Source organism: Sphaeramia orbicularis, chromosome 4 (assembly GCF_902148855.1).
Source record: "Sphaeramia orbicularis chromosome 4, fSphaOr1.1, whole genome shotgun sequence".
Classification (NCBI taxonomy): Eukaryota; Metazoa; Chordata; class Actinopteri; order Kurtiformes; family Apogonidae; genus Sphaeramia; species Sphaeramia orbicularis.
This window is the reverse complement of record NC_043960.1, coordinates 38,958,333-39,506,083: the sequence shown is the minus strand read 5'-3', so window position 1 is coordinate 39,506,083 and position 547,751 is coordinate 38,958,333. Positions and strand designations below refer to the sequence as shown.

Genomic DNA, 547,751 nt, shown 5'->3' with positions numbered 1-547,751 from the left:
TACAGGTCCTGAGACTAATTGTGGCTGTTGTGTGTCTCTCGGTGGCCTAGGGGGCTCTGGAGTGGCCCTGTATGCTCTTACTCAGTGGGGTTTTCAAACCGAGTGGCCCTGAAAGAGAACAGGACCACCGTAGATCAATGGCAAACCTTTCACTCTTTCACAGGCCCTCGCTAATCCTTCTCATTTGTCTGCCATTTGTTGAGGCACATTCACAGCTCCCTGAATTTAGGATTAGGTCTTGTTTTGTTACAAAAACAGCCCAAGTTATAATGCTGAATAGGTGGACTAAAGAGTGGACCGAGGATGAGTGTGTATGTGGGTTTGGTAGCATGTGAGCATGGGTGTGTGCTTATTAGGTATATATCGTGTTTATTATGAAATTCACAAGTTGTCTCGTCCTAATTCTAATTTCAGTTATAAGTGGTCAAAAGATGTTAAGTGTTTCCTCTGATGCGTTCTCGTCACAACACTTCACATCCAGAAGCATCTCTTTGGACAGCTGACACAACGATATGAGTCAGACAGGCCCATCTAAACTGAACACCCTGGTGCTAAAAGTACTGAAGTCACAAAAAAAAGCTGTTAAAAATCTTCAGAAGGTGGACATAGCTAAACAAATACAACATGTTTATATGCTCAACTTAAACTGTCCAAAAATGTGACTTCACTACTTTTAGCACCAGGGTCTTCAATTTCTACCAAGGTCATAATCTGTATGCCCAAAATTTAAAAGGGCACACTTCCAGAGCATTCATAGTATACACTAAACAGTGAATGTGTAATATTTAAGGGGATTTAATTCCAGAAATGGAATATAACATTCATAATTCTGTTTTTATTTGTATATAATTACCTAAAAATAAGAATCATTGTTCATTACCTTAGAACAACTTATTTGTTTCTACTCCTCTTTCATGTTGCACTGTTTGTTTCTACTGTAGTTCAAGATCACGGGTGAATTAACAGAAGTGTATAAGGTGCTTCTGCTCAGTGTTGTCACCAATTCTCACAGTGGTCAATTTCTGTACTGCAGCAGCAAAATCCAGAAAGTACAATTTCTAAAGACCACAATGGTTGAAAAAAATAAGAGATATTACTCTATTTATCACTCATTTTTATAATATGGAAGTTTTATATGTGTTTAACCCTCTGACTACAATAAGCAACTTTCCCTTTGGACTTCATTTTGTCCACTCTTAACTCATTAAGATCCAAACAGCCACTGGCAACTAAAACCATCTACTGATATAAAATGTTTAATATCTGTTGAGCCACTAATCCTATCAATACATGTAAATAATTGGCGTAAAATACAGTTTGTCATCTTTACATGGTCATCAGATATGACCCATTTGGACGTTCAGAGGCTCTGTAGTTACCATGGAAACACCATCATCTTCTACAACATTGACTCACCAGTAAAACCCATAGAGTTGGATCAATGACAGTGGATGGAGACACTTGGTTTATGTTCAGTTAATGATATATTTCATTGAAAAAGTCACTTTTTCTTCAGTTTTCTCTGTTTCTGATATAACCCTCAGCTTTAATCTGAGCGTTTATGAACATCTACATGATCGATGAATTAAATATGGGAAAATACCTGATTTACATTGAAAAAACACAAAATACAGAGGACAATATTGTAATAAATGGTGATAAATCACTTAAGGAAGGTTAAATAGAGGCAAATTCTCTTGGGAATAATCACTGGGTCTTTATGGGTTAATGATATATCTCAGAGTAGATGAACAGGTATCTACTTCTTTTTTAATTTTATAGCACATAGTTTTATAGCAGTGTTAAGGTGCATTACAGTCACCTACTACGACTGAATGTGAATCAGTGCTACTATCCCCTTACCTTGGACAGGGACTCTTTGTGTTTCTGCTGTTTTTGTCAGCTGCTGTTGGGGACAAAGTGTTGAGGGTGAGGAGTTTAATTTGGATGCAACCTGCATCACTATCATTTGGTACCACTGTATTTTACACACTGGAACACTGTCATGAAATGCTAACAGATCTATTGTTTGGTTGGTGAACAGAGAATATTTTATATCTTTGGATATACCTGCTAAAAAAATCACCTTCATTTTGATGATTGTGAAAGGGAAATGTTTTGATTGGGTTAATCAGAAGCAACTAGCAGGGGAGTTTTCCTGTCAAAAATAAACAATGATAATTCAAATACAGGTTTTCCAGAAATTGAAAAACTACATATTTGCATACTATACTACAGATATTCTTTATCTTCAAAGTCAAAGTCAGCTTTATTGTCAGTTTTGCCATATGTATATTGCATATAGAAAACTGAAATTACAGAACACTAAGGCCCCATGGTGCAAGATAAACATAGAAAAAAATATTTAACTAGAAAAGCACTCGGAGAGCGCAGACCACCGCCAAGGCAGATCAGTGCCTCCCTCCCCCCGATCACCACCAAAATTTAATCATTTGTTCCTTGTGCCAGTATCAACATTTCCTGAAATTTTCATCCAAATCCATCCATAGCTTTTTGAGTTATCTTGCACATGGACAGACAAACAGACAGACAAACCAACGCTGGCAAAAACATAACCTCCTTGACGGAGGTAAAAATAGAATAGAATAGAATAGAATAGAATAGAATAGAATAGAATAGAATAGAATAGAATAGAATAGAATAGAATAGAATAATTAACTAGGGGCCACTCAATGGAGTGGATAGCAGTCATGCCTCACAGCAAGAAGGTCCTGGGTTTGATTCCAACAGGGGTGGGACCTGTCTGTGTGGAACATGCATGTTCTCCCCGTGTTTGCGTGGGTTCTCTCTGGGTACTCCAGCTTCCTCCCACCATCCAAAGACATGCACTGATAGGTGAATTGGGTAATCTGATTTACCCATAGGTGTGAATGTGAGAGTGATTGTTGGTTCATGTCTATATGTCAGCCCTGAGGTGGCATGTCCAGGGTGAACCCCGCCTTCACCCATAGGTAGCTGGGATAGACTCCAACACCCTCTCGAGGACAAAGTGGTTCAGAGGATGGATAAATGAATATAATTATAAACAGACTATAACTATAAATCACAGAGGATTGAACAGACAATAAATAGACAATAAATGTGCAACAGTGAAGTTAAACAGATGAATTATTGATTATAGATAACTTATTGGGTTAGTGGCTGGAGCAGTCAGTGTGTGTGTGTGTGTGTGTGTGTGTGTGTGTGTGTGTGTGTGTGTGTGTGTGTGGTATTTTATATCTTTTATCTGAATTTTATATGTGTATGGAAGCAAAACACACACACACACACACAACAGAAAGAGGAGACTCCTGTGTCTCCCTCCCTTTGAACATATTTCATCAAAAAGAGGAAAAACATGAACAAATTGATTTGTCACAGTCAAATACTTGTAAAGAAAATACAATTTCATTAAAGTTACCTTGAGGAAGAGAGCTGGTCCCCTTTGTGCTCTGTTTGAACCAGTGTGTCTCCATGGACAGTCTTGGCAGCCCGCTGCAGAGCCATCAAACTGAGGCCTTCTCATCACTGAGTGGATTAGTGTTCATGTCTAAAGCCACTTACTGGACATTAGACAGAGCTGCTGAGTGGCACATGGGCCACATTTCCCCCTAAAGTCTTTCCGTGCCACGCCGCAGGTATGTGGTGCTGACCGGCCAAACCCCATGTCGGGCATTCTCTGAATGCCTGCAGTAGTGCCAGGCACCAGGGGACAAGGTGAAGAGACAGACGGAAAGATGATTGTGGGAATCAGAATGGATGAGAGGGGAGACTAAATTTGGTAATCTAATATGGATGATCTGAGAGTTACAGGACATGCTTGCACATTTCCTGTACAAGCACTTTGTCCAGAGTTAAGTGGCTCTGGAAGGTTTCTACTCACACTGTCAATAGATCACAACATAATTAAAAATTTACAAGATAGGCCATAAAAAGGGAGAATTCAACAAATTCTAATTATTTAAGGGGTAGATCAATGAGAAGGTTATGGCAGCCTAAAGGTGCACAGACCAGGTCCTACTATATAATTTGTCCGGTTAACGCAGACTAGCCACATGTTGGCCAACATCCCAGACAACATCATGAGGTTGTCTTTGGCTGTTAGTGACTGGAAAAGACCAAAGTCAGAGCGGCTTCGTGCAAAGTTTGAGCTGTGCCAAATCCTATCCACCCTGCCCCTCAAGCCCTGCTGTGTGTGAAGTAATTCTTCATGCCAGTGAAACCAGACAGACTCTGTGTTTTGTCACTGCATGCATGGCGATATTTCTTCAACACAGCAGTTTTTTTTTTCCTCACTTTAAAGATTAACAGGTGAATGTTCTTCCTAAAGAGAACATTGCTTTCCTGTGAGGAAGTTTGAAATAAAGCAGAGGAAAAGGTTTTTACTGGATTAAAATCTGTGGCCTGTATCGTACAATAAGCAATGATGAAAGAATGTTAGTTGAACTACAGCCATGAACCGGTACCCACACTCCTGGAAAGAGCAACAACTTTACACACTCTGGAAATGTCACTGATGTTATATTTATAGCAACTGAATCTGAGGTAGAACAAAAAAAACAATCGCATTTGGGTTTTAATATCAGTAAATAAATGGACAGTATATGACAGTAGACAATATTATGAAGACTGTGTGTCAGACAGTGACATAAACTCCAAAAACAACACAAATAATTCCAGATGAGTGTTACTAAAAGAGCTATTTGGGTCTTTGGTAATACTCTCATATTTTATGTAACACTGCAAACTTTTGTCTCATTTTCTCATGTTTCCTGTTGGAGAATGAAGTGCAAATTGTCTGATCATTATGGAGTTTAATTTACCTCAGGTTGCTTTAGTGAACATTAATTAGACAGCTCTATTTGTGACTTGGATTGCATTTTCACTGATAGTGAAGTGGCACACTCTGGTGGTCAAAAGAGAGAGTAACTTTGAACAGCTAGTGTTAAACTGTAGCTCCCTCTGCTGTGTAAAGTCAGTACTCACCAAACAAGCCACAGTATATTTGTGAGTTTTTGGGGAAGGGAGATATTTTATTCCTCACTTCAGCTGAGGGTCTAAGGACAGAAGATGAAAACTGTACAGCCCTTTGAGGCAAATCTCAAAAAAAAAAAAAAGGTAGGGGGGTTCAGGGTCAGAGCCTCGGTGGGGTTCAAGGGGGCAAAGCAAAGCAAAATTAACATTATAAAATTAACATTATAAATACTTCATTCATTCATTCATTTATTCATTCATTCATTCATTCATTTTCTGAACCTGCTTTATCCTCACTAGGGTCATGGGGGTTGCTTGGAGCCTATCCCAGCTACATAGGGGCGAAGGCGGGGTACACCCTGGACAAGTCGTCAGTTCATCGCAGGGCTGATATATAATAAATAAATACTTCAAATTACGTAAAACTGTTTTTTTTTTTTTTAATTATCATACGCTAATAAAATGAATACAACTGAACCTCACTAATGTGACCACATTCGGAACCAAAGGAAAGAGTTCACTTTAATCCTTGAATATTCCAGGTAAACATACTACTGACGTTGTTGTCTGTTTCAGTGTCATAAAAGCTGCTGTGAGTATGTGCTTGTGTTCCTTTTCATCAGTCGTTTTCTTTTACTGTGTATTTTAGTGTCTAAACAGGGTGGAATAACAGAAAAACACAAAGACAGGAATTGGAGTTTTACAGGTTTTTACTATATAATGCACTTAGAATGTAGATCAGTAAGAGATTTGAGATGTTGGACATGAACTGTGAACTGGAACACACTGAACAACATTATAGTTGAATTTTGGCTCAGTAGTTTTTGTTTTGGGGCTGTTTTTTTTAACCCTGTCATGCACGAATTATGAGAACCTTAGTCAAGATTTTTTTCTTCAGTGTTTAGCCATGAAAAAAGCAATGCGATCGAGTTTTTTTTTTTTCTATGGAGTTACAAAAATATCCATGCATTTAATTTTTGAAGTAAAGAAACGTGTTTAAAACCCAATATCAGAAAGTGATATGAAAACAATGAAATAAAAACATTTTAATGCTGCTAATCTGATGTCTTCTCACATTTTAACATATTCTAATGCTAGTAATTACTCACTTCATGGAGATAATATGCAAAAAAAAAAAAAAAACCTTCTTGTCTAACAAATAACAACTGATTTACACTCAAACATGTTACTGCAGATCAGGTTTATCAAGAACAGTAAAGTTACAGTAATGATCTGAATTACAATGTATGAGATGGTGCATAAGCGTCCACTGTGTTGGCTGATATGGAACTAAAACAGCAAAACCCATTAATATACAAGAGAACAGCTGGAGAAGAATTGTCCACTGGAGTGGACAGTGCATGAAAGGGTTAAAATCAGTACAGCTGCTTTTTGGCACCTGGTTGAACTCCAAAAAGCAGTCACTTTGTCAAAACTCAGTAAAAACACTGTTAAAAAAAAAAAAAGTAATGATAATAATAATAATAATAATAATAATAATAATAATAATAATAATAATAATAATAAAGGAAAATCACTACAACACTGCAAACAACAGTGAAAAAAAAACACACAAGGAAAATGGTGTAAAAAAAAAAAAAAAAAAAAAACATCTATTTTTATGTCGAGTCACTCACTCACTCACTGCTTTGTGTTTTACCCCTATTACACAGTCAGCTGGGGGTGCACTGAGCATGCTCAGATGTCTATGGAAAGAACAAGGTCTATTCTATCAGCATGTTTTAAAATGTTTCCTATTGAGCAAATGGTAGAATTTTTATGAATATTTAAAATAAGTCAATAAGTCATACGTACAGAATGCTCACCACAGACATGTCAGGGGTTAAAGGGTTGGACTCAGTTATGGTATTGAATTCCATTGCGTTCCAAATAATTTAAAATTAGAAATAACAGGATACACTAGAGGTATAGACCCATGTTTGACAATTTTGTGTGATTCACTCAGTCACTGGTTGTGTTTAAATATATTTAATGTTCAGTCCATGCAGTTCTATAGTCCCCACCATATAATTATACACAACCAGAGGTGGGTAATCCCAGCTCCATAGAGTAAAAGTCCTGCCATGTATTTGTTCCAACCACTCACTGACCCAGCCCAGTTTGATGAGCACAACTCCTCATCCAAGTAGATGGATAATTAGTGGAATCACCTGTGTAAAGTGAACAGGTAGAACCAATTGATGGCAGGACTTTTACTCTATGGAGCTGGGATTACCCACCTCTATACACTACATACCTTCTGTGGCGGCCTGTTTGTTTGTCATGCAGACCCAGATGCTGCTTAGGTGCCAGTAGGTAAATCCACTTTTGTAAATAAAAATGAAAGTGACTGAACTGATTAAAGTTATTTAGTGCCACAGTCACTGGTGTGGCTTGAAACACTTGTACTTGCACAGATTCAACAGACACTCAATTTGAATGAATTTGAATTGAAACCATCACTAGATGAACACGCAGAAACACACCACACACTGCAGATTTGGAGCGATAAGCGGCCATGTCGTGTGTGTGTGTGTGTGTGTGTGTGTGTGTGTGTGTGTGTGTGTGGGGGGGGGGTCGCTTTGCTCACAGGCACATCAGTAACCCTTCAGTTACCAGTTTGGTTTCACAGGTGCTTGTGAAAATCCTCTTATGAAGCCAGAACAAAGCTTGAAATTCACAAAAGCAAACATCCACACTTCATAAAATGTACAGAAAATGTTATCATGTACTTTGTGGCCTTTTGTATAAGGTACAGCTGCAAGTGCATTCACACACATCTTTTGTCTAGAATCAAAGAAATGTAAGCTGAACATTAACCCATAAAGACTCAAACATCCACTGGCGACCAAAAGCATCTACTGATCTAAAATGTTTAATACCTGTTGATCCACTAATCCTATCAATACATGTAAAAAAAAAAAATCCTGCTATATAATGCACGTTCTGTGTCCGACTGGTCAATGTTGCAGCACAGGAGGGCGTTTGTACGGATTTTCCTCAGCCTTCACAGGCCCGACCGCCGCCAAACTCACCAAATGAATAGAAACATTACCTGACTATCTACTAGGCACAATTTTATATCCGTATTCAAATGTTGTGAGGTATGCTGGGCAATTTTAGCCTCTCATGCTATTGTACAATGGCACCATGGGTACAATGCCACTAGTGTATGTAAAATACAGTTTATCTTTTCATGGTCGTCAGATATGACCCCTTTGGACGTTCAGAGGCTCCGTAGTGAACATGAAAACATCGTCATCTTCTACAACATTGATTCACCAGTAAAAAATATCAAGTTTAATAAATGACAGTGGATGAACACACTTGGTTTATGTTTAGTTATTGATATATTTGCTGAAAAAGTCACTTTTTCTTCAGTTTTCTCTGTTTTGACATACTAACCTTTAAATTTACTTTGAGTTTTCATGAGTATTTAAATTAAATATAGGAAATTATATAAAAGAAAATATTTAATTTACAATGAAAAAATGAGAAATGTAGGGGATAATATTATAACAAATGGTGATAAATTGATTAAAAAAAAGGTTAAATAGAGATAAAAATTCATTTGGGAAATGACATAAAAGTTCCTCTGGGTCTTTATAGGTTAAGTTGCATAACTTCAAGATTGAGCTCAAGCTGATGGTTTCTGTGGTTCATCTACCATGTCACACCATGTAAACGATTGTGGTTGAGAGAAATGTGTTTTGTTGATCCACACCAAAGACAGTCAGGTGGCAGTGCATCTGTGCATTTCCATGTGTTGAGTGTATCCACATGTGTTTGATGTGGCTGTGAAGTATCCACAGTGAGTGTGAAATAAAAACCCAAACTGCATCATAAAGAAAAAAATTATAACAACGTATCACTAAAAAATAAAAGGAAAAAGAAAGTGTTCCTGTTATTTCTACCCTGGACCAGCATTACCGGTAAAATGTGCTTAAAAATAAGCACAGTCTGACGTGTGTTTGAAGAGTAGATACGAGCAGTGTGTAAAATTCTAACTACTGATTCGTTGTAAATTATGTGAGAGATCAACTGTCATTTCAGCAGATTTTGTGGTGGCAGATGTCCTCTGGCACAGTAAGGGACGCTTTATGTCTAATCTTTATACCAAATGAACATGTATGTATTTTTGCCATTTCTACCACCTATTCAACTTGAAAATGACCCAAAGGGATAGAATAAGAGAGCTGGTTTTTGTTTTTTGTTTTTTTAGCAAATGTCTGCATAAAACTACACTTAAAAATGTTCCACTGAACACTGACAGGCTGAGTCATGATGTTGACTTAAACTTGTGTCTTACGAGTGTGAGAACAAGTCCCTCAAACCTGAGGCTTTCATCTGTGGTTTCTGTCGTTGCTTTCTTGTTTAGTTTGCAAAGGTCTGGTGTTTGAGCATCTCAGTGAAATGTTTTACAGAAACATTGCACATTTTAGATCCTTAAAGAGTCTTAGTTCTGTATGTGTATTATTATAGGTCAGAAAAGTGAAAGGATGAACCCATAAAGACCCAAACAGCATCTACTAATATAAAATATTTAAAACATGTTGGTCCATTAATCCTATAAATACATGTAAATAAACGGTGTCAAATGCAGATTGTCATCTTTTCATGGTCATCAGATATGACCCACTTGGACGTGAACGTGGAAACATCGTCATCTTCTACAACACTGATTCACCAGTAAAAAATATCAAGTTTAATAAATGACAGTGGATGGACACACTTGGTTTATGTTCAGTTATTGATATATTTGCTGAAAAAGTCACTTTTTCTTCAGTTTTCTCTGTTCTGATATAATAACCTTTAAATTTACTTTGAGTTTTCATGAGTATTTCAATTAAATATAGGAAATTATATAAAAGAAAATATATAATTTACAGTGAAAAAATGAGAAATGTAGAGGATAATATTATAACAAATGGTGATAAATTGATTAAAAAAAAGGTTAAATAGAGATAAAAATTCATTTGGGAAATGACATAAAAGTTCCTCTGGGTCTTTATAGGTTAAGTTGCATAACTTCAAGATTGAGCTCAAGCTAATGGTTTCTGTGGTTCATCTACCATGTCACACCATGAAAACGATTGTGGTTGAGAGAAATGTGTTTTGTCGATCCACACCAAAGACAGTCAGGTGGCAGTGCATCTGTGCATTTCCATGTGTTGAGTGTATCCATGTGTGTTTGATGTGGCTGTGAAGTATCCACAGTGAGTGTGAAATAAAAACCCAAACTACATCATAAAGAATAAAAATTATAACAACGTATCACCAAAAAATAAAAGGAAAAAGAAAGTGTTCCTGTTATTTCTACCTTGGACCAGCATTACCGGTAAAATGTGCTTAAAAATAAGCACAGTCTGACGTGTGTTTGAAGAGTAGATACGAGCAGTGTGTAAAATTCTAACTACTGATTCGTTGGAAATTATGTGAGAGATCAACTGTCATTTCAGCAGATTTTGTGGTGGCAGATGTCCTCTGGCACAGTAAGGGACGCTTTATGTCTAACCTGTATACCAAACGAACATGTATGTATTTTTGTCATTTCTACCACCTATTTAACTTGAAAATGACCCAAAGGGATAGAATAAGAGAGCTGTTTTTTTTTGGTTTTTTTTTTTTATCAAATGTTTGCATAACTTGTTCAAATGTTTGCACACTTAAAAATGTTCCACTGAACACTGACAGGCTGAGTCATGATGTTGACTTAAACTTGTGTCTTACGAGTGTGAGAACAAGTCCCTCAAACCTGAGGCTTTCATCTGTGGTTTCTGTCGTTGCTTTCTTGTTTAGTTTGCAAAGGTCTGGTGTTTGAGCATCTCAGTGAAAGGTTTTACAGAAACATTGCACATTTTAGATCCTTATAGAGTCTTAGTTCTGTATGTGTATTATTATAGGTCAGAAAAGTGAAAGGATGAACCCATAAAGACCCAAACAGCATCTACTAATATAAAATATTTAAAACATGTTGGTCCATTAATCCTATAAGTACATGTAAATAAACGGTGTCAAATGCAGATTTTCATCTTTTCATGATCATCAGATACAACCCACTTGGACATGTGGAAACACAGTCATCTTCTACAACACTGATTCACCAGTAAAACCCATGGAGTTTAATAAATGACAGTGGATGGACACACTTGTTTTATTGTCAGTTAATGATAGATTTGCTGAAAAAAAAATTCTTCAGATTTCTGTTTTGATATAATGACCTTTGAATTTAGTTTGAGTTTTCATGAACATCTAAATGGGAAGTTAAATAAAGGAAAATACATGTTTTACCGTGAAAAATGCAAAATATAGAAGATAATATTATAATTAATGGTGACAAATTGCTTAAGAAAGGTTAAATAGAGAGAAAAATTCATCTGGGAACTGCTGCAAAAGTAGCACTGGGTCTTTATGGGTTGAAGAAAGAAGAGTGAGACTAGTTAAAGTCAAAAAAATACAAGAAGAATAAAGATGGTATGTGGATTCATGAGACTGTAGGAAACTCTTCACATACTAGTGTTGTGGTGTATATGTGTCAACCTGCTGAGGCAGTAGAACCACAGCTCTATTTACTGAAACAAGTGCATCATACCACATACTGACCTCCTGCACACTTCAGGTGGTCTAGCAAACAGGATGAGTCAAAAAGTCAACGTTAAGCTGTTAAAACCACACGGTAGAACATGCTGATGCATAAAAGGTCCTACGTGACAAAACCATTACATGAAACATTGGGATTCCTCTTGGCATCATGCACGGTCTACACAAACTCCTGTTTTTCTGTGTTCTGATATGTGTGGAAGAAAATGGTAAGACTGCAAATTAATATTAAATCTCCAACCTATAACTGGACATTCAATCATCCTGGTTTTGCATTTATTTTTTTCAGCACTTGGAAGTGAAATAATACACGGTCAAACTGTACCGGACGACTTAATGCTGTACATGGCCTCAGTACAGAATGACAAGGGTATCCACCTATGTGGAGGTTTTCTCATCAGTGAAGACTTTGTAGTTACCGCTGCACACTGTGATCCTAAAGGGTGAGTCATGTCTGTCTAGTTATTTATCATGTACATTATCAAAATATATTACTATTAACATATATTTAACCCATAAAGACTCAGTGCTGCTTTTGTGGCAATTCAAAATTAGTTTTTTCTCTAAATGTAATTTTTTTTAGTGATTTATCACTTTTTTACTCAAATATTATGCTTTGTGTTTTGCATTTTTAAGTCAAAATCTAGTATTTTCCTGTATTTAATTTACTGATCATGTAGATGTTCATTGAAGCTCAAATTAAAGTTGAGGGTTACTAAATCAAAAACACAGAAAACTGAAGATAATGTGACTTTTGCAGTAAAATATATCATTAACTGAACATAAACCAAGTGTATCCATCCACTGTCATTTATCAAACTCCATGGGTTTTACTGGTGAATCAGTGATGTAGAGCAGTGGTTCTCAAACTTTTAAGCCAACTCCCTCTAACTCTCGCTTCAGCATTTTTGATTGAAAAAAAGAGGCAAAATTTGTTCCTGTGCCAAAGGTGTCTGTTTATATTTTTAAAACAACATATATTTAACTGTAATACACACACACACACATATATACAGGGTGGGGAAGCAAAATTTACAATGAACATTTAGTTGTTTTTTCTCAGCAGGCACTACGTCAATTGTTTTGAAACCAAACATATATTGATGTCATAATCATACCTAACACTATTATCCATACCTTTTCACAAACTTTTGCCCATATGAGTAATCAGGAAAGCAAACGTCAAAGAGTGTGTGATTTGCTGAATGCACTCGTCACACCAAAGGAGATTTCAAAAATAGTTGGAGTGTCCATAAAGACTGTTTATAATGTAAAGAAGAGAATGACTATGAGCAAAACTATTACGAGAAAGTCTGGAAGATACTATTAAAGAAGAATGGGAGAAGTTGTCACCCGAATATTTGAGGAACACTTGCGCAAGTTTCAGGAAGCGTGTGAAGGCAGTTATTGAGAAAGAAGGAGGACACATAGAATAAAAACATTTTCTATTATGTCAATTTTCTTGTGGCAAATAGATTCTCATGACTTTCAATAAACTAATTGGTCATACACTGTCTTTCAATCCCTGCCTCAAAATATTGTAAATATATATATATATATATATATATATATATATATATATATATAGAGAGAGAGAGAGAGAGAGAGAGAGAGAGAGAGAGAGAGAGAGAGAGAGAGAGAGAGATAGATAGGTGTGTGTGTGTGTGTGTGTGTGTGTGTGTGTGTGTATGTATGTATGTATATATATATATATATATATATATATATATATATATATATATATATATATATATATATATATATACAAACACACATACATAACACATTATTTTTAAGTAAATAGCAGCAAAACTTTTGGTTGAATTCATACCAAATTTGGTTTATAAAAGATCGTTTGTAAACGTAACCAATTTTATAATTTAATTTTACTGTTTTGCACTAAATTCAAAGAGAAATTATTTATTATGACCCAGAATAGATGTCATTACATTTTGGGAAAAGTAGGTCAAAAATAACATTTTTAATGAATTTTTAAAATCTTTTTGCCCCATTTACTTATAATGGGCAAAATTTAAAATGTCTGTAGCAGCAAAACTATTGGTTGAATTCATACCATATTTGGTACTAATTTGGTAAGAAAGAATTTAGTAAGTACCAAATTTGATACTACCAAATTTGGTACTTACCAAATTCTGGGAACCTACTGGGTTCAAGTTCAAATTTTTATCAATTTTTAAAATCTTAATATTTACTTAAAATGACCAAAATATGTGCGAGAAGCGGGGTTTGTGGTGCCTGGCACCACTTATTTATTTTATATTAGGTACATGATGACTCAATGTATTTTTCCCAAAAAATTTCAAATTCCCCCTGGGCTTCTTCCTAGTACCCCTGGGGGTACACGTACCCCACTTTGGTAACCCCTGGTGTAGAAGATGACGGTGTCTCCATGTTCACTAGAGCCTCTGAACATTCAAATGGGTCATAGCTGATGACCATTAAAAGACCACAAACTACATTTTATTCCAATTATTTACATGTATTGATAGAACTAGTGGATTAACAGGCATTAAATAGTTTACATAACTAGATGATTTTGGTAGACAGTGGACGTTTGCGTCTTTATGGGTTAATGACAGTCTCTTTATGAGGAGCGTCAAACTCATTTTAGTTAAGAGGCCACGTACAGGCCAGCAACAGTAAAATAGCATCACAACAACCTATAAATAATGACAACTCTTAATTTTTCCTCTTTGAATGTAGTGCAAAACAGTAAAATTAAATTATGAAATTGTTTACGTTTACAAACTATCTTTTCACAAAAAATGTGAATAACCTGAAAAGCCTGGAATTTCTTATGAAGAATAAGTGCAATTTTAATAATATAATTCCTCATCTTATTACTTTTACATGTGCATTACAATTTACAGATTACAGTGGATCTACAAAGACACAAAACATTCAGTAAATAAATATTGTTAAAATTTTTGAGTTTGGAATTAAAATGAGTTTGACACCCTTGACTGTTAATATCTTCTGTGTAATTTTTGCATTTGGTAAATTCATCCTGCGGGCTGGACTGGAACCTTTGGTTTTGGTTCAGCGGGCCTTATGTTTGACACCCCTGTTCTATGTTCTCTCATTTAGGAAGCCCATAAGTGTTGTTCTCGGCACCCACGATCTCAACAAGGTTAATGAGACAATGAGATACCAAGTAGAGAAATGCAAACACCCATCGTACAAGGATGTTGGAAGTGGCAACGATATAATGCTCCTCAAAGTAAGTAGATATTAAATGAACAGGTATCTGTCAAACCAGAAACTATATAATGTTTCAGTAAAATTATTTAGATTATTTTCAAATTACCTCCTGCAAAAATGACAAAAACAACACATTCTGTTGGGCAACTATATTTTCTACCAGTGTATTTAACCCACAAAGACCCAGTGGTACTTTTGTAGCAGTTCCCAAAGGAATTTTTCTCTTTATTTAACTTTTTTAAAATGATTTAATCACCATTCATTATAATATTGTCCTCTGTATTTTGTGTTTTTCAGTGAAAATCAGGTATATTTCTAGATTTAATTTGCTGATCATGTAGATGGTCATAAAAGCTCAGATTAAAGTTGAGGATTATTGTATGAAAAACTGAGAAAACTAAAGAAAAAGTGACTTTTTTATCAAAATATATCATTAACTGAACATAAACCAAGTGTGTCCATCCACTGTCATTTATCAAACTCCATGGGTTTTACTGGTGAATCAATGTTGTAGAACATCCATCCATCCATCCATTTTCTACCGCTTATCTGGGGCTGGGTCGCGGAGGCAACAGTTAAAGCAGGGATGCCCAGACCTCCCTCTCCCCAGACACCTCCTCTAGCTCTTCCGGGGGGACCCTGAGGCGTTCCCAGGCCAGCCAAGAGACATAGTCTCACCAGCGTGTCCCAGGTCTTCCCCAAGGTCTCCTCCCTTCGGGACATGCCTGGAACACCTCCCCAGGGAGGCATCCAGGGGGCATCCAAAAACAGATGCCCAAGCCACCTCAGCTGGCCCCTCTTGATGTGGAGGAGCAGCGGCTCTACTCCGAGCTCCTCCCTGGTGACTGAGCTCCTCACCCTATCCCTAAGGGTGCGCCCAGCCACCCTACGGAGGAAACTCATTTTGACCGCTTGTATCCGGGATCTTGTCCTTTCGGTCATGACCCAAGGCTCATGACCATAGGTGAGAGTAGAAATGTAGACTGACCGTAGATTGTTGTAGAACAGTGATTCTCAAACTTTTTACTGTGGAGTACCCCCTGAAATATACGTTTTTTAGCCAAGTACCCCCAACTCTCACTTCAGCATTTTTGATTGAAAAAAATTTGGCAAGTTTGTTCCTGTGCCAAAGGTGTTTGTTTACATTTTCAAAACTTTGTAAACAAACAACATATATTCAACTGTAATATATAAAAAAACCCACAATTTTTAAAGTAAATTTTACGTGCCAAGCATAAACTGAAAAGCGCCCTCTTTCATTGGTAAGAAAAAATAAATAAATAAAAAATGACTTAATTACTCAAATAACCTCATTTTGAAAAAATATATATTAGAAATGTTCTTAAAATGTTAGCAAAGCTTAAACAAGACGATTGATGATAAAACTATTATATGAATGCGTTTATTGTGTTTTATGTTTCAGCATTAATTCTCATTATTTATTTTGTATTCAGTACATGATGACTTATTTAATGTATTTTTTCCCCAAAAAAATTTCAAGTACCTCCTGGGCTTCTTCCAAGTACTCCTAGGGGTACACGTACCCCACTTTGGGAACCCCTGTTGTAGAAGATGTCTGTGTTTCCATGTTCACCACGGAGCCTCTGAATGGGTCAAATGGGTCATATCTGATAACTATGAAAAGATGACAAAGTGCATTTTACACTAATTATTGTCATGTATTGATAGGATTAGTAGATCAACAGGTATTAAACATTGTAGAACACAACATGAGTTTGGCCACTGGTGGCTGTTTGGGTCTTTATGGGTTAAGGTAGATGGAGGATAAAAGTAGACTAAAAGTCATCTCTAACATTTTCCTGTTTGTCTTTTCTGTGTTACCAGCTGTCTACAAAAGCAAAACTAGGCCACAGAGTACAACCTGTTCAGCTTCCGAAGACAGAGATGAAAGTGAAAGACAAAGCAAAGTGCCGTGTAGCTGGATGGGGTCGTACATCAACAAATAGTAAAACTTCTCCTGTTCTGCGAGTAGCAGGGGTGTCCATTATCAACCATAAGACATGTCAGAAGGAATGGGCTACAGTTAGACGTCCACCTCTTCCCAAAAACATCATCTGTGCAGGTGGATATGGCACTGATAAAGGATTCTGTAGGGTATGTTTCAAGTTGAATTACAGAAACTGTGGGCTGATTTCATGATCATAAATGTAATAAACAGAAAAACATACAGTCTGTGTGTTCTCTCCTCACAGGGTGATTCTGGTGGTCCTCTGGTGCACGGGGGTGTGGCGGTTGGTGTTGTGTCATTCAATATGGGGTATAACTGTGATTACCCAAATGTACCCAACGTTTATACTGACGTGTCCAAATTCCTTCCCTGGATCAAAAAGAGCCTTAAGAAAAGAAGCTGTTAAATATAAAGTTGTATTCAGCATACATGTATGTGATTGTCGCTGTTTGCCCTTTGCTCTGTATTAATGTATAATGCATAACAATTACAGTTAACCCATAAAGACCCAAACATCCACCAGCAACCAAAAGCATCTACTGGTTAATCCCTGTTGATCCATTAATTCCAGCAATACATGTAAATAATTGGTGTAAAATACAGTTTATCATATTTTCATGGTCATCAGATATGACCCATTTGGACGTTCAGAGGCTCTGTAGTTACCGTGGAAACACCGTCATCTTCTACAACATTGATTCACCAGTAAAGCCCATGGAGTTGGATCAATGACAGTGAATGGACACAATGAGTTTATGTTCAGTTATTGATAGATTTGCTGAAAAAGTCACATTTTCTTCAGTTTTCTGTTTTGATATAATAACCTTTGAATTAACTCTGAGTTTTCATGAAGATCTAAATTAAATAAAGGAAAATACATGATTTACGAAAAAAAAAAAAAAAAAAAAAGGATAATATAATAATAAATCACTTAAGGAAGGTGAAACAGAGAGACAAATTAATTTGGGAACTGACACAAAACTAGCACTGGGTCTTTATGGGTTAAAATTCCTTAGAGATAAAAATGCACCTTTATTCTGTGCTTTCTTCCATCTGTTCTATGAATGTAGTGGCCATTTTGTTAATTTTTTGCTCTGTGTGCAGTATAACTATGAAATAAATCATTTTTCTCAATAAACATCAAACTTTCTGAACAATGATTTAACCCTCAAAGACCTAAACAGCCACCAGAAGCATCTACTGGTCTAAAATGTTAATAATTAACATTGTTTACATCAATATAATTCTGGTACAGTTCCTAAGCTTTTCACTGGTATAATCCTATGACCCCTTTAACCCATCAGAGGCTGAATGTGAATGTAGAACAGTCATCTCCTGCAACAACAGTAATGTCTATGTAGTTTGATTAATGATAGCAGTTGTTGATGTTTGTTTTTACGTTCAGTAGATGTTATTGTGGCATGTTTGCCACATTGCATTGTGGGTATTGGACATTTTTGCTCCATTGTGTTCTGTTTTGTGTGGGGGGGGGTTCAGCAGGGTTCTTGTGTTTGGGTTAATTTGGGTTAACATGTGTATATGGGAATATTTATTGGTCTTTTTATGTTTGTTTTTATTTTTGTTGAGGCACACCAAAGCTGTAGGCCAGGGGTGTCAAACTCATTTTAGTTCAGGGGCCACATACAGCCTAATAAGATATAAAGTGGGCCAGACCAGTAAAATAATGTAAATAATAGGATAAGAACTGATAAATAATGTCAACTCCAATGTTTTCTATATGTTTTTGAGTGAAAAAAAAAAAAAAAATTCCGTAATGAAAATGTTTACATCTACGAACTGCACTTGAACATAACATGAACAAATATAAACCTGGAAATTCTTAAGAAAAATAAGTGCAATTTTAACAATATTATGCCTTAGTTTCACATTTATACATATGCATTACAACTTACAGATCACAGTGGATCTACAAATACACAAAACATTTAGTAACAGGCAGAATATTGATACAATTCCACAGACTTCTCTTAGGACATTTGAGGTTATTCATATTTGTTCAGGTTATTCATATTTTGCTTGTAAAAGTCTAGTCTGTAGATGTAAACATTTTCGTGTAATTTTCCTTTTTTTTTTGCAGTTTTCATTATTTATAGGTTATTATGGTAGTAGTTTACTGGTCAGACCCACTTTAAGTTGAATTGACCTAAAATTATTTTAACATCCTTGATTGTTAATATCTTCAGTGTAATTTCTGTACTTCACGAATTCATCCCAGGGGCCAGATTGGACCCTTTGGCGGGCCAGTTTTGGTCCCTGGGCCGCATGTTTGACACCTGTGCTGTAGGCCAAACAATCTCTTACCTGTTCATCTAGGATTTTTATGACAGTGTATTAGGGCCACATAAGAAAATAAAAATGCTTGTCACTACGCGAATAAAGTCGTAATTTAACGAGAATAAAGTCATAATTTTAAACAACTCATTATTTAATGAGAATAAAGTAATGTTTTGAGAATAAAGTCATAATATAATGAGAATAAAGCCTTACCCACTCATCGAATAATGGAGAACTTGGAGCATTTTGTGAACTTATACTTTCATTTGGGGTTTACGCACAAAGGCCATATACTGAGTCTATCCTCCCATCAACACATTATCATTAGTCTAAGGACTTTGAAGAGAGATTGCACATGTTTGGGTTTGTAATAAGAACCGATCTAATTCGTTGCAAATTGGCTCTTTTGTGGAGGAGAAACTGATGAAGTGTTTCGGCTGCAGTTCCACCAGAACTATAGGGTTTGTTGTTTCTGAAGAAACTGTGTGGATTCTTCTGTGAGTTTTGGAGTCCAACAGAAGTGAAAGTTGCTGCTTCGCTTGTTGTGTTCGCTGTAAAGCCGGAAACTCTGTTGAATTTTCAAAATATTACGACTTTAATCTCATAAAAGCACGAATTAATTATTGGTAAATAATGAGTTTTTTAAAACTATGACTTTATTCTCATAATACAGGGTGGGGAAGCAAAATTTACAATGAACATTTAGTTGTTTTTTCTCAGCAGGCACTACGTCAATTGTTTTGAAACCAAACATATATTGATGTCATAATCATACCTAACACTATTATCCATACCTTTTCACAAACTTTTGCCCATATGAGTAATCAGGAAAGCAAACGTCAAAGAGTGTGTGATTTGCTGAATGCACTCGTCACACCAAAGGAGATTTCAAAAATAGTTGGAGTGTCCATAAAGACTGTTTATAATGGAAAGAAGAGAATGACTATGAGCAAAACTATTACGAGAAAGTCTGGAAGATACTATTAAAGAAGAACGGGAGAAGTTGTCACCCAAATATTTGAGGAACACTTGCGCAAGTTTCAGGAAGCGTGTGAAGGCAGTTATTGAGAAAGAAGGAGGACACATAGAATAAAAACATTTTCAATTATGTAAATTTTCTTGTGGCAAATAAGTTCTCATGACTTTCAATAAACTAATTGGTCATACACTGTCTTTCAATCCTGCCTCAAAATTTTGTAAATTTTGCTTCCCCACCCTGTATTATGACTTTATTCTTGAACTATAACGATTTTATTCTCATTAAATAATGAGGGTTTTTTTTTAACTATGACTTTCTTTATTCTCATTATATAATGACTTTATTCTCAAAATATAATGACTTTATTCTCGTGGTGACAAGCGTTTTTAATTTCTTATGTGGCCCTAATATACCATCGTAGATTTTACATGTTCTGATACATTAATATTCTAAGCCCTCCACCTGTAATAAGAAAAACACTGCCTGTGTTCTTTAATTCTCACTAATCAAACTTCCCGCCAATTTTCAACCACGCTACATTATAAAAAATAACAGTCGTAATAATAGTTCTCTGTAAGCTTTTATAAACATCTACATGATCAGTGAATAAAATATTGGAAAACACTTGCTACTCAATGAAAAATACAGAGAATAAAATACAAAATGCCAATAAAATAGTCAGAAACTAGAAGGAAATTAGTCTGACACAAACTAATCTATCATAGACGAGCAGAGTGTTAGTATCATGACTGTGACTGTGAGAAGACTGTTACCTAAACTAAAGATGGAAACTGTGGCTTCTGTGGTGTATCTTGTTTGTTACTAGATGAGTATTTGACTGTGGAAACCAGACTCTATAGCTGATGTTGCATCTGTGTTTTCTGCTTATTTAACCTGCTAAGATAAGTTTCACATTGTTAATATAATCTGAAACCTGCATGAATTTTACTTTATCCAATGCGCTCATGTACCTGTATTGTATAATATAAAGATAACTCAACTATTATATTCAAAAACAGGAGCAGGAATGGATTACAAGTTGTAAAGCCTTTTAGAAAACCCTATTATGTGATATTATCTATCAATCCAAGATAAATGTAAACAAGATGGTGCAAGACAGAGCATTATCAAGCTGCAAACGTGTACTGTTGCACTGCAGAAAGGATGCGGCTAATTGCAAGATAAAGGTGGAAGTCGATCATGCAGAGTGTATAAAAAGGCCATCTTCACAGCCCACCAGCAACAGGTTGAGTTGTCTCTGACCATCATGCATCGTCTTCACAATTTTCTGCTTCTGCTAGTTCTGGCAAATCTGGGACGGAATGGTAAAGGCAACCAGATATGGTAATTATTCAGAAGTACTGGCTCATTTTCTTCATCATCATCATCATCTTCCACTTCTTCTTCTTCAGCTCTTGGGAGTAAAATCATAAATGGGAAAAAGGTGGATGAAAACTCAATGCTGTACATGGCCTCAGTACAGAATAACAGAGTTCACGATTGCGGCGGATTCCTCATCAGTGAAGACTTTGTACTCACTGCTGCACACTGTGACAAGTGAGTGATCTTTTCCTCTTTTAACTATATTTGCCTTCTATAATTATACATAACGGCAATCTGAGACATAAAGCCACGATGTAAAAACAGTTATCTTGCACTTTAATGTTTTTATTCTTGGCATGACTTGAGAATAATCTAACCACCTGTCATTTGTCACTCATTCAGGAGCTCTCTAAGTGTCGTTCTCGGTACACACGATCTGAGGAATGTTGATGATTCAATGAGATACAGCGTGAAGAAATGCAAACACCCATCTTATGAGAGCATTGACAAAGGGAATGACATCATGCTCCTGAAAGTATGTATATTTTGACTGAATCATCATTTCTAAGAAGGATAAATATTAACCCACAAAGAACCAAACAGTGACCAAAATCATCTACTGATCTAAAATATTTAATACCTATTGGTCCACTAATCCTATCAACACATGTAAATAATTGGTGTAAAATGCAGTTTGTCATCTTTTCATGGTCATCAGATATGACCCATTTGGACGTGAACATGGAAACACTGTCATCTTCTACAACATTGATTCACCAGTATAACCCATGGAGTTTGATCAATGATAGTGGATGGAGACACTTGTCTTATGTTCATTTATTGATATATTTGCTGAAAAAGTCACTTTTTCTTGAGTTTTCTTTGTTTTGATATAATAACATTTAAATTCACTTTGAGTTTCATGAGCATCTAAATTAAGTATAGGTAACTGAATATAGGGAATTATATAAAAGAAAATATATAATTTACAGTGAATAATGCAAAATACAGAGAATAATATTGTAATAAATGGTGATAAATTACTTGAGAAGAGTTAAGTAGAGAGAAAAAAAATCATTTGGGAACTGCCACAAAACTAGTACAGTCTTTATGGGTTAATATTCTCCATGCAATCTCATCCATAAAAATAAATTCAACAAAACTGGAGGATAAAACCAGTTTTGAGGTACATATTTTCTTTAACTCTGTAATTTCATGACTACAGTTGTCTCATAAGGCTCAGCTGGGTGACAAAGTGCAAACAGTTCCACTTCCAAGCCAAGACATGGACCTGAAGGAAAATGAACAGTGCCTTGTAGCAGGATGGGGTAGCACAACAAGTCATGGTGCATCCGTCAAAGAGCTCCTACAGGCGGATGTGTCGATCATCCAAACGGATCTCTGTAAGGAGAAATGGAATGACATCATCCCTGATAGTGTTATCTGTGCAGGTGGATACGGCACAGACAAAGGATTCTGTCAGGTATGTCTTCTGTCCTTTACTAAAAAAGGCCATGTGACTGAAATGACAAATCTAACAAACTGACATGCCTCCTTTTCACAGGGTGATTCTGGCGGACCTCTGGTGTGCAACGGGATTGCAGTCGGTGTTGTGTCTTTCAACAAGAACTTAAACTGTAGATACCCAGATGTTCCCAACGTCTACACTGACATATCAAAATTTCTCCCTTGGATCAAAATGACCCTTGAGTTAAACGATTGTTAGGTGTAATGATCACCTGATCAGCTTGGCCTCTGCACATATTAGAGCAGACATTTATAACCCATGCCAGCCCTGGAGCTAAAATGCTAAATAAAAATAAAACATTGTTGTAAATGTTGTGTTTGCCTTTATTACCATTCACCTTCACACAAGTCTATGCCATAACATGTTGCTATAAGAAATGCATAGTTTTGTTTTTTTTGTCTTTTTTACAACTTTATGTATCGTTTTTCCATATCAATGTCGCAACCTAGAAATATTTCTAATAATTTCAATTCATTAATTTGTGTTAAGATAGACTTTTAGTAAGCAGTATATTCTTATTTCATTGTATATTTATTTTGGGGACATTTTCTGTGAATTTTTCTTGTTCTTGGTATTGTTAAAAGGTTAAAGTTCACAGGAGATTGTGATGTCATAAGTGAGCATGAGAGAAAGAAGAGAGTGCTGTATAGATTAAAAAAAAAAAAAAAACATGTGTGTTAGCAGTTGAAATGACATGTATAATGTAAACTCCAACACTGAAGTGAGGGCAATAAAGTTGCCACAGGGAGGACGGAGTTGTTTCTCTTTGAGGGTGCAACATCAACAACATTGACATCATTAAAGCATTTCTTACAAAAGTTGTGCACTTGCCCCCCACCCCATCCAGGTGGCATCCCCACAAACACATCCACATAAACACTCACATATCAAACGGGCAAACGGAACACCAAGAGATGGAAAAAAAAATATACACACAAAAAACAGACAGAAAAAAAAAGACTCAAACCCATCTGTGTTGATCATTATGGTCATAACACCAACATTCTGGACCTCTGGCATAAGAAAAAAAATAAAAGACTAGGATTGGCAGATGAAGAGAGAATAAGACAGAAAGAAAGAAAGAAAGAAAGAAAGAAAGAAAGAAAGAAAGAAAGAAAGAAAGAAAGAAAGAAAGAAAGAAAGAAAGAAAGAAAGAAAGATAAATAGTTTCTTTTAAACTCAACACCTTACACAGGTAATAGAAACTGAGCCAGTCCACTAAAGTAAAACAGAATGAGCTCTGATCTGCAACAGGAGTTGAGGTAGTAGTGCTTTCTTTTGTTCAAAAAGTAGACGAACATCACAGCGTCTTCACATTCTTGACGATAAACTGAATTTGACTCAGAGGAAGGTCCTGTCACCAACAGTTTACATCTACTTCTGCAGTTTTTAGTATTTTCTTATATTATAGATTTGTATGTTCTGAAACACTGAATGATCAAGTCATATTTTTCTACTGGCAGTGTATAGATGTGAAAGCATTTCATTTTAACAGAAGAAACTTGGTAAGCAGGAGATTTTTTTTTTTTTAATCAACTATATATATATTGTAAAGTGATAATATTCTGTTATTGTGTGTAGAAGATGGTATTTATTTCCCTGACTTCATTAATACAGTATATGTTTCTCTTACTAACAGAAATGGTACATTCAAGTGAGATATTAGGTGTGTTTAATTTATTTGTAAGAAAGAAAGAAAGAAAGAAAGAAAGAAAGAAAGAAAGAATGAAAGAAAGAAAGAAAGAAAGAAAGAAAGAAAGAAAGAAAGAAAGAAAGAAAGAAAGAAAGAAAGAAAGAAAGAAAGAAAGAAAGAAAGAAAGAAAGAAAGAAAAATATCTAACTTAATTGATTAATTTGAATTTATAAATTATTTTAACAACACATGTAATTAATGGAGCACAGCAGGATAATGTTACACAATATATATAAAGTGTCTTAAATAGTTTAGCTCATCAAATGAGGTTAAATTTACTCAATTACAGTTTTTAGAAATGAGGTTTGTGTAGCAGGATGATATAATGACCTTGTTCCATAAGTTTTGTCATCTATTTAATAAATGGGTGTATTTCAACACCTTTTTGACTTTGAGAACAGGCTAATGCTCAAGTTTGTGGAACTGTGGTCTGTGTGGTTTGTAACACAGTTCAGAGACATGCATCAGTGGGCTGGAGCAAGTTGATTTGCATGTAAATAATCTGTGTCTGTCATCTGTGGTCATTACTCATTACACAAGTAGAGCTAAATCTTGTGTGAATCAAAAAGTTTTGCTCGTAAGTTCAAGTGGGACTCACTTCTGGGTGAAACTCTACGGTTTCCCAGAAATGTCACAGCAATACAAAAGCCCAGTGCACAGGAGGACCAGGCCCCAGCCACACTGTCAATCTGAAGCAAGCTACCAATAGAAATGCACCCCTTCTGCTCATGTAGGTCCCGCCCATGGGAGTTTTTAGCCCATTTTGGGGGGTGCTGAAGCACCCCTAAATTGATTCCCAGCACCCCTAAAACATTTTAAGGTTGCTAAAATTTTTCTTTTTTCTCATTTACTTTATGTCCATTCTTATATGGAGACAAATTAATTTCTTTATTCATCAATCAAAAAGAATGGATTTGCAAATAAAAAGAACAGATTTGCAACAAAAAAAGAGATTTGAGAGCAAAAAACAGTGTCAATCAAAGAAAAAGATAATTTTACTTATAAATCAGTCCTCTTTGCTTGTGACATCAAAAGTTTTGCTTGCGAATCAAAATGTACTTAATGGGCGGGGCCTACGCTGATGGACGAGAGAAGAGTTTCTATTGGTGGGTTTGACCTGGCTCCAGTGCTCCAGCTTCTGTGTTAAACCAACTTCTCTTTTGTGTCATGTTTCTGGGAGGTACAGTGATAGTCTATCGCTCTTTTAAACTGAAATGTATCTCAGAAGTATATGAATTACACTAAATATCATCGGCTACAGCCTGTACATTCACAGCCTGAGCAGAGTACGGAATGAGTGAGTGAGTTAAAGATAGGAGTTTACAACATAGAGCTGGGATTTAAACATTAGTGATCCACGGTACCAAAACGTCACAGTTCTTATTATACCAAAAAACACACCTGGAGCAACTGAATGGTGCTTTTTTTTTTTCTTGGTGATGTTTTAAAACACACACACACACACTGCTACAGCTGTGCAGTGACACCTGTCAGCCTGTATCTGTCCCACTGTTAGGTTTAGGGCTCTGTTTAAAGCTCTGTCCATTAGAACGATGACGATATTGTATCGAAAGAGTTGGATACTGAAGATATGAGCACTGATCAGCTGAGCAAGATCGCTGAACTGTTTTATTTATTGCTGCTGCCTCCTGAGCTAACTGCATCGAAAATTCATATTTGATGTAAATAAAGTCTGTCTTTGAGGTAATTTTTTGAAAAGATGGACACCATTTGGTCCAGATCAAAGACCAGACTTCAGACTGTTAGTCTTAAAGTCCTGAAGTCCTGGAGTCTTGTCACAGTCTACTATTGTGGCAAAAGGTCATTGAAACGTCCATACTCAGGGCTCTAGATTGCGACCGAAATGGGCACATATGGGCCAATAATTTCGAACGTGCGACTTAATATGAAATCACGGTCACACTGGTGCGACTAGGGATGTAATGATAACCGGTATAATGATAAACCGTGGTAAAATTTCCGACGGTTAGTATTACCGTTTAAATTCTAATTATTATGATAACCGTGTTGGATTACCGCACCCAGAAAACTCACGGTATGGTTCATTTCCTGAAGAAGCAGCAGCACTCCAGGCGTGTGTGTGCAGTTTGTAATGTTTGGCCTCTGAAAACATGGCGGAAGGCACCTGCACGGACACAGCTCCAGAGATTCGGGGATAGGGGCTCCCACACGGACCCAGTCTGTCCCACTGCGGGTCGGTCCAAACAAGCACGCGCATGGACTCAGTCCGTCCTAGCAAGTGAGCGCACAGACCCAGTCCGCTCTAGTGTTAACCCCTCCCCGGCTCCCACTTATTGAGATCCTCACCCAACACTGAAACCGTCTGAATACAGATACTCAGGACAAACTCATGTCAGTTCACATGGGCCCAAATGAGTGAACTTCAACTGTGCACAGACACATGATGTGTGTAAGAACCAAAGGAGAGGAGGCTTTATGAACTGAAGGACATTCAACAGGAAATCCACTTACTGACCTCCAGAGGAACTGGACCATATGACACTGTTGTGACTGGTCTGTCACTGACCAGGACTGAACCACTGACCAGTCTGGATCAGATCAGCCTAACATGTTTTAAAATCCTCATTCTTTCACAATATTTACATTTGTTCATTAAATAGTTCAGGAAAATAGGACTGTTTCACTTTCTGTTTGTGTGTGTACAATAGTGTATATGTGTGACACTGTGAATGATTTGATCTGGAAAATGTTCAAACAAACTGTCCAACTACTTTTTTTTCCCACATTCAAAAACACCTCAGGAATCAATAGGAGAATTGATAAGGAATTGGAATGATAAGCTGAACTGACAATGGCATTCACATTGATCAAATCCTATCAGTTCCCACCCCTGGTGCAGGTATCTCTTGTGTCCATAAGGTGCCATCTTTAATGCACATTTGTATGTTTGTTGTTTACATGTTATTACTTGAATGTTTCTGCAACAGAAAGTACATTGTGCATGTTACTTTATTAGTTTTTTTCTAAATACAACTTGGTTATATTATTTCAGTGTGTGTATAAGTACTTTTTATAACATTTTGAACACATTTCAACAATACCGCGATAATAATGATAACCGTGATAATTTTGGTCACAATAACCGTGATATGAAATTTTCATATCATTACGTCCCTACTACCAATCAATATAGGACTTTAATGCAGCAGAATTCTGTTTTTTGCTTTTGTAATCTATTTAAACACCTTATTCCAGGTTGTTAACATTGATTAGTAAGGGTATTACTTGATATATCCACAAGAGTTTTGCTTTGGCCCCACCTTTATAGTAGTGCTCCTAGATTTTTGCTGGTGCGCCAAACATTTTGGAGTTGGGAGCACCAGTGCTCCTAAGTCAAAAAGTTAGTCTAGAGCCCTGATACTGCGTCATTAGTGTTTTCAGTCCATGTCTGTTTGAAGTGTTATGAAAAAACTGCCAACACTGTGTAAATGTTTTAATATTTGTTCTTTGGGTGTTGCAAGAGTCACAACTGGAAAACTGTAGCTATATCAAATAAGATTTTTAGAAATTCCCCTGAAAAAGTACCAGTTTGTGTTTCTACAAAACATAAACATATAAGAGAAGGCTTAAATGGCATGAAGGAGGTGCAGTATAGTATACATTTACTTCTATTTTTCTGTTTGTACATATGCAAATCTTATATTTTTTCTGCTTTATTAGTGTATTCTATTTATAACATTTATTGCTTTTATCTCTTCACACATGCTTTCCTTTTTTCCTTTTTTGCTAGTGTTTTTACAAGAGTGTTTTAGTATGTAACTGAGCTATTGTGACCGAGTAATATCCCCTGTGGATGAATAAAGTTTGTCTAAGTCTAAGTAGATCATTGTGAAACTCATCTATCAGATAATGTGTATTTGTCGGGCTCCTGAGGCAAAACCACAAGCAAATTTACCCATCGACTTATTTCCTCTGACACAAGATAAGATTAAACACTGTTGAAAGAAAGGGTCTACCGCACAAACAAAAACGGACAAAGCAGTTAACAAATTACAACCTCATGATCTGGTATATATACAGCTCTGGAAAAAAATCAAATTTTTACAATTTCCTCTGAAATCAGCATGTCTGCATGTATGACAGCCATTCTACTTTTTTGTATCTTATTCCTTATTCCATTTAATAAACACCTGATCCATGTCTTATAAAGAAGGAGAAGTTTAAAAACCACAACTGTGGCTGTCACTATCTTCTTACAATAGGCAAAAATTGAAAACTACTGGACTTCTGCTCTGACAATGTTCCCAAACTCTGAGGACTGTTTTTTCTATTGGGACAATGCCTCCTGGCCTCAGCTAGGTCAATAAAGGTGTGGATGACGGACCACCAGATGAAGACCCTGTCATGGTCGGCCCAATCTCCAGACCTGAGCCCACTTTGAAAACTTCTGGAATATAATTAAGAGGAAGATGGATGGTCACAACACATCAAACATTGCTGAGCTTCTTGAATTTCTGTGCCAGGAGCTGCATAAAGTCAACCAACAGCAACACATAAGTACTGTGTTGTTTAGAAATGAAAATGTACTTGTTTTCTTTGCATTATCTGAGCTCTGAAAACACCTGCATATTTTGACCATGTGTCGTGTTCTGCAAATACATGCTCTAAATAACGTTTTTGGGGGGGATTTTGGGAGGAATGTTGTCGGTAGTTTAGAGAATAAAACAAAAATGTTCATTTCACTCAAACACATACCTATAAATGGTAAAATCAGAGAAAATGATAATTTTCCAGTGGTCTTTTATTTTTCTCCAAAGCTGTAGGTAGCATTAATAGACTGACAATCTCTTAAAAAAGAGTTAGTGCAAGTTTAGAAAATGGGTGGCATAAGGATGTTGCAATAGCCGTCAAGTTTAACGAGATAGCAATCACATTTGCTGATAAAGAAAATAGCCGTATAAAAAGGCCTTCACCACGCAGATAGACTGGCATCTGTCTCGTTAGCATGATGCAGGGTCTACAAAGATTTCTGCTCTTTCATGTTTTGACATATTTGGGAAGAAATGGTAAGTTTAAGAAATCATACTTGTGAATTTTGTAATAACTGGTTCAGCCTGATTTTATTTTGTTCTTTACAGTACATGGAAGTGTAATCATACATGGTGAAAAGGCCCCAGAAGGCTCCATGCCGTACATGGCCTCGGTGCAGAACATCCACAGTCATGTTTGTGGAGGATTCCTCATCAGTGAAGACTTTGTTCTCACTGCTGCACACTGCAAGGACGGGTAAGTAACCATGTTCTTTTAAAACCATTTTTATTTCATTTGAAATCAATTTTAACCTTCCTCTTGTGTTAGCTTTCTGTTACCATCTCTTATGTTAACCGGTCGGTTTTGACCCATGTCTTAAATCAGCTGTAAAATACACTAAAAACAATTATCTATCATCTAAGTTGTTTCTCATCTCTTGGTTACCTTGTTAGACTTCCTTATCCATAAAAATATTAGTTTTAGTATTTTTGGTGTGAGCCTCTGGGCCTTTTTTTTTTGTCACTATACCCCTCGATGTGCACTCTGCAAGTCACCAACTCTAAACTGAACTGACCTCACATGTGGACATGCCCGTCTTTGCTTGTTTTGTTTTTGTGCAGGTGTACTGGATAACAGGGTAAAATGAGAATCCCCAGAAGCTCACATGATTGGCAGAGGGGCTGACTGTCAGTGTGTTGGCTGACAGTGCACTTAGGATTTCAGTTTTGACTCTAATTATTGCTTCATAATCTTATTTTTATAACTGGGTTGAAAACAACCCTAACAACACAAAGATCATAATTTCAACCAGAGCCTTTAATAATTTAGTGAAAAAAAATTTTTTTGGGATTATTTTGTTCAAATAGAGATCCCTGACAAAGTCAAAAAGCCTTGATGCAATGAACAAATTTTATAAGGTTAATTTATACATTTAAAACCTGAAATGGGTTGGTGCCAACCCTAACACAAGAGAAAGGTTAAATGACTTCCACATAAAGCACCATTTATTAAAAGAAATACTGTTACAACTGTTTTAATATTGCAAAGTATTAAATGTAATAGTTCATCAATATTTATATAATTATAATATTAACGTGACTTTTTTTTCTTAATGTTTGTTCAGTTCACCTAGAAGTGTTGTTATTGGTACCAATAATCTCAGAAATAATGGACAAAGAATTCTGATTGAGAAACAATGCAAACACCCTCAATATGATGGCGCTGCCAGTGGTAATGACCTCATGCTCCTGAAAGTAAGTATTCAGTTATATGTGTTTTATTTTATAGTCATATTAAAGTAATGTTGATGTTTAAGGCTCAACATATGAAATAATTGTTTGAGTCATAAAATGTAGGTTTGGTGAAATGCTGTAATGATATAATTCATGCCGCAGTTGAGACAAACTGAAAAAACACAGGACGTCATATCCTCATATTCACAACTATAAACTCTGCTGTTAACTGCTCTGAACATTTATAGTATTTGAATCACATTAAACTAAAATGATCTCTGTTTCCAGCTGTCTAACAAAGCTCGGCTGAGCAATGGAGTGGACATTATCAAAATTCCACAACATGACATGAATTCAAATGTGCGTCAAACGTGCCAAGTGGCTGGATGGGGTTATACACGTAGTGGTGCTGATCCCAGCCCTGACCTGATGGTAGCGGACGTATCTATCATTGACCCACAAGTCTGTGCTCAAATATGGGGTCGCTGGATTACACTTCCTGCAAATACTATCTGTGCAGGTGGATATGGCACGAACAAAGGGTTCTGTCAGGTATGGTTTCAGTCCTCTTACAGGAGATGTTGCACAGTTATAGGTTAAAATTAAATATTGAATAAACAAACTAAGATGCTTCCTTCTTGCAGGGGGATTCTGGTGGTCCTCTGGTGTGCAACGGGATTGCAGTCGGCATCGTGTCTTTCAACAAGAGGAGTAACTGTCAATACCCAGATGTACCCAATGTCTACACAGACATATCAAAATTCCGTGACTGGATCCAGAACGCGATCAAGACAAAGGATTGTCAAGAGTAACAGTCATGCACAAAGTTTGGCTTCTGCACTGCCTGTACTAGAGAGAGTAGTCAAGTCTTAACCTTTCTATCTATGCTTGCTCTGCAGCTGAAATGCAAAATAAAATATCATTCCAAATATTGTGTTTGGTTACATCCTCATTATTATTCATCACCTTCAGTCTAATACAGTGTATAAATATAATATGCACTATATATGTTATGTGTACCGTATTCTCACATTTTAACAACACTTCTTAAAAGAAAGAAGATACAGGTCTACTACAGACAGGTTTATGAAACAAAAGCAGCAAATAAATACATGGCATGATTTTTCTGAGGATGCTTGGATATATTAGCCATTCATTTTCTTTGACAGCAATGCAAAACTCACTTTACACTCAATTGACAAACTCTGATAAAGGATCAAATCAATAATAAAACAGTGTCTTCATGTGATATTGCTCACTGTGTGAAACAGAAGATGTGCCAGGACAAGAATGATATAAATGAGCACATGGTAGCATTAATAGACTGGCAATCTCTTAAAAAAAGGTGATGCAAGTTTAGAAAAGGGGTGGCATAAGGATGTTGCAACGGCAGTCAAGTTTAATGAGATAACAATCACGTTTGCGGATGAAAAAAAAAAAAAAAAAAAAAAAAAAAACAGCTGCATAAAAAGGTCTGCACCACACAGATAGATTGTCATCTGTCTAGTTAGCATGATGCAGGGTCTGCAAAGATTTCTGCTCTTTCATGTTTTGACATATTTGGGAAGAAATGGTAAGTTTAAGAAATCATACTTATGAATTTTGTAATAACTAGTTCAGCCTGATTTTATTTTGTTCTTTACAGTACATGGAAGTGTAATCATACACGGTGAAAAGGCCCCAGAAGGCTCCATGCTGTACATGGCCTCAGTGCAGAACATCAACAGTCATGTTTGTGGAGGATTCCTCATCAGTGAAGACTTTGTTCTCACTGCTGCACACTGCAAGGACCAGTAAGTAACCATATTCTTTTAAAACCATTTTTATTTCATTTGAAATCAATTTTAAATGACTTTCACGTAAAGCACCATTTATTAAAAGAAATACTGTTACAACTGTTTTAATATCGCAAAGTATTAAATGTAATAGTTCATCAATATTTGTATAATTATAATATTAACGTGACTTTTTTTCTTAATGTTTGTTCAGTTCACCTAAAAGTGTTGTTATTGGCACCCATGATCTCAGAAATAATGGACAAACAATTCTGATTGAGAAACAATGCAAACACCCACAGTATGACAACATTGTCAATGGTAATGACCTCATGCTCCTGAAAGTAAGTATTCAGTTATATGTGTTTTATTTTATAGTCATATTAAAATAATGTTGATGTTTAAGGCTCAACATATGAAATAATTGTTTGAGTCATAAAATGTAGGTTTGGTGAAATGCTGTAATGATATAATTCATGCCGCAGTTGAGACAAACTGAAAAACACAGGACGTCATATCCTCGTATTCACAACTTTAAACTCTGCTGTTAACTGCTCTGAACATTTATAGTATTTGAATCACATTAAACTAAAATGATCTGTGTTTCCAGCTGTCTAACAAAGCTCGGCTGAGCAATGGAGTGGACATTATCCAAATTCCACAACATGACATGAATTTAAATGTGCGTCAAACGTGCCAAGTGGCTGGATGGGGTTATAAACGTACCGGTGCTGATCCCAGTCATGACCTGATGGTAGCGGACGTATCTATCATTGACCCACAAGTCTGTGCTCAAATATGGAGCCGCTGGATTACACTTCCTGCAAATATTATCTGTGCAGGTGGATATGGCACGAACAAAGGGTTCTGTCAGGTATGGTTTCAGTCCTCTTACAGGAGATGTTGCACAGTTATAGGTTAAAATTAAATATTGAATAAACAAACTAAGATGCTTCCTTCTTGCAGGGGGATTCTGGTGGTCCTCTGGTGTGCAACGGGATTGCAGTCGGCATCGTGTCTTTCAACAAGCAGGGTAACTGTCAATACCCAGATGTACCCAATGTCTACACAGACATATCAAAATTCCGTGACTGGATCCAGAAAGCGATCAAGACAAAGGATTGTCAAGAGTAACAGTCATGCACAAAGTTTGGCTTCTGCACTGCCTGTACTAGAGAGAGTAGTCAAGTCTTAACCTTTCTATCTATGCTTGCTCTGCAGCTGAAATGCAAAATAAAATATCATTCCAAATATTGTTTTTGGTTACATTCTCATTATTATTCATCACCTTCAGTCTAATACAGTGTATAAATATAATATGCACTATATATGTTATGTGTACCGTATTCTCACATTTTAACAACACTTCTTAAAAGAAAGAAGATGTAGGTCTACTACAGACAGGTTTATGAAACAAAAACAGCCAATAAATGCATGACAGATGATTTTTCTGAGGATGCTTGGATATATTATTATTTATATTAATATAAATGAGCACATGATATATATGGATATTAGGGGCTGCGTCATTGTCAGCTTGGAGAAAGGTGCCAACATTATGCTATGACTGGTGCTGAATATACAGACTTTACTGAGCATTAAATGTGCATTAAATGTGCTTAATGAATCACTTTCTACAGCTAATATGTGTCCTTTGTATATCTAGTCAAAATATGTATAAAAATGTATAAATTTGTTACCTGTCTTTTCTTTCCCTACATAACCATTCCATTCTTTAAAACTCTTGCCAAAAGTCATAGTTATATTTAAAAAATAAAAAATGCATCCATAGTTTATCAAAATAAACACCTTAAAGAACATCTAAGCAAATTTTCATAGTTAGGAGACACTTGCAACTGCACTTTTAAAACGTTGAGAAAAAAAAAGGAAAATATAGATGTTAATTTTTGTTCCCTACATAACCATGCAGCTTTTCAAATTTTTATGGCAAAAGATGGCACTATAGCTTTTGTTTCTTTTTATGAGCTTCAAGTACTAGTTAATACCTTTAAAATGATGTATTATTCATGTCTCTAGCTTGAATACCTTTTGAATTAGAGTATAAAATGTAGTCGGGCACTCCTTACATAACCACGTGACTTGACCCAACTGCTGCTGTAGTGGTTAAAACTAGATAAACCTTATCACTTTATCTGACAGACCTATTTTACCCAGTAAGGGGAAGTATTTTCAGCAAGTTTGTATCTGCTGCATTGTCTCTGGTTGTATTTTATTATATGTGTTACACTACATTATGTATGTGAGAGGGATGTTAATGGTTTTCATACTAGATTTATTTATGTTTATATGTAAGACATTACTTCATACTGTATGTGTGCAAATAGGCCACATAAGAAAAATACCCTCTAAAATGAAAGGTTAAAAAAACACAAAACCAGAGGTGTAAAAAGTACTTTATGCAGTTCCACTTGTCATATAAAGCTCTAAGTTCAATTTAACCCTTTCATGCACGGATTACGAGAACCTTAATCAAATTTTTTTCCTGAGTGTTTTTATTCCTCTTTAGGCATGAAAAAAACAATGTGATTGAAAATTTTCTTCTGAAAAATGAATAAATAAAAAAATAAAATAAAATAAAAATAATTTTAAAAATAAATAAATAATAAGAATAAGAATAATAAAACTAAATATAATAATTATGAAAAAAAATTCTTATGAGTGTATTTTTCATGAAGTTACAAAAATGTCCACCCAGCTGGACACCACATGTTTAATTTTTGACGCACAGAAACATGTATTTACTGATAAATTGTGTGAAAACTATGGGGACGGCTTGTGATTCTGGGGGTTTATGCTCAGGAGAGATCTACATAATGTTACCAGTTCATGCCAGAAAAGATATGTAGTGTCTTAAAACTTTAATAAAGATATGTGTAAAAAAAAAAAAAAAAGAAAAAGAACAACAAAATCCATGAATATATAAGAGAACAGCTGTAGAATAACTGTCCGCTGGAGTGACCAGTATGCATGAAAGGGTTAAGCTCTGTGGGAGAGGAGGCATACATGCGCTACGATAATGCCACTCATGTATTTTTGTCTGTATATTATTGGCTGTATATTAACATGCTTATAAATGTCAGAACAGTATTACTTCAGTCTGGTGGAAAGTGGTGTCTGTAATTTTTCTTGGTTTTTAAAACAATTTCAAAGCCCATGATAATAATAATAATGTCATCTGTGGTCTTTAGTCATCACATAAACACAGGTGATGATCATTCCATCATGATAATTAAAAATATATGTCATAAATAAGAAAAAACATGAACTCAGTGTAATATCTGTCATATACTAAATGCTTCATATATCAGGTTTACAGTGAAGAATGTGTGGGAGTACCCAGAAAAGGTTGCGGGGAAGGACATGGGAAATGTTAAAAAGTGGAAAATAGGCCACCTCTACATTTAACTTTGTTTATTTCGTTATTTGTTATTTCATTTTATGTTATTTCATATTTTATTGTTTAGATATTATTTTGCTCCTGAATTTTGTGAGCTAGACACAGATTTGCAGTGTTGGTGTAGTTCCTGGTTTTGGTCACATGGGGGAGATACCCAGATGTGAGTAGAGCTGCAAGGTGTTTCTTGAGAGAGAGGAAGAGAGCGATGCAGACAATAATGGTTAACGCATAATGACCCACTGCATTTATGTGTACGGTGCAGAAAATAAATGCAACCAGCCACACGTGAAGTCTGGTCATTATTAAGTGTGCAGCAAATGGACAATGGTTACAAGAAAACTGTAGCTTCTCCACTCTTCTGGGTTTGAAACACTGTCCTTCAGGTCATTACTCAACACATCTTTTGCAAATTTCTGTCCCCATAATGGATGTCAACATAATACATTCTGCAATAAGGCATGTCTGACACATTGCAAAGTCATGCTGCACATTTCTTTTGCATGTCCTTGTACTTAAATTAGCAAATTACCTTGGAGGGTCAAACGCACAAAACACCATCATTTGGATTCTGTGGATCAAAGTTCATCTGATGTGGTGTGCTGTAATTGTAAAGTGAAGACAACAGTTAAAAGAAGATTGAAAATAAAAAGTCACGATTTGTGTTTATATAAAATATGAAAAGAAAAGAGAAAATGACACGGAGGAGAAAAAATAGATCAAAGAGTCTCACTCATCACTCATTGCTTATCTGTTTGACCACAGGTGTCAAACTCCGGTCCTCGAGGGCCGGTATCCTGCATGTTTTAGATGTTTCCCTCTTCCAGCACACCTGACGGTCATTATCAGGCTTCTGCAGAGTTGGATGATAGGCTCATCATTTGAATCAGGTGTGTTGTGTAAAGGCACGACACTTTGTGTGGACCCAAAATGCAACGAGACACTATGATCAGTGGTCAAAAAAGGATTTATTTAACAAAAATTCAATGTGCAAAAATGGATTAACAAAAGGAGAAGCACAACATGCTCTAAAAACCTAAGAACTAAAAGAGAAGCACAACGTACTCGATACTAACTAAAAAGCCTGAGGTAGATAACATGAGATTCGAGATAGAAGATTCAAGATACTTAACATATAGTTGGTCTTCTCAAGATCACAGAAATGACGCACTGACAAGAGACAAAGGGAGCAGGGATCGAAAACAGGTGTGAACAATAACGAGGGGGACACCAGGTGCAGACAATGAAGGGAAAGTGAAGACAGAGACAAGACTGACAGAGGGCAGACTAAACAGGAAGGAGACTACTATCACCAAAATAAAACAGGAAGAGACAAAAACCCAAAACTAAATCAACATAAATGACACATGACATGTTGGAAGAGGGAAAAATCTAAAACATGCAGGATACCGGCCCTTGAGGATCTGAGTTTACAATCTTAGAGCTGCTGAGGCCAAAAAAAAACAAAAAAAAAAAAAGAAAATTTATACTCGACATGTGTTCTTTATTTATTTGTTTGTTTTTGTTTGTTTAGCAGGGACAGTGCATTAATGAACATTTCTGTACATGTGCCAGTATTAGCAAAAACGCTACTTTTCAACTGTTGCCCTTGGGTAATATGTAAAGTACCAGCATTTATAAAATTAGAAACATTTTAAAAATTTGAGATGGTATGACTAAAAACATCAAGATACAATACAACTACTGAAACAGAGCCCTGTGGCAATTGATAAGTCTATCATCAAACTTTACATAAATGCAAATGAGATACAATTTGTCTATAAAACATATCTTTTCATAACTTTTTATGTCCACATTTAAAAATTTCAACACTTCCAGCTGTTCTCAGTTTTTCGTTCCCATTCTGAACTGTTCCAGCTGTTCAAACTATAAAAGCTAAAAGCTGCCATACCAGTGATTTCACTCCTGCACTTTGGAACAGCTGACAGACTTGTGCCAGAAAACCTTGCGTGCTGTGTACACGATCAGCATGTGAGAACAGTATTCTATCAAGTGTGCTAAAAAGATAAAATGTTTTAATAATAATATAGAAGCTGAAAGCCAGGGAGCTACGGTGAATATAAGGTTATAAGCATAATATATTCACCTCCAAAGCCATAGAATGTAATGGTGTGGATGCTAAGATCGCTTGAGGAGCCTTAGGCCTTCTATATCACAAAGATTATTAACCTTTGAAACTCACTGGGGATGTTCCCAGTTATGTGGAAACCTGCTGTTGTATGACCCAGTTTTATGAATGGTGCCTCCCAGCAGATAAACAACTACAGACCTATTAGCACATCTGTAAATATTATGTCATTGTCAAAACAGAGGAAAAGTGTGCACTAGAAAAGAACAGTTTTCTATTCAAATAATAGTTTGTTTTTTTTGCTTCTTCATCCTCTGCAGTTTGGATTTTGATCACATCTTTCTTCTACCTTCATCTTTATCAAAAATATTATAGTAAAACAGGATGGTATCAATGCTACAGCAAAATTAACCCATAAAGACCCAAACATTTACCATTGAACAAAATCGACTGTTGTAAAATGTGTAATACCTGTTGATCCACTAATCCCATCAATCCATGGAAATAACTGGTGTAAAATACAGTTTGTCATCTTTTCACGGTCATCAGATATGACCCATTTGGACATTCAGAGGCTCTGTAGTTACCGTGGAAACACTGTCATCTTATACAACATTGATTCACCAGTAAAATCCATGGAGTTGGATCAATGACAGTGAAGGGAGATGCTTGTTTTATGTTCAGTTAATGATATATTTAGATGAAAAAGTCACTTTTTCTTCAGTTTTCTTTGTTTTTGATATAATAACCCTCAACTTTACCCTGAGATTTAATGAACATTACATGATCAGTGAATTAAATATGGTAAAATACATGATTTACACTGAAAAAATGCAAAATACAGAGGATAATGTTAGAATAAATGGTGCTAAATCACTTAAGAAAGATTAAAAAATTCATTTGGGAACTGCCATTAAAGTATTGCTGGGTCTTTATGGGATAATTTTCTGTAATTTTCCTGTAATTTAATTGGATGGAGTTGTACAGAACAGATAAAATAAAATAAAACAATATTGTGGCATGTTTGCTGCAGTGCATTATGGGTAGTGGGTATTTTGTTGTAAATGTGTTGTTTTTATGTGCAGGAATTCAGCAGGGTTGTTCTGTTAGTACTAGTTTTGATTTAGTATGTGTATGACAATGTTTATTAGCCTTTTTGTGTATTTTTATTTTTTTATTTTTGTAATTTGTAAAGTTGCACCCTGAGTGAGAGTCATAGGCAGAGCAATTGTTATCCTGTTGTGATAATTATGGTATTGTATTTCCTGCTAATCATATTCATAGCACAACTTGCACTCATATCTGACACAAATCTAATTTCCTGCCAAACTTCCACCTACACTACAACATATTTTGCCTCATAGAATCTTTTTTTTTCAGGTTGTAGTCAAGGGTGAAAAAGGAATCAGCAGTATTCAGAGAGTAAAATTACACAGATACCACAATTTGGCTAAAAGTATGAAAATATGACATACTTATGCCATGACGCTAATGATATGTATGTTAACTATTTCTAAGGCATTTCTATACCTGTAAGTAACAAGATAGTTTTCCATACCTGAAAGTTTTTTCAGTGTAAGTGTAGACGGTATGTCAGCACTTGTAGTTATAATGAGCTTTATTGTGGGTAGTAACTGCACATGATAAAACTGAATTCAAAATAACCAAAACAAAAACCTTAGATTGTCAAGCATCTGAGGGCAGTCAGTTGGTGAAAAACTTTCAAGTCGAATTATTATGACTGAACAAACAGGGTATTATCATTTTTTTCCCCTAATAATGACATAATAATAAGTAAAATGCTCATTACACTTCTAAATCTACTGTTACTAATTGAGTATACATCTGTTTATTCATGACCAACTGAAAATTAAAATGCTGTAGTACTTTAATGACACCACTCGTGCTGAATTGGACTAAAATACCAGCTTCTTTGGTTCATCATTTGTCACAGAATTCAAAGAAATGTTTACAAATGCTGTTTCACCAAACACCCACATGCTAAAATCATTGCCAAGTCGAAATCTGCGGCTGTCTGAGTACCATGCAGATGCAGATATCAGAACAAACAGGATGATGCAAAGATAAAACAAGTTTCGAAAAAATACATCACAAAGGATGTGGCTGGAGCTGTCATGATAATAATTACTGATAATAATCAGTTGTTGACTCAGAAACAACTATAAAAAGGTCTTCTCTACACAGTTAAAACCACACCTGTCCTGTTGTCATAATGCACAATCTGCAAAGAGTTCTGCATTTTTATGTTCTGACTTGTTTAGGAAGTCATGGTAAGTTTAACAAATCTACAATTAGTCTCCTGCCTTTTCACTTTGTAATAACATCAGTTTATTTCTTGTTTTCTTCTCTGCAGTGCTTGGAAGTGTAATCATACATGGAGAAAAGGCCCCAGTGGGATCAATGCTGTACATGGTCTCTGTGCAGAACCACAACAGTCCTATATGTGGAGGATTCCTCATCAGTGAAGACTATGTGCTCACTGCCGCACACTGTTACAGGTGAGTAAACACACCTGGATTTAATTTGAACCCATAAAGACTCAAACAGACACTTGCAACTCAAATCATCTACTGGTGTAAATGTTTAATACCTGTTGATCCACTAATCCTATCAATACATGTAAATAATTGGTGTAAAATACAGTTATTCATCTTTTCATGGTCATCAGGTATGACCCATTTGGACATTCAGAGGCTCTGTAGTTACCATGGAAACACTGTCATCTTCTACAACATTGATTCAAAAGTAAAACTCATGTACTTCGATAAATGACAGTTGTTGGAGACTCTTATTTTTACATTGAGTTAAAGATATATTTTATTGGAAAAGTCATTTTTTCTTTGGTTCTCTCTGTTTTTGATAAAATAACCCTCAAATGTAATATCAGTATGGTGAATAAAGTACATGATCAGTAATTTAAAATAGGAAAATACCTGATTCTCACTGAAAAAGTGCAAAATACAGAGGATATAATTATAATAAATGGTGATAAATCACTTAAGAAAGGTTAAATAGAAAGAAAAATTAATTTGGGAACTGCCACAAAAGTAGCACTGAGTCTTTATGGGTTAATACTAAGTTGGCCTTTAGATAAAGCCCTGTTAAACACATATTACTTAAAAATCTAAATATGTATGTTATTTAAGGTTTGTGATGACTTTTATGGTTCCAAAATTAAAATATTAAACGTTCATTTTAATGTATATTCTGCATTCTTGTTCTGACATTTTCCTAATTTTACTCACTCAGGGGAACACATGTTGTTCTTGGTACCCACAATCTGTATGGAAATGGACAAAGAATAAAGATTGCATCCAAATGTCAGCACCCAGATTTTACTGATATTCCCTTTGGGAATGACCTCATGCTTCTGAAAGTAAGTATACATTTAATTGGCAAATTTATCAATTAGAAATATACATACATACATACATACGTGTGTGTGTGTGTGTGTGTGTGTGTGTGTGTGTGTGTGTGTGTGTGTGTGTGTGTGTGTGTGTGTGTGTGTGTGCGTGTGTGTGTGTGTGTGTATATAAAGTTGCGGAAAAATTATTAGACCATCAAAACTCATCAAAAACAATGCTTATGCAATCAAATACTAACTCCTGTGTGTATCATGTGACTAAAACAGACAGAAAAGAAAACCTGGAATGCCTAAAAGCACTGTTTTTGGCAGTAAAATGCCATAGCTATTGATGTAAGAACTTAAATGGTTTTGGTTATTATCAAGAAAACCATGGAAAGTGGATAGATATCAGCTCTGAAAGTAAACTCTTATGAGCTATTTTTGTTGTTATCATTATATTTGTCCAGACAAATGTACCTTTAGTTGTACCAGGCATTAAAATGAACAAGAAATTAAAGAAAACAAGGGGTGGTCTAATAATTTATATATATATATATATATATATATATATATATGTGTGTGTGTGTGTGTGTGTGTGTGTGTGTGTGTGTGTGTGTGTGTGTGTATATATATATATATATATATATATATAAATATAAATATAAATATAAATGTTGTGAATTTCTGTTTCCAGCTGTCTAGTAAAGCTCGGCTGGGCAATGGAGTGGACGTTATCCAAATTCCACAACATGACATGAATTTGAATGTGAATCAAATGTGCCAAGTGGCTGGATGGGGTTATACACGTACTGGTCCCAGTCATGACCTGATGGTAGTGGACGTATCTATCATTGACCCACAAGTCTGTGCTCAAGAATGGAGGAGTTCGATTAATCTTCCTGCAAATATTATCTGTGCAGGTGGATATAGAACGAACAAAGGGTTCTGTCAGGTATGGTTTCAGTCCTCTTACAGGAGATGTTGCACAGTTATAGGTTAAAATTAAATATTGAATAAACAAACTAAGATGCTTCCTTCTTGCAGGGGGATTCTGGTGGTCCTCTGGTGTGCAACGGGATTGCAGTCGGCATCGTGTCTTTCAACAAGAGGAGTAACTGTCAATACCCAGATGTACCCAATGTCTACATAGACATATCAAAATACCGTACCTGGATCAATGAGATGATTGGAGATACAGAACAAAGCACTTAATGGTAAAAGTGTTTTGTTTTAGTGTGCATGGTCAGTGTATGCTCTGGACCTAATATTCAAAATAAATTGTGATTTTTCAAACAGCAAGTTTTATTGAATTTATTTATTTATTTATTTATTTATTTATTTATTTATTAGCTTTTTTAATTCTGTTCTTACAACAATAATAGATGAGGAACATATTCAAGTGCTTTGAGATGCTTTAAAGGAACATTGTTTTGCACTTTTAGTGCCTTTTGAATCATTGATGGTGTTTTATATATATGTTCTTCTAGTTTAGTGATTTATGTATGATTTTTGAAATGACTTTTATTGTGTGTTATGTATATTTTTAGTGTGGATGTATGGCTGTGGTCTCTAATAATAATAATAATAATTATAATAATAAATTGCATTTATAAAGCACTTTTCATTCAAAATCTTAAAGTGCTACATAGAGATGACAGTCCAGTAAAAAATAAAATACTGTATCTATTTTGTATAACTTTTGCTGCTGCTATCTTGGCCAGGACACGCTTGAAAAAGATATTTTTATCTCATTGAACTTTTTTTTTTTTTACTTGTTATTAAAGGTTATATATATATATTAAAGGATAAATAAAATTAAAAAAAATAAAAAAGTCAACAGCTCCATAACTATTACTACTATATAACCAATTACAATAATTTTACCTATAATATTCATGACTTTGCAAAAAAAAAAAAAGCTTTAAACTTGTCTTGTGTTTTACTCCTATTAAAATTCCCTCATGAGGAGAACCATTGAACAAAAAAGCATGTATTTGGTGCATACAAGAGGAGTTTTCTTTATTTTAAGTTAAGATTAAAGCAATTACTGAACATGGGTTTAGCTCACTATAAAAACGGAGAATGTGTAGGAAGGTTTAGCTTATTCTGGTCGATGCAGTCATGTCATTCCAACACCACTGTCTATTCATCATAAGTTTTTGTAAAGCACGTTACATTGAGACATTCATTGTCACCGCAACTTCACTGTGAACAGGTTGCATTTTTTTTTCGTTGTATGTCCTAAGTCTAAGAAATCAGTTGTGTCTTATCTTAATTCTCCTTTATAAGAGGTTTCTGTAATTGGAAATTGAGTAATGGACTAATGGACCAAGCACAAATTTCAAAGACATTTGCTTCATATAGTGAAAGATATGTTGAACTTTTCACTGCATAGTGAAAGTAAAGTTCTCAAATCTTACATGTGAATATGTAACACAAACTGATTATGAGTTCAATTTAAAAGAAGCAAGTCAACTTTTTAAAGATTTCATATCTTGGGAAATGTCCCTTAATAATTATCTGTATAGACCATGTTAAGAATATTATAATAACATTTCTTTTATATGAAAAAAGTATATTGTTTAATACACATATAAATAGATGCACTTATTTTAATACTGTGACAAGTATCTTTCAGTGTATTTTTGACACTAATTTTTGAGTGAACCTGAATCTGAGCAGTTGTTTGTCATTTTCTTCACTGGCATCAGTTGTGACACCTAGTTATGCAAATCTAAAACCATACCTTTTGTAATCCTAAAGAACTTCACAAAAACTTTGCTGCAAGTTGACAAATACACTGAAGCAACAAAGACCACAAAGTAAGCTGTTTTCTTCTATAAAAGTTAGAAGAGCAAGAGGGGAAGGTAGTCATTTGACCAAAGACCATGGCAGTAAGCTTTGCAATACTGCTGTTCTTTGTCCTGTACGGTAAGACACACCATGTCCATTCTGAACACAACCAAAAATATATGCTGTTGAAGCATCCTATTATTGTTGTTAATATATTGTAAGAACCTGACGTAACATATCATGTGGACTATAAACATCTATGTGCATAATAAATGCATTTTGTGTTTTAGGAGCTGATGGCTCTCTTATTGTTGGAGGGAGAGACGCTGCCCCTCACTCAAGACCCTACATGGCCTCACTGCAAGTCCGAGGTCGTCACGTATGTGGAGGTCTGCTGGTGAAGGAGGACTTTGTGCTCACAGCAGCACATTGTGAGCTACCGGTGTAAGAACCACAGTATTCTTTAGTCATTACACCATAAACCATAAAGACAATTTTGAGAAATAAATATGCTGATCATTTCTAAGTGTAAATAAAGGGTAATTAAATACCTTACCCTACTTAGATATTCTGCATATTAATATTGCTCTGCAGCTTCCTTTGAGGCCTACGGGCAGTTCATTTCCAGTCAATGTGGAGTGCAGTCTGGGAAAATGACCAAAATAGTCCATAGTCATAAAGAATGAAAATAGTTTATTTTTGATAAGTATATAGTTTATTTTTGATAAGTATATTACTGCTAAGAAATGACAGTTTATTTTTGTTCATTATTGTTATGAAACGGATAGTGTACTTTTGTTTCTGATATGTGTATTATTGTCATGAAAAGGACAGAGTTTATTTTTGTTATTTAATATGTGTATTGTTGTTATGAAAAGGACAGAGATTATTTTTGTTTTTTTAATATGTGTATTATTGTTATGGAAAGGACAGAGTTTATTTTAATGAGTAATGCTACTGCAAAATGGACAGTCAATCCTTGATATGTACAGCAATTTTGTGTTTTATGCATGGTCAGAATTTAGTCTGATGTGAGGATTTTTGAGTTACTTAGGGAATCTGACTTAAGAATTTAGGGTAGGTGAAGGATGGGGTAAGGGGGCGGGAGATTATAAGTTAAACTTCATCCCGCTCCTTTTCGAATGGTTTACTTTCTTTTTATATATTTCTTTTGTCATTTGATTTTATTGCAGTATTTGAAATAACAAAATGAAAAGGTTGATGCTCAAATACTGATTCTCAAGAGAGTGCTTTAGCAAGTAAATAGCAAAAGCTTAAAAAAAACAAAACAGAGCAAAGAGAAGAAATTTTCCTCTGACAAATTTAACAGTAAAGTCTGTAAAATGATTCTCAGTCTGAACTCACATGATCTAAAACTACTATGACAATGTTCACAACATTTCTCAGTATCTCAAACCTGTTTAGAAGCAGAGATGTATATGGGAAACTCTTCCCGTTATGGCAAACATTATCATCCATAACATATTCAGTCCAGTCTTGTTTGGATTTTCTTTGCCAGACCATTCACAGTAGTGCTCGGAGCTGATTCTCTGACAGCCAATGAAACCGCGAAGCAGACGTTGAATAGTGTGAGATTCATTCCTCATCCTGACTATGATGGGCATCAAAATGATATCATGCTACTAAAGGTGAGGACATGTTTAATTATTAGTAATGTTTTATAAAAAATACATTCCACATGAACCAACTGTACTGAACTGTAATGGACTCTAAATGAAACCTCCATTTATCCTTGTTTCTAATTTGCACTAAATTCAATTTGGCAAATTGCACAAAAAAATGTTAAGACCTATTAATTTTTTTCTGTGTTTTTCTGTGTCTCAGCTCAACCGCCAAGCACAACTCACCGAAGAGGTGCAGTTGATCTCCCTCCAAAGGAACCGGCTGACGTCAGCTAGCCAGTGCATCACTGCTGGCTGGGGCGATATAGGGGATAATAACACCATAGCAAACAGGCTTCAGGAAGTCAACGTGACCATCCTCCAACAGCGAACATGTCGCAGAAGATGGAGAGGGGTTCCCATCACCAGGACGATGGTCTGCGGCACTGGGGCTCGTGCCTTTCAGGGCTTCTGCTCAGTAAGTGAATACAGTGGCTAAACACTGACTTTAATATGATCATTTATAAATTATAGGTTTTTTTTTTTTTATTGTTTAATATGAACATGGTATTTTTCCTGATGTGGAATGTCACTTCACAGTTATGACATAGACAAAAAATGACCCATATTATCAAAGTACACCTACATTTATGTGTCCTCTGTCTGTGTGGTCCAGGGTGATTCCGGGGGTCCCTTGGTGTGTAATGGAGCTGCAGCAGGTGTTGTCTCCTTCTCTGGCCGCCGATGTGGGGACCCCGTGACACCTGATGTGTACACACGCATATCATCCTTCAGGGAATGGATAACAAACATATTAAACAACAATTAGAGAGAGTTCACTGTTAAATGTTGGGAAGATTTTGTATTGAAATAAAGCTGTTCAGAGTGGTAGACTCCTTTATGGTTTAAAATGTAAGCATAATGTGTTGGTGTTTTTATTAAGCTGGGGTAATCTGTTGAGTTTTTTTGTAACTGTATCTCATTTTTTTTTTTTTTTTTTTAAACTGTTGAATTCTCATGAAGTCATTTCAGTTTTATGGTGAAAATGTACTACTACAATAAACTGAATAAAACCACAAAAGTACGTGTCACACCTTTGGAACCATGGTTGAAAAATGGCTCTGTACACTAGACTCATGTATGCAGATATAAGATTCAAAGATTTTTTTTTTCTTTCTTTTTTTTTTTTTTTTTTGAGAGAATTGAGATACTGTTTGTCTCTCACCTTGTTAAATGCTAAACTTTTTTTTTAAGGAAAATAAAATAAATAACAATAAATAAGTGGTATAAAGAATAAACCATAATAGAAAATAAAGTGCACAAACATATGATTCAATGCAGAAACCACTTTAATTTTTATAAAAGTCTTTGTTCCTATACATAAACTGCACGATCACAAAATCTGAATATTGTAAATTGATGCTATGGATCAAAAATAGATTTCAATGACAAAATTTATTTTAGCAAAAATCTAATGTAATCTTTTTCAGCACTGAATAATTTCCATGATTTTTTTTTAGTTTTTTTATTTATTTATTTTTTTTTTCTTTAACACCCAATTTGTTACTTTCTGTTAGCAGAATATCCTACCTTTACATAATTTCTTGTAGGTATGTCATGTAGTCTTGTCTCATTTTTATTATTAATTATCTCCGAGGAAACTTGCTTGTGAGGTTGCAGCACTGCACCAACTTCGGTCGTTAAAAAAGTCCGTGACGTTAAAACATCAATTCCCATTATTCATTGTGCGAGCATGCATATCTCCTCGGTTATCGTCGTACGCAAAGCTCGCTGGGAAACGTAGTCTTTTCTCCTCAACTCCCATTTCCCACAGGTTTCGCGAGATTTTACACAGGCGGGTTTTGTGTGGTAACAATTCTCTGCCAGACGACCTGACAATACTGATATGAAATCTGCGTAAAGGTAATGGGAATGTTTTCAAAAAGGGAGTTTAAGAACGCTAGCATGGAAGCTGTTGCCGGTGGTTGTTAGCTGCTAACGGGGACACGGAGGAGCGGGTGTAGCTTAGCCGCCTGTACTTCATCTGCATTGAGGCAGAGCTAGGACAAACGAGTGTTTATGGTAACCTACAGTAGTGTGAGAGGTGTAGCTGCTGGCTGTAGTCCAGGACAGGTGGGCTTTGGCATGAATTGTCGCATAGTCTGAGCTGGTCATATTGTTTTATCATCATATTTTGCTAATATAAGTTATCTGAAGCACCATACAGGCAGCTAACGTTAGTGAGATGGCTGACGTTTTCTAGTGAAGTTGTACCAGCCACATTTTCCTATAACCGCTGTATTTTCAGTTCACAGTCTGCTAACTTATATACCCTCATATATACCTGACCCAAACACACTACACATTCTGGCCTGACAGGAGTGCTCATTACAGACAGTGACCTCTGTGTAAATACCTAGGAAGTCAGTCCATCCTGTTCACCTTTTGGCTGCTGAAGTTGTCATTCCAGTAGGTCATAGCCTGGTCCACTTCAGTTTACACCAGGGGTCTCAAACTTATGTTCTGTCGGGGGCCACATTCAGCCCAATTTGATCTCAAGTGGGCCGGACCACTAAAATAAGTAAGTAAGTAAAGCTTTATTTATATAGCACTTTTTAAAACAACATGTTACAAAGTGCTTCACATAAAGGAGAGAAAGATCAAAGCAAATTTTAAGCCAATTTACAGAAACCCGACAGAATCCTCCAGGAGCAAACACTTACGACTGGTGACAGTGGTGAGGAAAAACTTCCCTCGAGCAGACCCAGACTCCTGAAGGATGGCCGTCTGCCTTGACCAGTTGGGGTTAAAGCGAGAAAGTAAAGGAGGAGAAAAGAGAGAGCGGTACAGACAGAGAGAGACTGGTAGAGAGGGGGGAGGTAGGGGGAGACGCATGCACAGATAACTGAACTAGAACATCTATAGAACAGTATAATAAACACCATCGTAACTATATGGATAAGTGAGTGATGACGATGAAGGTGGAGAGAGGCAGGACCACAGCAGCAGGTCCAGAGATGATCTTATGCCGCGTTTCCACTACGTGGAATCGGCTCGGCTCGGCTCGACTCGGTATTCCTGGAGACCGTTTCCATTACAAGATACTACCGACTTTAGAGTACCTGGTCGTCATAGCGATACTTCCGTGTCGTCTGTTCAGAAAGTTGCTGATAAACTCGCTCATTGCGTGTTGTTTCGTCGGAATTTTTACGTCGGCCACCAAAGACTGAATCTCCTCGACCGACCATGGTGTAGTTTTGGGCTGTTGTCGTGTGAATTAATGTACCGCTATATTTACTGTCCACTTCCATATCTGTTTTTTGTAAAACAGCGGGTCACAGAGAATACTCTCTGACCAATCAATGGACTGCAGTGCTTACACGTCACGGTTTAGTATCTGATCCCCGGTCCTGGAACCTCAGCGGAGGTGATACCAAAAAAGTAGTACCGGGTACCAGATTTCAGGTCCTTTTTCGTAATGGAGATGCAAAAAGGCCGAGCCGAGTCGAGTCGAGCCAATACCACATAGTGGAAATGGGGCATTAGGAAAACCTGTGATGATCCTGGGAAAACCTGTGATGATCCTGGGAAAACCTGTGATGATCCTGGGAAAACCTGAAATACTAGCAACATAACCTATAAATCAGGGGTGTCAAACTCATTTTAGTTCAGGGGCCACATACAGTCTAATACAGTGTTTTTCAACCTTGGGGTCGGGACCCCACGTGGGGTCGCCTGGAATTCAAATGGGGTCGCCTGAAATTTCTAGTAATTGATAAAAATAAAATCAAAACTTACTAATAAAAAATATGCAGTGAGTTGAGAGAGACAATCATAATACATAAAAGACATGACAAACTCTGAAGCTGAACCTGAAACACTGTGGTACTGTTTCTTTCAAATGTTAATTGTGGCTGGTTTAAGATGCGGCAGCTCTTTCATAATTCATAGTTTGAGTTATTGTTTTTTCAGTATTAATTTGCAGCCTTTGGACTGACTGTACAAAATTCTCCCTTTGTGCAGTAATCTACACCTGGCTTTTCTGCCTCCGTCCACAATAATATGCATTATATAGTCTTAATGTCATGTAAAATTAACGTTTATTTGCAACATAGTATAACAAACTGTTACACTATACTATACTCTCTGTTTTGAATGTCTGGGTTCACCAGAAATTTGTGATGTTGAAATGGGGTCGCGAGCCAAAAAAGGTTGGGAACCACTGGCCCAATATGATCTGAAGTGGGCCAGACCAGTAAAATAATATAAGTAATAGGATAAAAACTTATAAATAATGTAAACTCCAAAGTATTCTCTGTTTTTGAGTTAAAAAAAAAAAAGTCAAATTCCTTAATGAAAATGTTTACATCTACGAACTGAAAATTCTAAAGAAAAATAAGTGCAATTTTAACAATATTCTGCCTCAGTTTATCATTTACACATGTACATTATAACTTACAGATGACTGTGGATCTACAAATGCACAAAACATTTAATAATAAGTAGAATATTATTAAAATTCCACATACTTCTCTTAAGACATTTCTGGTTGTTCACATTTTTTGTAAAAGGGTTGTCTAAATGTAAATATTTTTGTGCATTTGACTTTTTTTTTTTTTTTACACTAAAAAAAAGAGGAAGATTTGTGTTTTTCATTATTTATAGGTTATTTTGATAGTATTTTACTGGTCTGACCCACTTTGGGTTGAATTGACCTGAAATGATTTTTACATCCTTGATTGTTAATATATTCAGTATAATTTTTGCATTTCACACATTCATCCCAGGGGCCAGATTGGACCCTCTGGTGGGCTGAATTTGGCCCCTGGGCTGCATGTTTGACACCTGTGCTATAAATAATGACAACTCCAAATTTTTGTCTTTGTTTTAGAGAAAAAAAAAAAAAACATAAAATTATGAAAATACTTACTTTTATTAACTATCCAAACAAAAAGATGTGAATAACCTGAAAAAACTGAAATTTCTCAAGAAAAATAAGTGCAATTTTAACAATATTATGCCTCAACTTTTCATTTCTAAATGTGCATTATGGATCGGACCTACAAAGACACTATAGACTTAGTAACAGACAGAAAGTTGTTAAAATTGTGCTTAATTTTCTTTAGACATTTCAGGTTGTTCATATTTGTTCAGTTTATTACCTCCGCCAAGGAGGTTATGTTTTTGCCAGGGTTTGTTTGTTTGTCTGTCTGTCTGTTTGTTTGTTTGTCTGTCCGTTAGTGTGCAACATAACTCAAAAAGTTATGGACAGATTTGGATGAAATTTTCAGGGTTTGTTGGAAATGGGATGAGGAAGAAATTATAAAATTTTGGTGGTGATCGGGGATGGGGGGGCCCATGAGGGGGGGCCACTGATCGTTAGTGTGCAACATAACTCAAAAAGTTTTGGACAGATTTGGATGAAATTTTCAGGGTTTGTTGGAAATGGGATGAGGAAGAAATGATAAAATTTTGGTGGTGATCGGGGGTGGGGGGGGCCCACGAGGGGGGGCCACTGATCGTTAGTGTGCAACATAACTCAAAAAGTTATGGACAGATTTGGATGAAATTTTCAGGGTTTGTTGGAAATGGGATGAGGAAGAAATGATTAAATTTTGGTGGTGATCGGGGGTGGGGGGGCCCACGGGGGGGGGGCACTGATCGTTAGTGTGCAACATAACTCAAAAAGTTATGGACAGATTTGGATGAAATTTTCAGGATTTGTTGGAAATGGGATAAGGAAGAAATGATTACATTTTGGTGGTGATCGGGGGTGGGGGGGGCCCACGGGGGGGGCCACTGATCAGCCTTGGCGGAGGTCTGCGCTCTCCGAGTGCTTCTAGTTTACATTTTATTGTTACAGCATAGCTTGTAAATGTAAATATTTTCATAATTTAATGTTATTTTTTTGTACTAAAACAAAGACAAAATTTTGGAGTTGTCATTTTTTATAGACAGAATGTAATATTTTCTTCACATCAAACTGAGAAGAAAATATGGAGTCTTTATTTTTATGTAGAATATTTTACTTCAGATCATATTGGTCTGTATGTGGAACCTGAGCGAAAATGAATCTGTGGAATTTTTGCTCTTTGCAAATTCATCCCACGGGCTGGATTGGAACCTTTGGCGGGCTGCATTTGGCCCCCAGGCCGCATGTTTGAGACCCCTGGTTTACACACACAAACACAAACCTCACATCTGAATAAATAAGTCTTCCTCATGCTGTAGGTAACTGTCATCTGTCATACTCATGTACATGATAACTGAATATTGCAATGTCTGTTCTTTGTCCTCATCTGTAGCCGTTGAATTCCTGGAGGCATGTCCAAGAAAAGGGGCAGGTATGGGAAAATAAAACTCCAGTTTGTGCCATCACACTGCATGATCCCAGTATTGGTAAAGTCATGATGTTACAAACAGCTGTATAAGAAGCCATATACCCAGGTGTATGCTACTGCATGTATCTCATCACTACAGTGGTGGAAAAAAGTGTTTGGACTAGGGGTGTGTATTGGCAAGAATCTGCCAATATGATACAAATCACAATACTAGGATCACAATACGATATATCGTGATATATCACAATACTGTTAACAACGTGATATTTTTGGTTTTGTTTCTTTTTAAAAAATATTATTTCCTGGAAAAACTTAAAGTGCAGCATTTGGATAAATAAAGTTTTAACATGCAGCTTTACCAGTACAAAAATCACACAAATCACACAGTGTTTTACAGACATTACAGTTTAAGATCCTGCTTAAATGTTGGTATTCTATTGTGAAAAGAATGCATAGTGTTCAGTCCCTAAATCATCCAACATCAGAACATTATTTTTGTGCATTCTCAATTAGAAGAACTAACATTCCCCTCTTTCAGACAGTAAAAAGTGCTTTTAGGATGCTTGAAATAACCATAATCAGTTTTAAAAAAAAAACCTACATGTATGACCTGTAGTATCACAATACTGCTTTTGCAGTATACAAACAACAGAGCAAAATACCCATGTGAATATATAAATAAAAGAGCATGATAAACATAAAAGAGAAACAAAACTGAATCTCCGCCATGTCTGCATTTGGATAAATACTTTTTAATATCCATACAGTATCATGAAGTGAAATATCGCAATATATAGTGGAACCAATATTTTCTTACTCCCCTGGTTTGGACATTTGTGATTTTACTGCATTAACACTTTCAGTGCCATGGGCCGATTAAATCGACTTTACGAAAACAACCTGTAAAGTGCCACGGGCCGATCAGATCGGCTTTGGAGAACACGCTACATTTGTGTACAAACAAACCATCCACCCCCATTTCTTTCTCACATTTCGATGACGTTCTTTCTATGTCCCCCTTTTGAGACCAAGCAGACGGGAATTTGAGGTCACGCGACCGAATAATATTTTTATATCTTTTTAATGTTTCTTATTCTCCGGTGTTTCATCAGAGGGAGCCCTCCATGCCGGGGGGCGGCTGTGGACTCCGGGGGCTGTGACGCCTTCTCTCACTGGGGTCCGCTCCTTTCTGGTGGGTGGGGGTCCCAGTTGGCCCTCTCCCACTAGTTAGGATGCGGGGCTGTGTTGCTGGTGCCTGGTCGCTGAGGTCGGCGGCTGCATCCTGGTGCGGATGGCTCCCTGAGACAGCGCCTCCTAAATTGATGTTTTACTTTTACTTGTACATTTTTGTTCTGGTCTACCCGAGCTCAGTCAGTCTTCTTAAGTATGTGTGAGCTTGTGGGTTTGCATGTATATGTGTGTGTGTGTGTGTGTGTGTGTGCGCGGGTGAGTGGGTGGGTGGGGGGCGGTACTGATTTTTAAACTGATATGTAAAGCACTTTGTGCTACAGTTTTTAATGTATGAAAAGTGCTATATAAATAAAGATTATTATTATTATTATTATTATTATTATTATAAATTATGCAAATGACGATCAATAATGAATCGGCTGCGTCCGGTGCGTTTTGGATCTAATCAGCTATCGGTCGGATGTTACCGAGCGGTTTCCTGCAGGATTCTTCAAATATTATAAAAACGACGCGAAATACTGAAAAAATTCTGTGGCACTTGTAAGGCTTATTAGCCCCTTAACTGTCTGGCACTTAAAGAGTTAAGAATCACTCTTAAGTCATTGAACTCTGTCAAGTATCATTCCATTCTCCAAACCCATATGCTCCATGTGACAGTTCCGTCGATGTCAAAAGTGGATGTTTCAGCAAGATAATGCCCTTTGAAAGATATTCAGGGCATGACATGTTGAAACTGTCAAAAATGTAGTTTTGTCATTCTATCTTGTTAACAATAAACAAAAAAAACACTTTTGTTTGTGTCTGTCTGAGCCACACCTTTTGAAACACAAAAAATATTTGAACAAATAATATACAATACAAATAATATTTGATTGCCTACATGTGGAAACTTGCGTATCCATCCTCTTTTTACCAGAAAGCGGAGTAGCGGGGAGCTGAGTGACACAGTGACCCCTGAACCTAACAGCATTCTGGGAGTCCGCATACAGCATAACTGGCGTGAGAAAGGGAACCAGAGCAAATGGAAAGGAACGGTACTCGACAGGCTAAGCGTCAATCCATCTCTCTTCATGGTGAAGTATGACGGCTTCGACTGCGTCTATGGAATCGAGCTGTTCAAGGATGAAAGAGTGTCCAACCTCCAAGTCTTGTCCGAAAAAGTTGGTGAGTTTATTTTTGTCCCGTGCATTTGCAATTCATGTTTTGAATTCAAGTGTTGAGGCCGTTTATTGCTACCTTTCTCATTTTATATATTACTATGTTTCTTCACAGTTAATAATAAAATCAAGATACCTCCAGGGGCAGAGGAGCTGGTGGGAAAAGCTGTGGAGCATCTGTTTGAAAAAGAAGATGGAGAGAAGAATGAATGGAGAGGCATGGTCCTCTCCAGAGCTCCAATTATGACCAACTGGTATTACATTACTTATGAAAAGGACCCCGTTCTTTATATGTACCAGCTGTGGGATGACTACGCTGATGGAGATCTCAGGATTTTGCCTGAAGCAGGTACTGGTAATTTGTCAGTAACAAAGACATAGTGATCCTCCACAAAGTATCATTAAGTCTTGTGGAATCATATCTGAAGGCTTTTTTGTAGATGTGCTCAAGCGTAACCACTTAGACATAAACCACTGTTTCCACTTTGGAATATCCATTTAATGTTCCGTGCATACCATGTGAGTTTACCACACTGTTTTCCACGTCTTCATGAGGAAGTTTGATTATCTCATTCACTAACTTAACCTTACTAGAACCTCATTGTCTAGAACAGGGGTGTCAAACATATGGCCAGTGGGCCAAAAGTGGCCCACCAAAGGCTCCCATCCAGCCCATGGAATGAATGTGCAAAGTCTAAAAATTACACTGATGATATTAACGATCAAGAGTATCGAAATTATTTGAGTTCAGGGGCCACATCTCACGTGGGTCAGGCTAGTAAAATACTATCATTAATAACCTATAAATAATGACAGTTCCAAATTTTTCCTTTTGTTTTATTGTAAAAAATAATTACATGAAAATCTTTACATTTACAAACTATTTTTTCACAAGTGTCAATAACCTGAACAAATATGAACAACCTGAACAAATACAAACAACCTGAAATGTCTTGGAATGCACATGTGCAGATAATAAGCTGAGACATAATATTGTTAAAATTGCACTTTTTTTAAGATCAGGTTGTTCATGTTATTCCCTTGTTTTTAAAGGTTAGCATGTAGGTTTAAACATTTATATTATGTAATTTTAATTTTCTAACTCTAAATCATAGAGAAAATTTCAGAGTTGATATTATTTCTAGGATATTAGGTTTAAGGTTTCAGTTTATCCAGTCATCTTCCATAATACAGAACATACAGTCAATGAGGTTGATTTTAAGTCAACCGACTGTCAATTCTGTTGAGACTGAAAAGGCTTAGGCAGAAGATAAATGCTTATATCCGCCTCGCCTACATTTAAATCAAAATCAGTTTTAGGATACCAATCAATATGTAAGCAGTCACTACATCAGAAATCATTCTTGCTTATATCCCTCGAAAATATATTTACAAACCAATGTTTTGAAAACCATTATTGAATTACACATCTTTAATGTGTTTTTATGTCATTCCATAATTTAACTCCAATAACAGAAATACATCTTTTTATACATTTAACGGCTTTTTGTACTGTAAACATATGAACACCTCTGAAATCATACCTGCTTTCCCATATCAAAATTAACTTTTGAACAGAATCTGGGAGGGACCTTTGTTTGGCTCTGAACATTATTTGCACAGTTTTGTAATAAAGCAAGTAATTGAATTTCATAACATGGGAATATTACATTATTATTTTACTGGTCCAGCCCATTTGAGATTGAACTGGGCTACATATGGCCCCTGAACTAAAATGAGTTTGACACCCCGGGTCTAGAATCTTCTTCCAGCCAGAACACGTGGATTCCTGCCCTTAGCTGTAGGTTTTATCACACACTTGTATTCTCTGATGATAAAGAATTGTTTGGGGGTTTTTTTGCATGGAAATTGGATATTTATTATTAAAAAGTGTTTCTGCAGTGAGTTAAGTATTGTTAACCACGATTCTAACAAGTCAAACAACAACTTCAGAGACTGTTTCAATTTAGACGGATATGTTTAAACATGTACAAATAGTTGGTGGTAATCCAAGAATATTTGAAAGATATTACACTCATAAATATCCACAGAAATCACTGATCAAGTCTCATCTTGATATTGGGAAATGTTGACACATATTGCAATACTTTGTCTTGCATCCAGATCAGTTTGAGTGTACAGGACAAGACGAGCAAGATCGTATTGACAAAGACTTTCCACACTTGTTTGAAAAATCTGTAAAAAGTTTGGGTGTTTATTTCCAAATTTGATTGAAAAACAGGAAAACCCCCAAAATCATATAAGTGTATTTTTTGAACACTTTTGTAAAGAAGACACAGTCCACTTCTGCAGTTTTGTGATGAAGACAAAATGGTCAGTAATAAATGTATTAGAGGTTTTGTCTGAATGATTAGATTAGATTAGATTAGATTAGATTAGATTAGATTAGATTAGATAGAACTTTATTGATCCTTTGTGCAGATCCCTCAGTAGCTTGAGAATGTTTTGTTCTTAGAAATTTATGACAATAGAAGCTTGTTTTATCCTCACGTCCACATTACTGGAGTTGGTATTTGGTGAGTTACAAACTTTGAAGTAAACGTGCATGTTTTCTAATATATGTTTTTCAAAATCATATAAGATAAACAGGTGTTACATTAATTATATGTATAAGATTAAAACTGAAATGTGATTCTCTAAATATCCCTCTGAGTCCCAGGAGATTAAAAGTTTTGGCTTTTTTTACATTAAATAAATGTCTTGATTGGAAACAGTAATGCAACAGTTATTTCAGATATATATTTTTTACTTTTGTTTTTTTGTGGGATGTCTTTTGTAGTGGACAGTGTTTTTTTTTTTTTTAAAGTAAAGCTGTGAAGCTCTTATCCGCTACAGAGGACAAAGATGCTTTGCTGGGTCTGAAAAGGATATAGAGATGTCTAATTTACAAGGGTAAAAGTAAAAAAAAAACTGAATTTTTTTCCCCCTCCATTGTTCAATCATTTCCCATAGAAAACAAGCACCTGTTGCCTGCAGACAGGAAGCCAGGAGAAGAGACGGAAAGCCTGGTGGGAAAACAAGTGGAGTACGTTACTGACAAGGGTGTGAAGAGAACCGGTCTGGTGATCTACCAGGTCCCAGCCAAGCCCTCTGTCTACTATATCAAATATGACGATGACTTTCATATCCATGTCTATGACTTGGTCAAAACCACTTAGACATAGTGGACACTTTATCTCCAGCCTCCCTCCATCTGCTTATATTTCACTCATTGTTCTAACCTGTTAATCAAAGCCATTACAGGGTTAAAAGGTTAATATGCTTTGTTCAGAAGAAAGTGCAATATGTTTTCCATATGCACAGCAGTACTGTAGCACTGCTACGCTAGGCTGTTGCTAAGAGGAGGAGTCACCTTGTTTTATTGTTGCTGCTGTTCTTTTTATTTTAAGTTTGGACGGTTCACGATCCCCAACAGCTGCAAAATGCAGTGCGTTGTTGTCCGGGCATACTCACAGACGTGACTTTAGAAATACAAATGTATCAGACAAGCTGCTCAAAAGCACTTAAAGCCACTTTGTCAAATTGGAACTGAAACAGTATTGTAAATTCACCTGAATGTGGGCCTTTTATTTTCAGAAGTTGCATCCATTCAACTGAACTCTACTTTTTTGCACCATAATAAGCACTCTAACATTTAAACTGTAGTACCAATTGGTTGCATAATTAAAGTATTTTCATTAAACCTTGAACTCTAATTCCTAGTTTTAACAGTACAAGGCCTATTGTGTCCAATGTACAGGAGAAGATAGTATGCTAAATTGTCATGTAAACCTGATTCCACCAAAATCATCAAGTGCCTTCTGGCTTGTCGTTTTGCAATAGTGTATAGATTCTGACTGTGCTTTTAGTCTTGTCATAGCATATGAAGGCTGTTATTTGGTATTCATGTAGAAGTTCAATGCTCTTCACAGAATGGTGACACTGACAGCTTGAGGAAAGTTTTGCAACCATTACTTATATATGTGCTGTATTTTGCTGTTAATGCAGTATAAAACTATACCTAAATATAACATGCATTATCAATGGTTGTATAATCTCACTGCTGATAATGTGGGGAGCACTTTAATGTATAAAGTTTACATGTTTAGGTTATGGTTTGCTTTATAATTGGCCAAAATTGATTTTTTTCCTCATGAGAAAATGCGACAGTATATGCTTTACATCACATGCATGAAGAAAAAAAAAGTAGCAATATTAAGCTATACAATTTGTGTATAATGCCATGTGTTACCTGTTGTGATTACGCTCATTTACACAACCATCCCATCAAAACACTACCAGCTTTGATTATAAGTGTACATAAAGTAAATGGAAGATTCGCAGATATCCTCAACTACAAGACCAGTTTGCTGACTGTATGTAACTCAGTCTACACTTAACAATTTTGTCTTAGTTTTGCCAACATGATGGCTAAGCTTCAGTATGCTTTTCATCCAGGCTTTTTCACTGTCCTAGTTGCAGAGTTACTTCTCCTTTGCCTTCTTTAAGTCTTTCAGTGTATCCCTCAGTGGACTAGTTAACTGATAAGTATACTGTTAATGTTACTCTTGGCTTTCAATAGCCTGCATGCATCATCACTGGAACGGAGTGCCTCAAGACTCTGAAAACTCCTTTTTCTGGACAGTGGATGTAACTGTTGAAGATTCAGTACAGTTTGTAAAACCCACATTAAAACACTAAACAATCCAGATGAGTTAATGTTCTACATCACCAATACTGGTGCTGTGCTGTGAAGTGTTTTTTTGTTGTGCAGAGTGGAACTACAAATGTGCGTTCTTAATACTTTCAGCCTCCTCCTCCCGCTCTGAAGTTGTAGCAGCATCAACAGGCAGTTGTGTTATTATTCAGTCATGGTTAATAAAGATTTTTGCACATTTGGTTGGCGTCATTCTTTGAATACACTGCAGTCGAGGTCTTTGATTCAATAAAACAGACAAAAGTAATGCAAGATTTATGTATTTAGTCATACTTGGTGTATTGCATATATATATACACACACACACACAACAAACATTCAAAACATACGGGTGGTTAAAGAACAAAAGGCAAAAAAATTGGACCGAATTTAATAATCTAAACAATGCCCTTTTTAAAATACCTTTCGCTTTCTGTTCAAGTACAACTGAACATCAAACCAAAACCACTTTTATTTGGAGCACAAAAGTACTCATGCACAGGGACAACACTCTGAAAAGCTGCATTTCACAAGTTCGTTTTAGCAGTTTTCTTTCCAAGTTGGACATCTGTTCTTGTGAGGGATACAACTCTATAAGAGGTAAATTCTTGAGTGCAAAAGTCAAAAAGATAAATACAAGCTGAGTTTCCCACAGAGTTTATGTTTACTTGGTGAGGTCTTTCAGGTACTGCAAACCCTGATTTGTGTAGTCACTTGCTTTTGTTGGGGCTTCTGAAAGTGTTGAAATTGTCCACCTCACTCCTGCAATAATATAAAAGAGAAATTGGTGAGTTTAATCAATCAAAATGACACAGAAGATACTTTTAAAAAATATTTTGGATTATTAACTGAAACACTGGAACCAGTACACACACAGTACTAAACACATGAACTACAAGTAAAATACCACAATGTTACCAACTTTGTAGCCTCTCATTCACTATGTAAAACTTACCAGAGTTCCATGACTTAACGGGGGAGAATTCGATCTTGGGCATGGTCGGAAGCTGAGCCTGGGGACGTGTAAGATCCATTAATTAGAGGCACATTCGATACACTACACTGCATTCACACACTTCTAACCACAAGATCATGTGGGAATCATTATGGCTGATCACTTGAAATGCATTTTTTGCTTTCAGCTGATATTAGGCTATGCAAATTGGAACCACTGACTTTAAAAGAAAATAATGTATAGTTCAAAAGATAAAAACTATTCAACTACATTTTTTACAGTTAGTTTACAGTTTTACAACATGCAATGGCAGGACTAATCAGCTCAACATCTCACCAAAATATCACTATAATTCTCTTTATGGTAACAGCCTTTTACAAGCCCCACTTATTTCCAAGTACCACTGACAATGGTGTCATGTGCTCGGTTTCTTTGTGAGACAAAAATCTCTATTAAGTTTTATCCATTTTACTACACTCATACTGGCATAATGTCTCTTGCTGTTTTAAATTATGGTGGACAAACCGTTGATCTTTAACACAAATTATTATTAGTAATCAAGGTTTAAAATATTATTACAGTAATGGGTGAACAGTGCAACCGACTAATACATTTCTGATAGACTGAACGAATCATCAAAAGAATTCTTAAGGATGTACAGAATAGGACAGATACTGAGTTACACCATTCTAAATGCTTTTTGTGAGACTTCTCTACGTTAAAGACTGAATCAAGTATTTTAATACGTGTCTTGCAGTGTGATACGCATGTGTGTGTATGGAGCACATCTGAGTGTACCTCTAAGCCGAAGTACTTCAGCCATTCTTCTATGGCAGGTGGTATTGCAGCCTTGGCTTTCCTCAGGGCCTCGGAGCCCTGGTCACTGCTTCCCAGCAGACCAGAGTCATAGGCGACGTACAGAGCTCCTCCTGCAATTGTCACCTTGGTGGCAAGTCTGTTAATGACAGAGCAGACGCACCCATAGTTAAACCCACAACAGTTAGGGTCCAGAGGACAAAATACTGTCTAGAAATATGGTTACACACACTATACATCTGGAGGTTTCTTGTCAAGAACTTGCGAGTAAGTTATCTGGGTTAACTAAAAATCCAAACTAGCATTTAGCTAAGTGGCTAATGGACAAGCTAGTTTAGCATCTACAATAGCTATAGGTTATTAATTAAGGAGTTACAAGAAAAGCAAACAAAAAATACTAACTTTACTACGGGCAAAACCTTTGCCGCCATAGCCCACAGCGATGTGGCCCCTTTTAATGGTAAAATTGTTTTCCAAATACGTAAAGAACAAGGTGGCTAAAGACGATGTGGTTAGCTCCGATGAAGGACGACCCAGCCTTGTACAGTCAGTGGTTGTCAATAAAGTTGCACTTTCAACAGCCTGCGCAGACTGTTATTTCACAGCCGCAGATTCGTCTTTGCTGTTATTTCTTTTCCAGAAAATTAAACAATAATTTTTATACCCTTTTCTATTATTATCATCGTTTAAATTTGTTTTAATAGCAATGCTATTATAGGATTATCTCATAATTATTTTTAATAGCTGAGCAAAAGGCTTTAAGTGTCGGATACAGTAAACCTCTTATCTGAACACTCCCCCTTTATGTACGTCAAGAAAAAAGAGAACATAGGGAGTATAAAAGATATCTCCTCCTCCTAAACTGAAACCTACAAGTCTGGGCTTAGTTGGAAAACTACGTTGACTTAACTTGAAAAAGTTTAGTAAAATGAAAACTTTAACAAAAATCTTTTTGGCTAGTATAGGTGTTGTTTTCCTTGCTGTCAAATGGAGTGAGCCAACTTTTAATGCTGGTAAGAGACGTGATTACTGCAAACTCAAAGTAAAATCCGATTCCGTGCATTTTAGCATTTATTTATCTAGTTGTTAATATTGTATTTTTTTTATATTTACCACTGTAATTGTAACATACATGCATGCATAGATTGGTTAGGGAGGAGGTGACAGGTGTTACATTGTCAGACAGGTGTCATGTGCCATAGTCTGAACAGGTTATATGACATAAAATATCTACATCCAACAAGGACAGTGTTAGTCTGATGTTCCCTTGGCCTGGAGGTATTTAGGAAAGAGGCACAAACAAGTAATTGGAGGTAATTGGACATGCTCTGCGCTTGTGACTGCGGACTTAACCAAAGAAAAGGCATTGGGGCATGTTGTGAGCAGTGGTGGAGAATCCCAGATCCATAAAGTAAAAGTCCTGCCTTGTATTTGTTCCAACCATTCACTGAACCAGCCCATTTTAATGAGCACAACTCCTCATCCAGGTAGGTGGGATAATCAGTGGAATCACCTGTGTTAAGTGAACAGGTAGAACTAATACATGGCAGGACTTTTACTTTATGGGGCTGGGATTCTCCACCACTGGTTGTGAGGAGACAGTGTGCACTTAAGTTTCCATAATTGAAATTATTTGGTGTGAATCATTCGGGTATCAGTGGTATTTAGAACATTTGTTTAAATAAAACTAGCCTAGGGAATACCACACTGTGAAATTATTCCATTACTGTAATGTTTTCTATTTAAATCTTTACATAAGAAGGTGTATTATTATCAAAACACATGCTGTATGAAAGGCAAAATCATGCATTTTACAGTAACATGGATCCTGACAGTGTTGTACCTGTTGATTTTGAAGTAGTACTAGCCTACTGCTTGCATGGATGTGTATGCTGTATTGTATGGCTGTAGATGTATAAGGCTGACTTGACTCGACTGCATCATATTCTGTATCATGCAACAACTGTCTGTGATCAGTCACCGTTTCATGAACTCATAAAAACAGCTCTGTTTTCAGCTTTGTAGCAGTGCAATTTCTCCTTAATCCAAGAGGTTTCACAGAGTTCATTTAGATTAAGATGGAGAATTTATTAAGCCATAAAGGAACCCCATAACACACCAGTTTTTCACAAACAAAATAAACACATTTGGAGATAGTTTTTTTTCCACTGAACAGAAAAGGGATGAAAGCATGAACTCCTACAAAAGTCATTACAGTTTACTACTATCAATGAGGCCGCCTTGAACACCTCTATATGATATTACCTCATGCAAATGTACTACCATACTAGGTGAGGACAGAGGGGTGTGGGTGTTTATGTCATCTCTTTCTACAGACAGATGCACTTTAACCACAATCACCCCCTTGAGGACTTTGCTTTTTAGAATTTTATGTTTACAGGTACTCTTGGAGGTATAAAAAAAAATGTAGCAGTCTGTGTCATTTATCTGACATTTAGATGCTTATCTGTGGTTTCAGTACAAAATGAAGACTTATTTTTTGTATGTTTTGTGTATTGATTTTGATTAATTTAATCTACTAATATAAGTATATGAATTTGTCTCAGAATCTCTTCGAGGTGCCAGGGTATTGGTGACTGGGGCCAGTACAGGTATTGGTGAACAAGTGGCATATCATTATGCCCGCTTCGGAGCTCAGATTGTGATTACAGCAAGAAGGGAGAAGGTGTTATCACAGGTCAGTAGATATACATGAAGTTGCATCGTGATGTGTAAGTTTTTCAAAGGTCAAATCTGCAAACACAGCATTTAATTTTTTTACCGTCAAATCACTAGATTTTACAAATTACAAAATATATATAAATACAACTTGCTGGCTATAGATTAGTTAATATGCATATCTGTTTGATTAAGACTCAGGTGTTTTCATAACCTTTTCTGTAGCTATATTGCACAGCTGACAAGTTATCTGCGATCTTGGCCTCTAGGTCACAGAAAAGTGCCTCAGCTTAGGAGCCCAGAAGGCCCTCTACATTGCAGCAGACATGGCCAGTGAGTCAGACCCTGACAAAGTGGTAGATTTTGCTCTGGAAAAGCTCGGAGGCTTGGATTATGTAGTTCTCAACCACATTGGCCCGAGCCCCTTCCAGATGTGGGAGGGAGACGTGGAGCACACCAGGTGGCTGATGCAGGTAATGCAGCTCTCTGATAGTCTGTCAGCAGATAAAAAGAGGGGAATGCACTGACCCGTTTGTGTGTGGTGGGTGTGTGTGGGTATGTACTTTCCAAAGGTCAATTTCTTCAGCTATATTCAGATGGCCTGGCGAGCTCTGCCCTCCCTGGAGCAAAATAAAGGATCGCTTGTGATTGTCTCATCACTCTTAGGTAAATAACATATAAATCACTTTAAACATTAACATCCATTCAATGTAGCATAATGACTATAACTGTGAACACACTGCATTTCATTTGTTATGGACTGTTGATGCATATTGCTGCACTATATATATATATATATATATATATATATATATATATATATATATATATATATATATATATATATATATATATATATATATATGTGTGTCTGTGTGTGTGTGTGTGTGCGCATGCACGTGCGCGTGTGTATATGTGTACTCTTGCATTATTTAACCCATCAATCACAAATAATGATACTACTTTACAATAAGGATTTATAAATAGTTTATATTAAGGTTATTAATTACATTCTGAATACTTTATAGTAATAAACACTTCAAACAATTTTCATGAACCTTAATACAGACTCAAGGCATAAGGCTGAAGCAGTTACATCTCAGATCTTACTAGTTGCTTAACCTACTTTATCTTGTTTCTTTATCAGCATGTCATGGTGTTCGACCATTTACTAATGAGTTACTAACATTTATAACCTGCTAAAGTTATTATAAAATGTAGAATACAACGGGTGTTAATGAGTTGAAGTGATTTAAAACACTAGTAAAGCTCAAGTAAAGAAGAACATACATGAAACAAACATACTTATGCCCATTTTCTTGATTATTCCACTGTGTACGTAAAAAATAACTGTCTTCACAGTCATTTCTATTACTACACAAGAGTGGAGCCCTGTGGTGAGCATGGAGTTATAAAGCACAATATAGTAGCCTAGTATTAGCTCAGATTACACCCATATTATAATATATTCAGTTTTAACTCTGAATATAAGGTTAATTCATTGTCATTACAGTAGCAGCTTAACTGTTATCATGGACAGAAAAGGCAATGAGCTAACTGCACAGTGTGCTAACTGCTAACAGTTCATTAATTTATCAAAAACATAAACAGTCAAGTATTTCTAATCTCTTATCAATGATCAGTTATTGTCCAGCCCATAAAATAAATCACTGAGGTTTCAGACAGGAAACCCTAACCACTACTTGTTAAATGAACGCATGTGGCTGCTCTTTGATGCAGCAAGCTGTCACATGACTGAGTGCCTTTTGTACACATGGCATATGAAATGTTTAATGCTCACACGATATGCAGACGCTGGTTAAATAGTTGTAAGTTATTAATAAATATAAGTTATAACTGGTAGGACAGTAGAATGTAAAAGCAGCTGTTGGAGATGAAGGATGAACACTATTTAGCAAACATTAAGTCACTATTGTGTTTGATTTCTAAGTTTATTAAATATATCAGTTTGTTAATAGCTGATAAATATAATAAATATGAAGTTTTTATAACCTAATATGGAACCTCAATAACGGTCATTTATAAATCCTTCATAAATTTATACTTTTATAGTGATACCAAAGTAATATATGGCACATTCTATACAGTATATATCAGTGTTTTTCAACCTTGGGGTCGGGACCCCACATGGGGTTGTCTGGAATTCAAATGGGGTCACCTGAAATTTCTAGTAATTGATTTAAAAAAAAAAAAACATGTACTAATAAAAAATTGAGTTGAGAGAGACAATCACAGTCTATAAAAGACATGACAAACTCTGAAGCTGAAACTGAAGCACTGTGGCACTGTTTATCTGTCAAATGTTCATTGTGGTCGGTTTCAGATGCTGCAGCTTTTTCATAATTCATAGTTTGAGTTATTGTTTTTTCAGTATTAATTGTCAGCCTTGTAAAAACAAGCTGGACTGACTGTACATATCCTGACCAAGGAAAATCAAATTCTCACTTTGTACAGAAATCTACACCTGGCTTTTCTGCCTCCGTCCATAATATACATTATATAGACTAAATGTTGTCTAAAATTAATGTTTATTTGCAACATAGTATAGCAAAATATTACATCATCAAAAACAAATTAATTTTAGCAAAAAAAATTTGTGATGTTAAAATGGGGTCACGAGCCAAAAAAAGGTTGGGAACCACTGGTATATATGTTATATATTGTCAGTGATTTATTAACAAAAATTACACTAACAATACTGTCGCTATTAATAATATCTGATTATCTTCACTTGAAACATGTACATCTGTCATAAACTTGTTTGAGAGTTGTTGATGCTCTGCAGGTAAAATGGCCAGTCCCTTTGTTGCACCGTATACCTCAACGAAATCGGCCTTGAATGGTTTCTTTGGAGCACTGGGACACGAATTAGCATTAAAGAAAAGCAATGTGTCCATCTCTATTTGCACGTTGGGTCTCATTGATACCGATTCAGCTATGGAAAAAGTCAGGTGAGTCAGATGTACAGACACACACACCTACAGCAACCTGAGGAATGTCATGTTGATCAATGCACAGTGATTTTGAGTTTATTTCTTGTATTGGTGTAGGTTTTCAGTACATGTCATGCACAGTTGCTAAATACATTATTGTTCTACATCCTAGGGCAATCACTGATGTTCCAGCCTATCCTGCCACAGATGCAGCCTTGAACATCATCATTACAGGAGCAACAAGACAACCAGAGCTTTACTACCCTTGGATGACCTACATTGCCACTATTACCAAAGACTGGTTACCTTCAGCTACAAACTACATCATGCGTAACACCTACAAGTACAACCCATAACTTGAATACCTGTGATATTATTGGCCTGTGTTTGGTTTCAAGCTGTGGCATCTTTATGTGTAATATTATATTAACATGCTAGATGTGATGATACTGTGAACAGTCCTGTATCTAATTTTGTATTAATTTAATGTCTAAAATCGTCTTTTAATATCTGGTTCATCACCTCAAAATTTGCATCCTTATGGTCAAGTGGATAAGGTTACCATGTACTGTGTCTTCCAGGTCCTCTCTTCTACATATAGATGTTATTTTTTAACACTTTCATTCAAGTCTGACAATATTTCATGACAGAAGTTATTTATAGTCTTTCAGTACTTACTAACTCAAGCCTTACCAATGCAAATTTTGACATTATAATACCGTGTTTTTAATAAACTCTCAAAGTTGAATTGGTTTTTGTTTCATTTTTTTTTTCTGCATTTATATTTTAACTGACATATTACACTAATAGATCATCCAAGAGCATACTGAATATAAAATGTCCTGATTTGAATACTACCTGATAGTTCCACACGGGGGCAGTAGTGCCAAAGAAGTGAAGTAATATTTCCCTAGTCCTGACACCTCCACAGCATTTAAAAAAAATACTAATGGTGTTCCACATTACAAAATATGGCAGAATATATTTAATTTTTGGCATAAATTTTTGACATGTATGTAGATTTTAATGACTGAGGTCTAGTTGAAAAGGTATGGTCTATGATTTTTAATTTATTTTTAAAAGAACTGAAATACTAACCAACAATTATTACCATATTCATCCTCATGCTCCCGTTCACCCCTGAATTCCTCTCTATCTCTATTCTTTCTCTGCTTCATTTAGTTTGTCATTTCCAAATTTGGCCACAGTGGGCGTTGCAGACTTCCCACAGAGCAGGACTTTCTCAGTGGGTTCCTTTGTCTCTTTGTTCATCATCCTCGAAGGCTCTGCTTGCTTCCTGTGAAGTTGTTGGCTCAATCCATCGTGGTGGTCTTTCTTTATTATAATACACCCTAGAGGTTGGACCCTGCTGATAAAGACATGTTACTGTATATTCATTGTAAAAAAAAAAAAAAAAAAAAAAGGAAAAAATTACACTCCCTCATGGTGTGATTTGAAAAGCTGAGAATAAGGAGCTTCATAATCCTCTTGGACTCGACTGTTTTACTGCTGTTTCCTATTGGTAAGAAGTGACTCAAATGCATGTTCTCTTCATCCTTATCTTGGTACTTTTGATTTTTGAGAGAACTGTACGGATAGTATGACACATGCTGTGGAAAAATCTCCTTCATTCTCTTCTGTTTCTTTCTATGTCAAACACACACAAATATGGAGGGGCCTCCTGGGGAGGAGAGCAGCCATGGCCTGGGAGAACAGCCAGAAACACCTGCAACAGATTAGTGCTCCTAATGCTAGGTAATAAATCCTCTCACCCTTCTCTAGTATCTCCATCTCCACCAAGCATGGATCTCATAGGCGGAGGAACGTACACCCACTTTGAGAAGACTCGAAAACAAACAGACGCATAAACACTGCATCATACATTATAATTGCTATCCTCTGTGTGCTATCAATGAGGTTTTGCTTAAGGATTTAGTGCAGGATCTATATCAAGATAAAACATTTTCATTACAGCTGCCAAGAGTCAAGGCTAAGACAGACAGCTGAGGATGACTGCTCACTGACTCAGCATAAAACTTTAAAGGTGGTAGAATATTGTCCTATATGAGAGATTTGTGATAGAGTTTGAATTTTGTTTAAATATCTGTAATGTGTAGGCTTATTAGTTAACTCCTAAGTCAACTGATGAAATAAGATAATCTGAACTACAGTAGTAAAATCAAATGACATGTAAAATAAGACTATAACCTTTTTCAACGTAGCATATGTCCTCGGTTTTACATCTGCCCACAAAGATTGCTGATACAGCAGAAATGTCATGTTTCAGATCATAAAAAGTCACCTATCCATGGAAATAGTACGGTGCACCTCAACCATCATGCACCAAGTCTCAATTTATGATTCTTTCTTGTCCTGGTTGTTTGAGCACAAAGGACACCGCTCCACAAATCTCTATCCAGCTTCTTTCATCAGATACTCTAAGCACTAAAGCCAAAGAATGACATTGGTGCACATACACACATATATATTGGGTCACACATGTTCACTGCTTAGTATGTGTGTGTGTGTGTGTGTGTGTGTGTGTGTGTGTGTGTGTGTGTGTGTGTGTGTGTGTGTGTGTGTGTGTGTGTGTGTGTGTGTGTGCGTGCGTGCGTGCGTGCGTGCGTGCGTGTGTGTGTCTGTGTGACATTTATCACCCTTCAGCTGGAGAATGGGTGGACGACTGGTGGGAAGGGGTCTCCAGTGTGAAGGTCTAAAGGGGGACAGTGAAGACTTTTTATCTGTGGACTGAGTATAAGACGCATTTCAGGAAAACAAAAGAATAACAATTACTGCACTTTCTTAAATATTCTTTCATCATTTGTTATCTCAGTTGCACAATGAAATACTTTTATTTTACATAAGGAAATAAAGTAAATATTGCTGAATATTTATTGTAAAATCTAAGTAAATTTTCTCAAGTATTGCTTTTTACTTGCATATTTCCATTTAACCCATAAAGACCCAAATATCCACTGTCGACCAAATTCATCTACTAATGTGAACTGTTGATCCACTAATCCTATCAATTCATGTAAATAATTGGTGTAAATGCAGTTTGTTGTCTTGTCATGGTCATCAGATATGACCCATTTGGATGTTCAAAGGTTCCGTAGTTACCGTGGAAACACTGTCATCTTCTGCAACATTGATTCACCTGTAAAACCCATGGAGTTGGATCAATGACAGTGGATGGAAATGCTTGGTTTATGTTCAGTTAATGATAAATTTTACTGAAAAACTCACTTTTTCAGCAGTTTTCTCTTTTTTTTGATATAATGATCATCAACTTTAATCTGACCTTTTATGAATATCTACATGATCAGTAAATTAAAGTCAGGAAAATATATGATTTTCATTGAAAAAAACACAAAACACAGAGGGTAATATTATAAATAAATGGTGATAAATCACTGAAGAAAAATTAAATATAAAGAAAAAAGTGCTTTCATTCCACTATATCCAGATGGGAAATGGTACAGTTACTGGCTACTTGTTACATATTAATATGATTATATAAAAGGATTTAATTCTATTCTATCTAAAACAGCCTCCACATTGACAAACCACATATAACATTTAAACACTTTAACATGTATTTGCAAATGAAAAAACAGGATAATACAATATTCTGAAACTAAAACAGCTGAATGACTAGTAGCAGGTAATAATGTCTAAAATAGCAGTCAAAAAATAAATAAATAAATAAATAAATCTGAGGCACCCTGATTATATTACTATAGATATATTATTACTTTATGAATGTGCCAATGCATTTTACCTGTTAAGAATCTGTATCAGACTATGAAACTATCCTCTTCACTAATTTGGACAGTCATTCAGCTTTTTTGTTTTCATCTGATGCAGACCTATCATTGATTTCATTTTCAATACATTCATGCTGTTACTTTGTGCTCCTTTTACACTCTTGAACCTCACTATAAAGATCTTTTTTAAGTAATATTCTTCTAATATTCCTCTAATATTCCATTCTGCCCAAGGAGTTGTTTTACTTATGAACATTTTGATTTCAGACGTTTTGTCTGTAATTGTGTATTTTCAGTCTGAGGAAAGTGTCTCAGTACATATTCTGGTAATAAATTAATGTAGTTAAACACTGTTGACTATTTACTTTTTTTTTTTCATGTTAATATTGCTTTAAAATCACATTTGCTTTTTCTCTTCTTAACACCAGCTATTGATTTAATTGTGTGAGCTGATTAATTTTCAAAGAATGTTAATCTTCCTGAATACTGAGTTTGTGCATGACCTCTGGAAAGTTTCACAAAACATTGAGCTATGATAACAAAAGGAGAGAGTGAGCGAGAGAGAAAGAGCGGGGACAAGATGGGAACCTTTGAAAGGGAGCGTCAGTGTGAATAAAAACTGTGGGTGTGAGAGGTGGCTGAGGTGGCCCTGTGACCCCTGACCTGCTTCCCCCAGGTCCATTCAGAGCCGCACAATGGTCGACACCTGTGTCCTTTCAGCACTGGCACTATTATTATTTACATCAGTCAGTGGGAGAGAGAGGGAAAGACAGAAAGGGGCCAGAGGTGCTGTGAAGCAGAGTCCACCAGCCTCATGCCAACAACAGCCCACCCCTTACTCTTTCAAAGCCAGGTGCCTTCCTATCTGTTCCCCTCTCCCTCTCCCCCTGTCTGCCAATCTCATCCTCTCTAATTATTTCAGATAACTCCAAACACATCAGCGGAAGAAGAGGATCCACCAAGAGGACAGACAGGGTGTTTTTACATCCTGTACCTAATGGTCCGACGTTTGTCTATTCCTTGTCTTCTGTATTTACATTAACACAGAGGCCATCACATTGAGTTAGGGGGGAAAAAGTTGAAAATGTTCATGCACACATCTGTTGATGGAATTAAACTTAATTACTCCTCGAAAAGGCTTCTGTGGATATTTTTTCCACCTGCAGAAACAAGGAAGATGACAGCCAAGATAATACCAAAACAAAACAAAACAAAAAGTCCTTTACACTGTTTTTACCTCAATGTTTGTTTGTAGCTCTCTATAGTATAGTGTAGTATAGTATAGTATAGTATAGTACAGTACAGTACAGTATAGTATAGTGTAATGTAGTATAGTATCGTGCAGTGCTGTGCAGCATAGTATAGTATTGTATTAGTATAGTATAGCATAGTATGGTATAGTAAAATGTAGAGTAGTATAGTAATGTATAATATAGTGTAATATAATATAGTATAGTATAGTACAGTAAAATGTAGTGTAATGTAATATAGTATTGTAATGTTATAATAGTAAAACGTAGTGTAGTATAGTATAGTACAGTACAGTATAGTATAGTACAGTATAATGTAGTGTAGTATAATATAGTATAGTATTGTAATGTTACAATAGTAAAACATAGTATAGTATAGTATAGTATAGTATAGTGTAATGTAGTGTAGTATCGTGCAGTGCTGTGCAGCATAGTATATTATTGTATTAGTATAATATAGTGTAATATAATATAGTATAGTACAGTACAGGATAGTACAGTATAATGTAGTGTAATGTAATATAGTATAGTATTGTAATGTTATAATAGTAAAACGTAGTATAGTATAGTACAGTACAGTATAGTATAGTACAGTATAATGTAGTGTAGTATAATATAGTATAGTATTGTAATGTTATAATAGTAAAACATTAGTATAGTATAGTATAGTATATTATAGTACAGTATAATGTAGTGTAATGTAATATAGTATAGTATTGTAATGTTATAATAGTAAAACATAGTATAGTAAAGTACAGTATAGTATAATACAGTATAATGTAGTGTAATATAATATAGTATAGTATTGTAATGTTACAATAGTAAAACATAGTATAGTATACTATAGCATAGTACAGTACAGCATAGTATAGTACAGTATAATGTAGTGTAATGTAATATAGTATAGTATTGTAATGTTGTAATAGTAAAATGTAGTATAGTATAGTACAGTACAGTACAGTACAGTATAGGCTACATTAAAATCCACGTAGGCCTTTAATAGCCTACAATACATTTTACAGAGTTGCTATTTCTAACATTTCAACAGCTTCATGTCGTTTAAAACTTAATTTTCTATTTAAAGCGTTAAAGGCTCAAATGTGTCTGTGTTAATGTTGTCTTGGAGTCTGTTTGGTGCCGATCGTTTGTGTCCTTGGGATCCAAATATGTGTCATGAATAGCAATAATGTCTATATTTTTACGGACTCCTCCACCATCAAAACAATGTTAAATTAATAATAAATAATAATGGATTACATTTTTACAGCGGTTTTTAAAGCACCCAAAGCACTTTACATTATTGTTCCATTGTTCATTCACGCTCACATTCACACTCACAAAATTTAGCAAGACAGATAAAGTAAGTAAGTAAGTAGCTGGAAAGGAACATCACTTACAGACAGAGGATAATGACAGCGGTTGTCATCTTTTACATGGTTTTCATCCTGTTCTGTCATTTAGATCATTTTTGTCTTATTACATTGGATTTGAATTTTCTTTTATGTAATTTTTGGCTCGTAGCTTTTTTGTAGTTTTTCGTATGTTCATATGTTTTTGTCTAACTACGTCATTTTCATCTTATGTTTCATAACTAGATCCCTCTTCTACATTTCCCATGATTTTTCTAAGCTGTAATCTATAATGAATTCACATATTGGATTACTGTTATGTATTTTACTCTGAGTACAAACAGCTCTACCATCCATTTTGGGTCCCGAGCCCAAAATAACTGTAGAGGGCCAGACTAGGTACTGGAGGACTCAGTAGTTAATGTTCACTAAAAAAAAAAAAAAAAAAAAACATCCCAAGAGCTCTACAAATCACTGCACTTGTTTGTTTATTATAATGGTTGTAGGCAAATGAGCGTGAGCGGTTACCTTAGAAATAAAATTCCCTAAGGTTAAAAAATGACCTCACCCTAATATAAAAGACAACTTTACATACAAACATACTGAAAGAAAGGATAATTAAAATGATCATTTACATTAGAATTTATATGTGAAAAGGGAACAAGTTGGAAATGTTCATGCACACATCTATAAGCAGTTACACACAGCACCGACAGGTCACTTTGACAATCTGTGGTCATCATAACGTATATTTTTCTGACAGACATCTCCTTTGTAATCGTAGTTCACAGGTTACACTGACAAGACTGTAAAATCACTTTTTTAGCCAATGCTTAATGAAATTTACAGTTTTCCAGGTCAGTCAGCTAGCGTTTAGCATTAGCTGACCTCTGACCCCTGACCTCTGACTTCACCCTCCTGCAGCTGCGCCACTTTTGTCCAAATACAGTCACTTCCAGCTCCAAAAATCCAACACGGTGATGGCCAGATCACAAACTGGCACTTCACAAACCAATGGGTGATGTCACAGTTCATCCATCCAATAGTTATATACCATCTAGAGCAGGGGTGTCAAACTCAGTTTAGTTCAGGGGTCACATTCAGCCTAATGTGATAGAAAGTGGGCCGGACCAGTAAAATAATATAAATAATAGGATAAAAACTTAGAAATAATGTCAACTCCAAAGTTTTTTTCTCGGTTTTTGAGTGAAAAAAGTCAAATTCCGCAATAAAAATGTTACATCTACGAACCGTACTTGAACATAACATGAACAAATATGAACCTGAAAATTCTTAAGAAAAATCAGTGCAATTTTAACAATGTTGCGCCTTAGTTTATCATTTATACATATGCATCACAACTAACAGATCACAGTGGATCTACAAATACACAAAACATTTAGTAAGAGGCAGAATATTGGTACAATTCCGCATACTTCTCATAAGAAATTTCAAGTTATTCACATTTATTGCAAAAGGCTAGCCTGTAAATGTAAACATTTTTGGTTATTTTACTTTTTTTTTTTTTTTTTTTTTTTACACTACAACAAAGAGAAAAATTTGTAGTTTTCATTATTTATAGGATATTATGATAGTATTTTACTGCTCTGACCCACTTGAGATTGAATTGACCTAAAATGATTGTAACATGCTTGATTGTTAACCCTTTCATGCACGAATTATGAGAACCTTAATCAAAATTTTTTCCTGAGTGTTTTTATTCCTCTTTAGGCATGAAAAAAACAATGCGATTGAAAATTTTCTTCTGAAAAATAAATAAATAAATAAAAAGTATTTAAAAAATTTAAAACATACATACTTACAAACTTACATACAAAAAATAATAATGAAAAAAAAAATTCTTATGAACCCATTTTTCATGAAGTTGCAAAAACGTCCACTCAGCTGGACACCACACGTTTAATTTTTGACACACAGAAACATGTATTTACTGATAAATTGTGTGAAAACTATGGAGAGGGCTTGTAATTCTGGGGGTTTATGCTCAGGAGAGATCTACATAATGTTACCAATTTATGTCAGGAAAGATATGTAGTGTCTTAAAACTTTAATAAAGATATGTTTAAAAAAAAAAACAACGAAAAGAACAACAAAATCCATGAATATACAAGAGAACAGCTGTAGAAGAGCTGTCCACTGGAGTCACCGCTGTGCACGAAAGGGTTAATATCGTCAGTGTAATTTCTGCATTTCACAAATTCATCCCAGGGGCCAAATTGGACCCTTTGGCAGGCCAGTTTTGGCCCTCGGGCCGCATGTTTGACACCTGTGATCTGGAGTGTTAGCTGAAAAACCAACCCAAGGTCACTGTAAAAATCTGTGGAAATACTGTTGTCATAGAAGTGTGCAACTGAGATGGTAGTTAGCCCTGAAATGGAGTTAGCTGATGTCAGCAAATGAGCAGTCTATATGACAAATTTCTAATGAACACAAAGTAATGTGTTCAAACCACATGAACAACTGTCTTCTAAAACCTCAATTTCTCTTAGTAAATAGATTACACTGGTCAACAACAAATTTATTGTTTAAGTTTTTTGAGCTGATTTAGGATAATTTTGGTGTGCTGAATCCAAAAATCACATTAATTTTGCTCAATCAGGTCAACTTTCTGAACTATGCTACATATTGGCTTTTTAACATTTTTGCTTACATTTATGGGCATTTTCACATCATATGATACAAAATTCTTTCAAATTTCTTGCAATAAACAAGCTCTGAAGATTTTACTTTTGCCAATTTATAATTAATGTTTTTTTTAATATTACAGGTGAATGAAATGGCTTCGACTAGAAGATCTTGCAAAAATAAGCCTGACGTATTCTGCTACATCTGCGGTGAATACACCATTGTACCTAACAGGAATCCTGTTAGAAAAGGATTTTTTTCTCTTAAAACCTATTTTGGGTGAGAACTACAGGGTGGGGAAGCAAAATTTACAATATTTTGAGGCAGGGATTGAAAGACAGTGTATGACCAATTAGTTTATTGAAAGTCATGAGAATTTATTTGCCACAAGAAAATTGACATAATAGAAAATGTTTTTATTCGATGTGTCCTCCTTCTTTCTCAATAACTGCCTTCACACGCTTCCTGAAACTTGCGCAAGTGTTCCTCAAATATTCGGGTGACAACTTCTCCCATTCTTCTTTAATAGTATCTTCCAGACTTTCTCGTAATAGTTTTGCTCATAGTCATTCTCTTCTTTCCATTATAAACAGTCTTTATGGACACTCCAACTATTTTTGAAATCTCCTTTGGTGTGACGAGTGCATTCAGCAAATCACACACTCTTTGACGTTTGCTTTCCTGATTACTCATATGGGCAAAAGTTTCTGAAAAGGTATGGATAATAGTGTTAGGTATGATTATGACATCAATATATGTTTGGTTTCAAAACAATTGACGTAGTGCCTGCTGAGAAAAAACAACTAAAAATTCATTGTAAATTTTGCTTCCCCACCCTGTATATAAAAAATCAACTGATAAAGTCACAAAAATGTAATCAATTTTGTGAGAAGATCAAATTTTTCAAAATCAAATTAGCAAAAAAACCTGACCTGATTGAGAAAAACAGATATCATTTTTGGATTTAGCGGTGCAAAATGGTCCTAATTCAGTTGAAAAAACCTAGACAACTTGCAAAAAACATTTTTTTTTGTAACCCAGTGTTATCTACAGAGTGATAAGTAATGAACTGTCTGCATCTACAAACGAAGCATGAGTTGAATCGTTGAAACTCAACTAATAAGCCGATGAAATGTCACAGATACTCAGAAGACAGTGCGTAGGTGGACAGTCCAAATAAACCATTACCAAAGCTTTAATCGAATCTGAAACCGAGCGCCATTTTTAGAGATTTGAAAGCACGTAGGAGTTTATTGACGCTTCATGGACAATCCTTTCGTTATGTTCTTGTCATTTATCCCTCTCTTGCTGATCAGGCTGGCGAGCAGAGTCACAGGGAGCATGGGTGGTAGGCTTGGGGTAACATGAATTCTTCTTTTTTTTTTTTTTTTTTCATTGGGGGAGAGAAAGCCCAATTAACAAAGGATAAGAAGTGAACCGTAAACACCCTCAACAAGGCCCAACAAACCTACAAGAACAAGAGCTGTCTCTCTCTCCCTCTCTTTCTGTCTCTCTGTCTCCCTCACCCCCCTCTGCTGACCACTCCCCCCCTCCCCTTTTTGCTCACTCTCTCTCTCTCCCACTTCCCTCACAAAAGGAAGGCTCAGAGCTTACAAAGTGCCAATTAACACTGAATGTTTGCCCCTCGCACCTCCCTCTCTGAACTGCTGACAGCTCTGGTGTTTGGGTTAATACCAAAGGCCTGCAAAGAATTATAATTCTCCTCCTTGCCCCATCCCCCCTTCTCTCCCTCTCCTATCCTTTTATTTTGTTTCCAATGGGGTGGTTTTACAGTTCAATGCACAGTCAAAGGGTGATATAAAATGACTTTCCAAAGAATTTCATTTAGGGAGAAGAGAGGCTGTGTTGCATTGGGGCAGCCAGGGGCAGGACCAGGCATAAGGGGAGGGGGGGGGGGGGGTCTGGTGAGACAGAGCAAAAGATAATGAGAGATAGCCACAAATTAGCAGTGAAAGATAGTTAAAGATACATATCAATATTTGTGTGTCATATTTTAAACTTATAGCTTTGCTCCAGCTTTAACAATAGCTGATCGTTATCTCTCTTTCGGCCCTGTTTGCCGTTTCTCTTTCATTGTATGCAAAATTATAACGTAAAGTTGACCCTGCTTTACACACAGTGATAAAGTAAACACTACATACATGCACAGTCACACATGTTCACTCTTTTTCACCCACTGGAACTGTAGGTCCCACTTGAGATGAAGATAGCAGCCCGGGTCATTTATCACAGGCATGGCTGATGGCTGCGCTATGCTTGTTTTTCTCCCTTGTGAACTCCAATAAATCAACCTACTGAATAAAAGTGCAGCCAATGAGAAGAGGTGAGAGGGTTAAACTCTGAGAGAAACAGAGACCACTAGACTCTTTAAGGGAGCTTCTGCCGGCACTAAATTCCCTGCCCAAACTGGGTCTGCCTCAACAATTTATGACCTCTTGGGACCAAGTCTATACTCTCCTCTTTCTTTACTTTGTGAAGAAGTAGCCTCTTAAAACGGGTTATTCAGCAATGCTTAAATCAGATTTTACTTATGTTAAGAAACGGCCCAGTTGACACAGCCAAAACAACATGAAATCTCCTTATCGCATACCACTTGTCATTATATTTTACCTGTTTATTACTTCCAAGAAGATAAATTAGAGTTTTAAATCAAAGGCCTTGCTGGAGGATGGCATCCCTTGGCCCTGACAAAAGAGGGTCAGTAGTGCTGGTGGTGTGGAACCAAGCCAGACTGTCTTTATTTACATTCAAGTAAGGGGAGCTGAGCAGAGAGCTGACATGACTTGACACGGTTCATGGTTCCACCAGTGAAGGCTGGCTGGGCCTCAGCCTCAACCTTGGGACCCCAGGGTCAAAATACTCTGCAGCCTCTGTGAGATGAAGGTGGCTGGAGAGGCATGTGACTCCAGCCCATGCTTTAAATCCTGAATTCTAGGATTTAACTTGAGATAAGGGTGGCAAAAAAGTGAGAACTTACAAGCTTGGGTTGAAGAATTCATGTGGGAGTAAAACAAAATGTACAGTACGCTCACGGAATCAGATTTCCACATTTGCAGACATACGATCGAGCTACAGTATATCATTTTATCTGAAGATTTATTTGGAAACAGGTGCTTCTCCTCCAGCCTCAGCTGCCAGCCAGTGAAGGAGCGCTCAGTCCCTCTCTAACATCTGATTCACATGAACTATAATTTCTGCTCACAAAACGACAGATCTAAAGGTCAGTGATGTGGCTGTGTCAAATGAGGGTCGTGAGAAAAGTAGAAAGGAGCATGTGCCTAGAATTAGATGAAAATCAAGATTCAGTTGGGACACATACACGATGAGAGGAGTCCCTCTTCTGCAGAAATTTCCTCCTGACTTCATCTCCACATTCCTCCTGTTTTCTCATTTTTCTTTTATCCCTCTAGAATTCTGAGGAATTTCCCTTGATAGGACTGTCGATTTGTGCATGTCTGAAATCTGAGTGACCCCTTCAGCGCCGAGTAGAACGTCACAATCTGGCCACAGGGACCAAAATCCCCGTGGACTCCAACTCTGGCCTGAGATCCAGAATCATTTCGTACCACAACAGATCTTAGGCTGTAGCTCACCCTCTGTCTGTCTGATGCAGAGGTAGGGGTGAACTGCAGGTCAGCCATGGAATACTTACACAGAAACTGAAGGAGAGACAGAGTGATGGGGGAGAAAGAGAGAGAGAGAGGATGGGTGAGAGGAGAAGAAAGGGGAGGAAAAGGAAATGATGACAGAAGTGATGTTGACATCTATCTATCTATCTATCTAGCTAGCTAGCTAGCTATTTATCTATCTAGCTATCTAGCTATCTAGCTATCGATCCATCTACACTGTAAAAAAAACCATAAAAAAACAGTAATATTCCAGCAGCAGGGGTGCTGAAAAAATATTGCAAAATAACGGAAAATAACCATCTCATAAAAATACGGTAATTTTCCATAATTAAAATACAGTTTTTTGCCCTAACTTTACATGAGATTTTCCATATTTTTTTGACTTTTTAATTTTTAATAAAGAATATTTTCATGTATTAAAACAATCAAATTACCTATTAATATATATATAAATAACTTTTAATGTGACTAAGTTGTACAATCCACTGATAAAAACTGTATTTGGACAGTTTATTAGTGCTTATACATGTTATATATTCACAAAAATACATTTATTCAACATTTTTGTTGTGAAACCTCCCGTAATTACACAAGATATTTGTCAATTAACAAACAAGTCTTGTTGAACTTACAGAACAAATACTTCTTTTACGGTTAATTGTCAGTAATTTTATCTCGTTTTATTTATTTATTTTTTTTTTTACAGTATTAAATTTTAAATTAACAGTTTAATCTAATAAATAGAAAAGAAATATTTGTGAAATTATGATACATTTGTAAATATATTTTAACTGTATTTTTCTGCGAAAAAAAATTCTTTTAAAAAAATTGAAATTTTATGGCTATTCAGTTACAGTTTTTTCATGTTATTTTAGATTTGATGTCTATTTTTGTCATTTCATCTATCTATCTATCTATCTATCTATCTATCTATCTATCTATCTATCTATCTATCTATCTATCTATCTATCTATCTATCTATCTATCTATCTATCTATCTATCTATCTATCTATCTATCTATCTGTGTTAGTTGCCATGTGATTTTTCAGCTTTTCCAGCTCAAAGACACTTGAGCTCCTTAAAGCTTAGCCAATACCGTTTGTGCAGCATTTGTATCAAAGTGCAGATCAAAGTAACTCTTGAAGAATGTACTTCCTCTGCACCCAACATATACGTGCAGGAATAATGACTGTTATATTGACTAGAAATGCTGCACAGAATAACATGACTAGAGCCACTTACACATGTACATATGCACGGTATGGAGAATAAAGTCCACCTATCATACACACGAACGGATCATGAGCAGTAGAGTTCTCCAGGTTATCAAATGAGCTGATTTCTGCCAGATTTGAGGTGTCAGGGTTCTTTGCTGAAGGTGATTGATGAGTGCTCTGTAATTGTCCATTGTGAGGGGATGTCAGAGGGAGACAGCATGTCACCTCGCAGTGAGAGTAAAAGAGCCAGCAAATGGAAGTGATTACATCTAATATTCTACATCTGGGAGTGATTGTCTCAGAAGACGAGTTTCAAAGAGAACCATGGCGGGTAGAAAAGAAATGGGCAACAGTAATTTGCACAGGATTTACAAATCTCCTGAATCGAATTTGGGAATCTTTGTGCACATCTTGTTCTATTCCCTCAAGACAGTCACTCATGAAATGCATGCATAAACAACTCTACACAAATAACTCACACTATTTTATTGCACAGACACATTGTTTCTCAACTATCCCCGAGAATCAAGATGTAATATTCGCCGCAGCATGCTGGATTTACTTGGATTTTGCGACTCACATACCAATACTCAATATATCTTGCCGTCTGTCTGTGAGCAATCACAAACCACCCAAGAAATGGTTGCCAGTGTGTCAGAGTTGAGCTGGAGCCAGATCAGAAGTGATCAAAGACTGCTGAGGAAAGGGAGAGAGGGGGTTATCTGGTCCCAATTACATTCAATCATGGGAAATTGGCAAAGTGCAAAGCGAGAGAGATCTTCATGATGAGAGCAGGAGGCCAGATGAGCTAAGGTGGTCTGCAGACGTTTCTGACTTCACAGAGACGACGAGAAAATGAAGATTGCAATGCTAGTCAGGGATTTCTCTGTTCAGCGGCGGTAACTCTCTACCTGCCTGTTTGTGGGTCACAGTGACATTGACTCAAAAACTATTTTATTTTCTACATGGAGTGAAATTTTTCAGGATTGACATGACTATATCAAACAATGTAGTGGAGAAATAAGACCAAAAAAAAGAGATAAGAGATCAGATTGGAGTATGAATATTTAGGGGATGTGGAATCAGGAGAGGTTTGACACAAATATGAAAAATATTTGGTTTTCCATCACTTTCTACATAATGCATACTACATACAGGGTGGGGAAGCAAAATTTACAATGAACATTTAGTTGTTTTTTCTCAGCAGGCACTACGTCAGTTGTTTTGAAACCAAACATATATTGATGTCATAATCATACCTAACGCTATTATCCATACCTTTTCAGAAACTTTTGCCCATATGAGTAATCAGGAAAGCAAACGTCAAAGAGTGTGTGATTTGCTGAATGCACTCGTCACACCAAAGGAGATTTCAAAAATAGTTGGAGTGTCCATAAAGACTGTTTATAATGTAAAGAAGAGAATGACGATGAGCAAAACTATTACGAGAAAGTCTGGAAGTGGAGGAAGCAACAAAAAACGTACCAAAGCTTTTATTAAAGCTCTCAAATCCAACATCCTAAAGGATCCAACCAAATCCATGAGAAAAATGGCAATTGAACTTGAGGTAGACAACAAGACCGTTAGAAATGCAGTAAAATATGATTTGAAGATTTAAATTCTCATGACTTTCAATAAACTAATTGGTCATACACTGTCTTTCAATCCCTGCCTCAAAATATTGTAAATTTTGCTTCCCCACCCTGTATTAAATTGTAGGTTAGAAATTCAGCTAAACTGAATTGGGGCAGAGGTGAAGGGAGAAAAAATGTGAAATACTAAAGCACAAAAACTACCATCTCGTTCTAAATCAGTACGCTTTTAGTACATCACTTCATTTGTGACAGTCTCTGAAATTCTCATACAACATCTGATTTTTTCACCTAAATTTGAGAAAACCCCCAGTTCCTAGATAATATTTTTCACCTATATTGATCCAAACATATGCTATCATATAAATGGGGAGCTTTGTTATTCTTATTCTGCATTCCCTGCACACCATTATAATGGTAATATCCTCTTAATAATCTTTAACCTGTGATCCCTTGTTGGATGGAGCAAAAAAAAAAAAAAGGTGAGATCAGGACTTACTACTGAGAACTGAGGATTTAAGTAATGAATTGTGGATTATGTGTGACAATGTAATGCTAAGTTAGGGAAACTTTAAGAGATGATCAAGCTCAAACAAAAGCCTCCTTTTGTATACAATAGAACTGAGCAGACTTCATTTCCCACCTAATGAATGCTGATAAAGTGAGAAGAGATAACCAAACAGGCATAACAAAAGCCATGTCTCTCACTGAGGCTTTCACCCTGATTTGTCAAGTGGCTCCTTCTCCTTTCTGATTGGTCGGGAGTGCTCACCAAAGAATGCCAACAAAGTGACACTCCAGCAAGCACCTCCCTCCCTTATATCCCTCCATCCCCCACCTCACCCCCCTGCTATGTGTACCTCCCCCATCCCCCCTTTCTCCACCCCCCACCCCTCCACCCTCTCCCCTCTCTCTCTCTCGTTCTCTCTCAGTTGCCTCACGGCTCGCTGTGACCCATCTTGCACCTCCCGAAGCCCACAACAGACGCTTGGTGTGTGAAGAAGGTCAGGAGTTCAGGCTTGGCTGAGGCTCCATCCCTCCCTCTGCACAGAAGAGGCCTGCCCTGCGGGTTTATAATTATCTGCCGTTGGCATTCAGCACAGGTTCAAGCACAGTGCAAGCGCTGGCACCAGTGTGGGGGGATGCGCTTGGCTACACACTTGGTGATTAGTTGTCCCTAATTGTCAGTTCCTTGTTCCTTTTTACCTTTCACTCCCTCTCCCTGTCTCTCTACCCCCCACTAGTCAGAACATCTTTACATAAAACTGTGCTTAGTTTATTGTCCCCACAATGCACCGGGCTGTGTTTCTGCTCTATTATTCCATGGGCTAGTCTCAGAAAATTTCATATCATTTATTCTCACTGCGAGCTCCTTCTCCCAGATTTATACTTCAAATAACTCTGATGTCAGTGTAGTGAGATCAAGTGATGAGAACATGCAGTACCTGTGCCTGTCTATCAGCGCAACGCCAAATTTTTCAGCTCACTGACAGACTCAGAGTAAATTCACAGAGTTGAATAGTAAATTCAAAGAGTCAAATAGTCTTTTTTTCTCGACTCAGTCTGGATGGATAAGAGATGCTGTTTTACGTCCCATTGCCTTTTATGATAAATTTAAAAGTGCAAGTGACGTATTCAAGGTTATCCTCATAGTTGAATAGCCGTAGTACTGAGATGACACACTGGATAAGGCTTTCGAAACCTCTCTCATGGCTAATGCAAGATGCATGCCATAAAATCTGTCTGAGAGAAAAGATGAGGGGAGCTGAACTTCCACAGCTCCCACAGATGGTCTGAATGGGCCACAGTTACTGACATGGGAAAACCAAGGGGCCTTGAAGTTGTCTAAAAGCCTTTGTCCAAGTAGAGTACTCCACATACTCCCCTTGCTGTTGTTTTTTTCCCCTTAACATTTGTAGTGAAGCCTAGAACACATGCTTTCCATTTTTTAATTAATTCCTGCCGTCTGAATTAGATTTCAATATTAAAATATCTTTAAAAAAACAGTCAAAAATTTTGTAAATCTACTTTATCTTGTGATTCACTGCAAATTTTCCATGGTTTTGTGCAGCAACTGAGTCAGTTCCACTCAAAGGTGAACGTGTGCTTTCCATCAGGCATTTATATTGGCACTGACAGGCAGTGTGATAAATGACATTGGATAAATCCATTCCTCAATGCCTTCAGAGATGTCTCCGCACCATTAGTCACTCACACTAGAGATCTCTGCAAGAGTCCATCATTGCTGCTCTGAGAAACACATCTGCAGACCTTGAGACAGACCCTGAAATGGGCTGACAACTGAACCAATACTGTTGGGGGCTGTTGGGGGAAAAGAAAGAGAGGAACAGCAGTCAGGCAGATGTGGAGCCTGGATAGCTGCCAAACAGAGCCCCGTCATCCTACAGCAGACCCTTCATCTCAATGAGTGAGGGAGAGAAAAGGAAAGAAAGGAGATGTGGAAAACAGCAGGGAGTAGGAGGAGGAAAAGGGGGACATGGGTAGATTTTGTACAAAGGCTCCATGACTATTTCTTCATCTGGGAACATCTTCCAAAGCTCTTGGCATCATTACACCATGACTGCACACCCACAGTTCAGTCAGCATTGCCAGCTGATGTTAAGAAGGAAAGCAAAAATTGAATTTGAAATAATTTATTGTGCAAACACCTTACTGAATGCAGCACCTTGAATGGCCTATTATTCTTTGACATTTTAGTGGAAAGTAGAACTAGTCCTCTGAGCCTTCCATAAAAATCTATATTTAACACATGCACAGATGGTTGGAATAAAAACCCACATTTGCCCCTCTTCCCCTCTGTTTTTGGTGTGAGCAAGAAGTTGAAATTTTTGCCAATTTCCAAGAGCTATGCGAGATGAGACATGGACTTTTGACAGGTGTTTGTTTGAATATCAAACAGAGCCATGGAGGCCTGCAGATGGCAGGCAGATTGCATTCCAGGCAGGGACTTCAGTCTGGGGCCCGACCAGCAGGGAAGAGCCCATCTCTGCCCTTCAATGGTTCTCCAGGGGGATGGATGTACAAACCTTCCGCCTGCATGACGATCATCATCATGGCCTTCACCACTGGAACAAACCTCTGTGGACACTCTGTTCAGTCTGGAACAGCACCACACTTTGTTTTTCCATGAACTGTGTGTATAGATGGGCTAAATGTTTGACCGTGAATAGAGACGACAGTTAATGCTTGATGTTTTGTTGTGTATTTATTACTGAATCTATGAGACTAAACTTATATAACTGAATGTGAATAGATGTGAATAGAAATGCCTACTGAGTAAAAGGACAATCTGTAAGTTAAAGATTTTAACATTAAATAATGAATTAACCCATAAAGACCCAGTGCTACTTTTGTGGCAGTTCCCAAATGACTCTTTCTCTCTATTTAACCTTTCTTAAGTGATCTATTGCTATTTATCATAATATTACAGTCTCTATTTTGCTTTTTTTTTTTTTTAGTGAAAATCAGATATTTTCCTGTATTTAATTTACAGATCATGTACTTTAATCATCATGTCAAAACTACATTTGAGGATTATTACACCAAAAACAGAAAAAAACTTATTTGTGACTTTTTCAGTCAAATCTGTCATTAACTGAACATAAACTAAGTATCTCCATCCACTGTCATTGATCAAAGTCCATATGTTTTACTGGTGAATCAGTGTTGTAGAAGATGATGGTGTTTCCACGGTAACTACGGAGCCTCTAAACATCCAAATGGGTCATATCTGACCATGAAAAGATGACAAACTGCACTTTACACCGATTATTTACATGGCTTGATAGGATTAATGAGTCAACAGTTTAGATTAGTAGATGGTTTTGGTCGACAGTAAATGTTTGAGTTTTTATGGGTTAAATGGAAATATGCAAGTAAAATGCAATACTTGAGAAAACGTACTTAGATTTCACAATAAATATTCAGCAATATTTACTTTATTTCTATATCTAGAATAAAAGTATTTCATTGTGCAACTGAGGTAATAAATAATTAAAGAATATTTAAGAAAGTGCAGTAATTGTTATTCTTTTGTTTTCCTGAAATGCTTCTTATACTCAGTCCACAGATAAAACATCTTCACTGTCCCCCTTTAGACCTTCACACTGGAGACCCCTTCCCACCAGTCGTCCACCCATTCTCTAGCTGAAGGGTGATACATGTCACACAGACACACACACATACTAAGCAGTGAACATTAGTGGATCAACAGGTATTAAACATTTTACATCAGTAGATAGTTTTGGTCAGTGATGGATGTTTGGGTCTTTATGGGCTAACTTTATTTTTCGGGAAAATAGTGGTGCTGGTGTTTCCTGTCAGAATTCTGAGTCATAGTCAATATAACACTGGAATTTTAGCATTTTCATGTCTGACATCAGCTAAGAGTTCACACTATAGCATGCTCTTTTTACCAACACTAAAGTCAGAAGACAACAGCCACAGCAGAACCATATATAGCACCACTGGGAATGTTTTTGGTACAGTTTGTGTTGTCATTAACTGCACTAAAAGATCCAGTTTGTTCCAACAAGGTGAGTTTACCTGGGCTGTTTGCTGTATCAAACCATTACTTTTTGACAGATACGCCAACAACCATTTAAACAAGTGTGTTAGTCAATAATATTACAGTTAACTAATTATTAGCATCACATCAATATACAGGGTGTCCCATAAGTCTCCATACATAGGAAAGATAAACGTTTCTTGACATAAACCATTTTTATTTATATAATATGCTCTATATGACTGCCATTTTGTTGGGAACACATTTCAATGCGTGTCCTCCACTGCTGAAGAACTATAAAGAAGAAATATAAAGAAATACATGTTAGAACCATATGTATTATGTCTCCTATGTATGGAGACTTATGGGACACCCTGTAGATGATAAGCAAGTTCAGCATCACACTTCAAGTGCTGTCTCCAATAGAGGAATGTAATATTAACCCACAAAGACCCAAAGAGCTACTGGCGACCAATACCATCTCCTGATCTAAACTGTTTAATACAGTGTTTTTCAACCCTGGGGTCGGGACTCAACGTGGGGTCGCCTGGAATTTATAGTAATTAATAAAAAAATAAATAAAAACTTACTAATAAAGAATATATGGTGAGTTGACAGAGACAATCCTAATACATAAAGGACAAACTATGAAGCCTAAACTGAAGCACTGTGATTCTATTTATCTGTCAAATGTTCATTGTGGTCAGTTTCAGATGCTGCAGCTCTTTCATAATTCATAGTTTGAGTTCTTGTTTGTTCAATATTAACTGTCAGCCTTGTAAATCCAAGCTGGACTGAAAATCTAATTCTCCCTTTGTGCAGTAATCTACACTTGGCTTTTCTGCCTCCGTCCATAATAATATACATTATATAGACTAAATGTTTTCTAAAATTAATGTTTATTTGCAACATTGTATAGGAAACTATTACATGATCAAAAATAAATTAATTTTAGCAAAAAAAAAAAAAAAAAGTCACCATTTTGAATGTCTGGGGTCACCTGAAATGTGTGATGTTAAAATGGGGTCATGAGCCAAAAAAGGTTGGGAACCACTGGTTTGATACCTGTTGATCCACTAATTCTATCAATGCATGTAAATAATTGGTGTAAAATGCAGTTTGTCATCTTTTCATGGTCATCAGATATGACCTGTTTGGACGTTCAGAGGCTCCGTAGTGAACATGGAAACACTGTCATCTTCTAAAACATTGATTCACCAGTAAAACCCATGGAGTTGGATCAATGACAGTGGATTGAGACACTTAGTTTATGCTCAGTTAATGATATATTTTGCTAAGAAATTCACATTTTCTTAATTTTTCTCTGCTTTTGATATAGCAATCATCTGAGCTTTTATGGACATCTTCATGATCAGTGTATTAAATATAAGAAAATACTAGTTTCATTGAAAAAATGCAAAATACAGAGGATAATATTACAATAAATGGTGATAAATAGCTTAAGAAAGGTTAAATAGAGAGGAAAAATTCATTTAGGAACTGCCACAAATGTAGCGCTAGGTCTTTATGGGTTAATGATAATTCTCATTTGGCTTCTATCTTTTCTATTCATCTCTCTGTATCCTTCTTTTTATGGTCACTTCACAGAATTTACTGTTCCTCTCAGAGAAAAGAGGTTAGGAGTGCTACTGCCTGTGTTGTTAGACTGAGGGCACACTGGATGCTACATTTACTCACTCCATCTTTCGACGTACAAAGTGGTGTTATAAGATAGGACATGTCCAAGGCTCGCTGGGCAGTATACTACCTTATATCTCTACAGCACAATTCAGTAAATCTAAATTATGCCTTTAAAACAGAGTATTATACGGATTTTAATGATTCAATCTGAACGAATTTGTTTGGATAGTAAAAGAGGTTGAATAGTAGACCTGTTCATACTGTTTCCATTACTATCATATGAACCTCCATGTTTGCCAGTGGACTCTAAAGTCAGTGGTTTGGATTATCCAGCCTCTTTTATAGTTATTACCATGGATGCCTGCATGCTTGGTAGTTGTTTTGTTGGAAACTGTACTTCTTGCCATTATATTGCAAACAAAATGAAAAGACAACAGAACAGCAAAGAGCCGATTCACACGATAGGGTGAAAATGCAGTATGAATATATATAACATACTGTTTATAATTTTTGAATAGGTGATTCTCACCAGTGGGAGTCAGTAGGATGCCATTTAAAGGTTTTGTTTTAGTCTTGAATGCTCCATCTGGGTTACTGGCTGGCTGGCTGATGGCCTGGTTAGCTGGCTAAATGACCGATTTGCAGGGGAAACAAAATGAGAGTTGGAGGAAGGTATGAATAGCTGGCAAGGTGCACCTCAGTGAGTCAACAGACACTGGGCACTGCCAGAAAAGGTCCATGTGATGTGGCCTAATGCATGTGAGAAGGAAGACCACAACATGGAGCTCAACATGGAGTCGCTTCAACTTACGTAAAGTCAGTTTGAAAAACTGAAGAAAAGGTGTGAGGCCTGAACGCAAATCTGTTCCTGGAAAAATGCCCTAAAAAACAGGGCCAATGTCAGCAGGAGCTAGGCCACAGCTCCAGGCCCCTGCCCATGTATGCATCACCTGTTCAGGAATTATTGCATAACCTCCTGAGAGAGCAAACTAGACAAGTTGAATGCTGCTTTGTTAATTGTACAGATTTATATTCTACAAACTATGGGTAAAGCTCAGCAGCTGTATCTGTTTTCATTTCAAGGCAGGATGTCTATGTCCAGGAACATCTTAGAAACTGAGCTAGCAACAATAAAGTCCCATAAGGGAAAGTCAGAATTCCCCCGTGTTCTATTTTTTATTATTTTTTTTTAGAATGAGAGAATTTTTAAAGCAATTCAAGACCATCTGCACTTTTTAAGGAAAAAAAGTAAAAGTCCACACAACGTGTACCAGATGTGCTTTTAGACTCAGCAGCCAAGTCTCCATCAGCAGCCTGCACTCTCCTTCCCCTGAGGGTGCCAAGCCGGCAGCATGCATAATGCCTGAGCTGTTTCATGCAACAGGTAGCCTCAATTTCCACATTCTCCCCCACAGCTTTATAGAAAAAAAGACATTCTTTAGATCTCACAATGTGAACAAACTCACAGAGGAGAAGAGAGTCTGTTAACCCTACAGTTCTATTGTGACTGTCCCCATGCTGCTTTCTACTGTAACAATGACCTGTGGATGAATGCATGGCCTCTCGTCCCAGCCCCCACCCTTCCCTGACCCCGACCCACGCTGAGGTAAAGACATGAGGTTATTTTCTTAACCCTGGTACAAGACAAATAGAACTCCCAGGGAAAGGATCCGGGGCCAAATTTGTCTTTTAATTCTAAAAAGATTGCCAAGGAGGGGGATATGCTGGCTGGAATGTTTGACTCCCATCTTTCCGAGAGTTAGGGGGGTCAGACGCTAGTCAAGCAGAACTGAGGACTTAGTGGCTTTTTACAAGGAGGCTTCTCTCTTTAAGTCAGACAACTTCAATCAAGTTCCCTGAGAGCTGTTCCTCCTATAAACACAGAAAGTTTTCATTGTTCTTTCACTCTGACAGAAACCACATGACATGGCCAATTGTGAAAAGCCAATAAAATACCCCACATGCTAATACTGCCCTGACCCTATGACAACACAATGTGACCGCATACCATAATCAAATTGAAACAAGTGACTTCTGCCGCTCAGCTGTATTCAGTAACACTGCCATTCTCTTTGATAATACAAATCGAATCCCAAGTGTTTCTTTCTGTGCCAGAGAGGCCGATGGGCTGGCAATTACCGAGCCTCACCCTGTCTGTGGTTGGTTAAGTCAACTTATCTAGAAAGAAAAAAAAGAGTTGAAGGTGAGGAAAGCCCCTCAAACAAACACAAACTTTGAACAAAGGAGGGATGGAGGAATCTTTGCTGAAAGAATGTGGCTCCTCTTTCAACTGTTGGTATGCTTGCGGCACCTCCTGTCAAGAGAAGAAAAATCCCAGGAAGAAACAAACTGAAGAAATGCAAAACAATGCCAACCTCCTGTTGCCTGTCGATTGATTGATTAGGACTTGTCACATTTCGCCTCTTTTAAAAAAAACAAGTGGACCACTGGTTGAATTCACATAAAAACAACAGTTCACCCATTTTACTTGATACATATGTTGCAGCAACAGAGAACTACTTCATTAAACAGTTACAGACATTTTATGTATTACATCTAAATAAGTTAAATCAATACTCTCTGTAATGTTTATGCATGAGAAAATCAGGATTTATTGGGCAAATGTCTTGCAAATGTCCGACTTAATTCCACTAAAGCGTCACGCACATAGTGGCGTGTTGGGTTGTTTGTTCTTTACCTCTTGTTTTGCTTTCCTCTCCTCAAGCTGCAAGTCTTTAGTCTGAGCTTTGCTTTGACAGGTGAAGATCAACTGGAGTCATCGCTATTGGCAACCATGTGGGATTGGAACGGAGAGGTGGCCGCAGGGTCAGCGGCAGCAGAGTTATTCTATACCTATGCAATAACACACACCCGGCTGGGGCAGAGTTCACAACATGCCTTTATCCTTTTCCCCACAAACGCTGCAGCCACTATTTCACATAGAACTCCGAACCTGACTACAAAAAAAAAAAAAAAAACATAAATTAATTATGTTTATTCTTGTCTGGCGTCAACAAGAAATGATGGATGGTATCAATACTAGTACCTGTGTTAGTTTTACTTTCAACTGTGCCATTACAAGAAGACAACTATCCTGTATCCTGCATCCTGTTTTCTGATAAATGGTCAGAGAGGAGCGGTTAAGCATTATTGACTTCCTCTGCAGACACACAAAATGGTAAAATAGCAGTTGGAACGATTAAGCAGCAATCACATTTGTAATTATGATAATGTCAATTGAGCTTGTCAAGGATGAATAATTTCAGTGGAGACAGTAAAATATACCTAACAAGGCTTTTCTCAGCGGTAAACACGGGGCTTTTAAAACTGTAATTAGCCCTTTAATGTCTAACACATGGCTTACAAGCCATCCATGGTCCCAACTTCCCCTCTCTCAACCACTTTCCCCTTCTCTCTCTGTAGGACGCACTTTTCACATAGCTGGAAATCTAACCACACAAATAGGAAGCACTCTCAGTGGGGTGGGGGTAAGTCACAGGCCGGCGTAATTCAGCAATTGTGGGACAAATTGTTATTTTCCTGTGCTGAAAATAGACAAACAGGAGATGGAAATAACACTCAAAAGGTCTTAATAAGAATGCTAGCCCTAACCTGAGGGCTAAATATTTTATTATGTGCTTTTTCCGGTAGCAATGTACAGCGCAGAAGTTACATTTCACTGCAATTTCTTTAAAAAGTCCTGAAAAATGGTTTACTTCTCAACCATCCACAACCCTAGCTCTTTCTCCCACAACTGCCCTAAATGCATCGTCTCTATACACCCACCCAAAGTGTTCAAGAATTCCCCATTGAGAGACAGACACAGATAATTGGTCACAGATTTTTGTTGGCAGGACACAAAGGGACCTCCTATTCACCCCTGTGCAGCTGTCTACTTCCCATTCTCCCATCTCTGCTCTCCACTAGTTGCGTCCCCTCTAACAGTTACCCCGCCACCACCAACACACCAACACCACCACCACCACCACCACCACCACCTCCGCTACATCCGACCAGAGCTGAGCCACTCCTCATCCCCAAAACACAGCCCCTTTCAGTGTCACAATAAAGCAATCGGGACACATGCCTCTCATGACCCTGACCCAAAGCCCCCTTCTCTCGCCTCCTGATGCCCCGAGGCCTCGGTGACATCTATGAGACCTTTAAATCTGTTACTAGGCTTCTTTGATATAAGCTGTCCATGCTAATCAGGGATCCACTGATGCTGATAAATGCACCTGTGGTGTCATGCTGTGGGATCCTGTTAATGATTACGCAATGGAATATCTCTGTATCTAACACTTTTTATGCGTTTACATTTCTCGACTGTTCAATATAAGTCCGACTAATTATTGTTTTCAGTTCAGATCAGTGTTTCTGTGAGACTGCACCGTGGGATCAGAAGATACTAAATATGAAATATATCTTCCAAGTTAAAGAAAAAGAACATATTTGTCTGACTTCCAGTTAAAGGTTCAGTGTGTAATATTTACCTCAGCCCACCCTCCTCTATGGTCAGAGGTGGGTAGTAACGCATTGCATTTACTCCGTTACATTTACTTAAGTAACTTATTACATAAATTGTACTTTTAAGAGTACTTTTAACACAACATACTTTTTACTTTTACTTGAGTATATTTATGAAGAAGAAATGCTACTTCTACTCCATTACAATGGTGCACATTCTACTTGTTATGTTTATTTTTGGTCATTTGTTAATGCACAAACCATTTGCTTTGTTTTGTTAGAAAGATTTCCACCAAAAACTCACAAGACTCACATGAGTTAAAGAAATTTGACAGAAGGGGAAGATATGTTTAAAGATATCTAGGCTAACTCGTAAAAATAAATAGAAAACCATGCACAGTATCTGCCTCCATAAGAACAGACTAGAAATATTAAAGTGATGGAACCAACAATGATTATTGTGAGGTATTTGTAACTAGCTGTAATGTTCCCATATATATTTTCTATATTTTATTTTAACATTTCATTCATTAATTGTTGAATTTAAAAGAACAATAAATATGATGTTACTCAGGAAGTACTCAGTACTTGAGTAAATTTTTCATTAAGTACTTTTTTACTTTTACTTGAGTAATTATTTGGAGGACTACTTTTTACTTGTACTTGAGTGATATGTTTCTAAAGTAACAGTACTTTTACTTGAGTCTAATTTTTGGCTACTCTACCCACTTCTGTCTATGGTGAACAGACAAAAAAAGTGAAATGCCTTCATGATTTGTTCATTCTAGGCTTCTAACTCTTAAAACTCAAGAACTTATTAGTGACTTCCAAGTAAAATTTTCTAAATCAAACTATTACTCATTACTTATTTAATATTTAGCATTTTTCAGTAAAAATCAGGTAATTCTGTCACCGACCTAAACCAACTACTGATCTAAACTGTTTAATACCTGTTGATCCATTAATCCTATCAAAACATGTAAATAATTAGTGTAAAATGCAGGACAAATATAATAATAACAACAAAAATAGCTCATAAGAGTTTAATTTAAGAGCTGATATCTAACCATTTTCCATGTTTTCTTGATAATAACCAAAATCACTTCAGTTCTTACATCAATATCTATGGCATTGTACTGACAAAAACAGTGCATTAAGGCATTCCATGTTTTCTTTTCTGTCTGTTTTAGTCACATGATACACACAGGAGTTAGTACTTGTTGCATAACCATTGTATCTGATGACTTCTGATGGTCTAATAATTTTTTCCGCGACTGTAAATGATACGTTGAGTCATAATATGGTTAAAATTGCACTTACTTTTCTGAGGAAATTTCAGGTTGTTTTGTGGGAAAGGACAGTTTTTAAATGTAAATATTTACATAATTTGATTTTACTTTCTGCAGTTAAACAAAGAGAAAAGTTAAGAGTTATTACGCAATTATTTTAATGGTCTGACCCTCTTGAAATAATATTGGGCTGAATGGTTTCCCAGAATTAAAAAGAGTCTGACACCCCTGATTTAGACCCTTGATGTACAGATGAAGACTAACTCCACTTTAAGGATTGTCAGCTGATTCTTGTGGCAAACTTTAAATTTTTACTTCTTGTGAAAAGAGGTTTACACAATTAAAATCGTGAAAATGTGAATGCAAAGTCAGTGTTTTGTGAAAAATAAAGACCTTAACCCATAAAGACCCAAACCTCCACTGATGACCGATTTGATATATTATATTTAATACCTGTTGATCCGCTAATCCTATCGATACATGTAAATAATTAGTGTAAAATGCAGTTTGTCATCTTTTCATGGTCATCAGATATGACCCATTTGGACGTTCAGAGGCTCCGTAGTTATTGTGGAAACACCGTCATCTTCTACAACATTGATTCATCAGTAAAATCCATGGAGTTGGATCAATGACAGTGCATGGAGACACATGGTTTATGTTCAGTTACTGATAGATTTGGCTGAAAAAGTCACTTTATCTGCAGTTTTCTCTGTTTCTCATATAATAACCCTCAACTTTAATCTGAGTTTTAATGAACATCTGCATGATCAGTTAATTAAATACAAGAAAAGACCTGGTTTATACTGATACAATACAAAATACAGAGGATACTATTATAAATAAATGGTGAAAAATCACTCAAGAAAGGTTAGATATAGAGAAAATTTCATTTGGGAAGTTACATAAAAGTAGTGCTGGGTCTTTACAGGTGAATGATCATGTAGATGTTGATAAAATCTCAGAGTAAATTCAAAGGTTATCATATCAAAACAGCATCTAGAACCACTGTCATTTGTCAAATAACATGGGTTATAATGGGGAACCAATGTTGCAAGAAATGACAGTGTTACCACATTCACTGCAGAGCCTCTGAACAGCCATATGGGTCATACACTATATGGACAAAAGTATTGGGACATGTTAAATTCAAGTGTATCTTTTCTAACAGGGGTCTGAGATACAAAACAATAATGATAATTGTCATAATATAGTTTTATATTGTGATAAATGTCATTGCATTACATTGGTTGGATTTTTTTTTTTTTTTTTTTTTTTTATCTTTGCCTCCAAAATGCCTCAGAGATGGTTTTTACTTAATTCCTCTTAACATTGTTTTAGTTGTTTTTTTTTATCCATGTCTATGAATTGCTCTAAATTTCTAAAATATTTTTCATGCTCTGAATGTAAATAATAATTTTCTACCTCAACTAACCATCTACTTTGGAAGAGAAATCTCTCATTAACCCTTTCGTGCATGAATTATGACAACCTTCGTCAAGATTTTTTTCTTGAGTGTTTTTATTCCTCCTTAGGCGTGAAAAAAACAATGTGATTGAGTTTTTTTTTCTTTTCATGGAGTTACATAATGCCCATGCATTTAATTTTTGAAGTAAAGAAACGTGTTTAAAACCCAATATCAGAAAGTGAGATGAAAACAATGAAATAAAAACATTTTAATGCTGCTAATCTGATGTTTTCTCACATTTTAACATATTCTAATGCTAGTAATTACTCACTTCATGGAGATAATATGCAAAAAAAACCTTTTTGTCTAACAAATAACAGTTGATTTACACTCAAATATGTTTCTGCAGATCAGGTTTATCAAGAACAGCAAAGTTACAGTAATGGTATGAATTGCAGTGTATGGAATGATGTATAAGTGTCCACTGTGTCGGCTGATAAGGAACTAAAACAACAAATCCCATGAATACACAAGAAAACAGCTGTAGAATAACTGTCCACTGTAGTGACCAGTATGCATGAAAGGGTTAAACTTGGAAATATTAAGAAAAACAAAGGAAATATTGATGTTTATATCTCAAATCACCATGAAAAGTGTTTGTGTGAAGAAAGTAGATGGTTAGTTGTGGTAGAAAATTATTATTTACAGTCAGAACATGAAAATAATGGAGTAATTTAGAGGTAGAACATTCATAATCATGGATTTAAAAAAAATAGAAAACCTCAATTTTGAGAGAAATTAAGTAAAAACCATATCTGAGGCATTTTGGAAGCAAAAATAACAATTTAAGCAAAATTAAACAATGCAATACAATGATATTTATCACAATATAAAACTGTATTATGACATTTATCATAATTGCTTCGTAACCAAGGCCAAAATTTAGCCCAAAACTTGTTAAACATCTTAGATCAGTAGATGTTTTTTCGTTGCCAGCACCTCTTGAGGATTTTGAGGGTTAAGGAAAAAGAACATGAATTCTAATCCACATTTAAACACAGCAGGTGATGCACGTTATCAGTGGATGCCATTCATTATAAAACAGAAAATAGGAGAAGAAGTCTGTTCTGAGAAACTTCAGGAACATGAGAGACAGGATTATTTTTTGCATCCCCCTAAATATTAAAAATTGTACCTTTAACTAAAGCAATTAATTCATGAAGACACATCAGTTATCGACTACATAGTTCAGGCCTTTATTATACAAAGATTCAACTATCAAATGATAAGAAGAATCACAAGAGCAGACCATATCATTCCAAGAAGAAGAATGTCAGCATTTTCAATAACAGCATCCATAGAATGGAATTTATCAGTAATCCACATTAGACAAAGAAACACCTACTGTTGTTTCACTCGTCTGCTGAAGCAACATGAACACTGAACATAGCAGCTGTTTTCTCACTACTGTAGTGTATTTTTATTTATATACTCATGAAGTATTTGAATTACATATAGTATGCAGTGGTGCCTATTACACCGCACTGTGTCTCTCTTTTCTATTCTTTTATGAATGTTTTGCATCACATTTGATCTTTTTTTTTTTTTCTTTCTAGATTGTCTCTATTTTAGGCTGCGTTTAAGAAAATCCCAGGAACAGCAGATGAAAATTAGCCCAGCTGGATATCACTGGCTCATTTATGTCTCCTGAATGTGAATGTGATGAAAAGACTTAACAGGTTTTGACTAAATCCCTGAAATAATTACATTTAATGGTATTATTTTATATTAAATTAACCATTTATAAATTAATCCATAAAGACTCAGCCTCTGCTACTTTTATGGCAGTTCCAAAATTAATATTTCTCTACATTTAACATTTCTTCAGTGATTTATCTTCATTTATCATAATATTATCCTGAGTATTTTGTGTTTTTTCAGTGTAAATCAAGTATTTTTCTATATTTAATTACTGATCATGTAGGTGTTCATAAAAGCTCAGATTAAAGTTGAGGGTTATTATATCAGAAACAGAGAAAAATGAAGAAAAAAGTGACTTTTTCAGCTAAGATATCAATAACTAAATGTGTAAACAAGTGTCTCCATCCAGTGTCATCGATCCAACTTCATGGGTTTTACTGGTGAATGAATGTTGTAGAAGATAACGGTGTTTCCACGGTAACTATGGAGCCTCTGAACGTCCAAATGGGTCATATCTGATGACCATGAAAAGACGACAAACTGTATTTTATAGGGATGTCCAATATTGGCTTTTTTGCCAAAAACCGACATGCCGATATTGTCCAACGCTTAATTTCCGATTCCAATATCTACAGATACTGCTGCCGATATATATGTGGGATGTTAAACTAATTTTAGGTAACATCACATATCTCCTGTCATGAAATTAACACATCATGCCTAATTTTATTGTGATGCCCCATTGGATGCATTCTCAAATGCAACAAGGCTTTCAAAATGTAAACACTGTCTGTGCAAAGAATACATACTTCAACTTAAGTTGTGGAAAAAATGCCATATTTATTTATTTTCTCTCCCTCCCTCCATGAGTCTATTACAGTTTGGCAACTCTACTGTACAATTTTGAAAACTGCACAATTCTTTCAGCTACAAACAATGTTTCATTTATGCGTCGGTAAATGCCAGCGAAATCAAGGCATTATTTTATCAGTTTTAATGACAGGCAAAAAAAACGATAACGATATTCACCGATATTCCATTTTTATGCCGATATCGGGCCGATAATATCGGTGGGCCAATATTATCAGACATCCCTAGTATTTTACATTAATTATTTACATGTATTGATAGGATTAATGGATCAACAGGTATTAAACAGTTTAGGTCAATAGATTGTTTAGGTCAGTGATGGAAATACCTGATTTTTACTGAAAAATGCCAAATATTAAATAAGTAATGAGTAAAAATCACTTAGGAATGGTTTGATTTAGAGAATATTTCACATATTGATAGAATTAGTGGATCAACACATAGTAAACATTTTAGATCAGAAGATGATTTTGGTCACCAGCGGCTCTTTGGGTCTTTATAGGTTAAAATGTTGTTATATAAATCAATAAAGAGTTCTGAATGTGTGGACAAATATTAGATACTGAGATGGAAATTCCGTTTCTAAACACCATTAAAAATTATATTATTCAATCGCAAAAGGCAATGTTATTTCACGAGCAACATGTTTCACCTTCAGCTTCCTGTACTTTCTCCCTCTTCTACCAAACATAATGGATTACATGTGCAGAGCTGCTGTTGTGCTGAAGACTAAGAATCTCAAAGCAGACACATGACAGGAAAAAAGGAGAGCAAATAAGGAACTGAAAAAAAAAAGAGAGAGAGAGAGAGAGAGAGAGAGAGAGAGAGAAGAGGGGAAAAAGAGAAAAATAAGGAGGAACGGTGAGAGTTCAGTTTGCAGGGGGAACGGAGAATAAGGTGATTACAATTCCAGTCACAACTAGACCAGCAGTTTGTGCAGCGATCCTCGATTTCTTGAGCAACAGAGCAAAGCTGTTCCCAAGGGGCTCATGGGAAGGCAGAGGTCAACCACCCCTTTCCTGACTCACCACATGTTAAAGGAATTCAGCATTGCATTGTGGGATATGACACTGGTAACCCCCCCCCCCCCCCCCCCCAGAACTAAGTTTCCAAATTACTAACACATACATTCTCAAACTTGTCTGCCTTAGCGTTGGAAAAATGACTAATGCTGATGTGAAACGGGAATGTGTAATGTCATGATAGGAGCGAGAAAGACACGTGTACATTAAACAACTGAGCAGCGGAGACGGTTAGAGCATGTTTTATTTTCATTCATGTCCAAACCAGTGTCAAGAAGTGATATCTTCCTTTTTATCACTCTTATTGTTTGGGTTCGGAAAGGGAAGAATTACCGTAGTTTAGGTGTTTAAAATGATCTATTTACTGAATGGCAGCAGTAGTGGTGTGTTCACTACCCCCCTCTTCTTTCTTGTTTTCTTCTCTTCATCTTCCTCTTCTCCTCAATATGAAACTAATTACAGGTTGTTGGTAATCACCTAATACTTATGGACTGTAACTATCTGTTGCTCGGCCGGAAATTAATTAAAGTAGATAAATAATGAAAATGAAAACTTATTGTAATAATCTATTTCAAACAATGTCCAAAATGATCAAAAAACAGCTTAAACCAGATCTAATCATTACTATATTAGGAGGGAAGCCAGTGACATGCATTTTAATAAGATACGTTTAATAATGCCAGACTAATTCTGCTAAAATGGACCCCCCCCCCCCCCTCCCCCCACCACCTCCATTTACAGCTAGAGCAAATAAAATTGGAAATCTTTGATCAAACATGGCATCCACTCATGGACTTCTTTGATGTTACAGATGTATATCTACTGAGCTTGATCTGATTTTGATAGTGACGAGATGTCCTCTTGCTGATGTCTGTTATGTAATTGATTTGTGATATAAGCTATGTGTCTTGAAAAAGAAAAAGTTTAATAAAGAGATTTATTTAAAAAAAAAAAAAAAGAATGAAAATGAGCTTTTCACGATTACTGACAGAACACTGCTGTGTGTCACTATTACACATGTTCTCCACAAAATGTACGTCAGACATTCATTCATTCATCATCTGAACCTGCTTCATGCTCACAACGGTCGCTGGAGCCAATCCCAGCAATTTATGGGCGAAGGTGGGGTACACCCTGGACGAGTCACCAGTTCATCGCAGAGCTGATACAGAGACAAACAACCAATCATTCTCTCATTCACACCTATGGGCAATTTAGATTAACCAGTTAACCCAGTGGTTCCCAACCTTTTTTGGCTTGTGACCCCATTTTAACATCACAAATTTCTGGTGACCCCAGACATTCAAAACTGAGACTTTTTTTTTTTTTTTTTGCTAAAATTAATTTGTTTTTGACCATGTAATAGTTTGCTATACTATGTTGCAAATAAACGTTAATTTTAGACGACTTTTAGGCTATATAATGTAAATTATAATGGACAGAGGCAGAAAAGCCAGGTGTAGATTACTGCACAAAGTGAGAATTTGATTTTCCTTGGTCAGGATATGTACAGTCAGTCCAGCTTGGATTTACAAGGCTGACAATTAATACTGAACAAACAAGAACTCAAACTATGAATTATGAAAGAGCTGCAGCATCTGAAACCGACCACAATGAACATTTGACAGATAAACAGTACCACAGTGCTTCAGCTTCAGCTTCAAAGTTTGTCATGTCTGTTATGGATTGGGATTGTCTCTCTACTCATCATATATTTTTTATTAGTAAGTTTGTTTGTTTTTTATCAATTACTAGAAATTTCAGGCAACCCCATTTGAATTCCAGGTGACCCCATGTGGGGTCCCGACCCCAAGGCTGAAAATCACCAAATTAACCTATCAGTGCATGTGTTTGGATGGTGGGAGGAAGTCAAGTTTAGAAATTATCAGAGATAAATATGATATGATTAGGAGACAAGATGGAGCTTTCTCCCTGAAGGATTACAATTCAATGTTCATTCAGATCACAACTACTGTACATTATCATGAAAAGTGTTTTTAATAAACAGACAGCAGGCCAACTGTTGTCCGTTTATGGTCGTGCCGTGTGTCATAGATCAGTTATTGCCAGGTTTTCTTGTTGTGCACTGGCGCCTGGATTTGTGCCGCGGTGGGGGTGAACGACAGAGCTGATGGACATCTGTCAACCAGCCAGAGCAAAATGATCCTCAGAAGAAACAAATCTGCTCTGCTGGCAAAGAGAAAGAGAGAGGAAAGGACAGCGAGAGAAATAGAATAAACAGTCCCACTTCTGTGGAGAATTTCATTTGCATTACAGCACAATAAAGCAATAGTTTATAAGTAGGTAGACATAACAGAGGGATCAATGCAGCCTGGGGGGGCTCTGGCCAATGCTGACACCCACAGCTCCAGTCCCTCTGAGTCCAAAGAAACTATTTGGTGTCACAACAGGCCTGAGGGAGGGTTTGGCCACAGGTGGTGTCCAGCAGCTGCTACGAGTCTATATATACAAACACACAAAGCCTGCACAAATGGACATTCTCTGAGCATACTTTGTCACACACCTACAAACTCTATGTGTATAATTGCATATAGTGCATGCCAGCGTAACTGCGATAAAAACTCACGGATAGAACCACAGGTATGCAAATGTATGGCATCAAAAGCCTTCATGTACATATATAGATAATTACTAAGATGTATAAATAAAATATGTGGAAAAAATGCAATAAAGACATAAATACACTACATTTGGACAGAAACATACACATATTAAACAGATTCCCTCCAACCATGATCCACTGCTGAGCCAAATGATGCATACTGTATACAGCAGGCTATTATTTTAGATATTCTAGCCACATCTGGTCTGCACACATGCCAGCACAAAGTCTGCCTGTCGCTCAAAACCAAAGAGGGGGGAAAAAAAAAGACTCCTTCATGACACAATGGTATAAACACGCAAACATATGCAAACACCACACATAAGCTGGATCAACCACAAGTGTTGAACACACACACACACGCACACTCAAACATGAAAAAGAGAAAGAAAAAAGCAGCTCTTCCAAAATTAAAATAAAAAATGTATGCTCATGTACAACCATTCTCACACCCACACAGATTCCTGTAAGGAAACTCCAATTCAGTCGTCCATCTTTCAGCTGTAATGCTAGACACACACCCTGAGGAGGGAAAACCCACAACTTTACAGTTTTACTGGATGGAATCCACTCAATTTCTTGGTTATAACCGTCTGTACAGTAACAGCTGACATGTCTTTCACTCTGGCAATTTCAGTTTTGATTGAAAGTCACGGCAGCTTATTCTGATTTTTACTCACTTTCATTTATCGGTGAAATATCAAAATAATAAAATCCTACTGCAGTTTAATCAAATGGATTTCTATTGTCATACTGTAACACAAATGGGAAATACAGTTTGGTTTAGTACTCAATATGATTTTTTTTTTTTTTCCATAAGTGAAGGCCAGATTCCGTCTCTTACATAAGCCTAAACAACAAATGTGGTAAACACTCTAAACTATCATTCCAAGAAAGACAACCCATTTTGGAAGCAAGATGAACAACGGCAGCAATTTATCCTGGATTCCAGAGCAATGAGGCAACAAATTAAAACAGGCATTAGTGGTGAATTTGAGCTCCCTTACAGAGTAACAAGACACATGACTGACAGAAACGTTACGCAAACCCTCCCACAATTGTCCCTTTCATTGGTCCCGCTGGTATTCAGACTTTTTGCCGACCAAAAAGTGTGACTCAAACATAGAACCTCCTTTGGCTTTTTGAGGAGACAGAGAACTGGGACGAGGTGGGTGGGATTGAAAAAAAAATAATCTTGGCAACCAGAATACTTAATAAGATGTCCTATATGACTAGAGTGAAGATGCTGTATAGGAGCTTCCAATCACCTCCACGTGTTTTCGCTTATTAGCATCCGAGCGCGTCACGTGTCCTCTCAGTGCACTAAACAGATTCAGTGATTGCCTGATGTTTCTGGTTTGCTTTGAGTGTTTGCAACCAGGCTTTTGTGACTGCCATCCTGAGCCAAAATGTAGTCGTGATTCCCATCAGATTGAAGAACAGCCTTGCTATACACCTTTAACTCTGTTACGCTGTCTACTTATGTGCAATAGCATGGCAGTGAATGCAGCACAGAGGGGGCACAACAGACTGTTCTCTGAGTCGTTTAACAAGGACATTACACACAGCAGTAGGTGGGTTCCCATGGGTCATCTGAGCAGACTATGCGTGTATGTAAAGAGGTGCATCTTCTATCTAGTCAGTCACTAACACCCACTGAACCATCCATTCCACCTTTCTATAAATTCACACTCTGCATGGCTGCTATTAAAATACACCTTTAATTAAGAGGCCATTCTGGGAAAAGACATAGAGAACAGTTTCCTGTAGGATTTAAATTAATTTGAACTTTATTATCACTTTATAAGAACATTTGTGTAATAATGTCTTTATACTTCTGCACAAATATTAAACTAAATTATTTTGTACCCAGAACAAACAGACTCGAGCGCAGTTTTTACCCCCCGTATACATCCTTGTTTGTTGTACATATTTCTCATCTGTAGTATAGTTAGCTTGTGTATATTTCAGTAGTTCTAGTAGTACTTTAGTACCATATGTGTATTTAATATTTTATTCTAGAGCCTTTGCACATGCCTACATTTTCTTTGCATTTTATGTGGTATTTTTTATTCAGTCCTTTTTGCACAAAGTGTTTTTGCTGCTAAATAAAACTGAGCGGCTAAACAGATTTTCATTGTTCCGGTGACAGTGACTATAAAGATCTATTCTATTCTATTCTAGTCTAGTCTAGTCTGGTCTGGTCTGGTCTGGTCTGGTCTGTTCTGTTCTGTTCTGTTCTGTTCTGTTCTAGTCTAGTCTAGTCTAGTCTAGTCTAGTCTAGTCTAGTCTGTTCTGTTCTGTTCTATTCTATTCTATTCTATTCTATTCTAGTCTAGTCTAGTCTATTCTAGTCCAGTCTAGTGTAGTCTAGTATGTTCTGTTCTGTTCTATTCTTTTCTTTACTGTTCTGTTCTATTCTATTCTATTCTATTCTATTCTATTCTATTCTATTCTATTCTAGTCTAGTCTAGTCTATTCTGTTCTGTTCTGTTTTAATTCTATTCTAGTCTAGTCTACTCTAGTCTAGTCTGTTCTGTTCTAGTCCAGTCTAGTCTATTCTGTTCTGTTCTGTTCTGTTCCGTTCCGTTCCATTCTTTTCTGTTCTATTCTATTCTATTCTATTCTTTTCTGTTCTATTGTATTCTATTCTATTCTATTCTATTCTATTCTATTCTGTTCTGTTCTGTTCTATTCGGTTCTATTCTGTTCTGTTCTATTCTATTCTATTCTATTCTATTCTATTCTATTCTATTCTAGTCTAGTCTAGTCTAGTCTAGTCTATTCTGTTCTGTTCTGTTCTGTTCTATTCTATTCTAGTCTAGTCTACTCTAGTCTAGTCTGTTCTGTTCTAGTCCAGTCTAGTGTAGTCTAGTATGTTCTGTTCTGTTCTATTCTTTTCTTTACTGTTCTGTTCTATTCTATTCTATTCTATTCTATTCTATTCTATTCTATTCTAGTCTAGTCTAGTCTAGTCTAGTCTAGTCTAGTCTAGTCTAGTCTAGTCTATTCTGTTCTGTTCTGTTCTGTTCTGTTCTGTTCTGTTCTGTTCTGTTCTATTCTATTCTAGTCTAGTCTACTCTAGTCTAGTCTGTTCTGTTCTAGTCCAGTCTAGTCTATTCTGTTCTGTTCTGTTCTGTTCCGTTCCATTCTTTTCTGTTCTATTCTATTCTATTCTATTCTTTTCTGTTCTATTGTATTCTATTCTATTCTATTCTGTTCTGTTCTGTTCTATTCGGTTCTATTCTGTTCTGTTCTATTCTATTCTATTCTATTCTATTCTATTCTATTCTAAATATTGGGGCAAGAAGTGAGAAGACAGAACTGGTTGCATAAAAATGTATGTGATGTCAAAAAAAGGTGTATTTAAACATTTTTATTACTAAAAAAATAAATAAAAATCCTCCCCTGCTTTATTTTGCTAAGAATGTGTTCAGATTGTTGGCTTTGTCCAAATGCTGTCAGGAATTTTGACTCTCCAAGCAGAGATGTAGTGTAAATAAATACACCAGTCTTTTGGATCAGTGGATTCAGCAATGCTGATGCATGAAAGTTAGGTGGGTGGTTATTTGTCAATACTACAGGCCTTGTCTTGCCCCTCTGTGTTCAGATGTTATACTGTATATCTCTCAGCACATAACTGCGCTGGAGGCAAAGTAGAGCAAGCATTCACGGGCGCCTGTTGGAAATGATTGTTGTGCTCCTCTAACGTTTGTATTTGTCTTTCAGGAGGCAAAGGCTAGAGGGAGGGGTGCAACTCTAAAATCTGACAAATTGCTGAAAATTGCCTTCACACAGTCATTCCTGTTTGGACACACTTGGCACATCTGGTTGTGATCTGGCAACAAAAGCGCCGTGGCGGAGGGCTCAGCTGTCAGAGTGGTGCCACATATTATCCCTCCTCCTCCTCCTCCTCCTCTCTTTCCAGGTTTGGTCTGCAAACATACAGACTCTCATCTCCCTGTATTTGTGGGCCTTTGCTCGGCGGGGCACTGGGAGCTGACGGTGTTTTTGCAGTGATGCTTGGCAGTTGCCCCACCAGAGCATTCCTGAACTCCTCTCTGACTTTAAGGCTATCGGTGGGTTCTAATTGAGGCGTCTGCAGAGATGACTGCAGCACAGTGACACTGCAAGCAGCACAGATTTTCAAAGGGAAAGCTGTGAACAATCTGGGAACTTTAAACACAGCCAATAAAAAAAGGTCTCAGAGATAAATTGTCTGTGTTTGGCACAGAGCACACACGCCTGTACGCACATGAGATTAGCAGTTCAAAAGAGAAGCATCACAATCTGCCAAGACCTTTGTTGTTGGTATGTGACTCTGATCACAGTGTGTGGTGCAGCAGCATCATCCAACAGCGTCTTATAAATCCTCACCTCATTGTCTTGCAGTATTCGTAGCTAATCTGTGTGTTCTGGACAACACTTTTTGCCTCAGAAAAACACATGACATGAATAATAAATCTGCCTTGCTGACTCAACTGCACTGGGAAAAAGATGACAAACACAGCCTTCAATAAGCATTTAGACAATATCAGATACATTTCCATTTCTGTTTAAATTCCTGTGCACCAGTCTGTGCAGAGAACTCAACATTTACATTAATAGTTCCTTTATTCTCCTTACAAATGTGTCCTTTTTCAAAATCATTTATGATTTTTAGTAATAATCATAATTCTTCAACTTAAAGGTTCAATATGGAAGATTAGCATGTGACCATGTGCTAAAATGAAGTGTATGTCTGAGTCCATGTCTGGGTTTTTTAACGTCATGCTCACACTAATATGGAGATCCTTGTAGATGGCTTTTACTACATTTTTCGCTAAAAATCTGCCCACACGATTATTATGTTGCAAAATATCTCTGTACACACTATAACACAGAAATGGTAAAAATGCTATGACAAACAACTGTATGATGGAGACATTTAAACTGTGGATACTGCAGACTGATTATTATTGTTGTCATTATTATTATTATTATTATTATTATTATTATTATTATTATTATTATTATTATTATTATTAGATGCAGAGGCTTTAGTCGGGTATGAAGCTGAACATATGGAAGTGTTTGTTCAATATTTGAACCACTTTTCACCATAAAACCATTAGGGTCATTCCATGGCAATTCAACCAATGGTCCCCACATGACCCCCTCAGAAAATTCTGAAAAATTTCACACTTGTTCACCTATCAGATAAATGAACACATCCAAAATTTTTAATGTCATATCTGTAATAGTTTAGGAGATACAGCCCTTTGAAAATTAATGTTGTTTTTTTTTCAATTTTGCAAATTTGCTTTTCGGCCAACTTTGAGGAGTTATATCTCCTTAGGTATTCAAGCCACACTGCTGAAACTTACTGTCTGAGGTGAAATCCCCCTGAAAAGAAAAGACCATATTTTGCATCAAAATCATTGTAGGTGCCTTCATATTTGGTCCATGAGGCCTTGAAATCAGGTGAAAAGGCTAATTCTTCAAAATGTCCTCTCTCTTCAGGCTTGCACTGTGCCATAATGGATGAATGTAGAGACCTCATTTTTTTTGCATGGATTCTTATGGTCAAGATGCAACAATATACTGCAAAAAGATTACATTTTAAAGAAAAGTGTTGCTGTGAGGCAATGAATAAAATGGGTCGATTTCAATTTTTAACAAAAATACTCTTTATTTGAGCACCCAAATTACCATGTGGTCAGTTAATGAAAATTTTTGAAATTTTTACCATGTCTTCATATATGTTTCAAGATGTTGTGGACAAAATTTTAGCCTTGGGATAGAACTGGTTCTATTTTTAATATGTTTTTTTAACTGCATGACTATATTTTCTTCAAACTGTATACAAACGTAGGTGTAAATGGCATTTTTAACAGTATAATGGCATTGATTATTGCACAAGTTATGATAATACTTGAGATATTTGAACTAGGGTGTGGAACTGCATGATGGTTCAGATAGAATAATTCTAGATTTCCCAGAACTGGCTCAGGTTAATGCCTGTAGTAGAGACTTCTGGGAAATTGGATGGAGCTGGTCAGTTGACCCAATTTCACCATGGTCAATGACATAAATGGAGCTAAGATTTCCCAGACTTTTTATGATGCTGGCCAGCCTAATTTTGGGAATTCTATTCATAATCCTGAATGAACTTATTCATCATGGAGGAAAAATGTGTTGTTGGATTGATCTTAAAGGATAAACGTTTTCTGTCCGGGGATGCGTGTATGTTCACGGTGCATCAAAAACCACGGACTGAGGGTTAGGGTTATGTGAACCACAGATCTTGGCCTAAATTGACACGCCATCAAATTGCATTGAATAACACCCGAAAGGACAAAAACGCATATGTATAGCACACTGAATGTCATAAGAAGTGGCGTGACATACAACACGATTTCATGAGATCAGTGTCTGCATTTGTTGCCCTGTGGCCAAGCAGCGAATGTATTCACACTGAAATAAAAAACAACTTGAATATATGTTGGCATGAAGAACAAGGCAGATATAGTGTTATCATAACTTAAAAAATAGTTTTATTTCTAAACTTTTATATGTTTACATCACTTTTAAATAGCCCCTCTTCTTCAAATAGTAAAAATGGTGAACCAGCCACCACTTTCTGCATAACACACTTAACCTCTAATGTTTGCCCAACAAAAGGGTACAACAACATTGACAGGTGACCAACATACACTACAAACAAAAAGTTAAGGATATTTCACTTTTTTTTGGTCATTTTTACCTCTGCCAAGGAGGTTTTGTTTTTGTCGGTGTTGGTTTGTCTGTTTGTCTGTGTGCAAGATAACTCAAAAAGTTAAGGACAGATTTGGATGAAAATTTCAGGAAATGTTGATACTGGCACAAGGAACAAATGATTAAGTTTTGGTGGTGATCAGGGGTGGGGGGGCCACGGGGGCCTGCTGATCTGCCTTGGCGGAGGTCTGTGCTCTCCAAGTGCTCTTCTAGTTTTGCTCATTTTTTCCATTTGTAAATAAAACTATGTCTGGTCATTAAAAAATGTGTTTCAATTCAATTCACACACAAAAAGTAAAAAGCACTATGCAAGAATCGCAAGTGAAAAAAAACAGCCCAAAAAGTAAAAATATCCTTAACTTTTTATTCGTAGTGTATCTATAATTCTAAATATTGTCAATTTTTGATATAATCGAAGTCCACAAATACACAAGTCAAGACAATAGAGACTGCAGCGTAGGCCCAGCCCTGTTCTAATCCAGAAGTACAACTATACTGTCTATTTATCCATCACTACTTGTACTGAAAAGACATTACATCTGCATCTCAAATGTGTCTATGGAAACATTGATGGGATTAGTTCTTATACATATTCCTTAGTCACATATGTGTCAAATAAACACACAATGGAATCCAAATTAGAGGAGAGGTCATGGGTAAATACTTGCAGTATTGTCAATCCTGCAGCTGTGTAGCTGAGAGAGAAAAACTGAGTGCACAGCTGCACACTGAGGCCTCAGCTTCTCAAATTGCTTCTGCCTCAGTTTCCTGCCCTCTTTACGGACCAGGCCAAACCAGACCCTTATTAGACCCACCCCCACCTTAATAATCCATGATGTCACTTCAACATCACTTTTTTTTTGTTTTTCTAATTTTTTTTCCCCTCCCTACTGCTGGTGCCACCCCCATTGTTTGTTAAACATTAACAGGTGTCGGGAGTGGAGGAGGAGAAGTGAATCCAGGTTCTTCTGTTCCTGTCCGTCCGTCTATCTGTCCATCTCCAGCTATCACCACATCTGCTTCAGTTTTGACTTCCCCTGGTTTGTTTGTCCATCTGTATTTGTGTTTCTTCCCCCACCTTTTCCTCTGTCCCCCTTCGGTGGAGGGAGGCTGAGGAATGATCAGTCAGGCTTTGATGCCGCTGGCCTCTGCCCTGGCTTTCCATAGCACATGAGCCCAGGCAATTACAAAAGCACTCCTAGCCGACTGCTATTACTCTGTAATGCTCCTGTCTGAAACGGGAGGAAGAGGAGGAGGAGGAAAAAAGGTACAAAGATAAGGAGAAAGAGAGGGAAAGGGGGTTTGAAAAGGATGTGATATAGCAACACGAGTGATATATTTTAAAATGAAATAAGTGTTCCTCTTAGCCTGTAACTACTCCGACTCAGCTCTTTCACTCAACGCTTCTGCCGAGACTGGAGAAAAAAGAATGAAGTGTACGCTCGTCTGGATGCTGTAGCACACATATGGCAGACAGGAAGAACTTGCTTATGGGTAGAGAGGGGGAGCAGGAAAGATGACGGCCCCTTTATCCCCGGCAATCATTAGACAAGACCCCAGAGGAAGTCAGAAATCACCATCCTATATGATCCATACTTCCCGTCTTCCCAGAAAATAGGACAGTGCTTTTTAAAGATATCCAGCATGTGTGGAAACAGTGAACGCACAGCTGGTTAAAGCTTGCCATTCAGCTCACATAATGGTCTGTCTGTGCACCATCCATTACAAATAAATCATGCGGACTATCTCTTTGGTCGGGGATAATTATGCTCTGCACTGACAAAGTGATGGCATCTGCCAAGAATAACGCACAGTGAGACGGCAAAGAACAGTGTAGAAACAAACAGACCAGCAAACATTATACAGAAATACCTTTTTGTGGGAGCTAAAGGAAAACAAGGTGGGTGAGGTAGTCAGAGATAGTCAAACTGCTTTTACTTCAATAGGAAATTTAACCATGAGTGATGTGACCATCATCAGTTTGTGCTGAAGTTAAAAAATGAGAACAGATGACGCTGTATTGTCACTATAAAAATCGCAAAACAGCACCAAGACGTATCAAAAGACTGAAAAGCGAATGTCATTTCCACAGCTAACACACTGCACTAATACTAACAAGATCCGAAAAACGTTCATATTTCTATTTATTGACTTAAATGTGATGTTCTTTCATCTTTTACCAAATAACCTGTTCTATTATTTTGCATGAAGTTTTAATTCTAGCATTCTAAATATGACAACACTTGCATAACTCCACATGTTTTCTGCAGGAATGTTCACTTGATTTGCAGTTTTCTATAACACTACCAAACTACTCGACCCCTGCAGGTTTATTTCTGATTCTAAAACAGCAGGAGACGATCCTCCGTCTACTGTACAACCGGGTATTTCACTTGTCGAATCTCCAACTTAAAGACACTGAGGTCAAGAGTCTGACTGCGGCTGATGAATATCTTTGATGCTCGAGTCAGTTTGGCACCATGTAGGGTGACTAGTACGGCAAGTTTTTAGAAGAAGAATTACTCTGTTTACTAATGTCAAACAATGCCCCGGAAAGTTAGTAGTAAAAACCACATCCCTCAGAATATGAAACTTTCACATATGGCAAATCCAATTAAGTCATTTTTCAATAATGACTATGTGCTTGTGCTGTGTTAGAAGCCAAAGTGCATGGCCAATAGTTTAATCCCATTAAATTTTCCAAATCAATTCCAAAAGAGCACACATATTTGAAACAATAGAAAAGCTGTTCTTAAGACTACAGATCACCCAGACGCCCCCACACACGGTCCTGCTCTATCACAGACCGCCTCACACCTGCTGTGTGCCATGAGAGGACGGAACAACTGGAGGCATGGACAGTGTGTGTCTGTGTGTGCGTCTGTGTATGTGTGTGTGTGTGTGTTTGGACCAGAGCACAACTGGGCATGCAACCTCTTGTATGAATGCGTATGTTTATGCGTGCACGGATTTATAAGAATGCGTCAGCGCTAGTGGCACAAGGCATGGCCTCAGCTCGATTTAACCCTCCTCTGAATGCCACTGTGACGCCAGAGAGACTTTGTGTGGCCACATGCCTCCACTGAAGAAGATATGGAAAAAATCTGTGGACCAGTAAGTCTTGGGAGATTATATGGCTCCTCTCAGCTCTGGCCCCAATAATGCCCAAAATCCAACGGTGCCATGTCGCTGCAATTTAGGGCTTTTGTCTGTAGAAAAAAGTGAATCTTCATACCAATTGGCCATTAGCGGTGTCTGACACTCTGCTCTTGATGGGGCTGTTTACTGTATGTCATATGTGTGTGTGTGTGTGTGTGTGTGTGAGAGAGAGGGCTGTGTGCGTGCATGGACGTTAAAGAGAGTGGAGGCATGAGAGAGGGGATTACGTGTAGAAATAGCAATGGATCAACTGAAACACAACATTGGCTTGATTTTTTAATTGCCTCCCGGCTGAAATGAATGGCCCATGCAGCTGTCTGAGTGAACAGCTGCTTGCCTAAAAAGATTGGACTGAACAGACTCTGGGAGGTAGAAGAGAACAATGCGAATGAATCATATGCAGCCTATGAGGTATTTTGTAATTTCACAACTTTGAAAAATGCATGCAGGATTAAGAATCACTTTTATTGGAAATCCACATCTGTTCCGAGGCGCGTTTCCCAGGGAGCTCTCGAAGATGCATTTTCTATGCTGTCTGGGCAGAGCAGAAACAGTATGGTGTATTATTGAATAAAGTCAACTGAAGAAGACAATGTTTCTTTTTCTTTTAGCTTCGTTAATGTGGACTCTGTAAGTTTACAAGATGCAATTTACGAACGTGGAAGAACCAGGGGGTCTGAAGAATTTGATGGCGCAGTCTGTGTGGATTTCCTGCACAATATTTGTCAGACTTGAATTAAGTACTGTTGTTTTGCTCTCTCCCTTTCTTTCTCCCCCTCAGCCTGAGGCCTTGTGGCTGACTGCTCCACACCTATAAATCACCAGGAACGCATGCTTATATCCCGGAGCGAGCACACTGAGTCAGTCTGGCAAGGTTAATCACATTCACATCTCCTCGGCCCGTTTGCAGCAGCCAAATGATAACCAAACACACATTACGGGGCATGATCCCTCTTGTTTTGTGAATTCTGCTCATATCACGCTTAAACAATGACGCCACATGAAAGAGTTGGATGTAGGTATAAAGCTGCGTGTCGGCGTAAGAAAGAGGGTCTCGGGTGTTTAAACAATACAAATAAAATGAAAACGCACACAAAGGATTGCTGGAAAAGGAAGATAGACAGGGGTGGAGCTGGGGCTGTGGCGGATGATCCACAGTAACGGGCAGGAGTGGCGTTCGCTTAGCACACAGCTCACACCAAGGCCAACGGTCGGCTGCACTCATATCCTTTCTGCTTGTGTGTTTGATAGAGAAAATGGGAAGCCCTCCAAGTGTGACACATGGTTTCAAGCCTATGAATATCTATGAATATAAGTGGTATAAATGTAATATCAGTGGGTGTGTTTGCAACTGTGCATGTTTCTGAATATGCACGCATGTGTACTTTTTTCCATTCTGTTCTTTCACTTGTTTTTTTTTTTTTCCTCCTCTTCTCCGAAGTGCCCTACCCAGATATGTAGGAATTAGGCCACATCGCTCACTACCATCCTGCTCTAATCAAAGTGCCGATTCTTGAAACAGACAGCTGTTGTCATGTGCCTTGATTCCAATGGCTATCTGTCCCTGTAGCTGCCCAAGTTCTTATTTGGCCAGCTGAAGTTGCAAGGGAGTGAGGTTTAACAGCGCCTGCCAATTTAAACTGTGATCCAGTTCACAAAGCAGCATAAACCACAAACACAATACCTAAGGTAAGTTTCTTTTTTTTTCTCATCTCTGGCATGGCTCATAACATCCTCAAACTGATGGTGTTCCTAATCAAGATTTTTTTTTTTTTAATATATACTGTGCTGTCCTTCCATGTTTTATTTTATCACTAATATAATTTTCTTGGGGTTAAATACATAATACATTTACTCACATACTTACAAGTGCTTGATCAACGACAGCTTGAATACTACTCTAGCAGCTCATTTTTCTTTCTCTGATTGTTTTGTTCTGCAGAGAGTGTCACATACAATCACATTTAACCATATAAGGACTTTCTTTTTTCTTAATGTTAACATGACTGTGAGAAACATCTGCTGAAAAGCAACAGGGGAAAGCAGTCATATCCATTTCGCTGCACTTCATGTGGACTGCTTCACACCTAACAGATCTCTGTGTACAGTCAGACTTCATTAGTAGATGTGTACACCCTTACCATGCTGCTCCATGTTTGACTGCCTTAAACCAATCCAGACAGAAAGAAACATTCTCCAAATGCCTCCCTGGCTTAAATTTGGTGCATCAGAATGTCCAAATGTAAACTCTCGTGAGTTATTGTCTGTGCATCTATTCCTGGTTCAGGTTGTCAGGGTGGGCCAGGGACGAAACAATCCCATCTGTTGTGGACTAACTGAAGGACATGCTTTATCACAAATCCATCTGCAGTTTAAGCCTCAAGCCATCAGGCAAAAAGAGGAGGAAGGGATTTTATAACCCAATGAAACAATTGCTATGACTTTGTCTTTACTGTATGTTGTATAAAAACAGTTGATTTTCCATCAGATATTATCCATGTGATCTGAGATGTAGCCATGAAAGTATCAGTAAAACATGAAAGAAAAAAAACAACAACATACAAGTGAATACCTGAGAATTCCTTTGGGCGTCTTTATAGCTTATGTTGAGTATAAGAAGGTCTTTCTGTAGCTGACAGCAAATGAAGAGCACTAACAATCACAATAAAGCAGCCCATTTAGACTCCTCCACTGTCTATTTTCGTTACAGGAGCTTTAACTAGGTTTAGATTCAAAAGCCAATGTTTATTTTCTTTGTTTCATAAACATATTTTGACCCCTATACAAAGACTGAAAGAAGAAAATAAAGAACATTCCACAGTATTGAATATTAACTGTGAGCGCTGGGCTACATTATTAACACTTCAATTCTAAGAGCACAAAGAGGAGTCATAGGTCACTGCAAAGCAATTTGTTGCTTGTTTCTGTACAATACAGGGCAGTTCAGGCAACTAGAAGTTGAAGAGTGTCGTCTTGAAAAGAGAAAGACAAGGCATGTTCAAACAAAGCTGCGCAAAGGGATATGCCTGTCAGGTTGCTGATTGAAGCTTTATATGGTGCAGTTTTTGATCTACTGTGCAGAAAAACATTAGAGAATACAAGATCAGGGAGAGCTTTAACTCTTAAAACACTCCCTTAAACACATTGGCAGGGCCAGGGTCAGAGGTCACACAGCTCTGAACTCTCTCCCTTAAGGCTAAGGACATCAGAGGTCCCTCTGTGGTGCTGCTCTCCCTTTATTTTACCCATCATCCCTCATCAGGCTGGGATGACCCTATGACCTCAGAGCTAGGGTTACCTGTACATTGACTGTCTATTCATGAGCACGGGGCTTGACGCTGTGTCAATATTTGCTCTGTGAGAAAGGAGGGAGTTGTGTGATGATGACCAAGGAAACAAAAAGAAAAAGTCCAGATAAAATCTGAAGGATAGTGTTTGTCTTACATGTAAAGCCGTCAGTTAAATGGTAAATGTTGTGGTTTCATCTGTAATTTCTTCACGCTTTGTATGGTGCAGAGGTCTAACTCACACGCTGACTACAAAGATCATATGCATGTGTGATAATTCTTGTTTACTCAGCGACAAAGATCCAAAGGAGCCTGGTAAACAGATGCCTGCTCGGCTACCTACTGAGGGGTCCCTACAAAAACACTCCAAAAGCCCCCCTGTGTATGCTGTCAGCTATCAATCAGAGCGCCGTAAGTGGGATCCTTGAGCAGAGATGCTATCAGCGCTGCCCCGTATACACTCACACCACAGTTTCCCTTATCTCTGCTGAGATAACAGATCCCCTCTAACAGCGAGAGGCCTGAACCAGACACGTTCGCTTTCTTCATGTCTCTTTCTGTATCTTACTCCCTGTCTCAGCTGTGCTATATACCACTTAATTTCAGATGGGGGCCCTCAGAAAAAAAAAAACAGCCAATTTGCTCTGGTTCCTGTTTAAAATTCAATAAGTGAGTGGCTTCTATTGCAACCGTGTGGTGCTAGCGGAGGCTACAGAGGGCTCGTGCTACTTCTGATTCCAATCTCTGATGTTATCAGCCTCTAGAAGAAACATGATACATGTCTCAGTTGACAAATCTAGATAGGCATGAAATTAAACATAAATCAGAAGCATGAAACATTACCAATTTCCTGCATCTATACTTTTTTTTTTTAATTTTGTAAACATTACATATACAGGAAAAAACTTTCCAACTACATTTTCAGGACTGTGTTTAGGATTGTGCAATAGAGTGGCTTTTGTCCACAGTGTAAACATATGCCTTCAATAAATAGTTGTGCAACTTAGGAATATAAGGTTAGGTTTGCAATAATAAAATAAAGTAATAAAATAAGTTAGTCAGCATGGCAATAGTGTAAGGAATCTAAATCTGAACTTTTCATGTTAAAAAATGCTGTGCCCGTGCAGGTTTGTCAGGTAATATTTGTGGTGTCAGAGCTGTTTGTCTTTCACTGGCTTGAGGACAGCGTGCAGAGGAGATGGTCCTGAACCAGTCCTGTTTTGGGGCTTCCACCAGACCACAGCACGTTGGGCCTAATAACAAAAACAAGCATCCCGGTGTGGAGCTGGTCCCACAGTGTGAGGACTTTAATGAGGAACATGTGGAGCTGCCCAGACACACAGTCAGAGGAAACCCAATCCCTCACTCCCTCTTATTCTCCCCCTTCCTCCTCCCTTCCCCCTTTCTTTTTTCTTTCTCTCGCTCTTTCACGTTACTCTCTACATATCTGTTGCTATAAGCTAATGTTTTTATGTCCTTGTTGCTTTTATTTGCTTCTATTCTCTCTGACATTCTCAGTTTGTCCAAACCTTCCCTATCTTTCATCTACTTTCTGTCTCTCCTCATGCTCACTGCAGTTATTTTTTTTTTCTATTGTACCAGAACAAGTGGCCCACTGTCAGCAGGAGAAATGTACTGGCCTTGTTTTTTACTTGATCAACACCCTTATAGTTCTCCCACCCACCCACCCACTCACTCACTCACTCACTCCAAGCTGTTTCAGAGTCGGTGTATACATATTTGCTGGGTCATGCAATGCAATACGTGCATAAGGAAACATGGGAAGAAAGAGGTCTTTCTCCACCCATCAGCCCTGACAGGCCGTCCAGGAGTTGCTTTCATGTGCTGAATTCATCCTTACCGTCCACCTGGATCAATTAACTGTTTGGTTCACTGGTCATCAGTCTCGTGGTGTGGAACGTCCGTTCATCTCAAAGAAAACAGCTCATTGAGAGAAACTATGATCTGCACCATAACTTTGATTTACTTATCTCCTACTTCTGTGAAACACACATGCATGGGTTGTGTTATTATTACTAAAACTAAACATTATCTTTGTTACAAGAAAATGTGCTTTCTTTCTCAGGAAATGTCATCAGCTGCCTGTGAAGACAAATACTGTCAACGGTGAGATACACATGGGATTTATTCACTTTAATTTGTGCATCCACATCATCAGCATGTCTCTCAAACACTGACTGTGTCACTGCACTCAGTCTAAGCTGTCTTGGGGAATACGGCATGTAACCTGTTCAAGGGGATTTATAATGTGACTATAAAGCCCAGCCATAAAGCAGATCAACCAACCAACCAACCTACCAAACCTCCAAAATTAGCTGAACAAACAGAGTAAGGTAGAGCCCTCTGGGGGGATAAACTTGGCACACTGGATCCAGTGTGACAGAGGCCCTTCTGGCAGCTCAGAACAATCCAAACGTTCCACTTGGGTTGAGCTGTCTTCGTTTCCCCCTCCACTATATATATCAGCCCCACATCAACATGGGCCTGTGAAGACCTTTCACAAGACTGACAGGCCACCTGAATCACACAATTGTGTGGCCGGAGGAGCCAGCATGTGTATAGAAAAACCAGTGATCCAATAACTGTCTAGGTTCACTTCTCTCTCATAAAGTCAGGAGGGAGGCGCAGAAGGAGACCCACAGCTACAACCCAAATGTTCCAGCTGCACCAAAACAACACTATCACTTCTAATCTAATTCCACAAAATATGCACACTTCGACTGTTGATTTTCTTAATACCAATATTTCATTTACTAACCGGTTAGTGCATTAAAATTCTTTATTTGCATGGCACAAAAACCACAGAATGTATCCCGAGTCTGAGAGCTGTGTGAGTCTATGCGCCTTATGCATGGTCTGGCCTCACAGCAGCTGTGCAAATGAAAGACGGAGTGTCGTTGGAGGAGTGAGAGAGATGGAAAGTTTGCCACAAAAGGAAAAGAGTAACATACAAGTTGCTGTAAAATGTAATGGAAAAAATAATAGCACACAGAGATTTTGCTGGTTAGAAAATACGAGTAATTTCTATGAAAAATTTCAAGAGAAAAAAACAGATAGTCACGTTTTAGTGGCTTTTAAAACGCCAGAAAAATGACTCCACAGTGTGTAAAAGCCACCCTACTTTTCAGTCATTAATGCAAGCGGATAAACATCTCAGCACAATACCCACAGCTTCTTCTCACTGAGGAGCATTATTTACTTGTACTGAACTTCAGAATACTCAGCTAGATGTGATCACTTAGTTTGCACATGAGTGTCACTCACATCCCATTATCTGAGCAGTAAAGCCGGAGTTAGAAAACAACAGGTGAGAGATTCCTGCTTTGAGCTGAAAACACACAAACATTTGTCTTTGGGATGGGGGTGGGGGACAAACACAACAGTTGACCTGGGAGCTTTGTAGTGCAAAGTTCTATGTCAGCTCTGTTTGATAAATAACCTGAGAATACACTGAAAACAGACCAAATATCAACTCTCAGCTTAGATGCATTGGTATGTAGTGGTAGTAGAGGCATATCAGTGTAATAAGACCATCTCCCTATGTGTGTGTGTGTGTGTGTGTGTGTGTGTGTGTGTGTGTGTGTGTGTGTGTCCACTTCTTACTGTTATTAGAGCTTCTTTTCCACTGTCCTCATCCCAGTAATTGCCACTACATGTAAATATCAAGTGGTTAGTGAATAATTAGTCTTTCATTGGCCAGTAATCACCTCTGGGCCCCGTCTACACTTTAGACCCCTCCCTCGTAGAGCCGCCCTGAAGACAGGGGCCCCTTTTGAATGACAGCGCTTTGGGAAGGAAGACGAATTTTTGTCTGATTTCCCGCAGCCACAGCGTCGATGAGAAGCAGTCGAGGAACTCCATTCTAACTGAATGGATTGGTATGGGGAGAAGCGGACCTCAAATCACGGCTAAGCGGCAGCTTTGGGACTGTGTAACGTTGACGATGGTTTTCCTTTGGCTGTTGTTTCGACCAGGTAAGGGCTTTTCAATCTGTGCCCTCCACTCCTGCATGTTCAGCCGCTGCTCCCACTCCATGAAACCAAGTTGGACCTGGAAAAAGTTAACTTTTCCCCGGCGTCGTGTGGCTTAACTAACCTTACTTATCGACTGTGAGGGTTTCTTACACGTAGTTGCTGGAGTTTGGGGGTGTTTAGTGGCTCCGGGGGTCACATAAGTCGCCTTTGTTGGAGCCTGTCCGGTCCTCTGCGGACAAAGTAAAAGCCTGCGGAGGATGAGCCTCCAGCCGCAGCACTCCGACCGCTAGCTTAACACGAGTTCACGTACGGCCGTGTTTTTTCACCAAACAGACTCCTCTCTCAAACAAAACAACGACCCAAACTATCTGAAAACAACTCCTTTACAGTTCCCACTTTGTATAAAGCCCACAAACCGCTGCTGTTGACTTTTATCCGTAGTTTGTGGAGTTACGGTTAGCTCCGCGTTAGCATAGCACAGTAGCAACTGGACGGAGAAAACGGCTTGTTTTTTATCCGACAAATGACGCTAATAGGGCACCAAACGGACCCTTTTAGCGTCAGGTTTGCGCTTTAAAGTTCACAACCAGCCTCGGTTTATGTTATTTATACTAAATGTTATTCATGGACGGCTTATTTCTGACTGTTCATGCTTCATTTAGTGACTTTGCCAGCTACCATGCACAGGGGTCCAACTTTTTGGCCTCTGAACGCGTCGTCGCTCCAGAAGAAACAATCGGGTTTTTAGATCCTGTGTTTATGTGACAAATCTCCAAAGAACAAAACACTTAAAACATACTCTTAACTTGTTTTCTTGGCTGCTTAAATAAAGGAAGGCTCCTACAATATCACTCAAAGTTTATGTTTGTATAAAATCACTCACCTGGCCCCAGTTGTTTGTAGGCATCATGAACATTTAACACACTGATGTTATTTGATTATTACCTGGATATGGATTTGTAATAAAGGACATGTTAAGCAAATTTAAGAATTACATGAAATAAAGATCAAGTTTATTCAGATAGGAAAACTATAAACTATCATATTTAACCTTAAAGGGTTTATTCCAGCCTGATTCAGTTTACTTTTAATGCTTTGTTGAATTCCTTTGGTTCTGTCATTGCTATAAACAGAAGTTCCTCCTCTCTGCTTTTATGTGTTTTCACACTTGTTGATATTCTACTAAGTTCCAGAGAACAGAGATGCACGGATGTTGATGTCAGTCCATGCTTTGATTGTCATAAACCATCAATCACTATAGATTGTGTGAGAATTCAGCCAAAGGATGTAGAATGCCTCTAACTTGACCTCTCACACCCTGGTTCAGTTTTATCAGGGCTGGTGTTAAAGTGCAGTCACTGTGAGATGTGTTAATAATCTGTCATGCCTCCTCAGTGCATCTGACTTCTGTGAAAGCAAAGAAAATGGTGCAGAAATATTTGCACGCGCTGGTTTGGAATCGCCGTGCTTATCTTGTTGTCTTTGCCCAAGCTGTTGGGAGATTAGATGAAGCAAACACAAGATTATTCTGTTGCAGTAGAGGAGCCCTGTGTTGCAACTGAATCCCAGTCCTTGCTGTAAAAGTGATGTATGTGTTGTGGATGCTGGCTGATGTCGATGTCCTGTCTGTTGGATATGGAAAATTGAATCTGCCATGCAGCTGAAGTTAATATTCCAGTCAGAGTATGTGACATCCCACCCAGAAGTAACACAAAACTGAAATCAAAATGATAAATCTCCACCATTTTCTCTATGACTGAGGTAGTCAACGTTCTTTTAGTCATTAATATATTTATCACTTGGGTATGTAGCCTTTACCACCCAGATATCACATGCTTTGCTCAGCCCCCCCACCTCCCACCCCAGCCTCCAGTATGGACCCTTAGTTTTTTGTGATCCTCTCAACATTAGCTGTCCTATATGCTACCAGGGCCTGCCGTGCCATGTACTGTAACTTAATGGACTGGAGTTACCTCAGCAACAGCCAAACCACATTCAACACCCTGCGGCAAACTACACAGGTCGGTTTCCTCCTACAGTGAGTTTGCCCTAGTTGGGGGAAATAAGTTTTGACTGACTCTGTAGCACAGTGTGGGATCATGGCCTCGTGAGCTCACCCATTTGGGTTTTAATGGCTCTACTGATTGAACTAAACTTGATAGTGGAAAAGTTTTGACTCCTTGTGTACTGAGCTGAGGTGGTGCATGTCAGCTGGAGTTTAAGCTTCTTATTAACAGTGTGTCAGTTTATTTGTAATAAAGAGGCAGTTTGTGGAGTGAAGGAGGATCTGTCTATTACAGCAGTGTCAAACAAATGAGAGTGGATGTAGTGATAAGGTCAGAAACGTCTTAATACTTTAATACTTATGTCTGTTGTCGTTGTGTTGCAGCTCATTGCCAGCAGTGTCGAATCCAGCGCTGCAACACGGAGTATGTGGCTTCTACCTCAACCTCTGGTGGTCTACAGGAGGATGTGGCTCTGGATGTGGACTACTGCATCGCCCTGCGAGCCTATGCTCTGTGCACCCGCCGGCAGGCACGCAGCTGCAGGGGCGACCTGGTCTACCACTCCGCTGTCTTCCGCATTAAGGAGCTATTCTCTCAGTATAACTGCTCCAGCGATGGCCCCACGTCCTCGGCCAAGGTCCCCAGCACTTCTCGGCCAGCTGTGTCGGAGCTGTGCAACTACGAGAACCGCGTCCTTGTGTCAGGTTCAGCGGGGCAGCAGAAGAAATACGCCCACTGTGGATTATTCGGAGACCCACACCTACGGACTTTCCGAGATGAGTTTCAGACCTGCAAGGTGGAAGGGGCGTGGCCTCTGATTGATAACCGCTACCTGTCAGTGCAGGTGACCAATGTGCCTGTTGTGCTGGGCTCCAGTGCCACGGCAACCAGCAAGGTGAGGATGGGTTAGAGTAGACCTGCAATGATTAAGTGACCTAATAGTTTGACTAGTCCACTCTGATCCCAGCTTTGTTTCCATCTGCTTTTACTTTAGTTCTCTAAGACTGTAAACTAAATGTCTTTGGGTTGTGGTCAAAAGAAGACTTTTGAGGATGTCATCTGGGCCTTAAGGGAACACTGATCTTTATTTTTCACCATTTTCTGACAATTTACTGGAAAACTCATTGATTAATGTGGAAATAATTGACAGCGCAAATAATCGTTAGTTTAGATGTTGTGGTGGATCATGTATCTGTTTAGAGAGAACCAGAAGAAGCCCTGACCAGAAGTGAAGCTGCGTTTTTAAAAATATTTGTCATATTTAAACAAAACTTAGGGATTTTGTCTCCAATTTAATGCCCAATGTTCTAGATTTTTCATGCTGAAATTAGGTAATTTGCCTAATTTTTAGCTCTTTTTTTTTTTTTGTCTTAAACCAGCCTCATCCCATTTACCATTGTTGGTTGGTGAAAAAACACTGACTGTATCACACAGATTAAGCAATTAATTGATACATTAAGAAAAAACTGGCAAATTGATTGATAAATAAGCAGCCACCCTTAACAAACCATTACCAGACGTTGGAAACTAGTGGCCTCTATGGGTTCCCTGTTCCTGAGTGCGCTCTCACCAGTTCAGGTATTGCCATAAACTATCAAACATGTGAAGTTAATCGTCATTCCACGGTGCCTCTCCAGCCTCCAGCATTCCTCTTGTCTTGCAGCTCCTTCAGATCTATGAGGGAAAGAGAGGAGGGAGTCCTTCAGTGGTGTTGAATCACAGACATGCTTGAGCGCTCTACCTTTAACACATGGGTGGTCATATGGTAGTGATTAACGCTCACTCAAACATTTTCCTCCACCACCACGATCTGGAATGTTTTTTCACCCCTCTGGTCAAATAATTAACTGGCCGCTTTTTGTGTAAATATGGAATAATGTGGAAAAATAAAGTAATAATTGGACAGCAGCAAGGGATTTTAATTCCATTAATTGAATTGACTGGTATTTAATGCAGCTTCACGGATGAAATCTGAGATGCATCTACTCTTTATCTATACTCTTCATATATTTATAAAAACCACTACGTACAGATACTATCCATGGAAAGATACCAGGCGTCTTTTACTATTTTCATAATAATTGTCACTTTTTAACCTTTCATGGATGATCTGTATGAAAACAAACCAAACCTGTAAAATCATATTAACCTGAATGAAATGTAACACAGATAGATGGCAGGGATGAAGCTTTTGAAAAACAGTTCCAGTTTACTCTGGGTTAGCAGCTTTAATGTAAACCTGTAGCATGTGGACGTCTGTGCCAGCACCCGCATGCCCACATCATGCTTTCAGAGTTGTTTTCAACTGCCAGACTTAAGACAGGAAATCATCCATCAAATACAGTATCCCCGTAAGTGTAAACTTAACCACAGCCACGGCTTTGTCAGGATTCTTTGAAGAAACAGGGGTTGGACTCCAGCTTTTTAAAGTTCAGCTGGAATACAAATCACAGACACTGAGTGAGTCTGAGCAGCAGCGTTGTAGTCGGGGCAGTGACGCTTCCTACAGGTTTTGAGGCTGTAGTGAATCCACGTACCTGATCAAACAGACAGCATTACATGTGTGAGGCCAGAAAGAATCTGACAGTTCTGTAGTATGAGGTTTATTTTGGATTTCTTATCTTCATGTGTTTGGTTGAAAGAAGTTCAGCTAACTCTTGACTTTAATTTTTTGATTGTTATCAGTTAACTGGGATAAGATTACATCAGATGAGAAATCCCTGTCACCACAGGAACAAAGCCAGAGTGGACCATCCACAGCTCCCACAGCTCTTTAAACTTTTGATTTCTGCTGCCACCTTGTGGCATCTTTGGGTACTGCTTGCAAATGCTTTAACTGGGTTTTCTCCCTTTGTGTTTTTTATCACAACAAAGATGGGACCTAGAAGGTCATTTACCAGTTGCATGATGTAAGACTAGTGTAACTCCAGCGTAAATCCATTAATTTTAATGCCTTGTCCTCTTCACTGCAGATCACAGTGATCTTCAAGTCGTACCACGGCTGCACAGATCAGAAGGTGTACCAGGCCACCACTGAAGACCTGCCGTTGGCCTTCCAGGACGGAACCCGCAGCGGCGGCGAGAGTGGCAGCCTCACAATCGTAGAGCGCGGTGGCTCTGGCGTGGGCCGTCAGGTGAAGATACAGGCCAGATACATCGGCACCTCAATCATCGTCCGGCGTGTGGGCAGCTACCTGACCTTTGCCATCCGCATGCCCGAGGACACACTGGACTTCTCAGAGGACAATGGCGGTCTGCAGCTGTGTCTGCACGGTTGCCCTCGCAACGAGCTCATCAAAGAGCACATGCTGGGCCGCCAGCAGCCCCGCCTACCAGGCAACGGGCAGGGCACCAACGCAGAGCTGGGTCCACTACGGCCGCCTCACCAGGTCTACACTGTGGAACGGGCCACGGCCAAGTGTAGAGAGACTCTGCAGGTGGAGGACGTGTACTTTCAGTCCTGTGTGTTTGACTTGCTCACTACAGGAGATCCAGAGTTCTCTATGGCCGCCTATGGCGCTCTGGAGGATTTAAAGGCGCTGCCGCCCAGTAAACTGAAGCAGAACTCCCCGAGGACTCCTCGCCTTTACAACAAAGGGCTGTCACACACACACAACAGCCACTGTCTGCTCTCCCTCCTCCTCCTCATTCTGCTGCTTTTGTAAAAAATGTATAAATATAAATGATTTAAACAAAGAGAAACATGGAGACAAACAGAACGTGGAAGCATCTCCAGCTTGAGGAAAGAGTGACTCGAGCACAGACATATAGATGTGCATTTTTTGGAATCTGTGAATGTTGTGATCGATTCCTTTTTTACTCATTTGAAGGATTTCCCACTGATGAAAGACGGCCTTTTTTTCCACCTTTGCATTTTTTTGTGGATTGATACCAGTGTCTACAGCTGAACAGAATCACCGTGTTGGTTTCATATTGTCTTGGTTCACTATTAATTTGTTTACAGCAGTGTTGAAAAGATGAAACTCGTCTGTGTGTGTGTGTGTGTGTGTGTGTGTGTGTGTGTGTGTGTGTGTGTGTGTGTGTGCGCGCGTGCGCTGACCTGAAGGCAGCCAATCACGGTGAGCTTGTTGTAAATATTTCCTGTTTCAGAAAGTCCTGATTATGCACGAATCTCTAAACACTCCACCACATGTAAAGCTGCATTAAATGAACTCCGTCTCAGCTGTTTATACAGAGCAGCGTGGCGTCTAGGTCCTGTATACTCCACTAATGTCAACAGCACTTAACAGTCAGTTTTGTGTATTTAAATATTACTTCCTTTTCTGTTTCAAATGTGTTGTTTTTCTCCAGAAATTGGCCCGTTATATAACACAGGATCCAACAACTGTATGTAAAAACTACCTATCCATAGTCTGTCATGTGTCAGTGTGATATTCAGCAGTTCCCCACCTCCTCTGTGAACACTCCCTCTTCAAGCTGTTTGGCTTCCAGTTTTAAAAGTAAAAAAAAAAAACACAAATCTTTATATAATAATATATTAAAAGAGTGTATATATGTGTTTTATATTGTGTACATTTGCCTGTGTATAGATGTTTTAACTGTAATATGTTTTACATTTGTTGTGATTAGTAGGTCGTTTTTGAGTCATCATAAGAAAAGTAAACTAATGTGTTGTGGTGTATCTGTAATTTTCTGTATTAAAGTGTTGGACACTCTGTATGAAGGCTTGTTTTTCTTTTCTGTTGTCAGTCTTTAAGGCCAGACTATGATAGTATTTTGTTATAAATCATAGTAAAGGGCTGCATGGAACTAAAACATGTTCAGGTTTTTGTGACATTAAAACAGTTACAGTTCTGTGCAGAAGTACAAAAAGGTTAGGTTTAGGTTTCTAATGACCACATATGCATTTGTCCGCCTCTGTATTAAGATCCAGTCTGGATATATGAGAAGTATGTGCCCCAGGGAAAATGAAAGTTTCAGGAAAAAAACATCCCTTAACAGTCTTTTGTTCATATAATATGAGATTTACTGCATTCATGTTCTGAGGTTTTATTCCAGGTTTCATTCAGCATGTGTCAGATGTTTATAACTGTTTGTGCTGCTTCTTGTCATGGGGTCAGAGGTCACAATAAATACTCACTTTAACCTTTAGAACCCATTTAGCTCCGTCTTATATGTGTTTTTCATGGTTGTGCAAGCATTTCCTGTATTTTCTCATATTGGAAGAAAAGTGAATGAGAAATATGTAAACCCTGCAAAAACAACAAACATAAAGGTGGTCTAAGACTTTTCCACAGTACTGTAGTTCAGTGTATAATTACTATCACCATTTTAGCTTTGTTGTTTTTGCATGTTTACATATTTCTCACTGTTTATAAGATGCAACAAGAAAAAAAAGTATGTACATAGTTGTAAAAACACAAAAAAACAGAATGAAATAGCTTGTGAAGGTCAGTATTTAGTATGAGTCTTACTGTTTCCTTGTGAAAAAGTAGCTCAGCAACAAATAGTTGATATGTCTTGAATGAAACCTGGTGGCACTGTAGGAAAAAATCCTGTTATTTTTACAGAAAAAAAAACTGGCAGCTGTGATTACCAGAACAATACTGTAAAAAACATCAAACCTTTAACATATTTACAGAGTAACATGTAGATTTAATATTGTGAACATATGAAGTCAACATTGGATTTTGGTGATATTTACATGTTTAAAATATTCAATTTGATTTTTTTATTACTTTTTTTTTTGTTGTGTTTTTTTAAGTACGAGAATAGGCCGTTATTTCAACATTATGGTCTTGCAATTTAAACGGCACTGCATTGTTTTTCAACTTAGTTTTATTTTCTCAAAATAATTTCTACATCAAATCAGGTTTTGTTAACATACTCTTGTAAAAACTACAGCTATATTTGATTTAATGGTTAACACAAAAATCTTTTCAAATAAACAACTTTGCATTGTATTGTCACTTATTTTGCAATTTTATAACTTTTTGGTGTTCATTCTATGGTCATTTTTTTACAGTGCAGACTCTAATTTTCTGTTTTTAACACCACATGTAGGCTCATTATAACTTCAGACTTTATTTTTTTTTTCTTTTGCAAAGTACTGTATATATTATTCATTGGTGTGCAGAAATCAGATGGTAGGAGTGCCTTAAAATGACAAGCAGACCTGTTCGGAGGCAGCTTTTCCTGTCTTCCTGTAGTTCCGGCGGCGTCCTGGTGGGGTCCTCAGCCCATAAGGTGTGACAGCTCAGGAGCAGAATAGACAGTTATGACAGGCTGGCTGTGTAGCTGTAGGGATCCACAGTATGTTCTCAGTCCCCTGTGTAAATGTTACCTCTGAGTGCTGAGCTGGCTGCTGGCTTTGCTTTTGTCTGCCAGAACACTGCACGGCTCCAAAAGGGATTTAGTCTGTGGTTAACACCAGGTTAGAGTCAACAACAACAGCACAGGGCGCACATATTTGCACTATATGAACAACAACTGCAGTGATTAGACAGAGGGATGGATCAGGTTTTAATGCCAGGCTTTGGGTTTTTTTTTTTTTTTTTTGCAACTATAGAAGCTTCTGCTCAGATGTTTGGAAGACTTTAAGATGGAACGCTCTATAATTAGACCCTGTGTATTTATCTTGAATTAAGATATTTGATCCTCTTGTGTCTCCGAGTGACAGAATGTGTCGTCACATGTAATCATACTTAATCTCCCCATGTCCCATTTCTTCACATTAAGACAATATCAGAGCGAGACGAGTGATTTTAGACATGGCCAATGAGGGGGAGGCGGGAAAAAAAGAAAAAAAAGAAAAAAAAAAAAAAAAGAGGAGATGCAACCTAACATGGGTGATGAGTCTCCATGATGCTGCTGAGATCAGGTGATGGAGCTCAGACCACCTCTGTCCAAGCCCTTTCTTTAAATACATGACTCATCAGCTCGGTTGCAGACGGCGAGGTGAAAGCCGTGTTTGTTTGTCTGCTTGTCCTCTCACTTCTCCATTTTAAACAAACAAACAAAAAAAAAAAAAGCTCCGGGCCTCATCTTGTCATCCTCTGAGATACAGCCATCTCATCTGACAGCACTGTCAGGCAGCACCAGCCTTATATAATAACCCCCATGTGAGAGCGCACTCTCATTCTGCTGAAACGGGGATGAGATTCCTGACAACTTGACATTTAAAATTTGGATAAAAATCAAACTCAACAAAAGTAGGAGATTAACCCTTTATTGAGTAAGTGTCTACAGTGCCACCCGGTTTCATTCAAGACATATTTTGGTTATTTATGCATACGTTACAAGACAGTGACAGCAACAGTTCAAATGAGGACAGGGAATCAACAGTCTCAGGTCCAATGTGGTCTCCAGGGTCTGTAAGGTCCACCTCTGCATGAACAGTGAGTGGACCTGCTTTGTTAGGTACCATGAAGTAATGGTACTAATGTAAGGAATGATGTTCAAAGGGATCATGTGGATGTGGGCAGGGGTCTGGAGCAGCACTTATGGTGGTCTAATGTTCAAAAATACATGTGCCTTTCACATGTATGTGTGTTTTTCTTGTATTCTTATTTTAATTCATACCAAATTGGGTTTATAGATTGCCACTGACCCAAAATAGATCTGATTACATTTTGGGAAAAGTAGGTCAAAGTTTATGTTTATGCATTTGGCAGACGCTTTTTTTCCAAAGCGACTTACAGGGGAAAACCAATCAAATCACTCAATCGATCAAATTTTATTTATATAGCACCAGATCACAACAAAAGTTATCTCATGACACTTTAAATATAGAGTTGGTCAAAACCAGGCTCTAAGCCAATTTACAGAAACCAACAGAGAAAGTTACATGTTTTTTATGAATTTAAAAAAAATTCTCCATTTACTTATAATGGGCAAAATGTCACATGTCTGTAGCAGCAAAACTATTGGTTGAATTCATACCAAATTGGGTTTATAGATTGCCAGTGACCCGGAATAGATGTGGTTACATTTTGGGAAAAGTAGGTCAAAGTTCAAATTTTTGATGAATTTTTAAAATCTTTTTCTTCTCCCATTTACTTATAATGGGCGCAACTACAAATGTCTCTAAAAACATCAATTTTGTTTCAGTTTACTTCAAACTTGCCACATACATAGAGGCAATTAATATGCTGACATCAGCACATGCATTGACATGATGACATCAGCTGGATCCATGCCAAAATAAGATACAATATGTGTGAGGGGCGGGGTTTGTTGTGCCTGGAACCACCTGTTGTTTTTGGTTTGTTTGTTTGTTTGTTTGTTCACACTCCAGCAGCAAAACTATTGGTTGAATTCATACCAGATTGGGTTTATAGATTGCCAGTGACCCAGAATAGATGTGATTACATTTTGGGAAAGGTAGGTGTCACACTTCGACCTGAAGTGAGGGTAGGTTGCCAAAAGGCTATCTAGAAAACAGTCTAATTTGGTCTGAAACTAAATCAAAAACAACAAGAGAAAGTCCATTTGATTTGAAAAAAAAAAGGTGAAGAGCTTTATTGCCCTTAAATGTATCACAAGAATTAAGCACAAAATGATAATAACAACAAAAAATAACACAGATCTGCACAGCACCACAGCCCTTCTCTAACTGCCCAAGCAATGTCAGACCCCCTCCATTTAAAGGCTAGGCCCCTCCCACTGGACCATACCATTTGTAATTGGTACCAATTTAAACATTTCATCAAACTACATACGTTATTTCCCATAGTTAAATCACAGAACAGTTTATGTCTTTTAAACTCACATCAAAAGAGTCATCTTATAAGTTTAGCATTTACATACTCTCTTTAACACTCAGAAAACCTGGTATGGTGCAGTGTGACAAGCTGAGCCTAGTTTCCTCATTAAACTCAGGCATTATAAAAGGCAGCCTGATGCTCCCCTCGGGTCCTTTTCCACTGCCCAGAACCAGGAAGCACTATGTAAGTAAAGAAGAACATATAATTATGAACAAAATTTCACAATCTAGAACATAACATAATTAAAGACCTAATTCAAAACTTATTTGTGTTTGTGTGTGTTTTTGGATGATTTCATGGAAAAACCAGCACAGGAGACTAACTTAGGTGTTTAAATGTAACCCAGTGTGTGCACCCACCAAGCTATCAGTAATAATGCTACCTGGCTATTGTTTGCCATGTGGACATAGTGAGTGTGTGGTGTATGGTGTATAATTAGTGGCAGGGGTGACTGCCACAGTAGGTCAAAGTTCAAATTTTTTATGAATTTTATTTTTTGCCCCATTTACTTATAATAGCTGAAATTTGTCTATGATGTCTATGTCTGTACTGTCATCAGCACATGCACAGACATGATGACATCAGCTGGATTGATGTCAAAATAAACTACAATATGTGCGAGGGGTGGGGTTTGTTGTGCCTGGAACCACTTCTTTATGTTTACTTCTTGGATTTTTTCCCCCTTTTTTTTCCACTTACGAGTAAGGAACCAAATATGGCTACTTCAGTGACCTTGATTTTTTTTACATAACAATAAAATTGTGAAAAAATTCATAAAAGTACTAAAGTCTTGTTAGATTTTCCAATAATGCACTAAAGTAGACATTTTGTATTTCAGAGTATTTCTCTGAGTGTCCTATAAAGGGTTAAATGTAAAACCCCTTCCTGTGTGTGTACAGTGGTAACAGGGTTTGTGCGTAGATTGTTGGTCCAGCCTTTTTTGAGCCATCCTGTCTTGACTTTCTCCAGTAAACAAGGACAATTACCAGGCTAATGAGTTGAGAAAAACTGCTTGAGTGATTGATACTCTCAATGGGGAAATTAATTTGGTATTAATAGAGCACTTGGCAAGATAAATAGATAGTGGTGTGTGAGTCCTCACCTTGATTGATAATGGATAGATTGATGGCTGTCTTAATCTAAGATGTTCCTTAGACTTAAATGAGGAGACACAAAGTGCTGCAGCGTTCACAACATTATGAGGCTTAAAATGACTTTGGTATTGTTATTAAATGTGTTTTACCCAGGGGTCCTACCAGGGATTTGGGACCCTGTGGAAAAAATATCACTTTGGACCCCACCAGTTCAATGCTGTAAACCAGTGGTTGTCAAACTGTTTACAGTGGAGTACCCCCTGAAACATGCTTTTTTAGCCGAGTACCCCCAACTCTAATTTCAGCATTTTTGATTGAAAAAAAATTAGGCAGCATTTGCTCCTGTGCCAAAGGTGTCTGTTTATATTTTTAAAACTCTGTAAACAAACAACTGTAATATATATATATATATATATATATATATGTACACACATACATACATATATATACATACATATATATATATATACATACATATATATATATGTATATACATATATATGTATATATATATGTACACACATACATACATATACATACATATATATACATACATACATACATATATATGTGTATATATATATATATATATATATATATATATATATATATATATAAACTTTTTTAAAGTACATTTTGTGTGCAAAATATAACCTGTTTCATTGATAAGAAAGATAAATAAATTGGTCAATAATTGATAAATAAACCTTTCCTCAACAAAAAATAATTACTTAGGTAGTCAAATAAACTCCTTTTGAAAAATATAAAATATAAGTGTTCTTAAAATGTTTCCAAAGCTTAAATAAGATAATTGACAATAAAACTATTATATGAATGTATTATGTTTTATATTTCAGCATTAATTCTCATTATTTATTTTGTATTCAGTACACAATGACTTATTTAATGTATTTTTCCAAAGAAAAATTCAAGTACCCCCAGGCTTCGTCCCAGTACCCCTGGGGGTACACATACCCTACTTTGGGAACCCCTGCTGTAAACCATGCAACACTGCGCAGGCATTGGTCAATATTCTGCTTACAATATATTTTATGATTTCATGCAAGACTGAGAAAGGTACAAGCCATCTTTTGCGTTTTTTTAACCCTATATCGGACAAGTGACTATTTTTGGTAATTTCTGCATACATTACAAGACAGTGACAGTGTCCTCACTGTAACTGTTGCTGCCACTGTCTTGTCAACAGTGAAGGAGCTGCTTTGTTAGGTACCATGAAGTAATGGTACTAATGTAAGGAATGATGTTCAAAGGGATCATGTGGATGTGGGCAGGGGTCTGGATCAGCACTTATGTTGGTCTAATGTTCTAAAAGTGATCTTCTGATGTTCTAAATGTTCTAAGACACATGTTCCTTTCATCTGTCAGGTGTTTGTTGTGTATTTTTTGTATTTACTTTCATGTATTTATTTATTTATTTTTTAAAAATTATTATTTTTTGCCACTTACAGGTAAGGAACCAAATATAGTAACTTCATTGACCTTGATTTTCTGCATAATTAAAAAAAAAAGTAAAAATTTAACAAAAGTAATAAAATCTTGTTAAGTCCTTCAACAAGACACTAATGTTGAAAATTGGAATTTCAGAGTATTTCTATGAGTGACATATAAAGGGTTAATGATAACACTATTATATGTTTTTTACACTGATATATGAAGACAAATAAAAATAAACTTTTTGGATGGAAGTGAATTTCCTAGAATCAGCGAGGAGCTCTGGCACCTCCAACAAACCATGTCACAAAATGAGGAAATAAACAAAACTAATGCAAAGAAAAAAACACATCTGTTAGTTCTCTGTGAAGTGAACTTTGTGTACTGGTGGTAAATAAATAGCTTTCCTGGAACACTGACTGATGTTCTGCTGTGTACTGGGGCCCCTGTCAGTAATGGGCCCCTCATCATTTGCTCTGTCGGTGCTGGTTCAAATGTAAGGAAGCGAGGACACAGAAGTAACACCCGTACTCTGTTCAGAACGGTGTTAGTGGGTGTTGAAAGGCAGGACGGACGCACATGTGAACGTTCAGACTCTTGGTTGGATTTATTGTTGCTAAATGATGCACGCCATGTTGGTCAGCCACAGTTATACACTCACTCTGCTGCTCCCATGAGATTGTGTTTACCTTCAGCTCCCACCGGTGGCTTCTTCTAATGATGCTTTCAAGTGCTATGGGAATTATTGTAAATACTACTTAAGAACTCGAAAATTGCACATGAATGCTCCTCATGTTGTATTTTCCACTGAAGAACTGGAGCTGCTGTTAGCTGATGATTTTCAACATTCATAGCATACACAATTTGAAATAAATAAATAAATAGAAACGTATGGAAGTAAATCTGAGCCATCAGATATTGAATACAGGGTGGGGAAGCAAAATTTACAATATTTTGAGGCAGGGATTGAGAGACAGTGTATGACCAATTAGTTTATTGAAAGTCATGAGAATTTATTTGCCACAAGAAAATTGACATAATAGAAAATGTTTTTATTCTATGTGTCCTCCTTCTTTCTCAATAACTGCCTTCACACGCTTCCTGAAATTTGCGCAAGTGTTCCTCAAATATTCGGGTGACAACTTCTCCCATTCTTCTTTAATAGTATCTTCCAGACTTTCTCGTAATAGTTTTGCTCATAGTCATTCTCTTCTTTCCATTATAAACAGTCTTTATGGACACTCCAACTATTTTTGAAATCTCCTTTGGTGTGACGAGTGCATTCAGCAAATCACACACTCTTTGACGTTTGCTTTCCTGATTACTCATATGGGCAAAAGTTTCTGAAAAGGTATGGATAATAGTGTTAGGTATGATTATGACATCAATATATGTTTGGTTTCAAAACAATTGACGTAGTGCCTGCTGAGAAAAAACAACTACATGTTCATTGTAAATTTTGCTTCCCCACCCTGTAGTTCTATTTTCTAATTTGTATTTTTTATGGTTTAATTTTTTTTTTTTTTAGAAAAGTTGAATTTCACATTTTTTTACACATAGTTTCATAATCTGAATTCAACTATTAAAAAAAAAAAGGTTTTAATTCAATATTCTCAGATACAAGGTGTTTCAAATTCAACACAAAAAAATTCAATACAGCACAGACATCTTGACCAATGGAGTACAGAGCCACTTAATCTAACTTTCACCCAATCATGATCAAAAATCACATGACACTCAGGTAGTGGTGCACATACAGTATGCGACTAGTGTGTGAATCACCACGCTCTGGGGCGCCGTAAAGGGCGGGGGGGGGGGGGGGGGGGGGGGGGGGTAAACATGACAAATTCATGGGGCCCAGCATCTCCAGGGGGCCCAGTGGATATACAGGGTGTCCCATAAGTCTCCATACATAGGAGACAATACATATGGTTCTAACATGTATTTCTTTATATTTCTTCTTTATAGTTCTTCAGCAGTGGAGGACACGCATTGAAATGTGTTCCCGAAAAAATGGCACTCATATAGAGCATATTATATAAATAAAAATGGTTTATGTCAAGAAACGTTTAGTTTTCCTGTATATGGAGACTTATGGGACACCCTGTATATGTTAGAAGTTGGGAAAATTTGGTGTAAGCTCCGCAGTAAAAGAGAAGCACAGAAGCCAGGAGTCGGACGTTCAAAGTTAAGTTTTACTTTCATTTTCACACTTGCTGCAGTTTTTATGGTACTTATGAAACACATGCCTGTAGTTCCAGTTATTACAGTACGTTAATACCCACCACTCCAACAGATTTACAGATACTTTTTTTTCTTAAGGGCCCAAAACATTTACCTTCTATGGGGTCAACTATTGGTAGCGGCGCCCAAGGCTGTGCCTGTGCCGCTACCTGAGCATCATGTGATCTTTGGTGAAAGTTAGATCAAGTGGTTCTGTACTCCATTGGTTTTACTTGGTCAAGATGTCTGTGTTATATTAGATTTTTATATTGAATTTGAAACGCATTGTATTTGAGAATATTGGATTAAAATCTTTTTTAATAACTGAATTCAGATTATGAAAATGTATGTGTATTAAATTCAAATTACAAAATACAACTAATCAAAAAAATGCTTGTGAAATACAACTATTCAATATCTGATGGCACAGATTTACTTCCATAGATGTCGTAGCAAATGAATTAACACAGTGTTTCCCAACCTTTTTTGGCTCATGACCCCATTTTAACATCACAAATTTCTGGCGACCCCAGAACTTTTAAATTTTATCTTTTTTTTTTTTTTTTTTTTTTTACTAAAATGTATTTTTTTTTTGATCATGTAATAGTTTATTATACTATGTTGCAAATAAACGTTAATTTTAGACGACATTTAGGCTATATATACAATTAAATATATTTTTTAGAAGTAATTTTTTTTAACCAATTACTAGAAATTTCAGGCGACCCCATTTGAATTCCAGGTGACCCCATGTGGGGTCCCGACCCCAAGGTTGAAAAACACTGAATTAACACATTCCAAAACTGTTTCACCCAAGTAGCAGGTCACGATAAATTGCGTGTCAGACATTTTTCATTTCACTATGGGGTCAAAACACAGTAATGTCCCGTCAGAGAGCAAACTTTAATTGACTGCCATTCCAACATTTATTTCAATATAAAGTAGCTCCTTGTTTTGGATAATCCCTTAAGGTCCAACTAAAACAAAAATGAATTTAAAAGTGAAAATGTGGGTTATTTAACAACACTAACCTGTCAAATTGTCTCTAAAATTTTCCGTCAGAGAGATTTCAAATAATGTGTTTTGGCCCTATAACACAGATGTCAAACATGCGGCCCGGGGGCCAAATCCAGCCCGCCAAAGGGTCCAATCTGGACCGTGAGATGAATTTACAAAGTGCAAAAATTACCCTGAAGATATTAACAGTCAAGGGCATCAAACTCAAAAATAACAGCATAGCATCCTAGAAATAATGAGTCCAAATTTTCTTCTTGGTTTAATGTGAGAAAAATCATATGATATTTTGCCTCTAAATAATGGCAACGCCAATTTTTTCTCTTTGATTTATTGCAAAGAACATTAAATTCGGATATCCTTTAATAATAAAATGTCAATAACCTGAACAAATATGAACAACCTGAAATGTCTAAAGAAAAATAAGTGTAATTTTAACTGCCTGTTTTGTGTCTTTGTAGATCTGATCCATAATGCACATGTATAAATCATAAGTTGAGGCATAATATTGATCAAATTGTACACATTTTTCTTCAGAAATTTCAGTTTTTCTTCAATTATTCACATTTTTTTTTTTGGATAGAAATAGTTTCATCATTTAATGTTATTTTTTGCACTAACAAATTTGAAGCTGTCATTATTCATAGGCTATTATGTTATTATTTTATTGGTCTGGCCCGCTGGAGATCAAATTTGGCTGAATGTGGCCCCTGACCTAAAATGAGTTTGACACCCCTGCCCTACAACAACAAAAGAACCTCAAACATAATGCACTTGTACATTTCCGAAATCACAATTTGATCATCTTCTCGACAGCACGTGAAGGCAGCACGAGTGTTCGTCGTTTCCTTGATGACTTGTCAGACCCTCTAACCTCGTCGTGTGGAGTGTTTTGCTTAATGATGCACTCTGCTAGAGGACATTCAACATACACACACATTAACTCCCTGTTACATGGGTCAGTGCTGCAGAACAAAGAGCCAGAAGTTGCTCATTTCTCTGTCACTTTGCATATATGTGTGTGTGTGTACAGGTGTGTGTGTACAGGTGTGTGTGTGTGTGTGTGTACAGGGGGGTTTTTAGACAACTCTAGCTGCTGCGATTATACACCTATCTCATACCGCAGGCTCTTTCATACCTGACCAACTCAATCTTTCTGCGTCTCCTCAATAATCAGAGTGACAGCAAGCAACTAGACATATCTCACCCACTGGCTCCTCCAGAATGGGTATTGACCTACATATCAAATCATACGCTCCTGGCTTGTGTGATGGAGATTGCAGAGGGGTGTGTGTGGGGGTGGGGGTAGGTGTGGGTATAACACAGTATGATTGGCAGTCCTACTTTAGCAAACACGTTGCATCCCTGGGGTTTGTGCCTCTTCATATGTTCTAGGAGTAAAACACCATCCATGCACATCCGGACTTCCTGTGCTGTTCTTCGCTCTGCTACTGTAACAGTAGAACAGCTGAGAACACCTGCTTGTCTGCCTGTGTATTTTTATTAACGAGTCTGTGTCACCAAACTTTTAACAAATGGCCCCCGGCACCCTGACGCCCTGAAAAAAACCCAGCTCGGAAATTAAGCATCTGCATCATAAATCTTAGAAAGTTACAATAATTTGCAATTCACTCCCTCATCAGAGGCAATATTACCCTAATTTATTATCTCCCTGCACGAGGGGCGCGCAAAGGCCGTGGAGATAAGAGTTTATCAGGAGGGGGATTGATTTTCATTAACTGATTGTAATAAAGATGAACTGCCTGCCGTGCACGCTGACCAAGAGCCACACTTTATTGTAATTGGGACAATTTATTTCATGAGCCATTGGTTCTACTTTTTTGTCCCTCCCATTCTCTCCCCCCCATCTATTTTTTTTTTTTTTTAATCTGTCCCTGCTTCTCAAAGTGTGGATTTACAGGCTCGATGTTATAGAGCTGCACGTCCACCTCCATCACACATCCTATCCTGCATCACATTTGGGGCTCTGACGTCACAGCCCGTGCCCAAACCCCACTGATCCAACATTACCGTCCTTATTTCACTTTACAGCCAAGTGCTTGTCTAAATGATAATGTTATTTGTTCTCTTGTCTTTTCCTGTGATTCATGACACCTCCCAGCTGAGCATGTGCGATGCCTCTGTGTGTGTGTGTGTGTGTGTTTTGTGCCCGTCATATATGTGCTGACACATATTTCAGAGTGTGTCTCAGTGTGTGTGCAGCATCAGGTGACTTGTAAAGTGCAGGTCTTTGACAGATGATCTAAATCATCCAACCCACTCCACTCCACGCTGCGAGTTTACATATGAGACTGGAGATGGGTTCTGTACTCGGAGCCTTTGGCGTTTTTTATGAGCTGGAGGTGCGTGGGTGTACGGAAATAAATAAATAAAACAAACAAGAGGCTGCAGCTGTGGGTGTGGATGAGTGTAACCTAGTTATCCTTTAAAAGGGCCGTGACACTAATAACAGTTTCATCACTCAACAGGATCGGTGCGTGGCGTGGCCGGTTGGAAGAGGTTGCATCATTTGCATCAGAAACTTTCAAGGTCCTCGAGCTGCTGTGAGGAGGAAACATTTCCACACCTCCCCCTTTCTTTGCAGTGCGGTGAAGCATCCACCCATATAAACCCCACAAACAAAACATCCAGTTTGATTTTTTATTGTAAAATTGGAAAAAAAGGAGAGAAAGAGAGAAAAGCCCCAATAAGCATTTCTTATTGATACATATCTTTATCTTACCATAATCATAAAATTAAAAGGAAAAATAAAAGTGGCTGAATAAATAATAAATAAATAATTTGAAAATAAATAAAATAAATAAACATCAAGTTAAATACTTGACCTGATAAGTAATTATAAAATTATTAAATCATCAATCATTAATATGAAGTTAATCTAAGCAGCAAGTATTAAGACATTTCAACAGGGGAAAAAATGTTTGGTTTCTCAGGCTAATACAGAACACAGAGTTTTGTTTGTTTTTGTTTTTTTTTTTCCAAAGTTTTTTTTTATATAAAAAGATACTGCTTTCCCTGTCAGTTAATCCATGCTGTACTGACACTGCCACAAAATAGGTGGCACTCTCCTTAAAAAAAAGAAAAAAAAAAAAAAGAACCAAAAAAAGTAAGCAAAGATAAACAATACAACCTGTAAACAGCATTTTTCTCCATCAGGTTTTAAAGATAAAATAGTACTGAGATTTCTCTTTTGCGCCCTGTATGTCAGTAAAGTCTCCGGTCGGACCAGACCCCGTACTGACGGTTATATGTTTTTGTTTGCTTTGTGCTGAGAAACCAGAAAGTTAACATCTTTATAAAGCAAAAACCCACCCCCCAGCCCTCCCCGTCCCATGTCAAACACTAACCTATCTGTACCCAAAGAAAGGTCCTGTGCTGATTTTCCATAATATACAGATTTCATATTTATAATAAGCTACTATCCTTAGCATTCAAACCATAGTTAAAGAATCATTGTTAATACAAGGAGTACCATAATCATAATCTTTAACCCTCCCAGCCCCCATTGAGCATGCTCAGAGATTGAAAGGGCACTATGGTAGGATGAGAAATAGTCAAAGAATGGCAAAAATATTGATGCAAGAGTGAAAACGATGCAAAAGATACATTTTAGTTTGAGAACATGCAGCTAAATTAGAACACTATTGGAATTATTATTACTGCCGTTACCACTTCTGTTCTTTCTTGGTCATTTCAACATGTGTTGAAGTTTTTTATTTGATTTCTTGACTTTCTCTTCAGAGTGTTCCAGTGGATATGTACAGGATCTAAAGGCCGGTGGACTGCAGACAGTAAACGTACTCTGGTCTCCATCCACAAACCTTCACTGCTTTTAATTGTGTTCAATCAAACGTTTTTTTTTTCTCCATGGCAGAATAAAATTAGCTCAACATCTTTCAAACTCATTAAATTTCAGCCACAGCTGGCATCTTTAATTTGCATTACCCAAACTGTTGTGAAGGCCACATTTAATTTGATTTTAATAATTTACAAAACTCTCCAGTAGAAATCCCATAAGAAAGGATTTCTGAGTGGGTTTGGAAGGCCCTGTATGGCCTGGGGACAGAACAGCGTTCGTATATCACAGCTTCTTAAAGCTGCTCGGCCCTGACAGTAACTCACCAGAGGCAAAACGCCGTCTTCTGGAAAATATAGAGCTTTCACTGAATAAAAAAGAAAAACCTTTTGTATGTCATGTTGCCTGAATTGACCCGTCTCCTGAAATGTTTCACTGCTTTCAAAAAAAGTCATGTATTTTATCCTATTCCTGAAAATTCATGTAATTTCCTCTTAGAAATGTATGCTATTGGAGGAATCTGGCACACATTTAAAGTCTGACGTGGACATGCTTGCATAATTTGGCAATTCACAATGAGAAAAAGGCATATTTTGTTTTAACAGCATCAAAGTGCTGCTTGCAACAGAACAATATACAGTGAAGGAGGGTAAACATGTGTAAAGTGTCGACTGAAAATTACACACCGCCTTCCTTCCTAATCACACGAATAAAAAAGAATGAGCTGCAGTAAAAGTCAAAGAAGGGATAAAGCGTATTCAGAGAAGTCCTAAAGAAGCCGCTACGACGATAACTTCTGCGGTACAGTAGTGTGCTTTGTGCAGACTGTGGATGAGGCCGCAGAGACGGCATTGTGATGCTGAGAGAAGCACTGATGTGTCGAAAGTTTAGAGAAATGATCAGAGCTCTGAGGTCTCGCTGAGTCCTGAGGGGCACGCTGCTTCAGAGAGCAAACTGAGTTCACCAACAGACGAGTGGGAGAAACATGAATTATAAGACAGAGCGGATGGTAGCTCAACAAATACCAGGCTGAAATGGAGAACTGAAAGGCAAGTCCAAAAGCAAACAAATTAACACAAAACCTGATTTGATCTTGGATGTAGCGTGTGGTACGTCTCCTTCTGTAAACGCATCAGCATGAGGTGATGCCGGTTGAGTTAATGAAGCAGACCTGAGACGGTGTGATGTGTCGTGACCACACTGTATAGGAGCCATGTGTGACCGCCGCTAATGGTAAGCTGTCGTCTTGTTGAAGCAGCAGCAGCTGTAGCAGCTACACTTACAGGCCTGCCGCTGTCTAATTGATGGATCATTTTGCTCTTAATTTGACCTCCTAAGGCTGTTCCTCACCGTGTACAAGCTCTTACTGTGCTATTATACCCTTTGGAAAAAAAATACAGCTGCTCTTCACTGAAGAACTCATACGATCTAGTCTAAACAATATATAAACATCCTGTCACAGCCGCGGAAAAACACCAACCTTTGAGCTTCTATGTAATAATAAAGTACAATGAGGTGTCAAGACTGGATGTGTCAGGTTTGGGGCCCGCTCAGAGGCTCCACATAGCAGCTACAAGGGGTAAGGGGGGATGAAAAAATGACTACTTTTTCACTCATCCAACCACTGAGAGAAAAATGAACTCTGTCAGTCAGTCAATTCATTCAAAATGCCAATGTGGAATTGATTGTGCATCTCTTGCCCCGCAGTGCTGCTCCCCATCGGATCAATATTATCATTATCCTAATTATGCAGTGGGTTAGCGCTCAGTCCCCGTGAACCGATGGTCCCTATTAAGAGAAAGATATGCTGGCACTTGGAGGTGAGGGGAGAGAGGGTGGAAAAGGGGGAGGAAAGAGGAGGAAGAGGAGGAGGGGAGGGGGGGGTGTCCTCCCTCCTGCTGGGAGCAGCTGGAGCAGCTTGGCAGCAAGAGAGGCCGCGACCCGCCACCGACGGACGGTGACACGCCGATGGAAATTTTTACAACTGCTGTCAAGCTCATTTGTATATTTTATTAAGCAGTTACAGATGCTGCTCCGTTTTACTGCTGCGGATCCGGCTCGGCCTGCTTGGCACTTTTACCACAGTGCTTTATGGTCAGATTATCTGTAATATTGAGGCTTTAATGACGACACGGCTCGACCCTTCGCTTCTGTAAGTTTGCAATGACGATCAATTAGAAGGTGGATGTATCTGATGAGAACAGGAGGCGGCGTTACACGGCTAAACACGCTATAGCTGTTTGGTGTTTGCTTTAAGAGGTTTGTTATTGTGTCACATTTGGCACTACGGGACTGTTCTCTCTCCTTCCTCAGACACAATAACACCGACACATCACACCTCCGAGATGAAACACTGAGATGGAGATGGAGTAATGAGTGGCAAAACAACATATCTGAACATGCCCGAAACAATGTCTAACCCACATATTCTACGCCACTAAAATAGTATAGCTTTATTTTTTTTTTTATACATTTTTCTGTATGTTTTAATATTCTCAAACCCAATAGCTATAAATGCAAAAGGAAAAGAAACCAAAACCCCTTTCCTCTTTTTTTTAATCAACCTGAAGCTAGTATTTCTTCTTAAGTTTAACTTGTAATATTATTAGTAGTAGTTTGTAGTATTAGTATCATTAATACTATATATTACTGTTCAGAACAATAAAAATGTTTGGTCCTTTGGTCCCTTAGGGGTGAAAGATTTGCAGTTCTACTGTTGCTAATGGAAACCTCAGTGACCTCCAAGAGTCATAGTTCTGCGCTTGCTGAGAGAGACGGTGAGAGAGTAAGAGAAAGAGGGAAGAGAAAGAAAGTCTGTCAGTGGACTCATAGAATAGCTTCTTTTTTCCACTGTTTTTCTTGATCTTCAAGTTTTAACCCTCATTTGTCCAGTACAGTAAAAGCCACAAGCGCCTCTTTCCTTATATATATGTGTATATAATATGTATATAGAAATCTATTTGTTGTTGCTGCTTTTTTGTTTGTTAGTTTGTTGCTTAATTAACAATTCAAGTCTCAACAAGAAAAAAGTTCTGTTGTTCAGTCTCATCACATCTTTTTTCAATTTTTTTTTCCTCTCGTCTTTCTTGCACTGTGCCATCTGGTACTGTTAAGTCCCCCGGTGAAGCGCCTCCTCTTTCACATCTTCTTTTTTTTCTGCCATAACCTATATCTTCATAATAAGTAAATGCTGATATGTCTTCAAAAATTCCTTATGTGTTGATTTTTTTTAAAACATATTTTGCTTTCAAAGAAAAAAAGTTGAACTCCTCCGAGATATCTTCACGTGTCCTCTAAAACCTGCCAAATAGAAGAAACGGAAAATTAGCCATTTCAGATCTCACTTGCTCATTAAACTGTCATTCAAAAGATCCATTTCTTTAAACTTCATAGTTCAATATGGCTCCATTATATCAGTCTAATGGTCTGGAGAGAGCTAACCCACACAGGCACACCGATCAATCTTTGTCAATCACCATGGTGACAGATTTTGCCATAATTAACACGCCTGCTGTGCCGCATATGAAATCAACCCCTATAGTTTGGACAAATGTGCAGATACCACAGCTCTGCAGAACCTTAACCCATAAAGACCCAGGGCTATGTTTGTGGTAGTTCTCAAATAAATTTCTCTCTAGTTCACTTTTCTAAAGTGGTTTATCACCATTTATGATATTACTTATCTCTATAGTTTGAAACTTTCACTGTAAATCATGTATTTTCCTACATTTTGATTTAGATGTTCATGAAAATTTTGAGTTAATTCCAGGGTTATTATATCAAAACACAGAAAACTGAAGAAAAAGTGAGTTTTTCAGCAAATATATCACTAACTGAACATATAAACAAGTGTCTCCATCCACTGTCATTGATCCAACTCCACGGGTTTTACTGGTGAATCAATGTTGTAGAAGATGACGGTGTTTCCACAGTAACTATGGAGCCTCTGAAGGTCCAAATGGATCATATCTGATGACCATGAAAAGATGACAAACTGCATTTTACACCAATCATTTACATGTATTGATAGGATAGTGGATTAACAGGTATTAAATATAATATATCAAATCAGTAGATGCTTTTGGTTGTCAGTGGAGGTTTGGGTCTTTATTTTTCACAAAACACTGACTTTGCATTCACATCGATTTTAATTGTGTAAACCTCTTTTCACAAGAAGTAAAAATTTAAAGTTTGCCAGAAGAAACAACTGACAATCCTTAAAGTGGAGTTAGTCTTCATCTGTACATCAAGGGTCTAAATCAGGGGTGTCAGACTCTTTTTAATTCAGGGAAACCATTCAGCCCAATATTATTTCAAGAGGGTCAGACCATTAAAATAATTGCATAATAACTCTTAGATTTTCTCATTGTTTAACTGCAGAAAGTAAAATCAAGTTATGTAAATATTTACATTTAAAAACTGTCCTTTCACACAAAACAACCTGAAATTTCCTCAGAAAAGTAAGTGCAATTTTAACCATATTATGACTCAATGTATCATTTACAGTCGCGGAAAAAATTATTAGACCATCAAAAGTCATCAGAAACAATGGTTATGCAATCAAGTACTAACTCCTGTGTGCATCATGTGACTAAAACAGACAGAAAAGAAAACATGGAATGCCTGTTCCATGCCTGCACTGTTTCTGTCAGTACAATACCATAGATATTGATGTAAGAACTGAGGTGATTACCTCCGCCAAGGAGGTTATGTTTTTGCCAGGGTTTGTCTGTCTGTTTGTCTGTCCGTTAGTGTGCAACATAACTCAAAAAGTTATGGACAGATTTGGATGAAATTTTCAGGGTTTGTTGGAAATGGGATAAGGAAGAACTAATTAAATTTTGGTGGTGATAGGGGGTGGGGGGGCCCACGGGGGGGCCACTGATCAGCCTTGGTGGAGGTCTGCGCTCTCCGAGTGCTTCTAGTTTTGGTTATTATCAAGAAAACATGGAAAATGGTTAGATATCAGCTCTTAAATTAAACTCTTATGAGCTATTTTTGTTGTTATTATTATATTTGTCCGAACAAATGTACCTTTAGTTGAACAAGAAATTGAAGAAAACAAGGGTGGTCTAATAATTTTTTCCACGACTGTACATGTGTGCATTACATATTGCAACAGATCTACAAATGCACAAAACATTTAATAGCAACTATAATATCGTTAAAATTTTGGATTTTGGAGTTTTCTTTGTTGATATGTTCTTATGCTACTGGTCGGACCCACCTGAGATCAAATTGAGCTAAAGTGAGTTTGACATCCTTGACTGTTAACATCTTCAGTGTCAGTTATTCACTTTGCGAATTCATCCTGCGGGCCGGATCGGAACCCTTGGCGGGTTGGTTTTGGTCCGTGGGCCTTATGTTTGACACCCCTGATGTAAACCTTGAAGCGTTCTGACACCTCACCTGTGCTGCTGCAGTGAATACTGAAGGTAGGCTGTGTCAGTAAGGGCGGCTGGCATCCTTCGGTCTCTTTAGTTGGACTTTCAACCTCTTCATCCCGATCTGAAAGCCATTCATGGCTTGAATAGCTGCCTGTGCACTAGCAGGGTTGTCGAAGCTCACAAAACCTGGAGAAAAGGACAAGTTCATTAGCGCTAAGAGACCAAGAGTCACGCAGGCTTTAACATGAGGATTTTAGGAGCAGTGTTTAATACAAAGGACTGAAACTACTGGAAAACAGCTGAGAAACGTCCTCATACGTCATCTGGTTCTTCAGAAAACCAGCATCTAGAGTAGTTTGTGATGTAACATAGCTTAGGTGGACATCACATGTTGTCACAGGTTCATGTGGACAGCCTGTGATAACATGTTATTTTCTATATGAACACAACTAGTATAATGATAAATATATTTTCTGTTGCTGTTTGGGTCCATGATGCACCTCCTCGCCCCATAAACATTACTGTATTGGACTACTGCTGCAAACACACTGACATGTACACTTTATATCCTGCTAAAGTTTCTGTTATTATTTTTTTTTAATGCATGGGATTTAACAAAGAGAGAGAAAGAGAGAAACAGTATCTCAGTTCCCTGTCCTGTGTATATAGTGAATTGACAATAAAAACCATGTAGCGTAACATCCATTTTTAGCAAAAATAAAATAAGGAACACTATTATAGGACTTCAATAACAACTGTAGGAGCTTTAATAAAATACAATAGTTATAACTGTTCCAAAATTGTGATTATTTATTATTTTTTATATTTTTTCAGATCATTTTTAATTCAGTTAAGCTTGTTTTAGGAAGTTTTCAAACGCTTTTTAAAAATATAATTCTCATTTACTTTTGGTGTCAGTTTTATTGTTTTTGTGTGTCATGTGTGCATGTATGATATCAGATATGATCTATAAGCCAGTATTTATTAGAAGGCCCCATATTGTGGAAACCTGTTTTATCCTTGAACACCAATCAACGATTAATGTTAATGTTGGCCTCAGAGTTTATTCTAACATGAAAACAACAATGAATTTAACTGCAATTTAGTTTCTATTTAGCTTTCAAGTTTTTGAAAATGATCTTTTTATTTTTTTTTCTATTAATGACATTTCTTTTTTAACTACACAACCCTGATACAGCGTTGCTATTATGATGCTACATGAATTTGAATCCAAAGAACATGGAACACCAAGCTTAAATAGACATACTGCTCAACACAGTTTTGTGGTAACCAGGGTTTAGGAGGGTTTATACTGTGGTAAGCATGAAGACAGTGTGTACATCTTTAATATTTCTAATCATGCAGGATGCTGACATGTCATCTGCTGACTCTCCTGTGCAGGTGAGAACTGGTGATGTGGTTAAGGACCTGTTGATTCCAGAATATTGTTCATTCTAGTAATAAATTAGGTCATCTCTGTCAATATGTGTTATTTTTAGCTACAAAAGCACAAAAAAAATACAAAAATGAATGAGCACAAGTCGCTGTTGGAGAGCAAACACAGTTCACCATGGACAGGCATGTCTGCTGCAGACACAAAACCCCCCTGGAACATTTCCCCCCAGATAAACCCCTCCTCAAACCTATGCTGAACATCCTGTTTCCATCATGTGTAAAAATAAAGCCTTGAAAATTCAGTGACCAGAAACTGCAGTGGAGTGTGTCTCTGCTTGATGCGCTCCCCTGTGTCTGTGGTGTCATTAGGAACAGTCGATGACCCGTGAAAAACAGCAGGAGCCTCTCCACGTCCACAGCCACCTGGGAGACGTGTCTGCCTGGCCTGCTTGGCTCCGGGTCGGCCCGTTAGGGCAAAGACCGGGCAGCGACGAGGCTTTGAGTGGAAGTATGAAGAAAGTATACAAGCAGGGAAAGGAGGTGACCTCCTAACCCACCATCACGTTAACACGTTCGGGTGGTGAGATAAGATGGAGTGGAGATGCAGGCTTAGAGCTCTAAGCCCTCCTCTCAGTCCTGTCACACATTACAAGTGTGCTTTGTCTCTTTCCGGCTGCTTCCCTGTCTTTTGCACGCCATCAATCTAAGTTTATCCCCTCTTTCTCCTCTCTAGATTAATTACACCAGTGTGCTCCCTCCTTCCAGACCTAACATTATGTTGTAAATGCATAGTGTATAAGTCAATACTGCAAATAGGTCTTCTTTCATGAATTTATATGTTATTAAGTCCCCCCGGGGAGACAGCACTGGTGATCAATTTTGCCCAGGGTTCTACGGTTCCCTGAAGTGAAAACAAATGCTGATCCATAATTGTCCTTTGCTCCCCTCTCCTCCTCCCTACTCCCTCCCCCCTTTTTCCCAGCATCTCTTCCTGCCTCCTCAAAGTTTTTATAAGCCCTGGGGCTTGCTAGTGTGCATAGGCTGACAGAGCTAAATGGGACAGGAGGCATGGAGGTGTGTGAATCAGCCTCAGCGGTGAGCCTATTGACAGATATTGGGGTTACAGAACGGTGATGTGGATGCTGATACAGCACCTCAAGGTTTCCAGGTCACACAGCTGCCAAACAGAAACAAGGACATGGACTCTGATCGACTGCATCATGGCTAGTTTGGCTACAATGTATTCATTGCATTTTTTTCCCCTAGCGCGGATGCCAAAACACAGCAGTCATCAAGATGCAAATTCAGGTCAGTCAGTCAGGGTAAGATCATTCAAGCTTCGGTGTCTGCGTGCTGTCAAACGTCATCAGAGTCCACGGCACAAGAGGAAACTTACTTTTCCTCTAACAAGAAAGTCTGTTGTTTTGTGAGCAGCATGAAAATAATAAATAAAAAACTTCCATTATTGTGAAAATGGAGCTTTCACCATGAAGCTTCACGCCTTAGCTGTGAGTTTTTACACAACACCCACAAATGTCTGAATATTTTGAGAAAACTATAGAGATCACATTGCAAATAAACTCGCTTGGTGGATTTGGTGGAAAATAATTCTGTCATGTATTGTAATCCACTGCACATTTCCCTTGCGTGTGCTTTGTGAGTTTATTTTTCCTGTATTTGTCTCTACTTCTTCACATCCTCTTACTGTATGCAGACACATAATTAGAGTAAAGCCTGTGCATCCAGATCTGCCACTGATTTACCTTTATATGAATGGATAAAAACTCTGTATAATCCACTATACTCTGACCACAGACACACATCTTTATGTATGTAGTAGATAGGGGTCCTGTATGGATATGTAAAACTGTACATGGTGTGTTGCGGTGCCTGTGTGAATAACTCACCAAAGCACTTGCTCTGGTTGGTCGCCCGGTCCATGAAGACCTTAGAGGAGATGACGGTGCCGAAGGGCAGAAACATCTGCATGAGTTCATTGTCTCCAAACTCCTGCGGCAGGTGGTAGATGAACAGGTTACAGCCCTCTGGACCTAGACACAGAGAGAAGAAGAAAAAGACATATTTGATATACCTGATATATTTGATCAGTTCAGTCTTTCATGTAGACTTAAGCATGATCAATGGGAATATAGTGTATTTCTGCCAAATTAAGACATGATTGTGAGCCTTTTTAAACACAAACTAAACTGAAGGTTGATATTCTGATTCTGCGTGGATGCCTGTAACACATTTTTAAACATATTTAATTTTAACCAACTTTAATGACGGATGATGTCTTTGAGGGACACAGTCAAAAAGAAGTAAATAATAAATTAATTCATTGGAATTCACTGATAAATGTGCTCTAAAAATACATACCCTCAACTGAGGGCATATGTTGACTTAGAATATACATGAATCTATGGTTCAGTAATAAAACATAAAGTAAATCAAATGTAACAGTGATAAGCACTGGACATTTTTAATAGATACAGATAGATCAAACAGCATACTGAACAGAAGAAATAAATGTACCCATGAAGAACTACATGGGTATATGACATGGATCTATTTAAGATAAGATATACTTTATTGATCCCTCAAGGGGAGAATTCAAATATTATATTTTATATATATATATATATATATATATATATATATATATATATATAACATCATTCAATATTTGTGTCCTCTGAAGGATATTCATTCTCAAAGGCAGGTGAATGTTTGCACTAAGTAAAAAATTATAAAAGTCTAATCTACTCTGAGATGGGTGCTTCTATGAAACTGGTCCCTAAAAACAGGACAGAGGGGCTAAAAATTCAAACCAGATGTAGACTAATGTTATGAAGAAAGTTTGGAAGCACTTTGGGTCTATTTTAAAAATAAATATTTACTGAGATATAAGAGAGACTATTTTTCAGATGAAACATATTTTTATATTGTTTTTATATTATTTTTATACAAGAATCCACATGTAACACGGTAAGAAGGATACTAAAATTATGCGCTACTATTTTTTCAAATATCTTTTTATTCTCTCACAGTTACATTTTGGGAATTGGAGCAGTTATGCAAGGCAGAGTGTTTCACAAAAATGACCGCTGTTGCAAAATCACTCGTGATTTATATGTGTCTAAATGGGCAGGTTCTGCATGTAACAAGAGTGGACACAATGGGACATGAAACCCGGAATGAGACTGAGAGTCATGAAAAACCTGCATGTCTGGATTAAAAAAACCACTAGGATCTTAAATTTAACAGTGTCTTGATTTATAGTGATACATAAGACCATTTCAAGCCATGTTTTCCAGATCAAATGCACTGACACCTAGGTAGCTTTTCCTGTCCCAATTTTGGTCCTATTTTTAGCCACAATATTTTATCAAAAATTCATTAATTTTGGGATGGCTCATAGCAAGAGTATACTTTTTTTTGCATCTATCTGAGATTATCATTCGGTACATTCTGGGAGGAAATATGTCTAAATTTCTCTTTGATTATTGGGTCTAAAAAGCTGGAAAAGTGCCAGATACCAAAATGAACCCAGTTTCATAGAAGCACCCAGAATGTACTGTGATTAGGTTTGATTTACAGATGTTTTGCCTCTGTCCAGCACCTAATACAATACAATACAATTTTCATTGTTTTGAACAATAAAACATGTGTACACTGACAGACAGTTCACCTCTTCAATTGAAGAATCTATACTCAAACAGCAGGAAACCGTTTATTTAAATAGTACATGCATCATTACACTGACAGTACTAAAGTGCATCCCCATGTTTATATTCTAAGGTTTAGCCAATGAACCTCTTTCCTCAGCCTCTCAACCATCATCTTCAAACCAGCACCCTTATCAACTTATACAGTATATCATGATGAATATTGTAATCATATTTTTTCCGTAACGCCTTCTGCTACTTTAAATCCTCCTCCATGCAGTTATTAAACTGGAAATTTAAGACATAACCATCATCCGCAATATATGACTGCTGTTCACTGTTCAGAATAATTCACTGGAAATTACATAACTTGAATGCCACCTGAAGGATTTAGAGGAGCTAAACACTTCATAACATAACACTGAATGTCTTTAAATCTGCAGTAGGTGTCGAGGAGGATTGGATACCATCACAATGCTCTGTGAGTCACTTTGAATATCTTCAAATAAGCTGCCCCAATTTCCCTTCCATGTTTTCATTAATTTTTTTTCCCATCCGGGCTGCACTGCCAGTGTTCTCACAGCAAGGATTTGATTATATAACTGCTAACCTTTACTTATAAAATACCATTGGCCCATGCAGATAATGTAGAACCTGTCTTTTTTTGAGATACAGCCGTATTAACACTGTTCTACACTCCTCATCCTTTATGTATCTTTTACATTAGATGAGATGTGAACTGTATGAACTAATATTGTTCTTTCACCCATTCCACTTAATTGGACTATTATAAAGAATGAAATGTGTGTGCTGAGAAAAATAATATTGTTCTCTCGCCCTCACATTTTTATATATGTATTATACAGAATGAAGTGTGTACAGTGCAAAGGCAATATTGGCCTCTCATGCTCATCTTCTTTATATACCTATTACAAGAGATGACATGTATGAAGTGTAAAAGTAATAATGTTCTCTCACCCTCACCTTCTCTCTGCTGCTGCTGCTGAATGACCTGGGGTGGTTGGGGCAGTGTCTGGCCAATGGGAGTCAGCGTAGTGGCTGGGTAGATCGCTGCAGGACGAAAAAAAGAGAAAGGAAGAAGAGAGAGTGAGTGAGAGGGAGAGAGGGAGGGGAGTGTAAAAATGTGGATCCCACAGAGAATGATGTCAAGGATGCTTAAGGTCGATCACACAAGCATTACATGTGTAATCAAACGCTCTCTGATGTTACGTTCTGATGCTCTGTCCTACACCATATAAATTCACACAGGCTCGTAAAAAGAAGGTTTTTAATGGAAGCTGAACTGCAGTCACGTCCTCCTATTTGGCATATGCTGCATTTCCTCAATAAAAACTACAAAAACTGGTACACTAGGGCTGAGTGATACAGGCAAAAATGTTATCATGTTTAAAACTTTCAGTAAAGTTTAAAGGCTGAATTGGTCTCCTGAGTGAAAGTTATCATCAAACAGCCGAACATTTTACAGATCAGAGGTAGAAGCCGGTCAGACGCGGCGGCTGTAAACCATCCATTCCCAAAGACTGGGTCGGGACCCTCAGGTGGGTGGAAGATTTTATTTGGGTCGCCAAATAAATTTACATCTTAAGCAGTTTGAAAACTTTCAACAGCAAGTTTGTTGTCTGATAGCGGTGTATGTTCATGTTGTTCTAATAACTGCACATAGAGCCTTTAATCTATATATGATCTGTTTGTTGTAGTAGAGAAAATGTTATTAATGAACAATATGTACTTAAATCACAGTACTGATTTGTTGAATCTCTTCTACTCACTCACGATAATACTATTGGATGATGCAGAAATGGCAGTATAAATGAATAACATGTGAATAAAGTTGTTCTTCTAACAATTTGTAGATCTAGTCTGTTGTGAACTGGGTCATGATGGTTTGTCATTCTTAAAAAGTGGGTCCGTGGAAAAAAAAGTTTGGGAAATGCTGCTTTAAACATTACAATATGCTGGCCTTCTTCTTCTTTCTCGGGTTAGTTGAACTAGATGCTAGCATAGTGCTGCCCTCTACTGCCCTATGACATGCACATGTATGTTGCACATCAGACCTCTGGATGTAGTAAAAATTATTATCATTTTATCTTCCACTCTGTTAACAGCCAGGCCTTTGATAAAGGTCAGCAAGAACAAACAAAGACTAGTTCTTCAATGCATTCTGGGAGAAACGTCTGGTGCCTGGCGTCATATAAGCTTTCACATTTAACAACACAAACACACTTTTTTTTTAACACTTTGTGGCTCTCAAGTGTTGTCCAACAAAATTCAGTCTTCAGGTGCTTTATCGAAATCTTGCCAGCCAATGCAAATGTCAAAATGAAGAGTTGAAGAGCTTCTGTCCACATCTGTGGACTTGAAGGCTTTGGATACAAGAACAGTGTAATGCATTAAAATGAGAATTTGTACAAAATCAGTATATGTGTACTTCTATGAAACTGGGTTCATTTTGGTTCCTGGCACTTTTCCAGCTTTTTTAGACCCAATAATAAAAGAGAAATTAAAACATATTCCCCCCCAGGATGTACCTAATGATGACCTCAGATAAACGCAAAAAAATTATACTCTTGCTCTAAGCCATCCCAAAATTAATGAATTTTTAATAAAATATTGGGGGCCAAAAATAGGACCAAAATTGGGACAGGGAAAGGTATCAAGGTGTCAGTGCATTTGATCTGGAAAATATCGCTGAAATGGTCTCATACACCATTATAAATAAAGACACTGTGTTAAATTTGAGGATCCTAGTGATTTTTCTAATCCAGACATGCAAGTTTTTCATGAATCTCAGTCTCATTCCAAGTTTTGCGTGTAACCCATCGTGTCCACAGATGTTATATGCAGAACCTGCCCATTTAAACACATATAATGATGATTTTGCAACAGCAGTCATTTTTGTGAAACCTTCTCCCTTGCAGATTTACTTCAATTCCCAAAATGTACCTGTGAGAGAATAAAAGACATTCAAAAAAATAGTAGCACGGAATTTTCGTGTCCTTTTTACCATGTTACATGTGGATTTTTGTATAAAAATAATATAAAAATGTGTTTTATCTGAAAAATTGTTTCTTTTATCTCAGTAAATATTTATTTTTAAAACAGACCCAAAGTGCTTCCAAACTTGCTTAATAACATTAATCTACAGGGTGGAGAAGCAAAATTTACAATATTTTGAGGCAGGGATTGAAAGACAGTGTATGACCAATTAGTTTATTGAAAGTCATGAGAATTTAAATCTTCAAATCATATTTTACTGCATTTCTAACGGTCTTGTTGTCTGCCTCAAGTTCAATTGCCATTTTTCTCATGGATTTGGTTGGATCCTTTAGGATTTTGGATTTGAGAGCTTTAATAAAAGCTTTGGTACGTTTTTTGTTGCTTCCTCCACTTCCAGACTTTCTCGTAATAGTTTTGCTCATAGTCATTCTCTTCTTTACATTATAAACAGTCTTTATGGACACTCCAACTATTTTTGAAATCTCCTTTAGTGTGATGAGTGCATTCAGCAAATCACACACTCTTTGACGTTTGCTTTCCTGATTACTCATATGGGCAAAAGTTTCTGAAAAGGTATGGATAATAGTGTTAGGTATGATTATGACATCAATATATGTTTGGTTTCAAAACAATTGACGTAGTGCCTGCTGAGAAAAAACAACTAAATGTTCATTGTAAACTTTGCTTCCCCACCCTGTACATCTGGTTTGAATTTTTAGTCCCTCTGTCCAGTTTTTAGGGACCAGTTTCATAGAAGCACCCATATCGAGCAATTAGGAGTCAAATCTGCCTCTATTACAGCCCTGTTAGCCTCTATAGTTGAGGTAAATCTATTTGCAGGTCTCCATTTGAAGACTGTAAAACCTCACAGATACTGTAGAATACAACAACAAACAGAATGCAGCTCTCACCTGTGTATTGCTGTACCCCGGTGAAGGCTTGCTGCAGGGTGTCAGCAGCCGTGGGGCTCTGGGTGGAGTAGGGCGGCAGGCCGTTGGTGTACACAGTCTCCACAGCAGGGTGTCCGTTGGGCTGATGAGGGATGCCGGTGAATCCGTTGACGATGGGCGTTACGATGCTTGGCACGGCAGAAGTGGTGATGTTGGCTGGTGGAGAACTGAGGCCTGCTGGGGAAAAAAAAAAAAAAAAAAGGTTTACTGTTACCGGATGACAAGCGCTGGCTTTATCTACATAGTTTTCTTTACATCCTGCTGATACTACTAAATACTTCTACGGGTCTAGCAATATAAGATGTAAGCAGGTGTATACACAGACATGCTTTCTTATTGTGTATACTGAGTAAACACTTGCACGTCTGCTCGCATAAGCAGAGACACACATACGCACACACCAAAACACACAAAGCTTGTGACCGCGAGCCACACTGCATCTCCTCTCTAATGCAAGGACACGGGTGCGACGTGAGTCTGTCACATATCCGCCGTTTGTCGTGACACATCCTGCAGGATAGCTGGGAAGTCAACCTGTGAAAAATGAGCCTGTCTGTAGTGTTTGTGCGATACCCTGCTGGCTCCTACTGCTCAAGATGATGAAACCACTATGCAACTTCTGAGAGGGGGGGTAAAAAAGGGGGGAAAAAAAGGAAAAAAGATGTGGACTAGATAGAAGGAGATTACAGAGGGAGATCTGCTTGAAGGAGCAGGTGGCAAAAACACAAAGATGCCTCTTAGTTTTATACATCATTTAAAAAGACAAAATAACCGCTGGCAGTTTGACAAATGGGTGGGTCATAACATATATAGAACGTGTTTGAAAGGCAGCTGTGAGGATGGTTCATGAGTAGCATTGAAATTGGATGCTCTCTGTCCTCTCTCATTCAATGCATTTTAAAAAACCCTCCTTTACAAAGTGTTTCCAATTATGCCAGGAACGTCAAAGTGCCCATTTTGAGCAGAATCTCACTGTGTGATGGTCTCTCTAAAAGGGCTGCTCCGTGGCAAAGCATCCAAGCTCAGTGAAGTACAGCTCCCCTGAGGACCACCTCTCAATCTGGAAACCCTCGCCCTGATTGGATGAAAAGCCCAGGTTGTCACGGAAACCCTCCAGCATGCCATATCCCCACAATCTGGTGTCTCAGTAAAGAACCCCCTATGAGAGGTGATCCACATCGGGTAAACAATTGGACCCAGTATACGCATTACATATGCTTCGATTTATGCTAATGCATCTGTAAATATGCTGTACATCACATGCAGAAACCACCCACCGCTGAGTAACAACACCTACACATCCATATGGAATTGCTTTTCTCCTTCTCTGCCGACTATTCTTCCTCTCCTCTTTTCCGCGCCTCCTCCTCTGCCTCAGCATTTAAGTCATGAGGAGCCTGACAGTCAGGCAGGCAACTGTGGTGACCAGGGGAATTGCCCAGGTCCAGTGAGAGCTGTTGTGTCTTTTGCACTGTTTTTTTTTTTTTTTTTGAAGCCTCCCCGCGATTGCTTGTTTCCTGCGGAGCTGTGATGAATTAGACTGCAGCTTCAGCCCATTCTCCTACCAGGACCCAGGAGACTGCCGCTCCTATTCTGAGGGCTAGAGACAGCTAGTCTGCTCGGGCCACACGCACTCCACTGTACCGCCAGATAATGCACCCTCTCCATCATCAGGCAAATTCATTTTCCAAGGCTTAGCAGTGCTTGTGGAAGCGTGCGTCTATGTATGTGCAGCAGTTTGTAGTGATAGTAGGAGTAGTAGTCGCAGTAGAAGGTGGTAAGTGTGCAACTCCTTACATGCAATTACATAAGTTCCAGGGTCAGCACTTGGACGTGACATCTGCGGTAAAGGCTGAAAGTAGGAGACGCGAGCAAAGTATCAGACTGGAGCCAGTGTTGGTGAAGGTTACTTTTGAAATGAAATAGGCTAATATATTACTAAGTGGCTTAAAGTAATGCAACTTATTCAGTTAGATTTGACCAGTTTTCTAACAAATGTTGTAAACTGGACAGTAAAAATGGAAAATCATAAAACAAACACAACACTTAACCGAAAATACAAAACCAGTCCTTTTCTGCTACTGTTAAATTTTGACCAGTGGGGGGTGTTTTTTCCTCCAAATAAAAACCAAGAGTCATAATAGCTAGGGTCAAAAAAGCAAAGGCAAAATGTACCCTTCTACAAGTTCAATTCAAAACACACATTATAATAAGGTAATTTTCAAAACTTATTATTCTAAAGCCCTCATCTGAAGTGTCACTGCTGGATTTCAATCACTGCAGCTGTTTTTTTTTTTTTTTTTTTTTTTTTTTTGCAAAACCATCATTAGTTGAAAATTACAAGAGCAACAGGAAAACAATGTTTAAGCAGTAAATATTCTACTAAGTGAATGGTTTTTATCCACTGAAATGCTACTGGGCTTTTATTTTGTAAAGTTTAAGGAAGTGTTGCATTTGTAGAAAAGTGTAGTGCAACACTTGTAACACTGCACACATGAGCAGATCAAAACCAGTTTTTGTGCTCCATCTCTACTTAGTAAACAGACCTTCCTCTAATACAAGCCTCCTTCAAACAAAGGCCTGGCATCTTCTGCAGCTGAGACAAACAAAGGACAAGGCCACTATGTCAGGAAATGCAGTATTCTACACTTAAACCATAGATTGTATACTAGTCAACATTTGCTAGGGATCAGTTTTATATTTGCACAATAATTGATGTTGTATAATATTTTGGGTGACTTCATATATTATGTGTGTACTTTGGCTAGTCATGTAAAGAAAAATGGTCCAAAAGGTAAAAAAACATAAATTTTTATTGCACTTTCAGGCAAAAGGGTGATACAACCCTAGAAATTAGAGTTCACAACAATTACTCTTCCAATTTTGTTTTCACTGAAACCACTCAGAACGTTCTGAAACACATACGGTGTGATGTCAATAATGTGTGTGGCCACCATCCGCAGGCTGTACTCCACTGCGAAAATAAACTGTCAAGTTTCCAGAATTACACCCCCGAATATAGCAAAGTTATAGTCCTGATCCCTAGCAAATGTTGACTAGTGTATATAAAAAGAAAAGTGAAGCTAAAACAGCTCAATCTCCCCCTGGTGGCTGGCTGTGGTATCACACTTAAATCCCATCCATCTATGTTAATCAAATGGACCAAATACTCATTAAAATCCAGTACATTTTTACCAAAGCTGATTTTTTTTCATGAGACTAACAAATGTCCTAGTGGTCAAGTTTGATGTTTGATGCTTTAACAGGTGACAACTGTAATGACTGTTGTGTCTTTGCCTCTGTGTAAAAGCAACAACATGGCTTCTCCTGTGACTGTGGAATTCTTGCTTCATTTTTATACAATGGGAGGGAAGAAACATTGTCTGGTATTACACATTAAGATACTTCGGCAATGGCTTCACTTTCCAGCCATGGTTGCTGCCCCTTGGGGCCACCAATTCCAGTCAAGTTATCACGATGGAATGGATAAACATTTAATACACAGTAAGTATGGAGCAAACCATCCCGCTGCAATTCCACAACTGATGGGAAAAAGTACAGTAGCTGGGTTCTCTGTGTACTGGTCACAGAATCATATTGTATAAGGAAAAGACAATATCCATGCTCAATAAAGCTGTGATTACATGAGAAGGCCATTTACGTGGCCATCGTCTGTCACAGTGGCATTATGGCATTTTTTTTTTAATCAAACATGAGCAGACCCTGGAAATTGTCTCCTTAGTCGATATGGGGAAGTATTTCCTACTATTCTGAACTAGAAAATAATGGGACGTTTTCATTTTATACCTCAATGGACATGTAGTTCTTCCACAGTGGAAAATTGTATTCATAGCCTGTTTACAATGCACACACACACGAGTGCCAATATACATGTGGCTGTCAGTGTGTGCTCCATGTATTGGCCTGTAATAATGACGTGTTGTCCCTGACTCTGGCTTGGCTGAATACTGAGCTACAGGACAGCATATTACATATCCTACACAGCTAGCTCTTAACCATCACTTCACACTTTTTATTACTACAATAAAGGAGTCAGCATGGCTAAACAGTATGTATATATGTATATATCTATGTATGTCATATATTTTTTATGTTATGGAAGCAAAATTACATTCGTATTCTGGCCGGCTGCTTCTTAAAGAGGAGAACTGTTGATTTGCTCTTTGCGATGATTGCCTCACGAAAGAAGTCTTCACAGGCTACAGAAGTATTTATTATGCTAATTATACATTCAAATCAACGAGGAATGCTATACCCATAGTGGAGAGTGCAGTCATTACCAGCATAAGGACTGTCTTTCACTGGAGCAAGTAATAAGCACTCAAAACAGATGCTTTCATCTAACTGATTTAAAATGTGATACATTTAGACTCAAAGAGAAGATGTCTGTCTGGTCCTTAGAAAGTGAATAATAAATATGAATATGGGAAGGGCAGAATTTTCAAAGGCCAGATGACAGACCCACAAAACCCATGTGCCTTTAAATACAGTTCCTTGCTAATATGCATTTCTAAAGCAAATAAAAAATGACATGAAAGAAATGTAAAATATGATCGAAACAAAAGGATTGTAACCCATTGTGTGCAGTTATATGTGAACATTTGGGCAACCCTTGAAAAATAGCAGAATTTGGAGGTTTTTTTAACAGAACACATGTAATAACAGCCTCAGTAGGGTATGGAAGAAACATATAACCAGCAACATTAATGCATATTTACTTACCCCTAACTCCACAAATAAAGCAAATGTGTTAAAATCATTCATTGTGGGCTAAGGACTCAAATCCTTCCCAAGTCTCAGATTCTGTTTTTTTACAGGGTCAGATCTTACTCAGTTTGTGAGACATGTCAACCATTGTCATGTGGAAATGTCAGCTAGTGCCAGTCTCAAAGCTTTTAAACACTGACTCTTCAAACCTTGTGCAAACACTCAGTGGCCATAGGTTCCTCTAAGCAGCTGTGTGAGACTCTGAAAATGAAAGTTGGCAATGCCTGCAGTGCAGAGGATGGCAACGAGAAGATAGTGAGACGTTTTCAGCTCGCAGTTCCCACAGTGCAAAATATAATTAAAAGATGGCAGTAGAGGGGTCAGAATGGCAAATCAAAACCTCCATTTGGTGGAAAAAAACTGACTGCAAGAAGATTTAGCAAACTCAGGAGTGGTGGTGCAGCAATACCTGCACAAAGAAGACCTTCATGGAAGAGTCTGTACGAGGGAACGTTACTGCATACTCATCATAAAATCCAGCGTTAAATCTATGCCTTGGAAACAATGCTGTGGACAGATGAAGTTAAAATCTTCATCTACCTCTTTGGCCACAATCAACAAAGGTATGTTTTGAGAAAAAAAAACAACAAGTATTTCAGGAAAAGAACACCTTGCCAACTGTTAAGCATGGGAGCAGGCCTTAGAGCTAATGGCAAAGGAAACATTAAAGAGGGAAGGATCGATCCCACTAAACCAGCAAATTCTGAAAATTAACATCCCACCGTCTGTTAAAAAAAGTTGCATCTTAAAAGAGAATAGATTCAATAACAAGATGATCTGTAACATGTACAAGTAGAAATGTTTTGCAATGAAGAATGGGAGGAAATCCCAAATATAAGATCTGACAGATTTTTATATGGCTACAAAAAGTGCTTCTATGGTGTGGTATCTGCCGGGGGGGGGGTCCTACTAGGTACTGAGTGTGTAGGGTACCCACACTTGTGCACATGCCACAATTGTGTACTGTTTTTTTTTGTATCAGTTTATTAAATTGAAAGTAATTATACATCATTGTTTCTGGAAATATTACCCTTTTTTCTATATCCCACCGATGCTGTGTCTACATTTTTCAATTCAAAAAAAGCCCAAATGTTTTACATCCAACTGTATCTACAGCTGCTTGTACTATATCCAATAGAATGTACAGTAGAATGCATATAAACAATTGATTTCTAATAAATATTTTTATAGTCTTAGCGAATCATCCTTAGCTAATGTTAAAGAGGACTATATTAAATCTGAATCATTAACCTTTAGTACTCAGTACAGCTACTTTCCAGTCTACTAAGCCTCTGGTGCTGTCTGCTGCACCCCTGAGGCTCATACATACAATGCACTGACCATGCCAACCAGCCTGGCTTTCAGGTCCCAGAGCAGACCAAGTGGACAGCTTGTAAGGCTTAGTTTTGCTCAAGGAGATCAGGTCTGGCCAAAAGCCTAGATCTAGTCTTAAAAGAGCATATTCAACAAATCTGAACAGTTTGAGAGAAGTATGTACTGAAGGTAAAGGAACGCACTAAACAATTAAGACATACATGTTTTAATTTCCCCAGTTGGTCCATCTGACAGAACCTGGTTGGTGGATCAGAAGCTTCATTCTTTCCAAAGGTAAACCTTCTTAGATATTTTGTTACAGACTTAAGGGTCTGCAGCCTTTGTTTGTTTAGGAACTGGTCATTACATTTAGCACATCTGTATAACATGTGTCACAGCAGACAGGTGCACACATGGAGAAAGATCACCATGTCAAACAGCTCATTAGCTTCACGGTGTTTGTCACCATGGAACTGTTCTGCATCAGTGATGTAACCACACTCGAATCCAGTGGGGATCCAGGCTGTCTGAGTGTCTCTGGCTGTGGAGCATCTGCACTAGACTTTCTGTAACATGTACTTGTGCATGTACGTCCTCAGAGTAGAGCAGCACCATGCAACACAACATTAGAGTGACTGTGATTACACACTTCTCACATCCTAACAAAGGATCCTTGACACTATGTGTTCCTCACCACATACACTCAGCAGGATCTGCATCTCACTCCATGTCCCTCCCATCCCCCACCCACCCCTCACCCTGTTTATCTCGCTGCCTCTCTCTTCCTGTTACACCCAGCTCTCTCTCACTCTCTCCCTTGTTTTGTTTAACTTTTATTTCTTCTGCAGTGCTCAGAGAGCGGCACCTGGTGAACATTATTTTCAAAAAGCATCATCATGCATCATTGTAAGGATACATGCTCTAATCAGCTGAACCATCTGGCAAACGGCTTATGCACCATCAAGCTTAAATGCGTTGCATCTGTTGATCAAATGGATGTCTCATTGTTTTCAGAGTAACACCCTTAACCTCTGAGCCTCTTTGTACTTCAGCTTGCTGTCACAAACAAGAGTTTTTATGCTGCAGAGGTTATACTGATCATTTAAATAAAAGATTAATGTCACTCCTTTACCTCAAGATCAGGCAGGGGTTTTCATCTGTTAAACTACTATTGGAGTTTTATGTTAATGGAGAGTGGCATGTGCAATTCAGAGAGACGACGGCGAAGCTATCAACGGGCTATTGCTCTCACATTGGAAGGAAAGGGGACATTAAACTTTCTACCTTCACAGAGTCGCCAAATGTCAAGATTTACAGATTTATCTTCTGATATTATTTGGCTGATGAGACAACTTAATGCATAAATTAAAGCTCTGTTGAAGCACAGAAGCACTCTGCTGCCAGACCCTAAAACAGATTCTGATATTACAATGAATTATTTCACTGATTCATGGCAAACATCAAACTTAAGTCTCTCAGTAGTGTCGGAGTCTGCTGGCCTACTTATACAGACAGCCTTGCCAGTAATGTTATGCATTCCTTCAATGAACACTAAATAAGTCATAGCCACAAGTGTGAAAAAGGAGAGGGAAAATAGCTGTGTAAACCAGTGAGCTCCTGCAGCTGCTAGCAGCAACGCTGAAATTAATGAATGAAAAAAGGAGGAAATAAAACATTTCATATTTATGGTGGTTCTTGAAAATGTGAGAAAGCACTGCTTTCATTCAAGGATTAATAATATACGAGATTGAGTAATAAAAGGTAATCACATGACAGTGGCGTACACAGTGACATGTCTGTTAATAGATGCTTTCTAAACTTCCTTTGTATCACATGTGCAAACAAACGACTTTCTTTTCTTTAACATTGGTTGTTTGCGCCAAGCATTACCACTGAATAAAATGTAATGTTCCTGTATAGTGGTAGTTTTATTTGTTTTTTACAGAATATATAACAATAAAAGCAGAAGCAACAACAATATTTATTTCAGAATAAAAGCAATGATTTCACTTTTCTGTAGGCTATGGAAAAAAGACATACAAACAGTGCAAACAATAAGAGTCGAGTCCAACCATCCCTTTGCCTTCCAAAACACACATTCATACGAGCGCAACACACACACACACACACACACACACACACACACACACACACACACACACACACACACACACACACACACACACACACACAGCCTCTCGCAATCCAGTTGCACTGTCTTTCATCAGCACTATTGTGTTGCAAAAACAGGTATGCATGCTGAACCCAAAGATGTGAATTGCCATACTGTCAGTGCTTTTACCCATCAAAATAAGATGCTTCTCAGCAAGACTGAGCTCTACTTTTAATCACTGTCTCTGATTGATTATGCCTGCCCAAAAGTGCACACTTTGCACTGAAAACATCACCATGAATATGTGACAAATGGATCTCCTCTCTAGATATATTGCCCGACGTTGAAAGTGATTGCAGATGTACTGTACACTGTCGTCTGGTACTCCATGCTCATTTCACTTTGTGTACATGTGTTCCTTTGGCTTGAGGTGCAGATATGGTATGTTTGATGAAAAGCTTCTATTTCTACAGATGTCCTGCTTCCTGTCCAGTGTGTATAAATTTATGTCTGTTTTGAATTAAGTAAAATAGGCGTATAGAAACATATCCTTTCTTTGTGTCTTTAGATGAAAAGCTGAACACAACTTCAACTTCAGAGCATATTTTTCCTTCTCACACAGAAACCACAGAGCAAAAACAAAAAACCTGATATAGTGCAGTAAGTTTGTAGTTCAAAGCTGATGATGGATATAAAGAAAAAACTGAAATAGGCCTTGTTGCTCTGATGGCAGTTCTCTCTTACACGGATTGGTTTAAAGTTACCAAAGTCATCACCTTAAAAACTCAATACTGCAGTGTTGACAAAGTAGGTGAGCGGAGCACAACAAAGACTTGGATACTGTATTATTTATTTCAGCTCATGCTTTTGTTCAGTGGAGAATCTTGAAGTTTCCTCTGTCTCAAGGAAAATGAAGCACTGCTGAATAAGCAAATGCTATGCAGTGGGTAGGTATTTCAAAGTCCTTCCCTTTCCTCTGTAACGTATCTGCATAGGAGGTGTTTGTTATGGAAAACAAAACCAACTGCATGCAGATCATGCGCAAGTGCTTCAAAGCACAAGGTCAAAATACTACGGGGAAATTAGCGCCTTATCTGTAAACTTACTTATTGATATTCTTTATTCCATTGCTACTATTCTCCAAATTTTCTGAATTCACAAACAACATAAACATGCAAATCCATTGGACGGATTTTTTCATCTTAGTCTTCCCTTTTCTCCAGTGGAATAAATTTGGATTACCACTGTGTGGGCACTGTCTTTTGGCCTTGTTGAAGCTCTCCTTTTTTTCCCTCATGCTGTGCACACATACACGCAAATATTTATACAGACATCATCAAAAACACAAGTTGATCCCCTACAATATCCCCATACAAACACACTACCAAAAATATACACACACGTGCAGTGACACAGTAACACAAGCACCAGTGATCTCCTCTCGCACCATGAATGCACACATGCTCAGAAGAGGAAAGGGAATGAAACTGAGTGCTCACCCAGGGTTTGATGAAACTCACCCGACACCGGGGTCATGGGGGTGGGTGGGAGGCTGTTGATGTTGAGCGCCCCCATCTGGTGGATCTGTGTGGCCGGGAAAGCCACACTAGGCGTGAGGTAACCCCCGTGGCTTGCTGCCATGATGGCTGCCTGCTGCTGCATTAGCTAAAGAAGAGGGACAGGGTGAGATGGGAAGAGGGGAGGAAGGGTTGGAGCAGGAGGGAGACGAGGTGTGAGGTGAGGGGAGGACAGATGGTAATGAAAAGTATAGCAAGTTTGGAAAGAGTCAGACAAAGGCACGAGAGGGAAGCCAGAGAGCAGAGCGAGGTAGAAACATAGCCAGGGTAGAACAGAGGGAGGGATGTATGTTGAGGTTGATGGATGGATAGTGCATGGGAAGTACAGAGAAAGTAGAGCGGAATAAAAGAAAGGGAAGAAAAAAGAAGCCTGTCAACCTATGTTTAGTGAATCTGTCTATCCTCCCAGCAGGAGGCCTGTCACCAGCTGCAGAAACGATTTAATAGCTGTCTGTTGGGCTCATACAAATCAAGGCATTGACATGTGCACATTATCTCTGTGTTCAGGGAACAGCCAAAGTTTGCAGTAGAGTTGCAATTTTTCCTTAGAATTGTCAAACTTCACAAAACCATGCCCAGCTGTATAGAAATGCCAAAGATGACTTGCTTTCTCCTGTTTTCCCCTGGACTCGTCTGTAATTTTTCTGTCGTATTTGTAATTATTGCTGCAGTAGCCTGACATTCACCTGGACTTGAACAATGTCTGTGTTATTTTAGAATTCAGTCGAAAACCACTCGGCCTGTCTCTTTTTTTCAATATAGAAGTTGTGTTTAGGGGCAGAACTTAATTAAGTGACCACAGCCTTTTGCAACCGAAAAGTTTTAAGATATATTTTAGTGAGTAACTGGACTCTGGCTTGTTTGGAGAAGTTACAGAATCCAGGCCGAGTCATTAAAACAATATTTTGAAAGCAGGCGTAGCTAGAAACTCAGATTCCAAGCCATGTTAGTAATGCAGTTATGAGTCATAAAATTGCAATGTCACACAGTTGATATTCACCTTCTGGACAGTCTGACAAGAAAATAAAAACAACAAAACAGTATATTCATATGCATTGGATATGTTCACATGCACCACTGCTCTGCACCGCGCACACACAGATGCATGAAGAGAGATCGAGTCTATTTAAGTTTCCACACTCAGCTTAAATTCTCCCTGTGCAAACCACATGCTGAATGCCTAATTCAAAAGAAAATCCATCATTGTACAATGGCTTTTGCAGCTTGTGAACCAGTGGGTTTATCTAGGCAATCAATAATCTTTTGTAGGCTATGTAGCTGCCCATCAGGCATGCAGACCTGTGTGGTATAGGAATACAAACACAGCTGGACCAACCTCTTGGCCTTGTCTCTGCATCTGTTTAATACTGCATAGCTGCTACTGTATGTGTCAGGGGAGCTGCTGATGGCCGTGGCCTGAGACTCGTATAAGCAGAAATCAAATTCCTCTGCCAGTGGCACTAATGCTAATGACGATATTGTGAGACAGTGGAGGTATAAAATGGCATTCTGCTTGGATTTGCATGGGGACACTGCAACGGAAAAGCCAATTATTTTCCCTCAGTGCCCCTGTCAGGTAACCTGAAAGTGGCTGTCCCGCTGTAGAATGCCCAGCACTGGCATCTCATCCATTAACCACATGCCTTGCCACTGCTATCTATTAACGCCTTTTGTCATTTGCATAATTTTATCAACGTGACAAATGGGGATCATCCATTCCTTTCCAAATAAGATGAATTGAGCCTTTAAGGGGGCATAGCTGCAAAAGACAGCGAGGGAACAAGAAGCTAAACAAAAGCAAGACACAGAAACAAACAAAGAGGTCTAAAGGAGCTGGGGCTCCTGTGCTTTGGCAACGCTGTGACTGCCCCCCTATTAGGATGTGAATAAGGTTGGACTTCAGAATGAAGGGTCTGGCTGAGCTGGTATTACAGAATAAATGCACTGTCACTGGTTTTTGTCTTTCTTCAGGCTTTTCTCAGTGTGGACTACAGACTTAGCGCTGACTCTAATAAGCTTGCAGCCCATTCGTTTGCCTTATACAAGCTGCAGCACTTGATGGAGTAATAATGGAGTACGAGTGAATACTAGCGTCTCCAAAATACGACACTCTATCCAAAAGCATGTCTTAGATAATGCAATGCTTAATGCCATCCGTCAGATTGTCATGGATAACAACTCTGGCATTCATTGATGCTTCGTTCCAAATTAAAATGGAGCAAATTGGAAACTCAAGCATGTAATTATGTCAGAATGCTGTGGTTAATACAAACTGGCGCTGATAAAAAATAAAATAAAGAGCAAAAAGGAGGGTGGTTGTGTTGACAGAGATATTCAAAGTCCTTCTATTTTACTTTTTGCTTTCTTCTTCCTTTTAATAATTTCAAAGGCATTACATTCAAAAGCCATTCCCATTCCTTTATTTATGTGCTACCCAGTGGATGGAAAATGTCTCCTGTAGAGAATGAGCAGAACTGAGTCTTCATCATCACAGACGCAACCTTTTCTGCTTCCTCTTGAATAGAAAGGAAGGGGGGAAGAAAAGGCAGATAGAAACAAGAGGGACAAAAGCGAAGTGTACGAGATGAAAGGGTGCAAAGAAAGTTGCCTGGGCTTCGGCGGCATTCATTTAGTGTCAGACATCTGCTTTTTTATTGCAACCTGATGGCATTACTCTCCCCTGGTGCCAGCAGGCAATCACCTCTTTATCACATGGCAATTATCTCTGTAGCGCTGCTCTGTGACTCGCCGACTCTGAGCACTGCACTGTCACATGTGACCCCTTATAGCACCAACCAGTCAGGGATGGAGAGAGCAAGAGACACAAAGAGAAGAGAGAGGGGGGTGAAAAGAGGTTGAAAAAATAAGAGGGAGAGCGAGACAGTGGGTCAATGAGGTGGATTACAAGACTGAAGACAGAACACTGAAGCTCAAGGGCCTCATTTGTTACCTCCGTGCTAGCAGACTATATTTCCTCAGAAAGATTTTAATAGTTTTTCACATCCCTGATGCACTTCTTTATATGTGTGCATGTGTAGACCCTTGCAGGAGCTATCAAGAGTCGCTTCACACAAACCAGGTCACAGATGCTCTTGTGTGTGTGTGTGTGTGTGTATGTGTCTGAGCAGTTTACAGTGCCGCCAAATGATGCAGTAATCTTTTACCATCATTTCTCATGTGCTGTGTTGCAAACGGCTCTGTTCCAAAGTGAATCCCTCCAACAGGGGGAGATGTTTCCTAATGTGAGTTTACAGTCATCATCCTCCCTCTCATCCACCCACACACTGTCACTATTAGCACCGAGTTAAACCATTTTCTCTCCTCCCATTTATCTACCTCACTCTCAGTCTAATGCATCTTTTAGGGAGGCAAGAGAGGCATGGAGCTAGAGGTGCCTTTAAATCTAAAACTTCTCTCTTGTCCTCTGACACAGCATGTAGTCCTCCACCTAAAAGAGACCAAGAAAATCAACTAAAATGGCTGTCTTCAGAAGGAGGCTTTAGCAGCTAAGGGAAGAAAAGTGACTCAATCAAATCTAATTGTGTACAAATATGCTGTTTGTTTCTTGAAGAGGAAAACAAAAGGTAATAAAAGCAGGTTTTATTACGTGCGTTCGGAGATTCATGGGGAACTATTATCACTCACTAACATTGGAACAAAACATGGAAACTCGGTTTGTCGCTTCCCCTTCTGCTTGTATTTTATGAAATCACCTTTTTGCAAATAGGATGTCTCCTGTCAGAGCACACCAGTGTCTGTGTCTGTCGTGAAAATGGCACATTTCTCATTTTTGGCATATGTTGTCAGTGTTGTACCCCTCCAATTTGTGTTCAGAGCCCCCTCCTTCTCCTGGTTTGACTAAAATCCAATTTACTGGCTGTCAGCTCAACTCTATAATCCTATCCACTGCTGTAGTGGAGAGGTAGCTCTTTGAATTTACCATTTACTGTACTCCCTGGTTATAGCTATATATACCATCTCTCCCCACGTCTGTATTCTATACTGTGCCACCTCCTCTTCTCTTGGCCAGTGTATGTAGAGAGTAGGCGAACATGTAGTGTGTCTTTGGAGATAAAGTCCTTTTTCTGTCACTGCAGGTTTTTCGTCTTGGGGGAATATGTGTAGTTTATCTTGCCGTAAAGAAACATTCATCGTATCACTTCAGCACATTGGTTGGCTACAGGGGAATGGAGGCTGCACACCATGTGCATGCAGCCAGCACCAGTGACTGTAATGTAATCATAAACAGAGCACAAGCTGGACACCCACATTTAAGATAACTAATACTTCCCTTTATTCCACATTATTACGCACCTAGCAGTCCGAAACAGTATTTAGATTCATTAAAAAACTCTTTAGCTTAAGATATGAAAACAAGATCCTCGCTGATAATCCATTAATGCCTCTTGTGCACTCATTACTTTATCCAACTTGGGGTGAGTTTATCTCCAAGGTTGCCTTGCCTCTGAGTTTCTCCACCGACTTGGTTTATGTTGTTGAATTCATTATATGCAGGTACATGGCATCCACAGTGTCTGTGATTCATAATACTAATACAAGGAGAAATTCACCTTCACTAACATCATTCATGCTGCATAATCTTTGTGTCGAGAAACCACATACGTGCAATTTCTCCCTTAGATTTAATGGTAATTGATTCTCTCTAATGCTGAAGTATCCCCCGTGCCCTTGTTACTTTCACTCGGAACTCAATTTCCTAGCATCATCCTGCTCTTTGTCATATTATATGTGTGAATGCAAGAGAGAAGGGAGAAGAGAGAGAGGGGGAGAGAAAGAGAATTTGCTGCACAGAGCGTGAGTGTGTACATTCTTGTGTGCGCCTGTATGAGTCGACACGGGTCTCTGCCACCGTAAATAAGAGTCATGGCCAACCTGAGCAGGGTACAATGGTCTCCCGGCAGACCGCCACTGCCTCCACCACCCCTTAAACATTTGCATTTCTCCACATTTCCTGGGAAAGGGCTGCATTTCATGAATGGTAATGAAGGTGGGAGTTTTACTGGAGAGAGCACAAGAGATGGCCTCGCAATTACTCTGGGATGGTCAATTTGCACATTTCACACTGGGTCCCATGGCTGTGATATGAAAATGAGGGAAATGGATAAGCCCCCAAGACCTGGTTAACGTCAACAATTAATTCTGGCATTTAGAAGGAGCAGAAATGTATAACTTTTACATCCAAATAAGTTGAGAGGAAATGGATTTGTGTACCTCCTTCTCTGTAAATAAATACTGTGCTGATGTTTGTGTGTATTCATGCAGTGTGCGGTGACAGATGCCCAGGTTTTATCTGAGGATTGGATGGAAAGCTTTTCTCAAATTAATTTTGATGCTCTTCAAGCAGGTTTTGCGTATGTATGCGCCCCTGTCTGTGTGTACACGTGTGCTCTGCCTCAGCAGGGAAGAGGAAAGTTTGTGTCAGATAAGTTGGCCGTGGAATATTCTGAATCAACTGTGGACCCTGAAGCATCTTCTGGGCCCAGAGGGAGGGACAGTGGAAGGGGGGGAGGGGGTGGAGGAGCAGCGTAATAGAGGGTAGAGGGGGTGCATGGTGAGACGGGCTGCATAGGCTGTCTGAGCTCATCAAAGAGCCGGGGGTCTGCTGTGTGTACGGTGCCATGGCCTGGGGGTGGGAGGGTGAGGGGCCTGTACGGTGTGTGTGTGTGTGTGTGTGTGTGTGTGTGTGTGTGTGTGTAAGTGCAGGGAAAAGCTGATGAAGGGGTTGAGGGGAACCAGCTAACTCAATGTGTGTGTGTGTCTACGTGCTGAGCGTAGCGAAAGCCTGGATATAACGGCATGGCAGCACTGCTTAAGTAGAAGGGAAGGAAGGAGCGCTGCTGATGACTGTGATCACAGTTCAACAAGCTAATTTTCACCTACAATTATGTCAAAGAAAGATCAAAACGGAGAAGAAAGGGCACACAGTGGTCATACCTTGTCGATACACTGATTAGCTGAGCAGGGATTAAAGTCAAACACAAGTGGCAACTTTGGCATTGCTACAGTCGTACCACAGAAAAACTATTTATCTGATTCTGTGGCTTTTGTTTGTATAAAACTGCTGTTCAGTTTGGATGTTTGCCTTTTGCACATTCATCACACTGTATCAAAGCTGGATCACAAATTTTAAATGAACTGCATCACGACTAACTTCCCAGGACATTTATTTGGATAAAATATATGAGATTCAAACATTGAAGAACTGTATAGAGCAAGTTGAGTTGAAGTATAGGTGACACTTTATTCACTTTTAATTAATATGCTAGTAGTGAATGTTTATCGTCATAAAGTTGGGTTACATGGGTAAAAATTTTATTATGCTATGAATTTTCCAATGAGCCAAACACTGATTCGTGTTCCTACGGAAAACTGATTTTATAGAATGTGTAAAATCAGAATTTGACAGTATTATGACAAAATACTGGAACAATTTGTTTTACTTGATAATGTAACATTTTTTAAAAAAAAATATATGACCACAGTGGTAATTATCACAATTATACTCACATATAAAATTATATTGCAATAATTATAGCTGATGTCTCCCAGGACAAGGATCATAATCTATAATATGAAATGATCACAATAAAGGACATGAACAGTTTTGCAGAGCATAGGCCTGATGAGATGGTCATACTGTATTCTACTTCATGTACCACAACTACCTTATATCCAGAGAGCATAATAAGGCAGAATGAGTTTTTCATAATGACTAATAAGGAGACAACATTCTGCTTACATGTACTGCATGCTAAAAAGCAACTAATTAATGGTGAATATGTGGTCTTTCATATAAAGTCTTGCCCATAACCAAACAGTTCTAGTTTGAGTGAACACAGATACAAAAATCTACCTTGTACATAAATGCTCTAACAACTTAATATGTGACCATTTGACTTCTACTGTGTACAGCATATGTCTTTTCCAACTCACCGCATGTGCGTAAGAGCTGTAGGTGCTGAAGGGAAGGGCGATGGCTGGGTTGAAGATGCCAAACTGCCCAACCATCTGCTGCATACGTCTGATGGTGCGTTCCTTATCTGTGTCGGCAAACTTGACCACCAAGCTGGAGGAAGCACCCTGCGGGGGGAAGTGGGAACAGGAAAAAAAGGAGAAAAATCAGAAGAAGGAAGACACGGACACTTGACCTTGCTTTAATGCAAACACCTTTAATGCAAACAGTCAGACATCACAAGATAGAGAGGCTTAATGCGTATAAACCCTGAGGAAATAATTTGCATGTATGACTGTTCTGATTTGCTTCGTATTAAAACACAGCCGCTACTAAAAGGCTTAAAAAGTCCAATACATGTGCATAAAGAATGTTATTGCTTATTATTTCTGATTTTTTAATATGCTGTGCTCATTAGTAACAACAACCAGAGTTAACATCAGTACACACTGAGCTCCTCTAATTGCATGTCAGAGTTTCTGGCATTCTAGACACAACATTATTCCACATTTGTACCTGAGAATCGTGCCTCTTTACTTTGTGACTGGCATACGGAATCATGAACCTTGCAGAGATATGTAAAGAACAAAAATATTCTACTTTTTTTTGACTGAACAGCTCTGCAGGCAGATGCGCAGGCAGGAACCCTCAGCTCCTTCAATCAGTGTTTAACATATGTACAAAGTCACTCGGGGCAAAGCAGGCTCGCTGTGCATGACATAAATACTTTATATTTTCCCGCAGCCTTTCCCCCATCGGTACATATATGTAACCTTGGTGCTCCCTTATTCCACTGTTAAGGTTAAAAGATTTGTCATGTACACTGCTTTGAAATAAGAGCTACAATTGGCAGTGGAAGTGGCAAGCATCTATTGACCTTGGTGAAGGTGTTCTTAAAAGAAAATGTTGCTTTTTAGGGCAATTTCTGTCATTCTGTCCTCTTTCTGTGTTCATGTCTCTTCCTTTCTGTGGCTCTGGCTATCCATCCCTTTATCAACACTATTATCTCTTTTTGCAGCCCAATAATGAAACCAGCAGGTGTGTCTGCCACACACCCTTCATTAAGAATCTTCAAATGATTTAGCGCTACAGTTGACCTTTTGTGTGCTCCGCCTCTCCTCCCCTTGGTGCCCCCAAACTGGCCAATCGATCCACATAAAAGGCCGAAATATTACTCTGATCTGACAATGTAGAAAGGTTGTGAGTCACTCTTGATAAGAGCCCCCCTGAAATTGATGCAAGATTGTCAATAACACTAGTGCCTGGATTGAAGACTGAGGGCTGGGGGAGGGGGGGTTAAAGGGCTGAAGGGGTATTTGTTGGTTTGGTTGAATGTGGGTATGATCTGGCAGGAGCTCAGCTGCTCTCTTAAGGTGAACAGTTAGAAATAATAACTGTAATGTTAGCTAACGAGAGGTGTTGCAGTTTACAGAACAGCTTTTCCTTTCCATGCATGGTGTTGGGTTCTGCTAATGAACACATCTAGAGATTGCCAGAGATGTTTAGAGACAGCCACTGGACCTTTCAACTGTAACATATGGATTTTATCCTTTCCTATTTTCTTCCCAATATCCCCTACAGCCCTTTCTACCTTGCTTGCTTTGAGGTTGAATCACAGGAGCGATCGTATGAGTGGCCATTTGGTTAGTTACCTGACTAAATGGTGGTTGACTGACTGACTGACTGACTTACTAGTATGCTAGATGGCTAAAAGGTTGTCTAAATGGCTGACAGACTAATTGTCAGACTGTCAAGCTGGCTGACATCTGTAGTCCAGCCAGCTGAGTGACTAATTGTTTGTGCTTCTTACTGTCCGGTGACAGCAGGAACACATTCCTCCTGGTAATTGAGAGCAATGTATGACTATTCAATGAACTGGATGAGCCAAGAGACAAAACACCACCATTTATAAAAGGGGCACACCAAACAGCTCTGAATATGTTGGATTTGAATGTCTCTGATTTCACAGGATGACAAAATTCTCATTATTTTTAAGCAAAATAATCTCTACATCCAATGACAGCCTTAGTCATAAATTTATAATTGAACCCTTCCTGTCCCAAAGAGACAAAACAAAGCATCTTAAAGCTGTCCCAGATTGTTTTATAGCATCACTGATTATCTTACATAATTACCTTTCATGATATCGTAATTTAAGTGGTCTGAGAGGGAACAGGACTTTCGTATCCATGCCTTATCTGTGTTTTTAGGCTGTAAAAAATATACCCCATGACACAGATTTTGGCTATAGTCACCAGTGTTTTAAGCTAGATAGGAGGACTAAATACATGATAACTATAATTATATGACCTTGATGTGATTCTACTCTATAACAGCATGAAACATTAGCCATTTTTACACAGAGATCCCGGAAAAAAGGTGAGATGGTGATCCCACCTTTTTTCCACCATTGACTGATTTCCATAGCCAAGCCAAAGGAGTAACAGAGGTGAGACAGGCTGGACTTTCACACAGCGGACCTGCATTCCGGAATCAAAGGGGCGGCGTAGAGTGTGACGTATCACTTCTGCGTTGGAAATACCCAGAGCATAGCGTTGTTGCTAACCTCTACAGTCAGCCTGTTTTTCACCGTTCCACAAATGTTAGCATGGATAGAGTCTTGCCCGAAATGAGAACTGCTTGCAGATCTCAGCGTCTCCACAGTTTGACATGTTTCCAGTCGCGTTGATGTTTGTTTACTGTACACGGCCTGTGTTCATTTTTAAATCCCCCGGCACAGGGGTCATGCACACAATATGTCATCAAACGGACACTTTGGTTGCCGAATGAGAGGTGTTCCTTTTAAATTGCATTCCAGAATCATGATTCCATCTTTATCACAGCTGTTATTACCTCCAGAGGCATTACAAAGCTGCGATAAAGGTGGGACCAAATTATCCCACCATTTCGTTTACACAGACATCGTTCCGCAATAAAGGCAAATTATTCCTGCAACAGAAGTGCTGTGTAAAAGGGCTACCGTGAGGCCATTTGTCTCTATATTTGGTCTTTTGTTTTGGACTGAGAGGAGAGAGCTGCAGCTTCTCCCTGATGTTGGCTCATGCATCTTTAATTAGATGTGCAACAATTTCAATGTGCTTTTCTGTAAAACAGCTCCTGTTTACTGTATAGTACTATTAAGTTCAGTATCTCCATGGGTTAAAAGTTAAAGCTTTAGAGTCTTTGTCTGCTGTGTCTGTCTAGTATTTTACTATATGCATCATGAACTTTATTATAAGGTTTTACTTGCCTAGTCTAGTCCAGGACAGGGCAGGACCAGAATATAAATGACGGTCCCTATTAGACAGTGAATATTTTACCACCCTAGGATTGTGAAAGTGTTAAGATAAACAAATACAGTCTCTATTTCCACCTGAACTAGGCTGGAGGATAATTTATTGTGAAATAACCTGTCTGGACCTGTAAACAGACTTGGACTAGTCTCTTTTATTGCACGTTTCACTCTGCAAAACTTTTTTCAAGGGTATTATACGTAGAGTTCATCCCCCACTAGTTCTCTGTAGGACACCTGAATCCTATGGCCTGTTGGCTAAGCATTCATTGCCACATTTGTTTATCATCCGGCTTTTTTGCACTAAGGCGTGTCAGGACATCAGCGAGCAGAATCTCCACTGCTGCTAAGAGAGCAGGATGATGTGTGAAGTAAAAGTCTCATTAAATTTTTAAGCTGCCAAGTGTGAGCAGAATCCCCCTGCTGGGCGGCTCCCAGCTGCCTACAGAGCCACTGAAGGAAGGGGAGTTAAACACGGAGGATGAAAAAAAAAAAAAAGGTACTACAGAGATTCAGAACCACAAGGAAAGTCTACCTCTTTGCAGTTTCTTCTCAGTGCAAAGCTTGGTGTCTGTCCAAGCTGCACTTTTTCATGTGGAAAAATAGAAATAAAACTGCGGAACCAGCTACATTATTTCTTTAAGAATCTATCTTCTCGCATTGGTTCAGGAAAAAAAAAAGCTAGAGGGAAGACTGATAATGTGTCGAAAATGAAGAAATACGCGCGCGCCATGAGGGATTTAGATGATCACCATTGATATTCTGTCTTTCTGATGAACGTGATTTTAAACATCCGAACAGCAGGCATTATTTATTCACCACTGCTGGTGTCACTAATGTAATGGCTGTGATGAAGAAGAGAGCAGTGACTGAAAAAAAAAAATCTTCTGTTTGATCTAATGCCACTGAAACTGCCTGTTTTTTAACAACATATCACATCATCAATCAATCCACATCCCTCATAGATTTTAACACGGCTTTATAATCAAGAACTTTTGACTTCAGATTAAAAATGTACTTGACAAGAATAGTTCCATCAGCAGTCGTTGGAGGCTGCACAGAATATCATGTTTTGCATACGCCAAATTTCACTGACATTCACCTTATTGGAATTATGATCGGTTGCAAAGTAACTAAGTACATTTACTTGAGTAGTGCACTTAATTACAAATCTCAGACTTGCCTTATAATCAACGCTATAAATCAATTGCTCTTTACTGTGTCTGTCTGACTGCTTAAGTTACAATTTAATGGTTAAAAATCTCCATACAGTCCCTATCTGGTGAAAACTACCAAAAAAACATCTCTGAATGTGCTGATTTTTTAATGTTTGGTGATGTGTTCTTTTATTTATAATTCTTATATCTCTTAAGCTGAATAAACTCTTTAAAAACCCACTTGGATTCACTGGAAAATGCATCATCTCAAAACTGAAAACAGGCCTGTTTTTCTGAGCTTGTGAAAAGTTGACTTTTTTAAAGACTTGGTTCTCACAGGACAGCAGTGCTACAAACATATGATGGTCTTACAGAGTGTAATGCATTGCTGTAGATTAAACTACCAACAGTATATAAAGTAGTTAAAATGAACTCAACCTTAAACATCTACAGCAGTAAAATGCAACACACACATAAATGCAGCTGTAAAATGGATGTAAAAACATAATAGTAAAACACTGACAGGGACCATTTTACTGCACATTGACTACTTCTACTGCATGTTTTTCTGGTAATGCAGTCATTCTTTAACTCAAGGTTTTGCATGCAGAACTTTTAATTGTAGCAGAGTTTGTTTTTTTTCTACAGTGTGGTAAGTTTACTCAAGTAAAGGATCTAAATACTTCTACCACTGTTCTCATGGCACAGACACTAAGTGCTTTACATGATGAAATTCCATGCTTATTATACTAATAAGTTATTATCACCTTTTGGCGATCACAAATAGCCAACAAAAATTCATAAATAAAGGCTTGATTTAAGCTTGGCTGGAAAAATAATATATGACTGTAATCTACTATAATAATCACAGTGTAAGTAGTTTGCGTAAAATGTACCAGGGCAAAATGTTTAATGAGTAGCAACACAAAATCTTTCATCTTTGTAAAATAGTGACATTAAAATTGCCTCACACTGAATACCCAATCAGATTATTACTGTTGTCTGGCTTAAAGTAATCTTTTACAGAGCCCCCACAGTCCTAAAAGACGACATATTATCTTTGTGTTCAAGATGGATCTAATATCTTGTAGTCATTAGTTAAAATTTTGTTTTTGCACTTCAGGGGCTCAGTAAAGGAGTCCAGGGGCTTTTTTTTTTTCGTTTTTCCCTTTCCTTTCATCATTATTAAAGGTAATGGCATATTGATCTGTGTATTGAAACTTGTGTGTGTTTTGTTTAGTATCAAATTCAGGCACACGCACAATACATAGTGCATGAATGTGCGTGTGTGTCCTCTGTCTGAAGTAACAGAGAGTTTCCTGCAGCCGGGGAATCAATCATCCAGCTCTCTCTTCTATGCAAACTTTACCTCATTTGCTTTCCTTTGTTCTGCTCTTATCCTTCCATCATCCTGCTCCAGTCGTTCTATCTCAGCCCCTGTGTCAGCTGAAACAGCCTCAAACCTGGAATAAGCTGACGTGGATACGGAGTGAGAAAATCAGCGCCACTCTACGGACCTGACCCGCACCCCCACACACACACTCACACACCTCGTCTCGGTGTAATTCTGTTCCGGGACTTACTTCATACACGGCCCCTGCTGGATCCCAGCAATTTGCTTTACAGCTCTATCGTTTAAATGTTTAATTGAGCCACTCGTATCCTGAACTGTGGCAGTGTGTATGTGTGTGTTGGAGGCAGAGGGATGGATGTGGTGTGCATGGGGAGAAGCAGACGAGCTGCAAGCTTGACTTAGGACGATAAGTATATTTCAGAGATCAACCAAAGGTTTTATATATGACTATAAAGACCCAGGTGGCAGAAAACTGTGGCATTGTATATTTCTATAAACACACAAACACTTATGTTGTCAATGTTTGTGAATCTAATATGTATTTCATATTGACATTTAGACGCGAGTAGTTTTTGAACCTGTTACACTATTTTTCTGGTCTTTCGTCAGTAGGCAGGAGGCAGCTGGGGTGGATGATGGAAGAACAAAATCCACAACTTTAGCACCTGAGACTGGAGATTGCATCCACATCCAGTCATTTTCAGAATTTAGTCAATACCAGTATTGTTAGGGCTACAGATGCTGAATTTAAATTCATTGTGACTCACTTTTTAATCTTTTTGTGTAGTTTATCTGTGAACTCTGCTAACTCCAATCAACTGCCATTGCCTAAAGATAACAAAATTAACACTGCACTCATGCACTGCAAATTATTTGGTTCTTACCAAGATTAAAAAAAAAAAAAAGATTTAGAAGTGTTGGATAATTTATCTTGTTTTAAGAGTTAATTTCTTATTTTGAGTGTTCATACATCTGTAGACAAGCTTATTTCTAGATTTAACAATCTTAATTCAAGAAATCTTGTCAAGTGAATGATCTTGCTGTATGGACAGATATTTCACTTGCTTTGAGTACCTTTTTCCTCAGATTTAGTGTTTTTATCTTGTTTTAAGACACCCCTTTTTTTTGCAGTGTGGCATTGAAAAATGCCATGAGTGACATAGAAATACATGTTTCTCACAAAGATAACACAGTTTCAATTTATAACCATTCAACGATTCTATGTAAATGCCCTTGGCAGAAACAGTCATACATTTGTCATCTATTACTGTATATCTAGGCATTACAGGCATTTATATGTGTGAACACCTAACTTAAAGTCCACACAGATGAACACACCTCATGCAGATCTCCTCTCTCCTTCAGAACTCACACCTACGATACATACAAAATGCCCAATGCCGCTTCACATGAATAACACAAATGTATTCAGCTCAAGTCCTCCGAGCTGGAAAATAAGATCAGTCAGGGAGCCTTTGACCCTAGCCTGTGGCTGTACAAGCATGTGACAGTGAAACAGAGAGAGGAGCGTTATAGAACGAGCGTATGTGTGTGTGTGTGTGTGTGTGTGTGTTTGTGTGTGCCCGTGCAATCATTCTATATGCAAAGTGTTTCTGTTTTTAGATGTTTATGTATGCACACACATGTTTTTCATGTGTGCCTGTGTGTGCACAGTCATAAACTCTAAGAAACCTTTTGCTGTTGGGGATTGGCAGTAGATCTATCATTCGGGGTGTGAGAGTATTCGGTGAAGTTGTGTAGCTTTTGAGGGTAATGGAGTTAATTTATAGTCATCCATGTGACCGTGTTCATCAGCTGCAGACAGGTATACGTGCACACAGCTGTATACGTACAATATGCCAGCTTGGTTAGATATATTTTATTGTGATATTTCTTGTAATTTCTAGAGAAGCAGGAGTGAAGCAATTGCTTTTAACAGTTTCCAGCTGGAGGCAATAGATGCCTTTTACAAGTTCAGTATTATTTTCAGTGTTTCTCCTTTTTCTCTTTTATTTCCTCTTTCTTTATTTATGTATTCATTTTGGGAACATTTATTCATTGAATCACATCAATGCATCACTTTTTGTCCCTCTGTATGAGTTTGTGCCGCAGCTGTAGCTCATCTACAATCAACAGGATGTATGGTCCGAGGCTCGCCCCCCCCCCCCCCCCCCCCCCGGATCTTTGCTGCATTGATGGACACGCTCTGAATAGCGCTGTCCTGCTGAGGTGTAATGGTCTACTGGTGGTCCCCTAATCTCAGCGAGGCAGACGCACTGTGCCCTCTCCTCCGCCAGCCACAGGATATGAGATGCTGATCAGATTTCTATAATCAATTTAGCAGAGCAGGAGGTATAAATCCTGTCCATTCACTCATTCTCCCTCTGCCTCTCGCTCTCTCTGTCTCTTCCACTCTTCCTTCCTTCATCCCCCTTGCTCCGGCCCCCTGCTTATAAATAGATGAATAATTCAGGAGCCAATGTGGTGAAAGGTGGAGTAAACAAGTCTATTGCCTAATATCCCGAGAGGCTGCCAAAGAGAGACGAGTGAGGGAAGAGAGCTAGCACAGATAGGGGGATGGAGACGGAGGGTATCTATGGAGAATGGACATCCTCACGACCCGCAGTCATTTGCACTTAGATTGACACAGAGGTTGCACCAAAATGGCACAGCTGGCTTCTAGTGCTTTCCGTCCGCTTTCCTCTCCTGAGCCACACATTGGTAACCATTAATAATGAAATCATACAGTGAAACACAACACCTGTGAGATAGGGTGGCAGAGAGTTCAGGGTCCCTGCTTCTATGAGGCAAGAGTTGCCGAAACAAAAATGAGGATAAAAGCTGAGTGTACTTCAGGCCACTGTATAATATGGAACGTGACTCTTTGTCTGCCTGCCGGATGTCACACAGAATGACTCTATTCAGGTTTGGAGTGCGGAGTAAGTGGGTTTTATTTTGACACCATCAGGTATACAGGGACCATGCCTAAACATGAGACACATACAAATGAGCAGTAAAGCTGGTGTGCTCATAGTAAATCCAATACAGAGAGAATTCAGAGGACACGGTGCGCTTACATAACAAGCAAATGTAATCTCACACAGGAGTTATATTCAGTGATTATGCAAGCAGAACTACTGATTGATGACTCACCCAAAATTCAATTATCATTCTAAACTGTTTTATCTGGAAATCGAATTTGGATTTTTGTTTTTTTTTTTAAACATACTATGTAAATTACAGAGACAAAGGAGTGTTTCTGTTTTGTTTTTTTTCTCTTGTTTTGTTTGTTTTTTAATCTGGGACATTTATGAGGCACTTTTTGAAACTTGATTAAAACCTTGAAGGTGTGTTTAAGTTTCGAACAGAGTTGACAGCTCTTTGTCCAGACAGGTACTGAATCATAATGCATGGACCTGTGTCCATTCCTGCCATGTAGGTGATGGATGGTATATGATACCAAGTGTTAGAAAGATGACTTTTGGAAGGAAATGTAACAAAATGCTAGCTAATGGCAAGTTGTAAAAAAAAAAAGTGATTTGTAATGTAGCTATCTTTTCAAATTACATACAGCTTTAGAAATGTCAGATGTTCTTAATTTGTGTTAATTGGCTTTTTTTGTCATCAATTTACATACACTTTTGCATTAAATTTGTAGACACACATTATGTTGACTTTCTTGTTGTGCATCACTATACATCTCATCAGCACCATCGAGCGAAAGTGGACAGAAAAGATAAAAACTAAATTGTTAAAAAGTGGAAAAAAAAAAATAAAAAAAAAAATCCCAAAGGGGAATACCCTGAACTAAAACCACATAAATGAATATGATTAATACACATCACACTGTCAAGATTACTTTGTCATAGAGGTTAAAAAATTACATCCAAAGCTGTAACTCATTTATCAAACATGTAACTTACTACATGATTGTGGTAAGAGATGATAAAACTGGCAAATCCTAAAACATAAATGCAACCCTACACTGTACAGTAATGTTAAAGTATTTTTCTGATGTCAGAAGGATGAGGAGAAGAGAAGTGAAAGATGCTCTTATGCTGATTTATTGAAAAGAATCCATTCATCTACATTTTTATTAACTGTAATTTAATCAGAAATGTGTTCACAGCAGCTGTAAGAGATTAAGTTTATACTTCTGCCTACTCCTTTATGGCACGAAAAGTAGATGTAAAAGTGCTATGTAAGTGCTGTAAATGTTAAACATGTTTGAAAAAAAAAAATGTGTCTATGTATTATAATGACAAGCATTTTTAAACGTAATTCAATGATGTAATACTCTTCTACTCCACAGTAGTGGTGGGATGTATGCGTATTTATTACTCTGTTGTACAGCACAGTCTTAGGCCACCTTTAACTTTGTTGTTTTTGCAGGATTCAACGGAACATACATATTGTTAGCCTCATAGCATAATTTCCTAACTCATATACAAATGGACAAAAGTCGTGGGACACGTTGAATTCAGGTGTTTGGGCTACAAAACAATAATGACAAAGGTCATCATATAGTTTTATATTGTTATAAATATCATATTGATGATTAATATTGATGTTTATATCTCAAGTCAGCATGAACAAGACAACTTACAGCTGTAGCCATGATGTGTCCCAATATTTTTGTCGATATAGCTTATAAACATCAATATTTCCTCAAAGTTTAATGGGAGATTTTTCATCCTAAGTGAGATGTGAAGAAAGTAGATGGTTAGTTTTGGAAGAAAATTATTATTTACAGTCAGAGCACGAAAAATATTTTAGAAATTTAGAGGCAGAACATTTAAAATTATAGTCATGGATTAAAAAAAAAAATCAAAACAAAACAAAACAAACTAGAAGCACTCGGAGAGCGCAGACCTCCGCCAAGGCTGATCAGTGGGCCCCTCCGTGGGCCCCCCTGCCCCCGAATACCACCAAAATTTAATCATTTCTTCCTTATCCCATTTCCAACAAACCCTGAAAATTTCATCCAAATCTATCCATAACTTTTTGAGTTATGTTGCACACTAACGATCAGTGCCCCCCCCCCCCCCCCCCTTGGGCCCCCCCACCCCCGATCACCACCAAAATTTAATCATTTCTTCCTTATCCCATTTCCAACAAACCCTGAAAATTTCATCCAAATCTGTCCATAACTTTTTGAGTTATGTTGCACACTAACAATCAGTGGCCCCCCCTGTGGGCCCCCCCACCCCCGATCACCACCAAAATTTAATCATTTCTTCCTTATCCCATTTCCAACAAACCCTGAAAATTTCATCCAAATCTGTCCATAACTTTTTGAGTTATGTTGCACACTAACGGACAGACAAACAGACAAACAAACAAACAAACAAACAAACAAACCCTGGCAAAAACATAACCTCCTTGGCGGAGGTAATTAATGTTGAGACAAATTAAGTAAAAAGCATCTCTGAAGCATTTTGGAAGCAAAGATAATAATTTAAACCAAACTAGCCAATGCAATGATATTTATCCCAATATAAAACTATATGACATTTGTCACTGTTAGAAAAGAAACACCTGAATTCAATGTGTCTCAATACTTTTGTCCATTGATGTATGAGTTAGGTAATTATGCTATGAGGCTAACAAATGTATTTCTAAATCTATTTTCTTCTGAAATTACATCACAGTATTAAAAACACACAAAAATTTGAACTAAATGACTTACCATGCCTAAAATCAGTATTTTGTGTGTCCTCTGATCCCATGACAAATAAATTGCCCTTCTGACTTGTATGGAAAGAAACCTGGTGTAAAACCTGATGATTAGTGAAATAAATCTCATATTGTCTGAAGTTACACTAAATATCTAAGCATTATAAACATTTAGCATGTTTTTAAAGCTGCACATATTTCCCATATATCCTGGTTTTATCTAAATACAGCGACTGACAGTTGCATATGGGTGGTTATTATAACTTTGCTAAAACAATAAACATAATGGAGGCATGAGACATTTGCTCAGTGCAGTGTGTATGAGATGTGAGGGAGGAAGGTGTACTCACTGGCATGGTTTGGCTGCCGTGGAGAGCACTGATTGCAGACTGAGCCTCAGTGTGTGTGGAGAACTTGACAAAGGCGCAACCTGGAAAAGGAACACGAGTAAATGAATAATTTAAAAAAAAGCCAAATATACGCACAAATGCAGCATGTGTGTAGTTGACATAATACTAAGTATGAAAACCTACAGACATTAATAAAGGATAAGGAATAATATTTGACATTGACAAAAATCGCTGTGTAGTGAGACACTCCCACTGCTCAGCAGGCTGCCCCGGTCTGGGTATTAGGCAGGCAGACAAGCAGGCAGGAGCTGCAGGCTAAACATTGCACTGATGAAGCAGAAAAGCATGCTATTTAGCACCACATGCCTGTCTGTGCATATTAAATGCTAGCTAAACTGGCTAATCTTATAACATGCTCTGAAGAATTAACACTCCATACTGTTCCTACAGCGCCAAACTCTAATCAATATTTGTGAATATGAAGAACTTTGTACAAAAGCCAGAAACAGCACTGACACTGTTAGCTCAAATGTCTGTGAGGAATATCCTGAAGAGAAACTAAAATCAATTTGGAGACTTTCTGGGTTATAAACAGAGCTGTTAGACATTAATAATTCACTTATTAAAGAATGACCTCTTTTTCAATACTGGAAATTGGGTAGTATTATACTGTAACTTGAAATAAAATATTCCACAAACTGACTCAAAGCTGAATATATTTGGAGTGTACAAAGCTGTAAACTCTTAATACAAACTAATGACTTTTCACTAGCACTGAATCACAGAGCAAAACAAACTCAGATGAGTGTATCAACATTGTGTTGCTTTTGCAAGTGGGCTGAAGATGGTAGAGAAAGAAAGCCCAAATGACTAGAGTGTAGTCCGGTCTGCTGGAAGAACTCTGTTGGGAATAAGGGTGAACATTTCCATAGCACAGTGGAAGAATTGTCATTATTCTTGCTTTCCTCTTGCTATGTGAATGATCAACATCCTCCAACCTGCAACTAAAGCCTGTAAATGTCAATGTGTCTCATTTTATTTAGCAGGGTTTAAACCATTTTAATACTGTAGTGTACTTCCTCATGTGCAAACTCTAATACAAGTTCTTTCTCAACACTGAGAACTGGCCAAACAACCCAAAAAACTTCTACCCCATTCCAGAACGACAGTGGTGGGTGCCAGGTCTATCCACAGCTCTGGCACAGTACTAATGAAGTGTGGAGATTGATCTGGATATGCAAGACCAACCAAAGTGGACACCTGAAAGCATCCACACAGAAAAATGTGGTATAAACCTGGGAAGAGGAGCTGGGTCCTGTTATAATCACCCTCTTTTCCACTTCATTTCATTTTGAGTTTCTTTTAATCCTTAACTAATATTTCCTACTTGATTCCCCTTATTATTTATCCTGCATGACACGGCCTCATTACATTCTTATCCTCTTAGTGTAAATCAAATCACTAACACTTACTGACCTGACCAACACAAGTACTTGATATTAGTTGTTATTATAAATTAGGCTTTTAACTTCTAATACACAGTATAACACAAGTCGAGCATCCCCTGTGCTTGAAATAAACTTAACAAACTGGATATCTGAAATTGAAAACATTGTATTTGCTGTAACATAACTGAATTAAAAAAAATGCTGTCAAACTCAGCTATGTTACTGCAAGCAATTCTGTGTGAATATTTTTGTACAATAGGTACATAGTTATACAAGTACTGTAGTTGTTTTGGAATAATATATTCCGAGCTTACTCAGGAACATAATATGGGACAAATATGAATATGATTTTTGGAATCTGACGCTGTAAACGATTCAACCCCGAGTCTCGAGCACAAATATTTCAGCGCCACGAAGAGGAATGCAACTTCCCCTGGCTGCTCCCATCCTCACAGTGGGGACACTTGAATTGTTTTGACATCCATCTTTCCCTTCTCCTCCTCCAAACCGCTGCCGAGTCAGAACACTCCGGCTTCAAACCCCCTTAGATATAATTCCACAACAATTTCCATAAGCGCTGACCGGGGAATAGGCTTTAGAGACATGAAAAACCACTAGTCCCTTTGCTCTTTGCTGCATGTCATAGGGAATTGATGTCTCAAAAAGTTTTGGCTGTCTTTAAAAAAAAAAAAAAGCCCTGCATGATATCAACGCTACTGTAGCCAACTTACAGTAAGGGCCAGTAGAGCAAACATCTGAAAAAAAAAAAAAATTGTTCCAGATAAACACATTGCAAAAAAAAAAAAAAAAAAAAAAAAAACAAACATGCAAAGTGACAGAAAAGAAGTGTTTTTAAATAAATGCTGAGCAAAATTTTGTGATGTTAAAATCCACATTTTCATATTGCTAGCATTTTCTGAATAATGTATTATACATGTAATGTTGTGTTTTGCTGGTTGCTACGGTATGTACAGTTTCCTTAATGTGTCGTGTCCTGGTTTAGAGTCTGACCTTTGGGTTGTATCACAGATTATATTTTTATCCTTCTATTGAAAACTTCCACTTTGATCCATTTAAACAAAGAAATCAAATCTGTTATTATCCTGTTAAAATATGACGGGATTTTAAAACAATTTGATTTTGAGGCTTTCCACCTAAAGGAAAATATTTTTTTCTCCAAACGATCAGAGGGACAAAGTCAAATCAGAACCACCCACTTCATTTTACTTCTATATATTTTAGATTCTAAATATGAAAATAACTGAAATAATATCTAATCTATTGGCCTAGTATTGGAATCACATGGAGTGTCAAAGAGTGATGCAGAAAAATTTCCTAATTATGTCAGAATGCCCTGTTTGACGCACATCTGATGCATATGTCACATGTATTTTGAAACAGAATAGAAAAGCTGTCAGTTCACTTTTGGTGACCTAAATAATGCTGACAACTGTATGATAGGCCCCTACCTTTGCTGTTTCCGTCGGGACCTCTTAAGACCGTGCACTCCTCGATGACTCCGTAGGGTTCAAAGAGGCGGTAAACATCCTCCTCGGTCTGTTGTTTGTTTAGCATCCCCACAAACAACTTCCTGTCTTCTGAAACAAACAAAGGGACAAAAGGTGAACTTGACCCTGATTCTAAAAGAAATCAATTACAGACGTGGTCATTTTTCACACAAACATAGACATTTATAGAATTTCACTACGGTACAGTGGCTGTCTACATTATTTTTGCCCTGCTGGCTTCAGTCACATTGCATTATTTCTTTTTCCAAGACTGATCACATAATCTCTAATATAACTGAGTTTAGTCCCATATGGGAACGTATCCCATAGCTACTGGGGGGTAAGTGAGTGGTCAGGGGCTGGAAGCGAGGGCAATGGGAGGACTAATAGAGGTTTTACACACACACACACACACACACACACACACACACACACACACACACACACACACACATAGACATAGACACACACTTGCATAGACCCAAGACAATGAGCAAGTCTTTGGTTCTTTAAAAGCACCAGGGGCTCCAGGCTCCAGCCTCCTACACACCACACTGCACTGGCTAAAAACTCACACTCTCCCTCAGTCTCTCTCCCTTTCGCTTCATCTCTCTCTTTTCTGATTTTCTCTTTCTCTTTTTCTTTCTCTTTCTTTGATTCTACATTTTTCACCCTCATTCTTTTTCAACTGCCTCCCTCCCTCCCTTCGTCTCTTTATCTCTCTCTTACTCTACTAATTGCTGCTGATCCAGTGTTTTTTGTGTAGCCAGAGAAATATTTCAGCGTACTCTTCAGTGAACAATAGTGTGTCTCTCCTGCGAGCAACGAAGGCTGGGAGACATGCCATGAATAACGCTGACTTTTCAATAGATAGTCTGTATGCTACTGAGTCCTGTTAAATGCTGTGGGATCTGATCTTTACCTTGACCTGACACACTGTGTTTACTGATGTACTCTGGCCTTGTATGATTAATGCCACAGTTCTGAGCGTCTCTGCTGGCAGTAGAAGCACTAAAAGCTTCCCTTTATACAGATTGTTTCTCAAACTCTGACCTATGAAGTCACAGCAGAGAGCCTGAGTGAGAAGCAGCTATAAGGAGCTTGATCGCAGCATAACTCGCTGCTAGAGGTATTGCACAGTGTCAGGGTGACCTGTGACAACTACTGAGTGTGTCGTGCTGCTGTCGTTCCTTGACCCAGACACAAGCCGATACCCACATTGTTGCAGTGGGCAACACAGTGAATGTGTACGTGGACACAGTGCCCAGCTAGGGTTTCAGCACTCAGCACCACCAATGATGCACCTTTAAAATAATCACCCATGTCAGAGCGTTGTCTAGGGAGGGGCGTCCCTGGTGCTGGCTTCTTATTGCAAGTGGCAGGATCAGAGGCTATGTATCAAAATGGAAGTGATGCAATGTGACATCTGTCAGGGTGGATTGGAGAGCATTTATCTGCAAAAAAGGAAAGCCCTGAACTGGAAAATGAAAGGCCAAGATGGTCCTTCCTTTTGCTGGAGGGAGAATATAAATTCTGAGGTTGGATGGGGCAGATGAGTCGTGGGTGGGTGTGGGGGAGGGGTCAGACTGCAAATTTCCATGAACGCCGCCAGACCACATCTCACATACAGTACTCCTCCTGTATGTAGACATGCAGGATCACATGGGCAGCTGCAGTCGCCCCTTTGTGCTACTGCCAGCCCTACTTTGGCAATAACTCTGCCCCCTTTCTCAAGTAGATGATTGGAGTCTGACAAGTTTTGAATTAATGCATGACCTTTATCAATTTCATATGAGCTTTACGTTGGCGATCATACAGTGAACAGCTCTCATGTGGCATGTCTTAAAATACGACACTGCATCCATCCTGCAGGCGAGTCACTTCCAGCTGAATGGAATAATATTTATAGGACTGCAAGTATAACCTGATCATTGGCCACTATATATCACATTCCTTTGTAATACTGGTTTACGGTGAGTTACACAAACGCCTTACACACTGGATCTGTGTTCAGTCGGCTGGATTTTTTTAAACTTCAAACTTTAAAAAAAAAAAGTACTAATCTGAACACATTGAAAGGTGTTGAGTGTGTTGAAAGAGAGATGTGGCGTTATATAAATGTGAAATTTAGAGTAGTAACATGTAGCAGCAGCTCTTCATCTGAGAATAAGAGAGAGAGAGAAAAAGAGAGAGAGAGATGGAGTACATGTTCTGCAATGTGAGTGTGCTTTGAAAACAAGCTAACAACGCATGAAAACAGATCATCTAGAAGATCTGTTCCACCGTCTAGGATTCTGCTGTGGCTGCTCTGAACTAAAACGCTACCTTGGGAATTCAGGTCTTGTGTTCATCGCCAGTAGAAACATTATCTCATTTATCTACAACACAGCAGCACAGGCAAACACACACACATACACACAGCCCAAAACAGTCATTTACACACATCTGAAGGGGGAGGAACAAAGACGCAAACGAAAGAGCGTGAGAATGAAAATTACGTGAGCAAACTAGGAAACCCTTGCAAACCCTGACACTGAAGGACTATACAACAGATTCCCCGCTATGACCGCATACAGAAAAACAAGGATCAGCACATGTCCGTATTTACTATCCCCTAACTACAGCGTATTGACTGGTTCCTCAGGGCAACTATTATTGTTTAAAAGCCCAGCTTTACACACATGACCACAGCTATATGCTAGTGCTATTTACTGTAAACCACCATGCAGAGTTACACTGCAACCACAGAACGTCACCATTGTGGCCATTACACATTTAATCTCATTAAAATTATTCTGCTAGTAACTGTTACACTGCTCCTCGTTGGTACAAAGTTACTGTTGAGTTGCTAGCACAGTAGCCACTGTAGCATCATAGACTGTAAATAAAAAAGTGGACAAAGCTTTTGTAACGTCAATCATTGGTTTGTTAATTGTCCTTTTGATGCCTCAAGATGGAAACAAGTGCCCAAATTTCAGTAAGAGGGTGGAAAGGTGAGGGGTCAAGTCACCATGCTAAAGCTTATGCTAACTTACTGTAAACACCAACAGTATTAAGACTACCATATATTTAACCCATAAGGACCCAGTATGACTTTTGTGGCAGCTCCCAAATAAATTTTTCTCTCTATTTAACCTTTTCCAAGTGATTTACCACCGTTTATTATAATATTATCCTCTGAATTTTGCATTTTTTCCAGAGAAAATCATCTATTTTCCTATGTTGAATTGACTGATGTAGATGTTCATAAAAGCTCAGAGCAAAGTCAAGGTTTATTGTATCAAAACAGAAAAAAAATCATTAAAAAAAGTGACTTTTTCAGCAAAATATATCATTAACTGAATATTGAAGATAAAAAGAAAGTGTCTCCATCCACTGTCATTGATCCAACTCCATGGGTTTTACTGGAGGATCAATGTTGTATAAGATGATGGTGTTTTCACGTTCACCATCTGAACGTCCAAATGGGTCATATCTGATGACCATGAAAAGATGACAAACTGCATTTTGCACCAATTATTTACATGGATTGTTAGGATTAGTGGATCAACAGTTTAGATCAGAAGATGCTTTTGGTTGATGGTCAATGTTTGGGTCTTTATGGGTTAAATTGTTAACATAGTCATTGTAAAATGTTACAATAGTACTGACATTGTAATATATAAACACACTTGAGAGCACTGTTTTGCCTAATTCTCAAGCTACATAATATCAATGCTAACATTAGCTAATGTAGCCAAGTTACACTAACAGATCAAGTATTGTGTTGCATACTGTATTACAAGGTAAACCATGAACAACAATGCTCTGATAGTTTTATTATTAGTGTAATCTCTTAAACATAACAACAGACAGGATATATATATATATATATATATATATATATATATATATATATTTTTTTTTTTTTTTTTTTTTTTTTTTTTTTTTTTTTTTAAATTATTATTATTATTATTATTAGTATTTTTTTTTATTTTATTTTATTTTTTTTTTGCTTTGTTCAATACACCAAAGCTCCAAATGTCTGAATCAGCAAATTAGCTAGCTGTCTATCAAAGCCCCCACAGCAGATATAGAGACCAAAACTCACTTTTAGAGCCAGCCTCAAATAGGAACTACTTTTTTTTTAAGTCTTTACTTTTCAACCACATATGTTACTGCTTGTACTATGTTACAAACTGTTTCTTATATTTAATGACTACTGCCTTTTCCAAACTTAGGATTCACCATATAATGTACCTGTGACAGTGACAGAGCAAAATGGATAACCCAATGATATATCAATTAAATATTTAGATTAAAATGGAATAATAGAGCTCTTTTTGTGCTACGCCTGTCTGATCACTCTCTGGCTGAGATAATGCTGAGTGTTACTTCTGTAATTCCCTCACTTTTGAGCATAGACACAATGTCAAAGTAAGATACAAGATTTTATAAACACTGGGTTCACCAAAGCCATCTGAAATACAGAGGAGAGGCCTCGGTAACGAAAGCTGAGCACTGAACAAATTGGACAGACATTGTTAAACCATTTTCAATTTCAGATAAAGTTAACAGATTTTTTCCTCCTGCAAAGACAGTTTTGACAGTAGAAAAGTCAGTAGACAATAGTTGCTAGCTAGTGTTAGAAACAATTATATATATTATCATGCTACCTGCAACCAATGTTATGACATTCTGTCCATGGATAATGTGGGCTAACCACTGAAATACATGTCCAACATTGTTTTGACTGGTCCTGGGAAGACACCATATTTATTATGTTTTGTCTTCAGATGAAAAGTATGGGTTCTCCTGGACTACATAATTGTGTGTTCATGGGACCAGATGCTCTTTAGCAGTGCTCCCCCATGTTTTTGAGAGCCCACATTATCAAAAATTAGTATTGGAAAGAATAAGCCTGTGTGAATCAGCCCAAAGTGTCGTGGTTGTTAGTGAAGAAATAGACTGCAGATGAATCATCACTGAAGCCGTCAGAAATACTCTAGGACAGATGATGAGATTACAAAGACTAATTGCTGCCGGCCTGAGAAAATGCAGTTGACAACAACTATAACAGGAGTTTGTGACAGATAGAAAAGTCATAGAGGATGGTATAAAGGTATGTTATTCATCCAAAATGTGTAGAGCAATCCCAAAACAATATGCAGTATATGATAAATGCATGACCTTTGTTACTCCCAATGATTTTTATGACCTTTCTTTGTTGGATATTTGGACTTTTCGCTCCAATGACAGAAACCAAAGAGCTTCTACACACTCAGATATAGATGGAACATCCTTGATCTGAATTTTGATCTGCCATCTGTGTCTTACTAAGTATTTACCTGTAGTTTTAGCTCAGTAAATTGAAATGTTAGTCACACACAAGCCTGAAATATTGTGTAACACTGAGAGGTTAAAACATGATTAGCAGAAAATGTTGTTATGGAAGGCTTTTTTTTCTCTCCTGCAGCCCCAGAAAAGAGCTGAATCACTTTCTTGTTACATCTACTCACCTGTGGTAAATGGTTTCTTCTGTGTAAAGAGATACAAAATGAGACAAGAAATTACTGGCTGTTTTTGTATGTGCTTACATCACAACACAGCTTAGTCAACACATCATTATAAATTAGAGCTATTCTCAACTCTGTCGTGTTTACAGTGAAATGCTATCACCTAAACAATTCAGGGGACTAATAACCACAAGCAAGTTAACTGTGATAACTGTGTGGCACGCTGGCATTAAGATGTGTTTACTGCTCACTGTGGTGGAGTACTGTATGTAACTGCATTGTGACACACAACTGCTGTCCTGAAATTCACCCCCCATCATGTTTAATTTACTTGAAGTTACTAAACAGATGCTTGTTTGGAATAAATGCATTGGAAATTAAACTCTGGAATAATGAAATGGCAATGTGCTGCCTGCTTATACACGCTGAATATTACTGGGTCCATTTGAACCCTTTCTAATCAATATGAGCTTTTACTGTATGAGCATATTGGCCTTGCATGTAGTCACTGAGTCACTGCATGAAAGTGAATTAAATGAGTAATATTTTATATCTCTGCCGTTCATGGTGAACAATGCAACTATAATTCCTTCCCCGTGCGTGTGCTCCAAATCTCAACACAATAAACCTCTTTTGTTACGTAATGTTTATTTGCATTGTAGGTTTGAAGGATCTCCTGTCCATACAGCTTACATAAACTATGCGCAACTCAGTCCAACGTGCTGAGAGAGACTTATTGCTGTATGCTACATGATTACACCGCAGACTGCTGAGGATTTCGACAGTGAAATGAGACTTATTGAATAGCTATAGGGCAGAGTAGAACTTTAGGAGCAACAAGAGAAAGTAGAAGAAGGAGCGAGCCAGGGGAAGCAGAAGAATAACAGAGAGAAAGAAGGAAAGAGGGATGGAGTGAGAATGATGTCCCCATACTGTAAGCTGCTGTGCATACAGTCCTGCAGCCCCTGATAAGCCAAGATGGATGAAAGAGGTACGACATAGGAGTTGGTAAATCATTGTCAAAATAGGGAGAAATGGGAGAGGAAAGAGTAGGTGGAGACAGTCAAGGGGAGGAGTGGGAATAGTGTGATTGGAGGGGAGGGGGGTGAAGCGGGGTTGGGGAGGGCATACGCAATGCCTTAGGTCCTCTCTGGTTTTCAAATTCCCTGTCTCTGTCTCGTTCTTTCTCAACAGTTGCAACACCAACAGTGAGCGGAGGGAGGGGGGGGATATTATGACAGAGGGAGAGTGTGCTATAGAGAAAAAGCACTTGTCAGAAGGATGGGAAGGTTGCTATGACAACTACTTATACAGCGGGCTGTCAGTCATGTTTCAGTGGAGTTGGGAGAAGAGGAGAGGAATGAAGGGAGTGAGGGGAGGTAGGGAAGGAGGGGTTTGAAAAGGGTCATTTCTCCATCTGTCTGCTATGCTGCAGTGTAAATTTGACTGTCAGGCTTAGAGATAAGGACAAATTATGAACAATATTAGCTGGCCGATAAAAGGGAACAATTATGAATGGATAAATATATTAAAACCAAATGAGATAGCATCCAGGCAGAAACAGGGGCCCTGAGAAGCCATCCAGGTTTTCTCATTTGGAGGGGAAGATAAGAGCTGGAGAGAGGCTGTGAGGAGGGGGTTTAGGGAAGGATCCAGCATATTAGAGCTAACTGCTGTAGCATACTTCCTTGTCCAAAGGAAGAAAGAAAGAAAAAAATCAAAATCACTTTGTAGCCAGAATACCAAACATTGTGGCTTCCTCTCCCTCCTTCACCAGCCTATTATAGTTCTCCAATGAGCAGGATGCCACACAATAACAGTGTCAGCATGTGTTCAAGCATAAAAAACACAGACAGAATGGAATGAAATTAATTAACCCTAAGAGATCACAGTGCTTAGCCAGTGGAATTTAATCCAATTTATTACATATAGGGATCTAACTAGGGTTGTGTTTGCATTAATGAGATGGTGTGAATGGATGTGTGTATGTGTGTTCATGTACAGTACTTGTACATAGCCACGTGTGTGCCCTGTTGTGTGGACTGTAGGATTTCTCACCATCCTGTGCACATTTAAGGGATCAGTGGCGGGAGTGGTGGAGTCCAACGTGGGAGGGAGTCTGAGTTTTGGCACACCCATAGGTTGAGAAAACTGCCAAATTAACTCGTGAATAATGAGCCTTTTATGTGTTGCGTTATCACCATGGAATAGAAGACCACATATGCTGGAGTCACATCAGACATGATCCTGTTAGTAGGTTCACGGGCACAAATTCAGCTGAGAAAGAAGTATGAGCTGATCGAATACATTGTTTATCAATTTCCAAGGTAAATTAGCACTCCTGTGTGTATGTGGTGTATCTGCAGCTGTCTTTTGAAGTTTGCATGCTAACCCACAGTTGACAGCACAAACTGTAAGGCCTACCATGCACTGGCCCTAATGAGGTAGCTTATTAGTGCTGTTTCCCTCCCAACATCGGGGATGTTGCTTGGAAACAGTACTGCAAAGAAAACAATACTGTAGTTCTCACCAAAAAATGTCATCTAGTGCTCCCTGTTGTGCAATTTCAGCACCAAAGTAAAGCAATATGGACTTCTTTTGAAACATATTAACATGTTTTATTTTATTGAAAATAGCAGAATACATAAATTATATATTAAACATACAAAACGTTATTAAACATACCATATTGGTTTGCATAATATAATCCTCAATGACCTTTAGGGTTGTGAAAAAATACCAACAGGTATGGGAATATATCAGATCGTAATCCTCTTGTGATACATAATCCATACACAGCTGCCAAATATTGACAATTTTATTAAATGATGCAGCTGCTGTAAATACACTCCCCTGCCAATTTGACTCACAGCACCAGAGTCACTACTTCTTGGAAATGATGGCAGACGTGGACATGTTGCAGTAAATGGTAAATGGACTGCATTTATATGGTGTTTTTCTACCGTAATGGCACCCACAGCACTTTACAATGTGTCACATTCACCCATTCGTGAACATAATCATACACACACTCATACACCAGTGGAATATCCACTGGGAGCAACTTGGAGTTCACTATGACATGGGGACAGGAGGTGGGGATAAAAACACCAGCTTTACAGATTGTGGACGACCCGCTCTACGGTACAGCCACAATCAGTGTGTGTTTTCAAAAGACAATAAACTGAGACTATGCACTTTTGTACATAATTTCATCTCAGTTGTCAAATTCTGAAAAATACATATTTCCACTGGAGTAATTTTGTTCTTCTTGAAGTGCTAAGAACATATGTATTATAAAGAATCGTATCATGATTTACTCAGTGATTCCCATTTGAATTATGCATATAACTCAGCTTTAGACAGGTTCACTTTAACAGGACCATCTTGCACAGTGACACAGACTCGATTTCATGTTCCATCATTTTAGTGTTGTCTGCTCAGTGGGAGTTTGTCTGCACCCTATAAAAGCCATCAGTAAAAGTGCCATTGAGCAATTCATACAGAGCCTTGCTAGTAATGCTGCAGAAACAGTGCATCCCTCACTAAGCACTCCTCTGGGATGGATTAGGTCTTACTGCTTTCACATACAGTACACGTAATGTAAGCACACCGACACATGGTTACTCATATGTGCACACAGAGCTGTAAACACGCAGGCGGCCACACACAAAGAAGCTGTAAAAAATGATACGCACGCTAACCTACATTCATGTTTAAGCCTTCTTAAAGAAAATACAGCTTGCTAAATCAACAGAAACATGCATGCTGTCCTGTATAGAAACAAATACCAGGAGGCATCGAAGACATTGCTGCAGTGAGTGGGAGGCCGACTGGTAACTGTTGCATCACTATCCCTATAGCTAGTTAGTCAGGCCAAGGAGGTAAAGATCAAACTATAATGTGCAGATAAAAGATAATGTCTGTGTTACAACCCTTCACATTTCCTCTACTCTCGCTTCTGTCTTGCTCTCTTTGTGTGCCACTGGCGGAGGGGATGATGGATATTATATATGACACCTAAAGGACTCCCCCTCACATCTGTACGTGGGCACACATGCTCATATGTACATATAAACACATGGAAAATGCACATACAGCACACAGAGGACCTCCTGCATGTCACTCAAAGAGCTCCACTGGAGGAAGATCTAATGGCTGCCCTGTTCTGTGCTGCTGGCTCGGGGATTTAAGTTGCATCTTGGCCCTGTTGGAAGCCTTGAACATACAATTACAGGCTTCTGACTTGGTTTCTCCCATCCCTAAATGCTTCATGTAAAACCTCTGAGGTGTGTAACTGCTGGTGTGCATGTGTGTGCGTTTCATGCGCTTCCTCCTCTCTCTGTTGTTCATAGTCGAAGCAGCCCCACCTTCGAACAGAACAGCTGAAAGGAATAGAATAGAAGGAGAAATTGCTTAAAATATTTTATCTCCACATATACGTCTCAGCAAATTTACACTCAATATGATAACAAATGTGAAATATTACTCACAGCCTTGTGTTGACTTCAGTGTATTACGGCTCTGGCCATAAATCCTGAAACTGCTGTGCAACGTGTATAGGTAGCTACTGTATATAAACATTTACAATATGGCAGTGCTATTTATATTGTCTCCCTTCATAATGCCATCTGAAGGGCACTTTGGCATCCGTTATGATATGGATTTTCTCTCCCCCATTTTCCTCTGTGCCATTTATTGCCATTCTTCTTTTCCATCCAGATTGTGTTTCTATACAGTAGAATGGGCCTTTTACCTTTGGCAGTATTTAACACAGCGCTAGCCTGTTTCTTAATTATTTTCTCATCGCTCCACTGACACTGATTCATGAGGGTAATGTTGGACACACCCCCTCAGCCAGCCCCCTCAACCAACCCCCCACCTCCCCTTCTCCTACATGCACAGTTTCTCTCTCCGTACAGTAGAGTTGCCCTAAGCTCTTTCCGTGTGATTCTCTTGTCCCATGTCCCTGACATTTTTTCTCTCTTTGTCTGTTCCACAGTTTTTGGCTCTGTATCTCCATCCTTCTCCTTTCTTTCATATTACCTTGTGATTATCTTGGATGGCTAATGAGTTACCTTCATGGTAACTCATTAGCCTTCATGGATGCTCTCAAGTAATTACCTTTTTTCTTCAGATGGAAGGACAAAATTGACTACAGCAAGAGACAACAAACTTCATTATACACGCAGCTAAATTGAGGCCTGTGCGATAACCAGCCTCCAACAACCCCATTTTACTCTTGCAGAATACAGAGTACAAGACCAATATCCCTTTACATTCTCACCTCTGCACACTTGTAATATTATAAAACATGAAGCAGAGCTGGAACAAAAGTGTCTGTCTGAGGAAAGACAAAACCTTGACAGTCAGACAAAGCACAAACAGAAGAAAAGAGTAAGATAATATCTAAAGGTACTGCTATTACCACCCGATTACCACAGACAGCAAAACAGAAAAATACTGGTGTTGATGTAGCAAAAAAGTGCAGAGAGGAAATGATGAAAGAGATGATGAGAAAATGTGAAAAGGGGGCATGAGCATGAGAGAAAGAGAGAGAGAAATGAAAGAGCAAAGGCTTAGGAGATAGAAAGCGAGGGGCCATGCCCAACTCCAGCTCAAGAGAGAGCGAGGATGTACCAGAATACGGGCTATCGCGCCGAAGCTTTGTCTGTTAGAGCAACTGAGCTGGCAGATGACTTTGCTGCACATGGACAAAAGAGGCTTATAGGCCGGCCTGCGTGTCAGCTCTCTCCCCTGACCCGAAGTGAGACAGCTGTAGAAGCATATAGGGTACACTTCCAACACTCGCCTGCTGAGACCTTCAGAGACCTTAGAGGAAGCAGATTCAGATTTGCTCTGAACGTACAACATCAGCTAGCAGCTTCATTTTGCATATACTCCTGTTCACTGCAGAGCATCCATTTACTCCGGAAAAAAAAAAAAAATGCAGTGTTAACAGTTATGCGATGGGGAAATGCTGTATGAGGTGAAGTTGCAAATACATAAATAAATACATAAGCCCTAAAGCATGTCACTGGTGTACTTTTATAGTTTACCATTTCCATATTATTAGTATGAGCTGGTTTTTGATAGAGGCAAGATACTAAAGTTAGAGCTGTTTCCACTCTGTGCTGTCGTGTGCTTTTTGTATGCATGGCCTCTGTAGTGCTGATGTGACTGCAGGGGGAGAGCCTAACCCTGTCAGTCACAGTGACAGCCAAGCTGTCTTATCTGCTCTCTATTGGCGATGGTGCACTTTAATTAGGCTAGAAGGTCAATCAGTACTTTTTTTTTTCTTAAGACGATGTAATTCTACTAGAAGCATTTCATAATCTGAGGTGGCCATAGTGTTTTGATGGCTTGAGGCAAAAATGCATATGCGGCCCCTTTACCCATCTATTTTATCCTTACTTGTCTGAAAAATCACACCCTTCACTGCTGAATGATGAGCTGCTACAAAGGTCTCCACAACATATCTCATATTTTATCTGTGGGAAAATGTGCAGAAAATACTGAATGTATTTTGACTTCAGCGAAGACTATTGATGCAGTCGTTTGCTTTATATCGTCATGCTATATCAAAAACCTGACTTGACCTGTTAGATGTCAAAAATAGTGACATTTCTTTGGAAGATGTATAGCATTTTCATCATTAATGACATTAACATTGCTGAACTAAGCAAAATCACATCACAGTACATGCAGCCCTTCAACAAGAAACATATGAACGAATTTCTGATCTACTGCTCTTTCAGATAAATATGTTTTAATTTTGATATGCTAGCTAACAAACTACTATGAACTGTCCCTCACAAATCCATAGTGAACTACTCTTGTGGACTGCTCCGTTGTAAAACACATGGCTGATGTGTGGCGGTAGATGAGCAGTAAAGGGCATCGACCATGAACCACAAAGTCTGCCTTTCAACTGTCACTGTCTCTGTGCCCTTCTCCACTTTACTGTCAGCTATCAAATAAATATCCAAAAGCACACTGCTGCCTAATATAATTACGTACAAAGAGGAAAGAGTTGAAAATAATAATAATAACAATATGGGTACACTCAGAAGTGATGTCGTACTCTGTCTTTGTTTATCTCTATCCTTCGACCGAATCTTCTTGACAGTATATTTGTTTTCATTTCCACGCAAATTTGGCTTGGAATTCATTGAAATAAATATCTATACATTCTACCAATCATTGGGTGAAGAGGCTGAAATTATTCTTCAAACATCAGTTTCATTTTGGCATCGTTGTATAGTGGATTTGTTTTTTGTCATAGCAAATAATCAGAGTCCTGGCATGCATACAGAAGTATCTACAGTCTGTTGATGAAACCACTGAACCATAAGACTTACTTCTCGCATTTGCATTCAGGATGTATAAATGTAATCTGAGCCTTGAAATATGATAGATATGAAAAATTTTTGGAGCTGTCAAGCTAATACCTAACAGCACTGGACCACCAAAAGACCGAGTTATATCTCTCACAAATGTAGACTAAACTATCAGGCAGATGGCCTTTTCCTCTGGCCCTCTATCTCTTCCTAGTTCTCTCTCTCTCTCTCTCTCTCTCACTGACAAACCTTACAGTAAGCATTTTAATTCCCCCTGACCTTTACTGATCTCATCCTGGCAGTTTTTCCCGTTGCTTAGGGCCAAAACAAAATGAAATTTGAATTTTAGCTCAGAATAATTTAAGATGATCCATTCTATGCAGGGAGTCTCAACTATTTTGGAGTTCAGCTGCTGCCAACAGACTAAATGGACTTTCCATGACAGCGCTCTCTCTCTCTCTCTCTCTCTGTATCTTCCTATTTCTCTCCCGCCTATGGGTCTACGGGATCACGTACGCCGTGATGCGAGTTGGAGAACGAACCAGAATAACATTCCCGGTTCACACGTATGTGAGCATGAGCACATTCACGCACACAAAACCAAAAAACACACACGCAGGCATACAAACACGGGTAGGCTCCAGCTCGAGTACACTGAGCACCAGAGGGCTTTGTGTGCCAGCCCAAGAAATGCCGTGTCAGCACGCACCACATGGAAGTTTAGAGGGAAGGAAAGAGCTAAATAGTATGAATAAGGGAGCGTGTGATGAAAAATGCATGGAGGGGAGAAGGGGACAGTGGGTCTCTGCACACATCTGATCCACGTCTTCTCTTCATACAGTTGCCACTATGGTCCCTGTTTTTTTTTGGTTTTTTTTTCTGACTGAACAAATGATGTTAAAAAAAAAAAAAAAAGTGACATTGACATACAGAGCTGTAGCCACAGTAAAATTTTAACACAGGTCGAGAAACATGAGTAGATGGGTTTCATATTAAAGCGGTCTCTGTACTTTTTGAAACTTTTGAGTTACAAACATTTGATAACCTGTATTCTATGTGAATCGTAATGTAATCAACAAATGGGGGAAAAAGTTTCTAAAACAGAAAATAGAGTATACGCATATGCACACAAAAATATTTTTGCACACTCATTTTATATATATACATATATCATACTGATAATATATTGTCCAGTACATATTGTACAAATTGCCATTCTAATTTTGTGTCTTGTGAGTGTTTTAATGTGCATTTGGTGTATATATCTATGTATATTTAGAGCTTTACATATTTATATATTTTCTTTACTGTTGTATGGATAATTTCTTTCCTGCTACTTTCTATTATACTTGAACGGAGCAACTGTAACACCCAATAATTTCCCCCTCCGATTAATTAATAAAGTACTCTGATTCTGATAATAATGTCACAATTATACAGCATTTCCCACAGAATTAGGTTTCATGTGTAGCAGAGTGCTGTACAGTGTTGCCTCATGGGTCGATACTATTTCTATTGCTAGTTTTGAGTCAGTACAGTGATTCTACATAGTCTGTCAGCACTAAAAGTGTTCAGTTATTGTATTTCCCAAACATAAAAACAGACCCAATTACAAGCTGGGTGTCTAATAATAGCAGCGGGTGAGGATGACACAAACAAATAAAAACTGGTCCTCAAATTAAGGCCAGACAAAACACATATATATATTTGGATAAACGTCTGGTGTCTGTGACATAATGCGGTCCCATTAAGCACAATGTACACCACTACAAGTTAATGTCATACATCCAGTTACGTGGGGCTGCACGGTGGTATAGTGGATAGCACTGTCACCTCACTGCAAGAAGGTCCTGGGTTCTGACGAGGAGTTGCATTTGCAGAAAAACACACTGCAGAGACTTTAAAACTGCACATGTGAGTGAATCAAAAAAAGGAGCATTTTTACTTATTAAACAGAGAAAAGTATAAATAAAAATAAAGGTCTGGTGCCGTTCACAGCTGAAGGTAAATAAATGTTTCAGGGAAATATTGTTTCAGTTTGTGGACGGGGTTCTGGTGTCACAGTAAAGTCATGATGTTGGACTTTGACTGAGTTCAAATCACGTTCAGCTGTAGATATCAGAGAATTTAGTATCCTTTAATGTATCCACAAGTAATAGACATGATTGAAAACACTGCACATATTGTCATGTAAAGTTCTTTATCAGTCAGTTCTGTTTTTTTTATCATTATAATTGATTTAGTGAAGCTACAACACCGTATGGGTATGTATCAAAGACAGGGTGTGCATGGTGCAATAAAGTGATGCTCTACTCATACATTTAAAGCTGTTTGGACAGAGATGCAAGCTGTTTCACTAGTCGCTTTTCCATGGACCCTCAAAATGCGTGATTATAACTTGCGCATAAAAGTTTACGTAATGGAAAAACGACAATTTCGCGAAAACTTTCATTTTTTGATTAAACATTTTTGCACTGGCAAGAGGTGGTTTTTTGGGCGTAGCACAATTGGTATATCACACAAAACTGCATTGGAAAGACCTTTCTCCTCAACTAGAGTCATGTGAATTAAAAAAAAACAAAACAAAACAGGTGTTAATGGACGTTACAACAAGCAAAGAAGAAGAGTTGTCAAAGAAACATGCTGCAGTATGTGTGGACACACGAGTAAACTGAAGATAGAGGGGTAATATATAATAATAATGAATATATCTGTAAATTAACACAATATTTATGTTTGTTGCCATGTTTATGGAATGACTTCTCGTGTCATCTTGCGATAATAAATAAACAAATCATTGCATTTGTGATTTAATGGAAAAACCGACATCATGCACTTCTGTTTTTTCGACAATTAGTAAATATTGGTAAAGTTTTGCGCAGATGTCCAATGGAAAAGTGACTAATGTTTCTGTTCAGGGTAAGACATGCTTGGTTGAATTAGACTATAGCAGGCTGCTATGCACAATCTCCTTAGCAGCGGTAAAAGTGTTGAAATTACTCACTGAATATAGTACACTGATGTTTCTTAATCTACAGGGTGTCCCATAAGTCTCCATACATAGGAGACATAATACATATGGTCCTAACATGTATTTCTTTATATTTCTTCTTTATAGTTCTTCAGCAGTGGAGGACACGCATTGAAATGTGTTCCTGACAAAATGGCAGTCATATAGAGCATATTATATAAATAAAAATGGTTTATGTCAAGAAACGTTTCTTTTTCCTATGTATGGAGACTTATGGGACACCCTGTATATGGGTGATATTGGCAGATATTGACAATGTGCAGGAAACACTATTATATCTTTAACACACTGGATTATGTGACAGATTCTGGTTCTAATAATGCACAAGTACATTCTTGCTGGGAGCATCTGTTCATGTATGGTTTCTAAAGCAGCATAAGGTCTAGTTCACCCTGCCTCTGACATTCAGTCACGGTATTTTACAGGCTGAAATGAGTGTTATTTGGTGGAAGTGGGTGGATTCTTCACCACATCTCCACCTAACCTTCCACCATGCCAGACTACTTACTGTCAACTAGACAGCCTTCAGACTCAGCAGATGCAGGAAAAATATCCCTAAACACTACTGTAAATATTATGCTAGAGAGAAACACTGTCTTGACTTGACTTGACAATGGCAAAAAAACAGGAGTGTGTTGTGTTCTTGTTATACAGTGTAATGCTGACAGAGGAGAGAGAGTATTCTAGCTGCTACATTTGTGGGGGGAAAAAAATGGCTTTGCTAATTTGTTTCTTCACATCCAAATAATGTAACCTACAATGCTTCAAAAGCGAAACAAATATAGGATGAGCTTTTACACACGTGCTACAACATGTTTGAGATACAAAACTGATCAATAATTATCAATAAATTATTTAGAATCAGATGCCTTTCTCCACAGCACACAGTATACTCTACACCCGCAAGTACGCACAGTGCAAAGATTTTTTTTTTCAAAGCAATGCAACTTGTAAATGTTAAAAAAGCTGCTGCAATATAATATCAGTTAAATTGATTGAAAGATCTGTAGACTGTCAATCTCTAGGCTGGTGCTCGCTGTTATCAAAGACCTGGTATTCTGCTCCACTCTTCACACCAACCTTTATAAGACTCCTTAATCACACAGTGGAGGTGATGTAATGATAGGGAAACACTAGCAATTAGACACCTGCTGAACAAATACAATTATTTTATGAGCCAAAGTCCACTGTATCAGTAACATAACAAACCATTTACATATCTCCTACACATATGTATATAAACTAGGGCTGTGACTTTAACATGTTAATTTCAATTAATTAATTACAGGAAAAATAATGGTGTTTAAAAAAAAAAAAATAACACATGTAACCCATAAAGACCCAGTGCTCCTTTGGTGTCAGTTCCCAAATACATTTTTCTCTCTCGGCTAAAATTTACTTAGGGGAGTCAAATGAGTGGCCATTTTTGTCAAAAAAACAAAAAACAAAAAAAAAAAGTTGTAAGAAATGCATCGAACTGTGTTGAAATAATGCTAATACATTATTTATTTATTTATTAATTTATTAATTCATTATCTGAACCTGCTTTATCCTCACTAGGGTCACAGGGGTCGCTTGTAGCCTATCCCAGCTACTTACGGGCGAAGGCGGGGTACACCCTAGACATTTTGCCAGTTCATCACAGGGCTGACATATAGAGACAAACAATCACTCTCACATTCACACCTATGGGCAATTTAGATTGACCAATTAACCTATCAGTGCATGTCTTTGGATGGTGGGAGGAAGCTGGAGTACCCGGAGAGAACCCACGCAGACACGGAGGGAAACATGCAAACTCCACACAGAAAGGTCCCACCCCCCGTCGATCGGTGTTGGAATCGAACCCAGGGCCTTCTTGCTGTGAGGCACGAGTGCTAGCCACTGCACCACCGTGTCGCCTTTATTTATTTATTTGTTTGTTTGTTTGTTTGTTTGTTTGTTTGTTTGTTTGACAGTGGAAGCTATATTTTCAGAAATATTGGATTTTGAATATGGTATAATAGGGTTAGGGTTAATATAATATAATAACCCTAACACCTGGCCGGGGGGCGGGGGCATTGAAATTAATAAATTCAGTATAGAACAGAATATAGCAAAGAATATAAAATAATAACACAGAATAGAAGAAAATAAATTAGAATAGAATTCTTAAAATAGCATTAGAAAGAGCATAAATAACTGGTGGACGGACGTGACAGTGGACGGACGTGACATTACCCATAATAATCTGGTCAGTGCCAGTACTTTATTAGTAATAAACTTATATACTTACTATTGCTAATTATCCTCTTATTCATAAATGTTGGTATTGTGGATCTAAAACAATAACAGCTTAACAAAACACAAAATGTGGCAGTGGATAGATGTGACATGGTTGTTACGGATCCCATCATACTGATGCTCGGCAGCCATGTCACCGTTTCCTCAAAGGATCCCTGTGCAAAAACTAGTATCATAATTATTTATTGTATAGTTTATCATCATACTAAAGAGTAAATAACCTGTAAAAATAAAACATGTGATATGTAGTGTATAATCTTGTAAGAAAAATTGGGGAATCTAAAAGAATAGAATATTTGTTTTTCAGATAAATTCAGTTAAAATATAACTTGGCCATTTGTGACATGAAAATATAGCATTAATTGTGATGAAATTGGACATTTTTGACCTGAAAACATAGTTCATATGACCATCAACATGTTGCAACAGAACTGAAATCCTGTAAATTTGCATAACTTGCATTTACCAAGACAAAGTTCCTTTGGGGATTCACTTATATTGATTTCTTATGCACAAAGACATAAATAAGACCTCTAAGCAAATTTTAGCTGCTCTATTTAACCTTTCTTAAGTGATTTATCATGATTTATTATGATATTATCCTCTGTATTTAGCGTTTTTCAGTGTAAAGGAGATATTTTCCTATATTTAATCCTTTGATCATGTAAATGTTCATTAAAGCTCAGAGTAAAGTCAATGGTTATTATTTCAAAAACAGAAAAAAAACTGAAGAAAAAGTGAGTTTTAAGTAAAATATATCATTAAGTGAACATAAAACCAAGTGTCTCCATCTACTGTCATTTATCCAACTCCATGGGTTTTACTGGCAAATCAATGTAGTAGAAGATTACGGTGTTTCCACGTTCACTATGAAGCCTCTGAACATCCAAATGGGTCATATCTGCTGACCATGAAAAGATGACAAATTGCATTTTCCATCAGTTATTTACATGTATTGATAGGATTACTGGATCAACAGGTATTTAACGTTTTAGATCAGTAGATGGTTTTGGTCACCAGTGGCTGTTTGGGTCTTTAAGGGTTAATAACATTTTATTTTTACACTACAGACAACACAGAATGTTTCTCAGAGCACAGGTTTCTATCATACTGATCATACCGATGCACTGAAGAAGCAGAAGCAGAAATGTTAGGCCAATAAATAACAGATGAAGAATGGATGGATGACAAGGATGAGACCGTGTTGCTTGGAACATTTTGCATTTAAAAAACGGTTGGGTGGAAGCCTAGATAAGAGCACTGTTGTGTTCAAACTATGCCACAAAGAGTTTGGATACCACTGCAGTTATTCAAGCCTCCGGTACTACCTAAATGACAAACATATGGCAGCTAGTACGAACACCAGAGCTAACGATAACGCTAGTGCTCCTATTACCACCAAGCAGAGTCACCAAACGACACTCCACCAGATACTGGGTTTAGAGCTAAGATGAGTGAGTCCACATCTGATAAATGAACAAAGTCACTGTTCACATGGATTACAGTGGACTGAAGACCACTGGAGAAGATCAGGGGTTAGAAAAGGTGCTACAGATAGCGTCATCTGACCCCACACATGAACAGCACTAAGACAAATTAACACAAAATCCAGCAGCTTTATGACACTGAGGTCAGTTAAGGGACCCTTTTTGTTTGTCTTTTTTTCTTTTCTTTTTCATTTCAGATGGTATGGCACTTAATGTTTTATGGCACTTTAACTATTGATCTGTTTAGTTTTGGCCAAGGATATTTATTTATCACTTTACCTCTCTTCTGGGATGTACTTGAAAGTGCTGTTTATTAACAAAACAACCACGTTTAGCAGTGTATATAAAGTAATAAACACAGTCTGGTTGTTTAAACTTATATATGTGTCTCTTTATTAATTTAGTCATCTACCCAAATCTGTTAAAATTGGAAAATGTTGCTTCTGGTGTCAAATATTGATATGCGATTAAAATACGATTAACTACAGTTAATTAATTACATGGTCACTAATTAATTAGATTGATTTTTTAAATCTAGTTCCGCCACTAATATAAACATTACATCATGTCCATTGTGTTAGAGCGGGTCGTCCAGTAATTGAAGGGTTGGCGGTTCGAATCCCACTCTGTCCTGGTCAGTCCACTGTGTCCTTGGGCAAGACACTTCACCCTCCTTGCCTCCAGCGCTGCTGTATGAATGTGTATGGTGGTCGGAGGAGCGGTAAGTGCAAATTGGCAGCCACGCTTCCGTCAGTCTACCTGTGGCTACAAATGTGATTTACCATCACCAGAGTGTGAGTGAATGAATAAGTATGCGTTCACATTATTATGTGAAGGGGAAGTTCAACAGTATTTGATTGGTCTTATTTTGGGGTCATAATGTTAAACAGGAGACTATGAGGGGCCACATGGGACATTATTCAGAACTACCATTCACATACAATTATGAAATGCATTCACACAACACATACAAATACTTTTTCAAACATAAATGTTTCACTTCAAGTGGAAGTGTCCTGAACAGCCTATAACAACAAAGACTGTGTCGAAGTAGTCAGTTGCTGGCCGTCAGTAGACAGGTTGTCAGTGTCTGTGCAGAAGGGAACAAACTACGAAGCAATGTTGCTGCTTCAGATAAATCATTCGCTGATGCCAGTATGAGATGGGCAGCACCTGCCACAGTTTAAGCTTCTGCTTCCTGCTTCTCCACCTTCCAGTTAAAGTAAAATACCTTCCGGTTGAAGAAAAAAAATTGTGTTTAAGAAAGTATTTCACATGTGTTGTGCGAATGCATTTCACATGAATGTGTGTGTTTTCATTTGTGTGTACGTGCGTTTTCACACGTGTGAGTGCATTTCATATGCATGTGTGTGCTTTTTCATTTGTGTGTGTGAGTTTTCACATGTGTGTGAGTGCATTTCATATGCTTGTGTGTGTGTTTTCACATGTGTGTGTTTTCACGTGTGTGAGTGCCTTTCATATGCTTGTGTGTGCGTTTTCACGAGTGTGAATGCATTTCACGTGTGTATGAATGGTAATTCTGAATAATGCCTCATACGGCCCCTCATAAGAGACAATCATTCATTTGTACATTCATGTGAACAGTCTACTACCTCTAATTTTTCTAGAAAAAACACTGCCTTCACAAACATGATGATTCCCGCAATTTATTTATTTTTTTTTAAACTTCGATGAGAGTCAGTGAAACATCTTTGGTTTTAGACAGTTGAGTGGTGAAGTAAAATCCCTCTGAGGACATTACTTTAAGCTATAGAAGATTACTAGGGTGTCCCCCCCCCGCTATATTTATAATTAATCGAGAAAATCACCTGCAGATTAATTGTCAGTTGCAGCCCAAGTCGGCTGATCTGTCAACAGTTTGGTTTATTGCCATGAAAACTCTCACTACTACTGTCCAACAGAATTAATCTCCAGGAGAAGACCGTGTTGACAGAACACATTAGGAGGCTTTAGGGGGAAAAGGTTAGGCATCTACACAGAAATACACTTTAAAATGGTAACCCTCTTATAAAGCACAGACTTCAATGGGCTAATGCCTCCTAGACTTAAACCTACGCTTCCAAATTAATTCATTACAACTTGTGCATGTGTACATGTGATTAAGCACAGACTGCGCTTAAGGTAATGTCATGTCAAGTGTATATATGTGTGTGTGTGCGTGTGTGTGTGTGTGTGTGTGTTATAGTACTATGCGGGTATGGCTTCTTGAATATGTATACCTTACGCGCCCATTTTGTGGCAGCATGCTGTATATATTTGTGTCACATTACATACAGCTCGGCGATCTGAAAAGTTGCTGTAATCGTCTGTGAGCAGTTTTATTAACCGGGCCACCTTTTCCTGGCAGGTTCAGGTTTGCAGTGAAATGACTGGCATAAACGAGGGGTGTCTTCATTTCAAATATCAATTGATGCTGTCAGCATGGCCCGGCGTGGTGAAGAATTATCTGAAATTAGTTTAGTTAATTCATCATTTTAAAGGGCAGTTGCTTTGCCGCTGATTAGTTTTTGCACATACTTGTCAATTAAAGGTCCCTGGAGAGTTTGTCCCACGAGGACGAAAGCTGATATGAAATGCACACACGGTAGAAAAGAAAGGAAAACGGGAGGTAAAAAGAGAAGGTGTCCATGGGAATAAAAAGAGAGATGGAATGAAATGCAGGACCCAACCAAGTTCTAACCTGTTTTATTTGTTAAAAATCAACCATCATCTCCAACAAAAATGGTTTTCGTCGGAGTAAATGAACAACACAAGTCTTTTTTCTGTTTTCCTTGTGGAGGTGGATGTTGTGTGGTGGAGGTGGTTATAGAGATGTAGTGAATTAGAAAAATCAATGTGTAAGCCTTTGTAAAGAGGCCAAGTGGAGGCCATCACATTGACCTCTCCACAGGTTTCTATTCCCATAGTTACTGTTGCTACGATACAGGGTTCAGCTCACCATGCTATAAATGGCCAAACAGAGAAACCTCGGTCAAAAACCTTGTCAAAGGAAACTGTAGATAGACATGTACAATATAGAACATAATGACAAGTGGTGTTGACAGCAGTATCCATAGCTGTGTGTATGTGTGTGTTTTCTTAGATTTGCAGTTGTTTCTCTGTTGTTCAAATAAAATATGTAACTTGACTTTGATTTATCTATTGTGTTTCTAATATCCACAAGGGAATAATACTACTTTTTCTCTATAGCTGCTGCTTTTTAACTTTACACAGCTTAGGCACATACCTCAACCAAAAAAAGAACTAGTTTATTCAGCACTGAACAAGCATTTCTGTGTTCTCCATAATTAATTCATAAAGTGCTTTTCTGGTTAATCTAGCAACCCATGGGGAAGAGGGTGAGACAATGTGCCAATTTTATTCAAGGGTAAACTGTAAACATACTGTTATTAGACAAAAAATAGGCCTTTCAAACCTGCATGTTCCACACAAACACAATTTTGGAAACTGAAATTCACCTGGGATTATAAACAATATAATATGAAGAAAATGTTTAGGAGAATGGAGGGAAGTTTAAGTATGAAATATGAACAGAAAATGAAATAAAATGTAACATTTAACATCTGGACTAGCCCTTCTATGATCTACTGTAGACCTTTAACAACAAAAGAGATAAGGGCTGATAAGTGAAGTCGAAGTGCTAAAACATGCAGTTCCTGGATCAGCCACTTAAAGCTGGGTTCATCAGTGAACAAGTGGTGCCAGGCACAACAAACCCCATCTCTAGCATGCATTGTAGCTTATTTTGGCATCGATCCAGCTGATGTCATCATGTATGTGCTTGTGCTGATGTCAGCATATCAACTGCCTCTGTATATGTGCCAAGTTTGAAGTAAACTGAAACAAAATTGATATTTTTATAGATGTGAAATTTTGCCCATTATAAGAAAATGGGAAAATAATTTTTTTTAATTCATAAAAAATGTGAACTTTGACCTACTTTCCCCACAATGTAATCAGATCTATTCTGGGTCACTGACAAACTATAAACCCAATTTGGTATAAATTCAACCAATAGTTTTGCTGCTAGAGTGTTAACAAACAAACAAACAAATCCAACCAAGAACAATACCCCTTGCCTCCCCTTTGGGGGGCGGGGTAAAAAACATGCAAAATGGAACAAAAAACTATTCTGAGTAGCTTGCTCATGGCATCATAACTTTTAAGGCGGATGCCATCTGTGTCTGCCATGTGGGCTTTGATTGACGGATCACTGTCCTGCTGAGCCAGACTTTAGGACTGTTTATTTAATAAAATGCGCATTATTTTCCAGACACTCTACTTAAGTTGTGATTAAGAAGTTATATTAAGAACACTCACAAAGAACTCTTGATACTTTCTAAAAAAAAAAAAGTCAATTAGGGTAACTTAGCTACATGGGTAATGTTAGCATTAAAGTGATAGTGGATTGCATGATCTGTCAGACAAATGAATAGAGCTGATGACATGCACATCCAGTTGCTAAAAGGTGTGCAGGATCCCAGAGAACAGTGAATAAAAAATTAGATAAGATCCGAACAACCTGTGAGCTCTCAAGAAGATGTTTATTCACCACAGAGACGTTTTGGGCATCGGCCCTTCATCAGATATGAGACAGGTCATGACACAGTTGCTTATATGGAACATTAATTGCAGTATCACGTGACAGGCAATGCATATTTACAGATGTTTACAGTAACTTTTAAATACATGTGAATGATCAAGTTTTCTTTAAGTTCAAACAAATTATTACAAAATGAAAATTAAAAAATAAAATGTGTATTATTTTCCTGACACTCTGCTTAAGTTGTGATTAAGAAATTACATTAGGAACACTCTCAAAGAACTCTTGAACTCTTAGCTACATGGCTAATGTTTGCATTAATGTGATAGTGGATTGCATGATCTGTCAGATAGCCTACCAACTACACCAGCTAGTACTAAATAATGCATTGGTACATAAGGGAGAGTTGATAATACTGTTATAAACTCTAAGTATATGACCAACATTTATTAAGGAGGTGAAATTACGTGTTGGTTTTTAACAAGACAGTCTTTGGTCAATGATTTTCCAAGTTAACGGTTGCATTGCCATGGCAAGTTTCACTCCTCTCTGTTTCTTAGCTGACCCTCATGTTCTCCATATATGATCACTTCCCCTTATTTATTTATTTATTTATTTATTTTTTTGGGGGGGGGGGGCATTAGGTGATGAAATGATTGGTAGACACACAAATCCTCATATCTTCTCATAAGTACATACAGTTTTTGACTGAACTAAAGTCTTGGTATGATATTTTTATTTTCACTGTATTAATTTCTGCTGTAGAGCTGCAAAAATTAATCAAATAACCAAAACACTTATTATTTTGATAAGTGTGTGTAATTATTCCAGGGATTTTTAAAGAAAAAAGGACAAACATTTCCTTGTAAAATCAGATTTTTAAATGTTTTGTTTTAGATAAATATGAATGAATAGATGAATAGATCAATGAATTATCTTAAGGTTTTGTGTTTTTGGATGGTGAAGGGGGAAAAAAAATCAAAGCATCACTTTGGGCAATAGAAGATTACCAGTGTTTTTTTTTTTTAATTTTCAACTTTGTTACATCTCTTTTAATTAATGGAGAAAATAATCTGCGGATTAATTAACAATTATATTTTTACACAATCTGAGGTCATGGCACTGCTTAATTCTCTTGTCTACTGCAGTAGTAGTAGGAGTGAATAGTAATGGGATTGCTTTACTTTACTGAGACCAAAAAATAGACTAAAATCTGACAGTTCAGATGTGACCATCTACTTGATGAATCAATATTTACACGCAGTCTATCAGAGGGTTAAAATAGACTGCACATGGCAAAAAATTACATCCTCCTCTGAGATCTTTTTTGTAAGATGTGTACATGTGTTGCTCTATTCTTGCCAAACAAAAGTGCCTTAAGGATTCAGTTGCTGGTGCCCTGTAATAGTGGCAGCCCACACAAGCTTGCACATTTTCCATGTACACACAAACAAATTTGAAGTTAGGAGTCAAAGCTTGTGTAAAACAGGAACATCAGAAACAGAAGATTAAATATGAATAATTCCCCTACCTCCCCACCCTCCCTAACCCCATCAGTACATCCATACCTCACCCCTTCCCCAAAGGCAAAATATCCCACACAGCAATCCAACCAAATTTGACCCAATGCTCTTCATGTAAAAGCAAAACTAACCCCAAAGGCAGGCCAGGCAGGAAAGAGAAGGAGACAGGGCGGCCGTAAATGCAAAGCAATATGGTCTCAATCCACAGGGGTGACCATAACCTTTTGCATTGGAGGACAGTGATATTAGAGAAGCCAAAGTCAGAGCAGTCACTTAACGGCCCTGACAGTAATGCTCTCTCTCTTCTGTTTCTGCTCCGACTTCAGAAAGCACAGAGGGTGGTGTGAGAAAAAATACAAATGCCAAAACATGAAATAACAGTGTTTCTACAATTTCCAATTCAATTTCCTCTCACTGACCTGCAGTAACAAGAGAAATCAATGCAGCCGCCAGTAAAACATTCTGAATTGAAAGATGCAGTAGCCATTTTTTTTTTTTTTTTGAGTAAAACCAAAGACCATCTTTGTTTTGGAAGATTGCTCAGTGAAAAATAAAACACTCAGTGGTAAAATACTAACTTAGACATACTGTACAATCCCCCTGTAAAACACTGAACATCATTTGAACTGCACTGTCTTGACAATTACAAAAACCTGAAATAATTGACTTTTTAAAAAAAACAGCCTTTACAAATTTACAAAGACACAAATAAACACAAATATCAATAAAATTCCCTCTTGTTCCAAGTTTGCACCCACAAAAAGAAGCAAAGTGGGAGATGTCTGCCTAAGGCGAAACCCATCCATCACTGGTGTTGTCAACACAATGATCTGGCCTGTAGAACTGTACTGTGTACAGCTTTTCCAATTCTAAATTAAATCCTTGATCAGAGGTGTTACGTGGGATTAATGCAGGTGCCTTCATTGAACACAGGAGGCTTAGACAAGAAATCCTGCCTAGAATTATTGCCACAACTTCCCTCTACAGACATCAAAGACGTTTGGATAATAGGGGAATGAGACGGAGAGAATAAATACCGTCTCCATGGCAGCCAGTGATGGAGGCCCTGCCCTCGGAGACCACTACAACAGCACATCTAGACTCTAGCACCAACACAACTTCTTTCTGATGAACTGATTTATACTTTTTACAGTGTAAATAGAAGAACCATAAAGAAAGCAAATAATCATCAAAATATCTCTGCCCTCTAAATGACATGAATCACGTGACTGATCATGTTGAGTAGATTTAGTTGTGGAAAAACTGACCAGATCTAATGTGTTCGCAGTGTCAGGAATTTTCCTGCAAAGCATATTTCCAAGTGTTCACCTCCAACAAATTCTGTGGCGCCTCCAGCTCGAAACAAAACTCAGAGTTTTCATGTAAAACACTGTTTTATAACAAACTTTGCAATCATGTTTTTTCTGTTACTGGTAAGTGCAACTGCAGTATTATGCTGATGCAATGGCAGAGTAGCATTGCAGCTTATGGCTCCAGCAGACTGTGAGATTTTTAGCAGACTCACAAGTTTAGCAGCAGCACTGACATGGATCTAATAAACATGGGTATGACATGTATGCAGACTGTGCAGTGATAACATTTAGAACAAGATGTCACCAGTGCACATCACCAACTAGTGCTGCTATAGTTGTAAGCAGTGAAGCTAAGCTAATGATCATGCTGTTACATAAGTGGTATTTATGCATCATTTCATGCCAAGTTAAATAAAAATAGGTAATAGCAGTCGCGCTATAGTCACACTGTAGAGTATTCAGTGGGTCGGACTTCTGTCCCCGACTGTCTTTGGCCAACACAAGGTCAACGACTGTCTGTGAACCTCTCTCACTACAACGTAGGACCATCGTTTCTTATCCATGACAAAAGACATCATAACATTTTGTCACCTGCACGGCCAGTGCTAAATTTGTAAAGTGGGAGGTGCTGGAACGTAGACGGGGGGTGGATCTGGCAACTTAAAACAGGGGTGGAGGTAACGGGGACAATCTAAAACCTTTAATGTAAAAAAGCTTAATGCAGCTTAATGTCCAAAAACTGCAATCAACCATCACCAAATTTATTTAATAAATTGTCTGTCTGACTCTCTCTATCTCTCTTGAAAACAAATTGTCAAGACAGAGTGAATGACTGGACTCAAACACGCGGTGCTGAAGGGAAAGTGTTTTATCAACAGAAAAAGGCTTAACGTGGACAGCATCCATAATATTGGGGTTTTCGTTTTGATTTTGCAGAGGTGAAAGTGGACATGATTAGAGATGTCCATACATAATTTGGTGAGGACTGATCACTGTTTTCGGACATTAAAATACGTTAGCTTTATTTCTTATAATGTGCGCTTATGGAGAGGAAAACTTTTAATGCATATAGTATCCATAAAAGTAGGGTTTTCGTTTTGATTTTTGGAGAGGTGAAAGTGAGCATGACTACAGATGTGAAATTTGGTAATAAGTGATTGCAGTTTTTGGATATTAAGCTACACTAAGCTTTTTTAAGCATTTTAGACTGTCCCCCGTTACATCCGTGTTTTAATAAGAGATTGTAATTTGTAGTTTATAACAGCAGGTTTTTCATACTGAATTGATGTTTCTTGCAGTTTCTTCTTTAAGTTTGAGGATAGCATGAGGTTCAGGATATGGGTAGGAGGACAGAAAATAAGTTCAAATGATGTAGGTTTCATGTTAAGTTCAAAATGTCCATAAATAAAATAATAAGGAAGTGTGAGATGACGCTGAAACAGTGTTTAAAAAAAGCAGGACAGCAACACAAACCTGCGCTTTATGAAAACTCATTTGATGTGAAATATTAGGTGAAGAAGTGACGGTTTTTGTTGAGTATGTTGAACCTGGTGAAAATTTAGGTTGGTCACAACATGAATAAAGGCCACTGCCCACTCTGAATAATGATTAGTGTGGAATGCCCAAAATCCTGAGGCAACAAAGAAAAAATACAGCTGCACTTTCAGCTGCAGAATCCCATTTTGAGATTAGAGAAAACATCGCCAGTGCCATTATGTTTGAACCCTGACCCGACTGTGTAAATCTATCAAGAACAAGACTGCTGTTTTGCCAGAAGGGTCTTATATTTTGTCAAACTATAGAATATTGTTCTTCTACAGTTATCCTCAAGCAAACCTTCTCACCCTTGTCTTCACAACAGAGACCTTTGCTTCCAAAATGTGTCTGAGGGAAAAATGGAGGAAGGTGACTCACTGGCCGCAGAATAGAAAAAAAAGAGCCCAAATAACTGTTGAAGCGTGAAAGTCTGAAAATTTTCTTTTCCTTTTTCCACTTGGAGCAAAAGAAAGCTTTCAAGGTCCAAAGATTGTGAAATGTTATTTTTCATCTTCTTTTTTTGAAGCACAAGGAAACTTGAAAAGCCGTGGTTACAGCAGTTTAGTAACCATCCTATTTCAAAATTGAGGTCTTTTCAGATGTTGTGTGCCATTCAGACCACCTGGGATTCTCTGCAGTGTGCTGTCTGAGTCTTACCATGTCTATGGGCTGGATGAAATTGTGGAAAGCTTTTTGTACAGTACGCCATCACGTTTTCCCTTCTTTACCAGCCATAGCTTACCCTGGAACCATGCAGAGTAGCTATCTAGCGCCGCTTGACGTCTTATCTGTTCTCATGTGAATAAGTCCTCCATCTCCTCTTACTCTCTTTCTCCTTTCATCATATTTTTAGATACATAACTTTATCTGTGCATTGATATTCAAGATGTTATTCCTCCATGTATGACAATTTTATCTTTTTCATATGTCTTTCCTCAACTCAGCAGTTGAGTATGTTGCCCTGTTCTGTAATTTCCAAGCGGGGAGACATGCAATCAGTGTTTTAGCTGCTCGATGCCTTATCTCCTGTGACAAATAACTGTTGAACAGCAACAACAACAGCAGCAGCAGATTGCCATGCAGAACAGAGCCTTTAATGCAGCAGCCACACTAGCGACAGAATGAAATAGCTGTGAAGAGGCAGATGTTATAAACCACTCACTTAATTTGCTCCAGAACAGTTTTCCTCCATCATATTAGAGCTGTTAAACAGGACCGAGTGTTATGTCTCCCCTATATAAAAACTCATCTTCTCATCAGAAGAGTCTCCCAAGACCATTGTCTTCACTCATCAGTGAATGAACAATAAACCTGTGGTGCTCCAGATATCCTTGATAGCCATCTTAAAAAACACCACTGGGATTACTCCTGTCAGCAGGCGTGTGAAGTGCACATTATGGTAATGCAACTATCAGAAAAAAAAATTACATTTCTTGATTTTTACTTAACCCTCTCCCCCACCTCACCCATCTTCAGCTCCAAGAGACAATTTAGACTTGTCCTTGGCTCAAAGGCAGCACTACTTGAAATGCCTTTAGATTTGGTGCACACACACATCAAAGAGACCAGGAGCTTATTTTCAAGTATTTTGCACCCTGAGGCTAGGAGCTACTTCTGAGGCTGCTGTATTCCCTGTAAATAGCTTGGTTTTCTGTTTCACAGATCCCAGCAAAGCACCATCTACCAGAGAGCTGTGGGCATGGGCCTCCGTGCTCTCCCATCACCAGAGGTAGCAGAGAAAAATCACTGTGCATAATAGTTCTGCCGATTGCTTTCCTAAGGTGTTGATCAGTAATGCTCACAACAACTAAACTCAGTCCACTTCTGAGAGGGCAAAGCTATCCAGAGTATGCTCAGCTGCTTGCCTTTGAAAGATCAAACCTCTCTTTGCGTTTGAAGGTGTTACCCTATGATGTACCAGAGGTTTCCAAACATGCTCATCTTAAGAGGACATAAATTGAAAAATACTATATGCCCTAATAAACTAGATGAACATAAAAACAAAGGAATTTGCTAAAAACTGCACTCAGCATGTTTGGTTAAATAAAGAAGAGACTATTGGTCAGACTGTGGAGGGGGGGCAGCCGTGGCCTAGATGGCTGGAGAGTCGGCTCGAGAGTCGGCTCGTGAATGAAGGGTTGACGGTTCGATTCAGAGAGTTGTTGGCTGATGAGCCCTTGAGCAAGGCACTTAACCTCCCCATTTGCTCCCTGGGCGCCTGACATGGCATGATGGGTTAAAGGTAGAAGACAAATTTTGGTGTGTGGTGCATGTTTACGTATGTGACAAACTAGTACTGACAAAAATAAAGATTCTTCTTGACATTAAAAGTGCATTCACTGGAAAGCAACACCACTTCCACTATGTTTACTCTGTTGTCCCATGATATGGAGAGGATGGCATGGTTCTTGCTCCCATCTGGAACCTTAAAACTTACATTTTGAAAGATGTGCAGTATGGTTATTTTAATATATTACAAGTACATTGCATCTGAACACTCAAGTTTTTGCTTCCTGACAATTACCTAAAGTACCTAAATCACCATATTGATGAAACAATTCTGGAACAGGTTCAATCTGAACTCATCAGACCACATGACCGTTTTCCACTGAAACACAGTTCAATCTTTATGCTCAGTTAGGGTTTTTTGTAAATGAAGAACACTACTTTTGAATCATGGGTTTTTGTTTTTTTTTTTTTTCAGTTCAAACCCATGGAGATAAAAAACTAGTGATTACAATCATGAATCATCCTTAACACCGAATGCGTTTTTTGGCCCTAAACTTGATATAAAATTATATGTACCATGATAGAAGACTTTGGCAATATTGTCCACTGCTATCAGTACATATAATCACTGAAAAAAAGAAATCACAGAAAAATAGTCAGAATATCTCCTTTTCCTTTCAAATAGCCATCAGTCTGCATTTAAGATAATAGTGGCATCACTTGATAGTAGAAATGGGCCTTTAAAGGGAGGTGTTTGAGTATGCGGTGTTTCTCGCTTTATCTACAATCATCCCTTCTACGTTGATGTCCTCCTTCTGTGTAATGACTGCTGCCAACCGGCCACGCTGATGCCTCCAAGTGCACAGCATCATTCATTCAAGACTGCTTGCTGTGATTAGCCCCATGCCTTAAACCATATATAAAAATTCATTTTAAATGTCCTTTAAAAACCCATAAAACATCCATATTGACTCGGGGCTGACAGGCAGTAGGGTATCACTAATCAGTTCCCTCTATGGTCCATTTAGCCTCTGTGTCATTAAAGATAATACAAATAAAATAAGTGTTAACGCGAAGGCACTTTGAATTCTTCCCTTAGAAAAAAAATCTGCCTCCTTTCACCAACTGTCAATAATTCAAGCTAGAAGATTTTTTTTTTTAAGTTTCCCACGCTTGCAGTGCATTTGTGCTGAACAAATTCCAGTTAATTACAAGGCAAATGGTACAAAATGTGCTCTGTGACCATTATAATCCTGTTTGCTATGCTCAGCAAGGATGCATCACTCATCACACCCACACAAACACTTGCACACACAGACAAATGAAAACACAGATACAAAGAGTCCACTTAATGCATACTGTACATTTCACTTCCACACAAATGGACACACAAACACGGTTTCCTAATTACACACATGTATTGTATAATTTCTCTGCTTTACACAGATGTAAAATTTCAACACTTTGCTCTACCCTCCTTTGACTTTGACCAATATTGTGAGATAGTAGTATTCCAGCAATGGAACTTTAATGAAAGGTTTTGCAACGAGGCATAGCCGCTTGGTTGATCTAATGAGATCCCTAACTGTTCCTGCCATCTGCCAGACCCAAGTCATGACATTAACTATGCAGCCATGCTAGGCTTCAAACCTATTTCAGATGAAGAAACCATCATCCACCCAGCATCAAGTGCTGATGCACAAACAAACAAATGCATACATCACCAAAAGCCATAACATTACTCAAGCACTGAATACTCCAATAACTTCATAAGTATGCAGTGGCTATGCATCATGCACAGAACGAGGTTTAAACTTCATTGTTACATATAGCAGAAATGGTCCCTCTAGCCTCTGTTTGATGCAGTGTTTTTCTTTGATTTCCCGTAGCTTTTAAGCAGTATTGATGTGTCCTGTATGAGGCCATGCTTTGAGTCAAACTCATCTGCAGTTTTCGAGGGTGCTATTGTTCGCCTGGCCAGGGAGAGGTCACTGTGAGAGAGGAGAATAAATGTGGAGTGATTGACTAGTCTCTGTTGGAGAAATGAGTTCTCCATTCATTCCCGGGCTTCCAGAGGTGAAACGTCCTTCAGGAAAGTAAACACAATCTGACAGGGCCCTACAACAGACGCAAAGGCACAGCATGGAACAGGCAGTGAGGACAGAACTTTGCTCCACACTCGTCCACCCCTCGTCTGCATGTCTCCTTTCCTCTCTGCTTCCTGTCCAGTGACCTACACCATGCCCGTCCTCATTGATGGAACCGGGCACTTAAATTGGATTATTTGGAGAGTTTCTTCACATCTTTGTACTAAGGATCGGAATGTCAGGGTAACCAATGGACCGAATGGTACAATCACAACATGTTGCCCACGGTATCAATGGCTAATTAGTAGTTGTTTAATATCTGATCTATTTGTGTTTGTGGTAGATAATTACAATCACAACAGTAAAGTCATTACAGTTAAAGATGAACAACACCAACAATTAAGTAACATTTCAAGTGCACAAATACAAGTGCATTGAGAGGTATATATAAAGTACCTATACAATACCTTATATCTCCATCCTGATGGTAACATTTCTTATTCACCACAGAGTGGGTGTGACTGAAGTGTCCATAAATACAGTGTTCAAACTAAAGCTCAAATTGAAGTGAGTTTCATGAATCCAGAGGGATAAGGTTTTCATTCTTAGATGGATATTTAGTACAGTTCTCTCGGTAGGATACTGTCCCAGGTCCTGCCAGATCACAGGTCCCACCTGGAAAGCAAATTGAAAACTGAAGCAGCCATCAGAGACCAGATTAGACTGTTTCCCCGACATGCTTAAATTGCAGTAATCTCAAATACAGATCACATCTGCAGCTAATTGATGGATTTGCCAGAGGATCTGAGAGTGGTTGGGCTCCACTGTGAGCTGTTTATTTTCAGAAGGCAGATGCTTTAACCCTTCCCTTCCTACTGCCTGAAAAGACTTGACACCAGTGAGTCCTGGAGCTATCAGCACATTGTCATCAACTGTGACACAGTAACTGTCCAAAGGCTTTGCTCTAACATGCAGCCGCAAACTCTGCCTAATTAGAGAGAAGGATGTGGCTGGGATTCTGTTATACATTAGTTTTGCATGAATAATTCAAAGCACATAAGGCTTGAACTGGTGTTCTTCAGGCACCCTCTTGCCATTCATGGTAAAGGCTTCAGTGAATTTAAGGATGCCACCCACTCATGCAAATATGCTTACAGAGAAAAGTGTGGATTGCAGCTCATCACAGCATTGTCACACAGAGTTCTGTTAGCTACAACCATGAAGGTTTACCTCATCAGCAGTCAACTTCTTCTGAAGACAGCTGCATTTAATTGCAAATAGTATCACTGTAGAACACAGAAAGACTTTTAGGGAACAAACCCAGTGCCGCAAGTCTAATATGTGAGAGTGCATGATGAAACAAATGAACATATGACTTACTGTAAACATGTTTGCACATGTGCAGGTATTTTTTCATAAGATTAGAAATAAATGCATCAGCACTGCATGTGTTTGGGATATGCGGTGTGTTGTGGTTGTGGCAAGCAATGATCTATTTTTTCCCATTACCCTACTGCATACGTGTGGTTCATTTACATTCATGGTTATCCAGATAATGAAGCTTTCAATCCGGGGGATCCTGTGGTGAGAACAATGAACCCAATTACCTCCTGCCGCCTGTGAGATGGGATGGCAGACTCCGAGACAGATGGGAGAGGCTGCACTCGGCCGGCAATCCAATCACATTCATCTCGCTTGCTTCCCGTTTCCCCTGTTCATGTGTTCTGCAGCAACTTATCAACAGGCAGAGGCCAAAGAACCTGGGATCATTACATCACACACCTACAATTCTTGCAAACACACACAGTCCCAGTGGTCCACTCGACCCCCACAATCTAAACCCATCATTTCCCATGGCTTACACACTCCTCAGGTTTGTTCTTTACTCAACACCAATGCCTCATGTTGATCATCAGAACTCACATGCCTCATCTGCTAAAAGAGAGGGATGTGGTAGGAAAGTGCTGCTTTGTGGGTGAAGTACAGTGTACCTCAATCTTGATCTCCTTATCAGGGGCGAATATCTGACTGGGAACATTTCTAATGAATAAAGATACTCGGTTTTTCATTTTTCTAACTTAATATTACAATTATGTCTTCTTCATGAAATCATATAAAGATGGACTAACCAAAAATTTGAAAGGCATTATCAGTTTAATAATACCAGGATAAGACGAATGCTTCTTATCGGGTCCCTGATGCACAACTACAAAATAAAATGAGTACAAACAGCTGTTTTATGCATCCTAACCTTTGAAAAGACAGAAATAACTGTGTTATAATGACCCATAATAGAGTTACGAGAAGACGTGTCTATTATTGACATTTAAAACTAAAAATGTCATAAGTAAAACACATGACAACAAATCACATAACTTCTTCATAGATGTAAGCTGTGCAGCATACATCAGTAAGACTGCCTGTACAACTCTGGGAAGTTTTATAGGTAAGAAAAAGTAAACCATGATTTCTTTAAGAGAAAACTTGACATTCAGCACTAACCAATGATACAGAGTGTGCCTGGACCTAGACAGTGCTTGAGGGAATGTATTCCACTATGAGATAATTAGCCAGTGATTGCATGAGAGCTGATACCAGTCCTGCATAATACTCCAATATTTTCTGCATGTTTCATGCAAAATATACCCTTATCTCATATTCTCCCCCCTTATGGCCCCTAATTTTTACACTGTGATCAATAGTAATTGACTTAGTGGTCAATGTGCCTCTTGAAGTTTTTCCTCAGTCTATACTGTCATCAGTCACACTATTGTGGGGTAGAGATGATTTGTGAGTGGGAATCTGCATGCTAATGCTTATAGCAGCTCCCCTGAGTGACATATAGGTGTTTTATGTTAATGAATGTCAGGAGAAGAGGCTCTCGGTGGACATCGCTGAGTACACATGGGTGTGTGGGTACATACACACTCACTTACTCACACCTGTCCACTCACACATGTACACACACACTGAACCCTTGGATGCATTATTGATAAGCTACTAATTACGCTTGTTGCAATTTCAGCTGACCTTTCCTGGGAACATCCCGTATCATTACAAGCTGCATTCTCTCTGGAAATTGCGAAGGTAATCTACACACAACCATTCTGATTTCACCTTATACCTCCATCGCCGCCACTATGACATTTACTTCCTTGAATTTACTGCTTGATGAAGATATGATCTTCCATTTAAATTCTCTAATTTTTAATTGTTTGTGAGAGTAGTAATTGTTTACAAAAAACATACTGAAAGAGAGGGAAACAGCAAATCTAAGGGAAAAGAACAAGAACAGCACAAGTCCACTGCACACACACACTTAGGTTTACACTAGACCATAACCTTTGTATGAGTAGATATCATGTGACTCTGTGTACATTATGTGTCTTTCTGAGCTAATGGTAACATCTTGATGCTGAGCCTCACAGTATGATCTCATTCTGTTAAAGGTTAAAACCTGCGCCGGCTTGGGTTATTATACTTGTTTGCATACTATTATGACTCCGTAGTCTGAAACATCCACATCATAGCACACCATTACAGCAAATACTTTACAGTAATGACTCTGTGAAATGCAGTTCCCTCTGTCAAGTATTATTGTTGTGAACAGGCCAACACCTACAATGTAGACCATTGTACAGTAGGTACTCAGGAAGATTAACTGATAATCAGCTGATCTGGGTGATGAAAATGGCCAAAGGTTTCAGCCTGAACAAAACACAGGTGTTAAAAAAACCTAATCATTATCTTCTTCATCATTATCATATCATTTTCAGAGAAGCCCCAAACCAGTGGTTCTTAACCTTGTTGGAGGTACTGAACCCCACCAGTTTCATATGCGCATTCACCGAACCCTTCTTTATTAAAAAATAAAATATGATTTTTTTCCAAATTCAAGACAGGTGTATGTTTTACTGGTGCACAAAATGAACCGTGCATTAAAATCACTGTGTTCAAAGAACAAAACCAATACAGTGCATGAACTCACAACAAATTACATACCTTTTCACAAAGACATGACCTTTTTTAATACTACCACACTGAAATGGTTTTAATTTTTGTATTCCAAAAATGAACTTATTGTATTTATGCTATTTACCATTTTTAACATTTTAACACACACCCATCACCTAATTTCCATCAGGCTACAATAATAATGAACATTTACTGCAAATCAGTGTGACTTCTGCTGTTGCCTTTGACAGACCAGTTCAGAAATGCGTGGCTTCACCTTGGCAAATGCCACTCTCTTGTCATTTTCACAGCAAAGTCTGTTCCTTTTCTTCGTTTTTATGTCCAGCCTCCTTATTACGGCACTAGCTCGGCTTTAGTGTAATACGATTTCTCAATCCGCGACAGTGCGTCGGTCGTCACGTGATTGTAACTGACCAGTGCAGTGACCGAAAATGTAAACAAACGCTACACATGGCTGCCTCCGTGGTTAACAGGAAGTAGCAAAAGTCATAACAACGATGTGGAAAATACTCAAATAATTCATCGTCAGACGAGTGGAAGAGATTATAAACACTTCCGGATTGTGTTGTAGTGCTATAAGCAACAATAATACACCACGTATATTGGATGTCAATCAGAGAAAAAGTCTCCGAAGCCGTTTGTTTACATACACGGACCTAGCCCAACACACACCCGACTAATGAGTCGAGTGTGTGTCTTGACCTCCGCCGAACCCCTGAGACTGACTCACCGAACCCCTAGGGTTCAATCGAACCCAGGTTAAGAACCACTGCCCCAAATGCTATGATCAAGCTTAAACAAAACAGGAGAAAGATTTTGTTTTTTTACTCACTAGCTAAGAAAGGCTCATCTCATTATTTTTATGAAGTTATTGAAATTGAATGGACCTGATAACACAAACAAAATATTCCTTCAACTGGCTTTAGAAATTGAGCTATTCATTCAGGACGCTGGTGTTTTTTGTTTTTTTTTTTTGTTTTTTTTAAGTTACACTTAATCTTTGAGAAAAAAAAATCCAAACAATGTGTGAGAATGAACCAGTGGTTCTGTACCAAGTTTATGGTTTGGGTGTCATTCAAAATAAAACTGATACTTTTACTACATGTAGCTCACCAACTTATATTCTTCCACCTCTATAACTTTCTCTTTCTCTTCTATTTCAACACACACATACACACATACATTCCACAACAAAACTTTCCACAGATTCTGCAATTCTCACACTACGAATGGAGTCTATATGCCTAAAGAGTTATTCAGCTCTTCCATTGCAATCAGATTTTGTTGGTGATGGGAGCTGACTCGGAACCAAAATAAATAGACAGAGTGGGGAAAAAGGCTGGGAACAGCAGTTTGCTGGCAGCCTGTGAACCAGGTGAGCCAGTGCAGGCAGGGACGACACCAGCCAAAGGATTAATGGTCTCAGGGGAAGCCAAGGTAAGCCTGCTGCTCCTGCTTGACATCTTTGTACTTGTAAGAGCACAGAAATTAGCCAGGCAATGCAGTGAGTAATGGCCAGGGTGCTTCCATCAGTCCCATTTAACAATGCATGCAAAGCCAACAGAGGAAAATGCAGAGAGAGAATAAAGTAAATGTTGTCTCCTGGGCATGTGCGCAGAGTTGCATGGAACAGTTTATCACATAAGGCCTAGTGCTGCACATACAGCAGAAACATTACACTTATGCCCTGTCTATTTAATTACATACATTAAACATTTCTCTTTACAGTATCAACCCTCAATTCTCAAGGTATCTGTACCTAATAATAGAAACTTTACTGCACATGGTTTCAGCCCACAGAATAGTTTCAGCTCTCAGTGGAAGGACATCATCCTGAATTATGCAGAATGAGATGTTGGACAATCCATCAAAAAAAAAAAAAAAAGAGACTTCACGTTCACTTGTTTACTAATTAGGCTATGGTAAAGCACTGATACCTTTATGAGTCTGTTTAATAGCGTGCATATAGATAGAAAAAAAAAAAAAAAACTCTCAACTGAGATGTTTTTAAGAGCTACTGCACATCAAGTTATACGGTAACACTTGTCTTGAGAAACTTCTAAAGTAGCAAACATTTCATTTAACTTATCCCTGCTATTGTCATACATTCCAGAACATGTGTAGCTGGTAGTAAAACGGTAGCGGGGATTGATGAGAAATCTAAATAATAAGTAGATTTCATCCAAAAACCATCACAACCACTTTAGGAAACAGCAAAGGAACATTCTTCTTCTTCTTCTGTAATCTAGCTCATACATTGTTGTCGAAGCCTACTTTATTTGCTCCAAATCAGTTTATGGAAATGCACATAACTTTCATTTTCTCCAGTTTTGCCATTTTTTTCCCAAATGTTCACTTCATACCACATTTTACATGATACGCTATTTGAACTAGTACTGAGCCTGTACAATGGCTGATGTACAAGAATAATCCCAAATACTTTCCAGATATAAAATTACCCAAATCTCAAAACACAGTTGCACAATACACTCTGCCGCTATACATGCATTTGATAGCTGTAGCTCAAAGAGGAACCAAAATCCATGACATACAAAAAAGACCAATATGTATTATGCCTTTTGTCACCCCTCACAGCAAATCCTTCATGCATTTCGAACTCTTCCATTTATGACTATATGTCAATATCAGAGGCCATTTATGGGAGCAATGTACATAGCACCCAGACAGACATAGAACTAGAATAACATGCAAGGACAACATATCATGATAAATGTAGACAGCACTGTACAATACAGACATGGACTCACTTTCTGCGCTTAAAAAAATCAGTAAAATAAAGCTCTGACTTATGTCTCAGCACTGCAAATGTCAGTGACTCATAAGTCAGACGCTATCACAACATGTTCAAAATTGTGCACACACCGTCAGACACAGAGGCGAACAAACAAACAAGATCACCAGAGTAAGAATAGTAAGGATAAAGAAATGTTCGCATATGCATAATATTCATTTAGAATAAGATAACACTTATTTCTTATAAATAGCACCTCTGTTCATGTCTTTGTGGTGCATTTAGATGCTGTTCTCAGCTTGTCTTTTCTTATTTTCCCCTTGTTTTGCTGCATTGGGTTTATTTTGGGTGTGGACCTTTGGACAGTGAACATGCACCCTCTGTTTGCTCTGATGTTGGTCTGTGCACTTCAGCTACATTTAGTGAGAATATTCACACAAATTTAGGAAACAAATTAGTTATTATGTACAGCAAGTTAACCATTATTGTGAAATAAACCCCTTCAGACTGATCAAGACCCCATGCCTCTCATCATGCATCAGTCTGTTGCAGTATATTTAGCATTAATGAGGGGCTTGACGTACATTATCCTGCTTATTATATGGCTATTTACTGAAAAAAATAAATAATGTGACGAATTCCAAATTCTGTAATTCATTTAAAAATGATTTTAAATAGAATTATTATAGAACAATAGATTGGATGCTTTGAAATTGATCTGATATATAGTAATACATATATATAATCTACGTAATTTAGGATGTGCAATAATCTGAAAACTACATGTTATTTCTTTGTTTCCTGGCTTTGTCCTTGTTTACATGGCTCCCTCACTTCATTCACCGTCTATCTTGCTCAACCACTGCTTGTCCTTGTTTGTACAAGAGTCAGTGTAATATATTAAGTGAAATCAAGAGGTAAAGTTGCAGACTACAACTAACTGATTAATGCCCCACCATCTCCTATGTCCGTTGTTAGAACCAGTGTTTGTTTTATCTGTTCTGGGCTTTTTAGTTAAGGGAATATTAAAAGCGTCATATTCTGCTAAATCCACTTCTTTGGTACATTTATTTGTGTATTTGGGAACCTTAATAGTTCAAAAAGTTTGAATTTGAACCCTCCAGGCGCTGCAAAGCTATCTTTATATTCATTTTGGCAAAAATCAAATTGATTTCCACAACCCGTTTTAATTTCTGCTTTATTTGTTACATCTATAACTAGTTATGTCACAACATTTTCACATATAAAGTCAAGACTTCCTGTTCAGTTGTTGGTCGAATGGGACAGAGCAGCACAGCCAACAAGCTGGAGGGGGTGGGGCATGAAGTGGCTAATGTGCATTTAAAGGGCCAGCGCTCAAAACGACCTTTCTGGTGTCATTAGTTGTAAATAGGGTTGAAGATGGACCTGTGGAGTTTAATTAATGACGAATTCAAACCCAAGCATAGCATTTACAGTTTATGTAGACCACAGGGGAATGTTTTAAAAATGCATAATTCCATTTACAAAAACAAAAAAAAAGCTAAATATCACTCCTTTAACTCAATGCTGGACGTCACTCCCTTTGTAGATAAAAACATTCTAAAGTAACAAAGACAAGGCAATTTGTTGCGTCAATGGCAATAATACCCTTCACTAAAAAGCTCAAACTCTCTTTCCAGAGTTACCACATGGGGCTGATCCTTTGTCAGCCTTGGTGATGGGCAAGGTGGTTAAGAAAACCAAATTCATGTTGGCAAGCATGGAGGAATGGATGGACGGAGAAATGAAGGGATAAGGGGTGATACAGGTCTCCCAGCTGTCTAAGACCCAGGCTCATCCCAGCACTGTGGTTTCCACTAATGACCAGAGGCCTTGAATTCCTCCGGCTCCCTTGGGACAACAGCTGCTGCCATCCCGAGCTTCTCCGTAGGCTTTGAAGGGGACATGGCAGCAGTTGAGCTGGCGACGCTCCTGCCTAGCAGAGCAGCAACTCAGGGATGGGGACAGACAGGCTTGTTGTGCCAGCAGGGTGGCTAAGCCTGCTGAAACCCCATCCAGCCAATTACTCCCTCCGAATGCCAAGCTGGCTGTCTAATGGAGAAACTGGGGACCACACACTGTTAGGTCCTCTCTCAGGTTTACAGGTTTTACAGGTAAGCGGTAACACTCCCAGTCCAGGTCAGGCTTTTTTTTTTTCTGTCCGTTCTGACAGTTAGAACTAAACGGAGAGAAAATCTCACTTCGATTCTCTTCAACCCAATTTGTTTAAAATGACAAATTCCTTTTAGAGCTCTTGTTTCTTGCTGTCTTCCATCCACTCACACACAGCCCCTGGTTAGGCTTACCCTTTAGACTATTTGCAGAGAGAGAGAGAGAAACTGTGATATATATATATATATATATATATATATATATATATATATATATATATATATATATATATATATATTTATAAATTAAAAAAAAAAAAAAAAAAAAAAAAACAAGAAGAAAATGGCCAGGCTAGAGGGGGTGGACGCCTATGGTTCGTCTTCCTAATCATTCTGTCCACGTTCCTACTGTTCAGATAAGCAGCACAGTGCCTCCAGTGAGCCTTTCCTCCATCTACAGCATACATATACTTTAACACAGCTAATTTGTGCAAGTCTTGCAGCACTTGCACACCATTTAGAGATACACTTCAGATTTCACTAGAGAACCAGCGGACCGTATGGTGGGATGGAGGTCAGAATAAATAGAGCTGCTACAACCCAGGAGAAATAAATTTTAAATATCTTTTGTTTCAGCGTCCATTGTTCTCTGTCAAACTGTTGAAGTAGCAATCAACATAACAGCGATAGCAAATATAGTATTGAAGCAGCTTGTGGTTAATACCATTAAATGGGAATAATTTGCTGTGCCACGAAATCAACAACAACAAAAAAATCTAATTAAGTCCTTTTCCTTTAATGTTACAGAAATGCCTGTGCTTTTCTATGGCATTTTAAAACAACAGGATCCCTATGAATTGATTCAGACAATAAATGACATTACAAGCTGAGAAAACTCTGTTACACGAGAAAATTTAGTTTCATGTGACAGCTTCTGGACTGTTCTTTTTCCTCTGTGTTTACAAAACAATTTGTGAGAGTCCGCTGAACCAACTTTCCTCTAACAATGTGTTATCAGACAGAGAAAAACAAGAGAGAATCAATAGGACCTGTGGTCATGTATAATTTGCAGGGCCAGCACCTGGCTGCCAACAAATAAAGATTTTTTTTTTTCTTCCTGCACGTTGCATTCAAGGATATTGGACAATTTTGTTGGAGGTAGGCGGTTATTTTCACCAAATCCTGGCTGCAGGTCAACTGAAATGATTGAATCTCTGTAAGCTCTGTGGGTGCACACAGCACTGTCCCCATGTTAACAGGAGGCCTGGATGTGTTCTTCACACTTCTTTGCATGTCATGTTTATATCCATGCACATGACAAACTGCACCTTGCACATGTCAAATGCAAAACTACATTAATGGAAATATAAATCTTTGTAACTGCATTGGGGGGTGGTGAGCAATTCTCTGGAAAAAGGCAAAATCTTCCTCTAAACACGCGATGTGTGGTTTCATTTGTGTGTCAGGTTGGTTGGCAGGCTGTGAGGCTGCCTTGGCTAGTCAAAGAGCTCTTCTCCCTGAACCAGCTGGGACCCTCCTGCCTTCCTCCAAAGCAGTCCGCGCAGACCACATGGTCTCACCCCCACACTGAAAGGTGCCATTCAGCCTCAAACAGCTAGATACATGGGCAAACATACAGGCAGATACACATGCACACGTAGACATAGACTATACAAAAGTATGCATATAGAGAAAACCACAGTTGAAATATTCAAAGGAACACCTGCTGCCCACACTCAGCAGCTAACCTGTTCATCTTTTGACTGATCTTTTGTCCAGATAAACACACTTTTTTATTCATCATTTACATGATTTCTATCAGGAGCTAGACTACAGAGGTATTTTCTTTATTTACACAATGACCTTTGTGAACATGTCATTACTTATCTTCATATATGCATTTGCTCATCTAGGCAGTGACTAACATTTATGATTCTAATCATTTATCTCTCATATTGATCTGTTGATTATTTTCAGATCTAAAGATTGACCCTCTGTTTAACACTATATATAATCAAATATGGGATCAGGCCTATTACTTTGGATGAAAATTACAAAATGTCAAACTTCTGGGTTCATTCCACTTCTGTGTTTTTTTGTTCAATGCAAAATCATGTTTAGCATCTGACCCAAAATTTCCGCCTCTGAACTGACAATCCTGTCCTCGAGTAGCATCTGAGCCCTTTGATTAAAAGATCACAGAATATCCACATCACTCTCAGTAATGATGCAAGCAGAGAAGAACACGACCACCGACCATCTTCAATCTGGTCAGAGCTGGATCCAGAAGGCTTGACATCAGTACCTTCACTAATTCAATATCTGACAAAATCTGAGAAAATGCAAACTTAACACTTATTAATGTATTATGTGATTAATGGAATGAAATATGTTGAGGCATCTGTTTCTGACACTGTACTCATAACTATAGCACTAACACAAGGCATACTTCATACGACAATATGAAACAGTTACATGACACAGGCTTTAATTCCATTAATATGATAACATACCTTCTACCACTAAGAAGCTGAACCATTTGAGACTGAGACTAAGAATACTTATTTTATAAATAAACATTTCACAACACAAAAAGAAAGTGTCAAACATCTATTAGTATATCATTGTACATATATTGTATTCATTAACCCATAAAGACCCAAACATCCACTGCCGACCAAAACAATCTACCAATCATAAATGTCTAATTACTTCTGATCCACTAATCCTATTAATACATGTAAATGATTGGTGTAAAATGCAGTTTGTCATCTTTTCATGGTGATCAGATATGCCCCATTTGGACGTTCAGAGGCTCCACACTTACCGTGGAAACACCATCATCTTCTACAACACTGATTCACCAGTAAAACCCATGGAGTTTGATCAGTGACAGTGGGTGGAGACACTTGGTTTATGGTCAGTTAATGATAGATTTGGTTGGAAAAAGTAACTTTTTCTTTAGTTGTCTCTGTTTCTGATATAATAACAATGAACTTTAATCTGAGCTTTTATGAACATCTATATGGTCAGTAAATGAAATATAGGAAAATACTTGATTTTCACTGGAAAAAAATGTAAAATACAGAGGATGTTATAATGAATGATGATAAATCACTTAAGAAAGGTTAAAAAGAGAGAAAAAATTATTTGGGAACTGCCACAAAAGTAGCACTGGGTCTTTCTGGGTTAAGGATGTTCAAATTTATAATGTGGACCGTATTAGGAATAGGGCTGTTTACTATTTTGTGCTCTTATATATTGTAACATTGGTTATGATTTACTACTAAAGCTAGTGCCAAACATGCTCAGAAATCCACTTTTATCTATCTGTAAAAGGCTGCTTACAGCAAATTACAGAGTAATGTCAATAGAAATCTGAATCATTTAGCTTTAAACAAATTACTCAAAACTCACTAATGCATAGGCATGTGGTGTTGCCATGCTTAATAGTTATTTTCACCATGGGTAATTTGAGTGATATTCTACAAATGCAACTTTTGATTCTCTGATTTCATCAATCTAAGACCCAAGCATTTATGCGACTATCATGTTAAACAATTACAGGAGAAAATCTTTACTTCTGAGAAGATGGAACCAGTAAATGTTAGTTAAATATTTGCTTACAATGATTTTCATCGAATGTTTATTCTGCTTGCATGCCCTGCATAACTCTTAAAGCCATGAGGTGAAGAAACTGAAGGCCATATTGGTACTTTGCATTCTCGATACGGGTGAACTTTTGAACTGTTCTGTGTTTGGCACAGAAGCATTCACTCTCAAAGGTTTGGTCTATCAGCCTCTGTAGATGAGGTCACTGGGGTGGATTGAGATGAAAAGATGTGGTGTGGAGGAAAAAAAGCAAAGATGAAGAAGAGTAGTGCCAGAGCAAGATGTTGAGAGGTGCGGGTCATATGGTGGGCCTGAGGACCTTGTGGTGGAGGTAGTGCACTTCCCCTGAGCTACATTTACCCTTTAGCTGCAGTCAGGCAAGAAGGCTGAGTGGACAGAGGTAGATGGGGGAGTGCAGGGCATCAAGGGAATGAGAGAGAAAGCGAGACGAGTGAGCAGGAGAGGGAAATGTAGCATTGAATCCTAATGTCAGATCAGAGCTGAGCTGAGCAGCAAGGAGATCTCTCCTGCCAGCAGCGTACGAACATGCATCTGTATCAAGGGTAAAATATTGTGATCTTTGATTATTCCCTCTTTCACCTTTCATTAATGTCATCCAGATAGAAGGCAAAAGCAGCTTGACATGCTCACACGAGAGAAGAAAGGATTTCACAGACACACTGGTGAGATAGCGCAGGATTTTGACAGTACCCTTTGTTTCCTCTGTGCTGTTGCTGTATATTACTTCTCTGCAGTTGTAGGTCACATTCATTTCATACTGAGATGGAGCTTTCTGTAGCTTGGCTCAGCTTTTTATGTTCTGTTTGTGGGCCCGTGTGATAACAACGGAAATTGGTAATTTGCCCTCATCATGTGCAGTAAAAACAGAGAGGACATTAATAAGGAGGTTACTAACAGAATCACACAGAAGTACAATCAATCTCTCACATGCACAGACACGCACATACACACACTGGAATTGCGATGTGGTGTGACTACATCAAGGGTAGATACTGCAGGAAAATCAAAAAGTACAGGGAGATAAAGATAGAGCACAGTAAAATGTTGAAATCAGTATAACTACATTAATAAGGTCAAACTCATACAGAGCAGCAGCAAACTGTGTCCCACTGCTATTCATTACATACAAACCCACATATGTGCAAAGCCAAAGTAAGGACTAATTTTGTTAGTTTCTTCCTACAACTAGTTCTGATTAATTATTTTAACACTGACACATCATCATGAGGATATAATCATATCCTCATTTTATTCACTATGTAAATGCTTGCACTGAGATAATGCCAAAGTACAATGTAAAGTAGGGCTGCTCGATTATAGAAAAAAAAATAATCACGATTATTTTAGCAATAATTGAAATCACGATTATTAAAAACGATTATTTGTTAACCTTAAAGGTGTTTATTTATTTCTTGCAAAGCAATGTAAAATATACTCTTTAAACATAAATAAAGCTTTTAACCACTAAAACAAAGTATGTTCACTTTTGTATGAAACAAAAAAATCTTTGAATGCAAATAAGTGTACTGTAAATTCAAGTATGTTTCCTTTTGTAAAGAAATAGTGCACTGTAATTAAACTGCTATAGACTTGCCATAGAACTGTAGCAATAAAAAAAAAACCTCACGTAAAGTGCAAATTATAAATTCAAGTATGTTCAATGTAGTATGAAACAGTAAATTCAGTGGCGTGCCGTGAGGTTTCAGTTCAGGCCCTCTGTTTACATCAGCTATCTAGAATACGCACGTTAGGGTTATACAGGTTAGGGTTAGGTTAATACGGGAGTTACAGCATAAAGAGATTCGGAGACTGAAGATTGCATTGCGGACGAAGTTGTTTTTATGCGTTTCAGTTTTTCATAAGATTACGATAAAGGTGGCGGTGGTTCAACTTCAGATGGTTAAAAAGGTTTGTTGTGTTACCGGTCGGTGCGGACACAACTACGAAACACTTTTTGCACGTGATGTGTTTTTGCTCTTCGTCTTCTTCATCAAACCCAAAGTGATTCCATACAATTGAATTTGATTTGCCTTTTTTGTTTACCAAGCACTTCTGCTGTGATTCTCCTGCCGTTTTTCCAGACCGCTAGGTACAACTTTCCTCTTGGGGTGGACCTGCCGGCTAGCAGGCAGCTGTAGCTTAGAGGGGGGCGGGGCAGAGCAGCTCATGGTAGCTTGCGTGCGCGTGAATTAAAACTCAAAATTAATAATCGTTTTTTCTCGATTACATATTTTTTGTAATCGTTGTGTGTAATAATCGAAATCGTAATTGAATTTCGATTAATTGCACAGCCCTAATGTAAAGTCTTACTTCTATGCAGATGATACAGAATTAACAATGTAAGATACCACACAAGTGTATGTGAAGTGTATCTATTAACACTGTAAAGCCTGAACCATTAAATTATTGACAGGAAAACTCCAGCTCTTTATAACTGGAGCCCTTATTGGTCTTTCTGAACAACCCCAATTTTTTTTTTTTTCAAATATCAATTTCCATCAATTGTATGAGTTTTAATTTTGTATCATATTTGATACATCGGGTCTCAATGCTCAGATATTATTATTTTTGAACAAACAAAAACATAATATAACACAAACATGTCTAACAAATTGGTTATTCCTTTTCAAAAGTGGCAAAGTTCTGCCTCCTTCCTCATTAATGACAGTCTTGTAGTGTCACTGGAAAGGCCTCTGGTGGACAAATTCCTCCCCCCTGGTGGATTAAGATAAGATAAGATAAGATATACCTTTATTAGTCCCACAAGGGGAAATTCCAGGTTTACAACAGCAAAGTACAAAAGCACACAAGAGCAAAAGAACAAGAGCACACAAGAGCAAAGGAAGTGCAAAAACAAGATATACACAATCAAGAAAGCCATGTACCTTATTTACAGCTGTGCACATGCTGATCATACCACAGGTTTATCGCACGGTTTACTGTATTATTTATTGTATGGTTATTGCACACAATTTTTGGATTTTACATGAATTATCTGTGTATTGCATGTATCTAATTGTATACATCAGGTTTTTCAAGAAAAAATATCACACTGATCATGTAGAGGGCTTCAAAACTCATGTATCAAATATGAGACACTTGGCGTTACAGGGTTAATTTGTAACATTTTTATTTGCAAATTCAAGAAAGCAAGGTTTAAGCCTAATGTTTCCTGACTTAAATAATAATTCCAGTCTCTTCAACACAGCGAGGCATACAACACATTAATCAAACACGGGTATTGGATCAATACCCCGTATCGGCTGATACTCAAAGCCCAGGTATTTGTATCAATATCAGCACTGAAACAGATGGTTTGGTGCATCCCTAATACTGCTTTGCTCAGACTAGATAAATAATAATAGAGTATTAATGCCAAGTTCTTGCTTGAAGTGTGTGTGTGTGTGTGTGCGGGGGGGGGGGGGGGGGGGGGATTATCATAGCAGGGACAATGCTTTGTTTGTTTTAACAGAATGAAATGAACAAAAAAATAAAACATGTTTCACTGTCATGCAGGGATCCCATTTCTCCAGACAAATAACTTGATTGTACTACATACTTGGGGGTTGGAATTATAAAATAACAGGATGATGGAGAGATAAAGGAAAGACTGGGGGAGGGATACTAGGACACAGGATGACGACGATCCAAGGTGGGCTGACAGCCAATGAGTTGGTGACTTTGGCACTGGCATAGCATTTCAACCTCCATGCCTTCCTTGACCTAGGAAACTACTACTCTTGATATCACCGCTATATTACTCCACCCATGGTACACAGTACTGTAACCAAAAGACGCTGTCCTCCTGTCTCAAACCTGATAGGCCCAGATTTAACATGTTCCCCCTGTCATTGGCGGCTGCCCCTGCTGTCAGACTGGTCTTGTTAAACTGAGCTGTCATAGATTAAGAGACCCGATCAGATTATGATGCCAAATCTCCCTGCAAAAGCAGGCTCCCACAGTCAGTGCAGGATGGTCGCAGCAGTGCTTTAAGGTTTCACTTTAACATTCAGGAACCAGTCCCTGTTTCCAATCCAGCGTATTAGGTTGATGTGTGCCAGCAGTCCAGGCAGGCAGCTGTCGAGGGCTGTACCTTTCCCTAAAGCATGTTGTGCTTGCACTGCTCCCTGATTCCCTGATAACATTAATGCCAGGCAGATGTCCCCGAACAAGTCAAGAGATTTTCTTAATATTAAAGTTGTAGAGTGGCCTTTTTTACTTTGTCCCCTACTGAAATTCTTAAGACTCTCCTGTGGCTTTTAAGAACAACACAATATTGACCAACAATATCTTCTATATCAACAACAACCAAGACATTTGCTTCCCTAATGGTAGGAAAATCAATAGGTAACGAATGGGCTTATTTATATTTCAGGTGATGATGTGTTATGTTTTGGGTTTTGTGACAAGTTTATTGCTGTAGGGAAATGCTTGGAGTGTGAGGATGAAGATGTGCAATATAACAATGAAAAAAAAAAATGTCTGCGGATGGTGCTTCTGCTTCTTCAGCTGTTATCGTTTCCCACCAAATAACATCTGTTCCAGATGGGGACCTCTTCTGTATCAAGACGCTGCTGCACCTCTGTCATTAGTCGCAGTAGCTAATCAGTCAATGAAAAGACAGATCCGCCTCTCAGGTCTCCCTCAATAACTCCCTCCGCTGTCAAATTGCTCTTTGAAGTAAAAATTGGTTCAAGTGTCAGGTCAGAGTTCCTACAGCCAAAGGTAAGGCAGTCATTTGAAGACTCATTCTCCTTTCTGCTTATTCCCAGTGAGGCCTTAGCTGCCTTTGTATTCTCTAGCTGGGCCTCCTCTTCATGTTTATTGCAAAAAGGCAGTGAGTCTATTCTGTGTTTGGACCTGGCCACAAGCCCCTATGAACTCGGCTGTCTAGGGATACGCTTATTAACTTCTTTGCACAGAGAACTATTCGCCAATCATCCTTGACAATGCCAGTTTGCCTGATAGACTCATCAATGAGACTGGGCCAGGGGAAAAGTCAACAGAGCAGCAAGGAAGGATAGAAGGCAAACAAAACAGACATTAGGGGATACAATAAACCTAGAGCAAATATCAGCATGAGATCTAAGAACTCAAAAAAAAAAGGCACCATGAACCATGGCAAGGCCGGGGAAGTCAAAGCATGACCACATCAATGCTAATATTTCAAGTAAACCTGCAGTAATAATAGGGCTCCTTCAAAAACACACACACACACAAATACTTATGAATAATGTTAAAACGCTGGATCTTCCTTCATGCACCAAAGCAAAGGTTACCCCAATCATCTTCTGCTGCTGCCATTTTACAGCCCCAGAATGACTGCTTCTCTCTCCATTACCTCTGTACTCGTTTGACTGGCAGATAGGTGGAAAGAAGCTGGATGGAGAGTGGGCGGGTGGGTAATCATGGGACTGTGTGTCACAGTGCGTGCATGCTTGCAGCACTATTTGTCGTCTCAGCATGTGACACGGCGAAGGCAGGTGAGACGTGGCTGAGCCTAATTTAAAAGCCTCTTTACGGTGCCCACTGAACCAACGTTGGCATTCCCTAATGGTGCATCACAGGTGCGTCATCCAGCGCTATTCCTCGCCGTACTGATGTGTCCTGTGTCCTTGTCTGCTGCCACTCCTTTAATAGCTTAAGTCTTCGATAATATATGATTTTACAGATAGAATAAACTACTAGGTGGAGTATTTGCGTGTCCTTTTAGAGTACTTATCTCCATCTAATCCACTGCCTCCATATCTATCTTGAATCATTTAGCTGGGGCTGGTGTCCTTTCCAGTGAAATGGTAGCATGATGCAGCGATTTGAGTGAATGGCAATGACTGACAGTGAGAAAGACAGAGGGTGATATAAGAGGCTAATGGAGTTAATATGCTGAGATGGAGAGATGGAGGAAAGGAGATGTTAGATTGGACACTGAAAGCAGGTACAGAATGTGAATATACTGTAGCTGTAACTTCGCCGCTGTTCTGCCCATAACTTTCGTTCCTTCAAATATCTGCTGCTGGTCCTGCACAATAAAATATACTACTGTCATCACGCATGCAACTAACGTGTAAAATCTAGCTTTTATATAAAAACTCTTCAAATTTATGAGCTGGCATTTTCATTCATCTAGAGATGGCTTTCAGAGTGAAACTGCAAAGTGTTGTATTGTGTGGACGAAAATAAAAAGCTACTGCATATATTTTGAGGTGTCTTTCATACTGATGGGAAAGCATTTTGTGTCTGCCCATATCCTGAGGTGGTAAAAGCTCTTGTTTCCTTTTTTTCCCTGTCCCACTCTTTGTCATCACTTATTGCCCTGTCATTCCATCTCTTGGGTTTGCTCTTTTCTCTTGTCTTCTATTATTCACGTCCCCAGTTATGAACAATGATGAAAAGTCATTTTCAGCAGAAAAAAAAAAATGACAGCAATTATACAACAAATTTAAAACTGCAGTATTCACATTAAACACACTGAAAGAGAACATGGACATGAAAACACACACACATGAAGTTATTATTTTGACTCACAATCAACCATTTGCTTGCAGTAACAACTAGAAACCCCAGCATGACTTTTAAGAGTCACATATACATCTCAGTGTGCACCTTAATGGATGTTCAAAGTACAAAAAGAAGGAATTGTGCTTTTTTGTGGCTCTTTTTTCCTGGCAGTTTTTATATTACTGAAGCTCTGAAATATTTTTTGCCTTTCTTAGTGAAGCAAAACAAGGCATTTTCTTTTTTAAAGTGTGTAAGGAAGGAACAAAGGCCACAGAAAAGTGGAGCAGAAAACACACATCACAAAAAAAGAGACAGAAGAAAATTACCCAAGCAAAAACGTTACATTCTACTGTCGGTATTAATAATTAGCCCATTGTTATAAATCTGTTTGCTCTAAACACAGACTTTACAAATTCAATACTGCACATTGTGACACTTGTCTAACTGAGTTTACTCAACCCAAAGTGGGAAGTGAGCCTGTATCTTTGATGTATGAGTGTTATAGTGGTGTGTGTGCATGCATCCTCAGTCTGCTTTAATCTCCTCCCATCTGCTGGTGGACCTCCTCTCCCTGTTCGGAGGCCTGCTGCGCCCCGCCCGATCTGCCGAGCCTGACCCCACAGAGTGTATGTGTGCGGGTATGTGTGTGTGTTTGTGTGTGCGTGTGTGTGTGTGTGTGTGTGTGTGTGTGTGGTGGAACTGCTTGATGAGCCTGGTTCCTTATGAAGTGGTGTCATTAAGTAGGGAGAAGGAGCAAACGGGTGATTGCAGTGATTTGGCAGAGGTTGCACAGACCCTGTCCTCCAATCAGAGTCCTTGCCTGGCCTCCTCCAGCTCCACTGCAATCACAGAGCACCGAGTCCACAGAGATGCACACACACATTTACACGCCCACGCACAAATCCACACGCCAGGATGGGTTGGTCAATGACATTATCTGCTTTTACCGTTGTACCACAATATTTGCAGCAGCGATCAATTTTCTAATCAATCATTTCATTCATTTTCACTTGTTAAGAATTCCAAAACAGGTAACAGAAATCCTTTTTTTATGAATACAATTTACATTAGTACAAAGGATTCAGATTGGTGTGATGCGAAATTCATTTTACTGTCAAATATTTATTCATTTACATAACATACTACCCACCTCATTTATAGCATCACAGTCCACTCCAGTCTATTATATGACTTACAAATCAAAGCAGTATATTCATGCAGTACAGAAGCCAGGATCCACTGAACTACTATGTATTATCTGCATGTTTTGATATTTTCAAAGGCTTAAGAGAAAGAAAGAAAAAAAAGGCAAGAAGAAAAACGACAGAAAGCCACAGAGAGAGGGAGAGAAAGAGAGGGAGAGGATGAATTATAAAGTGTAGAGAATTGAGCACTAAATTGATCTGCAGTCTGTCTGTCCCCAAAGAGGTTGAGGAGCTGTAATGAGAATGGCAGACCAGATGCATACAGGGGCCGTCTCTTTCCCATCTCCATCCCTCTCTGAAAGAAGACAAGTTTGTTTCTCAAGGTGATTGTTGCGGTGATAAGGGAGAGGGTGTTATTAAGGGTGACAGCGGAGGGGCTGAGAGGCAGTGGCTGACTGGATAACCTTGTCCCCATCCCCGCCTCGCTTCCTTCTGCATGAGCATCTCCACCACTGGCCTGCCCTGCCTGCTTGCTCGTCTGAACACAATCTGCTGGCTGGAATTACCTCCCGGCCCCAGGAAAACTAAACATGATTTCTGACCTTTCCTTTCTGTGTTCAACAGTAACCTTTGCTGATCCGCCTACGCTACGAGACCCTCACAATGAACAAGGGATGGAGTAGAAAGGATGTGTGCATGTTTTTTTAAAGGAATTGTATTTAGCCTTATTTATGCCTGTTTGCGTATTTGCAGGCAAGTGCAGAGGTTAAAAGCATAATAATATGCACTATTTCCACATTAAAGGTTCACTGTGTATCATATATGATGTGTATATGTGTTAACTGTGTTGTTTTAAGTTCAAATGGGTTAAAACATTTGTAGCATACCTGTAAAATTACCACCTTCACTGACTATCTTGTTTACCTACATCCATGAGAACAGCCTTTCCATTAATTCCTATGTACGAGACCTGATTCAACAAAAAAACAAAGGCTGATGTTTAAGCTCACTCTCGAGTGCCTCAATTCATCTCTCTAGGTCCACAACAGCAGCAAAACTGCGCGACCCGAGCTACTGATTGCTTAAGAATGGAAGTATGGTAAGGTCAACAACAACTGCCACCCAGCATAACACAGACTCCAACACATGTTACAAAAGTGATGAAGCATACACCAGATTGTACCTTTAAAATATTTAAAACCAGCAAGGCCTATGCAACATTTTTGTCATTCTTTTTATGACTCGTATACATATCAGTGTTCCAGTAAAACCCTGTTTCAGTTGAAGACCCAAATGCTAAAAGTGCTGAAATCACATTTTGGACAATTCAAGTTGAGCTTATAAATATGTAGTATTTGTTTAGCTAAGTCCACCCTATAAATATATTTAACAGACTTTTTTTTGTGACTTCAGTACTTTTAGCACCAGGGTCTTGGTTTCCTGAGTCACAGTGAAAACACATCGCTACAAGTCACATTAGATATTCATCAGCAGCGGGAGTGGAAACACCTCCCATGATTCTACGTCAGTTCACACTGTCATGCAACTATTTCTTTGGTTACTGTCTTGATCAAGAAATTATACATAAAGTCTGTTTAAATGCACCAAAAGTAACACAGTGAAATTAAACACAAATAGCCCTGCAGCAAACACTATCAGGGCGAAGGTTTGAATGTCTTGGTACTGAAGCAAACTTCTGTCATTCTGGAGTTTGTGACGTGTAACATTGTAGGTGCTCCTGTGAGTTTTTCTCTACACAGTAAAATGTTGCTCCTTCCATCTGTGTATGTGCTGACTGAGAGTACCAAAGAAGTTGCAGTAATAATGTATTTGCTTGGAAAAAGACACTGTGTTTGCAGAAATACTGCATCTTTCAACTAGCTAAATTCATTACATCATCACTCTGCTCTCTCTTGTTGTTCATTGCTATGTCAGCAACTTTTGCATTGGTATTATCATTAGTAGTTTGTTAGATAAGGCTAATTGATCTCCACCTACCCAGTGTATTAGCGAATTGTTGTGATCTACTTCTTCCACTGACTCTGCATAACTCCTACAGCCTCAGCACAATCTGACCCTCAGGAGCAAAGCACATCCCTATAGAAATGATTTCATCATCTCTTTCTCTCTCTGTTTGTCTGTTGCTCTCCGGCTTTCTCTCCTCCTGTCTGTCTCTCACAAACCTAATTCACCCTCCTTCAAAATAAACTAGTTTGTGCTGATGTGAGGGTAAATTTAAGAGCTTACAGGCAGAGTGACCTGAGCATCCCGGGCCAGCTCAGTGGAGTTAGCTGACTGAACTCTGAGCTAGCAAAGGCCTGTGTATCAGTTTTGTTTGTGTAAGAGCACTAGAGGGGATTTGGACAAGGAGTGTGAGCTCTGAATGTATGACCCAGAGCAGGCCTTACCGTTGGATTAGCTCACCCTGATCCCCACAACCTGAGAACATGCTCCCTACTATTTCAAGATCTCTCCATTTGTGCCCAGCCAAGCACATTGTGACCAGTAATCTATAGTTTTCTTCTCTCTAAAGAGAAGATACATTGTTCAGCTTTTTTCTTTGCCCCTGCTGCCCCTCCCTCTTGGCATTTCATCCTTGTTTTCCCTGTTTATTTTGCACTTGCTCAATCTCACCCTCTCTCTCCCATTTTCAGTGTCAGAACAAATTCTCTTCTTTCACCTCTCTAGTCTCACCATCCGTCTTTTCTCCCCCTCATTCCTCTCCCCCTAACTACCCCTCTCTCCTTCATTCCTCCTCTCTTTTCTAAAGGGGATCAGTGGAGCTTAGAGGCCTTCCTGCTTGGTTCATTACTGCGCTGCTCTGACATCGGCAGCTTGTCTCTCTAGCAAGGAAAGGAGAACACCACTGATGTTTAATACATGGACCACTCTGTTGTCTTTTACGCCAGATAAATTCATCATCAAAAACTGTGCGTAGAACAGCAACAGAGCATGTAGCCCTGCTCTCTCAATCTAGATTCCCAATCTTTCTTTTTTTTGTCCTCGCTCTCCATTTAACTTATTGCCTCTCTCTCTCTGGTTCTCTCTCTCTCTCTCTCTCTCTTTGTTCCGTCACATCTCAGTGAACTGGAGCAAACCTTTTCATTGTCCTTCAGTTGAAGTAAACACACAAACACAATGCAACACTGCTGCCTGGCTCACAATGTGAAGCACAACTCATGAAAAGAAAACTGACCTATTCTATTCAGTGTGTGAGTGTATCGTGTGTGCATAAATATCCAGCCTATATGAACATGTTCCTGTGTGTGCACACATGTTCCTATTATCACGTACATCCAACTTCCCCATGTGTGCTTGCATGTTTCCATGAGAGAGAGAGGGAGAGAGAGCATGTGAGAGTATCAGAGCCGTAAGGGTATGTGTGTGTTTGCCTGTTTGTCCTCTCTGTGTGGGTGTATGCGTGGGCGGCAGGCCTGCCTCGATAATGCCAGAGCCTGTTTCTAATCCAGGCCTCCTCAGTGGGCTGTAGCTCTAGCTGTGCCAGGCAGGCCTGCTGCATCACCAACAGAGCCCAGCTGACAGCTAGCCTGCTCCTCTCTCTCTGTTCGCTCTGAGCTCAAAACTCTGACAATGGGTTAAGCCAGGAAATGAGAAGGGACAAATGGACAAAGAAGGAACAAAATGTGCTAGCTTTATACAGAAACGCGCCTGTGACATTGGTTTTACTGGGACAAAATATTGTTACAGAAAAATATCAGGTTGTTTCTTCTTGCATGTGCAGATGGATGCAAGGCCTGTTGCATTTATTACATAATTACCCTTTTCCTGGTTATTAGAGCTAACCACATATAGTTTGCATAATCGTGATAATCATCTCCAGTTACAGAAAAGGCATATTTTTATCACTGTATCCACATTCATTCAAAATTTGTAGCATAAAATGAACAGAAAAAGGTTGATTATTATTGCATTATTTGACTGATAATTTACTGTCAACTAAAATTTCAGTATCACAATACCTCTAATATACTGTATATTGCTAATGTATATGCAGGCACTGTGTGTGAGTTAAAGTGTGTGAGTTAAAGAGGCACTATTTCACTAAGTCACTCTGCACTTTTAGTCCATTGTTTAAATCAGCTGTCATACATTGTCACACTGTCACAATGATGTGTAAAACTACACAATTCTTTCTTTTCGCTTTTAATAGTATTTTTTACTCTTAACTCACACAGATATGGTGTACTATAGAAGAGTGACTTCCAAGTTAGGAAGATTTGCAGAATTTATTGTAGGCAACATATTGTGATTCCCATCCATAGTGTTTGAAAGCGATATAAGAAGAAATACTCTAATGAAATGGCCTGAAAAAATGAAGCAAGAAAGAGCAGGTAGTAATGTCTGAATGCTAAAGGGGATACTGCTGATAAAGGGTTTCAGAGGAAATCAAAGTGGTTAAAGCTGATTTATCCTGTGTAAGGACATCGAGCCCTCTAAGGAGGCACCGTACAGTCCCTCAAAAATGAAATATCAGCAGCAGTCAGTGCCAGTCATCAGTGTCATGCGTGATGGAAAATCAATCTATTTCACATCAGAGATGTGTGAGGAGAAAACGAGAGAGACAGGTCCCTGCTGCCTCCTCGCTGCACCTTTTTAAGCGTCTGCCCAACAGGATCATCTCAGAAAGGTCTACGTCATCAGTGACGGAGACATTCATGGTGCCGGTGGCTCAATGTGTAACGGCTGCTGTTCTGCTAGATTAGGTAGGTGATTGGCCATTAATATTCATTTCACAGTGTGTCTTTGTTAGGCGGCAGCAGGGGCTGACGGAGTGTTTGGATGGATTTACTCTACCGAATATTTCGCTTTCATTTCTCCAACAGAGGTGGTGTATGCATGTTGTGAAGCTACTTAGTAGTTTGGTGTATGGAAACTTTGACTCCTGTGTAAAATATCCACTTGTAATCAAATATTTAGAGAGAGCAGTACGCGTATATAATCTGCCTCAACAAGCATGGTTGATCATGTTTGATAACTGTCGGCAGGCAGATTCACTGCTACAGTAACAAGGGAGAACACAGTACGCTGGTCTGGGCCTTTCTGGTCTTAATAACTGCAAAGAGTGTCTCTTAGAGGAGCGAAGGTCCAGCAGGCATAAAACCACAGTAACAGGTCTGTCCCTAATGGACGGCAACCCGGCACAGGTGATCTGAACTGTCCTCCCCATAATGAGATTAAGGGACTAATTAGTATAACTGTGTGTTGTAGTGTGATTGTGTGTATGTGGTGTGTTCACTGAGGAATGTATGCCCCCCGTTGGTCTGGCCCCTGAGAGAGCAGGCCAGTCCAGGTCTGTCCCTGGTGTGCCTCCCTCTTAGCACTGAGACGCTAATTAATATATTTTTGCATCTAGTCTCTCAGCTCCTGAGCACCATGCAGAGACATACTGACAAGGTTATTGATATGCATTCTGGCAAATGCAAGCAAATAGGGATCAAAATAACAAAAATTTAATCTTGGCAGTTTTGACAGGGGGAAGTAATCAGAGCAATAATTATAGAAAATTCAGAGAGCATGATAAAATCCTCTATTTTTTTAGACTAAAGAGAAGGCGAGGAAGTAGAAGTAGGGCATGGAGGAGAAGAAAACAGTAGCAGGGCCAAGTAAAAACAGAATAAGAATTTGAGGAAATTAAATCAGTGATGGTCTCTCCATCAGTGATTATCACATCCCCTCTCTCCCTTGTTCCCTTCTGCCTCCTAACCCGTAAAAGTCATGCTAGTGTTTGAGGGCCCCAGCGGCGCCACTCTGACCTGTTCATTTAAGATGATGTGCAGCTCTCAGGTCTGTTCTATCAGTCATTTGTTCCTCAGTAGGGTCCCCACAGCTGGTCAATAAGGGGACCCCATACTGACCAAAGTGCCCTGGGAGCTCTAAAACTGGCCACTCACCTCCAAGTAAAGAGACAGCTGAGTGTCATTGTTAATGTGGACACACAGCACCACAATGGCAAAATCAATGGAGCTATGGGGGACATCAATCTTGACAGCACAAGACCCCTTTGCTTGTCTCACCACTTCTCTCCTCTAATGCTCTGAATGAATGGTTGGAGCAGGGAGGAGAATACGAACGAGAAAGAAAGAAATGGAAGGAAGGAAGAGAGAAAGAAAGAAAGAAAGAAAGAAAGAAAGAAAGAAAGAAAGAAAGAAAGAAAGAAAGAAAGAAAGAAAATGGAGGCCTGACAGTGATCTTTATTGGCCTTTCCTCCATCTTTCTCGGGGGGTTATTCTGTCCTTTGAAGACTGTGTGCATTTGACAGGCAGCCAAGTGGCCAGCCATCCTAATTCACCCAAAACAGGCAGAGGTTTTAGGTAAAGCCTCAGAAGTGCAGCACGGCAGCTGTATGTGGTTGGCATCATTCTTGCATTTTCTCCCCCCTGCCTGTTTTTCTCTTCCAAATCTCTCACTCTCTCTCCGTCAGCATGAAGAAAGGTTGAAAACAGCGTTCCCTCTTTAAATAACAAGACGGCACTTGCTTTGTTACGGGGTGACACATGAGATGCACACCAAAAAATAACACGGAGGGTTCATTGTTTCTGCCTCTGACTTGGAGGAAGCCTCCTCATCCCATTAACATATATGCAGATAGGCAGCGAGTAAATGAAAGCCTCCAAAAACAGGAGAGATCAAAGACGACAGAATTAAGGCCAAGTAATGAGGATCTTGGCAAGAACCCTGCAAATTTATTGATTGTTTGGCAAGCTGTACGAGCTCCTGCTCCATTTTTTTCCCTCCCTCTATACCATTTACTCTCATGTTTCAATGCACACAAACCAAGCCGTGTGGGCTGTAACAGGGCCGCTGCGTTGCTACAGCTCTGGTATCGAGCCTAATCACTATCTCGTTTACAGTGCAACGATAATGTACTTGGCATAGGGAACAAAAAAAGAGAAATGGGCAGCGGCACAGCCCATCACAGACCCACATCCTTTCAATAACACAGACTCTTGTTCAGACTCTAATCAATTACAGCCAGTACAAGGGCACAAGCAGGATGAGACTGTGCTAAAGAAAGAGTGAGATTAATCCACAAACACAGTGCATTTGAAACAGTAACACATACAAAAACTACAACACGGTATGGAGAAAGTGAGATTTAAGATAGTTATACAACAAATTATGTATGCTCAAGGCAAACCAAGGAGACATCATATATATTTGTGTTTGATGAAGATATATACATACATAAATGTAGTTGCATCGCTGTTGAAACTTATTGAGAACTTTGTAAAAAATAACGATAAACATGTTGCCATAATGTATGCAGGTGCAGTAACAGAATAAAAAGGACCTGGGATGAGATAAAAACAAAGAATGTTGGCTACAGAAACATTGTACTTTGAGAGATGAACAGATGAGATCAGAGGGAATGAAAGAAAAGAATTAGCCTAGATGGGGCAGATGAAAAAGAGACATGAATAAATGATGAAGAAAAGGAGACAACTACCTCCGCGGCTCTCACTGTCAGCTGGTTTCACCTGGATGGGGCGAGTCATCTGGAGGAGGGGAGAGAAGAAGAAGAAAAAGAGCAACAGAGGAGGGGGTTAGTGCTGGTGAGCTGTGTTGTTATGCCACAACAAGAGGCCAAAAACCAAGGATGTCAACAGCCTTTCTCCCATACTAATAGCTGTTCTACGATACTGATCAAAGTGCCGTGGCTGGAAGGCACACTCAAACACTGTCCTGCAGCTAAGTTGACTTGACACCATGGTGTTTCTATTGTTCATTATTCAGTGGAAACAAAACAACATCACATACCCACATAAAAGAGCGTGTGTTTATGTGTATATATCTCGATATCCATTGGTTTGTCAAAGGCAGGTGCATGGAGAGGTGGCAAGGCCGCATGTGTGTGTGTCTAAGTGAGAGAGGCCTAGGCACTCCTAATAAAAGTGAATCCAGCCACAGGAGGAGAGAGATCAATGCAGGCCTATTGATCCAGGCCCTTGGGCTGTGGAGAGTGTCTGGCTAGGAAGGATTCTCTGGTTAGGAGGCTCACTCTAATCCACTGGACCCTGATAAGAATGGCATTGCCTGGATTAGATGCCTCTGTCATCACAGTCTTTGTGTCACGCTCGCCTCCTTCCCCCAATTTTACTTCCTGCTTTTTTCATTATTGTTGTTCAAGCTGAGCAATTTTACTAGACTTGGGTCAGATTTGTTTGGAGGAAAAGTTTGAAGATGTAGTTTAGATGTAGAATATGTTTGTTAAAGCGGCAGCAATTATTGGACATATCCCTCCAACTGTCAGTAAATACACACACCCCTCCTTTTTGATTCAAAACAAAGAGATTTAACACAAAAAAAAAAAAAATGCACGTTTTAATAACACTGGGGCCAAAAGTGGCACAAATTTATAACAAGATTACTGGAACATAAAACCACCCTCTTACCACTCCCGGCCATTTACAGTAAACCATTTGTTGCTGCCATTAAAGTATCTTTTTATTGCTTGAAACTATAGGCCATTCCAAAGCATCTCACTGAAATCACTAAAAACTGCGCAGTGGTGATATTTTTAATCTGACATATGTATATTTTGTTCCGTCACTCTATCGTGTATCTTTTGTCAGTTCAGTTCCAGGGCAGGGCTGAAAAGGTCAGATTTAAAGACAGGGCAGTCCAATAAAAGCATGACATGTTCAAGGAGAAACACCGTAATGGGATTTTAAAATGTCTTAATAACATGCTGATATATGGGGGAGAGGCCCAGGCCCGATTCATTAAGTGCTAAACGTATCCATTTTCACCTTGAGGAACTGAGTAACCTTCCCACACTGAAATTATTCCATAAATTTAACCATCGTAAATAATAACTAGCACCACCTAAGACTTTGGAGGAAAACAGGGAGGATGTTATGCTTGTGAAGGTTGAGGTTTTGTTTCTTGGCTCCTATCCTTCTCCCTCACCATCTACAAGTGACTTCACTTCCTTGTACAACAAGAGTAAAGTAACCCTACAGTATGCTAATGCCAAGCCACAGGGCGCAGTGCTCCACAGCGTGTACAGATAGATTACAGAATCAACCGCGACAGTATCGCGCGTGTGTTCAAAGCAACCTCTGAGACAGAAACACCTCCGAAAGAGGAAAAAAACATCCGCAAGACAAATTCACATATAACTTTACAACCGTCTGCAGCTTGAAAAGGAAAACGGAAGCTTTGAATTTGCCTTTGACGAGTCAAACGGACAAAAGATGCCGCCATCCCGCCAGTTGATTTTTGTTCAAATGCATGACTGCGGAGGCCAAATCCACGGCTGGAGCTCGTCTTCCATGCTATGATCTCAGCCGTCACTGCAGGGAGCCTGTGTGTGTGGGAGGCAACTCTCTCTAAAGCTAGTTACTGTTCAGCCTCCAACATGCCAGCTTAATGGTCTATTTATTTGCCCGAGAGCAATGCATTATGGTCCTGAACAGTCACCGCTGATGGCTCTCAGTTTGTACCATTTTCGTTGAACATGTATTAAGAAATAGTGTCATTCCAGCAGGAACTGAGTACACGTACGGCACGGCTGTTCCTTATGCCTGCTCACAAACACATTACAGAGATTGTAACTTTAACTAAAATTTATGTGTGCTGCCGTTGCCAAGGAGACCATTCATTAACTCACTCGGCGCTTTGTGGGTTGGAGCTTCTCAACACACCCACTATGAATTGACTGAAACAGTCGTTGCCGCTTTTCTCTACAAGTCGAACATGTTTAATTGTGATGTTTTCCTCCATCCTTTCACTGTATCCATTCAGTTAAAAGAACGCTTTAGGTAATTGGGGTGGGCTAAAAGTTAAACTGGACAAAGACAACAACAGACGGGGAGAAGTGTAAGACAGAGGTACAGTACATACACAGAGAGGGAGAAAGATAAGAAAAGCTGCCTGCGACTCCTAGATAAGATTGCTTTCCTGTTGAGTGGCATTTCTACTCAACTCACTCCATCCTCCTACCTTTCACATACTGAAAAAGAGAGTTGCATTACAGCACTAAATAAACACTATATATTTACTGTGCCAGTCAACCACCTGCCTGCTAATGGGATCATAAAAAAAAAGGTGCTGTTTTTTTGAGACATCAATTATAAATGGACCACATAGCCAAATAATGACAACGTGCTTTAAACATTAAACTAACAAGTGGTGCCAGGCACAACAAACCCCACCCCTCGCATGTATTGTATCTTATTTTGGAATCAATCCAGTTGATATCATCATGTCTATGTGTTTGGTGATGTCAGCATATCAACTGCCGCTGTATATGTGCCAAGTTTGAAGTAAATTGAAACAAAAATGGATGTTTTTACAGGCATTTGAAATTTCACCCATTATAAGTAAATGGGACAAAAAAAAAAGATTAAAAAAATGAATACAAAATTTGAACTTTGACCTACTTTTCCCAAAATGTTACCACATCTATTCTGGGTCACTAGAAATCTATAAACCCAATTTGGTATGAATTCAACCAATAATTTTGCTGCTACAGACATGTGAAATTTCACCCATTATAAGTAAATGGGGAAAAAAAAAAAAAAAAAATTAAAAATTCATTAAAAATGTGAACTTTGACCTACATTTTCCAAAATCTAATGACATCTAACATGTGTCACTGGTAATCTATAAGCCCAACTTGGTATGAATTCAACCAATAGTTTTGCTCCTACAAATATTTCAAATTTCACCTATTATAAGTAAATGGGGAAAAAAAAGATTTTAAAAATTTATAAGAAATTTGAACTTTGACCTACTTTTCCCAAAATGTAATCAGATCTATTCTGGGTCACTGGCAATCTATAAACCCAATTTGGTATGAATTCAATATAACAATACATGTAACACTTTGCTTTTTTGTACAGTTATATCATCACCATTTTCTAATAAGCTGATGATTCACAACAAACCAGTGGCGGTAAAAGCTTCAAATTATTGACCGTTTTTCATCTTCTTGCAGAAAATACTGTTTTTGTTTTCTTTCCCCAACTCGGGTTGTCTTTCTCTCCTTTTCTTGCTCAACAATCTGTGCTGCTCTGAGGCTTTTGACAAATCTATACTTCCATATGCTTTTATTGAGCCGCCTCATTTGCCCAATTAAGCCTCCAGTCAGTTGAAGTGAAGCTCTTAGCAGTAGTATGCCACTGTAGAATATGAGGAGTGACAGAGACAACCACAGGCTTAGGGTATGTAATGCAGTGTGCAACAGGCCTAAAATACACACAGTATATACATACGGGATGTTGGGTGGCAACTCTCATTTTCTTTTACTACATGGCTGCAGTGTTATGGTTAACATGTGTAAATGCAACTATTCTTAAGCTGAACATTTGAAGACACTGCAGTTTTCTGTATCTCTATCACATCCTGAGAAAGAGTCTTTTTTCATTTTCCTGAAACTAATATTACTCTAACTACAAAAAGCACCACAGTCCCTTGGCTCCTTCTACAAAAGACAATCCACTGTCTGATTTCAAATTACACAGAGCAAGTCAAGGAACGGTAGTCAGGACTTGGCCTGTTAGTAGTGTGGAGGACTTGGAGTCTGCTGTTGGCACTATCTACAACAGTAATGAGTTCATGACTAGTAGGGTTTAGTGGAACTGAGCAGTGCAGTCCCAGATTCCACACTGATGAAACTCCTCAGAGGACTACCAGCAAGACAATAAGACAGCTTTGAAAACTGCTTCAAAAACTGTGAAATGGCACGGACCCTACTTCATCATGAGAGATGGTAATTGGTAGGATGATATTCTTAACAAGACTATTATTGATACTAATAAATCCCTGAACCAGTTTCTTTGTGGAAAAACACACAAGGTAAAAATAAGACCAATGGCCCTAAAAACTTGAATTTGCGAGTTTTGTCAGGTTCTGCCACTATGTTAGAGTCCTCTGGTCTTGATGCTGGAGATCAATAGCTGTTTCTCAATACGTGTTCTTGTCTGTTCTTCTGTTCTCGTGAAATGTCGTCAGTCGCGGCACAAGTACTGTTCCATTTGAAAGTTCGCATAAACCAAGAACACATGGAATACCCGGATGTTGTTCTTGTCTGCTAGCTTAAACCAAGGATGTGCTGATTGGTGACTTGTGTAGACTTGGCTGGGAAATATCCCTAGAAGAACTTCGTGTTACTCTCAAATGCTACAGTGGCTTCTGTGAAAACTTAATTCAGAAATGACTAGATGACCGAAACAAGATGATGTGATATAATGTTAGAACACGAGCGAGAGGCAGAATAGTGAGAAATACTTCTTTATTTTCACGATATGGGATTCAACAAAATGTATTGCAGTTTTGGAAAATATACAAAATGTATAAATGACATGTAAATACTAGTACAAATGTATTGAAATCAAATCAAGTGACATTGTAGTGATTTGAGGAAAATACTTTAGGGAGCCAATGGCAGAAATACAGCAGAGACAGGGAGGAAAGTTCACAAGTATCAGCCGTTCAATTACAGAGAGACTTGTGTTCTAAGGAAGTCTGTTCTCTGGGGCTGTTCTTACCAAGACCGTACTCACCGACACCGAGTTTGCAAGACCATACTCTGTGTTCTTGGTAGTGAGAAAGGGCCAATCTCCCAATAGAAGTGGGTGATACTTTAACTGGAGGATAACTCAACTAATTAAATGAAAGTCCATAAATGACATCCTATCAGTGATCAATGGTAACAACACTAAAATCTGTAACCATTTCCATGTTGTAAGCCTTCAAAATATGGCCCATTATAAGTAAAGGCAAATTTTTAATATTTCAAAAATTCATCAAAAATTTAAACTTCTCAAAACTGTGAACCAACTTTGTAGACATCCCAAGGAAGCTACATATAAAATTTGAAATGAATCCGACCAGTAGTTTTGTCAGAGAAGATGTTTGAAGAAATTGTTAATGAAGACAAAGATGACGAAGACGGTGACTACAATGACGAAGATGATGACGAAGACAAGGCCGTACACATCAGCCAGTGAGCTAAAAATGTGTCTCAGATATTCCATCATATCATTGATGTTTTAACCCTTATGAACAGCCATTTATTGTCATCTTTGTGAAATTAAGCAATCCGCTATGACTCCTTTCAGATTCAAACTTTCAGAACCATAGACACGGGTTTGATGTCGTTGCCAGAGGAAGATGAAAGCAGGACTTTATGAGCTAAGATTCATGTGATTCTGACGGATTGGACAAGTTGGAAGCAGCTCTTAACTTTCTAATTCCCATCTGTACTTGGTGTTAACATTTATATGAACCGAAAAAAAAAAAAAAAGGAAGAAGAACCTCGAATGCATTGTTTAGAGTAAACAGAAATTAAACTGCTGCACTGTGAATCCTGTCTTGGTTTCGCTGGAGCTCATCTCTCAGCAGTAAAAGTCTTTACAACAGTTATGCAATAGCACTTACTTACAGTACTCGCAATAAAATACCTCTAATAGCCATACAATATGTGCAATGTCTTCTGGCTTTCACTCAGGTTTAATATAGAGTAATGTTTGTCCTGGGATCATTAATACGTATTAGTGGGCCATCAAAGCTCATGTTGCTGCACTGCTCAGTAACAGGAGTATAAACAGCCTCTTTCTGACTGGGCCGTCTCTGCTGATATAATTAATATTTCCAATTATTGATCTGAGGGAGTGCTGAGTGGTGACTGTCCGGGGGCCCCAGCTTCAGCTAATAAATCTGTACTGTATGCAGTAGGAAGCAGAAAGAGAGAGAGAGAGACAGTGAGCGCGAGAGAGCTATGGTGTAATGATTTACAGTTATGAAGTGCTTCATTGCAATCACGATAATAGTCCATTAACAATAAAAAATTTCATAATATTACAAATGAAGATTAGATTTAAAAGGCTTACCAGGGCTCGCTAATGAACTCTTTCTTAATATTGTAAATGAACTGAATATGACAAACAAATCACACCACTTTTACATGAAAATGTGATGGCAACATGGTGTGGTTTTGCAGAGAATTACATCATTATGAGACAATCTTTTCACAAAGAGGAAAAAAGGAGAAGTGGGCATTTTTTCTGCTTATAAAAGACTGACAATGTGAGAGTAAATTGGCCACATCATCATGCTGTGACCTATACTCTTCAATATATGAATGTACTCAACACAGTTTATTTCTTTTGGCTGATTACTCTGGCCGCCAGACTAGAGGATAATCTGTCCATCCTGATTCAAAGCTGTTTAGTCCCGATATTTGGTGGAGATCATGTGGGAATACCATGTGGTTTACAAATCTTTCCTTTCACAAACTCACTGACTTTATTGGACGATTAAATCAGTGCTTTTTGAAGAGGCCTAATAAGCTAATAATTATAGCTTACAAGCATTTTAGCCCTTGAGGCTAAGATTAGTCTATATACTACTTTTGACTGATAATAAAATGGACATTAAAATACTGATAACCTCCATTTCTTGTGCATTGATAGCCTTATACTTTTGTTTTTTTTTTCCAATAGTAAACTATTGCTACATCTGTGTCCCTCTGAGATCATGTGAAGGCGCATGCTGCTCCGTCAGTCCTGTGAATCCTGTGGTGTGATGCGCCGTAATTTTCAGACCTTATAGTCTGTGCACGTTTGCAATTAGAGAAAAGATTATCTATGAAGATTCTCTTCATGTATGTGATGGAAGCTGATTTCAAAATCAATCAGGATTTTAAAACTCCTGTGGTGTGAGACAGGCTTTAGGCTGTAATCAACAGACCACTGCAAAAAATTCACAATGTACTGCACCAAGGCCTAAATTAGCTTCTTAAACAGGAAAAATGTATCATTTTTTATTTTTTTATTTTGTTTTTTTTCCTCATGGCTATTGTCCTTTTTTGTTGTTGTTTGTTTTGGTTTTTGCTTATTGCTTTTTTATTTCTGATGACTCGTAGATTCTTGTCGTGATTTTGTAAGAGAAAATAAAAATGATTAATAAAAAAAAAAAAAAGAAATATATATCATTTTTGCAAATAAAAATGAGAAGCAAATCCTGTGAAGATGAAGGCGTTGTTGAACTGGTGTCCCAACAACACATTGTATTGTTTAAGTCACACTTTTGTTGTTTCATCACATCAGAAAATGTACAATCTTTGACATCATCCCAACATAAATCTAAAAGAAATAGCCTATATTGAGACTACAGTAAAACCTATCTGTTGTATGAATGGAAGGAGAGATTAGGATCTACCCTGCACCTCCAGTGAAGCTGCTTATTGGCAACATAACGTTTTTTGTAAGCCAGAGTTTGGTTAAATACATGCAGTCGTATACAGTCCACATGATAAAGTATGGCCAACGATGCTTGGCTCAGCTGTGAGTGAATATGCTAGATGTCTGGGAGCATGTTCATATGTGCGCTCAAATACATGTGGGAGAATGTTTCTGTGAGTGATTTAAAATTTACCCATATGTGGAAATGTGCTGGCGGCAGCAGTGTGGTGGACCTGATAAGAAGCATCAGTCAGTGCAGAGGAGATGGAAGTCACTATAAGCTTTGGGATTCCTATCAGAACCAACAGGATTTACAGCTTGAGGCGCTGACATGGACTGACAGACACCTGCAGACCTCAGCTAGTCCCTATCGCATTTGTTAATATAATACTGTGTCCATTTGGAATTTAAACAAACTGCATCATTATGTCTTCATTGCATTCTGTAACCTTCAGGGCCGTGTGCTGTGATGACGCACACACACTTAGGTAAATAGAAACATGCTTATCGTTTTATAATATTCTTCATTTTTGATTTTGTTGTGTGATTTCCACATTCATTACAGGAACATTTTTCACGATCTGGAAGACGCTATGTGTTGTTTCACATGGCGTGGATGCAAAATGGAAAGTTGAATGACAGTAAAACAAACAAACACGGAGGAGAGAGAACATGGTGCAGAACAGGATGATTCTGGACAGAAGAACCACTCCAACCTGCTGAGACAAAACAAACGGCTTGTAAAAAAAAAAAAAAATGGGTAGATAGATAGATAGATAGATAGATAGATAGATAGATAGATAGATAGATAGATAGATAGATAGATAGATAGATAGATAGATAGATAGATAGATAGATAGATAGATAGATAGATAGATAGATAGATAGATAGATTTTTTAAATTTAGTTTCTAATAGCAATGCAAAATGTTTTTTTGGAATATTTTATACTTTAATACTGACCTCCATCAAGGATGTTACGAGGGCTGTTCAATAAGTTCATGGCCTCACCCAGATATACTGGTTGTTATAATACAGGATGTTACATTCTTTCGTGATGGGATAGTGATGCTTGAACATCGATGGACTAAATGCATTGCTGTAAATGGAGATTATGTTGAAAAATAAAATATAAATTATCAGTCTGTGTTCTGTTCTGGGTGAGGCCATGAACTTACTGAACGGCCCTCGTATGTTGTGTTATCTTATCTTATCAGTCCAGTTTTTTGTATGTAATGTGTTGCAATAAGAATGTACTGCTATAGATTGAGTATCTATTTTGTCACATTTTCAGCGAATAAATTTGCACGTAGTTTCTAAATAAATTGCATACCTTCTATTTTAAATGTATACAGTACTTGAAAAAGTAATAAAAGTAGGTATGTCTCTTTCTTCTTCCTTTGTATAGAGTATTTGTTCTTGAAAATACTACATACTGTCAAATCCATTATCATTTGGTGTTCTGATATGAAACTTTGGTTACCTCATACAGCCTACCTATAAAGACAACTTTTGTTGCACAAAGACAAAAATGAACACCTTTGTTTAGAAACTGATGTTTGGTTTTACTTTATGGTAATTTTGTGGAAGTAAATGTTGACTTTAAAAAAAAAAAAAAAAAGCTAAATTGCTATTTCCAAATAAAACCGTTGATATCCATCTGTTACACTAAATGCTTCTTGTAAAACAATTAGCAATCAGGGCCACAGCTAACTCGCAAACATGTGCAATCTGTAGTACCATTACTACTAGCGCCACTACAACATCTCTGATTAAGACCATTAGACCTTCTGTTGCCTGATGCCATCCAAGTTCCTGTTTATCTCTTCCCCCAAAACACTAACTGCCTCCCAGGAACAGCCTGAAGTCCATCTACAGAATGCCTTCCAAAAGCCTATCCAACCCTCTCTATTATCATAGCTTTACTAGCTGGAGTGGTTGGCCAGCTGTCTGACTGCTCCAGCCCTCATTATACAGACAGCAGACCTCAGCTCTCATCAAGATTTCATGAAGGTGAATGTCACACATCAAAACCACCTCATTTGTGGCACCCTATGACTCAGCAGACAGGGCTGCCTGGCATGAGCCGATGTTGGTTCTCATCTAACTCTTTGTCACTACTGTACAAAGTCTGATTAAGTCAAAGTTGCATATAAGAATCTCACCCTCCACCTCGGCTTATCACAGGCCTGGGCCTTTCTCACAGACGCTGTCACTCGCTCTCTCACGCCACACTTGTCTGTCTAGTTGATTTCGTCTTCCTGTCTTGCGGAATATAAGTTCTCCTCCAGTATTTGTATGAGACTCTGAGTCCTACAAGACTTGTGCAGTGGACTAGGGTATGTGGGTGACAGAAACAGTGTGCAATCATGAAGGGGAGTAGATAGGGGGATTGTGCTAATGCTTAAATCCTGTCCTACTGAGCCTGTAGCGGGGCGTCCAAGAGATAAAGAGAAACAGAGGGAGAGAGGGGCGAGAGACTGGGAGAGATGGAGAGGAAGGGGGAGGAAAAGGATGTTAGAGAAGAGACGGAAAAGGGTAAAACTAATGAAAATGTGCAAAGGAAGATGCTGAGATTGTGAGAGCAGAGTGGGTGGGGATTTATTAATAAAAGAAAAGAAAAACAAAAGGCCAAAAAAGATATCCCTTTTCTTCCCCCTCCTCCGCTTCCTCCACTTCCTGACTTATGAGCCACACTTTGCTTATCAGAGGAAGGGCATCACTCCCAGACATCTTTGGCACGGCTGCTTTTCAAGCCCAGAGAGCTATTGACATGGCATGTTACTGTAATGCGTGAAGCAGTGGGAGACTCATTGTAAATATGTGTCAACAAATGCTGGAGCAGCAGCGAGCTCAATCTCTCTCCCTCTCGCTCCCTCTTACTCGCCCCTCTGTGTGTGCCTCTCTCTTGCATTTACCGACCTATCTAATGAATCTTATCTGTGCGGCACACTGGAGGCTTAAGCTTTTGGTGGGCTCACATCTCTCCCACACACACAGACACTCTTTCTCTCTTTCTTATTCCGCACGCTGTTTGATGTGGTTTACGCTCTTCAGTTCATTTTGAGGAACTGTCCTTAGAAAGATAACATCATGATGACAGACCCAACCTAGTGGCTTCAGAAGGGCACCATCATGCCAATCCCAGCAGGCAACACAGTGAGTGTCCGGTGTGAGCGGAGAAAAAGGAAATGGCAGTGGATATGTTCCATGACAGAATTACAGATCTGGAGTTGTGTGAGACTTTAATGCTTAAAGGTGCCCTTCTGCACTGAGGCATGTTTCCTATCTGGCCGGGTGCTGCCTTGATATTTGCTTTGAAGATTACGTGCCGCCTGACCGTCACTGAGTTACAGCTATGGTAATGATGTACAACATCACGTACAGTATGTGCAGGCCTGGCTGATATAATCTCCAATCCATACATCATCTTTTTAGTCCGTGTAATCATCATATTGTACGACACGGTTGTTTTTCAGCTGAAGAAACAAGTTCAATCAGGCTTCTTATGGGAGCACCTTGCTTCCTTTGGGTCCTTCTGTGCCTTATTTGAATGCACAGATTTTGATTAATAAAATCCTTTTTTTTTTTTTTTTAAATATGACTAACTGTGGAGGAGTAAAGCTTGACCATTGACCCTGTTAGTTGCCTCTGCACCAAACAACACAGTTATTGACATTTGTGGATCATGTTTAGGGATGGGAATCGTTAAGAATTTAACGATTTCGATTTCATTATTGATATTGCTTATCGATCCTATTCCTTATCGATTCTTTTATCGATTCTCATTGGGTGAGGGAATAAAAGAGTACAAACAGGTGTGTTTGCATTAACTGTCTTTTATATGTCCATCTCTGCACAGAAAATATAACATACACAGTATGTACAAATGATAATAACAGATGATGCTGGGCTTTGTTCGAGGGGGGGGGGGGGTCCAGTGAAAGTGAAACTAAAGACGCTTTACTAATTCCTTTATTGCCGCATTTGTACTACGTGGAACCGGTTGGACTCAGCTCGGCTTGTCTCCTGTTGTTGTGCACCTCATTTCCTTTCCCTTCTTACCTTCGGAAACTTGTATTTGAGGAGTTACGACGTTTGTTGCCCACACCAGAACCGCCCCAGAGTATCAAATACGTGATATTCCTGTAAATGAATCACATGCTGTGGACAAATGTTTGAGGATATTGGAGGGATTCCACCCTTTAGAAGACATGGAAGCTTTCCAAGTGTTCCAAGTAAGTGGACCTGGTGTCGTCTTTTTAGACAGTTTCTGCCTCAACGCCATGCTGGCTTCGTTCTGACCAAAACAATGCAGTGTTCGTGTGACGTCATCGCGCATGCACAACAAAGGCAGAATCGATAAGCAGAATCGTTAAGTAGGCAGGCAAACAATTCCAAGGAATCGAGCTATTGGGAATTGGTTCTCAAAAAGAACCGGTGCTCGATTCCCATCCCTGGTCCTGTTAAATATAAAGTACACTAATATGACTGCTTTGGGGTCAGTTCTTATTGTTACAATAATATATTGGAATGTAATGTGGAAGGTTCTGTTGTACAGTTTATAGCATTATTTATCTGAGAATCTCATATCCAAACAAAACTAGCACTGACTGAAATATTTCGTACTGGATCAATATCAACTTAAATCAAATAAAATCGGATATCATATCAAATTTGGTCTAGTGAATTAGTAATGAATGTAAAGTGCTGACACTTAGCCCTAATGCTTACAGAAGCTAAACTATAAAATAACCCATGACTCGCTGTTACCTTGAGTGAAACTAAATGTTCTGTTCTAATTTACATGTTATTATTTCACAATGTCAATAATGATTATTTTATAACTTTACATCATTTTTAAGTTTACTCACACACTCACAGAAGTTTACACACACACCTTTTGCTATGTTTCCTTTACCCTCTGTGTTGAGCCCAGAATGCTCCCACTGCTGTCACAGCAACTCCAGGATTGTGACAGATTACGGCCTGCTGCCCTGACCAATAGGAGCCAAGAAGAGTTGTCTGCCCACTGACTCATAATTCTTGGCATACCTATGCCGAGTTGACGTTTCTTTAATGGTCCCTAGACCTCCAGTAGGCATCCTCATCCTGACCACTATGATTGCCTATTAGCAATTCACCAGCACTTGCACTTTTCTACCGTCCCAACTCCCTATGCCAGCACTCCTAGAAAGGAAGAGGACCAGGACAGAAAGAAGACAAAGCCAGAGGAGGATAGAGATACTATCCTTAGGGACGCAGCCAAGCATGTTGGATTCGGACTGTAGACAGGCCTGGAGGGTGCCAGAAACAGAGGGACAGACAAAGATGGAGACAAAGGAAGAGAAATACACAATGACAGAGACAGATAGTAAAATAAAGACCTCAGACAACACAATACTATGTTATAACTGCATTATAATAAAATTGGGTGTGTGTTGCCTCCTTTGGCTCCTTTTCTGACTGTACTTATCTTACCCGTCTACATACTGCCTTTCCTAAATCCTGCTGTGTCCAATATGCCACTGGAGGACTTCTCCATTCGGTCTCATTAACCAGCCACATCTGCCATAGTTACTGATGAGTATGAGATGCTGGATATTAATGATAGGATGATCGACCATTTGTTATCCTATAGGACCATCATCAAGTTGGTCAAATCTGGACTCGGCACAGTTTCCTGGTACATGTGTATGTTTGTGTGTCCATCAAAGGGGGGATTGTGAGAAGGAGCCAGAGCTCACAGGATCGACACAGGGCCAGCCTGCTCTGTCCATCTGCTCCGAGCCTCATTCCCAGCATATCAATACCCCATGCCTCATACACACTTACACACACATACACCGCATTCTGTCACCTGCGACTTCTGCTGGTTCCATCACTCTCCCACCACTCCAGCCCTTGGCTGTAAAGCCTGCTTATGTTTCATCCTGACACTTAGAGAAAATCCCTGCTTGTCTATAAGCGCATTCAGCACCAAACAAAAGGGACAGGCCTGTCTTCCAGCATTGTATCTCGTCTCCTCCCACTCCAGAGTCTGACACTGCAACACAGTGAAATTTTTCTGCTAAATAAACTCAAAAACCCCCTCTCACTGTGTCTGCTTCAACCTTGAACTGCATGGAACCTGAGGGCCAGACAAGCAGCACATTGGCCTGACCTCTCGCCATTTTTCCCAATCTGCAACAAACACACTCTGACGAAGTGAGAACAAGAAGTACTGGAGCGGAAAACACATTGGATGTGTCTCTGCCAACTCCTACCCCTCAATTCCTCCCAGGGCCTTGGGTGGCTTATTTCATTGGTAGGGTTTGGAGTGGTTGAGGGAAAGTGGTTTTGGGCAGCACTTACTATTTGTGTTGTGGCTAGATTTGGTGAAAACTTAAGTGCTGTGGAGAGAACGTAAGTTCTATTGTGCTGGAAATGGTCTTCAAAATGAAGCAGATGTTTGGAAGAGCTGACAAAATAGAACTCAATCTGCTGTAGATGGCATTTACACTACACTGTGATATAGGCAATGCTGTATAATACAAGAGTAAACACAGCATTTGACTGACAATTTAAGGATTAATCATCCTACCAGGGTCTACATGGTACACATGTTGCACCATGTCTCATCATATTCCATCTAACCTGGTCTATGCAAGGTTACATTCTATTGCTGCAGATCTCAAGTCTGTGCATCATTATGTCTAATACTGAAGCATGTCTAAGGGACTACACCATCCATCAGCTCAGATCATATTACATGGAGAATGTAAACTTATGAAGTGGATTACTTTGACTCTTGGCACATGTAATCTTTTCCTTTTGATCTCCTTTGCTCATTAAATGGTTGCACATCAGGCTGCTGTCAATGACTACATTTACATGCACAAAATATTCAGCACTTGCCCTTATTTTGGAAAAAAAGACACTATTCCCTAAAACCTGCTTACATGATTAATGAAAACAAATGTTCCGCTAATACTCCTGTTTAAATGCAGCCGTGCATATCCAGTTAATGTAACGTAGCAGCCAGGGTTGCCATTTTGCTTCTTCACATTAAAAGATCTTTTTTTCATCAGTGGCAGACCTCAACTTCTTAAAAAGACCGGGCTGCGGTATATCCAAAAATCTGTTGAGGTCCTGTTATGAAGTCTTTTATAATGTTTAAAAGCAAGTGGGATTCTTCTTCTGACCAGAAATGTGAGCTCTTCTTTTAGGCATGCATTTTTACTCAGGCCTTGCAAACTATCAGCTTTATGGTATGTGCACAATGCAGAAACCTCACCACTAACATGTAAAAGGTTGTGTGTCATAAACTGTAGCAAACACCTCAAGAGACACAAGGGGTGTCATGATATTGACATTTGAGTCTAACAACGGCCCTATTATGCACATGAACTTTATGAAAAATAAAATATTTTATTTGCATGAAATTTTGGCACATATAAAATAGGGCTGGTCAATTATTCAAATCAAAATTGCAATATCAGCCTGAACAATCAAATAACTGGAAAATGCTCAAATTTAAAGGTCCATGTTTAGGAAGATGTCAGGCAATTGAAGAGATGTGGGGGAAAAAATAAAATACAAAATCTCTGTTGTATGGTTTTAGTGCCACTGAGCAGAGAGAGGTACTGGGTAAAAGATGCAAAATGTACTGTACTTTTATGGTTCTTGTACATATGCGTTGAAAAAAATGCCCTTTTCAAAATTAATAATCTGTGTATTCCCTAGATAACTAAGCCAAAAGACTCAGGATTGGAGGCGGAAAACACAATATTGCTCACATTAATCACAATTTGTTTTTTCATATATATATATATATATATATATATACACACACACACACACACACACACACACACACATATATATATATATATATATATATATATATATATATATATATAATTATGTGAGCTCTAATGTAAGATGAATTACATTTCTGTATGGCTTTTGAACATGGCAGATATGACTAAAATATACTAAGCCTAATGTTGAAATATTCAACCAAGGTACAAAATCAAAACAAACCATGTACCAAGGTCAAAACAGGTCATAATTTAAAAAAAAAAAAAAAGAAAATGGGTCAGAATATGATTTATCTTTAATTTTGGACTAAGATATACTTTCAAAATATGTACTGAATTCAGAATGAGGCACAACAAGATGAGTAAACCAGCCAAAGGGTGGTAACCAATGTGATGATAAAATGTTCCTGTTCAACTGTTTATATACTTATAGGTCTATACAAAATCATGTATTAGCCTAAGAATTGTGAACATGAAAGGCCTGAATGAGACACAAACATGTGCTATATACAACAAAGAATTCTCTGTAAAATTAAAATATTTATTCAAAGGAAGGCCATGTTCACAGCATCCAACAGAATATGCTGTATAAATGACCCATATCAAACTTCACAGAATAGTGTGCCATGTATGGAATCCCCTGCTTGGTTCATATTGGAGTCAGCTGCATTTTTGATTGAGTCCTGTGGGTCTATTTAACTGTGTCTGTCCTTGGGTTACCTTCAGATGTCCCCACAGGTCCAAAATGGAACCACACTCAAGCCAATAGGCTAGATCACATTAAGCTGTGATGCCCACTTTAAGAGGTAAAAAAACAAAATGGAATACACCTCTACACCACCACCACCATCAGTGCCCATGTATCATAACCTGCTCCCTATCACACCACCTGTGATAGGCCATGACCTCACCTGCCCCAGCACCACCCACCATCCAGGGACATTTCTATGCATGCAAGTATTCATGAGAGGGTATTAAATTTAAATACGTTTTTACAGTCAACAGTCACTGATATACAGCTAATCCAAGCCAAGCAGAGAGACACAGAGACAGGGCAGACAGAGAGGCTGAGAGAATCTCACTGCACTCCACATGAACTTGAGCTGCCTACACTTCTGCCTGCTTTTTGTCTTAGCTTTTATTATTTATTAATTTATTCATTTTGGCAATGTTCATCTGAACACATTCTTTTCAAAATTAAAAGGTTTAACATAGTGCAATATAGGACCTCAAATCTGGCTGAAATCACATTAGGGATTTAAGATGTATTCTCTCTTTCTTTTCCCTCCTCCTCCCCCATGCAGTCGTGATACAGATGTTGTAGCTGTCTTTTCATGAGGTCAGGATTGTTTTCGTCAATTCTTTGGCTCTGAGGGCAGTCCTGGGAGCTCTAATGGCTTGTTCACACTCTCTGTTTTGCATTATTTCCTCACTGCAAATACCAAGGGGCCATGTCACAGAGAAAGCCATCCTAAAGCACTTAACAATGTAGCCTACATACACTAAAGTGTAGACAGAATCGTGCATACACAAACATTAAGGACGAACATCAAATATACACACACCACTTCACAGAAAAGACATGGGGGGCTCTTAACTCAAGGGGGGGTCACGCAGGGGACGCTTTATTTTGCTCTCAGACTACACCACCCACAGAGCTCAGCCAATAAGGTATATAGTGCGTATTCCAACATAAGGAGGACTGAGAAAAAGAGAGAAATAAAAGTGAAGAGCAGAGAAAATGGAAAGTGCCAAAGGAACCGATTTTGCCTCATAGTTCATCTTCATCTGGGTGCCCTGTCCCAAACCCCAGTTCATGAAATAAGTCCTGCTGAAAATCAATGGCAGTCCGAGCCGTGTAAAGGTCAGCCATTCAGCAGCGCTGGCCTTGGTGGACCAGTCAAGCTCAGGCTTGTACTGTGAAACTCGGCTAAGTAGAATTAATGGGGGGATCGATTATTCTGCACACAACTTAAATTGAACTAAGCAGAGAATCATTTTAAGGCAGCAACTGTACCAAGATGTAGAATGAGATGCATTTGCCACATAGCCAACCTCAGAACTCATTTAACAAGCACAAAGTAAAGGGTGGGAATAAAAAAGAGATTTTTAAATAAAGGGCCTCACATTTTCCCTCCATTTCTGCACCATCGTTCTTCCTCTGCCCATTTTCTTTTTGAGTTCACCCTCTGTAAAGTAACCTCCTGATAATACTCTGAACTCTCTAACTCATAGATTTGATGCATAGAAGCACTTTTCTTCTTTTCTCTTTCCTTCTTTTCACTCCCTTTCCCCCTTACTTCTTTTTTTTATTTCATGTCACCTCCAGCACCTCATTCTTCTTGTATTTTTCCCTTGTTTAAAACAAAATCAATATGGAGCCGGAGGAGACAAATCAACGTATGGTGGCACTGCGGGGGAAGGCCCAGCAGGCTCCCACCTCTCTGGTCACATGTTCCTTCCCTGCTTCATGTTATGGGGGTGGGGCGAAATAAGTGAAGGAAGGATGGACTGATGGGTGGAAGTAAAGATGTAAGGTTTGACTTATGGAAGGATGAAATGATAAGAGACCAAAGGGCTGGAGAGGGATGAAAGGGAACTGGGGACGGATGAAACGGCACTCCAATGGGAGGGCATATGGAAGGAGAAATGAATGGAGAGAGGGATGAGAGAAAGGCAGGAGAGAAGAGGAGAGGGCGGCACTGGGGGGAGGAGGTGGTGCTGGTGGTGGGTGTGCGTATCATGGAAAATTCTGCTCCAGTGACTGGAGCGCAGAACGGGAGCCCTCATCTATAATGTATATCATGGATCCATGAGAGATTTTCATACATATAAAATGGAGCAGCACCAGGAAGTGTCTCGCTGCCACAGCACAGCCGAGAATCGCCCGTGGGGGCAATTTCAATATTCTGTTCTGTTTGTACTTTCATACTGTTAATTCACATACACCCCTGTGTTTCTCCTCGTTGATTCATACTGTGTGAGTCAAAAAGGATTAAAAGACTCCATGACTATATGTAAACACATTTTATTAAAAATTATTCAAATATCTCCAGAACGAGGGAAGGCTGATTTTGAGTGTTTAACCTCTCTCTGCACTTAAATGGAATGTGCTCAAGTCTCATAACTAAAAATATCAGCCATCTCAAAGCAAAAAGTCCGAGTTGCTAGTTTATGAAAGACAGCAAATAATATGTAGCACTCATATGTGCATTATTGGCCTTTGTCTCTTCCTCTGGTCATATATTTCTTTCTAAACAGCTCAGACAGTAAACACAGACATCATGTGGGAATCAGGAAAAAAATGAAATAAATAAACATGACAAGTGGCCACTTAGCCACAGCCTCCCTCATTGAAACCTGATGAGGGCCCTGTCTCCGCTAACTTCAACAAACGCTAAGTGACATGCTTAAGTGGGTTCAGGTTGCGCATCCGGGGTAATTCAGTAAAAATACAAATGAGGCTGGCTGGGAAAACAGATCACTATGCACCCATTCAAAACAGGAGAAGAGAGAGAGATTCTGAGATAGAGAGAGAGTTTCATTTCTTTCCTCTGTCCTTCAGAGGCTACTCTGTGAGGCACACACATTCAACCCCTTCGCAGCCATAAACAGCACTATATAGACCTGGTGATTTCGCTCATTGGGAATCAATAACAAATAACCTCACTTTTCACTGGCCATTATGGCCGGTGTCAACTACACCCAGTCGTCTTTATCTGCACACTGGTGTCACGTCTGACCTTGAGCTCTCTGCTCTCCACTCTCTGCTCCCCAGGTAGATTTTCAAGCCGAGGTTTCGGGCCTGGTTTTTGGAAAGGTTCAAATTGAGCCCTATGGGACAGAGGAGCAGGGAGCAGCCATCTCCCATGACAGATCAATGGTAGGTCTCACCACAGGGCAGGGGGCCAGCGCCTCGCACAACCTGCTAATAGAATCCCAATGTCATTGCTGACACTACATCGCCGGGGCTGCTGGAGGTTAGCCTGAGGTAGGACAGTAGGACAGCCGCGGTTTAAAATGCCTTCAAGGTCTCCATGTTTCACATTCCTCGGCCATGTCCATCTGTGTCGCTGTCTCCAGGTACATGCAAAAGAAAACTATAGGAAAAGCAGCAAGAAACTTCAGCTGTGTAAAAGTAGGAAATTAGCCAAGTTTTGATTCCCAAGTATAGATTTGTTGTGTAATGGAAAGCACCATAGTCTACTGCCCCTTTCACACTGGACAAACACACAACTAATGTCTTAGTCTTGTCTTCAGCAGCGATCAGCCTTCGTTCTTGGGTAAAATGACCTTGCAGAAGTCACAGGTATTTATCGTCTCTAGCTGTGATTGGCAGTGACAAAAAAAACAAACACTACTGTTAACTTCATGTCATAAAATATTGAGTGGTGTGCACACACAGAAAGGCAGGAAAAGTACCTATTACCTTCACCAGGAGGTATTATGATCACTTTGCTTGTGTCCGTGCGTGCGTGCTGGTTTGCTTGTTTGTTTGTTTGTTGTTAGCAAGATAACTCCAAAAGTTATGGATGGATTTTCATGAAATTTTCAGGAAATGTTGATACTGGCACAAGGATGGTGATCGGGGGGGTGGCAGATCTGTCTTGGCGGAGGTCTGCGCTTTCCGAGTGCTTTTCTTGTTGTATTTAAAATCAAAGTGCAACAAACATTTTGTCCTTCGTATCGGGCCATATACATCACTGACAGTGAAGTGGAACAGCTTCTTCTGATTCCTGTTCCCTTGTCCAGCAGATTCACTCCAAAAAACAACAGAAATTGAACTGTCTATTTTCAGTGGGTTTACTGTTACTGTTGTGACTTGTGTGGTAGTTACCAAATGAATTTTTCTGTGTATTTAACCTTTCCTAAGTGATTTATCACCATTTATTATATTATCCTCTGAATTTAGCATTTTTTCCAGTTAAATTGATCTATTTTTCTTATGTTTAATTCACTGATCATGTGGATGTTCATAAATGCTCAGCGTAAAGTCAAAGGATATTGTATCAAAACAGAAAAAAAAAAAGACTTTTTCAGTAAAAAGTATGTCATTAACTGAACATAAACCAAGTGTGTCCACCCACTGTCATTGATCCAACTCCATGGGTTTTACTGGTGAATCAATGTTGTAGAAGATGACAGTGTTTTCACGTTTATTACAGAGCCTCTGAACGTCCAAATGACTCAAATCTGATGATCATGAAAAGACGACAGTGCATTTTACACCAATTATTTACATGCATTGATAGGATTAGTGAATCAGCAGTTTAGATCAGTAGATGCTTTTGGTCAACGGTGGATGTTTGGGTCTTTATGGATTAAAAGCCTGGATATACAAGCTACTTTTTTGGTGTAAAAATAGTATATCCCTACCTTACTTTTTGAGCTATTTGCTCCTTTGCAGTCTCTCCCTCTCTCTTAAACTTAACTCAGGATCTTGCCCACTCTCCTTTTGCATTTTTAAAGTCTCCTCTTCTCAGGGAAATAGTACAGAGGTAATTTTTGGCCTTCATTAACATCTCAGACAAACCAACACAGTGTGAACTAGTGAAACACATGATTCATAGCTCTAATCATTCTATATGTTTCATTTACAAGCAGGCTGCAGTAGCTCTGATAGTAGAAAAATTTGGTCACCAGAGAAAACGTGTCTCGGAGAGTCTTAAGAGCTCCTGATGAAGATGAAGAGAGGATTTAGACCTTTGCATATTTTACTCCCACTTCTTCATCCAAGATGTACTACTGTGCATGTCACACAAACTCAGCATACAGTATATAGTGTAGGACTTAAGAGCATTTTCTGCAGATCTTATTTTACAGGCTTTTCTTTTCAGCGCCGAATCTAAAACGTTTCCTAAACATTCAGCTTAAGACACAAGTTCCATAAAGTTTGTGCTTTGACTTAAAATCAATAACAAATCACAGAAATCTATTGTAACCCACAGTTTACCAGGTATGTCTGGCGTAAAAGCAGCCAACTCCATACTCACTGTATCAATAGTTAACATTTAAGTCTATTTTCTCAGCTATAATTACTCATTGACCCATCTCTGTCTTCCTTCTGTCAGTGGGAGTCATGACATTTGCCAGTTACATAGCATGTCATCCCCTCGGGGCAGCTTGGAGATCCGCAGCAAACTGCTACTGTACAGTACATTAATTAATTAACATGAAATTAGAGAACCATCTTTTCGAGTGGCTGCCTCCCTTACACTTTGCCCTCCATTTTTCCATGACTTTGCCCGTTTCCGTGTGCATGCTGTCGGTTTAACTCAAGACAAACACATGATACTGGCTTGTACAGGTCTTTAAAAACCATTAAATATATAAACAGTATCTTCCTTGAAATCTACATTATCTGTTCAACTAACATTAACATATTACATAAACAAACTGACTATAGAAACATGCATTAACACAGACAATGCAATAACAGTCTAGAATAACCTGCAGGCATGACCGCGTTCAGTTATCTGTAACAGAGAATAATTTTGCTCCATTAACAGTATAAAACTAGATAAGAAGCCTTTAGTATTATCTCTTTATTACACTTCACTCTAGCATTGTTGGCATAACTCACTGTGTCCAGTCTAGTGTGGACATGCAGAGAAATATCTGTCTCTTTAAGTGAATCTGTCTGTGTGAATGGTTGGTTAATCTGTCTTCAGTGATGTAAACAAATTCCAATGTAAACCAACATGCGCATACACAAAGCCATATGCATTCACAAAGCAACACTCTGACACTCGCTTCCAGACCAAACAAGCGGAGAGGAGATGCCTGTGCTTCTGCCTGCATTAATTCTGTTAATGATCACAGAGGGTCAGCCTGCCTGTGATCCCTGTCCTACCATTAAACAAATAAAAACAACACTGATTACCAGGATGTTCACTGGATGCATCAATCTTCAGTAATTAGAGAGTGGTGTTTTGAATCTCTCCCTTTTTCTTTCCTGCCTTTCTTTGCCTTGCTTATACACAAGTCAGGCAGTAGCGGCAGACTGCTTTTAATGAACTAATAAGGGTGTGTGCTTGGCTAACCAAGAATGGGACAGGAAAGAGACAAATACATACTGAGAGATGGTGCTTTACCTGATAAATTAAGCTGCTACAAGCACTAGCTCTACTGCCTTTCTGTACGTCACTTACCTGTCTTCATTTTTAGAGTAGGTGATACCCGTGTGTGTGGGTGTGTGTGTGTGTGTGTGTGTGTGTGTGTGTGTGTGTGGTATGATGTGCAATATATTGGATTCACTGGTATACTGATCTTAATTTCCTACATCACAGGTGTCAAACATATGGCCCGCGGACCCAAACCGGCCTGCCAAAGGACCCAATCCCACGGATGAATTTGTGAAATGCAAAAATTGAAGTAACTGAAGATATGAACAATCAAAGATGTTAAAATAATTTTAGCTCAGGCTCCACATACAGACCAGTGTGATCTCAAGTGACCAGTCAGACCAGTAAAATACCATCATTATAACCTATAAATCGTGTCAACTCAAAAAATCTTTTCTTTCTTATAATGTTAAAAAAAAAAAAAAAACTAAAATTACATGAAAATGTTTACATTTACAAACTATCCTTTCACAAAAAATAGGACCAATGGCCCTGTAGCTTATGCCGCGTTCCCACTACATGGAACCAGCTCAACTCAGCTTGGCTCAGCTCGACTCGGTATTCCTGGAGATCGTTTCCATTACAAGATACTACCAACTTTATAGTACCCGGATGTCAAAGCGATGCGGCGCGTTATTTCCGTGTCGTCTGTTCAGAGAGTTGCTGAAAACTCACTCGTTGCATGTTGTCTTGTTTGAATTTTTACATCAGCCACCAAAGACTGAACCTCCTTGACCGACCATGGTGTAGTTTTGGGCTGTTATCATATGGGTTAATGTACCGCTATATTTACTGTCCACTTCCGCATCTGTTTTTTGTAAAACGGCGGGTCACAGAGAAAACTGCCTGACCAATCAGTGGTCTGCAGTGTTTACACGTCACAATTTAGTATCTGGTCCCCTGTCCTGGAACCTCGGTGGAGATGATACCAAAAAAGTAGTACCGGGTACCAGATTCCAGGTCCTTTTTCGTAATGGAAACGCAAAAAGGCCGAGCAGAGTTGAATCGAGTCGAGCCGATACCACGCAGTGGAAATGGGGTATTACCAGCCAAATTAAAAGCTTTGGGAAATGTATCCAGATGCCATTTATTATCACCCAGTTCTGTGTATTTATTATATTACAGAAACAGCCCATGTTTTGGTCATATTCCAATCAGATATCTGTAAAAAATTCAAATTTCAACTTGATATCATTGATTTACTGACTTATTGTATCAATCCACCTCCTATCTGTTATAATGGGAAAATTTGTCAAAGTGGCACCAAATCCAGAATCAGATCCAGATTGAAATAATTTCAATACCTTGTGTTGACATCATCATAAAGAAGCTGTATACCAAGTTTGAAGTCAATCAGAACTGTAGTTTGGGAGAAAAAGACGATTGAAATTTTTTCCCCATAAGAGCCCATGTTAAATTTTCCGTAAGTTCCCAGATCCAGAAGAAGATCCTGATCAGCATGTGGCCATTATGTTTTGGTCATCTCGCCATCAGGGCTGGACAGTAGAAATTTACACTTAAAATCATTTATATTTACTGAGTTATTGCATCGATCCACTTCCTATCTCTTATAATGGGGAAATTTTTCAAAGTCACTCCAAATCCAGAATCAGACCCGGATCCAAATAATTTCACTAAGTTTTGTTGACATCATTATAAAGAAGCTGTATACCAAGTTTGAAGTCAATCAGAATAGTAGTTTCAGAGAAGAAGACGATTGAAAGCTTTGTAACGGACGACAGACAACGACGACGCCAGACACCGCATGACGACAATAGCTTACAGCCTGTCGGCCAGTAAGCTAAAAATGGGAATAATTTGAACAAATATGAACAACCTGATATGTCTTAAGAGAAGTTGTGCAATTTTAACAATATTTTGCCTGTTACTTAATGTTTTGTGTATTTGGAGTTCCACTGTGATCTGTACGTTGTAATACCTATGTGTAAATGATAAGCTAAGGCATAATACTGTTAAAATTGCAATTATTTTTCTTAAGACCTATCAGGTTGTTCATGTTATTCACATTTTTAAGGAAACTTTGTAGATGTAAACATTTTCATATGTATTTTTTCACTGTTTTACTGGTTCGGTCCATCTCAGATCATATTGGGCTGATTGAGACCCCTGAACTAAAATTAATTTGACACCCCTGTCCTACATGATCTATTTTTTTTTTTCCTATACTACTGTACCATATTGCAGCTATTATTAATTTCAGTGCTACAGAGTGCTGAGAAGAGTCTATAGAGAGAGGACTCCTGTTGAGTATCCTTTTTATTAACAGTTAAATTTATAACACAATTAATTACCACAAACTTACTTTGCTACATTACAAATGCAGTAACAATCTGCCTATGCAAGGACATGATCGCTGTGTAACAGAAGGGAATGGAGCTGCCATAATAAGATCTGTTGGTTTTAGGAAAGTGTACTTGATGGCAGGAGTTCGTCTTGTGTTATGCTGGCACTTTGGGGCCAGAGCTGGGAAAGCTCCAAGAGTGATGATTGTTAATGCTAAAAGCTAGCTAGTTAATATAATTAAAAAAACATCAATGTTGTATATTAAACTTTAAGAGTTAGTAGTTACTTTAGTGACTAATTATAGTTACTTTAGAACAGTTTAACAACCTTCAAAATTGGTTTTAAACAGCAAGTGATAAACCTGTAGGAGATCTATTTTAAAAGTTTGGTTTTAGTACTTGTAGTATGTTTTTCATTTCATTTCACTTTCATACGTACTGTGTGCATCATATACTGTATCATTTGATGAGGCAAAGTAAACAAATCTGACAGTATTCAGGGTATTCACTATGTGCATGAGGAAATTAGTGTTCCCAAACAAATGAAATATTCTCCAAAAAAAAAAAAAAAAAAAAAGGGGGGGGGGGGGGGGGTGTAAATGTGGAACACGACACAACTGCATCATTAAGATTATATCATGTGGGCCTGTAGCGTGTAAAAAATACAAATAGTACTGATGTTCTCAAGTGTGTGTGTGTGTGTGTCATGTGGTCACATGTGTATGGAAGTAGTGAAATGAAGATACTACCAAAGCATATGGCTCAGGATTCAGATCCAGATGCTCATTCAAACCAGTGCTGTGAGAATGTCATACGGGAGATGAAAATGACAGAGGAAAGATTAGAAACCAAGGTTTAAACAAGTCAAAGTAAACAAAAAGAAAAGGGGAAGCACAGAAAAGTCTCACAAAAGAATAAAAACCAGGCAGAGGAAATCTGAGAGAGCCACAGGAGGAAACATCCAACATAAACTTGGGCCTGATGAGCCACGGTGTCCCTTATACAATGCTGAGTGATGCTGAGCTGTGTTCTCCCACTGCTGTGATGTACAAACGTTGCTATGCTGTTTGTGTGCTATACTAACCTGGCTGTGTTGTTTCTATGCTATGCTGTGCAATGCTGTGCTGTGATAAGCTAGCTATGTTGTTTCTTTGCTGTGCTGTCCTGGGTGGTGACAGCCTCAGCCACTGACAGGTCCTTTAAATTCACCACTGCCAATTAGAGTCACTCCAGACCTGGTGGTGGGTGCGTGGAGGAGGAGAGGAAGTGAAAAAACTGCCGGGACGATAGTTGCAGGCCTGACAGGCCTGATGTGGAGATGGAAATGCGGTAATTTGGAGTAATTCGGCAACTCGCTGGCGCTTGCCTTGCCTGCCTGTCTGTCTGTCCGCTGAAATAAATGGGGTCAGCAGCGTGTGATCGGCAACTTTCATTTATATGTAAATGACCCCATCGTTGCTGCAGCAGCTGCTGTGGAAACTGCTGCTAAGTCTGTACACACAGTGAAATACCAGGCCTGGAAGGAAAGCTGGCCGCTCTGGCTGACTCCTGTCTTTGCTTCTGCCTTCTTTTAGCTTTGTGAAGCCTCTTTCTTCTCTATCAGTCTTTAAACGTCTCTTTCTTGGCACACTCACAATAACCTGCACATACTGTACACTAATAACACCTTTTAACTGTCTCCTCTCTCTCTCTCTCTCTCTCTCTCTCTCTCTCTCTCTCTCTCTCTCTCTCTCACACCTTTTAACTGTCTCTCTCACAGGTACTAAAATGCTGTGTGTACACTAAACATGTCAGGCCAGCCATGAACTTTTTTTAACCCTGTCTATTTTCTAATAGAGTGAGACCATACTGTATTTACAACATTTACATATATTTATTTGTGCCTAGCAGCAGTAATCCAAATGACAGGCAGAAAATATACCAAAGGAAATGCTAATTGTTTTCTGTCCATATTTAAAACTAGGCCTGGGTGATATGGAAGAAAAATGCTACAACAATAATAAAAAAAAAAAAAAAAAAAGTTGATATTGATAATTAGGCTACCACAAGGATGAAATCACTACTTTAGAAAAAGGTTCCAGAAAAATAGAGGGAGATCATTCAGAACTATTATAATGATAAATGTTTGTTCAATACGTGTGAGTAAAATTAGGAAACACAGCAAAACGCAGAGTGACAAATGAGTTGTTTTCCCACAAATATATGACTGCTCCCAGTAAACCCACTGTTCTACAGAGTATGATAAAACTGCACACTCTACTGCATTTAGACATAGTCGGATAATCACAGAATGTTCTTTTTCAGCATTCACCTACATTTCTGAAGACAAGACCCTTGTTTTCTTTATTCATACATTTTTAGCTCACTTCCTGCTCCTCTGACACAAGTCTCAAGGATCTCACACACACATAAACACACATACACAACTCATGGCAGAAAATAATAACATACACGAACTTCCGCATCCCTTAGCACAGACTCCAGTGAATGCTGTGATCACCTTGTAAAGCTAGTTTTTTCTATTGTATTTATTGAGTCCATACATTCACAGAGGTTTTAGTCTGAATGTTTTGCTCAAACTGAGGATCTTAAGTTTTACATTGAGGGAATATGATGTAGATTGTAAAGTCTTGATTTGTGCTATTGGCCAGCCGTGGCCTAGAAGCATGGAGAGTTGGCTGGAGAGTCGGCTTATAACCGAAGGGTTGCTGAATAGAGTTGTTGGCCGATGTGCCCTTGAGCAAGGCACTTAACCCCCCTTTTGCTTCCCAGGCGCCTGATATGCCAAACCCACTGCTCCTAGTCTGCAGTATGTGGTGTGTTCATGCGTGCTGTAGTGAGGGGTTAAATGCAGAAGGTCAGTTTCGGTGTATGTGTGTGTATGTATGAGTGTTAACTCTATACTGACAAAATAAAGACTCTTCTTCTAAATAAAAATGAAATGAACTGAGCTGAGCTGAGCTGAACGAGTGACTGCAGTGAGGGTATTCAACTAAGAAACCATAGCCATTCATTACATCTGAGATGCTGGAACAAATGAACATAGTAGAGTGTTTCTATTGATTATTATATGATAATACTGTATGTGATTAATTTTATATCAACAAACTTCTGGAAATTCATGACTAATCAATGGATTAGATTAGATTAGATTAGATTAGATTAGATTAGATTAGATTAGATTAGATTAGATTAGATTAGACTCATGAAATACTGAATACTGCAGATGCTGATGTGTGGAAGAGTGTAGCACAAAAAGCAACACAGAGCAACAGTGGAGCAGATCAGATAGTGTATTGTAGGGCCTGGAGGTGTGTTCACTTCATTACCTAGCTAGCCATTGTGCTGATGCAGAACCGGGGTCCTGTAAATTCCTGCCTGCTTGTGACACCATAGATAATTACACTTCCATAAATAATGGAGTGTGCCTTGCCCACTTCCTATAGAACTCCCCTAATGAGATTAATATACAAGGAAGGCGCGGTTGAAAACACTTGGCAGGTAAAGCTTAAATCTTTTTCTTTTTTTTCTTTTCGGTTAAATGAATAATCCAACTTAAAAATGAACACAGCTCTAAACTGCTACAGGGAATGTATTATCTATCTCGGAGGCAATTTAAATACAATCTCCTCTACCAGAAATTGGATTATATGATAATACCTTTAAGTGGAGAGGCCATGCAAATCTGTTCCTCATATTACAACTAACTAACAATTCAGTTAACCCACGTAACTATTTTTTGCAATAATGTAAGGGTTAGAAAGAAGAAGTTCAAAGATAAGATTTCAGTCAGGTCTCTACCGTAAATCTCTCATCAGATCAAGTACTGTATTTCTCAAGGCATCAGAAGCATTTTCTGAAATTCAACACATCCAATTTCATCCTTTCACTGTTTGGTGGTGGATTTCTCTCATTTTTGAGGAAAAACTGGCCGAATTCTGACAGTGTAACGTCAGAGATTTTTGTCAGCACAGCCACGACGGTGTTTGAAGGGAGAAAAGTTTTCCGGTTTCTAAAACATCAATGGCTATCCGTAGATTATGGTTTCAGCTGCCGAGAATAATAGCACAAAGGAGCCTTTTCAGTCACACACTTTTGCACTGATAGTCAGAAATAATACAAAGGTAGATCTGTTTCTAAAGAAGAGACAGCAATTTATCAGTTTACAGTAATGTCTACCGACTACGACTATGATGCAATACAGTACGTTTTGCATAAGCCTGAACTTTTGCCTTCTATATTTTACAATAAATGACAGACTGAGCTGAAACTATCTGCCTACATATAAAAACAGGAACTAAGTGAATCTCCTTTAACTCAATTCCACCAACAACACAGTAATCCTTGAAAACTTCAAAAAGTCACTCATTAGCTCGCTAAACGGACAGTCTTGAACACGTTAAAGTGAGCTTTTATGCACTGCACCACCACTTTTATATTTTGCGTTGCCTGTGAATCATGTTTATTTGTCATAACTTATTCATGAATGAGATGTCTTTGATGATTCATTGATTTCATTATCAAAATCTTTATGTTATCTTTCATCTACAGTGTGTCTTTTATTTATGACTAGTCTTAAAAGCTAAAATATGTGGGGAGATGTAATTTGGTTTTCTGGACTGAACTGGTTTGGATTAAAGTTGGGTAAATTATTGATGCGCTGAAATGGTTTCTTCTTCTATACATACGATGCAAGTTAAAGATATGGAGGGGAGTGAAACTGGAAATGAAATAGCTACATACAATAAGCCTGTTTGTTCAGATCTCTGTGTCTTCAATCCATAAAGACCCAAACAGCCACTGGCAACCAAAACCATCTACTGATCCGAAATGTTTAATATCTGTTGATCCACTAATCCTAACAATCCATGTAAATAACTGGTGTATAATGTAGTTTGTCATTTTTTCATGGTCATCAGATATGACTCATTTGGACGTTCAGAGGCTCCGTAGTTACCGTGGAAACACCATCATCTTCTACAACAGTGATTCACCAGTAAACCCATGGAGTTGGATCAATGACAGTGGATGAAGATACTTGTTTTATGTTCAGTTGATGATAACTTTGCTGAAAAAGTCGCTTTTTTTTTTTTTAGTTTTCTGGTTTTGATATAATAACCCTCAACTTAAATCTGAACTTTTATGAACATCTTCATGATCAGTGAATTAAATATAGGAAAATACCTGATTTTCACCAAAAAAAAAAAAAAAAAGCAGAGTAATAATGTTATTATAAATTGTGATAAATCACTTAAGAAAACTTAAAAATAGAGAAAAAACTATTTTGGAACTGCTAACATAAGAAGCACTGGGTCTTTATGGGTTAATGTATGGACTCTAAACAGGTCTCTAACTCTAATTCTTTCTGTTCACTGCGATAGTAATCTGGCAACTTTTAAGATTTATGTCTGTGTGCCAGAGTTTGGGTATAAGATCTATACACTGTATGTGTGTTTGTCTGCGGATGCATTTGTTTGCATGTGTGTTAAGTCATTGATAAGAACTTAAAGAGTTGTACGTGCCACTGTTGTAAGATTGGATTTTTTTTCTACACAGTAGTGAGCTAACTCATAGTCATTCTGCAACGATTGAAAACACCTCCAGCGGGGTTGTGGACACACACACACAACCTGCACTACATTACCATTCTCATAGTTTCCCCTCTGTTATATTCACTCTGCTCTCCAATTCCTCCACAACTGCCAAGGCAATAAAATCACATCACACTGGAACAGTGGCTAATAAATTTGATTTGTTTGGACACACACACACACACACACACGCGCACACACACACACACACACACACACCTAAATACACATACACACAATCTCAACAAACTGTATGTATTTATAACATGCAGTTCTGTGGCTCTCTTAATATGCAAATATACACTGCCAAGGGTGACATTATCACCAGCTAAAGCCAATAAGCAGGGTTCAACTGTGCAAATGTTTCGCTCACATTTGCGACAAAAATAAGATATGTACAAAGTGTAAAATGTGCATGTGTGGACAAAAAGCATGGTCAAATTTACCTCAACAAAAAGACTAAGACAACAATGATATGGTGCTGTTCAACGATGAAAATCACATGGTCCACATGTCAGTGCAAAGAGCCCTCTTGACCCCACTGTTTCTACACAGAACTAAATATCAAGAATGAAACTGCAGGTAGTAATACAAACTATTAATACTCGTTATCTCAAGACCAAATTCAACAGCATTTTCAAACAAGACTGAAGAGGATATGGACTAAGTGGAGCCAAAAGACCTGACTGCAAAACCTGCTGAACACATAATCTGAGTTTCAACAAAATGAAGACTTTTCTTAGATGAAAAAGGAAGAGTTCCTTTATCACAGCGGTTTATGTTACATACTGTTTGTTCATTTTAAAGCTGTTGTAAGCATAAATAATTACTCTGATATAAAGCTGTGCATAGACATTATTAAAAACCATATTTTTTTCATTCATTCATTCATTCATTATCTGAACCCACTTTATCCTCACTAGGGTCGAGGGGTGCTGGAGCCTATCCCAGCTACTTATGGGCGAAGGTGGGGTACACCCTGGACATGTCACCAGTTCATCTCAGGACTGACATAGAGACAAAGAATCATTCTCACATTCACACCTATGGACAATTTAGAGTAACCCATTAACCTATCGGTGCATGTCTTTGAATGGTGGGCGGAAGCCGGAGTATCCGAGAGAACCCACACAGACACGGAGAGAACAAGCAAACTCCACACAGAAATGTCCCATCCCCACCGACTGGTGTTGGAATCGAACCCAGGACCTTCTTGCTGTGAGGCACGAGTGCTATACACTGCACCACCCAGCATATTTTACCACTGTTTGAAAAAAAAAAGGCATATTTCTCTGTATTTAAACTTGTTTGTGAATGTGTTGACAATTATACGCGGGTATCCATATTATTAGTGTATTTGAGAGGCCAACTGTGAAGGTTTGAACAATTTCTACTAGACCAGTCCAGTTACATGCAGTGATAAAGTCAACCTTTTTACTGTAAAGTTGCATGCATTTCCATTAAACTGAGCAGAGTTGTGTATTCTGCACACACCACATACTTTATAATGACACCACAGAGTGGCACAATTACCCAATAAACCATGTGTGTTTAGAAGAGGATAGGGACTGAGTGAGGGGGAGATGAGAGGAAAAGAGGTGTGTGTGCGTGGGTGGGGGTGGCTGGGTAGGTGAGGTGGGGTGGGGTGTGAAGCCTTTAAACTCCAAACCACAGCTCCCCTGCATCCCATCACTGACTTAGGTAATACTGCAGGAGAAAATAGTCCCACTGATTGTCGGAATACTCAACCACAATGTCTGGCTGTGGAGGAGAAATAAAGAGAGGGCCTAATTAAAATTTCAGAGGTACCAGCTGGGTGTCTGATCCCCCCCCCCCTTCCAGTGTCCTTGTGTCTGGATTGAGACACCCTCACCTTGATTTCTTCATTTATTAACCTTGACAGAAACAAATCTGCATCCCTACTCACAGTGCCACAAAGCGTGGATAATGGGCCGAGTATGCAAACATACAGAACATGCATACACTCCCACGTGTATCTGCACAAAGCCTTGCACATATGCATAACAATGTTCGTACATATTTCCACTTCGGCACGCAAACATCCCAAAATACACTACACAGGGGTGCACCTGCATGGACACATACTCTTCACACACACACACACACACACACACACACACACACACACACACGCACACACACACACACACAAACCCTGTAGGCCCAGACAAGGCCGTTCTTTAATGAACAGCTTAATAGGCAAAGAAAGATACAACAAAGCCGTCTGGGAGGACTGTTTGTAGTGAATTGATCAAATAACACTCAATGCAATGATAGCCTTAGTATGAACATTTATAATGATAAGCACGAATGAATATGAAATCAGCTTCATTTCACCAAACTGAAGCATCATTTTCCCACCAGTGCAGCGTCATGTGACAAGCAAATCAACTGGAAATCTCATTCTTCATCATTTATGTAAAACCCACGGCTGATGAAAAATTTTAGTGTCACTTAGCATTTTGATTTAAATTGAGCTTAATTGCTATTTCGCAGCCTTTCTATCAATACAAACGTGGACGTCTGATTAGAAGCATGAGGATGAGAATGAAGTAACGGCAGTACAATATATGGCTGTAAGGGGGATACATCCATGCATGCATTGGTGTGTTGATACGTGTGTGTGGTGCTCCCCTAAGAGTTGCTAAATTGAGGGAAGCGTCTTCATTTGGACAGCCGGATGGCGACCTTGTAGCCCCATCTCTGTGTGCTTTGCGACTGCCTAATGAAGACTTCATGGCCAGGCAAACAAATTCTAATAAATTGCCGTGCTGTGACTGAAAAGTAGTCATTGGACCGCACGGACGCGCAAATTCAGTGAAGGCAGAAAAACATAGTATGTATTTACACACACAATGCCTTGAAAACACACAGGTACACACGCAGTGAATATTAGACAGAGCATTAATTTTCATCAGCTAGGGAGCATGAGTGAATCTGACGGTGTGTCCTGTGAATGCCTCCTGTTTCAGAGCAGGTACTCTTTCACAAAACAAGCTCCTTTAATAAAAACATCAAAATCAATATCTGATATACCAAGTGAAACCTTTAAGAAAACACACACACACGCACATTCAACCAGCCTTCAGCAAAACCTTCCAGTTTGCAAGGCTCACACGAGAGAAAATAGAGAAAATCTTTACAAAGACCAAAACAGAGAGATACAGTGCAGCAGAGAGTGAGAGAGTGAACGAGTGAGAGGTTCAGGTACAGTTTGTGTCAAAGTGGAATTTTAGCTCAAGCTTTTACCTGCATGTTGTTGTGTGGTTTTTTTTGTTTTGTTTTGTTTTTTTTCGGGTATTTTTTAGAATATGTGTGAGTATGTGTGTTGGTTGCAGTAGTTGTCACCACAGTGACGTCTGACCTTTAAAGGTCCTCCGAAGTTAGGTGAAGTTGTCTTTCTTCTTCACTTAAAGGGGAGTGACATTTAATAGTCCCCACAGGTCAAAGAGGGTAACAAACACCAAATAAAGCCTGCCAGATGACTTTAAAAAAAAAAAAAAAAAATCCTTGCTCTGTGCTGTACAGTGGAGTGTATGAGTGTGCATTCACGTGTGTAGAGTAGCAAATATTACACCATTAAAAAAATAGTTTTACACTCTATCTTGTCCCCCGTTTTCTTTCTCTCTCTCTCAACTGTTCTTATTTGTCTTCCTTTGTTAGTATTCATTTTCTGATATTACAGGGTCCACTTCCTTTACAGCTACCTGTCCTTCTCCTGTTCCAATTAAGTTTAAGCAATAGAAGACGGGAGGATGGAGGGATATAGAGGAGGAGAGATGGCCCAAGGCGTGCACTGAGCTCCAACAGACAGACCCTGTTGCCATTGGCCACTGTAACAGATCCCTGTCTCTGGAGTTTTAAATGATTCAAACATTTGCCCTTCGCTGTTCCTGTGGTGGGCAAAGATGTTCCTTGTCTCCCCTCCTGCTCTCACTCCGTCTCCCCTCTCTCCTTCTCAGCTCCTCACTGTCACTGGGCTTCATAGCTTTCCATCCATTTACCTGGCCAAATTTGCAAGTCAGTAGAACAATCTGCCCCGTGCAAGCAGCATATTGTCTGAGTGATTTACAATTTACAAGTTTTTTTTTTTATAATATAAATGTAATTTTATGCAATGTTAAAGGCTCAACTGTGCTGCCAAACCCTTAAAAATTCTATTATTGATCATAACTCACTGAGACTGCTTTGTAGGACACAATAATGTCTGTTATGGTGACCCCCACCTACTTTTTACAGTGGTGGTACAAAAAAAAAAAATCCGTATCTCACAATATTTCTGCTTGAAAGGTATTATCAATACACTGACCTTAAATATCAATACACTGTTTCAAATATAGGACGACTAACAACTCATTCACTCACATACAAAAGCATTACTCCTTTCCTCCTCCATGTGGGGGCGCTTGATAGAGTGTTGGTGGTCAATTTAATTGCAATTGGTAACAAAGAATACATTGATGGGAGTTCAAGGATATTGGGTTTGAAGGCCCATTCATGCTTGCTTTACATACGTAAATAGGTGCGTCCCTTAAATGTTGTCACTGCCTTTATACTTCCATGCATCCATTTAGTTGGAATGAGCGTTTGTCAATGAATCCACCACAGGGCGCTGCTCTGAAATAACATACTGGCCGAATAGCATGAAGAAGAATAAAGTTTTTTGAGAGAAGAAGTCACTAAAAACAAACATAGCGACTACAGTGGAGGTATTACTAATGTTGATATTGAGAAGGGTAATTGTGGTAAATATGTCAGTAGTTTTTCACCAACTCACACAGTCGCTCTTTGAAAAGTTCTGCTATTTCTGCAAATTATTCTCTTCAAATCTCAACACTGCCCCCATGGTTCCCAGTGGTACTGCTCTGTAATCTCGGTTTGGGTTCATATCTGCAAGCTCCCAGGGAACGGACAGAATTGCACACATAATGAACACAGAGGATGGACAGAACACTCCGTCCATATATGTCTTTAACATAGGGCATTAATGGGCCTTTATATGAACAAAGTGAAGAACCTGATTAAATTTTGTGATCTACATTTACTGCCTTGGATAAAGTAGTACATACAAACACAACCCACATGCACTGCCACCTGACTTACCATCATCCAGATACTATGTATGGGGAAAAAAGAGCTACAAATACCAACACTTCTTAACCAGAGTTACCAGCTGTAACTCAGTTCTTTGTGTGTAGTGCATTTTTGCTCCAAGTTAAATTAAAGATATACTAATGCAAAGACTCTGTCTATTGTGGCCTTCTTTCTAATTTGGTTTATAATTTGAACTTTAAAATTAATAAATAAAGGACATGGAGCAAAATGGTTTGTTAAAGCCAAAAGATCTTGAGTCACAAAAGTTAAATACTTGTTGGAAAAATAATAATAAATATTGATAACGAATTGGATTTATATAGTGCTATATATAGCATAGTGTTTTCTAGGCACTGAATCACATTATTTATTCACGCTAGTGGTGGTAAACTACTTGTTGGAAAGTACTGAAAAGTTCAGATGTTTTACATGAATTTTAATGTGGACACTGTTGATTTATCTATTTCAGATTTTTTTTTATATATATTTTCCACTGCTCTGTTTTTATGGAAATTGTTATTTTAATACCAAGTACATTTAACTGAGTGCATGCATTTATTTTGCATTTATGACATTTCATTTGTGACAGACTAGTTCAGAGGTGAAAATTTTTAAGAATATAACATGTTGTTAATAAAAGTATGCATCAACAGATCTTTCCTAATTCTTAACATTTCTTCAGTTAGTGATATTTTGATCTGTCACATATTTGAATTGCTGGTATATCTTTAATGGAGGTAAATATAAGACTGTATGACACTGAGTTAACTTGTGTTTCCCTACATTACAGAGGTGAATATGTGCACGAACACGCATCTGTGTACAAAAATATTAATAGAAGCACAACCTTCTATGACCAAAAATAGCCTAATAAATTTAGCAAAAAAAAAAAGTGAGCATTACTAACAAGAGACTGTAAATAAAGCAAGGCCAAAGCCTAATAAACCTGGGACAATAATAACTCACATCTCAAACCCAAAGCCTGGAACGGAGAGAGAAGAATCTGAATATAATTGGCTGATTTTCTCTATTCTTGGCAGGCACAAAGGTGGACTAAATATGCGAGGAAAAATGTACTGCACTCCGTTGACCGAGCTCCAGAGAGGTAGTTCATTCATTCCCTAGGACTGTGTTGAGGAGGTGAGCAAATGAGGGGAGGCCAGAAGGGGCAAGGGAGGGAGGGGGGCAAAAAGCAACGCAGCAGCTCGACAAAACTCCCAAGACCTAATGACTGACAGAGCAAGAGCAGATGAGCTTGCAGTAAATACATTAATTACCCCGACCAAGGTCAAGCAGAGCTGAACTGAGCTGAACGGAGTCGAGCTGAGCCGGGCTGAGCTGGGCCCGAGTTGTCTCACGCTAAGCTGAGTTAGGCCTCCGTGCAGGGCTTGTGGAGGATGCTCAGTCTCTGCGGAGCGTGCTAGGCAATCCCCAGGCCTCATTAGGGATGCAGAGAGGTTCTGACTCCCATCACCTGTGAGCTTTTTATATCTGGCATAATCTCTTAGTAGATATTTCTTACATCCAATAATGAGCAAGTTATTACTCCATACATTAGAGAGCAGGAGCAAAGAGAGGAGCAGGTGAGAGGAAAAAAAAACTGAAGGGAGGGAGGAAAAGACGGAAATATGAGCAAATATAAGGAGAGCTGAAATACAGAGTGAGATAGAAAAATCCACTCCGATTTAAAGAGCAGCGGAGATAAGGAGGCATCCCTACACAGTTTGGTTGTTAACACTGGCAGTGTTAACAGCATTATGACCTGGGTAAACTCAAATAACTTGACAGCATCTTGCCTATTGCCTATTTATGCCTCTTAGGGAGTGGAGGGGAAAATGGAGCACAGAAGGGGAGAAGCGCTGCCTAATAAATACATAAATAAGTGCATAAATAAACAGAGCATCAGACCTCTGCCTGACATAGCAGAGACAGCACCTGGAGCACTGGAAGACAAGTCATCCTTCTCTCTCTTTCTCTTCTCTGGCCTGTCTGCATTGATTGATGTGAAGGAGGAGGATCAAAGGCTGCTGAACGGTAGTACTCAGAAAGATGGAGAGATATAGAGAGGGAGGGAGCCAAACGGAGGAGGAGGGATGGAGGGGAAAGGGGAACGGGTAGAGAAGTTCAGGGCTCTGCTGTCTGTCAGTCAGCTCTACACAATGACCCTCTAACTATGAGGCTAAGTCAGACATTAAGGCCTCCAGAGTCAGAGAGGATTCACTCATTCCTATTCCCCCTCTGTTCACCTCACTCCCTCCTTCCTTTTTTTTGTCATCCCCCCCTCACCGCTGCCTCCTCTCGCTCTCTCCTTTATCTTTTCTCCTCTATGTCCCATCCTGAAGAGGAGGAGCAGGGCCAAGCACCATTAATCTCCTATCTAATAACACTGGTAATGTTACACATTATTGGAAAGAGATGGGCAAAATGAACCAATAAGTTATCTGATATGGGTCTCCCTTCTCTACGCACACTCCAATCCCAAGGACATTTAGGCAAAAGTAGAGACACAGATGCAATGACTGAAGAAGACAGAGAGAGAGAGGTTGGAGGGGGTGGTGGGGGGAGAATTAGTGATGGAAAAAGGGTGGGCAATGTGAAATATTTCCTGCTATCGACCTCTTGGCCAGGGACATGCATAGATTTCTGTATGTGGAAGATAAGTGTCTTTGATAAAGTAGGTTAGCATTGATTAATCCATGAAATCTTGGGGCTGTGGACTTGAAGTTAATGAGTAAGGTTTTCTATTTTCTCTGCAATCTCTAACGATATACGTTTTCAGCACAGCCCGGGGACCCCGCGGCCGCTGGATGCCGGCCCCTCTCATTTTAGATGTCTGTTATTTTGGGCAAAGATGGCCAATCAATGAAGCTGACATTTGTTACTGTGAAGGATTCACAATGCAATCATGGGATAAGGATTGTACGGGCCTGCTAGGTGCATATAGAAGGGGTGGAAAGGTCATGGCTAATCTAAAGGGAACAGGAGTTATTTATCCATACACACCAGAATAAAAAGAAGATGAGAGACACAATCTATATATACAGCCCCTGGGGGGTGGTGGATGCATCGCACGCACACAAAGAGGCGTACACATTGAGTCCTATTTGCTGCAAAGTAATTTCCCCTCTATTTCAATTGGTAATAAACACCGTGCATCAAGTGACCTATCTCGCAACCCATAACGGACTTTTGTAGCGGCTCACGAGGATGAGAAAATCTGAATACGCCATTAAACGCTCAAGCCCTGTATGAGGTTATACTGGAGATAACCCTGTTTGAAATGTCCATCGGCGTCATTTGTGGCGCAGTTTTTGTTCTGCCACATTTCATACAGTGTGACAGTCTTCTTGCATGTAGCTGTAGTGAAGGAAAGCAAAGCAAACAGCACGTTGGCTGTACGCATCAGTCACATTTAGAACAACCTTGAAACAAATAGCACTGTGGACGCATCCTCAGGCACAGAGAGCTGGGAGAAAGAAATCAAGAGAGACAGACAGGCGGGCAAACAGGCAGCTTTCTCTTTCTTTCTTTCTCTCTTTCTCTCTTTCTTTCTTTCTTTCTTTCTTTTTGACTTAAACTAAACACACACACACTCTTACAGACTGTACACCAACACCTCTGTTGCCCACTCTCTTTCACATTCCAGTCTCTCCCTCCTCTCACTCACATTAATCCATCGCTCTCTCTGCTGTAAATCATCCCTCTCTTCCTCAACCTCAGCAGCAGCTGTGCGGAGGAGGTAGAGTGGATGTCAAAATATTTGGCAGCCATCTCTAGTGCCGGTGTAGCATTTTAACCTCCGTGGTTATTACACATACACAGGTTTGTCTGACATCCCCCTAGGCATTAGCCTTGAAATCTCCCTCTCTCTCCCTTTTTCTCCCACTCTCTCTCCCTCTCTTCATTCATCACATCATTATCCTTACAGCAAGGATACACAAACAACACACTCACCCCCACCCTCATTGCTTGACACTGTGTGAATGGCTGAAGCTTTACGCCAAACATAGCATGCCCCTAATCCACCAGAGTAAAAAACCCGAGTACGATGGAGGGCTCACCTTTTCAGCTCTCTGCTACCACTAGAGTGCAGATGGACAAGTGCTACACATGCATTAAATCTTAAGTCTGGTGCATTTGCACAGTACGGCCCTCTTTACACATCTACATACGCATGAACATAAATAAACACTACGTCTCCCCTTATTGCACACACACATATTTTCAGCAGCTAATTATCTAATTCCTTCCTTCAGCATCGGCTAGGTGTGTCTGTAAATCATGTGTAGTGGTAGAACTCACTGCCCCAGGTTCTGCTTCCATTGCACACACACACACACACACACACACACACACACACACACCCTCAAGTCTTTGTTTTAATGCTTTTTTTCAGGGGAGGTGTAGGTTATTCCAGTAAGAGAAGACAGCAGCACAGGGCTCTTGACAGCCCGTGTAAATCAGATGTCATAGAAAGATCTAATGGTGCTGCATGGACCTGATATACCGTGCTGTAGTGTGCTGACAGTTGCATGTACTGTGTGTGCACACGGGCACAGAGTACATACCAACATACGTACACATACACACAGGCATTTAAACACAAACACACCAGTGCGTTTTGGCTAATGCAGTACATAATATGCCCCTTAAATGTGGCTGACAGCTGCCTTGCTCAGCAATACAATGGCAGTATGTCCCCTTTACTGAACTAAATGTGTCTTTTTTTATGGCACACGCTGCTATAAACAAACACACACACCTGCATACACATATACACAAAAATGCAAAGTTTTAAGTACTTTTATATAACAATTCTACCCTCTACAGCTTATCTTAGTAAAAAAAAATCCTCCAATAAACTGAGGCAATTAGTTTGTTTGGATGAGTTTGACCTGTTGTCAGGATTCTCTTGAAATAGTTGGCATTAACTTGTAAATGTGAAGGTAATTCATTCAAGATGTACTCAAGATGAGTTAGTAGAGGAACAAACTGATTTGCCCTGAAACAAGTACTGACAAAACCACGGTGACTTCTTAATGATAGTTTACAAAATAAGATAAAAAAAAAAAAAAAAACTGGCTACAACTAAAGTATTTTTGACATGAGGACAACGGTCAATTTTGTATTTGTAATAGTTCAAATTAAAAAGAAAAGTTAGGCATTATTGTCTTTCTAGTTAATTAAAAAAATTGAAAAACGAAGATGAAGAGAGAGAATGTGCACAAAGAAGCTGGATGCATGAATGAATACAAGAGAGGGAATAATGAGAAGAGAGACTAAAAAAAAACTTTATTCACTGACTGTTCATCAAACACAACAGATCTTCTCCTTTGGAGACGGGCACTCTGGAGTTTTCATCTCTGCATGTGTCCTTTTCATTCATTCATTACATCTAACTTGAACAGTTATAAAGCAGTAAAAGAATAACACAATGACTCTTTGTTGATGGCTCCCCGTAAATGCAGATTGCATTTCAAACAAGAAGCTTTTTTTTTTTTTTTTTTTAATATATTATCAATCTAATTTGCTTAAGTTCTCCTGGTTTGGGAAAAATACACAGAGGAATGTACAATGAGGTTCAACAGTTTTTGTTTGAGAATTCTTAAGGCATCCACAAAAACATATGCATATAAAAGAAGGGGGTTGGGGGGCGCCTCGCATCCCCTGTGTTTGTGCAATTTTGTTTCAGTGGATCAAGGAAAGCACAGGAGCTACTGATGGTACTGTTGTGGTTAAGATACACAAACATATTGCCTCCTTTCTGCCCCATTAAAACCTGTTCTCCTCTCCTGTGCCCTATTATCACCAATCGTCTCTCTGTTCTTCTGCGTACCATCAAAGATATTTCCCTGCAGTGCGTAATAGACTAACTAACCATAGAAAAACACTTGTTAGCACTCTTCATAGTATATTGTGACACTGTTACAACGCACCAACACCTAGTCTGTAGTCTGATGGTATCAAAGCAGCAAGGGATTCACTGCTGCGGAGGACGCACTAACAACTATTTGCCAGTGTGTACTAGAATATGTACAGCAGTGTAGGTAGAGCCTGTGTATAATATGTGAAAAGCTATTTGCAGCAGATTCTGGTATGCACTCTGGAAATCTTAGGCTGAAAAACTAAGTGAGATGTGGTTTAATCCAATATTATATTAATAGATTTTAAATGTAAATCTGGAAAGATAAATTTTACATGTGCTCACATTGTATGAATAGGAAAGAGACGTCAAGATACAGCCAGCAATCATGATTACTGCCAGTAAAAACAATAAATGTGACCTAAGATTTTCAAGCCTGCGGGTTCACAAGCATATGACTGTGGATGTCTAAATTAAATTTATAATTTTCCCATCTGCCGGATGCATACTTATGCCCATCATACTTCAATCTGACAACTGATGTGACAGAAGAATCAAGCGCAGGACGTGACAACCTGTAGACTCACCACCCACCCTAGGTATAAATATTTATAGAGAAGCTGAGAGGCCAAGGAGAGTCATTATCACCTTGTATATATCTATATAACATAGAACATCCTCTCAGAACTCTTACAGCCCATCACAGGGAGCACTATAGCACTAACTAAATGGCAACACTGAATTACATACTTACATTTTGGTGCCACGTAAATGGAACATGCAACAACAACTGGATTTAAAGTACATTTAACCCACAAAGACCCAGTGCTAATTTTGTGTCAGTTCCCAAATGTTTTTTCTCCATATCTAACCTTTCTCATGTGATTTATTACCATTTATTATCATATTATCCTATGTATTTTTCCACTTTTCACTGTAAATCTAAATTTTCATATATCTAATTTTCTATCTTGATTTAGATGTGCAAAACTGAGTAAATTCAAAGGTTATATTAAAACAGAGAAAACTGAAGAAAAAGATAATTTTTCAGAAAAATATATCATTAACTAAACATAAACCAAGTGTTTCCATCCACTGTCATTTATCAAACTCCATGGGTTTTATTGGTGAATCAGTATTGTAGAAGATGATGGTGTTTCCACATTCACTGTGGAGCCTCTGAATGTCCAGATGAGTCATATCTGATGACCATGAAAAGACAACCAACTGCATTTTACACCAATTATTTATATGTGTTGAAAGGATTAGTGGATGTTTAGATCAGCAGATACTTTTGGTTAGTGGTGGCTATTTGGGTCTTTATGGGTTAATGAATCATGTGGCAAGACACAGGTTTCTCTTGACAGGACAGAGTTTGGGTTAGCTTTATTCATAAAACACAAGCTCATTTGCATTTTTTATTTATATGTTTAAGAGTGGTGTAAACTAATCCAAACAGGCTGATTTTAGCTTTATTGATAGCGTGGTATGGATATACAGCTCACCTTTTATGAGTGTAACAAGAGCAATGTTACAGGAACACAGTGCTGACACATGTACAGTGGTTGGATTTTGTAAGAAGGCAGGAAAGTTGTACAAAATGCTGGCTGTTTGTTAACTCTGAAAAACACTTAAGAAGTCCAGTGAAGGCCAGAGATTCTTAACCTTCACCAAGTAAAAGTGTCAAAGTTACAACGGCAAAGATGCTACAAAAGGATAAGCAAGAGCACACAAGACAAAAATGAGGATAAAGAAGACTATTTCCAACCTACACCTAGCTACAAAAGGTCATCATGGCCTCTATAGCCCATTTTATTACTAAGAACTTAAGACCTTAAAGTGGAGAAAAGCTTTTCTGATGAATACCTGCCAGAGTTGGAGCTTCTCAGTCAAGAATAAAGTTTGATAAAAACAGGTAAAACATCATGTTCAACAGATTACTATGTGACAATCACAGCCACTACATGTGGGATTCGCAGGTTTTTAAAATATTTTGTTCCTGAATCACGTTGTAACCCTGTGTATCTATTGTCTTCAAAAGAGGAGATGCACATTAACACTCTAATATTCTCTTGGATTCAAAGACGAGCTGAAAATGTTTTGGTAGCCAAAGGTCAAAGGTTAGTTAATTCTGAAAACTAAAAGTAGCTAAACTAAAAGAGGCCACTAATTGTAGGTTACTAGTAACTGGTTTCTTTCCCTTCCCTTATAATAATACCTAATTTAGTAATGAATAAGCAGATTCTATTTCATACACTTATCAAATTGTCATCAGGAAATCTCAAAATAGGTCTTGAACTATCTCTGTGATCATTTTACTCCAACATTTTCTAAATAACAAGTGAAAAAGTAATCAGAACTACTTTTTAATAATACGTCAACCTGGTAGCAAAACACTTCCTGCTCACTGATACCCTGCCTACCCAGGGATTGGTTTTGAGTCTTAACTTTCAATGTTTTGAAAACAATGTCAAAAACTAATAAGAAATGCAAAAATTGAGAGAAAGGCACATTTACGCCAAACATAGTATGCCCCTAATCCACCAGAGTAAAAAACCTGAGTACGATGGAGGGCTCACCTTTTCAGCTCTCTGCTACCACTAGAGTGCAGATGGACAAGTGCTACATATGCATTAAATCTTAAGTCTGGTGCATTTGCACAGCATGGCACATGGCACATGAAAGGCACATGAAAAGAATTGGGTGAATCATGTCTGAGAAATCGGACGGTTGACATTTTCAAAAACTTATTAAAAAAATTCCAAATCGTAGATAATTCAGTCATCAAACTGTGCACTGCACCTCTCATGGTGGTAAAAACCGCATGTGTGAAATTTAAAAATAATCAGGTGAATAGTGTCTGAGATATTAGTTGGACAAAAATCTCCGACGGACGGAATTCCTGGTATATCTATATTTATTTATTATACCCCAGTCCGCCCCAACATACACGTCACAAAGTTCAATACTCTTTAAACTCGTAATATTAAATTATTTCTCTATTTTGTAGTCTAGTTTGATGATGTGCGCTTTTTAGATTCAGGTAATGTTAGGAAGCAGTACTCTTTTATCATTTAGTACTGGTATCCACAAAAAACTCACCCAACTCTGAACTGCAATTCATAGAAAAGGTAAGAGTAGCCATGAAAAGGAACTGTCATGGGTATGACGCCCAAAACCATGGTTTAGGATGAAAGTGGAGGAGGGAGAGAAAAATCATAGAAGGCAGAGCAAGATAGACAGTGTGGGGGTGTGAGATGAAACGGCCGGGGTGAGGGGGTGAGTATGGATGATAATGAGTTATGAGTATGGAGTTGGTCTGAGAGACAAAGCTAGATGCAGAAAGCAGCTTACTCACACTGGTGGTGAATCAGTGTGCCCGGGCTGATAAGCTGTGACTCACTGCAAAGAAGAGAGAGGACGGGGGAGGGGGGAGTGTGTGTGTGTGTGTGTGTGTGTGTGGGGGGGGGGGGGGGGGGGGGTGGAAAACGAGCAGCATGTATGTCCATGTATGTGTGTTAGTGTGTGTGGAACCGCACATGTTGTGGAGTTTGTGTGTGCCCATGTGTCCGGCAAGCCTTTTTTTTTCCCTTGTTTTTTGCTATATCCATACTGAGTGCTACGACTGCCAGAACGTGGACCCATGTGGGTGCATTTGTGTGCGTGTGCATGTGTGTTTGTGCGCTGCCGTGGTGACAGTGAAGGTCAGTAGCGTGGGTGTGTCTCAGGCCTCCCAGCTGTGGCCCGGGGCTAAGAAGCCATCACTGTCACATCTCTGTCTCACTGCTGTGTTCTGCTGGCCCTGCAGCACAGCAGCACTGACTCACACACATACACACACTGCCCTGTAGCGCTCACAGACACACACACACACAAGCACACACTAACACAGAAACTAACCTCAGGACACAAAAGCACATGGACACTCAGACATAAATACACAAAGTGAGATGCCGTAGGAGTGAATAATGCACATGCTCTAACTGTAGGAACCTAACTTTAGACGCGCACATTCTAACATGCACACGCGTCGTCATCATTCAAATAGTCCCTTTACATTCCTGATGGAAAGCATAAAACCTGTCTCTTCTCTAACATATGAACCTGATGACCTTGTCCACACTCATTCAATCACCAGTGGACAGAGCACAATTAATCCAACAGCCTGCAACGCTGGCTCTGCTTTGTCGTCTCTGCTGTATTCAGCAAATATGTACAAAGTATCCTGTCTGGATGAGGGTGAGGGTTTTGAGGTGAACATAAACTGCCAGGTGACTACAGGTATGAGGCTTACATTTAATGCTTTTGACAGGTTTTACAAGAAGATTTTAACCAAATTTAATAAGGAGTTCCAGGGGTGAATACAGGGTGTTATTTAAGCATATATGTTTTATATATATATTTATATTAGATTTTTTTTATTTTTTTTGGCCAGAGGGTACGTTCAAATATAAAGTAAACAGACACCATTAGGTTCAGTGGTAGGTTTGGCACTTTGCAACATCAGAAATGTGGAGCTTTAACAAAATGCGCAGACCTCCGTAAACCTTTAGCTCTATCTCAGGTCTCTTTACAGACTTCTTCATTTCCTTGTAGCCTTAAAAAGTGTTACATTTTAAATCAAGTCCATCATCGGTCTGCCTCTGACTTGTATATTTAAGCTATTCACTGGAAAAAGAAACAACCTCTGAATATGTCAACCATTTACACAGAGCCTATGGTGCAAACAGCCTTGAATTTAATTTGATCAAAAACCACACTGACAGCATTAATGTTACATGGTATAAAATGACTTATATACTAATATAGCTGAGGGAAGTGAAAGGCACAGGGCCAGTTAAGGTGACTGCCTCTTTCATTAGCCCTTTCAAAGAAATACAGGAGGGGGCTGGGCTTCTTATACTCCCCTTCAAAAAAGAAATATATGTGACCTCTGGCCATATTGTAGACTTAAAATGGGTTGAAGCTATGGCACATACCTCAGTGTCCCTCTCTTGCAGCCATCCTCACACTGGCCTCTTTATGGCTCAATGCATGGCACATAAAAAGGAGAGCACATTGCACAATTACTGCCTAATTAACTAGCCGATATTTTATGTGGTCGGTGAGGCCGCAGACAGACTGCAGACCATTTGCCAGGATTTTAGAGGATGTGTGTCTTACCGGACTGCTCTTTAGGCTGATTTACTGACCCCGACGGTTAATTTGTGTGCGCATGTGTCTATGTGTGTTTGTCTACATGTGCGTTTGCTTAAATAAAAAGGGGGCACATACTGTATGTCTTTGAAAGGAGTGGGCTATTTGTCTGAGTCATGGTTTATACTCCACACGGCTCCCCGTCCTCCTCCCCTTTCCTCTTTCCCTCCCCACCTCCCTCAGCCCTTAACAGCAGCAGGTTTGCATTGGGATTTGAGGTGTAATTAAATTCAATAAATAGGCGAAGGTGAAGAAATAAATCAAGCGGAAACTGATGAACAACAGGAGATTAAATGCCACTGAGCCGTGCAAACAAATATTTCAATAGAATTTTCAACAGAGGGCACTCGGGGCCCCCTGCAAACCTAGAAAACTTTTAAAAGTAAAAGTCAGCTCACCAAAGCTGCCACTGCTATAATTATGTTTAATGCTATAGTCCTCGTTGACATCATAATATAGCACACAATAAGGAAATAAATAACCATTTGAAGGACATAGATTATAGGAGATGACAGGCCGTGTACCATGCCCTCCAACTCTCACACACCTCATCATCAGCGAGCATCATCGCTTATTCAGAGGCCAGCCAACTCTTTATTAATGACTATTGAAGTAGCAATTAATGCTGCATAATACATGAACTACAGCTGTGCAAATCTGAATAAAATCTGATTAGGTGCTAAAGAGGATAGGCGAAATACTGCTGGTGCATATTAATGCTTCCATTTTAGGGGAAGGGGGTGTGGTTGGCGGGGGTGGGGGGTGGGGGGTTGCTCTGTGTGCTGGACTGGTCTAATGAAACTAAGGGATCTATAACCCAGCCTGTCTGGAAGTCACTCACCTAGCTAGTCAGTAACAAAAGACCAAAGCCACTCACAGAGACGGAGGCCATGGTACCTGTGCTCCTGTTCAGTTTTAAGCAATGTGACTCATATTGGCTTGGTTCACACACTGATTTGCTTGCTCTACTCCATATTGCACCGTACTGCCCTACTGGGCATAACAAGCCTAAGTGCTTAAAGTCCCCAGAATGGAAATGAGCTCTTTTTTTTTTTTCTTTTTTTTTTTTTTTTTTTTTTTAACAGGCATCGTTCAAGGCCACACCTGGTGCACTGAAAGCACCCGGGTCCACTGCTCTATGAATTAATGAAGGATCCTTGCAGAAGGGAGGTCAATCTCTTGACTGCAGCTGCTCACTTACAGACCTCAGACCAGGTACGAGAAACCCCGCAGACCCAGCCGCGTCCATGTGGGGTTGTGTGCTTATGCCTGCTTATTCTCTGCTCCTCTTTCGTCCTAATTGGGACATGCTTTTCAAACAATGATGATAAAGGACAAAAAGGCTTCCACTCAGGTCTTTTGAAATGATCGGGCAGGTTCAATCTTCTCTCCCATCCACTCTTACTCTCTTCACCCCTGCTGCTCTTTCACCACTCAATAAATCTTTAATTCCTAAAAATACTGTCTCTGGTCTTCCCGCAATGTCTCTCTCACCCTCTCTCTCTCACCCTCTCTCTTTCATAGCCTCCTCTCCTTTTTTTCTCCTACGTTGTTATGCTTTTCTGAACTGCTGCTTTTTCGTTATTATGTTGGTCTCTCTCCATGTCTGGCCTTTCACTCTAATCCTCCAGTGGCCTTTCATATGCACAATAACCCCCCACCCCCCTCCCCACCACAGGCACCCCACTCCTCTGACAGGCTTTAACATATTAGATTAGGCCTGGTTCAGTTTTGTTTATTTATTTGTTCGCTTGAGCCTATTGTCTCTGAAACTTTTGCCAACCAAATATTCCAAAAAAAATAGAGGAACAAAAGCCTGTCTGTAAATCGCATCTTGTTTCTCTTTTCAGGCAGCAACATTCTGTTACATATCAATTTGGCTCTGTTGTACACTCTATTGCAATCATTCTTTGTTGCTAGTTTTTGGAAGTGAGCATGGCAGCACTAAGCAAGTGTTTTAGTGAAGACTGTCTAATGGATTCTTGCAGTATTTTGTGGTTTGCAATCACACAGCGGTAAAAGAAATACACTGTGGCAAATGGGCTAAGCAGTTGCCCATTAAGCCGGCCACCGGCACCTCAGTCTAATTGCAGTAATGAAGTCCGAGCTGAACCCATAATGCAAGGTCCGTGCACGTTGCCATCCTGACGGTTTTATAGACATGACCTGAGTTATGACCCTCTCTCTGATAGGCTAGTTGAGAGAAAGACAGCAAGATGGATGGATGAAGAGTAGAAGGGGGAACAAGAGAAAATAAAACAGCACAGGAGAAAACAAAAGGGAACACCAGACTGCTAAAAAGTCACACAATAACAGGCTGACTGAGGAAGAGGTTTCCAGTAAATCATCATAATGAAATGAGTCATTTACCTAAAAGACAGGGTCATTAAAGAGCTCTATCCAGGTCTGGCCTTACCCTTCAGCCTTGCCCTCTTGGCCCATTAGCCCCAGGGCTGGTCTCTCATCTCGCCTCTACATCCCTAACCTCTCTGGTGAGCAGATCCAATCAGGAATCAATAGCCATGTCACAAGAAACCCATGCTGCTTTGACACCACTGGATACGACAAAAAAGTCTATTACACGGCGGTTATTTCCATTACTGCTGAGCAACATGGTGTCGCGAAGGCACCGAATGGAGGACGGCAGGCCGAGGAAATCAGCGAGGGTGGTGGTGGTGACAGGTTGTGAAACTCTAATTCAGAGCAACATGTCTGATTAACCTGCATCTCTCCCTTGGGATCTGGTCTGTGTGGCTGGCAGAAGACAGCACATGCAGACAGAGGCCTCTATGCTCACTACCTGCCTGTACGTTCACAAAAAAATGTTACCATTACCTATAAGTGTCACATATCACGCAGCTCCATACAGCAAGGCTTACAACAAGTATTCAGTGATAGTACAAGTATTCTCTTGATTTCACTATGTACACCTTTCTAGTTCATTATTAATTTATGTCTGTGCATGTATTGAAAATGTATTCCATACCAGATGTTTTGTTGCAGTGATTTGGCAGCACAAGAGTTGTCAGCAGGTGTTGGGACCTTTTTCATGAGACTAGCAGGTCTATCAAAGTGTTCATCCAAAAACGGTCCATCAACCTCTTTAATGTGACTGTTTCAAAACAATCAGTAGCACTATCTAAGAGCAGGTCAATACAGTGACTGAAATGAATACACGTTAGTTAAGTTTGAAATTAAATGTCCCTGAATATTAAACATAAAGAGCACAAATTTACCTGAAATATGTGAGCTACGGTGTGTGAAGTGAAACCTCCACTATTCATTAAACGATTCACGGATAGTTCCTTTATATGTATATGATGGAATTACACCATACATTAGGGAGTTTAGTGTTTTGCTAGCAAGAAATCACAGTAAGTCAATGTGGAGTTTCTTCTTCTCTTAGTCTAGTGTATAGTACTGGAAAAGCTAGTCATTCTGGTCACCATAGCGGTTTCAGTCTGCATTAGCACCCTGCCCACGTCGCTATGGCAGAAACATGAAACCATTTCCGGTTATTGTAGTAGTTCATCACTGCTTAAACCACCTAATGAAACTACTTGTACTGTGTTAACATTTTTCTGCTGAGGATGGTGTCAATGTACTGATTGCATTAGGGTCTGTGCAGCAGGAGACCTACGGGACAGGAACCATAAAGCAATGTGACACTGTTCACTGGGCTTCACCTTGGTCCAGTAACCTTGATCAGTCAGGGCATCAGTCAATGTTTAATTGCCAAAATGTTGTGTGCAGTACGCGGATGGGGTTGGCTCTTCTACTCCCAAAGGAAATAGAAATTTTCGATGGCCTTCCTCTGTGCTGCACTCTGCTGTCCTCGTGCCTCTGGCTTGCTTTATGACACTCATTTGCCTGATTAGCTAAATAAATGCTGACTGCTCTCTCACTCACCTCCGCAAACACATGCATGGACCTTCGCTCCCTGTTTACTGCCTGTGCTCGCCACAGCTGCATGCACACTTGAACACTTACATTCATATTTCCACATGCAGCGCGTTGAAATGACCAATGTGCATGCTGAAAATTATCTACTGTAAAAGTGCTCATAAATCATTACGGGGTCTGAATCAGCAAACAGTGGCATTAATCTGTGGCTTTATGACAAATACTGTACAATTAATGTAATCGATTTATCTTCATTTAGTGTGTGTGAGATGAGTTTACTGTATGGGCTCCGTGCTATACATTATAGTAGGTTCAGAATGAAATAAAGATTCTGGTAATGTTTTATCCAGCTCTTTGTGTTTGCAGCATGCGTGTATAAAATATGCAAATGAGCGTGTAGACCCTCCCACCGTCCACGACTCACAACATAGCATTTATCTTAGTAAAATACAGCCTTTGATGCACAGAGCTTTGGTGGTAATGAAAGCAATAGGTCTCTGTGACTGGAGATTGCTTTTCCAGAGCTTCATTTTACAGCCTGGTGTTGAATACACTCCTCTGGCAACTCCTCCTGAATGTTTCATCACAGACCAGATCCCAGGGGTTGGTACAACCCCCTCATCACACATACACACACACGATGAGGAGCATTCACATCATGCATGTGGAGGATATGAGAGTCAACTGGATGCCATTTCATCTGCTAGGGGAGCGATTTGATTACATATTCAATGTGGGACGATACAAACATGATAGAATTTCAAGCCACAAAGCTACAGTAGCTACAGTTGCCCTGTTGTGTCAGAAAAGATTTTAGACGGGTCAAATTATCCACTCTTATTGATGGTGAAAGGCTTCAGATATATTTCTCCTATGGCCGCACATACATGATCAACATTGTGAAAACATGCCACTATAACGCTGTAGCAGTGATTTCTGTGAATGTCTTTAGGCTGACAATCTTGATTTTCCACTGTGACTACAGGTCGGGGCTCAGCAGTTAATTGAAATACGATCAAATGCATTATCCATACACCAGGAATGACAGTTTGAGATAAAATGTGTCAAAACATACCATTCTTATAGAGAATAAGCTTGTTTAGTGTGGATGCCAGTGTAAATCACATCGAAGTGTGCTATTTTCAGTGGAAATTAAATGCAAAATGAGCCCTTCCTTGTCAAATAATTTAACAAAAAGACTATTTCTTACATATGCTTCCTCCTATTCCAGGTTTAATGGCAAATTAGAACAATTTCGCTAAAACTGCAGTACGTGAAATGTAATAAATGTGCTTATTTTTTGCCAAATAATCAATGATACAAAGTTGGTTTAATTATGCCATGTAAAAGTACTACCCACTGCCAAGTAGGTGCCAGATGGTTTATTGATGGATTCTGATTGACGTATCCAAGAACAAAAACAGAGTGATTCTCTTCGATTCAGTAGTTCAACAGAACATACAGTACATCTGTCTCCGAGAACAGACAGACAAGACAAAAAATGAAATGGGGCCAGTGGAGCCTACTCTTTGAAGAATGTCGGGACTGTGTCTGGATTGAAACCACCTATCTGGGGAAACACCGCATGTGTGTGTCGGTTGTACGTGTGTGTGTCCACATGCATCTGAGCATGTGAACTAGCATCTGTGTGTGAGCGGCCTTTATTCTTGTTTTGCATGAATTCTTATGTAAACGCATATGTGTGTGAGTGTGAATGAGATGTTTGTATAATGTCAGGTGGAGGAATTTACGCTAGTGATCTACAAGCATGTGTACACCGTTCCCTCTGAACTCATCTTCAAAGGCACGCTAGGCAGCTGCTTTCATTGTGGTGCACACTGGGCCGTGACTGTAACCCAGAGTTCTGTGAGTGGCAGTCCATAACCAATCATTGACACACACAGATATATAAAGTAAACAGATAACATGTGATAGAACAGAATTCAATTATGCACATCCCCGCACATCCCCTTTGCTCAGATTAGTTCTCTTATTGCCATGTCCTATCCATAAGTGCTGAGTGAATTAATACGAGGTGCCAAACTAGGTGACATGTCTATGCACAGAATTTTGTATGTGATTAAAATAATGCTGACTTAAAAAGCTGTTTGCTTTGGAATAATTTGTGTTTATAAGCTTCTTAAACATGCAAGTGTGTAATAATGTAGAATTTAATTTGCATTACATTAAAGGTTTACAGTTATTTCACATTAGCTCTGATTTTTTTTTTTTTTTTTTTTTTTTTTTTTTTTTTTACCCTAACAAGGAAAGAAGTCAAAAGCCAGATGTTAGTGGGACACGTACACATGATGGATTAAAATATCTGCTCCGAAGAACCTGGTGTGGACACTCCTGTCACGGCTAGAATTGAACCCATTGCTCACAGGCCAAAGGCTGCAGCACCAAGTCTGTCTGCACAGAAATCCCATTCCCAAACAAATAAACACAAACAATGAAAAAATATTTATATTATATATATATATATATATATATATATATATATATATATATATATATATATATATATATATATATATATATATATGTATGTATGTATGTATAATTTTTTTTTTGTTTTTTTTTGTGAGAGAGTATGGTTCTATTTAGGGGCTGTATTAAATTAGAAAGAAAAGAAAAAAGAAGGAATCAAATAAAAGAAAAGGGTCTGACGCTTCAAACATAAGCACACAATAAGGACTAAAGGATTCAGCTTTTAATTAACATTAGCCATATCAGCGTGGAGTAATTTGAAATTGTCTTTAGGACTTCAGAGAGAAAGAGTGAGAGACGGAGACTTTAAACCATTAAGCTCTGCTGATAAACCAGTCATACCGGTGGAGTCACTATCTCTTGCTATAATTTGATCTCTTTCGCTTTGTATTTTGCTTCTTTTTTAGAAACAAATGGTGCTTTCCTTCCTTCCTTCCTTCCTCCCCCTTATGCTTTTGATCCAGCCCCTTTTTTTCTCCACATTTCTCTTCCTTCAAGCTTCCTTTTTTTCTCCACACTCTTTTTTTTCCTCATGTTCTTTATTTCTTCTTGCTCTCAGCTTTTCTTTTGCTTTTATCTCCACTTCATACAGAATAACTGTGCGGCTTGGTGAGTATAATGAGGCTGTTCCTCTACACTTCAAAACTTCCCTTCACCCGTTTGCCAGGGTTCTAAAACAAACCCGGAACAAATATTTTGACATTCAGACACAGGGGAAGACGTGTGCAACGATTCCAAGCATTCTGATTCATCCTCTACAAAGACAAAAAAGTAATAGGGATGAAAACCCTTTAAAAATACTGTAGAGTAAATGAGAATGAGAGGCCAATCAAATGCTGATGTGTTTTCTTTCTTACCTCTTTTTAACGGGAGTAATCTCTTTGATCCTGATATTAGCTGTCCACTGTGGAATTAGTAAACATGATACTGGAGCTTATTTAGAGTGAGAGTAATTAAAGCCAAGAACAGGCTCTATATGCTATTCTGTAAACGATTTAGCAGACCAGCGGTGTACCGCATTGTCATGGATCACAGTAAATTGGCCTGGGCAGCTTATTGTGCAGATGTACAGTCACTGTAGTACATTTATAACAATAATTGATATGAATGAAACGCCCATGGTACTGCATAGCACGCCACTCCACAATAAACTTGATTATTATGGTAATTATATAAGTATAAACACTGTAAGTGAGGGCCTAGATTTATCATCACAATTGTTCTAAGTGCATTTACAGAGCTGGGAATTGGGAATATGCTTTTCAAAAGGCCAAACCAAGGAGGTGATGGAAGTAAAGCAAAATTAGAAATCCATGGACAGAAAAGGCTACTTTCTCACCATTGTAGTTCTAATCATTTTTCTTGTTCTACTATTGATTTACTTATGGATGCTGTGATCGCCTTTCACTCCTACAGACAAGCGAGCGAAGGGAGTGGTTGGAGCGGGATGAAAAGATAGAGGGATGGTGGGATAGGAGGGTGAAGGAGGAGGGTCGCTGATGAGTCTTGAGCCGCCCTGAGCAGTAATGAGGAGGCAGTAAAAATGAGACTGCATTGTGTTGTACTTTAAGGTAGTTCATCTTTAAAATGAATAGTCCCTGAAGGGCTAGGTGGTTAATGCCATTTATTAATAGACAGACAGGGCCAGCAGTTTTGGCTGTGGTCCTCCGAGGGCCTTTAGTTAGGATGGAGAGAGAGAATGTGTGAGTGACGAAGTGATGTTAAAACAAAGAGTATAAGGATGGGGGCACTGCAGCTGAGTACATGAAGGACAGACCGCTACAGAGGTCTGATAATGTGAGGATGGGCTAAAATACTGATGCTGCCAGCTATCAATAAATAATACTGAGATTAAAAACTGATGACAAGTGCTTGAAGTAGGATTGACTCCACAGCAGCTCATTACCAGAGACACACCAGAGATGTTCTTTAAGAGGAGATTCCAGTCTTCAGGTGGGATGGCTGTTGGGTTTTTCTATAATATCCTAGGGGAGAAAACACTCAGTGCCCTAAACAAACTCCTGTTTTGTGAATGCAGCACATTTTACTTATCAATTTGACTACTTCTAAAGATCTCAAAAAATCCACTATGTAAGATTTACAGAGATCTTACGGCAGCAACTGGATGATATTTATAATTATGTGTTCGTTAGTGTAGGCTAGATGCATCTGAAATTAAGCTTTGTTGAGTTGAGCTGTTTATATCTACAGAGGGAGCAGATTCACGCATGTTGTGCTGCCATGTTTGTGCGGTTGCTTAAAGGTATTTTAATAGGACGCAGTGTTACATAGTAATACCGTCACCTACTGTATGGCAGTGGTCACTATAGAGGCGCTTGGGACGAGGGGTTATTCAGGTGGTTGAACTTTGCAACTTCACCACTAGAGGCCACTAAATATTATCTTCCATTTACATGTTTTCCATAGGCCAGCAAATTGTGACACAAGCCAGTACGATCAGGGTGATGGGGGTGTTGGACGCAACCCATATCATGTGATCGCACATGTACAAAATGTAAAAAAAAAAAAAAAAAAAAAAAAAAAAAAAAAAAAAAAATATATATATATATATATATATATATATATATATATATATATATATATATACACACACACACATATATATGTATGTATATATATATATATATATATATATATATATATAATTTGACTCACTAAATATGTACCCAAGACAAAAAGAGTGGTCTGCTGTATAAGACTTTCATAAACATTAAATAAAAATGAATGTGAAACTAGTGAGGACAACAAAACTGAGTAAAAAACTCTTCCTTCATGTCTTCAGTGGACTTCTACTAGAGTTTTATTTTTAAGCAGTTTAGATCTAAATTAAAGTTTGCTTGTTTTTTTGAAAAACTTGCATTTTCTTTTAGGGGTACCCCCAACCCCCAAAAAATGAAAACCCCTGTCTGGAGACACCTCATCTGAGTCCTTTAGGCTGAAGTCAGACAGACAGAGGTCAGGGCTGATTCCACTGAATAATTAAAAGGGAAATCAAACAACAGTGGTCCATACAAGACATGATATTAAAAATGAACATGTCGCTGAGGTGATTCTGAATTATCACCTCTCTAGAGTTCAAATTTAGTGCAAGAATAGAACTATTTCCATCTTGCATATGTAAGAGGCAAGTGTATCTGTCTATCAGCCCCCGAGCAAGAAGTGTAGAGCCATGTATGTCTGGTCTTGAGCCCACAGTGACCTGGCCTACTAATGAACCAACAGACATTACCTTCCTGTTAGCCTGCTCAGCGCCCCGCCATTTGTCATAAACCGGGGGGAGCTGTCACAGGAGGGCTGAGGGCTGAGGAGACACACCACACATCAGCAGCAGCAGCAGCAGCAGCAGCAGTACCACTAGCTGAGTGTAGCGCTGAGCTGTTTTCACTGTGAGCCAGAGCATCTTTAGCTCCCTCCCAGGACGCCACACAGCGACAGCTCTTGCCAAATAGCTTTCATTACATGGGAAGTATCAGTCTTGATAAAAGATCCAAACAAAGGACGAGAGGTGGATTTACTGTGCTGCTCCACCTGGGCTCTGATAATATTGTTGGTGTTTCGAGTAAAATATCACTGCTGCCATTTGCACACATCTAAATCTCTGAGTGTAGACCGTGTCAGTGTGTAGCTAGCTACAGGCCATATTACTATTGATTGGTGGAATGATAGAACAATTTCTTACCTGATGTTGGAGATGCACCAGAGGCGATGGCATGGGGGAGAGAAAGAGAGAGAATTTGATTAGTGGTGGCCCTGGACTGTATACAGTACATGCTCAATAGGGAAGTACTAAGGACGGCTGAGTACACTCCATTATTACACTATTGCAATCAAAGTCTGCAAACCCCACCCCGAAAATCAATGTGGCATTTCCTCTGTGGTTTTACCACAATATGTGGAAAAAAACACCAGTACTATCTGACAAAAATTAGTGTTTGAACCTCAAGAGTCAACAACCCTATGAGACATGTATTTGCAGCCAATATAATGTAAATAATAAAGTTTAAGCTCTGCAATTATGAATAACTTTATGATTTTGGTAGGATTTTTTTGTTTTAATATGATGTATTTTATATAACATTCCACAGCATCTTTCTTTTCAAGGTTTGTGAGAGAATATCAATAAGGGACTACATTGTGTTACTTCCTTTTGCAATATGTATTCAAACATTGCAGCCAAACATTGATGTTTTTATGAAAACTATGACATGCATGAAAATTGTATGTTAAAGAAGCACAAAGTTGAGACTGTCTGAGCTATCGCTTCATCTCACATATACATTCTGTGAATACATGACTCTTGCTTTTCGGCCTTTTTTTGTCTTTCTGGCATTAATCATACTTGGTGGTCTTATTGGTGAATCGCTGTAGTGTTACACTGTTGTTATCACTGGCAACTTATATCGTGAGTTACTCTGTGGATTCCCCACAAATAAGAATATAACTTACACTCTTTTTATGACATTTTACCTGCCTACACTACCTCTTCTTTCTTTACTGTGTTATACATAATATTAAAAGTGTAAAAGCATTGTGGACTGCCCACTCACAGGCTATATGAATTGTATATTCATGATACAGTCCCAGTGATAAAAACAAAGACATTTTAAGCCATAAAGCCAGCTGAATAGGAATCCTCATCCCCCTAAGCCACACTCCAATGCCCCTTACACCCCCTTGACACTCACTAAGGCTCTGAGTCAAAGTCTTGTTCTCATAACCACAGGAGCCTCCCACCACAAATGTGCTTTAAACACATAAATATTCATTGGCAATGCACATAAACCCTACCCATACGCCAGCAGTAGCAGCCATCTGCATTAACAGGATTCAAGCTGTGAGCTAGGCTCTATCCACCAACCTTCCTCATACGTATATACATCAGTGGGAGCTTGGGCAAAGCCAAATCCCAGCACCCAACTCTAAAGCAACCTACACTTGGCAGGTGAGATGGTAAAACGAGTTGCTCTCCTATTGATGGTACAGTAGCCCTCTGCCTTATATTTCTGTTCCACATGATCTTACTTTGGAGCATTCAGTGGGCGAGTGCTACTTTTATGCTAGTTTCTAAAATGCCTCCTCTCAAAGTTGTGGTTTGAACATGATTGTTTGGTCTGTTTGTGGACTTTGTTGTTTGTTGGCTGTGTATTGTAAAAAGACATAAAACACATAAAAGTGAACCGTCTGTTTTCTTTCTCTGCAGATGGCTCCATAACTAATGGTCAAAGCCCATGGAAATACTGGTAGGCATGTGGGAAAAACTTCTCTTCTATCAAAGAAAGGCCCTAAATGTAATAAATTATGCATTTTTGCAATAACACCCAGCCAGAGAAACCTAACATCTGATCTCCCTAAAGTCTTAAGTAAGGATCATCCTCTTTTTTTTCCCAGACCGTGTCACTCAGAGCACTCAGCTGACAGATTCCCCTTACAGATAAAGCCTGGGGATCTCCAGCCAGATACTCTGTCACTAGAAAGCTGTTTTTCCCACAGATTACATCAGGCTCAGTTTTAAACAGCCAGGCAAACAGACAAAGAAACAGACACGTGACGATGATCACAGCTTTACCTATCAGTAGCCAGCTTTATGAAGCCATAAACCGCAGCACAGTGAAGGGGTTAAATTTCTTTGAGCCTTAGCTTCCCATGCGACTACTCTGGAGGATTTCTGTGTGTAATTATTTAAAGGCCTTGTATTACAGTCTACAACAGAGTGAGCCCAGCAAAGGATGGAAACACAGAAGAATGGATGGATAGAAGAGATAGAGGGAGGGATCAGGAACCTGCTGAGAGAGTGTGAAGCCTTTCAAGTTAGTCTTATGCAGAGGGAAGATGGGGGTGAGCTATATAGTTATATGATGTGTGTTACATCTACGTTACCATGCTGTGAGGCTGCAATAGTCTACAGCCATCAGCTCGCTCCTGGGATCAGCCATCGGGATGAACTAACTCCCTGTGAAATCACAAATGAACCAACAGCACCAATGTGCACGCATGCGCACATGCTTACATACATCGGCACCTCTCAGGCTGCTAATTCTGATGCAACAACCTGGAGCTAGAATGCTCCAATGATGATAAACAAACAACATTTTGGATGGGGAGGGACGGATAGAGGGCTGGATGGAGAGTAGGAAAGAAGGAGGGAAAGAGTGTGGCAGTGCCGGGCAAATAAGACTCAGGGGCTTTTTTTTCCTAACATGAGATAGTTTCGGTTCTTTTAAAATGTATGTTTGAAGTCAGGGCTCAGCTGAACACAAGCCGTTTGAAAAAGACTGATGCAAGAGTGGAGCTAGAGATGAGAGAGGCCAAAGAGAGGGAGTGAGAAAGTGGGCTAAGGGAAGATGGAAAAGGATCCATGAGAGAAACATGCACAGACTGGGAGAGAAATATATGCAAAGAGCATGAGGTTATATTGAAAGAACAAGACAGAGAGGGGGCCTCCAGTGGCGCGAGGTGGATGTTGCAGCAAAAGACTGAATGTGTAGCTGAGTAGAGAATGAAATGATAAATCAGGGGCCAAACAGGTGAGTCCATGTGAGACAGAGCCTCACAAGACTAAAAAAGAGGAGGTGATAAAAGAGGTCTAGCATATTCCAATGAGATCAAATTTGATTCAGTAGATTGTGAATAGATGTGTTCTTCTTAATGGTAACTTTCATGTGGGAAGGTCAGAAGATGACAAATTGTCTTTTTCCCTTTCTAACATCTCTCCAAGTCTCTCTACTGTCCAAGGTACACACATACACACATGCACACACTTCTGCGACACTTTAATCAGAGCGTGGCATGCTCTCAGTCCAGACAAAGCCCAATCAGGGCGGTGATAATTTGGCCTCTCCTTCAATCAGCAGCACCATAATTGCATCAGTCACAATCTCCATTTCATCTTTCATCTCTGTGTCAGGGTGGCGGACAGGAGACAGAAGGACACTCTGCAGCCCAGGCCTATCATTAAGACAGACAACCAGCAAATCCAGGGGAACAGACAAGGAGAACAATACAACAAATTGTTGCCATTTCAATAGGGCTCACTCAGGTCCGCCCCAGCATGAACATTATGGCCATTTTCTTTCTTCTGGTAATTTTTCCAGAAGGTTTTCTGTGAATTGATTTAATAACCATGTCTATAAGATGGGAAGGTGAGTGGGCTGGCTAAAAAAGATTAAAAGAAAAATATGCTGACAACTGTTAAAATGTACTGTATGTTGGTCTGCACAATATAGACATAAGAGAATGCTGTCTTTTCATATATCTCGTTAGATCTTTAAATGAAAATCCATCTAATAAACACAGTAAGATGATAATAAGGGTAAATGCAGCTCAATCATTTATTAAAGTGGCAGTGAACAAATAACAAAAGAAAGTGAGGAGTAAAATAGATCAAGATGACAGCAACTCCAGATTTAAGCAGTGTTGTATAGTAACAAAGTAATAATACTTCATTATTGTACTCAAATATGTTTTGGGAGACTTTGTACTTTACTGAGTATTTTTTATTCTATTTACTTTCATTTTTATTTCACTATGTTTATCAACTCAACTGCACATTTCTACTTCCATACATTTTAAATGCAAAGTATCATTACTTGTTACCATAAATAAATGAAAGGAAATTAGGTGTTTCCATCACTGGGGTTACCAGTGACTGCAACAAAGTTAGAAAGCTGATTTGTCATTGGGCCTAATCAGTGCAAAGTGCAAGTGCAAACAACAGTCCACACTCAACCTGTCGGTGACATGATGACATGAGGGAGAGTTGAATGAAGCTCTGCCAAAAAACAGGTTATTATTTCAGTAAGTCAGTGGTTTAAGTGTAATGTAGGCTCCGTGTTTTGAGGAGCCACATAAGCTTCATAGTTTTCTTTTGGGTTTTTTTCTTTTTTTTTTTCTTCAAAACTGACATTTCTAATACCAGCAGTAGCGTACTCCCATTTAGGTTGTTGAAACCTTGTTTGTGAAGTGTGTGATGTAGGCATAATTTTCAATGTTTTGACTACTTGTCTTTTGCTTAACCATGTTTTAAAATCCTGGATGAACTTTATAATATTCAATATTCTGACTGCCTTTGGTTGTTATAAACATTTACTTGTACTTTTACTTTCATTACTTGAGTACATTTAATTGTAGATTACCTGATATACTTAAAGCAGTGTATGACGTTCGTCATCAATTTTTCATCAAATCTGTAAAACCCAAGTGATAGCCTAAATATCACAAATCCATTAGTCTTTCTGTGATTATGCACCTGAATCAATGTACTGGACTAAATCACAGGACTAAAGTGATAAGAAAAGGACAAATGTACGTAAAGTATGACTTTTTATGACTTTTTTATGACTTTTGTTTTCTTTTGGCAAAATAAGTCACATACATGTTTTGCATGTAGAATAATTCATTTGTAATATAAGGGAAATTACCCTGTAAATGATTGACCAGACATCTGAATTTCTCACGACAAATACAAGATGTTTAAAGAGTGGATTGTATAGTATGTTAAAGATCTATGCAGAACAGAGGAGGATATATGTCCATTATCACTCTGCATACACATTCATTAATACAAATTTACCTTTAAATGCAACATGTCAATTTCATTAACTATTCTAACTGGGAAATTAGCCTAGTGATCTACCTTAAACATCCAGGGGTCAAGTTTGACTTCAAAAGGCACCCCATGGCGTGACAGTCTCTCACATTTTTTTTTTGCCATAAATGAGCTCATTTGTCAAAATTGTGAAGGAATTACACAGCTAGATGTTCGGCATCTGATGCACACAGCTGAAACGCTTTCTTCAGCTGAGAATAAAGCCTGAGCATATTTCATCATGATGCCCGGGTGGGAGACCTCTTTGATCAACGAATGCATATATGATAGCGTACTTATGGGCAGGCACACATTTCTAAACACACAAAATCACACATGTAAGTACATCTGTTCTCACTTGTCCATACGGTGTATAACCAAACACGTATGGAGCGTTTCTCACTCCAAACTAACTGATCTATGGTGGGCAGCCCAGATAAAAGCAGACAGAAGGATCAATTTAGATGATCTATGAAAGTTATTAGTAATGACATTTATGAATATTTTATAGAAGGTAGAAAATGTCATCATAAATTTTTATATAAGGAAATGAGGCAGGAATATAAAACAAACAGCATTAAACATTGAACGTGGCCACCATGTCAAAAGGATTGTGTCCAGAATAATGGCAGAGTTAACAGGGGAGTGGGGGTGGAATTAAATAAGAGGTGACACTCGGTTGTCCCGGCTATTCCTGCTTTTTTGTGGAGATGGAAAGGTCAAGGCACTGTGTCTAATGAGCGCTGGAGGAGGAAGTAACACATTCAAAGGTTGCTATTTAATAAGCACCATCATCAGTTCTTTATTGATTTGATCTGTCCCCAACAGTTGTGTTGATTCACTGGGTGCACTATCAGTCTACCAGATGGTTATCATGGTTCATGAGACTTTGACAAAAGTTCAGTGACGAAGCTCTCCTCGTGTTCTCTTCATTGGTAAGTGTGTCTATGTCAACCTTTCATGGCACTGTTGCTGACCAGTGAGCACTCTGCCGCCATCATCCTTCCTGGCCAGTGATTTCTTGGATACTCCACTCTAAATGTGTGTGCACTGCAATTAAAAGTCAGGCCTCTGATAATGACCGGGGCTGTGGTCAACACAAACAATTAAAGGCCTGCTCCCAATTATAAACCAAGGGGAAAAAATGGTGAGTAAGCTTCTGGTGCCTGTTGCATAATGTGCAGGATAGTTAAAACTAATGTATTTTTATATCGTTAATTCAATAAATGCAACAACATAACCATGCTATTTTCAATCATTTGTGGTTCTGGATTACTCAAAAGTGTTATTGCCCAATTTCAATAACTTTGGATGTTTAGGTATTAATATTTATAGTAAAGCAAAAGTGCCACAAACCTTTTAAATAAATGAGTGTCCTCAGTACGCTCTTGTGAATATACATACTATATAAAACACTCCTGTGTCTTTCCTAAACTTAGGTTTAGGATCCAAAATAGGGTGTAAAATATCACCAATTGACAGATTAAAATGCTGTGATATGAATTTAATTTTCCTATTTCCCATAAATTAACTCTGATACAAATTAGATGGTCTCGTTTGTTCCACTTTGTGCTATTTTATCCTTCAACTATACTATATATTTAGTCTGCTACATTTATTTAACATTCACAGTAAAATTTGGCATTAAAAAACAAATGATAAACATATGATGCAGTACTATACTACTATACTGCACATTAACAAACCACACAAATGCCTCTGCATGTATTTTTGTAATAAAAAACATTTAATATTCTATAATAATATAACACTTTAAAAATGACTACTCTGCCCAATGTGTAGGCCTTATTTTTTCAGTACATTTTGCTAATAATACTTGTGCAATTTACTGAAGTAACGTGCTGAATTTGACAATATGCTTCAAGTAAAGGCCTGTTATATTTTTGCAACTGAGCTGAATAAAGGTCCTGGTCACAGATTGAGGATATGTTTTGGTCTGACACCTTGCCTTTCAGACCCCTCCATCTTCCTGCCATCAACATGTAATAGCCAAAGACTTTTTCTGCTGTTAACCTCAGTATTCTACTATAATACACTTTTTAGGAGTTCTATATACCAGGCAGAACTACAGAGTGGCCAGTCAAGAGACTCTGGAGACAAGGAACACCTGATCCACCACTTCAGACTACACTGCACTGACACCCAGTACTTCCACTGTCTTGTCAATGTGATCTTGATTTGCAGCAAGATCTCCACAGATACAGGTAGTCTTGATAAAACTTGCTCTTTCCAAATAAGCTGCTACTTCTGTGGCCTCGGGTTCCTCTTCTCTACATGCTCAGCTTCTTTAGTCCCTATTTACATAAGAGTGAGTGGACCAGTGTGTATTCTCCTGTGTCATCCTTGCCATGCTAGGTGAGGTCTATAAAAAGCACAGCTGATCCCTGGCACAGATGTCCAAGCAAAAGTAGAAATAAAGAGATATTGCTCATTTTCACTGGCACTGCACTCAACCACAGACAGTGAAATGCACTATAAATACAGAAGTACAGAAGCTGACATTTTTACTCCTGACCATAGTCAAAGTGCAGCAACTGAGGCAGTACATACTGATGTCCTTGCCTCAGTTAGTGTATATCACTTTAAAGAGGCCATATTTTGCCATTTACAGCTGACGTGAGCAAATTTTTTTAGGGACAAGGGAGGCATGGAACATCTGGATAGCGTTTAGGCTGTTTATAAAGACAGGAAGTCCTCTCTGACCTGTTTTTCACACTTCATTTAATGCCATGGATTGATGTCAAATCTGTGCGTGTGTGTCCAAGTGTATGTGTCTGCACTTGGGTTTCCATGCCATGCAAACAAGTTAGTTTATGGAGAGAAAAAAAAGAGGAAAAGCCATAACATAATTCACACGTGCTAACATTCACACACAAACACACACCTAAATGTCCATGCCTAACAAAAGCTCAACATTTTAGCTACACTTGACATGCAACAACCTAACATCTCTGGGCAGCCTAATTACTGTCCACACGCATGCAGGCAGCTCTGAAGGAGTGTACAGAGTGTCTTTCCTTCTGCCAGTGACAGTTGGTTTGTCAGAGGCCAGGCAGAAGAATAGCATGCGGCTAGGGGGAGGGGATTAGCATTCACATGGCACCTGTTGCCAGCCGGCGTACCCATGCAGGCTACAGATAATTACAGTGATTTTGTGGAGGAGAGGAGTGCAGGGGTAATTGTAGTTTTGGCAGAGCAAAGGGAGAGGAGAGAGAGGAGGACAGCAGTTTCACTATCTCTCGACACAGAGCTGCTGACGAACACTGGCCGCTTACATGCATGTGCACATTTGTATAGATGAAAAAAAAAATACAAAACAAAACACACTTTTTAATCGGGGGGTTACACGCACATGACGTAAAAACTGACACGCAGATGGAATAACCATGATTAAGTCTCGGTTTCCATAGCAACATTTTGCTGGACAGATGATGGTGTTAGGCTAACGCACGGCAAACATTTAGAATGGTAATCAGAAGACCTAATGGCACTGATGTCTGCAGGGCCGCTGTAACTAGACCTGCCAGGACTCTTGGCTCTACGCTATGGATCTGGTTTAATAGAAAAAAACAACCCTCAGCCGTAAAGTACTTGCCTATGCTCACTCACTTAGCAGGCCTGTTGTGCCATCACTTCAGCCATTACAAATTATGTTATTTAGTAAACGTCTGCTGCGACACCCGAGGGATGGCAGTGGGGGTAGGAGTAGCGGTGGATGAAGGGAACATATAATATTACATAAAGAGTTAGCACGGTGTAAAGCTTCGATGATTGGTGTTAAGGTTTTCATTACACAAAATGAGTAATTGCTTGTCATTTGGAGCTGGCATATCCCACAATCATCCTCACTTCTGTGCCATCAATCAAGCGTTTAAGTGCTGATGACTCGGCTCACATTTAAAGCAGGGCAGCCGAGCCACAATGCACTGGGGAAACTCATTGTTTGCTTCGTTACTCCTCAGAGCTCGGATCCTGCGCGGGTGTGTTCCTGCATTGGTATGTGTGTCTTTTTTTCCGAGCGTGTAGTTAAGTGTGCTTATCTGAGAGAAATAAGATCGGGATGTGGTCTTGCTTTTCCAAGTAGCACTTCATTTCTCAGTCCATAATATGTCAGCCGGTGCTGTGAAGTTGCTCAGGAAGCATATTTTGGGGCAAAGACAATAAACTGCTGTAGATTTAAAGCGTGGCATTATATTTTTTTGTGTGTGGGCTTACATATATATGTGTGTGGTCTGGGTGTGACTGCAGATGGAAACTTTCCAGGACCAATTTTAAAATTTCATAAGGCTCCTCATTGACTGTAAAATAGGACAATTTCCACACAGACACACAAACAGCAGCAACGCTCACAGACACACTGCATTTGGATGATGCTGCTGGAGTAGGGCCACATATTTGCCCAATCTGTACCCTCACAGCTCAATGATCCAGAAGCTGCGGTGACTTATCAGCGCTTATACCCCTGCTTATGACCAACAGGACATGGCGAAAACAGCTACTCGCACACACAGAAACACAAGCATGAAGCCCACCACCACCCCACATCTGGAGGAAATCAGCAGGGGGCAGAGTGGGACAGAACATGGGAGGGAGGATGACAAGGATGAAGAAGACGCACACCACGCCAGTCAACCAAATGATTTGCTCAGTAAAACTTGAGTGAAACAACAGCTAAGTCTCCAGTCGAGCCTGAGCCATCATCATCTCTTTCTCTCTCCCCTCACCTCTCTTCTCCATCCCTCATCCCCCCCCTTTGCTCCCGATTCCTACCAAATCTCAAGCTTGGTTTGACAGCAATAAAGTGTGCTGCTAAGGCAGGGAGAGCAAGTAATATACTTTTTTTCATACAGATCATTTTGGACTGAGATACAGCCAGAAGGCAATAGATGAATATAGTGTACAAAATGATGACAAGGGATGAGTCAGAAAGTACAGTCAAAGCCAAAGATAGATGGACAACCAGGCACGAACGCAGGAACACATAAAAATCTTTTAGGACAGTATAAATAAGCTTGAATGTCTGATTTAGTTTTCAGAACTATGGGTAATAGGCAATTATGATCAACTTTCTAAAAGGCAGACCGTATCTTTTTATAGTTGTAAGGAATTATAGCTGTTCTTTTTGGCAGCATCAGCTCTGTTAGCTCCCTTGAATTGTTGTGCAGTGTGCAAGCTGCTGCTCTTTGTTCATCCACTATGCACTCCCACCATGTTGAAGGATATCCGAAAAGTTCTCCGACTGTAAGACTGGTGAACAGACAGGCAGACGGACAGGCAGCGTGAAATGAAGCTGGAGCCCAGGGCCAGGGCAAAGTAAACAGGTATTCATAGCCAGTACAGGGCCAAAGCTGAGGCAGGGAGATCAATAGCTTAATGGAATTAGACTGGCTTTGAAACATGACTGCCAATCATATCTACCAAAGGCTGTTTACGTTAGCTTAGGGCCTCACTCAATACTTAAAAGCTGTGCACAAAAACTTGGACCAGTTGACGAAGAGAAGAACAGAATGTTCACTGGTGCTTCGACACAAAAACACTGACAGACTGTCTGTGGTTTATTATCTTTTAAAGAAGAGTGCTAAGATGTAGAGCTATGCACACCCATGGCTGTTTGTGATGTCCTAATGCAATAGAGCTTATGCGTGTCTTGTATGTCTCTTTGAAGAAAGTGTTACACATAGTAAGACGTCAAATCATCATCAATCTACTGTATGTACTGTATGCATACTTGGATACAATTCCTCACAGATGTTTAGTACAGAGCATGTGAATTTTGTTTCATTAAAGCTACAACAGCATTAAAATACAAAAAAAAAAGTCATACGTTGCATACTGTATTTCACTAACCTACGTACTTGCAATATATGAAATGTTTCCAACATTTGCCTTGTTTGTCATGTCTTGTTGTTCAGTGTTACCAATTGTTTCAATCCTTTAACCTTGTTTGTAGCTATTTAATTTGAATGAAATGGCACATGAGTATATGTCAACAAATGTAATCTGAGTCATCAGCAGTGGGGGTCAAAACATCACCCTTGTCATACATTACTTCAGAAAGTCACCTACAACTATGTCTGTTATACCTGTTTCAAATGAGCTAGAAATAGAAATAGAAATTACGTACTATCTGAGAGACTACAACAGAATCTGAAGTCATAGGTTTGTGTCGCACACACATATACACAGGCTTTACATTGTTTCTCTCATTAATGTAAAATACTGTGCTTCTGGTGTGAATGAAAGATGGTAACCAAAACGTAAGCTCCTCAACAGCACCTCCTAAGCTTCTACCTGTAAAACTAGCCTGCAACTAGAAGGTAAATCCCCCTTACCCCTGACTAAAGGCAGCAGAGATGTGACACACACAGCGACACCCATACTGTACACAGATATAAATACATCCCTCAACACACCCGCACACACATGAACAAAAAGCCAAGCTCACCACAGGGATAGCGGGTGCGGCAAGCGATTAAGGGCATGGAACAGATGCCCACCTGCTCCCCCTGAACCTGGCCATGCCTCCGCTATGCCACGGTGCCCAGGGTTGCCCCTGGGTGCCTTAATACACTGTTTCCATCTGTTGCCTGGAAAGTGAAGGGCAGAGATGTCCAAGTGCATGGGCATTACCCCCCCGATCTAACACTCACTCTTTCTCATTTTTTTCTCTGTCACTCTTCCTCCCTGACTGTGCCATTTCTATTACATCTCTCTTCCAATCCTCAGTGAAAGGAAAATTGTACATTATTGGAATAACACAGTATCTGACTCTTCCCTTCCAGCCATCGCAGCAACTAAGCAGAGTCAGGAGCTTTCAGCTGACAAACCAGTTCTGTACCTTCAGCGTAATGATGACATGAAGGTAGGGAGGGAAGAGATGAAGAAAGCTGCTCGGCATGTCTTCTTTGATTTAACTCAAACTCATCCATTTAAGAGAAAAGCCTTTATTTGCACAGTAAAAAAACAGGGGCAAGATGAAGGGAAGCGCAGACCAGGTGTAGAGTGCAACATGTTTCCAGAGAGCAGAAAACACAGATAACTACAGGCAGATAGTGTACTGACCAGCCTGGACATCAAATAATAGTTATTTGGGATTTTTTTCCCTGTTCTCTACTGGAGTTGTAAATGATTATTATCAGCACAAAGACTGCCTTTATTCTAATTACCTTGTAAATAAACTTGCTTGTCATTACTTTTCAAGCCAATTACAGGCTGCCTAATGGAAGTGCTTAATTAGCAGACACTTTACCGGAAAAAAAGAAAGACATGGGGAGAGAAAGGAATGAATAGAAAAAAGGGAAAGATGCTTGGGGGGGAGGGACTGCATTCACTGTGTAATTATACAGTCATCAGATGTTTTTTTTTTTCCCCTCCGTCTCCTCTGCTGTTTTGCAATGGTGCCACAATAGAGGCTGGACCTCTCTCTCCCCTCTCTGTCTGTTAAGCATGCAGCTAACAATGAAGCACTCTGCAGGCGGTGACCCGGACCCCCTAATAGTGCTGTGGCAGTCGTGGCCCTCACAGCTGGAGGACAGGAAACAGCAGAATACAGCATCTTGGCCAGCCCATCCACCCCCTGCCCCACCATCATCGTACGCCTCTCCCAAACTGCAACCCCCCGTCCTATAGATCTACAGCACGACCTTCTCAACACCCCATCATCACCCCTACTGACACTGTTGCAATCCCAGCAACTATACACATCCTCTTCCTGCATAATACTGTCATCAAGGCCATCTGAGTAGCAGCCCGGCTTTGTTTGCTTTTAGTAAGTGCGCTTAGTTGTCATTCTACTGTATTAGTAATTAAACTCAATTCAGGATTTGGATTTGTATTTTGGAGATTTCACACTGCAACAACCCTCGGGAAAAATGCTCCACATTATACACGCAAACAAAATAAAACTGATTTGTTACTGACATTGATAGTGCTATGTTTGGGATAATGGCAGGCCTTTGTATTGACAGACAGAGCTAGTCACCATTATTATAATTAGAGTCCATTTTCCTTGACAGAGAGCTGTGAAAAAGGAGACTGTCCCTCTATCATTAGTAGAAAATGTTCAAGCCCTGGTAACTGCCTCTTGAAGGGGTCGTGACTAAGTAGCAAAAGGAAAAACTGACTAGCATTTCCATGGTACTACTAGGGCTGGGCAATATGGAAAAAAATTATATTTTTTCTATATCAGACGATATCGATATGTATCACAATAAAAATCAAATCATGATTTTTGTCAAGCTTAAATTTTCGGTTACTCATAAGTTAGATGTGAAGACATCAGAAGGTTATTTTTTATTTAAATAGGATTTGTTTTCTGTCAGAGGTTGAACATGACAGATGTGCCGAAGAACATTATACTACTGTTTCAGATAAATAAAACAGGTACATATATTTAAAACTCAACTAAAAGTCTGACCAGCAGGCCAAAGCTTTCAAGTTTTTAAAGGGAACACAAACAAAACATACCATTAAATCTGTTAGTCAACACCAAATAAATAAAATCTTGATTCCAAAAATAAATCTTAAAGCTTTCAAGTTTTACAGGAGAACAGAAACAAAATGGACACATACATTCTTTTGTCAATGTCAAATGAATAAACTGAAGTAAAAATGTAACATATTCTAAACAATTAAGTGTCACTCTACAGCTGAAGTTTTTATACTACTGTGTGGGTCTTAAATATGTTATGACATTTGACATGTTACGAGAAATATAACTGGTCTTCACGAAACAATGCCGGGGGTATATACGTGGGGGTGTGTTCCGTAACTGCAGTAACTACCGTAATTGGCGTAAACTGAAATTGAAAATTAACACACTGTGAACGTCTGACTTCCGTTCTTCACATAGGCTACATGTATTCATTCGGTACACCTCTGTATTGTATCGAAGGCCCTGAACCAAAAGGGTTTGGTACAAATAAGTGCACCATTACACCCCTACTTTTCAGTAACCCGGTCACCTGAGTTTTCAGTCAAATTTTCTCCCGAGGGAACACTCTATCTCCAGCTACAGCCCAAATATTAGCGTGTTTGCTGTGGCTGGCTCTTACACCTGTGCTTTGGGCATCAACCTAACTTGACGTGGCTCTGGCGTGATCGGTTTCAGTGCAGCGCTACTTAATTATGATTGGCTGTTCTTATGTCTGTCAAAACATGGACAAATGAATTCTATCAAAACTGTATCAAGAATGCCTCATATTTCTGTCAAGGAAAAGTTATTTCATGATATATATTGTTATCGTTTTATCACCCAGCCCTTTGCACTACTTATGTGTTTTTTGTGAATATAAGAGAAAGTACAAAAACATAAATATAATCCCAAGAAGAAAATGAAATATGGCACCAGACTCTTACTGTTGGGCAAGGAAATGGAAGACTAAAAACGATGTGGGCCACTGTTAACTGTGACATGCATTCCCCCATTATAGCCTCAAAAGATGCTCGGAGTAAGTGTGAAATGCATTAAGGAAAGAAAGAGGAAAACAGCTGTAACTATCTCCAAGCTGACAGGAGTGTTGGCCTATTCCAGTGAGGGGGGAAAAATGTTTCTTCAGCTGTGCTCTTATCAGGCACAGTCCATCTGACTGGGGAGGGTTAGGTGAGGAGAGGGGGGAGGGTGAAGGGGGTGAGGGGTGTGATTACAGCCATGTTAAGACCTGAGAGAGAGATCTGTACCACCAGAGATTAGACACTTGTCATTCACAGAAAGGTAGGAATAGATGGGTAGAGAGGGACGAGGTGTGGAAGAATGGCTATGGAGGTGGCAGCAGAGTTACACTGGTGTTTGGGATTTAATATAAGAATTCTGCCAGCATAATTGCCTTTCGGCCCTTATCCTCCGCTGCATCAGGCCTCGTTTGGCGACAGTTTCGGGTGTCTTATCTGCTGCCATTCTCTCCCTATCCGGACCCAATCAAATTTGCTCCGGCTAGCTAGGGACAGGCAGAGAGTAGGGAGGAATACAGCAATGATAAGGGTGGGGGACTTGTATTTTTTATGTGTGAGGGGATTTTTTTTTCTAATTTGAAATGAACAGTTTGCTTGGCATGCTTATCTTGCTTTCATTAGTGGGCTGTCATACTGTGAAGGCAGCCACAGAGTAAGGCGTACAGGCAGGCAGGCAGAGGAGAGAGAAAACAGGCAGACAGGCTATTAGAGGAGTAGGGCCGCACGCAGGTAAAAAAAAAAAAAATAGAAAAAAAAGAGGGAAGACCGTCAGGAAAGGGGGAAGAGAGCAGGAGACAGTCAGCCATGGGAGGAGGGATACATGCAGGAAAAGAGTCTAAGACTGGATAATGTCAAGCACATTAGACAGGTCATATAATATTCCTCAAATTATCACTTCATCTACAGATAACACTGAACTTTGGTGCGTGTGAACTGTTGGTAATATCCTTAAAGCGTGTAAACTAAGTATGTTAGGTCAAACTTTAACGTGGAGGTCCATCTGTTAAGTGTCACACGTCTTCACCAGGCAGTGCAGGTAGCTTAGCAGATGTTCAATCAGGAAGACCATATAACATTAATATTTATCTCTATCTTTCTTCCCTTTGACTCCCATCAGCTGACTAAGGACATTGCTATTTTTTAATCACATTTTTGCCATGACCTCTGTGCATCAATCATCTGGTCGCTGTCAAACTTAAAAACAGGTCTTTTCTTTGCTGCTGTCAGTTGCCGATATCACATCCGTCCAGCTCTTCGACTAAGCTCTTCATAACTCCTTCACCTCGTTTTCACTGGGGGATATTCCTGTTCAGCTTATGGTGCTAAAATGTCTGTAAAATGATACAATAAAAAAGGGGCAAACCATAAAAGGCTCTTCCTCTGTTATGCATGCAATGGCCAAAAACAGGTCTGTGGATTTTTCTTTCAATGACAATTAATGGCAGTTACACCAAATATCCATTAGCATTCATGATATAATATCTCGGCTTCAAGCAAAATATCCATGCACCCACGCAACACGTGCACAGATACATGCGTGCTTTACAACTGTGCTATAGTGTAGGAGGTCTGCTAGCAGGCTGTGCAGTTTCCATTTAAAACGTATTCTTCTCTGGACCATAAAAATTGTCTTCTCTATGCTCATAGCATCCCTGCCATTTTCCTGGCATTTGTCATGGTTCTGTCTGAAGAAAAAAATAGAGGAAAATTCACAGAAGTGGCAACATTAATGCTAAATGTCGCACATGGCTATGTATGTGACAACACAGAAGCATGTGCATGCATAGAGTACTGTGTGCATGAGTGTGCTTTTTCATTCTGTGGTTAAATAATTCATTTCAATGTGAAAGAAAAAAAGGGGAAAAAAAATCGAAAAGCATATGTTGATAAATACTCATGTGAGAAAAAGGGCCTCTGGCAAAAGAGGTGGGCTTGAATTTTAAGGTTAATTTGTGCAAAAGAAATACAAAATTCAACAGCCTTGAAAAAATTGAGTAAGAATGTAACTATAGCTTGCCTGGTTGCAAATAAAAAACTGGTACATTCTCATTTGAATTACACTGTTAATTCATTTCTGCCTGCATCAGATTATTTGTTACCATCTGAATTGCAGTCATTCAACATGAAAGACTAATTATGTGCGGTACATGTTTCAGATCTACAGAGAGTATATTTGGAAAAAAATTCAGAATAGTTATTGCATCAGTAATTAAGTATTTAGCATATACTGTCAAATGATTCTTTCTTAAAATGCCAGTGTTAACTTTGAAAATACAGTAGGGCCAGGGAGGTTGTAAGCAGTAGCTATAAACCTTAAACAACTTCCTCATTTTATGGTGCTCTAAGTGAAATTGTGTGTGAATACATGCAAGAGAAGTTCTGCAAAAAAGAAAAAAAATGTGCATAGCATTTTATCAACAGAGTGTCAGGGGGCAAATGCAGCATAGATTACAGAATGAGCTGAAATGAGCATGAAGTACATTTTTGTTTTTAGCCTGCAGTTTGTCTAAATTTGGGCATAAGAACATTTAATAATGCAATCACGTTATGCAGTTGCACTTCAAAGTATTTACTGAATCATCGCCCGGGGTTAGGATTTAAATTCTGAATAAATGTGTTTATGGATGAGGCAGGTAGCGGTGGATCTAATCTGACAGATTGGAACAGAAGAGCAGAATGTATGATAGAACCAGGTGAAGGTTAGTGTAGCCCCACAAGACTTCAATCTCCATGACAAAACATGACAGACACATGGAAAGCAAGTGAGGCCCAGAACGGAGAGAGTAACTAAAGACAGGCAGATAGAAGGGAAAAAAGTGAGAGCGAAGTGTGAGTGAAGGGGAACGTAAAAGGAGATGAGGGCTGGCTAGATCAATAGAGAGGTGTTGCTATGGCAACAGGTCATTGAGAGCTATCATTGTCATGTTTCTTCCCTCTTTTTTTCACAGCACCATTTGCAGAAAAAATAATGAAAAAACAAAATATGTGAAGTGTAAGAGAACTAAAAAGAACACAGCAATAACTATTGAATACAGTGAATGCATAGGTCCTCAGCGTGAATGAAAATGACATATTTGGTTGACTGTAGCACTACTGATCATTTCCTGGTGTCTAGCTTTAAATAGGCGGGCTTGAGCTTATGGACCTCCCATTGGCCCGTGACCAACAACAATAGGATTGGCGAAGATGTAAATTCATTTTGGGATGAATTTGGAACGAGAGTTGAAAAGAGACCCCTGCTGACATTACAATGAACCGTGATGAAAAGGAAACTGGCGGCACATTTTGTGTAGCTCACACCGTTCTCAGTAAGCCTTGACAAAATACACACATACAAATGTCACTGCCGGTACTGACTATCAGTGTGGTGTATAAAGGCATCCCACGGAAGGATCCTGCAACTGAAAGGCAACCTCTGACCTCAGAACAGGTGCAACAGGGAATTCAGCCAATGCAACTAGGTAAGCTTTATAATATTGGAGCTTCATGAAGGCATTTTATTGTTAACCACAACGTTACTGTTGTTTGCTTATTTCCTAGCTACTGCAACAGTTGAATGTACAATAAACTGACAAACTCCTCTGGCTAAAGACAAACAGTATCAGTAAATCAGTGATGTCTGAGACAGAGGAAAACAGAAGAGAAAACAAATACAAGCCAGCAGGCACTGTATGTGTTTCACTGTATGTAACATAGGCAGCCAACACTTATCATCTCACAAAACAGTATATGTCACTTTGTTACAACTAATTATAATATTAAAAAGACGTCGAACTTGGCTTACATTGTATTTCAGAATGGGTGAGATAGAAGAGGATAGCAAAAAATGGAGGAATTAGGATAAACAATGTCCAGACAGACTTCAGAAGTGTTGTTATACATATGCAGTAATCATGCAACTGAACACCATTAGACATTCATAAACAATGTTATCCCTACTTGGTGGTTATTGGTGGGTATACAGTCCCCATCTCCTAATGTAGTTATTAGCTACCAGAATTCATTGGGGGGTAGGGTGTGTACAGCTGATGCTCTAATCGCCCTGGATCTATGCGATCCATTTTTCAGCTGGAAAGAAGCTGCCGTCTTCCCCGGGCCCAGATGGTGTCATTACCGTGGTAAGGCTGAGTGATTATACACTGCTCACACAGGGAGAAACAATGGTTCAGAGTTCTATAGGCATCTTCCTGACACACACTCTCTCCCTTTCACACTCGTCTCCTCACTTTCCCCGGTCCTGCTCCATTCTTTCTAGTTTGCTGTTTCATCTTATTTTCTTTCCTTTACACAGCCTCTATTTCATTTTTTGGTCTCTTCGCTTTTTAGACCCCTGCTTCTTTTTAACTTTATCTTAAACGGAAAGACAATTAACAGTGAAAAAGGTTATTTGGGTGCACGCTCATACACATCCCCACTCATGAATATAAACTTGCCCACCCACTCAGAACCCAATCTCGACTCGGCAGCAGGTTGAGATAGGGGCAGCTGAGTGGAAGCCGACAGGGTGGCATGGTCACAGCGCATCAGCCGGAGCTTTTGTTGCCAGGCAATCTTGTCAATCCTAGCTGGCAAGGCGAGAGCTGCGAGTGGAGTAATCACTAAGACAAAGGTCAACAAGTTGAGAGAGTGACAGAGAGCGCCGCGACACACCTGTCACACCTCTGACAGACCAAGAGTCACGACGGAAAGGGTGAGAGGACAGAAAAGGAGACAGGAAGGTGTGAGGCGAAGGAGGAGGACGCACGAGAGGAGGGAGAGATAGAGTGAGAAAGGCAGTGAAGGAAAACATTACTGGGCTAGAATCCCCCCCCCCCTCAAAAAAAAATATATGAAACGAAATAAAAGATAAAGGGAAGCAAAGGGAGCCAGTGGTTTGAAACACAAAGGAATGGAGTGAAGAGTGGGCTCGAGCTGCAGTCTGTGATCCGCTGGGAATTGGGGAGTGGGGAATGAAGAGAGGAGGGGGGGAGGGGGGTCAGATTTTGTTATTTTTCCCTTTCATGGTCTATTTGGTTTGCCAGACCATGCAGCTTAAATACCCTCCACCCCCGCCCCCCCTCTCTTTGCCAGCAGAAGAGCAAATTTGCGTTTTGAGGCCAAAACGCACTCAGATACAGTATATACGTCCATATACAATAGATACAGTAACACACACAGATGTAGAAGTACACAAAGTCAGTGTGACAAGCACAAATCAACGACTACAGAAGCGGGAGTTTAGTCCCTAAAAGTATTACAAGACACCTAAATTATTAATAAGATATTGTTACATTTAGCCCGGAGTGGATTGAAACATGCATTCACAAGCCGTTACACTTCCAATGTCAAACACACAAGTGCACACAAAATGACACCAGTGCACACACACACTTTCCCAGTTTTTCCTTTTAAGCCACTGAGTCTCTTATCGGCCCCTCTCACTTTCTGGGAGTCTCTGTAGCATGTGTACTGTAGGTCTTTCACTCTTCACTTCTCAGAGTTTCAGACAATACACTTAAATCCCTCTATACCAAACAACTACTTTTTCTTTCTCTGCTCTTCATTTCAATCCTTATTTCACTCATTCCTCATCACTTTCTCCCTCTTCTTTAGTTCTTCTAGCCACACAGGACGTTCTAGTTTGTTTCTTCAGCCCTCTTTACAGCACTGGTGCAGTTTTTATCTGTTGTCATCTCTCAGTATTCCTGTGTCTGCTTTGTATTTCTTGTCTGTCTCACCTCTCTGTCCCTTTCTCCCCCCTTCTCCCCTGTCTCCAGCAAAAGCCCACAGTTCCCTAGCAGCAGTATGATCTTATATAACTCAGTTAGCTTGTGTATTTCAGATGCTATTTTGCTCCTGGTATCTCTCATTTCTCTCCTTTTGTTGTTCTTTGTCTCATACCTCCCTGCTTCAGTTGCTCGCTTCCGCCATACACATCACATTCTTCCCCACCTGTATTTCCTTTGTACACTTTCTCATTTCAGTGTCTTTTTTGTACTGCAATTGTCTCTTTCTTTTACTCTTCAACACGTCTCTTAGCCTTGCTCCCTCTCAATCCGCCCCCACCCATTTGCTGTCTGCGCTCATTTTCATTCTCTCTTGTTCATCCCCACTCTTGCTCTCTTCATGTCACACTCCCTCCTTTTCATTTCTTTTCTTTCCATCTTTTCCACCCTCTCTCACACCTCTTTCAGCATGTTGAGATGAGAATCGCACAATGCCAGAAAAGGAGAGGGGGCGATGGCATGCCATTTCTACATAGTATTCACACATCCACTAGTGAGGACTTCGGAGAGAGAGTTGCAATATTTGGAGGGAGAAATGTGCATCTATATTTTACACAGATACAAACACACGACTTAAGTATATCCACTGCCACTCATTCACACTGATGTAGCCTTGGAATATGGATAAGACTAAATAAAACTGGTTTTGAACAACTGATAAACTAGTTTATATCTTAAAAGTGTCAATCAGACAAACTAGTGCTGGAAGCTATGATCAAAAATTTGCATCATGGTGTTTTAACAATTCAAAATACATCCCAGACTTGTATTTATTCAATCAACTTTATATTTCTTTGTATTGGTCAAAGTAATACATAGAATGTAAGAAAATCTTAATTTTGCAACATGTAATGAAGCCTCTTGGAATAGAATAAAATGACAGAATATATTTTGGAACAACTATAAAACTAGGGCTGGTCAATAGGGCTGCAACTAATGATGATCTTAACAACTGATTAATCTGTAGATTATTTTAATAACTAATCGATTCATCGGATAAACACAAAAGACTCAATTCTCAAGACTTCCCAAAGCAATATAGGCTGCAGACAAGTCACTAATGATTACATCCCCGCAATGGCTTCAGGTTTAGTTAGTGAGCACTAGCCCGCTACCTAGATTTGTTGTGGCTAGAGCAGTGGTTCCCAACCTTTTTTGGCTCATGACACCATTTTAACATCACAAATTTCTAGCGACCTCAGACATTAAAAACTGAGACATTTTTCTCTTGGAGATGTCTTAGCGGGGCCAGGCAGGCGAAGAAATCTTTCCATTCTCTGTTCAGTCCAGTTTTCTGACTGTGACTGTGTCCAGGCAGGTTGAAGTCACATGATCAGGTCAATAAAGATATGCCCTCTCAGATAATATATGCTGCATTTTATTTGAATTTGATTTTTGTTAAGAAAAGTGTGTGGTGTTTTAATAATAATGAAATACATATTTTGAGTGATTAAAAACATTTTTTACTAGTATTTTTTTTCCCCCATCAATTGCTAGAATTTTCAGGTGGCCCCATTTGAATTTCAGGCGACCCTATGTGGGGTCGTAACCCCAAGGCTGAGAATCACTGGGCTACAGACTGGCAACGTATAGTCTTCAACCAGCTTCGGTTATAGGCTATCAAACTAGCGTTGTATGTATTAGTTCCAGTCAACGATGGGTAACGTTAGTCTGGTGGCCTGATGAACGGAAATGGATGAAAACATTATAATTATGACAATAGTGTCTAACTAGCTAGCGGGCTAAAGTACATGTAGGCTATCTTAAGCTAGATTTACATTATGTTTCCAGTGGCCATAGCAGCCCCATTTGCCAGAAACATACTGTGCCATGGAATTTTGGCCATTTTTTTCTCCATATTTAAGCTTTGCTAAGTAAATGGCACACTACGTTTTGGCCGAATGGGGCTGCTATGGCCACCGTGAACATGATGTATCCCAAGCTTTAAAAATCTGACCCAGCACCCGAAGCCTCAGCCATGCCACTCTGTGTTCTCCTCTGTTAAACTACAAAGCATGTGAGCATGCCTCAATATTAACATGCTCAAGACCCAACAAATCAACTGCCAAATTTGTTGCCAACTCTTTTAAGAATCAATTTGGATCGATTTAATCAATTTGTTGTTGCAGCACTCCTGGCCAATATAATGAATTAATTAAATGAATCAAGGTGTTGCTTTCTGAAATGAATAGAAAATGCCTAAATTGTAAAAAGTAAAAAAAAAAAAAAGTATAATAATAATAATAATAATAATAATAATAATAATAATAATAATAATGAATCAATATCCTACAAATGCAAGCAAATTCAAACTTTCTTTCTTTTTGAAGTAGAAAGTGACATCAGATATACATTGTTCAATTATGAGTTGTTCCAGATAAAAGATGACAAAATGTAATGGACCAAAATATTCAGTCATGATGAGAAAACAGTAGCACTATGTCACACAGTGAGAGACGTTCAAAGATGGCTGTCTTGCAACCAATCCATCTCAAAGTGTGACTGCTATTATAACCTACACCTACTTACCTACTAATAGTAATTTAAATCCACTGAACAATGCAAGACTGACATTTACATATGCCAAAAATATTAAAATGAGGCTTTCTTTACAAAGCTGCCATCCTTGGTTGGCCTTTTGTCATAGATCACACATTCACCTCCTCTACTTCAGATTGTTTTCACATAGATGCCTCTACAATACACACACCAACTTTAGCACCTTTATTTAAACTATATGAGCAGCTGATATCAGAACAAATATGTAGTTATGGAGATGTGTCATAACTTATGACTCAGTAGGTGTTATCATCACCCAGTCTATATACATGTTTCACCAAAGTTTATGTCACATGCTGTGTGTGACAAAGTTATTAGACTCCTGAAACCTTACAGACAAAGTTGTGGGTAATTCACGTCTTGCCTTAAAACCTATATCTGTTGGTGGACATCTCACGTCAATATGCTACACAGTGCTCTATTAGTGCTCTTTTAGAAACAAATAATATCATATTTTATAGTATATACTCAGCTATGCTTACAACATGGCGGTATATGAAAAACTAATCCAACATCTCAGGCTGCGCTAACTCACAGACACAATTTGCATACTCCTCAAAGCAACTTAAGCCACAATTTGGTAGTGTCCTGGGTGCAGTACTGCTGAGAAGAAGGCGCCTCTGTTTCTACATACGAACATGGCAGAGTGCCTGGACTTCTCATAAGGATGTGAGGGGCGAGGAGTGGTGCAGGGGGAGAAAGGAGGGAGAGGGGTAGAGAATTGGTAATGCACTCCCCCAGCATACAGCGAGCCGCATGGAGGAGCCAGATAAGACACCCTGGCCCCTGCTCTGACTGCTGGAGTAAAGCCTCTCCACCAACGCGAGCGATGACTGCAAGGCTTTGGCCGACGCTTCGCTCTATCCATCTATAGCCCAGTGATGCCTCTATTACAATGGCTGCCCCACAGCTACGTGGGCCCGCGCCAGCTGCACAGGATTATAATTAGAGGAACCATGAAGTGCCCTGGACACTGGCAATTGATCTGACTGACAGTCCAATATTTCCACAAGGGAAATAAACCTTGGTTTGCCACTGAGGCGAAAGTGGCAATGGGGGTTGGGAGTGGGAGTGTTGTGGGTGTGAGGGGAAAGAGACTGGAAAGTGAAAACAGAAAATTTCTCTGCTGCGCTCTTTGTGTTTTGTGCTCTCACTCTAGGTTTCTATCAGAAATGGAAGGTTGACTGAGTGCACATGAGCATGTCTGTGCACTGCAGTATGTAAGCATGTGGGTGTACTTCAGACTGTGGACGCGCATTGGTGCTCTATGATTGAGGCTGACTCCTATTCCCACTTTACATTCAAGTAGATCCTCCTTTTGCCTTTAAGCAGCAAAGTCTCTGTTGTAGTGACTTACTCTTGCTCTTAATAATGTCTAGCCTTGACAGGGGTCTTTCAGCAGGAATGCAAGCAGGCGCAGCAGCAGCTGAAGAGCAGAACTACGCTTAACAATGTCAAACCCATCTGCTTTTTATCTCTCAAAAAGCAATATGTTGTGTGGTGACAGTTTTTTATGGTAAGACTGAGTGCTGTTTTGAGTAAATCCAGGTCAGCCTGACAAATACATGGGTTTGTGTCGACATTTTGGGGTTGTTCTAATGTTTCCTTCTGTTGTTTCCTCTGAGGCTCTAGGGAGGCTTTCAGTCTGACAGCATCACTACAGTTCCCACAAGTCGGCTGCTAGGTCACATGCCCAGAGAGAGACAGAGAGACAGAGGGAGACAGCTGGGAAATGGAATCAGAGAGAGCACAGGAGCGCGAAACAAAGAGGGATTCTGATAACACATTTTAAGGCTTTTTAATATTACTGTGGCTCATATTAGCCTTTCTTTTTATAATAGGTATGCCTGCACGTTTCAGAGATATACCTACTTTTAACGTACCCACACGTAGCTAAGAGAGTTTCTGTTTCAAAATGACATAGTTCAAATGGCCATCCACACATTACGTTCTATTTTGTCATTATGTCCCTAGCGTCTGTATTAAGCCAGATGGTGCTGTAGGAGGTACAATGCAAAGCCTCTTTTATTACCTTTAATGGTACATTTCAAACTGATTTTTTTTTTTTACGGAAACCGAGTCCATTAATGTACTGCATTTTCCCACACACAGCTACCTTTTATATTTTATATTCAACAATATAAAGTTTGTGCTTTAATGCTGTGGACTGCCTGAATGTGACAAAACTTCTCTACTAATCTGTTCGTTTACAAAGACTGGAATCGGATCACAACTAAGGACATTAGTTCAGTTAAAAAAAAAACAAGTTTACTACCAAAAATTGATCTTAACTGATTTATATGAATGTGCAACAAGATTCAGTGAGGAATGAAAATTATGATATGTCATTTCATTATATGTGGTCTATAAGGAAAAAATAATAACATAATAGTTTTTTAGCTACTCGAGCTCAAAATGATATTCCTAACCTTTTTGAAAAAATAAATAGTTAATTTTCACATGCAGCAATCAAACATTTGCATGCAGTTGTATCAATTTAATTTAAGTCATTAATTTAAGTCATTCTTTTTCAGCTCTAGATTTCAACAAAAATGTCAGCATCTGTAAGAACCACATATTCTAGTGTTCAGCGTATATTAGATTTTTACAACTCTGGGCCTGACACCTACAATTATGACCCACCGCTCTTTTCCGCAGAGAATTGGTGACCTGTAGAATCAGGTGACAATTATATAAACTGTTGTAAAAAAAAATACTGTCTACAGATAAAAAAATACATTCTGACATTTGTACATGAACTGAAAAGAAAATTATAGCCTTGAAGTTGATCCACTTTAAAAAAAAAAAAAAAAGTCAATTGCAGACGCAGTGTTTAATATTAAAGAGCTATAAATGTGGTTATCTGAATGACGGTTTCCACGTTTTAACATTAATTCACAAAGGGAACTTTTTTTTTTAAACTGGCACCATTACTCACATAGGGAAAAACAACTGCTTTTTTGTCATTTTACTTTTTCATTTCTACTGGCCATTAATCGAATCTGCATTTTGCTCTCTCCTTCTCCATTTCTGCCTGTTTCTACCAGTGTAGCATCAAGGGTATTCAAAGCAGGCACCCAGTGAGAGCTTCATGTGTCATCTGCCAGGGTGACAGTAATGCACTATTTCTTTTCATCTCCAAGCAATGCCTGCATTATCAGTGTATAAGATGTATGGCAAGACAATATTAATGGTCCCTCTCTCCCGTGTGAAATGAAAGAGGCCTCAGCAAAACAAACAATCTGCTCTTTCTTCTCAAGGCAACTGAGCAGGTATATCAAAGGAGAGTAAAAAATGACCGCTATGTGGGCTGTTTGTCTCTGCCGGGTCATGAGAGGGATGGCTTCCTACTGCAAAAGCGCTGCGAGTCAGACTCCCTGCTCACAGCCTCAGATTTACAGTAGCACCCGTCGGAGGATCCAGTTCTGAATTGCGCACACGTGAACCCATGAATGAACACTGACACATACAGGATGACAAAGACTCAAGTAATGCTTAGCAAGTATCAAAACGCTCAAGTAAAGCCGGGTGTGATGCTGACATAGCAGAATATTAATAACATAAGTAATAAAATCAATTGAAGATTTTGTGTTACTGGGCATTGAATCATCATACAGTAAATCACCCAAGTCAGCGTTATGCATTCTGCTCTCAGTCAGAATCCATATCCATTCAGAGTCAAATTTTAGCAGGATTAGCGTATAGAGCATTTAAAGAACATGAGCTTCCTTGTGGCATTTTTTGACCACAGTGCTTGTGCATGTAGCAACTGGCTGCGTAGAGCTCGGGGTCTATTTGTCAGGAACAGGGCATGACTATAAAGGACAGAGCTGTCTCTCTACATTAAAACAAAATGTACTAGAATAGGGGGGCTTTCCACGTGAATGAGTGGGTGCAGTGATTTAATTCCTCATGCAATGTTGTGCATTGAGGAAAAGAAAGGGTTCAGGGGTGAATGGGAAGAGAGAACAAGCTGGATTGAAATTAAGGCATGAAACCTTTTCAGATAATTATAAAGCATAAGCTTAATTGGAAACCAAAACGGTTATTTCATATCTGTAATCCAGTGAATGCATGTTATCTATTTTTTTCTATCTGCTCTCCGTATGCAGATCTAGGTTTTAATGAGACTCTCGTTAAAATTATGCACAGAGAGTAAGGCAGTCTGATGGAGAATAGGTTAGGAAAAGTGCATTAATAAATTACCCTTTCTGTCTGTATTCATTCTTGTCAGAAACCTTCCCCTGCTGATTCTTTGCTTTCATTCCAGCTCGGAAAAAGGATCTAAACAGGAAGGCGGGGCAGATAAAATGCCTTTTTATTTATTAGACTTAGATATTTTAATAATATGGGTTTATTGGAAAGCCAAAGCTGTATTCAGCTGTTTATAATGCGCTCACACCCTGGTAATGTATGGATGGACTATCTGCTGCTGAGGAGAGATATTACAGAGGGAGATACCTCCCAAGCAAGTTATTAAAAACACTAAACCATTAGCTGGCCGAGCTGGGGCTCACTCCTCCTTCAGTCTCCTGATCTCTTCACTGCTCTCTTCTCCCGAGAGCCTAAAATTAGACAGAACATCCCTGACACACACACACACACACAGCAACACACTAGCCTGCACGTACACCCCCCACACACAACTATTTATAGCACATTACCATAACAGTGACCTATTTGTTTGGTTTCTAAAGTGTCTGGGCTACACATTTTGCACAGCACGCATTATGAGCTGAACATTTGTGATTAAATTGGACACTGCTGTAAGAGGGGCATGTCAGCTAGAAAAAAATATCTTTTTTATCTCACTGTATCTTCTGCTTTAAAGACAATCGTGAATTTAAACTGGTATGCTGCCATCACTATCTTGGCTCATATTGGAGAAAGGATCCTTTGTCTGCTGCCCATTTGATGCAAAATCTAGATATTGGGTGACTGTACTTTATTTAAGCAGGACTAATATAAAGGAGCCTGTCTGGTCTTAGACAGAGTGTTTGTAGGCTACGTTATGGCTCCAGGGAAGCCTGTGGCACTCTAGCACCCACGGTCCCGGGAGGAGTGCCACCACCGCTGAGTGAGGAGAAAAATGGCTTTGAGACATGGAGATGGAAATACGTTAAAAAAAAAAAAAAAAACTAATAAAAAGGTAGGGTGAGATAGAGAGAGAAGACGAGTCAGAGACAGCAAAAGAGACAGAAAAGGAAAATGATGAATAGATGACAAGAACGTGTATCCATACAGGCCCTTGAAATATTGCAGTTTCCCGTAAAAATAAAACAGCAATCAAAAACAGGGTATGTATAGAAATGTAAAATAGCAAATACAACACTCTAAAGGATCACATAATGCACATCAACACTTGTTAATTAGCCTGAATAAATAAATAAAACTGAACCATAACTGTTTCATCTGTCAACAGCTGAGGCAGAGCAACAAAATACCGTTACAGCCAGGCCCACATGGGTTCAGGTAATTCAAGGGAGTTCGGCAGCATGACATAAGACATAAATCAAAGGTATGCATTTTGGTTATACAAAGGCTGAGCTAAAATTACAGGTCAGAAAAGCAATTACTCTTTTCTGAGGCTGTCAAATCGAATAAGAAATGTATTTTAGACAAAAGATGGAGAGCTGTCGAGTAGATGGGTGTCATAACATGCTGCAGTTTCACCCAGAGGTGTTAAGAATTGTTTTGCTTTGCAAAAAATATTTTTCTTTAATGTGCATTTTTCACAGTGACTGGTCTGTGCCTTGCATCATACACATTTCATTTGGGTCACATGTATATGAAATGGAGGCCAGATCACTCCATGTAACAACACATTATCTTTCTTAGTATACTATCCGGACCAGATGGAAAAGAGAGAAAAAAAAAACTTTGTTACTGTCACAGAGAACTGAACACAGTAATAATTCACGGTAAAGAGGAGCAGACAAGTTTACACGTGGAAGAAACAGGGTCTGTGCTTCTGGCCATTTCAGCACCATGGACAGCAGCGCACAGCTCAGTCATTTCTTTTTGCAATGGGTCTCACTTGGCAATGTCACATTTAGACAAAAAGCTGTGAAACCCCATAGTTCCTATAATTATACATGTCATGATATGGCACATTTTTTCTAATGTAAATGAATAAAGTGTCAAATCACTACAAGGATGAATTATGGTTGTGCAGAAAAGGTGCTGAGTCATATTTATTTTTCCTCAAATTTTCACATTTTCTACCAAATAAGTTATCGAACATAAAATATTAATTTATAAAATGTAAAAGGGTAAGCAGGAAATAGAGAAAATGTTTTGAGGTGTTTGAAAATATTGTGGGGACCAGCCTCTGTTGTATAATTAAGATTTTCTGGTCCAAGTCAGACTTTTCAACAAGTACCTTGTATTTTCAGGTCAGAGTCTTTCTACTGTTCAGAAAGACTCTTTGTCATGTTCACTCTACTCCATGATTGGTGCTGGTGTCGTGCAAATTAGCCCTGGTACTGTGTGGAGGAACATAGATATTGTTCTGAGAGTGATTTGTTCCTCAGTGAAATAAATTAGAAAAACATGTAAGGGCACATAATAAATGCCATCATACCGCAAACCCTTCAAATGCATAAAAAAACTGTCCCACATAAGCTATAACATAAAACTGCAGTGAATAAAAAAAAAAACTGTGTCAGAGGTCGGAGATATTTGATAAGCAGCTAAAATCTATAGCTACATGAGAGCGTAAGTGCATCTCCACTATCATCAGCAAACCCTGTGATTATCCTGCTGGAAAGCAATACATGAGCAAACAAACAAACAAGCAAACAAACAAATTAAAATAGCGAGCTACAAAAGCATATAGCCCTGATTTTGGAAGCCAACACTCCAGTTAAAACCTCCATCTGTTGAAATGCATTCCCGAGGTGCTCCTAGAAACTGTGAACGCCCACACACAGCAAACTCTGCCAGGAGAACAAAGACAAACATTTCAGAACCCCGTGCACCTCTCGCACCATAGCGCATAGAGAAGAAAAAAGCTACTCCCCCTGCTAAATATATGGGTTTGACGTGGGAGCATGTGGGCTGGTGAAAACTCAAGATGCAATGCTTTACTTCAACACAGCGCTGCAATATTAAGACAGCCATATCTCTCATCATGTCTCCTTGCTTCGAAACAGTACTTGCATTCCCACAACACATAGCCTAGTTTGGAGGATACATCACTCTCACAATATTTTGAGAGGAACAATATGAAATATGCTGTCATCAAAGATTGATCATTATGATGAACATAATAGCTTTGTTGAATCCGAATGCAAACAGCATTCAAATACATGGAGGCCTATGATTCAAAGTATTTAAATCTCTCAGTACTCAGTGTTCCCTGTTTGCTGTCAGTGCTCTGCTCTCTATAAACATTCACAAACATACCCAGAAATAAGATTTCTATACAATAATAATCAGAGCCCCCAATCCATTCATATTTATAGTCAACATCAAAGGCAAGAAGCGATGCATTAGAGCCCGTTTTGGCTCAAGGGGAGAAACCGTTTCCACAGTTTCACAACAGGAGAGCAAAACTGCCTTCATCCTGTAACCTGAAATCCTACTAACCCCCACAATGGGCTCGACACTTCAATAAACACATCTAATTTGAGGCAATAATCTTAATTTGATTTACTCTGACCTAATGGTTCTTAATAAGACAGCCAAAAGGCTTCCAGGTTTAAATCTAGGGCAAAAAGATGCACAAATCAAGGCCCCAAAGACATGTCAAATGGAGGGTTAACTTTGCCTTTTAAAACACCTCACCCTTTTGCATATGCAAACAGATAAGCAATGCAAAATAAATAAATAGTATATATGGAGATTAACTGAATCAGTCTGGGGGATTCTGATTAATTTGGTGAAACTTGCAATTTCAACGTAAACACATACAACTTGCAGTTATGTAATGGACATAAACACAAATGACTGCATTTGAATCTGTGATATGTTGATGTTACTAATATTACTACACTTCAGTTAAAGAATATGCTTAAATAACTTGTCATGTCAGTCTAAACGGTGAAAGGCAAGAATTTCTGAAGATCTGAATAATGTTCGTCTCCAATTTGTCAGGCGGGGACATCATCACAGTATACACACATACACAAACCTTCCCATTAACCTCTCTCCTCTCATCGCCAGCAACAAAATAACACACACTTAAACTCAGGAGGACATCCATTTGGGTCAGTGTGTTTACAATTCACATGGTGACACTAAGAGATGCCGTCCACCTCTCTGTCAGAAGAAATCCATTAGTCAATGCACACAGTGACACTTAAAATGTCAAACACAAAAGCAGAACATGATTTGTTTTACAACAGTATGATAGCGCTAAATAGTGACTGGTGAATAATGTCTGCCTATTTCAGACAAATGAACAAACTGAAATCACATCAATAGAGGCAAGATATTTTCATGTTTGAACTGATTTAAATCTCAAGAACAGTTTATGCCTTCGGTGGTTACTGAGCACCATTCACTGTTGGTGACTAAGACTGCATCTACAATACTTTTTTATTCAAAAAAGTAATCATTTACAAAAAAAAAAGGTTCTTACAAAGTGTGGGATGTACAAAATCTCTAAATGGATCCTATTTAGCTTTTTCATGCTGCTGTTTCTGAGTCATTGTGAAAAAGAGCGTGTCTGTCTATATTTTAGACAATAGGAGATGATGCAGCACCCAGGGCTTTGCTGTTCTCTCTAATGTGAGTTAATCTGGACACTGTCACATCAAACACAGGGACATCTTAGGTGTTATGTAGATAGTGTTAATAGAAACTTAGCCCATCTGTGTCCCTGTGGGCCCTTCTCTTGCCTTTTCATTTGGATGGAGGCAGAGAGATAGGCCATCTTCAAAGCCCTCAGTGCCTCTTTGTATCGACCACGCTCCTCGGCAGCCCTAGAGGCTTCCTATTAGAAAGGATTTGTCTTACAAGCTCTGTGTGCTGCCACTCTGGGAAAAAAAAAAAAAAAAAACAGAAAAATTGAAAAAAGAAAACATGTTCTAGGTGGGCTTATACTGCAGTAGTCCCGTTGAGTTCAGATGTGTTTTTTTCTTTTCTTTTTTTTTTTTTTTGGGGGGGGGGGTTGCTGTAGCTATAATATTGCCTAATTTCAAACCAATACCAAATCTGACATGACAATACCGCTGCATCTCACCATTAGCCCTGCATCACGCTACCAAAGGCACACTCTTTCATCACTGGTTCATTCACACTGAACTCAGGCAATATGTCATTCTTCTCGTTCACTGCAAACGAGAATTGCTCTTTCTGCCTGTTTGGTTCACAGCAAAAAATAAGCCTGGATTTACAGCTCACTGATCTCGTGTTTTGATAGGGTAGGGCTGAGGTGGGACGACATTTTTTGATATTTGTAATTTCTTATTTTCTTTTAGCTGCGCTCCATGCTGATCCTTAGATAACCTGCCATCTCTTTTGCCTCTTTTGTCCTATTTCTGTAAGCTACAGCCAGACCACTATCAAGCATCTTCAATAAGGGGGGGCTGGGCTGCAAAAGATAGCAGTGATGACAGTGAGACAAAGTGAGAGAGAGTGAGTGTATGTGTGAGAGAGAGGGGGCAGAAAAAGAGGGAAAGAAAAAGAAAGGGCTTTTCTTTTTCTTTTCTTTGGTACAAATAGGCAGAGTAACTGTGGCCTGCCTATACCCACAGGGCTCACACTGTGAACGGACACTAAATCTAGCATTATCAGATCCTGGTCATTCAACACACACAACTCTAGAGCGCCTTTAGATGTGTCAGAGGACATGACAGACCTTCACTGCCACACAGACAACACTGTAGTTTGTACATGTGATGTTATATGTGACACAAACAACCACTTAAAGTGTTTCCTTTACAGCACCACTGGTGTCAAAAACCCCAGAGAACCCCTTCAGCTGGTGCAATAAGGGAGAACTGGAATGGAGAAAGAAGTAGTTGAAGCAGGAGACATTGAGCGAAGAGGAGGAAGTGGTTGGACATGCTCTGCCCTCTCCCAGCCTTGAACGAGGGGCACTGGAGAGTAGTCTTTCAGGAATATATTAATAACACTGCAGTAAAAGCACACCCGTGGGGGAGTGGGTACAAGCTGAACCCATCAAATTAATCTGAGATAAATTTGCAAGTCATCATCATAATTTAAAATGTTTTAGAGACGGAATAAAAGATCAAAGAATAGACGAACTAGTCTGATGACAAAGATGTGCGATAGAAAGAGATGAGAGGCGGAAAAAAAGTGAGCAAAAAAAAAAAGGAGAGAGAGTTTGCATAGCAGACACATTTTGATGGACAAAGGAGAGGCCTTGTAAGACCAGATAGGCGGACAGACACATAGAAACTGGCAGATGGGAAAACAGGCAGGAAAGCAGCCAGCCAAATTCTGTCTGCTGCTGCAGTGTCATGCAGACTGATAGATTCATAAATAATGAATCAAGAAAAACAGGTAAAATAAACTCTGTAAATAAATGTGCTGTCTTGTCCTCTGCCCCACAGCCTAATGGATTGTGGCTGATTGTGCCGCTGCTATGCTTGTCTATTTAGGAGTGTGTATTTTTGAGTGTGTGCTTATTTAAGCAGCGTTGTGGCCCACTGTGCCATGATAATCACTTGCCCGAGCACCACAACTGATGGTGTGCAATGATGATGAGGGACAGCTTCATCCTACCTCAAAGAAACACACATGCATTCTAATGCTTCACTGGCAGTGAGTGTATTCTGTGCATGCTCACATTCATTCATCACCTTTTATAACCATTAATATATACAGACAGATTAAGACAGACACTTTATGTCAGGTAGAAAATGAAAGAACAAAGGTGTTGGCAAGAAAATCACAATAAGTTCAACTTTGGCACATTCAACACACACACACACACACACACACACACACACACACACACACACACACACATATATATATATTTATATATACACTGCACTAATGCTGCTCATATTCAGATTGAGCTTCCTCACCTGCAGCAGCTGCACCCAAACAATCACTATGCACAAATGCTTATTTCCCACAAGGCACTTTGTGTAAAGATGGCACCTTATTAAAGCAAATTAAATGCTAAAAATAATTGTCCATTTACTCATGTGCTCTATGTTTCCTAATTAATAAGAATGATCAGTGGGCAGATATCATTCTGCTGAGGCCCAAGGTATAACCTGTCTTTACTGTGCTACAAAGCCCAGAAATTAGTGTTCAAGAACACTGTATTTCTATTTACCATGTCTTAACAATTGAGCTGCATACTGTCCATAATCTGGAAAAGCTTCTTAATTCTGAATCTCACAGAGTAGACACACATCAAGGCAGCATACACTATTTTAAATAATAAAGTATGTTACATACAATTACTGCGCACAGAAACATAACAATACCATACCAATCAGATTACATACATTACCTGATCAGTGTGCAAGAAGACACAGCATATGCAATAAGTAAAGTATATGGTACTGTACCAAATATTATCAGTGATAAAATGTGAGGAAATTCTCTGTGTTTTTTTTTTTTTTTAGTTGCAGCAGGAGGTTTTATGAGTCCTGCTGATACCATGTATTAATATATTGACAAAAGAGGACAAACATTGGACTCCATCTGGTTCCATATGAAAAAATGGATTATCCAGGGGATGTGCAGGGATCAAAGCTGCATGATTGCTTTGGTTCATACATCTTTTGTTCATTTTGATTCTCCTGCTTCTTTTGCTTTCTTCTCCCTTTCTCTTTCAACCATTCTATATATTTTAATATGGAAATGTAAGAGGCAGTGCACATTCAGCTGCTGAGCACCACACTGTCAACCTAATGATTGCCTCTGGGACGCCTATGGATTTCACACTGAGATCCCTCAAAAGGAGGACCACAGCTGTACTGCTTTTCTCCTGATTCATACAGGTTAAAGCCGCTAGGCCTGATCAGCCGGTGAGACCTTCCATCAATACTTCCCTCTGTCCATTTCATTCAATCTCATTTCTTAATCTTCACAACTCAGGGATTCAAATATCTTTTTCCTCCTCATTTTGATTCAGTCGTCTCTTTGACCCATCCTTTACACCTTCTCATCTCTCACTAATCCACATATCTTCATCTTTGTCTCACTTTTTCCATTTTCTCTTTTCTGCACTGACATGACATCACAGATCCACCTCCTGTTCTCTGAGCTTGAAGGAAGTACATTAAAAAGATGCACACTGGTTAAAGCCTGCAGAGCATGATGCTTTTAAATGATTTTAAATTGCACCCTCCCGAACAGGCGGAGTATATGCAGCACAGTTGTAGAGCTAGCTACAAGGCCTGGCAAAAGTGAAAGCTGGTGTACTGTCTGTGCGGTGCATGCTCACTTTACCTCATACACTGTTTCTCATACACACTCATAGACTCACATAAATGCGAAGCTGCTCACAGTGCCAACAAACTCTGCAAACACCACAACCCAGTGATGTGTGCGTCCCTACAAGCCCTTCACGGGTATCAGATACAGCCCCGCTATTGTTTTGGGGTGGGAGTGAGGGGTAGAGGAGAAAAATTTAGTGTTTCACCTGAATGTGAGCTTGCTGCCTGGAAGACATCCAGTATACTGTTTTACTCTGAATTATTAAAAGCTGCCTCTTATTGCAGCTGGGACTGAAATAGTTTAGAGGCCACAGACTATAGCTGTTGGCACATAACTATATAATTTATATTCCCAGCTATTCTGCAACCATCCAGCTTATTGTTATTTTCGATATGAAAGGCTTTAAGGCAGCAATGATGGACAAAACAGAACCACTTAAATGAAGTGTCAGGTAGAATCTATGTTTGATAAAAATGGGAAACAAAAGAAATACTTGCAGAATCATAACACACAGAAATGTTCGATGTGTCAATGTGCCTAATCTTGGCAGTGCTACCTCAGCTTTATCCCATGTCCTCATACTGTGCAGGAGCAAACAGACAGAAGGCTTCACCACTAGCGATCACCCTGACACTGGCTCCCTGAGAGGGCTCTACTGACAGCCCTCCTCTGCAATGCAAATACCTACTTCCACATGAGCAGCCCCATCACAAGCACTCCCCATACACTTGTCTTCCATGTCATTACCCTCAGGGACCATCACACACTCTGTCCCCTCTCCTCTCTACCCTATGCCTCATGCTGCTGCCCTTATCTGGGATGGAAAAAAGGGCGGCAGAGGAGGAGGGGAGGGGACCTTAAAACAAATCGGACTGGCTGGCTGATGCGTTGGCAGCCATGATGGAGGGCTGCCATGGGCTGTTTCCACTCATGCCTCCTGTCACTCACACTCCTCTTCTTGCCCTCCAGCCATGTGTACTGTATTTCATTAGTCCTGATTTTTGCTGACAAATGCTGGCTGTCGTGATGTGCAGCCCCCTTACCCTCTCTGTGGACACTACACCAAAGTGTGGATAGATCTGCCTTACAAATGAGCTCCCTCCGGTTCTGCAACACAACTGTGCCGTTTCAGACATTCAGCACACACTGCATGAATACAGACAGTACAGACGTAGACATGCATACACACACCACCACAAACAACGGAGCGGCTGTTTTAGCTCTGAAGGTATAACTTCAAGCTGTCAACATGACCCTGTGTCTCCCCCTTCTCTCCTCTTACCCTCACTCCCTTTTCAAGATATTTTAACTATTCTGTCACTTCTACCCTTCTAATTCAACACACTCTCTCCTCACCCCTCTCTCTTTCCCAAAGGCACACGGTTCAGCCACGAAGATGTCAGCTCCGATTAGCTGCACTGGGTGATGTGTTTTAAGTGTGCCCTCCATTATTGAATAAAGTGGCATGTTCTCAGCTACATTTGCCCGCGCTTCCTAAACTCTAGTCTTGTCTATTTGGATATGCAGTAATTGTAAGCTAATCTTTTATTTTCCCCCATTCAACAGACAAGCAAGGACAGACACAAACAGATGCGTACACACCATTTTTTATCTTTGTGTCTGTGGGTACTGGTGCACCTGTATAAGCCTGATCAGACTCACAGACGGATTGTCAGTCAATATCTAGGCTCTGCACATCCGTGTCCACCAGCCTAGAATAAAACCAGACTCATCTGGTTCAGCCCCACTGATGCAAGTGATGCTGACATTAGATCATATAAACTGCACAGTTCCAAAATGTAACAGACCAGCTGGTACACAAGCAGTGAAAAGTTTAAAGCGAGTCTAGCTCAACACATGAACAAGGACACACATGCACAGTTTCCCCCATTGCGCACAAAACCCAGCTTCTTATAACCCAGATCACAGCTGTGTCACATGATTGAATCTCACAGACAGGCGGGCGAGCAGTCTCCAGCCACAACCAGAAATAGGTTAAACAGGCTAAAAATATCAAAAACATTAATAATTCAGCTTTTTGCTAACCTGTACCTCAGAAAAAAATAGCACACTCCTCACTGTGAAGTGGCTTAATAGGCAGCTGAATTATTTTGGTATTTCAAGCTATGCCTTCCACCCAAGAGCAAGAGTACTGGGAGGGGAGCAGCACTGTAATGTCATCAGTATTAATGTCAGAGAAGAGGTCAAAATACAGTCATCTGTAACTTAAAACAAATTTTCATATTGTCAGACGTGATGCACAAGATCAAGCAAGTCATGTATTAACCTCAAAAAAAAAAAAAATAACTGAGCAATGTCATAATTATTCTATACAATATAGTGATATCTGTGTACATTCTGACAAAAATACAACCTGGAGCACACAAAAAAAAAAGACACCCATACATGTGTGTGGACATTTCATGGTGAAATATAGATTCAGTGGATGCTATTCCTGCTCTAAAGCAGAGCTAAATGTCCTCAGAAGCCAATCCCCTTGGGAGAAGAAGGCTTCTCTAAATATGTGTCTAATCTACTACACAGACAAACGGGCTGAACAAAGAGTAGGTGTGCATGCGTGTTAAAGGGGTAACAGAGGAGCAACAATGAGACAGACAGTTTATGTGTGTGTTTATGTGTGTGCAAATGCACGCTCTGGGGGTGTGGGGATTCAGTTCCCTCAGGAGCATTCTGGTACAGCAGCTCTTCACTGCGCGTACATTACACCAAAGTGCCATTAGAGCACACACATACAGCATACACTCACATATACGCACATAAGGAATCAACACAAAGTTCATGTGTGCTTACATGTACCACTATAACCTCCCTACAGTGTAATATACATGCATTACAACAAAATAACTGCATAACAATGTCCACTAATTTTCCACTTGTTTATGTTCTCAACTTCTGATATATTGATTTTTCTTAATTTTCCATCTCTTTCTTTTGCACATTGTGAAATGAATTACGAAAATTATTCTTAACTTTTTTTGCCAACAGGGGTTAAAAAACAGATGTGCCAGGCAGACTGTTATAGCTCCATGATGAAATGAGCTAGCAGTGGGTTTCTTTAAAAGAAAATTCCCATCACAGATGGTATTCAAATGTTTAAACAAAGATCTGGCTTGTTCCATCTGAACATGTTCACTAATCGCAGAGGTACGTTCATAGAAGGAAGAAATCTAAATGAAACATCTGAGATAATGAATACAATGCATGCCTATGGCTGTTATAAATAATGAAAAACAAATATGAAAATAGTGGGCAGTTAAGATGAACTGGTATTTAACTTTTAATGTAAATGTTAAATTCAAAACACATCAGTTTAAAATTCAGAGAGCTGAATAATTTAAAGAAAAAAGACCTTGACCACACCGGTTCAAACTTCTAATCTATTAAAAACTTTTTCCATAACACACACACAGACACACACACATTTATGTTACCCAAAGGCTAAATTCTAACGAGTCCCCTCTTTCTGGCTACAAGGCCTCCAACCCTGCCAGCACCGATTGGCTTCATGCTGACCAGTCTGCTCCAATCCAACCCCCCCACCCCACCCCGCCTACTCAACACAGGCTCGTACAGTACACACACAATCATACAGTGCGCTCACATAACTCCAACCTTCAAAACGTGTGGCATTGAATTATTCAGCCTTTGCGGCAGCTAGGCTAGTGTGAGAGGAAGCTCCACTGTAGCTGATAAACAGGTGGATAGTATTCATGCAAAAGTATGCGTATATATGTAATGTGTGCACTTGTGTATGTGTGCACATGCAAAGCCCAGCGGAGGGCTAGGCAGTTTACAGCATGTCGAGGAATAGCTCCACAGCGCACCAGCCTCATTTCCACAGCACAAGGTCGGCCACTCTCTACAACACAGCCATGCTATGCTGCTCACACACATGTCCTATTACTGTGTGACTAAGCTGAGCACACAAAATTACATTTACAAACACACATGCAAGTATGCACATACATATATAAACATGCATGCATCCAGAAGAACTCACACAGCAAACTAATACTACAGGTATTTTTTGTAGCAAAGGGCAAAGTGAGAGAGCGAGGGAGACAGAAATGGAGACAGGGGGAGAAGGAGGCAATTGAGAGGGAGGGGATCTACTTAGAGTGTTGACATTGCAGGAGCCCACATGTGTGTGCTGAAGCATAATCTTCTCCCTGTTCTCATTGGGTTTTTAATGCGGGTGCTATTTCCATAAACCTGCCTCCTGAATCACTGCCAGGCTCTTACACTCCCCACAGGTCGAGCTGTACTAATACCAGGAGTAAATGCATGCAACAAACACACTTTCACCAAGGCCTCTCCAAGACAATCACTGTTGTACACAAGGCTACCATGACAAAAAATGGTGATGGTGGCTTGGGGTGGGGGGGGGCATGTTTCTCCCTGCTACAGCAAATAGACTTGCTGCAGTGGCTGAGATTATTTCTTGGATCTGCTGGATTTGAGGAGTGGCAGTGAGAGGACAGGGAGTTTGAGGAGAGTGGAAGGAGGTGGGGGATTGAGGGAGGGGGATGGGTGGGTGGTGGATGGGTGGATAGTGTGAAGGATGCAGGATTTTGTCATGATGCTGAGCTGGGTGGAGTAAATCTCCTGTGGACTTGTGTAGAGAGCTGTGACACTCCAAGTGCACACACACACACACACACACACACACACACACACACACACACCAACTGCTCTAGAAACAGCCACTATGGGCCTTAACTGTCACTTTCTTTCACGTGAATGTTTTTTTAAGGAACATGTTTGGTATAAAAAGGATTATAAGGAAAACATTTCAGTTCCCAGGTCACTAGGCGATGCTTCCATTTTACATAGATTTCATTTTCACATATTCAAAAACATGGCGGTCATTAAGTCTCTTTAACAGTCACAAACAAGCACAAAACTACACAAATAATATATTCAAGCATCATTGTCAGAGACTGTGTGTAATCACGGCATGCTGCCATGTGCACATGTTTTTCTTTCCGCCTTTATACACCGCTATATGTATCTACATCACGCTGGCTGCAGCGCAAAGCCAGCTTACAGTACTGCGCACGCACAAATGCACACAACTAATAGAGCCAAGCAACACACACCTGGTAAACTGTCAGAGCATCTCCTATTCTTTTGCCAAACTAATGTCAGGCATTTGTGTCCCCAAGGTTCCCATCACACTTCACCACAGGATTCCACTGTATATTCCAGTCCAGTACACTTCCATTAGGCCATACTGTTCCTTTCAGCAGCTAATGTGTAACAGGGGGGCATAGATAATAACATCCGAGAACACTAGCACATCTGTCTAATATTAAGAGACCACTGGGTTGAGTGTGTTTGTGTGTATGGTTGTTTGTACTTCAATGCCAGCATTTTTGTGGTGATATACTTTAACAATCATGTGATGCTAATATTTTCATTACATCAAACACCAGTTTTACAGCACCTATTCAATATGTTAGCATTCTGTAATTGCTTTTCTATATAGAAGTGTTCATTGGTACTGTGGGAGCGCACCTTTCTGACATACGTAGTATTAAATGCACACACACGCGCAACAAATTTGCAGTAAATGATCCATGCACAGACTAGATGTGATGCAAAGCAGGGTTGGGCAATTAATCGAAAAGTTATCAAAACCAACATTCATACCCTCTCACCAGCCCTTCTGTTGTGTTGATAAGATTGATTAAGTTATTCCCTAAAAAAGGATCGTGATTAGTGTGTGTATGCTGACATCAATGTGTGCGAGGCATTACTGTGCCCTCATGTTAAGAAAACAGTCATGCACAAGACTCACACTGGCTTGTTAGGTTGTACGTTTTCCCGGTTATTTGCAACATGCAAAGTGTCTCATATTTATGAGACACAAATGAGTAACCACACTGGTCAAAGCCCCCTGCAAGAGAGCAGTGATGCAGGAGTTAATGACAAAAACACAGGACATTAATAACTCATAAGTCATCTGTGGAGAATTCCTAGTTTACATTAATTACACCGTAGCCCCTGGCAAACTGCATATCAAGCAGGATTTAGCAAACAAACAACTGGCATATCTACTTACCATCAAGCAGTGAAGCAACAGGGGTTATATCACAAAAGATTTAGGAGGTGGACAGGAAGAAGTTGAACTCACAATTAAACAAACACAAAATGCTAAACATTTGTGTTATGCATTGTGCAAATATACAATGACATGACATTATACTATAAGCTATTTAAAGTAACCTGTTTTGTTGTTTATCTATCAACAGCTGAGGATGTCACTCCATCAGTGAGCCAACAATCGATAGGATGTTTAGGGACGCTAGTATGCAACTGTGGTATCTCGTACTATACCAGAGTTTTCACAGATTAGTTGACTTCACCACCCAGAACTGATGTTTACAGCACAGTGTTGAATAGCTGCAGATCATGCGATTACAGCACCGCCAACATGGCAAGAACAGAAAAGGGAAAAGGGCAGCTCATTACAGCATTCACCTGTGGATTAAGCATGTGGAAATGTGTCATTTACACCAGATCAGGCCAAACCACAATAGGATCTGGCTCAGAAGCAGAGCTGCTGAGACTGCTCACCCTCTCCTGCACCCTCTCTCTATCTTTTTTTCTGTCTTGAATATTTCCCTCTCATCCCTCACTGTTTCTCTCTCTATTGTCTTGTTTGAAAAGGAGACTATAGGTGCCATAACCTGCAGCTTTTGTTTTTAGATGGTGACATTAACAGAAATATGTTTATGTCAGAGGCCTGTGGCTTGGGTAGAACTGCAGCGTTGTGGAGCAAATCCACCAGGGTAGTTTGGCAGTATGTAAACACAGTCAATAGTAGTGATTTGGATTGTTTTATCGGTGTGAAGTCAATTATCAGCACATGTAGGCCTTGATTTACCCGAAAAGGATGTATTTCACGCCTCAGAGACATGAGCTGCTCCAGCAAAAATATACCTGGTGCGTAAAAATAAATGACCGGAGTCGGACATGAGACAGACGTGATACGTGTGACAATGTAAAACCAGAGGTGTTGCACATGACTGTTGTGGTCACTGCTGATTGGCTCACAGCTGAGAGTATTGCAGCTGCTATTCTGTAACTGTAAAAGATGAGTGTACTCACTGGATGTTGTCAATTGTTTCATCATTAAATCTTGCTCAAATGCCAATACAAGTTTCCGGCTGTTGCACAGTACACATTAATTTTTTAATGACGTCACCTGTGACTATTCCACGTCTACTCGACTTTCACATCAGAACTGTCAAGTCTAAGAAACGGAAAATCATGTTGTGCCTGCGTTTGCTATGTGTGGCTTCAGTATTCTGGCACACACTGCCTATGTTTCTTAGGCCGCTGGTGTTTGTGTGGGTTAGTGAAGTTGAAGGGAAGGGAACAGCAGAGCAGCCTCATCTGTGAGGCCTGACACCCATCAACGTCTGCCTGTTACATTTCTATGACACGTTCTGTCTCAGGAAGAGCAGCAGAGCAGTGGGAGAGACGGGAGAGATGGGAGGATGTGGGGTGGACAGGACTGGTGGGGTAGAGGGGAAGTCAGCAGGAGGGCTAAAGCTAGACTGAAAGGTACAAGAAAAGGGTTTTATTACTCACAAGTGATACATGGCAAGTTTCAAATTCCCAGAATGCCAAAAGGAGAAGCTTTCATGAACTCGCATGAGAAAAGTGCAATGTGTAAGGTGGTGTTAACAACGTCTATATCACTATATTTAGAGTAAGGTTGTTGTTGTGGTGTGTTTTTCTCTGTTAACATTAAGGGATGCCAATTATAGTCGATGCTGTGTATGTCACTCCGTTTGGATAATTGTTAAACCATTGAGAGACCAGATGGTTTGACGCTTTGCTCTTCCATTAGAACACACCAAGAGCAGGCGAGAGTATCAGACTTGTTAGCATCTATGTCTGTGGCCTTATGCCCCTCATTTATACATTCAGCCACACAAACTACTTAATCCCCAGGGAAGGTTACCGTCACAGGCACCCTGCCAGGCTAGAGAGGGGGGATATTATTAATGAACATAAGATCTGAGAGAGACAAACTCACTAGAAAGCCACAACATGTACAAAAACAGAAGGAGAAGCAGAAAAAATGTCCTGTTTTAAACTTAGTACTGAACACAGATATAACCTTTCATGAAACGCATCCTCTGGCATTTTATAAAGGGACTTTTTTAATCTTGCCGTCTTCCGTCGTATTATTCAAATGCTGAGAAAAAACAGGAGAATAAGGCCCTGCAGCCTCAAGCTTGGCTAATTTGCAGGATAAACGAAACAACTTGTTTTTCGAGTAAGCCATCGGTAAAAATGTTCAAGTTTGTGGTAGTTGTATATGAATGTTTAATCTGAAACATGTGCCTTTTGGCTGAGTTTCTCAGGCTCTTTGTCTTCAATCAGTGGGTGTGGGGTGTGAGGCGAGCGGATCGTTACTGCTGCTTCTCCCTGGTACAGGCTCATTCTAACGAGCTTTAAACACCTCACTGTCCTTGCCTGAATACCTTTTCGAATCTCACATGGATGCAGATATCCACAGAGGTGTACGTGCTCACATACAGGTATAAACCGAACAACAAAATATAAATGAAAGTAAATACATAGAACACATACACAAACATCCATGTCATCAAATACATCTTTAAAACTAGCAGAAATACATTATATTCTCATTGTATGCTACTGCTTCACAGTACTTCTAGCAATATACACTAGAGAACAGACACATGGAAAAGTTGAAGCCGTGCTTTCAAAAGGCTGAGCTACTGACTGAATTGCTTTCCAAAGTGTTTTTCATCTCTGCGACTATGCAAGGAAAATGCCGGCTGGTGTGCAGCCGGGTGCAGATGGCACGGCTGACCACCGTAGAGAAAAGAGAGAGAGTGAGAGGAGTGAGGACAGACAGACAGACACTTACCCCTGGCAGTGTTTTCTGTTCATGGAGGGCATTCTGGGCTTTGATGGCCGACTCCCGGGCGCAGTAGGTGAGGAATGCACAACCTAAAACACAGTACATATAAATCTGTTCAGAATTATATAGGGTGTCAAGTACAAATACTTATGTTTCATGCTTTAATTCTGAAGTCCTTTTGGATTATTTCTTTTAGCCCAATTCAAGAAAAGGTTTTGGACAAATTGCTATTTTCTTATTCAACCATTATGCGTTGCATAAATGTAAGTAGTAATATAGGTTTTATGCAAGCATTTATAAGTACAAGTGTCGAGTAAAAAGACTGTATTAGGTCCACTCACAGGTTAACAGATGTGTAATATTAGAAATGTAGACTTAGGCATTGATTTTGACTTACACTGACAAAACAACATTAAAACAATTAGACAAAATATTTGTACAAATGAAAATCCCACAAATTAGAATGGAGGATCATTTTATTCAAAGGCCTATAATCTGAAAAGATATTCATAGACTTTTGAAGGAGACCTCATGCTGCAACCATCCTTAACATGGGGATTCTATAAAACCTTAAAAAATATTCAGTATAATAATCTCAAAATTAATATTAATGAAAATAGCAAACAAGACATGAAATCTGACTGGATGTCTTATATTGAAGTAATGGACTAAATTAAAGGACCAGATTATTCTAAAGAGTCTCCCGAGTTGTTGAAAACATAAAAACTAGACAAACTAAGGCTACATACAAACAGTTCTATACAGTGGCAAAAGAAGAAAAAAGAGAAGAGAACTGTTTGGATGAAGTGCTAGGAGAGGAGAGGAGAGGAGAGGAGAGGAGAGGAGAGGAGAGGAGAGGAGAGGAGAGGAGAGGAGAGGAGAGGAGAGGAGAGGAGAGGAGAGGAGAGGAGAGGAGAGGAGAGGAGAGGAGAGGAGAGGAGAGGAGAGGAGAGGAGAGGCACTAGATGGAAAGAAACCAGATGGAGTATGGAGGCAATCATTTTCCCCCTGACTGTCTGAATAAATAGATTTGCTTGTGTTCTATTAATGAGGTTCATATGGGTTACCATGCATCATATTTCTGCCACTCTGAAGATGGTTTATTAGCAGCCACTGCATTTCGGATCTCATTTCAACAGCAAAATGTATTCAGTGGGTGGTGATGTATTAAAGTGTCTTTACATGGACAATATTCCAGTCCGTATTTCTTGTTGCATATGAGATTACTTTTACCCATCCATGCATTCGCTATCCTTTCTTGTCTTGTGCTTTTGCATACATGGAACAGCGCATTTTTGCACCTTTTATTGTCACTTCAATGACCCTTTCATTTTGGTTAGGCCTGGAACCTCTGAAAGAGTGCATCAAAAGCAGGGTTAAAATGCCATGTCAGTCATTGATCAGTTGATTGACTTGTAACCTTTTCTGCCCTGCTACTCTGAGCCAAATGTGTCCTATGTACTGTATGAGCCCGCATGGCAGCACACTTACGTAAAGCATGGTTTTGACAACTCCTACATATGTAAATGATATTCAGTTCTATTTGATTTCAGGAAGTGCCTCTCCTTCTGTTAGAGTAAAGTCAACGTACTTTTCAGCTTGTGAAAAATGGCCCCAGTGTGTCCAGTGTCATGACCTTTATGGTGGCTGACTGTAGCACCGGTGTCACAGTGGAATCCCCTCCCCTCCGATGTCCCCGCACCCTTAACCTAATGATTTCCAATGGCCACCAAGCAAATCACTCAATCACTAAAAGTGCTGTCTAATTCTGTTTCTCGCCTCTGCGTCAGCTTGTAGAGAAATACAAAGACTGAAAATGTCAGTGTTGTTTTGGGTTGCTTTGTTTGTTTGTTTCTCAAATGGCTGAGGGTAATAGGAGGGAATGGCTCCATTTTGGTGGTTGTTTTTCTCTCTTTTCCACTCTCTCTAGGCTTGTTGTTGTTGGTTTACTTGACAAATGCTTGGCCTATCTCTAAATAAGGAACAAGTATTTTGCATTACAATCACAAACACGATTTATTTGTTAATATGTAATGCATAGGGCATTGAGAATAAATTAATAACAGCCACAACTCTGGCAAACAAAAGCGAAACATGAACTCCATTTAAATGTGATTCTGTGGTCTTTAATGTATGGCTTAATAAGAATTTGCAGGCCACAGGCGAAAAAGCTTTAACAGCTCCATAATTGGAATCCAAACACGTACAAATTGCCAGTGTTGCATTGCATACCAAGTGTAAAAGTGTGAGGTTGGGGGGGGGGGGGGGGGAGAGACATGATGAAATTGTTTGAAACACAACAAAAAGCCACTGTAATCTGAGCCTGCTGACACAGCAACGGGGGAAGCCTTCCCATTGTGAGGAGATGATCCTCGGCATCATCTGATAGGAACCTAAAACAGCCTTATCTCTAACACCGATTGCAGCTCCAAAGAGAAGAAATTCTCCCTCTTCTTGTTCCCATTCCACTTCTCTCCTTTCCCTTTACCATCGCTGACTTCTTCTTGTTCCTATTTCTTAATGATATTTTTAAGCAGCGTGTGTGTGTGCGTGTGTGTGTGTGTGTGTGTGTGTGTGTGTGTGTGTGTGTGTGTGTGTGTGTGTGTGTGCGTGTGTACAGAGAAATTGGACCAAGTCTCTCCATCTCCACTGTGGAATTCTCATGTAATTAAAAACTACAGACAAGAAGAAGAGAGTGACTGAGGGAGAATGGGAACAAGAGTGTGAGCAGCAAAAGATATTGTATAGCTGTTGTGACAGTTTCCATTTCCATTGACTGTGGCTTTATGTTCATATCTAGCATGTGCCCAATGCAGCACCACAGGATGTTCTGCTAATTGTTTAGCATTAATAAAAAATAATGTACACATAAACACACACTCAAGCCTCACTCAGATCTTTCTTATGCTACAATGCATTTAAACACAGTTTGAGGATGTAACACTGCTTCACATTTTCATTTGAGCATTAACACTGTATGTGATATTTTACTCTGTTTTCATACAATAAGAGATTAAAGATTCTGTCAAACAGATAAAGTCCTGAAAAAAGAAATAATATGACCATCGTCCCAGTTTAATAACTATACACCAATATTTTTTTTATTTTACTCAGAAAAAGTACAAGACTATTTGCAAAAACACCAGTAAGACAGACCTGTTCCTGCCACAAAGAGAACAAATTATCTCAGATCACACTCACACTGATTCCCAAATTTGGCACACAGAGAACTAGTTTCCATCCCCAAAGTAATTACTTAAACCAATTCTTGGACTTTACTTAGATCTAGTATCAATCCAGCAAGTGGATACAAAGTCATGATAGAAGTGCCAGTAAACGGCCCATCAAGCAGGAGACATTACTAAACAAACATAACAAAAACAACCTGAATTGATTACTTAGTGTTACTCACCTACTAAGCAGTCACTCTAACAGTATACAAATTCATGCTAGCTTAAATTATACTGTTACTTTCAGTTTCCAATACTTGAACTGTAGAAAACACAGTAAAGAAGTGTAATGTTACTCACCTCCTGTCTTGTAAATGTCTGCTTCATAATGTGCAGACAGCGTTATATAACAGGACTTAACCTTTTTACTGCTCTATCTGCTTGGTTTTTTCAATTCCAACTCTGCTAAGGTTAGCTAGCTAACTTCAGTGTAGTCCATAGCTAGCTAACGTTAGCATCGCTCTTTAGCTAGTAGTACAACATTTCACAGAATGTTTTAAGTACTTTCTTGCTACAGTTCACCGGTAATTGGTTCCATGGACTTAACTTAATGTAGTCACCATTTAAGTACATGACAGTAGTTTCACCTAAAGTGGAGTACATTCATATTTCGTACTTGAGTTGTCAATTATTTCTCACTCCTGTTTATATTGTGACTAACTGTTATGGCCGGCGTCTGATTGGTGTTTCAAGTCACCTGTACACTTAATATTTTATTTTATTTTATTTTATTTTATTTTAGTTACAGTTAAATTTAACACGACACATTTTTTCAAACAAGCTAAATAATAATAATAATAATAATAATAATAATAATAATAACAATACAGTTGTCTCCAGTGGTGGGGTTTGTATTAGTTATTTAATTTTCATTTCATATATTTATTTATGCCACCAAACTTTTTTTTTCCCTCAGCAGGTGGTGTAGGTGATAATGGTCACTTCACAGGAACTTCAGCCATATTTATGTGTTTATGTATCTGTCCTGTCACATGACTAATCTACAGTGATAGTAAGGAGTGGTGGCTGCTACCTGTAAAAAAATGTTTTTTTTTTAAATTAAAAATTAAAGGGTTTTTTTGTTGTTTTTTTTTACATTGTATGTAGTGGAAAGTTGCCACAATTTAAAAATTTACAAGATCAAAACATTAATGTCAAATAGAGAGACAACAACAGAAAAAAAATTGGAAATGAGATTAATAGAAGTAACATAATCGCCACAGATTGTTGACTGAATATTGGAGGACATTTGATTTTAAGGCCATCTTTAGTTATTTCCATTGAGCTACAGTTCTGTAAAGTTTTTGAATTAAGACATGTACATCTACTTTGGTATTTTTGGGCAAATATTGATATACATGATTGCTATGATTATTAGCATATATCTGTATATTTCCACTATCAGTCTGTTTTCTCATATTAGACTGGACACCACAGAGTCTCATCACACTTCTGGAGATCAAAGATGCTAATTTAGTTTTGCTTAGTGGATTCTAATTAGATCCCTCCTGGGGTAAAAGAGTGAACATGCACAAACAAAACATGAGGTAAATTAATCGTCACATTCATACACTAACTTCAACAGATGTTTTCCCAACACAGTACAATGATGTCTTGGACACACTGTCAAAACTGTTAATCCATTACACTGTGTTTATAAGTGTAGTCCATATTTTATGTTCTGATAAAATATTCCAAATTTGCCAATTTAATTAAATATTCAATTTTAATCCCTTCTGTGGACTATTTTTTTTTAGCAGATGTTGCTAAAAGTCCTGAGCAGGCAACATGTGTGTTCTCTGGTAGAAGTACAACAATATTTAACTTTATTTGGGAAGTCTATTTACACAGCTTATGTCTAGTATAATAACTTTAATAACATTATTTTACAAGTAACTAACCCTACAGGTACTCAAACAGTGATGTCAGCTGCACAACCTCAACATCAGCATCAAAATACTTTCTGCTACATTGGCATTGGGCATTGTGCACTGCATAAGTGTCAAATACGAGTGCAATTCAGAAAAACTGGGCTGGTTTTCAACCACAGTCATTCTCTTTCCACTCCCCCTTTCATACCCTTTTTGCTCCCTTTTCTCCATCTCCCTGCCCCAAAGGACTCAAGCTACCCCAGTGTAATGGAAAAGTGTGAACTTGCTCTCAGTGTGGCATTTCCTTGGCCAGAAAGTGTGAAGGTAGCAGAAACCAAGCCAGTTCTGGCACCGGTCTTGCCTGCTCCCTCACACATCATTTGCACTCTGGAAAATGCTATCACTGAGGGTAAAGTACTTGCTTACTTCATTTACTGCCATGTGGGGCTCCAGGGGAACTGATAGCCTTTCTGAGGGGTCGGAAGCTGAAACACACATCATCAGCACTGATACAATGTGATTATGACCTGAATCATTGCCAGCCAGGGAGGCAGGAGGCTCAGTGGCACAGATTGACTGTGAGGGGGGTAATCAGTCTGGTCTCAGAGAAGCTTTTAACTCATATAATCACTCCCTCACCTTTGAAAAAAAAAAAAAAAAGATCCTTGATGTGTTCACACGCTCAAACAATCATGCCAACACTCCAGAGCAAGAGGGAGAGACTGAGGGAGGACAGAATGAGAGGTATAATAAAGAAGAAGAGCTGGAGCATGGAGTTGGCAGAGACTTTCCAAAATGCTCTCACTCAATGTTCTGACAACAATATTTTTTCTGCCCATGCTTAATGGGCTTGTAATGAGCGCTGTAATATAAGCAGTAGCCTAGCGTAACCTGTAAACCTTAATTAAGTCAGACAGCCACCTTAAAGAGAGCCAGCGACTGTGCTCAGTCACCATCTCCTAATCCTGAAGCGGAGTATACTCTTCCATCATTTTTTCGTCAGTCAACCCATCCCTTCATCTCCGCTGCATCCAGCTTCAAATCCTCCTCTAATTCTCCTTTCACTACTCCTCCCATCATCCCCTCACCTTGAGCAGCGGCTGTGGGAGGGGTGGGGTGGATGTTGCAGAGCGCTGGGGAGCATCGATGTCCATCATGAGGACAAGAAATAGTCCCTTGGACCCTCCCTGCTATCCTCTTTGACCCCTGAGTAGGAGACCTCAGCCATTGATTTGTTGCTACTCGTTCACATAGACTCCACTAGCCTCCGAGCAGCAGTCAAACAGATCCATAGGCGACACATCCCAAAGGACAGCCTGTGTGAGTTATTTACAGAAGCTGCATGTACGTTATGATCTGTAGTGCAATGCCTAATGAGTGTGACAAATGCAGTAAATTCTTTCTGAAAGGTTCTTTGTATGGTTCGGAATCAATACAGTGGCAAAGGAGCCATCATAACAAAAGGGAGATATATTTTGACATGTTCACACTCACAATCTATGGTACAGCTCTGGGGTTAAATAGTTCTCACTGGGTACAAGTGGTACTTCATATATTATCCAGCTGTAGAGTATCTCAGTAGGTGACTTATAGACTTTATACTATAGGTGGATCAGCATTAGGAAGGATGAAAACAGAAATACAGTTCCAACTGGTTCCTGATAAAGTTCTTTACATTATGCCATTTGGCAGTAGCTGCACTTTTGGGACATGATAAATTGCACACAGCTGCACATCCCCACGGTGGCCAGAACCTTTTCAATATGTGACTTTGGATACAGAGCTTTGGAACCTTCCACCACATTGTAGTATTAAAAGTAAAGCCTTAAAGTTGGCTTTTGTGGACTATCTGGGTACATCCCTTTTTCTGCTCTTAAAGCCAGGATCTAATCTATACAGTATATACAAGCGGCCTGCATCCCAGATGAGCAGGCTAATTGACAGTGTTAATGGATGGAGTTTCACAGAGCTGTAAATAATGTGTAGGTTCACACTTACTACTTTGTGCTGTAAAACAGGAGTTTACCTGCCAAGCCCTCGTCTCTCTAGCTTGTCCCTCCCCCCTAGCCAAGTGTGCTCTGGCCAGGGGATTTACACAGAAATCAATAAAAGTTTTCTCTGAGCCCCTCCCCAGTCAAAGTCAGAAAACTGCACCTCCGTTTCTACATGTGCTGTAACAACCTTTTGGAAAAAAAAAAAAAAAAAAAAGCAAGACTTGGCAAATGGAAACAGTACAATCTCTGTCAAATGGCTTATACAGACTGGCTGCAGACTGACGCAATTGCAACAACAAAAAAAACACCCCAACATGTTACTACTGTATATTTCTATAAACCTAAATTCATTTTAATCTCAGTGTAACTTGCAATTGAAGGATCCAGTCCATGTTTACATGTGCGTCAATAGGCAGAGGGAGGTAGGGTTCAGGCTTTGGTTAGGTTTAAGAAAAGGTTATAGACTTGTTAGCTCACCAGCCGACAGGCTGTAAGCTATTGTCGTCACGCGGCGTCCGTCGGTGTCATCTGTCGTCCGTTACAAAAACTTCAATCATCTTCTTCTCCGAAACTACAATTCCGATTGACTTCAAACTTGGTATACAGCTTCTTTATGATGATGTCAACAAAAGTTCATGAAATTATTTGGATCCGGATCTGATTCTGGATTTGGTGCGACTTTGACAAATTTCCCCATTATAAGAGATAGGAAGTGGATCGATGCAATAACTCAGTAAATATAAATGATATCAAGTTGAAATTTCCACAGTCCAGCCCTGATGGGGAGATGACCAAAACATAATGGCCACATGCTGATCAGGATCTTCTTCTGGATCCGGGAATTTATGGAAAATTTAACATGGGCTCTTACGGGGAAAAATTTTCAATCGTCTTTTTCTCCCAAACTACAGTTCTGATTGACTTCAAACTTGGTATACAGCTTCTGTATGATGATGTCAACACAAGGTATTGAAATTATTTCGATCCGGGTCTGATTCTGGATTTGGTGCGACTTTGACAAATTTTCCCATTATAAGAGATAGGAAGTGGATTGATCCAATAAATCAGTATCAATGATATTAAGTTGGAATTTGAATTTTTTACAGATCTGATTGGAATATGACCAAAGCATGGGCTATTTCTGTAATATAATAAATACACATAACTGGGTGATAATAAATGGCATCTGGATACATTTCCCAAAGCTTTTAATTTGGCCAGTAAGCTACAGGGCCATTGGTCCTATTTTTTTTAATATTACTACTGACATTATGAGTCTTTTTAACACATCTCTAAATACTTTTCATGATGTTTTAATGAAAGTGGTTTGTTTTTTTGGTAAGAAAACATTGCGGTTTAGTTAAATACAACCAAATACAGTGAGTCATATTTTCTCACATCTTTGTGATTGACTCCTAGTGTCTTTACCTAAAAATAACAGAGTGCTGTCACTGCATAAACATCTCTTCCAAAAATAATTTAATATAAATAAAAACTGGAGGTCCGCAGATACCAGATTTAAAATGGAACAAGGAAATGTTGATTAATGTATCCTATTTTAATTTCCTATTAATTTTCTGATAGCATCCGTGCCCCTCTCCAAAAAGGCATAATATGGAAAAAAATATCTGAAATGATCTATTTTTAAAGTCAAAGTAATAAATATCTAAGTAAATACATCTGAAACACTCAATTACTGGAAAAATCTCGAAAAGATTTAGCTTTTATTTTTCCTTACAGTCAGTATTTCCAGTCCAATATTAGCTATCAGACACTATTGGTAACAATTTCTGTCAAAACTGATTATTAATTATTTAGGCAAACCAGTTCTTTCCTCTATCTCTAATATAAACATGATTTCTATAAAAAAAAAAAATAATTAAAAAAAAGACTGAAAAGCGCTATAACCCAACATAGAACTAGAACCCCAAAAACCCCAACATTATACAATATATAAAGTCAAACATGTTATTTTGGCAATCAGATTATATTAATGTTATCACGCATTTTGTTTCCAGTGATGTCAAGTCTTCATTCAGTGGGGTGGAAAGGTACATTTTATGTGAAATTTGTAACAATATGTGTCCTCTTTTTAAAGGTGAAAGGCATTTAAACCTTTGAGACCGACCATTGATCATAGCAAAGCCACAATCATAGATGACTGGCAGCTGCAAACTGACTGGCTACTAAGAGACGGATCAGGTTCTCAGACACTTTGATTTTACAAATTGAAAGATACCTTTAAAGATAATGCTTCAAAGGCCCAGAGGTTGGCTGGATGGAGAGATTGAAAGATGAATGAGGAAGAAAGACATGAGTGAGAGGAAAACTACCTACCTAAAACACATACGCACACAGACACAGACACACACACACATTCTTCTTCATTATACTGCTATACACAGGCCACCTTGAGTGGAAACACTAATTGCACATGCCTTTATAAACAAACGTATAATGAGTATTCTACTTCATATATTTGTTCCTTCTATTCAATGTGCGCACTGAATAGAGCTTAACAAGCTGTATTCCAAATGCATATTTTCAATTATGCCTTGCATGCCAAAAACTTGGTGTCCTTGTCCCAGCTTTCATTATTTATTTATTTATTTATCTCATGTCACCACTGAGCTGGAGAAAAGTAATAATTAACACTAATGGTCTGACTAACAAGCAGACACCAGGGTGTTAATTGCAATGACGTATATTTCCTGGTAACCACATTCAGCCTAGAGGATTCTAGAAATACTTCTTTTTGCAAATGATCACGATAGATAGATAGATAGATAGATAGATAGATAGATAGATAGATAGATAGATAGATAGATAGATAGATAGATAGATAGATAGATAGATAGATAGATAGATAGATAGATAGATAGATAGATAGATAGATCCTCTCTCTATATATACTGATATGCGAACCCATCCTCCATTAATTACTTTCAGTAGTCTTTTTTAATTAAGCCAGATCTTTCTTGAACAGTGAACCACAGAACAAGTGCCATGTTGGAGCTCACATAAAGTCCTCACTTACTCTGCTCATTCAACCAAATGAACATTTGATCATCAAATAAGAAACACAAATTCTATCTTTCATCCATGTCTTCTGCACTATTTGGCATATCATCCCCTTGTATCATGCTGAAAATGTGGATGTGATAGATCTAAACTTAAAAAAAAAAAATGCCCCCGACCAGTTTGTGTCACTGGCAATAAAGCACAGAGACTCTTAGCTACAGCATCGCTTCCTTCAGTGGGAAAGACGGATGGAAGGAGCGAAGGAGAGACGGCTGCGTGATGGAGGGGATGGGATGTAAGAGGAGAGGAGGGGAAGGAAAACGACACTGGAAATAAGAGGGACATGGCCGTACGTTTGCCCACAGATGCTCCCTCTGCCTCTCCCTCATTCTCTCCCTCCTTTTGAGCACAGTATGGGAGCAGTCTTTTGGGGGAGGCTGGCAGGCAATCAGTGATGTCATGCCAGCAGTGCAGAGATGGCAGCTTAACCTATTTTCAGAAATACCACAGAAATTCTATTTATAACCATGCTGAGCAGCATGTATCTTCACACATCCCTCACAGACCTGAGCATTCAGATATTTTCCGATCTAGAATGTGTTTTCATGCCAAGCTGCCAATTGCGAAATTTCTTTTAGTTTTATTTATTTATTTAGTTACTTTATACCAGTGTCATAATTGCTATTTGCGGAGTTAATGTACATTATTATGTACGCTTCCAAAATGTACTTCTATAGGTTTTGTATTTTCATAATAATATAAACCTCACAATGGAAAATGACCTTTTCGACTAGTGGCCATGCTATTGGAAATCTAATATTGCAATAAACCTTAGTACTACAGTCAAGACAGAAGCACTGCAGACATACATGTGATACTTTTATGGCACCAACTGAATAGATTAGATGTTGTTGAGCCTTATGAAAGGTGAAAATATGTCAGTAGCTACCAATTTTTCATAAAATTTGGACAGAGCTTTTCATCATTCTTACTATGATATTATGTTGACACACAAAAAGTTATTTTACATAATGTTTTTATGTTGTAAAACTGCTTTAAGTTGAAACAGACAACTGAATCTGAATTAATTTGGGATGTACAGGTTTATACACATTATGGAAATGCAAATGAGAAAATTAAAACTAAAGATTTGTAGTTTTTGTTCAAATAGAAGCATTGCTAGGAGTATCAACAATTTTGAATGATACCCAGCCCTACTGCAAAGAGATCTGATTGTGTTTACAGCCTTCAGGTGATTGTTTTATTCAGCCCAGCCTGTGCTCCTGCTCCTGCTCCTGTTCCTGCTCCTGTTCCTGCTCCTGCTCCTGCTCCTGTTCCTGCTCCTGCTACTGCTCCTGCTCCTGCTACTGCTCCTGCTCCTGTTCCTTCTCCTGCTCCTGCTCCTGCTCCTCCTCCGTTCCCGTCCACCTTACCCACACTACAGTACCCAAACTGATCTAACCTGTCACAGAGATCCTGCGTGTCCCGAGCTGAGCCATCACTCCTCTACTCGCCCCCTGCCTCGGGATAAAAGTAACCATTTGTTTCGGCATCTCTGACAAACGCTTCATCTTTTCCCCTCCACTTATCCATCTGTTCATACATCCATTGTTCTGTGCCCATGTGTCTGTCTGTCATTTGCCTTGTGGGTCCTGCTGCATACATGTGCCATCCTCCCCATCCCATTCCTCTCTGTCACACTGGGCCGCCTGACAGAGAGGGATCGAGTGACAGTGCTAAGTCACATCCACACTGCTCTGTGTTTGCGTGCACTCTCCGGCAGATACATGTACAACATTTATGTATTGTTCATTCACACCAGCATCAAGGGCTCAACCATTTGGCAATCAGAGAGATGTGACAGCTTGACTAATCTGTGATTGTTTTTTGGCCAAAACATGGGGGTTAGCAAGCCCTCCAAGGGCACACTACTATAAGGCAAGACAAATAACTTATTATTTTCCAAGCTTGTACAAGGCTTTATCGCATGAGTTATCCTGAACCATTCCAAAATGGAGAGGGATTATCACAAAACATTGCATTAAAATCTCCTCTCTCCCCTCTCCCTTGTTATTTCATTTTCCTTCTAAAATGAATCTGTGCCCAGCCAGGCTCAAACACAACATTAAAGAGCTCATGCTATTCTAACAGAAACCACCAACCCCCCTCCTCTGTCGCTCCTTTTTTCCCTCTGTTCCCTCTGTGCCCCCCACCCCCTCCCTACCCCATAAGAGTACATTCTGCTCTGTAGGCAATGGCACTCTCTGCTAAGCTACCCATACAAAATAGATAGGCTTCTATCCCTCTATTTAGACTAAAGAAATAGCTGTGACCTTTGTGCATCAAGTTGAAGGCGGTACGCTTACGCAGACTCCACGTTTTCAAGAGAAATGTGACCTACCACTCACCAAAAATAATTCAACCCAACATCCTTCCTTCAGATTTTGAAAACACTGTTTAGAGAAAAGCCTCCTCACAACTTCCCTCTCTTACTGTATCCATTTATAGGACACTTGTAATCAAAAACAAGTATTGGTTGGTGATCAGTCCCATATTTGGGAATATATTTGTTAGCATTTTTTTTTTGTTTTACTGTAGTGTCTTTATACTCATAGGCCAACCAATAACAAACATAAAAAACAACTCAGGTTCATGTAGCCTGTGTAAGGAACTATACGTGACTTCATGATGAAGTTTACCTGTGTTTTCTCTCTCTCTCTTTTTTTTTTTTTTTTTTTTTTTACAGTGCATCTCCTGGTGCCTGTCCCTGCTCCAGTACTCATTAATAAAGGCTAAACATATTCCAGAAAGGTCATGAAATAGCAGCTCTTCCAACATACTGAAAGCATCATATTCTGCAAACTATAATGAATGTTGCAAAGGAGCAGAGAATCAATCCATCTGAAAGGCCCTCTCAGGCAGGGGTCAAGGGAAGACGCAGACACCAATAGAAACCAGGTGAGTCTGGCATGCGGACAAGAAACCTCCAGCACAACATGGTCTTGTCGGCATCCAAGACTGGCAATCTCCTTGGAAAACCAACAGAAAAGAGGAAAGGAGAAGGAGGCAGTTTCCTCATCCTGAAGTCAAGGCCCATAGCGCCTGTCAGTACCAGTTGAGCTGCTGCATCTTTTATGAGGAAAGCCCTGTTGCTTATTACAATATTTACAGATGTTTAAAGATTGTAAAGTGAGTGTTGTTACTGGATTTGCTTGGCTTGGTGGCCTTTGCTCACTAGCCCTGACAGAAGATTGTATTCACGTTTTGTGAACTCAAATAAAACTGCAAAGCAAAAAAACAAACAAAAACAAAAAAAAAAACAGAGTATTTTTCCCCCAATGACTCAGTATTCACTCAACTTGGATAGAAGTCATGTTCATACTGTGGTCATTCTGACCAAACACCTCTGTCAACAGATTTCATTCCACTAATGTCGGTTTGTTAAACCAGTAATTACACAGTATTGTGTAATGTACCATCCATGTCACTTCTACAGCTCTGTTTATAGTCTGTAGTGAGTCTATCCCATCTGTTTCCTCAGGGGGGACGCTGTCCTACAGCACCGCTGTGATCTTTGACACTTTCCATAAGGCATATACATTCTGGTGATGCACGCACACTTACTTATTATTAAAATGACTACAGTCTGTTATCAGTTCCATGTTAGAAAAATGTGGTTCCAAATATTCCTGTCTCCATCTATACTGGGAGGACAGCCTGCAGTGGAATGCTATCAATCAGACCAGCTTATATGGAGGAAAAAAAATGTAAATAAATATTTAATTTGAATATTCTGTCATTTAATGTGCTTCTGCTTGGCTGAGGTCTGTAGCAATATCTCTGGCCCATTTATGAATGCATTAATAACAAAATGATACCTGACACTAACTTATATAGATACCGGTCTGCACTGTCAGACTGGAACAGCTAACAGGGACATGTCTGTCTGTCCACTGTGCTGTACTACATCCGCAAAAAGAGAGAGAGGGAAAAAAAAAAACTTGTCTTCACTTTTTGTCTGTTTCATTTGTAAGGAAGATTTCACAAACAGAGAACTTACATTGAGAGTTTAAAAATATCAAAATCCAGATGATAAGAAGAAGATTTGTGTAATCCATACTGAGAGGTACAGCGTTGTTTATCATGTGAGTGCTCAGAAAAACACAAGGAAACTGGTTATTGATTCAAACACTGGTTCTGCATATATGCCTGTGTATAAGATGATATTATATATGCAGTCTGTGTCTAATCAGTTTATAAATAGAAGCTAATTAGCGTCATAGGGAGAAGTTTTCACAGACAGCGATAAATTCAACATCAGGAAATCCTCTACCTATTAATACCAATTGGGCGACAATAATTGGCAGGCCATCGACAGCGTGGGCAGAATTAATCATTTGAAGAGGCAGACTAGACTGAATTTTTAATTGGCAGAGGCAGCCACTGTTTAGGGAGGCAACCAGCTGATCACCCAAGAGACTGCTGCTTCAGACAATGCACATTTGCTAATCCTCTTGAGTCAAGTTATTATGGCCATGCATTATTATCACGCTTTACAAACTAATTCCATGTTTTCCCTCATGGATTACCAAGGGGAAAAAACAGTTGCGTAAGAAAGAGCAAATAATAAACACACACAAACACAATGTGCATGAAATGGAAAAACTGACAGAATAACTACAAATGTGTGTGTGTGTGTGTGTGTGTGTGTGTGTGTGTGTGTGTGTGTGTGTGTGTGTGTGTGTGTGTGTGTGTGTGTGTTTATCCTTTTGTCCATCTAAGTCTTTGTCGGTCTAAATGTGTTTCTTTGAGGGTGATGGTTCACTGTTTCCATCCAGATACACATTCATAATCCTTTCTGCTTACTAATAACATCACTTACTATTAAACATTCTCATCTGAGATCAGTGACATATTAGAGTTTGATTATGTATTGTTCATTGTGTGGCCAGGATTCATTACATTCTAAGCCATTAATTGGACTGAAATATGCTCATCTTAAATTCATTAGTGTTTCAAGGTAATTAGTAAGGGCACAAATTCACTTTGGGCTCAATATTTAAAACTGGATTTTAAACATATTTACTTAGAATGGAGTTGAGTTAGTAATTGCATATTAACAAGCTGAGATATACAGCATTTGAACACGTCTTTTTTTTTTTTTTTTTTTTTTTTTTTTTTTATAATTTCTCCCCGACATAAAAGGTTCATGGAAAGCCCGATCTGATACATGATGGATTTGAAAGAACACATTTCTTCTGAATTTACTTTTTTTTTTTTTTTTTTTTTTAAATGAGGTTTGAATTGTCCCAAATTTACATAAAATATTTTTTCATCACTGTTTCATCTCTGAATAGTGATTTCCACTTACTACCACTTGTAAATTATTTTCCTATTCATGTCCTGTATTTCACTTAAATTATATACAAGTGGATTAAAGCTCTATTCTCTTTCCATGGGAGTACATCTAAGAACCTCAACTGTCTTTTTCCTGACACAGTGATCAGCTAACAATCACTCAAGAACTCCTAAACAGCCTGCTGCAATCATTATGCAACACAGGGCAATGACATTATAGTATATGTATGCACACACATGCACACTCCGACACGTACGGATGATTGCTTTCCTCTCTACATTCTGACAATATCAGCTGTTACTTGTGTTTTCCATTTAAAAGTGTAGTCATATACACTATACATCTTTCTTTTTATTTCAATTTATCATATACTGAAACTTCTTATATTTGTCTGTTGCAGTGATTTTCTTTCCTTTTTTTGTGACTAAACACATTGCAATCAATTCCAAGATGTCAGATCGTGTTAAAGGATATCTAAATATCAAATAAATTAAAAAAAAAAAAAAATTAAAAAGCTCTTGGTTGCAGCTTTTATGGGCAACCTTTGTAATAGTGACAATTTCCATGTTTCCAATCGCCATAGAACACATGGTATTGTTTGCTGTGTTTGAAACTGGCATTTACAGTACGACTGCAAATTGTCTTTTCTAAATGTCACCGCCATGAATGTCTTATCTCCTATACGGATATCTCCCCACATATCAACACTTTTTTTTTTCAACAGGAGAGGGAAGTGATTTTGACAGATTATTATATATATTATAAGTAACATGCAGTAGGCTCTACAATAGTATTTTGAAAAAACTATTGTGTTTTGTTCACCTGTGGGACAGTTTTAGGGAGGACAGAGACTGAAATATGAAATAATATTCAAAGCATTAATTGTTAGTGATTCTTACTTATATGTCATGAAAACTATTTGATGATGATGGTATATTTGTGTTTAATAATGGTGAATACAGTTATAGGATAAGTCATTGTAGTTAAGTCTTAGGGCAGATGTATGTGGGAAATATAGTTTGTGCAAGTTTGAGATGATGATGATGATGATGATGATGATGATGATGACGTGATTGATAATGTATTGTTAAATAAATCCCCAGCCAGGCAGAGCACTACACTGTATAAGGATGATAACCAACTTCATTATGGAAGGTGGAAGTTGTCAGTGTGTGTGTGTATGTGTGTGTGTGTGTATAAGTGAGCTGCGTGGATTTCCACCCTCTGCCTTCCATTTCAGCAGAAGCATCGCAGCATCCCCCCTTTTGCCAACTCTCCGTGGCGACGTCCGTCATCTTGTGACAGTTCTTGCGCCCTTTGAGACACTGTAGTATTGAACTGATTTCTCCTTCTCTGGGTTTTGCACCCAGTCCCGCTCCATTCGCACATGGGGAGATGTTAAAGAAAACATATGGATGAATAAATGATGCCGCCCCTCCGCAAAAGATGGGACTGGCAAGGGAAGGCTCTTTAAAAATGCATCCTTTCCAAGCGCCTCTGCCCCACTTAGGAGCGTGTTAAGGAAATAGAGTTCAGAGGCAACAAAATAACAAAACATGGACAATATTTCTCCTCCCATCATCCGTGATCCTTAATGCATTCGGAATATTTTGGAGGTGTCACATTTTCGAGGCCAAAATTAGAGCGAAATATGAACACAAAGGCTTTTTTTTTTAAATAATATAACAAAAATCAAAATAAAGAACAAATCATAATTGGGACATGGATAATAATAATAATAATAATAATAATAATGTGGATTTCTAAGTACGGATGCATATTAATATTATTGGATTGTTTGGAATATAAAGTGATACATATCCGTGCGTAACTATTAAATAATTTAAAAAAAAAAAAAAAAAAAAAGCACAAATAGGATGTGGAAAAATACGCAAATAATCAACTCTATGGGCCAAAATGGCTCTATGAGGGGCGACACGTTACCTTTGTGCATGCCGGTGTATCGGTCCTTGAGAACTGTCAGTTCGTGGATTTTCCCAAACTGTTCAAACAGGGGTTTCAGGTCTTTTTCTTCCAAGTTCCGCGGTATCTGCCCGATAAACAGCTTAATGGCATCTTGGTCTTTCATGTTGCCGTTCTCCGGATGAATGGAAATGGGTTCTGACCCGTTCATGGGTTTCGGAAATGTGATCTGAGGGTACTGGTGCTGATGTGGGATTAGTAGTAGTGGTGGTTGGGTCGGTGGTGCCCCCGGTCCGGTGAAAACCAGGCTGGAGTGAGCGGGCTGGGGCTGCTGTGGATGGTGCTGCCTTCTTGTTTCAGTCTGAGTGAATCTGGCCATTCTGAGCTGGGAGCAGAGTGGATAATAATGACAACACACACACACACTGTGAGAGAGCAAGCACTCAGCTGGAAACCAGGCTGACTTTCTATCCGACACACACACACACACACACACACACACACACACACACACACACACACACACACACACACGCACACACACGCACACGCACGCACACACAGTACAAAGCAGAGGGGGGGCGATGGTGGAGGAATAAGCGCACACCGGCGATATTACACACTCTGCAGCGACATCTAGTGTCACATGGTGAATACTGACACTCAGGAACTACAGCTGGTGAAAAAGGCTGAGATGTGCAGGCTCTGATCATTCTTTAAGCAACTATTGCAATGTAAAAACAAAAACAACTCTTATTTATTTCCAGTGTTGTACAGACTTCTGTTACTCAGTTCTGGTTACAGCCATACTGATAAATGTGGGTGAATATTCAGACTGTTACCTTTTAAAATCAGAATACTTTGTTAAGCCCACAGGGAAATGACTGTCACAGTTGAAACATAATTGAAGTAGCAGGAAAGAAATTATCAATACAACAAAATAGAAAAACAATAGATACATCTTATTTACATATTTTACTTGCTTAGTGTACAGTCATCCTTTCAATAACTACTGCAATGTAAAAAAAAACAAACAAACAAAAAAAAAAACCTCTTATTTATTTCCAGTGTTGTTCAGACTTCTGTTACTCAGTACTAGTTACAGCGATACTGATAAATGTGGGTGAATATTCAGACTATTACCTTTTAAAATCAGAATACTTTGTTGAGCCCACAGGGAAATGACTGTGTCACAGTTGAAACATGATAAAAAAAAAAAAGTAGCAGGAAGGAAATGATCAATACAACAAAATAGAAAAACAATAGATATAGCCTATATACATATTTACATATTTTCCTTGCTTAGTGTACAGTCATCCTTTCACCAACTACTGCAATGTAACAAAAAAAAAAAAAAAAACTCTTATTTATTTCCAGTGTTGTACAGACTTCTGTTACTCAGTTCTGGTTACAGCCATACTGATAAATGTGGGTGAATATTCAGACTATTACCTTTTAAAATCAGATTACTTTGTTGAGCCCACAGGGAAATGACTGTGTCACAGTTGAAACATGATAAAAAAGTAGCAGGAAAGAAATTATCAATACAACAAAATAGAAAAACAATAGATATAGCTTATTTACATATTTTCCTTGCTTAGTGTACAGTCATCCTTTCAACAACTACTGCAATGTAACAAAAAAACAAACAAACAAACAAAAAAAAAAACTCTTATTTATTTCCAGTGTTGTTCAGACTTCTGTTACTCAGTACTAGTTACAGCGAAACTGATAAATGTGGGTGAATATTCAGACTATTACCTTTTAATATCAGAATACTTTGTTAAGCCCACAGGGAAATGACTGTGTCACAGTTGAAACATGATAAACAAAAAAAAGTAGCAGGAAAGAAATTATCAATACAACAAAATAGAAAAACAATAGATATAGCTTATTTACATATTTACATATTTTCCTTGGTTAGTGTACAGTCATCCTTTCACCAACTACTGCAATGTAACAAAAAAAACAAAACAACCACTCTTATTATTTCCAGTGTTGTACAGACTTCTGTTACTCAGTACTGGTTACAGCCATACTGATAATGTGGGTGAATATTCAGACTGTTACCTTTTATATCAGAAATACTTTATTAAACCCACAGGGAAATGATTGTGTGTTACAGCTGAAATATAATTTTAAAAAGTAGCAAGAAAGAAATTATCAATACAACAAAAAAGAAAAATAGAAAAACAATAGATATAGCCTATATACATTTTTTACATATTTTCCTTGCTTAGTGTACAGTATATTTCCCTTATTGTGTTTTAGTTTGGTTTCAGTTGTTTTAACTGTACATTTATTTCCTTTATTTCATTTTAGTTTACTTTAACTGTTTACATTAATGTCATATGAAGGGAACTCAAAGTAAGAATTTCACTGCCCAGTAGTGCTGTATAGATAGACAGACAGACAGACAGACAGACAGACAGATAGATATTTTATTTTGAATATGAATGTAAAAAAAGAAGAAAAATAAGTAAACGAACAAAACATTTAGACATAAGACATAATAATACATATTTGAAAAGGAGTGAGAAGAAGCATAACTTATAAACTCCCATCCCTTGTCCTTAAATAATTAATAACAGTAATAAGCTTCCTAGTCTAAACGTATCTATACTCTAATGCTTGATGCCTATTTTGTTTCTGGCTTCATATTTTTGGTTTCATATTTTTATAAACAAACATAATGTAATTTACATAAACACATAAACTATACATACATATGAAAATAACTTCTTGAATCATGAATATAAAGCTTTAAATATGCATAGATAGATAGATAGACAGACAGACAGACAGACAGACAGACAGACAGACAGACAGACAGACAGACAGACAGACAGACAGACAGACAGACAGATAGATAGATAGATAGATAGATAGATAGATAGATAGATAGATAGATAGATAGATAGATAGATAGATAGATAGATAGATAGATAGATAGATAGATAGATAGATAGATAGAATAGAATGCCCTTTATTGTCATTATATGGAATGTACAATGAGATTGGAGAGCTTCTTCTTTTTCAGTGTAAACAGGTGATTAGATATAAAATATAAAGTGCAATATATGTACAGATAAAGTCCTACAAGGCAGTGCAGTTAGTTTTCTATATAATATGAGGATAAAAGGATAGAATTGAGAATATATACACCAAATATACATATTAAAACATTCTATTAAGACACAATTGAAACAACAATTTGTACAAAATATGTACCAGACGATACATTATCAATATAATAATTAAAGAAATATACATTAATAATGTGTCAGAATATTGATCTCTTATTAAAAACAGGCTTAAACTATGTCTGTTCTCTAAATGGTTTCAAGAAAATCTCTGAATTTAATTTTGTAAGTGTTTGTTTGTTTGTTTTTTAATGGGTAAAATTTTAAGAGGTTAAACACCAACAATAACTGTAAAATGTACAAGGCTATAGAACCACATTTGAACAGTTCAGCTTCTCCATAAAGGGCAGTCATAACTGGAGCACAATACCAAATGAAATAAAACTGATATCAGATGTCAAAGCATTCACAGCAAATGTTCAGAACCAGCTGAAAACAAAACAAAAACGTACCCACTTCTAAAATGTGTAATGTTTGGTGAAGTCGAACTGTTTTCCTTTTTGTCTTTGAGTGTATGAATGTGTATGTGTGGTTGATAAGAATAGGCTCTTATATTATGTGTTACTATACTGTTGTTTATACTGGTTTTAGATTATTGGTGTTTATTTTGTAAGTGTATTTCTTTGTGGAAAAGCCCAAACAGGGATGGGAGTTGAAAACTAGCTTAATGCTATACAGTATACTCTTTCTGCAGAACTTTACATGTTCTATATGTCCACAATGTTTCACTGCATCGTCCCTGATAAGTCTATGAATAAATCAAAAATAAATAAATTATCTGAAGGTTCCCTAAAGATGAAAATGATTCTATTAATTAACTCTGGAATCTTTACAACGTTGTTCATTAATAAGCTGAGATAAATAAATAAATAAATAAAATGAATACAATGAAATATCACCCAGCCTTTCATTGAGTAAATACTGACAAAAAGTAAAACCTTTGAAATAATGTATTCTCCAAACTTATCCCCCCTGTGGTTCCACTTACAATCCATGCAACTCAATTCACAACAGGAAGGAAAGAGCACATTTGACTGTTTCTTTCATTTTCTGCCTTTTCATGATATTGTAAAGCTTAAAAAATGTCATCTTGAAAAGGTAAAGGAAGAGACAGACATTTGAAGAATCCCAACTTCGGTATGCAAGAAACCATGTAGATGTTTTTTATTATGAGACCATATTGATGCATTTAGGCAGAGTAAACAAGGCAATCTCATTATGATTTCTTCTTTTTTTTTCACACGCAAAACAATACACACATTTAAATAACTAAATGTAAATGACACCAAATAAAATGCATTTAGCTTCTTTTTTCTGTTCAGCTTCGTATTTCGAATTCTTCTGAAAACTTTGAAATGCAAATTTATTTGGTGAGCCAGTGTTTGGGACTGAAGGGTATAGTTAATGAACTTGAACATATATGACTTGTTTAATTAGATTATGACAAAAGCATTTAAATATGCCACACTCATACTGTTAAAATGCACAAATTAACAACATATTAATGCTGAAAAATCAAATGATATTAACTGAACATGTTGTGCAGTAAAGGTGCATTTGTGTACAGATCAGCAGACACTACTATGGAAAAGTCCCAGACCAATTTCACTGTCTACAATTTTTTTTTTTTTTTTTTTTTTTTTTAGAAATGATCTGCTTCAGAGATTAAATGTGCTAAATGGTACGTATTTTAATCAGATTAATTGGAAAACTAATGACATAAGTGCTGGTTTGCTGATATTTTCAAGGTAAATAATCAAGTGTTATTATATATATTTATTGGTTTATGTACATTTATATAATAGATTTATAAATCTTCCATTAGATAGAACCTGTAAAGTGAATATATTGTCACGTGCAGACAGTCGCTCCGAGACAAATATTCCTTTTGAGTAAAACCCATTCGCTCATTTATTCTCAAATTTCACATTTTGACTCAATCTTTGACTCTTATCTTGGAAACTTCAGTCAACCAGCATTTATGACTTGATTTTTCTTCATCAGTGACTCACACGAGGTAAAATATCACTACTTTTATTCTGGAAGCATTTTACTTGTAGACCAGTGTAATAGGTTTTGATGGTTTAGTAATGTTCTAATGACCACACATATGCATTTCTCAGTCTCTTTATATGGGGAGTATGTACAGCAGGAAAAACAGAAGAAGCAGCTTTATAAACCAAAGTGGGTCGTATTTAATGTGACCTCCTTTTCACTTAACTCAGTGGTTGCCAACCTTTTTGGCTCGTGACCCCATTTAACATCACAAATTTCTGGCGACCGCAGACATTCAATTAATTTGTTTTTGATCATGTAATAGTTTGCTATACGGTGTTGCAAATAAACATTAATTTTAGATGACATTTAGTCTATATAATGTATATTATTATGGACGGCGTCAGAAAAGCCAGGTTGAGATTACTGCACAAAGTGAGAATTTTTTTTTTATTTTTATTTTTTCCTTGGTTAGGATATGTCACACTGTGAATAATGAAAGAGCTACAGCATGTTAAACCATCCACAATGAACAGTTGAAAGATAAACAGTACCACAGTGCTTTACCTTCAGCTTTCAGCTTCAGAGTTTGTCATGTCTTTTATGTATTGGGATTGTCTCTCTCAACTCACCATATATACACACACACACACACACACACACACACACACATACATATATATATATAAATAAATTACTAGAAATTCCAGGCGACCCCACATGGGGTCCCAACCCCACGGTTGAAAAACACTGACTTAACATGTATTTAACACTTTTTGTTCAGACAGTATGAACTTTGTTGCATTCATTTTCTAATGTTTTATACCAGGTTTCATTCAGTACATATCAGATGTTTCTGTTTGTGTTGCTTCTTATCATGGGGTCAGAGGTCACACTAAACACTGACTTTAACCCTTAGAACTTATTTAGTTCAGTTTTTTCTGTGTCTTTTAAGGCTGTGCACATATCTCCAGTATTTTTTCCTGTTATATCTGAAGAAAAGAGAATGAGAATTAAATATGTACACTCATTTTAACTCTGCAAAACAAGACTGGCCTAAGACTTTTGCACAGCACTGTATCTGCAACAAAACAGCAGGCGCAATCATCACTCGCTTATTAGATTTAATCAAGGGACCAGTAAATATTAGCTACAATTTGTAGACTTACTGTAAGTAGGCCCTACTTTTCAAACACCAATAAGGCTAATCCCTCAAGAGAGGTTTTATTTGCATCATTTAGCTTTTCATTGCCAACACGTCAATAGCACTCAGATTTAAATCCAGTGTCAAAATAAAATTCTCATTTAAATGGTGCTGAAACAATGCTCCCTATTCACAATAGGCAGCATAGTGGGACTTGTAACTAAACCACAAACCACACTTAAACTGAAACACATCTGCTACACACATTTCTAATTACAGCCTATTTAACAGTGGATTAAATAATGTGATATACTATCTGTGACAGCAGGCTCAAGGCTCTGAGGTGAATCAATACCACTGCTGCTGTTTCTCTCACTGTGGTGGAGCGGCACCGCAGGGGTCCCTTCCAGGAGCTTCAACTCACAAATGGCTGCATCACCATGTGAGAGAAGAATCCTCATCCGGAATCCAGCACTCTACCTGTGGAACATACAGAGGAGGGTAGATCGCAGCAGAAACAGGCCTGATTAGCTGAGCAAAATTGAAAAGTTTGAGTGAAAGCGTGAGTTAGAGCAGTAAAGGAGAAGTACAGATCAGTCAGCTCTGTTGAACTCAGTGCATAATGTTCCTTCCTGCGAAGTTCAATATGTGCAAGAATAGAGGGGAAGCCATCAGCAGGCAGGGGTACACACTGACTTTACCAGTCAATAAAACAGTCGGTGGTAGCTACACAGAAACAGGGCTTTTTTTGTTTGTTGTTGTTTTTTTTAAAGCTTGTTCTTTTGAAATGCGAATTCAATTCATTCAAGCAGTCGGTCCTAGAGCACCACAAAACATACAGCTGCCAAACTGCTGGTTGTTTTCGATTTGTGCACAGCAAGTCACAGAGTTATTTTATGCTCTGTTCATCATGTTATAAATGTATTGATTAAAAGAGGCAGGGAACTCACTGAATGTGTCTGGCCATCTGAATAGGAGTTGGCAGGGACAGGAGTCAGGGTAAATGTGTTTGGTGGATGGCTCAGCATGTTAGCCTGCTTACATGTGTTGTAAGGAAACAAACAGGGACACAGTGCAGCTCGTATTGAATAAGAGTACCGAGCTGTCATAGCACCAGCTCACCAGCCTCTGAGGGAGGTTGACTGGCTATTTTTAGGAGTGTAGTCAACACACAGGGAGGGGTATTGAGAACTTCCACTTCATGGTTTTTTATTGACCAATGCCATTAGTGTTTCGCCAAGCTGAAGGCAGTGACAAGAAATCAATAAAGGTCACACTATTAGTGTGAACTAAAAAGTTACATACAATTTAACTGGCTGGCGTTTATTCTGCTGCTTGTTAACCAGCCTGGACCCTGCAGTCGTGGGGTGGTAGTGATGGGGGTGGTGGGGGAGGGGGGGCAGCCAGGCTGGATCTGTTCAGCTTGGAAAGTCTGGGAGGCCCAGAGGGAGATGAAGGCAGCTAAGGGAGTCGTTTTGCATTCTATGTGCACTCGTAGAAATACAGTGAAGACAGACAGACAAACAGACACAGACACACACACACCTCCTAATTACCCAAATTCATCATCACCTCACACATTCTGTAACTTACTTGCATATTGTGCAAACACAGCAATGCACATAGGCACAAAAGCATACAGTGCAAAAGCAAGCCCACAGTTTAAACTTCTGCCATATGCCAGCTGGCTATGGGTTTAAGTCAGGGTATGAGGATGTGAATGAGGAAATCGACAGGCAAAATGTGTACATTTTGCTGTTATGGGAAGGTTTCCTCTCTGCTTGGGCAAACATGGTGAAGTTCTGAAACTGTAGTTGAGATTTAATAAGTGTCAGGAATTGGAGGTGTCCCCTGGTGCCCAATTCACCATTGCACTCCTGTTATGCATTGCAAAGCATGCTTGTTCAACTGTAAGGTGTTGTTCAAGAAAATTAGGGTGTGATGTGATGATGGCATATCACACTGGAGACAGTTTAATGGACCACTGACTTTACAGGCTGAAGAGATGTGATAAGAGCAGGGAGAACTGTGGAGCTAGTGTGCTGCACCTTTATCTCTGGGCATTAGGTCCCCGCTCTAAAACTAGTGGAGAAATCTTTGATATCGACCAGAGCTTTTTTGACAGCGCTTTTCCGCTCTGACATGTCTCTCTTGGACATATATTGGACAGTTGCTTGCCTGAAAGGGATTGGTAGTATTAAATGTAGTCAATAAACCACACTAAAATTTCCCTTTTAATAGAGTTGCAGTTGGAAGTTTACATAGCCCTCGGCTAAACACATTCAAACTCAACTTCCTCTTAATTCCACACATTTCAATTTGACACGTTCCCTGTTAGTTCATTTGGCTCAAATACTTTATCTTACGTTGTACATTTGCAGAAAAATAGTTGAGAAAACTTTTTCATTTCAGTTTTGTATGAGTTTTTTCACCTTCTCAGAGGGTTAAATGTTGACATATATAAAGTTTACTGTCTTCAAACTGCCTGGAAGATTCTACAAATCAATGTGAGGACTTTCCCAACTCCAGACTGACTAATTTGTCACAACTGAGAGCCAGTTCAGTTCATTTTATTCTCCCAGATTGGTCATTTAGCTGCCATTCAGGGGCACAAGTTCATAATAACACAATTACAAAATAAATCAGTGTTTCATAATACATTTTTCAAAACTATCTCATAATGCTCAGTTTACTAAAATAGAGTGTACTAACTCAAATGTACACATTTGTCATGTTGCAACAGTGTTCTTATTCCTATTGCATTCGAACCAGGCTACACTGAATTTCCTACCTGAGGGAACAGTGTCTGAGTGAAGGGGGTGTTTTGTGCGGTCTAATATGGACCTAGTCCTGCAGCAGACTGGTCACAGATTGCTGTCAGGATTGCCTGTGAAGACCCCTATAATCTTTGCTGCCATCGTCCCTATATAAACCACATGGGTTTTGTCTAGTGTTCAGGTTACGATCACAGAGAAAGAATGGGGAAGAAAGGGGGTTATACACCTGTGGCTTCAGATTAGTACCTTCCTTCAGACTCAGTGTCATTTTTCCTGTCATCACAGGAAAATCCACAGAAATCAGCCAGGACTTGAAAAAAATAATACAAAATAGACTTCTATAGATCTGTTTCTGTCTGAAGGTACATCATACAACTGCAGACACAAATAATAGTACAACACAAAACACTACAGGACTGTTGAACCCTGCTCAGGAAGGAGACGTGCACTAATGCTGAAAGATGAACTTGATTCAACAGGTTCGGTACTATCAGAAAACAAAAGGCTTTGAATCTGTAAAAATGTTGAAGGTAACTCCTTCAAAAATATTTTCATCATCCAAATTAAAAGAGTCCTGTACAAAAACCAACACTAAAATGTGAAGTGGGCACTGTGATGAAGATCTTAGTCTTTGGATAAATGTTCTAAGGCAGGAGTAGGCAACTCCGGTCCTCGAGGGCTGGTATCCTGCATGTTTTACGTTTCCCTCTTCCATCACACCTGAAAGCCATTACATCATTATCAGGCTTCTGCAGAATGTGATGGTGAGCTGATCATTAATTGAATCAGGTGTGCAGGAAGAGGGAAATATCTAAAACATGTAGGATACCGGCCCTTGAGGACCGGAGTTGCCTACCCCTGTTGGTCACAGTTGTCAGTGTTATGTACGGACAGAGAAGCCGAGGTTTTCAGACCGGCCAGCCCAGTGTCAGAGCCAGTGTCTGCACCAGTTACACTGGGAACCGAAGTGCCTGCCCGTGAACGGCCCGCGTTCATACCATTATGTGAGCCCATGACGCGACATCGACAGAGGGTGCTGCTTTGTCACAAAAAAAAAAAAAAAAAAAAAAAAAAAAAAAGGGAGATGTCACATTGCTACAGTTTTGTCCCTCAACGCTTACCATAGACGTAGTAGGACTGATGCATGATGGGATAGGTTGTAAAAGAAAAAAACACATGTCTGCAAGTGAATGTACGAGTGGCAATAAAGATGATGCAGAACTCTCCGAAAGATGGTTTTAATTACAAAACATTACAACTCAGTTTCTCAGGTATTTTCCACTCTCACGTTTTCTTGGTTGTTTATTTTTCCTCTTCTGACCCAGACTGACCTGGTGACATCATCACGGTTCGCTTAGAAAAAACAAACATTACTTGGTGCCTGTCAGGAACCACATTTTTGGTTCGTCAATGCTCTGATTTTCGGTGTGAGCACGTTGAGATTAGTTGCTGGAACCAGCACCAGCATGGTTCTCATCCGCCTGAAAAGGGCTAGAGAGAACCATAGAGACAGGAAGTGGGGGGGGCAAGGGGTATTTTATGGGTTGTTTTGCTGCAAGAGGACTGGTGTAAAAATCAGAATCAGAATTTACTGACTTTATTAATCCCAGGGGAAATTATTAAGACAAGCACTTGCCACAGTCCCACACCAGGTTTTGCAGCCTACTCGCCCTCCCTCAGCTCACACCTGCAGTTCATCAGCCAATGAACATGCCATATAAGCAACTCAGTTTCTCCGTTTTTGCCAGATTGTTGCTTTCATTCAGGAAGAAGACTTCAAGTCCCTCAATTTGCACTGTCCATGCTGCCTGAAAACTTTTGTCAGTTTTATCTGATGATTTCTGTGTTTCAAGCCTGAGTTAAATATGAGAGTTTTGTGACAAGATTCCTGAGGTTTTTTGTTTGTGTGTGTTCACTTAAAGATGAGATTTTTGTGATGAATATTCCTCAGTTCTTTTTTTGTGTCACATTAAAGACTTTTGAGGTAAAGATTGTCAATCTGATTGCAGTGTGCATGTGAGTCCTTACCTGTACCCCATCACAGCACTGTGCAGAAATGTTCAAACTCACCTAAAGACATCAGCAAGAAAGAAGAGTGAATGGATCCTTGAGTTAATAACACTAAGCATAACTCCAAAATGGGAACAACCGGCCTCAGAAATGTTTTGATGAGACAATCACAAAGCCCTGACCTCATTTAGTAAATAACAATTATCGTGGGTGGAAATGAAAAAGGAGGCCCACAAACCTGACTCAGTTGCATAAGTTTTACCAGGACCAAAACTGTGAAGCTTGTGTAATTTAACCCTGAGCATTTCTGATTGCACAATTCATGTTACACAATTTTAAAGCACTCCTGCCTCCCCCAGCAACGAGTATGTAAAATTGTAACACTCTGAGATCATAAAAATAAAAGAATAACAATGAAATCTAATATTTTCTCTGCTGAAAATCTTAATAAACAGGTTTAATACACACAGAAAATGTATATTGAAATGTACTGTTCAGAAGGCGTATGTAAACCTGCAACCTCAACTGTTTGCACGCCTGCACAAATGTGGAAAAAAGTAGCAGCACATGTCACATAATCTCTCACACATTACAGATTTTGATGTGCATGTGACTTGAATTCCCAATTATCCCAGCTTACTTTAGATGTTACAGGTTTTTCAGCAACAGTGAACAGACTCCGATTCGCTCTGTGCAGACTCGGCTACAGGTAGTGGCTTCCCTGCTGAGCGGATTTCTCTTGATCCATGGAGCTAGGGAGTGAAAAATCTTCTCCTGAACCAGGTCTTTTGAGGCACATTACAGTATTTGCAAGTAAAAGAAGGAAGGCATTATTGGAACGTATGAAAAAAAAATTGACAGATTTGAACTCTTATTTAATATATTATCCAAAAGCTGCCTCTCACTTCTCCATCACCCACTGGGAATGCTGCAATTTTGTTATACAAGAAAAGACGGTTTGCCCGCAGAGCATTTCTTGTCTTCCTCACAGCTCGAAGCGATTGCTGTGAACTAAGTAGCCCTCAGTCGCTTCGTTTCCAAGCTGCCAGAGTGCTGTTAGTTTAGTTTTCTATTACAGTAGGGCTTGAACATTTTTACACCATTCCAGTCCGTGTCTTTTTCTGCATAAATATGACCTAAATGCAGTTAGATTTACATACTAGTGATTGCACTACACAAAAAAGCATCCATACACAGTAACAAGATAAAATGCTACACTAGCTCATGTATGGAAAGTATAAGTGAGCATCTAGGACCAGGGTCTACAACCCATGACCCCTGAGCCAGATGTTGGTCTTCAGCCTCCCTGCAGTGACTCCTGAGGCTTTTGTCAAAAAACATAAGTAAAATATGGGAGTTGTTTTTTTGTTTTCTTTATACATTTTTGCTATTATTTTTCTAGGCCTGAATTTTTTGTGTAAAAACATGTTGCCAACCAAAATGTACGCTAAATACCACATTGGGGCCCAGAACCTTTTTTCTTTTTCTTTTTTGGGCCAAAATCAGTTATGAATGAATGAATGAATGAATGATGAATGAATGAATGAATGAAGGAATTTTTATTATTCTGTCTTGTGTAAGAATATGCCCAGCCCTTGGCTTCTATAAGACACCAAAATATAAACAAAGACCAAATAACCAACAATAGGCTACAATAGATATAAACAAGACAACATATTGACCTTTTTAAACAAACTACATCTCCCACTTTTCCAGGCTTTACAACAAATAATGCTAATTTATATACATTTGTTATAGTCATTTATAGTTGGTCTGTTTACTGAGTCAGCCTACACATGCCCAGTGTATCCACACAATGTCAACTGTATAGATTGATTATTTGGAAATGCATCAAAAATGCATTATTGTAACGTGAAGCTGAAGTGCCAAATGATCAGAAATACACGATATTGCCAAAAGTATTGGCTCACCTGCCTTGACTCATATATGAATTTAAGTGACATCCCATTGCTTAATCATAGGGTTTGAATATGACATTGGTCCACCCTTGCAGCTATAACAGCCTTTACTCCTCTGGGAAGGCTTTCCACAAGGTTTAGGAGGTTTAGTGGCACACTAAACGGTCTTAGCATGTTTTGTGTGGACCTTAGTTTGTGCTCTGGTGCACAGTCATGTTGAAAACAGGAAGGGGCAGCGCCCAAACTGTTTCCACAAAGTTGGGAGCATGGAATTGTCCAAAATCTCTTGCTTCAGCATACCAAGAGATTTTGGACAATTCCATGCTCCCAACTTTGTGAGATGAATTTGACTGGCCTGCACAGAGTCTTGACCTCAACCCGATAGAACACCTTTGGGATGAATTAGAGAGGAGACTGAGAGCCAGGCCTTCTGTCCAACATCAGTGTGTGATCTCACAAATGTGCTCCTGGATGAATGGTCAAAAATTCCCATGAAAACACTCCTAAACCTTGTGGACAGCCTTCCCAGAAGAGTTGAAGCTGTTATAGCTGCAAAGGGTGGACCAGCATCATATTAAACCCTATGGATTAAAAATAGGATGTCACTTAGGTTCATCTGCGAGTCAAGGCAGGTGAGCAAATACTTTTGGCAATATAGTGTAGACTATTATAGAGTAGTCCCCATGAGGTAAAATATAGAGAGGTTAAATATTTTTTGTGGCTTCAGACAGGTTTATTTCTCTTGAGTCAAAATGGCCCTGCAGATTACTGATGTATTATCAATTATAATGTGATATCGGACTTGTTTTTTTTTTGTTTTTTTTTTTTAAATAAATGGGGAAACAATTGGGTGCTGAAGAACTTCTTTAGATCAATCTCAGTCATGAGCTGAAAGTGTTATTTGGTTTACACTTTGGCGTTGGGGTAATGAGTAGCCTGTGGTGGCTACAGTGTAGGCTATTACAAGGACGATGAGTACGAACTCTGACACTGATGCAGACATGGCTATTGTAGAAACTGTGATTGGCTGCTTTCAGTTTTATTCTGCGAGTTTAAGTAGCTAGGGATTGTAAAGAGGAAAACATGGAAGAAACTGTTTAGACAGATGCTATCTGTTACACAACAAACCCCCGCCCCTCGCGTGTATTGTATCTTATTTCGGCATCGAACCAGCTGATGTCAGCATTTTGAACCAAAAAAGTGTTAACATTGAGATTACTTTAAGAAGATTTTGTGTTGTTTCAGTTATATACATTACTATACCTTAGCTTTATGCCAGAGTGATGTATAACACTTGCCTCTATATAGTGCCAAGTTTGAAGTAAATTGAAACAAAAATGATATTTTTATAGACATTTGAAATTTTCCAGCCATTTCAAGTAAATGGGGAAAAAAGATTTTAAAAATTCATAAAAATTTTGAACTGTGACCTACTTTTCCCAAATGTAATCACATCTATTCTGGGTCACTAGCAATCTATAAACCCAATTTGGTATGATTTCTCCAGGTATTTTTGCTGCTACAGACTATTGAAATCTCGCCCCTTTATAAGTAAATGGGGAAAAAAAAAGATTTTAAAATTTGTACAAAAAAAAAAAAAAAAAAAAAAAAAGTAAAGGTTTGACCTACTGTGTCCCAAAATGTAATCGCATCTATGCTGGGTCACTCTGGCAATCTATAAACCAGTTTTGGTAAGAATCCAACCAATAGTTTGCTGCTAAAGTGTTAACAAGCCAAGAAAGAAACAAACCAAAGCAAAAAACAATACCCCTTGCCTTCCCGTCGGTAAGGGGTGTGTGGTGTGTGTGTGTGTGTGTGTTGTGTGTGTTGTGTGTGGTGGTGTGTGTGTGTGGTAAAACTCCTCACTCTGTAGACTCACCATTACCAGATGGGAACTTTTTCTGAATGAGGGACTGTTAAACAAAGTGAATGTAGAGTTGTTACTTTAACGAGACAAAGCATGAATAAGGTTATGACTGACATCCCCCGTTAGGAATATATATGCAGCTTAAGGCCTGTATATACTCTGCACAAACAGCAAAAGTTGATTTTTTTTTTTTTTTTTGAAGTGGTAAAGAACGAGAACAAAGTTGGTTCTGATCAGGACATTTCATATTAAAGAGAAACTCCTGCCAAAGTTTTCTGCTTTAAACACGCCCACTTTAAATTTCAGGCCAATCACACAATCTTTCTCGGACACCACACAAGAAAAAAAAAGTTCTGCCCAGATGATGTGAGTATGGATAACATTTATCCATTCAAAATATACAACTAACGGAGCTGCTATAGTGAAAACAACTAACAAAGACTTGGTGCTACTGTCATACAGACATCTAGCTGTAGGAGGGGGAAATCCAAGGCGTCATTATTAATCCAAACCTATACATTTACGCTGGGGCGCCATTAAGGGGGGTAAACATGACAAATTCATGGGGCCCAGTATTTGTGGGGGGCCCACAGATCAGTGGTGGGGGTCCAGTGGATACAGGTTTGAAGTTGTGAAAATTTCATGTAAGAGAGGCATAGAAGTTGGAAGTCGGATGTTGAAAGTATGTTAAGTTTCAGTTTTGTTTCATGGCAGTGTAAGTTACATTAGTTATGGACCCCCCCCCCCCCCCCCCCCCCCCCCGCACACACACACACTCCAACAGATCGACAAAATATTGAATTTTACAAAGGGTCCATAACGTTTACGTTTCATGGGACCCATAATTGGTCTTGTCCCCGTCCCTGCATTTACGTACAACCATAAATCAACCTTTAGTCAAGAATTTAAAACGTTTTGGACTCAACTAACAGGCGGACACTTCACTTGCTGTTACACTCCTCACAAATGTTCTACCATCAAGGATTCCACAAAGTAAAAAAGAGTGTCCAGAAAGTCAATAAACCCTAAAGGTCTGGAAAACCAAAGAATAGAAAGGCCTCTAAAGATAAGGCTAATGCTAATGTTCATGAGTCAAACACCTGGAGAACACTGAACAATGCTGGTATTCATGGTTGAATAGTAGTATTCAAAATGAGCCTGGCTGCCTGTTTAAAATTTGATAAGCACCAGGTAGAAGAGTCAAAATGCTGCCCCTCCATGAAGAGCCTTTTGACTTAAATGGCAAACACTGCATTCATACACATGTGAACCTTATCCTATGTATCTGGATTTGGATCTGCTTTCTGCCTTTGGAACTGCCTAGATCGACTTTCTGTCATTGATGGAACTATGAATTATGGATTGTACCTGCAAATTCTACAGGAAATGTCAAGATACCCATACCGAAGCTCAACACAAATAATGGATAACACAACAAGAAAAGTACCCTAAACACTCAAGTTGTTCTACCAAGGGATGGTTAAAGCAGAGGAACTTTAAAGGGGTCATACATAAATAGATAGATTAGATAGATAGATAGATAGATAGATAGATAGATAGATAGATAGATAGATAGATAGATAGATAGATAGATAGATAGATAGATAGATAGATAGATAGATAGATAGATAGATAGATAGATAGATAGATAGATAGATACTTTATTGATCCCAGGGGGAAATTCAAGTATTCAGCAGCTTACATACAGCACAAGAAGACAAAAAAACAAACAGACCAAAACACAACATAAAAGTGGGTTAGTACCAGGTTGACATAAAGGTTAGTATTTATACTCTGAAAGACACTTGCTAAAGAAACTACTCTAAAAGGGCTTCCTGTACAGTAGTGTAAATAAAGACTTCTGATTGTATTTTCACATTTCACGGCATTGATATAAAGTGAAACAGTGAACAAAATGTTCACTTGTTGGTTGAATGGGACGGAGCCACACAGCCAACAACCTGGAGGGGGCAGGGCATGAAGTGGTTTATGTGCATTTAAAGGGCCAGCGCTCAAAACGCCCTGTCTCCTGTCATTACTCAGAAATAGGGTTGAAGATGAACCTGTGGTGTTTAATTAATGAAGAATTCAGACCCAAGCAGAGCATTTACAGTTTATGTAGACCACAGGGAAATGTTTTAAAATGCATAATTCCATTTAAAAAAGCAAAATATCACTCCTTTAAGATAGCAGATTTTCAGCAGCCTTTATTCAGACAGTTCCTTCATGAATAACATCTTGAAGAAGGCTGACTGTGCTGATATGCGTGGGTCATAACCCAGCTGTATTTCAACATGCACAAAGTACAAGGTTTTTCAGTCTGGAATAGCTTTCTGAATAAAGGCTTTGAATGATTGGCTGATGAGTCATGACTTTAATTCTGTAGAAATTTTTAAAATGTTTAGCAGAAGTAACTGCTCCACCAGAGTTACCAAAGGTTACTCCGGTGGTTACTCCACTTACTTTTACCGTACACAAATATTTAGCCACCAAGGATCATTTTCCCCATGAATAAATTAATAGAGGAAATTTATAAGATTGAAATCAAAAACATGGGAACATGTGGGAGAGAAAGAACAAATATAATAGCAGCTGCAGGAGCTGAGACTGATTGGAATAAAGATCATGTACAACAAAGATGGTGTACTTTATGCTTCAGCACTGGTATGAAACATTAGAGTTCCGGTCTCGTAAGTGGGTGTGGTCAAAAGGATTGCTGACTATGGATGGATAAAAGCAGATTAAAAAGGTCTACATAAACTACTAATACACAAATTCAATGATTTTGTTGTTAGTTAATATTGTAATATAACTGATTATTTACTTGAGTGACTATGGGGTAAAGAATTGCTTGCCATTTGTGAATCTTGTCTGATTTTTCTGTTGGAATGAATGGGACTCAAACTGGCTCTAGTCGAAGAGGCAGGACACATAGAAAATAGCTCTCAAGTCTTGTTTGTGAACTGTATTTAGTTATAATACATCTCCTGGACCATAGATATATATATGCATAGGCATTCCATGTTTTCTTTTCTGTCTGTTTTAGTCACATGATACACACAGGAGTTAGTACTTGATTGCATGACCATTGTTTTTGATGACTTTTGATGGTCTAATAATTTTTTCCGCAACTGTATTTCAACACTGTGCATTGATGTGTATCTTTTTTGCCAACTTTCACATACATCATCTGCTTAAATGTGCTGTGTCTACAGTATTCTTTAGTTACATCTGCAGATTGCACTGCTCTGATTGTATTGGCTGCTAAAACCACAAACATACTTTGTTAAAACCAATGTTTTGATATGACTGTTCTGTATTTTTTCATCTAGTAGCTGATGCTCAAAAAACGACAGTAATGCACCTGAACGACTGTTTTTATTATGATGTTATTTTATGTTTCTGTCAAAAAGTCTCATGTAAGGTGATGTTAAAATGTATAATGCATACGATGGTGAAAATGGTCAGAATGACAAAAAATTTAAAACCAACCTTTAAAAACTAAAGTATTGTGTGTAAATGTATTTTATGTGTGGGTCACATGAGGGTCCAATCGAGTAAAAGTGAACATCAACATAAAAAAGTTAATTTGCACACGTCATTTATCAAATGGGCTCATTTTAAGCTAAAGATCTCTATTTTAGGAACTGTGAAAAGACCTCTGATAGAAAAACAGTTGCAACTGATATTATCGAATGTAGTTTTTACACATAGCCATGCCTCAGACATAAAAATATTGCTCAATTTGGCACTAAAAATTGTTTCTAAGACATGTGAAAATTTATTCAATCTGTCACATTTAAAAGACTATCTGTGAACTGTTACTGAGAAATTACTCTTTGTTTGTAACTTACCTATATCAGTATGGACCACCACAAGTTGTGAATAACACTATTAGTATTAAATACATTAAATAAAGCATTGTGATTATATCTGGCTTGTTGTTTTAAAAAACACAAGTCAACATTTTGGGTGATGCATACAATGGTAAAGAGTCGTCCAGGTGTTACTATGGCAACCTGTCCACGAGTTACCACATTCTCATGTCAATAAAACAGAGACTTTCCAACTTTTTATGCCAAAATGTATTTTCAGCATAGTTGAACTTAATATCTAAAAGGTTTTGTCCTACTTGATATCAATTTCTGTCGAGAACCACATGTTTTGAATGTTTAAGCTTAAATGTTTAAACTTAAAAATTGATGTCTGTTTCAAATCCATGTGTTACGAGCATTAATTTGAGATTTTTTCACCAAAAATTTTATCTCCCCAAATTTTGTTGTGGGTGCTTCTATGAAACTGGTACCTAAAAACAGGACAGAGAGGCTAAAAATTCAAACCAGATGTAGACTAATGTAATGAAGCAAAAAAAAAAAGATTTTAAAATTCATTAAAAATTTTGCCTTTGACCTACTGTTCCCCAAAATGCAATCAGATCTATTCTGGGTCACTGGCAATCTATAAACCCAATTTGGCATGAATTCAACCAATAGTTTTGCTGCTAGAGTGTTCACAAACAAACAAACAAACAAACAAACAAACAAACAAACAAACCAAACAACCAAAACAATACCCCTTGCCTCCCCTTCAGGGGGTGGGGTAATTATATGTATTATATTCCATTTGTGTCATTAAGATCTCCTAAATCCCCCCTCAGCCTTATATATTAGACCTGTATTTTTTGTCTAATTAGGTCAGCTGGTTCCTTTAATTTAGTTTTATACACAGGTGAAAATCAGATGTTTTAGGTGATATTTATCCAGACAAATGAACAAATTCCAAAGGGTTTGCAAATGTTCAAGCCCTGGCATACTGCAATCTCTGGAAAAATATCTTCGTACCAGCATCCTGTTAGGCCAAGCTCTCATATGCTGTCCTCCGCCATTGTGAGTCAAAGTTGTCCATATTGTAAAGGGAATATTTGTCTTTCCTCGTCTCGTATGAGCAAATGTCTGAAAATGCCAAAGCAAATAGGTATGATCACAACTAAATCCTTGCAATATTGAAGTAGAGGATACAGAGGAATATGTGTTCAAGCTGGGCCTGTGCATTGAATGTAAGGACACAAATACTGAAATCCATGTGTTCCCCATACATTATTTCATCCCGTGTCTTTGATTACTAGGATCATAAATCGTACATTATCATCACTTTAAACACATGAGCAGTGACTCTGGGATCAAAAGCTTAATTTGCACTTTCATTTTCCAACCACCAGATGGAAACTATGCTCCACTGTAGTTTTCATACCAGTCATGTAAGGACGTCTGAGTTTAAATTATGACTAACCTAGTGCTAATTATTGCCAATTCCCTGGAGCTGTGTCCTTAAATATTGCATTTTGCTGTTATAATTCATATTGACAATAACCATACCCACATAAAATCTGCCAGCCAGCATGGCTTAGTAGATAGTTTTGGATATTTGGCAGGTTACTTCTCAGCTAGGAGAGCTAAAAACCCTCAAATCACAGGAAGCTTTATAAAGCCCAACTACATGAAGGTCATTTTCATAATGGTACACTGCATAAAAGCACTTGTTTTGTTTGCTTGTACAAGCACTCATGGTAATTGTGTCTGGGTCTGTTGAGTCTGGGAACTAGACAGAGCTGAACATCTGCTGCGTATGGACTTCAAGGAGTGTTAGGTTGACAGTGCCCACATTTCCCTCCCACACCATCACATTAGTGTAGTTAATAAGGAATGTGTCTCACTTTCTCTCATCTTGTAGCATAATGTGGATACAGGCACGATGTTGTTTCCAACGTCAGAGGATGCAGAGATTACATGTACCGCACTAATATCAGTATTAAGGAAAATCAAACATGTGTATCTAAAATCTAGAACACAAAGTTGACCTGAGTTCCAGATTAAATGGGTCACCAACCGAATATGTTCAAACGTTAGTGGGAAAAATTCCATAACTAGCTTTCAGTACATTGTTATTTCAGAGGAAACAGGATTTCTGCAGCAACTCTTTACGTGTTTGTGAGCTATAGAAAAATCTTTGATGCCCCACTTCTGTCTAATCACAGGTGTTTTTAGAGAAGTGTGTTGTGTGTGTGTGTGTGTGTGTGTGTGTGTGTGTGTGTGTGTGTGTGTGTGTGTGGGTGTTAAACATGTTGTTGACAGCTGTATTTACCCGTGCCTGGTTACATTCTGTCAGATGTTACCGCACTGTGACTACTGCTCTACTCTGTGTCTTGGCACATGTTTTCAGCAGCATGAAAACATGTCAGGCACAAACCTGACGTGTTTCATGCTGCTGTGAAAAGTGAAGTCATTTCTTCACAGGAGCATCAAAATCCTATAGGTATTTAGTCTTTTGATTTGGACCAAGAGGAGAAAGCTGTAGAAGGAAGGTGTGTATTTCAAACTCTGGTATTTTTTTCTCCCTATTGTCAACTCCTGCAGCTTTAGATGGTTGAGTTTTTTAGATGTGTGATTCACATGTCTTGTCACAAAATTTGTCAATTTGACACTGATGAGGAGGAGCGATTTTTGGCAGTCAAAGATCAAAGGTCAAATTTGGTCATTCTCATGAATGTGATATCTTAGGCATGCCTTGAGGGAATTTTCTTTAAATTTGTTACAAACCTTCACCTCACCGAAAGAAGCCCTGATTATATTTTAGTGGCCGAAGGTCAAAGTTGTTGTGAAATAATAAAACACAGTTTTGGTCATGAACAGGTTATGAAGCATTGGTAGAGGACTCAAAAACAGATTTTGCATTAAGTCTGTATCATAGATAATAAACAAAAATGGAAACTCTTCATTTCAAAGCATAGCATGAGATGTTACCAATGTGCCATCTTTGTAAGACCCAGGAAAGTGAAAGATTCAGCTTTTTTTTTTACATTAAACAATTGTCTTGATTGGAAACTGCATTATGCAACAGTCTTGTCAGATAATTTTTTAACAATTATTTTTATTTATTTATTTATTTATTTATTTTTTTAAGGAATGTCGTTTGCGATGGACAGGATTTTTGACGTAAAACTGTCTAACTTTTGTCCCCTTCAGAGGACAAAAATGAATGGCTGGGTCTCAAGAGGAATATATATAAAACTGGACAGATGTCAAATTCATCATATGAGTCTATCAACAGTTTTTGACAGAACTTAAATGAAGACTGATGTACAGATGAAAATATTGTCAGAACATTAACCCTAAAATCTAAAATTAATCATCGACAATTTACATTTTGTAATTTGTTTGGACTAAGTAGTGAGGCCATGAGGAAACAGGATTAAGTTGTCAAAAGGATGCAAAGCAATACGAGAGAAAAAATGTAGTGACTATGTCTGTATATAAGGCAAACACAATAAAACAGTTCACAAACAATAACAGCAACAGCACAGGTAGGTGTTCACATATGAAACTGACTTACCACAACAACACCAGAGGGAACATATATAGTGAGAAGAACACAGAAGGGAAAACAACACTATAAATACAAAGCAAACCTAACAAAGACTAAATCCCACTATGGCGCCACAGCCTGTGGTTCATTTTGATAAGGTGGCACCAGCATTGAACAGCCTTCAATCCACTCCCACCAGCCCCACCCAGGTAACTCAGAGACAATGTGTGCACTCCATACAAACAGGATAAACAGATTAAAAATAAATGCCAGCTCAAACTAATTTTTAATGATTCAATAAGGTTGACTGAAACTGAACATGAGCCGACAACAAACTAAGTGACTTCAAATGAAATAAACCTCTTGGTGGAACAAAGTAATGAGGTGGGGGAGTGGGCGCTGTGGTTATATTACCTTGTCGGGCTGTGGCTGTCACATGATTCATTCCCAATAATTACAATACAAAACTCAATACCAAATCTTTCAGTTTTCTTGCTTTTTTTTTTTTTTTTACTTTATTGCTGCTGCACATGGTGAAACTGCTCTGATTTCTGTGATAACATTTTACAAGAGCATGTTTCCTGTCTATGGTCTGCATTATGTGGATCGACATTTACACCAATATTTCCCATAAGCCCTGGTTTAAAACAAGGTGTAAAGGCCTATCTGAACTAAGCCATACACACACATACAACATCAAGTCACATATTCAGCTGAACAGTAAATTTATACACAGTATTTTATTTATGGTGTGTGTCTTTACCAGAGGATTGGCCACAAGATAAAAAAAACAAAAAAATCTCTTCAGAAAACTACTGTTAGTGAAAATAAAATGTTCTAACCCATTGAACTGTCATTTCAGTTTAGAGTTTTCTCTTTCCTTTATTGGTTTTCATCTAACTTGATGCTGCTGCTGCTGCTGCTGACAGAAAAAATACCACACTGCTTGTATCTGTACAGGAAGTGTTGATATACGAGGAAGAGTCAAAAAGTTATCAGACAAATGTTATTATTTTAACATGTGCAGTGCACAGCCCCAGCAGTTTAAAAAAGAAGGAATCTACCCATAGAAACCAAAGTGTTTAGACTCTAATGGGGCTTATATAGAAAAATAATGTAGTTATTTTGATAAGTAAACCTTTTATTACATTTGTCTGAGACTTTTTTGACTCCCTCGTACATTCAGACTGCCTCCAGTCTTTTTTAGGACACAGTGGTTGTGTAACAGAGGAAGCTGAATGTGACTGTTTTTAAAGGCTTGTTCTGTCGTTATGGAAATGCAGCATAATCATTTATAATTGAGGTTATTATCAGGCAATGGAATTTAATAGACCCATCATTATGTCTATTTCTATGGTGATGTTTCTTTTCTGACATCACCACCAAAAACAACAATAATACACATGCTTTATTTACAACAGCTGACAGATTAACAAACCCGCATGAACTTCAGTCCACCAGAGCCTGCAATGAATTTGCCACCTTTACAGAGAAAATCCAGAAAATAAGACAATCAGTCAGTGCATTAACTTTGAATCCAGGTTTTGTGCTGTGTCCATTTAAAACGAATTCTGACAGCATGATGCAGTTTCACCCAAAAACCCCACAAAAACCTTAAGGATACCATACAGCAACTGAATTCCTCCTTCTGCTGTCTACATATTTTGCCAAAAACTTTTTTCACAACAGTTTCAGAGGTTATGGCATGTGATTTGATCCAAATCATAAACTCATCTCTTTTCATGTTCCCTCAGACATTAAAAACAGCAGTCATCAGACCTCTGCTGAAAAAGAGCAGTTTGGACAAAACTTTAATACAAAATTACAGGCCTATATCAAATCTGCCATTTTTAAGCCAAGTTATTGAAAAAGCTGTCTTTGAACAGTTAAATAACTTTTTAGCCCTAAACAACTGCTTGGATATTTTCAGTCAGGCTTCAGAGCTCACCACAGCACTGAGACCGCTCTGGTCAAAGTGTTTAATGACATCCCCTTAACCCTATAACACCAAACATATCATATTTGATACACGAGTTTTAAAGCCCTATTCATGATCAGTGTGATTTTTTCCCCTGATGTACACAACTAGATACATGCAATTCATGGATAATCCACCAGGGGGAGGAATTCCTTCACCAGAGGCCTTTCCAGTGATATTGCAAGATTGTCATAAATGAAGAAGAAGGCAGAAGTTTGCCAGTTTTGAAAAGGAATTACCAATTTGTTTGACATGTTTGTGTTATGTTATGTTTTTGTTTGTTTAAAATAATATTTGAGCATTGGGACCCAATGTATCAAATACGATACAAAATTGAAACTCATACATGGAAACTGATATTTGAAAAAATTGGTTTTGGTTGTTCAGAAGGACCAATAAAGGCCCCAGTTTCAAAGAACTTGAGTTTTCTGTCAACGATTTAATGGTTAAGGGTTAAACTCAGACTGTGGCAGAACCTCTGTCCCAGTATTGTTGGATCTTAGTGCTGTGTTTGACACTGTTGACCATGGTATATTACTGGACCCACTGGAAAACTGGGTGGGACTCTCTGGCACAGTACTAGACTGGTTTGCTTAATATCTGAAAGACAAGGACTATTTTATGTCAATAGGTAATTTTAAATCTGAACAGAGTTAAATAACATGTGGAGTTCCCCAAGGCTCCATCCTGGGACCTCTTTTATTTAATATCTACATGCTTCCACTGGCTCAGATCATAAGACACAACAAAATATCATATCATAACTACACTGATGACACACAGCTTTATATCTCAGTGTTATCAGGTGACCATGGTCCCGTACAGGTCCTAGGTAAATGTATAAAGCAAATACATAAATGGATGTGCCACAGTTTCCTTCAGCTAAACATGGACAAAACAGAGATAGTTGTTTTTGGATCAAAAGAAGAGCGTTCAAAAGTTAGCGCAGAGCTTCAGCTGTCAGGCCAGAAATCTGGGTGTAGTCAATGACTCAGACCTGAACTTTCAAAACTACATTCAGACCATTACAAAGACAGCTTACTACTGCCTGATGAATATCTCCAGGATTAAAGGAGTTATGTCTGAGCAGGACCTGGAAAAACTGGTTCAAGCATTTCTCTTCAGTTGAATAGATGACTGTAACAGTGTCTTTACAGGTCTGACTTAAAGTCCACCAAACAACTGCAGCTAATCCAAAATGTTGCTGTTTCATTCCTAACTAGAACCAAAAAAGTTGCCCATATCACACCAGTTCTGAGGTCTTTCCACTGGCTTCCTGTCTCTCAGCGGATAGACTTTAAATACTTTTGTCAGTTTATAAAGCTCTGAATGGTTCAGGCCCAAATACATCAGTGACCTCCTTTTACCATATGAACCATCCAGACCACTCAGGTTCTCTGACACAGGTTTGCTCTGTGTCCCCAGAGTCAGAACCAAACAAGGAGAAGCAACTTTTAGTTTTTATGCTCCACACATCTGGAACAAACTACCAGAAAACTGCAGGTCTGCTGAAACTCTCAGTTCTTTTAAATCAAGGTTAAAGACTCATTTGTTTGCAGCTGCCTTTGACTAGAGCATTTTTTCCAGTTCTAATACCTGCACTGCAAGTCACAATTTTAACTGTTTTGATTGATTTAATTTTACATTCTCAATGTTAATCAAGACTGTTTTTTAGCTTTTGTTTTCACTGTCTCTTATTCTTGTTTGAATTTCTTTCTTTCAGTTTTAAAAAGTGTGTGGTACACCAGGTTCAAAGGTGCTAGTAGGCAGTACGGGCTGCTGCCACACTGTAAAAAAAAAAATCGGTAATTTAACAGAATTTTTACCGTTTATTTTACAGATTTTTCCTGTATTTTTAAGATACAGGAAAATATCAATGAAATTACAAAAAATTGACTGTGACTTTACATATCAAATGCAAAATAACATGGAAAAACTGTAACTGTGAATAACCAGAAAATGTCCATTTTTTAAAAGAATTTTTTTTTCTTTTTTTCACAGAAAAATAGTTAAAATACATTTGCTAATGTATTGTAATTTCACAAATATTTCTTTTCTATTTATGAAATTCAACTGTTAATTTAAAGTTTAATACTGTAAAAATAATAATAAAATTAGATAAAATTACTGACAATTAACCGTAAAAGAAGTATTTTTTCTGTAAGTTTAACAAGACTTGTTTGTTAATTGACAAATATCTTGTGTAATTACGGGGGGTTTCACAACAAAAATGTTGAATAAGTGTGTTTTTGTGAATGTATAACATGTATAAGCACTGATAAACTGTCAAAATACAGTTTTTTTCAGTGGATTGTACAACTTAGTCTCATTGAAAGTAGTGTCATTCAACCACAACACTTCACATATTCTTAAATCAGCAGTAGAATATTGTAAATATAAATGGTTGGTTATCTCTATTATGACAGTTTTTAAAAGTTAAAAGTTGCATTGTGGGTATTGGGCATGTTGTTGATTATGTGTTCTTTTTCTGTGCAGGGGTTCAGCAGGGTTGTGGTGTCAGTGTAAATGTGGGGTTAATATGTGTATGGTAATGTTTATTGTCCTTTTTGTGTTTGTTTTTGTATTTTTGTTCAGGTGCACCATGAGTGAAAGCCATAGACTGAACAATGCCTTTCCTGTTCATCCAAGATGGTTAAGTCCATGTCAACACCAAATACTGAACTTATCAAATTAAAAGCACATCCTGTGCTCTTTAAGTTGCACTGTAGGTGATATCTTATTGTCTTATGGCCTGTGTGACTGAAAGTTTAGAGTGTACTTCTTTTAAAAGAAATACAGGGTGGGGAAGCAAAATTTACAATGAACATTTAGTTGTTTTTTCTCAGTAGGCACTACGTTAATTGTTTTGAAACCAAACATATATTGATGTCATAATCATACCTAAAACTATTATCCTTACCTTTTCAGAAACTTTTGCCCATATGAGTAATCACGAAAGCAAACGTCAAAGAGTGTGTGATTTGCTGAATGCACTCGTCACACCAAAGGAGATTTCAAAAATAGTTGGAGTGTCTATAAAGACTGTTTATAATGTAAAGAAGAGAATGACTATGAGCAAAACTATTACGAGAAAGTCTGGAAGATACTATTAAAGAAGAATGGGAGAAGTTGTCACCTGAATATTTGAGGAACACTTGCGCAAGTTTCAGGAAGCGTGTGAAGGCAGTTATTAAGAAAGAAGGAGGACACATAGAATAAAAACATTTTCTATTATGTAAATTTTCTTGTGGCAAATAAATTCTCATGACTTTCAATAAACTAATTGGTCATACACTGTCTTTCAATCCCTGCCTCAAAATATTGTAAATTTTGCTTCCCCACCCTGTAATACAAAAAAGCTACATGATTGAATATGAAATAATCTATCAAAATAATATTTAAATTTAATATAATCTTAAAGTAACAGAATACTGTTGAAATTTGAAGCCAGAGAGCTAGTCTGTTAACAGTTAATTGAAAGGTTTTGAAAGATAAATCAAATGTTTTTATGTGTGGTATATCATTTTATTACATCAAATATTAATTGATATACAAGTTTTTAACATAAAATTATGTGATAAACACCAACTAATAACAGAACTTTTCTGCAATTTTAAGCCCTATTATTTGTTTTATAACAATGTTCATCCATGTTTATAGGTAATTTTGATTGTTTTAATACATGAAAATATTCTTTATGAAACATTAAAAACTCCAAAAAATATGCAAAATCTCATGTAAAGTTAGGGCAAAAAAACTGCATTTTAATTATGGAAAATTACCATAATTTTATGAGATGGTTATTTTCCATTATTTAACAGTATTTTTTCGGCACCCCTGCTGCCGGAATGTTACAGTTTTTTTACGTTTTTTTTTTTTTGTTTTTTACAGCGCAGGGTTTCACAATTTGTGCAGGGGGAACAACTGGATTGGGCTTCAAGATTTTTTCAGACCCGGAACAGCAGGGTTAACCTGGTGTTCGCAGAGAAGCTGTTAACATCTGGTTGAGCTTGTAGGATTCTTTGAGTCTCCGGGGGCACAAGTAGCAAATTGCTATTTCATCGAGGTAGGTAACCCCAGGGGCGGTGGTTTCTGCCGGAGTGAAGCATCTTTTCTGCACTTTCCTTTTGTTTAATGTTCTATTCTGCTATTGTTTTATGTAATTGTAAGTGTTTCTATGTCTTTGTAAAGAACTTTAAATTGGCTTGTGTAGGAATGGTGCTATACAAATACATTCACCTTTCCTTGCCTTTTTTTTTTTTTTTTTTTTTTTTTTTTACTGTTTTTTGTTCTGCTCAAACTCACCCTGAAAATGACAAAGTGGCTGATCATTGAAAGGGAGTGCAGGGACAGAAAAAAAGCAAAAGTAAGTGCTGTGTTTATTTTTGTTTTTTGCTTTCTTTTTCTTATTTTTTCCCTTTCCTCACACTGTTCCCTAACTGCAGCATTTTTGCACCGACGCAGTGTATTTTGTTATGGAAGCAACAACAGCAATCACCATATAAGACTGTTATTCTGGCTGCTTTGCAGACCTTTTTTTGTAACCCTAACAGAGTTATTTTTGTGCCTAAACCACACAAACAAAACCTTATCCATGGCATTATCACACCCTAAATACAACATTTATATACTGTACATCCCTTTAGGTATGAGTGGAAACATGGACGTGTTGCACTGTGACATAAGGTACAAAACATTTCATTAATCCTTTAACCTCTGAAACATTATTCCAGGTAAATGTACATAAATGTGTTCCTTTTCTTCAGTGGTTTTGTTTTACTGTGTTTTAGGGTCAAAAAAGGGTGAAATAACAGAAAAAGACAAAGAGAGGAATTAAAGTTTTACAAGTTTTTACTAAATAAGGCACCCAGAATGTACATCAATAAAAGATTTAGGATATTGAACATCAACTGTGAACTCAAACACACTGAACAATAACAAGTATTTGAAGTTTGGCTAAGTAGTTTTTTTCTTTGGGGCGCTTTTTCAAAATCAGTCCAGCTGTGTTTTGATACCTGGTTGAACTCCAAAAAGCAGTTACATGGTCAAAACTTGGTCTAAACACAGTAAAAAAATAAATAAATAAAGGAAAATCACCACAACACACAAGACAAGAAAAATGGTGCAAAAAAAAAAAAAAGCCCAAATTGTCTGTTTTTATAGTGAGTCAGCCTCACTCACTGCTCTGTGTTTTAAGCCCCATTACACAGATGGTGCACAGGGGGTGCACTGAGCATGCTCAGATGTCTATGGAAAGAACAATGTCTATTCTATGAGCACAACTGGAAATTTTTCCTATTGAAAACGGTTGAATTTTTAGGAATATTTAAAATAAATCATATATACAGAATGTTTACCACTGACACGTCAAGGGTTAAAGGGTTAAAAAATAAATGCCAAACACAACTACACAACACTGGATGAAACAGATTATTCACCTGAAAGTACATAATTTAAAGAAAAAAAAAACAGTTGATCAAAACAGAGCACAGTTTGACTTCCCATCTCTAAAACATGTACTCAGATCAAACAGACACTCACTTTGCAGCCTGATGTGATATCACTTTAGCTCATAGATGTCCCTGAACATCTTATCATCAAACACCAGATGAAAACTGCAGGAAGTGTTTTCACCAGGGAGCAGCAAGTACATCCGCATGATGATTTAATTGTAGTAGTGTACTTACTGCTGTTTTGTAATGCCTATTGTATGGAGATATTTTTCTACTGTGTACTTCTTATAGAGGAAAACAAACTACTAACACCTCACAAGTGGTTATAGTTGCCATGGCCTTTCTCCCCGTGAGCTGTGACGACAACTGTGAAGCAGCAGGAGGTATGTGACATTTGTAGCATGCATCACAACTTGGCATATCTTTCACCTACTGCTTGTCTTTCAGTCTGAGACATGGTAGATATATTTGTATTTCTATCATATGTTTCTACCTTGAGGGTCCTCAAAGCGCTTTACAATGTGTCAAAGTCATCTGTTTGCACCCACAAACACACAGTGAAATAGGCTACGTTCACACTGAAGGTAAAAGCGGCCAAATACTTTTTTTTTATGTCAGTCTGAACAGCATAAATCTGATCTTTTCAAATCAGACCAAGGCCACTTTCATGCATGGTACTAAATAACATACATATCTGCTGGTTTGCAATATGACTGAATGGTCATGACGCATTTCATCTGACCTTTTAGTCACTGAAATGCCATTGATGCCACAATTCCGCACTGGAGGGGGCGGAACCTGGCAACATCCATATTTAGTTGTATAAACGCAGTGTGACATCATGTCTTCACACGTGAGTCTGATGGCAGTTGCATTAAAGTATAATTTGAACAACCACGCAAAATAATCAGATTTCAGCCAAAAAAAACAAGTGGTGCCAGGCACAACAAACCCATTACACATACTGTAGCTTATTTTGGCATTGATCCATTCTTTCATCTATATTTAGTATTTGTTAAATATAAAAATTATATATGTGCCAAGTTTGAAGTAAACTGAAACAAAATTGATGTTTTTATAGACATCTGAAATTTTGCCCAATGGAAGTAAATGGGAAAAGAAAAATATTTAAAAATGTAACAAAAAATTTCAAAAACAAGCTATCACTTAGGTATTTTGCAGATTCATGTTTACAATTAATCTCTATATCTCTGCAATGTTTTAAGTAAATTGAGTTAAAATTGACGTTTTTATAGCGAGTTGAAATTTTGCCCATTATAAGTAAATGGGAAAAAAAAGATTTAAAAAATTCATAAAAAATCTAATCATATCTATTCTGGGTCACTGGCAATTTTTTTAACCCAATTTGGTATTTGAATTCAACCAATAGTTTTGCAGCCAAAGTGTTCAACAAGAAAACAAATCGAGCCAAAAAACAATACCCCTTGCCTCCCCTGTGGGGGGTGGGGTCATAAAGCTGTGAGTTGAAGAGGATGTATGAAGAGGGATATCCATGACAGTCAATTCAGACTCAGAAATAGACTAAAACTAAATGCAACAAGTGGTGCCAGGCACCACAAACCCCACCCCTCACACGTATTTCGGCCATTATAAATAAATGGGAAGATTTTTAAAAAATCATAAAAAATTTTATCTTTGACCTACTTTTCTCAAAATGTAATGAGATCTATTCTGGGTCACTGGCAACTTATAAACCCAATCTGGTATCGATTCAACCAATAGCTTTGCTGCTAAAGTGTTACTGAAGAAGCAAAGAAACGAACAAATCGAAGCAAAAACAATAACCCTTACCTCCCCTTCGGAGGGGGGAGTAAAAATCCGAACTGAACATGAAGGCCTGCAGTGTGAATGTCACTGGTCTCTTGGAGTAGTCCTGGGGTTCAGGGTCCAGCTCACAGACACTTGGACATGTGGACATGTGGACTGGGAGCCCAGACAGATGAAGAATGATAATGATAACATACAACCTAAAGACAAAACATGTAGTAAATGTACCTTCTCTTTGGAAAAATATCCACGAGTTTGATTTAATAGGCATGTAGGTACTCAACATGATGAGAGAGAGAAGACTTTGAACTAGGAGAGCAGCTCCCTGCAGGGTGCTCGGGGGTCTGCTCTGAGCAGGACTCCTCTCTACAGGGGCAGCCTCCCCCTCATCCCACATTCAGTGTTTGAAGCTTTTTGAAAAATGATCCTTAGAAATACTTTGTCTTAATCACTGGATCAAATCACTAGCATGAAAAATATATCAAACCTCTACTAAAAATAGTAGAAAGTATCTGTCATATCTTGAGGGAGGCACATCTGGGCCGATGGTTTTTATTTGTTTTCATGTAAATTACCTCTATACGTACACTTCCCCACATATTTTAACCACTAAACTTTTTCTATGACTTTGCAGGGAACAATGATATTTTCATCACTATTCACAATTCCATTCATTAAGACAAGTGTAGTTTAGGTCATTTTTTGTTCAAATTAAACCTTTTCACTAACCACTGATTGTTTTGATTCTAATACAGCTACACAATAAGGACTGTCAGAACTTGTCCTGTATGAGAGAAATGGGCTTTCAGGCAATTTGAATAATAAAGTGCGCTACAGGCTTTGATGCATTAGGGGAAAACCTGAATTGATTTCCTAATTCACAATTAGCTTTTTATTACTGACTCAAAATGTGATTTAATGAAAAGCACCTCTTGCCCTGATTCAATGGCTTATTCTGTTTTTTTTTTTTTTTTTTTGTTTTTTTTAAATTTCATTACAGATAAGGAAATAGAACACTATCACTTCTCCAAAACTTTGGGTGATGTTACTCAGAGGTCCGCTGACAGAGATTTATGTGGATTTACCATCGCAGAAATTGAATATAATATTCATAATTATGTTTTCATTAGGAGATAATCACATGAAAATATTAATTGTTTTTGTTACCTTAGAATGAACTGTTTATATGTGAAGAGGCAGCAAGTCCATGTTTCTACAGCAGCTCAGAGCATCTGGAATTAAGGTGCACTAACATCTCATACTATGTTTGCATGTGAACAAGTCCTTATAAATGTTGATCAAGCCATTTGGAAGATATGGGGCAGTAATCTACCAGTTACTTCACATTCGGTGATCGTGAAATAAGAGATGTATCATTCTTATGTATGGGGTGATTTTCATGTTTAGTGCATCATTGTTTAATGTTTTAAAGAGGTAGTACTAATATTTCAAACTCTCAACAATAGGGACAAGACATGTACTAAGACCCCCAAAGAATCAACACCGAATAAAGTATAAAGTTCATTGTTTACACACGTTTGTATTATAGTATCATCCCGTTTTCTTCTCAAACTAAAACTCACAGCTTCTTATTTTCAAAGGTTCAAGATTCAAAGTGTTTTACTGTTATGTATACAGTAAAGACACAGGTTTCCCTGTACAATGAAAATCTTACTTTGCCATCCACACTGAATGCCAAGAAAATTTAAGACGTAAAAAATAAAAAATAGAATTCTTTAACTAGGAAATTAAAACAAACAAAATAGTGGCCTTTAAGAATGGGATGCAAAAGAGACTGAGCATAAAATATAAACTATTACTAAGTAATATATATTTACATAAAAGTGCAATGTATGAGTAATTGTGCAAACTGTCAGTGATAAATGGTATTGCTGTATTGTTTTGACAGTCGGTCAAAACAGTACAGTGTCTTATGTCTTCAGAGAAGCTGATAGTTTACATTATAGCTCTGTTAGCTTAGCTCTGTTTTTAGACGGAAACAGCCACAGTAAAACTAAAAATCACCTCTGTTTTCTGCATGGTTTGTGTTGTCCAAATCTGCACTAAAGGTCTGTTTGGGAATCGTCCAAACAAGGTCAGAACTGTCACAGTTTAGTCTGAACTGTGGATCAATACTACTTAGCAGCTTAGCAAAAATAATAACATCACATAATAACATTGTACATTCATAATCAAACTCACCTGTGTGGAAAAAATGCTGTGATTTCAGCCTCAAACTCCATTCTTTACATTTAAAGCTGTGTCCTACTGTGGCCGACAAGGGTCAAACACATTGCAACGGCCCAATGTGGCTCAGTTAGAGAAAACATCTGCAAGTACAGAAACGATGCAAATTCACAAACTCAAACACAAGTCTAAACGAGGTTCAAAAAGAGGGATGTGGTGCAAATGAAAAAATGAGCTGCAAGAAACAAAAACACATGTATAAACATCAAATGTTCTGCAAATAAAGAAACGATGCAAAGCACTAAACAATTCAAACCAAGAAAACATCTGCAAACGAAAAACGCTGCATAACCAGTTACTACAACAGAAGTGCTCCAAACCTGCAGCCAGCGTTTATAGACAACATGTGTTGTCTATAAACAACTAAAACACACATACACCCTTGTATTCAACTTGACTAGTTTGACTTCATTACCACTGAGTTAACATGTCTCAACTAGTGTCAAATACTGTATAACACTGGTCTACAAGAAAATGCTTCCAGAATAAAAGTAATGACATTTTACCACATGAGAGTCACTGATAAAGAAAAATCAACTCAAAAATGCTGGTTTGCTGAACTTTCCAAGATACAGCCTTGGGTCAAAATGCGAAATTCAAGAATTAATGAGAGAATGGGTTTGACTCAAAAGGAATATTTGTCTTAGAGCTACAAGATCTACTTCAAAACACTGTCTGCACATTAGAATACATTCACTTTACAGGTTCTATTTAGTGGAAGATTTATAAAACTATTATATAAATGTACATAAACCAATATATAAATATGTGTAATAACACTTAATCATATACCTTGAAAACATCAGCAAACCGGCACTTTTGTCATTTATTTTCCAATTAATCTCATTAAAATACGTAACATTTAGCACATTTATTCTCGAAGCAAATCATTTCTAAAAAATTGCAGACCAGTGTAATCAAATAAAAAACACATTACTGTGCAACACCATAACTTTAATTTGTTCCCACTGTAGTTTTAACCACTGTCAGTCAGCTGTTCTCCATCTCTCTCTCCATCCTGTGTGTCTCTGCATTGAGCTGTTCTGCTGACAGCGCCCCCTACAGGTTTGGAGCACTTCCCTTGCAGTGACTGGTTATGCAGCGTTTTTCATTTGCAGATGTTTTCTTGGTTTGAATCGTTTTGTGCTTTGCATTGTTTCTTTATTTGCAGAGCATTTGATGATTACGCATGTGTTTTTGTGTCTTTTGTGTGCATTTTTTCATTTGCACTATGATCCTCTTTTTGTACCTCATTTAGACTTGTGTTCGAGTTGTGTCATTTCTGTACTTGCAGCTGTTTTCTCTAACTGAGACCCACTGGGATGTTGCAGTGTGTTTGGCCCTTGTCGGCCACCGTAGTGTCCAGTGGTGAAAATAACAGCAGTGTTTCTAGCTTTTATCACTTTGTCACTTTCTTTGACTATAGAAGTTATTTCTCAGCAGTTCTCATCCCATCTGGTCACTTTCTGACACTTTGGTTAAAGGCTCTGTGGTATTCATTTTCCTCAACATCAGAGACAAGCAGGGTGACTCAGTACTCCCTCTAGTGGTCACATAAATCCCGTGGTCCGTCAGTGTGAACATATTCAGTACAACACACTGGCGTTGTTAGCATAACTTCAGAACTCTTCATTCTAAACACTCTCACGGTCATGTTAGATCATAGAAACACATCATGAAGCCTCTTTATTTTTTTTTGTTTTGTTTTTTTGGCAGTGATGTCGTTGTGTCTGGGAGCAGCTGCTAATGTCGATGAATTACTTCAGACAGATGCTCCATTTCCACTCGTTGCTACATGATGATGTTATGTGTTGAAATCTCAGTGTGTGTTAAGTTTCTATGAAGTGCAACTCTTAAAAGGAAAAACTGTTTTCCTTTCACTTTTTATATTTCATGTTTGAGTTTATTTATTGAATTGCTTAAGAGTTTAACCCTTTATAGGGCACTCATAGAAATATTCTGCTATTCAAAATTTCAACCTTAGTGTGTTATTGGAGGACATAACAAGACTTTATTACTTTTGTGAAATTTTTCAAAAATTTTTATTATGTAGAAAATCAAGATCAATGAAGTTACCATATTTGGTTCCTTACCCAAAAAAAGAAAAGAAAAAAAAAGAGAAAGAAAGAAATCCAAGAAGTAAATATAAAAAATTGAAGTGATTATTTACACAGTACTGTGGCACAAAATCAGTTTGTCTATTACCATAGAGCCAATCAGCGCTCTTGTTATTTCATGTCTTGACTGGTAACTTACATCCCAAAAAGTACCAAGGAAATCATATGGCGAATAGGTCAGTGTAACACACAGTGGACATTTAACTCACTTAGTAATGTATCAGTCTGCAATGTGGAAGACTGTGGCTCAAATCCAGGTTGGAATGGCAGTTGTTCTGTTTTCTTTTCTAAAGATTTTCAAACGTAGGGTGGCGGGGGGTGCACAGCGCCGGCAGGTAAATCTGACATTGATTTAAATCAGCTACTGGGACAACGTTCAGAAGGCAGAATTCCACAGGACCACAGCACTGACACAGAACTGAAGTCACACGGCACACTTCCGCATCTAACATGTAGCTCCACCCACCCTCTCCAGCCTCCAGAACACCATAAAACAACATATAGAGTATTTAGAACAATAATTCCTATTCTATACTATATACTATCACCAATTTGTTGTTTCTTCCATCAATTGCCACAATACTGTGGTAGCAAAATGCACAAAAGAATGCACTGAAGTATACTCTATATATCACCACAGTACTGTGGCAACAAGAAGCGAATGAGTAAAAAAAAAAACGAGGTGAATGAGTTCATGTAACAGTATCCCTGATTGGCTCTAGTACAAATGCTAACATTTGATTGGTCTGTGGCAATAGACAAACCGATATTTTGTGCCACAGTTCTGTGACAGTACCCATTGCTATAAAAAAAATACTAGAAAAACACATGTAGGATGAAAGGAACATGTATTTTAGAACATTAGAACACCACTTTTAGAACATTATAACGATCCAGACCTCTGTCCACATCCACATTATCCCTTTGAACATCATTCCTTACATTAGTACCATTACTTCATGGTACCTCACAAAGCAGGTACACTCACTGCTCATGCAGAGGTGGACCTTACAGACCCTGGAGACCACATTGGACCTGAGATTGTTGACTCACTGTAACTGTTGGTGTCACTGTCTTGTAATGTTTTCGGAAATTACTGTTAATACTGATTTTAAATACTGACCGTAAGTCTTCTGTTAGTTTATAAGACACCTATGATAGCTCTTAAGTTTTCATTCTCTTTCTAACCACAGGCCTAGATAGGAATGTTTACTCTCAGTCAGTTTCTCAGTTCTGCATGTTTTCTAAGCTACTTTGTCTCTAACGATACCACAAGATCCAGCATAACCCAACTCCTTAAAACTTCCCAGGACAACTCCAAGGTCTTGCATTCTTTCGGTTTGTATCTTATTTTCTTTCTTCTGCTTAGCGACAGTGTCATACATCATATTAACCAATCACATTTAAGCTTAGCGCAGGCTACTATAAGTTAGACTGACTTCCTGGACAGGTCAGAACTGACTTCTGAGAGAGGGCGAAGCTTCGTTTGTCAGTTTCTCACTTGTGCACAATAAAGGAAGGCCTGATTGACAACCAATCCATTCTCCACAAATTTCTTTGTCATTTACACCTCCACGACATTACCAAAAATAGTCACTTGCCCAGTAAAGGGTTAATTTAGTTAATAATGCTCCCAAATTGTTTAATTCTACATTAATGTCTACTGACACCACCTCATATTATATACAGGTCACCATGTTCTTAGTGTTGTTCCAATTTTTTATTTTTTATTTTTTTTTTACTTTTCAGTTTTCAATAGACTTTTACCTTTTGGTTGTTTTACTCTTCTCCCTGATTCTCCTCCCTAACCCCACATGTGTTTGTCCCAGTTAATCCATTGTAAATTGGACAGGGTGAAAGCAGGTTATTTGGCTATAATTGAGTCAACTATGCAGACCACTGAACCATAATTCAATTTAGTTTCTGTTGTTTAGCTTTTGAAAGTTACTTACAAGGCTGTACGAAATACAAGTTTTCAGGGCTAAATTATTCTGCATCCTGAACTGAAAAGGTTTGCCACAATTATCCACATTTGAGTATTGAACTAAAAAGTGACCATGGGTACAGTTACTGCTGTAAACATCTCTTCAGAATATTGATGTTCTTGTATGTAAACAGGGAAATACAGATTACAATGAAATCTGATGAAAAAAAAAAAAAGTGCCAATTCCGATGCTTTTTTTTTTTTTTTTTTTACTTTTTTTTCATACTGCAGTAACAGAACAAACTTTCTAGCTGTATATGAACCTTCCACATGTATGCGTGTTATGGGTTATTGTTGTCAACTCTTACGTATTTTTCTCCCCCTTATTGTGAGAAGGTTAACATATATAACCACACGAATCTGGATATGATATATAAGAAAGTGGAGTCCTTGGAATCTTACAGTCTATTCACAGCAATTATATTCTTTATCTGCAACAAGACGTAATAGGATATTTCATATAATAAACAGAAAGGAATAATACATAGAAATTCAAGACCTAATAACAAGAGATACAGTAGGTTGATGCCTGGAGATGAACATAACGTCACCGACCATGAACATATCACCTCAGAGTCAGAACGGAGGTGTGGAGGACAGCTTTTCAATACGCTGTCACTTCTTTATGGAATAATTTACAGAAGAATTGAAGCTGTGAGGTCTTGTTCCTTATTTTACAGGATCAAGGACACAGTATGCTTGGTGGTCATAATTCCTTCTACATGCACTGAAATTGATTTTGAACTGATCCTTTAATAACCCTGAATTTTCTTTTATTGTTCATAACCGGACATAGTTACCCTGCCCCCTGAAGGGGTATTGGTTTTGGTTCGGTTTGTTTCTTTGTTTTTTCTTCGTTTCTTTGTTTGCTTGATAACACTCTAGCAGCAAAACTGTTGGTTGAACTATTTGGTTTATAGATTGTCATTGATCCAGAATAGATCTCATTACATTTTGGGAACAGTATGTCAAAGTTCAATTTTTTAAATGAATTTTAAAATCCTTTTTTTTCCCATTTACTTGTAATGCGCAACATTTCACATGTCTGTAGCAGCAAAATTATTGGTGGAATTCATACCCAATTGACTTTATAGATTGCCAGTGACCCAGAACAGAGTGTTAAACAAACAAACAGAAAGACAGACAGACAGACAGACAGACAGACAGACAGACAGAGTAGGGGCCCCTCCACAGACACTCTGCCCTCTCTGGACTTGGTTGACCATGGTGATGTGAGCCTTCCTGGACCAACTTCGTCCTCTCTCGGTTCTTCTTGTATAACTTCCCAATTGATGTATTTGCTATGAGTAATGTGTTGATATATATACATAGGAATGTGTACAGATGGGTGTAAGTACAAAATATGTACACAGACTGTGGAGGTATATGAATCAAAGGAAATAGAGAACCATACGAGGGAGGAGGGTGGGGGATGATGGGAAAAGTTCATGTAATATTTTTGATTTGTTTTTGATTGATCGATTGATTGATTGATTCTTTTTTCTTCTGATGTTCCAAAATCATCCCTGTGTGGTGTATCTGTAAGTTTATACATTTATGTATGTTCCTTCTGTAAAATGCACCTTATCTCACTGTAATGAACTGTAGATGTTTGCTTAACAGCATAAACATCTGGTAAAAGCTTCCGTTAATAAAAACAGAAGTCTTTAAAACAAACAAACAAACAAACAAACGAACCAGACCAAAAACAATACCCCTTGCCTCCCCTTTGGGGGGTGGGGTAATAACAAATGTCATAGTATAGTTTTATATTATGAAAAATATCATATTGATCATTACTGTTGATGTTTTTATCTCAGATCAGCATGAATAGGACATCTTACAGATGTAACCATGATGTGTCCCAACATGTTTGTCCATATAGTTTATACACATCAATATTTCCTTAAAGTTCAATAGGAGATTTTTCTTCCATAGTGAGATGTGAAAAAAGTAGATGGTTAATTGTGGTAGAAAATTTTTATTTAACAGTCACAGTACAAAACATACGTTAGGAATTTCCTAACGTATGTTTCCGTATGTAACGAATGTTTTCCTAACAAAACATACGTTAGGAATTTCCTAACATATGTTAGGAATTTAGGGAGCAAATATGAAACAAATATTAGAAACTGTGGAAAAGGAATTGATCAAGTCAAAAAAATGGTTTGACGTAAATAAGTTATCACTTAATGAAGATAAAACAAAATTTGTGGTTTTTGGTGGTGCTAGGGGAAATTATGATATAAAACTGAAAATTAATGAAATTGAAAGGGTGTATGAAACAAAATTTTTGGGAGTGATTATTGACCATAAACTCTGTTGGAAACCACAAATAGAATATATCAAACATAAAATGTCCAAGGCTGTTGCGATTCTTTATAAAACTCGAGACTTGTTAAACAAAAAATGTTTGCATATATTGTATTGTTCACTTGTAATGCCATATATGTCATACTGTGTGGAAATATGGGGCAATGTGTTAAACTAATATAGACCCGATAATTAAACTAAAAAAAAAAGCTATCAGAGTCATAAACAAAGCTGGTTATCTACAATCAAGTAATCCACTTTTTGTAGAATCTGGTTTTCTAAAAATTTTTTGATATTGTATATTTAAAAACAATGGAATTTATGTTTCGTGTTAAAGTAAAAATCTTCCTCCTTGTATTCAGAAAATTTTTAAGTTAAGAGAAGGAAATTATAATTTAAGAGGGATGTCTGTGTTTGAAAAATGTAAAGTAAGAACAAACGTTAAATATCAGTGTTTCTGTTACTGGTGTCAAGCTATGGAACAAATTGAAGGATGAAGTGAAATTGTGTAGCTCACTGTCGAGTTTCAAAAAGACTTTAATTTGTCAAATTCTGAAGGGCTATGAAAGTAATATGATTATAAAGTAACTTATAACACCGAATGTAGTATAATTTGTGTTTAAGTATTAATCTGCTGCAACTTCAGGTGTGGACTCAGAGTAAGGATGGGAATAGGAGAAGCAGAAATAAGCCTCTGGCTTCAGCTTCTTCCTTTTTCAGCTACAAATTGTGTTAATTTTATGTTTGTTTGTTTTTTTTAATATGTATGTGTTTTGTATTTAACTGAAATAAATATTCATTCATTCATTCAAAACATTTAAAATCATAGTCATGGATTAAAAAAAAAGAACAAAATCAATGTTGAGAGAAATTAAGTGAAAACCATCTATGAAGCGTTTTGGAAGCAAATATAACAATTTAAACAGAACCAATGCAATGATATTTATCATCATACAAAACTATAATTATGACATTTGTCATTATTGTTTTGTATTCCAGAATCCTATTAGAAAAGAAAAACCTGAATTCAATGTGTCCCAATACTTTTGTCCTTATAGTGTATGACATAGCCAAAATATGCTATGAGATTAATAATATGTAAGTAGTCCCATCTTGTCAGTAATGTTAAAATTCCACCCTCTCAGGAGAGTTACGAAAAATAATTTTACTTTCAATTTTTGAGCAGTTTTGGTAAAAATTAGCATTTCCTTCCTATTTGTATGGAAGAAACACACAGAGCAACAATGGATGGAGCTCCATAGCACAGAAAAATGAACTCATAGTATTAATTAATCATATGGTATTCTTTTCAAATGAGTAGAAAATCACTGGATTTATCTTTTTTATGTTAAAAAGATGAATGTTGATCAAATAAATGATCAGACAGCCAGTGCTGAACATTTAATGCTACAGTATTAGAGAGTAGTATCTATAGTAACTGGAAATATTAGCGTCTGCTTTTTTTCTGCTGTTGTGTCCTTGTCCTTATTCTTTGTCTTTTTCTCTTTTCAAGCCTGAACAACAAAAGCAGTTTAAACTCTAAAAGAAACATGACATTCGATCTGTGATCAGAGTTATGCATGCAGCCTTGACCTTAACATCAAGAGAGTTCATGCAAATGAGGCTATTGTCACAGAGCTGGACTGATATGCTAATAGTCAGTTCAGAGCCAGACCTTGAGTAATTCTCTGCTTGTCTGACAGATGAAACTGGCCTATTAGCTGCTTCTGTGGTACATCACTCAAGAGGCTTTATTTATGGTGTAAATCATGTACCTGAGCACTTGAAAAGGGAATTCTTTGTATCTTCCATAACCTGAAACACACACGCACAGTGATTTATGCTTCTGTTCATGTGTTACAATGGTGGCATCTGTCATTGAAAAGTCATGAGCTTTTATTTGAGAGGATATTTTAATTTATTTTTTTAACCTTTATTTACTCAGGCAAGCAATTAAGAACAGATTCTTATTTACAAATGCAGCCTGATCAAAGAGAAATGGGTCCTTGAGGGGAAGGGGGTGGGGGGTGCTAAAAGTAAAAACAAGGTTAAACAATTACAGAAACAAACAGTTAATAAATAACTACATTAGCTCATTCTCCTGTTGTGGAAGTCCAAAGAGACAGCAGCTTTTAAAGCCTGGAAAACAACAATGGACACCCTTCACTTAGAAAAGATTAGATACACACTTAATGACAAGCTGGGAGAATTTGAAAAAAATTGGAAACCAGTGATGTCATATATGGAAGGGTTAAATAGTTAAGATCCACTACATAAGCAGTAGCCCACAGCGTAGCACTACACCAACCAACTCTGGGGATGGGTTGGGGGGTCGGAAGGGTGGACGAAATGTTAAATTGTTTTATGTTTTTGTTTGTTTTGTTGTTTTTTGTTTTCTTTTTTCTTTTTCCTTCTTCTCTTCTTCTTTTCTCACTCTATCAATCCCGTTTATTTCTGAATGTGTGTTTGCTGTGTTGTGTTGATATTAAAAATGAAGCTCGGTATCAGAGCCGTCGGGATGGCGTAGCCAAGGTAGGTAGCTGCCTAGGGCCTCCTCGCTGAAGAGGGCCCCCGATGGCCGCATGGTCATTTATCTGTACAACTTATTAAAACCATCCATTGTAAACAAACCACCACAGTGAGGCAGCGCTAACCCTCTCCTGTACTGTTTTGTGACTGGGGCCCCCCAAACTAGAGGGATTCCCCCTATGCAATGACAAATGCTATGAGGGTCATGTAGAAGTGACCTCCGCACTCGCGCACCCCCCATCACACCCCCCACTCTCTGTCAGTGGAACAAACGGTCTGTCCACACTGAGCACGGCGGCGGCCATTTTAAAAGAACAGCAGTGATGAAGCACTCCTACCCTTCAGGGTTTGCAAAAAGACAAAAAAGAAAGAAGAGGAGGAAAAACGCCAACGACACAGCGGTAAGTATTAAGTAAACCATTGTTTTCTCCAAATAGGCTACAACTGTGTGATATGTTTGAAAGTGTGCGAACAAAAGCCCTCACATCAGTGACCAAACCCACAGATAGATGTTAGCATGAGAGGGAGAGGATTCAGTTCAAGAACTAATCATATACACACAACACAACTGTGTTCTGTTGGAAGAATTTAAGGAGAGAAGAAACACAACTTCTCCATCGCCCTTTTCTACTGTTGTACAGCGTTCCAAAACTTCTTTGGAGTTAAATAATTTGGATGTGGAGGACTGAAGTACGACAGCATTAAAAGTATTTAGTCCTGAAAAGCCAAAGCTAAGCCTACTGAAGTGTTTTCACTTACTCTGGACGGTTGTCTGCTCCTGCTGCGGTCACCCACACAAGTTTATTCCAAACTAAATCGTCTGGTCCTATGAATCCCATCCAGTTTGGACAAATAATCCATCCAGTTCAATGGACATTTTCGGTTAGCTAGCAATTTCCGCTGGTGATCTGTCCATCCCATTAGGAGAAAAATGTCCCTTTTCCATTGCGTTTGTCCATCTCATACATACGTCTGTTCCTTGTGTGTCAGCTGGTTTAGGCACAGAAGAGGACTAGAGTAGGACTGCAGAAAAGTTTGTATTTTCAAGCCAACATTTGTTCAGTCCCTCACATCAGCTGTGTGTCCTCACTGCAGAACTGAGTTCTGTTCACGTTCAAGGAGGCACACGTAGGAGGCGTTCAGGAACAATTAGAATAATTAGGAAATTACAACACTTTTCAAAATCGTCAAATATTCAGAATATTCAAATACAACATCAAAAAAATGAATGGCGATGTCTGTGAACCATGTAATCACAATCCTACATTTTAAACTCTGTAATTATCTATATTTCCCCACACTTGCCCATCAACACATCACAACACTGTGCACCATGTGCTCAGGTAGTTCTGCCGATGAGGTCTGACGTTACATTTTGGTGCATTATGGGAAGTGAAGTTCTTCTCCTGCAAAGTTACTATCAAATCCTCCGCATTTTAATCATATACTTCTAGAATAAGGACAAAAGTAAGCCTACTCACCAAATGCCTTTTTTTTTTTTTAGGTGCTTTTTAAATTTCTGTCAGCGTCAATTGATAGTGACCGTGACAGTATTCCAATCGGGGATTTCATATCTGTACCTGTGATGAAGCTTTGAAATAAAAATATTTGAAACAAAATAAATAAGTCCATTACAGCAATAACAGTGAGACATGTGAGAGACAAATACTCAACAGGTGCAGCAGTCAACTAAAATTTGTTGCAGGATTCCATTTAAAGCCATTTTTTGTGAGGCACATCACGTTAACAGCTTTATCCAAGTCATTTTACCAGAGCCTGATCGTATTCCATATTATTATGGCATGAGGGTTCTATGGGTATTTCTATTTTAATTTATGCACACCTCAGGGGAGGTCACTTGGCAGTGTTACAGCTGTTGTCAGACTGGCATTTAGTGTAATGATTGGCATTTGGTCGTCAGCATCTGTAATCTCACTATGGTGTTGTTTACAGAGGATCCACAGGCTGATTACCATATTTTTCCCCAACGTTCAATTAGGAATATGTTGTCCTTTGACCTTCATATCAGATTTCTGGAATATGAAGTGGAGTGCAGAAGGAACGTCCAAATGGGGAATTAATAGACTCCTGTCAAATGTCACGTCAACTCAGTAACATGAGGTGGATGTATTGTATTTCAGATGGATTCTCATGTCTTCTGTTGGACTAAAAGACATCATATACTGTGGTGAATAAATCAAATGCAGTTGGGTTTATTATAATAGCAAGTCAACTACATCCAAATCCATCCCTCTAGACACCTTCAAATTAATATTTCACAGTTCTGTCAGAGTGCTGACCTTATAGTTTGAAGGCGGTGGTCTCCTGAGGCACAGGTGAAGGCGTGTGCACAGCGGAGCATGATGCACTTGGCATTTAAAACATCCCAGCCCAAAATCCGCTTACACACCCACGGAGAGATTCACACACTGAGTCGATGTTTACATTTACAGTACAATGTTTGACTACAGTTAAAATGTAAAGTTCAGTGTGTCAGATTTAGAATGGTCTGATCACAAAAACCGAATATAGTATTTAGGGTAACATTTTCATGAGTGCGCAATCACACATAAATAAGTATTGTATTTTTGTGACTTTTGACTGAACTGTTTATATCTACAGAGGGAGTGGGTCACCATTCATTCACAGAGTCCATCAGGTTGTATTGCCATGTTTCTACAGTCTTACTTCCTTTTCTTTTTTTTTTATAGGTAAAATCCATTATTAGGTGCATTACTGTCACCGACTGTGTCTAAGTCTGGCCCAGAGCGTACATCGACTAAACAGCTGATAAAACACAGACACATATTGATATTCCTCTATTATTCAGATTATGACACTAATCTGACTGCATTATACTATTATATAATTTGCATCACTGAAACTTTATTTTCTATGCTATATATGGTCTTTCTCTAATTTTTTTAATAAACCTTTTATATTTTTAAAATTTATTGTATAGAAGCGTTTGCGACTTGTCAACAGAGGGCACTAGGGCACCGCCGCGCCTGTCTCACATGAAGAAGACGTTAGGAATCACCTAAAATAATTTTACAAAAACATGAATATTTAAATAAATGAGCTGTACATAATACAGGCAGTGAGTGCTGTGGACTGAGTACAAGCGTACTTTAAACATGTTTTTATGAGCATAGACTCCCTGTGGCTACCTGATCTGTACCTGGAAACTGGATTGGTACCCCGCATGCGCGACGCACAGAGAAACGCATCTACATCCTGTCACGTGTTTGGCTTTCCATACGCTATTCATGACAGTTTGACAGTATTTCAATTTTAGAAGCCTAAATCATCATTGTTTAAGCAAAAAGATCAATTTATTATTGAGAGCATTTTCTTGTCTGTTACTTTCCCAACATACTTGCTTCATCTTCAGATTTTTTTTTTCCTTTTTTTTTTATTATTCATGAAATGTACAGAACTATTTGGCACATTTGAACAGAACATGAAATGTAGTGTACAACAAGGCACAAGGCACACAGAGTATTAAAGGTAGAGGTATTTCAGAGGCAATTGTTCATCTTCAGAAGTGGGTCCTGGTTGTCCACGAAACTTAATGCAAATCACTCATTATTATTTAGCTGTCCTGTTAGTTTGCTTGCTCAAAACTAATAGTGTTCAAAAGACTATATTTAACATCAGTGCACAAGGCAACGAAGGAAACAGTTTCTATGGAGTTTGAATGATCTTTTACTATATCATCGTGGAAAGAAAGGTGAAAAGCTGCTGCAAAATGAACAGTCTATTCTTGATGCATAGCAATTTTGTGTTTTGTGCAGAGTCAGAATTTAGTCTGATATATGTAGGATTTTTGAGTTACTTACGGGATCTGACATAGGAATTAAGGGTAGGTAGAAGGATGGTGTAAGGGGGTGGGAGATTATAAATTAAACTTCATCCCACTCCTTTTTGAATGTTGGACTTTCTTTTATATAATCCTTTTGTTGTTTAGTTTTAATGCTAATTCAAAATAAATAAACAAACAAATAAACAAATCACACACAGCTTCTCGGTATTGATCAAAACGAGATATTGGAGTCCGGCCCACCACCCAGAGGAGCAGAAGACTGTAGACTGAGTTTTTCCTACAGAACCTACAGAAACTGCCGGTAACGTCATGCAATGGCGGCATGTTATTACCTCCGCCAAGGACGTTATGTTTTTGCTGGTGTTGGTTTGTCTGTTTGTTTGTTTGTTTGTCTGTCTGTCTGTGTGCAAGATAACTCAAAAAGTTAAGGATGGATTTGGATGAAAATTTCAGGAAATGTTGATACTGGCACAAGGAACAAATGATTAAATTTTGGTGGTGATCGGGGGTGGGGGGGCCACAGGGGCCCACTGATCTGCCTTGGCGGAGGTCTGCGCTCTCCGAGTGCTTCTAGTTTTTATATATTACACTGGGTTACAAAAAAAATGTTTTTTGCAAGTTGTCTAGGTTTTTTCAACTGAATTAGGACCATTTTGCACTGCTAAATCCAAAAATGACATCTGTTTTTCTCAATCAGGTCAGGTTTTTTTGCTAATTTGATTTTGAAAAATTTGATCTTCTCACAAAATTAATTACATTTTTGTGACTTTATCAGTTGATTTTTTTACATAGTTCTCACCCAAAATAGGTTTTAAGAGAAAAAAAAATCATTTTCTAACAGGATGTATTTATTAAACTTCAGAGAACTCTTATTGCCTTTGGTCCACTGACGCAGATACTCGGTGCATGACTTGCATACCATGTGTGGCGCCCAAACTTTATCTTGGTCACCAAGTTTAATACCAAAATAAGATTGGTAAGCACACTTTATAAAACTTGTGACTTGATTCCTGTTAGGTACAATGGTGTATTCACCGCAGATGTTGCAGAATACGTCAGGCTTATTTTTGCAAGATCTTCTAGTTGAAGCCATTTCATTCACCTGTAATATTAAAAAAAACATTAATCATAAATTGGCAAAAGTAAAATCTTCAGAACTCGTTTATTGCAAGAAATATGAAAGAATTTTGTATCATGATGTGAAAATGCCCATAAATGTAAGCAAAAATGTTAAAAAGCCAATATGTAGCATAGTTCAGAAAGTTGACCTGATTGAGCAAAATTAATGTGATCTTTGGATTCAGCACACCAAAATTATCCTAAATCAGCGCAAAAAACTTAAACAATAAATTTGTTGTTGACCAGTGTTATCGTTATATTAGCAGTTATGTACATGGAATCAGCCATAAATAATAACGCTGAATGACGGATGTGATGTAATTTTGCGCATGCGGGGTACCAATCCGGTTTCCGGGTGCAGATCGGTAGCCGCACTCCTGTTATAAATGGCCTGTGCACAGTGGACCCCCTCCAATATAAGAGATAGGAGAACCTGAGGGCACAAAAAACTGCACCCAAACACCGCCCACAGGAGTAAACGTCACATCCCGAAAAGAATCAAGACCTTCCTCAGAAATGGAATCAGCAGCTAGGTCCGTAACTAATACTACAGAGCTCTGACTAAGCAGCTGGTTAGTTCAGTGGTCTTTGAAACCTGGTACAAGGGTTATCAGTGATATGTTTCTAACCCTGATGTTGATTTTCTATTTTTTCAGTGTGATGTGATCTACCCACATTACCTCCACCCCTGGTCTGAATGCATTCTCCATACTATCAGTGAAAAAGACACCTGTCAGGGACATGACTGACATTAACAACAGTCATAGAAAAATGTGCATGTCTGAAGGATAGACGAGTGAAATGCACATATAAAAAATACATGACTGAAAACACATACTGTGTATTTTTATTTTAACCCATAAAGACCCAGCGCTACACTTGTGGCAGTTCCCAAATGAATTTTTCTCTCTATTTAACCTTTCTTAAGTGATCTATCACCATTTATTATAATATTATCCTCTGTATTTTGCATTTTTTCTGTCAAAATCCGATATTGTCTTACATTTAATTTATTGATCATGTTGATGTTCATAAAAGCTCCGATTAAAGCTGAGGGTTAATAGATCAAAAACAGAGAAAAATGAAGAAAAAGTGACTTTTTCAGTAAAATATATCATTAACTCTACATAAAATAAGTGTCTCCATTTGCTGTCCTTTTATCAAACTTCATGGATTTTACTGGTGAATCAATGTTGTAAAAGATGACAGTGTTTCCATAGTAACTACAGAGCCTCTGAACGTCCAAATACAAATACAAAGTACAAATATGTGATGACCATGAAAAGATGATAAACTGCATTTTACACCAATTCTTTACATGTATTGATAGAATTAGTGGCTCAACAGGTATTAAACAGTTTAGATCAGTAGATGGTTTTGGTCGTCGGTGGCTGTTTGGGTCTTTATGGGTTAAATAAAATTCCTTCATTCATTATCTGAACCCACTTTATCCTCACGGGGGTCACTGGAGCCTATCCCAGTTACTTATGGGTGAAGGCGGGGTACACCCTGGACATGTCTCCAGTTCATCTCAGGGCTGATATATTGAGACAAACAATCACTCTCACATTCACACCCATGGACAATTTGACAATTTGGACAACAATCAGTGCATGTCTTTGGATGGTGGGAGGAAGCCGGAGTACCCAGAGAGAGCCCACGCAGACACGGGGAGAACATGCAAACTCCACACAGAAAGGTCCCACCCCCATCCACTGGTGTTGGAATCGAACCCAGGACCTTCTTGCTGTGAGGCACGAGTGCAAGCCACAGAGTGATATGTGGTTATAGTGCAGCTGCAAACTGACTTGGATACTGCACCACCAAAAAATAATTTCACCAGCTGTCACTGTATAGAAGTATAGTGTGTGTGTGCTGTGCTTGTTTTTAATCCTGCTAAACCAGAGAGCTACTAAACTGTATAATTTTTTGTTTTAACACACAAACAAAACAACAAAACTTTTCTATTCTATTCTATTCTATTCTATTCTATTCTATTCTATTCTATTCTATTCTATTCTATTCTAATGTTCTGATTTTTGTAGGTACCATGTAAACTGCATATTTCACCTGTCCACTTATGCCTTTTCTAAATGGAATATTTTCTGATTAAAACATGTGATATGTGCTGATATTTTCCAACAAATATGAGGAGGATTCCTTGGTCTTGCACAGAACTGATGCAGCGTTTTAGTTGCTGCACATGACCCTTGTTTATTCTCAGCTCAGGTAAAGAAAAGCTTCTCTCTAGTACAGATGGATGCTCCTCAGAAAACTCCACATTGTTGTGTTGGATATGAGCAGATGTAAAAAATGGATGTTTTTAATAAGGTGTTCACTGTGGAGTATCTGGAAGATCATGAAAAAAAACATGTTCATTATTGGGATAGTGCACAGCTACATGTAAACACACATTATTTATATTCAGTTTTATTTGCCATCAAACAACATATTAAGAGTGAAAAGTGAAATCTAGATTATGTGCATGTAAACATACTAGAATAGAATAGAATAGAATAGAATACAATACAATACAATACAATACAATACAATATTATACAATACAAAACAATACAAAACAATACAATACAAAACAAAACAATACAATACAATACAGTACAATACTATACAATACAAAACAATACAATACAATACAATACAAAACAATACTATACAATACAATACAATACAAAACAATACTATACAATACAAAACAATACTATACAATACAATACAATACAAAACAATACAATACAATAAAATACAATACAATACAAAACAATACAAAACAATACAATACAATACAAAACAATACAATACAATACAATACAAAACAATACAAAACAATACAATACAATACAAGTAGACAGGATCTAAGAGTAGTAAAGGTAAAGTATGAAATATCAAGTATAACTATAAAAATATGAATATTTGCAGTTTTGAGAAGAAGTTTTTTAGTCTAGTGTCTGTTTGCAATGAATTTGTTGATTTTTTTATTTTTTTTTTTTCATAGAAACAGTGTGTCTAATGCATTTTCTCTAATACTTCTCATGTTATTTCACCTATCTAATTTCATTCTATCTAACATGCATCATGTTTTGCACAGATTTCCACTGAAGTTATGACATAAGGGTCAAATAATGTGTCATGTTTGTGTGAAGACAAGCCTAAACATAGATTTTGGGGAATAAAGGGGTTTGAAGGGACTGGTCGCAGGCACATTCTGTCGACGTCCATGTAAAGGTCAGTAAAACATCTGTCTCACTCCGATGACGCTGCAGATAACTGGACCTTCCTCACTGGGTCTGTAAAGCCACTGTACATTTCTGACACAAACAGCTTGTAGAGTAATTACGGAATGTTTGCCCTTTGGAACTTTCCTCCATCAGATAATAAGACGTTGCTGATTATGTAACACTCCTGTTGGAAAGCAGATAGACTAGTCCTGGCAACACACGCCGAGTCAAACCTCAGTCTGTGCTGTATCAGCTTATCACACTCAGCCATCCAATCTCAGAAGACTGATAAAGTGGTTTATTTAAATAAACGCACACACACACTCATATTCTTTCCGTCGCTGCCACATCCACAAAAGTTGAACAGCTGTCACCCTCTTGTGCTTTTCATTCTCACGACAGGCGCTGCTGTTTTGTTATGTTGTGTTGTTGCAGCAGGAGGCCTTCATAAGAATATGCACAGCCTGTTGCACGCATCAACCACAACATGGCATTAAATAAAAGTACACAGGCAATATAACGAGATCAGCTCAAGTAAATTGAGTCAAATAATATCTGTGACGGCCTTTCCCACGGTGAAGGCGATACAACAGTGGATTTGATGAAACTGTGAAACACCAGGGGATTTCAAAGCTCACACAAGGTTGTTTTTTTTTTTTTTTTTTGTGCTTTTTCCACTCTACACGAATACACCATCTCAGATGACCTTTTACTCAGTGTCTACTATGGCTGATTTTTCACTCAAAATAAAACATACACTTCTCTTTTCTATGTTTTCTATCCTGTTAAGAATATTATTACCTCTATCTCAGCATGACTGCATCTCCAATATAGATATTTTTTATGATTTTATGGTTTGTCTCCAAGGAATTCTTTTTTTTTTTTATGCTGAGGTACATGAGTGGAAAAAAAAAAAAATTAGACTTCAGAATTAGAGATTATAAAGAGAGGGTGAAAATTGTTTCTGTGTAATTACGTCTTTGCACATCTTTGCAGCAAATTCATGTTTTAATCCTCCTTTAGGCTGATTAGCTGTTTCCCGCCACTTATTATACAAGTTTAATTATATTAGTAGAATTCACTTTCATTAAAAGTTACAGCTACACGTGTGTTTGTGTATTAAATAGCTTAATGCAAGATTGCTGCAAGATTTTTATTTTTTTAAGTTTTCCAGGGCATGTAAGAACTGATTGTCTAGCAAAGGTCAGATCTAACCTCATGTCAATAAACTAACAAAAACGAGAGGAAGAAGACAACAGACTTTGACCTTTCTGATATTGTCATCTTAGTGGAGACTTAATGTCTTCCATCGTCATACGTTGTGTATTGTTGTGCACCAATCAGATTATGTGTTCTCAGAGCCAATGAGGACAAAACAAACCAGCTGGTTGGGTGTGTTGAGTTGGAGGTTAAACTTTGGACCTGAGAAAGAAGAGCTGTGAGAGACTATTTGGTATCAGTAGAAAACTTACCCCAGGACAAAGGAAATATATTGGTTTGATTTCTACTGCTTTTGGGGGCTTTTCTGGCGGGTCACCCAAAGGAAGTAATCATGGAGCAGTACCCAGATCAGGTAAATATGATTTTTTATTAAACTGCTGTTTGCCGGGGTTATGTGGGGCAGTAGGAATTAATCAGTTCTCACAGAGCAAAGTTCAAAAGTAATGTTCCTCTGAATGATACGTCAATCAAGAGAAATTGCCTGAAAGTTCATGACTGTTTGGAGTTTTAGCTGTGGATTATAATGTTTTAGGCCTAGAGTTGGCAAACACACACACAATATTTGGTCCAAGTTCCTGCCATATAAATACACTTTAATTATAGAACCGTTACATCTTCAAATATATAAATACTAAATATTAATTCTAATCCTTTTTCTTTCAATTACAGTATCTTTCTCATGTTTCCTCCTGTTGCGTATTTTACATCGTTTTCATATTATTATGTTTATGGAATGTGATAAACACCAATGGATAAACCAGGAGAATCCTCTTTTCTATGAGTTGTTTGACCTGAAGTTGGTCTAGAAAGACATTAGGTAATGCAAAAAAAAAAAAATCCCCTTAAATGTGAAAATGTAAGAAGTTTGTGTTGAAATGTATGGAGCAAAATTTAAAAAGTTGTTAAAACTTTACATCAGTACTGTAATGGGGTGTAATGGGGCGTCCCTGCCTATCTTCAAGAAGCTTTTGAAGACCCAGCGCTTCAGAAAGCACCTCCATTCCATTTTAGATGTATTATTATGTTTATTCGATTGTTTTACATGGTATTTTTATTTAGCTGTTTTTAATTGTACAGCTGTTTTTATGTCTTTTTAATCTATTCTTGTATTTTAGTCAATCATTTTGCTTTTTTATTCTTCTGTATGACACTGCTTTTTAATTGTACAGCTGTTTTTATGTCTTTAATCTATTCTTGCATTTCAATATTTTATTTTGGTTTTTATTTATTCCTCTGTACAGCACTTTGGGCCACTGTGGTTATTTTAAAGTGCTTTACAAAAGAAGGAGAGAGAGCTTAATTGTTAATCTTTCCCTGTGAGTCGCTTTGGAAAAAAGCATCTGCCAAACGCATAAATGGAATGGAATGGAAGTTATTTTCTGGATTTCCTCACAAAATGGAGGGACATATGGCACAGTGCAGAATTGTACCCAGTTGTGATAATACATCAAACCTTCACATTCTTGTTTTCTTTGCTTCTGAAGGCATGAAAGACAGACAACTGTGTGCGGCCATAAAATGTCACGGTCTTCTTTCAGGGCTGTGATGGCATTGAACTGCTTGACTGGCTGTTTGATCAAAATGATGGAATCCTCCGTCATGAAGAAACAGGACACCATGGCAACCAGCACACCTGGCCGGTCCAGGACCCAAATGTATGTACCACCGAGAGATGTTTTATATGAATACCTGTTAGCTGTGTATGCACTGAGCAGCCATTGTTTGTTGACAGATTCTGAGTGTCTCCTAAACATCTGTGTCATCTTTCACTGTGCTGTCATGTGAAAAACACAGACTAATGAAAACTCTGGGGGTTTTCTGTCCACAGATGCTACAGCCGCCTGAACAAGCAGACAATGACTTCCTTAACGCCCTGCTGAGTGGAAGCGACTCGGTGTCAGGCTCGCCTCTCTGGTCACCTTCACATAGTGACAGTGGGATCAGTGAGGACCCGCCATCAGACCAGATGGACAGCCCACAGCGGCCCGAGAGCCCCCCTGGGGACACCCATTACTTTGGTCCAGGGCAACAGACCAAGGCGGCCCTGGAGGCGAACGCATCCATTGGCATCAGTAAGTCACACAATATTTGAACAGGAACATAAAATCAGCTCAACAGAGTTCCCAACATGAATTATTCACTAGCGCAAGCATTTAGATCACAGGTGTCAAACATGCGGCCCGGGGGCCAAATCCGGCCCACCAAAGGATCCAATCTGGCCCGAAGGATGGATTTGTGAAATACAAAAAATTACACTGAAGATATTAACAATTGTGGATGTCAAAATCATTTTAACCCTTTCATGCATACTGGTCACTACAGTGGACAGCCATTCTACAGCTTTTCTCTTGTATATTCATGGATTTTGTTGTTCTTTTCGTTGTTGTTGTTGTTTTTTTTTTTTTACACACATGTTTAAGACACTACATATCTTTTCTGGCATGAATTGGTAACATGTAGATCTCTCCTGAGCATAAAGCCCCAGAATCACAAGCCCTCCCCATAGTTTTCACACAATTTATCAGTAAATACATGTTTCTGTGCTTCAAAAATTAAACGTGTGGTGTCCAGCTGAGTGGACATTTTTGCAACTTCATGAAAAATAGGTTCACAAGAATTTTTTTTTTCATTATTATTTTTTTTATGTATTTTCTAAATTTTTTAATTTATTATTGTTATTTTTTAAATTATTATTATTTATTTTTCAGAAGAAAATTTTTAGTTGCATTGGTTTTTTCATGCCTAAAGAGGATTAAAAACACTCAGGAAAAAATTTTGATTAAGGTTCTCGTAATTTGTGCATGAAAGGGTTAATTCAGATTCCACATACAGACCAGTTAGATATCGAGTGGGTCAGACCAGTAAAATACTATCATATTAAACCTATAAATAATGCAAACAGCAAATTTTTCTCTGTTTTAGTGTAAAAACGTAAATTTACATGAACATGTTCATATTAAAAAACTGTTATTTTACAAAAAAATGTGAATAACCAGAAATGTCTTAAGAGAAGTAAATGCAATTTTACCAATATTCTGCCCGTTATTAAATATTTTGTGTATTTGTAATTGTAATGTAAGTTGTAATGCACGTGCAAATGATAAATTGATCATCTGAAACATAATATTGGTAAAATTGCACTTGTTTTTCGTAAGACGTTTCCAGTTGTTTATGTTATTCTGATTTTTGTAGATGTTAACATTATCATAATTTAATTTTACTTTTTTCACTGTTATTATTTTACTGGTCCGGCCCACTTGAGATCATATTGGGCTGAATGTGGCCCCTGAACTAAAATGAGTTTGACACCCCTGATTTAGATCCATAAAAAATACTAATAACCACACTGTGAAAATGCTCCATTACCAATTAACCCATAAAGACCCAGTGCTACTTTTGTGGCAGTTCACAAATGAATTTTTCTCTTTTTCTTAAGTGATTTATCGCAATTAATTGTACTATTATCCTCTTTAGTTTGTGTTTTGTTCAGTGTAAATCAGGTAATTTCCTGTATTTAATTCACTGATCATGTAGATGTTCATTAAAACTCAGAGTAAATTCAAAGATTATTATATCAAAAGTAGAGAAAACAGAAAAATAGCGACTTCTCCGGGAAAATATATCAATAACTGAACGTAAAACCAAGTGTCTCCATCCACTATCATTGATCCAACTCCATGGGTTTTACCGGTGAATCAGTGTTATAGAAGGTGATGGTGTTTCCGTGGTAACTACGGAGCCTCTTAATGTCCAAATGGGTCATGTCTGATGACCATGAAAAGATGACAAACTGTATTTTACACCAATTATTTACATGTACTGATAGGTATAGTGGGTATTAAACAGTTTACATCAGTAGTCAGTGTTTGTGCCAGTGGTTGTTTGGGTCTTTATGGGTTAATGTTCTGCATTCAAAATAATTAATAATTTAAAGTATCATCAGCAAAATATACCTAAAGTATCAAAAGTAAAAGTAGTTACAGTGCAATAAAATGGCCTCTGTCAGTGTTTTACTGTCATACATGTCACAGATTCATTTTACTGCTGTCATTTGAAGTATTTTATATAATGTTAATACGTTATCCCTTAAAAACCCTAAACTATTTATGCCCTCTACATCTAACCTTTATTTATCATGCATCATCCTTTGCATTTTGGATTTTTCAGAGACGCCCAGGTATTATTAATATTAAATTTACTGATAATGTAGATGTTCATAAAAGCTTTTAGATTTTTTTTTTTTTTTTTTTTACTTTTTTGAGGAAAATAAATCATTAACTGCACTTAATAACAATGGTTTACACTATTGTCATTGTCAAACAAAGCCTGAAAACTTGAGAAACGGACTCATTTCTATGTATTGACAGTATTAGTGGCTAAAAAGTTATTAAACATTTTAGATCAGTAGATGCTTTGGATCACCAGTAGTTGTTTAGATCTTTGAAGGCTAATTTATAATATGATGTGTTTGTAGCACCAGTGACCTGTTTAAACCACATACAGTCGCGGAAAAAATATTAGACCACCTCTTGTTTTCTTCAGTTTCTTGTTCATTTTAATACCTGGTACAACTAAAAGTACATTTGTTTGGACAATTATAATGATAACAACAAAAATAGCTCATAAAAGTTTAATATCAGAGCTGATATCTAACCATTTTCCATGTTTTCTTGATAAAAACCAAAATCACTTCAGTTCTTCCATCAATATCTATGGCATTGTACTGACAAAAACAGTGCTTTTAGGCATTCCATGTTTTCTTTTCTGTCTGTTTTAGTCACATAATAGACAGAGAAGTTAGTACTTGATTGCATAACCATTATTATTTTTGATGACTTTTGATGGTCTAATAATTTTTTTCTGCGACTGTACCTGTTATTAGTGTTAACAACACATATTCCAGTGAATCCAACAGGGGTTTAAAGAGTTTACTTAGTAGAAGGAGGAGAATTTTGACTTCATTTTACAGTTTATCATAAACATTTCCAACATGTGTGATTTTCACTAGAGATGAGGTGGATGGAAAAGTAATTGGAAAGTAAAGTAAAGGTGTCAGACAAATGTAATGGAGTAAAAGTGAATTACAGCTTTGGAAAAAATTAAGTGACCACTGCAATTTCCTGTGAAATCAGCATGTCTGCATGTATGACAGCCATTCCATTCCTGTGTCTGTTGAATTCCAACACAAACACACTTTATTCTATTTAATAAACACCTGATCCATGTCTTATTTAAGAAGGAGAAGTATAAAAACCACTACTGTGGCCATCACTATCTTCTTACAATAGGCAAAAACTAAAACTATTAATACCACAAAAGTAACTGGAATCCAAAAATAACTATTGGAAACTACTGGACTTCTTTTCTGACAATGTTCCCAAACTCTGAGGACTGGTTTTTCTATCAGAACAATGCCTCCTGGCCTCAGCTAGGTCAATAAAGGTGTGGATGACGGACCACCAGATGAAGACCCTGTCATGGCCAGCCCAATCTCCAGACCTGAACCCACTTTGAAAACTTCTGCAGGAAGATGGACGGTCACAAGCCATGGAACATTACTGAGCTTCTTGAATTTCTCTGCAGGAGCTGCATAAAGTCATCCAACAGCAATGGTGGAGAGAGAAGACACGTGAAAGCTGTCATTGAAAATCAGGGTTATTCCACCAAATATTGATGTCTGAACTTTTCCCAAGTTACAACATCAGTACTGTGTTGTTTAGAAATGAATATGAAATGGTTTTCTTTGCATTATTCAAGGTCTGAAAACACCTGCATTTTTTTGTTATTTTGACCATGTGTCGTGTTCTGCAAATACATGCTCTAAATAACAATATTTTTATTTGGAATTTGGGAGAAACGTTGTCAGTAGTTTAGAGAATAACACAAAAAGGTTCATTTTACTCAGTAACACATGCCTATAAATGGTAAAATCAGAGAAAGTGATAATTTTGCAGTGGTCTCTTATTTTTTTCCAGAGCTGTATATTTTGTTCTAATATTTAGTCAAGCACAGCAATATATTTGCAATAAATCAAGTGAATAACAATATTAAAATTTGTTGTTTGTACAAGAGTAAATGTACTTTATTACCATAGGAAATAATCATCATTTCCTGTCCTTGAAGTAGAATAATATGCAGTTTTATTTTTATGTGCAGGAAAATGTACAATAATATAGAGCATTTCTGATGGTGTATTCATAGACAGATTTTAATATTATAAACAAATAGTGACAGTTTTTGACAGCTACGTTTTTTTTCACTTTAACATTATGTTAAATAGTTAATTTCAAGAAACATCCTCATAGTTTCAGTAAGAAAAGCAAAGTCACACTCAGCAAATTTGATTACTGTCATGTCCGATCTTTATTATGAACTAAAATATACACATCAAACCCACAATTTTACTGGTTATTTTTTGTTGTTCTTTTTTTTTAGTTTGCGAATCCCTGCTTTACATAAATAAGACATGTCCACCATAAACTGAAACATAAAAGGTACAAACTGATGCATAAGAATTCACCAGAATGCAGGAAATGGATTTTACACCCATAATTCTGATTTAAGAGCATTTAAGAGACTTGATGTTACGGTGAAAATTAAAATGCTGAGATGAAATAATGTAAGTGGTGTTTAACCCTATAATGCCAAACGTATCATATTTGATACATGAGTTTTGAAGCCCTCTACATAATCAGTGTGATATTTTTTTTTTACTTGAAAAACCTAATGTATATAGGGTTATTCAAAAAGAATGATCCGATTTCATGACGCATTGCTTCACTTCTCAAGCATCATCATGGAATGAGTCAGTGACCATTTGAAAGAGGAGTTTTCTAAGTTCTGAATGGCTGCCACAGTGGCATGTAATCAAGTCGTTCTACCAGCAACGTTCAGTTGTTTGTTTACCCTCGGAATGGCGAGTCCTCAGCAAATCCTCTTTGTGCTTGGCCTGTGAGATCCCCAGACCTCACCGTGTGGGATTTTTTCTTGTGGACATACGTAAAAGATCACATTTATGTTCCACCACTACCCACTAACCTTGATGACCTTAAACATCGAATAACAACAGCGATCAACTCAGTGGATCGTGACATGATGATACACATCTGAGAGGAATTCTCTTATCGCATTGATGTTGTCCGTGCTGCAGGTGGTGGCCACACTGAACACTTGTGAGACAGGAAATAAAAGTTGATTCTGAGTAGAACACCTGTGACTTGGCTGGAGTTTTCTATTGCTTTTCCTTATTAACCCTTTCATGCATACTGGTCACTCCAGTGGACAGCTCTTCTATAGCTGTTCTCTTGTATATTCATGGATTTTCTTGTACTTTTCGTTGTTGTTGTTGTTGTTGTTTTTTGTTTTGTTTTTTTACACATATATTTATTAAAGTTTTAAGACACTACATATCTTTTCTGACATGAATTGGTAACCTTATGTAGATCTCTCCTGAGCATAAACCCCCAGAATCACAAGCCCTCCCCATAGTTTTCACACAATTTATCACTAAATTCATGTTTCTGTGCGTCAAAAATTAAATGTGTGGTGTCCTGCTGAGTGGACATTTTTGTACCTTAATGAAAAATAGGTTCATAAGAATTTTTTTTTCATTATTATTTTTTTATGTATTTTTGAATTTTTTTAAAAAATTATTTATTTATTTATTTATTTTTCAGAAGATATTTTTCAATCAAATAGTTTTTTTCATGCCTAAAGAGGAATAAAAACTCTCAGGAAAAATGTTTGATTAAGGTTCTCATAATTTGTGCATGAAAGGGTTAAAATATTGCGTAATGAAATCGGTTCTTTTTGAATAACCCAGTACAATTGGATACATGCAATACACGGATAATCCACCATGGGGGAGGAATTCATTCGTCAGAGACCTTTCCAGTGATACTACAAGATTGTCATAAATGAGGAAGGAGGCAGAACTTTGCCAATATTGAAAAGGAATTAAAAATTTGTTAGACATATTTGTGTTATATTCTGTTTTTGTTTGTTCAAAAATAATAATATTTGAGCACTGAGACCCGATGTATCAAATATGATACAAAATTGAAACTCATACATGGAAATTGATATTTGAAAAATGTTTTTATGGTTGTTCAGAAGGACCAATAAAAGCTCCAGTTTCAAAGAACTGGAATTTTCTGTCAATGGTTTAATGGTTCAGGCTTTGCAGGGTTAAGCCATATTCTGTCCAGTGTTGTGTCCCTTTTTTTTCCTTCATTTTTAATGCAAGAAATGGCACTGGTGTGTACCACTGAAATTTGTTTACATGCTGTATATATGTCTGTATGAGCACAGATGGCTGGGAGCCTGGCTTCTCAAGTGGCAGGACGAGGATTACACAATATCCTTCTGATGTGCATAGACCACAGCTGTCTTCTGGTTTCCCTCTAACAGTCAAGGACCTGCTCCTGTCTGGCACACCGGAGCCAGTAAGTGTATCCCAGCTGTAGTGTTGTAGTGTGTGAGAACGTGGGCGAGAGTGATTGGAGGGAACAGTAGGGTGAGAGGGATAGAATTTTCCTTTGGCTGTTTGACTCGTGAGAGGGATCTGTTCATGTATTGTGTGAATAGTGTGTGTTCGACTGTGCAGTGTGTATTCTGCTGAAAACAGGTGGGAGCTCGGGTTTGGCAAAGTTATGCGTTTTCACTGAGGGACAAGGGCCTTGGAAATGCAAATGATATTTCTGTTTTTAGACATTTGTTTACCAGAAGGATTCCGGAGTACGCAGCAAACCTTCTCAGCAATGTACGGCTTTGTATTCTAGAGGAGGAATAAAAACATTTAAGTGCAAATCTTCTTGTTAAAGGAGGGGATATTTTTCTTAGACTTTTCAAGTTCCTTTCAAAAGTTTTAAAGTGATTAGAATTCAGTTATGTGAGGGCGCAAAACTGAAAATACCATTTGTCAAAGTCACTTGATTTATGGAGAAAACATTATTAAAGGTGGAGGTCATCTGAGACAAGATCACCTAAAGCAGAGTAATGTGTTTGTGTGTGTGAGGGTATGCAGTAGGGGGGATTTCAGCGCTCACCAAATATCGATTCCATCTCTGCAGCCCAGTTTAATAAGATGAAGGTGAGAGTGGCAAATGCAACTTAAGTTCTCGCACCATAATTGCTTTGAGATAGCCATGGAAAGTGATGAAGGTGGCCTGATAGTCTGCGCATATTTAACTACTTCCTGTGAAGCTATAGTTAGAGGAAAGAGGGGGTGGAGCAGTGGAGGATGAGAAGGTCTGGGAGCTTGGAGAAAATTTAATCAAACAGCAGTGATGATGTTTTGAATATTAGTATTCCTATCTCACCACCAGCCCCCACAGCCTTCCCAACAGTCCATTCAAGAGCTGATTCTCAATGAAGATGAGAAGAAGTTGTTGGCGAAGGAGGGGGTGACTCTCCCCAGCCAACTACCTCTTACAAAGGTAAAGCATTATCAGCGTTTAGAATGCAACAGTGGAGACAGTTAACTGCTCACCACAGTTTGCCCCGCAGCTGTCGAAAATTAAATGCAATTTCTTATGTCAACTAGTACGAAGAAAGGATCCTGAAGAAAATACGCAGAAAAATACGCAATAAGCAGTCTGCCCAGGAGAGCCGAAAGAAGAAAAAGGAGTACATAGACGGGCTGGAGAGCAGGTGAGGAGCGTGACAGCATCAAGTGGGCGTGGAGTGGATTTAAGTGTCTAATTCATTCAGGAGACGCAAGCAGACGTGATTATGGTTTTACAGATAAGGGGTCGACTGTTAAAGGCTGATTTAATAACGATAGTATCAAACAGGAAATAGCTGGTTAATCAGAAGATATCTCCAGAGCTTGAAAAAAATCTGGTTTAATTTGAATTAAAATTAATTAAAATGAAATGAGTAAACCCATCTGGATCAGTAAATACTAAAAGGTCAAAAATAATGACTCAATAAATCTGGAGCTGAACATCTAATTAATTGTAATTTTGATGATTATTTTCCCTCAAAGTCAGTAATTCTGCTTGAGAAGTTTGACAAATACTGGTTGGTAAAACATCCTGTTTTCTCGAACTATTTACTGCAGCTATACATTCAATACAAATTTAACTTCTGACAAACATCTTCCAAAACATCCCTGTGAATATTGTTGTTTACAGCTTTGTGGCAGCTTCCTGTTTCAGATTCAATGCGCTATGAAAGTCACCTTGTGGTATCCAGATGGTACATTTGTACAGTGTAGATGAGACTGTGTGGTTTGATTCTTTTCTCTGTTAAAGTGTGTTTTAGCCAGTGTTCGACAGGAACACAGTGTTTTTCTACCATTAATTCCAAACGTTAGTCAAAACAAACATTTTGAAAAGTCAGGTACACTTAAAGTAACCTTGCAATTCACCATCTTTTCATTGATTTGAGGAGAGTCTCTGTTAGTTCATATGTGTTTTTCACTTTTAACAAGATGAAATAAAAACTGGAGGTCAATTATGTAATAACAGCCAGTGTGAAGGTCGACGCAAACAAATAAAAGGAGTTTTTAAGTAAAGGGAAGTACAAAATAAGATGTTTTATGAAGTTAAGCACAATGTAGACTCTGAAAAGTTCAGTTTAAATACATAATCAGCTATCTTTATCACTCATCTGAAGTGTTATCATCCATTCAGTTGCTGCAAATGTGTGTGTTACTTTCTCAGTGAAAATGTCATACAAACACAACAGGAGGTTGATTTTAAATAATAAAAGCTCTGTTAAATAATGAGTGGCAGTGGTGTGCGATACTGCATATTTTGGTATCGATCCAATACCAAGTAAATGCAGGGCCAGTAGAGCCGAAATCGATACCGAACTGTTTCAGTGATTAAGGTGGATGCATCATCCAATTGATATTCCTCTAAATAGTAACATTAACTCATAAAGACCCAGTGCTACTATTGTGGCAGTTCACAAATACATTTTTCTCTATATTTAACTTTTCTTTAGTGATTTATCACAATTTATTGTTATTTAAATTTATGTTATTTTATTGTTATTTATTTATCGTATTTATTGTTAACTTTTCTTTAGTGATTTATCGCAATTTATTGTACTATTATCCTCTTTAGTCTGTGTTTTTTCAGTGTAAATCAGGTATTTTCCTGTATTTAATTCACTGATCATGCAGATGTTCATTAAAACAGTAAATTCAAAGATTATTACATCAAAAGTGGAGAAAACAGAAAAATAGTGACTTTTCCAGTAAAATATATCAATAACTGAACATAAAACCAAGTGTCTCCATCCACTGTCATTGATCCAACTCCATGGGTTTTACTGGTGAATCGGTGCTGTAGAAGATGATGGTGTTTCCATGGTAACTACAGAGCCTCTGAATGTCCAAATGGATCATATCTGATGACCATGAAAAGATAACAAACTGTATTTTACACCAATTATTTACATGTATTGATAGGATTAGTGGATAAACAGTTATTAAATATTTTACATCAGTAGTTGGTTTTGGTCACCAGTGGCTGTTTGGGTTTTTATGGGTTAAGTATCATCAGTATTGATTGATTGATTGTTCAGTTATGGCGTCTGTATTTTGTTGTAGGATGGCTGCCTGCAGTACACATAACCAGGAGCTGCAAAGGAAGGTGTCTCAGCTGGAGAAATGCAACATGTGAGGGCTTTAAAAACACAACTTCTCTTTCCAATCACTCATTCATTCCACATCCCTGTCTCTAATCACATTTCCTCCGTATACGTGGACTTTCACTTTCACTCTTGTTCCTCCCAAACCATGTTAATCCAAGTCTTCTCTTGTCTACTTTTTCCATTACTCATTTGATTGTTTTTCATTTGCTTCACTCTGTCCTCTATTCAGGTCACTAATGGAACAGTTACGCAGGCTCCAGGCTCTGGTCATGAATACGACAAACAAGCCAGCTCAGACTGGGACATGTGTTCTGGTATGGTGCCGTGTGTGTGTGTGTGTGTGTGTGTTCAGACTGTGGAGTTCAGATGCTTGGTGGTACGCTGATTTAACCACGGAGGAAAGTAGAGTTGACATTCAAATATGCAGAAAAAAAGTTATTCGCCTGAACTGTAACATTTATTCATTTTGATCACTGCAGTGCAATAAGGTACGGCACCTGAGGCTACATGAGTGAAAGGAGTCTTAAAAAAATAAATGTTTGATGTTTAACCCTTTATCAACGGCAACCTCTCCGGCGCTGCATTTTGCACTTTACAGCTTTCAAATTACTGTAACTCCTGAACCTTTTGCGCTATCCACAAAATTCAAATGGCATCGGAAAGCTGAGATCCTGAGCTTTCAGACACTGTATAACACTTTATGGCAGCAATGTGGGACTGTAAAGGAATTGTTTCAGAGTCTTCCACACAGGCAAAAAAACACCTGGAAATAAAAAAAAAAAAATGAAGCCAATATGGATACTGAAATACCAAAAAGCATTTTTGAGCAGATGTAAAATAATTGAAAGTTAATTTCTGCAATCTCAAAAAGTTTCATTATGGACATTTACAGTTGTTTCTGATAATAAATATGCTAAAAACTTCAAGTCTTCAAGTCAGTTTTAAGCATTTATAATTTATGATATTGATAATTAATGTCCAAATATTGAAAGTTAAGTTCTTCCTGAAAACAAAGGTACAAAAGAATTAGCAAAAATGACATTTTCAGACACTTTGACTGCAAAGAAAACATGAGGACACTAGGGATGCAACAGTACACGTCGTACCGTCGTCTTGAACGATACACCCCTCACGGTTTGGTACGAGCATGCATCGTGGTACGGCTCATTTGTCATTTTCAAAGGACATTTCCAGACAACTTACATTTATATTAAAGCTTTGCAAGGTGACTGACTTGCGGAATTCTGCTGTTATTGTTTGGAGCCGGACACGGAGCCTGTCTAAAGCATAACGTGGTGGAGCCTGTTAGAGGTGGACGCAGCGGAGCCCAGTGCATGCTGGATGCTGAGCACAGCCCTTCTACTTCCAACTACCATTAGTATCCACATTAGTAAAACCTCCTCTGTCGTCACCATGTTTGCTATTATTGACTTTCTTCTTCTTCTTCTTCTTCTCAGACTTTAGACTTTAAAATTCTCTCACTGAATGGTTTAGGCCCAAAATACATCAGAGACCTTCTAGTCCAGTATGAACGATCCAGACCACTTAGGTGGTCTGGTGCAGGTCTGCTCTGTGTTCCAAAAGTCAGAACTAAACATGGAGAATCAGCGTTCAGTTTCTATGCTCCATATATCTGGAACAAACTACCAGAAAATATCAGGTCTGATATCTGAGAGTCTGAGTTCTTTTAAGTCCAGGTTAAAGACTCACCTGTTCACTGCTGCCTTTGACTAAAAGGCTTTTGACTTTTTAAATTTTGTATTCTCCTTCCAAACTGCACTGCAACTCTTACTTTAATATGTGTGTTTTTATACTTTTGGGTTTTATGTGTTATTTTCTTACTTGCTGTTTTTAATCATGTTTCTTTTATAATGTTTTAAATGTGTTTCTTTTTCCCTGTCGTTGTATTTCAACATCCTGTGTGAAGCACCTTGAACTGCCTTGTTGCTGAAATGTGCTATATAAATAAACTTGCCTTGCCTTGCCTTCTCAAAAACCTTTACTCTTCTTCATGGTATTCAGCCAGTATGGTAATTAAGAGTGGTGCCCTCTCCAGCTGGCCTCTGCATCTGAACTGTACCGTACCGTACCGCAAACTCAAGAACCGCAATATGTACCAAACTGTGGATAACCTGTACTGTTGCATCCCTAGAAGACACCTAGGCGTCCTGTTATAATGGCAGACTTAATAGGATTGATCTATAGACATAAATGGCTCTAGTTGATGCAAACACAAAGCTCTGTTTCTGGAGGCATATGCTGAAGGACAATATCCCGGTCAATAGTCATACAAGTTTTACACTAAAGGATCTCAGCAGTAACTTTCTTTTCCTTGTGTGAATAATTTTCCATCTACTCAGACTGTACTTTACATAAGTGCCTCTTTCTCTGTGCTTCACATTTGATTTTCCATCCCTTTTTCAGGTGCTCCTGCTATCCTTTTCCCTAATCCTGCTCCCCAGCCTCAAGCCCTTTTCTGACACCAAGGTCAGCCAAGGAGACTTCAGTCCAGTCAGAAGTGAGTAACCTTCACAATTCGCAGACTTCCACGCTCCCACCTGCCAGTGCTAATCTAGCACCTCTCTGTCACGGCTGAGGAGCTTGTTAGAAGTGCAGTCTCACCCGTTGCTGCAAAGGTTTTCACCTGCGGAGCCTCACAGCCTGCTCCGCCCAGCTAGGGATTTACCATCGAGTTAAAACTTTAAAGATTAGAGCTAATACGCAGTGTCAGTGGATTATTATAATTATGGCTTTTAGTTATTGCACAGTCAACAGCTGCTGATGAACTACCTTTAAAAGTTACATTATCAGAACATCTCCTAAAGTGTCCATTTTATAAGGTAAGAGGCAATATGAGGTTTTGCAGAACACTACTCCGTAATTTGTTATCATAAACTGTTTGACATCCTCAAAAATAGGGATCAGTGTTTGTACAAGTGCTTAGAGGCTTAGAGAATTAACTCATATCTACAGCCACAAACACATATGTGTGCATATGTGAACTCCCACTGACACAGCCCCAGAATGCGATGACAATAGTAAGCAGAGCTGCATGTCCACTGAGGTTTGAAGTTGTTTTTCTTATTTTCACTCAGTCCAGTCACGGTCCCTGGCGAACCTTCAGGCATCCCGTGTGCTGCATGTCACTGACCCCCAATTCTCCAGTGAAGATGAATCAGAGTCGCTGCACCGGTATTTCCCAGGAGACGTAAGCATGGAAGATATTACCGCGCTGATGGGGAAGCTTGGAGTCAACCAACAGCGGTCTGAATTGGAAAACGTTTCTCTAAACAGCACTCGAGAAGACAGCCATTTTCACGTGGACCCAATTACTGGTCATGTAGCTGCGGTGACTTTGGATCCACACCGCCCTGCCAGGCTGCGGCCCCATGCTGATGACATGTGAAAGAAATGAGGAAATTATCCCTGCAGGAATTCCACACAGCATGCTCTTCCTAATGGCAGAGTGGGGAATTATCTGTGGCTGCTGTTTACACAGACAGGGAAATCTGAATCATTCCTGTTTTGCCCTTTCATATTTGTTAAGTCTCTATGTCTTTTCCTTATTTGTGATACTGTTTTATATCAGCATTATAGATTAGAATCTTAAACTGAAATTGCCTGTCAAGATAAACTGTCTATCTTTTTGCCTTCAGGCTTTGATAAAATGTAAGTGTAAATTCATGTGTTTGAGACTCAAAAATTGGGTAAAATGGAGCTTTGATAACATGTACACTTTTGATCTCAGCAGACAATTTGGGAGATACCGAAGCATTTATTTTAAAAGCATGTTTTCACTGAGGAATTGATTGGACCTGTTTAGATTAATTCATGCATAACGCTGCCTTTAATAAAAGTTGTCAAATTGGTCAGTGGGTCCATATGTAACCGGTGGTGTCGGACTCTGCATTGTGTTCTTTTTAATAACAAGACCCGCACATACATCTTTGGAGGCAGTCTCCGTTTATTTTTCTTTGGCTGACAAAAGTGACAAAACACAAAAACCTCCGGTCAGTGACCCCCGTAAAACATACTCCTGCACAAACCAAATGATAAAGAAATGTGTTTAAGTACATTATAAGCACCTCATACAGCCTGAACTAGCCAGTTCATGTAAAAAAATTAAATTAACAGAGGCTAAACCAAAAAAACTTCTCAGACTGTACGGCTGCTTACCTCTTCCATGGAAATCTGGAACAAAAGGGAAGAGGCAAAGGCGCGAAAACTGTGGTTATAGTGCGCAGTGTCACACTTTAAATTGCTTGCTGGGGAACAGACCCAAACCAAAAGTTCTACACACTGACCTGGAGGCCCACAATGTCAGGTACCAATGTCGTGAAAAATTTACCGCCGCAGGTGGGAGACATCTTTGGTCCCTTTGACGCTCTTCCTCACTGTACTCTGGCATGTTGAATTTACGTCTCTGTACTCCCATCTATGTAGTGGAGCTTCGTCAAGTAAATGCACACAGAGTCAAGTCAAAGTCAGAGATCGAGCAGAATTGGAGCTGCATAAAGTGTTTATTCATGCAGAAAATAAACACTGAGTTGACAGAAGCAACTGAATTTTTCTCCCTGGGAGACCATTTTTATGTTATCAGAAGTAGGTTGGGTTTAGCTACAAACCATACCCATTTTTTGTCATATTTTGAACATTAATCTAGTCACGTCGGAAACCCCCTTTTTTAGCTTGTCTCCGATAAGGTGCGGTTTTCTTGGTGTCTATCAGGATTGGTCAGAGAATATACACAGTTGATTCCTAGAATTAATTTATCATATATTAATATTAAACTTTTTCCCAGAAAATGTAAATTATTTCCCAGAATGTCCAAAATTTTTCCTCACGTGTACTTCTCTTGTACACCACATTTGCCAAAACTTTCCATGAGCTCACATGCTCTTTCTGCCTGCCCCATTTTGTAACTTTCCACCATTTCCTGGGTTCTTTCGATGGCTTCACATGTTTGTTTTTTCGAGGGTCTCCCAGGAAAAAAAGTCAGCTACTCTGGTACAATCCACACATTACACTTAGAATAACTTCTGGCATGCAAATGAATACAGGTTAAATACTTAATGAACACAGGTTAAATACTTTTGATTACAAATTGAATACTTTTGATTAAAATACTGATTTTTTGACACCACACCAACCAAAAGAAATGAAAATAAAATGAACAGATTTTGTGTAATTATAACAATACACAATATCATATACATACCCATACTGCTGTGAAATAATTGACTCTGTTACACATAGATGCATTTCCTTCTTGAACTTTAAGCTGTTTGATGATAATAATAATAAAAAAAAAAAAAAGACTCAGAGCTGAAAGCCTACAACCCCCACACCCCCTGACAGCTCTGCCTGAAAAGATAGGATCTGGTGTCTAGACAGGTCATCTCTCAAAGGGCAGGTACAGTAGGTCCCATGCCATGACGGACATGGCTTACAGACACAAAACTAGGGCAAAGGTGGAATGGATGACCCCTTATCATAGGTCTGACACTTCTTAACCAGTAACTGACATGTGGATATGTTTACTTGTTGAAGACAGGATATTGCTCATGTTCACAGTAGCTGTCAGTGTCTGCCTTGTCACTGCAGACCCCACAGTGACTGGATGAAAGGTTGACATTTCCTGTAGCTGAAAAGACTTAACTTTAAGGGATAACAACTTTTATGATTAAATGACCCAGTGCAGTGCACGTACAGGGATAAAAGATATTTCACATAGATTATATATTGTATCAAATCCACTGTGAAAATTTTGTAGAATAATTTCATCATCCCCAACAGAGTTTCGGTATAAAATCTTGTAGTTTTAATTAAATTTATTCACTTCGGGTGTAACTTTACCCCCGTTCTGACTCTAACTACACTCACCACATGAAAGCAAAGTCAAAAAGAGGCTGAGATGGAGGTGAGCAGTGATCAGCATCTGAATGTCACTGGATTTATGACACAGGTAGTCCAAGGACAGTATCAGAAGTCACTTATGTAGAATCACATGAGGCTCTGAAAGGTTTTGGACTGGTTTCATCATCACAGAAAGGCCTGCAAAAAATCTATATGTATGTCAGTGGGCTCTACGTTTAGAATATTTACTTTTTGTTGCCATTATACAGTCTGCTCCCATGGGGAAATGAAGTCCTAAAGCCTCCTAAACTCATCAAAATTCACCACCTAAAGAGCTGTTCTGTTGTCTGCGTAGCTGTCACTATGGTGATTTAATAGTTTGTTTTTTTTCTGATTAAAACTGACAAACAAAATAACTGATGGAGGCAGTAGTTTAATGGGACAGACACAGTGTCCCTGTGTGAGATGGTACTGAATAGACTGAAGAAAAAGACATCACATTGACCTGAAAATAAATAAGGTCTGATAGACTCTGACTGAAAGACATGTAGGATGAATGTCTCTGATTTGCAGTGGTAACATTGATTTTATTTTATACACACGTCTTGACAGTGAGTCATACTTAATGTTTTCTTCTGCTTCATCACAAAGGAGGGAAGGCATGAAAAAAGAAATGGAGAGCTGAGCTGTTTTCACCTATGAAACACATTTGATTATTATTATTTTTAATTATCCCCAATATTTGGTGTGTTTCATTGTAATTAAGTAATGCAATCCTATTCACTGCTCACAAAAGATGTTTTAGTGTTTAGTATTATTTTAAACATTCTAATTCAAATATACGTATGGACAAGAGAAGTCTTATATTATAAAGCAATTAAAAATGGTTTGTGATTAGATCATTCATTTAGTTGTAAACTATAAATCATCATCACATTAGAATAAAGGCCACTGTAACTTGCTGCTTGCTAAATAGTGAGGCAACATTTACCACTCTCATTGCCAGACTAATTTTCACATGAAAATCAGTCTATGACCTCTCAGTTCATTTGGGATGTTGTCACAGGGCACGGATAAAAATGCCACTGGACGCAATTGGACAGACGTACAACCAATGAGAGCTATCACACATGAAATAATTGCCAGCTGCTAAATCAAACTCACCATATGGAATATATGGGAAGCATTCATCTCCATATGTCTGTCAGAAATATGGGAATTAATCTGTCTTGAAGTGCAATTGCTTTTTTTTTTAATGGAAACACTAGAATTGTATCACACTGAGAATGTCAGGTCTAATCAAATTTGGCTTCAATAATTAAAAAAAAAAAAAATCAGTCCTATTTTATATAACTTTTTTTTTCTCATAGTCATTAAATCCACATGACATTGGTTTCAGTGGTGATTTTAATGACATTAAAATACAATGTATTTTTGCACATTTAAAATTCATGACACAAATGTTAAATTAACACTGAGGGCAAATGGAGAAATACGTTTAAAGGAACAAGTGAGAACACTCACAACATTTAGACCATAAACTATATATATAAGACATTTCTGTACATGCGGGGTTTAGAGACAGAACATATTGTCTCTCAACAATAACAAAAACATCCTCTGCTTGTACGGGGGTAGCCTGTTAGATGAGTATTTCATGTTGTGTTCATGGTCTTTCCTAGAGGTCAGACAAAAGCTTGACAATCACAGGTGGCAGCGCAATAATATATTAAACCATGTTGGACCTGCCCCACAGCTGGTAAACACTGTGGATCGATCCAGGCTGTGGGAATCAGTTTGGATGGAAGCAGTGTTTCTCTTGTCTTTTAAGCCTTTTTCAGAACATTTTACACCATGTATTAAGGTTCCCTTTTGTCATTTAAATGGTAACAAGTAAAAGGTTTAACATGATGAATGTAGGACAAGCTAAACAATGATATCTGAGATTTTTTTCTTTTGATTTCTTTAGTTTATTGTTATACTTTAATGTGCAAGAGTTCACAGATGCATTGTGTCGTCAAGTTATAATGACCACATATGCATTTCTTAGTCTCTGTATTAAGATACAATAGAAAATCAGCTTCTATAAACAAACAGGCTGTATTTAGTGTGACCACCATTTGCATTAAAAATGTCTTTAACCCTTTTGTTCAGACAATATGAGATTTATCGCATTAATTTTCTGACGTTTTATACCAGGTTTCATTCAGTGTTTTGAATTGTTTGTGCTTCTTCTCGTCATGGGGTCAGAGGTCACACTGAATTTACTTTCAGACTTTAGCCTTTAGAACACATTTTAAGTTTTTTGTGTGTTTTTTTAAGGCCGTGCACATATTTCCTGTATTTTCTGGTTGTATCTGAAGAAAAGAAAATGAGAAATAAACAACAAAGCTAGAGGTGGCCAAAGACTTTTGCACAGTCCTGTATGTTAACCTTGGTATTTTTTGTGACGTGTAAATGTGTGTTTTGTACAGTTGCAGAAAAAATTATTAGACCATCAAAAGTCATTAAAAACAATGGTTATGCAATCAAGTCCGAACTCCTGTGTGTATCATGTGACTAAAACAGACAGAAAAGAAAACATGGAATACCTAAAAGCACTGTTTTTGTCAGTACAATGCCATAGCTGTTAAGACTCGACTCTTGGTGTGGACCCAAATGCACGAGACGCAATTGTCAGTGGTCAAAAAAAGATTTATTTTAACAAAAGTTCTCAAAGTACAAAAAGATTAACAAAAAGAGAAAGCACAACGTGCTCTAAAAATTTCTAATAACAAAAGGAGAAGTACAACGTACTTTAAACAAACAAAAAGCCATAAGTAGAAAACATGGAGTTCAAGATTCTTAAGACTAGATACTTAACAGAACGCTCTTCACAAGACCACAGATAACGACGCACTGACAACAGACAAAGGGAGAGGGGAAGAATATATAGAGAAGGTAGGGATCACAAACAGGTGTGGGCAATTACATGAGGAGCACCAAGGTGCAGGCAATGAAGGGATAGGGCAAGACAAAGACAAGACTAACAGTGTGCAGACGAAAACAGGGAAGCGATCACCATCACCAAAATAAAACAGGAAGAGAACAAAAAACCCCTAAACCAAAACTCAACATAACCGTCGACGCATGACAGTACCCCCCCCACCAGGTCCGGCTCCTGACGGACCAGGAGAGGCAGGAGGTCCAGAATGGAAGTCCCTGATAAGCTGTTTGTCCAGGATGTCCCTCGAAGGGACCCACATCCTTTCTTCTGGACCGTACCCCTCCCAATCCACCAGATACTGGTGACCTCTGCCCCTCCGTCGAACCGCCAGAAGTCTCTTGACAGTGTAGACTGGACCCCCATCAATAGTTCGGGGTGGAGGAGGAGGCGTGACCGGAGGAACCAGAGGACTCTGGACGACTGGCTTTAGACGGCTGACGTGGAAAGTCGGATGTACCCGGAGCGACCTGGGCAGACGGAGGCGCACAGAAACAGGGTTAATCACCTTGGAAACTGGGAACGGACCAACAAACCTGGGAGCGAGCTTCCTGGACTCCACGTTAAGCGGGAGATCCCGGGTGGAGAGCCAAACCTGCTGCCCCGGTCTGTACCCCGGTGCCACGCGCCGCCGGCGATCAGCCACCCTTTTCATGCGGGAGGCATTGCGGGTGAGAATCTTGCGGGCAGCAGCCCACACCCGGTGGCATCTCCTCACCAGACTCTGCGCGGATGGCACCACCACCTCCTTCTCAGAACTAGGAAACAAAGGAGGTTGGAAACCATAGGCACAATTGAAAGGGGACAGACCGGTAGCAGCGGTAGGCAGGGTGTTATGGGCATACTCCACCCAGACCAGGTGCTCACTCCAGGATGCTGGATTCTGTGACACCAGGCAACGTAGGCAGGTCTCGAGCTCCTGATTGAGGCGCTCCGTCTGCCCATTCGACTGTGGATGGTAACCTGACGTCAGGCTGGCTGTGGCACCTAAAAGAGAACAAAACTCCTTCCAAAACTTCGAGGAAAACTGGGGGCCCCGATCTGAAACAATATCTCTAGGTATGCCATGAAGCCTGACTACTTCGGTAAGAAGAAGCTTTGCCGTTTCCCTAGCTGAAGGCAGTTTAGGCAAAGCAACAAAATGAACCATTTTGGTGAATCTATCCACGATAGTTAGAACTGTAGTATTGCCCCTAGAGGGAGGGAGACCTGTGACGAAATCTAGAGATATGTCTGACCAAGGTCGATTAGGAACTGGCAGAGGCTGTAGCAAACCTTGTGGTGGCCTGGAGGAGGTTTTATTACGGGCGCAGATGGTGCAGGCAGCCACGTAATTCTTGACGTCTTGGTCAAGAGATGGCCACCAGAACTTCTGGCGCACCACAAATGAAGTTCTGCGAGCCCCAGGATGACAGGTCAGCAGTGACGTGTGAGCCCAATGAATGACCTGCGCCCTTAGTGAGGAGGGAACAAACAATCGGTTAGGTGGACAATCGCTAGGTGCTGGACTCACACTGGCTTCCCGCTTGACCTGATCTTCTATAGGCCAGCTGACCGCTCCGACCACATGGGAAGATGGAAGGATGGGTTCAGGGTCTTTGGCCATTGGCACTGGTTCATATAAGCGAGAGAGGGCATCCGGCTTACCATTCTTGGACCCTGGCCTGTAAGACAAGGTAAAATCAAAACGGTTGAAAAACAAAGACCACCGGGCCTGTCTGTAATTAAGACGTTTAGCCTTGCGAATGTACTCCAAGTTTCTGTGATCAGTCCATACAATGAATGGTAACCGGGCCCCCTCTAACCAGTGCCGCCACTCCTCCAAGGCCACTTTAACAGCTAACAGCTCCTTGTTCCCTATATCATAGTTTTTCTCAGCTGATGTTAGCTTTCGTGAAAGGAATGCACATGGATGAAGCTTATTATCATGGGGGGAACGTTGTGATAAAACCCCTCCAATTCCCTCATTTGAGGAGTCAACCTCTACCACAAACTGCAAATCAGGATTAGGAATGGCGAGTATGGGGGCCGAGGTGAAGGCTAGTTTAAGGCGCTCAAATGACTTATTGGCTTGTTGAGTCCAGACAAAAGAGGAATTTACTGAAGTTAAGGCATGTAGGGGAGCTGCTATAGAACTAAAGTTTCTAATGAATTTTCGGTAAAAATTAGCAAACCCTAAGAACTGTTGCACTTTCTTACGGGAATCTGGGACCGGCCAATTTCTCACTGCCTTCACCTTGGCGGGATCCATTTCCACCTTTCCTGGGGAGATGACAAAACCTAAAAAAGTTACAGAAGTGGCATGAAACTCGCACTTTTCTGCTTTTACATACAGTTGGTTCTCAAGCAACCGTTCTAACACCTGGGCAACATGCTGCTTGTGGGAGTCTAAGTCCTTAGAAAAAATCAAGATGTCATCAAGATATACATACACAAAGCGGTTCAAAAAGTCCCGTAACACGTCATTAACCATGCTTTGAAACACAGCGGGAGCATTCGCTAACCCGAACGGCATTACCAGATACTCAAAGTGTCCCGAAGGAGTGTTAAAGCCGGTTTTCCACTCATCTCCCTCGCGTATGCGGACCAAATGATAAGCATTTCTCAGGTCTAACTTAGTAAAGTACTGGGCTCCCTGTAGTTGGTCGAATGCTGACGCCATTAAAGGTAAGGGATGGCGATTCTTAACCGTGATTTCATTTAATGGGCTGTAGTCTATGCATGGACGGAGAGAACCGTCCTTCTTAGCTACGAAGAAGAAACCCGCTCCCGCTGGCGAGGAGGATGGACGAATTATCCCAGACCTAAGAGACTGGTCTATATATTCCTCCATAGCTTTGGTTTCAGTCTGCGACAAAGAGTACATGCGTCCCTTAGGAATGGGAGCTCCAGGCAGCAGGTCAATGGGACAATCATAGTCCCGGTGGGGAGGAAGAGAGGATGCCCGAGATTTACTAAACACCTCCCTCAGGTGGTGATATTGGGCAGGTACATTGGATAAGTCTGAAAATTCTGTTTTCCCCTGTTCCTGCATGAGCTTGGAAAAGGATGCTGTGGCTACATTATGAGTACCCTTGATACATCTCACATTACAGTCCTTTCCCCATGCCTCAATCCTGCCTGAGATCCAGTCTATGGAAGGATAGTGTTTTTTTAGCCAGGGAAAACCAAGTACAATGGGGTGAGCAAGAGATTTTACAATTTTAAACTCCACCAGTTCACTGTGGTCATCAATGTCCATCTGCAGAGGTTCTGTGTGATGGGAGACCTGAAATAGCTCCACCCCAGTAATTCCCTGAGCTGTGACCTTAGAGGGAAGCTCACACATCTTTACGCTCAAACTTTTAACTAGACCTTCATCCATAAGGTTCTCATCAGCCCCTGAGTCTATGAAGGCCCCCAACTCTATCCTGCGATTATGTACTGTAAAAGTTACTGGAGTCAGAGTGTGTCTGGGTGAGCTAGGAAGGGTGTTTTTGCTGGTGGTTTCATGGATCTCTGGTGAGGAGCGAGGTTTTCTTACCCGACAGGCTGCCCTCAGATGTCCCTGCTGTCCACAGTAAAAACACCTCCCCTCCTGTCGACGGCGCTGCCGTTCTGCTGGGGAGATGTGTGTGCGACCCAACTGCATGGGTTCCTCCTCTCCAGCAGGGGGCACCGAAGGAACGTAGGGTCTTGACGCAGATGTGGTTGAGTGTGGAGGAGCTGATTGGAACGAGCGCCTGCTGTCCTCGAAGCGTCGCTCCTGGTCTCTCTCCCGATTTCGGATGTCCAGGCGGGTTGCCATGGTGATCAAGGTATCCAGGTCTGGAGGCTCCTCCAGCGGCGCAAGTTGATCCTTTAGGACTCCCGACAGGCCCCGGCGGAATGCGTCCTTCAAAGCCGCATCGTTCCAATCAGTGTTGTCTGCTGCTGAGCGGAAACGGATGGAATATTCTCCCACACTGAGGTTCCCCTGCCGTAGGTTCTCGAGCCTCCGGACCGCTTCACGAGTTGGAGCGACGTGGTCGAATACCCGCCGGAGAGCAGCGAAGAATGCCTCAGCAGACTGGCAGGAGGCGGCTCCCCGGTCCCACTCGCTGGTAGCCCACTCCGCTGCCCGTCCGGTGAGGTGGGATATGATGAACGCCAGCTTGGTATACTCAGATTCATAGATTACGGGAAACAGTTTAAAGTGTAGGTCACATTGAAAAATAAATGTTCTGCAGTCACCTGATTGTCCTGAGAATTTGTCGGGAGGGGCGAGCTGTGGCGAGGACCGGGGAGAAACGCTGACGGTGGGTTCGGCTGGCGGAGGCATTGAAGAGACGACAGGAACCATCCTGACGGGCTGGGTAGGAACCGCGTTTCCATGTTCCAGGTGAGTTAACATTCTATGCATGGTGTGATTCATTTCCAGAATCTGTCTTGACATTTCCTGCTGGTCTCCTCGCTGCTGCTCTCTGAGCTGCTGCACAGCTTGGCTCAGAGCAGCAAGGTGTGCTTCCGATTCACAGAGCCGTCGTCCTTGTGCTCCTACTGCGGCCAAAACGGCTTCAGTCTCGGCTGGGTCCATTGTTGGTCAGTGCGTACTGTTAAGACTCGACTCTTGGTGTGGACCCAAATGCACGAGACGCAATTGTCAGTGGTCAAAAAAAGATTTATTTTAACAAAAGTTCTCAAAGTACAAAAAGATTAACAAAAAGAGAAAGCACAACGTGCTCTAAAAATTTCTAATAACAAAAGGAGAAGTACAACGTACTTTAAACAAACAAAAAGCCATAAGTAGAAAACATGGAGTTCAAGATTCTTAAGACTAGATACTTAACAGAACGCTCTTCACAAGACCACAGATAACGACGCACTGACAACAGACAAAGGGAGAGGGGAAGAATATATAGAGAAGGTAGGGATCACAAACAGGTGTGGGCAATTACATGAGGAGCACCAAGGTGCAGGCAATGAAGGGATAGGGCAAGACAAAGACAAGACTAACAGTGTGCAGACGAAAACAGGGAAGCGATCACCATCACCAAAATAAAACAGGAAGAGAACAAAAAACCCCTAAACCAAAACTCAACATAACCGTCGACGCATGACAATAGCTACTGATGTAAGAACTGAAGTGATTTTGGTTATTATCAAGAAAACATGGAAAATGGATAGATATCAGCTCTGAAATTAAACTCTTTTGAGCCTTTTTTGTTGTTATTATTATATTTGTCCAAACAATTGTACCTTTAGTTGTACCAGGCATTAAAATGAACAAGAAATTGAAGAAAATAAGGGTGGTCTAATATTTTTTTCCATGACTGTATATGTTTTTTTTTGCCTTTGTCTTGTTTTGACATGTTATTGTCTTGTTTCCCATTAAATAAATAAATAAACAACAGATAAATACAGCAGCGCTGACATGACCTTGCTAAATACTGTTCTAGAATCCATTATTATAACTTAATAACCTGAACTGTTTGTGACTTATCAATAAACTAATCGATAACCTCATTCTGAAGTTATCTCAGTGTAAGGTGGCGATGAGAGTTTTCCAGTTCACTGATTTTACAATTCTGCTCCTCCATGCAAGTCATCTGTCAGGATGCTGACACATTAAACATTCAGTTATCAGAGGAGTTTCATTGGACATAGTTCCTTTTTTCACTTTACTGAAGTGTGATAAATGAAGGTTTATTCCAAGTAGACACTGGATTGATTGCTTTTAATCATCATAAAAATGATTAACTGTCACCTGTCAATGTATTAATGAGTGGCTGTGATCTGGGTTTGTCTGAACTTTTAAGTGATCAGTAACAAATGGATTCTAAACTCTCTAATGTGAGGTGACATCACTTATTAGCATCCTAACATCTTATGTAAGACTATTATGTGCTGATCTCTAGACAGCATTCTTTGGAACAGTATTAGACAGGTAAGGTGAGTCTCTGACCTCCATCTATACCTCTCCGTCTTTATTTGTTTTGCTTTTTTCATTTCTTTAATCAGGGTGAAAGTCTCAGAGTGCTACGCTTTAACAAACGACTCAGATTAACTAAATCCCTGTAGAATCGGGAACCTCTTAGACCAGGAAGGCTGAGTGGCCTTCAAAGACAGACCCCATCATCTTCTTTTTTTTTTAATCTACAAATGGCCTATTTCTTTAAACTCAAATAAACTTCATCCTTTATGTGTTTGGTAGAAGATTCCTTAGCACCTCCAGACTTTTTCATTAACAAAATTGGATTTTTTAATATATTTTTTCTTCCAGAGGAAAGCAGGGAATTAACACATCTAACCACATCCAGCTTAGAGCTCAGTTTAATCAATATCTCACACCTTAAAGAAGTGTGTCATCAAATATTTATCTTTGACATTCTTTGTCTTTTTTCTCCTCATTTCAACTCATGGTACTACGTGCTTTCTGCTTTTCCAACAGGTTAAAAGATGTGCCAAGTCTCCTCTAACAGTAACAGTCACATGAGTAGCACTGTTAGCACTGTTGCATCACAGCAAGAAAGTCCTGGGTTTGACTCCATCACTAGTTATTGTCAGCCTTTCTATGCAGTGTCTGCATGTTCCTCCTGTGTAGGTTCTGTCCCCCGTAGGTATGAATGGTTGTTTGTTTGTATATGTCAGCCCTGCGATAAACTAATGACATGTCCAGGGTGTACCCTACCTTTGCCCATAGGTAGCACCCTCGCAACTCTCTTGAGGATAAAGTGGTTCAGAAGATGAATGGATGGATGGATGGATGGATGGATGTCCAGGGTGTACTCCAGTGGTGTAGTGGTCCCTGGAGGGGTGGGTATGCTCTCAATTTTTGCCTTTTTTTATAGTCTAGAAAAAACAGCCTGTTTTAGCAACAGTGACATATAAGACTATTCTAGTTACTTTACCCAGAAATCCATCAATAGTGTTTGCTTAGTATTCTGAAATTATTATGACTTGATCAGGAGCAGTTTGTAGGTATTACTGGTCACACAAGCAGCTGCATGAATGTAAATGTATTCAACAGGAGGAAATCATAGGATAACGTTAGCCTTTCATAATGTTAGCCTTTCATGACATTAGCCTACTCACACAAATTAACTATTGGCGACAAAATCTCTTTTCCTCTAAATGTGCAGTCATATGTCCAGTAGTTTAAAACAGTGACTCATTCAGAAACCACCTTAAAACTTACCTTAGAATTATGTATTCCATGAAAGTAGGTTCTCTCAATATGTGTCACTCATTTGAAAGACGTTTATTCTGCCTTTCTCATTCACATTTTCAATAATCACGCATCTTTGAACGAGACGTGCAGTGACCTGTCAATCAACTGGGGTGGAACTGGCACCTGATGTGTCCAGTCAGGTTTAAGAGATGGCCAGCGTTAGTTAGTAATATTTTCCTCAGCATGACCCGCCCTACTCTGCCTCTGATTGGCTCATCAGTCCTCATGCCTAAAGTTAACCAATCTAATCAGTGAAGGCAGCGAGTACTAGCCAATGAGAGGCAGAGAAGGGCGGGCCATGACTTCACCATCCTAGGAAAAAAAATGGGCAATTTGGCTCAGACACTACTGAATGGTGTGCATCAGAAGTGGGTATGCACAATGCTGACTGAAAAATAAGTAGGTATACGCCGTATATCGACAAATCCCCTGGACTACACTACTGGTGTACCCCACCTTCGCTCAGTGGTAGCACCCTCACAACTCTCTTGAGGATAAAGCAGGTCAGATGATGGATGAATTGATGTCTAGGGTGTACCCCACCTTCACCCAGTGGTAGCTGGGATAGACTCCAGCACCCACAAGAAAATTTGGGACATTAATGAATAACTGAAATTGAATAACCACATATGGCCACGCGGTGGCATAGTAGTTAGCACATTCGGTTTGACTCTCGGTCGGACTGTGTTGAGTTTACCTGTTCTCTTCAAACTGCATGGGTTTGCATCTGCTCCTCTGGTTTCCTCTTCCATTAAAAACAGGTACATACAGGTTAATTCTCCTAACAGTGCCCCTGACCGTGATGCCGATGACAATCTGGAGTCGGTCGTCGAGTACCTTCAGTGGCAGTGCTATGTGCCAATTTCTAGCGCTTGGTACTGGATGAGTGTTGAGGGTGGATAAAATGCAGAGACTGAATTTTCCTACGGGGAAAATAAAATGAGTTATTTGGAACCTTCACATGGACATTTTTGTATGCTGTAGTAGTTGCTCTAATGCAGCTTCATTGCTTCTCATTTCCATCTTCGTTGTCCTCTGTCCAAATGTCAGGTAAACTCAAGGTTGTCTTCAGCTCAGAAAATGATCAGTGCCGTTACCTCTGACAGACAGATCACCTAATTACGAAGGTTTCTTGAAGTGGCCATGTAGGAACTAGAAGACTACATGTAATTAATCTCCCACATCTATAACCTCAACTCTAAAAACATTTACATTGTGTCAAATGTAAATAAAAATAGAACGCAATGATTGGCAAATGTCATGAAGATATCTCATTCACAATAGAAAACATAGCAAATTTTGGTATAAATGTGTGACTGAATTCCATGGCAGCAACGAGTCTCCAAACAGCTGGGACAGGGTCATGTTTACCACAGTGTTTCATCCCCTATTCCAGGGGTCGGCAACCTGCGGCTCTTCATCCTCCTTGTAGTGTCTCCCTTTACTGCGGTCAAGGCAGCCGTGATTCTCCTCTGTATGGTCAAGCCAGCCGCTAGTGTTTTTCTTGTGCGCTACTCATTCGACAGTTATGGTAGATGAGCTGCACTGAGCGTATGTGCCTTCCGGACAACAAAAGTAAGGGCTCATTTATGCTCTACGTTAAAGACGCAGACGGATACAGACAGAAGGTTCTGTCTGTCCTTTGTATATTACACATGTAATTCTGTCCGTTTTCCGGGAGTTTGCGGATGTGAACCCAGACGAAGAATGTGGAGCAGTACAACTGGGAACTGCAGAGGCAGTGTTGACTTTTGAAGAGAATCATTTCCATAAATAGTGATACTTTTCATAGAGCGACTGTATGAGTGTGAGTACTGTGTACTTTTGGGGTAATCCTACAACAGATTCCCTTCCATGCTACAGTGTTTTTTCAGCTGAAATAGGCTTTAAGACTAAATTCAATGATGAATAAAATATTTTTTTCCAATAAGTACATCATGAATTTGGTATATTTGGTATTAGTACTTCATATACTATTAGCACAAATACTATGAACTACTTTTACTGTGTACTTTTCAGATAATCATACTCCAGATTCCCTTCCAAGCTTCAAAAGTGTTTTTTTTTTTTCTGTCTGAAATAGGCTTTAAGACTAAATTCAATGATGAAAAAAATTATGATTTCCAAAAAGTACCTCATGAATTTGGCATATTTGGTATTAGTACTTCATATACTATTAGCACAAATACTATGAACTACTTTTACTGTATACATTTGGAGTAATCATACTCAAAAATCCATTCCAAGCTCCAAAAGTGTTTGTTTGTTCATCTGAAATAGGCTTTAAGACTAAATTCAGTGATGAATAAAATAAATTTTTCCAACAAGTACCTTGTGAATTTGGTATTTTTGCTATCAGTACTTCATATACTATTAGCACAAATACTATGAAATACTTTTGCTGTGTACTTTTAGAGTAATCATACTCCAGAATTCATTCCACACTGCACTTCTGTTGTATTCAGTGGTTGTAACAGATAAAATGTAAAAAAAAGATTAAAATCTTTAAAAGTTTATAAGCGCCGTTATTTTTTGCAGCTCCAGACTATTTTTTGGGGCGGAAGAGGGGGCAAAATGGCTCTTTTGATAATAAAGGTTGCAGACCCGTGCCTTATTCATTTACCAACAGTCTGTAAACATCTGGGAACTGAGGTGATCAGCTGTTGGAGTTTCAGGAGAGGAATGTTGTCCCATTCTTGTCTGACAGAGGGTTCAAGCTGGTCCTGGGTCTTCTTTGTTGTATTTATTTTTCATGATTTACTGAATGTGCTTAACTGGTGAAAGGTCTGGACCCCAGACTTCAGCACCTGGACCCCTCTACTATGAAGCCATGGTGCAGTATGTATTATGTTGTTTAGCAGTGTCATGCTGTAATATTCAAGGCCCTCTCTGAAAAAGATGCTGTGACAATCTGTTACTCTAAAACCTGTATCTATTTTTCAGCATTGATGGCACCTTTCCTCCATACCATAACCAGCCAGATGATCCCCCTCCTCTTTAATCACAAGGCTGCAGCGTCCATGGTTTTTCATTCATCTGACCATCTGCCAATAATATGCCAATTATTTACCTAATTAGTTGCAAAAATGTTCCTCCAGTGGCTTCATTTTTGTTCCACTTGTTTTTCCAGCTTTTTGTTACCCTCATTTTTACTTTTTGCAGACCTGTGGGTGCCATCAAAATCAAAATTGCCTCTTTTTTTTCTTAAAATAGTTAAAAAGTTTTCTCAGTCAAAACATTTACGGTATGTACACAAACAGACGGCTTGTCATGGAGTACACCTCGAAGTTGTTCACCAGGAGGGAAGTGATCCAGATACGTAATCAAAGAAAAACTACTTAGGCTATCACTCTGGTCTTACAGACATGATGAAAAATTGGTGACAATAGTCATACACTGCTTTAAATACTAAGCTTCAATAATTCCTCCACCATTTCTTATTATAGACTTCCAACTTTTTAGGAATGGGGTTATACTATTTTTACATATACCAGAAGAGCATAATCTGTTTAACACTAAGCAATATGGGTATGAGCACAATTATATATGTATGGATAAATATAATATGTGGGCATTAAACATCTATTTACAAATAAGGAGATGAGTCGTATCCTGGCTGCTGAGTTTGTAATGACTGAATACCATAGCATATGAGGATTTGGACTGGTACCAAATTTCATTCAAGTGAATTAAACTGTGATATTTAAAGACCCATCAGTAAAAAATGACACAGAGTAAATCAGCCTGTTTCACTTCATGAGCAATAATTTTAGAATTTGGACTTTGGCTTCTCCAAAATCCACAATTCCACAAAATAATGGACATAAAAGGATCAAGAATTAACAAAATGTCTGTTTCTTACTTTTTCTCCTTGATATATTGTTCTTTCATACTTACTCCTGGGCTGAGAGTGAATTAAAGTGTGTAAAACTTTTCGGTAGATCAACTAGAAAACCACCTAAAATTCGAAAAACTACCAGGGCTGTTATTATTTACTTATTTATGTATGAATGTATTTATGTATTTATTTTTCATGCATGTTATGGCTCATTGCTGTATTTCTAACAAGCAAATGTTATATGTTGTCGGTAAAACACTTCAAGAACCCAGACCTCAGTCCAATGCCGTACACAGGTAAAATAGAACAAACAAGGTTTTTCCATTTTTGGCTCCTTTTGACGCCGGTCAATAAATTAAAATATTGCAACAAATGTTCTTTAGAATTACTTTGTCTGATCTGAGATACATTGGGTGGGCAGGACACACGTATAAAATCCTGAGGGGAGATACCAGTGTGTGTTTTGTTCTGTGGACTGTTGATGACAACAACTTCACCCGAAACCTCTGTTTTCAAGTGACAAACTTTCTAAAATTGTCTGTAAAATAACAATGTGGCAGCAGCATATTAACTTGTAGTCCTCTGGCACTTGGCCATCTAGAAGAATACAGGTTTTGCTTTAGAAAAATGTCAAGTTTGAAGTTAACTTTTAGTCCAGTTTTACCTGAATGCGATATGTACTCATTCACCTCAGATGAACATGAATACATTTACCTTGAAAAGTTCTACAATCAAAACTTTTATCTGATCTTGATCTGGTTATCTGATTTTTTTAGTGCCTTTGAGACAGGGCTGCATCTAAACGGCTTCCAACAGAGTTTTACAGTTAAACAGAGACAAACCGAGGAGCTCGCCTGAGGACAACAAAATACTGGATTGCGATTTCGTGCTTGTTTGCCGTTTAAAAGCAACAAACAATGCAATATTGTAAGCTGTGTAAGCAGACTGACCTAGACTAGACAGGCTTTTAGTTTTACACTGACAGAAAGACAAATTAACTTTCACACACAGGGGATGATGAAGCACGTATAAACCAAATAAACAAAATAAATAACATCAAACTGGTCTCAGTTGTTATTTTGCTAGAAATACAAGCAATCCAACTGTTGTATTGTTTTTTTTTTTTTTGTCTATACCATTTGTTAGAGCTTTTTGTTTACCATAAAAAGGAACAAATTACCTCAGACAGCTCAGAACACAGGGTAAAACAATAAAGAAAAGCTTACAATGAAACAAGATGGAGAAAGGTGAATAAACTAAGAAGGCAGAGAGAGCCTGTCTAAAAGTTAGTACAATTATCATTACATCTGACTATTCTGTTCAACAAAATCCATGAGATAAAGAGCTTTCCTAATCAGTTTTCTTAAAGGGGAACTAGGCAACATTTTGACCGTAATTAAACAGTTTCAAAGTAATCGTGATGGTTAAATGGCTTATTAGGAGGAGAATGGAGGCCCTCTGCCTTCCCACTAGTGCCTCTAGGGCCAACTATGCCACTTGCAACTTCTCAGTGCCGTCCCTGAAGCCTAGATCTCATCTCAGTGGTCCAAGATCTCGTCTCTCATGAGAAACGTCACGGTTTACGGCACGACCACACAAACACACCCCCAGCCAGGTACTGCTGGCTAGCTGTAAACTATGCACCGATACCACTTTTTTCCAGACCAAGTACGAGTACGAGTACTTACATTTGAGTAGTTACTGATACCGAGTACCGATACGAGTACTTAATAATCCCATTCCAGTTCTTAGTTCCTTTTGTAAATGTGCTTTATTGTCGTTGTCATTAGTCTGACTGGAACAAAGTGCTGCTACTGACATTTAATGTGTTGGAATGAGCGTTTCTCAATTAATCCACCAGGGGGCGCCGCTCTGAATGAACCATACTGGACAAATACCACGAAGAAGAGCAAAGTGTTTGAGAAGAAGAAGAAGAAAGTCAGTCATAACAAACATGGAGATGACAGAGGTAACACTAATGTGATACTAATATTGCAGCATTTTCTCTGGTAAGGTTTAAAAGCTTAGGTTCAGCAGGAAGAGAAAAGAGAAATGAGTGATAAGTTTCGTTTTCACTTCTGCTGGCGGTGGTCCGCACCACTCCGTACTCCCGCTGGTATTCTCCTTCTGCGTATGCATCTGCCAGCACCTGGAAAATGGATGGAATGTACGCAGAGGACAGACAGAACGCTGCGTCCGTATCTGTCTGTGTCTTTAACGTTACTGTCAGTCAGCGTTACTTTTATCACTGTCATTTATTTTGAAAAATCTCCACACTCTTCACACTCCCCACACATTATTCCACCTCCTCGTACCTGCTGCACTGAACTGTGAATGTCAAACGGCCGTAAGTGGTATCGGTGCATTTGTATTGGATATCTTATATGAGTACGAGTACATACACTGAGTATCGGAGCCGAGCATCCCTACTGTAAAGACAAACCAGCCATGCCTTCATTTTACAGGCGTTTACAATGGCAGAGCCGGCAGAGATAAATTTTCTATACTCTGTGTATTTCAGTAGATTTCTGCTCTTGATGATGCAGTTGGTTGTAACAGTGTTTACTGGTTTATGAACTTATTTTATGAACGATGCCTGGATGCTTGTCGGCCAGTGGAGATGTTAGCATACTAGTCACTCACTAGTCATCCCGGCTGTTCATGTCACGTAGGTGTGTGTTTGTTCAGTTTACTAGCTCGCCCTATGTCTGCCTCAGGAGTCTGTTTTTATTAGTAGCCAGAATTTTTTAGAATTTTGTCAGTTGAATCTAGTTTTTGTCAGATGTATGTAGTTCATTATATGACCCATGTCTAATTGGTTTTGTCCAAATAGTGACTGGCATAACTATTGTGCTTGATGTTCGATCTTAGCTGGCATTGTATGATACTTGTTTCTTGTACAGGTGAAGATCTGGAATCTAGATGTTTGTTCTTGTTGTAAATGTTAGCCCCGGGATGATAGCGTGCTAACTGCTAACAGGGCTGGGACATGGTGATAAATGGGATTTGCTGATGTTTGTTCTTGCTAGCCCCGGGATGATAGCACACTAATGCTAATGGGGTTGGGACGCAGTGACAGGTGGGAGCTGTTGATGTTTGTTAGCCTGTTGGCTCTTAAACTGTACGCTAATGTTAGCAGCACAGTGTTAGCCGCTGCAGACCGAGCCTCAGACCACTGGTCCCTGCACCCACAACCGGCGTGTCAGTGTGACTGGTCCTTCTGGAATGCCAGGGGGTTCATGTCTGCATTTCTCCCCTTGGCTGTCCAGATGCTAGTGCTGATCTGCTAACATTAGCTGCAGAACTTAAGAGCTGCTCTGGTTCCGCAACTTGCTCCATGAAGTGAAAACAAATGTCTGAAACTTCAATGTCCGGCTAATGTTTCCCTTTCCACTCTGCTCCAGTAGCATATTTGATCACTATTTTTTGCCTTCTCATCGCCGGCTTCATTTCAAAACTAATGTGCATGGTCAGAGGGTGAGGTTTTATGACAGTAATTATGTACTCCAAAACTGTAGGGGGTGCTCTGCTGAACCAGTGAAGAAGAACCAAAAAAGCGAAGAAGACCCTAAATGGTAAAATGTTGCCTTGAAAGTGGCAACATACAACTCAGATATAATTGCTAAATTAAACAAGCTTAATGTGTCGTTCCACTGTTAAAAAAACTGTGCATGTCTTTTGCATAAACATTCTTTTCTGCAAGGCTGATTTTAATCAACATTCTGAAAAATATGGCGCCCGTCACCTTGTTAAAATCACTTCTTTCTTGAAGGGTTTAATGAAGCGCAAATCTGCATAATTTGCTTTCCTTTTTATGCTCTTTTGTTACTTTTTTGTTTTACATAAATGTGAGTGACTCCTCTGCATCCTCAGGAAAAGGTTCATTTATTGTAATGTACCAGCTGCCAGTTTCTGTACGTTTTTTATGACAAGTTGATGCCTGTGTTGAGTTGATCTTTGAGTAACATCTCCAATAACACAAAGAAATCATCACAAACTGCTCAAAACATATCACATCTCCACCCAGTCAGTTCTGCTGCAGTGCAGTAAAGGCGCTTTTGTCAGAAGGTGAAATGGTTGTGAAATGTGGGTCAACACGCACCCACAGTGATCACAAACACACAGAGTAAACAAGCAAAGGTTTCATTAACCGAGCACTGGGTCATAGAGGGCTGGTGGCTCCATTCAGCACTCCTCGCTTACATCCATACTGTGAAAATAAAAAAAACATAAACAGTTTAACTGCCGATAACAAAGCAAAAGAAAAAAATAGGACCAATGGCCCTATATCTCATGTTCTGTCAAGAATCAATAACAACTTGAATTTGTGAGGTTGTCAGGTTCTGCCGCTGCGTTAAGAGGCCTGTGGTCTTTACGTAGGAGATCGGTATCCCAATAGAAGTAGATCTCTCCTTCACTGTGGTTCTCGCCGAGGTTTCTTTTTTCCCACTGGGTTTTTTGATTTTTTCCTTGCTGAGAAGGAGGGTGAAAGGACTGGGTATGCCCAGGACATTAATCCATTTCTTTCATCTGCTCTTTATTTGACCATTGTTTGTTTTCATATCCAACTAATTCTGTAAAACCCTGTGAGGCAACCTTGTTGTGATATAGGGCTCTACAAAAAAAACTGAATTGAATAGAAGTGGGTGGCACTTTGACTGGAGGAAAACTCAACAAATTAAATTAAGGTCCATATATGACTTCCTAGTAGTGCTCATTACAAACTATATTGATATCAGCAGGGTGCGATTTGTCCAAAAAACAGAGGAGGGGATGTTTTGTTTTTTTTCTCATCATGAAAAAACAAGCAATCAACAGGCCTAATTCTTTTTTAAGTTAAAGCTATAGTGTATGATCTGGCATTTTTACACTTTTGTTTTATAATCTTAAAATGCTCCTAACAAGTGTGTGGCAAACTAAAATGTAAAATAAATCCAACAGGTTTTGAAACTCAAAAATGTTTAATCTTATATATTTCTGATAAAAGTCTGACCAATTATTTTATTCGGTCCGAATAAAATAATTGGCCGAGCCTGGCTGAGCCTCCTGTCAGTCATTCATTGCTGCAGTCCCACATCAGATACTGGTGCCTCTGAATCTGACGTTTCATTTGTGCTGCTCCACCTGTCAAGGGCTGTGAATGGATAGGACGCAAATGCCTGGTGTTGAAGAGAAAAAAACGGATTTATTAAGAGAAACAACAACCAAGAGGGACAAACAGAAAAACCAGATTTTAGCAGTCAGAGTCAGTGAATGAACGATGGAGATAAAGTCCAGGAGTCGGGTGTACTTGACTCTGCAGACACGTCCACCCATAGCTCAGTTTTTACGACTGCGGAACTCCACGTACACGTACATGTTGTCACACAATGTAGGATGATGTAGGTGCGACATGCCAGATCGGTAGGTATAGCTTTAATGGTAGGCCCTATTACACGTTGAACAGTTGAACATTCATCTTTAATCCAAGCTAAAAATACATGAAATAATTAATTTTCTTTGACGCCACACCTGCAGTGTGGGAGATGGTCTAATTGAGTTTCAAGACCATGGATAAGGGCCGATCACACGAACATTGTAGATTTATGGATTTATGGTGAACGGGCAACTCAATCAGACCGTAAAACTGAACATAAACCTAATCAATTAAGTTGCAGTTGAACTTGTACACTGGTGCCTGCAGACATACATCCATACTAGTGATGCGCAGATAAGGGCTCGATTATGCTCTACATTAAAAACGTAGACTAATACATACCAACGTTCTGTCCATCTCCTGCGTACATTACATGTGCAATTCTGTCTGTTTTCTGAATGCTTCCGGATGCGTACCTGGACGGACGAAATGGAGCAGTACCACCGGGAACAGTGGAGGTAGTGTTGAGATTTGAACAGAATAATTTCCATAAATAGCGGCTTTCAAAGAGCGACTGTGTGAGTTAGAGAAAAAGTACCGAACTAACTATATTGATATGTCACTATTTCCATGTTATAAGCCAAAATATGGTACATTATAAACAAAGGCGAGTTGTTAATATTTTAAAAATGTGTAAAAAAAAAAAAATCTAAATGTCTCAAAACTGTGAACAAACTTTGTAGACATTGTCCCAAGGAAGCTACATATAAAATTTGAAATGAATCCAACCAGTAGTTTAATCAGAAAAGATGTTCGAAGAAATTGCTAACAATGAAGACGATGGCAACAAAGACGATGGCGACGAAAACTATGGTGACAAAGACAATGAAGATGAAGATGATGTGGACAACAATGGTGGTGGACACGGCGCCTTCACAATAGCTCATGGCCTATCTGCAAAAATGATATCGATACGATATCAGTATCGAAACAATAAAAAAACAAAAAACAAATAAAACTAAATTATATCAGTGTCATTTCATCTCTGCAGAGCAATGTAAGAACATAACATTCATGTAAGTGCATTACTCTTCACCAGTGTTGGCTGAGTATTTTGTATCTTGCTTAAATTATTGAAAAGAATCATTCATTTTGAAGGACAAGTGAAAGGAATTATGCTCGCATGTGCTGAAGGACAGAAAGACAAGGCTTAACTTAAGGCAGAAGAATCTTCAAAATCATGCATTTTAAATATCTTTGAAGAATCCCAATCTTAAATGGAGGTTGTTGGACAAAAAGCAAATATCTGACAGTAGAATTCCATCTGCAGAGCTCAGCCTTTACCAAACATTAACTTAATGGATCATAATCTGAAATTGTTCCCTTTCTGTATTTGAATAGTTGTCCTTCTCAAGGTGATCCTGACTGTGCCTGAGGCCAGCTGTGAACCATTCGCCAAACAACCCAAAGTGAGATTTTAAGCCTCTAAAATATGTCAGTATTCAGTTAGCATTATCTCTGCTCCACTGAGACAAGATAAAGTGTTTATTCATTCAAGCAGACAGTCTGCACTCCAGGCTCGTAGATATCAAGTATATCCATCTAATCCTGCTCTTGTCTTTTAGTGATTGTGCCATGCAGGATGGATAAACATCAACAGAGACACATCTTTGTCTCGTGGGTCAGTCGGACGGGAGTTCATAGAAGTTGTGTCTTTCATACAGTTTGCTCAGTTGCTATATTCAAAGTCTGACCTTCTTGAATATTCCAAAAAGAAACCATGTTTGCAATAATCTGGCAGTCACTTTCTGACAGGAGCCATGAAAGAGTTACCTGACAGTTCTCTGTCTACACTTACTGTTCTTCAGATGTGGTGCTGTGCATGCTGCAGTGGTTCTCCAACATCAGCTGTTCCTGAGTATGAATACAGAGCATCAAGACACACTGTCCCTGTGGTTTAAAGTAAACACAGTGCTTTTGCTCTCCTATTGTCCTTAGGTTAAATATTTGACTTTTACTGGAGCTTCTCCATTTTAAAATATTGGACTTTTAATTCCGTTTGTTTTAGTTAATTTTCAGATAACATATTATCATCCCCTTCCTGTCTGTCTGAAAACCTACACATCTCTACATGTGCTGATTTTTAGTGTTTGTGAACTGAAGGATTTACTGTTCCTTTATGGGGGTGGGGGGGTGGGGGGGGGGTGTAAATTATCCTAATTCTTAAGCTTCTTAAAAGCCCTCTTGGATTAACTGCATTGTCACAAAACTGAAAACAACCCGGTTTTTCGGAGCCCATTTAAAATTGACTGTTTAGAAATATTTGATTTTCACTGGACAGCCACACCTCAAACATATGATGACCTTATAGAATATGATGGGTTGTTGCAGATTAAACTATTAAGAGTATATAATGTAGTTGTAATGACCTCCACATTAAATTAAAGATTCAACACACTTCTTTCCTGGAAGAGAAGCTTTTCCTCCCCACTGTTGCCTTGTGCTGGCTCTCACAGGATTTGTTGGGTTTCTTCTCTGTCTTCTTAAGGCCATGATCTGAATTGGTGAAGCGCCTTGACATAATCATTCATCATGACTGGTGCTATATAAATAAAGATGAATTGAAAATGAATGTGTATAGCAGTAAAATGGGACATAAACATAGATGGAGCAGTCAAATGAAAGCCACAACCTTCTCTTCGCTGACAGGTGAAGTGGTAATAATGTTGATCAATTCGTTGCTCAGATCCTGTTGCAGATGTTGCCGTTTCAACACATCAGCTCCAAGGACTGTACATTCATCTGCTGTCTACTATATTCCATCCACTGAAAGGTGAGATTGTGTTTTTGACAAGGGCCAAATTAGTATGGCTTTCAGTAAAGGTATGGTAAAAATGCAGGTCTTAGTGTGTGTCTGCAGTGTTAGTATCTACCAAAAGAAGTGGATTTGGCCGTTTTTGAAGTCACTCAGATCCTTACACTCCTCATTTCACTGCTTCCAACAGAGCAACTTCAAGGACAAATACATCATTATCTTCACTTCAGTCATCAGAGGTCATAATGTTGTGGCTGATTGATTTATATAATTGTAAAAACTTAGTGATTTTTTTTTTTTTTTTTTTTTTACACAATGACTCTTACTAAAACATGTCTTGTTTGAATAGCATGCTGATCTGACATACTGCAGGTTTTCAGTGAGTGAAGAGAATGAAAATTATTACTCATAGTGGAGTATTTTCATGTTTCTTATTAATGGTAAATGGACTAAATAGTAAATTGTCTACACCCTGATGGTGTAAGGTGCTGCCAGGCCCTACTGGGAGCAATGTAGGGTTCAGTGTCTTGCCCAAGGACACTTTGACATGTGGACAATCAGAGCCAGGATTCAAACCACCAACCCTTTGGTCACTGGATGACCCACTCTACCAACTGAGCCACAGTTGCCGTTAATACTTTTGTTTAGTTCTTCAGTATGCTGAGTTATATCAACTCTTACACAAATGATACCAATCAATCAATCAATCAATCAAATTGTATTTATATAGCTCCAAATCATAACAAAAGTGATCTCCTGATACTTTACATCAGTGGTTCCCAACCTTTTTTGACTCGTGACCCCATTTTAACATCACAAATTTCTGGCGACCCCAGACATTCAAAATGGAGCCTTTTTTTTTTTTTTTTTTGCTAAAATTAATTTGTTTTTGCTCATGTAATAGTTTGCTTTACTATGTGGCAAACAAACATTAATTTTAGATGACATTTAGTCTATATAATGTATATTATTATGGACGGAGGCAGAAAAGCCAGGTGTAGATTACTGCACAAAGTGAGAATTTGATTTTCCTTGGTCAGGATAAGTACAGTCAGTCCAGCTTGGATTTACAAGGCTGACAATTAATACTGAACAAACAATAACTCAAACTATGAATTATGAAAGAGCTGCAGCATCTGAAACTGACCACAGTGAACATTTGACAGATAAACAGTACCACAGTGCTTCAGTTTCAGCTTCAGAGTTTGTCATGTCTTTTATGGATTGGGATTGTCTCTGTCAACTCAGCATATATTTTTTATTAGTAATTTTTTTTTTTTTTAAATCAGTGATTAGAAATGTCAGGCGACCCCATTTGAATTCCAGGCAACCCCACATGGCACATGACCCCAAGGCTGAAAAACACTGCTTTTACGTGTAGAGCTGGTCGAAACCAGACTCTTGAGCCAATTTACAAACTCCAACAGAATCCTTGGGAGCAAACACTTGTGACTGGTGACAGTGGTGAGGTAAAACTTCCTTTTAACAGGCAGAAACCTGGAGCAGACCCCGACTCATGGAGGATGGATGTCTGCCTTGACCAGCTGGGGTTAAAGAGAAAGGGTAAAGGAAGAGAGAGAGAGTGAGAGCGAGATTGGAGGAGAGGGGGAGAAGGGGGGAAGTAGGGGGAGACACATGGATGCACAGCAGACTGAACTTGAACTGTTAAAAAGTAGATCAGCAGGTGCTAGTATAATTACTAACAGCGAGAACTAATGTACATAAATGTTTATACTGCTACTGCAAGTGCAAGTAATAACAGTGGATATACTTCTACTGTAACTATTACTGTCAGTACAAATGATAGAAACCTCTAAATCTATGTAACTACATAATAAATAGTATCACATATGGATAAATGAGTAATGACGATCAAGGCAGGAGAGAAGAAGGACCACAGCAGGAGGTCTAGAGATGGTCCAGGGAAAACCTGTGAAGGCTCCAGGGAAGAAGTCAAGTCAGTAACATGTATTTGCTGGGGCGTAAATAGAAGAGAAGATTACCACGAGACACGACATGATGTGTTATAATTTCTAAAGATTAACCCATAAAGACCCAAACAGCCACCAGTGACACAAACCATCTACTGATATAAACTGCTTAACACCTACTGATCCACTAATCCTATCAATACATGTAAATAATTGGTGCAAAATACAGTTTGTCATCTTTTCATGGTCATCAGATATGACCCATTTGGATGTTCAGAGGCTCTGTAGTTATCATGGAAACGTCATCATCTTCTACAACACTGATTCACCAGTAAAACCCATGGAGTTGGATCAATGACAGTGGATAGAGACACTTGAATTATGTTCGGTAAATGATAGATTTTGCTTTAAAAGTGCCTTTTTCTTCAGTTTTCTCTGTTTTTGATTTATTAACCCTCAATTTTACTGTGAGTTTTTATGAACATCTACATTATCAGTGAATTCAATACAGGAAAATACCAGGTTTTCACCAAAAAAATGCAAAACACAGAATATATTATTACAATTAATGGTGATAAATCACTTCAGAAAGGTTAAATATAGAGAAAAAAATCATTTGGGGACTATCACAAAAGTAGCACTGGGTCTTTTTGGGTTAAAGGTTAACTTGTATTATCCTCATGGGAATTTTGGTGTTAGTATTTTAGCTATCATAATACAAACACAGTACTTAGCATTAGCGGCTAGCATTAGCACATATTAGGAGCAGTGAGCTGCCACTGAAGGCACTCAAGAACCAACTCCAGATCTTCATCAGCAACGTGGTCAAGGGCACCGACAGGAGAATTAACCTATTTGTACCTGTTTTTAATAACAGGGAAAACTGGAGAACCTGGAGGAAATCTGCATGGTCTCTCAAGACAGACTGAGAAAAGGTCTGCAGAAAGTGTTTCCTATATAGATGGTATTCACTTGATGTCACCACCCCTGGGACCCTGCCCTGGTCGCTATACTGAGGGTCAAACAGCACCTGCTCCTCAACTGCTGACCTATATCTGACCACGTACATACCCTAACCCCATAAGAGACATTATCAACAGAGAGTGTACAATATATTATTCAGAGGGATTAGATAAATACAGTACCTTCTACAAAATGATCACTACAAATCCTTGAGTGCCTGGTTGGCTCAAAGTTTTTCCTTTTTATCTTTGCTATGAATAAAGAATTGGCTAGAAACCTAATATGCACTACTATAATTATTAATAAGATGATGTTTACATTAATGAGTTCAAAAGAAGGTATTACCTAAACAATAGTCTAAGGTGGAAAAAAAAAAAAAAAGTCATTATTGGATCAGACAAAACACTTTAATTTTATTTTGAAATATACAAACGATCTAAAGAGCGAGAAATCCTCCTAAGACTGACAATGACAAATGATCTCACTGTTGTACAGATCTACATATTTCTTGTATTTACATGTATATCAATGCGCAAAGTCTGGTCTGAAATGTCTTTATCCCAGGGTTTGAATCGTCCAGGCTGGGTGCGAACCATCTCATGCTCCAAACATCCAGGGTCCAAAAAGACCTGCTCCTGTGAAAGTCACAGGTGTTAACCATTGTCCTTCTGTGCAGTGGAGTGACTGCAGGTCAGTCTGAACAAAGCACACGTACATACAAAGGCAAGTGCAGTCAACTATGCATTCTTTTGCCCCTCAACATGGCGGAGACTGACCTAGTGCTCCAGATGTGTGATGTCAGAGAGTACCATCTATAGACCTTTCAGGTACAATTTTCAATGAAGATCTTTACGCCGTCTGTTTTGTTTTTTTTTAGTTCTTCAGTGCCTCTTCTACAACACTCTGTAACATACAGTGCTGTTACTGTTACAATATTGTTGTTATCGCAATATTCACTTCAATACAGACTTCGCAAGTATGCGTCTCAGCATCTTATACGTAAAGGGTTGGTTGTGTTTTCTTGTGTACTACTACCTCCTGCTGTTGATAATTAGCATTAAGTTTTCAATCTCAAAAACACAAACAACTCCTGTAATATTTTAATTTATGCCTGCTTTTCTATTATCTTAAATAATGTTCCGACTAGGGCTGCCAAAATGAATGTGTTAACGTGGATTAATCCATCATCATTATTAGTCTGATTAAAAATGTTAACGCAGAATAAGTCTAAACGTCTCTGGCAATGCATTTCAGGCAGTTTGTCCATGTAGAGTTACCGTCGCACATGCACAAATGGGCAGTTGATCCGGTAGTGACAGGCAGCAGAACCAACCCATAAAGATGAAAGACACTAAACAGCACGTTGGCTCTCTGGATGGAAATTTGAGCATAAAACCCCCCCAAGACGGAACAGTTGTTTTAACTTGTTTTGTTGAAACTGTTGAAGGTGTTTAATAAACACGTTAAATATTATTCCCTTCTTTCTTGTGTCTGTTTGCTCATGCAAAATTAAACATGATTAATATAGATTAGAAATGAATATTTGATCATGATTAATCAAAACCTATCCACAGCAACCCTGTGAATAATATGATTAAAATTTTTTATTGTTTGACAGCACTAGTTCCGACATATTTCGAGGCGACTCTTATTCAGTTATAATTTAGCCCTGCTCTTGCACTGTGTTTCACCATTTAAAGCAGAAGCCTGTAAACTGCAAGTAACACATTGTAGCAGTAGGGAGCCCTTCAACCTTATCCAAGCGCTGTTCCTCAGATGCTTAAATGGTTCCACATCTGACAAACACAATACAAAATGGGGGATTAAAAGTTTGCTCGGCTTGTCCATATCAATCCACAGCTTCATTTTAATTGGAGTGTTCCTCAAAAGTAATCAGAAAAATCCTTGTGATTTTGAAAGAGAGGTTAAAATGCATCACTTCACAAATAATCCCAAGGTATTTACGGGTATGCTAAGTAGGCTTCTTTCCATCAGCTCTAGCAATTATCCACAGGGCAATCAGGGTCTTAATGTGAAGCCTCCCTCACAGCCACAGAATAACTTTGTGTAAATGAAAAGTAGGTTGCAATGCAGCCTCTCAAACAGCATGTGTGGAGAAGGAAGACGGTGCAGATTTATTCTTTATCACACATTTGAATACTTACAACATTAAACCAGACATACTGTCAGTGTTAGCACATCTGTAGGTTTAGTGCGTGTTATGCTTGCAAGAACTAGGTCGCAAACGGATTAAAACAGAGAAGTTTGTTTTTCATTCTAGTCATGTCATTTTAATTTGCAAAAAAATTTGGAAAGAGTTTGCAGTGGGGTGGAATTAATACAGACGTGGGAAGTGGTTCCAAAAGTGTTCTGCCATATCACATCAGTCACATTGTTTTAAGGCTAGTTGATGGTCAAGCTTCATGATTTAGAAATATAAGAGAACCAGCAGGTGGTAAAGCTTCATTTAACACTGACAGAAAACAAATGTTTCACAACAGAAGCATGAGACACTGTTGTCTATAAAGTTGGAATAAAATATTTTTCTCTCTTCTCATGACATGATTGTGACAATGTGATTTATTCTTGATGGATAAAGTGTAACCGGGACTCAATATTTAATCATTGCACTTGGTCAGGGGTGATTACTAATGTGTATAAACAGGAATAAAAAGAGGAATGTGTCTGAAAACAAAATTATTCCAACTTTAACCTCCTAAGACCCAGTTATGGGTTTTCTGTCCACATTTGTGGACAAGAGTTTCACAACTTTCTACAAAAAAAAAAAAAAAAAAAAAAATAGAAAAGAAAACTGTCCATCACAAAGGACATTCCATATAAATTTTAAAAACTGCATCTGAAAAAACTGTTGCATCATGATGTTTCCAGTATAGGCACTTATTTAATAAAAAAACAAAAAAAGCTTGTACTTTGCTGACATTTCCTGGGTCTCAGGAGGTTAATGGCATCAGTATATTAGAATAGGGCTGCACAGACAAACAGGTTTCTTATGTTGAGAGATTTATGTTCAGAATTACAGCAGTACATGCATAGTCCTGTATGTGAAGACCTTTATTCACTTTTTATAAAAAAAAAAAAAAAAAAAAAAAAGATTTGAGGTAAAATTCTTTTCTGAGGTCCTATTTTTTAACTATAGGATTAACACCTAGTGGGGGTGTGGGGGTAAATCAGACACTAAATGAGCTCCGTCAGTCATTCCCTCTGTCTAATAATATAAAACCAATTCATTGGTTCAGAAAAGAAATGTGTCAACAAAAATAGAGCTAATATTTGGCTTCCAAACTAAGAAACAGGGACTATATATAATAGCTGAAAAGATAAAAATCACTCCCACCAAGATGTTTTAATGGTTTATTTGATGTTTAGATGCCCATTTATTGATTATTGACTTTGAGTTTGTTCAGCAGTTCAGATTTAGTCGTTCAGGCATTTTTTAATTCGACTTACATCTTGAGTTCAAGTTATGTGGTTTGTGAAAAAAGTCAAAGATGGCTTATTTTAAAAACGCATAAAGTGTTTTTATTGTTAAATTGCTTTTTGCGATGGGAGCAATGATATCGGGTGATTGACTTTTTGCTGCTCCAAAATATCATTTTTTTATTGCCTTTTAAATTCCAGTCCAGGGCAGCTCTGGTTGAACTAATGTGTATAAATTAATATTGAATAAACAGAATAAATGTGACTGTAAAGATCATAAGGTCAGAGTAGATTTTTTTTTAAATTTGCATATTAATTGAAACGTATTATTGCATTCTCATTCTCATTAGTATCATTAGAAGTGGTAGACTTACTGTGTTTATTATTGTTAATAATAGAGCAGTGCACTCTTTTTGCTTTAAAAATGCCACTGACCCACTTTCTTTTTCCTTCACAAGTTTCAGGAACGATGAGATTTGGGAAAACCACATAAAGGGAAGGTGGCACAGTAACACAGTCAATATGCAGTGTTTTTATCCTGTTGGGTTTTATTGTTCGAGGGCAATATGCGCATACATACTGTTAAAACAGCCCATCCACTAACGTCCACTTCATCCTCACTGAGTCTGATTCTTCTGCTTCTGGGAGGTACAGGGTGATGACATCAACCCGATGACTGTCTTTGCATCGGGTCACAACAGGACAAAGCGCCCTCTCCTCACTTTTATGTATTTTATGCGCAGCATTGTATCCGCGTCTCCAAAGCCCCCTTTTCAGAGCCGGCGCAGCACAAACATGATTATGTAGGAGGTGCCGGTGTCGTGTCAAAATACATTAAGCTTCACTCCTGACGGACATGCCTGGAGACTTTGATGTGGCTGCGGTTATCAGAGCCTCAATTCGCTCTGGTCCAATCATCAGGCTGCTGAGGGAAGAAGCGTCAAACGCGCGACTCACCTCTGCGCGTTCATGTGGAGACTATAAACGGCTGTGGCGCGCAGAGCTGCGAGTAGTGGAGGAGAGAGGAGAGGGAAGAGAGAGAGCCGTGGGAGATGACAGCATCTATTCCACTGTGGGAGACAGATAAATAGGACTGCTCAAGATGCAATCTGCACTCATATTTTTTCTCTCTTTTGTGACCAAACTTTTGTGAGCCCACTGGTATGTGATCAGGACAGTGCAGGCATGGAGCTGAATGACACTGGAGTCCAAACACTGGCTCCTGAGCCATGTGAACAGCAGATACTACAGGAGGACCATACTGACAACTGTAGCGGAGGTTCTACCAGCAACCTGTCGCTGCACTGCTGGCTGCAGATCCTCACCAAGGAATCCATCATGGAATTTCAAGGAGACAGCTCCAGTCTTGTGGTGCGTGTGATGATAGCATGTGTCTACTCTATAGTGTGTGCACTCGGGCTGGTAGGGAACTCACTGGCACTGTATTTACTACATTCACGATACAGGCAGAAGCAATCGTCCATCAACTGCTTTGTGATGGGACTGGCTATAACAGACCTACAGTTTGTCCTGACTTTGCCGTTCTGGGCCGTGGACACGGCCCTGGACTTCCGCTGGCCTTTTGGCCGGGTGATGTGCAAAATCATCAGCTCTGTGACAACCATGAACATGTATGCCAGTGTATTCTTCCTGACAGCTATGAGTGTGGCACGCTATTACTCCATCTCCTCTGCGCTGAAGATGCACAGCCGCAGGGCTGCAGCCACTCGGGCCAAATGGACCAGCCTGGGCATTTGGGTTATTTCTTTGCTGGCCACTTTGCCTCATGCCATCTACTCCACTAGTGCCCAGGTGTCAGATGAGGAGCTTTGCTTGGTGCGCTTTCCAGAATCAGGCAACTGGGATCCACAGCTGCTTTTGGGTCTATACCAGCTGCAAAAGGTCCTTCTGGGCTTCCTTATCCCTCTGATCATAATCACTGTCTGCTATTTGCTGTTACTGCGCTTCATCCTCAGCCGACGCATCACAGGGGCAGCGGGCCCAGAGGCTGAGCAGGGCCGGCAAAGTCGTCGTTCTAAAGTGACCAAATCCATTGCCATTGTGGTTCTGTCCTTCTTTCTGTGCTGGCTGCCCAATCAGGCATTGACATTATGGGGAGTGCTCATAAAGTTTGACCTTGTGCCCTTCAGCAAGGCTTTCTACAATGCTCAAGCCTACGCTTTCCCCCTCACTGTGTGTTTGGCACACACCAACAGCTGCCTCAACCCTGTGCTCTACTGTCTGATTCGCCGGGAGTTTCGGGCAGGTCTAAAGGAGCTCCTGCTGCATGCTACACCATCCTTTAGGAGACTGTCTCATCTGCTGCCTCGTAAGGCCAAAGTGGCTGAGGCACCGCCCGTTCTGGTGCTCGTCCAAATGGATGTCTGACTTGGGTGACTCAGCTTTGAGCAGCTTACAAAGTCAGTGACTAACTCACAAAGTAAATATGTGAGAGCTGTCTCTAGTTCTGTTGATTTGAAGGGTGAGTAAACCCTCAAACCTGCTGGACAAAAAAAAAAATCAAATCTCTTTTTAGCTTTTGAAAACCAGAAGTTCATTATGGACTACCCAGTGGGATGTGCTCCACATTTACTGTGTGCTCCAGGGTTCACACCGCACATGTTTGTACTTATTATACAATGACTTCCTCCATCACTGAAGGTATCACACTGTGTCTCTTTGTGTCTTTCTGTCAGTACTTATGATGCTCTCTGGTAAATGGGTTATGAATATGTATAAATGTCACTTTTAAATTAGATTAAAAGAGTAGCAGTACTTAGACAGGTCTGAGATGAGCAAGGTTGAGATTAATAAAAAACCTCTATTAACATCTGCCACCACATGAGCATCATGAATGATAATAAGTACTCCTTACATTCCCACGATATGATGAAAACTACCCAGTATTAACACTGTGTTGATATTCCATTCATAAAAATGTGGCGATCTATTAATGAGGAACAAAATCTGAATATAATTAGGAACTGATTGAGAAAAAACTAATAAATAATGAATACAGCATCAGTAACGAGGAGGTGCTTCAGTGTTTCAGCTTTTTGCTGTGTCTGTGATTGTTCTTTTGTGCCTTTGTTTCCAGTGATTCATTCAGTAAAAGTAAAATTGTGTGGAGAACATAATTATGGCAAATATTCAGATTTCACAATGCAGATGGTGAAATTTAGAAAAAAGAAATCAATAGAAAGAATAACTTGCTACAGAAGCAGAATGTGATATAAAAGCTTTATTATAATGAGTGTGTAGTTAAAGAGATGAAAGCAGTCCTTGAGGACACAGGATCACAAGTCCAACTGATTGAATATAGATGTAAACTTCCATGCAACACGTTCCGTTCTCGTTGCCTACACATTTTCTATAGAGATCAGTAGAAATATTCATGAGCAATATCTCCCACTCCCAGGCCTGGCCACAACACATATGTTTTTGCCTAGCTGTAGATGTGTTAGCATGAACAACAAAAAGAATCATTTAGAGGATACATTAGATTTGCAGATTTGTGTATCTTTGCCACATATTCAAACTAGGCCATTCATAAAAATGAAGCATTTCTCAATGGGTATCAGCTTCTCCTCTCTGTTACACCCTTATATTTGTGGCAGGAGCACATAACTGATGTGATAATGTAATCTTCTGTAAATATGTTGTCTCTCGATATGCTGTTTTGACTCTGGTGACACTCATGATCATTTGTAGAAGGCTATTTTGTTGATTTGATGTTGCAATGGAAACATTATATATTGACTTATTACAGATGAAATGATGTAAAAACAAATGAATAAATAATTCCAAAGCCCCCAGTTTGAACTACTTGGAATAACTGGGCCAAGCCAAGTTAAAATTCAGGGCACATAGAGTACATAGCGAGAGGAATGATTGCTGCTGACGGTTTGGAAAGAAAAAAGGAATAATGTTTTTAGAAAACATCCCACACTGACAAAATGATGGTAGACAGACTCACACCTCTGTTCTTTTATTAATGGGTATGAATTTTCTCATTCTGCATTTGTGCAGAACTTCTTCAACCGCTAACAAGATCAGGAACGCACCGCACAAATTATCTATGAGCAAAGGTGCTGCTGTAAGTGTTGGTACAAGAAATGCTGTAACACAGAACACCACTTCAAAATCCTCTCCAATGACCTGAGATAAAATGAGATTATTTGTTAAAAGCCAAATACAATGCTCTAAAATGTGAAAAGTCTGGGATATCACTATATATCAGTATTGTAAATTGCAACACTTACTTGTTTACAGATGCTTTTGGATGAGTAACACGCTCCTGGACACAACAGTCTGTATGATCATGAAATATATATTTGTGATGAGACATAAATGCACTATGTTTTCGTATTACTTGCATAAATATCTGCATATGAGTCCCAGACGACCAGGGCATCATCAAAGGTTACTGCTTTGACTAAATTTTGCACACAAATTTCTGGCATGCGGTAGTGAATTTGGAGATCCTCCTCTAACCCTAGTGGCTGTTTAGAGCTTGCTGGGCTGTTTTGGGTGTTTGGTTATGAGGATATTAACTCTCAAACAAGGATACTTGAACATACTTGTGTGCTTATATGACGTTTGTGTTGGAGTCGGTTTAGTGCTGGGTGCTGCCATTTGCTGCCATTAGATAACGCCATCATTAGGCTAACACCTGTCTCTGTTAGGACATCTACGATTACAGCCACTTTACATCGATGTCTGTGTAGAGGGCTCAGACTGCTTGTCTGCGAGAATCCTTATGCTCACTCCTGTCTTCTTCTATGTGTCTCTAGACATCTTATAATGCTGTTCCACTCTGGTACACTATTTTGTGTGTTTCTGTTGTAAAAATGGCCTTAACAACCAACATGTACCATTTCTTGGCACTTTTTTGTTGAAAGAGGGGACGACACAGATAGGGTGGAGTTACACTGGCATCACCCAATACAGTTTGTTGATTGGGTGACAGAAAACAACATCACTCCTTGCTGCTGGATGTTCTCCATTGTTGTTATTTGTGTCACCTTCATTGTCATCACATCATTATGAAGTTACACTAAGAATTTGGCCTAAAGTAAGGGAGAGTACGACTGGGTGTGAAAATACTCACCTGGCCAGACCTTATCATTCTAAACCGTACTGTACTGTACCAACCTGAACTGCACCACTCAGTGGAAAGGCGCTTACACATGCAGTCCACTTGTATAAAAACCAACCACCTTCAAGTACACAATGTCAACACAGACTTTACTGAAGTACAAAACCTTTAATGCTTTTTTATCACTGAAACTTTGTGTCGAAGCAGAAGTCTGGTCTGATCTACTGTAGAAAAATGGTCGCACAATATGATGGACTCTTGTACAGTAAACATCATCCTATGTGTATATTAATGTTTTGGGTTTTTTTTTCACAAGTGACAGAAACACAACAAACTTTATTTCCCGTTGAAGGAAAATTATTGAATTTTATATCCTACAACTAAATCTTCCGAAATCTTACACACTAAATTTTGAAGGTCATACTATCATTACTCCTTGTATGATGCTGTGCCAAAATGCAACAAAATTCAACAAAGTTTTTATAACTATAACACTGTCATGAGGCCAGGGACACACCAAACTTAAATAAAAAGCTCTTTTCTTCCTCACAAAACACAAAACAAGAATAAATAAATTAACAAATAAATATATATATATATATATATATATATATATATATATATATATATATATATATATATATATATATATATATGTGTGTGTGTGTTAAGAGAGAACAAAAATCTTAAAAAACTTAAAGGTTTTTCACATCAAAATAAGTTTTCAAAAGTACAGTAGATAATTACTGACAAAAGAGATATTCTGGTCTGCACCAATAGGTAGTTTACATTAGAACTAACACAAAACAGCAGTGGCAAATCTGTCAAAAATAAACAAAACTAGAAGCACTCGGGGAGCACAGACCTCCGCCAAGGCTGATCAGTGGCCCCCCCTGTGGGCCCCCCCACCCCCGATCACCACCAAAATTTAATCATTTCTTCCTTATCCCATTCCCAACAAACCCTGAAAATTTCATCCAAATCTGTCCATAACTTTTTGAGTTATGTTGCACACTAACGATCAGTGCCCCCCCCCCCACCCCCCCGTGGGCCCCCCCACCCCCGATCACCACCAAAATTTAATCATTTCTTCCTTATCCCATTTCCAACAAACCCTGAAAATTTCATCCAAATCTGTCCATAACTTTTTGAGTTATGTTGCACACTAACAGACAGACAAACAGACAGACAAACAAACAAACAAACAAACAAACCCTGGCAAAAACATAACCTCCTTGGCGGAGGTAACTAGAAAAGCACTTGGAGAATGCAGACCTCCGCCAAGGCAGATCAGTGCCCCCCCCCCCCTTCCGATTACCACCAAAACTTAATCATTTGTTCCTTGTGCCAGTATCAGCATTTCCTGAAATTTTCATCCAAATATGTCCATAACTTTTTTCAGTTATCTTGCACACGGACAGACAGACAAACCAACGCTGGCAAAAACATAACAACAACATAACAATTCACAAAACTGCTCATGAGGTCCCATTACAACACAACAGTACACTGTACCATTAATCATGGACAAATTGAACAGCATTCCACTGTTTTCTATACAGTTTATGATGGATTTTTCACAGACTTATGATGATTCCAGAGGCACATTTTTACTCCAGCATCAATAGCCTTCGCAAAAAGAGTGCTAGTAATCATTCACATGCAGAAAAAGTCTGTGGAAAAGTCCATGACTGAGGCTGGATAATTTTCCTGTCAACCCTTTCACCTTCGGTGTTAATGAATGTTGAACTCCTCCACTTAGTGTCCAACAATCAGGCATGTAAATGACAATAAATATAAGATTTTACAAGTATTCTACCAAACCGATTATATTCATAATTTTATTTTAACAATGCAATTCATTCATCTTTAAATACTAGAAATTCACTCAGAGAGCGCAGACCTCTGCCAAGGCAGATCAACCCCCCCCCCCCCCAAATTTTAATAATTTGTTCCTTGCGCCGGTATCAACATTTCCTGAAAATATCATCCAAATCTGTCCATAACTTTTTGAGTTATCTTGCTAACAGACAAACAAACAGACAAACCCCAATGAAAACATGGAGGTAATAAAATTAAAACACTTTAAATTAACAGACAAATGCATCTTGATAAAGATGTACTCTTGGCTGCTGGTCTTTGTGCAGCCTACAAAATATAAAATGCAATGGAAGGAGTGGGAGCAGAAGAAGGAAGGGGGTCAACAAGGGGCCACATGTAATTTTCACCCCAGGCCCCCCTGGTGGATTTATCCAACCATGCTGAGAACAATGATTTTCAGCAAATTACAGGCTTAGTTATTTTTATGGTGGTTAGTCAGAATGGATGGAGACCACTGTGGCCAGACTAATAGAAAACACATACGGCTACCTGTGGAGCTCTAGGGTCTTCAGTAATGCAAACATAATGCACATTGGGCAGACTATAAAACCTTTAGGCACAACATTAATTCATTATTTAAAAGAACTGCTGATAAAGAGCTTATGTTTAAACATGTGCCCATTGTCTTCACTATCATCTGTGAAGGACCACATTTGTAATTAGACCTATACCTGTATGAATGAGATTAGACAATTTAGTTGGTGAATTCTGCCGTCTGCCGGCTATCCGCTAAAGTGGTTTATGCTTAGCCTCAGCACAACCAACAACACTGCCAGCAGCCAATCTGGCCAGTGGAAACCCGGCCTGCAATCTCATAAAACGATAATGAACAAGTGTGGAAAACTGTTAAGCAGTTATGCGTTATCCTTACTATATTACTCCTACTATGCACAGACTATAGAACAAGACAGAGAGGGGAATACATTTACTTTTTCATTACTGGCCCATATTTTGGTAGGCCTCATTATTTTTGATTTAGTGTGGGTAGTCACGCACAAAAAATAATTTTCACTGACTTCTGTCTGTCTGCCCTCAACAGTTTTTGACCTCATCTTCTGAAAACTTCCTCTCGAAGGGGCAGAGAAGAGCAAAAGAAGAGAATCATGTAAATATTACAGGAACTATAGGTCAGTGGTAAATAATATCAATGAAGGCACGCGCCAACAAACTCCAAAAGGAGGCAAATTAGATTCTTTTGAATTTTCTGTAAAGAACATGGAGAAGTGTCTGACTCTCAATAAACCATATAAACAGCAGAAAGCATGAGGACTGGCTCTATAATAACACTGTGTATCCTTGTATTGCGGCTGTGTTATGAATTCAGCAACACAAATGTGAGTCTTCAGTATCTATGAGTCACACAAAAGACAGAAGCAATTTTCCCTGCCTCTCTCTTTCCATTAAATGAGGTGAAATACGTGTTTTTATTGGTTTATGTGAAAGGGACAGTGCATGTTAATAATAAACAGTGTTGAAAATGCAGTAAGTGAGGTTATTTTTTGTCGCTCTTTGGACAGATATATGTGGAGAAGATTGAAATTGTGAGTTAAGTTTTGTTAGATTTTGCAACAATAACATGGGAAACAAATAAAATAAAAGAGAATACATGATTCAAGACATCATTTTATTGTGTTGTGGTGCTATTTTAATAGTGCAATACAGTTAGATAACGCAAGACATGTGGCAACACAATGAAAATTATTCATGTTAAAAGAAATATGGACCAACTGAAAGCCACACTGTGCTGCATTATTTGACTATAGTCAAAGTGCAGTAACAGTTCATGGAGATGCCAGTGACAGTGGGCTAGTGAGAGACTTTCTAAGGGACTAAAGCATTCAAAGATTAACCAAACTTCTCAATATGCTGTGAAGAAAAAACTGTTCTACATTATGACAAATACATGATTGTATTGTCTTGCAGAGGCTGCTTCTGAACTCATCGCACCTATCATCTAACTAATCATCATCCCCATCACATAACCGGGTCAGTCCATGGGAACCCAACAGAGGCCTCCCAACCATCTCAGATTCTCAGAGAATAATGTTATTAATCCTAAACACCATAAAAATATATATCAGCCTGATGAACTGAGGCTTTGAAAATGGAGTGTGATGCTGATTTTATTGTAAAAAAAACAGTCATCTAAAAAATAACGCAAAGTTCAAGAAGTCACTGGTTTTGAACTGTGTTTGTTAGATGCATGAAATTATCAGGAGTTGTTTTAAGATATAAGATGTCTTTGACTTCTGTAGAAGATTCACAGTTGTATATTTGCTGATACAAAAATTCATTTGTGCTTCAGAGGCAGTGTAGTTCCACAAAGAAACATCAGATCTTTTAAAGGTAGGTGTTTATTTCTCATGTTGCAATGCTACTGTGGGAACAAAAGAAATGTTCTCATTTATGAGGTATTATAAATATAGAAATATTTCCACACCAAAATTCCAAATACATAAAGGTGGAAAGGTCTACCATAAAAACAATGATATCACTGGAAAGAACATGTCTGCATTAATATAACAGTTGAATCTTTAAGATAACTGTTGTCCACAGAGTTGGAAGTTGGAGTTGGATGTATTTTTCCCTCTTATGAAATGACTGATAATGTGATTTATTCTTGATAGATAAAGTGTAACTGGGAGTCAGTACGTGATCATTTCATCTGGTCAAAGGTGTTTACTGGTGTGTATAAATAGGAATATTTTTTTCTGGGACTACCAACATTTCTAAATGACAGTATGAAGCGAATTGCAGATGGTCAGTCAGGGACAGTCTGTGAAATCTGATGATTTAAGGTGGATTTGCTAAAAACTATTTTGTTCCTAAAGAGGCATGGTTACTTAGTGTAGTGTCCAGTCTGCCTTCAGTCAAACATCAGAGGAAGAAGTGGGCACTCTCCAGAGGGCATATTCCAACTTCTTGTCAGTTGCGTGATATGACAGGTAGTCTCTAGATGGAGGTGTGAATGCAACAGCGAACAGTAAATGCAATGAGTGAAGAACTTTACCAGCACCTCCACCTGCTCCCAACATGAGAAGTTTGGTGGCAAAGGAAACAAGTGCTAAAAAAAAAAAAAGAAATCAGTGGAAATAAAATGAGAGCCAGGACTGGTGGACAAAAGAGTAAAGGAATAATGTTTGGCTGTGAGGCAATAGTTCTGTAACATGTAATGATACTGACAGTAGGATTAAGATGTTAGCAAGGTAACGATGAGTTCCACCTTGGGTTTTCAGTATCAAAACAGCGGTTTACTTGGGAACTCACTGCAAACCTACAATGGAGCAGGTCATGATTGAAGTGGGAAATCCATATGTGTAAAAGCACCACTGACTGACCACTACTGACCATCTCCTAGAAGATCTGAAGGACCTCGATTTGTGTTTTAAAAATGAAAAAAAGGTGTGATGTAATCATTTATTTCTGTCAGAGTTGCCCAAATAGAGGGTATGCATGTGACGTCACCACTAGCGGAATCCACTGCGGTTCCGTCCACTGAGTGGCAGAAAGAGGGAGATGAGTAGCGGCTTTGGCTTGAATACTGCGAAAACTTTAGAACAATCTAAAAAATGGGGAAGAGCTGTTGTGCCATGGATTGCACAAATAGGTTTAAAAAGCACTCGGAGCTATCGTTTTAGCGGCTACCTAAAGCCAAAGACAGAAGAAGCAGATGGATCGCTGCAACTCGTAGAAATAACTGGAATCCAGGCAACGAAACCTGGATTTGTGTCAGGTAACATTAATTAATGCTATATTCTTGCGTAAAATCATACCTTAAATTACATATCATTTTGGCTAACGTTACTTCTTAGTAAAGCTCTTAATGTTAGCATCTGTCATTTAGTTCAATATTTCATTACTGAAACATTTTTGTCTTCAGTTGTGTGATTCTGAACCTTGTGCTCTACATAATTTGTAAACTAGCTTAAACTGAGGCTAACCTAGTTTTCCAAATAAGGGGGTACTCTAGCACAAAGCTGTTGTAGCTGTGTTGTATCAAGTATTTGATGTTAACTCTACTTAAATATCAAAACTACCAGTAGATCATCCATTCACTTGGGTCAATACTAAGGGTTCAATTCCAGTAAATCAGTAGTGAACTGTGAGCACTACTGCTGGGCCGTGGACACGTGGACAGTATGGGCTGTCAATCCTACAGCAGGAACTAGAGGTACGCTGCAACAGCTAAATTGCACGAGGACAATAGCCAGCTACTGTAAGCTTAGAATTAGCTTACAATAGCTGGCTAATATTGTATTTGCACATGCACAGTGTGAGAATTTGAGGCACATCAACTCGTGGCACTGCTTTGACAGTGCGATACACTCACGAGGAGCGAGCAGGATTTCAAACAGCTCTGTTTTCCTTGCGAACACACGATTGCTGGTCGTGAGGTGTTAATGGCTTCTCCTTACCCCATGTACACTGCACGAAGCACGATTAGAGGCACATCTGGCCTGATCCCAGAAATAGTTGCACGAGTGAGAAATCGTCGCTAAAATCGCACAGTGTGTGGCCGCCTTTAGGCATGAGGACTAATGAGCCAATCAGAGGCAGAGTAGGGCGGGTCATGCTGGGGAAAATATTGCTAACTAGCGCTGACCACCTCTGGAACCTGATTGGACACATCAGGCGCCAGTGCCACCCCAGTTGATTGACAAGTCACTGCACGTCTCGTTGAAAGATGCGTGATTATTGGAAATGCGAACAAGAAAGACAGCATAAATGTCTTTCAAGTGAGTGGCATGTGCTGAGAGAACCTACTTTCATGGAATACATAATTCTGAGGTAAGTTTTAAGGTGGTTTCAGAATGAGTCATTTTACATTCATGCAGCTGCTTGTGTGACCAGTAATACCTACAAGCTGCTCCTGATCAAGTCATGATAACTTTATAATAATGAGCAAACACAGAAGGATTTTTGGGTGAACTAAATACAGTAGTCTTACATGTCACTGTTTCTAAAACAGGGCGTTTTTCTGGACTACTTTAAAAAAAAAAAAAGGCAAAAATTGAGAGTATACCCACTTCTCTGGGGACCACTGACACTGTCCCCACAGGCTTGTACTGTAGGCACTAAGCGTGATGAGCAATTTTTCAATTTTTTTTCATCCAGAAAATAATGGTCAATGAAGTTACCATATTTAGTTCCTTACCCATAAGTGGCAAAAAAAGAAAATACAAAAAGTTAATATAACATATACAAGAAATGCACATTTAAGAAGAAATGTACATGTATTTTAGAACATTAGAACATCACTTTTAGAGCATCACAATTACATAAGTGCTGATCCAGACACCTGTCCACATCCACATTATCCCTTTGAACATCATTCCTTACATTAGTACCATTACTTCATGGTACCGAACAAACCAGGTCCACTCACTGTTCATGCAGAGATGGACCTTACAGACCCTGTAGACCACATTGGACCTGAGATTGTTGACTCACTGTTACTGTTGGTGTCACTGTCTTGTAATGTATGCGGAGATTACCAAAAATAGTCACTTGCCTGATAAAGGGTTAAATCCAGGTGGTTACTGTTTTTGGCTAGGCTGCTTATAACCTTAAAAACACAGACTGATTAACCCTTTCATGCACAGTGGTCACTCCAGTGGACAGTTATTCTCCAGCTGTTCTCTTGTATATTCATGGATTTTGTTGTTTTAGTTTCATATCAGCCAACACATTGGACACTCATGCATCATCCCATACACTACAATTGATAACATTACTGTAACTTTGCTGTTCTAGATAAACTTGATCAAACATATTTGAATGTAAATCAATCCCTTGTTATTGTTATTAGACTGTAATTAACAACAAAAGTTTTTTTTTTTTTTGGTTTTTTTTGTGTTTTTTTTACACGTTATCTCAATGAAGTGAGTAATGACTAGTATTAGAGTATGTTAAAATGTGAGAAAACATCTGATTAGCAGCATTAAAATGTTTTTATTTCATAGTTTTCACAGTAAATACATGTTTTTTTGCTTCAAAAATTAAACGCATGGTGTCCAGCTGAGTGGACATTTTTGCAACTCCATGAAAAATTGCTTAGTAAAAAAAATTATCGCATTGTTTTTTTTAATGTCTAAAGAGAAATAAAATCACTCAACAAAAAAAAAATCTTGATTAAGGTTCTTGTAATTCGTGCATGAAAGGGTTAAAGCTTACCTTGGATGTGATTACCATCCTAATATTTGTCAGAAAGCCATCTTACCACTTTGACCTTTGCTTTTATATTTGTGCTTTACTTGCTTCAACAGCGCCAGGGTTGAGCAGAAAAATGAGGCTCAAAATGTATCACAAATCATGAAAATACACATGAGCAACAAACTAATTTAACAGAACGAACAATTGTAATTCCAGTCAGATGTACATGAACTACAATGATGTGATATTGAGAAGAATATTAATTTACAGGTTTCACACAGTGGATAGTGTGTTTCCAGCTGTGCTGCGTATATCATGTGTTAGACTTTGTAACTTCCTCATCTCTGTTACGCGGCTCTAGACTGTTCTGTGTTTGTGATTCATTGCCATGGTAGCAACATTTGTGATAATGGTACCCTGGGTTTACAAAACATGCTAATAACTGAATGTTTGTTTTGATCCGACTGTGTAACATGAAAAGACACTGGCTATGTTGAATTTCCAAACATATTGTGACCGTAGTTATCGTACACAGTGCACATTTCATTATTTTATTATTTAACTCACACTGTGATTGTGTTTTAAGTTGAGCTGTACATTATGTTAAATTAGATTATGTCAGTAATTTTAATTCAACAGTATTATTTAGGCTTTATTATGTTGAAGTATAATATTATTTCATCATCACTCATCGCACTTTTATTATTTTTTTATTTGTGTATGTGTGTAGTATTTAGTTCAGCCTATCCCATTTGTTTAAGAGGGAAGATTGGTACCTGTTTTTGTTCTAAAGGGATGTGTTTCGAGTGTTGTCCGCAGAGAGAGAGTGAGGGGAGACGACATGTGTGCCGGTGTGTTAGTGCATTGAGTGGAACTGAATGTACTGTCATGCCGTGTTGGTGAGCAGAATAAAGATGTTGAACGACCGCAACTGTAGGATACTTATTACCCACCGTACCGAGAGACTGGAGCATGCCACTACACCAGAATTAAGGGTTACAATCTCTTCGACGCTGACAACGACAACAGAAACCTTATCAAAAAAAAAACGTGAAATCATGCTGATGTATGGATTATTTTCTTGTTGCTATGTTAGCAAAACAAGTATTAATGTAACTTACAGGCAACATGTGAAGATTATATGATAGCAGTGATATCCGCCCCCTAGTGCTGATAGATGTAGTCAATTTTTTATTCTAAATCTTACAAATTGCCTCTTTCACATGTATATCAGCTGCTTTCATTGATGTTGTACTGTTCGATCAATATGAACTTTCCCCTGGGAAGGAAGTGGTAGTGGAAGGATGCACAACACCCTTGGTGCTGACCTTTATCTGATTCCTAATGATGTCCTCATGACACTTAAGTCTTATAACGTCTAATTGTCCCTCATTAGCAGGACACTGACATAGTATCGATAGAAACCAACCTGACTTTTTAATCTACAGATGGAATTTTTTTTTTTTTTTTTTTGGAACAGGTCAGACATGGAGCTTGTTAATGTCACGTAGTTTACATCAAAAGCCCCTAAGGTGAAAGAGACCCCATACAGATACACCCTATGGCTTATGTTTACAAAGTGGAGGATGACTTAGTAAATGCAACAGGGTTTGTAAATATAGTAAAATAAAAGAACAGGAAGCACATAAGCAAAGTGTAAATAAAGATTTAGAGCTAAATGGTGAAGCATTATTGTATAGCAGGGGTGTCGAACTCATTTTAGTCCAGGGGCCACATTCAGCTCAATATGACCTAAAATGAGCTGGACCAGTAAAATAAAAGAATGAAAAAAGTAAAATTACATCACGAAAATGTTTACGTCTACGAAGTTTCCTTAAAAATGTGAATAGCATGAACAATCTGAAATGTCTTGAGAAAAAAAAATGTAATTTTAATGATATTATGCCTCATTTTATCATTTACACATGTGATTACAACTCACAGATCACAGTAGATCTACAAATGCACAAAACATTGAACAACAGGCAGAATGTTGTTAAAATCGCACTTACTTAACTTAAGACATTTCAGGTTGTTCATATTTATACAGGTTATTCATATTTTTTATTAAAAGATAGTTTGTAAATGTAAATATTTTCAGGTAATTTTCCTTTTTTACACTAAAACAAAGAGAAAATTTGAGTTGTCATTATTTCCAGGTTATTTTGATGTTTTATTGGTTTTACCCACTTTAGGTCATATTTGTCTGCATGTGGAAGCTGAACTAAAATGATTTTAACATCCTTGATTGTTAATATTTTCAGTGTAATTTTTGCATTTCACAAATTCATTGAAAGCGTTGGATTAGACAAGTGTTTTTAAGCCTTGGGATCGGGACACTGGAATTCAAATGGGGTCACCTCATATTTCTAGTTATTGATGAAAAAAAATTAAAAAAAAACAACTTACTAATAAATAACATATGGTGAGTTGACAGAGACAATCACAATACATAACAGACATGACAAACTGTGAAGCTGAAACTGAAGCACTGTGGTTCTGTTTATCTGTCAAATGTTCACTGTGGTCGGTTTCAGATGCTGCAGCTCTTTCATAATTCATAGTTTGAGTAATTGTTTGTTCAGTATGAATTGTCAGCCTTGTAAATCCAAGCTGGACTGACTGTACATATCCTGACCAAGGGAAATCAAATTCTCACTTTGTGCAGTAATCTACACCTGGCTTTTCTGCCTCCGTTCATAATAATATACATTATATAGACTAAATGTTGTCTAAAATTAACATTTATTTGCAACATAGTATAGCAAATTATTACATGAACAAAAAATGATAATTTTAGCAAAAAAAAAAAAAGTCTCCATTTTGAATGTCTGGGGTCACCAGAAGTTTGTGATGTTAAAATGGTGTCACAAGCTAAAAAAGATTGGGAACCACTGGATTAGACCCTTTGGTGGGCAGGTTTTGGCCCACAGGCCGTATATTTGACACCTGTGTTATATAGGCTAAATAATATTTTCCTGCCATACACTACCAGTCAAAAGTTTGGACTCACCTTCTCATTTAAATGACATCAGATGGACTGCAGATGGCCAACAAGTGCTCAGCATCACTAGGAACTCCTTCAAGACTTTTGGAAAACATTTCAGGTGACTACCTCATGAAGCTCAAGAGAATGCCAAGAATGTACAAAGCAGTAATAAAAGCAAAATGTGGCTAGTTTCAAGAATCTAAAATATAAAACATGTTTTTATTTGTCACACTTTTTTTTAAACTACATAATTTCATATGTGTTCATTCATAGTTTTGATGCCTTCAGTGAGAATCTACAATGTAATTAGTCATGAAAATAAAGAAAAACCGGGTGAGTCCAAACTTTTAACTGGTAGTGTAGTTGTATTTTTGCAGACGTGGGAGGAAGTTACAAAAGTACCACAGCAACAAGGCATAGTACAGTAGTAACTCAAGTGGGTCTGAAGTTTCTGTGGTGAAAATCAAGTCAAGTCCCTTTAAAAGGTCAAAAAAAGTGACGAGACAATTCAGGCAAACATCTGATGAAGTTGAGTCTCTTATGTGAACAATCCAGAGTATGCTCTGAAAGTAAAATATAGATATAGAGTAAACCAGAGGCAATTTCTCATAGACTGCAAGGGAAGCTCGGCTTCCTCTAAAATTATGAAAATTAAATGGTCAAATATGTACGGTTGTGTTGACATGTCATTGACTATAAATGTGTTAGAACACGTTCGTCTCAAAGACGAGTTTGTTCAGAATCAGCTTTATCACAAATCAGCAGACTCAGTGTTGTTCACTTCTCATACATTCCCGTTGCGCTGTTTTCTCATTCGATCTCTGCTCAGTGCATTTGCCCGTAGACGCTCAGCGTCCATGCACTTCAATGGGACTGAGTGGAACAGTTTTTTTCATTGCCTCAAAACTGGACGGTAATTGGATAAATGCCACAATGTTGTCCCGCCCCCGGACGCTCAGCGTCTCTGGGGGTGAATGGAGCTGTGGGCTGAGCTCAGCTGGGCTGGACGCCAGAATCCCACGTGCTGATTGGAGGATCAGTCAAAAGGCTGAATCCTGTTTGATTGACAGCTGTTTTCAGATCCACTCCTTCACTGACACAGTTCAGTTTAATACCGTCGCACATTCTGCTGTGAAATCGAAATTACTTGTTGATTTCTTGCACTGTAAATAAAACACACTCATTGTACTTCCTTGTTTCAATTTAACATAATTTCAACGTTTTCTTGTTTCAGTTACATAATTTAATCATTTCTTGTTCAAGTTTAATATCGTTTTGTAGATAGTTAAATCAATCAAACTGTCGGCTAGGTCGGAGTGAACTAGCTATCAAGTCCCTGGAAAAGACGCCTACTTGGTACGATAAAGTCACTGACCATTTTCTTAAAAAGGAACAGAGGGCCGAATTTGTGTTTAAATAACTGGACAATTTTTTTGATGTAAGCCGACAATGAGCTTCCCAAAGTGAAACATGTTTCAGCTAATTTTTTCACACAAATATTCCATCAAAACTAAATATACTCAAATATTTACATACATAATTTGAGCATTTATTTTATTTATTTATTTTATTTTCCACTACATGTGTCTGACATGGTTTGACTGGAAAATGCATTGTCACTATTGCAAACTGGAATAAACAATACACATAACAACATAATCAACATTGCACCACAGAACTGCACAGTCCCACTGAGCAGAGATAGAACACATGTCTAATGCTCTGTAACTTTCATCCAGTAAGTAATAGTTGGCATATAATGAAATATGTATATATGTGTGTGTGGGACATAAATAGATGTATAAGTATAGTTTGTATGTGTTCATGCTGTTGCTCAAAAAACCCTTAGAATTGGGAATATGGAGAGAGAAGATGCTCATCACTTAAAAGCAGATTGTAAGCTGGTAACTGGAGAGACATGACAAACACATCATACCCATGAGACTGACATGATAGAATCATGTCAAAAGGGGAAAATTGAAATATAATTTTAATTTAGATATTGAAGGTTTAGGATGAATCGTTTTAGTATTAAGTATTTATTGTTTTAACATAGGATTTTTCTGTTTAATCTGTTTTACTTCAATAATGTTAATAGTGAGTTCTTTGTGGCCAGGATTTATGTAGTACTCTGTTCTAGTTTAATTCTTTCAATGCCATGGGCCGATTAAATCGGCTTTACGAATACAACCTTTAAAGTGCCACGGGCCGATCAGATCGGCTTTGGAGAACACGCCATATTTGTGTACAAACAAACCATCCACCCCCATTTCTTTCTCACATTTCGATGACGTTCTTTCAAATCTTCTTGCAAATTACAATCAATAATGAATCGGCTGCGTCCGGTGCGTTTTGAATCTAAGTAGCAATCGGTCGGATGTTACCGAGCGGTTTTTGACCAAGGAAGAGCTCGCGTTTCGTTTTCTGCTTGGGAAATTTTATGAATGAATTTATGAATGAAATCATATGCAAATTAGATGGCCATTTTGTAGTAATATCGTAAACACAGCGATCTGTCAAAACAGTCCCATCTGCTAGAAAATGAGTTCTGATGACGATTCAGACTTCGATTATAAAAACGACGCAAAATACTGAAAAACGGCCAAATTCTGTGGCACTTTTAAGGCTTATTAGCCCCTTAACTGTCTGGCACCGAAAGAGTTAAATGTTTTGTCAGTAGGTTAAGCTTGTTAAGACAGGAAACATCTGTCTGCACAAGAGTTAAGTATGTTCTGTTCTTCCTCTTGATCAGGGGTGTCAAACTCATTTTAGTTCAGTGGCCACATTCAACTAAATTTGATCTTAAGTGGACCGAACCAGTAACATAATAATATAGAAATAATGTCAACTCCAAACTTTTCTCTATGTTTTAGAGTGAAAAAAGTATATTTACATTATGAGATGGTTCACATCTACAAATTATCCTTTCAAAAGATTTGAATAACATGAACAAACTGAAAAAATAAGTGTAATTTTAACAATATTCTGCCTCAGTTTAACATTTACACATGTACATTATAACTTACAGATCACAGTTGATCTAAAAATACACAAAACATTTAGTAATAGACAGAATATTGGTAAAATTGTACGTACTTCTCTTAAAACATTTCAGATTGTTCATATTTGTTCAGGTTATTCACTTTTTTTTTTTTTTGCAAATTAAACTTTGTTTCAGTGTAAATACATGAAAATATTTACAATTACTAAGAAAAAAATTTGGAGTTGTCATTATTTATATGTTATTATGATTTTTATTTAGCATTTTACTGGTAATGCCCACTTGAGGTTGAATTGGTCTGAATGTGGAACCTGAAAAAAAAAAGGACTGTTAATATCTTAGTATAATTTTTGCCTGTCACAAATTCATCCCAAGAGCTGGAATGGACCCTTTGGCGGGCCAGATTTGGCCCCTGGGCCACATGTTTGACACCTGTGCTCTACATACACGTCTAAACACACACATATTCACACACATAGTGTTGTCAGACATAGGCGACAGGAAGTAAACTTATTGTTGGCATAAGTTTACTTAGAGTTGAGACCCCACATCTGTTGGACCTTTTTAGAAAACGTTAACTTAAAGACCAACCCATTTGTACAGGTGAGTCCACCCATAGGGAAAATAAATGTACAATTCATCTAATATTTGGGGTTCATTGTTTTTTCACTGAGTTCTCAGTACTGAGTGTCCATCTTATTTGTGATCTGAATAAATTTTGTCAACTTTGAGACCGATCTGAATCCAGACTCATCCCTGGAGCTTCCAATAAAAGAACACGTTAACAAGACCACAATGAGGAGTAGACAACCACACCTTTCAGTATAAAGCATTGTTTAGAAACTACTCTCTCACTGTAATATGTTACGTATTTTTTTAAAACAAGATTGAGATTTAATATTTATTCTGTAACATCAGTCCTAAAGACAAATAATGTTTCTGATAAATAAAAGCTTACTTCCCCATATATTCTCCAGGCCACAATATTTGTTGTCACAAGCATTAATCATTCAGAGCGTCCCCTCACTCTCAGTGGAAGTTGTTTTCTTTTCCAAGATACATTTACCACATGTGGGCCTCATGATTTTCAATCAACTTATCTAAGCGTGGCCCCATTTTCTCTGGTCATATCCAGTTGCACAGTTACACGATATTTTCAGAGGTCTGTGATTGAATTCAATTTACTCTCCCAAAGCGACCAAATGTGCTTATCTCTTGGACTATTAAGAGGACTCATGAGTGCTGCAGTCTAACACAGTGTTAGAATTAGAGTCAATCTCTCTTCAAGTCTCCAGTGCTCTCTTCCCAGCGTCATGCTTCTCCAGTGACTCCACCAACGATGTCGACTTCTTACTTACAGTTAATTTCTGCCTGAAGGTTCTGCACCTGAGTGAGAACTAACCATTAAAAAAGGTTTGTTTTTCGGTTACTCATTTGCTTCTGATCTGAGCCAAGAAAAAAGGGTACTTGCTGTGTGTAGAATGTCAAAGCAGTAATGAGACGACATGGATCCTGTTGATGCTACTCATCGATTTGATCCATTGTCTCGTATCTTCTTTAATTCACCCCCGTGTCTCTGCAACTTTTCACTCTGCATGACACCAATATACAACAGGCACCACTGAGAGATAAGATTCAAGTTTCCTGATTTCATTTATTGTCCCCTAGGGGAAGAGGTCAATGTCACAAAACTCTTCTGAGAACCTGAACTCTGTGCAGGTTTTAATGGCAGGTTGCCTTGTGCTGTTGTTCAGTGAGCATCCTGAAAATAGATCATAAAATTCCCTAGGTGAGTCTCAGGCTAGAGTCACAGGCAAATCTTATCATAAGTCATCAAAGTCAATGTGTCATAACCCTTATCCAAAAATATCAAATTTTTCATGCTCTTCCTCAGTGATACTTTTTTAAATCATCAGAATGTGAGTAGTCAGACAAAGAGATCTTCTAACCTACAGAAAATTGAAAGTAACTGCATTACTTGAGAACATGAAACACAACCCTGAACTGTGTTGTGTCTTACATTAAAAGATAAATGTGTTAAAATCATCCTTGTTTTCCCATAAGATTACAGTGATCTGCTTTCCTATTTTTTTTTTTTTTTTTTTTTTTAAAACAAGCCTCGTAACACCTCAGCTCAACTTAGCTCCATTAGTTCCAGCCGTCCTGCTGACCTTTCCTTGTTGATGATAATCTTGCCCAGCCTTGAGGAAGAATAAATCAACTAAAATACCATCCAGTGTTTCAAGCTTTATCTGTTCTCTCTTTCCACGTAATGAAGTTGGTGTCAAAACAAAGAAAGCTTCGGATACACAAGGCCAAAATGCGACAGACGCTGTCATCCATGTCTGGGGCCATTATTATCACACACACACACACACACCTACACACACACACACACACACGCACACACACACACACACACACACTAGGCAAAGATGAGGAGGAAGGTGGAGTGAGTTCACCAAGTTTGTATGACAACATGGATGTTAATGTTTCTGCATCTTGTCTCTATATCTCAATAGACTGAAGAAACATACATTTGTGTCCTATTATGACTTTTAGAATTGTTAGATTTTGTTAAAATAAGGAAGAATATGTTTGCCATTAAATCACTGCATGATTTTGTGCACTCTCTGGCACTGATGCGGCACAGCTCAAAAAAAAAAAATCTATTTTGAAAACTACTTTATGCATAAAAATATTCCTTGGGGCTCTAATCTATTTCAAGAGGCAACTCAGATTAAATCTCAAAGATGGGAATTTGAGAAATGTTGCCAGTGCCTGTCTCATTTGCTAAATCAAGTTTGCTGGGCAAAAATCCCACAAGCCACCTCCACGAAGAGAGGACACCACAAGTATAGCCATATCAAATTACATTTCAATTTAAAATCATGCAAGAGGATCGGCAAGTTCTAGCACCTACCAAATATAAAACTCTCTAATCTGTGGCTCCACTTTTACCAGTAACATAATTCAGTAGGGATGCACCGATTCCGATACCAGTATCGGGCATCAGCTCCGATACTCAGTGTGTGTATTCGTATTTGTACTCGTAAAAGTAATCCAATACAAATGCACCGATACCACTTATGGCCATGTGACATTCACAGTTCAGTGCAGCAGGTACACGGCGGTGGAATAATGTGTGAAGAGTGTGGAGATTTTTCAAAATAAGTGACTGTGATAAAAGTAACGCTGACTGCAAGTAACGTTAAAGACACAGACAGATATGGATGCAGCGTTCTGTCCATCCTCTGCATACATTCCATCTGTTTTCCAGGTGCTAGTGGATGTGTACCCAGACGGAGAATACCAGTGGGAACCGTGGAGGTAAGAGGATCTGTTCAAAGAGCGACTGTGTGAGTTAGAGAAAAACTAATGATATATTATGACAACTACCCAGGGCTGGGCCGGGGGTACAGAGCGGTGCAGACCGCCACCAGCGGAAGACGAAACTTATTGCTCATTGCTCTTTTCTCTACCTGCTGAAGCTAAGCTTTTAAACCTTACCAGTGAAAACGCTGCAATATTAGTATCACATTAGTGTTACCTCTGCCATCTCCATGTTTTTTATTATGGACTTTCTTCTTCTCAAAAAACTTTACTCTTCTTCGTGGTATTTGTCCAGTATGGTTAATTCAATTCCCTGTTGGATTAATTGAGAAACGCTCATTCCAATACATTAAACGTCAGAAGCAGCACCTTGTTCCAGTCAGACTAATGACAACGACAATAAAGCACATTAACAAAAGGAACTAAGAACTGGAATGGGATTATTAAGTACTCGTATTAGTACTCAGTATCCGCAAGTACTCAAATGTAAGTACTCGTACTGGAAAAAAGTGGTATCGGTGCATTCCTATAATTCATATAAACATCTAAATATTGTCAGTCATAATGTTAAGGATGAGAAAGTTAATGAGTGCTCACTTCAGCATCCATCCATTAAACACAAGGTTATTTTCAGATATTTTAAGAATTATGCACTATTGGAAGAATGTAAAAACATAACTAAAATGTTGACCTGCTTAACATTTCTGCTGGCTGAAGAAAAAAACCCTGTTTAAAACAGACAGTCAATGGCCTTGCTACCACCCATTCAGTCCCAGTACCAAAGGAGTGCGAGCCTGGTAGCCGCTAATAAGTCAGACCTGTTCCGGGTGAGGGGTGGACTCTGCCAGGGCTGCCCTTTGTTACTGGTTCTGTTCATAACTTTTATGGACAAAATTTCCAGGCTCAGCTGGGCGATGGAGGGGGTTGAGTTTGGTGGCGGGAGGATCTTGTCTGCTTTTTGCAGGTCATGTGGTCCTCTTAACTTCATCGAGCAGCCACCTCCAGTTCTTGATGGGGTGGTTCGCAGCTGGGATGAAGATCAGCACCTCCAAGTCTGAGGCCATGGTCCTCAGCTGGAAAAGGGTGGAGTGCCCACTTCGGGTCAGGGAGGAAGTCCTGCCTCAGGTGGAGGAGTTTAAGTATCTCAGGATCTTGTTCACGACTGAGGGTAGGATGGAGCGGGAGATCGACAGGCAGATCAGGGTGGCATCTGCAGTGATGTGGACACTAAACTGGTCCATTGTGGTGAATGGGGAGCTAAACTGGAAGGCGAAGCTCTTGATTTACTGGTGGATCTACGTTCCCATCCTCATCTATGGTCATGAGCTCGGGGTAATGACTGAAAGAATGGGGTCATGAGTACAAGCAGCCGAAATGAGTTTGGGGGTGGCCGGGCTCAGCCTTAGAGATAGAGTGAGGAGCTCGGACATACAGGAGGGACTCGGAGTACAGCCGTGCTCCTCCACATCAAGAGGAGCCAGTTGAGGTGGTTAGGGTTAGGGTGGGGTTAGTGAGGATGCCTCCTGGACGCCTCCCTGGGGAGGTGTTTTGGGCATGTTGGTCCAGGAGGAGACCTCAGGGCCGACCCAGGACATGCTGGAGGGATTATGTCTCTCAGATGGTCTGGGAACTCCTCGGAATTCTCCCAGAAGAGCTGGTGGAAGTGGCTGGGGAGAGGGCTGTCTGGGCTTCCCTGCTGAGGCTGCTGCCCCCGCAACCCAGACCCGAATCCAGATAAGCAGTACGGTAGAGTCAACGGCAGGTTTTCAGTGTAATTAATGTTTTGCACAACATGCTCTGCACCATTCACAATCCCACTGCGTATTTGCGTCAGCTGCTCACTGAAGCATATTGAATATTGATGTTGAAACTGCTGTTGTCGGACGTGAGCACTCATTTTTAGTTTAAGTAAATCATAGTAAAAACCATGCAGGTTTAAACTGCATGGGCAGACACTCTGCTAATATTGATTACTGATCAAAATGAGTTGTTTGTCTCCAGATGAAGAAACATTATGAAACTGTGTGTACACTTCATTTATCTGTCAGAAAATGCAATCACAAAATCTTTTGATCAAACACAAAAATTTTTGATCAAACTAATTGGATTTTTCCACTTTTGACACTTTACTAGATAAAATATGTTCTTCTACTGTGATCCTCACAAGCCAAAGACAAGAGCCACGACAATGTTATTCAATTTACACTGAAGCAGAAAATATTGACCTTTCTAACCTTCGCCCTAATACTATTTTTCATCCTGTTAACAGAGCTGAAAAGACCCTCACTGAGGTTTTCAATAGGCCTTCTGAAATAGGAAACGATTCACAAGTCAGATTCCTCCAGAGACTAATATCCTCCAATGTAGGTCAGGCATCAAATATGTGCCGTCCTCATGGGATCGATTATCTATCTATCTGTCTATCTATCTGTCTGTCTGTGTCTGTGTGTCTGTCTGTGACACTAAAGGGTAGGTTTCTCTGCACTAGTCAGTTCTTTGAGGTAATACTACTAATACTATGCAGAGCTGCATATTAACAGCCATGCTCATACTGCACCTATGATCCCCTGTCAGCTCAGAGATTCAGATCCATGTTTGTCTGTTTCCAATATTTGTAAGCACGTAAAAGACATATGGGAACACTGCAAGAAACAGAAACATTAATTGTTGTTATTAAATAAATAATCAAACACATCTGCAGAAAAAAAAATCATTCCCCGCTGAAGAACAACAAAGTTAAAAAAAACACATTATTATTAAGATTGTTATTTAAAAAACGAAGTGCATTAACGTTCGAGATAAGTGTTTTTCAGGGGCAGGCATGAGTCAACTCCTTCGGTCCTTTGTTGTGGGTTTCTTTGTTAGATTTCACAGAATTCTTTGAATGTGCTTGGAGAGTGCTCTGCTTTATCTTCAGTCACTAAAAGAAACAAGATTTCTATGAATTATATTGTGCAGTACTGTGCTCCATGTTAACTTGGGAGCTCCAAATTCACTTGCAGGAGAGATAAAACAAGGTTACAACAAGAGGGAAAAGATGTAGATGTGGATTGGGATTGAGAAAGGGATGTTATTTTATAAAGAAATGCTGAGATACTGTAAAATGATTACATTTAGTCCCCCTCTGAGTTTGACCACTTTTAATACTGTGTAATTGTAGCTGTCTATGTATTTTAATCTACTTCTTTAACCTTACATCTATCTGGAGGTTTTTTTAGGGTGATTAATACAAACAAAAGAAGCTTAGAAAGTTTAATGAGCAACTGTTTTGCATTCAGATACAGCAAGTCAAATCCAGCAGGAGCTCACATCCCTATTAAATCCCTCTAGTTGACAGTTTTAATTAACTATCCAGTAAGTTTAAGAGCATAAACATTCAAAAAAAAAAAAAAAAATTAACATGTATTCTTCTGAGAGAGTCAGCATTCTGTGAAATACAAAAGAACACCATTACCAACCAGCATGAGGGGGAAAAAAGTACAAGAATAAATATAAATCCCTCACCTTATCCTCCTCCACTAACTGAACTGGACTATGAAAGTGTGGAAAATTACTTTTCCATGCAAATGAGATTTCCAAAGATTAAAGCAGCAAACAGAGTTTTATGACAGAGACACAGCAGGATAAGGAGGTGATGGTGGAGGTTTATGAAAATTAGGAAAATCATTCAGATTAAGTCACAATAAACTTGATAAACAGAAAAGCAATTGAGTTTTGTGTTTGCAAAGTTAGTAACGACAACTTTCAATTATCCCATCTACTGCGCTGAGCTGTGCACAAAATTTAAAATGTATGATGATGACTGAGAGTGAAGATGAAAGAGGAGACAATTTTGTCCTGTCCTCTCTGGTTCATTTTTAATAAAACAACAAAGGGTTAGAATTCTATAAGTAAGCAGTCTTTTGAACGCAGCACGTAATGAGAGGCTTGTTCTGACTTTTCAGTGAAATAGAGGAACACATTTAATTATACACCAGAGGTGTGACCAGAATGTCATGTGTGGGTGGGCATTTGCTTGTTTGGGGGTGCAGAAAAATAATAGGGAATGACATAACAGTCATAACAGTAGAATGGTGTTCTGGTTGCCTTTTCTGCTTAACAAATTTGCTTTGCTAAGGGAAACTTCATAAAGTATATGAGACTCCCCTTGATATTCTGCTGTCTTTATTATGAGTTTCATTGAACCACATTTTGATGCTGAACCTGACATGAAGGAACAGGGGGGAGGAGAAAAAAGGGGGAGAAGAGAAGGAGAGAGTGAAGGGGGAGAAAAAGGAAGAAGATAGTGAAGACCCTCATAATATCAACAATACCAATAATAACCATGGTGATAATTACAATGGTAATAATAACCAGAACTGAGTAAACTGGGCAGGAAAAAAGAAGAAATTACAATGAAATAAAGTAAATAAGACCTATTGAATGAGAGTTATAAGAAAGTAAAATGTGAACAAAATATCATAAACAATGCACAAAGAATAATAATAATAATAATAATAATAATAATAATAATAATAATAATAATAATAATAATAATAAATTTTATTTATAGGCGTCTTTCTTGGCACTCAAGGACACCGTACAGTAAACAAGAGAGTATAAAATAAGCAATAAAACAGAGTAAAAAGCAAAAGGCAGGTTCAAAATTGGACAATGCAATTGTGGTCACATAGAGAAAGCGGTCCTAAACAGATAGTTTGGATTTGAAGAGAGGGAGTGAAGTGGTATTTCTGAGCTCCGGTGGCAAGGAGTTCCAGTGGTGAGATGGGCCGAGGGAACAGTGAGGTGGATGGAGGAGGAAGATCTGAGGGTGCAAGAGGGAGTGTCAACATGAAGGAGGTCAGACAGATATGGAGGGGCGAGGTTATGGATGGCCTTGAATGTCAATAGAAATATTTTGAATTCAATCCGGAACTTTACTGGGAGCCAGTGGAGCTGTTGCAGGACAGGAGTCATATGGTGAGCAGAGGGGGTCCTGGTGATGATGCAAGCAGATGAATTCTGAACCAATTGAAGTTTATAGAGGGATTTGTGTGTAAGACCAAAGAGGAGAGAGTTGCAACTAGAAAAGCACTCAGAGGCAGATCACCCCCCCCCCCGATCACCATCAAAATTTAATCATTTGTTTCTTGTGCCAGTATCAACAACCTTCGCCAAGGCAGATCAGTGTTGTCACACCCCCCCCCATCACCACGTAAATTTAATCATTTGTTCCTTGTGCCTGATAGGTTAACTGGTTAATCTAAATTGCCCATAAGTGTGAGAGTGATTGTTTGTCTCTGTATGTCAGCCCTGCGATGAACTGGCAACATGTCCAGGGTGTACCCCGCCTTTACCCGTAAGTAGCTGGGACAGGCTCCAAGCGACTCTAGTGAGGATAAAGCGGGTTCAGAAAATGAATGAATGAATGAATGTTCCCTGTGCCAGTATCTACATTTACTGAAAATTTCATCAAAATTCTTCCATAACTTTTTGAGTTATCTTGCTAACAGACAAACAAACAGACAGACAAACAAACCCAGATGAAAACATAACCTCTGCCATTCCCTGGCTGAGGTAATAATCCAGGCGAGACGTGACTAGGCTGTGAATGAGGATCGCGGTGGTATGGGGGGTGAGGGAGGGGCAGAGATGATTAATGTTACATAGGTGGAAGTATGTCGACCGAGTGATGTTATTGATGTGGGATTGAAAAGATAGAGTACTGTCGAGGATGACCCCCAGACTCTTAACCTGTGGGGAAGGGGAGACAGTGGAGTTGTCGATAGTCAGGGAAGAACTGTCAATTTTGGATAAAGTTGATTTTGATCCAGTGAGGAGAACCGCAGTTTTGTGTTCAGTTTGAGAAAATTGGAAGTGAACCAGGATTTTATGTCTGCCAAGCAGTCAGTGAGAGAGGAGGGTGGGAGGGTGGAGGTGGGCTTGCTGGTGAGGTAGAGCTGGGTGTCATCTGCATAGCAGTGAAAGTTGATATTATGTTTCCAGAATATGTTGCAGAGGGGAAGGAGGTGGATGATTAAAAAGGAGGGGCCCCAGTTAGGGTGACCAGGTGTCCCACTTCGTGAGGGACTGCGCAGCATTATGACCATTTTTTCCACGTTCCGCAAACTTGAGACAATGTCTCCCATTGGATTGGCTCTGGCTCTCCAAAGTGCAGGACAGTCCCCTTTCTCCAAACATGACTTTCATTTTATAGCGGAGACAGCGCTATCACCATTGGCTGTGTCCACTGTCAATCAACCAACATACACGTGGGGTCAGGAGTCCATCAACCTGTCACCAGCGTCCTCCTGAGCTCCGCCCACAGACACACAGAAAACAAAGGAAAAAGCATCAGATACTGGCATGCAAATATTGGCGGAAATCATGGAAACGCTGCGCAAAAAAACCAAGATGCAACTACAGAAAAGAATGGGAAAATGTTTAGATATGGGTGAAAACGGTGGGGGATGATTCACAAAGGGTACTCTGCGAACTATGTCAAACTTATTTCTCCATCTCACATAGAGGCGAGTATGACTTGAAGCGACACACTGTATGTATGTGATGTTTGGTTAGATTTGATCCCTACTCCCTTTTACCTATTTTTAAGTTTGGAGTTTGAACTGAGAGACCTGTGACAAAATATGCTTTTGTTAAGTATGTGGATTTTTTTTTTTTTTTTTGACAAAATTCCACAAGATATTTACCGTATCTTATTCTATTTTTATTACTGTGTTAGAGTGCAAAATGTTTGACTGTTCTGTGTTTGGATGCACAAAGGTTTTTGGTCCAGGTAATTTTAGGTTGTCTGGAAGTGGAAACAGCTGTTATAATCTTGTCAGTCATGCCTGTTTGTTTTATTGCATAGAGATTAGTTTACCTTTGAGGGTTGAGAACATGTAGTCAAAAAAAAAGCCGATTTTCTAAAAGTATTTTATTACAATATTTGAAACTTGAGGTTTCTTTTTTGAGTTTTTACAAATAGAGTTTTTGTTTTGTTTTTACAAGCAAAAAAGTTGTTGAAACCTGTGCATAAAAAGCAAAAAATAAATGCAGTGCAAAAATATGCATAATGCGTGCCACCAAAACAAATTGTTGTTATTCATATTTATAAGCTCGACAATAAGATGCACATTGTTTAAAAATCTAGACTTTGTTCCAGCATTATGGTTACATGTCCCACATTGTCCCACACAAACACACTCCTTGTCCCACATGTGGCTCATAAGCACCTGGTCACCCTAGCCCCAGTACAGAGCCCTGGGGCACACCTGAAGGAACGGGGAAATCGTGGGATGTGAAAGATTTGATCGGAATAAACTGAGTGCGTCCTGAGAGGTAGGATTTAAACCAGTCTAATGAAGTGTGGATGACCGAGACAGTGTAAACAGGTGGGGGTGGGACAGTGCAGGCCAGCAGGAAACCAGGCACATTAGCCCAGATATCACAGTGCTAGTTACCGGCAGTGTTAATATGCATTTTAGCTAAATATTTACTTACATCTGAGCAATTTAAATTTAACATTTAGATTTAGATTTAACATTTACATTTATATTAAGCATTTACATATAGATTTAAGATTTAGATTTAGGTTTAATGTTTACCTCTGCCAGGAGGTATTGTGATCACTTTGCTTTGTGTGTTTGCGTGCGTGCGTGTTTACGTGTTTGTTTGTTAGCAAGATAACTCAAAAAGTTATGGACAGATTTTCATGAAATTTTCAGGAAATGTTGATACTGGCACAAGGAAGAAATTATTTAATTTTGGTGGTGATCGGGGGGGGGGCAGATCTGTCTTGGCAGAGATCTGGGCTCTCTGAGTGCTTTTCTTGTTAACATTTACATCTGACATTTAATATTTACATTGAACTATTTCATATATTTCTAAGATGAAAAGTATGGTTGTAAATGTCCTAAAAGGTGACCTGAAAAAATTCATACCACTGTTTTTTTATGTGGTTTCAAACTAAATGTACTGAAATATTGATGTTTTTAGCATTTTTAGCCTCCCTTTTGCATTTGCATCCTATACTGATGAATTGGACTCAACTGGAAGATTATGCATGAAGGTTTAGATCAAGCAGTAACTGAATATGTGGCTTATGACTTTGGCTTTATTTCATCGGGTGCATGCCTTTGTCCTCTCCCTCTTCTATCTCTGCCTCTGTTTGTACCTCCGTTTTGCAGATTAACTTTGCACCATGCAGCCTAACTCCTCTTCTTCTTTCCAGCTTCTTACAAGCCCTGCATGTCATTGGAAGATATTTGTTGTGTTGATAATAAGAATCTGTGTCTCAAGAAAAAGAAACATCAGGAGGTGAAGAAAGACAGGAAAGGGAATTGCAGAGCAGCATGTACAGCCCTACCTAAAGGTTAAGGATGCAGGTGTAAGGCAGAGCATGTTTACATTTTTAATTTTGTGTTTTTCATTTGACTTCATGCTGAGTAGTGCACTTCTTTTGTGTACAGCAATGACATGGTCTATCAACAAATGAGTCAAACAGTCAAGGGGAAATGTGAGTCGTGTTCAGCGTCCTACAATCTCCTCTGTAATGTGTTGTGAAACTGATGTATCCCATGTGCAGTCTGGTACATTTTAAATCACTGTCATCAAAATCTTATCTGCAGTTTGTCAGAAAATATTTACAGACAACACTGTTGTATTGCCAAAATGCAGGATTTTGACTTGGATGCCATAGGAGGACCTCCCATTCTGTTGATCGGCATAAATATTTACTCGCCAGGGATAAACTGGATATTTTTAGCACCTTGTGGGCTTTTTCAGGTAATCCATTGTGTATTACAGTTTCTGTGAATTGTGTTTGTAAGAATTGTTTTGAGTAATGCGCTTATTCTTTGGTAAATATTAAAGCTGACTCAGAAAATGTACCACACCAAATGGATCAACTGAGACAAAATAATCCACTTGCAAATGTTGGCAATGGATTAACAAGCCATCATGTTTGTAGTTATAAATGTTAGACAGTCGTTACTGAAGGATATCCACAATAATGGAACTAATTTGCAGTTGCAAATAAGTAGCATGAGTTGAAAAAAAAAAAACATGTTGGCATTACTTTTCTACATTTCAAAGTCTGTTTTCCAACAAAAATGGTAAAAAAGTTGGAATAGTGATTCACCATCACACTGAAAATTGCAGCTGAATAGCACAGACCTAATCAAACAAAGGAGTATCCAATAAGACCCACACAGACACTGAAGAGTTTTTTATCTCTTCGGCCTCTAGTGCACTTCACTGACCCCTATATTCATTGCAGGCATTCACTGCCATGCGTCACTCAGTGAATAATTAGAAAACATGTTCCAATCTCATACACGTCATGAGGCAATATCTTGACACTATAAGCATACTCAAAAGGATGAGTCAGTTTTCTGTCATATATTTATTATGAAGTTAATTACAGGGAAGCAGATGCTATTTCAGTATGAATACTCTTTCTATTCTTTTATCAGACTTGATGTGGCTTATGAAAAGTACATGAACAATAACTGTAGCTCTCGTCTCGACAAACACAGATCAGTTCCTTTAACACTGGTATTTATTTTGCTCTCCTCCCATCGTTCATGCTGTGAGAACTGATACACATACATATAGCAACAGAAACATACATACATTTACATTAATAACTATACATGAAATACCTGAAAGCGTAAATATAAACAAAATGTGTCGCAAATAAAAGAAAAAATACTTCGTCATGAGCGGGAGGTCTTTCATACACCTTAAGCCATGCTTTTCAATGCAGAGTTTCATTCAGTTCTGCTGTAGCAGCGCAATGTAACAAACATTGGTTCCGGGCCGAACACAGCACCGATATATTAACAATGTAAAAGAGGATTATTGTCTTACAATATAAACACATGAAATTACTGTTTTAACATTAATCTAAATCATTCAACAGCATGAAATAATTAATTATGATTAAACAAATACAACAACATGTCCAATAACTGTAAAACCAAATATGTTAGAAGTGAATTTTCATGTCAATAGATATTATGCAGTTTGTTATATCTTCTTTCTGAGAAAATCTAAATCACAGAAGAGTCAAAAGTTATCCTATTTTCCAATGGCTGAGGTTTGTTAAAAAGAAATTCTAGAAAGACAGATACTGTGTCTCATATAGAGTACTTCCATTAGTACATGTGCATATGTAGTGTGATTACATTTGTAGCATGAAAATTGTGACAAGTTGGAGTCTCAGATCATACAGGTTGCTATGAACTCACCAGACCTAGAAATGGGGATGTACTGTTTTTGTTTGTTATTATTATTATTCATTTAACCTTTATTTAATCAGGAAAAAATCCCAATGAGTCCTGGCTAAGATAAACATCAGCAAATAGAACAACACACACTTACAAGATTACAGAGTTAAATCACATATGGGTGCTTCTATGAAACTGGGTTCATTTCAGTACCTGGCACTTTTCCAGCTTTTTTAGACCCAATAATAAAAGATAAATTAAGACATATTTCTACCCAGGATGTACCTAATGATGACCTCAGCTAAATAGGAAAAAAAATACCCTTGCTCTGAGCCATCCCAAAATGAATGAATTTTTAATAAAATATTGGGGGCAAAAATAGGACCAAAATTGTGACAAGTAAAACTACCTTGGTGTCAGTGCATTTTATTGTGAAAACATCGCTTGAAATGGTCTTATTTACCACTAAAAATAAAGACACTGTGGTAAATTTAATGATCCTTGTGGTTTTTCTAATCCAGACATGTGGGTTTTTTAAGAATCAGCAGTCTCATTCTAGGTTTTGTATGTAACCAATCGTGTCCACTTGTGATACATGCAGAACCTGCCTATTTAAACACATATAAATCACGAATGATTTTACAACAGCGGCCATTTTTGTGAAACACACTGCCTTGCATTATTAATTCGATTTCCAAAATGCACCAGTGAGAGAATAAAAAGATATTAAAAAAATAGTAGCGGGTAATTTTCGTGTCCTTTTCACCGTGTTACATGCAGATTTTTGCATTAAATATAATGTAAAATAATATAAAAATGTGTTTTATCTAAAAAATAGTTTCTCTTTTATCTCAGTAAATATTTCGTTTTTAAAATAGACCCGAAGTGCTTCCAAATTTGCATCATAACATTTGTCTACATTAGTCTGGTTTGAAATTTTAGCCCCTCTGTTCTGTTTTTAGGGACCAGTTTCATACAAGCACCCATATAACTTACACATTTAACAATTAATAGTTAATTAAAAAAAAAAAAAAAGAAAAGAAAACATAGAATAACATTTACAACGGATTAAGAAAAACAAGTGCTGGTTATGGAGTCACCCTCAAGAATTGTCAGTTTAGACTCAAAAATCAGCAGAGCGTGGCCATCCACCAGAATATCTGACATTAAATTGGCCTCTCTATTCATTATCTGTTGCATTATTGACTGACTGGAAACTTAAACTTTGATTTGTATAATCAATCACAGCTTCCTGAGCTGCCTTTTCATTATTTGCATGGTTTCTTTCTTTCTGCTAGATAGCCAAAATGGTGGTCACAGAATGTCCAGCGTTCCTTCAACATTCTTGACCATTTTAAGTGTACATCCAGGTATTTACAGCTCACTGCATTTTGCCATAACCGACTCTATGAACACACTCATCCACTCAAGATAGTAAGAGTAAGTATGATGGACTGCAATCTGACACACAGTGAGAGAGACAGACAGACAGACAGACAGATGGACCCGATACCCTCACAGGGGCAAGACTAATCGCTTCAGTATTAGCTGCCATTTAGTCTCCGTCTTATGACACCATCATCATACATTAGAAGTAATCCCTCTTCAGTGAGTACGGGTTTAGCTTATTAAACCAAAATGTACAATCAAAACAGTAGTTGTGGTGAAAATAAGCAGTCAAATGACCTGATGGTTTTATAGTATTGGTATAGTATCTATTGAATTCAGCTACAGATTCTCCACTATGATTGTACTGATGTTTCACTGTTTTATCTTTTTATCTTTATTGATTTATCTTGTTTCTTAGCTGTCTTAACGCTCTCTTTTTAATTAATGTGCTGTAATATGTTGTTCTTTTAGGGTGCCTATTGTCATCAGGCCAGGGACTGCAGCAGGATACTAGCCATGTTAGCTAAAGCAGCCCTTTTTACTGTTATTGATACGGTTAATTAAATGGAATTGTCCATGACACAATAAACTATGAGGGGCCATGTAGGACAAAATTCACGAATGCATGCACACATACTACTATAAACACCTCTCACATACAGAAATGAGAAATTTCACACATATACACTCCTGAAAGTGCACACGCATACACGTAAAAGCGCACACAAACACAGACACCAGTGAAAGCACACACTAGTATCACTAGACAAGCACATACACACACTATTGACTTTATATATATGCACGGCAATATATGTGTGTATGTGTGGTAATATTTGTGTGTATGTGTGGCAATATGTGTGCATGTGCAGTGATATTTGTGTGTATGTGTGTATGTGCAGTAAAATTTGTGTGCATGAGAGGTGATATATGTGTGTATCTATTGGTATTTAAGGAATAGGAAACAGTTTGTACAAATATGCGAACATAAATCAGAATACATGGGAATAACGTGGAGTACCACAGGGGTCAGTGCTAGGTCCAAAACTATTTATATTATATATAACGATATATGGAGGGTATCAACATTAGTTAAATTTGTTTTGTTTGCAGATGATACAAACATTTTTTGTTCTGGGGAGAATTTGCAGCAGATTTTAAAGACCATTACAACAGAAATAAATAAACTAAAACTGTGGTTTGACAGAAATAAATTATCTTTAAACCTAAGCAAAACAAAAATGATACTGTTTGGAAGACATACAACGGAATCCCAGGTAGAACTAATAATCAATAACACACAAATAGAAAGAGTAAATGAAAAAAAAATTTCTCGGTGTAATCTTGGATCACAAAATCTGCTGGAAACCTCATATAAGCCATATAAGAACCAAATTGGCAAAATGCACTGCAATTCTGTGTAAAATAAGTCACATACTGGATCATAAATCATTGCACATTCTATATTCTTCATTATTTTTACCATAGCTATCATATTGGGCGGAGGTCTGGGGAAACATCTACAAAAGCACTCTACAGCCCCTATGCACACAACAGAAAAGAGCAATAAGGATAATAAACAAAGAAGGATACAGAGAACACACAAACCCACTATTTATCAAATCGCACACATTGAAATTCATGGATTCGGTTGAATTTAAAACAACACAGATAATGTACAGAGCAAGAAATAATTTACTGCCAAAAAATATTCGGGGAATGTTCACTGAAAGACAAGGAGGCTACAATCTAAGGGGGGGGAGCTAAATTTTAAAAAGCATAAAGTAAGAACAATGAAAAGTATGTGCATAACAAGCTGTGGAGTGACTTTGTGGAACAATCTAGAACAGGAGATAAAAGTACAAACAAATGTATTTTAAAAAAGAGGTATAAAGACTTGTTTCTAAATAGGTATATGGAACATGAAGGATAAAAATAGTATTGTCATAAAGATCAGGCGTGGTTTCTTGGAATTAAGAGAGAGTAATTCAAATTTCAGAGATTTTGATATGTGTGAGTGGATTAAAGTGGGGGCAAATGTGAAGTCTAGTTGAATTGGGATTATGGGTGTGAAATTATGGAATGGACCTTATGATGCACTTAAATTATCCACTCCTTTGGCGAAGTAAAAAAAATAAAAAATAAAAAAAGAGTACTTTAAGTTTAAATTATTCAGAAATATTGAGTTGAGATGGTAGATGTGTTTTTGTTGTTGACTTTTTTTTTTATTTCTTTATTTGTTATTATGGTCTAAATGCTTGATGCTGTACACATTTAAGTTGATGTAATCAGTGTATTAGTTGAAAAGGATAGTCCGTTACAATTTTTTTGCCTGAGTACAAAGCCTGAACCCAAATGCAAGACCAGAACGCAGATGACCAGTTGAGAGTGTTTATTAAACACAATCACAGAAGAAAAAACACAGTTTAGAATTGTTAACACGTCTGTGAAGGCGTGTGAGTCAGGACTCGATGTCCGGGCTGTGAGCGGGGACTGCGGGCAGTCAGCATGGCCGAGCCGGAGAAATCCCGACAGCAACCCAACTGGGGCAAAACAGAGGACAGTCAAAAAACAGGCCAGGTCATACACAGGAGAGCAAATCGGGTAGCAACGGGACATGAGGGACACGCTTACTCACAGTCAAAGTCCAGGCAAGGGTCAAAACCCACACACACGTAAAAACGTCGGAGGCTGAGGTAATCAGGGGAAAGGCAGAATCGGAAGTCGAATGAACAAACCAGGTCAGAACAGGCAGAATCGGTGGTCAGAGACAAAAACGGGTCACAACGGGCAGACAGACTGACAGGATCCAAGAAACGCTGGTGAGTAAGCACAATGAGTGTAGCAAACAAACTGGCAGAGAAACAGGGGAAGACACAGGGTTTAAATACACAAGAGGGAGGGAAGACAATTAGACACAGGTGGAACACATCAGGGTGGAGTCAGGTAATCAGACACAGGTGAAACAATCAAGGAAGGGAAGTAAAGACACCAGACATGACACATGAGGGAAACTTAAAATAAAACAGGAAATGAGACAAAACAGAAGAGACAGACAAATCCAGACACAGTCTGGGAGCAGACATGACAGTACCCCCCCTCTAGGGGACGGCCCAGGAACCTCCGGGTGGCGCTGATGGAAATCCCGGATCAGGTCCGGGTCTAGGATGTAGGAGGCGGGCACCCAGGAATGCTCTTCAGGGCCGTATCCTTCCCAGTCCACCAAGTACTGGAATCCCCTCCCCCGACAACGGGCCGCTAGGAGCCAGCGAACAGTGTAGGCTGGGTCTCCATCAATAATTTGGGGTGGCGGTGGTGGCTGGGTGGGCGGGACTAACCGGCTCTCCTTAGCCGGTTTTACTTGACTAACATGAAATGTCGGATGTATTCTCATAGTCCTAGGTAGCTTCAGGTGAACAGAGACAGGATTAAAAATTTTTGAAATAGGGAAAGGGCCCACAAACCTGGGTGCCATCTTGCGGCTCTCCACCCTCAAAGGAAGATGATGGGTTGACGGCCACACACGCTGGTCACGCTGGTAGACAGGAGCAGGAGTCCTGTGCCGATCCGCAGCTGCCTTGTAGACTCCTGAGGCTTTTAACAGAGCTTGTCTGGCGCGAATCCAGGTCCTCTTGCACCTCCTTATCAGAGCCAGAGCTGAGGGGATGCTGACGTCCTTCTCCAGGGCCGGAAACAGACGAGGTTGATATCCAAAAACTACATGGAAAGGAGACAGACCAGATGAAGCACAGGGCAACGAATTATGGGCATATTCCACCCAAATCAGCTGACGGCACCATGATGCAGGGTTGTGAGAGGCCAGAATTCTCAGACCGGCCTCCAGCACCTGATTAAGCCGCTCGGTCTGACCATTTGACTGGGGGTGGTATCCTGAGGATAGACTGACTGAAGCCCCGATGAGGGAGCAAAAAGCACGCCAAAAACGTGCGACAAACTGGGGGCCTCTATCGGACACCACATCCTTAGGGAACCCATGTAGGCGACAGACATGATACAAAACCGCCTCTGCCGTCTCTTTGGCAGAGGGAAGTTTTGGTAAGGGCACAAAATGGAGCATCTTAGAGAATCTTTCAACTATGGTTAAAACTGTTATTACCATCTGACGGGGGTAGCCCGGTCACAAAGTCCCAAGAAATGTCCGACCAGGGTCTGCTAGGGACAGGCAGTGGACGTAACTGACCAACCGGGGGTTTATTTGAAGTCTTGCAGGCTGTGCAGGTGGGACAGGCCGCCACGTATTCCGCCACTTCCTTCTCCATGGAAGGCCACCAAAAGCACTGCTTAATTAAGAACATGGTCCGCTGGACCCCCGGGTGACATGCCAACTTGGATGTGTGGGCCCAGTGGATGACCTGCGGATGGAGATTAATCGGGACAAACAGGCGGTCTGGTGGAACACCAGCCGGAATATTACAGTCTCTTAGGGCATTAATGACAGAACTCTCAATCTCCCAACAGACGGCACCCACCACACATGACTCAGGCAAGATAGTTTCTGGTTCAGAGTCAGCTTTATCAGGCAGAAAAATCCTTGACAGAGCATCTGGTTTGCCATTTTTTGAGCCGGGTTGATATGAGAGAGAAATTGAATCGTGTGAAAAAAGAGCCCACCTGGCCTGACAGGAGTTGAGTCTCTTGGCAGAACGCAGGTATTCGAGGTTTTTATGGTCCGTCCAGATCAGAAATGGAATCTCCGTCCCCTCGAGCCAGTGCCGCCATTCCTCCAGGGCCACCTTGATGGCCAACAGTTCTGTTGCCGATGTCATAATTCCTCTTGGCCTTAGACAGCCTCCTCGAGAGGAAGGCGCATGGGTGGAGCTTGTTATCTTTAGAAGAGCGCTGAGAAATGACCGCTCCAACCCCCAAATCAGAGGCATCCACCTCCACCACAAACTGAAGAGCGGGGTCAGGGACAGACAGGATGGGAGCCGAAGTGAAGGCCCTCTTAAGTCTTACAAATGCCGCTTCTGCTTCAGGGCTCCAACTGAAAACAGACTTAGGAGAGGTGCGAGCATGCAGAGGGGCAGCCACACTGCTAAAGCCCCGAATGAACTTTCTATAAAAGTTTGCAAAGCCAAGGAATCTTTGGACCTCTTTGAGGGAAGTGGGCGTGGGCCAATCCTTAACGGCACTGACCTTATCTGGGTCCATTTGGACACTCCCCTCAGCGATGACGAAACCCAGGAAGGAAACAGATGGCCGGTGGAACTCACACTTCTCAGCCTTGACGTAGAGTTGGTTTTGAAGAAGCCTCTGTAGAACCTGGCGAACGTGCTGGACATGCGACACTTCGTCCGGGGAAAAAAAAATCAAAATGTCATCCAGATAGACAAAGACAAACATATTGAGCATATCCCGCAGAACATCATTAACAAGAGCTTGGAACACAGCAGGGGCATTAGTCAGACCGAATGGCATAACTAAGTACTCGTAATGTCCACTGGGGGTGTTAAAGGCTGTTTTCCATTCGTCCCCCTCTCTGATTCTACCCAGGTGATAAGCATTACGAAGATCTAACTTTGTTAATATCTTAGCTCTGTGTAACAATTCGAAGGCAGAGGACATAAGCGGCAATGGGTATCTATTACGAATAGTAATATCATTAAGGCCTCTGTAGTCAATACAGGGACGGAGTGTCTTATCCTTTTTTTTCCACGAAGAAGAAGAATCCGGCCCCGGCTGGTGAAGAAGAGGGCCGGATTAACCCTGCCGCCAGAGATTCGTCGATGTATTTTTTCATAGCGGCTGTCTCCGGACCGGTCTGAGAGTACAACCTCCCCTTTGGAGGACAGGTGCCAGGACGAAGATCAATTGCACAATCATAAGGTCTGTGTGGGGGCAAGGCAGTGGCACGAGATTTATTCAAGACTTGCTTCATGTCGTGATAACATTCAGGTACCTTATTCAGAGCTGGAAATACCATCTCCTGCTCCTCCGGTGTATTGACAGGTGCCACAGTGACCTGGACTGGTTCAGATGGAGGGTCAGGTTCCCGGACCCCTCCACAACAGGAAACACACCCTTCTCCCCAAAGACTGGACCTCCCCTGTTTTCCAGTTTATACATGGGTTGTGGAGCAGGAGCCAGGGGTGACCTAGTATGAGAGGGTGAGAGTCAGAGTGATAAATATGAAAACTGATCTCTTCTGAGTGACCATCCATGAACTGGACAGTGACTGGTTGAGTCCGTTGGGTCACTCAACAGATGATATGGTTGTCCAGGGCCCTCGCCTCCAGGGGCCGCTGGACCGGGAGCAGGCTGAGGTGGAGCTGTTTAGCTAGTCCTTCATCCATTAAATTAGCGTCTGAACCGGAGTCTATCAGGACAGGAAGCTGCAGAGACACAGAGTTAGTGCACAGACAGACCAGAGGCTGCAAACAAGAGGCGCTGGGCACACAGAACGTTCTACTCAAAAGAGACTCCTCTCCTGCCACCGTTCTAGATTTTAAAGGGCAATTGGTGACTCAGCGCCCCTCCTGACCCCAGTATAAACACAGGCCCGCCACCAGATGGCGTTGATGTTCCTCCGCTGACAGACATGTCCAACCTAATTGCATCGGCTTCTCCTTTGAAGCTCCGCCAGACTCAGGTACTGGGTGAGGGGGTTCAATGTGGGACTTACTCATGACAGAGGCAGAGGACTGGCGGACCCATGATGATTCTGGCTGCCAAAACGCCGTTTGGTCTGAGACCCGAATAGCTGCCGCAATGACGTCATCCAGGGAGTGGAGTTCCTGACGAAGCACCATTTCACGTCCAATGGTGCGGTTCAGTCCGTTCTGGAACGCAGTGATCAGTGCCTGTTCATTCCATCCTGACTCCACTGCCAAAGAACGAAACTCACTGACGTACTGCCTGACGGGGCGCTCTCCCTGCCTCCGCCTCATGAATCTTTGGCCGGCCTGTTGTCCACGGACAGGATGATCATAAATTCTCTTTAACTCTGACATCAGACTTGAAGCTGACTGAACGATGGGGGACCCTTGTTCATAGGCTGCAACTTAGAGGAGGCCCCTCTAACAGGCTAGCCACATAAGCAATCTTAACAGACTCATTAGCAAAACGGCGTGGCTGAGAATCAAAAATAAGCTTTAACTGGGTACAAAAATTTCTGCAGGTATCAGGGTTACCTGTGTACTTGGATGGAGGCGGAATGTTAGGTTCCTCCAGGGGACTCCCAAGTGAACCTGTGGTGGTTTCGACTGGCGGGACCGGAGTAGAAGCCTGGTTATGAGTAAGTTGTGACACCTGTGAGGACAGCTGAGTCATTTTATCCATTAGGGAATGTAGAATATGTTCATGTCCCCCCAGACATTGCCCCTGGGACCAGTCTGCCTCCCGGACCTGGTCTAGGTCTGCTGGGTTCATTTTATTGGCCAGTTTGTACTGTAACGGACTGAGTACAAAGCCTGAACCCAAATGCAAGACCAGAACGCAGATGACCAGTTGAGAGTGTTTATTAAACACAATCACAGAAGAAAAAACAGTTTAGAATTGTTAACACGTCTGTGAAGGTGTGTGAGTCAGGACTCGACGTCCGGGCTGTGAGCGGGGACTGCGGGCGGTCAGCATGGCCGAGCCAGAGAAATCCCGACAGCAACCCAACTGGGGCAAAACAGAGGACAGTCAAAAAACAGGCCAGGTCATACACAGGAAAGCAAATCAGGTAGCAACGGGACATGAGGGATAGGCTTACTCACAGTCAAAGTCCAGGCAAGGGTCAAAACACACAGGTAAAAACGTCGGAGGCTGAGGTAATCAGGGGAAAGGCAGAATCGGAAGTCGGATGAACGAACCAGGTCAGAACCAGACGAGCAGGCAGATGAGGAACAGGCAGAATCGGTGGTCAGAGACAAAAACGGGTCACAACAGGCAGACAGACTGACAGGATCCAAGAAACGCTGGTGAGTAAGTACAACGAGTGTAGCAAACAAACTGGCAGAGAAACAGGGGAAGACACAGGGTTTAAATACACAAGAGGGAGGGAAGACAATTGGACACAGGTGGAACACATCAGGGTAGAGTCAGGTAATCAGACACAGGTGAAACAATCAAGGAAGGGAAGTAAAGACACCAGACATGACACATGAGGGAAACTTAACAAAATATAACAGGAAATGACAGACAAAACAGAAAAGACAGACAAATCCAGACACAGTCTGGGAGCAGACATGACAAAAATAAGCTTTTGCTTCTAGCCTATTCTTTTTTGGTTTTATGTTTATTACAATTGATGTACTGAGTACAATGATTGATGTAAAACCAAAATAAATTTATTCATTCATTCATTATGTGTGGTAATATATGTGTGTATATGCAGTAATATTTGTGTGTATGTGTGGTAATATATGTGTGAATTAGTGGCGACTGCTCGTCCTTCAGACAGGGGAAGCTCATTGTCGGCTTACATCAAAAAAATTGTCACGTTTTTTAAACATAAATCGTCCCTCCGTTCCTTTTTAAGAAAATGGTCAGTGACCTTATCGTAACAAGTAGGCGTCTTTTCCAGGGACTGGACCAGTGTCCTCTCAATGTCCAGCAGAGCTAGGCTGCTTAGACGGCCTTGGCCCATTGTGTTGCGAGTGTAAGACTTCAGCCTTTTTAAACAAGAGATGTTCCTTTCACTCCAACCTAGCCAACAGTTTGATTGAGTTAACTATCTACAAAACGATATTAATCCTTTCATGCATGAATTATGAGAACCTTAATCAAGATTTTTTTTTCCTGAGTGTTTTTATTCCTCTTTAGGCATGAAAAAAAAAAAGTGATTGAATTCTTTTTTAAAATCAACCTGTTTTTCATGGAGTTACAAAAATGTCCATTCAGCTCCACCATAAATTTTATTCTTGAAGCAAAGAAACATGTATTTAAAACCCAATTTCATAAAGTGATATGAAAACAGTGAAATGAAATCATGTTTAATGCTGCTAATCTGATGTTTTCTCACATTTCAACATATTCTAACACTAGTTATTACTCATTTCATGGAGATAATATGCAAAAAATAAATATTAACAATTGATTTCCACTCAAGAACCAATCAAGAACAGCAAAGTTACAATAATGGTATGAATTGCAGTTTATGAGATGACGCATAAGTGTTCACTGTGTTGGTTGATATGGAACTAAAACAACAAAACCCATGAATATACAAGATTAAAGCTGTAGAATAACTGTCCACTGTAGTGACCACTATGCATGAAAGGGTTAAACTCGAACAAGAAATGATTAAATTACGTAACTGAAACAAGAAAACGCTGAAATTATGTTAAATTGAAACAAGGAATTCCAATGAGTGTGTTTTATTTACATTTTGTACATTACATTTGTGATAAAGCTGATTCTGAACGAACTCATCTTTGAGATGAACGTGTTCTAAGACATTTGTAGTCAATAAAATGTCAACTCAACTGTACATATTTAACCATTTAATTTTCGTAATTTTAGGGGAAGCCGAGCTTCCCTTGCAGTCTATGAGAAATCGCCACTGGTGTGTATGTGTGGTAATATATGTGTGTATGTGTGGTAATATTTGTGTGTATGTGCGGTAATATATGTGTGTATGTGTGGTAATATTTGTGTGTATGAGAGGTGATATATGTGTGTACGTGTGGTAATATATGTGTGTATGTCCAGTAATATTTGTGTGTATGAGAGGTGATATATGTGTGTATGTGTGGTAATATTTGTGTGTGTGCGTGATTCTGCATGTGTGAATGAGAGGGATCACAATACTATGTGTGAAAACAGTATTATGTGAGAGGTGTACAGGAAGAGGCGGGGCTTTAAGTGGAAACCCAGGTATCCATGATCATGTGCGCATGCGTTTGTGAATTTTGTCCTACAGGGCCCCTCATAATAATCTAAACTAAACTAATCTAAACTAAACTAAACTAAACTAAACTAAACTACAGGGTGACCAAATGTCCTCTTCTCTCATTCTGTCCGGAGCGTCCAGGGAGAGATTATAAATAAGTGAAAATGTCTGGTTTTCATTGTTGTTCACAGGACCATTACTTAAATGACTTAGTTACTTAAATCTAAGATATCTTTGATTAATCTATAATTTCTCTATAATTTAAGTATCTTGAGGCAGAGAGGAGGGTCCTTTTTTTTGGGTCTCCAAATAGGGGTACCCTACTCCATTACAATAGGAAAGTAAAGAAAGCTAGCTGGATGGGCTATCTGGTTAGCATGAAGATTTTTTAAAGTAGAAATACTGCACATAACCGTTTTAAAAGCAATGTCATTACAGCAAATGTTAAGAAATAGTATGTTATTATAGTACACCATTTCAGGATCACTACAGCACAATTGCTTTAATACCAGTGTAGTCCAACCTCTCCAGCTGTCTTCCCTGTCACAAAGCAAACTCTCATAGCCACTTTTCTCTCGTCATAATACATCCCACGCTGTGACCCCCACAAACAACATTTAACCTTTTCCCATATAAGCCGACTCCTCTATTGTGGGCCACAAGAGAGATCGTTAATTAAAGCTTGCTTAAGCTGAGGACATCAGACCGCTGCTATGTTTGACTGATATCCTGTTAGCACGCACACTTAATCAACGGCTGCCACAGCATCCAGAGATCAAACACAAACACACAACCATTTATCAACTTCACCACAGTACAATTCCATTCAGTTAACCTCTGAGTGACAAGTCACATGGAAATATTCCCCACAATTGTTTATTTCCCTTGCTTTTTTGTCTGAATATAAACTGGTTGTTATGAATAATGGGCTCATTAAAGAAAGGACTCAGGCAAATAGAGCAATGAACAGCAACAACAACAGTTTAATGTGGAAGGTTCAACAGAAACAACGGCAAAGACATGGAAGTGTCAAGTAGAATACAATTTCCCTGAGTGCCTGGCATGAGAAAATTGAAATTTCTACAGACGTATATTGGATGTTATTTACTATTCATGGGATCTTTGGTAAGCCTCGTACAGGAATTCTATTTAGCCTGTCAAGGATGGCCTTGATTTAAATTTCAGCAAGCTGCCTTGCTTGGTCATGATTGAAACCTCCAGCTATGTTAGAGACCTGTTATCCAATGCATGTGTATCCACTCCTCAAAATACAACAGACCTTTTCTTAAAAAATATTCTACCAAGACAGATACTGAACAGAACACAGACATCAGAAATGAAACAAGGACACAAATGAAACATGTTTTATGAATGCCAACATAAATACTGAAAAGATAAGTTAAAGGCAAAAATGCAGTTTAAGACAGTCAATACAAGACATTATAGTCTCTGTGGAACCTGTAAAGAAACTGTCTACACACCTGAACAAAGAGAAGCAACAAATGCTTCGCTTTACCTGGAAGAGTTCTGTGTTTGTACAGTATAGATGTGAAACTGATATTTTATGTTTTAATGGAATGTGTTCCTCTTGCCTCAGTTTTTAAAAGTCTCCTCAGAGTGAAATGATACGAAAACTCAAGTGAAGAGGACAGAGAAAACCTTGACCCCCCTACAGTGTGTTTACAGCCCACAAGGAGAACTGGCAATGCTGCCATCATTCTGCTTAGTCTGCTTCCATTTTTAAGCATCTGTCAGGCTTGAAAATCTCAGCAATGCTATGGTATGTGTTGGCATCTCTTCAGGTTTCAATATGATTTAACCTCATACCCTGGCAGACAAACCACTGACCCACTTTACTGATTTTTTTATTATGGAGCGGATGCTCTTGGAGGTTAGACAAAAATGTGTTTTTATCTTAACAGCTGCATTCCTCTGCCAGCTCACCAATGTCATCCCACTTTTTCCCCTCAGGAAGCAAACTTTTAAACCAGTGGTTCCCAACCTTTTTTGGCTCATGACCCCATTTTAACATCACAAATTTCTGGTGACCCCAGACATTCAAAACGGAGACTTTTTTTTTGTTGTTGCTAAAATTAAATTTTTTTGATCATGTAATACTTTACTATATTATGTTGCAAATAAAGGTTCATTTTAGATGACATTTAGTCTACATAATGTATATTATTATGGAAGGAAGCAGAAAAGCCAGGTTGAGATTAATTTTTTTTTTGTGCTAAAATTATTATTTTTTTGATCATGTAATAGTTTGCTATATTATGTTGCAAATAAACGTTAATTTTAGATGACATTTAGTCTATATAATGTATATTATTATGGAAGGAGGCAGAAAAGCCAGGTTGAGATGACTGCACAAAGGGAGAATTTTATTGTCCTTGGTCAGGATATGTACAGTCAGTCCAGCTTGGATTTACAAGGCTGACAATTAATACTGAACAAACAAGAATTCAAACTATGAATTATGAAAGAGCTGCAGCATCTGAAACAGACCACAATGAACATTTGAAAGATAAACAGAACCACAGTGGTTCAGTTTCACACTTCACCATAATTTTTTTTTTATTAGTAAGTTTTTATTTTTATTTTTATCAATAACTAGAAATGTCAGGGGACCCCATTTGAATTCCAGGCAACCCCACGTGGGGTCCCAACCCCAAGGTTGAAAAACACTGTTTTAAACCATTTATGTCCAAATCCATCTGCTTACAATTTAGTTTGTTTCTTATAGCTTCAGTCTATCTTCAATGGGAAATGAAACGTGTGTCACTGGTCCAAATGTGGACAGGGAAATAATTTCCTCCACGAAAAAACAAATCACTGAAAACCATTTATGTTTGAAAGGACTTTGAAAATTACCTTGTGGTCAGAAGAATGGAATGGAATTGTTCGTTTGTTGCAGGGCTTTAAAATCTCTTTTTCTCCTCCTGTTCCACATCAGCAAATTGTAACTGCATCTCAGAATTCAGTGTACTCCAAAATAAGTTATTCTTGCAATGATTTGATGTTGTGTGCCTGCTTTGTTTTTGTACCCACTTTCTCTCAGCTTGTCATGGTCCATTGAGAATATTGTCAGTTAGGAGGTTGCAACACAGTATCTGCACTGCTCTGCTTGCACAATGGATTTCTTTTTTTTAACAAGTGATAGCTGAACACCAATACAAACACTAAGTCTTGAAATGATCCTTGTATCTTTGCAGGAGGTTTGCATGTAAGTAAGTTGAAAACAGTGTGAAAATTTCACAATATTAATGACCTATGAACTATGATTACTCTAATTAGTAGCACTGTTTTAGATGAATTATGTATCTTAATGAACACTGCACCAGTGAACAACAAAAAGGGCTGAATGGAAACGCTTCAAACACAAAATTTTCTGAGTGGAGTGTTTCTTCAGGGTTGCTCATATGTGAAGGCCGACTGACTGCAAAAGGACTGAACGTCAATCTGTTAGGCAGTTGGAAGACATAACTAGTACATTCTTCCCTGCACGGAATAGTAATGGAAAAAGAATGGTCATGATTTGCACACAAATAGATGTTTGTTGAAAGTCTGGAGTTCAGTATCAAATAGACAAAAAAATCACTGAATGATTTATTAAACTTCAAAAATACTTGAGAAAAATGAGGACATTATCCCATCACTAAAACATTATATTACACCCCATTTATAGATAGATAGATAGATAGATAGATAGATAGATAGATAGATAGATAGATAGATAGATAGATAGATAGATAGATAGATAGATAGATCACAACAGCAAACATAGTGTACATAATAAATTTGAAGTAAGTGCAAACAGAACTGGGTAAGAAATCTGGATTATTTTACAGTAAGGTGCAATATAAACTGTAATGTGCAAGTTAAATGGAACTTTCCAGGATGCTGTGGTTGGAATATATCAAGATGTAACATGTAACTTGTGAACCTGTTCTGACTCCCAGGTCGTCAGACACTGCTGTGTCTGTTTTTAACCACCTGGGATAGCCCTGGAACAAGGGTATTCAAATCTGGTCCTCGAGGGCCGGTATTATGCATGTTTTAGATATTTCCCTCTTCCATCACACCTGGAAGCCATTACATCATTATCAGGCTTCTGCAGAGCTCGATGATGAGCTGATCATTAATTGAACGAGGTGTGAAGAGGGAAATATCTAAAACATGCAGGATACCGGCCTCGAGGACCAGATTTGAATACCCCTGCCCTAGAACATTGATTTCCAACGTACACAGTGCTGGAGAGAAGCGTAAGTCCTTGGATACGGGAAATTCACAACAGGTGATGTTTTTGGCAAAGCAGAAAAAAAACACCAGAAAGAGGTTAGAGTGGTTATGGATTAGTTTGTGAACTCACAGGAGATCAGGGGCCTGTTTCAAGAGGCAGGTTCCATAAACTCTTCACCTGATTCTGAGCTCTAAGTCGCTAAACTCTGAGAAGGTAAACTCAGACTTCATATAAGTTCACATAAGCCCAGAGTTCACATATACTCTAGTCAACACGTGGATGTGTCCGTTTTTTGGATGTGTTGTCATACCTGAATGAAGGAGGAAATGGAGTGGCTTATCAGAGACAAGCAGAAACTCAGGGTTACTCAGAGAAAACAGGTCAGGTGACGTTGCAATTTAACTGCATTCCATTTGTGAATCCAAAAACTCAGTTTCTCCAGTTTCAGGGATAAGGTTTCACTCAAAGGCTTGGCGAAACATGGCCCAATGTTTTTCCTCTGTTTCATCTTATGTTTTGTCCTGTGTCTTTTTTGCATTTTCTTTCTCTCTTCATCTTTCTTTGCTCAACCTTTCCCGACCCTTTTCTGTAACCATTACCAAGTTGGTTTTATGCTTAAACTTGAACAAACTGCAACCGTGACATTGTCTGGACGTCTGTTGGACAACCCTAGGCATCAGAAAACATTGCCTGTGTCACACTTTGAAAAGTTCCACTCTAAGGGGTAACCTGTGCAACGAAACTGGACACCCCAACAAAGCATCAGTATGTGATAAGTTGGGAGTCAGAATGTACTGAACATGCATATCCTCTGCAGGTAAGGGAAACGCTCACTGGGTACAGTTACATGATGTTTTTTAAATCCGACTTATTTTTCCAGAAGAAATTAATTTGGAATTAAAGTATTTTCTCTTGTTTACATGGAAATGTTAAACCCGAATCAAGGTTTACATGAGGTATTAATGAGGTAGATAAGTGAGCAAAAGGGTTTGCGCTGCAGTGCTCACGTTGCCTTGTTCTCACAGCCCTTCTGTTAGCTTAGCTTAGCATAGTCACTGCATTTCCATGGTCACACGTAGCCATTTTTTTAAAGGTGATTTGTAGTCTTTTGTAAGTGATTTTCTGAAATCTGATTCTCCCTAATTATTTCTTTAGATCCGCAACTTACTGCACTCATACAATCTTGGGGCTGTTGTGTTGACGGAAGTTGGAAAATCTTTTTGTTGGAAGGGATGCATACACTAAATTAGCTTTGCTTTACCATTTTAGCTTTGCATTACTTTTTATTTCCTAAGATTTTATTACTGCAGTGAGTCACATTGCCATGATTTGAGCCTCAATTTGTGATCATATTGACCCCACCGGACTAAAGTAATGATTAGGGAGAACTGAATTTCACTAAATCACTCATAAAATACTACGGATCACCTATTAAAGCCTGGCTACGTCTGACCATAGGAATGAAGCGATTATGCTAAACTAGGCTAAGATAAGCTAACAGAAGGGCTGCGAGAACAAGGCAATCGGTGCACTGCAATGCAAACTGATTTGCCCACTTATCGAACTCATTAATGCATGACAAATAAATTAATAAAAAAACAGGTGATGAACTATTCCTTCAGGGTTTTAGAGGCTGGTAGATCCCACCAGAATAGCCCACTGGAACGGTTTGGTAAGACTATACTGCATTGCATATTCTTCCGCCAGCGCAGAATGTGTGTGTCATCACGACAGGACAAGACAACGAGCATGCGCAGAATGGGAGGAATAAAGTCCAAACGGAATAAAGGGTTTACATGTCCGAGGAATAATTTAGTTCAGAATAAAAAGTGGACTAAACCAGTGACTTTATTTGGGTTTAAATTTAATCCAAACTATTCTTTTACAGCTGGAATAAGGTGTTTACATGGGCATCTTAAATAGGATCTAATGTTTATTCAGATTAAATCAGGAATAAAAGTTGTCATGTAAGCGCACGGACTGGCATCTGTGTCATTATAGTGACAGAATGTAGCATGAACACAAAGCAGACCATCTTATACTCTATTAGAAAGTTGCTTGAAAAACTTCCAGTCAGGAATAACCCCTGTAATTATTTTCATCAGATACTGTAATTAAAAATATATCCATCAGAAACAATAACAGCTCAGATTAAATACAAACGTAGCAGCAGGCACATCATCAGCGTACAAAGCGAATACAAGTTTGAAAGGCTTTTAATATCGGCTTAGTAAATTCTCATGGGTGTGGCAGAGCTGTCAATTAACACATCATAGCATGACTGTAAAGACCTATTTAATCACTAATCATTAACTGGCCTTGAATAGTTTTCAGTAACACCAGTGCTTTTTAAGCCTTTGATGAACTGCCCTCTGGCTTCACATTCAGCCTGAGGGATTGTACGTGGCACTGAAACCATATAAATGTCATATCTTTTTTGGTTGAACTACTCTTTTCTATGGATTACCCTATCACTAACCCTCACAAATGAACATCAAACTGATCCATACTGAGTGAAAGGAGAGCGTTTATCTTTACATAGACCTCTAATAAAGTCATTTATCTTCCACTAACATATTTGTTCAAAGAAAAACATGCGCTGGAATTTTCTCCCCTCACAACCGTAATAAAATTTTAAATGATTTGTCATTTTGTCACGAACAGATTCTTCGTATTAAATATATATACCCCTGCAAAGGACAATTATTACTTTAGCCCAATGTGCCTGATAGAGATCCTCTGGTTCTGGTCAACAAAGTGGACTGAATGAGCCTTCACTGCCTCTGTTGTGGCATTTTTGGACTAGAGGGCATTCTTTCTCTGCTCTCTGTTCTTCAAACTCACTTTTATTGTGAAGCTTTTACTATTAGGTGTTTTTTTCTGTCCAGTTTGAAATGATTTTATGTTTTTATCTTGAGGGTTCTCTAACATTCTCATCGCAATTGTTGTTCAGATTGATTTGATGTAGACAAAATCAGATCCAGTGCAATCCAGTAGTGTAATATGTTCCTGCTTATATTAAATATTACATTTATTTTAATAAATAAATAAATAAATAAATATGTATGTATTTGTTTTGCTCTCTATTTCACTTGTGCTGGACTTTGCCTTAAACCACTTCTTCTATTCTTTCTTTGATTTACCAAGGAGGGATCTTTCTGTCTCTACATATTAAATTACTAGTAACTATTTACTGATAGTTATTGATCACATTTCAAATAAGAAATAAATAATTAAATAGACAGAGGGCAACTACCACTGGCTATGTACTACCACTGGCTATGTACACCCATCAGAGTATAACAACCCTTTTTGACTACTCAACACTCTGCTGACAACAATGACTGACGACAGTTAGCTCTGGGTTTTGGTCTACAGGGACGTCCTGTCATTTCTGGGTTTATGTCTTGTGCAAGCGCAGAATGTATATTTGAGTCGGTAGTCGATTTGATGTGTTCTTCACACTTTTTTGACCGTGTTGGGGAGACTGCCGCCAACTGATCAGCTGGGCTACCTTTTCAGGCGACAGTCGGCAGTCGGGTTGGTGTGTCTTCGCCTTAAGGAACTGAGGAACTGAGTGACAAGGTCCATATTGTACCAAAAAATGGACTAAGGAAGGACATCCCAATCTCAGGACCGTTGATCATCTGTGGGAGGTGTTTGACAAATAAGTCTCATCCATGGAGACCCCACCTTTCTACTTCAAGGACTTCAGGGATCAGCTGAAAACATCTTGGTCATGATACCACACCTTCAGAGGTCTGGTGAAGTCTACGCCTCGGGTCAGAGCTGTTTTTGTGGAAAAAGAGGAACCTACAAAATATTAGATAGATGTAATAATGTTCTGATCCTATAGATGTTGGATTGGTTGAGATCCGGTCATTGTTCTTTAGATACTTTTGGTAGGTTTGAACCACTTGACACAGAATGAACAACAAGATCTGGAGATGCTCTGACCAAGTGATTTGACTGTCATGTCAAATACTCAGGTACTTTTGGTCAGTATTAACCACTTTATTTTGGAATGAACAAGGTCTGGAGATGTTCATGTACTGTCTAATGTATCCCACCCATTGACAGGTCCTGTTGTAATGACATTAAATTAATACCACTTTCTTAGCAGTGGTCAGAACATTATGGCTGATCGGTGCATATGTAAAGAATGTTTTACAAAGGCAAAAACAATGCATCTCAAATTCAACTCAAGTTGTATCTGATGCACACTTTTCCGGTGTGGAAACTTGCATCTTGAACTTATGTGGGAAAGCATTAATATAAATCAGCAACATCATACTACTCCGAGGCAGTTTTAAACTAGTAACTGACATTAACCCATAAAAGACCCAAATATTCACCGGCAACCAAAGCCATCTACTGATCTAAACTGTTTAATACCTGTTAATCCTCTAATCCTTTCAATTCATGTCAATAATTGATGTAAAATATAGTTATTCATCTTTTCATGGTCATCAGATATAACCCATTTGGATGTTCAGAGGCTCCGTAGTTACCATGGAAACACTGTCATCTTCTATAACATTGAGTCACCAGTAAACCCATGGAGTTGGATCAATGACAGTGGATGAACACACTGGGTTTAATTTACTCTGAGTTTTCGTGAACATCTAAATTAAATATAGAAAATTAAATAGAGGAAAATACATGATTTACAGTGAAAAATGTAAAATGCAGAGGAAAATATTATAATAAATGGAGATAAATCATTTATGAAAGGTTAAATAGAGAGAAAAATTATTTGGGAACTACCACAGAAGTAGCTCTGGGTCTTTATGGGTTAACATACACTTTACATTAGCACAATCAAATCTTCAATAGTTCTAGTTCCTAGTTATCATGTTTACTTTGAGGAAAAAAAAAAAAAAAAAAAAGTTTTAAAAGCAAATGTGAAAAATGGCATGCTTTGGGTTGTGGAAAATTCATAAAATCCAGTGGTTTGGGTTCTCAGAATATTGTGTCTGGACTCATGCTGTGTCCGCATGAGTGTGGATATTGTGCCAAACAGATATTTTTTTTCCTCTATTTTTGAGCCTTTTGCCCACACATAAATTCTATTTTCTCTCACAAAAACTGAGATTTTTTTTTTTTTTTTTTTAAAGATAAGATAAGATAAGATATTCCTTTATTGATCCCACAATGGGGAAATTTACAGTGTTATCAGCAGCATGAAACATACACACAACATGCACATACACGTAAGAGCAGTCATATAAATTTGAATAAAAAAGTGTTTAAAAAGGATAGTGCAAATATGGTTTGGTATGATGTAGTGCAATGGTTAGAATATAATATATATATATATATATATATATATATATATATATATATATATATATATATATATATATATATATATATAAATACAGATTTGAGTATATACAGCATAGATGGGATAGAGGGAGGGTTGTTATTACTCCACATATGTGGTGATCTACTGGGAGCAGGACTGATTGTGAAGTCTGACAGCAGAGGGAAGGAAGGACCTGCAGTATCTCTCCTTTGTGCAGCGTGGGTGAAGAAGCCGGTCACTGATGGTGCTTTCTAGGGCTCTTACAGTCTCATGTAGGGGGTGGGAGACATTGTCCATGATTGATGACAGCTTCGCTGTCATTCTTCTGTCCCCCACCACCTCGACTGGATCGAGACTGCAGCCTATGACCGAACCGGCTTTCTTCACCAGTTTGTTAAGTCTTTTCCTCTCTGCTGCCGTGATGCTGCTGCTCCAGCAGACCACACTGTAGAGGATGGCAGATGCTACTACAGAGTTGTAAAAAGTCCTCAGGAGAGCTTCCTGCACTCCGAAGGACCTCAGTCTCCGCAGTAGATGTAGTCTGCTTTGGCCCTTCCTGAAAAGGGCCTGGGTGTTGGCAGCCCAGTCCAGGTTATGGTTCAGGTGAACACCCAGGTACTTGTAAGAGTCCACTGTCTCAAAGTCTGTACCCTGGATGTTCACCGGAGAGGGAGGGGAGGCCTTGTGACGGCGAAAGTCCACCACCAGCTCCTTTGTTTTTCCAGGATTAATCTGGAGGCAGTTCCGCTGGCACCAGGCCACAAAGTTCTGGTTCAGTTCTCGGTACTCATTTTCGTCTCCATTGCTGATGAGACCAACAATAGCTGAGTCATCCGAGAACTTTTGCAGGTGGCAGTTTGTTGTATGGTGTGTGAAGTCAGCTGTGTAGATAGTGAACAGGAGAGGGGCCAGGACAGTCCCCTGTGGAGCCCCTGTAAAGAGGATAGGGACAACAAAGACACTGGAAGATGACACGATTACATTCCAGTTTTTGCATGTCTGTTGTTGCTTTGTGAATTGAATCTACACCTGAAATTTCTAATCCAGGAGTATAAAGCAGTGTACGACCTGCAGTAGTTTGGGGTCAGCATGGATTGGAGACAGAGTGGATCGGTGTTATTGCAAAATCTACATAATCTAAAGAACACACTTTGACAACCCAAACCATCACTTAAGGTAATTAAAGCTGTTGTTTCTGCTCAGCTTCATGATAATTTAAAGCCTCTGTGTCAGCGATGTCTAGTATTATCCACAGTTTAAAGTCCAACACAAACAACAGCTTTTGTACCAGTTTGTAGTTGTTTTTGCATCACCGTGTCAACAAAAATATTCTGTGAAATGAAGCTCATGTGGACTGAAGTTTCCAATTAACAGGAGTGGAAAATATGTTCAGAAAAATATCTGCAATAGTGTGGACATGACACCAGTAAATACAACTGAATGCAAGATACATTATAATATGCCAAGGCGGGTCCATTTAAAAATAGGCTGTGGCATTTTAATTAATTGAATTAACTATTAATAACACTGATTTCCCCTATAGTGAAGTTTTGTCATGATGAACACATGCCTCCACAGCAAACCCACAAAAACAAGGACACCATGCTCATCCTCAAATATTCTTAAAAAGGTAACTTAAACTGCCAAAATGCAAACTGAACAGACTTACACACAAAGTAGAAAGCACAGCCTGTGCATATCTTCTACATTTTTTTTTTTTTTTAATCTAATAAGAGAAGCTTTTTAAAATCTGCATCTTGATCCATATATCTAAAAAAATATTTGTGAGGGTCTGTGTACGATAACTGAACCCAGATGCAGGACCCGGAGACAGATGTAAAAGTTCACAGTGTTTATTGGACACTGAACACACTGACAGATCAAAGAATATGATCATGAACAAAATCTTGAAAACAATGGACGCTGTGTTCTTCTCCAGGTTTGGACTCCGGACTGGGGACGAGAACCCTCCGTCCGGTTCGGTAGTACGTGTCGGTACCCCAACTAGGGAGAAACAGAGGGAGGTCAGTGGCGGAAACAGGTCATACACGGGAAAGCAGTCAGACAGGCAACAGGACATAGGGATCAAGCTAGCTCACGTACCATATAAAGTCAGGCGAGGAGATCAAAAACCAAGAGGTCAGACTGAGGCAGACAAAACCGACAGGGATAAGGCAGACAGGAAAAAAACGAGATGGCAAACCGGGTCAAAAAACAGGTAGGCAGGCAGACATGCTCAAAACGCTGGTAAGTACTTCACGAAGAAAATACAAACTGGCGACTGACCAGGGCAAAAGACAGGACTTAAATACACAAAAGGGAGGGAAGACAACGAGACACAGGTGGAACAAATTAGGGCGGAGTCAGGTAATCAGGAGCAGGTGGACACAATCAGGGAAAGGAAGTAAAGACACCAGACAAGACACATGAGGGAAACTTAACAAAATAAAACAGGAAATAACAGACAACATGAAAGACAGACAAAACCAGACTATCGTCTGGTGGCAGGTTTGACAAAATTAAGTCCCTGGTAGCTTCCATGATTGTTAGAGGTTGACCTAATAACATCCATTTTACAGTATGATTAGCTTAAGTGTGAGTTGTTTGGGGGAAAAAAAAAATCAAAACCACAACTTCATCTATTTTTAGTCTGATAAATAAATTATGGTTATGCATAATTCTGAGCACTGGCTTACAATATTTGACACTGCTTGTACGTTCCCTTTTTTCACTGAGCGGAGGTATTAGTACTTGGTAAGAAGCAGCGTGAAGGTTGTTCTTCAAGACAAGGAGTTGAAATAAAACAATTTCAATTCAGAGTCAAGTGCAGCAATAGGTAATACTTGAGATGTCAGTGGTAAAATAACAAAGATACCGACCTTTCAAGTAAAATGTGAAAATCACTTGTGTTCAAGGGATGACAAGATAGAGTTTCCCACATGTGAAATTGTGTAGAGCTGAAGGTCTTTTTGTACTTATGTTGGAGCATGTTGAGGAACTGATCTAGGTGAGTAAAGACAGTGGAAAGAAAAAAAGGAAGATATCAATCATGTTTTTGCATGTTCTTTCATCCTATCATTTTCAGCATCTATGAATCAAGACTTTGCTCATAATATAGGAAGACTCAATCCAGGCAATACCAGGCAAAAACATAGGCATGTAGTTCTTTCTCTATTTGAGATTCAAGAGCAACAATATAGAGGGAATGCACTTCCCCCCTGGGCCACGCCCCTCTAAGTCAGACTGAGTGGCAAAAACAAACCAGCTCAACACGGCAGAGTATAGCAGTAACTACAGCGAGACCGGGAAAAATGTGGAATATAGCATGAAATTAAGGACAGCTTGGACTGGACATGGATCCATACAAGCTACCAAACAACAAGTGGTCTACGAACATTGATATGTGGCCAGAAATCACGTATCCAGACATTTATATGAACCTGATTTCAACGCCGGGAAAATCCACAATGCAAAGGCTGAAAGCATACAAAAGCCAGAGAGTTGTTGACAACCTCGTCATCGCTAACCAGAGGATTACAGCTGGTGAGTGCTTTCAATTCAACATACTATTGTTTTTGAGGTTTTCTGTCAGTGCAGACGTATTTTCTTGGCGGTGATTGCCAAGGTAAAGGCCCAGCAGTAGTGCTCACAGTTCACTACTGATTTACTGGAGTTGAACCCTTAGTATTGACCCAAGTGAGTGGATGATCTACTGGTACTGTGGAGATTTAAGTAGAGTTAACATCAAATACTTGATACAACACAGCTACGACAGCTTTGTGCTAGAGTACCCCCTTATTTGGAAAACTAGGTTAGCCTCAGTTTAAGCTAGTTTACAAATTATGTAGAGCACAAGGTTCAGAATCACACAATTGAAGACAAAAACATTTCAGTTATTAAATATAGAACTACATGACAGATGCTAACATTAAGAGCTTTACCAAGAAGTAACGTTAGCCAAAACGATATGTAATTTAAGGTATGATTTTACGCAAGAACACAGCATAAATTAACGTTACCTGATACAAATCCAGGTTTCGTTGCCTGGATTCCAGTTATTTCTACGAATTGCAGCGATCCATCTGCTTCTTCTGTCTTTGGCTTTAGGTCGCCACTAAAACGATAGCTCCGAGTGCTTTTTAAACTTACTTGTGCAATCAATGGCACAACAGTTCTTCTCCATTTTTTTGATTGTTCTAATGTTTTCGCAGTATTCAAGCCAAAGCTGTTACTTGTCTCCCTCTTTCTGCCACTCAGTGGACGGAACCGCGGTGACTTCCGCTAGCGGTGACGTCATGTGCATACCCTCTATAAGAGCATGACAGATTACTGCTATCAGATGAAAGCCACCTCTCTCCCAAGGGACAGTTTCTCACTGTGACTGAAGGCTGGACAGCCTAAAGGCTCAATGTACCAACCTCAGCAGCACCAACACAGATACTGCACATCAGGAAATACACTGAATATAGTCAGCATAACAGAAGTCATACATTCACTTCTTCATCTGTCTATTTTCCATTGCCACATTGCAGGGAAGGTGTTAAAGCCAACACTGGGTGAAGTCAGGGTGCACACTGGACAGGTCACCAGTTCAACCCAGGGCTACAACACAGAGATGCACAAACATTAAAATATTTCAATCATTCATAGTCACACAATTATACATAAAGACATGTAAACTCCACACTCATACATACAGTATATACACTGTAAAAAAAAAAAAAAAGATATCCCCTATCTGCTCAATAAAAATAAGGCAACACATTACAAGCAATATTATGAATTAAATTTCACTCTGTTTGGTGCTGAGTAAATGTTAATTAAATGAAGCCCTTAATAGTTATCCACTCATTATGAGTAGATTCAAACGCTAAACAAAATGGAATTAATTCAAACCTAAACAAAAATATTGAGTTGATACGAAAAAGATCAACTTCTCAATGTGTAAATAGTACTTATAAAAATGTCTTTAGTTCTACATTTCAGTGATATACAGGGTGGGGAAGCAAAATTTACAATATCTTGAGGCAGGGATTGAAAGACAGTGTATGACCAATTAGTTTATTGAAAGTCATGAGAATTTATTTGCCACAAGAAAATGTACATAATAGAAAATGTTTTTATTCTGTGTCCTCCTTCTTTCTCAATAACTGCCTTCACACACTTCCTGAAACTTGCGCAAGTGTTCCTCAAATATTCGGGTGACAACTTCTCCCATTCTTCTTTAATAGTATCTTCCAGACTTTCTCGTAATAGTTTTGCTCATAGTCATTCTCTTCTTTACATTATAAACAGTCTTTATGGACACTCCAACTACAGTATTTTTGAAATCTCCTTTGGTGTGACGAGTGCATTCAGCAAATCACACACTCTTTGACGTTTGCTTTCCTGATTACTCATATGGGCAAAAGTTTCTGAAAAGGTATGGATAATAGTGTTAGGTATGATTATGACATCAATATATGTTTGATTTCAAAACAATGGGCGTAGTGCCTGCTGAGAAAAAACAACTAAATGTTCATTGTAAATTTTGCTTCCCCACCCTGTATATTTGAGCAATAATCATCAATATTGATCAGTGCATTAATTTGAATTCGACAGATCTGCTTTGGTGGAGGTCTACGCTCTCCAAGTGCTTTTCTAGTTCTTCTTCCAACACATCAGCTTCAAGGATTAAATGTTCATTTACTGGCTGATATATCCAACCTTTTGAGAAGTCCCATTGTAAAGAAGTAATCAATACTATGACCACTTCTTCTCTCTGTAATATGGTCTCTATAACAAGAACACAGTGAAGATTTGAGGAGATTTGCCCTCTTTATGGATTTGTGATGACACATCTGACAGATTCTGGACTGCGATTGATCAAAGAAGCAACTAGAGAGTGACTGAAGAGAATGACATTTCTGGTGCTTCACAACAGTTGTATTCTGAATTATAATACCTTTGCTCTCGCACAATCCTGTGGGAAGATTCTGAGTGAATGTAGCCACAGGACATGCTTCAAGACATGATTGTAATTCCTTAACAGTTAATGGAATATTTTTGTTTGACCCCTTGAATTAAAGCTGAAAGCACACACTCCAGTTATACTTCTTGATTGCTTCTTTCCAAATCCACTGTGGTTGCGTCACTGTCCAAATATATATGGATCTGACTGTATGTTATAGATGCACAAGGGCTCTATGATCATGTATTTGTTGATTTTCATTGCTTAGTTTCATGTATCCTGTTTATTTATTTCACTATTTTACATCTTGCCCCATTTTTCTTATCCTTTTTGGCTCCAGGGCTCAGGGTGTTTGTGTTCTCTGAGTGGAATTTATGTTGTCAAAATAACACAAATCTGCTTTAAATGTACTTTTTTTTGCTCTTGGCACAAGGTTTAACAATATTGTGATGTTAACACTGGAATAAGACAGCGCTGTTGTTGTTGTTGTTGTTGTTTTTCCCATTTCTTTTGTGTTCAATGAAACAATACGGTAAATATAACCAGCGGCAAATGATAGCTCTCAGTGGGTGGATTTGTGGCGGAATACAAATTAAAATATTTCTCCTTTAAACATTTTAAATCAAGATGATTTGTCAGCTGTGTGGGTCTGTGTGTGATGTTCAGGATTTAAAATGGTTACATAAATAAAGAATAAGGAATGAATGAGGGCAAGGATCAAGGCAAAAAGAGTTTCAGAGAGAGGAAAAAGGCAGCAGATAAATCGCAAATGGTGACAACTCTCGGTGATATGTGTGGTTTTTGAGAATCAGGCTGAAGCAAATATGTGGATATGATATTGCAACCTTGTGTCTTTCAGTTATTTGCACAAAGCACCAGCATTACATGGACTGTTCTTAAAGTAAGCACAACTGTTGAATTTTAACAAGACACTTTCTCATAGATGGTTGGGGTATATAGGAGAAATCATATCCTTCCGAAAGTCTGGTGTCATTTCAATCCATAGTCAATTACTCAGGCTGAGTTCCCTGCCATTCCCTCCTGTCAATCATTCTATGTGAGTATTCTCTGATATGACAGCAAACAGAAAGCAGTGGCACAAAGATAGACAAGCACATCAGGTGCGATGGCGTTAAATCAGAAAATTGTACACAGTTTTTCCTCCTGTTTGTTCTGGTAATTAGCACTGTCAGAGCTATTCAGCTGACTTTTTCTGGTTTTTGTGCATATCACTGTGTCTATGCCCATGTTAGGCCTAATTGTTTTCTAATTCTAATCGGTTCCTCATGCATCCTCCCCCAGTCCTTCCCCAGAATAATAAAGTAATTTTATGCTCTGTATCAAGGGCTTTTATGGCATGTGAAATTCCCCAAACCCAAATGTGATCTGACTATTGCCACTACAAGGCTTATCATGGATGAGGATGGAGAGAAATGCAATGTATCCATTCAATTAAAAAAAAAAAAAAAAAAAAAAATGATGAATGGATAAATGCATTCAGCTTTTTTCATTTGTAAAATACTGACAGAGGTGTCTTTTAAAACACAAAATTAAAAATGCAGCTCTATACATATGCAATAAAAAAAGAACGCATATAATTACTAATTTTTTTTTTTAATCAGAATTAGAGGGTTTGGTGGAAATATCATATTAAAGGCATCGCAAACCTCTTCAGCCTCATTCTGGATTCACTTAAGAAAGAAGTAGCAAAATAAAAAAACACATTTACATTAACCAACAACTATCAACATACAGTTGCGGAAAAAATTATTAGACCACCTCTTGTTTTCTTCAATTTCTTGTTCATTTTAATGCCTGGTACAACTAAAGGTACATCTGTTTGGACAAATATAATGATAATAACAAAAATAGCTCGTAAGAGTTTAATTTCAGAGCTGATATCTAACCATTTTCCATGGTTTTCTTGATAATAACCAAAATCACTTCAGTTACATCAATAGCTATGGCACTGTACTGCTAAAAACACTGCTTTTAGGTATTCCCTGTTTTTTTCCTGTCTGTTTTAGTCACATGATACACACAGGAGTTAGTACTTGATTGCATAACCATTGCTTTTGATGACTTTTGATGGGTCTAATAATTTTTTCCACAACTGTATATTCCATCTTTCTAATAATGTGCAAAATGATTTGTGAATAATTGGATAGTCCTGTCTCCTTACTTTCTTTCCTTGAGTCTGTCTCTTTCCAGTCAGTTTCTATCGCATTCATATTAGGATTTGGCAGCATCTTAACGTTTGAGTTCACCTTGAAACAACTTGTATTTACATGTAATGGGCCATATGCTATATAGAATGTAAAGATGGTTTTTTTTTGGAGCTGTGTAAAAACAAATGACTTTGCTTAAGTGTATTCACAAAGAAAAAAATTAATAGTTCAGCAAACTGTGGAAGCTAATTTGGAGTTTTATGCGTTGAAAACCCATCCACTGAGGACCACAAAAGGTTTTAAATAAGATGAATTGATTTTTGAAAACAGCTATTGTTCTCAGTCATTCATGCTAGATCACTGTCACTTGTGCAGGTTTAAAATAAGCCGATGTTTTGAGGGTAAACAGAAAAGTGGTCATTGATTTCCTCAGTGCTCAGGTACACTGGTAGTTCTACATTGTATTTGGTTCTGCCCATCCTGCCACTGTGTCCTTCATGGTTCAATGCACTTTAAAGTCAAACATATGCAGTGTTTGATTCAATCAACACGAGAGCAAAACATAACAAATGTTTTTTTAAATTGGGTTAGTTTCCTTGGGAAGGAGTTGATGCAGTCGTTTCAGTTAATCAGAGGAAAACCTCAATATATTTGTACATTCACAGGAAGAAAATTAACACCAACTTGTTACAGGAAAGTACCTGTGTGAGAGCAACATAATCATTGATCCTTCAGTTCAGCAGACCGTATTTACATGCAAATTTACCTGTCAGCAACTGTTGTGTCCACATATGAAGCTAGGGTGCCATCTGCTGGAAAATGTCAATCAAAAAAATATATGTAATAGTTCCATCTTATGTTGAAGTGGCTTATTCTGTGCCTCCTTCAGTAAGAGTAATGTTTCAATGCCAGCAACTGTTTGTTAAACGTAATATATAGCAGATATGAACAGTGACACACATCACAGAATAGAATACAATACAATACAATACAATACAATACAATATGATACAATGAATATAACATTTATTAGTGACAGGAAGAATTTCCTCATCAATTTGTTTTCAAATCTGTGATTTATGTAGCAGAGATTTTCCAGGAGCAAACACAAACAAGTGTGAAAAACAGGACAACTTCAAGATCTTAAAAAGACATCAAATAACATTCCTCCAAACAGCATCATTGCCTGTGGCACAGTGTAGTTGGACTGCCATGCAGTGCAAACCACAGATGAAATAGAATTTTAAGAGTGCTGATATTTTCAGTTTAGTCCAGTCTGACTGAAGATCTTGACTTCATCTAAGGTTTTCCTAAAACTTTATCTTTTATTTTCATGATTGCTATTGTTTTAGCAGTCAGTGCTGCATTGTAGGAGCAAAGCTTCTCACCTTTGAAGTTTGTGTAAAACAAAAAACAGCTGGATTCAGCCGCAGTGGATGATTGTTGGAGGAATCAGGCTGTTCTCAGCGTTGACAACCAGTGTGCAAAATTGATTCGTAAAAATTGATTCGGAAATGTTTGTGAAACATTTTGCCACACAGTGCAACAACTATTGCCTTAAGCTGTCTTTACAAAACATGGTCAGGCATGTCAAGATAGGGGCATGAGCCTGCTGTCAGGGGCATCACAAGGCATTTTGGGCTCACACTGGGCCCCATGACCACCACAGGTCACACAAATTTACATGTAACATTCTGCAGTTATTGGGCTGAGTTTACACATTGTTATGACCAGGGCCAGACTGAGACTCATTTTCAGCCCTGGAGTTTCATACCTCAGACCGGCCCACTTTAGATCACGACCAATTATTATTAAAATCATGTAATTATAACCTTACATGTCAGGTCTACACACTGTTCTGCAAAGCCTGAGACAAACAGAGCAGTAGAGAGACTGATTTTTTTCACAGTAAGTCAGCCACTTGCAGTTTGTTCCATCTTTGCTATTAAAAAACTTTTGGTAGTGATATTAGGGGTTTGACGAGGATGATAAGAAAAAAATGTCTGCATATCCTGTGACTGAGGGCGACCAAAGTAATCAAAGCTAACAACAGACTCATCTTCATCTGTCTCATTTCCACCTAGTGGTTCAGGGTTGTGCTGCTGAGCTGCTCCTCTGTCATCAGTAGACTCTGCTCTCCCTTTCACACTTCCTCCAGTTTCCCTAGACTCGCCTGCACCTGTATCACAATAAAAAATAATATCTACAGACATTTTGACTTACTTAACCAATTCAGATATTTACATTGGTAAAATATGCAGGCTTATTTAATATGACTTTATGCTATTGCCTTTCAGTTGTGGGCTTTGTGTATTTACTGTCTCACTTTTGATAAAAAATGATAAAAAATAAAATAGGTCAGGACTATGGTTTGGGTATAGAAAGTGGTTTTACTGGAACTAATGCTTGTTCACACAGTCTGTTCCAACAGCTCACCTTTTCCTTCCATACTGACAGGAACAATCCCCTCATCACTACTGGCTCCTGGCTCTGCTTCTGACACTAAAGCACATTTAAAAAATGGTCATAATTCTCAGCACAAATCTTCTATTTTCAAAGCCTTGATGTCAGTTTCATTCATGTAGTTCTTAATCCTGGAGCATCTCAGAGCACCTGTCATACTGAACAGGCCCACACCATACCCTTCATTGGAGCCTATTTATTCTAATCCTCTTCCCTCTCTGAGCAGTCCTACCTGTCCACTCTGGACTTGTGGGCTCATGGCTGGTGTCTGCTGCTGGATCTGCTTTCTGACTCTGAGGAGCTACAAGACAAAGTTTCCCAGTTATGTGGCGTCGCATCATACTATTATTTAAACTGCATAACATTATGTTCCACACCACAATGCCACACAATTCACTGACTCAATAATTAACTAACTTGAAAGGTGGTTTACCCGGTTCGTTTTTGTGAAAAAGTTGCCGATTTTGGCACATTTGGCTGCATTTGTTTCCAGAGCTTTCCTCTTTTTAATTTTTGCCTTCTCCACACCACCCTTGCTCTTTCTATTATCCATGTTTCAAACAGCAAACACAGCTGACCACCGACAGCCTACAGAGCACAGATCGTATATGCTCCACAGCTACAGTATACAGCTACTAACCGAATGCAAGGACATGTTATGTCAGGTCACGGTGCGTCTGCCAGAAAGAGGAAAAAAAAACAGTTTGCTACTAGAGGGGGTGGGGCCCAGGAACAGCGGTTGCAGATTATGTGATCAACTCAGTGCTATGACTGACACCCCCCCCCCCAAAAAAAAAAAACCCCGATAAATAAAATATTAAATATATATTTAAAGTGAACTCCGGCCCTCGCGGCCTAAATATTATACCGGCCCACCGGGAATTGTCCCGGTCCTCCCGATTACCCAGTCCAGGCCTGGTTATGACCCTAGGTCATAATTTGTATATTTATGTTTATGTACATTTGCATATATTTTTCTGATGTGTTTTCCCCCAGTCCTGTAGGGGTGCTGTGTCTGTCTTGTGTTCTTTTGTGTCATGCAGGAAGTTGTTGATTGGTGGAGCCAGATGGACCGGCATATTTAAATGGCCCTGGATCCAGCAGTTCGTTCTCTTTTTGCTCCCTGTCAATTCTCAACAAGAGATCCTGTGTGTGTTTCCTGGTTGTCAGTCATTGTGTGTGTTCGACTGTGTCTGTGTAATTTGTAAATAGTTGTAAAGAGTATTTTCTTTTGATTAGTCCAAGTTTCTGGTGGGGGAGGGTGGCTCTTTTGTTTTCACTTTTTCTCCTGTTTTTGGTTTAGGGAGTTAGGTTAGTTTAATGTATTTTATTTCTTGCATTTATTTTGGATTAGGGACTTTAGTTTTGATGTTGAAGAAGCCTTTTTGTTTGTTGTTTTAGCCGAGCCCTCCCCTAACCCTCTTTAAGTTATTTAATAATAAATTATTTGGACTGTAGTGCTGGACTGGCGTGTGTGCTTGGGAGTTGGGATGGGACAAAAGAGCTTATTATGTGCGTCCTGATAAACCCCTAGGCTGGGACGTAACAACACTGAAAAACAAGAAAAGCACTCGGAGAGCGCAGACCTCCACCAAGACAGATACCGACCCCCCCCCCCCCCGGTCACCACCAAAATTTAATAATTTCTTTCTTGTGTCAGTATCAGCATTTCCTGAAAATTTCATGAAAATCCATTCATAATTTTTTGAGTTATCTTGCTAACAAACAAACACGCACACACACAAAGTAAAGTGATCACAATACCTCATGGCAGAGGTAATGAACATATATCTATATTTCTAAAACTTCTAAACATGAAGAAGGTTACTATACACTCCCAGCAGATCTGTGTGACATTTGTTGTCACATTAAATGGGCCTTATGCACAACAAAATCTGGAGAAGCTCTCTCACCTTGTTGTCTTTTCAGCATTTATTTCTCAGTGAACAAACCTGACATCTACGGAAGCGTATTGCATTCACAAAAAAAAAAAAAAAAATTCGGCTCTGTTTTTCTAAATTAATGAGATAATTATCTCATAATTACGAGAAAAAATGAGTTAAAAAAAAAAAATCGGCGCTGTTTTTCTGAGTTTATGAGATACTGTTTCCTGGGAAAAAAAGCTCTGTTTTTCTGAGTTTACGAGATACTGTTTTCCGAAAAAAAAAAGAAAAAAAAAAAGCTCTGTTTTTCTGAGTTTACGAGATACTGTTTTCCGAAAAAAAAAAGAAAAAAAAAAAGCTCTGTTTTTCTGAGTTTACGAGATACTGTTTTCCGAAAAAAAAAAAAAAAAAAGCTCTGTTTTTCTGAGTTTACGAGATACTGTTTTCCGAAAAAAAAAAAAAAAAAAAGCTCTGTTTTTCTGAGTTTATGAGATACTGTTTCCTGAAAAAAAAAAAAAAAAAAGCTCTGTTTTTCTGAGTTTACGAGATACTGTTTCCTGAAAAAAAAAAAAAAAAAGCTGTTTTTCTGAGTTTACGAGATACTGTTTCCTGAAAAAAAAAAAAAAGCTCTGTTTTTCTGAGTTTACGAGATACTGTTTCCTGAAAAAAAAAAAAAAAAGCTCTGTTTTTCTGAGTTTACGAGATACTGTTTTCTGAAAAAAAATAAAATGTGGCTCTGTTTCTCTGTCAGTGGGACAGTGGTCCCTGGTCCAGGCAGGAGCTCCTTCTATCTGTGCTGCTGAAAGCCTCTCGGGGGAGCGTGAAGTTGTTTCCGTTCTCGTAACCGGTTCCGATTACAGATCATGGAACTAGCTGCGTTCACAGAAATCAGAACCAAGCCCCGCTTTGTGCACGGATCAAGCCCTTCAAGCACACCGGCGCTCGGAGCCTGTAGCCCTGCTTCCTGACAGGGCACGACCGCGGTGATGGGATTTGGCATTAATGAAGACTATACTTTCAGGGATCATTTCTATAGTTTTTGACTTGAGAAATGTGTTTCTAAAGTGTTAGATCTTGCATTAATGAAGTCAAATAAAATGACATTCACCAGCATTAAAGAAAATATACACAGCAGAAGAGTGCAAATGTGTATTCATTTATTTGTCGGACCTGATGGAAAGCATTAGTCAGAACTAGATCCATGGAGGAGCGGCTTGGTGAACCGGTTCATCCCCCCCCCGATAACTTTCCATCAGGTCCAGGCGGACAGCTATCCGCTCCCCGGTGTGTAAGCCGGACTGGAGCGGGTGGACGGAGCAGCTCAACTCGACAGAACAGCGGCGCTCGGAGCCTGTAGCCCGGCACCACGTCGCGGTGATGGGAGTTGGCATTAATGAAGTCAAATAAAATGACATTCACCAGCACTAAAGAAAATATGCGTCTTGGTGTCCCGGTTCACCCCCCACCCCAAAAGAAACTAGTTCCATGATCCGTAATCGGAACCAGTTACGAGAACGGAAACAACTTCACGCTCCCCCGAGAGGCTTTCAGCAGCACAGATAGAAGGAGCTCCTGCCTGGACCAGGGACCACTGTCCCACTGACAGAGAAACACAGCCACATTTTATTTTTTTTCAGAAAACAATATCTCATAAATTCAGAAAAACTGAGCTTTTTTTGTTTTTCCGGAAAACAGTATCTCGTAAACTCAGAAAAACAGAGCTTTTTTTTTTTTTTTTCGGGAAACAGTATCTCGTAAACTCAGAAAAACAGAGCTTTTTTTTTTTTTTCGGAAAACAGTATCTCGTAAACTCAGAAAAACAGCGCCAATTTTTTTTTTTAACTTATTTTTTCTCGTAATTATGAGATAATTATCTCATTAATTCAGAAAAACAGAGCCGAAATTATTTTTTTTGTGAATGCAATACGCTTCGGTAGACATCATTCTAACTGTTAAAAAAAAACAAGTGGTTCCAGGCACAACAAACCCAGCGACTCACTCGTATTATAGCTTCTACTGGCATCAATCCAGCTGATGTCACCATGTCCATGTCTGTGCTGATGTCAGTATATCAACTGCCTCTATACATGGGCCAAGATTGAAGTAAACTGAAACAAATTGATGTTTTTTTTTATAGACATTTGAAATATCACCCATTATAAGTAAAGGGGAGAAAAAAAAGAATTTAAAAATTAATTAAAAATTTGAACTTTGACCTACTTTTTCCAAAATGTAACCACATCTATTCTGGGTCACTGTCAATCTATAAACCAAATTTGGTATGAATTCAACCCATAGTTTTGCTGCTACAGACATGTGAAATTTAGCCAATTTTAAGAAAATGGGCGGGGGGGTGTAAAGAATTCATAAAAAATGTAAACTTTGACTTACTGTTCCCAAAATGTAATAAGATCTATTCTGAGTCACTGGCAATCTATAAACCCAGGTTGGTATGAATTCAACCAATAGTTTTGCTGCTCGAGTGTGAAGACACAAACAAACAAAGAAACCAGCAAACCAAACCAAAAACAGTACCCCTTGCCTACCTTTCAGGGGGCAGGGTAATAATAATTAATAAGGTTTCAGCTTGGCTTTTTATTCCATATGTCATGGAAGTATACCAGAAAAGGGGTTAAAATAGGATTTACAGCCAGGTGAACATTTCTATTCTAAACCCTTGGACACATACTGCAGGGTCACTTGACCCAGGAATAAATTGTACTTAGAGCTGCATGTGGGCTTTCACACAGAAAAGAAATAACTATCTGGGATTTTTGTCAAGTGTGAAAGAGGTGTATTTGAAGCAAAATGCCTGCATCAGCAATTTACTACTAACATTGTTTCAGAGTGGGCCTACATTTAATGATAATAAAGTTGATGATTTAAACATTTATTGTGTACAGCATCTCAGCTAATGGGCCATAACTACAGACAAACTAAAGATAGACTGAATATTTTGAGAATATTTTACTGATTATATTATTTTTCTTTCTTTTTTTCCTTTTCTTGAGTTGATGGATATTCACAGTTCCCTGTAGGAATTAATAAAGTGTGTCCTTCTTTTTTCTTGCTCTCTCCCCTTCACCCCCCCCCCCCCCCCCCCCCCCCCCGAATTTCAGGTCCGGCATTGAAATGTGGTTCAACAAAACTCATAATAAAGACAGTAGAATATCAAGGGGAGCTTCATATACTTTATGAAGTTTCCCTTGGCAAAGCAAATTTGTTCAGCACCAAAAGCCAGCCAGACTACCACTCTGCTGTTATGATGCTGGACAAGACAAGTTAAAAAAGAAAAAAAAAAAAAGAATAATAAAAAAAATTAAAAAATAAAGTGTATCTTTGTATCTGTACATATACATACAATTACCTCCAGCATCTGATAGAGACAATAAGATGTATCTGTTCAATGATCATTATGGAAAGATAATTACATTGTTGTAACTCTTAACATTGAAAAGAATGTAATGTTCTTTTTTATAATAATTAAAGAGAAATTTCCCAGGAGACCCTGGATTTATGCCAAGTGATATGTCAGTCCTGTGGGAGTAAAGTTTGTTCACTGGGGTAAGGGGACGTGGACACAGTTATGAACAGCTTCCTAAAAGTTTGTCTGTGGTGTTTAAATGTCACCTAAATGTAAAAAATATAAACAGAGTTGGTCTTTCAAGACATTGTCATATCTTTACCAAGAGGAGCAAAATGACACATCTCTACTGACCAAGGTAACAGGCTCATCTTGCACCAAAGACTACAACAAACTTTCTTTGTGAGTGATGTGGACTACTACTGCTCTGTCTTCTTCTCTCCTGTCTTTCTTTTTTTTTTTCTTTTTTGGAAAGATTTTGGGACCAAAATTGTTAGAGTGTTCTACTGATTATTCATTTTGGATTTTTACATGTCAGACCACAGCAGCTGAACATTCTTTCATGGATTTTAAACAAAACAATCTTATTTCATGTAAAAATATTTCCTTATATAAAATGAATGGTCAGACACCTTGACTAATTAATTTTATTCACAAATTAGATATTTTTTTTCCCATTGCCAACAACCTCTAATAAGACACTTTTATTGATTCTGGTGCAAAAGGCAGATTTTCACAAAAGGTTTTTGACAAGGTAAAAATAGTGTCTATATACAGAATCACTAAAGTCTTCAACTTTCTCAGACAAATTAAAGGTAAGATAAGATTACTTAAGATAAGATAAGATAAGATAAGATAAGATAAGATAAGATAAGATAAGATAAGATAAGATAAGAATCTTGAATACAGAAAGAGAGGGTAAAACAGCAACCAAATTCCACCATACAGTACTTAAAGACAACCTGCCCCCTGGTGGCTCTGAGTTAGCAACTAATTCAAGCAAATAATTCTCAAAACACTCTAGCACCAGACTCCTACATCTAGACTTAGAAACAAAAATACGGAGTTGAAAGCTTTTATATCACAAATTGACAACAACCTGAGCTTCTGAAACAAAGGCCGAGACAGAGCTCTTGGCAGTTTAATCTAGAAACACTTTTTAAAGAGCATGATTTACTATTAATTTTTAGGAATCCCCATTTTTCCTGTAGTGAAAAATACATGATTCATTTTCTTATCGTATTAGCGAAATTGTATATACATAAAATCCAATGCCTAAAAGGATTAACTTCCAATGTAATTTTTAAACGTACAGATTAAAAACAATACCTCCAAAAATTGCCATATTTACATATTTCCAATTTTAAAAACTGATTAAAATTGTTAGTTTATGCAAGTATACCTACTTTAGTGAACCCCTTGTACTTTAACTTTTTTGTGTCTTGCATAAAAGCCCATGTAATTTCAATAAATGTGCACAACATTCCTTCTTGGGTTTTTTTCCCAGTTTTATCAGAACTGTAACTGATATTATTCTGTGACTTGATATGTGTTCTCATACCTGTTTTTGTCAAACATAATCTTGCGATCATGAACTACTAATCCAAATTCCTTGGCCGTATTTATAATAAACTGCGTACTTTGGTTCACTGCTGACAGTCTACGTAATGCACTACGTCACATCAAGACGTGATGACGATCGCGTCTTACGTACGCGGTATAAATCCATGTTTTCTGACGTCAGCGGTCTCTTCCCTGCCTATGCCCTCGTGTGGTGGGCAGTGTTAACTTTACTGTCTCTTTTTCCACCAAGAGAATCTAAAACCATCCGCCAAAATGGTGAGTTTGTAGTCCATTTTGAAATATTCAATAGATTATTGGACTCCCGAGGATTAACGTCGCTAATATTTCCCTGTCCGTGTTGTTGTATCAAAACAGTACTAGTTTATGGCTGATTTCTACAATACTGTGAACAAAATGGCAACCATTTTGTCAGCTGGACCGCTGTCCTCCACAGGCCACAAAACGGCCCCAGTTTGCTTTGCTAAGTCTGTTTACCGGTCCAGGCATATTTTACATCATCGTTTGATAGAGTAAAACGGACAGTGGTTTAGGAGGAGGTTCTGGCCTCACTGTTCGCTCAGAATGGTGTAAGGGTGTTGGTTAGCTTCGACAGCGACGGCTTTACTGCGGGTTAGCCATTATCTAAGTAATATGTGCCTGAAAGTTAAATGTATTCAAACAAACGCACCCCGACTTAAAACCTGTACCTCTGCCCTAAGTACTGTATAGTATAATAGCCGATGTACACATAGGTGACGTCGTGGCAACTGGAGACATTATCTACCGGTATTTCGCAGTCCCCGGCCGGCCGGGAAGTGTAGCTCACTCACCACTGTTAGCATTTAGCACAGGCTCTGTGTACACGTGGCCTATTCATGCCGACATTATGCCGGGTTACAGGGTGTTGTTCGAGCTTATCGGAGATAAGATAGGGGGGATCGTGTTCGAAGTAAAGAGACTGATGTTTAGCGATCACATTGGCAACACTGACATGGTGTTGATTCCAGACGTATCAGCCGAATCATTCTCAGGACTAGCGGAACCCACAGGGGTATCGATGGCGTACATTCAGTATCGTCGTTGAACCAGTCCACATTGCGTCATCAGCAGTTTCCCGCAGCAATGGGTGCAGCTATTGTTGGCAACCTAGCGTATAAAAATACTTTTCCTTTTAGCAAAGCACATATATATAACCAACGTAACTGTATTTTATTAAAGCTATGTGTATCAACACACTGAATGAATTGCCTTTTTTCGCAGTTTATTACTCCTTCTTGTGCACTGTATTGGAATATTAAATGATGAAGTCATTGGCTGCAGCAGGTGGATAGAATTGTGGTTTCCTGCCCAGGTTGTGAAAAGCTGTTCTTCAGTTGTTTACGTTGTTTTAACTGAGTTGTCCTCTTGTCCCCAGGTGAACTTTACCGTAGACCAGATCCGTGCCATCATGGACAAGAAGGCAAACATCCGTAACATGTCTGTTATTGCGCACGTTGACCATGGAAAGTCCACTCTGACAGACTCGCTCGTGTCAAAGGCCGGTATCATCGCCTCAGCACGTGCCGGAGAGACCCGGTTCACAGACACGCGAAAAGATGAACAGGAGCGCTGTATTACCATCAAGTCTACGTAAGTATTTATTGTTTCCATATTAATAATTTCTATTATCTTTGAAGGGTAAATTAAGCTGTATCTCACTTTGTGAATAGTTGGGTAATAAAAAGTGAAGACTTGTTCTAGCTCATTTCATCTGTCAAGTAAGTGTCATGTTATTGAGGCCTGTTTTAACAGTTTTTATTGTTTGCAGTGCAATCTCCATGTTCTACGAGCAGACCGACAATGACATGGCCTTCATTAAGCAGTCCAAGGATGGCAATGGTTTCTTGATCAACTTGATTGACTCACCTGGCCATGTTGACTTCTCATCAGAAGTGACGGCTGCTCTCCGTGTCACTGATGGAGCTCTTGTTGTTGTGGACTGTGTGTCTGGTAAGAACCATGCTGGGGAAAATATTTATTAAATGGTGTCTGAAATCAAAATCTCAATGTTAAACTGTAAGTGGCTTGATGATAAATGTGTTTCCCTACCAGGTGTCTGTGTGCAGACAGAGACAGTGCTTCGTCAGGCCATTTGTGAGCGCATCAAGCCAGTCCTGATGATGAACAAGATGGACCGTGCCTTGTTGGAGCTGCAGCTTGAACCTGAAGACCTTTATCAGACTTTCCAGCGTATTGTTGAGAGTGTCAATGTCATCATCGGTACATACGGAGAGGAAGAAGGACCCATGGGCAACATCATGGTAAGGGACTACATTAATTTTTATTTTGTGAACTGCGACACTTGGTGGTCCTTTATGTACACTTGTTGCATCCACTTTCCATACCAAAGCATGTGTCTGCTGGTTAAAAGTGCTGCTCAGTTGTTACTTTTTTTGGTCACTTAGTCCCTTTGCCCTTCAGCATTAAAATGAGTATGAAAATGGCTTTGAAAAACATTGTTTATTTTATCCTCAATGTTTTTGCAGATGTTAGATGTATAAATGATCAGTGTTAAGTTAATCTATATGAAATGATTTAGAGCATTGTTTGACTTTTTGTCCCAAGTGAAAGCATTCATGTAAGATGAATTGTCAACTTTACCAGGTTGATCCAGTTATCGGCACTGTTGGCTTTGGCTCTGGACTCCATGGCTGGGCTTTCACTCTGAAGCAGTTTGCTGAGATGTATGCTGCCAAATTTGCTGCCAAGAAAGATGCTGCAATGACACCAGAAGAGCACTGCAAGAAGGTGGAAGACATGATGAAGAAGTTGTGGGGTGATCGGTACGTTTGAGAATGAGTGATAATAAATAAAAATAAATTGTGAACAGAATTGAGTTGAGTGTTAATGTAGCATTCTGTATTGGTTAAACCTTTGAAATCTATCTTTAGGTACTTTGATGCGAGCTCTGGAAAGTTCGTCAAAAGTTCTGCTGGACCTGATGGCACCAAGCTCCCCCGCACCTTTGTTGCTCTTGTCCTTGATCCCATCTTTAAGGTAACTTGACAATCATAGTGCTCTGAACTTTATTTTTCCATTAGAAAATAATGGTGTTTGAGTAATTCAGTTAAGTCTGTATGCCTGCAAGTGATGACTTAAACATTCTTCACTTTGACCTGACTAATCAGTGATGACATCATTTAGTCTGAGCAGGGCACACTCCCTTGGTTATACACCTATTATTCTCTTCATCTTGGTAAGCTAAACTACATTCTAACACTATTTGATGTACCCTTTCAGGTTTTTGATGCCATCATGGGCTTTAAAAAAGAGGAGACTGCCAAACTGATTCAGAAGCTGGACATCAAGTTGGATAATGATGACAAGGATAAGGAGGGCAAGCCTCTGATGAAGGCTGTGATGCGTCGCTGGCTGCCCGCTGGTGAAGCCTTGTTGCAGATGATCACCATCCACCTGCCTTCCCCTGTCACTGCTCAGAAGTACCGTTGTGAACTGCTCTACGAAGGACCCCCTGACGATGAGGCTGCCATGGGTATGAAATGATCATCAGTTTAAGCTCAGTGGTGAAGTGCCAGCCCCTGATTTCATTCTAATTCTGAGTAAATTGTTTTTCCAGGTATTAAGAATTGTGACTCCAAGGCTCCTTTGATGATGTACATCTCAAAGATGGTCCCCACTAGTGACAAGGGTCGCTTCTACGCTTTTGGTCGCGTCTTCTCTGGCAGTGTCTCTACTGGCCTAAAAGTACGCATTATGGGACCAAACTACGTCCCTGGAAAGAAGGATGACCTCTACCTGAAACCAATTCAGAGGTTTGTTTCTCAGTTGGGCATTTGACCAAATATTCGGCTTGATGTGTAGTTTGAGTCGTTTGGTGTGTTGTACAGTTGGTGGTGTTGCTTACATTTGAGTAATTTCCTACTCCAGGACCATTCTGATGATGGGTCGTTATGTGGAACCCATTGAGGATGTGCCATGCGGTAACATTGTGGGTCTGGTTGGAGTGGACCAGTATCTTGTCAAGACGGGAACAATCACTACCTTTGAGCAGGCGCACAATATGAAGGTGATGAAGTTCAGTGTCAGCCCTGTCGTGAGAGTTGCTGTGGAAGCCAAAAACCCAGCTGATCTACCCAAGCTGGTGGAGGGTCTCAAGCGTCTGTCCAAGTCTGATCCTATGGTGCAGTGCATCATTGAGGAGTCTGGGGAGCATATTATTGCTGGGGCTGGAGAGCTGCATCTGGAGATCTGCCTCAAGGATTTGGAAGAGGACCATGCTTGCATTCCACTTAAGGTACCAGACTTTTTAAAATGCCAGCTATGAGTTAGGACATCAGAATATCAGATTCAGAATGCTCTAATTTCTTTTGAATATTTCCTTTTTAGAAATCTGAACCAGTGGTGTCCTACAGAGAGACAGTGAGTGCACAGTCAAGTGTGATGTGCCTGTCCAAGTCCCCCAACAAGCACAACCGTCTCTTCATGAAGGCCCGTCCCTTTGAAGAGGGTCTTGCAGAGGATATTGACAAGGGCGACGTTTTCCCTAATCAGGAACTCAAGGCCCGTGCCCGCTACCTTGCTGAAAAGCATGAGTGGGATGTCACAGAGGCCAGAAAAATCTGGTGCTTCGGTCCTGATGGGAATGGACCCAACCTGTTGGTGGACGTTACCAAGGGAGTGCAGTATCTCAATGAGATCAAGGACAGTGTTGTGGCTGGATTCCAGTGGGCAGCCAAAGAGGTATGGTGTCAAAGTTCAACAATCAGTGTATTTAAGTCATGTGGGACTTGAACTGGCTGGTGTGTATACTTGTGAGCTACAGTTTGTCTTTATGCTGTCTTCAGGGTGTCCTTTGTGAGGAGAACATGCGTGCCATCCGCTTTGACATTCATGATGTGACCCTGCATACTGACGCAATTCATCGTGGTGGTGGCCAGATCATTCCTACAGCCCGTAGAGCACTCTATGCCTGTGAGCTCACTGCAGAACCCAGACTTATGGAGCCCATCTACCTGGTGGAGATCCAGGTAATTACCCCTGCAGATGTGCATATGTTATTACATTTAGTGGTAGACTGGATTTTTTATTTAGGTTTTTTTTAAACTTGAGTACCTCTTGAATTTTGCATCTTTCCTTTTGGGACTTGACAGGACAGTCACTCATCCAGAATATGTTGATGAGAACTGTAACAATTTCAGTTATCAGTGTTATATCCAGTCAAAGAGATGTGGACACATCTGAGAACGCTAAACATGAACATAATATGACCTCATTGTTTTTTTATTTGTCCACTGCAGTGTCCTGAAGTAGCAATGGGTGGAATCTACGGTGTGCTGAACAAAAGGCGTGGTCATGTGTTTGAGGAGGCCAGTGTTATGGGAACCCCAATGCGTGTTATTAAGGCCTACCTGCCTGTCATGGAGTCATTCGGTAAGTAAGCTCTTTTAAGAGGTAGTGTTGGATGTCTTAATTTCCCATTGACAATGAGCATTATAAAGTTCTCAAGGTGCTGACTTTGCTTTTCCATTCACGTCATGCTTATATTCTAATTTTACTGTTCTCTAATGAATTGTTACCCAGTTGGCTCCTGGCTGCTTGCAGATTTGAGGTCAAATTCTGGTTAATTCCTGTATTAGCTGTCCGGTCACTGCTTCTCCTCACTTGATATTTCTTAGTGCTGGACTTGAATGTTTCACTGTTCAGATACTCACTCAGCATGTAGACAACCACTTATATGTTTTTAATATTTGATCATTCACCCTTTTATTAATTGTATGGAACTGAAGAGTAAGGTAATCATGACAAGGAAATCGCATTGGTTTTAAGTGATAAATCCTGTCACACTCAGCCTGTCTTGATACGAGATGATTATCTTGAGCTCAGCAAACCTTTTTCAGTCACAGTGTAAGGGGTTCCAGTAATTTATAAAGTGAGCATTGCATTATGGGATATCATGGAGTAATTGGCTCCAGGAATCGTGGATTTCTTTAAGTTTTAATGTCAATCAGCAGCAATGTTCACTTAGTTCATTTAAACTTGCAGAACTTTGTGTTGAGTATCTTCAGTGTGATATCATGACTCGTGTAAATTTACACGCCACTTTTAACTGGTGTGTTATTTATATGCATTATAATCTTTGCGTGTGTATGTTAACGCTATTATTAGGCCCCTGTCCAACCTGAATGAGTCAAATACCACGCACTGAGGGTTAGGGAGATCAGTCTGGTATCTTGCTGCTCCCATAACTGTGGACTTAAAGAAGTTCAGATCACAGTCAGTTCCAGTTAACCATCTGACTATGTCTGTATATTGAATTGGGTCCCAGTTTGTATCGAGATGTTAAAACAATAAGTGAAATAACATAATATGGCTCATTTTGTCATGTTGTGTGTTCCTGGGTTTAGGAGTTAATCATTATCTTTAGGTTTATTTCAGTGTTTTGCTGAAACAGTGGGGGCACTTTGGCAGAATGCAAGCCCAAAAGTGAACAACTTACCTGTTAGATATTGGTGAAGTCTGCAGATACTGAGCTGGATGGACATGTTAATTTTCTTACTTGACAGCTGTCACTCATTGAAACTCTATTATGCTTGGCAGAAAGGTAACAATATTATACTTTGATTTTACCAGGTTTCACAGCTGACCTTCGTTCCCACACCGGTGGCCAGGCCTTCCCACAGTGTGTGTTTGACCACTGGCAGATCCTCCCTGGAAACCCATTTGAAGCTGCAACCAAGCCTGGTATTGTGGTCACTGAAACACGCAAGCGCAAGGGTCTCAAAGAAGGTATCCCACTGTTGGAGAACTACCTGGACAAATTGTAAAAGCTTGCTCTTGCCTCATTCCACCTTTTACAATAAGTTACATCATGGGACCGGACTGTACAGACATTAAGTACTAATGTTTGCCAAATGGATTGACAAATAAATGAATAAACTACAAAAAATTGTAAACCATAATAAAGGAAAATAAAAAATTGTTTGACTGGTCTTCTTTAATCAGAGGGAGGATGATGTGTATCTTTTATTCTTCTGCAAACATAAAGGTCCTGCCATTTTTTTTCTTGTCCCCTCTGGCCGAGTTGATGTGATCAGTACTCATCAGGTACTATGAGAAGTAACTAGATGGACTTGTACAAATCTGAAGCAGGTTTTTGAAGCATTCAAAACACCAATAGACCCTCTTGGAGTATAGGTAATTTGGGGAGACTTTAGTGTTTATTCTGTTGATGGATGGCCTTGTAGACATAACCTTGTGGTGCACTAACGGTTACATTCTTCATAAATCTTGAAGTAAATGGCTGCACTGAATCTTTTGCATAACCCTTGTCCAACATAACTCACAAAGAATCATTTTTTAACAAGTTCTTTTGGAACAAAGACACAAGGACAAATTGGCTATTGGAAAACTAATGTCCACAACATCCATGTACTCTTAACTTGGCAATTATATTAAATGTTTCAATTTAATATTTTAAGATGTATAATTAAGGAAACTTGTAATTTCCCAAGGCATGGGAAATGATGAGTTTCTCTTGCCAGTACAACCCTCTGGGGGGGTGCTTAAAAATCCAAATGTCCCAAGTTGGATTTTATTCATGATATTTAGGACTTTAGTTGGACTTGCACAAAAAAAATAAGCCTCAACTTGACTACAACTTTGTATTCACTTGACTTGTGCCAGTTTAGTTGGAGTGATCCTGCTCAGACATTTATAGAAATTACACTTGATTCTTGAAATATGACTGTTTTCTAATGCAAAATGTGTTGATCATCATGTAGCAACCACCATTTAAAATAAGAGACAAATAGAATGTATGAGAGTTAAAATATGAAAACACCACTCGCCACATGGGAAGCTTGTAATTGATGGCCCAACTTTTCTTGTTCATGGCTGTGTATTCGATTTGACTCATCACTTCCTGGGCTTTTAGCAGAGACTCTACTTGACCTGAAACTTGGGACTTGTTTTCCAACATAAAGCTCTTTAATCTTACCTTGCAAAATTAAAGAATCAAAATGTGATAGTCAACAATGCTGGTTCTCATCTTGTAATATACATTATGCCAGAAATTTGCACGGAACAGTTTTTGTAAGTTTGTCCACCATGACAGGTCTATTCAGCTGGTCAGTTCACTGAGTACAATATAAAAGACGACATTTAGTGGCCTCCTCCAATCCCAGTTTATGTCATGAATTGACTTTGCATTGTTTCATCATTTATTATCAAATGTTTGTCAAATGTACCACAAACATATTCATGAACTGAGTGATAACACAAGTTTAAACTTAACTCCCAACAAAAAAAAAGGAAAAATTTCCAGATTTCTACCATGATGAATGTTTTTACTATATTCTAGCATCACCATATGACATTCTGACATACACATGTCACTGCAATTTTCATATCTACACAACAAAATCTGAAGGGATAGTAAACCACAGTTCATATTACTTTCTTTACCAGAATAATCATTTGTGAGAATATTGTCCACTCCATTTTTCAATGGTCTCAGAACAGCATCTTTGAACATGAATCCAAGCAGATGCCATCCATGTTGTGTCCCTGGGCCTCATTTACACCTTTTAAATTAGGTTTGAGGCTCTGAGATCCAATCCAATTCAACTTTATTTCTAAAGCACTTTTAAACAATCACAGTGGACCAAAGTGCTGTGATGAACTGTATTTAGTCAAGGCTTCTGCAGACTATGAAATTTAAGATGTTTTATGTTTATCAGCAGCCATGTGGAACAAAGAAACAAGTATGACATGCAATTTGTGTGATGATGTTTTGCTGAATCTTAGCCTATGATACGTATAAAGATACAAGAACAAAACTCCATCAGCGCACATCGTCTACCTGAGTTGATAATGCAGATTCGTCATATATTTCGTGATATATACTACATACGACTTCTGGCTAAAAATGACATACACTGAACAAAAATAGAATTGCAACACTTGTTTTTGCTCCCATTCATGAGCAGAACTCAAAGATCTAAAAGTTTTTCTATGCACACAAAAGGCCTATTTCTCTCAAATATGTCAGAAAACCAGTCAGTATCTGATGTGACCACCATTTGCTTCACACAGTGCAAACACATCTCCTTTGCATAGAGTTGATTGGGTTGTTGATTGTGGCCTGTGGGATGTTGGTCCACTCCTCTTCAATGGCTGTGTGAAGTTGCTGGATATTGGCAGAAGCTGGAACATGTCGTATACGCTGATCCAGAGCATCTCAAACATGCTCAGTGGGTGACATGTCTGGTGAGTACGCTGGCCATGCAAGAACTGGGATGTTTTCAGCTTCCAGGAACTGTGTATAGATCCTTGCAGCATGGGGCCGTGTATTATCATACTTCAACATGAGGGGATGGTTGTGGATGAACGGCACAGCAATGGGCCTCAGGATCTCATCACGGTATCTCTGTGCATTCAAAATGCAACATGATATCATGAGTTGCGTACAGATAACACGCCACTTTTAATTGGCGTCTTATCTGTATGTATTGTAAGCTTTCCGCGTGTATGTTCATGCCACATAAAAACACACGATTAGCGGTTAGGGTTAGCGGTCATGGATATGTAAACCGGAGGTGTTGGTGTGCATTGACATAAGATAAAATGGCATTGAATAACATGTGAAAGGATGAAAATGCGTTCGTATAGCTTGCCAAATGCCAGAAGAACTGGCATGACATACAACGTGATTTCACGAAATCAGTCTGCGAAATGCCATCAATAAAATGCACCTGTGTTCGCTGTCCATAACATACGCCTGCCCATACTATAACCCCACCACCACCATAGGCTGCTCGATTCACAATGTTGACATCAGCAAACCGCTCACCCACACCACACCATACACGCTGCCCTCTGCCGTCTGCCCTGTACAGTAAAAACTGGGATTCATCCATGAATAGAACACCTCTCCAAAGTGCCAGACACCATCCAATGTGAGCATTTGCCCTCTCAAGTTGGTTATGACGACGAACTGCAGAGAGGTCGAGTCCCCAATGAGGACAATAAGTATGCAGACGAGCTTCCCTCAGATGGTTTCTGACAGTTTGTGCAGAAATTCTTTGGTTATGCAAACCAGTTGTTGCAGGAGCTATCCAGGTGGCTGGTCTCAGACGATCTTGGAGGTGCTGGATGTGGAGGTCCTGGGCCGGTGTGGTTGCACGTGATCTGCAGTTGTGAGGCTCGTTGGATAATAATAATAATAATAATCTTTATTTATATAGCACTTTTCATACATTAAAAACTGTAGCACAAAGTGCTGTACTGCCGAATTTTCTGAAACACCTTTGGAGGCAGCTTATGGTAGAGACATGAACATTCAATTCATAGGCAGTCGCTCTGGTGGACATTCCTGCAGTCACCATGTCAATTGCACGATCCTTCAAAACTTGCGACATCTGTGGTATTGTGCTGTGTGATAAAATTACACATTTTAGAGTGGCCTTTTACTGTGGCCAGCCTAAAGCACACCTGTGCAATAATCATGCAGCAAAGGAGAAGCGCTCACTAACACAGATTTAGACAGATGTGTGAACAGTATTTGAGAGAAATAGGCCTTTTGTGTGCGTAGAAGAAGTTTTAGATCTTTGAGTTTAGCTCATGAAAAATGGGAGTAAAAACAAAAGTGGTGCATTTATATTTTTGTTCAGTGTGCAAAAATGTGTATGCTCAGTATGCTGCCACTTTGTCTTTTTGAAAATATAATAAATATACATTTTATTTGTATAGCTCTTCTCAAGATACTGAAATACACTTTACAACAAAAGAATGTGCAATATTCATAGGACTGTAAAACATATAACATAGAGGTAAATCAGCATAATAATCATCAAAACACTCATATATCAATCAATAATAAATCAATACAAAAAGCGCTCAGAAATCATTACACATGTACAACAAAAGAAAAAGAAATAAGAAGTACACTCGTCACCAGGGCAAGTTAACAGCCATTCTAAAAAGGTCAAATGGAAGGAGGTAAAATCAGTGGTGTAGTGGTCCCTGGAGAAGTGGGTATACTCAACTTTTTGCCTTTTTTTTTAAGTAGTCCAGAAGAAACCCCTGTTTTAGAAACAGTGACATGTAAGACTTCTCTATTTAGTTTACCCAAAAATCCTTCCAAAAAGCCAAAAAGTATTTGCTCACAATTATAAAATTATCATGACTTGATCAGGAGCAGTTTATAGGTATTACTGGTCACACAAGCAGCTGCATGAATGTAAATGTATTCAAAATGAGGCAAACATAGGATAACGTTAGCCTTTCATAACGTTAGCCTACTCACACAGTTTAACTATTGGTGACAAAATCTCTTCTCTAAATGTGCAGTCATATGAACAGTAGTTTAAAACAGTGACTCATTATGATTTATGTACAGAATTATGTATTCCATGAAAGTAGGTTCTCTTGATATGTGTTACTCACTTGAAAGACGTTAATTCTGCCTTTCTCATTTGTTTCCAATAGTTGCGCATCTTTCAACGAGACATGCAGTGACCTGTCAATCAACTGGGGTGGAACTGGCACCTGAGGTGTCCAATCAGGTTCCAGAGGTGGCTAGTGCTAGTTAGCAATATTTTCCTCAGCATGACCCGCCCTACTCTGCCTCTGATTGGCTCATTAGTCCTCATGCCTAAAGTTAACCAATCTAATCAGTGAAGGTACAGAGCACTAGCCAATTAGAGGCAGAGTAGGGTGGGTCATGGCTTTACCATCTGAGGAGAAAAAAATGGGTCATTTGACTTGCAGATACAACTGAGTGGTACACATCAGGGGGATTTAGAAGTGGGTATACGCAATGTTGACTGAAAAATTAGTAAGTATACGCCATATACCAGTGTATACCCTGGACTACACCACTGGGTAAAATATACATAAACCATAAGAATTATAAAAGTAGATGGGATTAGAACCACTGGAATAAAAATACAATGTATCTGTTGTCATTCTACTGTGGTACAGTGGCGTCAGAAATTGTTCTTGTTTATTTTATCTCACATTCATCATTTTCAGGAGCAGCAGGATGACTGAAGTGACATATTGAAGATCTCAGTGGGAAGCATGAACTTCACCAGGCAGGGGTGCCACCATTGGATTTGGGGCCCTGTGGGAAAAAAAATATCCCTTTGGGCCCTACCCCTTTCCAGCGCTGTGCAGGGATGGACCAGTATTCTGATTGCTGTAGGTTTAACTTTTTGGATGGATGGGGCTGGCTGGATTTTATAACAAAACAAAACAAATCTTATGCAAAGAACAAATATGTGTGAGCACCTTGTGAAGCAAATATTCTTTTATGGCGGTGAATAATTTTTGTAAAAAAACAAAACAAACCATCAAGGCTTTCTCTGCTGGCCTTAACAGAAGCACTGACCTACATTTACAACCTAAATTCTACAATTTGTTCCATGAAATTGTATTAATTTATTCCTAATAGACTATTCTCTTCATTCCTTAGTGTTTCTCTTGGCTGCACTACTTCCAGTACATGTATGTCCATTTTTAACAGACTTTTCCTGAAAAGCTGGACATCATGAGGAGAGGTCGGCCAACCCCTGATACTATCCAGCCGGTCAAGTGGACATTCTCTGCCCTCAAGAGAATAGAAACATGTCAGGAATATGACTGGACAGAGGAGACTCTAAGCCTTGGCCTCCATGGAAATAAAACGGACTTAATGATGGAACAGATACACACAGATCACCTCCATGAAAGAGTCACTGAAGTTTTCCTGCGCAAAGAAAGGAAGATGGATTTTGTATAAATAATGAGCATCTCTGGTGAGGTGAGTAGGCTATGATGTTTTTTATTTACATTTTTAATGTTTCTGTCATGGTATTATTGGAGTTGTCTTAACTGGGTTTCTTGCTTTAATAATAATGTTTGTTTGTTTGTTTGTTTGTTTGTTTGTTTGTTTATTTCGAATATAACATTAAAACCAAACCACAAAAGATTTATATAAAAAGAAAGGAAAACATTTGAAAAGGAGCAGGATGAACTTTAATTTATAATCTCACGCCCCCTTAACCCTTCCTTCTGCCTACCCTAAATTCCTATGTCAGATCCCATAAGTAGCTCAAAAATCCTACACATATCAGACTAAATTCTGACTAAGCACAAAACTCAAACATGCTATACATATCAAGGACAGACTCTGTCCATTTTGCAACAGCATTTCACATCCAAATAAACTCTGTCCATTTCATGACAATGATACACATATGAAAAACAAAAATAAACTGTCCATTTCATAACAATATACACAAATCAAAATAAACTGTCCATTTCTTAGAAGCAATATATATATAAAAATTAAACTCTGTCCATGTCGTCATATTTACTCAACATTTTGGGTTTGACTGAAATGTCTCTCTCCCTGTAATGCCATGCCTTGTTATTTTGCCTTTTTTGCATAGTATTGACGGTTTCTATAATTGTCACATAATAGTGGTGGTGTTAAGAGGTGGATAAAGTCGAGTAAGTCCTCACTGAAGGCCCAGGTGCCAAATGCACAGCCCGCCACTGGGTGTTACTTTTATGACATTCTGCCGCCTTAGTTGCACAAATCTAGATAAATCTAGATCTGTCAACTGTTTCACATTTGGAAATAATTTCACTCATGTGTCTTTACATGCTTAGCATTAGGCAGAAGCCAGATAAGATTTTTCCTTTTGACATATAATTATATCCTCTTAACACATTTTGCTTTTCCCAGAAAATCAAAGGCTAAGGTCTTCAGATGCATCTTTGTTAAATAGAATTCCGATAAGCCACATTATTCCCAAGCCCTCTCAGGGAAAAAAAATTAGACCACATAGTAAGGAACCCAAGACCAGCTGACTGAATTAACAAAACATTTTTTTAAAAAACAAAGTGGAAATAAATTTGCAAACATACAACAGAGACATGACCGCAACATATTAAAAATGTAATTTCTTTCAAAAACAGAATATGCAGCTTTACAGATTACTGACATTCAACAATTTGCAACTACAAACAAGTGTCTGATTTGCTTGACTTCTACTTGAGGTTGGCTTCTCATTATCTTTGTTTAGACTCTCACCATTCAAGACGTTGCTTCTCTCTGGCTTTCTTTTGCAGCTACACAATGAGACAGAACAATAGCAACAGATGTTACCACACTGTGCTCTTCTACACTGGATGGAGCTTTATCTACGTCATTTCAAATACGTGACATTTTTTCATCATTATTAAAAGCAGATGAGTATTTACAGTTAATACAAACTATTGATCACAGTTATATTGTACAGTATATACAACACATGTCCTTTGCATTTGTCTAAAAGTATATGGAAAGGACCACCCCATCACTGAAGTTAAAGTTAAAATAGAGGTTTAGAGTGGAATATCCAGGCAAGTTTTTCAGGTGGACTTCACGAGAAATTGAATCTGAGGAGTTGTTAAAATGGTAAATGGACTGAACTTACATAGTGCATTTTCTACACCTTCATGGTGCCCAAAGCGCTTTACAGTTCCTCACATTCATGCATTCACACACACACTCATACACCAGTGGGCGGCTTCTGCCATGCAAGGCACTGCCTGGGCCTACTGGGAGCCATTTAGGGTTCAGTGTCTTGCCCAAGCAAGGACACTTCGACATGTGGACAGTCGGTGCCAGGATTCAAACCGCCAACCCTTTGGTCATTGGACGACCCGCTCTACCAACTGAGCCACAGCCACCCAAAAAATGTATATCAGAAAAAGTTCTGATGTAATTCCATTAATGACTTAAAACAGTGGTTCCCAACCTTTTTTAGCTTCTGACCCCATTTTAACATCACAAAGTTCTGGCGACCCCAGACATTCAAAACAGAGTCTTTTTTTTGGCTAAAATTAAATTGTTTTTGATCATGTAATAGTTTGCTATACTATGTTGCAAATAAACGTTAATTTTAGATAACATTTAGTCTATATAATGTATATTATTATGGATGGAGGCAGAAAAGCCAGGTGTA

General features: G+C 38.7%; 13 protein-coding genes, 1 non-coding gene and 1 pseudogene across 21 annotated transcripts; 13 read left to right on the top strand and 2 right to left on the bottom strand.

Moving 5' to 3' along the window:
• Positions 1-11,655: 11,655 nt before the first annotated feature.
• On the top strand, positions 11,656-23,157 carry LOC115417574 (uncharacterized). Its single transcript, XM_030131595.1, has 10 exons — positions 11,656-11,783; positions 11,864-12,017; positions 14,683-14,815; positions 16,642-16,911; positions 17,010-17,169; positions 21,221-21,364; positions 21,452-21,596; positions 21,765-21,897; positions 22,588-22,845; positions 22,927-23,157. Exons 1-10 carry the CDS (start codon positions 11,726-11,728, stop codon positions 23,086-23,088), a joined length of 1,617 nt encoding a protein of 538 aa, XP_029987455.1. The 5' UTR covers positions 11,656-11,725; the 3' UTR covers positions 23,089-23,157.
• A 6,399-nt stretch (positions 23,158-29,556) lies between these two features.
• On the top strand, positions 29,557-31,754 carry LOC115417419 (mast cell protease 1A-like). The gene is made up of 5 exons (XM_030131327.1): positions 29,557-29,631; positions 29,704-29,851; positions 30,720-30,849; positions 31,117-31,380; positions 31,473-31,754. The coding sequence occupies exons 1-5, from the start codon at positions 29,571-29,573 to the stop codon at positions 31,638-31,640; spliced, it is 771 nt and encodes a 256-aa protein (XP_029987187.1). The 5' UTR covers positions 29,557-29,570; the 3' UTR covers positions 31,641-31,754.
• A 575-nt stretch (positions 31,755-32,329) lies between these two features.
• Positions 32,330-33,842, top strand: LOC115417420 (mast cell protease 1A-like). Its single transcript, XM_030131328.1, has 5 exons — positions 32,330-32,401; positions 32,474-32,621; positions 32,818-32,947; positions 33,214-33,477; positions 33,570-33,842. The coding sequence occupies exons 1-5, from the start codon at positions 32,341-32,343 to the stop codon at positions 33,735-33,737; spliced, it is 771 nt and encodes a 256-aa protein (XP_029987188.1). The 5' UTR covers positions 32,330-32,340; the 3' UTR covers positions 33,738-33,842.
• A 6,480-nt stretch (positions 33,843-40,322) lies between these two features.
• On the top strand, positions 40,323-42,769 carry LOC115418295 (mast cell protease 1A-like). The gene is made up of 5 exons (XM_030132711.1): positions 40,323-40,398; positions 40,482-40,626; positions 41,378-41,504; positions 42,169-42,426; positions 42,519-42,769. The coding sequence occupies exons 1-5, from the start codon at positions 40,341-40,343 to the stop codon at positions 42,684-42,686; spliced, it is 756 nt and encodes a 251-aa protein (XP_029988571.1). The 5' UTR covers positions 40,323-40,340; the 3' UTR covers positions 42,687-42,769.
• A 1,497-nt stretch (positions 42,770-44,266) lies between these two features.
• Positions 44,267-46,970, top strand: LOC115418186 (mast cell protease 3-like). Its single transcript, XM_030132575.1, has 5 exons — positions 44,267-44,405; positions 44,558-44,711; positions 45,787-45,916; positions 46,113-46,367; positions 46,566-46,970. Exons 1-5 carry the CDS (start codon positions 44,363-44,365, stop codon positions 46,716-46,718), a joined length of 735 nt encoding a protein of 244 aa, XP_029988435.1. The 5' UTR covers positions 44,267-44,362; the 3' UTR covers positions 46,719-46,970.
• Positions 46,971-47,685: 715 nt separating this feature from the next.
• On the top strand, positions 47,686-59,476 carry LOC115418052 (spindlin-1-like). Its single transcript, XM_030132361.1, has 5 exons — positions 47,686-47,812; positions 52,195-52,233; positions 54,338-54,585; positions 54,694-54,927; positions 57,552-59,476. The coding sequence occupies exons 2-5, from the start codon at positions 52,214-52,216 to the stop codon at positions 57,755-57,757; spliced, it is 708 nt and encodes a 235-aa protein (XP_029988221.1). The 5' UTR covers positions 47,686-47,812; positions 52,195-52,213; the 3' UTR covers positions 57,758-59,476.
• Positions 59,477-59,544: 68 nt separating this feature from the next.
• Positions 59,545-61,608, bottom strand: micos13 (mitochondrial contact site and cristae organizing system subunit 13). Its single transcript, XM_030132362.1, has 4 exons — positions 61,448-61,608; positions 61,028-61,184; positions 60,230-60,287; positions 59,545-60,036 (listed from the first exon to the last, which is right to left on the bottom strand). The coding sequence occupies exons 1-4, from the start codon at positions 61,474-61,476 to the stop codon at positions 59,939-59,941; spliced, it is 342 nt and encodes a 113-aa protein (XP_029988222.1). The 5' UTR covers positions 61,477-61,608; the 3' UTR covers positions 59,545-59,938.
• A 275-nt stretch (positions 61,609-61,883) lies between these two features.
• Positions 61,884-67,439, top strand: hsd11b1la (hydroxysteroid (11-beta) dehydrogenase 1-like a). Its single transcript, XM_030131377.1, has 6 exons — positions 61,884-62,058; positions 63,613-63,743; positions 63,994-64,197; positions 64,297-64,390; positions 66,531-66,696; positions 66,851-67,439. The coding sequence occupies exons 1-6, from the start codon at positions 61,974-61,976 to the stop codon at positions 67,032-67,034; spliced, it is 864 nt and encodes a 287-aa protein (XP_029987237.1). The 5' UTR covers positions 61,884-61,973; the 3' UTR covers positions 67,035-67,439.
• Positions 67,440-113,174: 45,735 nt separating this feature from the next.
• rgmd (RGM domain family, member D) lies at positions 113,175-125,582 on the top strand. The gene is made up of 5 exons (XM_030133008.1): positions 113,175-113,303; positions 116,988-117,028; positions 118,748-118,896; positions 121,286-121,797; positions 123,875-125,582. The coding sequence occupies exons 2-5, from the start codon at positions 116,991-116,993 to the stop codon at positions 124,565-124,567; spliced, it is 1,392 nt and encodes a 463-aa protein (XP_029988868.1). The 5' UTR covers positions 113,175-113,303; positions 116,988-116,990; the 3' UTR covers positions 124,568-125,582.
• A 12,793-nt stretch (positions 125,583-138,375) lies between these two features.
• On the bottom strand, positions 138,376-364,369 carry celf5a (cugbp, Elav-like family member 5a). 8 transcript variants are annotated; one of them, XM_030132527.1, is made up of 12 exons: positions 363,938-364,369; positions 346,525-346,607; positions 245,688-245,736; positions 185,158-185,286; positions 182,241-182,320; positions 170,393-170,539; positions 163,361-163,526; positions 153,608-153,823; positions 150,657-150,749; positions 147,918-148,061; positions 144,638-144,801; positions 138,376-142,528 (listed from the first exon to the last, which is right to left on the bottom strand). In XM_030132527.1, the coding sequence occupies exons 1-11, from the start codon at positions 364,293-364,295 to the stop codon at positions 144,674-144,676; spliced, it is 1,593 nt and encodes a 530-aa protein (XP_029988387.1). In that variant the 5' UTR covers positions 364,296-364,369; the 3' UTR covers positions 138,376-142,528; positions 144,638-144,673. The 8 variants fall into 8 exon arrangements, with proteins under 8 accessions (XP_029988387.1, XP_029988390.1, XP_029988388.1 ...); XM_030132530.1 differs by having other exon boundaries at positions 150,663-150,749; XM_030132528.1 differs by having other exon boundaries at positions 153,608-153,820.
• A 51,906-nt stretch (positions 364,370-416,275) lies between these two features.
• creb3l3a (cAMP responsive element binding protein 3-like 3a) lies at positions 416,276-431,410 on the top strand. Its single transcript, XM_030131594.1, has 10 exons — positions 416,276-416,296; positions 417,483-417,599; positions 417,773-418,016; positions 424,255-424,388; positions 425,271-425,381; positions 425,489-425,595; positions 427,508-427,576; positions 427,781-427,865; positions 429,976-430,069; positions 430,647-431,410. The coding sequence occupies exons 1-10, from the start codon at positions 416,276-416,278 to the stop codon at positions 430,955-430,957; spliced, it is 1,293 nt and encodes a 430-aa protein (XP_029987454.1). The 3' UTR covers positions 430,958-431,410.
• Positions 431,411-462,963: 31,553 nt separating this feature from the next.
• Positions 462,964-465,652, top strand: rxfp3.2b (relaxin family peptide receptor 3.2b). The gene has a single exon (XM_030131940.1). It carries the CDS (start codon positions 463,106-463,108, stop codon positions 464,306-464,308), a length of 1,203 nt encoding a protein of 400 aa, XP_029987800.1. The 5' UTR covers positions 462,964-463,105; the 3' UTR covers positions 464,309-465,652.
• Positions 465,653-528,833: 63,181 nt separating this feature from the next.
• LOC115418722 (uncharacterized) lies at positions 528,834-528,945 on the top strand (annotated as a pseudogene).
• Positions 528,946-532,924: 3,979 nt separating this feature from the next.
• LOC115417800 (elongation factor 2-like) lies at positions 532,925-539,734 on the top strand. Its single transcript, XM_030131919.1, has 13 exons — positions 532,925-533,031; positions 534,170-534,384; positions 534,563-534,744; positions 534,847-535,055; positions 535,399-535,577; positions 535,686-535,791; positions 536,035-536,287; positions 536,372-536,567; positions 536,683-537,049; positions 537,142-537,495; positions 537,600-537,782; positions 538,053-538,185; positions 539,386-539,734. The coding sequence occupies exons 1-13, from the start codon at positions 533,029-533,031 to the stop codon at positions 539,577-539,579; spliced, it is 2,574 nt and encodes an 857-aa protein (XP_029987779.1). The 5' UTR covers positions 532,925-533,028; the 3' UTR covers positions 539,580-539,734.
• LOC115418735 (small nucleolar RNA SNORD37) lies at positions 535,878-535,945 on the top strand. Its single transcript, XR_003935357.1, has one exon. It is a non-coding gene; the product is annotated as a small nucleolar RNA SNORD37 (small nucleolar RNA).
• Positions 539,735-547,751: the final 8,017 nt, after the last annotated feature.

Bases quoted from the DNA above. Each gene is read 5' to 3' on its own strand.
- LOC115417574 (XM_030131595.1), top strand. From the start codon at position 11,726: ATGCACGGTCTACACAAACTCCTGTTTTTCTGTGTTCTGATATGTGTG. The intron at 11,784-11,863 runs GTAAGACTGCAA...TATTTTTTTCAG, and splicing joins GATATGTGTGGAAGAAAATG to CACTTGGAAGTGAAATAATA. The intron at 21,365-21,451 runs GTAAAGGCAACC...CTTCTTCTTCAG, and splicing joins GGCAAATCTGGGACGGAATG to CTCTTGGGAGTAAAATCATA.
- LOC115417419 (XM_030131327.1), top strand. From the start codon at position 29,571: ATGATGCAGGGTCTACAAAGATTTCTGCTCTTTCATGTTTTGACATAT. The intron at 29,632-29,703 runs GTAAGTTTAAGA...TGTTCTTTACAG, and splicing joins GACATATTTGGGAAGAAATG to TACATGGAAGTGTAATCATA. The intron at 29,852-30,719 runs GTAAGTAACCAT...ATGTTTGTTCAG, and splicing joins GCTGCACACTGCAAGGACGG to TTCACCTAGAAGTGTTGTTA.
- LOC115417420 (XM_030131328.1), top strand. From the start codon at position 32,341: ATGATGCAGGGTCTGCAAAGATTTCTGCTCTTTCATGTTTTGACATAT. The intron at 32,622-32,817 runs GTAAGTAACCAT...ATGTTTGTTCAG, and splicing joins GCTGCACACTGCAAGGACCA to TTCACCTAAAAGTGTTGTTA. The intron at 32,948-33,213 runs GTAAGTATTCAG...CTGTGTTTCCAG, and splicing joins ATGACCTCATGCTCCTGAAA to CTGTCTAACAAAGCTCGGCT.
- LOC115418295 (XM_030132711.1), top strand. From the start codon at position 40,341: ATGCACAATCTGCAAAGAGTTCTGCATTTTTATGTTCTGACTTGTTTA. The intron at 40,399-40,481 runs GTAAGTTTAACA...TCTTCTCTGCAG, and splicing joins GACTTGTTTAGGAAGTCATG to TGCTTGGAAGTGTAATCATA. The intron at 42,427-42,518 runs GTATGGTTTCAG...TCCTTCTTGCAG, and splicing joins CGAACAAAGGGTTCTGTCAG to GGGGATTCTGGTGGTCCTCT.
- LOC115418186 (XM_030132575.1), top strand. From the start codon at position 44,363: ATGGCAGTAAGCTTTGCAATACTGCTGTTCTTTGTCCTGTACG. The intron at 44,712-45,786 runs GTAAGAACCACA...TTTCTTTGCCAG, and splicing joins GCACATTGTGAGCTACCGGT to ACCATTCACAGTAGTGCTCG. The intron at 45,917-46,112 runs GTGAGGACATGT...TCTGTGTCTCAG, and splicing joins ATGATATCATGCTACTAAAG to CTCAACCGCCAAGCACAACT.
- LOC115418052 (XM_030132361.1), top strand. From the start codon at position 52,214: ATGTCCAAGAAAAGGGGCAG. The intron at 52,234-54,337 runs GTATGGGAAAAT...TCTTTTTACCAG, and splicing joins ATGTCCAAGAAAAGGGGCAG to AAAGCGGAGTAGCGGGGAGC. The intron at 54,586-54,693 runs GTGAGTTTATTT...GTTTCTTCACAG, and splicing joins AGTCTTGTCCGAAAAAGTTG to TTAATAATAAAATCAAGATA.
- micos13 (XM_030132362.1), bottom strand. From the start codon at position 61,476: ATGGCGGCAAAGGTTTTGCCCGTAGTAAA. The intron at 61,185-61,447 runs GTTAGTATTTTT...TGTCATTAACAG, and splicing joins AAGGTTTTGCCCGTAGTAAA to ACTTGCCACCAAGGTGACAA. The intron at 60,288-61,027 runs GTACACTCAGAT...ACACGTCCCCAG, and splicing joins TGAAGTACTTCGGCTTAGAG to GCTCAGCTTCCGACCATGCC.
- hsd11b1la (XM_030131377.1), top strand. From the start codon at position 61,974: ATGAAAACTTTAACAAAAATCTTTTTGGCTAGTATAGGTGTTGTTTTC. The intron at 62,059-63,612 runs GTAAGAGACGTG...AATTTGTCTCAG, and splicing joins TGAGCCAACTTTTAATGCTG to AATCTCTTCGAGGTGCCAGG. The intron at 64,198-64,296 runs GTAATGCAGCTC...TACTTTCCAAAG, and splicing joins ACACCAGGTGGCTGATGCAG to GTCAATTTCTTCAGCTATAT.
- rgmd (XM_030133008.1), top strand. From the start codon at position 116,991: ATGTCATCAGCTGCCTGTGAAGACAAATACTGTCAACG. The intron at 117,029-118,747 runs GTGAGATACACA...GATTTCCCGCAG, and splicing joins GAAGACAAATACTGTCAACG to CCACAGCGTCGATGAGAAGC. The intron at 118,897-121,285 runs GTAAGGGCTTTT...GTTGTGTTGCAG, and splicing joins TTGGCTGTTGTTTCGACCAG to CTCATTGCCAGCAGTGTCGA.
- celf5a (XM_030132527.1), bottom strand. From the start codon at position 364,295: ATGGCCAGATTCACTCAGACTGAAACAAGAAGGCAGCACCATCCACAG. The intron at 182,321-185,157 runs GTAGGGGCCTAT...TTCCTTTTCCAG, and splicing joins TCCCGACGGAAACAGCAAAG to GTTGCGCCTTTGTCAAGTTC. The intron at 163,527-170,392 runs GTGAGTTGGAAA...CCTCTTCTTTAG, and splicing joins ACAGCTCTTACGCACATGCG to CTAATGCAGCAGCAGGCAGC.
- creb3l3a (XM_030131594.1), top strand. From the start codon at position 416,276: ATGGAGCAGTACCCAGATCAG. The intron at 424,389-425,270 runs GTAAGTGTATCC...TCTCACCACCAG, and splicing joins TGTCTGGCACACCGGAGCCA to CCCCCACAGCCTTCCCAACA. The intron at 430,070-430,646 runs GTGAGTAACCTT...ATTTTCACTCAG, and splicing joins AGACTTCAGTCCAGTCAGAA to TCCAGTCACGGTCCCTGGCG.
- rxfp3.2b (XM_030131940.1), top strand. From the start codon at position 463,106: ATGGAGCTGAATGACACTGGAGTCCAAACACTGGCTCCTGAGCCATGT.
- LOC115417800 (XM_030131919.1), top strand. The intron at 535,792-536,034 runs GTAACTTGACAA...GTACCCTTTCAG, and splicing joins TCCTTGATCCCATCTTTAAG to GTTTTTGATGCCATCATGGG. The intron at 536,568-536,682 runs GTTTGTTTCTCA...TTCCTACTCCAG, and splicing joins TACCTGAAACCAATTCAGAG to GACCATTCTGATGATGGGTC.